Source organism: Aythya ferina (assembly GCF_964211825.1).
Source record: "Aythya ferina genome assembly, chromosome: 14".
Taxonomy (NCBI): domain Eukaryota; kingdom Metazoa; phylum Chordata; class Aves; order Anseriformes; family Anatidae; genus Aythya; species Aythya ferina.
In genome coordinates, this window is record NC_140312.1 from 13,949,219 (window position 1) to 14,525,934 (window position 576,716).

The 576,716-nt window shown below is 44.2% G+C and overlaps 6 protein-coding genes and 6 long non-coding RNA genes across 38 annotated transcripts; 5 read left to right on the forward strand and 7 right to left on the reverse strand.

Annotated features, from left to right (window-relative positions):
* Nucleotides 1-6,169: 6,169 nt before the first annotated feature.
* LOC311444376 (kazal-type serine protease inhibitor domain-containing protein 1-like) lies at nucleotides 6,170-20,459 on the reverse strand. Of its 5 annotated transcripts, XM_084535488.1 has the most exons (6): nucleotides 20,321-20,459; nucleotides 17,439-17,529; nucleotides 14,809-15,297; nucleotides 9,134-9,294; nucleotides 7,384-7,528; nucleotides 6,170-6,536 (listed from the first exon to the last, which is right to left on the reverse strand). In XM_084535488.1, exons 3-6 carry the CDS (start codon nucleotides 15,263-15,265, stop codon nucleotides 6,409-6,411), a joined length of 891 nt encoding a protein of 296 aa, XP_084391614.1. In that variant the 5' UTR covers nucleotides 15,266-15,297; nucleotides 17,439-17,529; nucleotides 20,321-20,459; the 3' UTR covers nucleotides 6,170-6,408. The 5 variants fall into 5 exon arrangements, with proteins under 5 accessions (XP_084391614.1, XP_084391615.1, XP_084391616.1 ...); XM_084535489.1 differs by lacking the exon at nucleotides 17,439-17,529 and having other exon boundaries at nucleotides 20,371-20,406; XM_084535490.1 differs by lacking the exon at nucleotides 17,439-17,529 and having other exon boundaries at nucleotides 20,321-20,338.
* A 656-nt stretch (nucleotides 20,460-21,115) lies between these two features.
* LOC311444377 lies at nucleotides 21,116-37,934 on the forward strand. The gene is made up of 4 exons (XR_014697868.1): nucleotides 21,116-21,212; nucleotides 34,759-34,894; nucleotides 35,474-35,659; nucleotides 37,616-37,934. It is a non-coding gene; the product is annotated as an uncharacterized lncRNA (long non-coding RNA).
* On the reverse strand, nucleotides 26,112-50,935 carry GABRP (gamma-aminobutyric acid type A receptor subunit pi). Of its 4 annotated transcripts, none has more exons than XM_084535480.1 (10): nucleotides 50,670-50,935; nucleotides 39,620-39,709; nucleotides 38,224-38,336; nucleotides 35,933-36,000; nucleotides 34,188-34,405; nucleotides 33,247-33,329; nucleotides 31,010-31,147; nucleotides 29,546-29,698; nucleotides 28,822-29,015; nucleotides 26,112-28,184 (listed from the first exon to the last, which is right to left on the reverse strand). In XM_084535480.1, the coding sequence occupies exons 2-10, from the start codon at nucleotides 39,673-39,675 to the stop codon at nucleotides 27,870-27,872; spliced, it is 1,338 nt and encodes a 445-aa protein (XP_084391606.1). In that variant the 5' UTR covers nucleotides 39,676-39,709; nucleotides 50,670-50,935; the 3' UTR covers nucleotides 26,112-27,869. The 4 variants fall into 4 exon arrangements, with proteins under 4 accessions (XP_084391606.1, XP_084391608.1, XP_084391607.1 ...); XM_084535482.1 differs by lacking the exon at nucleotides 50,670-50,935 and adding an exon at nucleotides 48,556-48,809; XM_084535483.1 differs by having other exon boundaries at nucleotides 28,050-28,184; nucleotides 28,822-28,903.
* An 11,734-nt stretch (nucleotides 50,936-62,669) lies between these two features.
* KCNIP1 (potassium voltage-gated channel interacting protein 1) lies at nucleotides 62,670-436,270 on the reverse strand (the record flags this gene model as incomplete). 15 transcript variants are annotated; one of them, XM_084535734.1, is made up of 10 exons in its annotated part: nucleotides 62,670-67,180; nucleotides 69,010-69,072; nucleotides 69,643-69,747; nucleotides 70,742-70,849; nucleotides 73,002-73,072; nucleotides 75,235-75,304; nucleotides 82,432-82,556; nucleotides 100,596-100,798; nucleotides 101,014-101,196; nucleotides 152,398-152,582. In XM_084535734.1, the coding sequence occupies 7 exons, from the start codon at nucleotides 82,531-82,533 to the stop codon at nucleotides 67,133-67,135; spliced, it is 567 nt and encodes a 188-aa protein (XP_084391860.1). In that variant the 3' UTR covers nucleotides 62,670-67,132. The 15 variants fall into 15 exon arrangements, with proteins under 15 accessions (XP_084391860.1, XP_084391867.1, XP_084391871.1 ...); XM_084535741.1 differs by lacking the exons at nucleotides 100,596-100,798; nucleotides 101,014-101,196; nucleotides 152,398-152,582 and adding exons at nucleotides 91,094-91,126; nucleotides 298,654-298,947; XM_084535745.1 differs by lacking the exons at nucleotides 100,596-100,798; nucleotides 101,014-101,196; nucleotides 152,398-152,582 and adding exons at nucleotides 185,374-185,439; nucleotides 188,008-188,292.
* Nucleotides 201,136-203,457, forward strand: LOC311444527. Its single transcript, XR_014697922.1, has 2 exons — nucleotides 201,136-201,278; nucleotides 203,209-203,457. It is a non-coding gene; the product is annotated as an uncharacterized lncRNA (long non-coding RNA).
* LOC311444528 lies at nucleotides 397,266-399,282 on the reverse strand. The gene is made up of 2 exons (XR_014697923.1): nucleotides 399,140-399,282; nucleotides 397,266-397,642 (listed from the first exon to the last, which is right to left on the reverse strand). It is a non-coding gene; the product is annotated as an uncharacterized lncRNA (long non-coding RNA).
* KCNMB1 (potassium calcium-activated channel subfamily M regulatory beta subunit 1) lies at nucleotides 399,377-405,878 on the forward strand. Of its 2 annotated transcripts, XM_084535748.1 has the most exons (5): nucleotides 399,417-399,579; nucleotides 400,124-400,157; nucleotides 404,416-404,587; nucleotides 405,039-405,234; nucleotides 405,566-405,878. In XM_084535748.1, the coding sequence occupies exons 3-5, from the start codon at nucleotides 404,451-404,453 to the stop codon at nucleotides 405,833-405,835; spliced, it is 603 nt and encodes a 200-aa protein (XP_084391874.1). In that variant the 5' UTR covers nucleotides 399,417-399,579; nucleotides 400,124-400,157; nucleotides 404,416-404,450; the 3' UTR covers nucleotides 405,836-405,878. The 2 variants fall into 2 exon arrangements, with proteins under 2 accessions (XP_084391873.1, XP_084391874.1); XM_084535747.1 differs by lacking the exon at nucleotides 400,124-400,157 and having other exon boundaries at nucleotides 399,377-399,579.
* A 30,669-nt stretch (nucleotides 436,271-466,939) lies between the features above and the next one.
* LOC311444776 lies at nucleotides 466,940-468,608 on the reverse strand. The gene is made up of 3 exons (XR_014698057.1): nucleotides 468,559-468,608; nucleotides 468,308-468,387; nucleotides 466,940-467,868 (listed from the first exon to the last, which is right to left on the reverse strand). It is a non-coding gene; the product is annotated as an uncharacterized lncRNA (long non-coding RNA).
* A 3,915-nt stretch (nucleotides 468,609-472,523) lies between these two features.
* LOC311444526 lies at nucleotides 472,524-475,639 on the reverse strand. The gene is made up of 3 exons (XR_014697921.1): nucleotides 475,595-475,639; nucleotides 473,792-473,854; nucleotides 472,524-472,662 (listed from the first exon to the last, which is right to left on the reverse strand). It is a non-coding gene; the product is annotated as an uncharacterized lncRNA (long non-coding RNA).
* A 1,819-nt stretch (nucleotides 475,640-477,458) lies between these two features.
* LCP2 (lymphocyte cytosolic protein 2) lies at nucleotides 477,459-510,672 on the forward strand. Its single transcript, XM_084535755.1, has 21 exons — nucleotides 477,459-477,901; nucleotides 481,105-481,167; nucleotides 484,068-484,114; nucleotides 493,825-493,890; nucleotides 494,807-494,838; nucleotides 495,734-495,768; nucleotides 496,895-497,093; nucleotides 497,763-497,863; nucleotides 499,153-499,222; nucleotides 499,424-499,507; nucleotides 500,277-500,302; nucleotides 500,389-500,408; nucleotides 500,513-500,617; nucleotides 501,496-501,526; nucleotides 502,112-502,124; nucleotides 503,143-503,263; nucleotides 505,283-505,332; nucleotides 506,088-506,191; nucleotides 507,126-507,203; nucleotides 508,187-508,342; nucleotides 509,047-510,672. Exons 1-21 carry the CDS (start codon nucleotides 477,824-477,826, stop codon nucleotides 509,167-509,169), a joined length of 1,602 nt encoding a protein of 533 aa, XP_084391881.1. The 5' UTR covers nucleotides 477,459-477,823; the 3' UTR covers nucleotides 509,170-510,672.
* An 816-nt stretch (nucleotides 510,673-511,488) lies between these two features.
* On the reverse strand, nucleotides 511,489-563,859 carry LOC311444522 (uncharacterized protein C5orf58). 5 transcript variants are annotated; one of them, XM_084535750.1, is made up of 6 exons: nucleotides 563,806-563,859; nucleotides 554,425-554,578; nucleotides 526,073-526,119; nucleotides 513,024-513,106; nucleotides 512,237-512,330; nucleotides 511,489-511,798 (listed from the first exon to the last, which is right to left on the reverse strand). In XM_084535750.1, exons 2-6 carry the CDS (start codon nucleotides 554,454-554,456, stop codon nucleotides 511,692-511,694), a joined length of 363 nt encoding a protein of 120 aa, XP_084391876.1. In that variant the 5' UTR covers nucleotides 554,457-554,578; nucleotides 563,806-563,859; the 3' UTR covers nucleotides 511,489-511,691. The 5 variants fall into 5 exon arrangements, with proteins under 5 accessions (XP_084391876.1, XP_084391875.1, XP_084391878.1 ...); XM_084535749.1 differs by lacking the exon at nucleotides 563,806-563,859 and having other exon boundaries at nucleotides 554,425-554,718; XM_084535752.1 differs by lacking the exons at nucleotides 554,425-554,578; nucleotides 563,806-563,859 and adding an exon at nucleotides 526,216-526,464.
* On the forward strand, nucleotides 527,847-550,765 carry LOC311444525. Its single transcript, XR_014697920.1, has 3 exons — nucleotides 527,847-527,895; nucleotides 530,696-530,932; nucleotides 550,727-550,765. It is a non-coding gene; the product is annotated as an uncharacterized lncRNA (long non-coding RNA).
* Nucleotides 563,860-576,716: the final 12,857 nt, after the last annotated feature.

Below are 576,716 nucleotides of genomic sequence, written 5' to 3' on the forward strand. Positions count from 1 at the left end.
GCGGCGAAAGGAAGGCTTTGCTCGGTGAATGCGGGAGCTGCGGGTGACAGCCCCCGGGAGGGACAGGAATATCTCCGCTCACAGGGGTGTGAGTCAGCGTAGCGCTGGGTTCATAAATTTATAAGTCCAGGAGGCTTGGACCATGAGCACCGGTCACTATTGTGTGCCTGTCAAGGTGTACAAACCCACGGCTGGGGCCGTTCTGAGACCAAGGCAGCAGCAGGCTGCCCCATCCCGCTTAGGAAAGTGCTGGAAGGCTGAGGTCAGGAGGCTGAGCCCGAAGAGGGTGCTGAGAGGGAAAAAAAAAAATCTGCTTAAATCCAGAAGGCAAAAGAGACCACACAGATGGTTACAGATGCAGCTGAATTGACAGATGGCTCGAGTACCCTTGAAGAGGGGTAATCCCCCTCTACAGGTGCCTGTGAAGATGTGAAGAAATGAAACGGAACTATGTGGAATATAGTTACAGAATCATAGAATCATAGAATATCCCGAGTTGGAAGGGACCCATAAGGATCATCAAGTCCAACTCCTGGCACCGCACAGGTCTACCCAAAAGTTTAGACCATGTGCCTAAGTGCACAGTCAAATCACTTTTTAAATTCAGACAGGCTTGGTGCAGTGACTACGTCCCTGGGAAGCCTGTTCCAGTGTGCGACCACCCTCTCGGTGAAGAACCTCTTCCTGATGTCCAGCCTAAACTTCCCCTGCCTCAGCTTAACACCATTCCTGCGGGTCCTATCACTGGTGTTTACAGAGAATAGGTCACCTGCCTCTCCACTCCCCCTCATGAGGAAGCTGTAGACCGCAATGAGGTCACCCCTCAGCCTCCTCTTCTCCAGGCTGAACAGGTCCAGTGCCCTCAGCTGCTCCTCACACATGTACATCTTCCTCTCTAGGCCCTTTACCATCTTCATCGCCCTCCTCTGGACACTCTCCAACAGTTTAATGTCATTTTTGTACTGTGGTGCCCAGACCTGCACACAGTACTTGAGGTGAGGCCACACCAGCACAAAACAGACCTCCCTCAACTGACTAGCAATATAGTTGCCTCAGTTTTCAGGTCGGGTTGAATCCCACTTGTGGTAACCAGTGGTTCAGGTAACAGGTGACATCTGCAACATCAAGAACTCAGATAAATACAGATACTTTGCTTCTTAAGTTAAAGCACTGTAAAGACAGCATTTTATCTGAAATGCTCCTTAAAGGAGTAATTCAAAGTTGTTGAGGAAAACACTGCACGTAAATGAGACAAGACCAATACTGACGTTACCCAACAGAAGGACATGAAGTGACTTCAACAATGTCTACAGGTATCATCATAGGAAAAATGTGTTTTGATGCAGACAGCTACTTATCTGGGGAGAAAAAGGTGTAATTGATTTGAACCACTATAAGCTAAAGCTGGACAAATTTGGAACCAAAATAAGCCATGCTGGCAATTGCCTGTAAGTAGGACTGACACCAAAGAATGGTGTACTCCTTGTCACTGGATTAAGAGTGATTGTTTTCCTAAAAGATGACATGGTAGGTGCACGTCTTGGAGTGAAAGTTGGTGAAGTGTATGGCCTGGGTTACAGAGGTTGTTACAGACTGCACTTATGTACAGCGTTGTGCCAGCTGCAGTCACAGAGCAACATGTTTGTGACACTAATGAAGAAACATGAGAAAAGCCAAAACAAGAGATGCATTTGTGTATTCCCTGTCCTGCTAGAGGTGAGCAGTGGTCCTGTGCAGTGTAGAGCGCCAAACAGAGTCCAGGGTAAAACTTAACAAAGTGTTCTGGCATCATAAGATGCTGCTGGTGTCAGTGGCAAAGGGAGGAAGGAGGCTCAGGTAACAGCAAATAAAGCGTCAGGGTAAGCAGCAAAAAAGGTTGAATGTGCAAACACTGGAACTGGTACCAACACAAGCTGGGGCAAGTTAGGAGCAGTGAAAACTAAAAACTTATCCACGGAAAATCCAAGGACTGTTGCTGTAGTTAACTGGCAGCTTTTATGAATAAGGCAAAAAATAATATCTGAAATTCTTATTGGGCGCATTGTTTTTTGACGATTTAACATAGTTTGGAAGAACTTCTGCTTTAATCTCCCCTGCTCTAAACTCCACAGTGACTTGTAGTCCGTGGCATTTTAATTGTGGTTGACAGAAGACGGGGCCTGAACAGTTTGTGTAGCATTATTAGTGTTTCCTTCCTGCTACATCACACTCATGACAAAAATTCTCGTGAAGCCTGGTAGCCCTATAGATGAGGGCCAAACTGGTAGAGTTCCTTTGAAAATGGCAGCTGCTTTAGACCAAAAAGAATTTGATGTATTCTTAGCTGGGTCAAGAAAGCTAGGACAATCTAATGGAGGCAGGAATAGAAGTTTCTTTGTACATGAACTATCACAGTCAAATGATGATATCACTCCTGAATCATATGCTTCTGCATAAAATACTATCATTAATTATTGGAGAATTAAGCAAAATCAAAATGGAAAATGGTTTTAAACAGTTTCTTGTTCTCACACTCCCAGAACTGATGCTGGAGGATGGCATTTCCAAAAGTCAAATGGCTGAGATTACTCAGTCCCCTAATAGTTGAGCCTCAGTCCTGTCCAGTGCTTTAGCCCAATGTTTCATCCTCTATCCTGTGAAGAAATAGAACTATTATTTATCCTTAGCCATAGTCTGTAGGAAAGGAAAGGTCAAAAAGCATGCTAGAGAATCAGAGACAAAGGGCTGCTCATACACACAGAAGTAAGAGGACAGAAAGCATTTCAAAGGAAAGCAGAGGGGCAGATCTAAACAGAGGAATGCTCAGGACTGAGGGATATGGAATGAAACAGTGACACGGGGTGAGAAAAGTCAGCCATAAATTACGGTGCAGTAGTTGTGGGAAACTTTCACATGCTATGCAATTTTTAAACTGTCCAGAGAGCCAGAAGCAGCTCTGGTCAAACAGGTACGAGGAAGTCCTTTAAATACCATGACCCTGTGATTAATTGCAGTTCTAGCAATGGCTGTGACTGCTGCTCCAGGTGGTGGGCCATTACCTAGCCTGTGCCACTAAGCTATGCAAAGACATGAAGAAATGCATTTAATAAGTTACACAGTTGAAGAGCTGTGCATAATCGAAGGACACCACAGGTAGCTAAGCATGAGTGAGAGCTTGTGGCTTCTGCAGCTGTGACTTCTGCAGCACCGAGCCAGTCTCCAGCTGGTGTAGAGCGAGAATGTTTTCTCTTAGACAGAAACACACACACATTCCTCGCTAGCCTTGGTCTTGGTTCTGTGTTGACAGATGAGCATATACTGTAGTTTAAACATCGATTTAATCATTTAAATCTCTCAGATGCAGGCAATTGCACTTCTGTATCCAATTTGTTAACTATAGCCTTATTATATTTAAGGGAAAAATAAAGTGGTCTAGCTAAAGAATTAACAGATTCCTAGGCTAATACCTAACAAACTGCTGAGATTTAACATAGCAAGTAAGAATGTCAGATTGTGGAAATACTTCATACTATGTCGGAGTCCTGGCACAAAGGGCAAATCTGCGTTAGGGAGTGTAATTTATTGAGGAATTTTTATACAATTCCTTTATCTTTACTTGGGAGGTGGAAATGACACGGTGAAGATGCTTGAGGAGGAGAGGTTGTGTCATGATATTCAATCTTGCTTCTGTGGAAGATAAAAACAAAATTCTTGCTCATTCAATGGAAGTTGAATTGGAATGTTTTAAATGTGCCTCACAAGATACAGTTCTGAGACCTCCCTGCAGCTTTCCCTCCCCTGTGGTTTCCAGCTCAAGTCTGCGTCTCATTTTCTGCTAGGTGGAATAACACCCGTTTCCTGAATTTGCTGTTACTTTGGATTATGTGCATAGGGCTGTTGCTACAGGCAATGCATTCACAATTAGATCCGTTCTTTTGCCACACTGCTTAGAGAGAGCTGAATCTTCTCCATCCTTTTTATGTTTAAGTGACTTGATTAAAGCATATAAACAAAACCAGACATTCCCCCTTCCTTACCCTCCCAAAACCAGAACTTGCAAATGTTCTGGGTATCACTGTTCCTTCTTTTTTTTTTGTATTACATTGGGATTGTCCCTAACATGCAGTTTTCTTACTGAAAAGAATAGCTTATAATTGACAAGAAATTATTAAATACATAAGAAAAAACATAGACAAATCCAATATGTTTAATTTAGAACCTTTTTTTTTTTCTGTAAATGTTAGGTGCTTTTTTTTGTTTGTTTGTTTTTTAAAATAGACAGTTCATCAGGCCAAACAGTTGTAGTCTAGTGTTTGATACAGTTTCGGTACACATTTTCTCATTCAACTATTGTTTTCTTTCTGCCTTTTTTTTTTTTTTTTTTTTTTCCACATTACATTAGCAATTGCAGAAGGCCCTGAAAAATTCTAATTTATTTCTATGGCTAATGATTTCAAGATTATTTTCTGTGCCATGTTCAAGTCTATGCCAATATACATTGCCACAATTTAGTGAGTGGTTCAGTAATCCAGTTCATTCTTTTGCAACACATGTTGCAATTGATCTTGAATGTACGACTGTAGATTAAATAGTTATAACAAAAAACACCCACTTAATACGATGATTACTTCCAGACAATTTTATGTTTAAAGTAATGGATAGCGAACAAACAAAAAACCTTATTATACATAACACTAAGAAGACCAGGAAGAGCCCAAAGCAGCAAAATCAGTGGTTAAATCTGTAGTCATTTCATATTCCTAATTATATCTTATTAATCTTTTCAGTTATGTAGTGGTGTGGTTTGTATTCATGAGTTCACAATATTCCAGGAACTCTAAAACAAAAGAAGCTAGTCCATGTGTGTTTGTTACCTGTACAAAGATCAATAACACCTCAGGGCAAACACAGTCTATAGTCTCTTATAGTCTCTTATTCAAATTGCAGGAAAATAATACGCCCTAATGGCAAAAAAGCACAAAACAACACAAAATTATTGGAGAAGTTTGTGAGGCACTGTATATACATTAAAAAAATACACAGTAACCACTGCATATTTTTGTGCGTTGGATAAAGATTACAAATACTGAGGCTTAAAATTAAGATGCCTGAACTTTTGCTTCCTTGTTAATGAGAGACTTCAGTAACTTACTGCGATTCATCTGTCCTCGGCCAATGGGAACCGCCAGGTGTAAAGGCCCTCCAGAAGTGGTATTCATAGTTGGGTGTCTTCCATCACCCATTAGTGCAGAGCCAGCCATCATGTATATAATTAACAAAAGCAATTACAGACAATTTTCAGGGTGATCACTTGCCATTCTGCATTCTTGTGTTTTTGAATTGCATTTGAGTCGCTCTTCTGGCTCATGCTGATCAAGAAGTGACTGGAACAATTTGAAAAATGCTTGTGTGTTCTGGTGGTTTGCAGAAAGAAAACAAAGCCTGTTCTCCTCCCTGGCATTTCCAGAACAGTGACAGTGCTGAAGCACTTCAGTTGGACAAAGTACAGATACCGGAGCAAGTCTCAGAACAGACAAGGATAAAGCAGAACAAGACAAAGGACAAATACCGGCTCTCTGTGTGTTTGAGAGGTATGCACTGAGCTATGGAACAGCCATCTTCCATAAACTGCAGTCATTCCCCCCTCTTCAGAACATAAATAGCAATCCCAAATCTTAAACTGTTGCCTAGGCCAGTGGGAGGGAGCTGATGCTAGTAGGAGTAGCTCAAGAACTGTTATAAAAAGAAGTCAAAGGGTGTGCTTGTCTGCTTGGATGCACAAGAAATCTTTTCTGGATATTGCAAGTAAAACAGCATTCACTTGCTTAAGATTGTGATTCAAGTTTCTATTAAAAGTAAACAAAATAGTCCCCCAGAAGATAAGTAATTCACCCATGGTGAGACTAAATAAGGAAAACTTCAAATGAGAAGAAAAATCTTGCTGAAACTTATGAGAAAATAAGAACTAAGAAGATTAAAAACTCTTTTTAACCTTCAGACCTAGGCTTGTTGCCATGCGAACAGCTTCTTGATATTTCTTAGTACATTAAAAAATAGAAATTGATACATAGTGAAAATTCTGTTTAACTAATGACATTTTTGGTAGACAAATTAGAATGATTTAAAGAAATTGTAGAATCATAGACGTTTAAAAATAATATAAATTTTGATCCTTTCAGGATGCTCAATAGACAAGTACACATTTGAGAATTTTATTTAACAGTTTAAATGTATGAACTTACAACTGTTCTTATTTCTAGTAAGTAACGTGATACACTTCAGCCAAAGCTGAACTCCAGGCAGGCGGGATACACGAGTGAGTGTGTGTGTTATCAGAGGAGCCATTGCCAGCACAGAGAATACTAGTAAATATAACAGTGTGAAAAGTATTGGACAATATATGTATAAAAATTATTATTCAGAGTCGTTTCAATTTTCATAGTCCCCAGATTCATATTCTTCTTCATCCTCATCATCCGAATAGTCATAGTAGTCCCCATAGTCAGCGCCATAGCTTGCACTTCGACTGACAGTAAATGCAAATGCAGAAGGTGAACCTGCACAGCAAGACATAATTGAATCCAGATTGAATTAGCTGTAAATAGGAATGAAGAGGAGAGTACAGTTTTAGATAAGTACAGCAAGCTCAATATTTCTGAGTCCTTGTTAAGAACTATGCCTTCAATCATTTGCAAATCCTACAGACCCAAAAATACGAGCAGAGCTGATAAAGCTTTGAAAACCACTGGCAGAGTCAGTGACAAATGAAAAAGCCTTAACTTGGGAGGCAAATACAGACAGCATCTGTGTCCTGCATTTACGAGCAATCCCAGTTCTCGCTGGCATCAGCCCGTGGGACTGAGCCCAATGCAAAAAATGTAAAGCTGTTTCTTGTATTTTTCCGAATGCTATTGGTAAGGAACAACGGCTGTTGCCATCCTAACTTTTGGAAAAATAAGCAGATAAACAGAACAGCCGTAGTTTGAAGACTGCCTCAGATCCAGCAGTTGTTCTGGGTGCAGAGTTCGTAACATCAAAGGGCTTCTCTAGGAGGAAGATAGAATAATATGTTTCAGATCTGTGGCTATAATTTTCAACAATTTTTCTCAAAGATGGTGTCATTTGAAGCAAAATATTATGATATTAACATGTCGGTATTTTTATCTTCCAGAATTCACAGGCACTTCTGAATTAAAAATACCTAGAACTGAATCTCTTTGAAAGGATGAAGGAAAAGAAAAGAAGACAGAAAAGTTAAAATATGGCAATCTCTAGGTCATTTCTGATATCCTTAATTTGCATTTGCATTCTGACAAACCCACACACTTTGCAGGCTGCTTGTCAGTCTTAAACATTTTATATTCTTCACATCCAAATAAAAAACAAAAACAAAACACAATATACCATCAATGACTTTCAATCTTGCAGAGGCATATGTTGCACCATACTTATTTTTGGTATGGCAGATGTAGATGCCTTCATCTGATTTTTTGAGGCCTTGAATCTGCAGCCAGCCTGTCACACCGTACTTCTGAGGTCCACCTCTTGCCTTTTAGAAGAGAAAGAAATAGTGAAGTAGCTAGGAGACATGATAATAATTTTCAAAATAATTGTGTCCAGATTTAAACATTGTTCCAAACTTTGCTTTTGTTTACCATGTACTGCTATCATGCTTTGATTCTCAGTTTGATTCTGCTGCCATATATTTTAATTTCCTGTTTTCTCTGTGACTCTTAGTTCATGCTTCCCCTGCTCAAACCTTTAAACTTCAGTGCCCTTCACAGGGCTCTAATTCCTGGTCCTTTTGATGCTTCTGTTTCCCAGCAGTCCTCACGCTTCTTGTCCTGGCACCACTTCTTGCTGCTGCTTCAAAGCACTGCCACTTGTCCTGGAGCTCATTAATTTCTTCAGGATGAGAGTGGCGTTTGAGCCTGAGCCAAGGGGCCTGACCAAGCTGGCACTCAGCGTCCAAGTTTGAACAGACAGAGCCTGAGTTTTCACAGTTTGTGACAATCAGTTTCAACTGGCTCGTGCCAAAGCCTCTTAATGGGGGAGCTTTGTTTTCCAAACAAATATTACAGATACAAAACAGGTAACAAATGTTGGTAGAGATGCTGTCGTGCTCACTCTAACCTAATGAGACAAGTTAACAAGGTTTAGTTTAGGCTCTGAATTGACCAGTGTTCGGATGGGGCTCCATACACCATTGTTTTTAAGTCCACTAATTCCACATACATTCATGCTCTGTTTGCATGGATCTGGATACGTTTCTAAATAATTTAGATACTTAGTACTATAATAAGGTATTTCTGTGCATTTTCTGTCTATATTTTTTTCAGGTTGTGTTCTATGTCCATTGGATCTTTTAGCTTTTCAGTTGTGTATCCAGAAAGCTAGATTTGCCATTCACTTCCCCAGGACACAGTCTGCTCGTGTTCTTTTGCCCACTCGAGGAGGCATGCTGATACAGCCCTCAGCCTTCCTGCAGTCTGCCAGTACATCTGGCTTTGTTAGCTCTTCTCCCCAGAATGTTATTTCCATTTAAAAAATTAGCATTTTGATTTAATTTTAGCTCAAACTTTCAGGCTATCTCTGCATTTGCTCAAACCCCTATCTAATGCCATTCTGCTAGTTCCCCTCAGATTAAAACACAGCATCCTCCATAAAATGAGCACATTTCTTTGTTTGCTTTTTGAACACATCAAGGACTGAACCCAAATGGCAGGTCTCCAGAAACAGCATCTTGCAGAGGAGAAGTTGAGGTATCTGCCAGAATTATGCTTCTGCACCAAGAATAGAAAAACGGCTGCCAACAGCCATCCTTCCCACAATGCACCTTCTTCTAGGTATTAGCTTAAACATTTCTATTTTTATATCAATTCATTTTTTCCAGAATGATTCATATGTAAGGAGAATCTTGCATCTTTTCTTTCCCTGGAGATGGATGGATGGTACCCCTCCTGTTATTCCTTCTGCTTGGACTGCCACAGCAACGATCCCTGCACTCACCAAAGTCAGAATTCTTTACATAATCATAGGGCCCCTGTAGGATTTCTATTTATTACAACCGTACTGTATGCTGTAGGAGAAATTCGCTACTTAGCACCCCTACTCCTCATTCCAAATCATAAGTTACAGTAAATGCAAGTTTTACCTGTACTGAGATATGGGCGTCATCTCCTGGCAGAAACATTTTATTCCCTTTTTTTTTCCATTCAAGGTGTGGCATAGGATAGGCTGACACCTCACAGCCAAAAATGACATCATTGCCTGTGAAATTCTGGACATCCTGGGGTGGCATAGAAATCACAGGAGCTGCAGAGACCCAACAGAGTACTGGTTTAGAAGACAGTGAACAGCATAAACACAAAAGCATATAACGTAAATTCTTGTTTCACATGATAAAACTAATTTTCATGTTTTCAATCTTGCACATTATGAGGAGCCACATGATTCCAAGCAGCTTTTCAAGCTCAGAAAACTGTGTCTCATTAAAGGTGAACAGGTATTTCAAAGACACAAATTTCAAAGTACCTGCCTGTCCTTTCTCTATGCACACGATCGTGAAACTTAAGCTGAACTTAAGTGCAGTTTGCGCCCCATGTGCTGTCATCATGGGCTAGACCCAAGGCCCATCATTTTAGCAGCCAGTGCTTTAGCAGCCAGACCTTCAGAGGAAAGTACAAGAAGTTCTGTAGCAGGCTGTCACAGAATAACTTGATCACGGGCAGTAGTACTTCATTTCTGTTATGTTTTGCCTAGCTTAAAAGCTGAAATGCTGAGATTGCTAGCTTATCAGAACTTGTCTTCTGGATACCTCATTGCCTTCAGCTTGCTACGGTTTTGTTTCTCGCCGTAACCTGTGGAGTGCATCGCAGCAAGTTACAGAATAACAGCATTAATAGGTTTCACATTTAGCCCCACTTGCTATGAATTTTGTCTGATGTTCTTGTGTTAGGAGACATAAGCAACAGTAGTAATCCAGTTACTTTATAAGTTTTTATGCTTATTATAACTATCAGATTTCCATGTACTTGTTTCCTGTTATTCTTTTATCTTCAACCTCCTTCTCCATTTATTTTTTGTCTCTGAATGATTCTCTTCCTTTTTCCCAAATAAAAAGCTGACATTAACCACGAGAGGGAGCCAGACCAGGGATTTGCAGACATTAAATAAAAAAACTATCATCTGATGCACTCGGACACTATTCAAATACATAGCTCTCTATAAGCATGTATGAGCATACTCAGTTTTAACAGAAGATGATTTTATTTAGCAGGAGGGAGGAAAAACACATATTTACTGTTAATGCAGCTTTCCTTCTTTTGGAAATCTCTTTGGACTTTTCTGTATCTACATGTCATCAATGAGAAGTGTTTTCTTTATAAAGTATGTTTTCTTTCTCTATTTCCCTGCTGGCTTTTAAAAATGAACATGTTTTCTGGGCCATTAGACTTTTATTTAATGAGTGCTTTTATTTTTGTACGTATCCCAGAGACTTAGAAATAGAAACTTCTAGTAAATAATTAATATATTTTGACTCAAAATATTTGAATCAATGTGTACAGTATATATGCTTCAGCATCTGAAATCATAACATACTGTCCCAGGTTTTCAAGCAATGTTTCATATACCTGTGTCAGTTTTTACGAATTGATAACTGTGCAGAAAATATAAAATATATTCTATCAAAATTACTTGAAAAGCAATTATACAGGAAAATATCGATTTCCCCATTTATTAATTCCTCATTAAACACTGCCGGTACTCTTCAAAAGTAAGGTTTTCAAATTTATTAGCCCTTAAATGCTTGTTCTTTCATGAGAATGGTACATTCAGAACCTCTCTATCATTGCAAAAATCTCATGTTCAAATCAGAATTGCCTGAGTATCTTGGATGAGAATTTTTTTTGCCTATGATCAGAGGATCTGACATCAGAACACACTTTGAAATACTAAAACTCAGTGCAACCACAATGCTTTTAATTATGTGTCCACTTTAGTTAAGTTTCAGGTGTAAGAAAGAAAGCCAAATGTTACATTGACTCACATTAGTTCTTTAAATTGTTTCTGTACAGAGGCAGCACACTAACTTGCTGGCAGGCAGATGTAGACTGGTTAGTACCTTTGTTCCGGCACAAGGGCCGGTGTCCTGGGACGATACTGACAAGACCGAGGTATTGCCAAGAGCAGAGCCCTGCCTGTGTGCCTGTCCTCGGGCACAGCTCAGCCACGTGAGGCTGGGGGCTCTGCCTTCATGACACCACATAAACACATCCTTAGCCTCCAGGACACGAGGATCTCAATTACAAATTACCTTACAGACATATGAGAAATTTGACTAGCACTGTTTACCGTGCACAGATACTACTTCCATGCTAGATACAGCCATTTCTTCATTAACTGTGTCGGATGGAAACATCTAAATATGGCCCAGGTCTCACCCAGCTGACTACCTCCAAACAAGTACTTAAGGCTTTGCTGGACCTGGGCTCACAAGGACTGGCTTCACCTGAGATCAAACCTGCAGCAAGTAGGAAAGACCACAGTTTTGATCAAACTAAACTGCCTTTTCTGAATGTGAACACACAATGAATACTTGCATTATCTACTCAAACTTGAAGTACCTCCAGAAAAAAAAATAAAAATCTTACAACACCATTTTGCTATATGTCAATGCAGAAAAATGAAGTCATGATTTAATATTTTAACAATGTACAAACTTCATTTATGAACGTTTCAGAATTTGTGTTCAGCCAGATTCCCCCATGCATATCTGTGTGTTCGTTTGTTTTTGTTTGTTTGGTTGGTTTTGTTTTTTAAAATTGTCTCTTTAAAAACAGGTCTATACTGGAATGATTAACCAGTCATTTTGATTCCTGGAGCAGATAATCTTTTCTTGATAATTATAGACAGCATTCTGATGCCTCAGTGTCTGGAGGTGAATGTGCTGTAGTTGTGCCTTGCCTTTTAAAATTCTGGTCACGAGCTGTCCTCCTGTGTTACAGAAAACATAAACCAGAAGCCAGGAAAAATCAAAATTCTGCTTCACCTTTCATAATTGACTTTAACCCAATACCATTACAGAATAAATAATTATATAGTACCAATTTTTTGTTTCTTAACTCATTCATTTTTGCTAATCTATGTCTGATTTAATGAAAATGACAAGAAATCTGGCAGATCAGTTTTTTTTTTTTTGTTGTTGTTGTTTTTTACTGTATCTAAACTTCGAATAATTACATTTAATTTCAAAGAGCAGCACCACTAGTTCTGTTACTTCATTAAATCATCAGCAGTAAAGCTTTGAATGGGGATAGACTAAGTGTGGAGAATCTATATCTACTCACTACTTAGTAACCTTGGTAAATTATTAGATAAACAGATCAAAACTAACATTTAGGAAGAGAAGGGCTTTTTTTCAGAGTTACTTTAGGGAGCTAGGCCTTTTTCTTCCCTTTTTTTCTGGCGATAGACGAAAGATAAAAGGCTGTGCTCTTCTGATGAAAGGAGTTTATTGTTATTTATTTATTCATTGGTTGCTGTATACAATTAATCCTTTTGGCATCAATAGGAAACAGCAGATGCTTTGAAGGAGAAATAGCAAAACAAAGCACTTGGAGTTGACTGAAGGTTATATTTATAGATTGGTACCAAAACCCCACAGTGTCTGGTGTTTGTTTCTCATGCAAATCGAAGTCAGTGGAAAGCGAGTGCCATGGTGAGGTTGCTGGTCTTGGAGCCAGACTCCCTGTTGCCTTTTGTCATCAGCTGCAGCCATGAAAAAAGAGAGTCTGAATCACAGCACACTCACATGCCCACTGCTGCTTCAGGGAGCTGCCGTGAAGGAGGGGCTTACTGGTAGACTCCTGTGGGGGACCAAGGCATCGTGCCTCCATGGCAGCACCTCTGTGTCTCCTGGGTCTAAAACAGAGCCTACAAAACGTGGTCAGCAGCTGCTCAGAGAAGTTGAGAAGAGGGATGCTTCTCCCTGACCCCAGTGAGCCCAGCACCCACCTCAGGCTCAAATGTGCTGCTGCAGCTGGGCTCACGCACCAGCTGCGTCTCTTCTCTGCACCAGCCAAGGTGGCAGGCCCCCATTTCTCTTCAGTGAAGTCTGCACAGCAGTGAGGGCTGTGAGCTTATCCCCAGGCCTCTGTGCAATTCAGCAAACTGAGGCATCCCAAGAAATTCCTCTGTGTGCATGGAGAGAGGGGCCAGCCTTTCTGGGGACCAAGGGAGGCAGTGGGAAAACACTGGGGGTGATGCCTGCATGCAGAGGAGCTGAGCTTGTCCCTCTTGCTTGAGGAGCAGTGTTACGTACCTCAGAGGTGGCTCCAAGGCCAAATTACTGCTTTTTAGCCAGGTCTGTTTAATTAATTAGAGCAAACCATTGCTTTAAGCCTGTGTGCCAGAACAGCAACCTTCTCTGCTGCAAAGGTAACGTCAGCTGCTACTTGAATGGCACTTCCAGCTGAAATCTCCCTGAAAGGGTTACCTTGCAAGAACTTGTGCTATTTTCATGCCAAATAAGAGAAACTACCCAAGGGCAAACAGGCTTTCAATCACACCACGCGCTGGTGTGCAGTGAGTTTTCTGAATGTCTCTTTACTGACAAGCCTCACTTCCCAGCTTAATGCCCTAATGGCAAATAGGGGGTTCTTCAATGGGTGTTTCTTTTGCAACTAGAAAAAGAGGAAAGAAGTCTGGTCTTAGCTGCTCATCACTCTTCCTTTTAAGTATTCAATGTCCAGTGTTCATTCAATACAAAAGCACAGCATATGGTCTGAATTGGAGGCAACAGACTGCTAGCAAGGAGTGAGTGAAATGGACCTGAGTTACTCACATACGTGGACCATTGCCAGAGACACAAGTTTGGATTCCCACAACTGTGACCCATTTGTGACTCAGAAACCTACTGATTTCATATGAGAAAATATTTCATGAACTTTCTTTTTAAAAGAAAAAACATTTCTCATTAAAACAAAAACACCACGAAACAAACCACTAAACTATTCACTTTCTCCTTTTCATTTTATATTTATTTGCCTTAGGTGAAAGGTGCCCATGAGTAATGACCTGTAATAACGTGAAGAATGAGAACAGCATATGAGCAGCAGACAGCATTCCCCTCTACAACCCGGCTAAGAATCCTTCCACTAGCAATCATCGCTGGGAAATATTCATGCTCTGTAAGTGTCTTTAGGGAAATTGTTTGTTTGTTTGTGTTCTGATATATGGATTTCCATTTCATGGGAACCTAGCTTTTATGATGATTCCTTAATTAGATTATTGTGGACATTTTTGTTAAAATAATAGACCTATTAATTAAGCCCTATCTTCTTTTTCCTCTACTTCATTAATTACTAGATATACATACAGATAGATATATACATGCGTGAGCGTACACACATGGACGTGAGTAAGGTCTGCTTTGCAATCACCACTTTAATATCAGATCAGTCTTCATGTAATAATAATTACTTGTCCAGTACTCAAAGACTTTTCAACTGTTCATTTACTCCCAACTACACACACAATTTTTGTAAAAAATATTCTCTGCTCTTTAAAAGCAGATTTAGTCTGTTTGCGTCTTACTGGTTGCCATGTGATATAAAATCCACTGGGTTAATAACTATACCGAGGCTTATAACTTACAAGTATTAGCTACTGACCCACATTTTCCACACAATAGTACTGCAACAAAATAATGATAATTAGAACAAAAACGTAGCATTTCCTCAATGAAGTTAAGGCTAGAGCATCTAGTAACATATCTAAAAATCAGCATGAGTTTTTTTAGTTTGAAAGTGACTCCGAACAGGTTACCTGATTCACAGGGTCCTTTATGTTTCATGCTGATATTTCTCTTAGTTGCATAAGCCTTGTTGAATTGACAAATGTTCTCATAGGTTTTCCCTTCGGGTCCGCAGATGCTCTCTTGAGACTTGCACACACACTGGGGTTCAGGAACTTCCCCAAACCTGGCTTCGTCAGCATCCAACCTGCACTCGAGGTTGTCCCCGCATTGCCCATAAAAATGATTACCCTGGTCCAAGTCACAGATCTGACCTTCTACGTTTCCACATTCAGGACAGCAGCCACAACGGTCCAGTACAGTCCCGGCTGGGCAGTCTTTAGGCTCAGAGCAAAGTGCCAGATCACATTTTCCGCAATCATCTCCTTCCCTTAAGAGCCTCCACCAGCCTCGATGGTACAAGGCAGGGAAACCATGAGAAACCTGCACCAGTACTACCAGCACTGCTGTAACCACCGGGGGCTTCATCTTGAGAATGTAACAAACAAGCAGAAAAGGTCCTTGGAGTAAAGCCAGGAAAAAAAAAAAAAAAAAGAGCTTGTGAGAGAAAAACGTCACAATCCTTTTTTGTTGTAGAATATAAATTCTACTGCAAACACAGGCTTTAAGAAGAAATTAGCATCAGATTCCTAATCTGGAACTGATAATAAAAATGCATACAAACCCACCAGCTTTTCTCTAATGCAGTTTGGAATGTGGGTATTGCTTGCACAGAAACCAAACTGCCCCTTCTGACAGCTCTCTGAAAAGCTGTTTGCTCAGTGTCTCCTTGAGCCAAATTTGCAAAGCATTGCTCTACTGAAACAACATTATATTGCAGCTATTGTACAAAGGGGAACAGAGCAAGTTAGAGCAAAATTAAGAAATTAACTGATAAGAGGGTTTTTTAATTATCATTTTGCTTGTCAGTTGACAGAGATCACACAAAAAGAGGATAAACGTTGGTAGAAAGTAACACCTAATTTACCAGCACTCTAGAGCTGAGCTAGTACTGGAAAGAGGTTTAAAACCAAATTTAATCTATTATTGATCTTACCTCGGGGTTTCTGAATTAACAATTTACTTACAGGCTCTTTACAAGCAAGGGACAATCCAGGACAGCTGAAACTGACTTTGAAGTCTTGGATTTAAGAGGAGGGGTGTCTAGATCCGTTAAAGAACTCATTGTTCTCTGCCCATTTAGCTTCTTTTGAGCATTTATGGGTGCCTGTGGTTTGCAACCCAAAATAATGTGGGCCACATGTTTGGCTCTCAAAACAAAGTGCGAATGATTTAGAACATACGCCAATGTAAACAAGCCACTGCAGCATCTTCAGACACACCAGAAGGAGGCTTTGCTGAAGTTAGATGCATCACTGATCTTTTCAGAGCACTTTTCTACCTCTGTTTCTTAAGATGTGCTTACACTGAATTACAAAGGATGCATTTTGTTGTACCACCCTTACATCCTTTCGTCACATCCATTAAAACAAATCTCACAGCAACGTGTGTTTACTTTCCATCCTGAATGTATCAGTGGCTTTTCCTAAGTTTAGCTTCATATCTTCTGCACCAACTGAGCTTGCCTGAAGTGAAATAGGCTGGTTCAAGATCACTTTCTCCTGCTGAACTTCATATAATGCAATTTCCCTCTGACCTCCATCAGTACAGCACTTCTTAAAGCCATCCTAGGGAGACCTACAGGGCCTTGCTCATTGCTGAGTGATGGCTGGACTAATTCATTTTCTGTACTGCACGCTGGCTTTGAACACAGAAGCAGACTCCAAAGGAGTACATTATGTGTGTAATTGATGCTTTTAACATTCAGAGTCAGGCAAAAAGTAACCAATGAATTTAATGGGAGATTGATTTCTTGTCCCACCTTCTTATGCTTTTTAATGTGTTTTATTTCACACTTCCTCATCAAATTCTAATCAGACATTTAGTTTTACATTATAGAATCTACTCATCACTATATTTTACTGTGTCTACAGCTGTAGGGGATGAGTATCTAAAGGATAAAGATTTGCTGAGGCCCATATGAAGTAAAAAATGTTTGTAGTGGTGAAAATATACATACAAAGTGGAGCCAAAGCTAGGAGGGGCTTCAGGCCAGCACTACCCTTGTCAAGGCTGAACTTAACCCTTCTTACAGGAAATGTGATTTGAGGGCTGTAAAACAAGGGTACTAGGAATTACTTCCTGCATCCTGACATTAAGGAAACCCATTGTAAATATCCTAGAAAACATTTTTTACATTTATCTGAGTAATGTAATCTGAGTTCTTGATGGATTTAGCCTATAAATTAAGAATGGGGCATAGGTGTGGTCTCATTTGAACAGCTGCCACTTGGTAGGTGATCTACAGCTGAAGGTTATTTTGGCCACTGATAACTGAGCTCACCTGGAACAACGGGGGGCTGAGGGGGGGTGTAAAGCAAAGTAGTGCAACAGAGAGAATGGACACCTGTCCCAAATGTCTTCTGTTAGCAATGGCAGCTGTGAGGAGCTGAAAAGAACATTTCTGTAATTCTCTATACAGGATGGATATGTGGCAGTACAGGAGAAGGTGGGAGCAAGGAAAGAGTGCAACAGGGTTTGAGAGGCATATCTGAAGGGACTGTCCCATCTGGTTCAGTAATAAGATGCATTATTTCAGTACCTGAAGCTTTCTTTGGTAGGTTAAGTGAAAAAAGCGTTGATTTTTTTCCCCCATGAATCCTGGTTTATCTTCACTCTAAATTACTCCCAGGCTCCAGAAAGAAACACAAGTATCAATAGATTAACATTGCTGGTGGAACAGCAAAACAAGAACAGAAGTACACTGTCTCCTTTTTTGACACCATCCCCCAAATACTGCCTGGAGAGCTGACCAGCAGTGCACATGAGGCCAGCACGACCCCTCTGGTAAAGGCAGGAGGCGCATGAGGGGAGCTCTCTACCACCAGCTGTGAAGTAAGAATGTTTTGGTGCACAACTTCAGTAACAGCAGGTTGAACAAAGTTACTGTTCCCTCCATCTCAACAGGCAGGGTAATGCTGAGCATGCAACAGACTTTTTCTGGCCCTTTTTCTGGTGTTTCTGTGTGGCGTAGTAAGCACAAGGAGTTCTACCTTCCCCATCTGGAAGAGGCAGTGGGCAGTGAAGAGGCCTAGCAAAACAGCCCAACTCTTTCCATACCCTCAGACTTCATCTTCTACCAGGACACGGGAAAGGTCTTGCAAAATAATTCCTGTAAGTGAATTGTTAAGGAAATTGTATTCCTATTCATTTCCTGCTTTCTTCTTGGGGCCGGTGTTACGCTAAGCTGCTGAGTTGTATTGCATTATTCTGATTTGCATGGTAATAGATAAGGTACGTGGCTGATGCAATTTGAAATCCTGTTGCTAGTGATTCCTGAGGTACTGCTTTTTCAGATGAAATATGTTTCGGGTCTTCATTCTGTATTTATTTGTGTCAGGAGAAGTTTTACTTAAGGAAGGGTTTCTGAATCTGGCTCCTGCCAGGCTCAGACCTGGTTTCTTCAGATACTCCTTGCAGAGCTCTTGTGTAATGACAAAACAAGAAGTTTTGAAGTTTCCCTTCTATCTTCTCAGTCCTGCAATGGTTTGTTTTGTTGAATGGGTAGAGTTAAGAAACGTTAGTGTTGAGTCTCTTAGGCTATATCAGGTACCGATTCTTGAGGTTCCTTTAGAGAGAGTAAATCTTAGCTGACTCAACATGTTTCTGTCCAAGAAACCTTAGATGCTATTACATGCACACACACACACAAAAGAAGCATTAAAGAAAACTAATGTTTGGTCTGTTCTGCTGGGTAATGGCAGAGAGCAGGTAGCCAAGCCCATTGTGTGCAAGTCCTATAAAGCATTACCTGACACTATACCAACCTCTGAGGATAATTTTTCTCCCACAGTATCAAGAATTGAGCTGTGTTGTTTTTGTAAAAATAAGGGGCAAATGGTGGAAACTAATGACCGATGAGGCAGAAGTGTTTAGATGCCATTTGTGGGTTTGCATCAGAAGTGCTGACCAGCAGTGGTATGGGCAATCCTGGAATCTCCAAGTATGTTCTTTTTTGGTGCCAATCGTATTTGCTGACACATTGCTTTCATGAATCTCATCATTAGTGCTGTAAGCACATGAAGTATAGGTTAATTCTACTGTAACATCATTATTAAATCCATTAATCAAGGGCAGGAGATCCGTAATTAACTTATTCTCCAGCATCAAGTAAATGATTCTACTGTGAGCTTTAAGAAAGCAATTGTTCACTGATATGCAAAATACAGTGGGGCTTTTAGACTATAAGGCTGTGTAATTGTATAATAAAATTATAAATTTTGCATATTTTAATAATGTAACGTATATATTTTAATTATTTTCTTTGCAAGGTTAAAATGGGAATCATTATTTTTGTTTATTTTAATTTATTTATTAGTTCTTACATCTCAGTTACCAAAAAAGAAAAAATGAACATGGCTCCTTCCTGAAAGCTGATTATTTTCATCGAAGGCTTTGGCTAGGCTTTTGTTGACTCATCCTAGACCTGTCTGTAGCAGTAGCTGCCTATAGATTCTTTGCTGATTCATGTTTCATCATCATCATTGTTGGTGACTGTAGGCATTCAAAGTTCAACTTGCAGTGACAAAAAGAAAGGCCTGCTAGCACTGCTCTAGTACAAAATGCTCGGGGTTGATTAATGTAGCCTTACTGACTGCTTTTACACAAATACGTCTGAAAAATCCTTTACACAAGTTAATTTGCCTTCCAGGTACTTCAAGGGTTAGGCTCTGCCTTACTCCTCTGCTATGCTTTAAGAAAACCAAACTTCTGAAAGCTTTGCAGGTTTGCTCAGAAACAGCCAAGCCTCCTGTCCTATAACAGGAAAGGGACAGGGAAACGTTTAGGGAATCAGCAGTAGGCAATCAAGCATTTTTCTAAAGCCATTCTTTTGAAAGGTGAGTTGTAGTGAGGAAACCTGCACATAAAGTATGATAAGAGCATTTCCCCATGTGTCTTGCCCACATTTCCACCCCTGCAAATCTTAGTTGTTTTGATCTTTCTCCAGATGCTTTAATCACAAATAAAAGATAGAAGCTATAGCCAGTGCCATTCTTCTTCCTCTTGAGGGAGGGAGTCAGGCACAAAGGTTTGCCTGCCTTAATTTTAGGGCTAAAAGCAAAGCCTCCACGTGTTTTGTACAGACCTCAGTGTTTTCAGGTGTCAAGTTCTATTGCAGCAGATGCTGCAGTTCAGTATGGAGTTCAACTTGTGCATCAAAGGCAGGTGCTGTCGGCATCAAGAGTGAGATAGTAGGGCTGTCAGGTACAGTGGAGCTTCAGAGACACCAGAAAACCTACCGACCCTCTCCACATAAAAGCAAACAAACAGAAAAGCACAAGAAAGGCATGTCCTACACATCCTGCCAGCTGCAGGCCTGGGGACAGATGTGGGGCAATGGGCAGGGGGCCCCTGAGGCAGTGAGCAGGGAGGGTGGGAGGCAGAGGTGAGGCCCTGGTAAGCCCAGCCTGTCCCGGGACTTACCCTGTCACCTGGGGAAGGCGGTGTCTGTGTGAGCCCTCTGCTCTTCTCACCTGGGCTGCAGCTCCTACCTTCAGCAGGGTGTTGGAAGACTAGCGTGGTGCTTATCACTGACCTGCAATGAACATGCTCCAGGCAGCTGGGGAAGGACTGGAAGGTAAAAAACAAACATGGTGTTGGCCCTAGGCAATATTTTGAGGTGCTCTGTCCTAACAAAGACTAGGAAAGTAGTATTAGCTGCCACTGAGGGCCAGCTGTGTTTGTGCATACCTGTCCATCTGTTTCCCACCAGACAGTGAGGGGATGCAGAGACAGCTTGAAGCCCAAAGATGACTCATGCTGGTGATTCAAAGTCGCCTGTGCCAGAAAGGTTCTTTAAAAGAGCAAGCCACAGTGTTTGCTGGGGCAGCCTAATAGAGAGGGAGCTCTCTGGAACTTGCAGAAATGCATACGGAGTCATTTTGCTTGGCAACCTTAATGTTGATGGATAGAACAGTTTGCCTTGTCCAGTTTATAGAAGAGCAGCTGATACAAAATTACTTTATAGCTGGATATTTATGAGAAGTTTCATTTCAAATAATATAGCTTTTGCCTCTGGCGATGCTGAGGTTTAGCCCTGTTATTACCGGGAACTAAATCTTTAGGATATTCTAACTATAACTGCAGGGCCTGTTTGATCTACCCAGCAAAGTTAATATTTTCCAAAGCAATGGAAACTTTATAATGGAAAGTCTCATTAGCAAAAACTACCTGTCCCTAAAAGCAGCCAGGAAATCAGGCACAGAGAGGGAACTTCAGGGATTTTCTTTCAGCTTCAGAAGGGATGTGCAGGTTGTGTGTGAGGAGGGGAGGCTTTGCTGGGGTGTTGATCTGGGGCAGCGTGGGCACCGGTGAGGTAGGTAGGCAGCAGCAGAAGGTAAGGAGGTGGGGGAGATGGCAGGAGGAGGCTTTGGTGTGAATAAGCGCAGAAAGCAAAGCCTGTGACGAGCTCAGAGGGACAGCACTTACCACTGGGAAGGCCTGGGAGCACAGGCACTGCCCCTTGCTGCTCAATTCCTGCTGTGCTCAGGACTTTGCGTTGTCTACTGACCCACAGGTCTGATGCACTGTATGGCTGGCTTGCTCTTCTCCCTTCTTCGGCAGATCAGTCCTCGTCTAGTTTCTCTCCTGGACCGCTGTGTAGTGAGTTCCTAGAAAGCGAGACCCCTTGGGGAGTCTTTACTTGGAGATCAGTAGTGCTGGGAGCCACGAACAAAGCACTAACGCTCAGGGCCAGGGCCAAACCAAAGGCCTCCCTTTCCCCAGAATCTGAACAGCAGCCAGATAAAACCCACGTGTGTTGTAAACCCAAGGAGGGAAGTGCAGATGGGAAGAATTTGGTCTCAACCTTTCTAGCAAGGCCCTTCCTTCCTGCTGCTTCTCACTCATCAGGAGTCCCTGGGGAAATATTGCACCCTGCTGCATCTGCCCCAGGGGCCTCAGGGACACTCACCTCAGAGGTTCTGCACCAGCACAGCCCCACAAAGGGCCCTTCGTTAATGCTTACAGCCTCAGGGCCAGGCTGGAGCAGGGCTCTGAGCTGGATTTGCCAGCTCTGAGTAGCCCATGGTTTCTCCTGGTCCCTTTACTATCTTACTTCTGAGGGTTGCAGTGAGTTGGGTAGTTTATCCATGGTAGCTCTTAGATCTGCATGCCTGTTCCTAACAAAAGGTATGAAAGCTGGACAGAGTGTTGAGTGAAAAACATGCATGAATTAAGAAGCATGGGTAGAAGCCAGAGTCCATTTAAATCAATAGCCAGACTCTCATTAACCTAAATGGGCTCAGGATTTTACCCAGCCCGTTTTGCTTAGCTGGCTTCCTGTTTGAGTTGGCAGGGCAAATGGTCTTTGTCCCTGTCCAGCAGGGCGTATGTCAGATTTACTTTTTCTTTTGGTCAAGGCTGATGAAACACTCTTAGAAGTCTCAGTTTGTTCTAGCCGCAGAGCAGCTAGAGATACTGAGCGCAAACATCTTGCAGGCACTGGAAGCCATGATGCTTTTGCATGAAATGCTGACCTACTTGTGCTGAAGGAGATGTCTGAGAGCACAAGCTCTGTCTTGAAGAGCTGGTCTGGTCTTAGGTTTGTGATTACATTTGATGATAACTGAACTGATGTGAATCTAAATCTGCATTGAAGAGGCTTTGCTATAGGTGAACACTGGAGCTTATAGAAAATGCCAGTGTAACAGCATCCACTGATGCTGCAGAAGTGGAGTGCTCGTTGGATCAGTCGAGTGAAAAGGATGATGTCTTGTAAGACATGACTGCATAATTGTGACTGACTCCTCTCCTACGCCACAGCACGAGGGGAAGGCAGACTGCTCCTTTGCAGGCTTTGGAGCTAGGCTTTGTGGACTGCAGGGAAAGCCAAATGAAAACGGCAGGATATCTCCTGGGAAATCTGAGCTGGCAGTGCAAAACCAAACTTATTGTCTCCCTCGGGGGAGGAAAGAAATAAATCCAGATTTTAGAAGACATTTCAGGTGGGTAAACTTGGTCCTAGAGCCACCTGCATGATCTGACCCTACCTTCAGAGCTTTAATTCCATGTTCTCTGAAGTTTGGGATTTGTTTTCTGGGTCTCTCAATGGAATAAAACATAACAGAACACTAAATTATTAAAAACCATCATGCTTTGTAATACAGTGGAACTAAAAAAACATGGAAACAAGTGCAGGCCACTTCCCTCCACATCCCTCCTCAGGTAAAGGTGTGAGTAAGCAGAGGGCCTGTGCGGCGTGACTGGCAATAGGAGCACACAATGTGCTGGGAAACAGAGCGAAGGGCTGCTTCATGCACCTCCCGCGGGGCACGGTCCCAGTGCTGCCTCCAGACAGTGCAGTGCTCAGCAGACACAGCTGCACGGGGACCAGCTGAAGTGCTGTCCCTGCAAGGGAAGGAATCAGCACCTCAGCACACCTTTGCTTGGGATCTGGGATCTCTGTGCAGTACGCTGGTATCACACAAAGGCCTTCCTTTTGGGGAAAATAGGGGAGGAAAAGTCCTTTCATACCTGGAATTAATTTTGCTTTCTTTTTTTTTCAGCTCACAAATCATAACTCTTCTGTTCATTTAGCTTATCAGCAGAGATGGTCACCCAAATGTTAGCTGCGTGAATACTCTGAAAGTAAGGATTTTTTGTTTGTAATTATATGTATCTGTATTAATCCAACCAAGAAAATTAGATGTAACACAGACAGACGTGCCCAAACAAAGCAACTTGCAGTTCAATATTGAATTCTTTTGTTGAAGTGTTGACCTGAGCAAGTAAGACGATTAAAAAGTTCCAAAGCACAGAAACTTTCAGAAAAACTATAGTTTAGGACACAGATCTCAAAAGAGAAAGGAGAAAGGAAAAAAATATAAAATTATTTATTATTGATTGAGCACTCACCTCAGATTAACAAGAAGCCCATTGTCTGATCCCAAGTGCAACAACAGATCATAATTTAAAAATGCTTTTAGTCATCAATGAACAGAAAAGTTATTTCAGTGAGAACTTGGAGAACACCTGCGGTAATTACCAACACTAAGCAGTCTTGACAGGCAGGGCTTTCTGGCTTGCTCTGTGCTGTAATACTAAATGCTATAAACAAATAGGAGTGATTTCTGCTACCAGTTCAATGCGTAGGTTTGAGATGGAATTAACATTTTAAAAATGCAAAGTATTCCTTGCAGCAGATGGTAGCGTTTGCATACACAAATAAATACCTTGTAGAAATCATGATGTAAACCACATGCGCTGAAACAATGGGATTCCTGAATTGAACCCTTCGTCTTCCTAAAACTGAAAAATAACACCCTCTGAGCTCAAACTGGTGGCTGCTGCAGCACAGGACCTGCTTGTGCTGGGGTGAAGTGGGTACAAGTGTTGGGGGGGGGTGGGAAAGCAAGGCTGGGCGACACAGAAGGAAGCAGAATGATGTTGGGATGTGCTAAAAGGCAGTGCGTATCTGTCCCTCGCTGTTACGCTCAGACATCCTTGTGTTAGCTCTAGAGAAGGACTGCATCGGCTGTGATAGCCTGGGTTTGCCCTTTCCTCTGTGGTGCAGCAGCTTTATATTTTAATCTAGTAAATGAATCACCAAAATGTTTTATGCTGCCATGGCTAGACTGCTTTTGGTCCGTGCTAGGTAGGGTAGCTCTACGTAGCATATTACAAGGCTTTATGTTCCTCTGGGTTGCACCAGATACAGGTATTTGCATCACTTGAAAGCTCCTCACATTACCTGGCTGCTGCTCACTGTCCATCTGTGGTAATACACAAACATTTCTCTGCAAAGGCTTAGAGTGCACACAAATGTTCTTACAGACACAAAGATTAGAAGTTGCAGCTGTAGGAAACACGTGCAAGGAAAGGTTACAGCAGAGCAGGCCATCACAGTGCAGCAGAATCACCTCTAAAAATCAGGCCAGTCTTTTCCTCCATACATGTGCATGTGGTTAAAAGCACAAACAAACTGGCACCGTGGTGGAATAGCAAACATTAAGGGTGACTCTTGGGACCTGTGGCTCTTCCAGAGCTGTGCAGCCAAGTTCCTTCAGTGCTGTAGGGCAGATGTGGTCAGGGGGAGGTGAAACATCTCTCAGCTGAGGAATGATCAGCCTGAAGCCCAGAGCTTTCAGAGCATGGGCTGCTGCTCAGAATCCTTCCTGTTCCCTACACGGCATACACAAGACTGATGCCTGAGGCAAACCAGAGGCTGAGTGCAGCACTTACCTGCAGCTTTGCTCTCACCTGCAGCGTACCTGTTACACGCCAGTCCTTGGGGGAGGATTTCCAGTTCAATGTCTGTCAAGGTACTGGGTCTGAAGCTGCTCTGTGCTTCACACCGTTCAGAACATGAAAATACCTTTTCTTGAATTTAGTGGTAGACAACACCTGAAAGGTGCAGTGCATCATCCTGACCCCTTTGAAGAACATACGTGGGCTTGTGATGCTCATCTGTCACTGCCCTCTGCCAGGCACGTGTGGGACCACAGCAACAGCAGTCATGGCACTGGGCTGCTCCAGGACACCAGTGAGGCTCAGCTGACTTGGTTCATTTGAGAACGTGTAATAGCAAAACTTAACTTTGGTCCCTCTGACGTGCCTGATGTACCTGCAGTAGGATGGAGGCTTGCTTAGTTTGTCTCTTGTTTTTGGTATCTGATCCTCACTGAGAACTGATTTGACCACTGAAGTAGTCTCAGGACCACCAAGTGAAGGTCTTGTGTTACAGCAGGACTATGTAAGGGAGACAGTCACGTAAAGTGTGTTACTTACAAAGTGGTGAAATCCATCACTAGCAGCAAAAATGATCTGTAAAAGCAAATAAATCAGGAGCCAACACTTTCAAGATATTAAAGGTTTCTGATGTTAGAGCAAAACATCTTCCTCTGGCCACTCGAACAGTTCTTTAATAATAATACCCTAAGCCACCTGAAGAAAAACTCCTTCCCAACCCCTTTTCTCTCCCTCCCTCCCTTCTTGCAGTTACCAACAGCAGCAGACTGAGGTGTCACTTTCCAAGACAACATTTGGTTGCACAGAGGTGTAAGTTAGATCAAGTCCTGAGCAACCTCAAAGCCACAGAAGAATGAATGAGTAAAGCAGCATCTAGTGAAAGCAAGCATTGAGAGTGGCAACTCCTACCTGCTCTGCTACAAAAAAAATCCTTTTGTTAACATTAATTTTTGGCAGCCGGTGTAGAACGCACAAGGGCATTTTAGTTGGGTTTTAAAGAAAGAAATTGACACAGAAAGAAGGCAATGATTTTTTTAATAGAGGATCTCTCTGGGGGGTTTGTGTTCATATCACCAATATTCACTTTATTACATTTTATGGAATGGAGTTTAAATGCCAGTATATACAAGCCAACATTTCATTATTGGAGTTTGTGTTTATTCACTTGCCATTGTCAGTCTGTTCCCCTTTGTCTTTTTGTGCTGCTCTTTGTAAAATCTATGATTTATGAATATGTGGCTTAGGTCCTTCACAATATAGTGTGGTGGAGTGGTTCAATAAAAAGTTATTAAAGTTAAAAAAAAAAATAATCTATAGTTTGATGTGCTTTGCCCACCTTCTATAGCAGGTCCCACTGCATGTGTGAGGCTGTAATACGAACTACATGCTGAGAGGCCTCACTCAGCCAAAACTCCTGCTGGCTAGCAGCCACTGCAGGCAATTACAGTTTTGCCTACAAAACTGGGATTGCACCCTCACATTTATGAAAGATACATAGACTAAAAAGAGGGGAAAAAATCTGCCATAAAACGTTCATTTTAAAATCCAGTAGCCGAAAGATACATAGCACCAAATGCCATTTGGTTCCCAAAGATTCAGTGTTTGCAGCGTGCAGCACATATTTAACTCATTTCTGTAACAGAGCTCTCAGTCCTGCTAGTTGACGAATGAGTAAAGCCCACTGGCAGTCTCCATAGCCCACTTAGAACATGAACTGCTGCAGAAACTTAGTGTTTTTTTCAGCCTTAAATAGAGAGTAAAAGATTGATTTGGATCATCGTACCCTGGCTCCCCACGCATGGTTTTTTTCCCCAGCAGCACTGCTGACTCACCGCAGCTGCAGAGCCGTACAAATAGGGGACAGGAATTGGCCGCTCTTGTTTATGGCTGGCAAGGAACAAGAGCTGCTCATAAGGCACTCTCCAGGGTGAAGAGGAATCTATTTGTGAGGAAGACGTGGAGATAGCAGAATCTGCTCAACTGCAGCACAACAGCAAACAGCACAACAGTAAGAGCAGGAGATGGATTACAAAACAGTTCTGCCGCCCCTAGTTCCTGTTCCCAAATCTCTGAAAAAAACACAGCTCTACCAACGAAGAGCCCCTCCACCTGCCTCAGGGATGGGTAACTTCAGCAAGTGAGGATTACCTCAGTGAGTCAGGCAGGCATTACAAACAGCGGGGCACAGAACCACACTGCTGCCAGCAGCACTGAAATCACTGCTCTGGCACCGCAGCATCCCCGGGACAAGGAAGCGCCACGCACGGGAGCCCTTCCTCCGTGCACAGCACGCTGCTGCCTTTGGGTTCACTTCCTTGAACAGAGGAGCTATTGAGCCTCCACGGTCCCTCTGTTGCTGTTATTTCTTGGAAACAAAGAACAACATCTATAATCCTACATCCTCTTAGAAACCAGAAGGTTCCAACCTACTCCAGGTTACCAGGAAAATTTTGCCGCCTCTTGTAGTCCGTGCTCTGCCACATGCAGTCCTGTGCGCCCATCCCTGGCCAGATGAGAGTCTGGAGGCTGGAGCGGAGAGCCAGCACAAGCACAAGGGCCCAGCAGAGCCACTCAGCTGAACAAGCAAGTGTCCAGCGTCAGTGTTGCTACTGCTGGAGCACGAAGGCTTTGCATCTAACGTACCCCATGCGCTGTTCTGCTCCGTACCTCAGGAATCACAACAGAGCATTTTGTCCACGGCAGATTCACTGAGGTCAGATACCTAGAGGCTCACTGGCAGGATCCCTCTCCCACCAGAGTGGGAGAACAACGCAATCTGTTTCTACTAAAAATATAAATAATAAGCCCAATAAAACACATTGACCAACATAAAAAACAATGGAAAAAGCAATTTGGAGTAGTGGTCCACATTGCTGGGGTTCTGAATTGTGAAATAACCAATAATTCTGTGCATTTTGTTTCTCAAGACACGTTTGATTTTCTCATGAGTTTTCATGGTCAAGTCACTGCAGTTAATATTGTCACTCGAAATCTCAATACTTGTAAAACTGATTTTCCGCTTGTAGCTGGCGATGGAGCTGTTGAAGATGTTAGCGATGTTGACTTCTTCCATTTCTTCAGTGAGTTCATTTGCAGGCCCCTAAGAAACAAGAGCATTCAGTTACAGGGTTTGGCCTCCCCTATAGAAGAAGAGTGCTTATCCATTAAGAGACCGTACGGATGAAGATACAAGCACAATGCTTCATGCATATTCACCAAAAAAACAGTGTGCAAACCGGCCTTCCCGCTGCTGCCTAATTTTGAAAGTGCCCAAGTCCCAGAGGTGCCTGTTTCCATACTGTATTTATAGAGATCTTGAGTTCTTTGAACAAGTCTCATTCTTGATGTCACTGAGCAACCCACTGTTCAGCAAGGCATCAGGCTGCCCTCATGTCTGCACGGTAACCAGGTGAGGAACTCACCAGGGATGTGGGATAGTTCTCCTCCTCCTGACAGGATTTGGACCCTTGATGACGACCAAGCTACAGTCATACTGGAATATTTAATTTCTGCCACTGAAGCAGATCACTTTGAACAATTCACTGTGGATCTAGGGCTATTTGTGATCACTGCTATGGCACTTGTAGCACAAAAACCCCATATGTTTAGTGACAATTAGGAGAAGCAGCTGTTAACGGTGCCCATAGCAGGAAGACTACTGGTCTTATTCAGTTAATGAAGGACTAATTAGTGTTGATCCGAGATAACTAGTTTTATGAAGGTAGGTCAGACATTACCTCCTGAGGTGTTTTCACTGTACATTTCTGTGAGGAGCTGTAGTGAGCCACTGCATATTCCACCAGGGCACCAAAGATGAAGCTGAAGCAGATGCCAAGGTAAACATCAATGGCCTTAATGAAGCAGTTGGTTTTTGAGAGTGAACTTCGTGAGCCGATCATCAGAGTAGTCATGGAAAGCACTGTTGTTACACCTTGGAAAGCAAAAAGGACAGACCTTCTCTTACAGACACTTAGGAAAAGACTTGGCCTGTCCTCTGTCCACATACCCAACAGAGGGTACATGGTGTCACCCGCTGCTGCTATACAAAAACAGCGCAGCACCATTTAGGAGATCCAAATCATCCGTCAGCTGAATTGCTGTTGTAGCACTGACTACTAGCTTTGCAGAGGCTCTCCATGCCTTTAACAACTGGCTCATACTTTTTATACTTTCAATTAAAATGCAAATAAACATCTCCCTCCACCAAAGCCTGTAACAAGGAATGTGTGCTCTGTCCTCCACTGCGAGGCTAACAGGAGCCTTGGCCCTACTCAGCTCAGCAGGGGGCAAGTACGCCAGGCACCGAATCTCTTCCATGCTTCCTGCTGCTAACCTAGCCCTGCCACCAGTAAAAGCAGAACGTGAGCAGCAGCAGAGAACTCGAGAAAACTGCCATCTGCCCTGCCATGGAGGCTCCCCTTCCCTGCCGAACTCTTCTCCCTCCCTCAGGCAGCAACTCACCAATGCAGGTCCGGGCAGGCACTGAATCCAGGGTGATCCAAAAAGAAACCCAGGACAACATGACAAGCAGAGTAGATGGCACATAGGTCTCCAAAATGAAATAAAGGATGTTTCTTCTCAGCTCAAACTGCAGGATCAGTCGTGGGTAACTGCCTGTTCACCAAAGGGAGAAACACAGCAAACGTGAGATTCTCAAGGACCCTCAAACAGAAATCGGGACCCCCCAGCACCAGACCTTCAGCTGATGGACATCAGCAGAGCCTCACTGAAATGGCAGATGCATTACTTACAAAAGCTTGACTTCTTGTCTCAGAAACCTTTCATATCTAACATATCCTAGACAAAGGATGTATACACAAACATCTGTATGTCTGTACATATACACACAGTTGGCTAGCAGGAGATGCAATGTGTGGCCTGCAGTGGGGCTGCAGAACTTAATCCACAGTGGGAATATTTTATTCTAGCATTGTAGCTCAGGGTGGGGATGAGCCGATACTTTCTTTGATTCTCTTTTTCAGCACAATGCATTTTTTCCCAAGACCCACTTTGAAGAGGCACTGCCAAATTCATTCTTATCTGATGGCTGAGAAATAAACACAAGATTTTCTTTTGATTTCAGCAGGCTTTGGCTCATGTCCCAAAGCATCCCAGCATCTTATCATCACAGGGATTTATATTCCGTGTATTCATTAGTAATTTGTGATCTTTGGTAACTGATCTTTGTATACTCTAAAAAAATTCAGTCCATTTTTAAAAATCAGTTTGTCATTATAGTGACATAAGCGTTCAGGGGCTGGATTGCAAGTATTTTCAGGAGATATTTCTGCTGCTTAAACAATAGATCCCTTTGAAGTGTAGAAACAAAAACCATGTTGTTCTTGGGCTGTGTACACTACAGTAAACAATAAAACATGATTATTCTTAAAACCTGATCATTCTAAGGGAGATTTGTCCCTTTCCATAGTGATAGAAGAGTATTTATGCTGAAAATTAAAAGGATGTTGAATTCTGATGAACAGAGGGATCTTAATCCATCAAAAACACGACAGAACTGTCATTTAGGAAAAAAAAAATAAAAGTATATTTAGAAAGCTAATTTTACTCCCAGTCACTGTAAACACGGCTCCTTGCAGTATTTATAGACTGCAGACCTGCGAGGAGGGAAGGGAGTATATTCAGGTGTGTGTAGAGAAAGAAATAGAGAATTTAAGGAAAAAAACATGACAGATTAAGTGAATACAGTATATTAAAAGATCCATCGTTCCATGGCTTCCATCCTACAGAATGCCCGATTGCAAGTTGGATTTTACTGTCTTTCTGCCTGTCTCTCTTTGTGAGATTTGCTCGAGAGTTCCTTGATTCAGGCTTCTTGAGTCAAAAGATAGAGGTCCATAGAAGGAAGGAGGTGCGAGGGGAGATCCTTAAGAGAGCTTTACCTGCTTTTCTCTTTCACTGCTTTACCTGTCTCCTGCTGTGACTTCGAGACCAGGGTGTAGTAACGTTCCACCGTGTACTGAGAGAGCCGCAGCCTTTCTATGCCATGGACAGAGTCGTTTCCTCTCAGCCATGTAAAGGTGACATCATTTTCATCATATCCCCCTACGGAGAACAGAGAGCCGTGTTACTGTGGTGAGCCAATAACTGCCAGGTGTTGCTGTGCCCTGCCTCCTGGCTAGGAGCAGAAATGGCACCTCTGCATCCTGGGCTGGACAAAAGCCCTCTTTCCATGTCACACCATCAGGGGAATTTTCATTGCTATATTTTCAGTCTGCTAGTTCAGATTTGGCTGGGAACATGGATCACTGCAAGTGATGCAAAGAACCCGTTTCAATCATTTGTATTGGGTATTCCAATTTTAAAATATTTTCACATTTTTTGAAGATAATTTAATATTCCTGCCATCCCCAGATCAGTTACACACTGCAGGATAGAGCTGCTGCAGTGCTCAACCCTTGAGCATATTCTTCAGTCACGCAAGGTGACACACAAACACATCCAATGTTTAGGCAACCCTGAATTCCTGCCCCAAATCAATGGGACAGATGAGACCAACAGCTCAAGCAGTGATCAGTGACCTCCACGTGTGCTAGCTGAGAAATTGCCACCAGGCATGTAAATGATGGCACTCCGTGACCTCAGGTTGGACTACAGGATACCTCAATGTGAGGGATAAAGCTTGTACTGTGTCACCAGCTAGCCATTCACTTCAAAATTTTCACTTAATTTAGTAAATAAGCCCATCAATCTCACTAATTTGATCCTTTTATTAAGTGCCATTCTTTGAGAAAACGAGCAGGGACACGTTTATGCTGATAATGACCTGTTCATCCTGGTAGAAGGAATCAGATGCAGTTGCGGCTCTATTTTTATCTAATTGTGTTTTCTTATTAGACACAAATTACCAGAGTTTGAGTATGATGAACTCGTAAATTAGGTGTCCAGGGTACGAATCCCTGCGTAGAATCCTAAGCATGTGACTTTTCGAAGTTTCTAAACAGTTTTATAAATCGTGGTTACTCTGGAAAATTTTATAATAAATGATAGATTGTTGTTAATTCATCTGGCATATATTTAAATAGCATTATTTCTGGGCACTTATCCTAATGAAACCTCCAGTGGGCAATGTGCATGTAATTTCATTGGAATTATACAGCAAGTGAGCATGATGTAGGACCCAATCACTTTTAAAGCAGGCCCAAACAAGCTATGCTTTAGCAGAAGAGGCCAATCATTATTATTTCAGGAGCTATCCTTCGTAATAAAGTTAACCATAGTGAACTAATATGATTTTAATGTGAAAATAATATGTGCTTCCTTAGGTGCCTCATGCTGCAACCCCAGAAGTTTAATCTGGTCTTTTCAGCTCTGAGATCGTAGATGTTGCTTTTTGTGACACAAAGCAGGAGAAGGGAGCTTGCTTGTTGGGGAGCTTCACAGCGACGTAACAGCAGCACTGTTCTTGCTGAGCTCCTGTGTAAAAGCCATGTAGTACCCTAGCTTTTCTTGGGGTCTGTGCATTTACCTGTTACCAGCTCTCAGCCAACTTTTCTGTAGACAAATGTTTAATTTAGGAGCAGAATTCCCTGACTGTTCCTTTTTTTTTTTTTTTTTTTTTTTTTTGAGGCTTCCAAGCCTGAGACTCCTCCTGTTGATGAGGGTCCCTCCATCTCCATTATTGTAACAGACAGTTCTCACAGACAGGGCTGGATTGGTTTGGGAGATGCAGCAGGTTTAAGGTAAAATGTGTGAAGTTGTTCTCTACTCCATCCCATGCACTTATCCCCACAAGTTGCTTTTGAAGTTGTGTGCAAAAAGGACCAAATTTGGAAACCTAGCAGTTACTACTTAACCCTTTCTGTACAGAACTGAACTATTTAATTTACTCTTTGATGAAGATACTATTTATTACCTTTTTTTTTTTTTTTCTAAATATAAATTTCATAGTGACAGAAAAAACTTGAAACTGTGGATTACAACACAAGCATTTGAAAAATGATCAAACAAATTTGTTTTCTTTTGACCATTATCATTTACTGCTTCAGGAGGCCACCATGATAAATCCAAATATTCAAGATATATTTAATATTTTAATATTGAAATATTCAAGATGCATACTTACATACATTAGTCTTTGAATAAACAAATTTAAAGTCTTTTTTTTTTTTTTTTTTTTTTTTCCCCTGGAGTGTTATACTTACAGCTCTCTAGCTGCAGTTTGCATGTTTGTGTGTCCATAGGATATTTTGACAGGTCCATGTTACAAGCAACAGTAGTAGTGATTCTGTAAGAAGAGAAAGAACTCTAAAGTTGCAATAAAAGCATGTAACAGAATATTTCTATTTCTCATAGCTTACTAGACCACGAGGATCCTGTTCCGTTTAGAAAATTTTGACCTATAAAATGAAAGGAATGCTACAGTCAGAGAGAACCCTCCTTAAGATATGCTCTCTACAGCCATACTGATGAAAATCTAACTGAAGGAGGATTTTTGCCTTGCTGTGGTGGGATCCTCAGTGCAGATTAACATGTTTAACAAGTAACCCCTTGTCACCTGAGGCACAGCACATAATGGTGCATAAACCTTAGCTTGCTTTGATGGGGAGGGTGAACGAGTCTGCTTATAGCAGCTTGCTTGCATTGAAGGTGACTGAGCCACGCTCCGTTACATCTAGCTAGGAAGATCTGAGGCTTGCTAACACATCACTGTGCGCATTTCTGCAGCGCACACACACGTGCGCTTTTTGCTAAAGGTAAGAAATGATGGCTGCGTGGCACTGGATAAGGAAGTAATTCCCCACCAACAGTTAAACTTTTACTGTTAAGCTGTCCTCTCTCCCTTCCTCTCCAGCCTCCATGTGACTCTACTTGCCTTGTCCCACATAACATCCGAACTTGGGAGCTTTCTGAGCAGACCCTGCTCTACGCAGCACGTGTCGTGCTGTGGAATCCTGCCTGATCCTCGGCAGGAGTTTCCAGGTGGCCAGGACTGTGGGTACCAGATCAGTAGAGTACTGTCACAGTTGTCTTGTTGGCCCCAAGCTCATCGTTACCTCTGACAGTTGCTATCTGCTCCTGTCTAGCATAATTTTGGAAATCTATTCTGAACCACTGCCACCAGTGAAGGCAAAGGTTGATTTACCTTAAGGCATACAGGATGGTACCATTAGAGAACAATCTTATGAGGCGGTTGCCCACAGTGACATCATGCAGGAAGGACCTTTTTGACTCCACGATGTATGTGTCTGGTACCCAGAGCAATTCCACTAGACGGGCATCCAGCGTGAAGCTCTTGTTGCCATGGAAGACTAACCGGGGATCTGTCCAGCGCTGCCGCAAATATATGGTAGCTGTGTAATCCTCGGGAAGAGAGAAAAAAAGGAGGCTGAGCATCCAGAACACCTGCATGGCATAAACTGCAGGTACATGCCATGTGTGACAAGATGCAGAACTCACTGCTGTTCAACCCGTCAAAGCTCAGCACCAAATGCATTGCAGTAAAACCAACAGATCTTCATCATTGTTTTATTTATTGTATTACATTTCCCATATACTAATGGGAAATAAGTACATATAAGAACTCTGACGTGTTCTGTATGAGAACTAGAGATTATATTCACAGCGCTTCAGTTTTATTTCATTGTGGTTTTAAAATTATTTTTATTTTGAAATGAGCAGTTATTGTAATTGATATTTCTGTGTCTGTTTTGCAGGTAAGAAAACAGATAGGAAGTGAAGATTTGAGGCCACTCAGAAAGTCACTGATATTAAAAACCAACCATTGTCTAGAGCTGGAAAATTATATGTGTGTTACATACATAATGAGAGAGACATCTGGAAGAAATAAAGGTAAAAAAAAATCCAAACTGTTATTTGATAAGTAAGGTCAAAAAAAAAAAAAAAAACACACGAAACTTGTAGCTTTTTTTTTTTTTTTTTTTTTTTTTTTTTAAACAGGACTTTGAATTGAAGTGATTAATTTGGCTTGAATTTAGCCTACCAAGATATATCTGCAGTGTCTGAAGCACTTGTATGTTGCCCCACCATAAAAGAACATGCAGTGCTCTGCTCTAAAGAGCCTCCTGGACAGACAGGACTCTGTTGTATTATTTTGCTTCCCTCTTTACAGATGCAGTAAATACAACCAATAACGCCTTTTAATTTCAGAAGGCCTGGTGTTTGTGTAACAGCATGAATCTGCTGTGTTTTACCACAGATACATTGCTTGTTTGTGGTGGACACTGCAGTTCTGTTTCATTTAATCTGTAATTTGTAGGATGGTTTAACAGAAAAGGAGCTTTAACCTGAATGTGGAATTCTCAGCAATGTTTGAAATCAAGCTGTAACCAGAAGTGGAAGGAACCAGACTCATCAGTGGTGGAAAGATGATCTCTGCACATTTGAAAATTGTTGTTACTTTTTTTCCAGGGGGGGTGACCAGTCCATTGAGCCTCAGCCTGTCTCAGCTCAAAACCTCATTTATCCTCCCTGAGGAGAGACGCTGGCTGTTTTCATACAGCACCAGCATGTCCAACCAAGGCCAGTCCTACCCCACACAGAGGGCTGCTACGTGGAGGAAAAGGAAGGGAGAGGAAATTTCCAAGAGGCACTCAGGTGGTTTTTTTGTTGCTGTTATTTTGATTTTTATAAACCAGTAGGACTTTTGGGGTCATCACTTTTTACTTAGAAGCCCACATTATTATGGCATCTATGTAGTCTACAACCATAACTGAGCCTTCTTTTCCTCACACCCCTGAAAGTGGTCAGACACAGGCAAGCAAAGCAGCTGGAATATGACAGTTTCTGTGCTGAACATATGGTAACATAACAAGTCTCTCAGGCAGATCCCATTCTCCTCTCTTACAAAACACAAATTATTTCCCTTACCATGTCACTCTCCGATATGCTAGAGATACTGGCAATGTCCAGGCTCATTGCGATTTGAACAGGTTCTCCTGGGGAGGGAAAGGAAAGCTTAAGCAGAGAACAGAACCGGTCAGGATGCCGCAGTGTGGGCACTGTTTCCAGCTTCCCACACACACAACATTATCTCTAAAACTGCAGAAGCCCAAAGGGCTAGACACAGTTTCCAAGCACTATGCTCACAAATGACTTTATCGTCCAAAATGAAGCTGTTGCTGTTAGGGAAATGGAGTTCTGTATTTGGTGATGGTACCAGACAGCAAATATCCATCGCCATTAGCCGTTTAAATGAGGAGCATTTCAGTGGCATTTGCCAACGGGAAGCCAAAGCCAGTTAATTCCTTGTTACCCAGTGCACAATGTTTGCACAGTGAGAGGAACAGCAAGCACTGCACAATTTTTTTCACACGTGCAGTTCTCTGAGGACTCTCCACAAGCAGGTGTCCACCAGCATCCCTGTTCCTCAGCGAGGAAAACCACGAGTCAGAAAAATTCAGTGATTCCTGAGACCACATACTGGGTTACAAACGAGAAATGCAACAGCCTTGGCCTTTTTATTATATTGCTGTTTTATTTACGAGCAAATTTTCAACCTTCAAATCCTAATCTTGGTACTTAGCCCCTATTTTCTATTATTAACTCTTAAAATCCACCACAAGAGGGCAGCTGCTCCCCAGGAAATGACTGGAGAGCACTCACCAGGTCCTGCAATGGGCTGGGTGAACAGGTGGCTCTGAAAGAGGGTCATTATTATACAAGAAGAAAGACACAGATTGTCCCTTAGGTTGGGCCCCATTTGTTTAATCCCAGCGGCTCCAGCATGACTTTGGGGCCCACAGATCTGAGCCTGTCCCCTGGAGCACAAGGTCCCTGCTGTGCTGCTGCACACAGAGCTGCTAGCAGTAGGGCCTGGTGCTTTCCACGACTGCCCTCTGCCCAGGTGGTAACACAGCAGAGCCGTCTTTGTGGGACTTGCTGAAACTCCTTTTCATCATCTCTAAGTCACCTGTAGGGAAGACTACAGGACACTTGCTTCTAAATCTCTTTTCAGGTTAGAAGGGTTTGTGGTTTTGTTGTTTTTTGAAGTGTTCCAAACTCCACAATGTATTTCATTTACTTAAGATACATATTTTTTCAGGTAGCTGTCATTTACATACTTCCATCTTGTTTTTAGATATTTAGACACTTGCTACTAAAATTAATGACCAGAGGGTGGAACTGTGAGGACTTGGGGATGCTGGAGGAGGTCAAACATGAGTTACAACCACTTTTGTTTAATGGTTATAGTAAGCATAGTCTGGCATAGATGGCTGTTAAGCAATTTAGAAGCATCTGCTCACTTATATGACGGGCTCTAATAGAGCTTTTCTATTCCTGCATGAGACGTTCTGGGTATAACAAGCTGCTAAATTCTGTCTTGTCCCAGAAATTTATCACCATGGTCAGAAAAAAGGAAGGGGCTCAAAGATGCCAGCAGCAGCAGGTCAGTCTGCAGGAGCTACAGTGGAAAAACATGCAGCTCCTGGAGGAAGCTGATGGGGAATTTTTCTACTGAGCTTTGTTTCAGTAACAGGTTCTGGCAGACAAGCAGAATTGATCAAAATTTTCATAGATTTTTTTTTTTAAGCTTTAATCAATATTTTTCAGGTGCTGACTGCCATTCTGAAAGCCGTTACTCCAAGTGGTTGCAGCATTTATCTGGGAGGTGGGAGACCTGACACCTAAGCCAGACAACAGCCTCAGATGAGTTCCTAAATAACTGATTGTCCTCCAGGTGCTCACTATCTGGAGTTTCACAAGGGTTTAAAGTAGGTTTAGTTTGCATCCCAGTGTGAAGTGAAAGCACTTGTCAAAAAGGCATTATTTCTTGAAAGGAGAATGACTTATTCCTTGCTGTCTACTAAATAAATGTACATGCACAAAAATAAAGCAGAAAATCACAAGGGGTAGGCCCTAAGCAAAAGCATGCACAATTAGTGCAGAATTTATTTACTGTCAGATCTTTCACAGGGGTGCTGAAGTTTTTATAAATTCCACGTTCTTCATAGATGGACACATTCTCATGCCCTGCACGTGCACACAACATATTCAAGACACCACTGGATGCACAGGGAGGATGGCAGCTTTGGTTACGAACTAATCTAAAAGGGACACAACCTTTTAAACTGGGGCATGCTAATGAAAGCTGAGAGCATGTTCACCCCTCCTCATTACAGACCATTCTTCAAACAATGAAATGCAGAGAGCCAACGTACCACCAAAGTAGGGCCTGAGATATTTGTTGTATCCCACGGTGAGGTTCTCAAATCCAGGGAGGGATGTCGTGTCGCTGCCGCCCAGGTTGGATGCATGACCCAGCGAGCACCTCCTGGGGACACAAATAACGTCCTGTTACATGGGGCCAAGCACACTGGGCACAGCAGGTGTGCAGCTGCTTTCCCAGCTTGTGCTCAAACAATCAAACTGCATAAAATGCTTACTAAAAATAAGTAACTAATTGAAATCATGAGCACTTAGTCACATTACTTAACTTGGCTGAATAATTAAAACCTTAAAGGGATAGGAATATAGCAAATTACCTCAACAAGTAACCACAGGGTTCAGACACCGTGGCATAAGGTCATTCTTTAAATGTCCCAGAGAAGTCAAGCAAGGTCAGTATATCACCGAGTTACTAATCACCCGTAATCTCTCCCTTCCCATTCCCCCTCATAAAATGTATATACAGAACATTTCATTTTTTTCCTCCTGCTTATGACAGCCTGAGACAAATCTTACCGCCCAACAGCTCCTCCCTCCTAATCACTGTTACCCTAAACAAGCTTTCAACCTCATTTGTTAGTGTCAGGCAGCATCTCTACAGCTACCATCAGGAGTAAAATCCCCAAGTATGTTGGAAGGGGAGAGGTAAGGCAGCGAGCACCTCATAGACACGAGGAAAGTTTTGTGAGCTTGACTTCCCCAACTCTGTGCACACAGAGGGTTCAACCCCAATTTACTATTACAAGGTCAAAATTAACGTTTTGTGGACAGACAATACAGCTAGTACCTGGCATTGTGAGGTTCACAGAGCTGTACCATCATATCAATAGGCTAGAGAAACAGGATTTGGGGACCATGAAAAGGTGAATTTTATGGTGCAGTGTCTCCGGGCACTGTGTTCATGTGCTCACTTGATGGAAACGTGAGTGACCCGTTGAGTTTGTTAGTGCTCTGTGAAGGGCTGAAGGAGGAGCCATCTCTCTTCCCAGTCTCAAACTGCTTTAAAGCTGAGTTAATAGTCCTTGGAGATTTGCTGCAGGTTTTAGACCAAAACCTAACAGCAGAACTGAGCAGCTACTGCTTAGCATAAATTGTGTGAGAGCCTTTAGGACTTGAACACAGTCCAGGGATGGCAATAACTCAGCTGGGAGGCATGGGGGGAGGCGTTTCCAGCAAAACCAGCAGACTTTCCTGCTCTTGAACAGGGAAAAAGGAGTTGCGCTGTCAACACACAGATTGTATTTTGGGGACCTGTGCAGGTTGCTGTTCGAGCACCCAGCTTTCTTTGGATGGGCTGGAAAACTGGATGCATAATTTCCTTTTTGGCCACATTATTTATATTAAACACAATTCAGATGACCTGTACAGCAAAATAAACACTCCAGTTACCTTTGGGTTGGGAGGAAAAGCCAAAGACTGAAGAAGCAAAAATATCTGCAGAACATCTCTGGAGATTATTTCAGTATTTGCGCTGCTCTTCTGTGAAATAGAAAATTAAAATTTTGTGGTTTAAGGAAAACTGTTTTAAGGGAAGGGGACAGGGAAAAGAAATGCTGCACAGAGACAGAACCCCACAATGACATTGAACTTTCTCAGCACATCGTGACACCTGCCCTTTCTTTCTAGCTTGTGTTGTCTTTCAGCACCATGCTATCTTAACACTTACCAGGTAAAAGACACTAGTGACAACTCAGCTCCTAAGGTCCTTCACAGGGTGACCAGATTTTAGCTACCGCTTTGTTTTAGAAGGGGATTTTCTTTCAGCATGGGTTGGTGATTAGCTAATGTTGAGAGTAACACCACAGAGAAAAGATTTATTAAATAGAGAAGTATTTAGGAAGTTCCTAAAGCTAATCGCACTCTGAAGCCATGTGAAATCCTTCCCATATGACAGATTCAGCATCTCATGGTTGCATGCTCCACTAATCACCTACCCAGAAATGTTGTAGCTTTGCACTCCATTAGCTCGTACCTGGGGTAAACCCACGCTATTAATAGTAATGTTGGCAAGTCACTCAGCATGCAGTACAGGATGAAATCATTCTATTTCAAATGGGTTTCGTTGACTTTTCTGGGAGTGGAACCGAATCCTGGCTTCTAGCCTGAGACTCCCACAAGCTTGTGCTGGCCTTGGAGCTGGCACCACGATGGGAACACTCCCCAGACTCTGCGCCGCTCAGCACCGCTGCTCTGCCTGAAGTGCTGCAGTCACACATCTTACTGGGGGCACCAACAGCTCTGCCACTCGCCTGTTGGTGTTCCCACAGCAAGCTGCTGCAGGAATGGGCTGGTGAGGATACTGGAGATACTGAGTTGCTTGACCTGCTACACTGTTACTTGAAATGTACCCTGTGTGTCAAATACCTGCAGATACTGGCAAAGCACCGTCATTCTCGGATGGGCAGGAGCTTTCCTCCTGATTGTACCATTACAAATTGGGAATGACAATGTGAGTCATTAGTCCCTGTGCCCCGACACTGGTGAAAGCACAATCACAGGTTCAGATTCCGTGTCTTCCTCATCATGCACGGCAGTGAGCACCTCAGCTTCAAGCTCGGCTGTTCCACAGTAACCCGAGTACGAGGCATTTTCTGCTTGGGTTAGGTCCTTCCTGTGGGGGTAGTTCACCACTGCCCAGAGGACACGCTGCCCTGTCAGCTCGTTGTGCAGCTCTGGTGCTGTGCCATGGGACAGCAGTGCTCCAGGGGAGCGGGACGTCTTTGCCCACACAGAGCCAGTGAAAATACCTGAGCATTCAGGCACCACAAATGTAGGGCCTTGCAATGAGAATCCCACTGCAGAAAGACAGGAAGCTTTTCAAAATGAAATATGCTGTAATATCTATCTAATGTCCAAATTCCTAACAAGCCTTTTTGCTTTCTGCCTGAACATGGTGTTCAGATGCTTCCAGATGTTACCAAGGGCTCCTTGCTGTAACAATCATATCGGGCTAGAGAAATCATCTGCCTGCTTACACAGCATAAGGCCACAATTTTGATGAGAAAGAAGAATCAGTCCCATTAAAAGAACTTAAGACAGAAAGGATAATGCTATAAAGTGGCATTTGGTCAAAATATGGAAATTTATGAATTTCAGCTGAGGGACCCTTCATTAACATCCATTTCGCAAAGGAGCTGTGGTTGCTCGCATTTTTGTGCATTGGTGTCTGAACAATTTTATTGCATCTGATCCTAGTTACTAAGACCTTATTTTGAAGAAAGCAAGCCAAACTCTATTTATTTTGATGGCTAGTGGATGGAGACCTCATAAGTAGTAAAAGGTTGTCTTAACAACCCTGTTGTGCCACCAGTTAGCCAAAACGAAACACACACTGCAACCCGCTATCTAGCAAAGACAGCGGAAACAAAGCAACTTGGATAAATTTATAGCTGCTGCTGCTGCCACAGACCTGAGCTAAACAATCTCCATTTCTCTGTGCCTCTGCTAATTCTCCACAGAACAAGGAAAATCTTTTCTCCTTCTTCAGAGCATGGCTGTGAAGGGAAGTATATCAAAGGCTGGGAGGCAGTGAAAGGGTGCTCTGTAAGTACCCGAGAGCTAGAAACTCAGCATCCTGAAGTACTCAATGGCAAGAAAAAGGTGACAGCAGTGCCCAGAACTGAATATAACCAAAGCATTTCTTAGCTATTTATTGAAATAGCTAGAGAGAGGTGTGCCAAAACTGTGAGACTGTGCTTTTTGTTGAAGCCCAAGAATGAAAGCAGATCTGCTCCATCCCCTAACTTTGAAGGGCTGAGAGGAGTGAAAGCACGAGAGGAGGAAAGCCACTGGCAGGTGCAGTAATTCTGTTCATAGGGAACAGAGCGAGAGGTAACAAAGGTACGCCGCCACCTGATGGGGCCCCAAGAGGTATCCAGGCTCCTCTGTGCTGCTGCCCATGTCACCCTTGGTGCCGGGCTCCTGCACACCCAGCAGCACAGCGCAGCCCCGCGTTGCCTCCCACCTCACAGCTGGGAGCACCGCCTGCGTCTCACTCAGAGCAGGAGACGAACATGTTCTCTGATACCCTCGTGGCAAATGGCATCCCAACGCCAGGCAAAAGGAGGAAGCTGTTGCAAGGATTTAGAAAGCCACCCAGAAAAGCAGCCCCATGTGATCAGCTGCTAAGTGTCAGGTGGCAATTCACAAGGTTTCCTTGAGCCACACTGCTACAAACTGCAGAAGCTGCCACCCAGGCACACGTGCAGAGAATAAAAGCTGTTGAGGGAAGACAGAAGAAATAAATGCAGAAATAAAAACATTGCATTTACTCTGCCCATTTAGGTGCTGCCTCTATTTATAACACAAAGGAAAACTTTTCCTGATGAACTTGGGCATAACCTGCCTGTTGCATTTCCTTCGCTCCGCAGGAAACACCGTGACAAGCAGCTCGTGCTGCTGGCAGCCTGAAGGCACCCCGTGTCCTTCCCCTGTGCTCCCCACACAGACCCTGCAGCACCCGGACACCCTCGCACCTGAAGCCTCAGCCTGCCAGAACCAAACACAAGCGAGCCCACATCTGAAATGTCAGGACAGCCATTTTCACTCCTGGGCTTTCATTCCCAGGCCAAGGTTTGAGGCATGTCCTGTCAGGACTCTTCTGTCTTGGGCACAGAAAGACGTGGATCGTTTGGCTTTGCCTTTGCTCTCCTGGAGAAAACCCCAGAGTGCAACCCAGGCAGCAGTTTCAGCACCTCTTTTGCCCATCTGTGGTCAACGCAGGCAGCAGATGGGAACTGTGCTGCACACACAGGCTGGACAGCCAGCGACTGCCTTTTTGTTCCCTGTATTCTCTCAAGGGATTAATGTTCCAGGGAAAGGCATCACTGTACCACCACCACCGGGAGTTTCCAGCTTCACAACTGCCACGTGGCTGCACCATCCCGTGCTGAGCTTTCTTTGGCCACTGGCACAAATGCAGTTGCTAAACACAATTACAGTCTGATGCACAAAGCAAACAGCATCACGTACCCTGGGATCAGACCTAACTGGCTTTGTAGAAACCAAGAATTCACATCAAGGTCAGCACGTTTGTCTAGGCATGGTTTTGAGTGACTGAAGCCAAATTTATTTATTTCCTTCTTTGCCCTGCCCAGCCTGAGTTACGAGCAGCTGTCGGATCCTGAGAGATGCCTGCCTGGGGGATGTGGGTGGGCAGTGGCTTCTGTAAGGAAAGGTTCATGGCATGACCTGCTCTCTCACAGCTGCTGCAGGAGTTGTGCATTCTCATGATTGAGAGCTGTTCAAATTTTAGCTTACTGACCAAACAAATCATGAAAAGCTTTCAGTTTCAGTTCATTCAAAGCGATTTACCTCTCAAGTTCCTCAGATTCAAAGTTTAACATGAAATAATTGTTTCTGCTTGTTGTTTTTAACTTGAAAATTTGTTCTTCCCAGAACAAAGTTTTAATTTTTTTAATTTTTCATGTTAAAAATCTATTTTGGGAGCCCAGGAGAAAACATGGAGCTGCTACAAAGAAGAAGGCAGGGTTAACAAGAAAACAATTGTGTGTTGTATTTTTCTGCAAGCCGCTCTTACTGGAAACTCTTAGTTATTTGACACTAAAATCAAATTACACAAAATCAATCCTATTGTTACAGAACTAAAAAGTTAGTGGGATGCTGTCACGTGCCAGCAGATACAGGAGCTCAGACCTCAGCTGGCCAGGACAAAAGGAGACAGAAGAGGTGGGTGCAAGAAAAAGTGGGGCTGGAGGACCTGCAAACAGCACCAGTACTGGCAAGTGGGTAATACCAAAATGAACTTTCTAACCTTTTAGCTTTAAAATCTTTTTGTTTTTAGTATTTTCCAAATAAAACAAGTCATTGAGAAAAGAGTTTAAGTGTTAAGCAAGAGAAAGTAGAACAAAGAATATTTTCTTAAGCCTTTCATGTTTCAGTATTCTGTCAAAGTCTGAGTTTTTCTTTTTCCTGATCTGAACTTTTTTTTTGTCCTGCTGATTTCTGTTTGAAGAACTCTAATTTCAGCCACTTTGCTGATAACTGGACCAAGTCCAGGAGGTCATTACTGGCCCGGTGTCTGCCTGGAAGAGCAGGAGGTGGGCTTTGAAGCAGATGTGGCAGCCCAGGCCCAGCAAGGCACGTGCTGGCTGGGGCAGGGAGTGACCCTAGCACGGAGAGCTGGCTGCTCAGGGCCGGATGCCGCCCGCTGTATTCTGCTTTTTGCTTTTCACTTGCCTTGAGTGGTTATCTGGAGTCACGGGCAGGTGATCAGGCAACTTTATGGTACCCACAGAAATCCTTCAAGAACTTCTGTGAACTTTTGCTCTTGGGGAAAAAAAAAAAAAAAGTAGATTCTTTCCATCCATGTCACTGTCATTACATCACATGAAAAATGACCTCAGCTCCAGAAAAAGCAGGCACTGCTGAGGTGACTGGCTGAGGCTGTAGCGCATACCTACACGTGTTCAAGGCAGTCCTTGCTGTGCTTCAGTGCAGGGCAGATGCTCAGCACCCACATATGGGTCTCAGCGGGCAATGTGCAGCAGCACCCACACTGACAGGCCAACAGCAACCACCCCCAGAGAGTCCCAGGCTGCATGACACATACCAACCAGGGTAATATAAAAACAGAGAGCCCTCTCCTATGTGCTGGTACTGCGAGTAGCACACACATTTATGTGCCTTGACCTTAACTGTAGTACTCCTTTCAGTTTACGGCAGTATGAGAGAGGGGAAACAGTCCTGTTATCTATATGACATCCCCTCACCCCCATACGCTACAGGCCTGATTCCTGCCTTACTCATTCCACTGAAGATCAGAAGTAACTGCAAGATGCAAGTAGAGTTTACATAAAATTAGATTCAGTCCTTTTGTAAGAGTGTTAAAACCACACCCAGGTAATGCATTTATGTTCTCAAGATGTAAACTCTCATCCTTCAAGCTGCTCTGAGAAGTGCCAGCTTATGCTCACATCTGCCCACCCAGCACGTACACAGGTCTGCCTGCAGCTTGCAGGGCTGAGTTCTTTAAATACGTGCAGAAAGTCTTAAATCATATCAAAATGAAGGTTACTGAGATTTACTTACGTGAAATTCTTCCTCCAAAATGTCGTTTGCCTTCTGTCTGGTCAATTCATTTACTCTAAACAAATACAATGGATGTAAAACTTCTAAGTCATTACCATTTATACAGTAATTTAGCATGCTTGAGGCACCTTTTTCTCCTACAATGGATAGCTTAACTCAAGCTATAATCTAAACTTGCCTGCAATTTTCAGTCTCCTGTGGCTGCAGGTCCATGAGCTCACAGCTGTCTGTGCTCAGTCACATTGGGCAATTATTTCAGAGCACAGATTTCATTCATTCGGCAAACCTGCCCCTCACTGCAGGCAGGGATCCAGGGCTGGGTGCAGAAAGTTCATCTTCCCTCCTCACAACAGGCACAGAGATCACAAGCCAAGCAACATTGCTTTCTATGATTTCGCTCTCTACTTGCCAACCCTGAAATAGTAACCCTATATATACGGTCCCTCCCACCTCAGCACTTCTGCTCGCTCAGTCTCCTCCATTGTGTATGTGCAGGTATTTGATGTGAGACGTAATTATTCTTGTTCCTATCAGCTGAGACAAGCACGCACAGCATTAACTCCCTCGTGGGACACAAAAAAATACACCCTTCCAAACTGTACATGTAAAGAAGTGGATAAAGGTCGGAGGATCTTCTTACACTAACAGTAAATAAAGCAAAACAGGAAACAAAAGGTAATTAGGGAAAGATTTACATGTGAGCAGAATTTGATAATAATGAGATGGTGCCATTTAGACAGAAAGGAACTAGAGGGTCAGAATGATAAATGAATGGAGAGGAGATGCATCAGACACTTCATCTCTAATTAATTTCCCATTATATCACACAAAGGGCATGGTCAGCACGGTCAGTTTACCAGAAGGCTACAGCAGAAACACAGCCAACACGTGGAGCTGCTTCTTCCTAGCTAACAGGGATTCAAAAACACTGAACGGGTAAATGTAAAACTAGAAATCTCCAGATGTGCTGGGTGGTTTTGGGATTGCTTTCCTCAGTCATCTTCCACAGCCAGGACAAAGGGGAACTGCTTTGTTACAGCACTTCCTTGGCCAGTCTCCATGGTGGAGCTGAGGCGTGCACTGCAGCAGGCCCATAGGGCAATTAAGCAACGACGTGATTTAGGTGAGCGAGTGCTACCTGCCCTGGCCCATCCCTCTGGGAGGAAAAGCAGGAGGGACTCGTTGACCTCTTGGAGGACAAAAGGAGCAAGAGAAGGACTCGCTTTCTTTTTAATTTGTCCTCGCTGAGCATCAGGCTCCTGCAAGCAGACGTGTCGCCGTGTGCCAAGCTGAGCAGCACCTTGCTGCAGGGAAAGGACCCAGCGTGGTCAAAGGAGGGGAGTGAGGACAAACAGAGCTGCCAGTGGCTCATTAATCGAGGGCTTGACAACACACTGATGAACAGGCATGTAGGAAAAAAAAATATTGGATGGGGCCCCAAGGAGCACAGTTCAGACTTGAGCATTCATCTTATGTACGTACCAGCCTGAATTTCTGTAGGGCAGTGAAATGCTCCTCTCCACAGTAAGTTTCGTGGAAAAAAACAGACATGTAATGTCTTGAAGGCCTCCACGGCCCATTTTTTTCCTAACACATTTATTTTGATGTTACAGGCAGCACAGTCAAAGCTGCCTTGTGACTGCATTTCCTTCCATGCTGAAGTTCAGTTTTCTTCAATAAATGTCCAATGTCCACAGTGCTGCCATGGACATAGAAGCAGACTGCCAGCATTTCTCTGAGCAGAATTTTGCTGTTTTAATAGATAAATACATTGCCTATTGCATGAAGAGGGATAACTCGTACATGAGTAAATAAAACCTTACACTGGAGCCCAGTGAACACACCCCCAGCAGCGTAGCAGGAGCCCTGCAACTGTCTGTGCAAGGAGTCTCTGCACTTCAGAGTTACCCTAACGCCTCAGCACGGTGGGATCACCTGGCTGCAAGGACTGCATTTAGTGCTTCCCAGGAACGAGGCCCCTCAGAAGCTACCCCAGCCAACACACCGCGGGGTGACAGCCTGGGACAGCACCTCGGTGCCCTTCCAGGTTTCAGGCTCTTGCCAGCACTTTGCCCATGCTGCTGCCATGACCTGGGGTGAGGGCACCGCCACCAAGCAGTGGGTGCTGCCAGCCCTTCCCTCAGGCACGCTGTCCCTAAAACGGTCTGGTCACGGTGCCTTCGTTAACCTCTTCTTAAAGGCTGTTCAATGCCATCTTTAATAGTGCAACATCCCATTCTATACAGCAATAAAACAAACAATGGTGTTTCCTCTTTTTAAATCATTCAAACAGCGTAAATGGTCCCCACTGCTAAGAACGGGGAAATACAGCCACCGAGAGACCCTATAGACTCGGATCGCGTTATTTTTCCTCCTTATTTCCTTCATCCCCATTTGCCCAGACCCCGAAGCCACCTTGCAGTCAGTGTGGCAAAGCAGCCCTGTGGCAGGCATCAGTCTACAGAGCAGCAGATTTATTTAAGATAATCTTTCATATGAGTGTTCATCAATAACTTCTAACCTACTCCCTTAAAGACACAGATCAATTGACACAGCATTATAATCCCTTAAAATATTAATGTCCTATCAGGGAGACAATTTCACTGGGCCTAGAGACTCTTCCATTATTAGAAATTATGCCCCAGCCTTAAATAAATTAACTCAATAAACGTCTTACCATGAATACAAATTCCTGCTTAAGGTTTGCAAATAAAATGATTTAGAGCTGTTCTCTAAGGAAAGATGAGGTGTTTAAACTTGCAAAAGAAGAAGGGCCACCATATTCATTGGTCTTTTGTTTTAAATTGACATTTCTTTTCCCCCCCCAACTGAAGGCGTCCCTTTCAGAAGGGAGGGAGGAGTCTCTGGAAAATTAATTTGCTACATTTTTCTTAGGCTGGGCTTTATGCTTTCAGTTCTGCGAATGTACAGACCCGTGCTCAACCCCAACGGCAGCACCTGCCTCTAAGGGCAATCCAGATCCCTAAGGCGAGGCTTGGCCCCAAGGCTGAGGTTTGGTGGTTTGGCCCCGCTGACGTCCTGCAGCCGTGAGGTCCTGTTGGTGCCAGAGGGACACCAGGATTGCGCAGCGGGAGCTGAGGCAGCAGCAGAGCAGTGCCCGGCAGCAGCTCACCCGGGGGCCAGAACTTGGCAAAGAAACACAGCGTGGCACTGCCTGCACTGCGCCAGGCCCAGAGCATCCTCAGGGCGCAGCAGCAGCCCCACAAAGCTTTAACACTGCTTTTCCCACCTCCTGCAAGAAACCCGCTCGTTACCTGTTAGATAACCCAAGGAACACCAAGTGTAACTTTGCCCTTCATGCCAAAGGTAGGCACCCGGCTGGACTGCTGGGCTACTGTTTTCTCACCCAGCCTCAGGTCACCTAAGCTTCAGCCAAGGCCAGAGCACACCAAAAACACGAGGCCCAATGCAGTGGCGGTTGGCTCAGTGTGAGTCTGTCAGCCTGTGGCCCCCAAATGGCCACGTACGTGTGCCTGAAAAACCCCACAGAGTTCAGAGGGTGCCTGTTAACAACCTTTACAATTAATGAAGCTCCAGCCTTAGCAGGTGGTGTTGATTTCAACAAAACACGAAGCATGTAGCAGCCCATTAATCATCCCACGCCTCCTGTCAAAGCGTTTGCCCTCTTCATATTGATGAATTGACTGCAGCAACACAAAAGCCACACTGTCACATTTCATTAGAGCCGTATTTCACACCAGACTCTGTTTCAAGAAGAGTTTTCCAGCTCTGCATCCTTCTACAAATTCTGGAGCTGGTGAGATGAATCCAGAGCAGCAGTAGAGTAACATCTTGGCTGCCTGTTACACATACTCACACCATTTGGATCTCTGGCCACAGAGTTTTCATAGAAGTTTCACCCCCAAAGACGTTGCCTTTTCTCTCCACGACTGTACTGCTATAAACACATCACTTCAGGAACTGATTTTCCCAAATGAGCACCACCTGCTTTGCTCTGTCTGCGCTGTCCTTAGGGACGGGACAGCCCCAGACAGGTTGTCTGCGATGTCAGGAGTACCCCATGCTTGGTTATCTGCCTGCTGTCAGCTGCTGGGTGTCACTGCCTGCCTGCGGGATGTCCAAAGCCCCGTCCTGTGGCAGAAAGAGCCGTATCTCGATCAGTGCTGCAGTGAAAGACAATCACAACACCTCCCAGAAGGATCTGCCTTAGCTCTGAACGCAGCATGCAGACATGCATGTTCCTGTGACAATGCAGGTCTGCAGAAAACAACCTGAGACTTTATCTTCCCTGCAATATTTATCTTTTCTCTGTTCTCAGGTACCCATTTAATGAGTCCGTGTGCTTTGACAACCAGAGCCCTGTTGTTTCTGGGTTAAGAGCTCACAGGACTGTTTCTTGGTCTTGGCTTAACAGGACCAGGGCATCTCTTGAAAATGGATGCAATGTTTTCAGCTCTTACATTTCAATTTGCACATGCTAAACTACATCAAAAGTTCAGTCCCACACTGCAATATGCACGTAAAAGACAAGTCCGGATGAAAAAGTGGCCACATTGGTTCTACTTGACTGAATCAGAAAGATTTGTGAAAGAGACCAAAGATTCAACTTATTTCTTTTGCCTGAGCTAAAGAGAAATTCTATCAAAAGCCATCTCCAGAGTCACTGTACATACTGGGAATTTTACAGGAGGATCAGAGAGATCAGCCTTGGCAGCAGCTTTCTCCTTAGCGCTTCCTCTTTGAGGCACTGAGTCTGCACTTGTGGCTGATGCCTCAGCGAGCTGCTGTGCTGCTGACAGGCAAGCAAGCCTTCCTGCTGGGGAGCGGTACGTGCTGCAGCTCCCAACGACAGCATCTCAGTTGGCTCCTTGGCACCCTGAATGGTTTGGCCAAACGTAACCCACAGCTCACACAAGTGTGTGGGCAGGGTGAGGGCATGCAGCCCACTCCCTCCTCACCCCTGCTCCTACACCACCAGGACAGGTGCCCACTGCTGTACCCGTGCTACCCCGGGGCCCTCAGACATCCAGCAGTGCCCGTGGGCAGCACATCCCAACCACTGCTCCCAGACCAGAACCACCCTGGTGGCCTCGGTTTCCCCACAAAGCTCCCATTTAGCAGTTTCATGCAACCATCAGCTGCAGCTGCCTCCAACGCGAGGAGGCAGGTACCGTGTGCTGGCCCCGCTGCCCAGCTCACGGGGTTGGGGCCAACCCATGCAGATACCATCAGCAAACAGCACGGGGTAAAATCGTAAGTAATAATAAGTTTCAAAGCAACGTGGCAAAAAGTACAGCTAGAGCAGTGACTTCCCTGCTCTGTGCAGCCCCGCGGCCCCTCGGGAGCACGGTGGGTGGGCAGCCACCCCTCCGAGCCCCCGCTGCCTCCTCCCTCCCAGCCCCAGCACCTGTGGGTTCTGGCTCCATCTCCAGCCGTCGGCTGGGCTCCACGCTGCCACGGCGCAGCCGGTGGTGATCCTCGCTGGAGCCGGCCCCGATGCTCTGGGAGATTATTCCTTAATAGGCTGATCTCTGTGCTAGCGAAGGGCTGAGGAAGGGAGGAATCCATTATCAGCTCCGATCTGGCATTACGACATGTTTGCTGCTTTGGTTCTGCCTCCCAAAAGCAGAATTAATTGCTGGGCTAGAACACGCAGATAAATCAATCGGTTCCTGCCACATTTATTTTCGGTAGCTATGCACCGGGCTCCCGGCAGCTTCAAAACAGAGACACCCACTCTTGCTGTGAAGAGAGGTGAAGGTCGGACTCCTGCCACCTGCCGAGAGCGGTGGCTGCCCAGAGTGCTGGGCAAGGTGGCAGCGTGGCCACGGCAGCACCGTGGAGCCAGGCAGCAGCACACCGGTGGTATTCCTGCCCCATCGCAGCGTGTAAGCATCAGGTCAGACCCACTGCATGACTTATCTTTGTAGCTTTTCTAAAGGAAGTGCTGGAAAGACAGGATAGAGAGAGGAGGCAGAAAACTGATATTGTGAAAAACAAATGTCATTTATACTGTAGGCTTATTTACAGCAAACTCTGGGACTTGACAACGGTGTCTACAGCAACAAAGAAAATAAAACACTGAATCATAACCAGTATACTCTTCTTGGGTGTAATGATAAGGCAACACAACCTCAAACCGGACTCCTGCCTGAAAAATTCCTTCCTGCTCTGTGCCTTAGCTACCCAAAATGTGAAAAATGGAAATAACTGTTCGTGCTATCTGCCAGCGACCTTTAAAGACAAGGACGCACGGAAACACGCTTTGCTGCTGAGCATCTCTTAGTTTGGACTTGCAGCCTCCAGGATTTGTTGTTCCCTCTGGCACACCCAGGCAGGACAGGCTCCCCATCCAGCTTTGGTGTGAGACCAGCTGCCTGCAGATGCTGTCCCCAGCAGCACGGTGTCTGACTCCAGAAACCAGCTTGTGTGTGATAGAAGCAACAGGCCACATCTTGCCTTGCAGCCAGTATTTACAGCCCTTGTAACGTGTGGGCACTTTATGAGCAGAGATTGAATGGAGATGCAAGGCGCAGGGGCTGCGGGACGGCCGCTTGTCAGTGACGTTGCCTCAGCCGATGCGTCCGCAAGAGCAGCCAGAGCCCGGGGCAGTCCTGAGCCAACCCCATGGCAGCCTGTGCCCAGCACTCTGCTAAATCTTACCTAGCACTGCTCATCATTTACATCATCTGCTGTAAAACACCGGCCAGGTTCCAGCTACTCCTGGAGAAGCAATCGGTGCCAACAACAAACTCCCCATCACCAACAACATCTTCTTCTTAACAAGACAAACGTGCCAAGTCTGCTGGTACTGGAACCAAACAAACGTTTCACATAGGAACAAAAAGGTTCTGGACTGGTACCAGGCATGATTTTTTTTTTTTTTTTTCCCCAACCCCAAGCCCCACGTAATTATTTCCATTATGATACTGCCTGTTGCAACCTGAAAACATGATTTTAATCTGTGTGCACATCAGCACCCAATGTTCATGCCTAGATTCTTGCACATCTTTCCAACTTCATTTTAAACATAAAGAATATGCTTTAAAAAAAACAGGTCGGTATAACCTCTTGTCAGATACAAGAATCAGTTTGGGAGCAGGTAACTAATTGGGCACAATTTCAGGCACACACTATTTTGTTATTGTCCCAAATTAATGCACAACCGTGGTTTAATCTTTGGCCAAAACTCTTACATGCCACAATGCCATTCCTTCCTCCTCACTCACTTATTAGATATGTATCCGGTCTGTAACAAGTGCCTCCAGCTAGCAAAGCTGGGCAGATATTTAAGCTGGCACTAGATTAAGATCTGTTGGAAAGAATTGCTTATTTTTCCTTTGATAGTCTGAAACACACTTGCAGCAGATGAGATCAAGATGTACTTAATTAGATATCTGTAGTAAGCACCGGTTTCTGGTTTGCACGTTGATGAAAAGTAAAGTTATCTCCACTGGTGGTACATGTTTTTTGGAACTGTTTTGAACACCATAAACATAAAAGCTGCAGTGAAGGCTTAACTTTATTTAATTTTTAAATGAAGAACTTCCCCCACAAAGCACCTTTTCTTCCAAGGTGGGAAAGATAGCTTCAAGAAGAAACGAGAATGCTGAAATAGTTTGATGAACACATTAAATGAACACACTGCACAGATGCTTTATGTTTCATCTCTCAAAAGACTGCACTTCCCAGGGGGATTCATCCCATGCAGTGCCTCTGCTGAAGCAGCCCTAAAGCCCTGGGGGTGGCATGGATGCAGCAGGGACCCCACTGTACTTCTACATGTCTCACACAGCACTGCGGCGACGTAGCCGATTGGAAATCTTTCTGTACTTGTATTTCATTTCAGCCCGAACACTCACAGAGAAGTGATACACACAGATCCAGTGTTGTGCTGCTAAAGTGGCTGGCTGTTGGTTATATGCAGACTTTTTGTACTATTTTCACCATTCAAAAATAATAATTCTTGCTCTATGTTAATTTTGAGCTGAGGAGTTACAGAGAGTGGAAGACACTAGATCCAGGTTATCCACGTGGGATATGAACGTAGCGATATGTGCTACCGGCAGACGAGTAAAAGCTGATAAATGTCTTACCTGAAGATTTTGCTCACCGTTAAACCCCAAGTCTCAATCCTACAGCTGCTTGACTCTGGCGCAGCGAGTACGGGAAGTCGTCAGGTGTACATTCGTCAGCTGTGTCGGGCCCACGTGTGCACATTTGGTATCTCCTCAGAACGGACATCTCTGAAAACCTCAGAGAGCACTTGAATGATTTCCAAGATCAACTTCCAAGCAACAAGCATTTTCTGCTTTGGGGAGAACAAAATGTGATTGAAAATTGACCCTGATGTTTGCATGGGTTCACCATTATATTTAGCTTATGAAATAGTTGTGGTAGGTTTGCCATGAGAAAGACAGCTGGTAACCTAGAAGAGGTAAGGCTTAGCAGTCTGAAAATGCCCCAGCAATGGGCAGTGCAGAACAGAAACATATTTGTGTTTAAAAATAGCCTCAATTGTTGTTAGAAGGTATTAAGCAATGCTTTTTGCCCTTAACAGCACAACATGGCAGTGAGGACAATGTAAAAGGCTAAGTGTTACCCTATGAATGAGGAAATATTGCTCTAGCTAACTTACTGGGGCTTGAGGTGAAACATGAATTTTGATGGGATGTAAAAGAGCCCCCCAAAATTGTGGGCTTTCTTTTGAGGACATGAGCTTGGACTCTTCAAAGCCAAGTCTGAACGGTAGCACAACGCAGACCTTCCATTTTATTCCAGTGTTCACTGAAGCTTTTACCTTTGGAGGAGATGATTTTGAGCACTGTGGAAACAAGGAAAAGGAGAAAAGGTGTATATGATGGAGGTTTCCCAGAGGCATATGAACATGTTTTAAAGAGATTAAAAACATAAATAAAATAGCAAGCTTTCCTTCAAGTTTTGCATCTCAAAAAATTAGAAGCCTTAACAGCATTTACGTAGCTCAGAATGTGCTACCTGTAGGGCTCCCTTCCCACTTCTGCATGTCATGGAGCTCTGGGCTGGAGCCAGATCTATGCTCCTCGTGCATCTGCAGTAAAGCAGGTTTCAGGCTGCTCCTCGTCAGGGTCTTTCGTGATTATTTTAAACGTGTCAGGGACACGTTATCTGCGTACCAGGGAATGCCCACACCAAACCAAAAGGAAATCGTAAAGAGGAGGAAAAAACCTGACATTTTCACTCATGATTATTTACAGTTTTGTTACTGTATTAAAGTAGCTCCAAGGCCTGGCACAAATAAAATAACAAGTTCTGTTACCAAAAATCTTTGAAACACGAGCTGACCTTACTTCTGTGTGATACTGATAACTATCTGACTAAGAGAAAATGCCCGGTGTCCTGAAAGGCCCTATAGCCTATTTACTGCTGCACCTCCAGTCAGGGCACATCATCACACACACCTGAAGAAGTTATGTGGGACTGGAAAAGTACTGACCAGTAAGTCATGTCCCCATGGGACCGTCGGCACCCAGGTGCCCTGCTGCAGCCTCAGCACATTTGAAGGGAATTGGTTTATGATAGGGCCACACATCTGCCCGCCAGGGAACGCGTGCATTGTATCAAAAAGGAACCTGCTAAGAGAAGGAAAAGGAAAAGAACCAACACTGTCACTCCTACAGTTATTTACAGTTCAGTTCTATTACCACATTAAAGTACTTTAAACGAGTTTATTGCTACCTCACATCAAATGCCAAGCTGTTGGCACAGCACTGAAACACGGTGCTATGGTGTGCGATGTACTTTAGTACTAGTACGTTAGTAGTGCTTTAATGGATGATCAAAGGGATCATTTGTAATGCTGGAACCTGTGCACAGGACTAACCATTTCCACATTTAAGACCTTACTACATTTTAGTTGAATAAGCATGCTTGAAAAATATATTTTTTATCCTTACAAAACCAGCGGGAAAGTTTTATAGCCAAAAATGTGATCTGAATGGAAGCATCTCCCTTACAGATGGCACAGAGATCTAAGCCTGTTTCTCTGAGTGTCAGGTTTTAATCAGCAGAGCACCGCTCTCTGGCAGCAGTCAGTATCTGGTGCCCCCTTCACAGGACACCTCCACCACACTGTAGCCTGCGATGTTGAGACCTCAGAGCTTGTCAGACACCTGGGAAATACCTGTACATGATTTGGTGAGGCCCTGCAAACCTGCCCACGCGCAGGGCAAGTCCTGGCAGCCCAGGCACACGCAGTGCTGTTCCTGTGCCACCCTGGGCTTCTGCAGCCAGCTTGGGTGCACTGTCATTGTGTCCTTCCAGGGAGCACGGGGAGAGCCCGGCTGGGGGTGTCTGCAGCCGCTGGGCAGACGAGACTTGAGCAAGACAAAACATCGTAATTAATTCCATCAATCATGCAAGGTGATACGAGGGGTGGCAGAGTGTTTTCTGATCCCTGCAGTCTGGGCCCAGAGGCATCCCTACCCCTGCTGTTACTTTCTCAGCTATATATATCAGTAAGGTTAAAATCACACCCATTAAAAAAAGTCTGTATGGAATAGTCAAAAAACAGAAGGAAGAGGAGCCAGGAATCTGTCCTTTCATGACAGCAGGCTTTAAGAGAAGGAAACGTTAATACTTCAGTGGTGTATCTCAGATTGCTCAGCAAATCTCAACAGCACATGAAGACCTGAAATCAGTGCCTTTGCTGCACCACTCCACCACAGGCTATCTGCAATTTATATCTGAGCTTAAATGATGTATTTTCCAATGAGGGATCTGTTCCAGAAACCTAAATACTGAAGTTCTTCCCTGGTATTTGAGCTTCAGTACAGGATTAGAACAAAGCAGGGACAGTGTGCTCACCCTCCTCACTCTGGCCACAAAGAGGAGCGCCTGCAGGAGCTCTTGGTAGAAGCTGCAGCCCCAGAGCACGTCGAGGGACAGCCAGATACTGATTCAGAAGTTCCTATCTGCACCAACTGCTGCAGAGCTCCTGCTCTTGACCAGGGAATCAGCTTCTCAGCCTGACCCCCAGCCTCCAAGGAAATGAAGACCTGACAACTGACACAGCATCACTGTGCCTGCATAGCTACTGCTGTCATCCTGTGCCTCTCCCACCTTTTTCCAGTGGAGTCCAGATTAAAAAAAAATAATAAAATAAAAATAAAAAATCACAAATGCACCAGTCCCACCCCAGTTCCAAATCACCAGGTTAAAGCTGTGAGATAACCAAGCCATGTATGTGTGTGCATGCCCAGCGCCTCTCCTCCTTGGTACCACTCAAAAAGAAACAGCTGCTGAGAGAAGCTACACCAGCACCCCCACCATCCCCAAAATGCACTCTGCAGTTTTTCTTTTATCCTGGGAACCCTGGTGAGCTGCAATCACTCAGAGCTGCTGGGTAGCATTAAGGGTAAGAAGGACAGACTGACAGCACCGTCCCCAGCCGCTCCTGCCGGTGGCTCAGGTGCCACCCTGGCTCAGCTTAGCTGGCTCTCTGCATGACTCGTCTGCTAAAGACACTTTCGAGAAATTAATAGCTACTTTGGGAACCCTGAGCACTCTTCCCTGTAATATCCCACAAAGCGTACTCTGGAGACAGAAACCCAATGACATGTCACATTTGCAAGGGAAAACTTAACTCTAATAAAGATTAATAGATGGGGACTCACCACCACATTTTTTCTAATTGCCTTTCATTAACATTCTCAGCAATCTCAGACTAAACAACACGGCCTTTTTTTTTTTTCCTTCCTGTTTTTTCAAACCAGGGGCTGCACAAGGCACAGCCAGTGCTTGCTCTGTAAAAGCAAAACCTACTGACGACTCTGATACTCCAAGCTCTTTGATTCCAAAATGTCCTGCAACAGCCTCTGCCTAGAGGAAAAATTTCTGTGCCAAACTGAAGCAGTGCAGTGAGCTGTTTGTGGCTGGAAGGGGATCCTTCCCCCCCTGCGAGCACCTGCCCACACTGGGGCCACCGGCACAGCCCCCTTGGAGCTGCTGTGGGGGGCTCAGCACCAGGCTCAGCCTTGTGTGCCGCAGTCGCAGCATCTTCTCCAAGGTCATCCTCCAAACTTACTGTTGGGAAGGAAGGAATCCCCAAAGAGACTGAGGCTTTGCAGAAAGCCTCCCCACTTCCCCTGCTGCAATGGACACATTATACCACGCACCTGGCAATGTCTCTAAGGAACACTCTGCTGGGACCAGCCGGCTCCAGCTACGCAGGCGTTACTGGCTTCATGTGGCAAAACGCAGGAAATTGTGGGACTTGCTCTGTAAAGTGATCTAAGATGCCATGGGGTTTGCCAATTTGAGGCACGGCAGCAGGATCTCATTAGCCAGGAGCTCAAGCCTTTGGCAGCTCTTCCAGAAACCAGGAAGCCTGTGGGTAGTTTAAAAGCTAAGGAGATGGAGGAGCTCTCTTTTCCAGCCAATTCTCTCCTAGCTTATTGAACACCAGATCTTTAGAAGAACTGCACAGTTGAGAAAATTAGTCCTGATTGTTTTAAGTTTCATAGGTGTTAAGTGCATCAAACAAGGGAATTACACCAGCTGTGGGGACTGACAGACCCGAACAGAGCCTGCTCTCCCATCTTACAGCTAAGGATGGGCACAGAATAGAAAAGGCAAAATACTTCCCCACCCACTGTGAACTAAGCACTGCCAAAGAAAAAAACTACCTAGAAGGGAAGGATCCTGTCAAAGACCAGAGCAGACAGACTTACGTCTGATTCTCATGGTCTTAAATCAACAACCTTCCAGCCAAATATTTCTTCTCACACCGTTTTGCCCTTGCTCTTTAGATCTTCCCCCACCCACTACTCTAACATCTCAAATTCGTTTCCCTTTCTGTCTGAGAGCCACCAAAGCCACCAGTGCAGTAGCACGCCTCCCTCTGCTCCTTCACCTGAGCATCGAGCACCAGCAATATTCCAAAATCTCCCTGAGTGCTGGGCAACTCAGCTGCAGATCCCAGATGGCTGTTCTGTGAATTCAACACGAGCAGCGTAAGCGAAGGAGCCTTTGAAGGCTGTTTTATTTTAGTGAATGACATTTTGGTGTTAAGATAAAACAAACAAACAGCGAGCATTGTACCAGGAAATTCAGACTGCGCCGATGTGTGGGAACATTTCCTGGACAATGCTGGTGACTGTCAAATCTCCTGCATCATCACAGACACGGTAGCACTGGATATTTGGGGCAGCTCTGGGCAGGGAGCGTGCTCAGAGGTGCCTCAAACCACGGGATGGGGACAGCCCATTCCCCACAGAAGTCTTGGGCCATTTGCTTGTTCCTGTGCTAAGAAGGCCATCCCTGGTACCTGAATGCCAGCCGGATCGGGGCTTAACTCCTGACTGCACAGGGGCTGTGGGGGAGCTGCCGGGCTGCCTCTCCTTGCAAACAAGGAAGAAACCCGCAGAGCCAGGGCCCAGGTGCCCATGTATCAGTGCACTAAAAATACCTCCAGAGCGAAACCATAGGAGACCAGCCAGACAACATCTATTTCTCCCCTTTGCCAAGTGTTAAAAAAAGACAAAGGAGAAAAATCCCAGCCCGGGAACAGGTCGGGCCAGCTTTGCCACATTGCTGCGCTCTCCCTGCTCTCTAACACATAGAAGGGGTTTTGTCTACCCCTGCCAGACCTCAGCAGCACCCTGAGGCACCTCCAGCCCCTGCCCTGGGCAATCTTTAGCCCGCTGCCATTCACTTTTAGGGCATCTCCTGCTCCAGGGCCTTGTCCCTAGGGGAAGGAGCAGCTATGCCAAAGATACGCTCATTTCCCAGCTCTGCCCAAATTACCTCCCCAGCTGTGTGGCTGTTCTCAGCTCCTGCACAAACACTGGCACGAGGCAGTGCTTCCCAGCCTTATCTGAGAACACGGCGTCATCAGAGGACTTCCCGGGGCAGGAGTTTCACACTCAAATATGGCAATTCTCTCTGTGGGGCCAGGGGGTACCCTCCCCAATGGGAAATTTCCTGCCAGAGGCCCCCACCACAGTCCCTGCACTAACGGGGCTAGACGGACTTCTACAAGACGAAAGGGAAGAATTAAACAGAACAGGCTGGGAATAATGGCATCCACTGAGAACCTGAAGAATCTCAGTTCATTTTCTGCCTCCTGGGGGTGCTCTGCCCACAGGCTTGGAGCCATTCAGAGGAAGGAATGGAATCCTGAATCTTGCTGTTAAAGCCCTGTCACTCTGCATAAAACAGTTTGAGCTCCAGTGGTTAAGTATAAAAGAGGAAGGACAAGAGTGACACCCCTGCATGGCTGCTGGGACACCTGCCTGGAAGCTGACGGTCTCCATCTGCTGCCTCCGTGCCAAGTCCGGGGCAGAGCTGAGCCCAGCAGCCCCCTGCAGCATCAAGGCACATTAAAACACAAACCACAAAGGGATTTCAAGCTGACCCCATGTGAAACACCATGGGACCTGAGGATCTCACATACAACAGGCAGTTTGGTCCCACTGTAGCCAAGGTACGAACCCAAGGAAAGGACTTCAATACATGACTTTTAGATACAAAAATACCCTAATGGGACTGTAATGCCTATAGTTAGCAAAGTACAAAGGAAATGTGCTGTAAAAGAGGGGGATTCATGCCACCTGGCACTGCTACTCAGATGCGTCCTGATCCCCACACTTCCACTCATCGAAGAGCTACCTGCAAACACAGTAGGACGAACACCCACTGGTGCTACTGCAGCATGAATGGGAATGACTCCTTCGGCTCATGCTGGATTTGGATACTGTCAGTGAGTTTCAGAGCTGCCTTGGGGAGGAGGAGGATGCTTGAACTAGAGCTAGACAGGTCTCCTAACATCCATGTCTACAAAGAACTGGCCACTCCCAGCCAAGCAGCAGGGGTAGGTCCACTGCGAGATCTCTGATCAGCTAAAACGTGCAGGATTGCTGCTTATGCGCTTCCCCTGCCTAATCCCATACAGAGCACACCTGGTGAGGCAAAAGGACACCACATGTTAAATAATTTCCTCGAGATTCTTAAAAATTGATATTCCCTACACTTAAAGATGAGACTAAAATGCAAATATAGCTAAGGACCACTTTATTAAAAAAAAAAAAAAAAACAAAAAAAACAAAAAAAAAAAAACACAAACAAACAAACACGCTAAGTAACAACCCCAGCGTATTACACAGACCTGTTGCTTTTTTAGCTAGTTCCCAAGACCAGTTGTCAAAGGAGTTTCTGTATGGAAGCGGTTCATGCAGCACTGTGACACCTGACATCTCCTGCCCCTCACACAGCTAACGCAGCCCATGCTGGAACCCACGTCACCGGGAGGCACCCAGTGACACCTAGCGATCCCCTGAGCTCGGCAGCCAGTGAACATCACTGCGCACACGGACAGCCTCCTCGGCATATCGCTGCCTTGCTGAGGTCAGGCCCTGTCTCCTGAAATCCAGCCATTATTTTCTGCTTAAGCACGAAGTTAGTTATTTAAGCAGAGCTCTGAATCATGGTGAAGGTAACTCACTGTTACAGAAACCAAAGCTGTTCCCACAGCTGACAGCGCACGGGCTGAGTACCACTGACCGGGCACCGAACGTGTTAGTGCTGAGAATGGCCAGAACGGTTACTGGGACATCGCTGGTCAGCTACGCTGGCACCAGGGCCTATGCTATGAGGAGCCATGAGCACTACTAAAAATTATAATGGTAATATTGCAAAAAAGCAGCAGATGATTTAGAGCAAACTACAGGTGTCTCAGTTCCATAATAGCCTTAATATTCTTTTTCAAATTAAAATTCAGAGCAGTAAACAAATATACAGACACAATATGCTTGGATTCATTAAATATGAATGTGGGTGAAGGATCTAGACCTTGTGGATGTACAGAGCTCTCTTAAACCTGCCTTCCACCCCACCAACAACTTTGAAAAAATTTTTGCAAGCTATTTCACGACTTGGTTATTTTAGGGGCTGACTATGTGGCTGACAGTTCTTCGATAGCAATTGGGCTTATATGAACAAAAGAGCCCCATAGGGAGGTGACCGTGCCTGGTCCCCTCCACCTAAATTACCCAGCCCACGCTCCTGATTGCGAGAAGCACGCTTAGGAGACAGAACCCAAAGGGAAGCTGCCAGCTGGATACCCACACACACTGTTCCTGCACTGCACAGACCAGGCTGACCACCACAGGGCCACGTAAGGATGTGCCACTGCAGCTGGCCTCAGTGTTGTCATCTGGAAAGGAGCAATCACGAGGCTTCAGCTGACACCTCATTTCGCTGCACTACAGCAGTGATTTATAAACACATCCATCCTTGGCAGACCTTTCGTGGTTGAAGGCTGCCATGTTAGCCTGATGATTTAAATCCATTCAGGATCTAATATCACTATTACTGCTACCTTACCAATTTGTTTCTTCTTTAACTGCAGTTTATTTCTCTTTGATTAGCGTCACAAAGACAAGAAGTAGCTTTGTCTTCAAATTTGTCTAGTCATTTCCACTTGTTTTTAGTACCGTTTACTTAAAGACCTTCTTACGCGCTCCCTTCAGGCAGGACGTTAACAAGCTGCCCTCTTCCCAGCGGGAGTGCTCAGCACCACTTAGGCTTGGAGCTCTCACACTTCGTGCCAGATATTTGGCTTTAGTGATGATGATGCTCTGGGATTATTTCCCTCAAGGCAACTTGTTCAATTAAATCTAGGTGCAGACCAACAGGTACCTGCTATCTCCGCGCTGTCAGTCACTTCACACTCCAGCACAGGGACAAGCCTCACTCCCTCCAGCACGCCGCATGGTTTCTCTATGCGTTCCTGTCTCAGATGCAGTTTCTGGCCTGAAACACAAGAGGACCTGGTGGCCACTGACTTCTGCTTGTGCAGAGAAGTAGCTCTTAATGCACCACCAAGGACAGGCCTCCTTCCTTTCCAGCTTTGCTGGGCCTGCACAGATGAGCAAAGGTTACAGAATTAATCTCACAATAAGCAAAAGTTCACATCAACTTCAAAAGCAACTATGTTCATAGGCTGAGATGCAGCACATGCCTCAGCCTCACCCAACCACACCCTGAGGGAAGTTCCCAGAGATGCTGTGGGGACCGCACTCATGGTCAGAGCATATCCACTTGAGCAAATCTGATGCTGAAAAATGAACGAAAAGCATACGCACGTGCCTTGGAGCCAAACCATGCTTGGTCTAGCAGCAGCTGGGTGCAGTTGGATGCTACGGAGAGGTGCTGAATTAGAGCTTCAACAGCACGAAGTCAGGTTTGGCATTTCCCACAGGAACGGCCGTCTCCTCCAGTGGGCTGATGCCTCTGAGGGTGCCTCCAAGGGCAGCAGTGGCTGTCCCCAGGCTGCTCCCTGCCTGCGCGGCCGAGAGCTGGCTGGGGTGAGCGGCTGGTGGGGCAATGCTGACGCCAACCTGTTCAGGCACTGGAGTGACACCAAGACCAGGTTTCACACAGACAGCTTTATTTTCACATTTCTGCATGTATGCAAGACAATGTTCGTTGTCTTGGGATGTGCTGGTGGATATGCTGTACCCTATATAATGGAGCTTTGCAAGTTTTTATATATGTATATATATACACATATATATAGTCTAGCAAAATTTCTTCTGCATTTCTCCGTGTGCCAGAATGGATGTTTTCAACAAACCAGAGATAAAGGGACACTGACAGGTTTTATCTTTTCTCATCTCTAAAACAGTGCTCGTGTTTTCTTCAGCTTAATTACCTGTCATCTGCATGTACTTGAGAAAAAATGTTGAAGAGAAAAGAGATGTCTATAAGATTTCAATTTTTACTACTCCAAAATACTATCAGTGATGCAGGTAGAACATCTTTGAACTCTTATTTACAAGGGCCAGACTATCAGACAGGTGTATGCAACTGCACCAAATATAAGAGTGTCCCCGAACCCGTGATGGAAATAAATCAGTAGCATGTAAATGTTACAGCAGAGTTCAGCAATTTAACAGGCTCTATGCAGCTAGGTATGTTTACAACAGAGTCTTGCTTTTAAAGATTCGGCTGTACATTTTTAACCTGACAGTGTCCCTTAAGAGAAAAATACATACTGGGCTTACAAAAGGACACCCTCCTACAGATATTTTCTTTTTATTATTAAAAGCAACATTTTTAAAACCATTCAACAAAATTTAATACAAACTGCCATCAGATAACAGCATTTGTAAGAGTGAAGCTATGCGCTGCTGCTCCATTAACATGGCTTTAGTTAGCACAAATTGTATTATCTGCACTTTTCCTTAAGTCTTTCACGGCACTTCCATGGAAAAGAAAAAAGGTCGTGAGGCTGCTGCTGCTGTCTTACCGGAGACCATGCGCGGACACGAAGATGTTTGTTCTCGCCGTGTCGCAGCCAGGCAATGCCAAAGTTCTGCCCACAGCGCCTGAACCTTGGGATATCCGCGCCCGCAGGTCAATAGCTCGACTCGCAGTTGTGCACAACATTGCAATGCATTCAAAGTAACAAGGAAACGAACACTGACAGTAACAGACGTGGTACATTGGGTATTTTCTTTTTCTTTTTGCATTATCATTAATCACAGTCCTATTTTCAACAGATTGTTGCCAAAAATGCATGTTAGAAAGGCTTTTCTAGAAAACGCTGGCAAGAAAATGCGGATTAATGCTTGTAACTAGTGAAACGGTCAGACTTACAACTCAGACATTATTTAAACATTCACAATTTTGAGAAAATTTGCACAGCTGATAGCACTGACAGATAGTCTAACTGTAACTTAGAAGCCAGCATAGCAACTACCTTCCACGTGCTGGCAGTAGGATTTATGATGGCATGAGATTAGCATAGCGTACTATGTTTTATTTAGAAAGCTGTAGTACTAAGTATTTGCCATAAATATTGCAAGCCCCATTTATGAGTGACGGGAGGCTTTGCAAGTTTACAAACTAACGTTTACCAAGAACATAAAAAGCAAACCCAAAGACATTTCCATGCAGAGTACGACTCTCTCACAGTCACTGGATCTCTGTCATCTGCTGGCTGGAGCACACGTGCCATGTACATAGATGCTGCTCACGGAAAACCCAGCGGCTTTCTGGGCACTGATGCACACAAGTCTCTGGCTTGAATGAGTGGGATCGTAGACAAACACAGGATAATAACTGGTTTCACAAAGGCAATGACTGTCACAGCCAGAATTTACAATTAGAGCTATGTGAAATGCTGCTGTGGTACTTGACAAATCCTTCCAGCTCAGCTACAGCAGACTCCAAGGGGAGCAGAGAGGTAGCAATCCAGGCCCCAACACCGGGTATGTGCAGGCAGGCCCTGGGCTCCTGCAGGACCACAACTGAAGCTGGTTATGCCTCAGGGGCACAATCAGGGCCGTGGCTTTCAGCATCTCCCTCTGTCTAGCACAGCCCCATCGTTACTGGGAACCGCAGACAGCCACAGCTGAGCAGAAGAGGAGATACCACGACCAATGGTCACTACCAGTACCCTGGATTCAGCAAATTCATCAGAGTGATTAAGGAAATTAATTTAACCCCAAGGGACCACAGTATCACACCACTAACCATGTTTCTGTTCTTTTGAGAAGGGCATGGTCAAATTCTGGCAATGTTTCAGGCTACACATGAGCACACCTGGGGCATCACTGCGAGAGGAGAAAGGCACTGCGCTAGCTCGATACAAATGCTTTTTTTTTTTTTTCTTTTGACCAATGAAGTTACCTGCTTAGACTGACAACAGACAGATGGAGGAAAAAAAGCAGGTTACTTATTAGATCAAATCGTGTCACTCTCTCAAGTGATTGCAAGAAGAATCGTGAAGGAACAGTGTAAGTGTTGTGCATTACTTCAGCTATAACCGATGTCTTTATCAAGTGCCTATTAAATAAAAACCAAACAGACAACACTGCATAACTAGAGGACAAGGCTACTCTCACAACACTGCATCGCTTATGTGAATCCCAGCACACTACTGGAGCTGCTACTGGAGCTTCTGCGCTCCACATCCTTGCTAGGAGTGGATGGTATTGGCATGAAGGCAATAAACACGACAGACGGAGGTGCCATATCCCTGTGTGCACGTAGCTTCTCCCAGACGAACACCACTTTCGATGACCGCTGGTAACTCAGTGGAATATAGTGAAGGACCACATAGAAGCATATGCAGAAGCACAGTAACGGGAAAATGTCCCATCTTGAGGAATAAGCATAGTATTACGCTAGTACCGATCAGATCCTACTTCTATAATCAGGAATATTTCAATAGATTAATTTTTTTATAAAACATAGGGCTACAGAAATTAGGCATTCTATATATTGTGTTATAAAAAGCTTCCACTTACATAATATTTAAAATATATCTTCAGTGCCAACAGTATAATTGTAATATAGTATCTGATATAATAAAAATATATGCTTACTGGACAGGAGCAATGTTGGACTATGGCAGGGGATTCTCTTTTGTGTGTGGTTCGAGCAGCTGGCAAAGATGTTCGCTCCTTCCCTTCATTTCTCAACCACCAGCTGCCTGGAAACTGCGACAGCACTCTGGTGTGTTACCTTTCTAAGAGTCCTTTGCAAATCAGGCTCTGACATGCTCCTCAGCTGAGGATCTACCGGGCACAATCCAACCTTGGTATAAATCCATTACTTGATTTTTTCTGTTTTACTATTGGAAAAACAAACAAGCCCCAACCCAATGCTCTACATAGCATTAGTACAAGTCCTGTTTCCTTACAAGTCATGCAATTGCCTTGTAAGATAAAGATTTTGATAAAGAAGGTATTAAATTAACCCCAGGGACACGTGGGCCGGGCAGATGATTCTGACACTAATGTCAACCAAGTAACCCCAACTAATCTTACAGGGCACTTTGCGGATGCCAAGGTCCTTAAGTGGAAAAACAGCTGCCTCACCTAGGCTTTCTTCTGCCCTAAGTAGAACTGGAAAGCTTAAATAAATCCATAAAGTGAAGAACACTTTTCTTTAACATCTAATGTAAAAATACAAGCATTCAAATGAGGCATCTAGGAAGCATGTGCCTAAATACAGCCAAAGGACCACCACATGGTGCTGCTGAGACGCACACTGGAGAATCACTTGGTGTCCCACTGTGTGCTGGGACTGCAGAGGGTGACTGGGACCAGAGAAGGTATTTGTCTTCCTGTACCAGCCCTTTTAAACCTGCCTGATCTTGCAAGAACTTACCATCACTGAACAGAAGTTGTTCTGTAGTTTGAAATTTACGTACAACACATTTTGCTCCTTTCTGGCTAACCCTGGCATGAAGTTCCTCTAGTTAATGTGTTCAGGAATAACCACCAAACTCAGCATGGTGGCACCAGTGCATGTGAGAAGAGAAGCAGGATCTCTGCAGAAATGGGGACACTGGCTACATGGGCTGTCTGTTAACGTCCTATGTACATTTACTGTTCATTTCTACAGATTGCCCTGGTAGATTTGATTTTTTTTTTTTTTGTCAAAGCAGATTAACGGCAAGGCATTCATAAGACATTTTGCCGTGTGGTAGTATGGACTGAGCTTTTCACTTGTAATAGATGACTGAGTAAGCTATCAACATGTGCTATCATATGTAATCAAGCTTGCTAGATTAAAGCAGGACTTGTGGCTAGCAAACAGAAGGGTGTATATTACTCATAGAACTTCGAGTAGCAGCTCTCTCTTGTCAGGTTTTATTAAAGTATTTGCATGCTTCCAAAATGAAATAGAGGTCCACCGACGTCTCTTGGGGAGGAGAGATGGGATCAGTTGCAATTGGTTGCCATTTGGTTGGAGATGTCATACAAAATCCTCACACACTGGCTGAATCGACCATGGCTGAACTGTAAAAAGCTTTCACCCAGAAAGGTCTTTGTTACACACACAGTCTCTGACTCCTCCAGCGCTCTCCAGACACGGCTACATCACATTCTCAAAGAGCTGTAGGGATCGCATGATATTGTCATCCTAAAAGCAATGAGAAGACATTTTCAGCACTGATGAGCACAACTCCTACCTGGGCATGGCACAGGAGGGGCTCTGCGGGTGCTACTGCAGCAAGGCTTGCTTCTGCAAGCTCATCCTCGATGAGTTTAAATTGAGTCAGTAGTTGAGTCAGTAGTTGAGTCAGCAGAACAGTCCTCTCTTACTTTGGCACCTTAGCTGGTTTGAGGCATGCAAGCACAGACTTTTCTCATAAGCTTGGCTTTCAGCACGGGCTGTGCCTTACTGAAGGGAGCCAGACACCAGCATCAAAGCTGGTGACTGTACAGAGCCCTCAGACATCGGTGCCACTGCACTGCACCAATCCGGAATATGAAGATGTGTACTTAGCTTAATATGCTTCAAAAGCCCAAATGAAATTGCAGCTTTTGAACTGCTAAGCAAGCTGCCCTGAAGGGCCGCTTCCTCCCAGAAACACTACCAGCTCAAAACCAGAGCACGGGAAATCCCAGCCTCTCTGAGGTTTGTAGATCCAAATGAGAGAGCTGGAGACACACTAGGGAAATACCAGATTGCTTTTCATGGAGCCCTGAAATTCTACTTTGAGGTAACAACCACAGTAATATTCAAAAACAATGACTTTTTTCCCCAGGAACTGTGATTCCAGAAGTTAGAACAACTGCTTGCCTGTACCACAAAACCAATTTCCCAAACTCTAACTGCTCAAGGCGAAGTGAAGCTGCTTCTACATCGAGACCACTGATCACACATTGAAGACAAATAATGAATATGAAGAACAAACCACAACACAAATGCTCAAATTAAAGATGAGGCCAAAAATAAACTAAACAACCCCCCCAACAAAATGAGACTTGCATTATGCTTCTGCTACCAAGGATCTGGCCCCTGACATCCCCTCTTGAGAGAGCCCTGCATGCTGCCAGAGCCAGACTTCATGCAGGACGGGTGGGAAGCCAGCCTGGCAACCTGGGGTGAGCATTCACACTGCTCAGGTACAGAGCTCACGTCTGACTGCAGAGCAAGAAAAATTCTCCTGGGAAAGTAAAATGCACAGGAGGGCCGGTATGCAATTACTTGCACCAATGTAAACTTGCTAAACCATTATTGTACTCATTAAATAGAAGATATATCTCTGATCAAACATTCACACAGTTAATTACAGTCTAAAACAACAGACACTTGGGCAATCGCATGTTAATGCGGATGCTTGTTTTTGTGCCAGTGCTAACAATACCAGCCAATATTTATCACAGCCAACATAATGTATGGAATTTGCAAGAGAAAGCTCATTCCCAAAACAGAAAAAAACCCTACTGCTATGATGATAGCATTTGCTTTTAATGTTTGACCTTGAAAATATCAACTAGTTTCTTAAGTCAATGCTATAATTACAAGGTTTTTAGAGACGCTGGACTCTCAACAGTTCCAGCAACACAGTACCTGATGACAACATGCAAGGGCAGCATGCTCAGACTATGCCAGCCTCTTATAAATAAATAAAAAAAGAAAAATACTGAGGAAGGTTGAGGGCACCATGAGCTTTCTCAAGAGTTATGTACTTGTCACAGAATCAGGTACTGCTTTTATTTCCCTGAGTGAATTGCACTGGCTACCAGCACTGGACCTTTCCTGCAGTCAGTCCAACCCTCTTCCCTGATCAGTTGCTTGCTTCACAAGGCACCACCGATCTTAAAAATGTTTCTTATTTTTCTCAGAGAGCAAAAGAAACCCAGGATCTTGAGCAACATCTCCTTCAAATGGAGTTTGTCCAAAGTGAAAACAAACACTGGCATGAGCTAGACCTTTCATCGCAGTTAGAATTTTGTCCTTACCTCCTGACACGATTCAATAAACTCATCTAAAGTTACAACACCATCTTTGTTTTTATCCATTTTCTGCAAAATAAGAACAAACATTTTTTGTTTTGACAGATAACACTGCAGTGTTACATACAATAACATTTGATGCAACTGGAATAAATCTAGGGCCCTTGACAAGCCTAGATTACAGACTCAGTGTCACTGGTTAAATTTGCTGACAGCTAAGGACTTGTTTACTCTGGTACTTGGAGAACTTTTGAGGACATCACCACCTATTCCCTCCTTAACATATGCAGCAACCTCTGCCCATATTACATCATTTATTTCTTCATAGCCTCGCTAACCAGCACCCATATCCCTGTCTCTCTTTACGTGCAGCTGAGAGAAGAAACAAAAGGACTATGATGTGCAGAGGCTCCAGACTTGCTGGATTCATTATATCCCACTGCAAAGGGCTGGGTTAAGACAACTGGACACCTTGGACTCTGGAATTCAGCAGACACTGAATTAGGCTGGAAAGCTGCTAGGGTTTGTTTTGGCACGCATAGTGGGGAACAGATATCAGCTTGGGACTAACCTTACTGTAAAGGAGATCAATGAAGAGCTCAAGAGTTAACAAATCATCATCAGAAATCAAGTAAGTACCTGGAAGAACACTTCTACGTGCTGCCTTGGAGCATCTTCCTTGAGCACTGGATACGTGTACTTTCCCATCATATCATAAATTGCCTTTACTATATCCATCATTTCCTGTAGTAGTGACATGACAGGAAAAGCACAACAGGAAAATTAGTAGAAATGAAAGCACATTTCTTTCTTTTACTGCCCTTTTCTTCAACCTCTCCTATTATGGAAAAGCACAGACCTCAAGCTCATAGCTGCTGTCACTCCCAAGAAGGCCTGTGCATGTGCATGCAGACAGATGCATCAACAGATATGAGTTAACCCCAAAACCAATATGAGTTAATCCCAAAACCAAGCACTGCAGCTTTGCCACAGCTGTGGCAGAGGCTCCTGCAGTGCCCAGTTCCCTGCTCTGGCTGGGCAGCACTGCAGGACATGTGCTGTGACATAGGAGCTCCTGGGGGTGGTCCTCAGCTGCGAGCGGCATGCTTGGTCCTGAGCACTGCAGCACCAACCCTGTCCCAAAGCCTCCCAGGAGGCCAGGGATCTTTGTGGCAGTCACTGGGACATTGGCTCTTCTCCATGCTTTACCCCAGCTGTGGCACGACTCAGTGACCAGCAGCAGGAACTGCAAATGCTCCAGGTACACAAAATGGTTTTGAGAAAATAGACCGAGATGTATTTGCAAAACATTCAGGTTTCCATGCTCAAAAACAAGGCTTCCCACTGTGGGAACAAGCAATACAAGACAAGAAAATAAAACCAGATAACACAGGATTTTGAAGCAGTGCTCTGGGAGAGCCCACATCATCCTCCCAGCACTGCCAGAAGCTCCTCATGCCCCAGGTACCTGCTGTCACCATCACCCTCCTCCCTTCAGAAAGGTTGCATTGCTCATAGATGCAAGCAAGATTTTGCTTACAAGGCAGTATAATACAGAAGAAGAAAAGAAACACACATCTAAAAAATCATGCAAAGCAAGATCACTGCGTTTTACTTAGGCACAGATACTCAAGTCCAGTCTCATATGCATTTAATTAGCTGCATGTAAAAGTAAACATGCAATGCAACAGAAATCAGCTCTTCAGAAATCAACCACACATGTGAGAAGCAGCCTTACCTCCTTGTTTATATAGCCATCCTTATTTATGTCGTACAGATTAAATGTCCACCTTAGCTTTTCATGAACTGTTCCTCGCAACAGAATGGACAGTGCCATCACAAAATCCTGGTTCAAGGCAGAGAGAGAAATTAGAATTTTTCTTAACATCCTTTTCTAACTCACCTTCTTCATAATGACAGTCAAAAGATGGATCTTTTTGGGATAGATGTATCCTCTGACTGAACTCAGTGCTCAATGGACACAGCACCACCCATAAGATGACCAGAGCAGTGTTAATAAACGTGTCTGAGGGGACTAGGAAAACCCCTAGAGTCCTCAATTACTCAGCTGCAGCCACTGTGAAGGCTGAGCTTATGACATGGATCAGGCAGCTGAGCAAGGCGCAGAGGGCAGGAAGACCTAAGAGGTGCTGCAGCCTTAAATCTCCCGAGCCCTGGGGCAAGGGATTTGGAAACAGTGAGGGCTTAAGAGAAGACCCAGCCCCAGTCAGGCAGACTGAGGTCCCAAGGTCCATCACAGCAGCGACTGCTTGGACTTGCCAGGAGCAGCACGGGATGCATGAAGCCAGGAGCTGGAACCGCTTCCTTGCTACCCATCCACATTTATCATCTCCAAACTCTAAATTCTGCACAGATGTAGGCGTGGCTGAGAACGTCTGATTTTTAAGAGCATCGCTAGATGCTCCAGTGCAATGCCCCTCCTAGCAATGCGCTGCTGCAGGAAGCAGCCGTGCAGACTGCTGCCTGCTGGTTAAACACAGCTGGATTCCAACTGCAGCAGCAGGAGCTGATGTTTTCTACCCCCTGCCCAAGCATGCTAGCAGTGTGGATGGGACAAAGGAGGAGGAAGATCCAGCAGCTTTTCTGTGCCCACCTTGAGAGGGATGGAAAGGTTCCAGGCTCCTCTGTAACGCAGGGAGCCTCGGGTTTTGTCCTCTGGCAAAATACAACAGATTTGACCAGATGCGATTCCCACCACTAATTGCTCAGCCTGGGATGCAGCATTTTAATTGTATTTTTCATTTACAGTGAAGTTATTGCTTCCAATAACTTTGATTTATTGTTTCTACTGCACAATGGCTCAGGCACCATAAGCAGCACCGCTACAGGGATTTATTAGTCGAGGAGGCAAGCTTCAAACTAAAACAACTGTACCACTCCTGGTACCTCATTTAACGTACCTAGTCCTCCCTATGTTACCTCTGTTGGCTCTGCATGGGGCAGTGCTCCACTTTGTTCCTTTTTACCAAGGCTCAGAGGAATTAAGATTTGCTGAACAATACAAAAGAAGGGGACAAAATGCTTATATTTGACAATCACTAAAGAGACAGGTTTGCCAGGAAGGAAAGCTCAGCACTTTTTTTTTTTTTAATACTTGCCTAAGAATTCTGCTGTGTCGTAGTCTATTTAGGTTTCTGGAAGTCTCTTACCGTTCTCCTGAGCAGCTGCCATATGCAAAACTCCCACTGCAGCCATCGCTACAGAGATGCACATATGCATGTGGCAACATTCCTGCTTTACATTTGATAAATGAAATAATTTCCTCAGTTGCACCTGGAAACTAATGAAGATCTTGGCTGTTTGGTGGCAAAAGCAGGACTGCTGATGATTTCCATTTTTATCATCTCAGTAAACTGCCTTCAAAACCACAAAGCTCATTCTTCACCAGTCTATGACTTAGCATCTCCCTCTGTTGCCACCTGCACCCCTACCACTAGGCGTCTGAGCTCTAAGGACAGCTATTTGTAGCCACAAGCCTTTTAGTTATGGGATGAATTAGGCTTTCCTTAGGAACCAGCTAGCTGAAAGCTTTGTTCAACATCTCAAATAAGCTTAAAAAATATGTAGTACCAGGAACATACCAACGTAACCCTGCAACGTATGGTAGCTGCAGAAAGCACAAGACTTACCGGCCTTTCTTTGACACCCACGTTATCTGTGCCACCCACTGGTCTCTCTCCATACAGGACCATTCTTGACCTATGTTTTGTCCAAAATACATCTCTGCACTTCCTCCCTGTAGGATTTCCTGTGGCACTGACTAACATGACCTGTATGCTTGTTCAGTAAATGGAAGCATGCAACACCCTCTGCACTAAAAGCCTTTATTAAACGGAATGAGATTTTTAAAAATCAGCTGGTTTCAGCCAGACCTCTGATGCATAGGAAATCCTACCAGCCTACAATGAAAAACAGATGGAGAAGCTAAAACACAAGGTGGAGAGGAGAGGCAAGAAAACAAAATGCACAACAGTTACCTCAAACTTCACTGAGCCATTTTGTGCAGTGTCAAACGCATTGAAGAGATAATGGGCATACATGCTAGCATCTGGAAAACACAAAGGGCACTGATCAGTACAACAGTTCATTCCTTATACTCTAATACTGTAAGCAACACTCGCAACCTCGTTTTCTTTCAGGATAAAAACAAACTGTATATTATTGCCAGATATTCTATGAGCTAGTAAGTATTAATACGGACTCGTGTATACCCTGCACCACCACACTTAAAACAGCTTTGGATGCAAAATCTTGTATTATGGTGGACGTGATCCGGATCACGGAGCTGTGCTTGAAAGAATCAGCAAAAACCAGCATGTAAGTGCATCTTGAGGCACATGTAGTACAAGCTTCAGCAGGAGAAGCAGGAACAGCACCAGAAGAGGGACTGAATCGTGTGTGCTTCCTTCCTCTGCCTTCTGCTTTGCCTGAAATACAGCAGAGGTCCCCAGGGACTGTCCAGCCCCAGCGGGATCTAGTTCCAGTAACACGAGTTTGGCCCACGGCTGTTAGAGACCAATCTCATCTGAGACTTCTTCGTCCTTTCCAATCTGAAGGTGATGGGTTCAGAAAATCTTTTCTATTGAGACGAAGAGCTCCTATGGCCACATGAAGGCCAGCTGCTACCCGGGGAAAGCAGTAATGGTATGCAGAAAAATAAAATCATGGTGTGACCTTAAGACCTTTACTGGCCTGTTCTCCGCAACTCACAGCACTCTGGGTTACTATAGACCACCTTTTGAAGAGGGAAGTAGCTGACATTAAATGCACATAATTATTTCCTTGCTATTTGAACAGCCTTAGAGCACAGCATCAGTCAAGCCCAAGTCTCCCCAGGCCGTGTATGGGTGCCTGTGGGAAGCCTGGTGCCCTGCACTATGCCTGCAGTCAGGTGGAATGACCCAGCACCTCCTTGCTCCCATCTCTACAAAATCATTAAATAATTCCACGTTATTCAAATCTGGGGAACTGTAAAAGTGTGCAGAAAACTTATATACTTAAGTTACTGTCATCCATAAAGATAGAATACCTCGGACTTGAGGGAAAAAAAAAAAAAAACAACTAGCTACTTCATTTTTAAGAGAAGGATTCAGAAATAAAATAGCTCTACCAGAAAAAGCACAGAATTATTAGTGGGACACTCCTACAAAATAAGTTTTATTAAGATAAACTGATTATATAAAATGCTAAACTAGAAGGCTTTTGTTTTGTTTTGTGCTTTTCAATAGCATATAACACACATTAAGAAATACCAGACCGCTGGTAACACCCAGTGACAGATTTGCAAAACCAAAAACCTGTCAAGAAGAGGAACAGGGTGTACCAGAAACATCACAGCCAGGATGACACTTTCTAGTAAGTCAGAGGTACTTCACTGTCTCTGGGATGCACAAGATAATCCATGCAAGCCATAAAAATGAAAGACAGTCTTTGAGAACTCTGATACCTCTGAATTTATAACACTGAGGTTTCACAAACCATAAGGGAGGGGTGGGGGGCTGCTCACCCATTGCTTATTTCATTCAGTTGGAGAACAATATCCCCACAGGCTGTAACCAGTTAGAAGAACATACAGATTCTTGACAGCTTTAAAAGGCAAGAACATATGTAATTTGTGCATTTTAATGCAATACTTCAATATTCCAGTGCACGAAGTGACCTTGCTTTAGTCACACTAACATCAGCAATGATCATTTCAAGTAGTGAGGTGTTCACACATCAACTAAGAACTGCACCAAAGATGTCAGGGAAGTTTTTATTAATTTGCAGGCCAAAATGAGGTCTGAAATCCTTCTATGCTAGCTAGTACACGCACAGCAGTCCAACAGCAGGGAAGCAGGAGCACACTGAGGGGAAGGCATATACCTTTCTCCTGCCCAGAAAGTCCGTACAGAAAACAGACTCAATCCCCAGTTTCCTTCTCAGAGTAGAGCGACTTAGTGGAGAATAAAGGGCTGACAACAACTAGCAATCTCTAAAGTGGGTTTGTCTATACTCTTGTGAAATAACTTTTCAAAGGGCCTAAAATTTTCTTCCACTGCTGTTTGTGTTTTTGTTTAAGATCCTGCAGACCTTAGGCTCAATTAACTTTTCTAGCACAGATTATCCGAAGTAGTTTTATTTCTAGCACAAAATAGTAGTTTTGCAGCCAGTTGGCCATAATGAATGTTAAGGCATGCTTCAATAAACCTCACAAAGTACTCTGCTTACCTCCATGAGGAAAAAACTGTGCATAGATCTGTTTGAATGTCTCTTCATTAACAACCCCACTAGGACATTCCTGTTGGAAAACCAAAACAAGAAAAAATAATAAAAAAAACCACCCCAGCTCTGTAAAGGTTCATTTGCAAAACTCTACAAGCCCAAAGAGAGCAATTACACAAATCGCATCCCCGTTCCCACAGTGCTCTGGATGCACAAGCTGTGCAGCTGAAGAAATTAAAATAATTCAGACTGCCATTTCATCTTAAGCATCTCATAGACTCGGTTCACCATTACCAACATTTTTAACAGTGTCTTCAGCAGTGTTTAGCTCCTGTTTTACAAGACAACCTGGAAAGGTAGCTCATGCCTTCTGTCACACGAAGCCCTCATCTAATAATTCTAAGTGATGTTACTGCCAGCTAACACTTCCCCATCCTTTGCCTCCACATAAATTAATTCATTAATCTTCAGCATAAGACTGTAGCCAGCTGCCCTGACACCAGCTCCATGGAGGCTAACAGCACATAACAGCAAGTTCTTGCAAAAAAGCTTACAAGTATAAGGCTTCAGAACATAACATTTTAACCTGTTTTTCCAGGCAACTCCAGTAAATTCAGGAACAAGTTTAGCTTGGTTACGTGCAAGTGAAGAAGACAACTGCAGCTTGGGGACCCAATTCCTGACCCCCCTGCTGTGCTGGTGCCAGCTCCACAGCTCGCCCAGGGCAAGGGACCCCACTCCTCCAAAACGCAGCTCTGAGCCTGCCCCGGCTGACCCCAGAGGAAGGTCTGGAACCTCAGCTGCCCCTTGGGAGCTGGCCCGATCAACCCCGTTTTTTTTTTTTTTTAAGGAGTCTGTCAACGAAAACCATGCCAAAACAGAGAGGGAAGTTTCCAGCCCTGTGGTTATGAACACAGCTGCTTTCTCCTTTGTTCGGCCACCTTGAGCCACTTCTCCAACTTTTACCCATCAACCAGTTTGAAAACTGAACCGGAGCAAAACGCCACCTCACCACGGCACCGAAACTTTGCAGAGCACAGGCTGATGGGCACAAAAAGAGACAGCTTTCTATTGCATTCAGAAACACCGCCTGGCACAGACATCCGGGCTCTGTCCCCATCTGCAGGTGTCTGATCCCGTTGGCAGCAAGTGCCACTGCTCAGCTGTGGCCAACATGTGCCCCAAAGAGCACGGACACGGCACCCTGGACTGCAGACCAGAGGCAGACAAGTGCTCGCTCCGGTAGCCTTACAAGTGGTTCTGTGTGGGATGAGCAAACTTAGGGAGTTTAAGAAAATCCCTTTGAATTGGTGGCACAGAAAGCTGGAAGAAGACTCAAGCCTCTGACTACTTATTCATGAATTCTTTTGATTATCTTTAAAGAACAGAAAGGACTTTGACAAGGAATTCTTCTGCCACAAAAAGCCTATAAAGGGAAAAATGTCTTTTTTTCAAGCCTCTGATCTGCCAGCATCACCTGCTGCTGCTGTGCATTCACTAACCAAGGAAAAGGACAGAATGAAGGAGAGAAATGGCTTTATCCTGCACAGTCCCAGAAGAGGAGCAGGGAGGGGTACCTTAGGCAACACCAGAGGCAACTCCTTACCCACACACAATCCATGCCTGTCTGAACTGGGGCAATTAGACTGGGTTCCTTCCCCCAGTTCAGAAGAGATCCTGATGTCTTTGACCTGCCATTTGGGTAGAAAGCCGTTACTGATTTGGGATTGATTTTAGCTAAATAAAGGTCAATTTGTTGCTTGAAAAGCCCTGAAGTTATCCTTCACTTGCTGCCCTTCCATCAGCTTGGTTCAAGCGTCGCACTGAACACCCAGACACTGCGGGCTTGCCCTCCTTGGGGCCGCCCTCCTCCAGCACCAGCGTGCAGGGCTTGCTCCAGAGCAAGGGGCTGAAAAGATCGACTGGGGCATCCACCACCAGGGGCTGCAGGACCTCAGCTTGTCTTTTGCACAGAAAACTAGCAAAACTTTCTAGTTTTGTTGTCATGAGACAGCATCCAGTCACGGGTAGAAGTTTCCCTCCTGACCACAGCAACGCTGAACCACCCCAAGGCTCACTCTGGGCCTCTGCCAAGCTTCAGGGGCCTGCACACGACACAGAGAGGCATTTCTTCCTCTCGTCTGGGTAATATGAATATAAAAATCGCCAAGAAATCGCCAAGAACTGCAGCCAACACCAGTGACCCATGAGCCCAAGCCTGAGGAGAGCAGGCAGGCTGCTGCGGGCCTTCTCCTCATGGCGGAGGGGCCTCTTGTAGCAGTTATCATCAGGCCCGATCACGATTTCTGAGTTTCCACCTGATCCTTACTGCTCCTGATGCTCCATCTGGAAGCCAAACAAACGCTCGCATCAAGCCTCCAGGAGTGCTGGGGAGAGGCAGTGCTGGCATTGATCACCCTGCTTAGCTCTGTGTAACTGGATTGCTTTCAGACACATATGCTAGTACCAATTCATTTGCACTTAATTGATCACAATTTTGTTTTGTAAGAGTCAAATAATGCTCAAGAGGCCTCATTAGTGCTACAGCACAACTTAATACAGCTGACTCAAAGGAAATCTCTCTTGTGAGAAGGAGCAGGTGAGCTCCGTGCCAGTTTAAATTCCACTGCAGACAGCAGAGGTTTACTCATTCAAGAAAAATTTCTTGGCAGTACAAAAAAGCACAATCCTTCAGTCTAGCATAAAGAAAGCCTTCCTTCGGCAGCAGTGGGTTAGATTTCAGATCTCTCATTTCCTTAACCTACGAATTCTAGCAAAATGCCTTGCACAAAATGTGAATGCTTTTTTTTCTTATATTGTTGTCAAGGGCAGAAAACCCCTGCATTTTCCAGAACCTAACGATTGAGCATTGGCACTGACAGCACAAGCCACGTATATGAATCTACCTTCTTAGACTTCTTTTAAAACCACAAAGGAGCTGAAACCACATTATGAGGAAAAAAAATCAAAGAAAAATGTACTTGTTGTACTTTCTTCTGCTGGAATCAGAAATTAACTTCATTGATTGTTTCCAAAGATGTGCAACGCAGCTGAGCAGGGATGATCAGCAGAGCTGAAGGGGGGCTAAGCATAACGTAACCTGCCCATCGGACTGCTCCTGCCTAACTCAGCCTGCGCGGGACAAGGAGTGCTCAGAGGGACGGCTTTTGCTGAACTGCAAGCATCAGTTACCTGCCCACAGCCTTTCCTGTGGTCAGCCTCCAGAATCCAGATTTGCATCTCTAAGCAAATAAACATCCCATATATTTATTCACCTTCCCATGCTCTCCCAGAGACATGGGTATACTTGGGAAATTACGAAAATGTCAGAGCCCCCACCTTGCTCACACTGCTTGGTCTCCGAAAGCCTGACTTGTTCCAGACGATTACATCTCACACTATGCTCATTCACTGCAGATTTGCTACAAGATTTGCACTAAAAGTCAGAACATCTCCAACAGTCCCTCAGTTGTTCTGGTTTGCTGTTTTCTGATTTAGTATTAGGAAAGTATCCCTGGCAGCCATTTCCTCTAACAGCACACACTCTCCTGAAACAAGCAGAAAACTCCAGAAAGATCCCAACCCTTTTACATTTATGCTCTTAATCCAAATAACATGTCATGAGAAACAGTCTAGAGGGGATGTATTGAATCACTGAGTCCAAACCTCTGCTGTTGGTGGTCATTTGATTAATCACCAATTTACCAATTTTAATCTTAAAAATAGTTTCTCACTCTCCTCCCTCCTATGCCATAGCTGATGCCAAACTTCACTTCTCTGGGGAGTGGAAACTTTCTTCTAGTTCCAGTTCATGCCAATTTTGCTTTTTAGCTCAAATAATTCTCTCTTCTGATGGATTTACAGACAGAAACAATCACATTTTGTTTTGTTAAGCTAAATCAAGGCAGGATCCACCCAGGGCTCTGCTTTTAGATGTTTCAGTTATCTTGCTCTTACAGACCGACAGCCAAAGCAGTCGGCCCCAAGGCCTCGTGTCAAGCTGGCTCCAGCCTGGCAGCAGCTAACCCCGAGGTGCAAAACAGACTGTTCTGTGTAACACACCTTGGGGTGGGGAGATCTGCCAAAATAAGTGAGTCCTTTTGGTCCTGGCATCAGGAGATACTGGAAGACAGCACCCTTGCATAACTGGAAAGGACAAGGAAGGCACAGACAGAGGGGGCATTTGGCCAGCCCGCCAGGTTAGCATGCTCTGCTTTGGTGGAGCAGCTAAGAATCTGAATTTGGTGAAAGCTTCCATCAGCCCAGCGCAGAAACATCAGACAGACCAGTGACACACTGGGAAGAGACCGAGGCCGTGGCTCATTCCAGCAGAACCCCTGGCTGCCACCAAAGAGGACATCCTGCCCTCCCCTCCTCACCACCTTCCTGCAGCAGCTCTCACTCAGCCTGGGCACCCTGGGGGGTCAGCTCCCGGGACAGGGTGTGCATCAGGATGTACGGAGAAACTCATTTTGTGCCTCAGGATTTGCTCTCAGAGCAGTGTGAATGGCCAGCATTTATTTTTAATGACACAGAGAAAGAACAGGTGAGAAAGAACAGCCTTAACAGCATTTCAGTTCTTTGCTGAGCAGCTTTACTGGCTGCAGAAACCAACTGCACATAGAAAAGCCTATCAGCAACTTTGAATGATTAGAATCATTTGACTCTTTCTAAAACTCTGAAGCATCTTTTCCACATCTTTTCTACATCTTTTCTACCCTAGAAATCACGTATTTTTAGGACTTTCTTCTGCTCAAGCAACTGACAACTGCTGTACCCTGATCGGTTGGTGCTGCCAGCAGTATTAGACCAGAACCTCCCTCAGGTGCTTTGCAGCACTCCAGGTGAGCAGAGATTTGCTTCCTGCATGCCGGCACCTCCCTGAGCCAACACACCTTGTGGCCACGCTGCCTGGCATGGTCCCAGCCTTGTGGGGCACAGGGAAATAGATTTTGGAGACAAAAGAATGCTAGGAAGGAAAAGGATTGAGAATTAGGGCCCTGGTCAGACAGTGCGCTAGTCTGGAGACTACACCAGGCTGCGTAGCTCCAGACTGCAGCTGGGCTAAGAGGGACCTTGCTCTCCCCGTGTCCATTCCAGGTGCCTGTAAAAGGCCCTGTGGTAACCCAGGTGTTGCCTTGTGATTAAACAGGACCTGTGAGATCCCTGAGAGCAAGCAGAAAGTACAAGCTAGGGAGAAAAAATGATTACACTCCCATAGGGATTTTGAATCTCCAGATGGCACTGTAACATCATCCCAAAAAGCAGATGGTTTGGTACAATAGGAAATATGGTAACAGCTGAGACAATTTGACTACTGTGCATAATTACTCACTGCATTGAAACCATGATTTATAGGCCACAAAAGCTAAAGCTGCCCTTTCAATTTAAATCTTAAATATTAAAGCTTCATGCATATTGTGTGCCTAGCAGCTGGAGGAAAACAAATTGCTTTTCCTAACAACTTGAGATAACACAGCATCTCACCAGCACTCCCAATTAATACCAAGACCTTTGGTGAGGTCTTTCAAACGAGTTTAGGTCACAAGTTAAACGCACTTGTTTATCATTGTTCTTGCCCTGCGAGGTAATGCCTCTGGTACTGCATGATACCAAAATTAGGAGGGGCAAGGGGTAAACATCAGACCTGCAGAGAGCTGCAAGGCTGAAGCTGTCTGTTTTGCATCCTGGCTGCTGGCAAAGCCAGCTCCTCCGCTCAGCACAGAGCAGTGCTCTCCTGGGGAGGACTCCCAGCCAGCACTGCAAGGCAGGTGCTGCAGAGATCCTAGCAAAACACTGGTTAAGAAAGCACTGAGTTCTGTCCCTGCTGAAGGTGGTCATATCGCGTTATACCATGCATTAACCTTTTGAACTCTGTGTTAAAAGCCATGTGTTTTATTACTGACTGGTCAAAGCACGAAGAGGTTTTAGAATGTCAGTCAGTAGTCAGACTGAACTTTGCACATAAAATGATGACTTCCTACATCCAGCCAAGCCTGCAGAAACACAACACACAAACCAAACAGAAAAACACGGAGAGCTGTGCTGTGTCTTGGCTGGAAATTCAAGTATGTATGGGAGATGGGATTCAACCAATTCCAAGAATGTGTCAAAAATACAAAAGGCTCCTTTCAATGTCCAGTAGGTTTCCTTGTGGGAAAACCCATTTAACATATCTCAGCTTTATTTTGGCAAGGAAACAAATTTAAAAAATAGAAAAAAAATAAAAATCAGCATTTCAATATTTCAGCTACTGTCATAGTGCAACCGTCCTATAAGGCAACTTACAAATGACGTTATATTTACTGGGCTAGTTCAGTACTGATCTATTAATCATCATAAATCATCACCTGGTACAAAACACCTGTGTGACTAAATCCAGACCCTCAGGCAATCATGTAATGAGCATTCAGTCTTCAGGGTCCACACAACACCTGCTCCACATAGCCTCAAAATTCCTGTTTCTATTTATGATGATGCATCCCTAACAGGCAGCAGCAGGTGACCTAAAAATTGAGGTTCACAGACCTGCAGAGACCATGTCAGGGAGAATTTGACTGCGGTTGAGGTTGACAAAGACCAGCACAGCATTGTTCTATGCGTGCAGTTGTGCCAGCTGGCATGCTCCCTGCTTTCACCTAAACCTGCTCTCTCCTATCCCCTCGGTGTTGATATCCATTTACTTTTGATGTCTGTTTGGCTCTTGCCACTCCAGCCTTGTTCACTACTTGCCTTTGTAGTCCTCACGTGCTCCAATAACATCCTACTAGAAGAGCAAGAACTCTCCAAGCTAGGGAAAGGGGAGGGGGGGACAAAATCCTGAGCAACAACAAATCACAAGCAAACAGTGTAACTCATCTTCAAGCATTAGGAACTAACAAGAATTAAATAAACAAACATGAAAACATTTTCAGATTATTGTGAAGTACAGACACAGCTGAGGAAACTGCAAGTGTGTTTACTGACAGGGAACAAACTTAATGAGTATTGTGTGCTGAATGTTCATCCAAACCCAGTTTTAGGCAGATTATGGTGACTTAATTATTAGATGGTGAGGGAGATCATGAGCTCGTTTTGCTGTGGCAGCAGAGATATAGTGCAAACCTCCTGATATCTAGTGGGGGAATGATAATGCAGCTGAGCAGTTCAGGCTGGTAGGGATACATACATATTAGACTTAGTTCACTGCATTATTGTTCTTACATTTTTAAATCCTCTGTAAAGCACTTGAAGTTCTCTTTTCGTGAAATTGGTTTGTGCTTCAAGCTGTTCCAGTCCTTCGGGTCTATGGCACACCGTAGTCATTTCTAATTCATCTTCAATTTTATCTGAAAGAGAAGACAGGAAAATATTTATGTTGATTGTTGCCTTTAGTCTGTTAACGTGATGGACAAGACAGACTGGATTTCAAGAGCAACAGAGAAAAAAAAGAAACCATCAATGGAACTGATCTGTATAACTGTATTCAACCTCTCGAAAGCAAAATAAAAGCCGTATGAGTAAAGCAATGGCTCATGTTTGTTATTGGGGCTGCCAATTGGCACCCCATTCACAGAGCCAAAACCGATGGTGGGAACAGAAGGATAGGCAGCAGATACATTGCTCCAAAAGGCAACACCAGATATCTCCTGTCTAAATATTGAAACAACGCTGAGAAATAGGCCTTTCAGAGTACTCGCTTTAAAGAAAGCTGTGCAAATATAAGTACGAGAGCAGACATGCTTAAGCATATTAGACAATGACCTTACACTAAGGGTAAACAGAGAGGGAAACTCTTCTGTACACTAACCCAAATGCTTAATAGTGGAGACACTAAAGGTCACGTTCACAGAAACACAGAATCATCTAGGTTGGAAGAGACCTCCAAGATCACCTAGTCCAACCTCTGCCCTAACACTAACCAGTCTGTTGGATATTATTGAAAATCTCCTAGGAGAAATTCAAATTACATCCACTGCTGCTGAATCTGGAATAACACCAGCTTGCATCTACAAGGGCGTTTTAGGGAAACTGATAAGCAGTGAAAAATACGTATGTGTATTTTCTTCAAGAGATCACTCTCCCCCAAGTAAGAAAAACCCTTGCGATATATCACATCCTGGGATATCTTAACCTCACCTCTTTTCTGAGTTGCCTTTTTGCCTGTCAAGTCATTTTCTGCAGCAGCACAGGTAATGCCCAAAAACATAGAGGTGCTTAGTGTATGTTATTATTAAGATTATCTAAACTTCAAAGACCAGATGCAGATTTCAGCTGACATAAAAATCTCATCTACATCCACACATCATTTGGCATAAAAACTAGTACTCCTCTTCAAACTGCTTTCATTAAAGTGGTCATCGACTGCTTCATTATCATGGACTACACATCACACATTATCATCAAAACAACTCAATATCTGCCTTGTGAAAACATGTTAGGTTGGTAGGTTCAAGTCTAATATAGTAGTTCTTGCTAAAAGACAAGGATTGCTCTAGGAGCGTGCAAGAAAATGGAGTCACTGAAAAAAGGCAAGGCATGAATTCTGAGCAGACTGGCTCAGGGAATCAACAGACCATAACAAAGCTATTCTTTTGTAAATTAATAAATTCTGTACTTACAAGTGAACATTATTAAGGGAGGACACACATAAGTGAGTCATCATGGTTAATTAACCTTGGTCCTTTATTTCTGGATTAAGAAATCAAATGCAATACTGGTGAGATCAGGTTGGGTTATGATCAGTCCTCCTGTCCCCAGGCTCTGGGGTTTCACAGCCAGCACATGTGGGGCTGGAGCAGTGCAGGCCCCTTGTCCAGCACGGGGCAGTCTTTGCCGTGCCCCTGCCTGCTCTTTCACACCAGGGAAGGTGCCACTGCAGCTGGTTCTTCTGACCTGCTTGGAGTTACGGCCTACGTCTCACCACAGAGGTCAGAGCACACAGACAGAGCAGCTTAATTACACATGAAATACATGAAATCCAAAGGGGCTTGGGATGAAATCTGGGGTTTGCAGCCATGGTTTATTTCAGCCCTTTCAGTAGTTAGAGGCTATCCCATCGATGAGAACCATGAAGTCAGCACCAGAGAGAAGCGATGGAGATCAGTGACTCTGCACAGCTCTCCAAAGGGAGAGCAGAAATCTGGTGGCTGACATAAGGTAAACCACAGCCCATTTGCGTATCTACATATAGTTAAGATACAGAATGGAACTTGCTCCCTTGTTGACTGGAAGAGGTGGGGAGGAAGTGAAATCCTTCTTGTGCTTGTCCAGTTCACAACAAATGTCATAGTGTGTGTCAAACAGTGCACACTGATTTGAAGCCTTGTGGATTTCAAGCACACAATCCTATCATAGTATTAAATGTGCTGCAGTCATCAGCACATTCAGCATGAGCAGCTTCAAGATGTTCATTCTAGTTTCAAATTTTCCTATGGAACTACACAAGTTCAAGTCAGGAGAGTGCATACAGCTCCATGAGGTACCTCATGGAAACTTGTGCAGATTGACTGTCATTAATTCTTATGTACATGACAGAAGAGATTATATATATATATATACATATATATATATATATATATATATACACATATGTATAGGCAGGAGATATGTCTCGTTGGAGGTCTTCGGGAAACTGGAGGGGAATAAAGGCTTTGTAATAGCATGGCACAGAATGAGAGTATCACAACCATTTATGATGCAGAAAAAGTGACTGCAAAGCAGCAAGGGGCATGAAGAGACCTGAAGGAGGCACCTTCTCCTTGCAAAGGGAACACAGAGTCTAGGAATTCTCACTGCTGTTAGAGAAAGGAGATGAAGAGGGATGTCTGATAGAGGAAGAAGCACAGATAATGTGAAATAAGGCGAAAAGCCCGTTTTCTTTGAACGAGAACGGATGCCACAAAATGAAAGAATGTGGAAAAAAGCTGTAGAGAAAAACACAGTGGGGAAAAAAATCCTTAGAATGAGGGAAGGGAATGAGCAGTAGAAAAAGGGAGAGAACAAAACCATTTAGCAAGGAGCCAGGTTAGGAGAGTCACCACTAATGCAGACACTGCATGGCAAACACCTTCTTATTTAACTGTTGGTTCACTGTGAACTACCCAAAGTCCTTCACAAGGTGCTCACAAGCCCAGACTCCTTCTCCTGTGTTTCCCTACTGCCCCCCGTGCAATGCAATAAGCACTTCACACGGGACCCTGACCCTTGTTGCTTTATTCTGCCAGAAGCCACACTGGCAGTGTATGTGTAAGCTGGGCTCTGAGCCTTCCTCTGCTCTGTAACCAGCTGAGGATGTCCAGCCTTCCACTGACATTTGCTATTGAGTTCCTCTTAATTCTTTACAATTTCAGTGTAAAATGCAAGAGTAAAATGCTGGCTATCTAGTTTTGATATCCTATAATATAGTTCAAAGAGAAAAACCTAAGCATGCTCACAGAAGCAGCGAGGCCAGTAAGGGGAGCTAGCCTGGGGGATTAACCTCATATTTTATTTGCACCCCCCAGGATGTGGTCAGTCACATTGTTTCTACAGAGGCAAGAAAGGTCCATCTGGGAAAAGTCACACTCCTAACAAAAAGGTTTTCGAGATGACTAATTTTTATGTGTATATTTGCCATTTATTTTCCACCACCTCCTTCTTAAGCAACCAGTTTTCCAAGGCACTTACTGCAATTTGTGTTCTATTCTAAAGCCAAATAACTAAAGAAAGGTCTCACTCACGGAAAACTGGCTCAATAGCTCTATGTAGTTTAAAAAAATAAAATCTGCGGGACTACAGCTCAAAGCTCATTCTTTTGACTTACCCAGATGTCCTGTATATGAGTAGACTGAAAATTAGAACTTGCAATTTTTTCCCCAAACATTTTAAAATAAAATATGATTTGATAAATATTTAATTTAATAAGGACGTATTGTCTTTGATAGTACTAGCCTCACCCAATGAATCATTACTCCAAAAGAGTGCAACTCATCTCCTTCAGCTTGCCCTGCAAGTTGTTCCTACAGTTGGCTCACGGGCTTTGGGCCCACAAAGCAGGTATTTCTAAGCCACGTTACTGTTGCAGGTCCCTTCCTTCTCCCATACTGAGAAATGCATTGCTTTTTTTTGTAACAGAATGTAAAACAGAAAGTATGAAAAATTCATCCCTTTTAAAAGGATGCTCTATTTTTTTCCGTGTTTTCTCTTCCAGAACCGGCATTAATCTCTGCCTCTGAAGAGGATCTGATGGTTGCCCGCAGGTTAACCCTTGCATTCTGCTCCTTTTTCCTTTCCCACAGGAAATATCATGCAACTTACCTTAAAGAAATAAAAATGAATAAATGAGAAGCTTTAGATTTGGCCAAGGGGGCACTCAAAACAATACCAGAACAGCAATTTTCCAATACTTACAGTTTGTAAAAGGGGGAAATTGTTCCTATAGTGGAACACGCCCCGATGCAACAGAGCAGTCCTGGGCATTTCTTGGCACCTCAGTGGGGAAAATAAATACTACAGAGAATTTTTAGGTCCTTTTGTTTATCACTTGCTAACAAAAAGCCATCGTCTGTGTTTTTTTCATGATCATACCGATCTGTTTTAAAAGATAAAACTCTTCTTTTAGGATTAACTTCACATTAAAAGGCCTCACAGACCAAACCTTCCCTCCCTCATGTCTGTCAGGTGCCTACATTTAAACTTTGTGCCTTCCTCAGCACCGTCTTCTTCCATCCCTGCTCCCTACCAGTGAACACACCTGGCTCTGGCACCAACCCGTGGGCCAGGAAGACCTGCCTGCAGAGCCCTAAGGGCAAATCCATCCCTTCCAACTCAGCTGTTCCCCCCCAGCAGGTTTCTGTCATTATTTGTTTCTGTCTCACGTTTTAAGTCAGTTTTTATAAACCTTTATCTTCTGCTCTCTGACACCCACCAAATTACCCACAGTAATCTCAATGGTGAAAAAGGAGACTGTCACTTCCCCATCTACCACTGCCTTTCATCACACAAATTGTATTTCCCCTTATTTACATTTTCATTACCGCACTGGCTCAGGCCCTCCCAGCTCTCCAGGATGGCGCTGGATGAAGTACAAGCCCCACACTTACAAACATCCCTCTTTTCTTCAGATGACTCTCGCTTTATAGTGACGAGCACAAGTAAAAGTGGCTGTACAACGACACGTGGAGATGTACAGTTCCACCAGGAAAGCATGGTGTTAAGATACTTTACCTAATGTCCTGTTCTTCCTGGCTTTCGTCCTGTTAAAAGCTTGACTAACCTCTGGAGAGATCTCAATGGGGGAAACAGGCATGGCACGGCTTTAAACAATTTACACCTTCTTCTCTTTCAGTTCGCAAGTGCACAGACCCAGATGGGTGTGGATAACACAAGGGATGTGCATGGTCCCTGCACAGCCTGAAGACAGCACACGCAGCTCGGCAGGGACACCACTTGCTTGGGTACTCACACTGGTGTGCTCGGGATTTTTTTAGGGCTGGAGAAAGGGGAAATGGCACTCTCAGGTATAGAGTTTGCCCTGGGCATATTTTTATGGCTGCTTTAATAGCAGGGTATGAATTCCTGGGGCTGGCAAAAGCACCCGCGGTGATCTTACTACAAAGTAGGTCCAGGTTAGAATAACTGATTAAGTTTACATTTTGGTGGCAAAAAATCATCTCTGTTTGCTTAAGGCCATCGGATAGGCACATTCTGTGTATCAAACAAACTAAATAGTGGCTTCACTTCACAAAGAAAAATACTCCTGACGCCCTTTCATGCACATGCATATTTTATGGATTGCTGCTAATGAAAGATATTGCATTTAATTTCTCTTCTGCTTGCTCAAGAGCAGAGAATGAATTTTCATTAGAGTAGATCAATATTTTAACTGAATACACTTTGGAAATTACTTGACAAGACTTGGATTATACATCCTTTGATATCTGTTCTAATTTTAACCTTTGTTATCTTCACAATTTGAAGATTTCCACACTTTGTCTGCAAACACGCCTGTCTTTCACTGCTGTAAGCTCTGCTGAACACAATTTGCATTTCTCCAAGTGATAAACCAGAGTAATTTAAGCCCATTCATGTAAAGGCTGTCTTGTACAGCTACGTGCTTCTTGACAAAACAGTCTCACCATTGAGGGAAACAGATTTTCAGCCACATCTGCCTACTGCTTTATATCACAGAAGCAGAGAGAGGGACTCAGTCCCATGTTAAAGACAGTGAATCTACTTAATTTGAAGAAGGATGACCTGCTGCACTATTTCACTTTCCCAGATCTTTCCATTCCAATGGACACGGGTACATTTATCTGCCACGGTACAGAAAAAGTTGTTTCATTGGCAGTTGAGCCTAAAACACCACCAGCACTGTCCGGCATAACCAAGACAACAAAAGGGAGGCACTGCCCAGAGCCGCCTGGCAAAAAGCACCAGCAGGGGCGGGTGGTGGGGCAGGGCACGATTTGAGTCCTTGTAAGGCCCTGTGCTGATAGGACACCATCTAGCAGTCATGAGCTCCTGATTTCCATACAAAAACATCTGATCAATGTCGAGATCCAACAGTCCTTTTTGCCTAAGGGGAACAAATTAAATTTATCACAGACAACGCTCAAGTTGTGTACAATAACAGCTTTTTTTCATAGCTGCTTTTTTTTTTTTTTTTTTCTTTTCATAGCTGCTTTTTTGGCTGTGGCTTTGACTGACCCTTGGGCCCAAATTTATGAACCTGCCCATCCATCCTCTGGCCAGCAGCTGCCTCTCCACAAGCAGCCCTTGCACCAGAGGCAGCCGCCTTGGTGAAGTGCCTAAAGACACCGCAGCACTCCCAGAGCCTGGTGCCCGAGCAGCAGTGATGCCTCCCTGCATCCCTAGGGCTGGCTAAGGACAACCCAGGGCCTAAAAGAGTTTAAAGGGAAGCTGGAAATGATTTAATAAAAATGCAAATGACCCCAGCTTCTGAAGGCTGTGAGGTGAAGCCATGCAACGCCAGGCTGCACAAGAATGGGGGAGGACTTCGAAAATATTCTGCTTATAATAAATTCATGTTTGGTTAAACAAAAAACTCCTAGAATGTAAGCCACAGCTAATGTGCCGAGTGTTAATTGTAAAACTGACAAGTGTTAGATGAAACCGGTAATTTTACAAATACAGCAGAACGGTATTAAATTATGTGCAAGAATTATTAGACTGCCTTTTATTTTTATTAAAAAAAGATTAGCTATGCGTGAGTAGCAAGGACCTGCAGAAAAAATTAACTGCAGTTTATCCACAATATCTTTAAAATCCATCTCCAGACAGAATTCCTGCCTAGACAGACCTCATGGGAACCAGATCCTGCCAGGGGGAAACAAACAGCAGGTACCTGCAGGGCTCCGCCACCTGGGACGGGTGCAGAATTCCTGGCACTTTGGTGTATTTCCACCCAGACAGAAGCTAAGGATTAGGCTGTATGCAACCCAGTCAGGCTAACAGGAATCCATGAGACCAGTGGGGCAGACAGAGAGGAAGCCACGGGCTTGTTCCTCCTGAGGATCCCAGAACAACAGCTCAGATAACGAACAAACATGTGCCTGGACATCTGCAAACCCTAAAAAAAGGGTTTAGTAAAATCTGCTCATGAATAGATCAATAAAAATGACACTCAGATACCTACTGAAGTATCAAATATTAAATGAATTTAATTAAACTTTAACAGTCTTTATTAATAAATTATTATTATTATTATTATTGTCTTGGCTGGAAAGATTAATTTCCAAGCCAAAGGGACTCTCCAGCCAATAAAACAGCAGAAGGGGATTGATGGAGCTCCCTTTTCCTGAAACTCCTTAGACTTTCAGCTCTATTTTCCCCACTAAAGCAGCAATGCCCAGCTTGTTGCACACAGAGGCAGGCCTGGCTGGGCTGTGCTGCCTACATCAACCTGGGCCACCACCAGCTGCAGGAAAAGCTACATTAAGAACCAACATTGAACAAAGTCCTGAGACTGAGGAAAAAAGGAAAAAAAAAAAAAAAAAAAAAAAAAAAAGCAGAATTTTAGCACTTCTTGGCTAATTCTTCCAATGATATATGCAAAATGTCAGGTATAAATAATTTCCTTTATGTCTACTCCTTTAATTTCTTCCACTGATACATCCAGAGAAGCTAGAACAGTGTTAAACTCAGAACAAGGAGGAGCTCCGAGGCCACAGGTACAAGCAAAACGTCTTTCTGGCACACAACTAACACCAGGCAGAGTGATTTGAACATAAGCTACACAACATGCTACACTACAGTGTTTCTGCAGACACTGCATTAATTACTTATCACTGGAAATAACCACTCATTCTTGTTTTCCTTGCTTATTCCCACCTAAAGATAGCAACATTTATAAGTGAAACATAAGGGAAACAACTTCTGGAAATGGGTGGAGATCTACTGAAAGCTTGCCGGGTGCTTTACTGTTCTTCCATGGGGATGCTGCAGAAAACCTTCCTTTGGGCAAGTGCTTTCCTCCAAGCAGCTGCTCAGAGATGAATTTGCAAATAAACCTCACTAGGAGGGTTAGAAAATCACTTCACTCTGTTGATTTTTGGAAAATTCCTATTCGTACCTTGTTAAAACTTCAAATGGAGAGTAATTGAACAGGTAAGAACGTGACTTAGCCCGTCAAGTGATGCAGTGGGCACACAGAAGGACTCAGTGGGTGGGCGAAAGCTGGGACTGCCTTCACCAGAGGGGACTTGGCTGCTCCCCCCACTAAGATCCAGATGGATTTTAAGCACCTTGAATTTTGTTTGCTGTCAGCGTGGAAAGGGAGAACAACCTGAGCCTGGAGGGAAGGGAGGATCTGTTTTCCTGGCTAAAGAAAACTTTTGCTACAAAAATTATATGACCGATATAGTCAAACTGGTATAAATGTTACCTCTCTGATACACGTAAAACCATCGAGCAGGGTCTAGGAAAAAGAAAAAAATTAAACAAAAAGAAAGTGACAACCACACACAACTTAGTCATTTCTTAACTTTAAGGTGACATCGGAGGGGTTCTGCAAAAGTGCTGCGGGGTCCCCTTTCCCAGTGACTGTAGGGTTTTCCATGTGTATTTTACAGGGTTTTTTGCTGAACTGCCTCTTTCCCTTACCCCAAGGGGCAGGAAAAGGAAGTCAGAGCTCGCTGTCCCCTGCATGACCATGAAATTCGGGCAGCATGTGAAGGGAAGCATGCAGGCAGTCATGCACCCATGCAAGCATCCATGCATGCAACAAGGCAGCAATGCAGCAGTCATCCTAGAAGCTCTGGTAAGGGGCCAGGAGGACTCGGCATGCAGTTTCTGAAGCCTGTTAACAAGCAATGCGAAGGGCTCCAGCCTTCTGCTTCCTCTACAGTTGTCAAAGAGCTGAAGTATGAAGTAATAAAAAATGGTTAGTAAGGGTGAAGAACTCTCAGGTCGTCTGGACGGCCGTGTAACTGGTGCTCTCTGCAGTCACTGCACGTGTAACGTGGTCACTTTCTACTATCCTCACATCCCCTAGGACGAAAGTTTCATTAACAAATTAAAAGTACCAAAATATATATATATTTTAAAGATATGCATATGCTTTCTCGTGGTATCATCTTCTTTTTGCCAAAGAATTTGGTGTGTGATATGACAAACCATAACCTTCACAACGCATAGAGCTCTGGTCATGGCACTGCTGCCTGTGGCTCCCTGACCCTACCTGCATCAGGGGCAGCTCCTGCCCTCGGTCAGTCTGGCACCCACCATTTCCCCCCTCGTCACGTAGCTGCACCAGCCACTGCTTTTCTCTGGGCAGACAGAGAGCCCAAGACCGCATTCTCCTGCTAAATCTTGCAGCACCCCACCTCTGCAAAGCCCCAGGCTGTCCCCGAGCAAGCTGTGACCAACTCAGGGCCTGTGCCTGGAATCTCAAGGCTGAGAAATTCCACTGTGATTTTCTAAAGGCATTTGAACAACATCCATGCTCAGTGTTTTCCCCCTACATCAAGATAACCGTGTTCTGAAAGGGGCACGCAGAGTGTGGCCTACACTGCCCACACGTTACAACAGCACGAGGCTGCTGGAGGGGCTCCGATTCTCACCAAGCTTTCACTGCTGGAAATCCAGCTTGTCCTCAATGGAGGCAAAACTGGATTACGTGTCTTTGGGAGTGGATGTTCGAGTAGTGCAAGAATGGAGGAATTTAGTATCTGGCAACAGATAAAACCAGCGGAAGTGCTGGGAAGCCACCAGAAGGGCTCCCACCAGCAGCACCTCCACAGCGAGCAGAGGCCTGGTCAGGCAGCACTGCCGAGCCTCACACCCAGCCTCGCCGGCTCTCGGCCCAGTGGAGGAACCATTCAAAAGGACAAGAATGACATGAGGAGAGCACAGCAGACACTCCAGTGAGCTGCTGCAGGGAAAAAAAAAAAAAAAAAAAAAAAAAAGCCGGCACAGGAGACACTCAGACGAGACAACCAGTAGCAGAAATGAATGCTGAATGACCAACTGCTGGCCCAGGAATAGCGCTGATGGATTAGCAACTACTGACACCTCCACACTTCCCCCTTCTGAACTGAAGCTTCAAGAATACTTCTGAGAGAAGCTGCTCTCAAAGCACCTACAATAATCCATGGACATAAAGCACAGACATAGATCACAACACATGCTAAAGAGATCAGTACACATTAGGAGCTTTACTAAAAGCATATAAAAGCAATTATCAAGGTTTAATACACTCCATTGTACCACCTGCACTGTTATCAGAAGACATTCCGACCTTCTTGAATCACCAAGATGGGTCTGCAATAAAGAAAGAACGAGCAGGTTGCTTAAGGAGCTCCTGGACCTGTGCTGAAGCAGGAGGGGTTGAGCCACTAGGCAGGAAACCACGCGCTGCTCGGGCAGTCCTGCTTTGCCGGGTAACCCAAGGACAGGAAAGAAAGATTTCCCACTTCAAGTCTAATGAGCATAGTTTTAAATTTGCATTTTAACACTAGCTGGAAACTAATTTCCATCGACGAGAACAAAGAAATGTAAATGTAGCCATTACAGAACGCATAATGATGGTGTCCTGATTCACTGTGGGTGAAATCAATGCATGAAAAGAGCTGGAGTACGTGGAAAGGCTCCATTGTAACGCTGGGTTTGAAAATAGGAAGATCGACCAGAGATGATTAACAAATAGCAAGAAGACAATAGATGCCTTCTCTCCCTCCCCTCAGCACAATCCGTTTTTCTGTAGTGGGAAATCTTGTGGATTATCAAAACCTTAGCCTGTAGATAATACCTTCTGGGTATAAACAACGTTGTCTTTCTGCAGAGATGGGAAACAAAGCGCTTGGAGGGGAGAAGAAAAAAGCTTTGTGTAACAATACATTTTTCTTCACTGGATGAAAAACTTCACAAAGTCAAGATTTAGTGAATTAATTGAAGATTAACTCCTTTCCTGATTATTAAAATAAGAACTAAGATTTTGATTCAGTCTGTATTTTTATTTTTATTTTTTTTTTTATTTACCAGTGAATTACTTTTTGGAAAACTGCCCTTTTCACTAAGCTCAGCAGAATGCTTAATCAGCATCCCAAGTTCATGTGCTTACATCTGCTTAGCTAACTGAGTAGTACAAATAAAACAAACTACCACATTGCTACCAACACTTAGAAAAGCTCTTCCTAAAACATGCAAGCGCAGTCACCTAGGCCTTGATTGTTTGCCATCTCTCCCAATAAGTGCCTCATGATATTTTTTTTCCTCCCTAAAATTACATCCATGTTACAGATTACTCTCTGGGCAATGGAAATAAGAGCAACTTCTGAGCAATTCTGGTACAAGGGAAAAAGAGGATATTTTCCTTTTTGTCTGACTCTCAGGAACCAGAACCATTCAGTGTAACTGGGTGCAATGGAAACTGAGATGGCCAGAGGCACCTCTGCCTACATCTCTTCTTTATCAAGAAGGTTTTCAAAATCAGAAGGCAGCTTTTCAGACTCTAAACAAGAGTAATTGGCTTTTTAATAGAATAAAGGAACTCAGCAGAATAGATATAAAATGAGATATGTGCAAATCCCTCACTGCCAAACATACCACGGGGATGGGGCCTTACCTCCAGGCTTGTTTTCAGCCAGCTCCATTGGTTTCTGTGGTCCAGCAGCCCCACCATAGCCTCCCCGCGTATGAAAGAAATGTTTCTCCCTGAGGGCAGAGTCAGTGGAAGAACTACGGTCCTGCAGTTGTTACCTTTGTTACCAAGCAGGTAAGTAGAAGCCTACAACAGGCGCACCTCTGCCCTCAGCAGGCTCTGGTCAGTGATTAGAGTTGTTTCTGTGCTGCAAAGTCAGGCTTTTATTAGGTATGGGGCACCTGCTTAGAGGAAGGAGGTCAGCTGTTGAAGGCCATCAGTAATACATATCTTTTTTTTTTTTTAATTGCTTGTGGATGGGGATGAAGATCACAAAATGTAAGGACATTCACGCAAAACCTATTTCCTGACAATGTGTTTTTTGTCTGGCTGCAATGAACCTTCCCTTGGGCTGGGCACACAGCGAGCAGCAGCAGCCCCAGCCTCCAGGGAGGGCACAGGCTCCCCGTAGCCACCACGTTGGCAGAAGAGCCATTTCTTACCAATGGGTAACTAGCCCAGGAGAAAAATCCTGCCACTGCTACTCACAGCATTAATCTGATAGCTTAAACACATTACTATGCACTTACTGGAGTCAGATTCAGATCAGTAATCATGGTTTGGAAAAAGAGCAGGGGAGCCTCCTGCAGGTTTTGACACGGGGCAGAGATGGGAAACAAAGGGGAAAGTGGCTGCAGCCCCCTCAGAAGGCAGCACCAGCAGCGAGTGCTGGTCTTAGCGGCGGCTTCGAGGGGCAGGAACCAGAGCGTGAGCCTGGCCCATGGCACGGCTTCGATCCCACAGCAGCAAGGGAAGAGGAAAGTAGCAAGAATGTGTTAGGTCAAAGCATGATGTTTTCAGAAGTATCAGAAGCTCTTTGGAGGGCACTTAGTAAATGAAATAGTCACAGGAGAGTTCTGAATTATAAATGAAGTAACTGAACTTAAAAATTTCTTTTTTTGAAATAGGTTATTCATCAAAAACCTCTGATGAGTCAAGACAATGCATTACAAATGGACTTATTCTCCCTGAAAAGAATTACTGCTGCCAATGTTTTTTTCCTCATTGAAAAGCAAATCAGACACTTCAAGTCCCTGATTTATGACTGCGCTGATTCCACGAGTGCTGGTTTGCTCCAGCTTTCACTTAGAAAAAGACTTTTGGAAGAACAATAATCAATGAATATATAATGTGGGAGAATCAAGCAATCAAATAGTAATTAGTTCAGTGCCTAATCCAAGGACACGTTATCCTTGGGTTATTGTAGAAAAATACAACTTTATAATTGCGCATTCAGGCCACTTTTAACTGCAGCCTAAGAACTGAGCTGCTTCCCCCTCAGAGGGGAGTTTTTTGACCACATACACTTGGTGCTGCCCGCACACAGCCTGTAAGAGGAGCCCCACGCAGATGTGAGGAAGCTGAACGTGAACAGACAGCACAACCAGGGCACCCCGGGGAGCGTGGGCAGCCAGCGCTGAGCTCCCAGACTGGGTACTGACGCTGCTCAGAATTCAGACTGTTGTTTTGGAAATGACATCTCCTACGTTATGTTCCAGACTGGGACAAGAAGAAAAACAAAACAAACAAACAAAAAAAAACACAACAAAAACGAAATAAAGGAAGGAAGAAAAACCAAAACCTCATTTTCCACGAGACGTTAGTTTTGATTACGCCTTAGAAACCTCATTTTGGAAAGCCTATCAAGTTTTATTTCTCATAAACGTTGACAGTTCGTGGCAATACAGGCAGAATCTCCCCCCACGCCATGCTTGCAGTCAGCTCGTCTCCTTCCCCTGGCCGTGCAGCAGCTGTGTGTCGGGGTGCCCGGCTCCCCGGCTTCTCACCTACTGGGGAAGTGCACACTGAACAAGGAGAGCTGCAATACCATGCCCACAGCCAGCCACCCGCACAGGAACTCCACAACAGGTTTCATGCTGAACATTTCTCTAGATGAATACATACTTCTCGAGTTCCTATCTCTTAAAGTGAATTTGTTTTTTAAATGAAGTTTCTGCATATTTTTTTTTTTTAAGTAAAATAAAGATTGATTTTCCTAAGGTGAAACTCAATGCATTGTTTTGCTCCCACTTACTGAACAAACCAAAAAGTGTTGTTGCATTTACTAACATACATTTTACCCTCTTTGGAAACAGCAGCAGCAAAGAGCAGGATTTGCTATGTAACTAAAGATACTGCTCAGAGTATGAGTTCAGTGAGAGCTGCTAACCACAGCCCTTTTTCCCATGACTGACTTCACCAGTGGCAGGTGCTTTGGAAGCAAAATACCGACCACTCAGGGGGACCACAGCCCCACGTGAAGGCTGGAGCTCTGTGCAGCAGGTCAATGCTTGAAGCCAAGACCCCAAACCCTTCTCCTCCTCTCTGGTTGCCAGGCAGGATTAAAGCCGCTGCTGAGCACCAGCAGGGGAACATGGGCAGAGCCTTCATTGCTGGGAAGTGACCAGGAGCTTCCCGACCCCTCGGAGAGCTGCACCTCCAGGGCATGCTGGCAGCCTCAGCTGCCAAAAAGGACGAGTGGAAGCACCGTGAGTGGTAACGTGCAGAGCTTCTTTAGAAATCTGACTTTACACAGGCATAGCCCCATCCGTTTACTGCTTAGTTCTTTAGGACCTTGGAAGGTGGTCCTAGAGAACTGCAGGGGGTTCCCTTTGGGCTTGACACCTTGGTGGCTAATGCTGCACTGTGGTGTAGTCTACGATACCGAGGGCAGCCTGGAGGAATGAAGAGAAACACAGTGAAGTTGCCTGCACCTTCACAGGACCCCTTCACAGTAGGAGAAGGCAGAATCGAGGAGTGAAACACTGATCCTAAAGAAGCACGCTACAGATCACATCCAAATGAGACAGCATCACCCAAACAAATTCTTTTTTCCATCTTGCAAAAACCTTTAACTTCAGCAGATTGCTTCACATTTTGAAGTGCAATTAAGCAGAAGATAAGTACCAATTAAGCTCTATTTGCACACAAGAAACTGCTCAGAAAATATTGCTTCTCTACATACCCAGGTTTTTCAAACAGGACATGATAAACTTACAGGAGCACACCGCTCCCATAAGAGACTTTTTGCACAAGCACAGTGTGGCAGCAGCTGTTTGTGTCAAAACCCCAAACAGACTGTATTTCCTGAGAAGGAATTTGTCCCTTTTTTACCCGGCTCGCAGTGACACTCCCAGGACTGGCCACCAAGCCCCCGCGACGTCCGTGCTGCTCTTGGCCCCTTGCAGTCCCCTGTGCTCCTACCTGCTAGGAGAGGCACTGCCTCCTGCGTGCCCAGGGGAGGCCGCTCCTCGCTTCTGTAGGTTTGAGCCTCCCCAGGGAAAGGCAGCGATGCAGGGCATGTCCTGTCCCACTTGTGCTCCAGGGAACGGCAGGCACGTGCCAGCCTGCTGTGCTGAGCTCCTTACCTGCCTGCCACACAGCCCCTGTACAGCAGGGGCTTGAAATTTGATGTGGGGGCCAGAACCCATCTCACTGGAGCAGTCTGAAGTGTTTGGAGAATTAGTAAAAGATCACAAAAACCATCTCTCCCAGGATTGCAGGGGGAGATTTTCTAAGCATTGCTAAAAGGGATTTCTTTTCATTAAGAGGTGACGCAGAGGCACTCAGGGAAGCAAACGGCTTCCAGCTAAGCCTTTCAAGTCAGCACTTCAGATCTCCCTCCCTTTGCTCAACCAGGCTGCAGCAGCTTGCCAAAACCCTGCAGTACCCACTGAGGGGTTCAACAGTGAGAAAACCCTTCCTGGAGTGCCCTTAGCCACACCAGCATCTCTCCTTGTGCCTTTCATGGGACAAAAAAAATAGAAATGTGTACGTGGTGTGAAGAAGGAAAGATGTTTTACAAAGGCTTCTATGCCCCATTGAGAAGTTGGATATCACAACAAGGCACAGCATAAACAGCTGGGGGGAGAGGGGAAGCCAAGAGACCAGAACACTGGTCTCAAGCAACAAACAAGCCCATACAATGGAAGTGAAAACCCAAGCCAGCCACAGCAATGCAGTGGCAGAACAAGCAGGGTAATGCTCTGCTGCAGTCAATAGCGACCCTCAGAGCTCCAGTCACTGCCGGTATCATGCTGCTATCCTCACCCTGCACCCAACCGGGCACAGAAGCCAGCAGGAGCCAACCCATAGCAGCTCCAGCCTGGCAGCAACTTAAGCAGGCGGAGGCAAGACCCCTGGAAAGTTTCAGGAGACTGGCAATAGCCTGATCATTTCCAAAATTCAGCCCAGCTAGCAGTGCTGGGAACCTTGAAAGTTTGTCCCACTCCTGTGGCAAAAGGTTAATGGCATACACAAAAGCCCAGTGCTTGCTCCTTTCTGTGTTTATCCTGCATCTCCTCGAAGGGCAACAGGGACTGCACCAAGGCTCAGGATGGTTAGGCGCAATTTTTTGGCATGCTCCCTGCCCAGGATGCAGCATGCAACCAACTCTAAACTCAATGAGTTGCCATGAAATCAAACCACATAATTATTTGACTTTGCTGTGCTAAAGTTACAAACTTTAAATTCCACTAATTTGTCTGCAGTGCTTTCTGCTTCCAAAACAGCCATTTCCAGACTGGAAGGGGAAGGCCATGAGGTTTATGGCTTCCCAGGCTGGCTCCTGCCTTTGATGAAAACCCCTAAAAACACTGGCAGATTCAGAGCTCTGGTCTGTGTTCAGAATACCACCAACAGAGCAATCTGAGGCTAACAAACATCAGGGCTTGTAAACACCACAGCTATTCTGGTTGACACCGCCTGAGGACTTGTGAGGCTAGAAAACAAATACGCAGTTGAGAACATGACCAACGCCAGAACGCAGCTTATTAAATTTTCATGCTGACTCTGATTACTTTCGTTTAGCAACACAGATGTGCAACCAGGACTGGGAGCTGTAGTGCCTGCGAGTACTGGGAAATAGCTAGCAATATGGGCAAGATTTGGAAACCAGTCACTTAGATCCAACAGTGCTCACACGTACATTTACCAGCCCTTACCGGTGACTTGATTTTAAAGAAGCCATGAAAACATTTTAATATATTAATTTCGTAATTTGGTTTCTTCCATTCTGTTTTAATGGAGTCACAGGTTAGTCCACAAATGAGTGAGGAGTAGGAAAGCATTGCTAAGGACCAATGAAAAAAATCAACAAGGAATTACAAAAACCTAACACACACCAGCGGGATTAAATTGGGATATTTTGTCTGAAATATAAACGCTGAGCAGCTCTAATCTATTCTATATGAGCAGAACTCTGTAAGAGCAAGATGCAAAAGAAACAGATTTTGATGGACATGACATCATGGATAAGCTCATCCCAACGTTAGCCTAGGAACATCCCAAATACAGAGCTGCTCGTGCACATCAGCCCTTTGGCTCTTTCCCTTTTGCTCTGGGCTCTGCCATCTGTGTGCCACAGGACAAAGGGAAGAGGTCACCAAGTTGGGAGTGCTGATGGCAGCTGATCAGGCTCTGACCTGGCTGTGCAGGTGCTCACTGCTTTTTGTTTGGGGTAAAAAGAAACATTTATTAGCTTGAAATAATTTAGTTGGAGGGAGCGAAGACTAAAGGAGGAAAATCTCCCTTTCTGAATGCTTCACATTTCCTCTTGTAATTTCAATTCCCCTTTTAATCATCGACAAGAAGTGTAATAAAGCTTAGGCGTATTCCCAGAACAACAGAAAATCAGAGAGCTAGAGCTGAGCTCACACAGAGGGCGGCTGCAGCTGGAGCCAGCGCGTGCTGCCAGCCCCGCTCCAGCCGCACACCCTCACACCCCGGGGCAGGGCACAGGGCACCACTGCCCCTCCTGGCCTCAGTCACAGGCTGGGCAGCCTCACCTGTCCCTGTGGTCACTGGTGCCTAACAGGCACCCAAAATGCCACCAGGGTGCTGAGCTGCAGCAGCTGGAGCACGCACGGGGCAGAGATGGGCGCTGTGTGTCCTGCCACCGCCCCCATCGCTCGCTCCCCATGGGATCCCAGACCCTCGCTGCGTCTCTGTTGGGAAGCGGGGCAGACAGAAAGTGGACAAATGGAAGTTTATGCTCTTACCGCAGCGTGATATCTCCTTTTATGAGGGAAAGGATTAACTGTTTAAGCAGTTAAATTAATTAGGACTTAATTAAGATACATTTGGACATGAATCCTCAATTTGAGCTTCCCATGTGTGGATTTAAGAACCATGGGAGAGGGATTAAGGTAATGTTAATTATGTTCCATTTATATTGACTATTTAAATAGCTATCCCCTTCCAATTATGAGCCTCTCCAACTCAGTTTCTTGAAGAAAAGCATCCTTACCCTGAAATTCTCAAGGATGTTCTTCAGCCAAAAGAAACGTCTCCCCGTACAGCCGTAAATTTATTCAAGCCAAGTGAAATGATTCCAGATTTCAAAACATGGCATGTTAGTTCAGAAGAGCTCTCCTGGGGTGCTTGCAAGTTTTTGAAAGCAAGGAGATGAGCAGGCAGCCGCAGGGGGGTTCGCACTTAGAGTGATGGTTCCTGTCAGCAACACAAGAAGCTGGACCACGACTTTCATTTTGAGGCTTACTAGTAACAGAGAGTCCACAATAATTGGGCAAATAAGTGAAAAAGAACAGCTAATCCCAGAAGAGCAAAGTAATTTCAAAGGCTTCCCTAGGGGCCAGTGCAAGGATGCAGCCTCTATACTCAGGTAGGCCCTTTAAAAAGTTCAATTTCTCAGCCTCAGGTCATACCCTTCTTCTTCCACAGCGCTGCCTCTTTCCCTCCTTCACTGCTGCTGTTGCTGAAGGCAAATCTGCTGCTGTGGCTGCTGGCAGTGCCTCGGGACCGCTCACCTGTTCTCAGGCACCACTCACGGACACCCACTTCAGGAACAAGGCCCTGAGCAGAAGGCACAACTGGCTGCTCTGCACCCACTGTACACAATTAAAAAAAATAAAATAAAACATCCATTTACAAGATTCCAAACAAATGAAATTTCAAGCACCTTTTGCGTACCGATGAGCTGTTATCATTACCAGCACAAGTCAAGGAACTTTAACCTTCTTTCTGTAACCTAGCCACACGTCTTTAAAATGAATGCAGTTTTCACATTATTTAATTTCTATAATTTAGAGATGCATGGAGAAAAAAAGAATTATTTTCCTTTCTGCTGCAATGAAAGACCATATTTATTTCACTAAAAAAGTCTACCACTATTATTTATTAGCAAGCAAGCAAAAAGCTCATGGGTATAATAAAAATTTGCTAGATAAAGCTGCATCTGCCCGAGGAGAAGGAGAATTAACTGTAATGAAACGGGTTTGAAGAGCCTCATATCATCACTTTAAAATACCAAGAAGAAAGCAGAGGCAAAAGGAGGAAGAAATTTTTCTATAATTCACAAAACATTATCTGTTCTTTCTGTTAATTTTGTTGTATGAAAACAAAAAGCAAATTGTCTTCTCATCTTTCCCTTTAGGTTGTACACAGAACCTTTTCTTCCCACATATGCTAATATTGCACCTTTAACCAGCAGCAAGTTTGATGAGGATTTCTTTGTGAGTGGCAGATTTTTCCTTCCTCCTTTAGAAGCGCCTGCTGGTCATCACGCAGGCGAGAGGTCAGCTCTTTGAGCACAACCAGCCTCCCAGCTACTTGCTCCTTGGAGATCCAAGGAGCCCAGCTCACCGAGCTCCACTCAGGAAAACAATTCCAGTAATGTCTGGTAATTTAATTATTTCTGCTTGCAATGTGTTGACAGAGCCAGAAAAAAAGAAAGAAGATAAAACACACATTGAGAAATTAATTTTCTGGAAGGCTGGGCTACCACTTTGGTACCCACCCCAACAACAGGGTGCTGCCCTCGCCCAGCAGACAGTGCTCAGCGGGGCCGTTTCACTTCACACGGCATTACAGGCTCTTACTGCATCTTCTGTCATCTCAGATGTCCGGCTGTATTTAGCTCATGTGGATGCTTTGGTCATCTGAACTTCAGCATGTGGTGAACAGCTTTGGTGCAAGTCCCACCTTACACACGCACTGGAAGTTCTCGGTTCAGCAGCTAGATAATTGTGCAGAATTGGAAAGAGATTTACAGCACTTGGATTCAGCTACATTCTAAAACAAAGTTTTGCCCTTCATCAAGGAAGAAGGATTCATCTGACCAGCTGAACTGATCTTGACTGGGAACCGGTCCGTGGTAGGCGCTCCACAAGCTCACACCTTCAATCACGCCGCCAGGCCCTGCCAACAGCTTCTGCCCCACAGCCGACCTCAAGGAGCAGTGGAGAAAGGCACGAGTGTGTTGTTCACCTTGTATAACGTTCAGGTCACAGCAGCCCTCTGACATTACAGAAGCCAAACCCCACTACTAATGCAGGATGCAACTCAGGGTCAGCAAACTGCTGGTCTCTTGTTTGGCTACCCAGCAGCTAGGCAGAGCTCTGTGATACTGAGTTCGTCTACAGCATCACCTGAGACTGCAAGAGAAGCTGCCAAACTTCACGCTGACATAACCCTGTGCAGCCGAGTAATAAATTAATAACCAACATTCGCTAGACAGGATCTCTGTTTTCACATTTTTGTTCCTGAAATAATCTTTCTGCTTCTTTCTCCTTTCCCTGTGGGACACTGCTTAGGTTCTCGGCAGATAAAAAATAAAATACAGGCCCTGGATATGAATTCCAGCAACATCCCCACTGATAAAGCTTGCAGTGCGATAATCGATGTACAGGTGGGCTTGAAAAAAAACTACTTGCGATGAATCTTAGTGCATGATACTACAGGGCACCTAGTTTTTGTGTGGCAAGCAGAACTTTATTTAGATTATTGTTGCAGTGACATTAATTAATCACTGCGACCAGCTTGGATCCTGTTGTTCACCAGGAAAGACTGCATTTCATTTCCTCCCTCTTTATTATAATTAGATATTTGCATTTAGTTAACCACACAGCCCAGATGTGACCACTGCAACAGACAAATTGCACAAACCTGTCCCATAGTACCAGTAGGAATTCATTCTCTTTTTTTGCCAAAGCCAGACACAAAACAAGTCTATAAGAAAGGGGTAAACATCACGTCTTGGTTAGATCTTTTTCCCCATGATCTAAAGGGATGAAACACAGAACAAGGACTTGAGATTTTGTTAGAAATATGTAGAAAAAAAAAGCAACCAAACCACGTAGCTGGAAATGTCATGAGAGCACCTCTCATCCAGCTTCCTCTGTATCCCATGGCCTCGAGTGAACTGAGACAAATGCTTCCTCCAAAATTTTTCATTAAACAAACGGCTTAATACAAACTTTCATTAAATAGCATTCAAAAAAATATATTTATGCTCCAGTCAACTACTTCCATGTTCTTTCAAATTTTACAGCTCCTAATAGCAGCACGGAGCTCCACTTAGCTTTGTGCTGTGCACCGCGATCTCACCAACGCCTGAAGCGAAGGCGGGCAGAACCTGCAGCAGCACTTACCCTGGTCACACTGCTGATTACGTGGTGCTCGCTTCTGCTCTCCCTCAGGAGGCCAAGCCAAGCTGCTCTCTTCTTTGATGGAAGGACTGTGCTCTCGTACAACAAGCAAAGAGAAACGCATTGAGGGTGACTCCACAAAGCACACCTTCCTTCAAGAGAAGAAATCCTCAAGATGAAAACCCTCCCAGGTGAGGAGTACCTGCAGACAGTGCTGTGTTTGGTTTGTTCTCCTCTCTCTTACCCATACACTCACTCTGCCCACGGTGCCCTGATTATTTTATGAAACTGATCCCGTTATTTTGTACCTCAATGCGTGGGTGGGTTTCATGGTTGAGAAAGCCATGGAATGAGAACCAGCTGGGTATCTTAGTCCAAACTTCACTACAGCATTGGACACAGCTCGGTTGTGATCAGCATTACCCCAGCTGATGCTCTCTGGCACCCCTCTCAACAGAAAATGGGAATTTATGGGGTACACACAGAGCTGAAGGGGACAGGTTCGCTTCCCACTAGTGTAATCCAGAAACAAGTACCAGGCAGAGGAGTTCAACCAACGCCAGTGAAACGCAAAGCAGCTTTTCATACCAAACAGCATCTCCTCATACTTAGCCAGCGACACGGCAATTCCTGTCGCTGCTGGCTGCTTGGCAGCAGGATGACACACAGGTCTTGTGGTGCAGGATCCCCTGTGCTCGGGGGCACTCTGGCCACAGATGCACCTGAATGGAGGGGTCACAGGGAACTCAAGAGGGACGAAGCCTCTGTGTGCTCCATGTCTCCAAGTGATGCTGCAGTCCGTAAATGCAGAGTGACATATGCCTAATCCATTTGCTATGCTATTAACTATCTTACAAAGTTCGTAATAGCTTTAATACTGCAGAGTGTTTTGATTTAATTGCGAAGAAGGTACAATTTCAGGGTTGATGACATGAATAGCTTTTGGCATCTTCCAGACAGCTAACTGGTATATATAAATTATTTAAATTGTTAAGGAGTTGTGGGGATATTAAGTTTTCAGCAAAACCAGGCTGAAATGCAGGAGGGGTCTGGAAGAAAAGATACACGTTTGGCTACACGCAGTCTGAGACTGTTATCACACCCTGCTAAAAAAAATGTAACAATCATAAACATTTTCAATCATTTGTATGATAACCTGCAACAAAACACTAGCTCTGTTTGTGCTGTATGCCCATCTGCATAGCTGCCACACTTCAGTCAGATGCCATTATGCTTCAGTTCCACGAAAAAAGCCTTGATCAGCATCTTGAAGCTCAGGGTAAGAGTAAAAACTTGACAGCAACAGAATTTAAGAACTTCTGTCTGAAAAGTATTCTTCATCGCTGGCCTTGAACAGATACTGTTTTTATTTTTCCTGTTACCACAGAAGTGTTGATATAATGGAAATGAATAGGCACGTAAGCAGTGTTCTGAGAAGAGAACTTAACTGATGCCAAATAAAACAATCAAACTAATGGCCATTATGTAAGCATTGTACTTCCAGAATAGGCTGAAAAGAAAGTTCGTTAGCTCCTTTCTGGCTTCAGACAAGTAACTCCCTGGACCCTTTTAGCAGGTGAAGTTACATTAGAAATTCATCTTCGCTACCCAAACCTTCTGATGGGACTGGCCTCATGGCAACTTACCCAGCAGTGCAGTAGCCAGACTGGATTAAAATCAAGATCTTTTCAAGCCTCAGCCTGAATTTCACCTATCAGGTGGTAGTTCAAGTGATATGCCCCACGAGGCAGTACAGTAAGCACCATAATAACCAGAGCAGATATATTCTGCTACTTGGTTTGGAGTTTCAGATTTGTTAAGAACCATTTTAGTGCTCCCCCACTGATACAGTCATGCGCTACTCCAGTGCCTGCTGCACAGGAAGAATTCAGACATTAAATATATTAAAACAGACGGAATACAATATTGTACCACCAGTACACGCACCAAGTTACCTCAGAAACACACCTTAATAAGATCAGCATCTTGTTACAGGGCCCTTCGGCACCCACGCAGTTACCCAGCTGGCAGTAAAGGAGCAATGACAGCGCCCTGCTAGGGTCTACACGTCTGAAAACCTGAAGGCATCACGAGTAGCTGAGCGAGCAGGAAGGATTGAAGAGATCTGAACTCCTTCCAGACAAAACCGGCTGACATTTCACCTCCTTCAGAAAGATTCTGAATCCATCTCCAAAGCCAATTTTACCCGAAGAAGAGGATATTTGGACAGATATAATGTCATGAGATGGCTTCCTTAAAAAGCTTGTCCATGTGCTGGTGCTCTCCATCCGCTCCAGTGACAGCCCCCAGCCTCTCTCATCACCTTCAGCAAAGGACAGCAGCATTCAGGAGCAGCTCAACACTCAGACATCCATTTCTAGCCCCCTGCAACGTGACAAGCTCTTACTGCAAGGAAATGAAACTTGTGAGCATCAAGATAGACTTAGCTTTCCATTTCATACTTCTTCAGCTCACATCTCTTGCTGATATATTTTAATTGAGTTTACTGGCAAGGATGTGCTTTACAGAAGATTTTATCTACACTCCTGAGGATTAGTAGATAAGGACAATTAGAGGTTAGACTGAACCCCTCACATCAGTTGACACTATGTAACTTTAATGCTGTGATATATTTGGAAGAAAAAACCTTCTCAAGAAAATTAAATCCAGATTATACTTCCAATCTACTGCCTGAACCTTCAGGAGCACTTGCTTACTTTGATTACACTGTTCTGGAAACACCGTCCCTGCAACACTGTAACCTGCATGGGGCTGGAGCACGTTCCTGCCTGAATCCCCCATACCCAGCAGCTCTTTATCCCATAACACATCAGAGAAAGGGCTCCAAGTGGAAGGGTAATAAATGATGAGGGAACAGAAGGCCAGGCTTATCAAATATACCCAGATTGACCAGTACTGATCCATCAGACACTAACATCAGCCAAGCAGCCTGATGCCCGGTTCAGCAGCACTGGAACTGCCAGCTTCCACAGCCAGTGCCTACACAAGTTACAACACCTTTGAGAACCTCTCGGAAATAAAGTTTGCACAAGGGCAAACACATCTTCAATGTACAACATTCAGTTTAGAAAATGCTGTACATTTATTTTTCGCAACCCACATTAGCTTTTCCTTAGACCAAGGATCTGCTTTGCAGGTTCTACATCCACTGAAGTCTCCGCATTGAATGCGCCTACACCACTGTCACGGTGGCCATTTGACATGATGTGGGGGTACATGAATGAGTGCATCACACAGCACCATGTCTCGCCTCCTACCTGCTGTGTTTCTGAAGCTCTGTGCAGACTGCTATTTTGCAAGGGCAGAATTGATGCAGCGTGTTGCAGTCCAGTCTTCCTTGCAGCTCTAGAGAACAGGTAAAGCATAAGATCCTACCCTTTAGAAATCTGAAAAAGCAGCTTGTCCTCTATGCATCTTACCTTCCAAAAAACAAACAAACAAAAAACAAACAAACAAAAAAACAACACACATAAAACCAAACAAAAATCCTTGCAAGAAAATGAGGATTTCCATCAAGTTTTATTCAATTCTATTTAACTTCCTTTAAAATGCACAGATATCAGTCTCTTCCCACATCCTTCCACCCAGCAGAAAAATGGATTAATTTAGGGAGGGAGTCTGAATGAAGAGCAGCCAACTGGAGGGGAAAAACTGTAAGTAGGTACAGAAGTCACGGGCTATTGCATTTCTGTACATTTGCGGAGTTAATAAAGGCACAGAAATCATGGAATGACGGCGTGAGAAATGCTACCAGTTTTGCTGTGGTATGTTGGTATATTCTTTTTGTATGCCTAAAAATGTATTAAAAAAATAACAATATAAAAGACCCAAGTTGTCCCCTTCGAAGTTATGCTTACCGAAAGAGCTAATTAAGACAGTTAGCCTGCTGATTCATCACGATCACAAAGGTCTGCACTTTCCAAACCATTAACAAACTCCTAAGTCAGCTCGATGCCTAAGTCCTGCAAACACTAATGCGTGAAGCAATAAGCACTTAATTTCACTTTCTATCCTCCCCCCCAGCACTTCATCCCACTGAAAACAGATCCCTTTCTCTCAGCCACCTGCTGCATAAAGCACAGAAGCGCCCTCCATGCAGTTCAGCCACGCGCAGTCCTCCAGCAAACATGCATGCAGCCTGCTGAGCTCAGGCTGCCTGTTGATGCCACAACTGTAGCATTTCCTGAAACATGGGATTTGTGCTTTCAGAAGGAGGTTGTTCTTGTACAGTCTTAATTCACTCCCGTATCTTTCACCACTACACCCTAATGCATTCTTTTTACCAGAGCAGAAATAAGGATTAAAGTGACAGTTGTTAGCCTCTGTGCTGCCCCAGGTATGTATGATGCAAATGCTACTTGGCTCTGGTGAGCCTGAAATGCTTTCTGAAGGGGAAGGCTGGCCATGCTGCACACAGAACGACTATTGCACCAATGGGCGAGAAATACAATCCTCATCTATTCGTTCAGAAGTGCTGAAGCAGAAGATCACAAACACTACTTCCTACAGGATGACTGACTGAATTACAGCCCTGTGAGGGTCCCACAAAACGTCATAGATCTCAGGCTGATCGCCTACATTGGTGGGTGATTACTTCAGCAGGAACTGTAAAACACAGGTGGTGTGTTTTTGTTGCATAAAAGATGAGGAAGTCCTGCTCCTAACTTCCCAGGATTGCTGATCTCTGACTTTTCCCTATCTTCAAAGAACTGGAAGACCAAAGGCAGGATCTTCTGTTTTGTCCTGGCAGGGACACATGGCTACAGTACCATGTAAATTTTTTTCCCCATCTTTCACTCTTCAGTTCTCAGGCTACACTGGAACAGCTAATGCTGTATGCTTACAAGCAGAGGTCACGGATTTGCCAAAAATGCAGAGAGAAACAAAACTGAACAGATATAGCACATCCTTGTGCAGGAGAGAAGCAGTGAATGCATTACATCTTCATCTGAATAACAGCTTTGGTCCTGTCTCACACAACATTCTCCTTTGGCAGCCGAGGGAAGAACAGTCTATGGAGCTGCTGCTGACACAGATGGAGCTGGCTGGGCAGCTGCTCAGAGGGCAGTCTCTGGGGTTCAGCATCAGGAGAACGGAAGGCACCAAATGGGAATCCACTGAGGTCCTTCCTGGGCCAACTTGTTTATTGCCAGCCTGGTTGGTCAGACAGAGCAGATAGCATCACGTTGGACAGGACTGCAGGAAAATTCAAACAGGTCAGCAATGTGAAAAAAGGCCTGAAAATATCTAGGTGGAGCTTGATAAAGGCAAACACAAAAGGCTACAGGGCAGAGAAGAGAACCAAATGCACAAAGGGAAGATGAGGAATAGCAGTCCAGGCTGAAGATCTGCAGGTAACTGTGGGTAAGCAGCTGAACATAAATGAATAGCTCCACGTTGCTGCACAGACGACGACCACCTCACTAGAAGTACAAACAGGAATACACTGGGCCAGGTGTGTGAAGCAATCCCTGCTGTGCTCACAGGCAGTTAGGTCACAGCTTCAAAAAAAATATAAAATGGTTTACTGACAAATGCTTTGAGAAAGAGCAGTGCTGCACTCACTAAGGCAGGTATGACCTTGCTGTGAGGCAGCGGGATGGACTCTTTACCTTTCTCATCTCCTTTATTTTAAGAAGCACTCCTCTACCTGTCCCATCACAACTTCTCCCCGCCCAGCAATCCTAAAACCCTCAGCTTTGGCTCTGACCAGGTAGGTACAATGCTTCAAAGAGAGTTTCAGCTTCTGTGCCCGTGCAAGTGATGGGGTACTTGTAGGACATTTATACCTTCTGATGCAAACCTTTAATTTGGAAAGGAAGTGCTTAAGTAAGTGAATGAATTGTTGTTTTTTTTTTTTTTCTCACTAACTAAAACAAGCAAGGAGACACCAAACATCTGCAGGGAAGTCTCTGAACCAGACTACACGCTAAAGAACATGGGAATCCACATAAGCAAGGCTTTAGGGCTAAGCTGGGAGGGTGGCACTGCCCCAGGGCGGAGAGTCCAGAAGAGCAGAACCTCAGGTCCAGTCCCAGCCTCTGTACAGCAGTGACACTTACAGCCTTCTCACAAAAAGCAGAATGACAGGGGCACAAGATTGTTTTCTTTAAGGCAGTGCTGTATTCCAAGGGGACACAGACAGCCAGTAGAGAGCTCCGCAACCCCAGCACACTGCAAGGGTGCCGGCAGACAAAACCCTGCAAGGGCAAGAAACCAGATGTAGCAGCTGCAGTAGCAACAGGAACTACACGAACCTAACCTAGATGCAGAGCTGGAGGAGCGCTGCACGCAGAGCGGAGGGGAGCTGTGAAGCCAGGAAGACAAAGCTTACAGAGATACACACACACAGAGGGTTTACTCACAGACCCAACAGCAAACAGGATGGGGAGCAGGCAAACATGAAGCATTACTGTAACATGAATATCAATGATTAAGAAATTTCTGTTTCAACAGAAAGGTTATCAGTAGGGCAACTACAACAAACATCAGCGCACAAACAGCGGAGTAGCACCATGTGCTCTTCCAAATGCAGCCATGAGTAATTACAGCTGCATCACTCCATGCATCCCGATGGTTGAAGCAGAATCGCTGCTGCTAGAATGAATCCTTCGGAGTGAAAAGACTCGAATTGCCTGTCTGAAGGAGTACCAGACACTAATTGCCTCGGTGTTAACACAGCAATGGCATGAACAACTCAAGTTCCTCAGGGAGCGCAATGACTGCAATTAATCCACCATGACAAACTTTCTCCTTAGCAGAGCTGACGCTGAGAGGAAAGCCCCTGAACATCAGAGGCAAGTGTCAGGAGTTGATCTGGAGAGGCTCCTTCAGCACTAGCAGGTGCTGAAGGGAAATCAGAAGACAATGTGGAGCAAACAACGTCTCCAACCGGGAGCCTACGGCTCAGGCTGTACACAGGGCTCCCAGCCTTCACGAGAGCTCCTGCCACAGACTAGATAATGAAGTCTCAGGGCCAGCTAATTATGTGAGAGACGAAACCTTGAAAGCTGGAAGTGTTGCAATAAATTCAGAGATTTCACTACAGGAAACATAATGATTAGTCAGGATAACTTTGTAAAAACTTAGTGATTATAAATGCACATATATTCTTCCCCAGATTTACTTGGTCATAATCCTACACAAGGAGAACACAAAACATCAGAAAACCAGGAATTGTGAAGTTAATTTTGGCTGCATACCCCTGGCTCTGTCTGCTCCTGGGTGTATGTCATTTCCCCATACAGACGTGAGTAATAACTTCACAAAGCAAGACCATGCCCGAAAGCACTAAAGCTCAGCTGCAGCACTTGGGGCATTTGGTGACTGATGACTCCTTCCCTTCATGCCGTGGGACTTGGTCCAGCCAGTTATCGACATAGGCAAGTTAGCTGACTGTCTGTAAACACAGTACGACTATGCAAAGACAGGCAATGCTATCATAATATATCCCTGACAATGGAAAACTGAGGTTCTGAGATGGACAATCCACTTCTTTCCCTCCCCTCCCCCCCCCCAAAAAAAAAAAAAAAAAAGAAAAACAAAAAAAGGTATTTTACTGCTGTACCTCAGAAATCAGGTCTCATTGTTTCCAACTGAACAGTGAATCACTACATAAACTCAGACCATCATATAAAAAAAAAGAAACAAGACCCAGTGGAGATACTGCAATTTATTATTTGCAGTAAGATCTGTAGCCCAAAATTCTGATCTACCAGACTAATTCACTTAGTCTACATTGTCATGAACATGGAAAAAAATGAGTCATGAAGACAAGGCCTGCTTATGTACACTACCAGAGCTCATGTGGGGCTTATGTAAAAATATTGAAATTCATACTGCTACAAGACATGGAAGTGGATGGAACCAAGAGGGATCTGCTGCACCCTCAACACTCTTCATACAGGTGGGAAACAACCCAGGGTGGCCTTGTCAACAGATGTCTCATGGCAGAGCTACAGAGTCCTGTAACGTGACTACTTACATGACTTCACGTATGCCACTAAAGGACTCAGCACCTGGCACATGGATGACCACATATGTAAGAGCCAGATGAAACTTTACCGAGTAATAGCAAAACCAAACATCACTATCCCAGATCAAACTACACGTGCTTTCTATCAGAGTCAGTAGAGAACTGTTCACAAAATTGCCACTTCACTAGGCAAAGGGCAGTCCTTAAAAATACAGAATTTCAATTAAGAGCAGGGATCCTGCAGGGCCAGCCCCACCTGAGCAGGCAGGAGAAGAGTCTCACTTCAGCGGTACATCACAAGGCATTAAGTTTTATTATACAACTACGTAGGGTATTCAGAAGTGTGACCAAGCAATCCTCAAGCCTAACCATTTTTTCCTTAAAATACAAACAACATTACATTTAGAAGTGTTACATGTTTCTGTTTTGCCTATAAAAACATATTGCAGGACCATGCCAGGAAGGCAGGTACATGAAGCAATGCAGGTCACTTCTCAGGAACTTCATTTTCATAGAGTTTTTGCTCTCTTGTATTCAAAGGTAAAAGTTTTGAATTTGTGTTGTAACTTCCATGACTGAAAAAAAAAAAAAAAGAAAAAAAAGAAAAAAAAAAAGTACTATAGTAGGACACAGTACAGAAAAACATGAGATACAGAATTTGTAAGAAGCATGACCCAGCCAGCACTGTCATCAGGTGTCCTATTTAGGGAAACTTGGCAATTAACATTGGTGGGCAGGGACAGGGCAGAAGCTGCATCCAGGAGGCCAACAGGAACAGGATCCCGCAGCAGGAGTAACTGGGGCTGGAGAACACTGTGCAGAAGCTCAGGTGTCTGCTACCCTGCACATCAGAAGAGATGCACCGTAACAACAAGTGGCATTTTTATAACCCCTCTTATTTCAGCCCTTTGGATAGTTTGCAAATAATTTCCCTCTGAAGTAAAAATAATTGCATGAAATGGAGGAATTGGCCTAATGGCAAAAGGAACCAGACTTCTACTTGAAGTGTGTGCTGCTTGAGCTCTGCCAGCACTGACACATATTTGGCATTTCAGAAGTGTCCCCCAGCACCAGGCCCTGCACACAAGCATGGGTCAGGACAGCTGGAAAGGAATCACCGAGTACGACATACAGAAATACACTGATTCGGCTGCAACATAACATCATATGGTGTGGAGGCTGTAACATGCTGAAGGTGATGGGTTTGGTCCCTTTTCCCCCATAGCTCATTACCTTCCTGGGGTGCCTTGGAGTCGAAAGGACTCCAGCTTTCAACCTGCTCAAATCACTTCCTTATTTCCCTCTCTTCAAAGCATATCTGAAGTTCCCACCTGAAGCTGTAGGAAAGAATACGCTCTCACAAGAGCTCTTACAAAAGAATATTGCTATTTCACATGCTCCGTTTCACTGCAGACTGGCTAGCACCTGTAGCAGCTGGGCAACGACTGTCTCTGTAGGGCTGGGCCCAAAGAGCTGGAGCAGGAACCCTGGTGTGCTCCACATGCCCAACTGATCTGCTCTTCAGAGGCTTTAACCTTACACACGCAGTTAAACCACGCAGTACCTCAAGAATCAGCTATGATTTGTCTTGGGCTATTCCCAGACATATGTATCTTCTATACAATATTCTGTATCTTTTACTCCACTTATTTGCAGGATTTTGCACCTTGCTGTGGGTGTCACTGAATCAATACTGAACTAGTCCAAAAGCACTGCACGTATTTGCTCTGGATCCTTTTAATTTGAAGAAATATGATTTCTGAAGCAATATGATTTATTAATGCTTCAAGTGCATCAAGGATGGATGTATGATCAGCAAAGAAGCTGGGTTAAAGCCAAACTCATAAAACAACTGTACAGCCAGAATTTACTCTTGCTTTACAGAGAGGGTTATTGGTCTCCAAGCATGATTCAATACAAAATGTTGCTAGATGTATTACATGCTAGGTGTCACGTAATACCTTTAATTGTTGGCGGATGTCTCGCTGCACTTTAGAACAATATCTTGGACTCGTGGCCCACCGTTTTGGATGTGACTGTGTGTATTCATCAGGAGCTGGGACCTGACCTCATGAGACTGCAGCAGCTCCTTATCCCAGCACAGGATAGCAGCAAGAATACAGCCAAGAAACAAAGCCCACAAAAGATAAAACAGTGTCAGATAAGCATAAAACAATTTATCTTTCGTGATCCTCTACCTACTTGGATCACAAAAAAAAACATCCCATGCTTTGTGCAACTTCTGTTTAGTCAAGCAAATTTGGTTTTAGAACTGTATCTAGATTCCAGCCTTCAATGTTTGGTTGTAAGCAAATAGGAAACACATTAATGAAGAATTCTGGAAAACATAAACATTTATAACAAGCCACGGTCTGATCTTATTGGGGCTCTTGTGTTTGGCTGAGTTTTATGGGATAATTTCAAATAGATTCACTCCACCTGCATTTCAGGTGGGACAAAAGAATTGAAGGGAAAAAAAAAAAAAAAAAAGAACGATCCTGTTCACTTGGATTAATATTTAAAAAAAACTGCTGCACACAGCTCTAGGTCGTTCTCTGGAATTAAAACTGCCACTAATGCCTCTGGTTGCAGCCAGTTTGTCAATCACCTGAACTATTAGCAAGAACCAAACCTTACATCTGGAATATAACTGTCAGAGAAAGAGCTGAACAAATGTGCATTCAGCTGCAACCACTTCTAAAATTCCATATTCCCTGAATTACTATCTACACTATTTTCTTCTCCTTAAGTCTTGCTTCTTATGTTATATGAATGAAGAATCAGCACTCAGCTTTCCCCCCCCCTCGCCATACAAAGGAACAATGCTTGCGGAGGTCTGTTCTGGCTACAGGAGATAGAATAATACTGGTTCTGAAAAGCAAGAGGAATATAGCCAATTCCAACAGCTCCCTTCAGTGCTATTGCACACAGGCATAAGAAAGCCCCTGGAATTTCTGGATCTCTATAAATAAAAGCAGTGATTGCTTCTAGTGAATATAAAGACATAAGAAATATTTATGGCATAATATAAACACCTACTGTACCTTCCCAATCACAGCACACCGAAGAAGAGAATTTAATACCACCTTTAGAGATTTTCAGATGATTGAAATTTGCATCGCACTGCATTAGCAAGCACTTACATTACATTAACCTTACTACTTACAGATGTAATTAATACTCAGTACAAGTACAGTCAGAAGGGGAAAAAAACAAAATCATATAATTTAACAAATGCCAAATAAATATATCTGGATCTCCAAGATATTTCTCAAACAAGAAGAACTACAGCAAAAAAAAAAAAAAAAGAAAAGTCAGAGCTGGCAAGTTTTATAGAGTCATGCTTCTATCTGTCAGATAATCCATCAGAATTCAGGTATTATGGGTATTAGAAATTATTATGGTACTCCCTCAAATGGAGTTGAAAGAAAATATTATATACCGTTCTACACTTGAATGGGTTGAGTGATTATTGACTGATGACTGCAAACATGCACATCCAGAGCTGTTCAGTGAATATATTTTAGGACCGTTTGCTCACTTTTGCTCATTTCATCTGTGAACAGACAACTTTCTCACCTGTCATGCATTTGACTTTGCTGGAGAAACTGTGCAGAATCTTCTGGGGAAAAAAATGCTTTGAAAAGAGCAGACATTGGAATTACAGTAATTAGATCTAGAAAGAAGGGATAAAAGTGTTCATGCTGTTAAACAGGTAGCAATGCAATTGCTTCAGCGTTTGACTTGACAGCTCATTTTTAAGCTGAGCTGTTCTGCTGCTATTATTTGAAAATAGCTGTCACTGTCAGATATTTTAATTTATTTGTAATTAACTCCAGTGTCACTCTAGGAGTAAACTAAACGCCCTGTGGAATACCAACACATGTGTAACAACAAATACATGACAATTTACATCTCCTCTTAGTCTAAATAAAATAACTCCAATTGAGGCCACTTTTCCTATTTTCCTTAATCCTGCAGGAGGATTGCTAGGATTACCTGACAGTACTGGTTTTACAGAGGCAAGATAGAAATTCCACATGCGTTCCTTGCTTTTTTATCCAGCAAAACATACTCAGTATATATATGTCCTCTACTTTTATTCGATCTGATGTCAGCCTTAGCTAACCCGTATTTTATAGATGGCCAAACAAACTAACATGGGAGTTTATGCTAGTATTTTATCATTGCTTGCGCTTTGTGGACAAACTGGGCACTATCAGTGATCTAAGCAAGAATATACTCAGTGACTTGGGGTGCGTGTGTGTGCCCATTTTTTCTTTTATTTTTTAAAATCTCATCTGGTTCATTAAGAAGTCCTTTCTTTTGAAATTGACAGAGATGCATACATCCCCTCATGATTAGATAATATGATCACCACAGTTTGCTTTGCTGTTGAAATACATATGCTTTCCTCACCTGGGAAAAGCCTTTAAGGAAAAGTTTCACATTGCTAAGGTGAAGAGACCAAATCTTTCAACTCAATACTTGAAAACAGAAACAATTCCCTCCAGGTTATTTTGTTTCTGGTTACTTTACTGAAGTGTCTGCAGCACCAAATACAGAAAAGTTTTCTTTGTTCTTCTGACATTCAGAATCTTTATTTCCATCTTGTCTTAAATTTACAAAGGTCACAACAGAATTTCTTGTTTGTTTACTCTGTCTTGATATCCATATGAAATCATGCACCTAATTATCAGCTGTACTTCTGTTACCCCAAGAGAGACTTTCCTTTTTCCAAGCTGGCATTAAATTTATTTTCAAGAGAGAAAAAAGGTTTAATAAATACAAAACATTTAATGAAGAGAATTAGATAAAGTAATAAGGCAAAAAAAAAAATATATCACAGCTTCAGATCCTCGCTGGCTATGGTAATATACTGAAAGCAAACAAAGGTCCTCAATAAAACATCAAGCCTTATTCCCTCCTTGCAGCCTGTTTGAATCTTAATAAAGACTTAATAATGATGAAGACAACATCGAGAAACCAGTGCTCCCCTTCCTGCTGCCTGCCTGCCGCTTACTTCCCTGAAACAGATTTAAAGACAAGTAAACAGGAGCCGGAAAACTTGCAAGTTCTCTTACCATCCGACAAGTCAATTAGCCCGAGGTAGTGCAAAAGTTTCAGAGAGGAGCACACCACCACCACAATGCCTAGAGTCTGCAGTCCCTCCGACTCGCCTTTAGTCCACATCCTCCGAGGCACCAGGCAGCACCTGCTGGCTGCCGGCACCCGGCTGGCAGACATGGAAAGCTGCAAACTCCTCCGGTGGAAGCTTTCCTCCCCGCTGCTCAGCTGAGTGTGCAGCCCCTTCCCTCTCCCTCCCCCGGCCTCGCACTCCCTCTCTTTCTCAGGCTCTCCCCCTAGTTCTGCTTCTCTTCTCCTCTCTCCCCCCTGCTTGCCTTTCTTTTTTAATTAAAAAAAAAAAAAAAAAAAAAAATCCAAGCAATTTCAGCATTTAGCAGTAATATCGGGTTTTAATTTCTTTCACTTTAGGGTAATTCTCTCAAGAGTTTACTCTGCCCCTGAACAACTTAATGCAGGGCTCCTAACCTCAGCAACATCTCGCATGGTTTTCATTGTATACTTTTTTTTTTTTTTAAACATATCTGTGATACCAGTCATCGTTTGCTTTGGGGATTTTCTCAGTAATCCTACCAATTTGGATGCTTTTTGTCGATGCCTCTTCTGTACTGCATAGGAGACTACAGCAGGTTGTAGGGGAGGAAAGGAAGGATCCTTCCCTTTCCTAATCCTCTTCCTCCTTTACATTACCCCAGGACACTGAGGCAGCAAGGCACGCAGTCGCAAGGCTGCAACATAAAACCAGATTTTTCAACCACGCTGGTAGTGCAGGATAGCACCGAGAGGCAAGGCCCTTCCCCGCCCCATGCTGCCAGCCCTGGGGGGAGCAGCAGCCCTAGGGCTTGGAGGACCTGGGCCCGCTGCCACTGTGCAGCCATGCCTGAGGGCAGGACCTCAACGGGATTTTGTCCATCATGCTAACCAAGGGATGCCCTCTGATCACACAGATGTTCTATGGAAGCCAGGGTAGAGGAGGTATGGAGTGCTCCCACATGCTTGAGTCATCAGAACACTTGAATTGAGTTGGAGCTTTATTTCCATGCGCAGGTGACCGATGAACAGCTCAAACAGCAGCAGAATGCATTTGCAAGGGTGATGAGGGTTCCCTGCCACCAGCAGCTACCTAACCAGAGCTCCCCTCCCTGCTGGCATGGGGCTGTTACCACCCCAGGCACTGGGACTCCCTGGTGACGGGGCACAGAAGCCCCAGGTTGTGCTTCCCTTCTGCGGAAGGGCTGCTGGTTGGCTGGCAGACACCAGACAAGGTTCCTCCATCCCTCCAGCTTTAAGCCCTATGCTGACCTATCACCATGGTGTTTAGTTAAACCAAACCAGTTTTCTGCTGCTATTTAGTCATTTAAATAAATACAACTGATTAGTGAGTTGGCTACAGGTGCATAATCCAGTGGCAAACCCTGCAGACCCAGATCTGTGCTTCCCTTTTAAGAAATAATTTAATTATGAGCACCTTTCAACAAAAGCTCAGCTCCCCACCTGGCCCATCAGGTACTGCACCACCTGTTCTCTGCCACAGCATTGAGCTCATGCAAGGAATTGTTTCTGTGCTTTAAGCCCAACAGTGGATCCTCAGTATCAAAACAGAGCACCACCAACTCTGGACAAGAAGCAGAAATATTAACTAAGAGCTTATGAGGTGTTTTCTTTGAATCATGCCTGGATCAAAGAAAAACCCAAACTGAGTCAATGCCAAATAAATAGCTGGATTCAAAGTTGGGAGTTCTTTGGAGTAAATATTCTACAGGCTAGAAAACATCCTGCAGAGCTGCAGCAGCCTTTGGAGTGATTTTTCCCAAGCAGTGGTATATCTGCTGTATAATACATACTGTTATTCTCACAGAGGGTAACTCCAGGGACTAAATGTTTCCAGCTAGAATCACACAAAACTAGCAGCACAAACTTGAGTGCCCAGTTTTCTACTATAGCCAACAAAAAACTTTGCAGAGCAACAACTAGAAGAAAAAGAGCTTTTTTTTTTTTTTAGGTATTTATGGATGAGGTTAAGCTTCCTAGTGAAGCAGTAATAGCTTTATTTTTGCAAAACGCTAAAAAAAAGAGGAATTAAGCAGGTCTGTTTAAAATACCAGATGTCTTGATAATAGAGATAGATGGTCTCGCTAATGCCTAGCCTAAGTATCTCTTGCACACAGCAAAAGGGGTTGAATGGCTCAATTAACTCTGGAAGGTTTGCGCTGGGTATGCACTGCCTGTGCCCTCTGGGAACACGAGTAAGAACTTCATCAAGATCAATCAAAATAACATATAATGAAAAGGATTTTGAGGTAATAAAAGAATTGCAATGGTGAATCATATCAATGACTTATGTGATCTATAAAATGCTCTTTAAATCTGCTGGGGAAAGATACATCATGTGAAGGTGCAACAATCACAGCAAAAAGGAGAATAACCTTCCCGTCACAGAAGCTTCTCCCAGCAGCCAAGCTGTTTGGACCACATTTGTACTTTCAAGGAGGATTCATCTCCTTTCTTCATTTTAAAACAAATACAGCATGACAGGTTCTCATTACCCTCACCTGTAAAAAGCCTCCAATGTTATTCTGTGATTAGCCTGTTATAAAACAAAATATTAAATTTGTCATTTTGATCGACTATTCCTTTGTTCTCGTGTTATGATAAAGAATAAACAGGAACATCTGATTGATTCTTCCTGTGCAGTTCATTATTTCAAATATCTCCAGAACACCTTTGTTTATGGATCTTCTTCCCATACCCGGCAGTCCTGAACACTCTTCCCACATGGCCACTGCCCATAAATCTATTTTCACTGCAGAGCTCTGAGGCTCTTCCCCTTCTGTTGTATTTTAGAAATGGCATAATGAGATCATTCACGGTACTGCAGGTAGCTGTAACATCAAAAATATTAAATTACTATTCCATGCATACTTATCCAATATAATTTGTGTGTGCATAAAGTTGGGGGGTTTATTGCTGTTTTCATTTTCAACCAGGCAAACCAAAGTTAGAACCACGTGTCTGAGTGATTTTAAGTCACCTAGACCTGAGCAAATGATATTGTTTAAATTTCAGTGTTTTATCAGCCTGCCTTGGTCAACAGCTATTCATCTCCCCCCCTTTTGCCCCATGTGATTTGGGTTTTCTCATATTTCTCTGGCTCTGACTATCCCTAAGGAATTTGTACCTTCTGCAAATTATGTGGAGAGACAACTACAGACTATGATTGAATAAAAATATGCCATGAGTCAAGTTAACGAGTCTAGCACCCAAGTAACTAATGGTTTAGGGTCCCAACCTAAACCATGAGCCATCTCCAGCCAGACTAACAGCTGTTCACTGACAACAGGCTCAGGTCCCAACCCATTTGCACTACCACAATCTCACCCCAATCCCTCTGCCCACAAATTACTTAGGCTTCATATCACATTTGTGTTTTCCAGCAGTTATTCAGCAGCCCAGAGTGTTTTTGGAAGTGCTGGCTAATTACCAGTTATTATTTTTGTCACTGGAGATGCATTCTGCGTAATGACAGGTCTGTAATGTCTCACTTTGGTTTGGTTTGGCTTTAGTGCTGCACAGGGAGCTGGGAGCAAGGAGCTCCGTGCCTCAGCCTGCCATCTTCTCGCTGTGTCAGCTCAAGGAAGCAACCTGCAGACAAACCCTTGCCTGCCATAGTACACATTTTCCTGCCCTAACAAAGGCAGCTATAATCCCATCAGAATGTTTCCCCTTGGTTCACCTCTTCTGAGGCATGTGAAGGAGCCACTCTTTGCGCTGTGCATGTTTCCCTGCTTGTTGGCCATGCAATGAAACCGGCAGGTCTGAGGACCCACAGCGTTCATGCAGAGGAGCAGGAGGACCCCACACTTCTTCCCGTAAGAGGGATCGACCTTGGCATTCCCAGCTTATTATCCCAAATGGCCTCAACAGCTTCAGAAAGCACAGGAATACATTTCAGAGAAAGGCCCCAGAGATCAAATACCTCATTGTTGACTTTTTCTAGGCCACAGCAGGAAGCACAGACAAGAATATCCGGCCTTGAAGGTTCTGCACACCGCTGAATGGAGCGCTCGGCTTCACCCTGTACCTACCCCACTACAGCAGGAGCCGGCGGGTGCTAATGATGCACACGTAGCCTCCCATCGAGCTGTGAATGGTGAGTTGACCAGCAATGAATATAGAAACTGTGTAACCTCAGAGGACTAACTTGAACTGCAGTTTACATATGCACCATCTGAAATTGGGTGTGGAACAATTAATGTAATGGTAACAGCCACCTTTGGTGACTCCATCATCAATTCCACTGGCAGGAACGTATAGAGGCTGTGCTTTTCTCCTTTTATTTACTACTCTATTTATTTCTCTAGATCTTTTTACATTAACCCACATGGCAACAAACCCGAAGCCCAGTGCCTCTCAAGATGGCAGCTCACCAGCAGCCTCGCGGGGGGCACCGGCTGCTCTCAGCAGCTGCCCCACAAGCTCTCCAGCTCCGGACCTGCCCTCTGCAGGGCTGTTGGCTCGGGGTGGATGAAGCACCACCGACTGAGCAGCGATGCCTGCTGCACTGTGAGGAAGCCAGGGAAAGGCTTCCGTGCTGCTGTCCAACTTTTCTGACTGGCAACAAAAGTTGAGGACACCTGCTGGGAGGGAAAGGAGGGTAGGGGAGAGGAAGTGAAAAGTTAAAAGGAGGCATAGCACAAGAGGGTATTTCAGGCCTGAAATAAGGAACACTAAGGTGATGTGACATGCAGATCTGATCTAGGAAGGAGGGGGCTTTACGCAATCTGAAACTGGGCACAAAAATGAAACACCTGATGTCAGCTCAACCAGGGGTTGATTTCCCACCCGGCTGACCCGTGCCAGGCCCCATCCCAGCTGGGTGCTTTCCCCAGAGCCCACGCTCGGAGGTGAGCACTCTCTGTACTCTCCCCGGCAGCAGGTCCACGTCACTGCTGGGAGCCAAGAGACCCAAAGGCTGAGCCTGCCACAAGCCGTATGTGCCCTGCAGCGGCAGCTTTGGCTGACTGGATTTCTGCACAAGCAAGAGGAGATGTGACCCCTCCTTTGTGACACTGGCAATTGCTCTGCAGGGTCTCCAAGCAGTCCCGAGGCATAAAGCTGGAAGCCTCCGCTGTCAAGTCTGGCTGCAGTGATTTTCTCATCACAGGTGGATTTTCCCCCATCTTATTTATTTCCCATCAGACTGCCACAACTTCTATCTCAGTTTTATTAAAAGTGATGATTAATAACACAGAACCTTTGTTCTCAGACTTTTTTCTAATGGGCTGCGTTTTTCCAGATTCACATTGACTTAAGTGCATGAGAATAACAAAGAACAGCTAGTCTAGTCTTTTTTTCCCCCAAGGGCTCAGAAGATCAGGATTTTTTGCCACAAGAAAACTGATACAGGAAGAACCCCACAAAATAAGAATTTCTTAGCATGAACTATACCAAGTTATGTGATACAGCTGCACCTGCTTACAGTTTCTGCAATAGTGAGTACCTTTCTTTTCCAATGCATGCCAGCTTGCTGATAACTGCTAAGACATTCCTTCCAACCAGGTCTTTTGCTTACTACATCCTAAGGAAGAAGGAAAAATCCCTGAGGGAAAAACACAGTGAAAGGATGCAGCACTACATATGCTTTGCTCTCTCACTCATCTCCCTGGAGGATCTCTTGGCATCAGTTACAACGAGAGAAGAGGCAGACAGTTACAGGGGTTTCTACTACAACTCTGCTCAGCTACAACATGCCTGGAGACACCCTTGATGCCCCAGGACCATCTCTGGAAGGACCAGCGGGTCCCCTCTAGGCCAGCTAGTGCCTGCAGCAGGAGCTGCCTCGCTGCCAGCTCCCCCCTGACCAGGCGGGGCAGGGCCTCACGCTCCGCAGGGATGGTGACCCCAGCACCACATCGCTCTCCTAGGCAGGAGGTACCTCCTAGCACCCGATCTAAGCCTCTGAAGCTGTCACGTACAGCCGCTAGCCCCTCTGCTGTGAAGCCAGGTATCTTTCAACAGTGCATGCATGTGGTCACCTGCAAGCCGCAAAGCCTTCCTCTTGTCCAGCTCCTACCCATGAAATATACAGGCTGCTCTTTGAAAGGCAGCATTTAAGGCTAATACATTTGAGAGTATTCTTTAGAGAAAGCTCCTGAACCTAGGCCAAGCCATTTTACTGCTGACATTGCTGCCAAAACCTCTTCATTATCCTAAGAAGGGCTGGACTGCCGGCCAACAGCACGGGCTCTCCTTCCCTACCTCACCACAGCATTTTCCACTAAGATGCAGGGAGCTCAGTTACCCGGCCTACCTTCCCCCCGCCAAGGTTCAGGCTGCAAAACACGCAGAAGGGCCGTTTTCAGAGAGGAAGCATTGAGGCAGTCTTCCAGGCAGCAAGCAAGGAAGGTTCTGGTTGGGACTGCAGCCCTAAAGGTTGGTATGTACAGATGTCTGACTGCAGAATAGCATTAGAAACATCAGGAGCTGGGAAAGCACTTTTGGAGTGTTTCACCCATGTCCTGGGTACTCAGACTTGAAATGTGGTGCAGCCCACAGTGCCAGGAGGGGTGGATTTGGCACCTTAAAGATCATCAGCATTTCGTACCTGTCTTTAGGGAAACAGAACCCCAATAATCATGAAAGGCCAGCAGAGAAATTCAAGTTCGGAATTCTGAGAGCTTTGTTGGAACGGCTGCAGGCCTGGAGAACTAAGAGGAAAGCGAGGAAGCCTGGCTGTACGAGCAGTTAGTGTCCCTTGGAAAATCCACCCAACTACCCCCAGTGCCACAAGGTACAGCTCTCCTGGGGACACCAGTGCCAAGCTAGCACTGACCAGCAACTCCAACTTAGGTATCTGTTCTCAACCCCTTATTTACCTTTCTCCCCTTATTTTCAAGTAGTGAACTGAACAAGCAGTCTATGTGGTACATTTCTCCAATGATGCTCCAGGGCAATATTAAACCATCTTCTTGTTTTCACATACGAATAAGGTGAAACACTGCCCAGTAAAGATCACTTCCCAGCTTCTGCCCTAGTTACAGCACACGCATTCCAAGCCTAAGCACTGAACACTCCCCACTTGTAGAATGCTGCTCCTTTATCTATTAAACCATGTTTTCTCATCGCTTCTCATAATGCTCTGCACTTATTTTAAAATAGCTTCAAGCAATGAACACTTGCATATGCCTTTCTAAATAACCCGAATTTTTCACTTAGCGATGTGCTGCAAGAGGAAATACCCTTAAACACTCATTGACTCTTCACTAGGATCTCATCCTCACTGCATCATCTACACATTACTTGCATTTAAGTTTTTTTTTTTATCATCTGTAATTTGTATTTCCATTTTCCCCCCAGCTTGAAAGAAGGCTTAGTTTAATTGGTTATTTGCATAATTATTCTGAAAAATAAAGCACTACAAAAATGGCTAATAGGAGATCAGAGTACTGTATTCATGAAGGAATTACAAAACAGAGGAAAACTAACTGTATTTTATGTACAGCATCGTCGCAAATCACATCATCCCTGAAGCATTTGAAAACCCAGGCAAAGCAGCAAAATTCTCAGCAATTAATGCCTCGCAACGCAACAGAAACCAAGAACAAAGCGGTCAATCTATAAAGCCAACGTCTGTCTGAAGTTGTGTTTTCTAAAGAAATAATATCAAGTTCGTAAAGTACAACAGACAACAAAAAGTAAAAAAGCAGTTGATGCCGTTTCTCTAAATGCATGGAAACTGAGAGAACTTTTGGAGGATGCCAAAAGAGAGGGGAAATGGCTTGGCTTCTGCGAGCACGGCTCCGGCTGTTCTGCTCCTCTAGTGGCCCCACTGGTTAAGTTCTGGGCACAGCACAGATGGAAAATGCTCCTGACCAACAAAGAGCTTGAAATAAAGGCAGTAATGCAAGTGCATGCCACAGAAACTACAGAAAGGATGCGATGCTAAAGCTAAATGGTAGCCTGGGATAAATGACCTCCTTCAAGCCTCTGCCTTTCTGTGTATTTAAAAGCAAACTGGACCCTGGCGATGGAGCCAGCTTCCTACTCACTGCCACCAGTCGCACAGCAGAAGAGCAAAGGAAAGCAACAAGCTACCAGCATCTGCTTGTATTTGCAGTTCCCCAGCACAGACAAGGGGAAAAAAGCCATGAGCAAACCCCAGCGAGCAGATTTAAACTCGGAAATTAAGCTGAAATTCAAGGGCAAAAGCAAACCAAAGGAAATTTATGACTGTCACATCGGGGAAAGGGCAGCACAGGCAGAAGAATGATTTGTACACAGCTCATCCCAGCCCTGTAAATATTCATATTTGGAGGTGCATTACAGATTGTACATGCTCCAGCAGTCACGACACCCCTCCAGCAACCCGCATTCCTCCCGAATAGCACCATGCACCCATCACATTTCTAGTCGAAGGTTACAGCAGACACATGGGGGAGGGCACGGATTCGTTTCCCCAAAGTCCTCCACACGCACATCTCCAGCACTAGTGTTTGTTCTCAGGGGGCGTAATACACTTGTGCTAGCTCTTACTGAAAGAAACATCCACCAGCACAGGACAGGCTTATTGCAGAGGGGCCGATACTCTGGAGCGAGAGTTGCTCATCCCTTGGGCTACCAGCAGCATCAGGTGGGACCGGTACAGGCTCCATCACATACAGCCGAGGAGCTCCCGGAGCACTGCCCCTCAGCACCAGAGGGTCTCTGCCCAAGAGGAGCAGCCAGAGCACTGCAGCAGCCCCAACACCAACGTGGGCGCTGTGAGTCAGACATCAAGTCAGCTTGCTCTTCTGCCCTCCTGTATACACGTACATACAGTTATTGCATGGCGATCTACGTACATCATCCGTACTATGCCAATTCTTCATGAAAAACAATCACACAGCATGCAAGGAACTAAGGTGAAAGGCCCAAGTTCATTCAGAATGGTGCTGGTCCAGTTCCAACACCCACCTAAGTTCTGTTCACTTCCAGCACAAGAAAATCATTGCGTTTTGGGACATATTACTGGGTATCCAAGAGCTTTTAAAGGAAAAGTTGGAAGATGTCCTTATCAAGTAACCACATATTTCCAGGGTGGTCCATAGTATTCTGTAGAGATTTTAATAAACCTCTGCCTCTACATAAATACACTCCCGTCAGTTTGCTGACTGGAGCATATTCTTCCCAAGGGAGAGGAATATGATAGCAGACACTGCTCAGCCCTCCCTCTCTCCCCTCAGTTTTGACTGCAGCTTATTAATTGCTAGGTATGCTCTTGTGAAAAAAAATTACGATATTTAATCACCATTATTAAACTAGATACAAGCTTGGACAAATCAGTGAATGCTTCACCGATGTTTCACAGCCGCTCAACCACACCCCCTTCCCCCAAATCTAGCAATGACGCCAAACTATGTCTGGAGGTACTGGAGATGCTAATTTCATCTAAAATGCAAAACACCCTTCGGTACATTGAAAAATCCTCGTGTAGAGCCTTCTCTATCCTGCAGCATTTTACATGCACACTAAGTAGCTACTTATAATTAATTTGTTAACCATTGCCAAGCCATGTACTACAAGAAGTTTGTTTTGCTACAAGATCTAACTTTCAGCTAGAGCTTACAAAATTTCAAGTATCGTTATGAATGCTAGAGATACAACCACACGTTTCTGCCATTTCCAGAGCAGAAAAAAGATGGCAAAACACTACAGCACTTAACTGTTGCCCCAACAAGCATGTACTGGGCAGTATCCCTCTTCCAGATGGCCTGGAAAACCGAAGGACAGTTCTCAGCTTGCAAAAAACACAAGCATGCAAGAAAGCCATTTGGCAAACAAAGGAAGGCAGAAGTTCTGCAGCTCCAGCAGACCACAGGCATTCTGCCACTGTAAGCTTAGGGGAGGTCGAGCTCTTTGGTGATGGGAATTCAGCCATTTAAGCAGCTGCAGAGGTTTAGTTTGCTTGAGATAATCCACGCTAAGAACGTACCTTTTTTTCCACCCTCCATTCCCACTTTTGTATGTTTTCAACTATTCAGTTACGAGAAGAGGTGGGCCTCAGGCTGGGGAGGGCCTACAGCGCAGCTGGAACTGAGGTGCAGCTTGCCCAGTTCCCATCTTCCTGCCTCGCTGTGCCATTTTAGCTGCATGCCCTTCTTACAGGGAGGATGGGTTTTAGATTAAAATACGAGCATTTGAATCGTAAGGCATTCATCATGGAGGAACCCATACATCACACATCCTTTTGGAAGGAAAAGCCCACAAATATATAATATTTGAATATATGAAGCTCTGTGAGCCTGAAAACAGTTTGCAAGGTTGCAAATTGCCCAGTTCCACAAGTGCACTAATCCCATTTCAGTTGCTGGCTTCAGTGCTATCAAGGCAGAAACACAAAAAAGCACTTGATTTCATATAAGTACATCAGAAAAATTTCATGGACGCTGCTAAATAATTGATCTGCACAGGAAGGAATTTTCTAGTGTCTAGTTTGCTGCACAGATTGCAAAGCTCCAACCTTTTGTGCTAACGTGCACAGAAATACGGCTCCCTGCGCACTCCTCCTGAATACCAAGCAGGCAGTCTGTAGCTGGTAGGAAATAAGCTCACACACACATCCAAGCACTAGCAAGCATTAATATTTAGGTTTATTCAGACCCAGGCATAAACTTGTTACCAGTGGGAAACATATACATCTTCCTGAACAACAGAAGAGCGTCTGGAGAGTCAGTTAGAAGAGAAAGAGCATCTTCTCAGCACATAGTCTCAAACCTACTGAAAATTTCACTGTTATAACTCTAGAAAGAGAAGGTGACGCTAGCGTATTTACTCACTACAGTCGGTTCAGTTTATGCAGTAATTGCGCTCGGAGGGGGCATTAGGCAGCGCAGCCCTGGAAGTGCCCCGCACCAGGCTGGAACCAAGCGGCAGCTGAGGGTGCCGATTAGCTCTTGTTTATGGGACCGCTAACTGCACAGACACTCAACTGCCTCTCATAGCACAACGTCATTTTAGGCTTTGCTTTTGGTCCCTTTGCTACGACTCCAAAGCACAGAGACAGTAGAATTAACTGCATCACAAAAACGGAGCTGACAAATCTTATGCAAGAGCTTTACTTGAAGGGAAAGCCGCCCCATGCACAGGTGAAGGACTGCAGCTTGCGTTGCAATGAACTGAACCTGAGTTTGAGCCTTCACAGGAGAAATTCCTTCAATACCTCTCCCTCAGCGGGGAGGAAGGCGAGGATGCAGACTCCCACATGCACAGCCACAGAGGAGTGGGCTAAACAAACTCTTGACATTTCACATCAAAACAATTCAGTTATCTGAGGCCCCACTGGGATTAGGTGGGGACTGGTCACAGGTCCCCCAGAACCAGCAATGAGACCTGGATGGGAGGCACACAAGGTCCTCACCTGCATGCCCATATTCTGTCCGGATGGCCTTACAACACCTGCAGTAATGGTTTGGTTCAGTTATAGGGCTGTATCTCTGCCCCCTTTATTTTTCTCTCAGTACATCTGCGCCCATACCACTTTGATAATGAATGGACATTTTCTCCTTGATGTTCTAAGCTCGCACATCTGAAATGCTGCTCCACATCACCACCCTGTTGGCACCCCTCAGTTACCCCACGAACAGTGATAAGAGCTCAGTGGCTGCCTGTGCCTGCTCCTAACAGCCCACAGAGTCACGATGAGACAGAAAAGAGGGGTGCCAGCCTGGGACTTTGGAAACCTTGTTCTGCTGGGGTGCAGTGAAACCATGGCCAGGGCATGGAGACCAAGCTGCCCCCGGGAGGAGCTGTGTGTGCACCCCGAGCTCTGGGCCTGGCTCCCCCTTTTGTGAGGCACGGCCCCAGAGGGCTCTTACAGCACAAGCACGCTGCCGGCTGTGACACATGAGGAGGTGACGCTGTGGGGGCACTTTGTCTTGAAGCAGGACAAGCAAGACAGTACCTGTGCAGATGAAGTGATGTTAAGTGCACAATACAACAAATTGCAGCCATTAAACAACCATTGTCATCAACCCAGCCTTAGTTCAAGAAAGTGAATGTGTCACAGAAACTCAGTAAGATGAACTCCAGCATCGCAGAGCTTGGCAAATCACTGCTGACTCCTGCCCAAGCAGCCAAGGGCACGTGTCTTCCAGAAAGTCCCTTGGGATTAGATGAGCTCCCTTACCCAAGTCTCCTTGGCATAACTTTGAAAAAGACTTCTTGCAGAACAGTTTTGCCCACGTACACCCACACATCCCCTTGTTTTACCAGCAGGTCAGAAATAAACGTTTTCTGTTCACTGCATTTCGGGGACTGCCCACACCGGCGTGCCCAGTAAGAAGCCAGCTGCCAGGCACATTGTGGTATGGGTCTGCTGTGACTTTAGGGGAGACGCAGACCAACATTTCCATTTTAATAAAGACATCAGTTACAAAAGGTGCCACTGAGGGAAAGTACTTACAGTAATGGGGAATTAACAAGTCCCTGTAATTAGCCAATTAGTTACCTTGGATCCAATTCATTAAGAAGCTGCACGTCCTCATTTCATTCATTTCTCCTCCCACTTTCTGCTTTCCAGCCAGGACTGGTGGCACAGAAGGCAGGAGAGGTGAGGCCCAGCAGCAGACACTGAGCTCGGCTGCTGCAGCCCCCAGGCACGCTCTGCCGCTGACCCACACCGCGCGGTCATCCCTGCTCCCCGGGAACTGGGGGAACCCTCTGCTGGCAGGTTCGCCTGGAGCCAGCTGCCGTTACACACGGTGTGGAGGACTCGGTAGCCTGAACATGGTGGTAGCCATGCAGGAACCAGCCCAGAACAAAGCAGCACCTGGTGGCACACATTTCTGCATGGGGAAACCCACTTGGGTATCAACACACCCAGGCTACAACGCCTAGGGGTGTCTTAAAGAGCATCCCCAGGGCCCTATCTGCCAACCCCACGCACATTCAGTACTTACAGAAATCAGCAAAGAGAAAGGAGCAGGGACAGGAAGCTGCAAGACACGCACCTTTGTCTGCGCCAGATTCAGGCTCAAATATTGGAGCTTTGGAGTTTTATTGGAGTTTTCAAAGACTGTAAGTACAGCAGCGATTCAGCCCTGCCTCAAAGTCACCGACAGAGAGAATTCCCTCTCACAGCAAATGTTCTGAGGGATCAGCTCAAGCTCTCTGCCTCCTTTCTCAGCATTAAAGGAAAAATGCAAAAATGCTGGGTTTGATTTCATTTCTGCTTGTAAATCAAGCCACAAAGTCTGTCTCAGCCTCTGTTGACTAGGAAAGCATCCACTGGCTGTACTCGGAGCAGGCACTGCAATTCGGTGTTATTTTAGGATTACTTCACGAGAAGCAAATTGACACAAAGGTCCCCATTTCCCAGCTATAATTAAATGGAAATAATTCCCAAGAACTTCCCCTCCGCAGTAAATCCATGGATATTTTTTCCTCTTACAGGTGACAGTTTGTAGGTGGTGTTGCCTAAATGGGCTTTAAATACACAGAGCATAAAAACTTAGCAAATGGCTAAGAGATGAGTGTCCACACAAGAAATACATTAATAGGGGCAAAAGAAAAAAGTGGGCTAATGCTTCAGTTAGAAATTAATTTTATGTTAATATCAACCAGGAGATAATTGCCACTGCTATTACAGAGCTTCCACCTTTAGCTTTGGCATACTTTACAGAAAAAATCCTAGTAGGGAGACAGAGACAGCAAGAGAACTTTGCCCAGGGCCCCGCGGGGAAGCAGCCAGGAGCAGCAGTGAGGACCCCTGAGTGCAGCACACTGCCCTCCTCCCACTGTCTCACCTGAACCCCATAACTGAAATTGGTCGGGTTTACACATGACCCTGCCCTCATTTTGTTCACTCTTAACTTCGATTCTGCTTGGAGTGACTTGTGCACTGAGGTCTACTCTTTTGTTCCTTCAGCCCTTCAAAACCACCAATCTGAAAGCTGCGCTATTCCTTGGCTGCCAGGGAACTCTAATCCTCTGCAAAGCTTCGAAACAGAGAAGAACAATATGCAGGGTGGGGGTGAGAGTAAGGGCAGGAGGAACCAGTGAAAATTGAATAATCAATCAAGACTGAAAAGCAAAGAGAAGCATCAGAAAAAAAGCCAGTTTACCCATGCCATGTGTGCCAGCCAAACTCGTGTCGATTATTCTTCTAACCCTCGAGATGCCTGCCTTTGTTAGGAGAAGTGTGTCAATTTACTGAGCCAGCCTTGAGGAAAAAATGCCTTTCAAAGTCAGATGAAGGAAAGTTAAAAATAGGGAGATCACCTACTACAGCTGCAGTAAAACCACAGCTTTCAAAAATCAGGAGAGATGCAAAGCATTTATCCACATCCCAATCATTCCAGAGGTAGGAGCACAACCAAGTGCCAGGCACTCCTGGTTTAAACCCACAGTTACCCAACAAAAGCTGTCATTGCCCCGTGTGTGTTACTGGGGGACAGACAGTGACAAAACAAAGGTCAGCACATGGCTGTCCCTGCAGGATCTCATTTCAAGGGGTACCTTTGCCATCCCACTGAACAAAGACTGCAGTTGCTCACAACTCTTGAGCGAGACAGGCAGGTCGGAGCTGGCTAAGGATTACAGGGCATTTCTTAAGGTCCTTGGCTTTTCCTCAGCTGCCTACGAAGTCATTCTGACTCTCTGAAGTCAGGGAAAAAAAACAAACAAACAAAAAAAACACAACAATGAAACAAGACAATTACGGGGAAAAATAAAAATGAGAGACACAAAACCACAGAACCACCAATGCTGGAGACTGCTGAAAGGGGAATAAACACTACAGGAGAAAGTAGTATTATACTTTTATCTCAGGGCTGAGTGTTGTGTTGAGCTCGTGCAAAACCCACAAATCCTTCTCTGAACAATAGAAGGCTTTAACTTCATTGGGAAGCTACTCGTTGGAGTGAAATAAAGAGAATTTGCAAATTCTGTTTTCTCTTTAGAAGACTTTTGGAGTGAGTTCTGGTACAATACAGGCAAGCACACGCTAAGTGGATTAACAATAATGATTCCTTCAGCTCTAAGGACAAGCTTGTGCCAAGAGCTGTACCAACGCATCTCCCAGAGAGTGGCGAGCAAGCTCAGCTCATTTTAGATGACTGAGGCAGCAGTCACTTCAGCAACAGAAAAAGGTTGTCCTAAAATACAAACATGACTAGGTATGTCTGCAGTGGTTGTTTGCTTCTCCTCCTTGGAAGCACATGCAGGGTAGAAGCACCCTGAGGCAGCACGAGGTGCATGCATGCAGGCAGAGGGAGGTTTCCCATTTCCAGCAAGCTGGGCGTTTTGTACCATGACGGTAGTGTTTAAGAGAGCTGTCATCCTTGTATCAAGTGTACCAACCAGTCCTGCCTGCAGAGTTTAAGACAATGGATTTGAACCAGAAGAAATTTGAAAAAACGAAGTGTTCTTGTTAGGCACATCTGCAAGGTTTCTGTCCTTTGTTTTTTATTAAATCAGAGTATTAGAGAGGGAGAGAACACACATCAGGAGGTGTTTAAATTTACTTATAAAGATAATCCAACTGCACATTCTCAGCAATGTTACAATAGGATCTAAAACCTGGTCACTTGGTTCATACCAATAGGGAACTGCCTGTCTCCAAACCTCTGTTACTCAGTCCTCGGGATCAAACAGTTACTTCCACCCATTCAATGCAGAAGGTCAGTATCGCATTCAAAACAGAAGTTGTCTTTGGGACAGAAGAACACAACTCTCATGCAGTTGTTCCTCAACTCACATGTATTTTTGGGTACCCCCAATACAGAAGTACATTTGAACAGGTCTAGTTACGAGTTTAAAAAAGGTCTAATGACGTTCAGTTTCCTAAAGCAAGTCAGAGCTGCCCTCTGCCAGAGGCCTGGATGCTCAGAGCCATCTATTCCATCGTCCTGCAGTTTTCAGCACCCCACTTACACTGCAGCTTTAGCAGCATGCCTCTAAATTAAACGCATGCCTCTAAGTTGGTGATTTTAAAACATACTAATACCTCAGCCATAGCAATTTGAAGCCCATTTCACAGTAAGCCAGGCCCTTGCCTACAACAGCTATGCGCTCTGTGGGTGTGCAGAGGTATTTTAAGCCCCTTTACAACAATATTTTGTGCTGCTACAAGTCTAAAGGCCTTGAAAAGCCATGCCTCAGAAGCACAGATATCATGCCACCAGGATTTGCTCAGTGACACACCAGAAGACTTCTCTGCACCGTGCTTCTCAGAGAAGTGGCCAGTATAATTCTCAGGTTATTTGTAAGCGCTGTCCGCAACGATGTCTGCATTTCTCTTTCCAGGTCTTATCACAAGCTCTCTCTGTCATTTTTTAACTAGCCCAAGAAAATAAATAAATAAAACTGGCTTTACATCAGCCCTTAAAAACAGGAAATTAATTCTGGACTATTGAGTTACAATCGAGAACATCATAAAATAAAGCAGGCTACAACCAGACAATGGTGCTAATGTCTGTGGAGTGACAAGCTCCAGGGAAGGAATTGGAGATCCATGATTTCTCACTGCACCACAGAAAGCAACACTCTAATTGACAGAAGTAGGCAGTCTGTAACTAAGCGGCATTTCAGCATCAGTATAAATGCACAATTAATTAACGTGTATTTGAAAAGCAATACTTTTCCTTTTGCACAAAGAATTTTTAAAGTCCTATGTAGAGAGAGAATAGCTGTAGCTGGGAAGCCCAGCGTAGCAGATTTAACAGCCTTCACTCAGACACGTTATAAAGCTATTAAATGTCTGCCATTCAGGTAATTATGGGAGGCTTGCCACATCTTTTGCTGTCTCCCAGCCAAGATGTGAAGAAAAGGAGAGGTGAAAAAATGGGAGGGGAAGTTAATGGATCCAGCCGAAGAGCTTTTCTCCGTAATTACATCTGATTGGAAAATTGTCTGCTTCAAAGAACAGAAACCTGAAGCTTTATTAGTAAGAGGAGATCTCAAGTTTCTAATTAACAGAAAACAGAAGTACCACGCATTTCACATCATATGTTCTTGTCACACAGCCCCCGTTCTAAAACGATTCTCCAAAGGACTAATTTGCCCATGACATGGCAGAGGGGGGACGGGGAATCTTCCAAACAAAATAAACCCAGTGCCTTTGGCAGTGCAGCGGAGCCTGTGCAGAAATCCAACTGCTGAACTGACCAGCTAACTACGCTAAAGCCACCCATCGCTGCCCTCGATCTCTGTGAACCAGGAGCTGCCCTGCACTGTGGCTGGCCAGGCAGAACCAAAGGATGTGTCTGGAGCAGTCCCAGGGGGACCACGCTGTCTGTTGACACCCAAACACAGCAGGGAGCAGACACGTGCCTCAGACAGCCCCATTTCCCTGCATCTGGCTGTGAACTTCTGTACCTGGTGCTGAGCTTGCTCTGGTGAGTCTCAGCCCCACCTGTACCCAAAATAACACTTCAGAAACAGCAACAGACCTTGCACCAATTCACAGGATGCCCTAACTTGACCTAGGCCCCAGTTTTTAACTTTCTATCCCATTTTTGCAGGCTCTTAAGTCTGTCAGCATTAGAAGTGGCAGAAAAGATGTTATGTACATTTTCATGCTAGATGTGAGTTCATGCAGAAAGCGATCTCACAAACAAGGAACTGAGGGAAAATACCAGTATAAACCCTTCCTAGCCAGTTGGGCTGCTCCCTCTATCCCAAGCGATGGGCTCAGCCCATCAGCAGTGCAGAAGTGTCCCATGCTGCTTTCCACCAGTAACCCCTCCTAATGGGCTGGGCACACATCTGAGAGTCCAAATGATCGTCCCCTTGCAGGTGAAGGTGAGATCCTCCCCCCCGCAGCATCTCCCTGCAGCCCAGTGTCACAGGGCACCCACACTCTGCTAGGGACACTGGCACTGGGCACACAGGCACGCCTGGCCAGCACAGCACAGTGCTGGCCACGCATGCCCCAGCGGGTTTCATAGCCCCTGGGGGGTTCTAGAGGATGAAGTACAAGATACATGCTGCTGACAACAGGAACTTCTGAAAACTGATGCTAGTCACTGCAGATGTGGGAGACACCACAAAGTGAGCGGGGGGCACAGAGAACAGAGCTGAGAGCACTTCTGGAGCAATACGCCATGCCTCTGTGGGGCAGAACAGCGCCACAAATGAGGAGTGGTGTCAGAGAGGTTGCACCAAGGTCCCCCAAAGCTGGAACCATAACTACGTACCGATTATGAGGGACAGACAATGCTGTCTGTAATACACAAAGAGGAGGTAAAGACCTGCTCCTATCCTCTTGGAGTAGGTAAAAACCACCACCAAAGAGTCAGGATGGGAAGACTGAACTGAAGGCAGGGCACAGAGGAGGGCTAATGGACTTGGCACAGGTGTGAACAAGACTTGGTTCCTGCAAACCCATGCACGAGAGCAGGGCATGACAAAGACTAACTGAACGTGACTGGATTTAAGTCAGAAAATTCTGTATGCATTTGAAACTCTGCACTAGATTAACAATTGCAGTTTTAATTACCGTGTTGGCTGGGGAAGGGAACCTTGATGAGCTGCACTCTTTAGAGCATTCCTAAGTAGCTGCTGTGTGCGTAGGCTCTTGAAACTTGATGCTGAGAAGGAAACTTCTGCTAGAGCTCCAAGTGATCACCGAAGGACACGACTCTTTGACCAGCCTCAAAAATTTGGCAACTCACAATTGGAGGACTAATTTGCCTGTCCTCTCAGAGATGGCCATCCACCTGCCCCTCAATCACAAAACTTTTTCTTTCCAGAGAGGAGCTGTAACATACAATTTCACCTTCAAGGTAGCAGTTCTGCTATTCAAATACAGAATTACTTCAACTTTGCTGATCTCATTCAAGAGCTGGGGGGACCATAAACCACACGTACACTTCAGCTTTAGTCTGACTTTATGAGGTTTATGGCACTGAGCACAAATCTACCATGCTGACACTGGTACATCCTGTTGAAGAGCTTTGCTGAAATGCCTAGCAAAACACAAGTCCAGATATTTCCACGTGATCTCTTTGCTGACATTATCAGCATAAGCATGTATTTTATCCAGCTGTGGAAGCAGGGAGAAAAGAACTCCCCTGGCCAGTGACAACTGGAGTAAGACCAACTTATTTCACAGATGGTAAATCCAGCAGTTAGCTGGTAATGACAGAACCAACATTTAATTTATCACCTACAAGGACAATTACAGCCTGTCTCTACTACATGCCCAATGGAAACCAGAGTTACACAGAGGGTAGATCTCATTCCCTGTTATATGCAGCACACAGTGTAATACAGCCTGTAAGCTCTCTTTATCCCTGCTGGAATGTTCCTTAAGTTATCTCGTTTCATTAGAATAAGCCAGGAAAGCCTAACTTATTCCATGATAAATACAGTATCCACTTTAAAAGACCCCAATTCTATTAAATATTCCATTTTGCAACTTCACCACCTCAATCTTCTTGTGGAAGACTGAGACTTGGTTTGTTTTGGTCTTGCTGACACTGCCAAAACAGCTGAGGCTGGCAGGCACTGCTCAGAGCAGGGCTAAGCACAGCAGGCTGCTCAGAGTAACTTACTGTCAGGTTTTGACCACTTCCAAGAATGGAGACTGCGAGATGACTGGAGACTGTATTTTAGAGGTTGAGTTAGCTAGAGAGAAGCAGATGACACACCAAGGACGTCTTGCTGTCTCAAACTGCACAGGCAGTCTTACCTGAATTCATAATCCTAAATTATCGTCAAGAAGCTTAAGCACCTAGAGAGCACTGAGCAGTCCACTTACAGCAGTATTGTAACCAGCAGCCACAGGGCATTCATCTGCAAGTCCCACAGGGACAGACCAAGCACAGGTAAGACTTTTTTTTGAAAGGTGGCCTAATAACTGCAAAGTATATTTATCGGCTTTTATAGTTCTATTCTGCAAAATGGTAAGACAGGGAAGACTTCAATGTTCTGGCAGGGATGCTCATGATAACGTGAAGAAGTCAGACAGCTTTGCTTCCCAAATCTGCCTCCCCAGAAGAAAGGAAAGTTCCACACCACAGCACCTGGATACAGACCCAAGGGGATGGTTGGGGTTTCTGAATCCATGCTCTGCATAGACTTTAAACTATGTTTTTACAGCACTATAACCACATTTCTGCATTTTCATGCACCAGTATAGATATTTCAGCTTGTCAGTGTTTCTACTTGATCAGCGTGACCCATGGTGTGCCAGTCACTATGACCTCAAAAACACTGGGGTCAACAACCAACCTGCTGCTAACTCAACAACTGCCCCATTACCTTGCATGATCCCATTTGCTATTTAGGCTCATAAATACTGTAAAAAGATCATAGATGCTTTCTGAAATGTTCTTGCACTCTATTTCATAAGACAGCTTGATTCAGTGGTATGGGAACAGTACATTAATCATTCAGCACAAGTTGGAGTCAACTGTGTATTTATCATTCTCCACATCTAATTTGAAGGCCAAAACCTATGTAAATCTCTCAAATATGCTCTCATAATTCACAATTTAAGAAGTGCAGAACCTGCTTTCTGTCTTTTACTGAATTTATCTAGATGCTTTGACTTTAAGGTCTTGTAATAACATCAAATGGAAAGACCTTGACTTATGACTTAATTAAATATCATTGTAGTAGTTCACTAATTGAATCAAATAAAACAGTGAAAAGGTTACAAAATTCCTATAACCTTATCACAAAAACAGTATTTTCAGAAAACTGGAGCACTTTCAGCTAACTCTTAAAAAAAATAAAAATCCATCAGCTTTTCATCATCTGGAACCAAAGCCTGGAGGAGAGTTTTGTATTAGAAAGGCACCACTTCATTGTTAAAGACAATACAAATAAGAAAGTCAAGAAAAAGCTGTAATTAAGAAGCCAACAAGTTTCACAGAGCAACAAGATTTTCTCAGCTGCCACTCAACATTTAGGTAGCTAGATCTATAAAAGGCATGAACTTAAAAGAAAAAGCTAACACTTTGTGGCTAAATCTAAACAGCCTGGACAGAGAAGTGAGTTCTCTTGGAGCAGATGTGGATTTGTGTCCTTCTGCCCCACTGACAGACTTCAGATGAGCATGAGACACTGCTAGCCCCCAATTCTGGCCAATGAGTCCAGAAGCCTCAAGCAAACATTTCAACTTTCTGTTGATGCAAGTTATTCATTCTATTCTCCGAAGTGAATTCTTTAAGTGAATAAACACCACTATCTTTACCAGAAAGGCACTGTTGTGGAACAAAACATGACTTAGAAGGTTTAAAAATAAATTCCTCCATCACATGAAGCTGGTTCCCTTCTCGTTAGGTTTGCCAAACGTGGCAGTGCATTCCCCTGGATACCAGTATGGGTGCAGCACGGCAGGAAACGGTGTGCTGTCATCCCTTGCGCTTCCCATATTTGCAAGGCAAACACATCCATACCACAAGGAAGGACTTTTCCAGACCTATATTATCAAAAACATTATATTTCTTCCAATTCCTATTTTATAGAAAGATTTTTTTTTGACAAAAATTCTTGTTTGTCTATCTTTATCATAGCAGGGTTAATAGACCTCATGAGCAAGAAAACTACAGCATGGATAAAATCCATATGTAGGAACAAGATTTGGAGCAGATACCAGAAAGATCTGACAGTCTGTGCAGCTCTTTATTATTCTCCTGGTGTCCTGGAGAATAATAAGTGCTAAACAATGCATAGCATTAGTTCTCTCCATAATTACAAACGAAATTAAAATGGTGTTTACTAGAGGGCTGATCCTTAATTAAGAAGAAAACATTTCATAACTAAGACTCAGCCATGAAATGCAATTACACAAGCCTTCAGAGACAGCAGAAGTTTTGGTCAGCTCTTAGAGCAGGGAGGCTCAGCTTGGAGTCCTCCAGCAGCTTCTATTATTCAACACGTGTTTCCTTGCATAGGGCAGCCTGTTCCACTCATGGAAGACTGCTGCAAAGTTGATATTAAGCTCACTTTTTCAGTCTGGATAGCTGTTTTATTTTTCTTAATACATTGCCTAAGTGTCTAATAAATACACCTTTTTAAAAAAGTGTTCTGCCTCAGCACGTTCCAGTTAATTATTCCATAACAGTCAGGGCTCAGAAAAGAAACACATGCATAGTAGTGTGTTTAAAACTCAACATGATAATAGTGCCCTGCAAGTTGTAGTGCTAATTGGATTTCTTAATTGGCTTGGATCGAAAGGATTTGGTTCTATTTTCACTGACAGAAAAAGAAATGAGACAAAATGAGGAAGAGATTGATCCAAATACCTAAATGTGTGACAGATACTCCTACACACCTCACAAGCAACCTTGGACAAGTCATTTATGTCCCCAAGGAGCTAAAACTTAGATTCCGACAACCACTTACCAACAAAAACAGTACTCACAGACCAATTCCAGTACTATTAGAACTTCTGCTAAAGTCTTCACCAACTAGATAAAAGCTTGTGGTTGTCACAAGAAAGCCGCAAAAGCCCAAATGAGCCAAGCCACAATGATACCCAAGCATGAGGATACAAATACAATAAAAGCAGGGTACTGCTTTCATATAAGTACTAGCTACTATGGTCACAGTAAAAATAATAACACTCTGAAGACAGAACTTGAGCAATATCTCCTTTCTGACTCCTCACCTTCTAAAGCTGATCTATACCTGATTTTTCAGGGACAAGCAACCACAGCTCCAGACCCAAACTGAGGGAACATAAACTTGCTGTTTCTCTCAGCACATCTCAGACCTGAACATAGAAGCTCCTTCTGCAGTTCTTCATCACCTACACAAAGGAAGGCAAACCTAGGAAGGACACAGCAGGACCTCAGTGCTACACACACGCCTTGGTCATCAATGCATCACTGTGATCAACTTCTGTAGGTGAGGAATTAACCTCCTGTTTTAAAGGTGAAAGATCGATACTCTAAAAAAAAAAAAATTAAAAAAAGGAATACAGGGTCTCCAATTTAATCCTTAATCTTCAGAAAGATTCTGAAACCCAGTGGGAGAGGCTCCTAGCTCCACCTGTTCACAGGGATGCTACACTGCACTTCCCCTAAAGCCAAAGCAAAGCTGCACTCAACCCACCCAATAATGAGGAATTCACCTCTATTTCATACCTTTTGGGAACATATCCTTCCCCCGCATTATGGGAAGGAAAAAAAACAGCCTAACACATCCTTGACCAGAAGGACTCGCATATGAAAATGCTATACCCCAGTATGAGAGTGCTGAGCTATCTGCTCCCACAGAGTAAAAATAAATCTGTTATCAAGCAGACTGATTGCACATTAAAAGATTTGCTGAATCAGAATACGCTGGAAACAAGTAGGTTCTGTTGAAGAGAAGCCATGCTTTGTTTCAAGCAGAATTGTATTATTGATTTTCTTGAGCTCTGTGGTTAATCTGAATACAGAATTGTTTGACGGCACTGAAATAAAAGTTTATATTATTGGGTAGCGTGGCACTTTTGGCGACAGCTGAATTGAGATTTCAGGATTAGAAATTGTTTCCATCCATTGCTGCAAACAGAATAAACTCCAACTTGCTTACTGAACAAGTCTGCACAGAACATATGCTGAACAAAAGGAACTTGCATCTTTGAGAGAATGCACATAAACTGGTAAGAGGGAAACAAAGAATGGGAATTAAAGGTCTTTCATCTATCCTCAGTCCAGGCACAACAGCATGTCTGTGCTGCATCCCCACCCGCAGCCACGACCTGCACCAGCCCTGCTCTGCGGGGCCCGTCGGGACATTTCTGTACCTGCTGTCTCTGAGCAACGTGCTGCATGCTTTGGGGAAGACTCTCCAGCTACCTTCATTTGGATACAGCCCTTACCTTAAAAAAAAAAAAAAAAAAAAGGAAATCTCTGTTCCCTAAACCCACAGAGCAGGACAGACTTGAAAGACAGCAGTCAGGTCACCGATTGTTTTTCCCCCTTCCCACTGCACAGAACACATACAGGATCAAGTCACTTGCCTTCCTCCCTTCATGCACTGAAACCTTCTAGCGTGTTTTCCTTCACAGCCCTTCTGATACTATATGGCTGTATCACTGTTCTTTTCCTCCCCTCCAGTTGCTGTACCAAGAGAAAGAGAGCAACTCCTGTGGGCCACTGCATGACCACCAGCTAACACTTAGCAGCTCGGAGCCAGGCTCCACACAAGCACGTTCACTACAGCCCCCAAGAATTGCCATCTTTTAGACAGCGATCAACTAACGTGGGTGAACACCAACTGTGCTTCCAGGCCTTGAGCAATCCCTGGTAACGCCCTACAGAACTGCCTGCGACTGCACTTCTCCGATCCATTCAGATCTTGGAAAGTGCTTCCTTTTCCATTCTAAACAGAGAAAAAAACAGCCATTTATTTTATGCTCAGGTCTCTGGAATCAAACAAAGCTCTTATCTTTTGCAGCTCTGAGCTTGGTGTGTGTATATACATATATATAAATATATATCAAGAGAGAAGCGTGCTTTGAGGGGTGCCCTGCACGTCACAAAGCTGAGGCAGCAATGAGTACTCGCACTGCAGCAAGCGACTGGTGCTGCTGCCTCCGCTGCAGCAGGGCCCAGGGCAAGTGTGATGAGGGAGAAGGACTGACCCTGCTTGCACCCCTCTGGGGGGAGCAGCCAGCCTGGCCCCCCTAGCTTGCTACTCCTCAGCCCTCTGCTCCTGCCTGCCCCTTGCACCAGGGCCACAGCAGTCAGCCTGCCTGCGCTGCCTCTGCTTCTCCTTTTTGCTCCCAAACAAGCAAAGCCACATACAAAACACCCATCTTTTTCTCCCTTCTTCCTTTCCTCCCCCCAACAGCCATATAAATCTCTTTTCAATAACATCTACCTGGTCAGCAGAATTTCAAGTGCAGCTCTACATTTCACTCCCTGATAGACCCCCTAATCCTTCCACCCGCCAGCCCTGAGGAATTACCACCTTAAAAGTCTTGCTCACGTCTAACACAAGTTCTGCTGCTGACAGCACAGCACTGTCAGTATTAGGCACACGCAGGCAGCAGGATGGGGGGACACAGCACACTTGTGTCCGTGAGCCAGGAGATGCCAGGAGAGCTGCGTGGTGCTGCCAGGCACTTGTGGCAGATGAACATGGGTGAAGTAAGGGAGTTATTGGCATCTCCTGGGGGCACGGGAAGATTTGAGAAATTAAAACATAGCAATAGGCATCATGGGATTAGGGGCTGCAAAAGATTTTTTCCTTCAGTAGGATGGAACAGTGCTTCCTCCTGATGGTGCCTCTGTTATTCTGGGTATGCTAGAGCCGGCACATTGACATGTTACTTGTCTGATAGAGGCTTCGTGCAAGAGGGAAAACAGATCATCAGTGCATGCATGGAGAGGGGAAGTGGTGCCCTCCGTGCCCTGGCACCTGCCCCTCCGGCACCTGCAAGAAGCGTCATGAGGAAAGCTCCAGCATCGATTCTTCTCTTTGGCATGCACTGATAGATGCAAAATATAAACCACAAAACTGTTATTTTTAAAAATGATACCTGCAAATGCATATGGACCACAGTTAATTCAGAAGAGTTTTACCACATGTTTTTACAAAAGTGGAATTTGTTAATGTTTGTAACGGTACTAGAGCTTGTGAAAGGTATTAGAGCTGACAACTTACTTTTCAAGCTTGCTGTCAATAGAATTTTATCACTCTTTAAAAGCTAAAATTGCCATCTAAGAACAGGAAACCAGTGCTTCAAGGCAACTCTTCTCAAGTAGGTCTGCTTAGACCATATCACAACTGGACGGTTTCCTGCTGGGAGTTACTTCACACACTCACTAGACCAAGTACTTCCCAGGAGCTCATGCAAATGCACACAGGTGGTAGTGAGCCACCTACCTACAGCACTTCGTTTATACATGCGTAGGAAAGCAATTCTGATGTTATATTCATCTCTAAACGTGCTCATGGTCAGATTTATCTTTAGGTAACCAAGAAAGAAAATCTGCTTGGAGAATCTGCTGTAATGTTTGCAGTGCTATTTACAGGACAGCTAACCATTTCAGAGTCAAAAGTTCTGCTTCTGTAGTGCTGGCAGGGCATCTGGCCTTAAATACTCGATGGATATTATACCTGCAGAAAGGAAAACCCAAGAATCAGCCCCACCCCCAGCTGTCATGGCCACCCCCAGTGGCCAACTGCCATGAAAACTACTTCAGAAAGCCTGGCTCAGTACAGCTGTCTGAAATTCAGAAGATAAGCCTTACTTCTCTACAACAGGAATAAATGGTGTGGTGCATTTGAAATGGAATTTTGGGGTGATTTTTTTAAAAAAATGCAAATTCTCATCAAAAGCTCCATTCTCAAACACATTTCATGGTTGAGTCACGCTGAGAAGCGCTTCTTATCTTTCGAAGCTGCAGCCTGTCGGGCTGAACGAAAGGCGTGCGGTTCGCTGCCAAGTGCTGCGGCGCGGTGCGGGGAGGAGAGCGAGCAGTGCATGGGGCTGGCCCTGGCCTGGTGGGCACCACGGCTGTGCTGCACAGCTGCACTAGGACCCCTCATGTGGTGTGGGCAAGGTGAATTAGCTGGAGACAAAAGCTGAGGTTCAAGGTAGAGGTGTTTAAGCTGCTAAAGCCAATAAAAATCCAAGTCATCCCATCTGCTATTTTAATTTAAATTAACCAGCCACGTGTGGCCATCTTTAATTAAGACTTCTCTTTCTGGAGCTGCATCTATCAGCTGCATTACCATTTCGGCTGCGGTTTAATTAAGCTAAATGACTCAGCGTAAGGCAGAGATCGTGGTAAGGCACATTATAAGTCCACCTGTTAGAAAATGTAATAAAGGCAAGGCCTGGATTTTCAAGAGAAGAGGAACAATTTCAAGATTTCACAGACAGAAACAGAGCGAGGAGTTCCTCTTATTCTACTCCTCAATCTTATATAATGTTGCAGGATTCTTTTTGTTCTCCTCATGTTCACCTATATGATGAACACCACAACATGGTCAGTTTTCTCCTGTGCACTGCGCAAGCTGAAGAGATGATTTAAAAGATGCAGGTAGCTTTCTGATGAGGAGGAGGAGGCTGGAACTGAGGCAGGTGCAGCGAAGCATCTGACACACCAAGAATCTTGGCCTGCATCATCTGCTTCAAAGCCTGCTCTTCCAGGGGTTTTACAGAGCAAGGATTAAACTCGTCTGCTACAAATTAGACGTAGACAAAAACTGTATTCAGTGGTTGGCTATTAATCAGATATTTCTTTAGCATTTATCTATTTCTTCCTTTCCCTGAAGAAGTAGTTATATATGCATATAGGGAATTTTACAAAAGCAGTGGGTTCTAGGTGATTAAGAAAACATTTTAAGAAAAACCTATTTTTATTACCTACCTTTTCAATTTTTCTAAACAAAGTGTTGTTTAGTTTTGCAATAGGTGACTGTGCTACTAAGTTTAGAACTTATATTGCTTTGCTCCCTTTCCTTTATATCCCTGCTATATCCTTCGTGAACAGAATCAACAAGCAGACCATCAATATCAGTGCTCAGAGCAGTCTGCTGGCTTACAGAGCAACTTCTGCAGCACTGCTTTTTATCCCTGATAAAAATTGAGCTTCTTGCAAAGGCTTTTGAGTTAAGGAGCATTTTCCAAATGGCTTTTCCCTGCAACACGTAGATTTTTTGTTTTATTTAAACAGTCAATTAAGAAATCATTAATTTCCTTTTGAGTGAAATATCATGTAGTCACATTCAATTTGCATGATCTTCTAAGCATAATTCAGTACAAACAACTCAGAGATCTATGTGGATATTCACAGCATAAACCCTGAATAATTGGTTAGTGATGCCAAAGCACTGGAAGACCAGAAATGGCAAATACCCTCATCTATCTGTACGTTTTGTTTGAACTTCCCAGGGGCTCCAATAACAGAAACACCTTGCTGAGCAAATGAAATTGCTAGTTTCTCTATTAAAACAAGTCATGTAAAGCGTACTAGAACAAAAATCATAGCAGAACAAGCAACAAAACAAAATGCAGCTTTCCATCATTTATCAGCAGTCCTGGCTATCAGGGGAGGTCCCAGTTGACTGGTGGCTAGCAAATGTGACGCCCATCTACAAGAAGGGCCGGAGGGCAGACCTGGGAAACTACAGGCCTGTCAGTTTGACCTCAGTGCCAGGGAAGCTCATGGAGCAGGTCATCTTGAGTGTCGTCACGCAGCACTGGCAAGGCAAGCAGGCGATCAGGCCCAGTTAGCATGGGTTTATGAAAGGCAGGTCCTGCTTGACGAACCTGATCTCCTTCTATGACAAAGTGACGCGCTGGGTGGATGAGGAAAAGGCTGTGGATGTGGTCTACCTTGACTTCAGCAAGGCTTTTGACACCGTCTCCCACAGCATTCTCCTCAAGAAACTGGCTGCTCATGACTTGGACTGGCATATGCTTCAACAAGTTAAAAACTGGCTGGGTAGCCGGGCCCAAAGAGTCGTGGTGAATGGAGTCAAATCCAACTGGAGGCTGGTCACTAGTGGCATTCCCCAGGGCTCGGTGCTGGGGCCAGTCCTCTTTAATATCTTCATCGATGATCTGGATGAGGGCATCGAGTGCACCCTCAGTAAGTTTGCAGATGACACCAAGTTAGGTGCGTGTGTCGATCTGCTCGAGGGTAGGAAAGCTCTGCAGGAGGATCTGGATAGGCTGCACAGATGGGCTGAGGTCAACTGCATGAAGTTCAACAAGGCCAAGTGCCGGGTCCTGCACCTGGGGCGCAATAACCCCAAGCAGAGCTACAGGCTGGGAGAGGAGTGGTTGGAGAGCTGCCAGGCAGAGAAGGACCTGGGAGTGATGGTGGATAGTCGGCTGAATATGAGCCAGCAGTGTGCTCAGGTGGCCAAGAAGGCCAACAGCATCCTGGCTTGCATAAGAAGCAGTGTGACCAGCAGGGCTAGGGAAGTGATCATCCCCCTGTACTCAGCTCTGGTGAGGCCGCACCTCGAGTACTGTGTTCAGTTTTGGGCCCCTTGCTACAAGAAGGACATCGAGGTGCTTGAGTGGGTGCAGAGAAGGGCGACGAAGCTGGTGAGGGGCCTGGAGAACAAGTCCTACGAGGAGCGGCTGAGGGAGCTGGGCTTGTTCAGCCTGGAGAAAAGGAGGCTCAGGGGTGACCTTATTGCTCTTTACAGATACCTTAAAGGAGGCTGTAGCGAGGTGGGGGTTGGTCTGTTCTCCCACGTGCCTGGTGACAGGACGAGGGGGAATGGGCTAAAGGTAGGCCAAGGGACGTTTAGGTTAGATATTAGGAAGAACTTCTTTACTGAGAGGGTTGTGAGGCATTGGGATGGTCTGCCCAGAGAGGTGGTGGAGTGACCATCCCTGGAAGTCTTTAAAAGACGTTTAGATGTAGAGCTCAGTGATACGGTTTAGTGGAGGACTGGTTGGCATTAGGTCAGAGGATGGACTAGGTGATCTTGGAGGTCTCTTCCAACCTAGATGATTCTGTGGTGTAGAACCTAAGCACTTTTGCTGAAAAAGTGCCACAGAGATGATTACTTTAAAAAAAGTCAGATGCTACAAGAATCTTAACTAATGAATAAATACACATTTTTGTTAGAAATGTTTTTTTTGGGGGGGTTCCTAGATAACAATAGCCAATACTAAAATACTGGTTTCTTTGAAGTGTTTTGAGAACTCCAGAAGTTAAGCTTGTAAACGAGCAATGAAGAGGAGAGATCTTACATTGTTCGGGTGATTATTTCCTCCTGGGGCGATGTACACCCAGCAACCCCCAGCCCTGTCCCAGTGCTGTCCCCACCTGAGCAGCACAAAGGACCTAGGCCAAGCCCAGGCTTGACCCATGCTGCCCCCAAGCCCAGAGGCTTCTGCTGGTTCAGGGCAGCATCAAGGAGAGCACACAGGTCCAGGGCCGGCCAGCTAAAGTATTTGTTTTGTCCACCACAACTAACAAACTTCAGTGCATTGAGTTTAAGCTCTCTTATTTAGCTAAATCTTTATTTTAATAACATACCTCCTCTTAAGCACACCTCTTGAAGGCTAAGATTACACACCTCTGTTTTCTTCCATACAATCTCTCTGTACTGCATTATTCACCTAAATACTATTATACAGTATTTCTGCCTGCATGCCTAGTTTGCACACATAGTAGACATGGAATCAAATTTGTATGTCAGGTTATGAAGCTTCTTCACCTTTCATGGGTATCAATTTCCCCTTCCCTTCAACTAAACACATCGAAGTCCTCCTAACCAAAAAGAAAAGAAAGTCTCTAAGAAAAAAAAAGTTAAATAGCAAAGTATTCGATACCTCTTTCCACCAAAAACTGTACTCCTTGCCTCCTCCCACTTCAGAGTGGATGCTAGCAGACATCTGTTCCTGTGGACTGTATTTTATCACAGAAGCATGTTTCTCTTATCAACCTTTACACTTCCCCGTTTTCAGTTTTGCATTCTGAAGCCTCTGTTAGTTGAAGCTTCCCCAAGAATTTATTTTTTTTAAATGATAGCTACTCAAAAGCAAAAATTCAGAATGAAGCCTCATGCAGTGCTCCCTCATGCACAGGCTGCTCTGCATGAGGGCTCAGCCTTGGAGCAAGCGCACGGGCTGAGCTCACGGCTGCCCTCACTACTGCAGCCTGCCATCAGCTGCTCACCACTGGCACATCACCACCTCAGCACAGCTTTGGTCACACTGGTGTCAGGCCCATGCAGCAGCTCCTCTTGAAGGGCTCTCCATAGCTGGCTGCTCTTTCCAGGGAGCTCTACCACAGCCACAGCCAGCTGCTCGCTCCTTCACAGGTGGCACACCAGCAGCAGGACAGCCACCCTTCCAAGGGGATTCCCTCAGCTCTTGCCCCAGAGAAAGTGAGTGCTCCCCTTCAGGCCCTCTCTTTGAGCAACAACTCCTCCCCTGGCCCCATAAGCCACATTTTTAGGTTGAAAACATGATCTGTTTTGTATAAAAGGCAAGCAATTAGGCAATTTTATATATGACAGATTAATAGGAACTAGCTTATTAGCACTGCATTCAGCAGAGGCGAAGCAGCTGAAGAGGACTGATTAGCGGCTTCCTGGATGTTCGGTCACTCCCCCTCCCACAATTAAAGCCACCGAGCGTCCAGGAGCTGACAGAATAATTAACTTCTTAGACCAAGAAGAACCACCATAAAGCTTCGGATGACATTGCATGTCACCCACCCAGTTGGTTCAAAATATGTTCTACAGCATTATCTTACTTGTACTGCAACCACAGAGCACTTAAATCACAATTCCTGTGAGGTTACGCACCCCTGATTTAGTCACAATTTCTCTAGTGACACCAAGCGATGGCCCCATTCCCTGACCACAGCAAAACACCGAAGGAGGAGTTGTTAGCAGCACTGAGGCACCAGGACAGGCATCGAGCTCTGAACCCACCCAAGAAGGTCTCAGATTTATTTGAGTCCAGGCTGGAGAAATCTATCATACCTGAGCATCTCAGAAATGCAGCAAAGGCCAGGAACACATTAGGATATGCACATACAGTAAGATTGGGTCAGGCTTTTTTCCATTTGCAAACTTCTTTTCCTGTAGCTTGCCTAACAGAAACTGAAATCCAGGTATCAGGGGAGCCTGAGGAAGAGATTTATACGAAAATGAGTGGCAATAGCTGGAGCTTTTCTCAGCCTGCAATTCTGACAGATTCACACAGCGCAGTGTGACAGCTTCCCTAACTAGATCTGGATGCAAACACTGAGGCTTAATTATTTTAAAACAATCTTTTAGACCAACTAAGCAGAGGGAGGATAAATACAGACAAGCATTTAGACACAATTTAACAATTTAGACACAGCATTTTAACCAGTTCTGTAAGTGAAATCCCCTCCACTTTTATTTTTAATTTCAGTAGTATTTCAACTATGGTGATTCAACACTAATGTAACAAAAGTTTATCTGAGAGCTTTTCCCTAAGTACACTTTTCCCTTTTCCTTAAGGAATTGCCTCCTTTTCCAGAAGGTAGTGCCCTGGGAGCTGTTGGTGCTGCAGAAGGAACTCTTCCTTCTGTCAGGGAAGAGGAGGAGCCTTACAGCAGCTCCTATAAAGTCACTTGGTAAAAATCCTCTTACTCATCTGGCTCAGCACCATCCTGTGATTCAAGCAGCCTCCACGTAGCTTCCCAGGGCCTGGGGATGTGTATAACCGACAGGAGCCTATTGTACACAACAGATGAGTTTTACTATGGCCTGTGCCCGGGAGCCCCGTGCCACACTGCACAGCCATGCCGACACCTGCCCACAGCCACAGCTCCCCTGGTGATCAGCCCACAGAGAACTGTGACATCGAGGTCCCTCCTCTGCACTCCACAGGAGAAGAAGGAGCTGGTGCTTGCAAATAGAGTATGTGTAGAAAGCAATTATCCCTTTGATTTTTTAAAAACAAACCCCAGCTACATGCATCTCAGTGCTTATTGTTAATCATTACTAATTCATTTTGGATGCGCTGCATTATAAGAGCAAAGCCATGCACTATTCATGAGCATTTGGAATGTAGGATGAGGTCCTCACACACTGCCTGAGAAGGATGAAAATGTTGGGGCTCCCTTTTTAATGGGGAGGCTTGGCTTTGTAACCCAGGAGCAGAGCAGCAAACCCTTCTGCCGGCACACTGCTTGTACATGCAGCCCCCAAAAAACAGTGCCCTGGGGAACAAGACCCCATTTGGAAGTGCTCACAAACCTGCAGCACGTTCCACCTTCCTCAAAGGTTACTTGGTGGAGGCTGAACAGGACAAAGCGGCTTTTAATACAAGCTGCCCTGCAGACAGCAGCCACCTCGTGACTGTACCTGAGGCTCCCCTTCTCTTTCCCCCCAGAGAAGGGGCAGGGCATTACCTCAACTAACATAAGGAACCAGTAACACTGCGCTGTCCTTCCACACCCTCAACAGGGCCTGACAGCCCTTCACACAGCAGCTACAGGGCTCCCTGCGCCTGCAAGCTCTCCTTCTGCCTGCAAGTGGAAGAAGTGACCAAGTCTTCTGCCTTCAGGAGAAAACACAGCTGACCAAAAACTAGTTTCTGACCCTCTGACCAAATATCTGCTTTCATCAAAATATCACATCCAGAATGACTATGTTTTTAATATCATCGGGAATATTCGATAGCTGTGTTTTTAGAAAATTACAGTTTGCTCTCAGGTCATTTTGATGCAGCCTGATCTTGGCTATGATATTGCTTCCCTGACAGCAATTAACTAAGGGCAGCAATATAATTTACCCATTTTTAAATTACTGTGCAGAAACATCGCACAGAGGACCACAAAGTGTGTGAGATTTAGCAGTGACCTGGGAGCTCGATCATTAAACACACAAGGGGGCATATTCTCTTTGCTCTGAGTACATTTCACATTAATGCTAATAGCACATTGAGAAGAAAATATACTCCATAAACTTTCATTACTCACTTTCTCCCTTGCTCTTTGACAAATGAGTTGCTGATGTAGACTCAGAGGTAGGTAATACATTCCCTGCTTTCTGTGCCAAGTGCTGGAGAAAAACAGAAAGGCTTTTCCTCACTAGTGCAGACACTCCTACAGCTCACGCTGTGTTTTTGATTACATCCTGCTTTTAAGCCGTTCAGTCCCACTCGGTATCTGAGTGGGAGACTCACATATACACTAACAAACACTGCCAGAAAGGACAGGCCTCTTTCTTCCCTCTGCTGCTGGCCCCATGCTCCCACCCCCTGCTTTGCACCAGCTATGGTGCTTGTCTGATGCCTTAGAGCCAATTCACTCCAATAACTGAGCAGGACAAAAGCTAAATTTCTTTTCTAGCCTAGCAGACAAGCTGGGTGTCCCTGAACTACTTCTCACTCTCAAGAAGAGAGACTTTTTTCTAGTCAGTTTGTGTAATGGTGACATTCCAAGTGTTTAATTACTTTCTGGCCATTCACACTGCCAAAACGCTTCTCAGTAAGACACAGCATTTCTTTCATGTCCTAAACCAACTGCGAAAAAGCTGCCACATGTCACTACACTGGTGGCCAAGCACTGCTGATGAGTAAGGTAGCTCTGAACAAGGAAAGATATTGCTTGAAGGAAAAAAAAAAAAAAATCACAGGTGTTGTTAACACCTGGTTTGGGTACCATCACACTTCACACAAAGGGGAGAGCAATCTGTCCCTCACGCCTGCCCACGGTGACTGCTGGCTGTGAGGTTGTGATGCCTTCGTGAGGAACACTGAGAAGCAGAAGGAAGGTACGGGATGAGACAGGTGCCAGAGCCGCAGATGGAGCAGCAGTTCCTGCTAGCAGGGCAAACAGGACCAGCTCCTGGAGGGCACCCAGGGAGCAGGGGCCCTGCCGTGCTCGGTTTCACAGGGCAGCCCCTGCCTGCTCCCCCTCACCTCTTCCCTGTGGAGGAACAGGAGCCGCAGACAGAGGCGCTTGTCTCCACGCTGTTTCTGCCAGTTCTGCCCCTGTTGTCCCCATGCCTGCTCTTTGCCCCTGCCTCCCTTTCTTTTCCTTGCTCAGCTGCCAACGGGGATGTTCCGGGGGAAAGAGAGGTGGGGAGAGCACGCCCGGCCCAAACCACCTGCATTTGCCTCAGAGAGCTGGGAGAACTGGCTGGCTGTAAACAGCCACGGGAACACACACGAGTACACCAAAATCACGGCCAGCAGAGGGCAAAACAAGCCTGAAGGTACCTCGTCAGTACGGCCCCGTGCCCCAGCTCCTCCATCACCCCCAGCACTCCCTCCTCTAGCTGCAGCTGGCGGCACACGTTGCTGTTATTGAACACAGCAGCCTCGCAACAGCAAAACGCGGCTTTACGCACAGCAAGGAGACAAATCGGATCCGACTTTCTGAACCCGATTGCCTGCTGTCTAAGCGGCTTTCAACACGCTGGAAAGGCCTGCAGGACAGGCAGGCACAGCGGGACGCCCCATCCTCTGCCAGGAGTTGCTGCTTCCAAAGCCTTCAGCAGCCCCCCCGGGAGCCAGGGTGTGCCCCCAGGCAGCAGCTCACACAGGGGCTTGGGTCCTTCCCACCGAGCTTCTACCGCCACTAAAACAAAACAAAGGAAACTTTCTGCGCTTTTTTTTTTTTTTTTTTTTTTTGAGTTAGCAAGGCATTTACAAAGTGGTTACTGAAAGCCCTTTTAATTCCCTTGAGAACTATCAAGGGTTTGAATTAAGAACTCAGTACTGAAAACATAGAGGCCTAAAACAGCTTCACAACCTTATACATTTTTTCTTCTGAAGTACCATCCCCATACCACCTGGCCTAGGTGCTACACTGAAGTTTAGCAGGAAACCTAGCCTAAGCAGGACATGGAGGTCAGCCTCAGAGCACTCCTGCTCCCTACAAGCCTGATCCACGTGCACAGCTAGGGCACACAACCCAGAGATCCTCCTAGACTAAAGCAGTCAGCAGATCTACTCACAGACAAGGACCAGTGTAAGGAGAAAGCAGTACACAGGAAGGTTCCAGAAACACCCACCTTTTGAGACATGCACATGAGAAATTCTAGCTTACAGACACCTGAAGAAATAAATTGACTACTAGACAAATGGCCTTAGCAGAAGATAATTAAGACCAACATACCTAAACCAGGACACATCTAAACATTCTTACAGGCCATCCAGGAGCACCGCAGCAGAGGGACATCACGCTTACCCCTTGGAGCTTTTTCTCCATATCCAGCCTCCCTTATGTCAGGGCTCAGCTCAGGTACTCACCCTGCAGCAGGAATTTCTCCTACCAAGAGGCCGTATTTCACACAGAAGTATTTTTTTCTAAGCAGAGATGTTGCGTAACAAATGAATCAAAATAATGAGGCTAATGCTACAGCAACAAACGTAACTAACATTTAACAGAAGACTACACACCACCAGAACGCCCTCACAGTAGGGCACAACACCCTCTATGAACCTAGACTCAGTACCTCAGGTTTAACGGAGCAGCTGCAGATAAACTACCAGCAGGTGGGCTGAGGTTTGGGGTTTGCTCCTTGGCAGCCAAGCCCCCACCTGAGCCAGGCTCTGCTCACAGCAGCTGGAGCTGATCAGAGCCTGAGCTTGGGGCACAGAGATGGGGCAGCCCCTCAGCAAGCACTGCCTCGCAGTGTGGGTGACCCTAACGCCCCATGTCTCGCCCAGGGACTGCCTTCCCGAGTACAGAATACCTTTTCCATCTGGATTCGGTTTGCACGCTGGCAGTGTGTTGCATGCATTTAGAACATGAGGAGAGAGAGAGACAGAGAGTGTGTCCAGGCACGCAGGTTGCTTCACTTTGTCAGAGGGTGAGCGCCCAGGCCTGGGCAGCAGCCAGGGGAGCTGTGCTGTGCCCCAGCCCAGCCCCCCTCACTGGGCACCTCCTTACCAGCAGATGTGCCAGAGCAGAGGGCAGAACAGGCTCCAGCCAGCAGCCTGCACAGAAAGGAAAACTTTTTTAGATGACTACTGCTGTTTGCTACCACGCACAAAGGTTCCTCTTAAAATTCACCTGCTTTGCGTGAGCTGGTGTCAAGTGCTGCCTTCGGACAAGCCACGAGTCCCGTGGCTTCACAAGCAGTTTCCATGGTGAGCTGGTCCTCAAAAACCATCGGTAAAACAGCAGGAGCTGGTGCTGTCTGGTGTTGAAGGTTTATTTTTCCAAAGCAGCAGTCAAACTTGTTGCTTTTAATGAAATAATTTGACTTTTAGAGGTAGCAATACCCGTAATGTTTCTGAAAGGTTAAGGACTTCAAAAAGCAGGCTGTTCCTTTCAGGTGTTGCTATTAATGGGAACTTTTTTTTTTTTTTTTTTTTTTTTAAATTTTGTTTGAGTTTCTTGAGCAGCTATTTTAAGGAGACATTCCATAGTCTATTTGGCACTCGATCGATTCAAATCAGTGTTAAACCTATCACTTTCACCAACAATGCATTTGCTCCAAATTGGAAAGTGAGCATCTCTTTTATTTAATCACTGAGACAGCTCTTGTAAGGTGATGTTCTGTCTTCTGATACAGTACATGTGCCAGGAATTAACTGGAAACTACTTTTAAATATTCAGTATTCTGTGTGATACTATCAGTGATCAAAGATGCTGAGAAATTCTACTTACTAATTAATAATCCAGGCTTTAAGCCACAGATAAGGAGCAACCAGAAATAGGAAACTGTTATTCATGAAACATACATCACCATTTTCCATTTCTTTTCCCACCCAGCTAATAACAAGCAGTAATAAACCATGGACCAAAACCAAACCAACACAAGCAAACAAACAAACAAAACCCCAAACTTATTGGGGGAAAAAAAACACACCCAAGTGGCTTATTTAGTCAATTGATAGTAATAGCATAAAAATATTATATAAACTTCAGTTTTCTGACTAACTGCTGTAATGTAGAAGGCATGAAACTAAGAAAAAAAAAAAAAAGGGGGGGGGAGGAGATTCATAATATTTTTAATGGTAAAACCTGCAAGGGAAATTGCAAATTGTATTCTAACGTTTATTGATGTTAATGAACACGAACAGCAATTTTTTGCAAGCTGTATGAAGTTTTATCATGGATCATTCACATACAAATATTTACTTTCTCACTGGACATTTTTCTTCGAATGAATGCTAAAACGTGTACTGAAGCAGAAGGTTATAAGTTAATTGCTATTGTCATTTCTACTCAGTTACAGCCTACACTAAAGCTGTCATGCATTAGAGGCAAGAGAGAGAGAAACACCACCACTAATGGTGAATTTCCTGGCTTCTATCACTGTGTCAAAACATTATCATTCTGTAATCACTGCCTTTCATGCAAAATAGCTCAAATGCAGCAAAATCCTGATGCAAAGTGTTTTTTTAAACATCAGCTTAGTGACAGCAAGGAGCAGGATGAAGCACTTCGGCACTACTGAAGTTTCCGGCAAGCTGCTATACCTGGAGGAACTTCCAACCTAAGCGTGGGTGTGCCTTTCATTGCGTGGGGTGAGAGGCTCCTCTGAGGCTTTCGAGAGGCAGCAAGGATGTCCTGGGAAAGGCAAAGAGGAGAACTGATGCTGTGCCACGGGAACCAGGCACTTCTCCATGATGGGTATTCACTTCCATGAAGTGAATTCATGGTATCTGAAACTCAATGAACATTAAAACTGTTTATTCTGTGGCAAACCCCAACTAAAGAGTCTGGAAAAGACCTGGACCAGAACACCTCTCAGGGTGAGACATATATTCTAGGAAGGGAGGACACCTGCTCAAACTACGTTCATAGAGAAGGAACTTCACCCTGATGACAGGTAAGAGCTCCAGCTTCTTGCGAAAGGAATTTCCTCCTCAGATTCTACAGATTTAGCTTGTGGTTTTCTTACACCACGCTAGACTCGTCTTACTGTTCTGTGAACTACCTTAAGTTCTAAAACAAGCTCAAATGAAACGTTACACATACTTAACTTCGGTAGTTTCTTTTTGGCTAGGACTAGTGAAAGGTGTCAAATTTCTGAATAATTTTGATGGTTCTGATTCATAGATATTTTACAGAAAAAAAATGGACACCAATTCCACAGCTGAATCTGTTGCTGCATTCCCAAACCAATGCGTTCTTTCCTATTTATGGCTGTTCAGCCCTGAAACAAAGTAATCTGAGAGAAAGAGTGCAGGGGGAGAAGACATCAATGTTTTAATGGATCACAACAGCAGATGATTACTCATCAATGTGTTATTGTCTTAATAGATCCACAGCTACCCAAAGCTACAGTCATTAAACAGCAGCTCAGTGCCCCAACCCAACTCTGCATGGATCACACAGTTTCACGCATGGACATTTTTGTAGGGTATTTACAAATCCCACAGATGGAAACTTTAGTAGCATTTGTTATTTCTAATTGCATGAGGCGAGTACACACAGGTACCATACCCCTGATCATGTGCAACCTCGCTCCACACAGCATGCTCTGCTCCCATTTGCAGACCTTTGTACGACTCCTTCAGATTTCCTTTCTGCAGAAACCACTACTGCTCACAGCACAATTTCAGTGAGACGCAGGCACTCTTCTAAGAAGCAGGGTTTATTATAGATCTATTTGTATGTCTCAGCAGCTCTCTCCCCTTAAGTAACTCAGACATGATCCTTTCCCTGGAAACGAAGTGTGGAAGTGCCAGAAACTATTCACAGCTTGATGATTGCATTTCCTTGGGTGTGTGAGCCAAATTACCAGGAGTGTTGTGAATACATAGAAACCTCATTTACAAATTAGGCTGTTGTAAAACAGATCCAAAAAGACACATCTGTGTATTCTCTGCATTATAAATACTTGCGTTGCCTAAAACTACTTGTTCCTTTGGGTACTGGGCAATATTCATTAATAATGAGGTTTTCGTAGATACTTCTATCTAACAAAAAAGCACAGCCATTTACAAATTATTATTTCTTCTGTTTCTGAAATGTCCAAGGAATATCTGTGTCAAGCCACGAAACCCTTACCAGACTCCTGGGTATGGAAACCAGAGCAGGAGGGGAGAGCACGGAGCACCGTACTGGTCCCAGCATGGGGATCAGAGCATGCCCAGTACCGACCATTTCCCGTTCACATTTCAGGGGAAGCCTCCTCACTTGCAGGCAATGATAACAGAGATAATTGTTACATTCCCCCACTGGTCTTAAAAGCAACACTGAGTTTTCAAGCTACTTGCTGTAATACCAAACAAAAGCAAAACTCACAAATCCAACTGAATGATTGAGGACTTGCATTAAAATTAGTTACTGAGCAAACTTCCCCAAAGTATTAATTTATGGTGCTTATAGCTGTGACTACCAAATCCTCTGAGTACTCTGCACACAGAGATTAGAGTCTGCAAAGCCAGTGTGAGTTAGTGTTTTGTTACTAACTCATTAAAATACATAGAATTGACATGGGTGAATTTCCTTGTCTGCTTTCAAAGTCCCAGCTTTCATGTTTATGCTACCCAGCTTTAATGCATGACTCAACAGACATCCAGGGAGGCAAGTTTTTAAACATTTTGTTCCTCGCTTAGGATCAGATTGTCACCAACACTCCATTTCTTATGGATGGCAGGATGAGTAGCCGGAATCAATTTCATTGTAAGATCCACTATTTTGTTTGAATTAATTCTCGGATTAATGAGTAATTTGTTTACTCGTTTAGAAGGGACAATGGGTACCAGAACTTTCAGGAGAAAGTTGTAATTACAGACAACAGCTGTTTTATTCACACTATTGAAGAAAATTTAAGCCTAGTGTATCTGGGTGAAAACCCTTTGAAGGCTTTTACTGAGAAAGCACTCAAACATATGTTTAATTGAGATAGCCCATTGGATTTTACAGGTCCGTGCTGTGACTACATATATACCCACATTAGCACTAATCTTCAGAGATGACAAGTGAAATGAATTATCTTCTCTGTACTTTTTTTTTTTTTAAAGGCAAAAGTCACAAATAGCATCATTCTGTGTTTGTTTATGCCGCTTGAAGAGTTTTGTTTAAAACTCGATGAGGACAGCAAGCCGGTCAGCCTGCTGCCAGTGCGAGGCCCCGCGGTCCTCTCCTCCCTCAGCTCAGGGACACAAACGTGGCTGGGGGTGTTCACCAGCAATGGTAAATCACCTGCTTAGAAATTATTACAACTCAATCAATATCTCATTACAATTTCAAGAAAAACTGCCTCTGGTTAAAAACTCACCCAGGTGCTGAAAACTGCCTTCTTGCTGCCGGAACTGTTCGATGGGGAATTTCAACGATTTGTTTGGAAGAAACAGAACTGACTTTTCTTTACAGCGTCATGAGTGTCACATCATTTTATGTTTCTGTATTTGAGTTTCTGATGGCCGCTAATATCCTGCGAAAGCCTTTGTATTACCTTAACCTGAGAAAAGCCGCTGCTATCTGAAAACTGCATTGCAACTGAGAACCAGCTTACCTTCTTCTAGAGCAACGCCTCCTTCGCCGCATTTCCACAGCTTGCTTCCAGGCTGGGCCACCTCGTGCTCCAGTGCCCCTCTGACCTGCCTGTTCCCAAACAGCTCTGGGGCGCCAGGTTTTGCTCTCCCACCCTTCCCGTTTCAGCCTGAACTTTTCCCTTGACTAAAACACATCCTTTTTGAACGCAGCAGGGCACAGAGAAACTAAGATGTCTGTCAGTGTCCTGCCTGACCACGCGCGCATGTGGCAGCACCACTGTAAGGGGAGATGACGCTGCCTCTGCCTCCCTTGGACAGTTCTGGAAAGTTCCAAAGGGGTGCAGAAGGTTCCAGATGGAACCTGAGGGTCCCAGCCAGCTCTGGAACATTCCAGAGGGTTCCAGAAAGTTCAAGCAGGTTCAGGAACATCCTGCATGGTTCCAGAGGGTTTGGAAACGTTCCAGAGTTTTCTGGGAGGGCCCAGCTGAACACAGCAGCTGGGCTGGGGGCTCCTGAGGGAAGGGATATAAGAAAGGGCAAAAGCCTGCCGGGGGGGGCGGGGGGGGTGTGGGCTGAGAAAGACAGCGTGAGGTACACCCATGTGAGGGTGGCTGCGTGGCTGTCTGCCTGCTGGCTGAGGCAAACCCACCACAATCACAGAAATGAGGCGTTTTAGGATGAAAAGTTAGTCTCTTGTTTCATTTTTCTCAGTGTTCAGCAGAGCTAAAACTATTGGTGTATTTAAGAACAACAGAGAAGAGGAGGGATAACAACCGCTTTTCATGTACATTCAGAAAAACAATATATTTCTAGTAACACATCATGGTTTGTATTAATACTCCATTTCACCAGAGGGATGAAAAGGAAGCCAATGTTCTCCTGGTGTTGGCACCCATTTGGATACCGTTTGTCATTATCTCCTGTCAAAAGACTCTCTTAAAACATAAAAAAATCAAAACTCCCTGTAGACAAGCATTTGCTTTTCCAGGTGAGTTCTTCCCAGTCAGGACAGGCTCAGGCACGGCTTCTGGTCTTGTTCAAAACTTTCTCATGAATCAGCAATTGGAAATGTACCACCTCAGCCCATCCAGCCAGCCAGACCTTCACCTTTGTAAAATTAAAAAAATTGTAATTTCAAAAATTTTAAACAATTAATTAGTTGGCTCATCTTTCTTACACAAATGTTGCCAAGATTGTAAATCAGGGAGAGCAGGAAATGCCCGTCCCGCTGCAGAACACTGAAAGGTCGAGGCAGCCTCCGCTGCCTCCTTCCATAGGCACCAGGAGAGACGTGACGGGTAGGCAGGATGGCAGAGCCTGCAGCAGAGCAGGGAGTGACACTTCAAACCATTTTTATGACAGGCGGTGTTTCAGTAAATAGAAACGTTCCTGTCTGGAAGCACACTGTGTGGTCTTCCAACCTGAGTCCTCTCTGCTCTGCTTCCTCTCACCAGCTGGCGACAGCAAGATGAATGTCTGCACGGCCAGTAGCTGTAGGTCTCTGCTGATGACAAGAACGAGTTTGCTGTTACATGCCTTTTTCTCACCAATTTCATGTTGGCTCATAGAAAAAAGAGATCCAGTTACGTGTGTGGGAAAACTGAACTGCTCAAACAGAACATAACATGTGCTGCAGAGGACACCACAGGCTATGTTCTCCCCAAACATCTGACCAAGAAATCTCATTAAAAAAAAAAAAAAAAAGTTACTGGAACTTATCTTCAATTTCAATGACAAACATTTAATTACCCTACAGTTAAATTGCTAATCAGTTGGAAACAACACGAAACAAAAATGTACCTTTATGAGGGCCCCCAGAAGGTCTAATATGGAATTGAAATCATCAGTGGAAATGGGAGGTTCTTGTCCCAGCCGACATGTGTAACCAGACGTTAAAAACTGGGAACTAAATTGAGTGTTGAGTGCCCATTTCATAGGATCTTAAAGTCAGTTTAAAACTCAGCAATATCTTATCTGAGTGTCTACAATGTTTATCTCTCATGTATGAAATCTGACCAGTTACTTTAGCAATATCTGCACAGGCTTATGTACCACATCAGTTGAATCTTTGCAAATGATGTGGGAGCTCAACAGCCATGTGAAATTCTTGGCAATAATTTGTTCAAAATGGTGTTTAAAGATAAAAAAATCTAGACTTTTGTGGAACCAATTAATTATGTTATGCACAACTTCTTCCTTAAGACACAATTAAAGTTGGTAATTGATTTTTGTATTTGCATGCAACTTACATTTGAGAGAATATTTTAATTTAAATAAGCTCTTCACCATTGAAATACATTAGTGCAATGTTAATGATTTAGCAGTGAGACCTTCAGCTGCAGGATTGTAGTTCTTTATCAGTAATATCTGTCAATCAATTATATTTTAGAAGGAGGCCATACTACGTGTTTGTGACCTGCATCCTTCAATTTATCTGACCCTCTCCCTTATCAGACTTTGCTTGTAATTGCTTGTAGCTGGGATTTTTAAGGGTATCTACCTGCATCAGGATGCCACAGAAAACAGGAAATGAAAGAAAAAAAAAAAAAAATCTCAAGTCAAAACCAGCTCCTATGCGTTTGATCATGGGTAGGAGTAAAACACATTGTTTTCTCTGTAGAAAGTCAGAGAAGATTAAGGAGGCAACATCTTGCTGTGCAATTACAAAACAAAACCAAAAACATAGGACCGCATGGGTAAGAGATCAATTGGGAAATTTGATTATTGTATTTTCTAACTTTCTGAGAACCTTTTTTTACAATTTCTGGGACTTCTGCACTGTGCCACACAGCACATGCTCACACAAATGTTATGGGCTGTTGTTAGCAACGTTCAGAAACCAAACCCCCTTCTGAGGGCATGATGCTCTCCTGTCTCCTGTCTTGCAGTTACAGAGCTGGATGGCGTGTGCTTCCCTGTGCCCACCCCAGCAGGTCCCTTGCTTCCCCTTCCTTTCCCTCTCACGGTGCCTTCTGGCTCCCCCACCAGACTTTTCTCTAGCAGGTCATCCCACCTGGGGGTTCCTTTTTCCAGACTTGTACCAATACTTCCTCCAGTATCGCTCCTGAATTTAACTGCTGGTAAGATCTTATCCATTTAAACCCTCACTCTACCTCCACTCCCCCATCACTCTCATGGCTCTGAGAGCCCCTCAAGCCAGGAAACCTCGTTTTCTCTTGTCCATCACGCAGGCTTCCCTTCCGCCCAGTCCTGGCCCTGCATCTACGCATTTTGCTGCATTTCCAGCTGCTCCCTGAACTGCTGGAGCCAACCCTCATCTCTGTCACAAGACTTCAGTCCAGTGCAGCTTCCAGAGCAAGAAGCATCTTGGGGTGCCCTCAGTGTGTCTGAAATACAGGTGTGAGGCACTTCGGGTCACAAACCCCCAAGATAATCCACATTCAACGGTGATGATGCCTTTGTCTAAATATATGGCCCTTCAGTTTTGACAGGTTTAAGTGGCATGAAGTTTTTCAAACTGGGTTTGCTACCTAGCTTCATTTCTAGCATACTAACCCAAAGTATATCAATTCTCAGCGAGTAAAATGACTGACAGAGTTTACAAAGAATGGTGGCTCTGAAGTACTGCACTGTCTCATGGTTCGAAGAAGCAATTACAATTGATATAGCTGGGAGAACAAATAATCCCAAAGTGGAAAGCACGCTTTTAGTTTTCAATGTAAACAAACAAACAAAAACACATAAAAATTATGTGATAACATACAGATCTAAATCATACAAGCTGTTTCTGCTTCTATGTAATTTTGTCGCATTGCTTAATAGGAAACATTCAAAGTGAAGAGCTGTCACAAACTTCCACTGAATCTGCATCTCATCCTCTGTCATTAATTAGCACAACTGCAAAGCTGCATCTATTACAAGCTTCTAAAAAATTAAAATATGCCATTTACCATATTCTTCTTTTGACCAGCAAGTTTGCTCTGCAAATACAGCAACTTGGTTCCTGTGGAGAACAGAGTAAGCAGAGAGGTTGCTACTTCTGTGCCATGACCTTCTCTATTTAGAAAGTTTTGCTTTGCAGCAGAAATTTGTCATCACAGCACTAATTCCAGCCACTGTCCCAAAGTATCCCATTTGCAGCTGAAACATCACAGTTGCCCGTCTGAATTAACCTTCCCAGATTAACTCAAGGTTACTTCATTGTCTCCTTCAGCATCAGTTAGCCACTTTCCTTCGTACTCCCTAGAATCTCACGGTACTTCCAGTTCCCACCAGGTTTTATTTCCCTTCACACATCCTCAAAAGCCCTTTTATTTATTTATCTATTTATTTATTTATTTATGTATTTATATTTCCAGACAATTCTCCCCTAACTGATCCTCTTGTCTTCTGGTTTCCTTGTTCCTGTAGGTCTTCACTGAGGTTTTCCTTTCATGCTGCAGACAGCTGCCCAAGCTCTTTACAACGGCAGGCTGCAGCTGGTGATGTATCCCACCCTTTTCAGTTTGGTGTCATCTGTTACAACAAAAAGTTTTGCCAGAAACATCTTTGCAGGTATTAACTTCTAACATTTTCTGGTATGGGATGGCTGGTTAGACAGATTAAAAAAATAAATAAATTGAACAGTGGCTAATTGACTAGCTCAGAGTAAAGGAAAGATTTGCTAAAGATATCCCAAAGTAGTTTTGGTTCATTTGTTTGCTTTCACTTCAAATAAAAGCATGCTGTTATAGAAAAATATCACAGAGTTCACAGTCAATGTCGGCAAATCCTATAATGAAGTCTGCTGTATTTGCATATGCAATTAATACTGCATGTGGTAGCACTTGGTTTGTTAGTTCTTTCTTTAAACAGCGTTCAGTAATCTGCACTTCAAGGAGTAACACACCATGCCAAGCTTTTAAAATGCTTTACGAACATATTTCATTGATCTTCAGCAACTTCTAGGGGTGCACATTATCATCCTTACTCTACAAATAGATAAAACATTGCACAGAAAATTAATGTACATTTTTTTCAAGGCATTTTGTGCTTAACCCTTAATAAGGCCTAGAAACATGGGTGTAACATCAAGATCCCTGAAAGAAACTGAAAAGGTCCAAACGCTGGCAATAGAAACAGCAAAGGCATGGGAAGATTTCTACATGAGGAGAGATCGGATGGTCTAGACCTAGTTAAAAGAGAATGAACATATGGGCGAGGAGATACAAGCAACCAGGACACAACTTGCCAATGCCTCTTCCCTCTTCATCATGATTTAATGAAAATCTGCAAGTGGAGATGCACTGAAATTCAGAGGCAGGCCATTTAAAAAGAAATAATGCTGCGTACAGCTCATACAGCCCCACAACCATAACATCGCTGTGGGGCAAGAAGGGGCTCCAAACACACCTGTGCTCCAAATAAACGCAGCACCCCTTTCTCCTCCATCACCATGCAAAAGCATGCAGAGGGAATACACATCATTACACAACGCTTGCAGAAATACATTGCTGGAAGCACGCCTGCTTTAGGTTGTTAACCAACAATAAGCTGTGCAGGGTTCGGAGAGCACCTCCCAGATGGCTAACTCACAGCTGCTGGGGAGAGGGGTTGTGTTTTTGGTTGGTTGGTTGGTTTTGTTTTGTTTTTTAACCCTAACACTTCCAAGGTTTCCTGCTCGTGCCTCTGTAGTATTCACTGCAAGTCACCAGGTAACGGAGGAGAAACAGGAGATGAGCATGACTGGCTGTATCGATGCTTTCGGAAGAACTGCAGGAACAGAGCAGGCTTGCAGCCAGGGCTGAGCAGCACGCTCTTTGCAGGCAACTTTTCCAAGTGCCCAGAAGAAGGTGCTCAGGACTGCTGCCATGAGAGCTGTAAGGAGGGCAGCGACTTGGTTGCTGAAAGTATTTTGCTTCTGAAATCAACAGGAAGATTATCTGAAAGATGCGCATCTGAAATCCATGCTGGAGAAGAAGGTGCTAGCTGAGAAAAAAAGAGAGCAGTGCTCCTCATTATAGTAGAAAGTTTACTAATTAGAACTGCTGGTTCCTGGGAATGAGGTTTTCTGTTTTTGTAAGCCTTTAACAACAACGAAAGCTGCACCTAGGAAGGGATTATATACACACATCCCAGAAAAAAAATAATATTGCCAGCAAGATTGTCAATTTCAGTATTATTTTTTCACATAGGATGTGGAAAACCGAGCTAAAAAAGGAGTCATCCGGACTGGATTCTACCCAGAAGTATGGAAAGTGATAAAATCAATGACATGGGACTAGATTTTTTAATAGGGAAGGAACAGGTTAGAGGATGCTTAGGTTTTGCAATTGGCTGCGCCTGATACAATTCATGCTCTGCTGATGAAATCTCAGGGCTCTTAGCAGATATTGGCAATGCTGAAGTACAGGGATAAGGTGCAGAAGGCTGAAACTGGATAAACACACTTCCTGTCTTTACAAAAGGCAGAGGATGGGGAGATGGGGAATTAGATACCTATCAGCTTAGCTTCAGTTCCTAGAAACAAATAAAACCAAACAATGGGTAAGCAGAGAGAAAATCACAAAGAAAATGAGTGGCTGCTCGATTGGATCTGTTCAGAGTAATTGGTGTCAAACCAATCTCATTTCCTTCAATAGGAAGATAATAGATTTTGTGCCACATCTTGATTTCTCTAAAGCTTTTCACAGGGTTTCATATCAGTTTCTTGTATGTGAGCTAAGAAAACAAAGGGGAGGGGGAGTGGGGGGAATGCAGACCTGCTTGAAAAACTACTCAGAGCAGTATCAAAGGTTCATTCACAAAACAGAAGAAATAAAAAACCTGAGCTTCATGGGGGCTGTCTTAGGTCTGTCATCAATCATTATGAATGGCAGCTGAATGAGTGTACTTACTAGATTTGCAAATAATACCAAGCTGGGAAAGGGGCAAATAGGTTGAGGATCAAATATGGCCTTCAAAATGGTCATAAAAGTGGAAGTTGAAGTCCTAAAATAAATACCAGGACTCCATTCAAAAAGAAAAAAAAAAAAGCAGAAATCTATCCCTATTCTGTAATAATCATATGCACAAATGTAGGGGAGAGAAATCTTACTGGTATTAAATCTCCATTAAAAATTGGGAGCTGTGTTAAGCATCAAAACAGTATGTTACAAAAACCAGGAAAATACTCTTCTAGAAGTACAGCCACAGAGACAGCTTGCAAGACAAACGAAATAGCCCCTCTACTCTTTTCCACGCTGTGAAGACCTCAGCTGGAGTACAACATCCATTCTGGGTCATGCACACCCAGAAAGATATGAGCCAATTAAAGAAAGTCCAAAGCAGAGAGAATGATCAATAGTCTAATAAACAAGACCTGAACAACCTGAGGTTGCTCAGGAAAGGACAGACTGAAAAGAGACGACAAGTACACAAAAGACCGTGCTGAGGAAGAGGTTAATCTGTTCTGCATGTCCTCAGTGGATAGAAGTAACGAGCTTCAGGTTTTGCAGGGAAGAATCAATTTGGTCTGAGGAAAAAGCTTTCCACTAGAGAAGGTAACAAAGCACCGAAATAAATTGCCTAGAGAGACTGTGGACAGTCTGTGTTGGGAGGGCTTCATGAAGGAGTCACAGAACAGCTGCCAGGGAGCTGCCCTGGGGCAGACGGGTGCATCAAATTGGGTCCAGAGGGGTCTCTGCTATCACAGTGCCTCTGCTGCCTTGTGCCCGCTCCGCAGCCCGCCAGCTCACTGTCATAGCAAAACGGAGAGCTCATCACAAGCAGATCCCCTGCATTTGGTATGGAAACTTCATCTAAAAGGGTAGCTTCAGCCTTCCTTCTGAAGCCCTTCAACACCTTGATACCCCATACATCTACAGTGCCCTAAGTGCTAAAGCTCTACAGGCTTTAGCATTAGTATTAGGGGGCGTTGGGAAATGGCACGGATAAAATTCCCAGCAAGAATGTGCAAAGTCACACAGAAAGGCAGCGAGAGAACACACAGCAGTGTCCTCTGGCTCAGACACCCTTGCTGTTGCCAGCTGCTTACCCTCCCCTCCACTATTTTCGTACAGATGTACAACATTCATTAACCTTCTCACCAGACCAGAAAGCTAAATTCCATGTCCACCTTCCCTAGCTGCTCAGAAACTTATTGGTTTCTTGTTCTCATGCATAAATTTAGAACCAGTTTAATTTTCTGGACAGTAAATTGTTAATTATCAGAGCCCAGGCAATCAAGCTAGACGCTACAGAATTGCTAGCTCTGGAGCAGCCAGTTGCCACTTTGAGACATGCCCATCCTGAATCCCCTCTGCTGGAATTAGCACTCACTTCCCAGCCCAGGAAACAGAAAAAAAGGTGTGCTGGGAATCTTTCACAAGCGGGCACCTGGGGGCTGTGACCAGAAAGGGCTGGGCTCTCACATGAGCATCGTCCTGTCCCAGGTCCCTGGAGGAGATGAGCTCCTAGCTCGGTCTGGAGTCAGCCGGCAGAGCCCCTGGGGCTGACCGTGCTCTCTGCTCCCCCTACCGCCCTCTCCCACTTGCATCGCCCGTGTCCTGGTTTATGGTGGAGGGTGGCTGTCACACCCCTTCACTTTTCTGAGAGATTTCTTTATAATTTGCATGCGTGTGTCTTTGCGTGATGGCGTGCTGGGGAGTTCAAAGCTGTTTTCTCACTTTGAAAGTAGTCCTTGCGTGTAAGCTGTCCCGAGTCTGATGTGCACCAGGCTTGTATTTTTGTTCTTGATTGAGTACTGCTGCACTGTATTCCTTTTAAAACTCCAGCTATTCTGGGAGAGGTGTATAATTTAATATGTTCAATAGATTTCTTGTCAGGCATTCATGTACGACTTCCTTCATCTCACACTCAGATGTTTGATTTTCCACAGTAATTGGATTTGCCGCATTTGTGTTTACTTTTACGACCTATGGTAAATGATACTTTTTTAGCCAGGGACTACTAAAGCTTTTGCCAGAGCCTCCAGTAACCTACCATGGAAGTTTTTGCTGAAACCTCAGTGTCAATTTTCAGGCAATGCAAAATCCTTTTTACATAGGGTGTTAACGTACACATAATATAGTCTGAACACTACATTAAATGAAAGCTCTTCCTTACAAGAGTGGCTGTGGGCACACAGCACAACGTTATTAGCTTACTGTATGGTCAGATGCACAGCTATCTAACGTATTGACAGTGGGCCAGGTCCTGGGTGTCCAAGCAGAGACAAGGAAAAACAATTTTGCTTACAGGAACCATCTACAGCCCGTTCACAGGCAGAACTGGCCTCCCTGCGAAGACAACGTGAGAAATCTGAAGATAGGGTGCTGGGGAGACCTCCAAAGCCTCCTGCAGGGACACAGCCAGTGTCCCCAGCTGAAATCTAGAGAAACAATTTCCTCAGCAAGCACTGAGACCTGCTGAGAGCAGGTGGGAGACCTCCTAGCAGGGTGGGGAGGGCTGCCAGCCCCTAACTAGGCAGGACAGAGGCCAGGAGTAACGCCAGGTTAAAAGACTTATGTCTTTAACTTCAGGAAAGCACACACAGGGCACACTTTTTAATTTGTCTTTGGTGCTTGCATCGGTGGCCCTCAAGTTTCTCATACAAGTCCTAGCACATTTGTTTTCTTTCTTCTCTCCCCAAGTACACGCATGCTGCATTTGGTGTTGTCAGTTGTGCTCAGGACTCACTGGAGCTGCTTTCAGCCCTTTCCTTTTGTATTTAAAACACCCAGCCGTGATTTCTAAGCAGCCGAGCTCAAAAAGATGCTTTTACAATTAAGAAGCAAAAGGTCACACAGCTGCAGGGAGCGATACCGCATCCTTCAGAAGGTGGAAAGGAGCACAAAGGCCCTGGTGCAGGCTGCCCAGCCACTGCTGTCGTGGGGGATGCCAAGCGGGCAGCCGGGCTGTGTGCGCACGGCGATGCCACCAGCCTGCTCCCAACAGAGCCCTCCACAGGCTTCTCCCACCAGCTTCGCAGAGGCCAGCTGGGGGCAGGAACTTGTTCCTCGCTGCATTCCCTACTTGTCATTACACTGTGTGGTCTGTGGGGACTCCCAGGGTACGGGCCTCAAGTTTTCTAAATATGAAGACTAAAACCGAGGGCAGTGAGTGTCCAGGAGGCGGTGAGGAGCAGCAGAGGGTGCGCAGCAGTTCCAGCAGCCAACAATCCTCCTGGCAACACCTGCAGGTACACAGCACCAGCTGCTAATTGCCAGTCCTCAGTCCTGCTAGGAAATAAGCCTAGGTCAACGGGAAGCAGGGAAAGGAGAGCAGACAAAGCAATCACTGCAGCTAGGCTTGCTTAAAAGGAGAAGAATTGTCACAGGGTATGGTAAAGTATGGGCAGTAGATTGAGGCCTCCCAGGCTGCAGTACTGTGCCGTGCTTTGCTTTTTTTGTTATCCTGGCAAGTTTTTGAGTTATATTAGACTGGCTGAGCAGCTCGCTTGCTGTCCTAGACCACCTCTGAAAGATAGCTCTGAGTCTCATACAGCACGTAGCACTGGGACAATCCGACAGAACTACAGAAGAAAGACTTCCTCTTTTTCCTTGCTACTGGAGCATTTTCCCACCCTACAGTCTATGCGTACTGTACAGTGAAATTTTCACAAGAATGAGCCAGGAAAAGAAAAACCACACAACTTTCTGAAGATGTCAGAATTAGGGCATCTCAGCATTGTTGGGATGTTTATTGAATTCATATTTTTCCTCCTCATCAAATGACACAGGAGAATAAATTCTTTAAGAATAGTAACAATACAGAGGTCAGGACAAAAGGCAAAAAAGGGGACAATTTTGACGACTGGTAAAATCCTTTGAATCCAGGAGAACTGATCTCCGAAGCAATTTTAAGCACAGAAGCATCCAGTTAGGACAGAAGTGGGTCAGGTGTTAAATGGAAAAGCACAGACTAAAGCAAAAAGGTTTTTTCCACTTCACAGTACAGCAATCTTGGATTGAATAGCAAGCCCAAAGCTAGAGGTTTGTGAGATACAGGAATGCGACTGACGTTCTGTCGATACGAACTCCACACTAGCTGGTTAGGGGAGTCAGCGAGCACCCCAGAGAGATGCCGTCTGTCACGGTGGGCTCCTGCGAACTGTGGGGCACAGAAGCTCCCCTGGCCTCTCAGAGAGACCTGAACTGATGAAGACAGGCATTCCTGTCGGCTCTCTGCATCTTGCATGCAGTTTCTGCCTGCCTTGTCCTGTGGCTGGCCTTTTCAGCAGTATGTATGTAGGTGAGAGGAGGTACAAGCTGACCTGGAGCCAGGCACCACTACCGGCATGTTCACAGCAGCTCCACCGATGTGACAGCTTGTGGTGACACTCAGATCTCACCCCTTCTCGTGCTGACACCATCGCTGCCGGGGACACACACATATACTAGCAGTTCCTGCCTGAGAAAAGAACGGTCTCGTGATGTCTGGAGATGGACCAGGAAGACAAAACCCAGGCTGTTTCAGCCGTGAGCTTCTTCTTTAAATTCTCCCAGCTCCTCTTAAGCTTTGAAGTGTTCCTACAGAGCCTGCTAGGACAATGTGTCCCAAGATGCCTGCTCGTGCTCGGTGGTATCACCAGATAAATACGAGTAAGTTAACGTAGACAGGAGGAGAGCAGGCATCACTGGTGAGCCTCAGAGCCTGCAGCACTCAGCCTGGCTGCCCTCACGGTGTGTTAGCTGCAGCCCAACAGCACCAAGCTGCTCCCTAACCCCTAGCTCAAGGACCTTGGGCTCTGGGGCAGAAGTTTCTACAGCTGGAATGTGATGTTTTTGCTATTTGCAAGGAGTTTTGTATTATTACTATTATTTTTAATGCCTCTGCTTGGTGCTTAGGCAAAGAAGCCACCCTGCATGCAGTAGAAGGGACAGTCACAAACAGGAACGTAGCAGCCACAGAGCACAACGACAGTGTGTATGGCTTCTCCAACACCAGAAAGTATATTATACAGAAGATATATGTTATACAAACTGCTTCATTATCTCACAAAATAAGAATATAGAGTGGTTTGATAATACCTATATTAAGTGGGATTTTTAACGGCTGTAGAAACTCTGTAAAGTATTATGTTAAGGGCCAATAAGTCAATCTTACATTGCCCGGTGTGTGTACACTGTCTGGAAGCTGTGCAGATACACTCACAACAACCACTGCCTTAATGCAGCATTTCCAGTTTCAGGAGAAAACCTGTGTGAAGAACAGTGTGAGAGTTGTGCATTGTTTGTGCAATGATTCTGGATGGCTGTTTGTTTCCCTGCTTTTGCATGGGATACTAGACGTGCCACCTTCTGCCCTGACTTCTCTGAGAGACCAGAGGAAACCTGAGCTGAGTTACCCCGAGCACCACCAGCTCTACCTCTCTGCCAGACTGAAGCCCTCAGCATGGGACAGAGCTGTGAAAAATGAAGGAAATTGGCTTGGAGTTCTGTTTAAAAAGGAGCCTGATGAATGGGAACAGAAAGGAGCCTGAGATCCTTTGGGCTGCATCTCACAGCCTGATGCTGGCAAGTGCTCGGGTAAGGGGGGCTGCCGAGCAGGGCAAGGCGAGGCGAGGCTGCTTCCCAAGGGGCAGTCACTGATTGACCCAAGCCTCCAGCTGACGTGTCCCAAAGCTAGACACTTTATTTCCAAGAGACTAAACTATCTAGCTTTCCATTTAAAAATGCCCTCAGTGGTGGAGGCTCTTCCAAGGAATTAAACAAAACCTTTCAAACTGAAGGAGCCAGAGGAAGAAGCCACAGAGCTGACACAAAGTGTTTGGATCATCGCCTCTTGGGAGGAAAGAAGGAAATGATGCTCACTGCTGGTTAAATGCAATGCATCCTTGTTGTTTGTGCTGCCAGGAGCCATCTGGCCTTCAGTTACAAAGTGCTTACCCTTTGGTCTCCCCTGGTACCTGCAGAAGGTTACTCTCCCTGCCACCTTTTCTCCCTCCAGCCCTGAGCTGCCCGATGAGAAGACGTCAGGAACATCTAGGCAGTGTGCGAGAACCAGGCCTTATCTCTCCCCAGAACCAATCCCACTCCTATCAGAAACGTCAGAGCCTCTCACCCTCCTTGCTGATGTCCCCTATCTAGGATGTTTGGTAAATTGAGACAGCAGCCGACGCAAACACAGACTGCCTGCCAGAATAAAAATCACCTTTTTGCTTGATGGAGAGGATGACCAGAAGCGACAGCACTGTGCCAATGGGGGAAATCGACTCCGCTCAGTCACTGTGATACAAGACAACACCAAAAAATGCATTTAGGAGACAGAATTGTTGTAATGTCTTTAGAACTTAGGTAGTAATAGGAGTCAGAGAAAGACTTAATTCTTGCCCATTCTGCTCTGTCTGTAGTGCAGGCTCCTCCCCGCCAAACAGAAGAGCTACATTCTTCTGCCCTAGCCTGCTTTGCTGCCTTCTTCGTATTGACAGCTTTTTACACACTGAGAGATCTTATTTTGATACTTTCTGCACCTGAAGGACATTAGCATGCCCGAAGAATTCACTGGATCTGAGAAAGGTGGGGCTCTATGTTTACCTGGGAAACTTACGCACTTTCTTTGGAAAAAATTTGCAATTACAGGAGATGAGCAGAAATATCCTGCTGATATTACAAATCAAGAGCGATGTAAGATTAGTGGGAAAAAGGTAGGATCCTCATTGTGCATGAAACCCATCAAGTCCCCCGTGACGATCTCTCAGCCAACTTCTAAGGAGTGAATTAGATGATCACTACGGTGAGTCTGTCAGTGGTGGCAGAGCGAAGAGAGAGGTTTATAATATGCACAGCAGTACATAATATTGTGCCCTGTTAGCAAATTCATAGGGCTTCATCTCTACTGATTTGGTACCTTTCCATTTAAAAGTTCCACGTATTTTATGGTCAATGTTAACCTTGTAGGAAACTGAATCTGGTCATTACTGTTAGCTCCATTTTACATATAAATAAATCAAATACGCAGAGAAAAAGACATTTTGTCTGTCCCAGCATCAACGTGGAGAAGTGAGAATAGAAACTCTGCCAGCTCTGCCATGGTTAGGATGTGGAACCCCTGGCAGACAGCAGCAAAGAGGCTCGTTTCTGTTCAGAAAGTCCTTGTCCCTTGCTTATTCTGTGCTCACAAAGAGGGGCACAGTCCTGTTAGCTCACCTCGGTGTGCACAGGTGGTTTGCAGGCCAGAGCCCCTCTCTGTGAATATAAACACTTCCTAAGGAAAGCCAAGAACAGGCAACAGGCAAAAATCCCAAAGCTGGCACAGAGAACTGGGTACTTGCTACAAACAGCTCACACTGACTGCACCACTCCAGCTTAACCCCCAAAACATTTTCACTCAGGACACCGAGTCACACCGCCCCTGCTGCCCTCCTTCAGATCGTCTGTGACAACTCTGTGGCGACCAGGAGCAGGAGGGCAGGCTGGGGGGCGTGCTGCGGGCACAGGAGGCTGGGCCCCAGGTGCGTACCAAGCACCACCAAGGACGAGAGGAGAGGCAGCAGACAACTGTGCTAGAACTGCCAGGGTAACTGAACAAAAATATCACAGCCCTGATAATGATTTTCTTTCAGCCAGGGAGCGTGTGACAGCTGGCCAGCTCTGCAGCGAGCATCTCACCGCTCGCAAAGGACACAGGGCTGCCGTGGCTGTTATTCTGGACGATGCTGCTTGGGCTCAGCCTGCCCACGGGCAGTCCTGTTCCAGCACAAGGACAGCCCTCTGAGCTCAGTCAGGGACGTTGCCATGATGGATTTTTGCTTTCTTTCTTTTTTTTTTTTTTTTTTTTTTTTTTTTTAAGAGGAAGAACGGTCACAGATGGGCCTGAAAGGGAGAACCTTGAGTGTGGGCAACAGAAAACACAAAATCAGAGCTTTCAGCCCATTCTGTGGCCATGCATTTGCAGCACTCCCCTACTGTTGCATAAACGAGCTGGTGCAGCCCGAGGCGTCCTGCCCACCATCACAGGCCGCAGCTGGCCACCCAGCAGCCCAGCACACTGCAGCTGGGGCATTTGGGCCCCTGCCACAAGAGCTCAGCAGCTGGCAGTGCAAAACCCCGACCCAAGAGCCAGGGGCTGCCCTACAAGCGAGCAACGTACAGGAAGCAAGCCTGGGCCTAGACTTACAAAGGGGCCTTCTTAAAGTGAGTAAAATGGAAAATGAAGAGGAGCTGAGAGCCCAGCAACAGCCAGCAGGGTCTGTGCACACCTGCAGTGGCTTGTATTTGTGCCCAGCAGCACCAGCTCCGTGCTGTGGCCTGCCACCAGGCAGGGGCAGACACGCTGCCCTCCCCAGAGCAGCCAGGAGCACATCACGCAGCACTTCGCCCTGCCAGGAGCAGCCTCCTCAGTGCCCAGATGGGTGGCTGGAGCCCTACCTTGCTGAAGCAGCTGCTTGAAGCCAGCACACAGAGGTCCCCGTAAGGGCTAAGGCTTGGTGCATTAAGTAGTTACAACAAATGATTACAGCAGCGTTGGTGGGGCTGACAGAGCATGTGAGTAATGCAAGGCACAGGAGGAAACTTGGGAGAACACCGGGTGATACCTGAGATCTCTTAATACAAGCACGTGCTCTTGGTGCAAATTACTCACATTTGGTCCAGGCTGGCCCATGGTGATCTTCTGTCTTTAACAAAAATGGTTTACCAGCCTAAACATTTATTTAGTAGCTGGGAGAGGATACCAATCATTCACACCATCAGAGCTCTGTCCTTTCCAGCAGCAGAAGAGACGGGCATTATGCTCAGTGAAAAAGTACTAGTTTGGGTTTTGACAGCCCAGAATGAAATTTGAGTTTGATGCTCCCTGCTAAGCCGTACCCAGAGAGCAGGGGACTTTGAACGGGAGCTGTGGCTCCTCATCACCAGGAGACAGCAAACCTCATGTAACAGGGAAGCTACTGCCTGGGCTGTCAGGGGAAACTTCACTCCTTCCCTCTGCCCCAGAACTAATCCTGGCATCCCAGAAACCACAGGCTGAAGCTGAAAGACAGTAATTTTCCCCAGGAACATCTAGCTGTTGAGCAGCTGCTACAGAAACTGTTCTCTGCTACATTTTAATACAAATGGAGCAGATGGGGAATGGCTTGGGAAGATCTGGTGGTGTTTTTTTTGCAAACTTTTTAATATTGTTTCTGAACCATTTTTTGATGCAGACAACAGCTCAGGAAAACTCTGAAGACCTCCCCTTTGCTCAGTTACACGACAGGTGTTTTGGGCTAATGCTTTTGCAAAGCAGTTTACAAGTCTGAGCACTCCACAAGACGCTCAGCAGCACAAAGTCTGCTCAGCACATTCTCCTCTCCAGATGCCTACGAGCATTAGATTAAGAGCAAAAGGACTGCTAGATCTGAGAACTCAACCCCCAAAGTTAGCATCTCCTTTCAGTAACCAACCTTCAGAAGAAGAAATCCATCACTGCCTGGAGGGTGTTTCACAAAGTTGAGCCCGTTTCTGCCCATGGTCATTCTGGTCCTTTTCCTCCATTAGAAAAATTACAGATTTTAGCACCCGTAGTTGTAAAAGTCACTTGGAAAACCTCTATACAGGTAGTACTGATGAACATAAACAACAGTCACAGTGTTTCAACACACGGGCAGCATGGTATTGGGGCACTTTTGCAGCATAAACGAGGCCCACAGCCACTACAAGAGCTACGAACTGCAGTGATGAGCGATGTGGGACAAAGACGCCTTCCGGCCTCTTCAGCTGCTTGCTGGCAGTCCGTGTGCTCTGCTCGAGGCGTAGTACGCACTGCTGCATGTACCCCACACATATTTGCTCTGCTGACAGTGGGACCACAGAATTTTGGTTTTGTGCTAGGATAAGCCAGCCTCGAGACATTTACACTGTAGTGGCAGTGCAGATTCCTCAGCAGTAGCACACAACGAGAGTCCTACGGGGTCAGGCAGGGCTACTAATATAAATAAAAGCCAACACCACTTAAAACTTTTTCCTAGTAGAACATTAAGTATAATTTCTTTGTATAACAACTAGCATGCAAGGAATAAAAATTATTGTATCAAATAGTCAGTAGTCTCTGCTGAAAAATAATGTGTCAACCTGATTTAAGCTACCTTAACATGAAAATAAGGCAAGCAGCAGCCTCCGCAAGGACAAGAACTTCGTTACAGTATGTATGTGCTGCACGTTCCTACACAGGGTCAGCACTGCAGAAGCAACGGGGATGAAGCTATAATTATGTATGTGTCCAAACTATGGAGGATGAATGTGCCAACTTCACCTGAAGTCCTAGTAAATAAGTAAAATTTATCTTACTCAGCACAATCCACAAAATTTATCTTTTCCAGCATAATCCACAAAGTAGCTCCAACCTTGTGCTCTGTATTTTAATCTAAACTCCATCAGAGAACAGCTAGGCATCGTTATGATTTGCCCTGAATTACTCCAATATCCCAAATTTCCCCCTCCCTAGGGGCTAAGGGTACCAGATGAGCAGTTCCTCCCCTGGGACAGGAACACAGCTCCCAGCTCTGCGAGGGGCCGTGACACCGGCAGGATGCAGCCGCCCAAACACAAGCAGCTGTCTCTCCTAAGGCTTCCTTCTCCAATGCTTGCTCTCTCTCTCTTTTTTCTTTAACCCAAGTTTATAAATAGCATCTGCCCTTCAAATGCATGCAGGCAGACAACAAAAGGATCCCAAAAAAAACAGGTGCTCAGAAGGACTGATTCAGTATGGACCTTGCTGGAGCTGCCAACGGGAAATTAACTGAACATGAGGCACCGTAAAACACTTCTCTGTACCAGGAGCACCCAGATACCTGAAGACTCATAAAAGCAAAAATAAATGCATTTTTCTGTAGCCATCCTGTCTTGCTTGCACAATTTCATCATTTCCATAGACCTTGCAAAGCTTGAGCTGGTAAATACAGCAATTGCGAATCTATTGCCCTAGCTTCAAAATGCCATTTCACGATGCTGTGCAACAATTATTGCTGGGCACCTCCTAATTAGTCCAAACATCTAAGAGGTTAAGGGAAAATAATCAAAGCAGCAGGAAGTAAGAGAAACACACACATACACGAGAAGTAAAAACTAAAGCAAACAACCAACGGACCAAAAGTTTTACAACTTTTTTTCCTCCAGTAAATACTTGCTGCTAGTCTCCAAGGTTCTTTGAACCTTGTTCTAAATGTTGTCAAGTAATTAATATGAGACGAGCAGGCTGTCATGAGCTTTGAAGCAGAAAGGAGTAATTGTTTGGCATCTGTGGGGAGCTGAAGGTTACTTTAATACCTGCGTATTACTCGCTCACCATGAAAAACGACCCTCGAGTTTCCATAAAAAGCAGCTGTTTGATGTATATCACATTCAGGAACATTTAGACTACATTGTAAATCTACTCTTCCTATTAAACAGTGAGTCTATCTGCACAGACATGTTTTGATTTATGGAGCTCGCTGTCTAAAATTCATCCCTTCTGCCTCTATGTACCATCTCCACGTTTCTACATGAATTACACTGTTTATAAAAACAGAGAGGTAACGAGAATTAAAGCATCTCCGGCAGTCAGCTCCCTCAAACTATCTTCAGCAAAGCATATTTACATTTCTATCAGTAGTGTTTTTGTAAAGCATTCCCAAGACTAGAGAGGAAGACCGGGCAGATTTGTTACTGATAAATATTCTGGTAAATCCTGATAGAAACATTCACCCAAATAAGCTCAGTAAGATTTCTGGATTTTCTGTTAATAACAGCCAAAAGCTAAGAATCAGCCATGACATTTCCAGCAATTAGAACAAATTGAGAAGCTACAAGGATAAACTTACTAAAATGCAAAGCCTCCTTTAATTCAGAGCTCCAGGACGCAAGCTGCTGTTTACTAAAGCATTCGGATCTGTACTGAAGTTCTTGAAACAATCTCAAACAGGCAAAGAATCATTTAAGATTATATGACATTTGTTTTCAGAGCTGCAGTGAAAGCTACAATGCTATTCTGACACAGAAAATACAGTGCATTTGTCTAAAGAAAGCATCTGAAAGTTATCTGAGCTCCTCTGATAGTCAAACACTGCACATGCACAGATTAAAGTATAATGCTCTGCAGCAAATGGCTTTCAGAATAAAATATTTTCTATTTCTTATCATCCTACCTTCATAATTGCCTTCTAGGAGACCCAGATGCTCAAGAGCCTTCACAAATCCAACAATGATCACCAGTACAACAATCATTTCAAGTCCCTCCAAGTTCATCTTGAAAAATTATTCACGTAAAAGCATCTTTTCTCAGGGAGCGTCCTGACTTCGGAGTTAGACTTTAATTAAAAAGCCCTCCTAGCCCAAGACATGCCACACGACCAGATAAATACAATGCCAATGAAGCCCAGCATATTCCCACCATAAAACATTTCTATTGACAGCAAGATGAACACAGGAATGTAAGGAAGTCAAATCTTACCATGTCTGCATCACTTGCCTGCCTGGATACAGATGTTTCAGTCTCTAAGGCAACAGAATATACAGTAACCACTTTGTTTTGCATTTCCTCTCAGTCACAGCCAAAATTCACCAAATCTGCCTGGTATCTGGTAAAGCCTGATGCTGCTTTTTCCACACTGAATTACAGGTTTAGGGAGATCCCATGCTGAAACAACACCCGGGGAAAAGTGCAAACACAACCTTTGCTCGATCCTACAGTGAACTTGAGCAAACTCACAGCAAAATCATTTCATTTAGGAAATGACCCACTGCTGCATTTCCCCGTTGGGGGACATCCATCTGGGTTCAGTTACAGCCTGTTAGCAACACACTCAATTCGCTTGTTTTCCCCCACTGCAGACATGTTTTACAGCAAATCCAGGCACTTGGTACAACAGCAAACAGGGTACGGGGGGACTTGTTAGGGGGAAACACATTTTGAAGCTTTGGGGACATGTGGGAGACAAAGGAGCCTTGCTGGAGGTCAGCTGCGGCTCCCTGGGCACGTTCAGGATGAGAGGAGGGCAGGGAGGAGAGCGGGGACACTGTGCCTGGGGCCAGCACCGCGAGCACTTGGTGTTCCCACTGAAATCGCTCCCAGGCCCCCGGCCCTGGCAATTAGGGACAGGATCTCCAAAGGCCCCGAGCAAGCTGACAGCAGATGTGAGCACGCCTGCACTCGGCTCTCCCAAAGCTGTCCTGCAATCCTGGCCCCGTGTCCCAGGGGCTCCATTACTTGGCCTGCCATGGGCACCTCTGGGGCACGGCCAGGAACCAGGCCCACGGAGCCTCCTGAAAGCCCTACGCGGTCTCTTGTTCACTTCAGCAATACTTGGCTGTGCTGTGGTGTCTTGCTACAGGCCCGACTGAAGCTCTGTTACCCGTGTGATTGTTCCAAGGTATGAATATTGCAGACGTGCTCCTCCATCATTAATACAATTAACATCCCCAGCATCCCCAGCTTTTGTCAGCATCCCATGAAAAAATGAACCTTGCCTTTTTCCCTTCTCCATCAAACTTCAGTTGAGGACCTCGCAGCTCCCTCCCCAGTTTCTCCCTGAGCCTGAACACCCCGCAGGGGAGGTTTGGCAGCTGCTGAGGTATCAAATCCAATTACACGGACATGGAACCAGCTCTGGGACAGCCCGGACGGGAGGTGTGATAACACACAACAACAACCGATGTTTTAGTGCAGCAGGGAAAAGGAGGAGACACCACCTGATGGAAATGGACTGGGACAGAGGGGAAAACGAAGGAAATGACTTTAGCCTAGTTTTGGCCAAGTTTAAAACCTCTGTTCCTAAGTAAGAGTGAGATGAACCAGGGGACGTGCTGCCAATAAAAATTCAAAATTAATTTTGGTTCTCAGGGATATCTCACAGCCCAGTGAGCTTGTACTGTTCTGTTTGCTGCTGCTGTTAGCTGAGCTCCCAACGTAACTGATTACCAACTAGGAATTTATATTTCTTGTCAAAAAACTACTTTGTAGAAAATAAAATGCTCCTCAGAGATGGATTTTTTTGACTTTGGCCGTGCTTCCAGAGCTGTCCAGCCTCCTGGTGTGGTGGCACCACCACTCTCCCTGCCTGGGCTTGGGGGGCAAAGCCCACGCCCCACATCAACCCAGGCAGGGCAGGAGCTCTGGCAGGGAGCTCTTGCACCCCAAAACATGGAGAAGGGACTTCCACAGGCTCTCCCTTCCTTTCGGGAAGCTTTCCTTACCGAATTATTGGTGCCTCTGCACCCCACTGCTCAGAGGCTCTTTGAAAGGTTTCCTCTTTTTTCATGCACAGCAGTTTTTAAACCTCGGAGCACTTCCCTGCTGCTGCCTGGCCAGCCCGAGCCACCAGTAAGTGCCTTTGGGGTCGAGGGAAGAGGAACCCACTCAAATACACTCCAATCAAAACTGATTTAGCTTGGACATGCCAACAGAGCAAAGCTGCAGGCTGTGTGCTTCATGCCAGCTACCTCCTCCCGGCAATATATCGTGTCTGTAACAAACCTCAATATAATTCGCCATCACTCTTGTTTGAGCTTCAGCAATTCAAACTACTGACAGCATTTCTCTGGCTGGGCTCCCTGGGAGATGCTCCTGGAGATGCTCCCACACCCTGTCTGATGTTGGTAAGCCTGAAGTGGTGCAGAACCGGGCATGCAGGGGGCTGGCATGTGGGGTGCGAGGTGCAGGGCTGGCAGAATGGGTGGACGGCTCATGGCACTGCCTGCCTGTGCCCCACTGAACACCGACAGATCTCCAAGCTAACTTTCACACACCTCGGACAGCAGCGACAGGGAAATCTATCAGGAGAGCACCAAGACAGCCAGCTAATCTGTCAGTTAAATGTTCCTGGGCAGCTAACCTCAAGGGCAAGTCTGTTTGACCCCACTGTCCTGGTTTGCAGACCAGACACCCTGTTCCTCTCATTTCCATCTGCGTTCCTCCCCTACACAAACCTTTATTTATTTATTTATTAATCCCTGGAAACTTGGCCAAGTCCAAAGAGGAGGAGAAGACCTGCCCAGCAGCACAGCAGCACTCTGGCCAGGGTAGGAACCAACAGAATTACATCTGCCGGCACCTGCCAACAGGGCAGAGCACTGCACGTCCTGCAGCCTTTTGCAAAGCCACTGCACCACACAGCCACACCGCTAGCTCGGGGCAGGGATTCCCAAACCGATCCCCGTGCTCCTGCTCCTCGTGTCTCCCGTAGCTTCTCTAGACAGTACCCAGTTCTCTAGACAGCAGTCCTGCTGCAGCAGACTCCTGCTGATCCATCATTTTATTAATAGCATGATTACGGTATAAATATTTCATTCCGTGGTGTGTAGGAGGCTTCATTATGCCTCAGTATCTTTGCATGCACATCTTCTTTAAATACAGCTCTGTTAAAACTTATGGCAAACGTGTCAGCTCCAGCTCTTTCAATATTTCCTTTAATGCTTTCAGTATTTTCTCAAATGCTAATAATGTTAAATTCCAGGCCAATTTATTCAGTGAAAAAAATCCACATCCGTTACTTTTATAATGGAGTCATACAAAAAGATGCAGTGAGGATCTAATGCAGATGGGAATTAAGTCTTTGAAAAAATGACTGTTGTTATTTTCCTACTTTATTTGCTATGTAAGGAGCAGCGTGGGAGCACTGGTTAGGTTTTCAGGGCAGTATTTTCACCTTTCAGTGTTTCACCAATACGCTTGGCCACACACTTTTTTTTTTCTCAGAGAACTAACCACGTCCTTCATACAAACATTATTAGCGCTGCTCAATGTTTTAATCCAGGACCAATCAGTATGAAAGCTGAATTACACCTTTAATACAGCAAGTGCCACTCTTCTGGCTGTACTCCATCCCATAAGAGGCAATGCAAAACACTTGCAAAGCGTTGTAAAGTTTTACCACCCCCAGGGTCTGCCAGCAGCTCACACGTTTATTCATTATTTTTACAGTTCTGATCTCGGCAGCTCTGTGGGTTTCTCAGTTTAAATAAATGATAAAATATTAAATTAGGACATCTCGGGTAGAGATCTAATATTCAGGTGAACACTGAGGAGAAATTTCAGCTCGAGTCACTTAAAATTATGCTTTGATTAGGGTTCAATGATACCAGTGGTCTCCAAAGTGATTACAAGACCCACATTTGCTTCCAAAGCAATGGTTAATTAACATCAGCACTGAGCTTCTGGTTACAGCAAGGTGCATTTTCTACAGAGGCTGTTTGAACCTGCCTCAGAAGTGAAATCCCATGGCTTTGGGCGCGTGTACCCATGGCAGGAGCGTGCAAAATCAGTAGCTCAGAAGGGCTGCAGCCACTGGGAGGCAGCACCCGGCACCCAACAAAGCATTTCCGAGAGCTCTGCTGTGTCCTGCACCCAGGCTGCAGGCAGGGCATGGGCTGCCCGGTGCAATGGAGAGACCCGGCTCGGGTCCCTGAGGCTGTGCTGGCAGCCTGCAATGACATTCCCCAGCCTCCCACCCACCTGAAGCCGTTCTGCTCTCCTGGATCTGGCACGAGGGCAGATCACAGCGGGCACAGCACGCAGCCCAACCTCTGCCATTAAAATGAATTCATGTGTGAGGGTGACCTTGAAGCCTCCTCGTGTAAAAACCTGTCACTGTTCCAGAGGAAGCATGAAATTGAGGCGAAGACACGCAGCTGCCACAGGCTGGTACGTGCTGGTTGCAGAAGTGCTTATGGGTTCTCCCTTCCTTCCCGAAGCTTTGGTCCAGCTGGGGACAGCACCCTGCTGGGGCTTTCTCAGCTCCCTCAGCTGAAGGACAATGAAAGCCGGGCCACAGCCAAACCAGCAAACATTGTGACCACCTTTTTGAACAAAAAAGCCCATTTTTAGCCCACAACAACATACAGATTGTCAAAAACAAACAAAAAAACAACAACAAAAAAAAACAGGATCTGGTTTTAATCTTTAACATAAAGTAACATGAAGTGCTCACCTCCCTGTGTTTGTTTCAGCAAACCAACATCGCGGTGGCACGGTGCCACGCTGCTCTCCCAAGGACTGGGTGCAGCCGGGCTGCAATGCCCAACCTGGGGCTGCTGCCACTCATTTGCAAAGCTGCCTGGTAGCGTTCGTACATCAATTGCCTTCACTTTCTGTTTCTAACTATAACAATTTCATATCTAGCTCTCTTTACATCATTCAGAAAGCTTTGCAACTTGAGAAACCCACTGAAAAGCCTCTTCTGCACATACTTTATTGAGCCATTTAGTACCTACAGCTGCTGGTGTCAGACATAGAACCGAGTTACCCATCACGTTACTGATGAGCTGCTGATAGCACTCTGCTATCACCCAGACAGCTAGTTAATATAATATTTAACCTGCCTATTCAAAATATATTTTCAACCCTAATAGTCGATCGATAGCTTGAAGACAGTTGCAACTTCAGCTTCCTGGTTAGACAAAACACTGCAAGACGTAAAGCATTTCACAACAATGAATGAAGCAATTGCACTCTCCTTCCAAAGGATAAAGGCAAACAGGTTTAAGGGCGGAAATAGTTCTTTATATATGACTGGTAGATTTTGTTATTTCAATTGTGGAAGTTCAAGCTTCAAACACCGGGAGTGAATCTTAATGGAAAAGAAACAACATAAAGCATCCAATATTGCCTACAAGCAGATCAGCTCCCCCAGAGCTGATAATTAGTTGTTCAAAGCACTTGGCGTTTGATTTAGGTTTGTCCGGTTTATGGCAGAAAGTCCAAAGACTGCTGGCAGCTGTGGGACTGTTTTCAGGGGAGGCCCTGCCCTGGCCCAGGGAAACTGAGTCTGTCCCGTGAGATGGGAACTTGGGGCATGCTGGTGCTGGGGATAAACCACCAAGCAGCTGAAGATTCCTCTGGTTTGGGAAGTCTCACCAAATATATCAGTCTTGGTGTACTTTTAAACTGGTACCAAAACCACGGCCACAGAAGTATCCTGGGCACCACCGCCTTGGTGTTGCTTCCAGATCTGCTCCAAGCTCCTGGTGATTCCATTTTACCAGTGAATCCAGAATACTGCTTCCTTTTTGAGGGAATCAAACCTTATACTTGACCACTGCTCACTCAAACAGCAACTTTAGCTGATGCCATGTCAGACCACACTCATTAAGACCTCAGGAAAGGTTATCCATTACTGGAGGAAAAGGACAGATTTGTTTAGAGCCACTGTTCTGAAAGACGTCTCACATTTGAAGGCAGCCTGTGTATTTGCAGCATTTCCCTTTTATCGTAGCCCTGAACAGAACATTTAAGAAACGAAGATGCAACCTGCTGCTTGACAAGCAGGCTTAGCAGAAAGCTTCCTAGCTTGTCCTGAGTGTTGGAAGCACTCAGTTCTCCACAGCATTTTCCATTAGGCTTGCTTAGCAAGTAAGACCTTTTCAAAGTGACTCAGTGGTGCATTTCAGCTTTCTCCCTTCTCTTTGCAGAAATTAGAGCTGTAAATTGAGCTGTGCAGGAGATATTAAAGTATGCCCTCTGCAGCTTAGCAGGTCACAGAAATTCACATCCCAAGCTCGCACACCACACAGTAATTGCACCGCCACAGCCCCAGGCATTTTCCAACTGCTCCAAGCAAGGCTCAAGCGGGGTGCCTCGTCCTGCACCTCTGCAGGAGTGACAAGGCTGCACCCACCAGGCTGCTAGAGATGACTTATGGAGATAGATTACAAAAATAAATATTTATAACTTGACTCAGGAAAAGGTGTTAACTGCCCATTTATATTTAAAGAGCATAAATAGCAAGGAGGCAGAGAAAGTGCTGTAAGGGTTTACGGTGCATAACTAAAAATGCAGTGAAGTAGTGCCGAAGGAAAGCAGGGGTTTGATCGATCCTGGTTTTCATACACAGACAGGGCTCCAACTCGGACCCACAGAATTACACCGCTGGAGTACTCTGTATCCAAGCTAATGAGGATTTCCTGAAATATTCAATGAAGTCTGCACCCACTGATGAGGGACACAAAAATGCATTTCACTGAGATCATTTACTTTTGGAAGGCTGACTCACCTCTCCTTGTCTTGTGGCACTCTGCATGGGGCATACTTTGAGATGTGGGAGCGTGCGATGGAGGCTCTCTGCTGCAGATGCCAGAACAAAATCCCAGGGAAACGAGAGACCTAATTCCATGCAGCGAGGCTCCGCACACGTCCCTCCAGTGTGGGGGAAACCTGAATGCGGCGTTTGATCTTTTTTGGTACAGAGCAGTGAATGACACGGGGCCCCTAGAACATTCTCTATGAACATCAGATGAAAAGTGTGCAAACACTGTCAGCAACCCTGCTTTACACGTATCTTACAGAGGAACTGGGCTATAGTTTGCTGTGCCAACTGCTGGTACGGGGCTGCAGGGAAAAAGAGTCTATCAGGCTCCCAGAAAGAATGCACTAACTAGGGTAGCTTATTTTTAGGTCTCTTTAGGTCCTAAGAGACTGTAAATAACTAAGATATTCTGTACTGAATAATAATTCCTTATGATGACAATGTTTCTGTTTTTTCTAATGACAGCTGTCCAATTTCTTCACACATGGAAGGCAAATCATGTCTTCAGAGTTCAGAAGTTGACAAGGAATTAACTTCTAAGTTAAAGGCGTGAGAGAGGCAAATCATTCAGGGTTTCCTCACTCCCACGCTCTCCCTGGGGGTTACTCTGAGCAGCCACATTTGCCGCTTGGAGGCAGCGCTCAGGAGTGAACAAGGAGACGTGAGGAAGCACTGAAACCCTCATTATTGCCACAAACTCCTGTCACAAACACAAGTGCCTGAGGGCTTAAACAAACCTTCCCCGTCACACCAGCACAGGCTGGGATCTCTTTGCTATCCCCGTTCATGAGATTTCTTCTTCCTCACAGCCCCTGCGCTGCCGGCTCGGCCACCCGGCACCGCTCGGGGTGCACACACTGCTGCCTGCTGGTGGGCCAAGGCCCAGCTCCACCGAGGTGTCCCAGATGCACCGAGGTGTCCCAGCACCTCCAAGGTGTCCCAGCTCCACTGAGGTGTCCCAGCTCCACCGAGGTGTCCCACCCTCAGGTTCCCCACATCCCACGGGGGAACATAGGACACCACCAGTTTTCCTGAATTCGTCCTTAGCACAGCAGTTGTCACTGAACAAACACACAGTATTGAGTTAATTCAAAACAGACACCAGAATCAGACAGGATGAAGGTGACAGGAAAGGAAAGAGAACTAAATCTGATTTTCTCATTTCTAAAACCAAACTCAACAGGCTTCAGAGAGCCGACGGACTCGCAACCCTCACGTAACCTGACAGCACTGGGCTAGACACAGGACAGGGAGCTGCTGGGACTCCCCAGCCTTGCTCTTATGCCACAGAGTGGGTGACCTTCAAGCTCCCCACTTCGTCATGGACTGATTACCTTGAATTCTAACACAAACCCCGCTTTCTCCTCCCAAAGCAGTGGTTGGCCTCACAGCTCTGGCAGCGCTAATAGCTGCCTGATAGGCCCAGTGCCATGTCCTGGCCTTGGCTAAATTACAGACAAGCTGTTAACTCGGAGTGAAAATCCTTTGCATTTGGTGAGGCAAAGTTTAGTGCTTCCGTACACGGTTCTTATAGTTAAGACACATACCAACAACCAAGCTTTCCTGCAGCGCCTAAGTGTGTCAGTGTGCAGGGCTCATTGACACTGCTCATCTCAGACCAAATCCAACAATGGAAGATCACTTCTAGTGATCTCCAACAGATACAGACATCCAGAGGATCTAGAAAAACTGTAAAGAATAAGGAAATCATGCTTTGTCACAATGTTGGATCACAGCGGCAATTCATTCACCTGTTAATGGCTCTAACGAAGGAGGAGAGACAAACATCACGGGGCTACAGGCAGGGCTGCACACTGCAGTACCAGAGGGAGATGCTGACAGAAGAAACTAGTTACGATGTGGTACCTGAACTCACAGAAGACAATATCTGCACCATGGAAAAGAACAGATGCATCGTCTTTCAGCGCCCCTCTGCACAAGAAAAGACAAATTTTAAAGAGATCGAAGCTGATGTTTTGCATGTATGAGACTGTTGGTAAGTGGCCAACGTGCCTGCTGCCCAAAGCTTCACAGACATGCTGCCTTTGGCCACGCTTTCCAGGTGCAAGGCACAACACTTTTCTCAGTGTGCAGCACTTGTCTGTTCACTGCCGCACATTTTCCCCATGGCAAAATACTGCATTTATTGTGAGCACACCGCTGGTGATCCAGACACTGATAACAGCTTGAGCAGCATGAGCGCACATGCAGCCATGCCTTGGGGTTCTCCATTTTTACTGGAAGTGACACTACGACCGAACCAGAAAGCAGATGGGTGGTAATGGGATCATTTCCAAACATCGCCGATATCCATTGGTTGTAAGGATACTGCCACGCAGGAGACGGAGGCACCAAAATCTTTTGTCTTACATACTCTATTTTCCACTTTTTTAGAGAGGGATAATTTCAGACTTAGAGATGCTGAAAGAGATCTGAAATACAGGAACCTACCGAAGCAAAGCTGAGCTAGCAGGATGAGGAGGTCTAACAAACCAGGGACTACCTGATTTAGTATTTCTGGAGGGAATCTAAACTTGCTGTCAGGAAGGAAGGCACTGTCACACATAGCTGGCAGGGTTTGCATTCCTGTTATGGCCTAACTTCAGGAGATAGCGTTGCACAGGGCCACGAGGTGCCATCCATTCTCCTCAGAAGACCAGCAATGGTGCTGTGAACTAAATAGATGTCAACCCGGTATAGTAAGTCTTTATTCCCTCACAAACCCTGGTGCAACGTTAGCCCCTTGTGAATGGGACTGAAGCTCTGTAAAACTTACCCAGTGCTTGAGAAGGACACAGGAATTTACAGCTGTACCTCACAACAAACATCAGAACAAAACAGATTTGTTTCTGAGTTTGGCAAGAACTGAGCTGTGTCTGTCTTCATGACGTGGCATTTAATGCACGTGTGTGCAATGAGAAAGAAGTTATTTTAAAAACCCGTGTATTCCCCAATACAGAAATGACTGCTGAGCGTTCAGCTTACACCTCAGGGAAGGAAACATTTGAAGAACAGATGGTAAAATGGGGTTCCAACTGAAAGTTCCAATTTTTACATAAATTACTAAACAGAAATCTTAAGAATAACTTGCTTTGTCTTTCAGACATTTGTTATTGCCAGAATCATGTTGTGGGCTTCATAAATCAGTGGCTACCTGGGAACCCTGAGGTACATACCTCTGTCCATCGGCGGTACAAACATACAGAGAGAAAGAGAAAAAATATCTCAGGGAGAATTCTTTTGTCAGGATTTTTCTATTTATTTTTTAATTGGTGACACAAGGAACACACTGTTATCACAGAATCACAGAACGGTTTGGGCTGGAAGGGACCTTACAGCCCATCTAATTCCATCTCTCTGCCGCGGCAGGGAAACCTCCCCCAGCCCCATCCAGCCTGGCCTTGGGCACTGCCAGGCATGGGGCACCCCCAGCTCCCTGGGCCAGGGCCTCACCACCCTCAGAGTAAAGAATTTCTTCCTGGTATCTAATCTAAACCTACCCTCTTTCAGTTTAAAGCCATTCCCATTTGTTCTATCTCTGCACGCCCTGACAAAGAGTCTCTCCCCAGCTCTCCTGAAGGCCCCTGGGGTACTGCAGGCCGCTGTATGGTCTCCCAGGAAAAGAAACATTGAGAAATGATGCAAAGCAGTGCAAGATAGGAACAAATCTCCAGAAAACAAAACCGAACAAAACATTACCACCAAAAAAGTGCCCTGTTTTTCTCCTACACAGTCTATTTCACACCAAACGTAAGCCATTTAACTCCAAAGCACCAAGCATCTCTACCTTGTGTGGAAAGGCATGCAGAGAGCAGTTTTGTTGCATGCGAGATAAGCTGCTTTAGCAGCTACAGAAATGCAGCTGAAAACCAGAAGTAGCCTGAAGTTTCCTCTCTTTTTCTTGTTTTCTTTTTCTTTGCTAAAGTTGGTTACTTTATATTTCAGCTGAAGGTGAAAGGGCAAAGCATTTCCACTGCCGCATTACTGCTGAGGCACTGCCTCAGCGGTTATCAGCGATTTTCCACCTAGAAAGGCCCCAGGGAGCTGACTGGCATTTCAAGGGCCAGAATGGCTGAGCCTGCTCAGAGATTCCAAGTACTCTGTTCTCCAGCATCTTCCATGATACCAGTGCTTTCAAGACCAAGCCTACCAAATACAGAAATCTACAGGAGGAAAAGCGTGAAATCCTGGCTCTGTGGCTACAGCTGAGCGAACATTTCTATCTCGTATTTCCTTTGATTCAAGATCAGAGAAGTCTATAGGCATGGATGCAAGCACGGTCTCCAAACCCGTGGGTACCTGAAGACCTGCAGTAAAAGGAAAAGTGCTCAACACTTGCAGTACACAGGGCTATGGTTAAACCACCACTGAGCAGCAGGATTCTCTTTATGAATAAATATAGCCTTTATATTTACTGTTTTGATATTAAATAGAAGAAATAAACTTACTCATTTTTAACACAAAAATTACAACTATCTCAAAAGTAGGAATCCACCTCACCTCTTCTCTCCACTAAGTTCAGACTTGTAGCTTTCCCATCGCTGATATCCCAGGAACCTGCTGGAACAAGTCTCATCTCAAGCCTTTCCTGCCTACGTTTATCCAGGAACAATAGGTTCTGACTTGTTCCCTTTCTTACTGAAACAATGACAATGAGGATTTTGCCATCAACATGAAGATGTAAAGGACAAACTAAAGGCTGTCACAGCAGATTTCGGAGTGCAATCGATCCTCAGAGCAAACCCCACCAGCTGAGCTGGGGGAATGCTTCCCATAACAATTTGCTTTCCCACAAAGGAATCCCACGTACACATACTCCCAATGCTCCTTGTTTCAAGGCCTATTAAGGTCTAAACATGCAGTGCAGCTTTCTACTGACACCACACAGAGGAGTTACTGCTGAAGACAGCTGCCAGCCCCAGTCTTCTGTTTTTCAGGATTCAGTTTGCTTAAGGCAGAAGATTTTCCTTTGCATGCTAAAGGTTAGCCCGAGGGCAGCAAAGGAATACAGCTCTTCTTGAGAGGCTTACAGAAGAGGTATGTTTTCTAAAATGAAATTCTAAACCCTATTAAATTCTACCACGGTGCTGATTTCTGAGATACACGGGGGTAAACAATAGCTACGTTTGGACAGCATTTTCAAAAGCAGTCATTTTTACCTTAGCTCCTAAACCCCTCAGCATCATTTTGGCAGTAAATGTAAGGACCATATTGCATGCTATGACCTGAATATTAATTTTGACTCCAGTGGCTCTAGAGAAGGCTAATTTTTTTTGTGCATTTCTTTAAATCTGAGCTTCTTTCCAAAATGCCACTTATAACTTAGATTACATCAAATGTTTATTTTTAAGGCATTATTTTTGATTTATCAGTATTCATAGTCACATCTATTAACTTCTGACATGCTTACATCTAAAAAGCCTTGGAAGAGGCATTTATATATTTCAAACAGAAATGCTGAAATACAAGCCTGCCTTTTATTGCAATGAGACATGATGGATGGCTCTTTCACATCTAACCCCTTGCCCATTAATAGTTCCAGAGTGCCTTAAAATATGAGGAAATACTACACGGCCTTGTTACACTGCAGCATATTTTTTCCCATTGATAATGCACAATGTGCCTGATTCATAGCGATCCTTATCACTCTGGGAGGCGATGAATAAATTGGTTAAAGTCTGTGGGGACTGCTCCTTGTGCACAACTCCCCAGACAGAGTGATAAGGGCATCTAAGGAGTGCCAAGGGGGAGTACAGTTGGGTACCAAAGGTAGGGTTCAGTATGTTGTGTAAGAAAAGGCACAGAAAGTTTCTGCCTGTAATGACAGAACCAGTGGTTTACAGGCTGATTAACTTTACAGGCTGATTAACTGCCGTGGAGGAAAAGAATCTGCTAACCCAGGTTTTGGAAACCTTTTCTTAAACCAAAAATGGAAAGTTGGAATCCAAAGGCTTGGAAAGAGTTGAACTCAAAGTGAAACCTTTCTTTGGTGAATCGTTTATTCTCAGAGAGTGAGCTAAGGAGTGACACTGGTAGCCAGAAGGTGTTCAAAACTGGATGTGAATGCATGTTGAGGAAGTTACATCTAATACATCTAAAGCGACAGGTGAGCACAACCAAAGCCATGCTAATCTTTCAGAAGAAAGAATTACAAATACAGTAGCTACTACAAAACTATGGGTCATTCAGAGACAGAAATATAGCATATGTGAATCTAGTGACATTTTGTCACAGCATAAGATCTTGGCTTCATTCCAGGAGTGAGGCACTCACTAGCAGGGGAAAATATTCCCTTGTTATCTCATCCTTAAAATGGTTGTAGTGATATATCTGAAAAGGACACATGGCCCCTTTTATCAGTTGAGGAAAAATAAAAAATAAAAAATCTTAACATCAGTCAGCAGAAGTGGAAAGGAAAGGAAAAAAGGCCGGCATAAAAAAGTTCACATAGAATATTTCTGTTTGATCTGAGCAGCGATTGAGATGAGATAACCAAACACATAAAATCCAGAGTGGTGCAGAACTAATCAATGAACTTGAGGACAGTGAGAAGCTTTTACAAGCGTCCAGCTGAAATATTAAAAAATCTGTATTTGGAAAGTGAACACATTTAAGATTCACAAATGGCGGCAAGAGAACTTGCATTGTGTACCGTTTTCTGTATATTGACCATCAGGAACTGCCCCGCTAACTGGCATTGCAGTGACACTGATATGAACAGATACTACAGCATGGGTGTGCCTAAATGCTGCAAAAAGGTTTTGGTGCTGGAATACAAAATAGGAATCAAAGATTAGGACAACATTGTTTGAGCATCTAAAGAAGCCATAGTTTGATTTACCCAGACAACACTTCAAAAGAAAGCCAACGCCTGAATTTGATGAGATACGAATTTAACTGTTCCTGGAGATAATGGGAGAAAAAAAAAAAAAAAAGAAAGGAAGAAAAATTCAAAGAAAATCATTTTCAACTCTGACACAATAAACATAACAACATCTCAACAAAGTCTGCTCATTCCGATGCAAGGAAGCTTGCAAGGTCAAGGTTTCTTACTGCTAGCAGGAGTTGTCACAGAGCGAGGTTTAGGTAGGAAGCAAAGCATGCTGGTTCAACAGCTGCATCTTACTGACTTAAAGCACTATCCTACTGCCAGTTGATAAATAAAAGACAACCAGTTCTGAACGATCCACAAAGTAAGCTTTTCAGCATGTGACCTGTTAACTTGGCTCTGTTCAAGAGGAGACTGAAATTTGTACCATATAAGCTGACATAACTAGAGAAGCCTGAACTAGAGATCACTGAAAAAAATATAAAAAGCTATATTACCCTTTCTGGTATCAGTAACTTAAATATTTCATATTATCTCCACCCACTCTCGGTTTAAGAATGAACTGGAGAAGCAGCCGCATGCATAATTCTCACAAACATGCATTTGTTATGTGGTATTCACATCTGACATAAGACAGATCTCTTTGTGTCTGCATATCTATATGGATCTGCAGTTATGTTCTCCATTCCAGTTTCATTTTCATTTACAGCATTAGAGCTCAGAAATAAAGACAATGCTCTGACCTTGTTAACAGGCTGCGACAGCTTGAAGGAGGCTTACTTTGTTCAGTTACATTCCCAAACTGCACAGTTCAAACAGACCAGTCCAGACTTACCTGCAAGAAAACAGAATACAAATGTTTAAGTTTGAAACTTAGCAAAAATCTGTCACTAAGAAGTGAAAATATATAATGAATCCCTGAAAAATGTCACAGTCATTACAGCTGAAATAACTTTTTGCAGTATGATGAATTATTTGACTGTACTTTTTTTTTCCCCAGCCTTTAGATCATTGATAGCTTTTCCTTGATAATTTCTTGATAATCCTGATAATTTAATTATAAAAGGTTGCACCGTCAAAGCGTAAAACATAATACGTTAACTTTCTTTTGCTTATAGAGTACTGTTTTGTCTCTTAATAGTCTCGCTCCCTTCCTCAGCTTCCCTTCCCTGCTGCTTCACAATGCAACACAGCACTCCAGTACTGCTTAAAACAATGTGACTGGGACAAGCAGATTGGGAAAGATTCTTGTTGTGCACTATTAATCAAGCTGTTACGTAGAAGGAAGGTAATGAGCCCCCAGCCACATGGCCAACTTCTGTTCCTACAGAGGAAGCAAGTGTTTGGACCTCACACCACGCAGTGGAGTCAGCTGAGCTTCTCCTGCAATACGAGCGTATCTGCCTCCGACAGTTTCCTTTACAGGGGACTTGGGGAGAAAATGCCTGAGGGCAGTATTTTCTCCTGTCACATTCATTAATGATGAGCTGCCCCACTGTGGGCAGTGGGAGGTGGCAGGGGCTGTCAGCAGGGGACAGCAGTCCTGTCACCGAAATGGGGACAGGTAGCTCCTCTGCCACAAGCTCAGAGAGAGGTGCTGACACAAAATGCCTTCAGGCTCGGCACTCCGCCCCTGAGATTTTATTACTGCTCCACACACCTTGTGCTCGCTAGGTGGGACAGCAGCAGTGACACTGCTTGCCAGGTGCATGATGCTGTGCGCCCCGAGGATGTTTTCACTCCTCACTGCTTTTTGTTTTCACTGCTTTAGCCGAGTGTGGAAAATGTGCCATCATCTGTTGTGAGGGAGGTGGTGAGAAGGAGGATCTGCTGCTACAGCTGCCTTCCTCAGGAGCAAAACCACGGCTCTCCGGGATGCCTGCGTGCAGCAGCCTGGAGAAGAGGCCCAGTGAGCCTCAGGGACAGAGAAGCGCATCCTCCACTGCACAGGGTGCGTCGGGCTGCTCCATCGCGTAGCAAACAGCAAACTCCTGCTGAGCTGTGAGAGGAGGAGCAAGGCAAACTCCGGCAATCTTAAAGTTGAGGGACATTTCTGTGCTGTGCTATAGCCAGTAATGCATTTCAAGAGAGTTGGTCTAAAGCCAAGGCAAAAGTTGGTGGCTTAAAGTGAAGCATCTCAGCTGCTGCTTTTCCATGCTAGAATCACAGTGCAAACGTGGGGACCTCCTCATTTGGCGTAACCCTGGGCTGCTGAAACAACTGCAGTAAAAATCTACTTCCTATTTTTATTAACTTTGCACAGAGTGCTTCCCAAAACCAGGCCTAGTGAAATGATTTCTTAAGATTTTAGGGCAGAGAATCCAACACTGTGAGCTGAATTTCTGAACAGTAGGGCCAATCAGACCCATGCTGATATTTGGCTATGTGCTATTCTTCTGTTGAGAAAAAATCAACTTAGTGTAAGAGAAGCCCATAACGCCTGACATGACTTTGTCCATCTTCATTAAACACTTTGTTTCACATTATTCTCTTGTGCACTTCTAGAGTATTTTTCCTTCATTAGACTCCTCAGGAATGACAAGATACATGGACTTGGCAGCTGACACTAAATAAGAGGTATTTGGTGATTTTGCTTATAATATAAAAAGTAGGTATTATCTGCCATCCTCTGAAAAGGAGACTGTAAACACTATAAGCTCAAGAAGAATTTAATGGCACAACAAGTTTCTTCCCAAGTTCCTGCCGTGCATCTTCTCACCGTTGTTTCACAGCCCGTGTGTGTGGCCCTATTCTGTCTGGCAGCTGCTACACAATTCCCATTTCTGATATTTCCATTTATATTTACACAGAAAGCAACATCTGCACAAGAGTTCAAGAAGTAAAGGATTTCTTGGGGAATGGGGCAAAAACATAAGTATATGCAAATCATTCCAGTGAAAGAAGCTCAAGGAGGACGCTGTGGTTGGAAGGATTCTGAGAAACAGGGAGAAGCAAATAGGAAATGATGGCTTTATACCTCTCCGCTAGGGGCTCAAGGAATAAAAATAAGATGGAATAATATCAGGCTAAGCCTTTCACCCCCACTTGGTGATAACTCATTGTTTCTCTCATTATAAGAGTTGAAATCTTCATCTAGACACTATATATATATATATAATATGTATATATAAATAATATGGACTGGGAAATACCTAACTTCATTCATCATTAAACAGAACCTGGTATAAGGAGGCTCTGCCAATGTTGTCTAGATAAACACCGAATAATAACCACAGCAGGTGATGTTTATTGAGACACGGTACTCTTTTGTCCAGATGGACATTTGATTATGAATATTATGGAAAAGGACATCTGCAACAGCTCATATTAAAAGTGAATTATATCTAGAGATAATTCAAACAGCACTGGAAATGCTTCCCTAATGTGCTGCAATAGCCTTGTGCAATTTAGGGCAGTTAGCTCTATTTAAAGGAATATAGAGGGACTTTGGGTTAAAACACAGCTTACTGATAGACTCTAAGAAAGATGTAATGCTGATAATAGAGATTTTGGAAAATTAAAACCATGAATTTCCACATTATCTGAAAAAAAAAAATAAAATAATATGCTATCAGAAGTGTCTGAAATAATCCGTCCCTTAGAAGCTGCCAAATCCAGGATATCCCAGTGCAAATCCCACACCCTACGGCCCTGTACCGCCATGTGCTTGGGGTCTCAGTGTCCGCAAGGACCCAATGGGAATGGCTAACCTCGAGCAGCCACCTAAGGCTGCTGACCCTAAGGCTGCTGACCCTAACCCTACCCCTAGCTAAGGCGCGCAGAGCCCTGCCTGCTGGCTGGCCTAGCAGGGACTTGCCACTGACACGACCCAGACCAAGAAGTCCCTGGAAGGAACATCCAAGCCAGGACTAAGAGGGATCTTACCCCCACCTGGTGGCTTTGTCATAACTGTCAAGAAACACCGGCAGAGCCGGCAGTCAGCCTGAGCCTGCAAACAGCGCTTTCTCCAAGCTGCATTTCAGCCTCACCAGAAGGGAATCGCGCTGTTTATCAAACCCTGGCAGCTGGCTGCAGGCCCCGTGGAAGCACCCTCAGGCTCCTGGGGTCCAACCCTACCGAGGGACCTTTCAGCCCGGTGAGCAGCCGAGCGCCGCCGCCCCCCTCGCTGCCTGGACACCCCCGGCCCCTCGGCAGGGCGCTGGTGGGAGGCTGCTGCCCTCTGCCGAGCACACAGCCTCAGCCTGCCGCCCAGCAGCACGGGGAAGGAGGAAAAAAAGGTGCTAACGAGACAAATTTGGGTTTCAGGAAAGGAATTTTCCTTTCCTGGTGAATAACTGACTGCACTTGGTGCTGTGCTGACTTCGCACATTAACGCCCGATTTGCAGTAACCTTACGTCGCTGTACAAATAGGTTTTCATACCTGCGTGCAATCCTGGAGAAATCTGGTCTTCCTACAGCAGTTTGCATTTGCATCCAACCCCCAACACATGCACAAGAACAAATAAGCCTCGGCGCATGATGGCGAGCTTGCACAAGACTGAGAGGGGCTGCAGCACGCCGCTGCTCCGTGCTGGCCGGAGCAGGAGCAGAGGCAGCCCCAGCAGGAGCAGGGGGTGGCATTCACTGCCAGCACCCCGCCAAGCCCCTCCGACAGGGCGCTCTGCCCCTGCACAGGCACAGCCAGATACAGGCAGGAGTCGGAGGAAGGAATGCAGAAGCAGGAGCCATGGAAGCAGCAGGTAGGGCCTCTTTTAGTGCTTTTTATTTATTTCCCCAACCCTCAGGCAAAGCAACCCCAGATAGTGGCAGGCAAAGGGCACACGGCAGAGAGCTCAGCCCCAGAGTTGCTCTGGGTGCCACCAAGCTGGAGCAGCCAGTGCTGGCTGGCCTGCGGCCCAGGGAGATGCTGGCTCCAGCCAAGAGCATCCTCCACAGCTTGTTTCACGCCACAACCTCGCCAGGCTCAATGTCAAAGCATTTATAACTTTCATTCAAATGAAGTCAATGCATGTTAAAACATGCAAATATGGTCATAAGCATCCCATCTTATTTGCATTATTGAATTTCTGCCCTTAAAAGTAACGACTGGCAACGGGGTGCTGGGAGGCGATAAGAACATGGCAGTGCCTGTCCCAGCCCTGGACCACCTCCCAGGCCACCTCCCTGCCCCTGCCCCTGGCAGGGATTTCAGCCAGACGCAGCCTCCTCCAGTGAGGATTGAAGAGCAATGGCCATGGAGAAGAAAGGACTGGGGTAAAAGATAAGAAGGGAATAGGGAAGGGTGCAATGAAATGTAGTAAGTGTTGGTTCGATGCAGATGTATTCTAGATCAGGCTGCAAAGAGGTGAAAGGATGTAGGAAGAAGATAGGAAGTGCAGACTGCACAGAGAGATGTGCCAAGGGGCCCTTTGTGCCAGCAGCTGGCAGTACCCGCAAGGTCCTTTACGGCTTTTGCTCCTCATCCTCTTTTCTCTAGCACAGCACTGGAGTGACATCCAAGTCAGGACCATTAAAAACATTCATTGGTCTCTTACTCGGGAATATCCTAAACATCATTTTTCTTTCCATATGGCAAAGCAGAAGATTATGTGAGGTAAGAACAAGACAAAGTGCTTAAGGACCACTCTGACCTGCAGACCAGTTGCTGCAGAAGAAGCAGACACTGAACCTGCAGTTGAAGATCGGTGTGTATTGCCTTCTGGCTGGGGCCAGCTGCAGCAGGTGACTTGACTTAGCTTCTCACATAGCACGAAGTGTACAGGCAGAGTCAGCAGTGACTCTGATAACTGTCAAAAACGATGGGCTCTGCATTGCTTAATACTATCTCTTTGTAAAATCACATGCAATAACACTCCAGCCTTCTTTCTGGCTTTGCATCCACCTTTAGCAGAGCAACGCACAAAGCAGCACTTCTCACGAGCACACCTCCCCGGCACAGGGGAGCCGTCTGCAAGTCACCATGGGGTGGTCATTCTGACAGCGGCTCTGGGATACACACACACCGCATTTCACACCTCTTAGGAGGAAAGCAAGAAAAGCCAAACCTCCTCATTATTGGAAAGTTTGCTGTATAGACTGCTAAGACATTATCTTCAAGGTACAAAGAAAGGTTTATTCCATAGCATAATCACTGTGCTCCTTAACAGCTTCTCTCCATTTATGACCAAAGGAACAATCTCATGGAGGAGATCATGACCCTGAAGCTAGAGCAGCTTTGTGTTATAGGGTTGCTTTATGAAAAAAGCCTGTAGCAATATAACATGCCTTTCAGAGTAAATTACCAAACATTTGGCAGTGGCATAGGCAGGCACCAGATCTCCAGACAGAGAAACAACGAATAGTCAGCCTGCAGTAGATACAGTAAATATTGGGCCAGTTCTTTCTATTCCCACTTCCATTTTCTTTGCATTTCCCAAGAAAACTTGTTATCCTGTGACTTATTCCTTTCACTCTTACATCTGCTAAGGATGTAAAGCTGTTACCTCAGATTTAGACAAACATGGTGATGTTTTAATACCCTGTATGTGTAAATGCAAACCATGTTCAGCCGCTGTCAGAAAGACTGAAGGCTGGGAATCAGCTGTTCTGGTGGGCGAGAGAGTAAGCAGACCCCAGCCCAACAGCCCACCCCAGGGGGCCAGGGGCTGACCCTTTCTTCACAGCTGAGACACATGGAGCTACAGGCAGTCAATCTCCTGCAGGTTCCCCCCAAATCCTCTCCCATGGCAGTTTCTGCACCATCAGATTAACAAGTCAGGGCCCCCAGGGCCCCTCTGCTGGGAGTAAGGCAGCAAGGATCACCCCCAGCAAACCCCAGCTCTTATGCAGCACAGCAAAGAAGCTTCCTCCTTGCCCGACTCCTTCAGAAGCATCACTCGAAACTTGTAGGAGATGAGTCCAATTTTGTCCATTCTGTCTCCCTTCTAACACAGCCAATGAACTGAACAGCCTCAGTTTTAAGAGCACTCTCAGGGGTTGCAGGAATAAAGAAAAGGTACAGATGGTGTCACAAAGACACAGTTTATCTTAACATTACTGATATCCCACTGCATCAAAGATGAACTGTCATAGTGCAAATGCTATGGGATGGATTATATTCCATGTGGTTAATCCCATTTAGTAAAGCGTTCAGGCATGTGGGTATTCCCAGCTCCACTCAGATCACTCAAGGATATACTGAGCTCTCTGGCCAACGAGACCTAAGCACGTGTCTAATTACCGATGTGAGAAAGGTCTGGAGATACTGCAGTGATGGATATGGCACAAAATCCTAAGTGAAAGCAAAATCTTCTGAAAAGTGAGTGGCTAAATTGAATGAGCTACACCCTGTGTAGTTGCTAGGTCAGAATGTTCTGCAGGCTGCTGACCCGTAACCCAACGCATTTCAAACAAAGCCATACAGCTCCTGGTTTTATGGCATGAAAGGCTCTCCTTAGTATTGCTTCCGTTCAACTAGCCCAACGCACAGGCCAAGTGTTTTCATTATCAGCCAATAATTGACAACCAGTACAGAGATGAGTAATTGAAGACTGCAGTCCCTGGAAATCTCTAGGGAAACTCCTCATTATTGTGCTGAGACAGTGTGCAGGGGTGAAGGAGGAGGAACCAGGCCGAAGGAGGTTCCCTGTAAGCCTCATGAAATCCATACAGCTGAACCATGCTTGCAACACCACTTTTGTATCAACACCTAGAGATTACAGTATGGAACTCTCTACAAAAGCACAAAGATGTGTTTGGGGAGCTCCAGAGATAAGCCCCTCAAGTTTCTGGCTGCACCAAAGAGTAGATGGAGAAAGGCCAAAGCCCAAACACCTGCTTTTCTGTTACTGTAGTCCTTCCCTCACAGCATATGGTTAACAGCGGCTTTTACAGAAGACCCAAACCACGTAACTTTCTGTTGGAGATGTAAGAACAAGAGCTGAAAGCACATTTCAGGCAACCATTCCCAAACATATTTTTGCCAACAGGCAGCTGAGGGGACACAGGACACCAGCCACAGAAACTAGAGATGTAAACTTGCTACCTGATGTTTTTTTTGGGGGGGTTGTTACTAAAAACATCTCTCAGATTAGGAACATTAACAAATTAACAAACAGAACTGTTTCCCTTACCCAGGTACCAAGTGCGGCACAACCCGCAGTGGTGTTTGTGCTGCTGAGAGACTGAGCAATCCTCCTCGGAGTACATTGCTCCCTGGGTTTGTGTAGGACTGGTAAAAAAAAAAAAAAAAAAGGCTTCATAAGCAGCTGGAGATTTCTTACCATGATTTTTTCATTTCCTGTGTTATCACAGGCAATTGGCATAGCAGCCGATAATCTTAACAGACTGAGAGAAACATTTTTATAAAGAGACTCACGGGAACTAACTTATCTCCAGTGAATTCATTTCCACTTCCAGTTTTCTATAATCTCAAAGGCCATCTTCATTTCATACTCCTGTGTGGCTCAGACGATATGAAAAGTGTTCTGTCACAATAGCATCAAAATGAGAAAAAGTATTAAACCTCTTCTGCGGTACAGAGCTGCTTAAAGTTCAGGAGTTTGTAGTAAATGTAAAGTTCCTGGGGTTTTCTTTTCAAGTTACAGTGCACCAGCTAAATCATTCCCCAATTTCTAATGTTTTGTTACAACCACATTTAGAATAGGATAGGACAGGACAGGACAGTTCAGTTCAGTTCAGTTGGAAGGGACCCTCAAAGATCATCTGGTCCAACTGCCTGACCTCTTCAGAGCCAACCAAAAATTAAAGCACAGTACTGGGGGCATTATGCAAATGCCTCGTGAACTCTGATGGGCATGGGGCATCAGCCACCTCTATAGAAAGCCTGTTCCAGTGTTTGACCACCCTCATGGCAAAGAAATGTTTCCTACTGTCCAGTCTGAACCCCTCCGGTGTGGCTTTGAGCCATTCCCACATGTCCTAATGTAGTGGGTTTTCATGGTAAGGGTTTGGTAGCAGGGTGCTGCAGGGGTGAGCAGAGCCCAGCAGCTGCCCCGTGCCACAGGGAACCTGCCGCTGGCCAGAGCCAAGCCAGTAAGTGATGCTGGTTGGCATCACTGGGAGTATAGTTAAGAAAGGGGGGAAAAAAATTGTGTGCAACAGCAGCTGGGAGAGTGAGGGGTGAGAAGCAGCCCTGCAGCCCCCAGGGGAGTGAAGCAGGGGGGCAGGAGGTGCTGCAGGCAGGCAGCAGCAGTTCCTCTGTGGCCTGTGGAGAGGCCCCTGGTGGAGCAGGCTGTCCCCCTGCAGCCCATGGGTCCCACATGGAGCAGATCTCCATGCTGCAGCCCCCCCAAGGGTGGAGGAGCCCCCGGTGGAGCAGGTGGATGTGGCCTGGAGGAGGCTGCGGCCCATGGAGAGCCCCCGCAGGAGCAGGCCCCAGGCTGGAGCTGCAGCCCGTGGAGAGGAGCCCACACAGGAGCAGGGGGCTGGGGGGAGCTGCTGCCCCTGGGGTACCTGTGCTGGAGCAGTTTGCTCCTGGGGGATGGATCCCATGGGACAGAGCCGTGTGGGAGCAGTATCAGAGTGCCCAACCTTCTCATGTGCCCTGCCCTGCACACTGCCCTGTCCCTGTTTGACAATGAAGAGCTGACAGAGGTGCATCCTCCACATGACGATGAAGAGCCCAGGGAAGCAGATCCTCCAGAGGAGGATGACAAGGAGATGGAGGTGGATCCTCCAGAGGATCATCAAGAGCACGAAAAGTGGATCATCCAGAGGAAGACCAAGAGCCCCTGGAAGTGGATCCTCTAGATGAGGACTTTGAGCCCAGGGAGGTGTATTGTCCAGATAACAACAAAGAACCCAGGGAGGCAGACTCCCCAGAAAATGGCTATGTGGAGACTATGGAGGTGGACACTCTCATGAATGGTACTGAACTTGTGGTCGGGGACAATCTGAATATGATGTCAAGGCAGAGGTGGCCCCTCCTATAAAGGATGGTGTGGTGGTGACCAAGGTGGTTCCTCTGGAAAATGATAACACTTGGGGGTGTAGAGGTGGCCCCTCCAGATGATGGAGTCAAAGGCACCTATCCTTGTGGCCTGTACTGATGTCAGCAGGAGCCAAGGTGGCCCCTCTGGATGACAGTGGTGAGGCTGCCAAGATGGCCCCTCCAGACAATGGCATCAAGGCTGTGGAAGTGGGTAATCTTGAACATGATGTTGCAGCCATGGTTGTGGACAATCAGGAAAGTGACAGTGAGGTCACTGAGGTTGTCCCTTTGGAAAATGACAAAATGGAGGTCACCAAGGTGGCCCCTCTGGAAAATGAAGGCATGGAGACCCCTGAGTTGGTGGCCAGCTGATGGCTCTGAGCTTGCTGAGAAAACAGCCGTCCCACAGCATGGGGTGTGCAGCTGTGAGTGCAGCCAGCCAGAGTAGGTCTCTTGGCCATAAGTAGGCTTTCAAGTCTCCAGTTGACTACAATTACTTCAGCCTTTTTTCCCTGTCCTTTTTCCTTTGTTCCCTCTACTTGACCCCATCTCACGTTCTGGTTTTATCACTGTGCCACGTTGCCTGTAGTCTACCCTGTTTCTGAGACATGGGAGCCTGAGAAGATTTGTATCTGACATGTCGTGGAAAACAACCACTGTACAATTTGGATGGGTCACGACAGAAGCAGCCTGTGGATTCTGCAGCTATAGGGAGGAACACGCAGCAGCACAGTAGGAAATCCTGTCCCTCATCTTCAGCCACGAAAAGTCAGTGAGGTCTTTTATACAGTTAATACATGGTTAGGGGGTAAAGTGTAAGAAATTAGGCTTCAGGTACGACAGGCACTATGCCTATTACATGTACTGATTGCTTACTGTGTATCTTTTTTTGCCCACAACCAAACTTCATAACTGCACACCTTACAAAAGACAGGATTCCAGCTCTTGAGATGAGATCCTTGCTCCTGAGAGGCACCAGCCCTCCAGAAGGATCAGTGCTCAAGCCCATGCCCTGCTGGCAGAGACGAGCATTCGCCGTTTCCACACAAGTAAGTCATTTTATTATACTCTTCAATCTTTATGGTATGTTGCATGATGAAGCACTTACTATAAGTGATAATCCATTTATAAATGGGGAAAGGGTAGCATTTCTGTGCACTTCTATGCATCCCAGCTTTGTTAGACAGCTTGTTTTTCAGTTAAGAGCCTACTGTGTTAAAAAGACCACAACTAACCCTTTGCTCCCTTAGGGAGGGAGACACGTCTGCACAGCACCAAGCACACAGGGCACCCAAACGTGCTGATGTTGGCAGCTGAGATGACAGAACAGTAGTGTACAAGGAATGGCTCTATGGTTGCCACTAGAGCTGATTCAGGCAGGTGGTTATCAGAGGCCATCACTCCACTGAAAGATCAATAACCTCATCAGAAAGGGAGGACACAGACTTGTACAGCAGAACCCAAGGACATAACTAAAATGAAGACAGAATTATTTTGCAATATTGAACTTACACATTCAGCATGATTTGATCGCTGGGCAGTATCACCAGGGTTATGCGTTACAGAAGGACAGAAGAAGCAGCCAGCCCTACAGATGACGTGATGGCAGTTGATATACAACAGCATCAGCCCATGGGTGCATAGGCACCAGCTCTCTGGGCGAGCACCAGGCTGATACAGACAACAAGAGGCAGCTGGCTAGCTAAATTAGCAAAACAGCTGGTCCTGAGCACTTTCATTTAACTTATGTACATAAATTAAGAGCCAAAGATTCTCTTCCTTTCTGCTCTGTTCTGAATTACATCTCACAGCAAGAATGAAACATGGTTTTACAAGTGACAAAGCGCACAATACAAGGGGAGTAATTTGGATATCCTACCAGCATATTACAGCAGTCCACCCACAAAGCTGACTCTGGAGGGAAGGGACTTGTTACTCCCACTGTCACAAAAACGTGAAATTCAAGTTCTTCTCTGCCCTGCAGGGATGGGGCCAGCATCGCTTTATGTTTTCCAAACCCACTCAAAATATCCAACACTGAAAAACTCACAGAAAAATAAAAGACATAAAAACACGTTTATGTTTAATAGCTTGGGGGCAATCTCATCTGTTTGTGATTGGTGCTGTATTCAGCCACTAATTCCAAGTTAAAAATAAAAATAATTATAAGATGTGCCGATGGTTTCAATTTTGAAATGATGTTGAAGGACAAACTGGCTCACATTTAACTTTTTATTTTAATTCTCTCCCCAAAGGTAGTGACTCCCCTACCCTGGCCTTTGTGAAATTTTGGTCAAACCAAAATCTTATTTATTGATGGTTTGCTTTGGCTAGTAGAATTTGAATCTGTGATTAGATATCTCCTACCACAATATCACCTCTACAAAGCCAGTATTTCAACAGCAATCTGCCTCTCAGTATTTGTCCAAAGACCAGTGCATGCACACTGATAGTCCATTAACTGCATTTCACAGAATCACAAAATTGATAAGTTTGGAAGGAATCGCTAGAGGTCATGGTGCAAGCCCCTTGCTCAGGCAGGAATACCTTGCCCAGAACTGTGTCCATACAGCTTTTGAATCCTTGCCCTGCTTTAGGAAAAAGCCACATGCTAGGTGTTTCATAGAGCTCTCATCTCGTGTACAAGAGCCCTGATTTTTCTGGCATCTGCACTCTATTACACTGTGAGTTCATTTTTTCATAAAGCAGATATTGCATCTATTGCTGCTGCTTTTTGTTTGGATGGGTTTTTTTGATCCTTAGTACAGCTCACTGAATACACAGGTCACAAGTTATTGTCAACAGGAAAGCCTGCTGCTTTCACATTAATTTGAAAATCATCCTCCAAGCAAGAGGACTGAAACAAAATCTCAACGTAGTGAAAAGAGATGTCTTTCACTGGTGCCCAGCTTGCACTTTCCCAATGTAACTGAAGTGAATCACAGGCAACTTTAACCTTTTTTTTTTTTTTTTCTCCAGAGACCCCTGGGAACAGTCTAGTGTCTAATGGACCTGGATGCCTACCTGCTGCATGACCAAAGAGGGCTGGTCACCAAGTGTATCAAGGCCCTCTCCTTGTCCATCTCAGAAAAATAAACTCAATAGACAGAAACAATAGGACAGACCTACCAGGTCCTATGGCTTCTAACAGAGATGCTGGGACACTGCTGCTCTTCAGGTTACTATCAGAGTGTTCTTAACTCCAATAAAGCTATCCGGTGCAAACAAGGGCAACAGTCCCATCTTAACCAGGGTGGTAGGAAGAAGAGAGCTTGGCTCCCTTCCTTATCCAGTGCGATAGCTGGCAGGAGATACCCTGCCTCTCTTGCTCCTTGTCCCACAGCACGTTCAACCATGCCATGAGGTGTTCTTACAGAAGCACAAACTCCCAGAGCCTGATAGCTATTATTTGGGTGCTGATTTCTGTAAAGTGTAGTTATAAATTATTTCAGGCTCTCCTTGGATTTCACCTCCAAGCGAAACAATTTTCTTCTCCAGAGAAGGAGATGATTACACAGCTCTTGGTCAGTGATCAGCAGCTTTCACTCATGAGTCCTGCCATTTGCAAGGGCTGTGTCAGATGCTCTCTACTGCAGTGACAACACCGGGGAGCATCCCAATGACTCCCTTCTTCTCAGCAGTGCTGGAATACTCCTGCTCTATCAGAGGCTGGAAACAGCCCATGCTGCAAGGAAGATCACTGCATGTGATTAAAGAAGGGGTGACCGTGGACTGGCAAAACAAATGCCTCTGTGGCACATGCAGGGGCAAGAAATAACCCCCTATTACCTGAGCTACATTTCCCCCCAAGGACTGGCTGTATACAAAGGCACTTCATCTCTGCAGAGCTGTTTAAAGAACACCCTGCTCAGATAATTCCTTTCCTTTCCACGAAAAAGGTTCCTAGTAGACCAAAAGCATATTTTTCTTTATGTACAGAATGCATTAGCTCGGTCTGCCGAACTGAATCATAGGCTACTAAGTGCTCTTGGCATTCCCATCCGTGGGTATAGCGCCAAGCGTCAATGACCATCGTCTGTACCCACAAAGATGGGGAGCTGGAGTGGCAGCATTACTCACCACGGAAAAAACAGCACTGTCAGACACGTCATCTCTGCCCCATTTTGAAGAACAGCTCTGAACTCCTGGTCGTTACTTCTCAGTGGGAGGTATTTCTCCTTTTCTGCCTCCAAAGCAAGCTGTCTTAAGCTATGCAGAGCTTTTTTTCGTGCAACTCCAACCAAATTTTAAATGCAAATAACTGAAATAGGATTTATATAAAATAGAAGCACGGGGATTTGCATGTTGAATACCTTTGAAACAAGAAGAGCTAAATATAGGGAGCTGGATACAGCATTCAAACTTAAAATCCTATTTCAGTTGCTAAGCATAGAGTGATATTCCTCCATAGGGTTAAGATAGTCTAAGCAACGCTGTTGATTTGATATCACGCATTAAGAAGAACTGTCACTTCATATTAAGGATGAGGTAGTCAAAAACACTGAATTATTTTAACTGCAGTCCCTCTAAATTATTCTGCAAGGTCAGTGGGAGCAGAGATACACCTACACTGATCCAAGATCAATATTTGCATGGCAAGAAAAGAATCTGTGCGAACAGAGGGAAAAAAAACACACACACAAAACCAACACGACCCATTTTTGTAGGGTTAGAAATATATTTGGCTAAAGCAAATTAAGGAGAATCATTCCCAGAGGCAGTCTAAGATTAAGCTAAACGCTAGCAATGCCCACTTTGGGCAGACTACTGCACCGAAGCACATACAGAAACGCCTTCAAATCCAAGGCTTCCAGCCACAACCTTCTGCCACACAGCACCCTGGCTGCAGGAAGGTCCTTGAATGTCTAAATGCCAGGAGGCTTCCCTAGCCAGGCACCTTCCTCAGAGACTCTCACACTGAGAGCTCCCAAAGCAGCCCGTGTGGGCAGGTGGGCACCCATCCTGCTGCCTTCTGGCACCTGGCAGCAATGTGCCACTGCGCTGGGCTCAGCTACCTTACAAATAACAAATAAGCATCTAGACCATACAGAATATGCACAATAAAGAAAAAGAAAAAGCATCCTTGAAGAACATCCAGCCTTCCTGGCCTCCTTTACCCTTTACAGCTGCCTCCCAAAGGATCCCATCAGGCAGTCCCTAACTAGACCCAAACCAGCCCTATCCAAAGCAGCAGTTCTGCTGAGCACCCCCCTTGCTTCCCAAGGATCGAGAACTTTATCACCTTGAGGCAGCTGTGCCCAAGGCAGCCTCCAAGCACCGTGTCACCCACAGGGCTTTCCCTGTTAACAAACAGCAGGGCAGTGGGGTGCTTTCCCTAGCCAGTTACTGTGCATTTCTCTGCAGAAAGCCTTTTCATACACTGGATTTATACTTTGCATCAACATGTAAATTGAAACCATAGCTGGCTTTTAATATATGCAACTCCTCACGAGCTCTTGATTGAGATCAGACAATGGCAATCAAGCATGCCAAGAGGGAATGGATTCGAGCTGACCTGCACGGGTACTTCCATACCATTTACACGTGAATGCAAAACACAGCCTCATCAGCAAACATTTTCCCAATTCAAGAGGTTCCAAAGGTCTGCTTTAGGAGGCATTCTCTGACCTGTTAATCTGGCAGAGCTGATGCTTGTTTGTGACTATATTTCAAGCAGGCATTGATCTGTTGGGATGGATAAAACCTCCCTATTACAGTTGATGCCAAAGGGAAATACCTATCCGACCACACGGGATGAATTACATACGGCAGCTCCCAAAGTGCTCCGTGTAGCTAAGGGCAAGCCTGTGATCACCCCCTGGGAGCTGCCTCACGGAGAGCCAGGCTTGAATGGGGAGTGCAGAAAATTAATTCTGCAATGCCGTGGATGGTGCTACAAGCTACATGCATTTTTGAGCTAAATTAATTTCTGCTGTAGCTGACCTGCAGCTGAGGAATGCTGCTTACTGGGCTGGGAATAGCTTGTTTGTTGGATCTATAAAATATTGTTACTTAAACAGCCCAATGAGCCCCTCTGACACTAGCTCTTTTTCCCCTGAAGGGTTCTCTCGCTAACTGGAGTTATTGATCCCTTTGGCTTTAGACAGGAAATCATCACTGCATTAGCAAGCACCAAAAAGGTCTTCAGTCCCTGGAGCCTGTTCCCTGACATGCCATTGATCTGACTTTTTAAAGCTGGGAGTGCCGGTAAACTCTTTTCTGATAAAAAGCGTGGTAATGTGCAATGTATTTTCATTTGCCTTCTTGAAGTTTCCAAGTGCACATCTGTGTATGACTTTTCAAACATACCTCACACAACTGGTGCTGAATTTGGCTGCAAAGCTGTGCCACTGTATTTAATAGGGAGGAAAACACATTCTGTGCAAAATTGTCACCTCCATCTCCAGCCTCCTGGGCCCACAGTCTTAAACCGGCTGCAACACTCAGGGTCATAGCAGTTCCTGGGCTGATGTTAGATTCCCATTACTCTCTGCTTATTTTCTGAGAGAGCTGACTTCAGCAGGCAGCTCTTCCAAATGGTCATAAGTAATCAGTAAAATCTGGAACTTCCCCCACTGCACTACATCAAATTGCAGTATTTGCCACATAAATACAGAATAATGACTCCTGAAGTTGTGTTGTGGTGTTTCTACATTCACATGTTATTCTGAGGCTGGATTTACTCACGTCCTACCAAATGCTGCAATGCTTCATTGGTATAAAAGGTCAGAGCTGTTGATGTCAGTGTAGCAGGGCACAAAGTACAGGCATGTCTATGGGAGCACACACATTACCTGTTCAGCAAATCCATTCTGCTCAGATTTGATTTCTATGCTGCATGCGAAATGAGAAGAGAAAAAAAGAGTTGTGCCCAGCTGCCTGCAGCATTAAGCCAGCTCTTAGCGTCCTCTGACGAGTGTCTCAAATTTAAACCAAGGGGATATTTGGCGGTTTGATCTTCTTGTGGGAAATAACATTTCAATTTTTTAAACATGCCTTTGCTAAATGGTGGTTATCTGTCCAAAGTGAATTTCCGAGGCAGCTCAGGCAAGGGGGAGAATCGAATTGCCTTTATTACTGGCAATCAGAGCTACACTGAGACCGGATTGCCAGGCCACTAATCAGGTGAAAGCAGTGGTTCTCATTCCAGCGAGATTACCAGGACAGCACCTGGGGGCAGAACATGGTAATATTCTCAGCAAGGAGGAGGGGGATGAATATTACAGGTGTCCAGCTCTCCACGTCCCTCACACCACTGGCAAATTGTTGTTTTAACAGTGTGACTTCCCAGGACACCCCTGTGCTTCCGAATGCCCCAACGGCTGGTATTGGTGACACAAGGCACGCTCTGGGCACTGCCTGCTGGATTTCAGGCAGTGACCATCAGCGGCCGCAGTCCCTGTGCAACCCTGCAAGATGCAGGGACTGTAGGACAAGAGAGGGCAACACTTGGCACTTGGAAGCAGAGGGCTTTCCAGCAGTGCCCCTGCCCACCCTTAAGGCTGCATCTACCTTTCAGTTATTTTACTGAAGAGTTTTGCTCCAACTTGCTAGTACACAGCTCTGTGAATTCGTGGCATCTGCATTGAAAACATCCCACTTGAGAAATGTGTGATTGGGGCACTAATGAAGTGATCTCGTCAGCTGCGAGCTCATTTACAGAGAACATGAATCAATTAAAAATGGCTTAGCTTCCACAAGAACATGCATGACCTCCATATTAATTTTAAATTTATAGAGCAATTTAAGAAATGTTATTTCCAATGACTGCCTTGGTAGGACCCAGCAGCTCTACGAGTAAACCACAGCAAGGGCTGAGAAGGTTCGCAGTCGATGCAGGTGCAGTGTATCTGGCTGAAGCTCACCTCTGGGGTATTGGCGTGGCCAGTACTGGCTGCAGTCAGTATGCCACAAAGACTAGCAATAACTATGATTTTTAAAGATCTGCTCTAGCAAAAATCTATCCATTTACTGTAATTCTCTGAATCAGCAATCTGATTCAGTCTCTGCATTTTCCAGTCTCTGCATTGGATGTAAGGAAGTGAGGGGAACTTTCTGAGCTTATTGGTGAAACTGAATTCCTGGAGAAAGAGTCCTGAGACATTACAGTGCCACTGTTATCATGTTCAAAAGCTGATACCCAAATATTCTTCCCTATTTATTTTTAAACAGAAGCTTTTCCTGTCTGTGGTACGATGAAACAAGTTGACTGTTAGCTGCATCTGCCCAGTATTTAAAATTGTGACCCCTCCGCTGTGACACTGCACAGGCATCTCCAGGTAACACAGAGCAGAAATGAAGTAAAAGCAATTTCTTCTTTTTTAAACAAGAAAGAATTATTATGGGATATTTTGTAAGCAGCAATACAGTTTAATGAAAAAAAATATCTTGCTTTAACCTAAGTGATGTTATTTGGCACAAACCTTTTTCCCCCAGTCAGCTGTTTTGACTGCGCCTGCTGTAGCCTGCTTGTATCACTTCTCTAGGTTCATTTTAGCATCTCAGTAAAGAAATGTAAATTCAAGTGATCAACTAAAAAAATGAAGTGTTGTCATGATACGCCACCCCCACTGACAGACACCACAGTGATGCCAAAAATAAGCCAAACCTCAGGTTACTTCCAAGACTAAAAACCAGCCGGTGTAACTTCAGCTGTGCGTAACACGAGATAGCACTTTTCATACCAAGCTTTTTCAATGCACGCATTATTTTAAGTCTACTTCTTAGTGAACAGTTCATTTCCTTAAGCGTTTAATTTATAGCCCTAATCATCGGGTTTAGCAAGGAAAGTCGAGACCCCATTAAACTCCCATCTCATGTTCCTCAGGTTTACACAGTAAACCTCAACAGCCACAATTTGTTTTCGTCTCTTAATCAGATGATAAAAAACGATGAGTAAATGCTGCTTGTGCTGCACTGTGGAACTGTAAACCGTGGGTGTGCTCAGCCCTGGCCTGCAGGAACACGGATGTGCGCATTTCTACCTCTCAGGCTGCTTCACAGCATCGCTGTCTGGTTGAGGTGGGAAGGGGCCTCGGGCTCCGTCCAGCCCCAGCCCCACTCCAGCAGGGCCACCTTGAGCAGGGTGTCCGGCACCTCGTGCTGGAAGCTCCTGGGGTCTGAGGGGACCGCCGGTGCTCTGGGTTGTGCCCCCTGTCCCTGGGCACGCTGAGCAGAGCCTGGCTCCATCCTCTTTTCCCTTCCCTTACCACAGTGAGAAGCTTACAAAAGTGATGGCATCAAGCAACCTTCCTTGGGAGAAGGTTTTGGAGCAGCTACCAAGGGCTTTGTGCTACACGTCGGCCCTTTCTCAGGCTTGTGTAGCATTAAAATCAGCAGCAGAGAGGCCTTGTCATGCAGGCTGGGCCTCGTGTGGTGTTCCAGAGCAGAGGAGGGCAGCTCACGAAGGGGTTTGGTTCTGAAGGCTTTTTGAGCTGTGTGCCTGAATCCAGTGAGGAAGAGGGAGGGATGTTCATTTTCCTTCACGTCTTTTCTTTTTGACCAAATCAAAGATGAAAACCTCTGCATGGAGTGAGGAGGAGCAGGGAAATGAAGCCAACCTTCCTTTCTCAGCACTGCTGGCCTCAGTTTTATGGGGCAGACATCTCTTCCCTAGATGGGGTAATGTCGCTTTCCTACAAAACTTTCCAGAGTTGCTTTTATCTTCGTATAGGGTGCAAAGCACTGAAACAGTCATTGCACAACAGAAATGGGCTTTGTCTTCAGCTGGCTTAGACCTCTCCTGCTCCAAGCCCTTACTAGACAGAACAAAGCCCATAGAGGACTTGTGGAGCTTTGGGCAACCCTTCAGAGCGACCTCATCAGTTCAACTTCTAGAAAGTTTGCCATAAATCAGCACTGGGAGCTGGACGATACCTGGGGATCCCTGTGGATAAAGTCACCCAGCAGCATCAGAGTGTAAAACCTGCTTTTAAACAAGATATTTTTTAACCTTGCCATTTGGTTAAACACTGCACAACTTGCAGGAAGGACCTCTGTGGAAATGAACATTTATTCCAAGCCCAGAAGTATGGTCACTATGAAAAATATCACCTCTACGTGCGATTAAAGGACCTTTCTGCTCCTGTGTTATCTGGCACAATGAGCTACAACCACAAGGATGACTCACAGTTTATAATATTATATACAACATTCCCTGAATTATTTAAATGTCAAAATGAATCTGCACGGAGCCTGTGAAATTCTTCGCATCACCCTCAGCCAAGTGGTTCTTGCACGAGGTTTGAAGAGGAGCCCGTACAGCTGGAAAGCAACCCCATAACCCAGCAGCTGTGTTCTCAAACTCTGCTTTTAAAAATTAAAGAACCTGACAGTGAGTTGCTTCCTCTCTGCAGGCTCTTTAGACCTTCCTATGCAATTAAACGCAGAGCTCTATCCTGCTAGGAAAAATACAGATTGGTCTCAAAAATCCTATTGAGAGGCGACTGCCCCTGATTAAACTCTGCGGGGCTTTTAAAGGCTAGGACCTAACCTCGGCTCCTCGCAGCTCGCCAGCTTCAGCGGGTTTGCAGCAACATTAATCAGCACGAAATAATGAGGATGTGAGAGGCACCGTGTGATTTCTTTATTTCAGCTTAATTATAATTTAAAATTTTAATGTCAGGAATTCGACAAGTGTTTGAGCAAGAAGAATCATTGCCTCGACAGCAATTAAGGTCAGGCAGAGAAATGTGCCCAATCCCAAAGAAAAGCAATGAATTAGTCCTGTAACCGCACTGCAATCCAAATTGTCCTGCGGGGTGCTGCTGACAGCAAAGGGGCTGGTTCAGAAAAAGTCTGTCCCCTGGCTCCAGCCAGACTTAAACCCCACCACGGTGCTGATTTCAGCAAATGCTGTGCCTTTGGGAAAGGAGCAGTGACCCCCAAAGGGAACGCCTAAAGGGACACAGCCAGTTGTGATGCACGGAGGTGCTCCAGCAGCAGGTCCTGGCATCACTGCTGGCAAATGGTTTGCTTCAGAAGATCACCGCAAGTTTTTTTCTTTTTAAGGGGAGATCATGCCCTAAGAACAAGCTTTAGAGACACTACAGAGGCTATAAACAGAAGTGATGACCCCCAGCAACAACCTGTGAAGTACCAAAAGAAAGAAACCAGCCACGTGGTGGCAAGTCTCCTTGCACAGCAGAAGGGGTTTCAGTTCCTCTGGCAGCACGTCTGTCTTCCAGTTCACAGCACCTTTCTGAAATGAGTGTTGATAGGCAAGGTGGTGATAACAGAGGCTGGAGAGCAGCGTTACTCCCTGGTAGCACTATCCGGGCAGCTGCCACAGCGGACAGGCATTACTGCGGGTACTGCACCAGCCCAACACATGGGATTTTTGGGTCCGAGCCTTCTCACAGCCACTTCTTTCAAGAATGAACAGGAAAAGTCTCTTAACTCAATTAGCTGTGACTATCTAAGTAGTTGCCCAGCATTTATACCGCTAACACAAGAACAGCCTTTGCTTTGATGAAGACGAGGTTTGATGGTATGATGCCAAGCAGAGAGATGGTGTGGTGCTGGTGTGATGCCAGGCAAGAAGATGGTAGGATGCTGGTGTGATGCCAGGCAAGGAGAACCAAAAACAGCAGAAGCAACAGGACAGCTGTCTGGCAGAAGCTGGGAGCAGTCCTTCAACTCATCTCCCAAAGGGCAGCAGAACCACAAATTCTCCGTCTCAGCAAGAACCTGAACTTTTAGCACTGCTGCCAACACTACCACGAGGCAAACCATTACCAAGTTTCCAACCATTTGCCATATATCTTGTACTCCCATAATCCATGCTTACAGTTAGTCAAGCAGCTAATCTGTGCGGTTTGCACTGAATTCTACCAAGAAATGGCAGATCCATGGTGGAGAACCCTGACCCCTCTTTTAACACTGCCAGAACACAGGGTGCTGTTCCGTAAAGTGAACCAAAGCCCTGGGCTGCAAGGCTCAGGCACTGAGCAGAGAGATGGAGCCCCTGGTGCTCCAGCAGAGCCGGCTGTGCCCAGGCTGTGTCAGTCCTGCTGCCAGCACCGCTGCCCGAGGAGCCACAGAGGGCATTTGGGCCTCCCCTTTGGGCAGACTGTCAGCCTAAGGGCTGTGCACCTGCTTCGGGCTGTAAGTGACTGTGCACATTGTGGATGTCAGGATGAAAAGGCAGAATGAGACCGGAGTGAATGCTGTAATGAGCCATTTCGGTGTCTCATTGATCAAAGAATAGTTGAGGTTGGAAGGGGCCTCTGGAGCCAAAGTACTTAATGGCAGATTAATTTGCACAAGGTATTTGTTCTCCATACAGCACAACGCCCCCAGGGCTTACCCTCAGCGTCCCAAGAACTCCCACCACGCTTTGCAGGACTGCTGCGAGTATGGCCCTGCCTTGGGAACAGCATGGCCCGAGAGCTGCTACGTGTAAATTGTGGACAAACATCTGGGAAGTTCATGCCTGCAGATGTGGCTGCACCATGCTGGGCCCAGGAGGATCTGTTTTTAAAGGTGTTTCTCTCTGCCTTTCTCCCGAAACACATCATTTTGATCACAAAGCGTTTTGCCATTCTGATTCTTTGTGCTTTAAACAGTTCCTCTGCCAGGTGAGAGTCTTCTGCCGTCCCTTGAGACACCTGCAATGGAAATAGCCAGCTCTGCACAGCTGGAGATGTGAAGTCCCACCGGCAGAACAGCAATGCTGTGTAGGGCTCTGTGGTTAAAACCCCAGTAGCCTCGATGACGAGGTGTTGTGCATCGGGACAGCAGCAGGTCCAACACCAGCCTAATGAGCCCAACACGCTGAGCTGAGCTCTCACAATTTGAGAATGCCTTCTGAAAGAGGACAGCATGATGGAAAAGCCATCTGCTGTTTTGTGTGTTCTCCCCATTGTTTTATGCTCAACAACTACACGCAACCTCCTACTGCTCAGCTTGGGCAGAATTGCAAGAAGTTCAGCAAATCATCCTGAAGATTTCATTGAACTGATTTAAAATGCATCACACACATGAAATAACTCAGATGTTCTGACAATGTCACTGGAGAACATTTTTTAGACATAAAGCAATGAATTTGTTCTATTTTGCATGCCAAACTGACCCACTTTGTTGTCTTAATGGGACCAAACCATCTTGCTTCTGCCCAGGGGGTGCAGAGGCCCTGCTGCTCTGGAAGGGTAAAATTTTGCCCCACGTCCTTGCAAACAGGAGTCCCAAGGCACGTGGAAAATCCCACAGACCCAGCAGTGCTGTGACAGCCGTGCTTGGAGGTTTGGAAAGGTTTAGGAAGCACGGGGAAGGATTACTTACTATTATTAGTCTATGATCATAACCTAGTGTAAAAGAGCTGTCATTTTGCAACAACAGCGGTGTAAATCACCATCAGCATTAATTCCAGCAGGCAAACACTTCTCAATGAGTCCATTGGCAACCCCATCTACTCCCCCCAAACCCTCTGGGTTTCAACCTTGCCCACCCTACACTTCACTGAGCACCACCTTAGTGCCACAGTGGCTCTGAACACGACAGCAGTACCAACTATTGGATATACATGTATGCCTGTGGTGAAGGCGTTGCTGGTAATCTTACTTGAAATTCTTTCAACAGAAGTGCTTTCCACAAACCTACTAAAAACATACAGTGCTGCAATGTATTCTCAAATCATTTAGGTTTAATTACCATCATATTGATCACAGCCAGCACAGTAAATATCTTGAGGATTTTAATGTGTATTGTCCCTGTGAAGCCCGCTCCGTGTGCCCAGCAGCACACAACAAGCCATGTTTCAATGATCTAACCCCCAAAGAGATGTTTAGTTGGTGGTGAGCCACATTTGCCCTGCTAACCAAAAACCCGGCTGTGATTCTGGGAGCGGCTCGCAGCTGAATATTTTTCACCCAGCAGCACCAGAGCACCACCTGGGGCCCTGGTGTGAGCCAAGGCATAGACAGAGGGCACCTCGTGGGGCTGGGGGGCATCAGGAGGATGGAGCCATGTGCTGGGGACCTCTCTGGGGAGAGGCGAAGCAGCCACAGTACAGAGAGGGCATTCTCGGTGTCCCATGAAAAATTTAGACAGCATCTCCAAGAGCTAGGAGGTTTGGCTACTCCCCATCTGTCACAACCCACAGTATATCAAAGCAATCCTTGTATCTTATGCCCTTTGATCCTGTTACAGCTCTCCTGTTATTTTACAGTCATTACCCATGAGATAAAAGATCTTTCTTTTAAATATGGAATTACTAGCTCCATTATAGCAGAAACTTATGGAAGACGAGGCTTGTAGGGCTGACTGAATTTGAGCTATTAAAATGATTACAGATTTATTGATGATGGATGATAACGTGCTTGCGCTGCAGAAACAGAAATTCCAGTGAGTCTTACTTGTTAAGGACATAAGTTAAAGATATTTGCATTTAATTATCCCTGCCCCCCCCCCCCTTTTTTTTTATTTTGGTGGTTAAACCCCAGAAGGGAAATGCCTGCAAAGGAATTAGCAGCTTTCTATGTGACAAATCCATTTACGTTCTCTGTGTATTGAATTTGAGGTTTCCTCTCATTCTCCATAGTGCAACTGCAGTGAAAAATATTCAGAGAAATTACAGGCACGTATGGGTATCTAAATGGGTGGGACACGTCACTTGCCATTAGTGAGCAAACAGCATGTGAACGGAGCCAAATGACCTGCTGCCTTCCACAGCCAGTGTAACGCTGAGACCCCAGACATTCATAAATGTATATTGGGTCCCAATCACTATTTTCATAAAGTTGGCTGTAGTTTTTTGCACATGCACAAGACAACAGCTTCAGAAAGAGATACAAGAACTTGTTTAACTGAAAACTGTCTTCCCTGGAGATTAGCCCTTCATGGGACAGAAAATCTGTGCTGCAGAGATCCTGGGCACTATATGGACACTGAAACATTTAAGGAGATGGCTGTAAAGTCAGCCCAAAGTGGACACGGACCAGAAGAGCCACTATTTACTTATTTTCTATGCTACAGGCTGAGTTACGGACAAGGAGGCATTCGTAGAGGTGCTGGCCCAAACACCATGTTTCACATGAAAAAAGAGCAGCACTCACTAAGCTGGCGTGAATATTGCTGGCGTGGGGAAGGGAGGTGTAGCAGATCGGCAGGTGCAGTACTGGGGCACACCAATGCTGCTCTACGAAGCTGTTCTGGTAACGCGGCCTGGAGCTTTCCTGTACTTAGAACACATGAATGGTGATGAAACACAGCTGCTTCCCAGGGAAGTTTAAATAATAGATTTAAATAAGTTGAAAGGGACTGGAAATCCTGTCATTTCATTTAAAATGACACTACAACTGAGGCTGGTCTAACTTAGGTGGGGGGCAGCCCTGCCCCTCAAGGACTTGTCTTCCCGTGGCACGGGAGCTGTGGGGCTGGATGGCTCTGCTCCTACCCTCATGTTCCCAATAGCAGCCAGCAGCCTCAGCTCCTCCAGTCCCAACTTTAATTCCTGCATGAGAACAGGGTTTTTACCCTGTCCCCATCCCGAGCCCACAGCGATGGAGCTGCCTTCCCTCAGTGTCTGCCTGCTTTTTGCCAGAGGAGGTCAGCAGTACCCAGCGATGCCGTTTCCAGCCGCCATCCCTCGCAGCAGCTCCATCGCACCTGCACGGCCCCGAGCTTCTTCCCCAGCTCCCCTCACCCATCTCAACCCGCTGGTACCCTAACAGGACTTGGCAGTGCCATGTCCTCAGGACACACAGAGCTTTGCAGTTCAGTTTTGTACAGCACGCCACGCTGAAGGGCAATAATTGCCATACACCTAAGCACTCCTAAAAATGTTAAATTTTATTCTGAGTCTCTTTTGGTGATTCCGATCCTGCTGTAGTGCTGGTTTGCTGTCCTGCGTGGGCACAGAGCTGGCAGCAGGAGGGCACACAGGGGTGCGCTGGAGCTGTGGCAATTATCGCCAGGTGTTCATACCGCCAACAGCTGAGGGCTGTATGGAGCAACCTGCACCAGGCCTTACAAAGCTGACTGCTTTACACCATCAGGCAGGGACTGAAAAGCCTTTCCCATTTACCACCTACTGCTCCTCTCATCAGCAAATCTTCTAGTGCTTCTTGTCACTTGACCTGAAACGCACTCACTCAATATGCTTATTTCCACAATTTTAAAATAGCAGCTCTCTTTTAAAAAGATTTCCCTAAAACAAACCTGTTAAGGCCACCAAACCTAAATCTAAGCACCACTGTGGCACCCTGGCACGTCACACAAGGAGGAACTGGCCTGCCTGGGGCTCGTCCTAGAGGCTTCCTTCTCTGTCCTCAGCCCTTCCCACCAGAAGTGCCGGGCTTGGTATTTGGTGAGGCAGCTCCCTCCACAGCTGCCAGTCACCAGGCACAAGTATGGCACAGCTCCAGGGGGGCCCTAAATAGTTTAAATTCTTTAGCTCTGCCTCTTTCTGTGCATGCAGGCATACACACACTGCTGGAGCATCCTGAAATAGCCAAAGAGGTAACAGGGATTTCCCCTCGTTCCAGCGTGACTCTACAGGCCAGCTGCACAAATAATTCATGCTTGGATTGCTACCAGGGAAGAAAACACAGATTTCAGCTTGGTCTCACCTTGGGATAGCATCAAAATGTCTCACCCGAGCTGGGGAAAGAGTCACCTGCAGACACCGGGATGGGGCTGGAAGTCTCAGGCAGCTGCTGAGCAGGGGACAGGCCACCAGGGCGCCTTCAGCCCCGCGGCCGGAGGAGGGGGAGCCTCCAGCCCCACCGACCTGAGCCCAGAGCGGAGGAACCTGCAGATTCCCTCCCAAAGACCAGTTCCGTTAGCTGCTGGGTGCTGCTCTGAAACCCACGCTGATGATTTCCATGAAAAAGCATTAACGTGGCTTTTAAATGATAGAGGTGATGCTACAACACACACATTATAGATCCCCATGCTACTGCTGAAATCACAGGCTGCCTCATCCTCTGGAACAGGATTGCCCCAGGAGCTGCCTGCTGCCTTAGCTCTCAGCTTGCTTACGCTGCTCCTTGCTGAGCTTTGGGATGTGTATGTGCACACACACACAAGTACATCTGCACACAGCCAAACAGCTGCGTTTATACCCACACACATCTCAAATAGCCCACACTACCCAACAAAGACAGTGAAAACTTTGTTTTCCTGCACGTGCTTTCTCTCCATGTCCAAGCACCTCGTGGGGTGCCTCGGGCTCATCCCAAGCACAATCCCTCCCGGCCCTGCCCATCATCACCAAACGCACCAGGAACCGCTGGTACAGAAACCAGAGAGGGACGGAGTGAATCACTGCGCTTCCCTGCACTGCTCATTGCAGTAATTGTCCTTCACTGACCTGTGCATCGTGCCCCGTGCTGCCGAGTCTCTTATCTTACTCTGAAACACAAATTTCCAGTAATTAGGCCAAAGCTCCTCACTGTTCCCTGAAGCTGCACTCTCGCTTATGCTCCTGCCAATAATAAAAACTATTTTTACAGTACATTTTTTTCCACTGCACATAGATTTAACCTTGTTAGAGGCGACCAGCTGCTTTTGAAGGACACTTATCTGCCGTTCAGACCAGATGACTCGGGACGTAGCAACAGCAATGGCACGGAGCACAGGCTGCTGGACTGCTGCCCCCCAGGGGAGGCATCAGCTTGGAGACTTCCTTGGCACCATCAGCCAAAGAACTCCATACCAAAATGCAGAGAGAGCTATTGAAAAGTCAGTGGGAAACTAGCCCAGGTGGCTTCGGGCTGTGGATTGCCACTGCAAGAGTGAAGTAGGAAGGGGTCTGGCAGCGGTAACAGCAGCAGGGCTGGTGCTGGAGAAACGCGCTCTGCCTCCCCGAACTTACCAACTAAAGAGCGCAAAAACTTAATAACCAGAGAACACAACCACACAGCAGGAGATCTTGGAGTGAGATGTAAATCCCTGTCCTTGTAAACTGCAAAGGTAATGACATGATGTATGCAGGTCAGTACTTGTGAGCCTCAGAACCAACGGTTTTGCAGAAGGGATTTGCCTAATGACTGAGCAAAATTTGTCCGACAAAGGGAGTTAAAAGCCATCCTTCAGTACGCTGCTGTAAGTGCAGAATTCCTTTTTTTTTTTTTTATTTTATTCTTTTGCAAAGCCTTTGGCACCTGTGATGCTGCAGCTTCCAGCACAGGCCGGCCCCAGCCCCCCGGGACAAGGCACGGAGCCGGAGGGCCGTGAGCCCGGCGGCTGCTCCACAAGCAGGGAGGCAGCAACGCCCCGATCACACACCTCATTTATCAGACAGCAGCACGTGGAAACCTTCAGGGGGCTGCAAGCAAGGTTTGCAGCATGTGGTGGGGAAGTGGCTGCAGGCTTCCCCCCCAAACCTGCGGCTGGAGCCCCACGGGCTCGTGGCTCAGCTCGGTTCCTCGCATATCTCCTTTTAACATCGGCCTTTTTTTTCCCTCAGGCCTCCCTGGATACAGGGAGTGTAAGAGCATGAGCGTCTCTTATGCTGATCTTTGATCACGACAAATAATTATGTTTAATTGGCTCCTCTCAGAACGGAGGCAGAACAAATCTGCCTGTTTTGAGGCAGGCTAGGATTATTTTATTTTTAAATGGCATAACTGAAGGGGACTTTGAGGCCAATGGAGTTACGTTTCCTAGCACAACAGGAAAGACCTGCTGTCAGCCCCACGGAAAGACGCTTCCCCAGTACCAAGAGCTAAGCAGATGCTGGCTTGGAGCACCTCATTTTCCTTCAAACCCAGAGAAATCCCCACAGCAAAATGCAGTTTCCCACCTCTGCATTTGTGCATGTGCCTAAACACCAAGTGTTCGTGCTCCCCACACCCAACTGAGTCTTCTCATGCTCTGAGTCCTCTCCCAAAGTCTGGACGCAGACCCAACCCTCTCGGGAGCCTCAGGGAGGGAACTTCTTAGGAAAACAAAATGTGCATGAGGGAGCTTTCAGCCCATTTTCTGCATCTTTTGGGACAGGCACAGCAAGCTGTGTAGCATGCATAGAACCCACTTCAGGCACTAAAGCTCAGTGACATGCAGCTCTCATCGCATCTCATCGCATTGTGCTTTCCCTCCTCCTCCCACCTGGAAGGGGCAGGAGCACCCATCGCTGGGCAGGAGCGAGCAGCGGAGCTTATGGCAGCTAACGCAGGGTGCTGGGGATCAGTCAGCAGCACACAGCAGGGCCACACTGCCTTAACTGCACGCTCCCCGGGGCACACAGCTAGTTTGGGTAAACGCTTTGAAAAGCTCATCTGTGAAGTCAAGGAGCTGTGGTTCGAGACGGCTCCGTCATGAGGCAGCATCGGGATTCTTCAAACAGAAGTCCAACAGAAGGTTTTCTGTCACCACGTGAGGTTACATCCCCTCCCACGTCTAACTCTCGAGTACATCAGTGCTGTTTGCAGTCATGGCTACGGCAAGAGGCACGCCACACCAGGCACAAAAGACCGGGAAGGATCCAGGATATTCTGGCTCCAAGGGACACGTTCTCTAAATAAAAACCCTTTGGCAGAAGACCATTACGTTCAGAAACTGTCTGAAATGTCAATTTGATATCTTAAACCATAAGACATGTTATATCTGTCTAGAAGAAATCAATGTTGTGCTGCTGGAATCTGGCCAGCCCTGCCCCTGAAGCACGGCCCTGTTCCAGGCATCCGGAGCACCAAGCCCCTGTTCTGTCCCCGCCGGTGCCTGGAGGCCACAACCAGGAGATGAATTCTCCCCCTTCTGCCACCGGTACCTCTGCCAAGAAGGATGCCAAGCACGAGGGGAACACTTATTTTCCAAGAGCCATTGGATATGCACTGCCAAGTAAACGTCCATAAATCCCTAATGAATAATAGGAGGGAAGGACCTTCCAGCAGCACAGGCAGGGAGCACACGGTGTCACACACTCCTGCAGGTGACTGTAGGTGATGATTTTTCTCAGGATGAGGTAAACACCACGCGTGACTGTATGCAGAGCATCGGCTTGTGCCTAGAAGTAGGGCTGGTGGGAAGTCTTTGGCTGCAATCAACGCCAGGCCATCAAGCCTCCACCTGGCTGCTGAGCAGTCCTGATATCTGGGTCAGGGTTCTGTAACCCTCACTGAAACTCATGCTCATGCCAAGAGTGCCCGAGTGCCCAGAGGCTTTCAGGTTGGTGAAAATGTGGGTTTGGTTTGTCTCAACTAAAACCAATCGACACTGCCCCCTCTCCCTCCCCCCCAAATCTAGAGAATTTGCTTGAAAGTGCAAAACTTGCTTATCCATCTACAAGGCGTGCAGCTATCAACAACCAGCATGACACCTGCTGTGAAAACAAATTGAAAAGACTAAAAAAAAAAAAAAAAAAAAAAAAAGAATCACAAAAGCCTGGACATCTAAATTACTTACAGAAATCGGTTTCTGTTTCACCAGGCTGTGACACCCAGAGGACAAGAGGCGCAAGGACCACGAGAGCCAGGCTGCTCGGAGTGGCTGCAGCAGCCGGCGCGCTGACGGATGGCTCCGTGTCCCCCCCGAGTGCACAGTGATTACAGGAAGGCAGCATGTGCCCGCGGTAATTGTGGCAGCCAGCAGGGCCAGCGTGATTCACTGCTGCTCATGGAGCCTCTGTCGCTGGCAGAAGCGGAAAGCCTTGAGCCATATACAAAAGGAAGCTTTTGATGGATGTGGGTGCTTTTGAAGATGTTCCCAAACAAAGCCCCTGTGAGGGTCAATGTCATTTATTCCCCTCCCCCTTGACGTGAGCGAACCTTTCTCATGAGGAGATGGACGTTAATACTGAGCATGGCTCAGCATCCAGACCGGGCTTCAACTGCTTCAGAGAGGGCCGAGAGAGAGAACTACATCAACAATATTTACTGTAGGCAGCAACACGGGGGTCTCCTGCAGTCTAGCAGTTACGCGATACATCTGTGGTCCTGCTGTAGAAAGATAAGAATGGTGGTCCTTAAAAAACCACTGCATTTCTAGGTAAGAAGCTCAGAATTAAATCAAACCTGGATGGAAAATGTGAGAGCAGTAAGACAACAATCAGAGTAAGTCGTTCTTGATCTATGTTTTAAATATCTTCTGACGGATGATTTTATTTCTCTTTTTGTGCCTTTGCATCACAGCCACATGACTAAAAGCAGAGCAGAAGGCTCCACGGGCAGCTGCTGCCATGAGTCAGGGCTGGAAGCAGCTCTGCTGCTGAGCGTGGTGCCCGAAGCCCAGTGCCCGCAGCTGGAGGCAGCGCTGGGGACTCAGCCCTGTCCCCTCCCTGCCTGTGCCGCTGGTTCGGATGTCTCAGAAGTGCAGCTCACCACCAAATTTTGGCAGAAGAGTTCGTTTCCAGGGCTTTCTACCACTGCTAGACAGTGACCTGCAGGTCTCCCCAAGACCTCACTGATGAAAACAGCCACGCTGGCAGTACCTTAAAAGAAGAGCTGTGCTGTGAAGCACTCGCTGAAGTTTCACTTGCAATTAAGATTTGTGCAGAAGGAATTGAGGCCCTTGTGATTTCTATTCATGGTGTGTCTTAGAAGAAGTCAAATTAAAATCCTTATCATTAAGGAGCTGATAGCTCCCATAATCACAAGCATCACTCTGTATTAGCTGGAGGGAGCAGTGTGATTCACTGGCTAACAGAAGCAGATCTGTTCATAAAATGAGAAAACTTCTAACCAAAGAACATCTCTCGAGCCATGACTTACTTTAGAGAAAGTACTAATTTCAAACAAATCACTTATATAATTTGTGCTGTCACTGCAAGAACTTGCTTTTAAGTTTAGAGACTTTTTGCTGTGTACTTCTCTGAATTACCTTCCTGGTTGACCTACGGTGCCTCAATTCAGGATTCAAAAGAACAGCTCCTCCTGAGGGATGAGTCACAGCTCTCCGCTGTCCTTCAGGGTAAGCCACATTTACCTTCATTTTCCACAGAGTAAACGTCTTAAGAGCTGATGGGTTCGACAATAGATATATTGGTCCATTTGACCAGAGCGATGTTAAAACAAATATTAAAATATTTTTATTCCAGGCAGCTGCCCCTGTCTGGCGACTGTTCTGCGTGACAGAGTGATCTGTCACTTGAAGGGGGAAAACCCACGTGCTTACAGAGCTATTACAGGTTTAAATGGGATTTTTAAGGTCTTTTTAGGTCAAAAAAGTAAAATGGAAAAGTAGAAATAATTGTAGCATGCACTACGGAGTCGTTTTGTCTCACAGAGTTCATTTCATGAAGACTGCAGTGATAAAATGGGACAGTTTTTCTCTAGGAAGAGGCTGCAGCACGCAGGCAGCCAGACTACCAATTTAATGGGGGCGGTGGCAGGTCACAGCCCTGTCGGAGGGCAGCGAACCACTGTCAGGCCTGCTGCAGCTTCAGAAAGAGCTCAATTTAGTTACAGACCCAGTCCAATTTGGAGAATTTAGCTCAAGATTAAAATTAATAAATGGTCGGGCTGGAAGAGGCGACACTGCTAACCTTAGGACTGCTTAGACCAAGGTTTAATACTAACCTCACATCCCTCATTTGAAAGATTTATTCCTACACCGTGGATTTTTAATGCAGCTGCAAGCTGAAACATCCAGTATCTGCCAGTAGAATTTCAATTCCTGCTCTCACTTCCCATCGGGTCCATATTAAAGGAAAGATATTTTCAATGCTCTGGAGTCTTCCTACATTTTTCTCCTTACCAATGCGCAGCAGTACATGGGGAGGGACGCAGCCCAGATGTGAGCAAGAAGGGAAAATCCCCTGCAAGGGGGCAGGAGTGGGATGGGGCTCTGGGTACGGGGAGGTGGTGCCCAGACAGCACCCAGTGCTGGAAATGCTGGGGATAGACGAGCAGCTGGGAAGGATGAAGTTACACCTACTGCTTGCTGCCCTTCTGGGGGCAGGCAAACACCTAGGGAGGGAGAGGGTCCTAGATTTGTGAAGGATCCACAAGTAACAGCAGTCTGCACAAAGCATTAAAAAAAATACACAAAAAGGGAAAAACAACTCTCATTTCAGAGTATTTTTGCATTCCTCCCTTCCCAGAGCAGGGAGGCGGATCGCCAGTCCCTGCTATCAGTTAGGGAAAGCCAGCACATCTGCCTCCAAGCACAGGGCAAGTGAGAGCGCTGCAGAACAAGCAAGCCAAAAGGAGAGCCCTGGGCTGCTGCACATAAATAGCAAAGGCCAGGGAACAAATTTTTCTGAACAATTTGCCCCTACAGACAACCACTACCAAGAGCCAGGCGATAGCTGGGTGTTCCCACTGCGGCCAGCCGTGCATCGCTGGCACCCTGCTTCCTGCGTGTGCACGGCAATTATTCTTTCTCCCCTTTTTCCCCTTTCCAGGAGGGAAGCAAGAGACTCCTGCCCTGGCCCTGAGCAGGAGCCTGGGCCTCTCACCCCTCGGGCTGGAGCCGTGCTGTCAGCAATCCTGCTTCCTCAGTAGTTTTGCCTGGAGCAGGAGCGGCTTCATTAAGGCCGGTTCCCATGCAGCAGGCGTGGATTCGGTGACCCAGATGCTCAGCACCACCCCTAACGGCAGCCTTCTGGCTCCTAATGCAGCCAGAGCTACTGGAGGGCAAACGCCTGGGGAGCTCCCGAGGAACTGTTTGTGGGGGATGTTCACAGAAACTGTAAATCCTGAAGAAACTGAGTGATTGAAGAAATTGATTTAGTGATTGGTTGAAGTGATTGAGGAAATCAGTTTAGTGCTAAGGTCTGAACTGGTGCCCATCGCTGGGCACTGCTGCCAGCGCCTGCCTCCAGCAGCTACCCCAGCAATTCCCCCATATGACAGCCTCCTGGAGCACACGTGCGCATGAAAAGCGAGTCAGGAATCACAGTACACCAAGATAAAGCTGCATTTTGCTATTTTAGGAATAGGAAAACATATGCTATTTTACTCTATTATTTGCTCAAGATCCATCATTTCCATCTAATATGCAGTTTGCTTCCCACAGCTTAAGGAAGCTTCACTGGCATGAAATAACCTTGATTAACATATGTGATATTAGTAGTAAAAGGCAGAAGAGGATACTAAAATGATTACTTTTTTATATATGACATTCTGCTGTTGTATTTTGGGCAGAAGTCTGTGTTTAAGCCTATATTTCAAAAACAAGGACCAAAAGCAACAAACCACCTAAAGCGTCACAGTCTCAGGGATTGCATGTCAAGGCTCGTAGCTTTATCTTGTACATTCTGCTTCCAAAGGCTACATCTGAGCTAAAAATTCCCTCCTGGTGTCACTTCCTATCAGCTTGCTTTGCAGAAATGCCCCTGCTCAAGCACATACAAAACATTTGCAAACTCCCTGAAGAGGGGTGGCCCGAGGAAAGACGCTGGAGGCTCCTCCAACACCCGACCTTGCCGCAGGGGAGAGGCAGCACAACAGAACAAGCTGCTACCCTGCGAGTGCCCTGCAAGGACTGTTTCGTCACCTCTCCATCTCTCCACTTGGCTGTCACAAACTCAGGGGGTTAAATTTAGCCCCCCCCATAGCTCGCTGTGGGCTGCCTGATTTCTCACAAGGTGGTGGTCAGGACATTTTTTCCCCATCTGCTTTGGTGGAGTTGTTGTTCCCTGCACTGTTAATGTGGAGTGGGGACCAGCTGCCTGCACTCACACAGTGCTAGTCCAGAAATACTTTGCCAAGTTTTAAAGCAGAATTCAGTGTGAGAAACAGCACACAGGAGGCCCTGGGCACTCTGTGCTCTCCCAAAGGCACAGGGGCTGCAGGCTAAACTGTGTTTGGCTCTCCAGGGCTGTGGAGCAGGAGAAATCCCAGCAAACAGCAGTATCTCTGCAAATTGCAGTGCTAGGCACCAGCTGCCTACTCACGTTATCTCCTTCATCTGGGCAAGGAGTTGCAGCTGGCCAGGCAGCCAGCAGGAGCTGGGCCTGATGCAAGTGTGGAGCTGGCTACCAAAGTAGCAGGGCTTTCCATATGCCAGGATGATCCATCTGAATTCTGCTGGCAATTGTAAAACCAAACATCAATCCTGAAATTGCTGTACTGCTAATGAGTGACCAAATACAGGCATACTGCATCTGAGATGCAAAAATGCAGGGCTTTATACAATTACCTGTGCTACAAATTGCCTCAGGTGAACAGAGACCATGCCAAAGCAGGAGGGCTGATACTCAGTCCAGCTTTGTGGACATCACGGTTACTGATGTTCATCCCAGAGAGCATCACCACAGGAGCACACCTTGCAGCTCCAAACAAGACTTGTTAGGGCAAGGAGACTCTAGTGTGTCTTTTTATGGGGCTTTCACTCTTGGCTTATCCAGGCACATCCTTATCTATGCTAATTCCAGCCTAATTGCAATGCAATATTTAAGACAGCCTCATTAATATCTTACTTTAGGTAGGATATTTAGAGCCTCAGTATCCCCAGCCAAACTTACAAGAAATCTGGTATCAGGCATGGACACACCTGCAGACAGAGGGCCCGTTCACTTCACACAGCAGCAGGTCAGTAATCACCAGAAGCCTGCATACAGGGGCTTGAATTTGCTGTCCTCAGTACTCAGTGGAATGATGTGCCAAGTTGCCTAACGTTAAAGCTATACACGCACCTCCTTCCCTTTGAAAAACCCTGCTTTTATTTCAGCACCAACAGAAGATTTCACTGGTAGCAAATACAACTGAAAGTCTGAAGACCAAGGTCTGAGAAATGTTGGATTTTGAGTAAGAACAGGAGAATAATACTGCAAGTACTTGACTGCTGAGAGCTACTAGAGACATGGCATCACAGGGAGCTGGCGAAATCCCACTGCTTGTAAGGCTTTGTAAGGGAGAGAAATGCCCAGGGAGGCATTATCATGGGGAGAGAAAGGCCAAACTGAAGTGTGAAAGCTTTTGACTGTGTTTCCAAGGTAGAAGCTCAAGATATCAGACTTCGAGAAATCGTTCTTAATTACTGTGACAATGATGAAATAATGTAATAATTGGTTGCTAAATCAATACAGAAGTGTTCTTACTCACAGGACTCTTAGTCACTGGTTAAGCAGCCTGAAGTGTATTTGGAAGAACACGCATGAATTTCAGCCTTGCACTGAAATCACATATAAATGAAAATCCCTCCCCAACCTTCCCACTGAAACTGCTTTGTATTCACTTCACTTCCGTAGTTAAAGATTTCAGAGACCCATGCACTGAGCACAGACATCACCAGGTAATTAGATGACCCATCACTGCAGCAAATAGTCCAAAGAAAACATGCACAGACTAAGAATTTCTTTCTTACAAACACTTAGCAACAAACAACCAGTTTCACCAAAATCGGAACTGATTCAGAAAATAGCACAGAAACCAAAAAGAAGAGGCTAAATTTTAAATGAATAATTGAAGCAGCTCCATTTCTCTGTAATCATTTGGCATGTAACTGTCCTGTTTCATCACAAATACTTTGCTTTCTCATTTAATTCAAATCCAGACCTGCCAGGTGTGCATGGGAGGATAGAAGCTTCAGCATTTTCCCATTTTTTTTTTTTCTTTAGTGAGAGACTGAAATGAAGAATATTCAAAAAGGCACAAAGGAAACAAAACCGCAGGGACTGGGCCCATCTGTACAGTCCCAGCCCTCCAACGACCACATCAGTGGCTTCAGACAACACGAGCAGCCCCTCTGATGCCTTTAAACCAGACAGACAAGATACAACGTATACCAGAAATACAGGTAAATTATAAAAATACAGATTTTAAACCTTTCCTTTTAGTATAGTCCAATAAGCAGCAGTACAAATTAGGGTTTATCAGGGTTAAGTGAGGATTAAAGAATCCCAAGCAGCATGAAACATTAAAATTAAACTTCTATATTACCAGATCATTACAGAAGAGGCTTTCTCTACACAGAAAGGGCTTTCCCTATACAGAAAAATAATTTTATTGAAAGAAGATGTGCTTTAAGTGGCTTTTCCTGAAGGTGAAAAATAATGACCTGTTAGCAGGAGTTAAGGTGACAAGATTTGTAAGAAAAGGCGGTGTAATTTCTTAGATTAACTGAAATAATTAGTCTAAAACAGCAAAGGGATTTGATGTGTTTAGTATTCAGATTTTGTCTTATTTGCTGGTTACACTGGCCAGACTTAAAAGAACACAGAGATGACTCCACTCTTATCAAACCTTGCCCTCTCAGATCATCTCAGATAATGACAGCAGAGAGTCTTTCACAATTCAGTGTTAAGATTGCCCAGGATGTTAAAATCTGTATTTTTAACGACATAATAACAATGGGTAATTAATTCTGTAGATTTCTGCACAGAAGTAAGGTTTTTCTTTAGATTTCAGTCAGCCAGGTGTACATACAGCAAGAGGAAGGGTTTCTGTGGCCAGACTCACTTTCCCTCCCCTTCTACAAGCACCAGGCTGGCGGAGGCAGGCAGCTCCGAGCAAAGCAGGGGCAGCCGTTTGGGTTTGCTCAGAGCAGGGACTCCACCTTTGCTGTGCTGTTACACAGCTGATCACCAGCGAGCCTGATTTTCTCCCTTACCCTCCTCAAATCGAATTTAAAGTGCTTTCAGTCAGCCCTGCTGACTTGTCAACAAAAGTCTCTCTGAGAAAGGCGCATCCTGCCATGCCCAGTGCTGTGCAGACCACCCCATGACCTAAAAAATCAATAATTCTGCTGATGACACCAGCCCCAGAGCCAGCTGGGTCTGCCTGCTGCTGCCAGCGTCATCCCCTGCAGCTGGAAGGAGAGAGGAAAATGCTACCTGTGCTCATGAACCTTTAACCTATAGTCCCAGGGCCATGAAGCCTCTTTTGATCAACCTTGAGCTTCTCACAACTTCACCACTGCCCATGTGCAAAACCAACAGTGGGTAATGACCTGGGGGTTACATTATCCATTAACATTATCCATTATGTGCTACAAGTTTCCTTGTTTTTACCTGGGTTCTGGGGAGGCAGCGGGCTTCCCTGCGAGGTGGGCCTGGTCGGTGTATGGGGGCTGCTGCTGCCCTCAGGAGGGAGGCACAGGTGGCAACAGCCCTTCTTTATCTGTGACAGAGGCAGTTGTGATGGTTGTGACATGGGGGTAGGCTGACCAGCCCTTGGCAACACCTCTGACATAGAGGGCCTTCTGTCCGCATCATCGGGTGTCGGTGCCTGGGGGCATGGATGACGCAGCCTGCAGCCAGGTGGGGACCCTGATGAAGCTCCCAGCAGATGCCAGCTGCCATTTGAGGTGGTGGAGTGATGGCCATCAGCTGTGTGTCACTGACTGACCAACCCACCCACCACAGGGCTGCCCTCGCTGTGGGCACTGCCTGAGCCTCGGCAGCTGCTCCCAGGAGAGCTGCGGCCTCATCTCTGCGCTCCCCTGGGGCTTCCCCGGCTCAGGAGGAAAAAGGGCTTTTGCTTCAGCCATAGGAAAAGGGGCTGAGGTCTTGAGAAAGTCTGCGTGCCTCAGACAGCGTGCTGGCTCGATAACAAAGTTCAGCAGCGGGGTGCATGGCAGTACCCGAGCCCGACGGTGCCCTCAATGCAGGGCAGAGAAGGATCCTCCTGCGCTTCCAGGCTGAGCACTGCCTGGATACAAGGGTCCCCTGCCACAGCCAGCCACCATAATCCTTCTGAGCCATCAAATTTGCTGTTTAGGGGTAGTGCAATGCATGAACCTGTGGGTGACACAACCCTTTTTCATATATCCTTTAAGTCTGCCCTAAAAACACAGACAGCCCCTGTGACCGCTCTTTGTGCTGTTGATATTAAGAGACAGAGGGGGAGATGGAGGAAAGAAGCAAAGGGATGGCTGAACATTGCCAAGAAGGACATGCTGTGTGTCCCAACGTGTCCTGGCCACAGCGATGCTGAAAGCACTGCCAGGGTTGTGAAGGAGCACCAGAGCCCTGTGGATGCTGACAGGAAATATTTACACTTCAAGCCTTTTCCCAAGTTCAGTACAGAGATACTTGGGGGTTGCACCGCCTACACTCACAATGCATTACAGTGTGACTGAAAGTGGTATTCAGCTTGTCAGAAACAAAACACTTTTGTGAATGAAAAGGAAATTTCTATGGAGTGTCTCCATCTTCTATAACTCTTTATAGGTACAAGCAAAACATGAGATCCCCCATTTCGAGATGAGGAGGTAGGGATTCCTCTTTGCTTTGCTTTCTACACAGAACCAAGATATCCTAGAAGGAAAAAAAAATGTTCAGAAACATTTTCCAACTGCTCCTTGTGCTAGCAAACCTCATGCTATCAAATAGCCAACTGTTTCCAATTCTCTACAGCAGAGCATGAGGTGTACAACCTGAAACAACGCTAAACATAGTCAAAATTGCATGAGGCTCTCAATTTATGGGTATTTAGTAAAATGAAGAGGGAAAGCAGCCTGCGGTACAGCCCCATAAACCTCTTTATGCTCTTTAGCAAATGCAATTCCCAAACCTTTTAGCCAAACTGAAAGCTTTCAGAACACTATTTAAAAAAATATTCCTTGGGTATGAATTATAATGACCTAGACTTTCTGCTATGAACATGTTTGTCTCCATCTCTTTGGTTCAATACCTGCTTTTGGCAGTGCTAGACGAGGAGGTGTGGCAGGGGGCTCTGTAGCCACCAGGCTCGAGTTCCCATTTCTTCATTTCCTGTTTTTTCTTAGGACAAAAATCTACAAATGAGATTCGCGTTCTCATGGTCTGCCCGTTCACACATCCATCAGTCCCGATGCTCCTTCTGTCCCTCCTGAGATTTAATTTGGCTGATGTCAATCAAATTTTGCCAGGAGCTAGAGGCTTTCTATTAAGTTCCTCCAAGTTTTTAGAAAATTGCTGGCAGCGTGGAGCAGCCATGCTGCACCCCAGCAATGGTGAAGCACTTGGTACTCAGGTCCTGCCTGCTCTGCAAAACCTCAGCGAAGGAGAAGCAGCAACCTCAGGATGGGACAGGATTTGCCATCGGGTGGGCTGCGGAGAAGTGGGAGGGTGGCGAGGGGAGACAGGACGCAAATGTGCGGGAATGTGGTCTTTCTAGTTCTTCTGCTCATGGAACAAATTGTTTTAATTATTTTTCAGAGATGTTTTCATTTCCTTTCTAAAGCCAGTTGTTATTGTTATTTATAACGAGAGCAGCCTCATTCGTTGTTGTGGGGATGGTGCCATATTGGAGCATCTTCTAAACTACTTCTAATTAATTCCCAATTATCACTCACATCTTTCTCTCATATTTACTGGGTAAAAAATAGCTTTTTAGGCATGCTGAAGCAGTCCTTTTGAAAGGTACATGCAATTACTGCTTTGGATTTCCTTTCCCCTGAGCACAATCAACACCACCAAGCTATGCCTGTGCCTGACCCTGCTGCAGGGCAGCTCAACCGTGCTGCGTGCCCCAGGCACAGCAGATGCTGAGCTCCTGCAACTGCTCTCGTGCTCCTCGGGAGCACCAAGCTCCATCACAGCTGTAACTCCTGGCTGAGCAGGACTTAAAACGACGGGCTAGCTTCAGAGCAATCCCATACACAGACTTTCTTTCAGGCTAATAAAACTTCCCCCCATGACTGCAGCTGCAGGACACAAACACAATGCCCAGCAACTGCTCTTCTACAACCTGCTCCTCTGCTCTTTTGCAAAGAGAATTAGGAACGAATGCCATTGCACTCAATCCTGCACTACCACCAACACTAGTGTGACTCAAGGCCAGAATCTTCAATAAAAAAAAAAGTCATACAAGAACACAACATAAGGGAAAACCCTATACATAGTCTCTTGGAGCAGCTCAGTTTTGTACAAGTCATCAAAGGGCTACACAATACATTACTGTTTGAAGAGGTACGATGCTTAAATCTCTGCACAATGACAAAGTTCAATATTTTCTCATTGAAGGAAAAAATGATTTTTTTGTGGTGTGACGGTAGGAATAACGAAGAGTAACCCTAGCTGCAGAAACAGCTGAATATAAACCCCTCTACCACATCCCCCACATTGTTAACACTACAGCAGGTATCTGTCCTTCTCCAGCCTGAGATTTCATAACATACGTTTCCGTTTAAGTACTTCTTTTTTTTAATAAACATGGTCTGCTGAGTTAAACTTAATGCTGCATAAAGAAGATGTAGCTCAAAGTGAAATTAGGAGAGTGTCCTAAAGGACATGTTCAGAGCCTATAAATGTTAATACTGTGTTTTCCACAGAAGTCTCTTTGATAAACTTCTCTATGAATATTCCAGGCATGATTTCTATTATGGCCACATTTCCCCACTCAATTGCTGGATTTCATTTCAGTATGAATAAGTAACTATCCAGGGATTTTTGGCAGCTTAGTGTTCTAACCCGTAGGTCTTGTAATTAGCTCCAAATGTTGTTTTCATGAAGCCATATTCTCCTTGATGTCCCCAGCTATTTTCTATACTTGGCCCATTATATTAACGCCAAGGAACACTGATATATAAATGGCATTACAACTGCAACAAGTTGCTGCCTGGCTGTTTTCCTGGTACATCTCTGAAAACGGAAGTTATTTTTAAATGTCCTACACCTAAGGGTGCCCCAAATCCGTATGTGGTTAAACCCAGCTGTAGCTCAGTGTTCAGTAATGCTGGGGTTGCTCCACCGATCTTTCAGGCAGGACAGCTCGAGGTGGTGGAGCTCGTGGCATAAACAACCATCAAATCCTGCACTAACGGGCTTTTCCTGAGAAACTGTTGGAGGGCACAGTATTACATTTGTAGTTTGACACTTCAGTCTACACAACTGAACATCTCCATGTCCTGTTTATATGTGTATAAATTCATGTGCATGTACATTCGTACACATACATACTTATTCTCTGGACCACATTAATCTGAAAACTATTTTGTCCAGAAAAGAGACCCAACGCCTAACAAAGTCTTGCTTCAGCGTTGTCTCGTTGCTCTCCTTACTGTTTGGCAGTTGCCCGGAGTCATGGAAAGTTGCTAGACCGCTTTAATTTGTAAAGCTATTGATGAGCATTTAATGTTAATGAAATGTTACTGCTGAGTAATTCTGGCAGATGAAACTCAGTTAGTTCTCTCTGCATCTCATTTATTTAGTGCTAAATGTTGCTTTTTTTTTTTTTTTTTTTTTTCTCTGAAAAGTCAGGTCTGGATAAAAACTTCACATCTCAAATAAAATTATTTAGGAGGTTTTCCATGTAAATCTGCATTTAGCAGATTTCCATGTAAACGCTTGCCTTTGGGTTTCACATAAAGCTCTGCCCAGGGGCGTTTGTTCCTGCCAGGATGGAAATGAAAGGTGTAAGCTGCTCCTGGTGCCTATGTATGCATAACGCCCACACTGAAGGAGAAAGCTCTCATCTCTACCAAACTGTTTAAGTAAATGAAATGGCAGCAGACAGAGAGATCTCATACAATCCCACAAGTAGAGACGGGTCTGGCTATGCCAATGGTTCAGGAGCCTGATTCTGTCATCCTCTGGGTACTGAACTCAGGGCATCTGTGGTGTCCTGCACCAAGCCCAACATCCTAACTTGCCACTCATTTACATTACACACAACGTATTAACCGTGGTAGCCATCCGAAAGCACAGAAAAGCCCACCGTCAACAGGGAAGTTAAGTGTCCTGTGCACTGGTGCATGAGCCCAGACGCGCAGGAGCTGCAGGAGCTGCAGGAGCTGCCCTACTCTCACGCTCCATTTGGGCGGGTGGCTCTTGACACACAGCGCTATAGGTGAGGACCGACAGCTGATGGAGCATCTTTCAGCTGCCTTTCTCAAAGAAATATGATTGAAGTTGGCCAATATTAATATCTCCTGCCCCAAAAACAAACAAATCAATTTTTGCTAGCGCACGGCACAAAAACCCTGTGTGTTTACCAATGCTTCCTCTGTTTTCTACTGTCAAATATTATCCTGAGCTAGAGATTTTTCAATTACATTGTTTCTAAATGACTGTGTAAATCTGGCAAAAGAGATAGGGAAAAATCTGCCCTATTGCAGATTCCTGATCAGGTACACTGAAAATGTTCTCTGATTTGTCCTGTCTGTACCTGAGCACTCTGACCCCTGTTCAGAGCAGGCTGTGCTGGCAGCTGAGCTCCTGCATTCCCTCACTGCTGCTCCTACATTTCCACAATGCCACTAGATCATGGCCCCATGGTGAACTTTGGGCACGTGCCCCTTATGACATGACCTGGCTGAGGCAGAAGGCAGTACCCAGGGGAGAAGGAGCCAGCCCAAGGGAGGCTTGGCTGCAATTTAACCATTGGGTGTTTGAGAGCAGCTCCCTCAGCTGTGATACATTCATACACGAGGTGCCAAGCTTTAGCTCAGCTCACCCCCGTTTTACAGGGTGGGACAAAGCACTGAGCCTCGGATGGGGGGAAGGCGACGTGGCCGGCTCAGAGGGATCAGCTCCTCCACCCGCAGCCACCAGCAGCTCCCGCTGCAGCCCCAGCACCCCAGAGGTACTGCACTTTGTTTCCTGGACCACGCCAGGATGCAGGAGAATATTTCTGTTTTACTCTTTCTCATGTTGAATGGATATGCACAAAGCTGAGAAGACAAACAAAAATAAAATCTGTTCCTCTTCCAATACTCCTTTCATATTCTTCTGAATGCAAAGATCCGAGTTACCACCTTGTCTGTGAAATGAAAACAAGGCTTTCTGCAGGTTTTTGTTTTCATTCTTTTTGCTTTTTCTTTCTGTTGTGATTTTTTTTTTTTTTTTTCTGAATGGGAGTTAACAAGTTGGAGTGCTGCAAAGAAATAAGTTAACAGCCATTCACTCTGCATAGGAAAAATAAACAGAGACCTTTAGGTGGGAAAAAAAAAAAAAAAAAAAAAAAAAAGGAAAGAAAATAAGGAGGCAGCAGGCATTGCCTTTGCATTCTTCTCGTGTTCAATCCCCGATGGACTTCAATAGACATTTGGTACCAGTGTGCCAATGGTTTGCTGTTATGGTTGGCTGATAGATTATTACATTCATCTGATGCCTGGCAACTATCAATTAACATTCTGAAGCTGGATTTGATTGATAGGCCTTAATTTCTCTGCTGCTTTCTTCTAGACAACACACCTTCAGAGATCTCAACCCCCTCCCAGATCGAATGAACAATATTCTTACTTCAGCTTTTGTGAAAGCACGCACAGGGATGGATACTTTGGCAACCCATTTGTATTCATTCAGATTGTCACAACTGAGTTCTGCTTATGAGACAGCCTGAGGTATGTGATTGATGGTCCCATCCTTTAAAACATGATGAACTTTGTGAAATAAATCAATTGTAGCTACTACAGCAGAGAAAACAAGGAAGGGTATTCTTAAAATGGGTTGTGTACTGTCATTTTATTATCTAATGTTTTGCTACTGGAAAAGCAATTTTGAAAAGTCCCTGTGATGAACGCTGCCTGGTAATAGCTCCTCTATTTGCCAAACAAACTTCCAATAACATCCCCAGAATTGACTACAGAGTCAGTAAGTAAAAGAAGAGTAGATGCAAGAGGACGTATATCATGCAAGTACAAATTGGGGCCTAAATCACACAGACACTCCACCACATTATGGAGCACATATTTGTAATGAACTTATTTGTGAAACGGAGATGGGGCCGGGAGCAGCCTGCCGGCACTGCTGCCTGACGCTGCCCAAGACAGCTTCTCTGCTCACTGGTTTGGGCTAAAGCTTTTTATAATTGGATTTTTTTTTTTTTTAATTATTATTATTATTATTTGGAAATCCAGCCCCAGCAAGTCAGCTGGCTTTGTAGGTGAAGATACAGAAAATCACCTCCTTTTTCTTTTATCAAAACATTTGGGTGATCTGGTTTCTTGGCCACTCAGCTGGGCCTTGGCACCCTGATGTATTGCTCCCCGCTAGAGCTGCATTTCCAAGATGTGTGACCAAGACAGCAAGTTCATTGTGTATGGGAAACTTCCATCCTGGCATCACCGTCTTCTGGGTGCTCAACTTGGCACCGCTCATGTGCTGCTGGGGAGGACCTGTCTGCAGGTGAGGGAAGATCAACGTGAAACCAGTGTCCCTAATGGAAGAACCACCGTGGAAGAGGGAACATAAATCATGCTTTTTATGCAGCTATAACAGCTCAAGTGCATCTCACGACGCTGAAGGAAGAGCACTTTTCCAATAAATCCAAGGGTAAGCAAGGGCTGGAGGTTGCTGAGTCAGCTGTTTGGAGCACAAACACCGACTGCTCCTTACCGCTGGTAAACCCTGTCCGATCGGTCAAGAGCGAGCGTCACACACTGCAGCCCTGCTCGCTGCAAGTGTCACAGGCATCTCTCTGCAGATCCTGGTAGCCCCAGAAAGGACTGCCTGGGGAAAGCACTGTGTGTGCTGACCTGCACTACTCACGTTTGTTGTGTCTGCAGCCCCCTGCTGCACCGTGGTTAAGCAGGGGGTGCCCTGTTGGTGGCAGAAGGAGCATTTGGTGCCTGGGCGATAGGTAGACACGCATCGCTTCACCCCAGCAAGACCAACAGACAGCTATACAGTGCCAGGGAAAAGAGGGAAATGCCATCTCACGTTTTGCTTTATGCACTTCTACAAAAGATGCTGCTGGATTTCCTCCGAGGAGCTCCCACGAGTCAAGGCATGGTGGTGGGAGGACAACGGGCTGGTTATAACCACGCCAGGCATCACGCAGCCCTCTAACTGCATGCTCTGCTCCGCTAGCTGTGGCCCTCAGCAGACACCAGGCTGTGGCCAGAGATGGGTCTGAGATGCTGCATGCACCCAGACCCGAGCGATACCAACAGGCACCTCCAGCAAAGCCCCATACACGATACTGACAGGCGAGTGACTCACTGAAATTTGCTTTCAAATCTAAATAAATGCAAAAGAACTATCACGGCATTTTGTATACACAAAGCCAGGACATACTGCCTAATTTCTTAATATTTGCCAAATTCCACTAACACGCTACTGCTTACAATGCAGACAATCCCCAAAGGAGCAAGTTCCTGCAGGGGGTGCATGTCCGTCCGCACCCCCCAGGCAGCTCAGCACCCTGCGGGGGCAGAAGCATTGGATGGACGCGGTGTTTAGACAACTTCTGAGGGCCATAGGAGGCACAGCACCCAATGCTGTTAACCTGAGCAAGGGCCCCCAGCCACACCATAACAAGACGAGGTGCAGAGCACAAGGACAGGGAATGCTTCACAGCAAGATGAATCGAGCCTGGTTCCCATCCTGGTTTCCTTTGGGACTGCCCAGCAGCAGTTTGGGGCTGTGCAGTTCTGTTCTGCCTAATGCTACCTGTAACATTTGTGTTTTATTATCCTTACACTTTATATCTCTAGATGCTGAGCTTTACAGGAGTAAAGATTTAGCAAAATGGACCCCGGCCGCTGGCAGAGCCCCTTCCCACAGGGCTCATCTGCCCCCAGGACAAAACCAGCCGCACAGCTACTGGCAGTAGCCCTGGGAGGTTATACAGAAACGCTGCCTGCCAGGAAATCCAAAGCTCTGCCACACCGCTCCCCACAGCTTCAAGCACTCCACCTGCCAGGGGCTGTTCCCTGCCTCCCCTGCGTGGTACAGGAGGCCGAGATGCTCCCTGAGCAGCACATAAATCCTCCGTCCTTGTTTAAGCATTCATAGGGCGCTATCCTTTCTAACCCACATTTCAAGCCAATGCCTGTGAGGCCATCCAAAATATCAGGAACCCTGGTTTTAAGTTATCACTGAGGCTTGCAAAACCGTCCACAGGAAAATCCCAGGATCAGCATCAAATCTGCAACCAGCCTTTTATCCTGCTAATTAGTCTGCAAGCTCTGACATCTGCAATTTTATATTTTATTTATAGTTAAGGTTCCCAGGACTGTAGCAGAAACCAAAAGGCTTTGCCATGGAATTGATTACTGCTGTTTTGAAGACTGGTCAGGTAGCGGAGTCTAGATTAAACAACAGCTCTTGTGTATTTTCCCATCTCCCTCCTGTTCTCTAGCTAATGTTTAAACACTCTTAGTTAAAAAATGAAGGAAAAAGAAAAAGGTATTTCCCTGAATTTCGTTATCAAAGAATTTACTTTTCTGCTATGAAATGATCATGTCAGCTTCTCCTTTGTACCACAAGAGAATAAAGATAGTGGAAAAAAAGAATTTCAAAGGTTTTCTAAAACACAAAATATGATGTTGAAAACACACATGGAGTTTCAAACTCACAAAGCTCTCTACCCAGAGGTTTTCACACCTAAGATATCATTAAGTGGGAAGTTCTACAGGTGCACCAAGGGGTGTGTAAAATTGAAACGCAATTAGTTGTAGCTATTTTCCTTTACCTTGTGCATGCCGAAAGAAGTTATGATCTTAAAGAATTTGTATTAGCTGGCTCGAACGTTCCCTCTATTCTTCAGCTACAGCTCTCACACTGGAGGCTTTCCTGACCACCCGGCACAAAAGCAGCAGCAGTGATTTTGCGTCGCTCTCACACTTGCAGGAACCCGTTTGCCAGCGCAGTCTCCACATCGCAGCGGTGTGCCTGTATCACCATTCATCATGACACATGGGGGAAAGAGCATGTGTTACGCCTTGGGGTCATTTTGATTGCAAATGCATTTCCTTCTAATTTGTTTCAGTCTATTTTCTGTTATACACCACATCTCAGAATACCATTGGGTTTAATTATTGCCTGAAAAAACACCAGGGCTGGAGGGGGCAAGGGTGGGCAGTGGAGCCAGTGCTGGAAAACACTGGAAAACATTTGGTTTGAACTCCCTAGACCAAAGGGTTGTTCTTTGTAAGGAGGAACAGCAGAAATCACGAGCTCTTCAGCAGCTGTGGGGAATGGTAAAGTGAAGGAGGCAAGGGAGGGAAGAAGGGCATGCTGAAGACGATGGCCCAGCAAAAACTGGGGTCAACATCAAAAACACAGCCCAGCCGAAAGGGTTACTGCAGGGGACCAACTCCTGTGTAGCGCTGTGCCAGCCACCCGAAAGGGAAACTTGCCCAGTCCTCCCAGCTGCGCTCCTGCAGCAACAAATGCAGAGGTTGGCTTCTGATTTCCTCTAGGGAGAGTTTGAAAACTTTGAGGGGAACAAAAACACATCCCATACCTGGATGGAAAATCATTCCTTGCCAAGCCTCTGGGCAGAAGCTCTCCCTGTGTCTATGGGAGCAGGCCTGGCTGCTTGGGCAGTGTAGTTGTGCAAGCTCTCCTTGCCAGATGGAAGTGTTGAGGGGAGAAAGGAGAGAAAACAGAGTGCAGAGACCAGTGGCGAGGGCACGGTCCTGGAGGAGGGCAGTGCAGGAAGGGGGCTGAGTCCACATCCTAACAGCTACAGCTGATTTATCACAGCAGCTTGAAAACTAAACATTGTTTACAAGGCAGATGAAAAAATCCAGTATTTTCAGTACAGGAATCGACAAACAATTCCCCTGCTCTGCCTGTCCTCTGTCCCCCAGTCATGCTTTCTCCTGTTCTGCACGCAGTGCCTTTGCTGGGGCCTTGCACGCCTGCCCAGTGCTCGGGTCCTTAACTCCCTGCAGTGACCCTGCTGGCACCAACTGAGACGTCAGGCCCTGGCCTGTGCTGGTGCTCTGCAGAAGGTACCTGATGCATTCAGCAAAGCCTCCAGTCCCCGGGAGGTGCTGCAGTCCTAAGGAAAATGTGTCCTGTACTCGGGGACTCGGTGCTCCCACCCCTCACTGGCTGCACAGCAGAGGAATTTCAAAGCAGAAAGCAGCCCACTTTGTATGGAGAGAGGATGCTGGAATATCATCGCACAATGATGCTGGACAAAAAAAAAAAAAAAAAGAGCCATTAGCATTAAATTATCTGCTCCCAGATAATTTCCCAGATGAATCACCACAAAAGGCTCTGAAATGGTCTCTTGCTCTTTTTCTTTGCATAACATTTGCCTGTACTCAAGACTTGAGGAGCTGTAATTCGTCAGGCTTTTATCTGCATCGGGGCATTGTTGTCAGCAGAGTCTCTGATTACGGGAGAAGTGGCCACGCAGCGTTTCGCAGGCTGGAGCAGCAACCTGTAAGCAGCAGAGGGCAGGTCCTGGGCCCGCTGTGAGAGGAGGGGGCTCTCAGAAGCCAAGAGTAGCCAGGTGCTAGTGATGCCCCCACCACTTCACCTGGGCAGCACTCGAGGCCTGCTTTCAAGATCTGTGCCGTGCATTAGCTTTGGGTTCTCACATCTAATGGGCTGTCAGGCAGGGAGCAGTGACACAGTTACATCGGGGAAAAGACAATTTATCAGACTATTTTTTCCCCCAGTGTCTAAGTTGTGCAGCATGGTTTCCATGCAGGCATTGCAGACGGATCAGACCCCTAAAACCACAGAGGAACGGCTTCAAGCTCAGATAGCAGAACCTGGGCCCGACTCCGAGCTGGTTCCTTGCAGGAAGCATTAAAAGCAGATTTTCCACATGGCTCCTGGGGGCTCCAGCCCCTCGCAGGACGGGCACTGCATCACGTTGGGAAGCCTGGAGCAGAAATCCGCGTTTGTGACCACTGTTCACTGCCTTGTCCACCTGCGGGCCTCCAAATGCTGCATGGTGACTTCTGCACGGCGCTGAGTTTCACCGCTTTATCCCAGTGCATTGGCAGTGCCACCTGGCAGCTGCTCGCGCATCCCTGTTTCTGTGCTGTTATAAATGGATCAGGGACCTGTCAGGCTGCCAAGTGAACCATCATTATTCAAGATATCATTTAGCACATACTCCACATGGCAGTCAATTGCTTGCGTTATAATCACCTCGTAAAACTGTGACTCCATAGATATAATATCCCTGCGAGACAGTCTTTACCTGTTACATTAAACTTACAGATATTTAAAATGTCAGCTAATCTTTCATCTGAATTGCGCTGCTGTCTAATACAGTCAATCAGGCAGCTCTGGAAGCAGGTTTTCTGTTTTCAAGGAAGAGGCAGGAGGAAGACGCTTCTCTGCATTTGCTCACAAATATCTCATTTGTCTTCGGATGAGAGAAACTAATCTTGTTGTGTGTAGCCGTGAGTCCTTTGGATATTACACCGCCACCCCTGAAAGATCTTCTTTCGAAGACAAAAGAGCCTGCCAAGGTGCAAAGTCTTCTCTTTTATGTTATCTTCACTTTCAGTATTGTTTGACAACCTTCATTTTAAAGTAAAATTATTCTAAAAAAGGACAATAAATGTCTGTGCTTTTTTTTTTTTTGCTTTTTTTTTTTTTTTTTTTTTTTTTGCTTTTTTTTTTTTTTCCCAAGAGTTTTTCACTGGAAGTGTTTAGGCTATCAGAGCCAGCATGGTTAGGGAGCAGAAGAGCCTGGTTTTTCATCTACACCAGCTTCCAGCGAAGACAAAGCCACTTCCCCTTGCTCCTCTTTTCTCCAAGGAAAGACGACAGGGATGAGAAACGCTCATCACCAGAGCCTGGCTTCATCTCCAGCCAGGACTGCCGATCCCTCCAGCCTCCTCTGGTATAAAGGCACCCACGTTTCTGCAGAAGCCCCAGCGTTGCCCAGGTCTCTCTGCTCCCGGGCAGCTCAGCAGGCAGTGTCACACCCACACCGTCACCCTGCCAGCTGCTGGAGGAGCAGGGCTGGCCTGCGGGGCCACGGGTTGGTAGAGAAAATCTCCTCCTGTGCCACACGCATCTGCTGAGCTGTGTTTCTCATCTGGCTGCACAGCCTGCTGCCTTGGGTAAGGCCACAGGCTGTGCTGCCAGCACACACCGGCACGGGCACCACAACTCTTTGAGCTGCCGGGCACAGGGTCCCTCACTCTGTTACTCACTGTGGTTCACTTACTGTCACCAACATCAGTTTAGCTGCTATCACCAAACCTACCCAGGAGCTGCAGACTTTGCTAGCCTGCTCTCACAGCTTTTAGCACACCTACACGCTCACTTCCCAGTGACCAGGACCAAAGTGACAGCAGGAAATCTAAGCCTGATGAGGGCCGGTGCTACAACTCAGAGCAAGTCCCTAGCACCTGCAGTCGCAGGCTCCCAGTGCCCCTTTGCTGTGTTCAAGCAGAGGAGATAGGCAAGGAGCACGACACTGCAGTACTGATAGCGAGGAGCTCTGCCCTGAGCCTCTGGCAGCTGGGTAAGGTGCAGCACAGCACAGACCCCAGCACCCTGCTCCCAGAGCTGCAGCACCGGCCCCTGGGTTCTTGGAGCACAGCATGGTGCTGGTCTGGGGCTGGTGCCATGGCCAAGGAGGCTCCCGCAGGCAGCAGAGCTGCCGCTCGCAGCACCCAGCTCCCTGCATGCTGGGCTGGCCGCTCATTGCTCTTCCAAAGCAACGGCACCAGGAGCGATCTCAGCCGCTGCTGTGTAACTCAGTTTACTGCTAATTGCCTTATTGCTGCCGTGCTGTTGTTTACATGTTGTTGTTATTAAATTGGTTTGTGGGGAGCTGTTTTAATATGCTATCCTATACCTGAGTTTGTACTGCTCAGTGTGAGCATCGAGGCCAACCCCAGGGACACGTTGTACGGTCTCGTCCAGCTTCTTTTCCCAGTTCTCAGAAACGCTTCATCAAGTTAAACATCTCAGTGAGGCATCTCCAGCTCAGCTCACAAAGATTTCTGGGCTTCTTAAATCACAAAAAACATTTTCCATCAGCTGCAATGTGGTTGTGGCAGTATGGAGTCATAGCCTTGGACAAGAAAAAGAATTCCCACGATGAGTCTCAGTCTGAAACACGGAGCACGCAATTTCAGAGCACTTGGGGAAAGAAATAGAATTACATCCATTTTGCACAACATCAGTGGGAAATGGCCATCGTGGACCATCCAACTCCTATAGCTCTGCTACAGGTTCACCAACTTCAGTGTCTCCACTGAGTGCACCATGCCAGAGAAGCAGAAGCAAACAGATATGTTCTTGTTCATCCAAATATTTGAGTATTAACACTATTAAAATCCCTCATAGATGCTTTGCTTAACTGGTGATGTTTTCCCCAAGGGACACATGAGCTGGAGCCATCTCTCCAGTCACTTTCTGGCAGCAGGGATCTCTTTGCTCCACGGCATCGTTAAGCAAGAGTGGTCAGTGATGAATTGCTTTTAATACATGTGTCGGCTATGGAGAAATCATTGTGAGCTACAGGTGGTCACCTGCCACTATTCTTGTAGGCAAGCTCTTTCTCCAGAATATTTTCATCTCACTGCAATCCTCAGCATAGACTGCAGTGCACTTGTCCTGGCTTTTCACATCGGATATTTCTCATTATTGTTATGCTTACTTATGGCATCCCCACAGGAAGACTTCTACAGGCTTTGATAGCCACATACCAAGTTATTCTAAAGCCCTGTAAAGTAGATGGGGTCTTTACGATAACACCAATTTTGGGTGCAGAATGGACATAACTGAACTGCTGGGGCTCCCTGGGCACAGAGCTGGACACCAGACTCGAGGCTACCTGTGCCCAGCTCTGAGAGCTGCCTTCAGCTGCTGTGCCTCTCCCTGGGGACAGCTGGGCCCCACCTCTGGTGGGAAGATCGAGGTGCCAAAGATCTGTCCTTGCCCAGAGAGATGAAGCCCATCAGTGGGGCTCCGAGGCCCTTTTGGGCTTTGTGCTGAATTGCAGCCCATACACTGCCCCTGCTGCTTTACCCCTTCCATGCCCTCTCTTATCCCTGACAGGGAGCTCAGGCTTGCACAGTGCCCAATGATAAACCAGCAAAACATTAAGCACAAGGGTAGATCAGGCCCGTGAGCCACTTCCAAATGCCTGTGAATGGCAAACACATGCATAAATACCTGAGTTTACTCAGGAAGCCTCTGTAAAAATGGAGAGAGTCTGACCCTGAAGGGTTACTCCTAGCAGATGGTTCCACCAGCCCAAAACACTTGCAGCTCCTCCTGGTTTCATAATTAACCACTAAAACATTTAAACTCACTTTAGATTTCCAATATTTAGTGTAAGTCTCTAAACATACAAGAGATGATAGGACCCCCAGTCACTCTGCCGATGAAGCAGAGGGTGCCATGCCCAAATCTCTAAGGGCGTGATGGAGATCTGAGGACATCCTCCACCTGCAGGACCCCTGCACAAGCCCCTCACCAGCTAAGTGCCATTCCCCATGCCAGTATGGCCTGGATCCTTCAATTCAAGTGCTGGAGCCCACCTCGTCTTGGTAAAGGCAGGAGCTGACACTCCAGCTCCACTTGGCATGATGGAAGTCCCCTGAGGACCTCGGTCCCTGTATCCTACGCTGCTGGCACCGCTTCAGAGACCACAAAAGCAGGTCAAGATGCTCCTTCCCTAAAATGAAATTCGACATAAATAGCTGGCTGGGTCTTTGTCAGCAGCTCCTCGCTTCCTCTTGCCCGGGGGCAAAGCCATAAATAAGGTTTGTGCTCTCAGGAAACGTGACAGTTATTATTCAATAAGTGAATTATGGGCTTATTCTTGGAAAGGAATAGCAGCAGGCAGGGAAGGGAAGGGAAGATGGTGTTTCACTTCACAGGAGCTGAAATACCTCAAAGAAATACTGAATCCATGATAGGAAACACCGTGCCGTGCCAACACACGAGGTTCTCTCATCAGATCTGTCTGTTGAGGGAAAGCATCCCAGTGGCAGAAGGCCTGGGCTGAGGGGCGGCCGCACAGGCCGTGTCAGACGGGCCCACACGCCAACACGGGCACTGTCTGTGGCGCCTGGTGTCACCTCACCAGCACAACCTGATTCATCTGTGCATGTGAGGAGGTCCATGCAGCGTGAAAAATCCCTTCTGAGCTTGTAGCTCCCAGCAAAGCCTCATCCTCCCCAGGTGCTGATCCCGGTGGCGATCCCAGCAGCAGCCTGGGGCCATTGGAGCCCCCGCACAGTGTGGGGCCAGGGGGCACAAAAACCCTCATCCTACATGGCCCGGCTCCCAAGCGTGACAGGATTTGTGTTAGCAGCTAACAACTCAACGGCAGGAGCTAAAAGCACATGATATTTACAGTACCCCTTGGCAGAGATGATACGCTACGGCTTTGGTGGTCCTTCATCCGCAGCCAGAATGGGGCTGAGCTCCCAAGGAAGGTGCTAGCCCACATGCTCCCATCTATGTCCAAACCCAAGTTCATGGCTTCCAAAGCATCTCTGTGATAAGTCAAGCTGTTTGGAGATAAATGGGCCGTGCTAAAACTCTTATTATGCGTAGAAAGAAATCAGCCAGCATAAGTGAAATGGATAGCAAATTTCCTTATGCACAGAAAATGATTATTGCTTTAGATCAGGGAATAGGAACAGATCCCAAACTGAAGATATTATTAGTTGTGAAGTGATCATTACAGAGGGACGGTCTAATAAGGCACTGCAGACAATAATGACGAGGCACAAGCTCTTGAACTAAACAGACTAATTTACACAAAACAGCTTGACAGAGAAATTTGGAAATTAGAGGTGTAGGTAAGCTATGAGGAGCACTGTCCTATTGCTGCATGCTAATTAGCATCTTGGGATTGCACTGAATCAAACGATATCAAACAACACATATTTTTCCCCTATCAAATACGTCCCTTTTCAAAACCAGAGGCTTTCCAATAATTAGCTTGGATGTTTCTCTTTTTACTCAGTTTTCCCCCTCCTGATTCATTTTGCAGTTTTCATTTAGGTCTTCCCTTTTTGTACTTTAGTTTTTTATCTTTTGTAATTGGTTTTTGAAACAGCTGAGCCTGATGCGTGATTTGCAGTCCTCTCCATGCAAGCACAAAGACTCATGTAGAAATGTGCACTGACACATCGAAAAAAGGGGGAAAGAAAGGAGGAGAAATCAGAACAAGAACTTCCCAAAAGGTAGGCAGGCAAAATGCATCATTCTTAACCTCCTGTTCCATCGGCGTTTTTCTCTGGGTCTATAGGGACACACGGCATGGAAGGCTGGAGACCTGTGACCCGCCTGAGCACTGTGCCGTACCCAACATGTACCGGCCTTCAGGAGCACACAGCCTCCTGCATCCTTTGTGCCCCTCTGCAAAGAAGCTCAGGCAGGTCAGGGACGGGATGTGGCTGCCTGAAGACAGGGCCGGGTAGCCGTGTCCTGATACAGGTGTGTGCCTGGGGCAGGGCTCTTTCCTCCCCTTCCCTCCCAGGGGTCATTTTCCTGCCTCTACCAAGTACATTTTCAGCCTCGAGTAAATCTCCCTATTTTCAGTGAAATGCAGGTGGCATCCTTTTACCTTAAAAACCTCTCCAATTGCTCTGTGCTTTTCAGATGGCGAAGTAACTACAAAAAATAGCAATGCCTGAGTCACTTGGCAGCATTTTGAAGTGCTGGGAGCCTTTCAGAGCATTATATTCAGAGCACATTTTCCCTGAGCTGTGTCTTTTCCATCCCTGCCAACACTCCACTGCCTCCTCAAATGGTGACTTTGGTGTGGAGCTGGGCACAGGACTAACTGGTGCTCCCGTCTTCTCACCCTGCCTGCGGGCATCCCTCTCGTTCCCCTAGCTGCAGAAACCTGTCCCCGCAGAGCCGGGAGGGAGCCACGGCTGTTCCCATTCACAGCACCTTGCGCTGCCTCTGGATCTATATTTCAATTCCCGTGAATAATGCTGAAGAGCTTTTAGTGGAAACAGAGAGACTTATTGATGTTAACAGTAAAATTATTTTATCTACGCAAGCCAGAGACAGCATATAGTCTATCAGGTGCATTTAGGCTGCCACAGAGATTAAAACATTTTCATTAGAAATGGCATCTAGAGCATTACAAAGTTGGAAACAACATCCTAAATTGATCTGTCATGATAAGAAAAATGCTTTCTTCTTCCTGTTTGCCTCCTTAAACTCTATTAACGCAGTGGGAACAGAGCTTCTGGGGCAGGCATGGAGTCAATAGCCATGCTCTGCATATGCCCCGTGCTCCAGAGGGCACCTCTGGACCCAACAAGCTTTTCCTTCCCCCAAAGAGGCGAGTATGCTGTGCTGTAGTCACAGCCCAAGATAAATTCCAATAATAAAAAAGTCACAACATCGGAAGAGAACCGCCGCCTTGCTCACAAGGGAGATAAACTGGACATGAGCAGCAGGGGTGTAAATCAACGCGATGGTTTGGCAGATAGATTACAGGCAGCATATCCCGAGCTGCAATGAAGAAGCAAATGTACAGCAACCAGGATAAAATAAGCAAAACAACTTGGGAATTGATTTTTTTTTTTTTTTTTTTTTTTTTTTTTTTACAGGCTGAAATGATTTAACTTCATCCTCCTGAGGGACTGTGGATGCTTTCAGCCTCCCCCCCTCTGCCAGCCATCCCTTCCCAAGCCTGCTTTCCCTTGTAACGATGCTGCTAATCTGCTGCAACAGATTTAGTGCTGCGGTGAGTACATCCTCCAAAGGTACTGCTTCCAGCAAAAGAAAATATTAGTAACTTGACTCACTGGTAGAGTTTAAATATCCAGCGAGTTTGGCTTTGAGCCTGATTCTGCTGATTTTCCACCCATCCTACAGTGCAACTCCCTGGCCACGCTGGCTCCGTGCTCAGGGACAGCGCTCAAAGTCCCAGGGCCCTGCTGCTCCTGTCCTCCTGTGGCTGCCCGGGCCCTGGCCCTGCTGTGTACCCTCTGACAGCAGTGACAGGCCCTGGCCAGCAAGAAACCTGCAGACGAGGATGGTGCCATTCTTCAAGCAGCGAAACACGGGGCGTCCTGAGCTATGGCTTGGTGCACAGCAGTACGGGCAATACCAACGCGCTACGAAATGCTTTGGGCCATCTTGGCAAAAGAGTTAGGTCAAAATGATGGTAAAATATATAATAGTAAAAATGAAATTCTCAGAAATTACTTTTCTGAGAGCTGCATTTTCTCTTGAGAAAATAGCTCAAATGGGCAGTGCTCAGCCAGCTCTCCCAGATATGCCATTTTTTGGTAGGATCTTGGTGCTGCTGTTTGCATAGCTGAAAGGGGACCTTCCTTATAGTGAAGTGCAAAACATTTCTTCTGTTTCTTAAATTCCTTTGTTAGATTTTAACTCACTTCCAACAACCCTCTTCCAGACACTGACCGCAGGGAGCTACCCATGCAGAAGGCCGACTATTCCACAGCCAAACAGAGGAGCAGCAATGACGAGCACAACGCAGGCAAGCACAGAGCGTGCAACCTCCCATGGCAAATAGCAGCTCACTCATCAAACCACATAGCGGTTTGCAGGTATGCAGGTTCATTTGTGATCAACATTATTTCAGGCCTGGGAAGGAGCTGAATCCTTCTCAGGGAGCCGATGAGCCCTCAACAGATCCTGACTCAGGCTTGGGCACAGCAGCAGCAGGGCTGTGCGACACTCCTGTGGCTGTGATGGCGAAATGCTTCTCCAGAGCCCTCAGCTAAAAGCTTTAAGGTAAGTGTAGGCTGTAAAAGGAGCAATTATCTTAACTATATTTATAAGGGAGATAAATTTATTGTAATGAGAACTCCTAGAGTAAAAATCAAAGAGCATGCAGGCTTGGCAGAATATGCCCAAACCTAAAGGGACATATTCAATAAGAATTGATGTGTTTTGATGATTTGGGGCTTTCAAAGAGTTCAAGATATCCATGCCATCTAACACAATGAAAACACAACCTCAACCCACATTAGGAGCAATCCTTTGGCAGACAGCTAACTGCTGCCCAGCACCAAACTGGCCAAGGAGCTACCACAAAGAGCCACCCCATGTCCTGGACCTGCAGCCCGAGGGCACAAAGCGCAGCTGAGTACTCTGCTGGAACAGGGCTTCACCACCCACACCCAGCAGCGGTACCGGTGTGGCAACCACAGTCATGCATTTCCTTTATTAATTTAATTCATAGGCAACAGTAGTAACAATAAAAAGGTTTCTGCTCCCTCCTCAATAAGTTTACACAATGAGAGTGAAGAAAATGAAAATCCCATACTGCAGCACCACACAAGTCTTTCCGCCCACCCTATGCAGCCCAGCAGGAACTCGGGAGCCTTCCTAAAGACTAGAATAGGATTTTATGGTTCAACTTCTGGGGTCATACTTCGCAGCATCTGTAACAGCTGCAGGCACAGCAGCTGTTCCCCTGGGCTTGTAGCTAACGCTGGGGGGCACAGCCCCAGCCTGACACCGCATGCAGCCCAGCAAGGCCCTAACACAGGCATCTGCAACCATCCCCACTCCCTCTGGGCTCTTCCCATGGAAAGCTCATGCGTCTCCACAGGGCCAGTTATGAGGCCTCCAAAGTAAGCCCACTGAGCTTGTCTCAGAAATGCCCATTTTCTTCTGTGTTTTCGGAAGGAGCTTAGGGAGGTGAGCTTAACCGGGACATCTAACATTTAGAAACACTTTGCTGGTGTCTGTGAGTCATCCAGGCTCTTTCTCCCCCAAGGAGAAGGAAAGCATGTGATTCATCCCGCACTGAAATAGGTGCCCAAAGGAGGTGGGATGGAGACATGCTCGGAGCTGCCTCTTTTCCAGGCAGAACCGAGCCTGGCTGACAGGCCCAGTCACAGCACTGAACTTTTACACTGCTAATTTATGCGAGATTAATTATGCACAATGAATTAATACAGCTAACTCTAGCCTTTGCAAATTATTATTGAACAGAACAAGGAACCAGGAATATAATCAACTCACAAAGAACATTCCAATTAAAAACTCACCTACATTTCAGAGCGGAACTGGAAGAAGTTGAGCAGAGGACTTCGCTTGGCACCTGCGGGCAACGGGTGCCAGCCTAAGGGAGACAGGCACAGGTCTTGGGTTTGACAGCACTGACTTTGAAGCACCTGGTGTGTTGACTGGTTTTGAATCAGGTGGAAGAGATCAAACCTCAAGCTTCAGTAGAGAAATAGGAAAAAGTGCTATTCCCTGGGGAGGGGTGGGCTCAGAACCGCAGGTAATTCAGACATGGCCCAGAGCTGCAAATGCTGCATGTCTCTTTGAACTTCTGCAGTCCTGCAGGGAGTGGCAGCAAAATGCTTTCCTGCTCCCTGTTTTATTCTTATAAACTGGAATGCAGATAGATTAACTCCTGGGGCTGCATTACCAGCTCTGTTCCTGAGCTGCATCCCTGTGAGCTCACAGCTTGACGGGGGCCCAGGCCCTCCACAGGACCTGGTGTCCCCAGGGTGCAAACGCGGGGCTGAATCAGGCCTGGCCAGCTCCACACCCACTGGCTCTGTCCACAGGCCTGCTCCGCATCTTGTAAACATCTCTAGCTGAATTTTAAGAGGTCTCAAGTTCATCCCAATACAAAATTAATTCAAAGGCTAGAACCTCATTACTCTCCTTCCGTGCAGGCATCCCTGCCCTTCTGAATGCGGTGCCCTGCCCCTGCCCCTCACAGCACTGGGATCGCCAGATTAAAAGAACACGCCGTTGTTGCTAGTGGTAATAAGAGTAACAAGACGATGATTAAAAAGTATACAGTGCCCAGTAATCCTTTGAATTGCCTTTAGGACAGTGATTTGCATTTCTGTTTAGCATAGATGGCACCAGAGTGAATAGTTATATTTTAATAGTGCTTATGCAAAACAGAGCGAGGGAGAAGAATAGTGTGCAGCTCGCCCACCTGCTCTGCCACCGAGAGCAGGGTGAATACTGATCACATCCAACAGCAACTGCCAGAGTGTTAAAAATGACTGCTCAGGTGAATAAATAAGAAATAATTGAAACAGAGAGACTCAAACTTTTCCTTTCCAGATTTGGGCTCAAACATTCAGATCTCTCCCGACCTTCCTGCTTCCCACTCCTTCCCACTTGCCTCCATGCCAATGCCTTACATCTCAGGGCAGTTTTATTCAGTAAATCTTAGCTTAGTATTGAATTAATTCTGTCATATATACAGGGACAGATTTGTGAATGGAAGGAGAGATCCCCTTTACCTTCTGTGATCAATCTGAGAAGCTCTAGAAAATAAAGCATTTTTGCAGGTGAATGAATATAGATCCTAATTATTTCCTAATTACCTTGATTTCTTTGCAGTGTGTCTGAGAGACTATATAAGCAGAGAGTTTGGTGCAGTCTGCTTGTGCTGCAAACACGAATGGGGCATTTGACACTCGGTCACTGGCACATCAACGCCACTAACTTGCCCTCATGTGCCAACGGCATGCCCAGATTTCCTTGCAGAAACTTTCTGAACAAGAGCAGACACTATCTGGCCCTGGGCTACACAAATACACAGATACTCTGTATAGATATTTCTGACTCGGGGTGAGGAGAGTTCCCAGTTACTGCTCATGTGCATCTCTGGATGGACAGACTGAAAGTAAGGAACTTTCTTTCAAGGTGCCTCTGTTCTTTGTGGGTCCCTTTGGGGGATGACTGCCTGTACCCTCACCATGCATCCAGAACAGCCCGGCAGCACTGGTGCCAGCACGGTGCAGTGGCTCAATGTGTTCGACTGATCAGGCTGACCCAGTTTTGTTTTCAGTCAGAGTCATTTAAGGAAGAAGGACGGGTTAATTTCCTTGGTTTCCCTTTTCTTGCTCGAATTTTGGTTCAGGCTTCTCAATACAGCACAACTGCTCTTAATGAAAGGGAGCCAATGATCCTCCCGAGATAAAACAGCTGTTAGAAACATGAGTTCATACTTATATTCAATTTTTTCTTCCCAAATCTGATTCCAAGCCTCAAACAATTAAATGAAAAATGCTTTTATTACTTTATTTATTACCTCAAAAAGGAACAGTTGTGATCAAGTGCAGACGATGCTTTTTAGATGTTACAAAGCAATTTAATTCATTTATAAAGGATTTCAAACTGTCAGCACCACATTTAACATGATAATCTCAGGCTTGAAAAAGATGGATGACATCACTTGTCCCCCACCAAACGTGCATACATTATGGATTATTCCGAAGCCCCGTGAATAGGGTAATTTGAAATCATTAAAAATTAAAGAGAACGCTGCTGAAAGGCAGGAAGGGCACATTTTGCTCTTGGCTCTCTTGCTGTTTCCCTGCAGTGGGACCAGGGCTGGTTTATTGCACAATGAGAAGAGGACTAAGGAAACTGCTGCGGGGCAGGACACAGCACCCAGAGTGAAACTGGGGGCTGGGGACGCCTCAGATCCTGCTGGAAGCCCCCTTCTAGTGCAGGCTAACGTTCAAGGACTTGGGGCAGGTCTGGAGGCTGCCCCTACTGTGGTCGTTCACTGTTTCCAAGGAGGGTGTGCCAAGAAGGTTTTAATGCAATAGCAACTTAAACATTTGCCATTTTTACAAGCGTTCCTGGGCGTATTTCAGAAGAACATCGTGGTTCTTGCTCAGAGCTTCCCATGCCTGTCCCCACAGCCCCCCTGCGCACAGTGGCTGCTGTACCACTCATTACCAACTCCCTAAGTTATGCGGGTCCTGGGAATAATTAGTTTTAAATCCTCTCTTTGTAGAGCAAAACTGTGGCAAAGACCTGAAATCGCAGTCACATTATCCAAGTATTTGCGAGGCCATCCCAGTAATAAAGCACATGTCCCCCTGGAGATGGCACCAGCTCGGAAAGGCTTTTAACTGACATTTAAATGTCAGCGCTACGCTGAGTGTTACGGGCATTGCATTGCTCAGCCCCGGAGAAGCATGAACACATCAAAAGCTCCTTAATAATCAGCCCCATTAAATGTTGATGGGCTTTGGCACCTGGAAAGGCAACTACAGATGACATGTTTAACCAGGGCTGATGGATATCCACCTGATTCAGCTGCACGGATGCAAACCCACACACATCTCCAGGAGACCACAGGGAGTCTATCAAAATAATTATTTCAAGGATAATGAGTTCATTCTTTCAGAAAAAAAAAAAAAAATCCTTTTGCCAGGGTTTCTTTTTGTTCTACTCACTGTGAGCCTGCCCTTATCTTACTGGTATCCTCTGTGACAACACTGAGCCTTAAGGACCAAACACTAGTGAGAATCTGCTTTATTTGTCTCGAGGGAGAGCAGTGACTCATTGTCCACAGCCATGTGTTGGCCCAGGAGACTGTCAGTGGCACTGCTCCATTTGCAATCTGCATTTATTCGAAATGATCCCTCAGCCTAGTACAAGTAATTTCAAGGGGAATGAACAAAAACCTCTCTGCACTACTGCACCACCGTCCAAGAAGTTCTTAAAAAGGTAGAACATGAAGAGGTCAGGCTTGGCACACCCAACAAGACGTCTTTCAAAGCTACAAAAGTAGGCTAAAAAAAGAGTTAGGTGTTGAAAAGAGATGTAAAAACACCACAGCCACCGAGGGAGTACCGAGAGATTTGAGATCGATGTTTGGCATTCCCAAACCTCTCCCTGGAGAGCCAGCCGTGGCTGTCAGACAAGGGCCCACAACAGCGATCACACGCACGGTATGTGCTAATATTTGTTAGCATTTGTTAATATTGCACAGTCATTTCTGGGAGTAAATGTAGCATGTCCAATTGCTAATTTTCATTTTCATTAGTCAGAGATGCGCTAGGATAACTGCTGGCCAAAATTATGCATTTCTCGAGCTCCCCTCGAGGCGCAGCCCTGCCCTGGGCTTTCCAAACACCAGCCTGTGTGCGGCTGGCGGTGCTGGGGAGGGCAGCGCTGCAGCCTCACCCCAGACAGGGGCTGGCAGGAGCAGGGAAGGACGCAGAGGGATGAGCATAACCAGCAGTTTGTGCTGCTCTGATACCCTCCGGTGCCTTCTGCCTGACCCTACCTCCTCCTGTATGCCTCCTCGCCTTGAGAAATGAAGAGACGGGACTAGGAGAGAGGTGAGCTCCCCCAACATGCTGAGGTCTGCAGCCAGCCTGGACACACGCTCCCGTAGGGCCGTGTATGCGGCACCAACCAGCTTTCCTTATTTCCCTCTGACATTCGCAGTCAAAACCGGGCCTGAAGCCTTGCAGCAAAACACGGTAACAAATGCCAAAGATAGGATATTATCTGAGAAGATGAGCTGGCTTTCCTGCCCATCACTAGGAGTACAAAAAATAATGAAAATATTGAATACAATTAAGACATTAATCTTTTCAATCTTCAGCACTATGCAAATGCAATTCCTGTCAAATTACCAGGAGGTACAAATGCGTGCATTACTGGCTGTGGGCCGACGTGCAGATTGCATCATGATTAAAGAAGTGAGCTAGACTTGTTAGAGGAAGGGCTGAACCCGGAATTATAAAAAGATGTAACAAATGACTTGGTACCGAGCAGCTGACAGTTGTCCAAGCAACGTGCAATGCTCATTGCAGCCATGGTAGAGGTGCTGGATTTAAAAATTGCCTCCAGTATTGTCACTGATAAATGATCGTATCATGCCGAGTGCTGAACCATGCCTCGCTGGGGACATGAACTCCATGCACGCTCTGTTCCTTTCAGGAGCTCAGTGACTGCTTTCTACATTTCGTATAGGATTAAGAAATTACGGAAGAGCCTTTATGGCAGGGATCATTTGGCAATAAGCACAACTCCTGGGGTTCCTTTTGCACCTTGTTAAAATATCCTTGCGTCACAACACAGCCGAATAGCAGCACAGACAGCGGATCCTGTATCTCTAGCCAGAAATGTAGCAAATGTAACATGGAGTTTCTGTCAGTAGTTTCTGGCAGTTGTCACACTGATAGAGTTAATGAAAGTCGTGGCTGGGGCAGGCAGAATCCCACAACTGCCATCAGCCATCAGCTCGGTTTTGACAAGTGAGGCAGGATTATTATTTTGTACCCGTGCCCAAGTGGATAATTAAGCTGTAATCTTAATGGTTACAGTTGATATTGCTGAGCCGAAATGCCCAGAAGACTTACGTAAGCCATGCAAACACACCACTAGCTTTCCCCATCCTGGCTTTCTGATGAAAACACCACAAAAGGAAAGCTATCCACGGTCATCTTGTCTCTGCTGCCAGCTCACCTGCAGTCCCCGCAGGAACACTCGCAGCACTCCTGCAGGCTCACCTCATGCCCAGGCTCTGCCTTTAACCCGAGGAGTGGCACCAATAGCTCCGGCCTCCTTCCAGCCCCGGGCTGTCAGCCCCAAGGCCACGAGCAGGGTGATCCTCGTGGCGCTCCAGCCACACTGGGCTGCAGGAGCCACCCAGCCCTGGGCCCTCTTGGTGCTGGGGCTGCTCCCACAGGGAGGTGGCAGGGGATGGGTGCCATATCCCACCCTCACCCCCCGAAATAGGCAGGGGGACGGCAGCTAACATGAGTGTCTGCTGGGGAGAGCATTTGCTGCTTCACGTGTTCAACATTTGAAGGGAAACTGTGCCCTGCGGAACAACACAGCACACAGCCCTAACTGCTCCAGCAGCAGGCCCCATGTGCCAACCAAGCTGGGGGGAGTCATTTTGGGGCAGGTTAGGGTCAATACGGTATGTAAGTCTTTGATACCATGACTGCTAGTTGTTGCTCTTAGCTGGCTTTCTATTAAAATTACCACAGCACGTTTCAGATCTGTGCTCAGTGTAGCACAGAAAGAGCGAACACGGCGGGAGCCACAGATTTCCCTGCCTGCAGGACGCCTTCCTGGGCTTTGCACAATAATTCCTGTTCCTCTCTCTAAAATCTTGGTAGAGAAAAGTATTTAAAAGGAGGTTGGCCAGCTCCGTTCCCAGTTATACTGCCCGTAGGAAACACCCCTGGTCCGTGCATCTACAGCACGAGCACCGGGCTGCCTGGGGTGGGGGCGCACAGCACCCCTCCTCTCCCCCTGCCTTGGTGGGACACACGGGCTGCAAAGCACATATTTGCCACACCTGGTAACCAACTTCATTAAAAATACAGCTGTGCTCCTGTTAGCAATACCTTCCTTTTCCTTTGGTCTGGCTAATTTTCTTCACACTAGTTCTCTTCCCTCTTCTAGTGTTCCTATTTCTTTTTGCAGGAAGAGGTTTGCTCCTAAATGGCACTTTGAGACTCCCATTTCCCCAAACTGCCTTCTAGTGTGGCCACGTCGATGCCTTATTTATGGACAGCCGTTTTATATTGTATTCCACACCAATAAAATGCCACTACAGAGATAGTTTATTGCTGGCTACTTTATTTATTATGAGTCTGCTGTTACGGACAGCCCTAGCACTGAATTGCTATTGGAAATCTCTCATGTTTTTGCCTTCTCACAGCATTTGAAATTCCTGTTTGAAACCCAAGAGAAAAGCCCAGCCCTCCCATTTTCCCTGTGTCTATCTGTTCAGGACTACTTCAGGACTAATTAACTCAGGACTAATAAAGCTTGCTAAGCAAGCTATTTTTCTTTTCACTTTGCAATTCTTTAGAGTCTGTTTACTTTAACATTAGCATATATATTTAAAAAATTAAGCTACAAATCAGTTCCAGTACTGAATGCATTCATCTTTCTTAGTTTCTAAAGGCTGTTCACCTTTGATTACAGCAGTGCGTACATCTGAGGGCTTTGATAATAACTGTACGTATCCAGCAGTAAGGCTGTGGTGTAGAGGCATAACGTAGAGCTGGTAACACATTTTGACTCTCATAAAGCCACAATTTCAGCTAGATAAACGTGACAATCAATTACACCAACTGCAGAATGTTTATTATGATTTCAGTAGTTTAACAGAATGCTTTAATTAACAGTGAAATAGAAACTCCAGCACGGTAGGCACTCAAGCGTCAGATGTAGGAAGCCTGCATGTTCTGCTGAAGCCATCGATGCTGAAGTGCTGCTAACTGTACGTAAAGCTATTCAAAGTTTGATCATGAGTATCTTGAACTTTCTGTTATCCTCAGTTACACTAATGACTTTTTCCTTCCAACTTTAAGGAGTATGATGACTAAAATGAATTGTACAGAGCCTGTCTGATGCATACAGAAAGGCACCTGGTGCCAACAATGAGAAGTAATCATTATCCTTGTAATTAGAGGAGGAAACGTTTAAGTTATCTCGATAAGTCCAGCAGTGGTGCTGTAGCTACAGTACCTTGGCCCTGGTTCGATTTCACTTATTTTCATCCCCAGAAATGGGAAGAAAAAATACTGATTGCACAGTATGCTATCTCTGTTAATCCAGTTACCTGTTGATCTGGATTCTGCACAACCAGTAATTTCCTGGTAGCACGAGACCAGAGAACAGCATGCAGCAGGGAACAGAAAGGCCCATCACTGTGCAGGCCCCCAGTCCCTGCCTCAGACACCTCCAAGTGCAATGGGGATGGTGAGGCTGCAAGCGGTGGACATGACTTGGCACGCTGCCTAAGCCCCATTAGATGCATGGATGACATTCAAGAAAAAGGAGAAGAATTGATTTTTACTCCATTTTCCTACTGGCATGCTGCAGGCGCCCTCCATCAGCAGCTCTCAGGTGTCACTGCCCAGCTGCAGCTTTCCTCCAGCATGCTGGAGATGGGAACATGCTGTGAGGAGGCTCAGAGAGCCCCAGGCCTCGGGCTGCGCATCCCACCTGGGAGATGTCCATCCTCCCAGCCCTCAGACCTTGCAGCTGGCCAGTGAGAGAAGGGAAGATGGGCCTGACTTCTCCCAGGAAGAAGCCTTCTGGGGCTCTCTGCACGCCTCCTTGGCACCCTCTGTACCAGCTCGGCACTTCCCAGCTCAGCCTGACCAGCCTGGACGTCTGCAGGGCCACGCAGACACGCAGCCGGCCTGGGCTTTACTGCAGAGGACCATTACTCAGAGGAGGAGGGGAAATTGCTGCTGCTTAAGCTCCAGACTAACAATTCTAAGAAGCACCGGAGGTAAATAACACTCATCTCTGCTTAGGCTTTGGTTTTCAGCAAATCCCACGGAAATTTTTAAAGCACCCTGAGCTGCTCTGCGGCGTTAATAAATTCAGGAGATAACAAAGCTGGCGTGAGCAGCTCATCTCAAAGCCCCCCTTTCCCTTTCAGCCTGCTGAGCACCAGTCACGCTCCCGGGGAGCCACAGCCGGTCCCATGCCCAAGCCTCCCCTGGCCCTGGTGCCGTGCCGAGGCAGTAGCTCCCGACACAGGAGGGGCTGGCAGCAAAACCAAGGGCTGCCCACACCGACAGCAGAGCTGAAACAGGTGGGTCTGGGGACCGAGGGCACCCTGGGCAGTAAAAGCTGCCTGTGTGGGACATTGGGAAGCAGGGCTGCCTGTGAGCTGGAGGTCCCCTGGGTTCCACAGGTGCTACGTACCCACGGGACTCGGCCGCCACAGAAGGTGGCAGCATCCTCGGGTAGTCTCAGAGTCCCTAATGGTCTCTCAAAATGAGTGAAATTAATGGCCAAGGCTGATAAGGAGCTAATGATTAATCCGAGGCATCAGCCACCCAGATCTGAGGCTACCCCAGGAGACGCAGCGGCCTGCCTGTTGAGATGGCTGCGCACGACCTGACTTACTGCACAGCTGTGCTCCCGCATCTGCACGTGGCACCACCCAAAGCTCACAAGAACATTACTATTATCTGACACTAACACCTGCAAAGCTTTCAAAAATAATGGAAATCAGCCTCTGAGCTGACAGGGCTAGGAGGTTACAGAGGTCCCCGGTGTCCCACCAGGGAGAGGCTCCAGTGGCAGAAGCTGTCGCAGGTCTGCAGGATGGCACTGACCCTAAGGAAGCTCTGACAGCCCCCTGCCCTCGGGAATGTCTCCCCTGGACTCAAAAGCCCCAGGAGGAAAAAGCACTGCGAACTTTGCTGGACAAGCATTGGAAACAGGGTGCAAAAATGGAAGCCTTCCTTCAGAGTTATCGCAGAGCTTCTGAGAAGCCGGGCTGCCTGGCAGGTCACCGCAGCAGGTGGCACCCACGCCGTGTGCCGGAGCCCTGGTATACTGCCAACCCTGAGTTAATGACGAGGCGAGTTTCGTGCCACAAACCTGGGAACCAGGGCCTTAATTCACACACACAAACCCCAAACACAACAGAGCACCTTGCTCCGCATTGGGAAAGCTGGGTTTGCATGGCTCATCATGTTAAAGCCCCGTCTGCCCGCAGTCCCTTAGGATTTCTGCCCCTTCCAGCAGTGTACTCAGAGCCGCTGCCTCTGCCCCTTCAGCACTGGGCTCCACAGGGACTGTCACCAAGGGAACTGCGTCCCTGAGCCACAAGCCAGGGAAGGACGCTCCCTCCTGCTGCCTGGGGCAGGCACGAGTCAAGGAGCCCATGGATGGGCCTGAAGGAGCAGAAACAAGAGCAGGGAACATCACAGCATCTCCCTCCCAGCTCCCAGAGGCAAGCACTGCCCGCCCTGCTGCAGGGCCCTACACCGCCTGGCTCTCCCCGCTAACCCCAGGGCAGGGACCTTGGTGAGGGAGAGGCAGAGCCATTGGCATAATGCTGCTACCAGCTCTGCCACAATGTATGAAAATCAGTGGTATTTTTCATTTGCTTTACAAAAATTCACTCCTATTTTTTTTTAAACTGCAGGCTCGTGGGGTCTCAGATTTGTAACACAAAAACTGACCATATCTGGCTATTATCAGAGAGAAAGCTCCAACTCTCTCCCACAACAGGTTACAGACAATTAAGCAGTTTTTTTTTTTTTTTTCCATAAGCATGGATAAATTCAGGGATACCCCACTGAGCTGCCACCAACAGCTCCAAGACCTGTAACCAAGCCTTCCCCACAGAGCTGTCAGATTTAACCAATATTTGCTGCAGATCATCACTTCACCCCATTACCCTGTTAATTGCGGGAAGGAATTCAGCAAGAAGAGATGAGTTTAGGAGGAGGAGGCTGGAGCTGGGTGTTGTATCCCCAACACAAAGAGAGGGAACTATTCTTGACACTGCGTGTCTCTGCTCTTTCAGCATTTGCGTAATTATAGCCGAGCCTTCTGAACATTCAATGCATCTCACAGAAAATGAGACATCCACATATTGTGGCTTAATGAAAAGAACTGAAGGAAATGTACCAAATTATTGGTTAACAGGCAGCTGCTTCATAAATGCTTGCTCCCATCTGTTTTCTCCTTCTCCTTATATCAGCTCATTCAACCCAACGCCCGTAAAACGCTGAGCCCGATGTTTCAGGGCGCCTCTGAGCGTTGCTGGCAGTACTGCCAGGTGGCTCCCCGCGTGGTGGCACGGGGACAGCCAGCGCCCAGCCAACACCCAACACCACCAAAATGAAGCACGATACAGAGGTGATACAGAGGGCAAGGCTAACAGCTGCCAGCACGGGGTCCAGTTCTCCCTCCCTTCTCCCATCTCCCTCCTTTCCACGAGCTGAGCGATTCAAGCCACGTTAAGTCAATGCCCCATTGAGAATTGCCTTGCAGAAGCTGCTCCTATGAGAGTCATCAGAGCAAATACTTTGCCTAGAAGACCGATGGCATGCAGAAAATTCCCAGCTGCGCTGCCAGAGCGGGCTCCTTCTGCTCTTCTGCGAGACCTCAGGTGCTGGCCATCAGCACGGACTGCTGCGGGACTTATGGGGCCAATGCTCTGACCCACTACAGCCCCTTCATTTGCAGCTTTTCCAGCAAGACAAACAGCAGCAAATGGTTGTGGCAGCATAGGCATGCACCAACCCATCCCAAAGATCTGCCATGGAACCCCTGGTGCAGGAACAGCTTGCTGGCCAGAGCCTGCTAATCACATTGTTTTTCCCCTCTCACAACAAACTTTGGCCACAGACAGCTTTGCTCAGCCTTGGGGTTGTCAAACAGAGCAGTGGCTGCTTTGGGTTAAACAACTCTGACCTCAACAAGCCCCTTGAGAAGCACAACTCAAGCCAGGCAGCGCACCGCCAGAGTAGGGCAAGACTGTGCCCTCCTGGGGAGCTCAGCCCGGGGCTGGGGTAGCACCAACACTCGTTCCTGCCCCGCTCAGCGAGCCAGCAAACCGGCAGGAGCAAACAGGTGTGTGTACTTGTTTGATTAGCTTTTCCCCGAGCAAAAGGAGTGATTATATTTTCCTTCATTCCAACTAGAGCTGCTGTCATAAAATATTCAGCTCAAGCCATCCAGTTCCACATTATAATTACCTGCCAAAAATTGCTAACAGATCTGCTTCTGCCATCAACATGAAGTTGGCTAATCCTCCGGGAACCTCTTTTTAATTAAACACCTAATACAGTATGATAAACACTGAAAATATGCACTGCTCCTCTATTAAGAATGTGGCTTGATTTCTGAAGTGCACCTAATCAATTCAAGTGTAATATTTACTGTGGCAGCAAATCTTTAGGGTTTAATATTTCAGGTAAAGGTTGCTTTGGTTATTCTATTAAGGAAGGAATGGGTAAGCACAAATAAAATGCAAAATCTCAATCCGGCTTGACTGTTTACTCAAGCCTCAGGTCTCCCTGATGAGCTGCTCGCAGTGACCCAGCACGAGTCCGGGGTGCCCAGCTCTGCACCTTGCCGTCCCCTCCTGGCCTGCATCGCTGCTTTTCTGCGCTCACAGTCACCTAACCTCCAAATACAGGGTCCTGCTTTGCACAACATGGCGGGGGCTGTAAATATCTCATGTGAACCACATGAATATTTACAAACCTCTGACCGCAGCATGCCCACCTCTCCTTTCCTTTGGTGCATCTTGGTCTCACAAAGCACCAATGCTGTTACCACGAGCTCAGTGCCAGCAGTGCCTGTGTGAACCCTCCGTAATGACCTAATTTGGATTATTTGTTTACTTGGAAGGCTTGGAACGTATGTCTCTACCTACATGGGAAAAAACTTCACAAATATTCCAACTTTGTGGGTCTTGCTAACGAAGCTGCTGCCTTCTGTTTGCATGACGTAGTGGGCACAGGCCAAGGGTGCTGGGTGCCTTGCCCTCTGTGCCCAGTGGTGCAGGGACGTCGCAAAGCAGCGATGTGTAACCTCCTGCTGGCAGCACCAGCCTGAGGACATTCTCTTCATGCCCTCCTGGAAATAGCACTGAGGCCAGAGGTCCCAGAAAGCAGCCAGAGGTAAAGGATTGCAAGGAACGAGCAGCACAACCCCTGGCGACAGGAGGCAGCCACCACAATTCAGACGGACCATCTGGAGGAGTTTATACTAAAATCTTGTTTGCTAGTGATGAACACAGCATGACAAACAAAGCCATCAGTTCCTTAAAAGCCAGAAAGCTGGCGCGGTTATTGCTGCGGTGAGGTGTTGAACAAGCAGCAGAGCTGGGGAAACCACCCGTGACCTGAAGGCAGTGCACTCCATGTACCAAAGCTGCTTCTGAACGAAGGGGAAGCACGATGGGGGCTGACCTGGGCTCCCTGAAAGGTGGCACTGCTCACTGAGTGAGGGTGACCCCGTTCGTCCCACAGGTCTGAGATGGATGGAGTGAGATTACCTGCTGTCCTCTGACTGGGAAACCCAGCTCCCAGCCAGGAGGTGGGATTAGGTGTTTTCCACGCACAAACTCATTTCACAAGCCATATTTTCCTGGTGTTTCCTAATCAAGCTTTTCATGCACCTGGAGACTGTGAAACAAATGAGGCTGAGAAATCCCTCTCCTCTCAGCTACTCCAGAGCAACCCACAGAGCAGGCACTTTATGGAGTGTGGCAGAGGCAGGTGCTCATTTTGCTGGAAGAGCAAACCTCTGGGGCTTAAGCCGTAGCTGACACGTCCCGTCTGGAACAGGATGTTTAGTTACAGCACTGCATATGCTCCCATAATGAGCAGGAGCTTTCTTTCCCCCTCATTTGGAAGAATGAACTGCAGAAGCAAATCAAGCCATCAGGGAGATGAGGACACCTCCCCTCCATCAGCAGCTAAAGCCCCTGGTTTCTGACTCACTTCTCAGGTGCACTCGTGCGTCTGGCACTGAAATCAATAAGACCTGATCGCGTGGATCCCAGTGCAGTTAGGGATAAGCTGCAATGATTCTGAAAAAGCACCAAAACACTGTGAGGCCAGGGAGTCCCTGAAATGATGTCCATGCGCTTTTCTGTAGCCCCATCAGGGAGAATCCAGCTGGTGTCCTCAGCATGGGCAAACCGTGCAACAGAAGAGCAGCTGGTAAGGAGAACAAAAATGGATAAAAAGATTTTTTCTCAAGGAAAATATATTAGCACAGCATTTACATGCTTTTTTTTTTTTTTTTTTTTTTTTTTTTAATTCAGATTTCAACTCTTGCACAATTTCTCCCAAGTGGGACTAAGACAGGCTGGCCTGCAGTCAAACAGGAGCTACTGCACGTGTCTGGCATGATGGGCTCCTCTCCTCAAACAGCCCATGCACAGGTGCCAGGTGCTAAACGCCAGAAAGCGTCGCAGAAGGACCCGTGCTGATAGAGGACACACGATTTAAATTTGCATCGTGCTTAACAATATTTGGGCACATACACCCCGGTATCAATTGAGTTGGCTGCGTTAAACTGAGCCTGGCTACACTACCCCTCTGGTTCAGCAGGTGTAAGGAGAGCCATGGTGTAAGGAAAGCCATGGTGTAAGAAAAGCCATGGCATCTGCAGCTGGTACAAGCCAGGGCTTCAGAGGGGCAGAATGTCTGCTCAGGGCTGAGTCCTGTTGGCTGTTCAAAGGCGTCCAGCATTTAGTAACAGGGACAGAAGGATCCATCAGCCCTTAATAAGTCCAGAGAAGTCTTTACAGTTCTTACTGTATTTAAGGAAATGGGCAAACAGGGAAAATGTAGGCACAAATTAATCCTTCAACAATTAATAGGAAAACAAAAAAAAACAAGAAAAAAACACAAAACCCACAGAATAAATTAGGTCACACAATAAACAGAATCCCCCCTGTTCTCCAAGCACCAAAACCTCGATTAGGTTCCTTTCAAGTTTCAGCCAAAGACACCAAAACCTGTTTTCCTGACCCATTTGGCTGCACTACTTTACCAGTCTAACAAGGACTATGCAAACCCACTGATGTGATCCCACTGCTGCATGTGCCGTGCCAGACAGGCAGTGTCCCACGTGCCACGGCAGTCACTGTGTGCCTCCTGCCGACTGCGCCTCCGATGCTATGCAAGCTCGTGCTGAATCAGAGCTGTTTGCAGCTACCAGGTGTTGACTGAGGGCAAGGATAAAATCTATCCCAAATCAACAATAATTCAAAGGACATGATGTGTTTTTTGTTTGTTTGTTTGTTTTTTTTTCCCCTAACATCTGTACTTCTCAAAGCCCAAATGTGAGAATATTTTCTACAGGAAAGCATAAAGAAATGCAACACCTGGTGTTACCTGAGCCCTTCTCTGCAACTGCGTGTGCCAAGTAAGGAGGCAGCCGTGTCTGTGGGTGGCCCACCCCACATAAATCACATACAAATGATGCACAAAGTAGCGTTCTCTGCTCTTTTGGTCCAGGATCACGTGCTGCCTTTTCCTGGCAAAATAATGCTGACTTTTCTACATTAAGACAATCATCAATTATTTAAATCCTTCGTGTAAAGTGAAGCATCAGAAAAAAAAAAAAAAAAAAAAAAAAAAGCAAAAAAGCAGATAGGGAGACAGTGTTTTTAACTTTTTCCTGCCTGCAGTCAATGTCTCAACAAAACCAAACCCAGGAGCAGCCCCGAAGGACTCAGAGGTGCGGCGCTCGCCTCTTCCTGCGGCAGGGCCTCCCTCAGCACGCTGTGATGCAGCGTGAGGCTGCTGTCACTTAATTAGCCTAGGTCAGGTTGCGAGAACAAGCTTCAAAATGAAATTTTCATCAAATTAACAGGCACGCTACAACTGGGATGACAGGATACACCTGTCAGCAGTGGCAGTCAAGACAAGACAGCTGAGCTTCCCCAGCAAACAGCACTGGTACCGCTCTTGTGTCCTGTAGGAATGACTGAATCCTGCTCATCCTTACACCCACAGCACAACATAGCATGGGTCCAGACGCAAATCAGTCACACAAGCACCTGAAGTTCTGCCATGGCTTTTAACCACCAGGAAAACAAACGCCCCATTGCTCGGGTCCTGCCTCAGTGCCACAGCCTGGCAGTGGACCCGTCTGCTTAAAACCTCTCCAGATCCTTCCTGTGAGGCTCCCCCTCTGCAGCACCGTAATTCACACACGGTGCAATGAACAGCTAATGGCCTGTACGGGCAGCGAGCAGGGTTTCCATAAATTCACCCACACCGATTGCTGCTAAGCATGACGCTTGGCTCGAGATTCCCCGCAGCTCCCGATGCCTCTGGGGGGTCCCTGCCCTGCCCAGGGCGGCTTGGCCCGATCCTGTGCAGCGCAGCCGAAGGGGACTCCTGAAGCTGCTTACGTGGCTGTGCCTCCTCATTAAGCCTTTTGAAGTGCTCTTGAGATGTTTTTTGTCAACTCTGCTTTTTACGAAGAAATCCTATTGCTACCCTGGCTGCCGTGGCTGCTGCTGAATGCCTTCTGCCTGGCCTCCGTAGGCCCTCACCCCATTTCGGCCTCTGCCCCATTCCCGGCGGTGCTAACTCCGACCCCACTGCTCTCGAGCATGATTATCGATTCTTCCCAGCTGACGGGAATGCCAATGGCCCAACCGCAGCCCATGCCGAGTTTTTCTGTTGCTTGGAGCAAGTTAAAGCTGTTGGGCACTGTTCAGACCCCAAGTACCTCTCTTCAATCAGGTGAAATATTAAAGCCGACCCTAATTCAGCAGCAGGCAGTAAGCTTGGGGGCCCCTGCCTTATCTAATTTGCTATCAGCTGCAGCAATCTTTGCTATTAATATTGCAGTGAAGACCCTGTCAGAAGCTTAAATTCATCACTTCAGTGTGGCCATTCAGGGAACGTGTACCAGCAGGACAGATTAAAACCCCTTCTTCCCTCTTCAGCCTCTGCTGTGAATTTTGAAACCCCAAACACTGTGCACAGCCAGCATAACAACAACCACCCCGACGGCGTGCAAGGTGTACTGCTCTCAGGGATTGCTGGTAAATGCTCAGCAGAGCTCAAGGAATAGGTGGGGGGCTCTGAGCACTTCCAGGATCAGCTACCCAATGTGGGACGGGAGTTTCGGTGGTCTCTGGTCATGGTACAGACCCAAAGGAGAGAGGGAGCCCAACCATCACTCCCTTCGGATGTATAATTTGCCTTTTTTTGGGTTGCATTAGCACAAGAGTTAGCAGATGAACAGATGGAGGGGTTGTCGCACTCACACCACAAACTGCTGCTTCCCTAGGGCCTTGTTCTCCCCCGCAGCCACTTGGTGGCCCAGGTGTCACCCAGCTGGGGCACAACGAGGAGCAGCCTGGCCATGGTGCAGTGGCATGACCAACTGCTTTCAAGGAGCTTTTCAGGGAGCCACAGGTGTGCCTGGGACATGTCCCAGCTTAGCCTGCTGGGACCCAGATGGATGACAGCAACGGGAGAGCCCCAGGTGTCACCGCGTGCTGCAGGAGCCGTGTGGGGCTCCCGCTGCCCCGCGCTGCATCCCTGCTGTCACTGGTGTCAATCCTGTTGATCCAGACAGTTATGCCTTTCCCCACATATTTCTAAGCATTAAACTGTTCTGTATGTTCTGACATCTCCTCCCAGTTAGACCTTCCTTCCTACGATGCATACTCTTCATTTTATCTAATTTAATCTTTCTATTCCTTATTGAATTCCCTGACCTAATAAGATAGCAGTACCTTATAAAGCTGGGGACAGCAAATGGCAGCTAAATAATGTTGCTATTATATCAAGGAGAATTGAAACGTGAAGAAAATGCTTAAAGACTCTGCGAGGAATCCTCCATCAGCTGCAGTCAGAGCACCCCGTGCCAAGCCGGGCACTGCTGCTGACGGACCCGCGCAATGCTCCTTGGTCCTAGCAGGGCTGGGGTGAGGGATAGGAAATCCAGTCTGGCATTATTCGGCTGGGTTCAGTACAACCCAAGAGAAACACCACGGCTTATCTCACAGAAAAAGCACATCCCTGTGCACCAGCCCTATCTTTATCCCAGTGAGACAAGGGAATGGCCAGGAGAATCCCAGCTACAATGAACTGCCATCAAAAGGCACTCACAAACAGTGCGTGCTGTCCCCTCAGTGCCTCTTGCTGCAATCAGCTGTGGCTCCAGCGGAGCACCCCTGAGCCAGCAGTGCCGCAGGTCTGGGCCTACCCACGGGCACCATCCTGCAGCCGTTTCCTTCCTTGCACAGTCTTGAGGTGGTTCTCCAACACCTCACTTGGTGCTGCCTGGAGAAAGGACTGGAAGGAGAGCAAGCCTCAACACCTCCCCAGGGGGATCCCACGATGCGCAACGATGAAGTAGCAAACACCAAAATAAGCCAGAGCCAGACCACATGGTCTGTACTCCATGAAATGAAGCCCAGTTTGTGCTAAATGCTTCAAGGTTCTGCACTATTTTGTCATAGCTTAGTCCTTGGTTAGCTTTTTATTTGCATTCTGGCTGAAAGCAAAACACCAATAATGAGAAGTGAGCACAGAGACACTCAGCTCTTTGCTGATGGAGTCTAATGTGTTCTGACTATTCCTTTCATTATGTACATTAAAGAACATAATTTTTTCACTCACTTTTTCACTGTTTGGCTTTTTAGCTTAATGAATGTATTAATCTGTTTACCACCAGCAGCAACTAAGTGTTTGTGGGATGATTTTTTTCCTTCTTTCTTCAGTACGCCATTCTGCTGCCCCTCACTGCACACCTTTCAGCACATCGCCCAGTGCCATTATGTTTCGAAGCATTTTAATCCCTTATCATCATGAGTCTGGATGTATCCAAGGGCACGAGATGGTGAGGGGACACCAGTGGCAGTGAGGTGACACTTTCACCAGAGAAACACGGAAAACAGAAGCCCGTGGAGCTTGTCTGAGCAAAACCAGAAGTAGGTTGGTCACATTTGCTTTAATCAGTTTGGTAACAATTTGGGAATAGTTTCTTACAGCTGATAAGAGAACACTTTTATTTTAACCTCTCAACCATGCCAAATATCCATGCTTCCTTCTCTAATAATACTCTCCGGCTAACTTGAGTTACGTTTCCCTGAAGACGAACGCCCCAAGGAATAACAAAACACACGGGAGGTTGGACTACACACCAAGTTTCACAGAATCACAGAATTTCTAGGTTGGAAGAGACCTCAAGATCATCGAGTCCAACCTCTGACCTAACGCTAGCAGTCCCCACTAAACCATATCCTTAAGCTCTACATCTAAACGTCTTTTGAAGACTTCCAGGCTGTCTGGTTTTGCACTTTTTTATGTCAGATGTGAAAGCAGTTTCTGTTTGTTTTGTTTGCTCTTTGCTTTGTTTTTTAAACTTGATTGTATTCAGCAGTACACAGAGCCTGCACTACCCTTGAGAAAAATCCCCAGCCTTCCCACAGATGCATTGTCCAGCAGACTTTCAATGCCTTTCCTATTGTTATGGGAGAAAACAAAATACCACGGAGCTGAGGCTCACGAAGACGCTCCATAATGTAATGCGGGCTCAGAACATAATCCATCAATTTGCTGGTTCGGGGTTGTTTTACTTCACAGATCATTGGCACCCAAAAAGGCCATCATAAATCCTGCGGGGTGAATTTCCAGAATAAGAGATTGGCAGATTAACTGAGACAGCGTGGACCAAAATGCAGCCTGTACCAGGGTTTCCAAAAGAAAATAATGAAAAAAAGGACGTATGAGTCTTCAGGAGGGAGGAGAGGAAAAGGTACAAGCGCGTTGTGCGGATCCTAGTGGGCAGTCCCCAGCACAGCCCCTTTGCTTGCTACCTAATGGCCATACTGCCACATATACGGGTAGCAATGCGCTCCTCCCTGTGACGTGCAAGGCACTGCTCCTGCTGTTGTGGCTCGGGGCTGTCACCAGTACCACGATCCAGAGCCTCACTGGGGTGGGTGGGCACGTGGAGAAGAGCCACAGGTGGGCTGGGGGCTTGACCAAGCCACCCCTGCCCCGGGAAGGGCAGCGTCGCACCCGCTCCTTATGGCTCTGCACTCTCCTCTGCGGAAAATATCAAACAGCAACTCACGTGAGGATGGACAATCATTCTTCAGATAGCACATGAAAGAAATACCAGGCCGCTCTGCAGCAGATTATGTGGGACAGCGTGTAATACATCCCCAGCAAGTTATGACATTGATTCATTCCTGGGATTGAATTTGTTCACAGTAATGAATGTATTACTTTCTCCCTGAAGGCCCCAGTCTTTTCGCTCACCTTTATTGATCAATGGTTTATAACTTCGAGACTATTTGCAAAAAGTGATTAATGCAACTTACTTCCCAGTCTTAAAAACAGCGTAAGCAATTAGGCTTTATGCAGCAATTCCCTGCCAAACCAGAACGAAACTGCCGGAACCAGTGGCATTATCTGACACATCAGCTGTGTTCCAGCGCAGGAAACAGAAGAGATGGCATCAGCACTGAACCAAAGCACATTCATCTCCCTGCAATCACGCAGTAAAATACAGGGGATGGGTTAAGAAGAATGAAAGGCTACTGCAAAACCTCTTTATAATCTTTAGCAGAACTGCATGAAAATAACCGGGAAAGTGCAATTCTTAATCAAAAGCAATAGCGTGATTCCTGGCTAACATGTGACAACCAAAAAATTAATAAAAGCACGCAGCTGTCGGGGAAGAAGGACAAGGGAAGGTGAGCTGAACAAGCCTTCAGAGAGAGGGGTACCACTTATCCACAAAGCAAACGTTAGAGTGAAGGGCAGGGAAGCAGCTCCAAGAAGATGAATGTCATTCTTGAACCTTTCTGTGATTTATTAAAATAAAGCAGTTAACTGGGCTGAAGCCAGCAACAAGGATCTGTATAGCTCGTTCCTTCACCTAAAATCTACACCCGAAAGAAATGCTTGGAGTGTGCAGGATTTTTTCCTCTTTTGAGAACTGATGCTATTAGGGTATCCCTAGTCCAGATTTTGTTCTAATGTGAAAGGAACTGGCTGAAAATGCCAGATAATTGGGAAGAAAATCACCACACATCAGGAGTATGTGATGGAGGGAAGGTATCTGAATGAACACAGAGGTTTGAGGGCTGAGAAGCTGACCCAACAAACAGAGAGGAGGTGACTCCTTGGCACCGCTGGCAGCAGCTGGGGGAGCTGCAGGGAGGGCAGCCAGAAAACCTGACCTGAGGCAAACGTGGCCATGCCTGGAGCTCTTTGAAAAGCCTGAAAATGGACAAGAAATTGCACCAAATCACACTAAAATGGCTCTCTGCAAAGCTGCGGACATTTAATTCACGCAGGAAGCATGCATGGTGACATTACCACAAATTCTGCTGCAGGTCAGAAAACAACAGCTCGTATCCAGGTAACATTTGCAAATGTGATTAGGTTCAAATAACATGTGCTGCAGTTGCAAAAATTATCACTCCTCACACAGGGTTGCTTTTCCATCTTTTTGATCAATTTTTCTCCAAACACTCCAGGTAGAAAAATTTGTTTTGCTGCCCAGGATTCCAAAATGACTATAGGAAAACACAACATGTTTGTAGAGCACCAGCCACCACTTGGACAGTCATTTCTATGCCTAACTGCAGGTGAGGAGGATGGAAGTGGTCTCTGACCAACAGCAAGAGGAAGAGGAAGGAAGGAGAGCAGACAAACGGAAGCAGTGGAACAGAGAGCACAAGGGTGCAAGAGGGCACACGCTCCACTTTTAGGAAATTTCTCTCTAATTTGAGTCCTGGGCTCAATATCAACTTTCAAACTCCACATCATGGCAGCACAAGGGATGACGGAAAGCATCCAGTACATGGCCAGCATGAAAGCTGCCCCTAGCCAGATCCAGGTCAGCCAGGGTTGGTGCCGAGGGAGCTGCACCACGGGGTCTGCAACGCCACCGAGACCCCCCTGGGGAGGGGCAGCACAGTCAGTGAAGTGCCCCAAACCCCCTGGGAAGCTTGGGAAGCCTGGCAGCAAAGGACTAATATTTTGAAGCTTTCTGCCACCTTATCTGCTCCTCTACAAACGTGCGGCACTGTCAGAGCAGAACAGCAGTGCCGCGGGCTTCAGGCAGCAGCAGAGGGGGTGAGCACCACAACTCCCTGGTGCCAGGAGCCTTCCCTCCTGCCCACAGCATCACCCAGCTGCCCATCACCTCCGGGGGTGCACAACTGCGGGAGCGTTCCTCTTGCATCTCTTCCTTCCATTATGTCAGCAATCATCACTCAGGGAATAAAACCACTCACATCTCCCTCGCAATTGAAAAATCAATTCAGTGCCAGCAGGAAAAAAATGTCATGGCACACTCCCGCAGATGGAATGGATGCCTACTGTGCCCAGCACTGATCTCAGAGAGGATGGTGCAGGACATCGCTCAGATGAGCGCACCCTCTTCTTGAGTTTTTTCAATGAAAGCAAAAGCACGCACACAGCGCAGCCAGCCTGCTCCCTGCAGCAGCCTTGTTTCGGGCTGTACATACAACAGAAAACTCCAAGTCTCAACATATTTCCCTGACAGACACATCCAAATGGGAAAAATCAGTTATCGGCACGGTTCTCTATAGTTTACAGGTTTACAGCAGTATGAATCCACACCCAAGTCTCTCCAAAATGAAGCAACAGCAGGAAAATCCCCATCTGAACGGCAACACTTGGCACCTCTGTATTCAGTTTAAAAGCTGCCTACCTGAAATTTCGCCTCATGCATTTGTATGTGTGTCTTACTGTAAGAGATGCTTAGATGCCTTCAAGAAATCTAAGCTTATTTACCAAAAGTAAGTTGCAAGGTTAGAAAAACTTTTTTCCAAACCAAAGGCAAGCGTCAGCTGTTTCCCAAGGTTCAGCCTTTGCCCCGGCTAGGCTATACCTACACCCATTTTGCCAGTTCCTGAGCTTCTAAATTATGAGGAAGAGTGATGATCCTCAGCCTGAGAGAAGCAACAGCATCATCTTCTGCATGCACAAGTCCCACAGATGAGATGTGGAGTTCAGAAAAGCAGTGACAGCACAGGGGGAGCCCAGCCTGCATGTGCTTGCAGGGCAGCAGGGCCCCAGGCCAGCAGGGTACGGCCCTGAAGGCAAATGGCAGAGTCGGGCTGAAAGCTAAAGTGGGGAGCAGGAGGCCCTGCTGCAGCCGCTGCTCGTGCACAGGCAGCACTTGTTTCTGCCCCTTGTCTTGTGATGCTTGTAAAGGAGACTCAGAGCATGAACGCAGCACCGCAGCGGGCTACCAGCACCGTGGTGCGATCTGCAGCACGAGTCAACAGGAGTGCGCAGTGGAAATCAAGGTAAATCATTCAGAAAAATAAAATCTAGTAAAAATAAAACCTAGTAAAAAGCTAGTAAAAATAAAATGTAGCTTCTAGTGAAGTAGAAGCTGGCATTTGAAAACGACGTTTACTTAGGCAGAGATACACACGGATGTGTGTTACGTTCCCGCTTCTTACTCTGCATGCTGTGGCTTTTCACTTGCTCCTCCTGAGGCACATGCAGGAACTTCAGGGACAGCCAGCTGCAGCGATGGTGGGAATATTTTGGTCAGCTTTTAAAGACATTTAACACTGCAGTTTGTTCAGCTGACAGCATTACTGGGTTTGTGGGTCACGGACTTGCAAGGGATTTGCTTGCAGGAATGCCCTGAGCACAGTGGTAAAACCGACCTCACCCAGGGATTGTCCTCAGAGCCAAATTCCAGAAAAAAGGAGTTGCAGGATCCTTGGGACAAATGCATCTTTTTCACTAAAACCAGATGTTTCTTTAAGCTCAGATCAAGTACAACATGCTTTCTTTAGATTTGAGAACTGAGATCAGTCTGAGCACTTACACGCCAGCTACAAGACAAATCCCTTCCCTGAGCCTAACAGCTCAGGTACCTGAAGTGGTTCTGGTCAGAAGTGGGTGTTTGTGAAGTGCCTTTGTGCTGCATGTCACACTTGGAAACCTCTTCCCACATTGGTAAATGGTTGATAAATAAATGCGTGCAAAAGAACCAGTGGTCTAGATAGCTGCAGAATAACATGGCACCGACTGGTAAGCATGGTACTGAGCAGAAACCATATTGAACTACTGGCCGTGTTCACTACTAGTGAAAGAAAAAACATGTTTTACTAAAATTGCACACTCAAGTGATTTTTTTTTATTATTATGTTTATTTTTTAAAGATACACAGGTCAAATTGTAATGATTTTTTTTTCCAAAGCCTTTCAGAGCTTACATACCTTCATAGCGGTCTGCAGCTCATTTTGCTTTGCACATGAAGGCGGTGGCTTGAGCTACAACCTGAGCACACTACACAGCCTAATAATGCCAAATTTTGAATGAGTCAGCAAGCAATCACCGGTTGAACAAATAATTGAGACTAAACTGCCTGCAGGAAGAGCTAATTTTCCTGCGCAGACCTACGAGAGCCGCCTGCCAGCCCAGCACGCAGCCCGGGAGCTGCCACGGTTCCTAACCAGGAGCCCACCTCACCTTTCTGATGACAAAGGGAAATTCTCTCTGTTTGAATCATTATGTCCTCAGGAGCTCTAAAATAGATCGCTTCTGTACCGGCCGCAAAAGAAGGGCTCTGCAGCCTAATGGTCGCTGCTGCTTTAAAATGGGAAAATAAAAGCAGTGGTCACGTCTCAGTCCGAGGTGTAGCAGCTCCCCTAGCTACAGGGAGACTCATCTCCATGCCTCCTAACCACGCGCAGAACAGCCACAAACATCCTCCATCACTTGAATGTTTTCTTTTGGATTCATTTTCCCTGTTCTGCCCATCAAAAATTTAGGCATCACATCTAAAGAACAGTGAGTGAAGAGCCACAAGCAACCTGTCCTGGTTCTCTTTGATGGACTGTCCTCTGGAGAGTCCCCTTGGACTGCAGCTGGGCCCAAAGTAAAAGCTGATCTCAACACCTACCTTTCAGGTGGCTGGGAGCAGGGATGTGAATCACAGGGTGGGAACTCATACAAATACTACAGGATAAAAAAAAAAAAAAAAAAAAAAAAAGGAAAGAACCAAATGGCTGCCACTTAGAGGTAATAATCATTTGGGGGCTGCTGCAGCTGCACACTTTATGCTCAAGTGACAGACACTTGTCTGAAATTAGTACCTACCATTCAAATGCAAGTCTGGATGGATAATACCTACCAGATGCTACAGACAGGATGAGTTTGAACTAGAAGGGCAATTCGTATCCAAAGCCATGTTCAAATATAGTCAGGAGATCAGAAAGCCCTGAAGTCTACAGTACAAGACACTTGATATGAAAGACAGAAACTGGGTGGGTGCAGCCAACTGCAGTGGGATTTGGTATTTTTTAAGGGAGACAGCTTCCCAGGTTTGCTGGCATCTAAACAACAAAAGTCTCACCATGTACAAAAGAGGGATGAGCTCTGTGCCCGAGGGAGTGGGGCCGGGCAGAGCTCGGGGACTTCCCCCCTGTGCTGCTGGCACCGGGCACCCACAGCGTGCCTGGAACGGATCACTTGTGCTCCGCTCTGATGTGTAACCCCCAGCTGAGAAAATGAGGCTTAAAAGGGATGGAAACAAAGATACTACAAACAAAAGCAATGGAGATTTTTTTGCTTTGAAGGAATGCAGATGCAGAACCCATTTAAATGAGAGGGAGCCTTGATTTGATCCGAATCTGATTCAGGTAAGGTCCCTTCAACTCATTTTCTAAATTCTGTTCTTGCTTCTGAGTTCTGCAGCGACGTGAGTGGTAACTCAGGCACAGGAGGAAGAACTAAAGAATTCACAACGAGTCAGCCCTGCAGACCACAGCCTGTTTATCAATCACACACCATGTGAAATTACAGGAATTTAAAAGCAGCAGCAGCATCTCTGGGAGCCTTGTGCAACAGCTCACCCCAAACCCGAGCCATTAAAATGACAAGTCAAACGGGATTAAACACAACTCGTGTCTGTTCTGCTGTGATTACAAACTCACTCCATCATTCCCTGGGCAGCTCAGTGATTGACAGCATACAAAAAAGGGACATTCAGGAGTGACCCGATTCTCCTTGGTGACACAGTTGTTATGATGCTGTTTCATTACTGCCCAGCCTTCCCCCGACACGGCCCCTAACGAGAGGAAGATGTTTCAGAACAGAGGCAGGGTTTCACCTGTAGCTCACTTGCAAAACACGGCACCCAGTTAGGGACAGGAGCAAGGCAGTGCTGGGTGGTGTCACCTTTACCAGCAACGGCAAACAAGTCCCGGAGCAGACCCAGCACATCTCATCCAGACAGGGAGAAGGAAGCGGGCAGTGCAAATCCCTGCCCAGACACTGGGAATGGCAAGTCGAGACAGGGACAAGCAGCAGCCAGGCACACCGGGTCACTGCTCCAGCACTGCCAACCCTGGCAGTCAGAGCTGGCAGGGGAGGCAGGACGTCCCTGCTGCCTGTCACAGTCATGAGCCTCTCCGCAAAGGTCAAGCACCTGCAGCTCTCCACGTAGGTTTTTGTTCAGAAGCTCTCCATGAAATGACCCTTTCTTTTAAATTGCCATTGACTGCTGGGTGCTTCAGCACGCAGTTACTCTAAAACAAACATTTTAAATGCTTTAGATAAGCAGCACAGGATGCCTCAGAAATATATCTTTCTTGACTCGGTTTTGTAGCTAATAGATTTTAGGGATTAAAAATGTTCTTCTTGAAAACACCCTAAAATATTTCCTTAAGAGCTTCCTTCAGACAACTGGGACTACCACAGACATGGCCACATTCAGCCAGAATTCATGTCAAGTCCTCAGCTGCCTGCCTTTCTGGGTGCTCCCGAGCACAAGGCTGTCCCCTGCAAGGCACAGCCACAGGGGTATTTAGAGCTTTGCTCTCTGGCTGAGCAGCCAGCGGTACTGGGGGATTGGGTGGCCCCCTCTGAATGTCTCAGATATAAAATAAAGTTGGGTAAAGATGCATTTCCAAAAATTTCCAAAAATGCTGTGTGACACAGACAGGGCAAAATTGTTCATGATAGCACTGCGTGCTCTGAAATTCAGTGTAGTTACTAGGAAAGTGCTCTGAGATCGGTGAAGGGAAGGGTTGTCTTGCTGTACACAAAGACACGGGAAGGCGCTGTGTACATACCCTAAAGCTGCGGGGTGCAAGGCTGTTTATCATAACTTCAAACTAAACCCAAAGATATCAAAAACTCCTGCAGGTTTTTGTTCATATACAAAGTACAAACCTCAAAGTCATAAGCGATACTACTTTACAGCTTGTTTTTTTCTTTTCTTTAAAGTGAAGTCTTTGGGAAAAGTTTTCCGGTGTCAACAGCCTTATTTATAGTTGTGAGAGCATATCGTGACTTTGGATGGATGTGTTCTGAAATGACAAAGCTGCAGGGAGGCACGAGGGTAACACAGCTGGAAGGAAAGACCTGGTTTGCTGTTTTTATTAGAGTAAAAGAGTGACTGAACAGCTTCAGGGAACTGTTGGGAAATAGTTCCCCAAATATTAAGCTTTGATGCTGCCGCAGGAAAAGCCATGAATTATATCAGAGCTGAGATTATACCAGAGCCTCCGGGATTTGACTGTGAGCCTGCCCATCCATCAGTCGTTACACTTCTGGTGCAACAGCACTGACCTGCCAGAAAGGTTTCCTTCAGCATCCGTTATGTTTCCCTAAGCAGGAGTCACAGACCGTACCCGTAATGGAGTCGCAGGCAATGGAAAGATGCCTGCAGCAGTCACTGCTGAACATCTTATTTGGGTAAAGGCTTCACCACGATTTCAGATACACGATCCTTTTTTTATCTCCAAATAGTCCTTGTGCCTCTCCTGTGCTCACTATTAGGAATTGTCCTTTCTGAACCACCCTATTCTGTTTTACAGAGAAGAAAACAAAGGAGTGGACCAATTTTTAAATGTATTTAGGTACCTGAAAATGCAGACAGGCACCTGATCGGATTTTAAGAGGAGCCAGAGCAGGTCAGGTGTTTAAAGGAGATAAAAGGCACTGAAAGTGGTCAAACACTTCAGGCATCGCGGGCCTCCACCCGGGAGCAGAGGCAGCCAGGAGCAGACAAAAGGACAACTCCTTGGGGACCTGCAAACTACGATCGCAGTTTCCACAAGCAGCCAAACTGCTCTAAAGCACGTCTCAGCTTTTATTTTTCTTGAGAAAAATACAGAGAGGGGAAAGCAAGCTGGCAGGAGAACACTTGTAGCATTGCCATGGCAATGACCGTACACTGTAGGATGCGGGGACCGAGCCTGGCCAGCGGCAGCAAGCCGGCAGCTCTGCCACAGGACCTTACCTGCCTGCTTCAAGCCCTGCCCAAACACAACCTGGCACAGCTGTGATCTGACAACGTCCAGCTTTGCAGGGCTGGAGCCACCACCATTCCCGGCTGTCCTTCTGGCATCACCTGCTCCAGGTTCAGCAACTGAGTGCGTCCAACTGCCCTGCTGCCATCTGCAAGGTGCCAGCCCCAGGGCGCCTCTCGTCCTGGAGGCAAGGTTCTGCACAAGTAGTGAGCAGTGCAGGCAGCAAGGAGAGGAGGAGGTGTGCCATGTACCAGAGGGGATGGGGATAGGGGCTCAACCACAAGTCCTTGTACAAAACGCTCAGGCCATCAGGAGGTAATTGTCTCCTAAGAGAAAGCCGCGGTAGGAGCTCTCATTTGTGCTCCCGTATTTTTCACCCAACCATGAGCCAAGCCAGATCACTGTGTTACAGCAGGGAGAAATCCTGCAGTGAAGCAAGCGAGAGCACCGAGTGCTTTTCTGCCTGGTTTCAGTGCGGTGCCCCCTGCAGCTGCCTCTCCACCTCCTTCTCCTCCTGCCCAGCACCACCCCAGCCAACACAGCCGCCTGCAAACAACCTTGGCAAACTCTTCCTGAATCCTGCTCCCTTTAGCACCCCAGACTATGTCTGCTGAGGCAAAACACTACGACTAACAGAAGCAAAAACGAAGGCAAACATCATACTGCAGACCAACAGGGCCAATCAGAGCGGATCCAGCCGGTGACATCCCGGGGCCGAGGGCACTCAGAGCAGGGCGCTGCCATCCACACTGCGCCGGTGCATGCCAGCTGGGGAAGCACGTGGGGCAGGGAGCAAGCGGCTGCAGGAAAGGAGCAAGGTGAACAGAGCCACAGAGCCACCAGCAAAGACATACAGAGTGCTGCCTGCCCATGACAGACTTACTGCAATGGTCTGCACAACTGAGTGAAGCCTTTTTAGATCTCGCATTAGCTTGTAGTAAGCTCTGTTGGGGTATTTCCCATTAACTATTTCCATTTTTATCATAAATACCTACAGAACAGAAACACCTAGAATTGAAATTTCACCACTTCTTACCATTATAAGACCCAAACTTTCATTCTTGCTAGGCAACAAACCCCAAATTCAGTGCTTAGCCTAAAAATCAACCAAGGTTTTGACTGCGCTACCTTCTGCCCATGCCCGATGACAGGTCACACCCTGACTCCGCTCTCACTTCAGTAATCCTGCAATCACAGCCAACACAGCAAAAACAGGAACAAGGTTTTGTACGTAGTCCTTTCAGTGTTTAAACCTTTCAGTCGTCTGTAGACTATTTGAAAATAAAGGAAAAGGAGCAGTTAAAATGGCAGCTGTTCACACGACTCCAGCAAGTACAGAGATTTGTCAGAAATAACCCATATCCCAGGATCACTGGAACCGATATCTCTGAAGTATTGGGTGCTTTGATGATAACCATGCTTTTGTAGCAGCAGGTATAAAATGGTTGATCTGTTGTTCAAAAACACTGAGTTCAAACCCTGGGCACTGTAGCCACATTTAAAATGATGAGTATCTTCCATTCACAGTGTTATATCACAGCGTTTTATTTTCTCACCCAAGTGTAAAGTTGAAATGTAAAAGAACTCGAGATATTAAATATTTTTTACTGCTCAGACCGAAAGCTCAAATCATATAAAGAAAGGAAGTGCAAGAAACAACTCTTTTGTAAATGCCTGGTTGTTTCTATTGCCAAAATACCAAAGCCCAGCAGCTGAAAACACACCCCAAATGGTATGGAGAGGGTGCCAAGGGCCATCACCAAGTCCATCGCTGGAGTATCCAGTGCTGTACGTGAGGGGCTGGGCGCACGCTGTCTCATAACGCTGCATGGGAACCCCTGCCACCTTCTGATGAATGCGTTACACGTACGAGACAGAAAACGCAGTTTCATTGGATCAAGACTCAGACGTAGCCTGGGAGGTCTCCCAGACAGCCCCACGCATTAACGAAGATGGAGACTTTCCACATGCTTTCCTTCAGCGGTGCTACAATCAGCGTCTCCAAACGTTATTTGGGCGTGTGGCAGCACACGGGCTTGGCACTGCGCAGTAACAGTGACTGACAGCCTGAGTTTCTGAGGCAGCCAGCCCTTGGCTTCGGTTACATTTTTCCTTATGAGGTGCCCCCTCCGCAGTGCCAACACAAAACCCCATAGTTAATTAGTAACTCCGCAAGGCAGCAGCCTTCTGAAAAATTGCCAACATGCTGTCACCGTATTCTGCGTTCTTCCCAAAACACCAGTCATGGCAGACTTTTAATTCCAAGATTTCTTGCTGGCACATGCTAGAAGATACATTTTTAGAAGGATGCTCCGGACCACCTTGGGCATCAGCAGCTCCTGTCTGCAGATGGGCAACAGCCCGGGGAGGGGAGAAGCAGCCCCCAGGCGAAGGGAAATGCACGAGGGCCTCCCCCCAAGTGTCTTCTGGATATATGGCTGAGTGGGAAGGAAGGAATAGGTGAAAATAATTTTCTGGTTTAATTAATACAGGATGGGATAAGGTTTCTTCCCTCTAAGATGAAGTGTACAAGTAATAATTAGTAAAAGTAGTACTTGATAACTTTGGAAAATTCTGCCCAAAGCAGCCAATGTACAAACACAGCATCAGGATTTCATACCAAGATCTGACTAGCTCTCTGAAATCGAAAACAGCCCAAGGGCAAGAGCTCCGCGCTGTGCTGAGCTGCGGCCAGGAGCAGGCCAGGCTCAGCCGGGCCCTGCCTGTGCCATGGAGAGCACAGCACCAGCTACGAGCAGAAGGCATTACAGCCACACATCCTGGAGCACAGAGACAGCAGCGTGGGGACAGTGCCACACACCCAGGAGCTGTGGTGAAGCAAGGCTCCAACTTCGGCAGCAGCAGCCTGGCCCCAAGCAGCTGCCCTGTGCCTGCAGGCAGGGCTGGCTCCGAGCTGCTTTAGGCACTGGTGCTGCTGCTGGCTGCATTACTCTGAGCTCCACAGTCAGTCCTGGATGGAAATCATTCTCCTCCTGGCCTGCAAGCTCAGTCAATGTTAAAGATCAAATATCTGCCCAGCCCGTGTTGGAGCGCTGGTGGCACTATGTATAACCTCGCGAACAAACTATCAGCAGCAAGCGGTCTCTGCTGATGCTAATCGAGCTATTTGTTAGCCCCGGGTATTTAAATATAATTACAATTCCTCCTAAAGCTGCAGCTAGGGCGAACCTCGTTGTATCGCCTCTATGTTGAGAGCAATATTATTTAAGATGAAGCATGGAAAAACTTGAATACGGTAAAAAAAAGAATTTAAAAAGCAGAGTGCAAGGCTCCCATTCAAGACCCAATCTTTAGGCCTGTTCTGTGAACAAACTTGCCATTTGGCGTTGGTTTTAAAGCACAGCTCTGAGCCCACATGTCCCTGGCATGTCACACACGGTGGGTTGGCGAGGCAGCACCCGGCAGTGCAGCAGGATGGGAATTTATTTTGGGAGACACGCTCGGTCCTGGCCCTGCGGCACGTGGAGGAGCACTGCTGGGGGTGAGCCCAGGGCTTGGTTTCCATGCTGTCACAGCCTCTAAAACGTTCTAGAGAGTGAAACACAGGATCCCAACCTTAAAAACAGCACTAAAAATAGGGATTTTTTAAATTTTTTTTTTGGAATTCAAAATCTTTCCAAAATCTGTTTAAGGACCCTGGTGCTGCATTGAAGGCCAGCTGTCCTAGGGGGCAGGGAGGGCGCAATCCATACCCACTGACACAAGGCCCCACTTGGGCTTCAGTGGCTTAGATCCAGTCCCCTGAATAACTATGTAGTAGCACCATTCAATAATGAATCAAAAACCAACACGCAGGAGTGGGAAACAGACTGCCTGGAATACAATTAAAATAAATTTGATTGAACAAATAAAGTAAATGAAGCCAGATGACTTTCAGCCGGATCGTGGGGGACCGAATCCTGCTTGCTGTTGCAGAGACTCCTTTGCTCTTTTGCTGGGTCTGTGGATCAGTTCACCTCCCGTTAGCACAGCCTCTTGTTTCATTTCAAAGCTTTCCGCAGCCCACCCAGCCCGTTACATGGGCCCCCGCCCAGGACAGAGGTGCGATTACCACCGCTGCATTGCTCTGAATTCCATCTATATGAGCCCGTCAAGCCAAAGCGTGCTTCACAGAGCAAAGAAAATTCAAAAACGTTTCCATTTGTTCTTCACTCACAGAAAGCTGAGAGGAATCTGGCCCCGTGTACCAGCCACCAGTGTTACCAGGGCAGCCGTGTCCTGCTGGCGACGTGCTGCGGCATGCGGTTGGGGCCCAAAATGTCAGGTTTGGCAGCTCCAGATCCACCACCCTGCCCCACATCCTGGCTGTTTCTTCATGAGACACACCACCAGAGGGAGGGGTGCCCTATTCCTTCTGCTGGTGTGGCCTGTCCAAGGCAGAAGGGCCCCCTCTAGCAGTTCTCCTCTCCGCCCTCTTTGCAGAGGCCGAGGTGGTGACCTTAGTTGCACATTGATGCCCATGGCGATGACAGTGCAGTGCCAGACACCTGACTGTGTCCTTTCAACTGACTTCTGGTAGTTCAGGACAATAAGGACAAGAAGATCACTATTCCAACCTCATTTCATCATGAGCCTCAAAGATGTCAGAAGCAAGGTGTCTGTGCAACACTATTTAAATCCACGTATGCCTCCGGGTGTAATCATACATTATTCCTAAGCGGGACCCTGGTTTTATCCCTACTGCAGGGTGGGAAAGCTCTGGGGATAACTTGCTGGCTCTGCCAGTACAGGGCTGGGGGTGGGAGGGAGGGAGAGGAACGGGTGGTCTCAAAATGCAGGCCCTGTTATTCTCCTGGCACAGGTTACCCTCTGCTACAGGGCTGCTGAAGCACTAATTGCAGACACTCACTAATTGCACCTTCATCATTTTGTGCTCAGCATGAGAGGCTGGGACTTGATTTGTAAAACGCTGAGTGCTCGGCAGCTTCAGCAGAAGTCGATGCAAACTGTGCTTTGATCCTCTAAAGCACCTACAAAGCTGGGAATAACTTGAAAAATGAGGCCGGCGATATTCTCCCTGCATGGCCAAGTGTGCTGATGGTCAGTGGGATCGCAGCCTTGGCCACAGAGCTGTCAGGGTAGGGGCACCCAGGGCTGTAATGCACACGGTGCCGCCGGGATGGGCAGCGCAGGAAGGCACACACAGCAGTTACCTGCTCACACTTACTGAAAATGTTTTCCTGCGGTGACTTTGCACTGACCATCCCCACTGGAGGCCGTGCTAGAGGTGCCCCGAGCTGCAGACACACACATTAAACACAGCAGGGATTTTCATCTCCAAGCAACGTACCTCCCAGCACAGCACAACATCCTGCACAGGTAACAGACTTGCCACAGGGGGTTGCTGATCAGGTTAAGCCTGAGAGCAGAACAAGAAACCCCATTGTCGGACGTGCTGATTCTTCGTGACCCTTTAGAACAAAACTCTCAGAATAAAGTCCTGACATCGCATTAACCTTGATGGTGGCACAGCCCTGAACCCGCTGAGAGAGACCGGGCACTGCAGACAGCGACAGAGAAGCTGAGAGCCAGAACTGTGTCGCCTCGATCGGCCAGGTGCGGGGTGCAGGGTGTGCGTCCAACACACAGAGCCCAAGGGGCTGGGAAGAGATTGTGCCACAGGGGAACCAAAGAGGGTTGCCCAGGTTTTTAGCACAGACGAAGCTTTTACACTACTGCTGTAACTACCTGGTCAGTAACACCAGGCTAGCAGTGGCCGCTGCCAACACAGGCAACAGGCTGAGGAACAGGAGTGCCTCCCTGGGGGAACCGTGCTCCCTGGGGGAACCTGCCCACCTGGGAGAGAGCTGCATGAGTGACCTGCTCCCTTCTGATGTCTCACCAACCATTTCACCTTTTTTAAAAAAAACAGATTTTGCAGATTATTAGAGTGCACGCTCCCCACTACCAACACATCTGGGTCTGTTTCTGTATAGCCACCATGTGAGGACCTGGGAGCTATCCCCTAGGCACGTCTCCCAGACACACAGGAGGCAGCTCCTCCAAACTCGGGCAGCAGGAACATTCTTCCTGGCCTCCCAGAACACGCTTTATATTTTTCCACTTCTTTGCTTTGCTCCTGTATTTCAAATCCAGCCACAGCAGCTATCACACACTCGTCCGAAGTCCCGGTGAACACCGAGAGTGCCCTGTTGTCATGGCACCCCCAGGGGCGCGCAGTGCTAGGGGCAGGGAGGCTTCTGCAGCACAAATCAGTGCCTCTCTCAGGAAGCTCACGTCCAGCAGCTCAGCATGCCTTGCAGCATCTCTGCCCCACTGTGCAAGCCGTGATTCTTTTAACTAAAAGCTGGGTTTGCATGCAGCGGATGCCACATCCATGAGCACCCGCTGTGTTTCGGCAGCATGAGCCCCTGGTGCCCACCAGCCTGTGCCACGAGCCCAGGCAAGCAGGGGGCTACTCACTGTCTTCTGTATCCTCTGCCTCACCCCCCAGAGCTGAGCAGTTCTTGTCCCAAGCACACCACAGCCTGCTAGGCTCTCCCAGGCTGCGGATCAAAGCTCCACAAGGCAGGAGAGCAGCACACTGACTGCACTTGAAAAAAATGGATTTCACGCCTTCTCCGAATCTGGGTAAAAAGCATGTACCAATAATGCAAAAAAAAATCGTTTTGACACATCTTGCTTCCCTCTAACAGCCGGAGTAAGAGGCAGCCCGGCAGGCTCACCCCCTCACGCCTCTCACCTGCCCAGCTTCGGGTATCCCTGGGAGCACGCTGCTGCTGCTGCTGAGATCCAGGACTAAAGGCAGGCAGCTGCTCAGGGGCACAGCCAGCATCTCCCTGCTCACCTAGGACCACAGCAGCTGGGCTATGTGGGTCTGGAGCCCCCTGCCCTCCCAAAATCTCCTGCCACCACCCTTGCCCTGCTCTGCTCAGGCTCTCCGTGCCCTTTCTCAGAAGCGGTGCCCCACAGCTGAGCTGTGGGAGCTTGGCAGGTGAGGACTTTTTAGCTCTGGGGATGACTCCTCTCAGGCTGAACAAAGCCTCAAAGCTCTGCTTTGCACCTGTGGGTCGGGAAATGAGCTGAGTGCATCTCCTTTTCCACCAGCTCGTGCTGTCACTGGCAAAATTCCTGAGGAGTCTCCTCCGGGCTGCTGTGCCCAGTGTTTAGGATGAGCGGTGTTTGGGAGGGAGGCAAAGCCTCATATAAATACTAGATCAGAGCAAAACAAAGGTAGGGAATGTTCTGGGAAGAGCACAAGACCAAGGGAAACACAGATCTGCCCTCCCAGGTGCCAGCTATTTGTGACTCAGGGACTTCTTGACCTAGAAGTTGTTGTCTTGGATTGAAGAAAGCCCGTGCAGACACCTCAGTTTCATCCTACCATGGAAAATGCTCTCCTGAAGCAGCAGCTGGCATTGGAGCAGCTGGCATTGGAGAGCAGTAAGGCATGCAGTGCCCCTGCAGCTCTCAGTAGCTGTCACTCAGTGTCCCCATGTCACACGAACTGGACACAAGCAGCGCAGAACAGCTCAGAGCCTAAATGTCATCTCCAAACATCGTAAGGGAACTCAGTAAGACAAGGCGCAAGGAGAAGTCTCTCACACGCAGAATGCCATGTTAGGCATCTAAGAAACTGTAAAATTAAGGAATTAATCATTGGGATGGGGAATGACAGTGCCACGAGTATATTTTCTTATGGAGAATTAATTTGCCCAATCCTATCCAAAGGGGGAACACCGTGCTGCTCCCCAGGGCTCCGTGCTGGGGCAGGGAAGGAAGCGAGGACAAAGGCAGGCAGCGAGGGGGAGCTTGGTGTGCAAGGTGAGTGCAGTTAGCAGGCAGCTGTAAGCACATGCCAGGTTTCATGCCATGAACCCCCAGGCTAATCAATAGCAGCACGCAGAGGGAACCACAAGGGCAACCAAGGGGGAAAAACAAATTGAAAAAAAAAGAAAGAAAAGCAATATCTTTTGATGGTCACTGCTTTGGGCAGAGCACAAATAGCAAAGCCAGGAGGGCGATGGTAGCTGGAGAGAGGGTTTGGGGGGCTCAGTCTTTCTTTCAAAGCTGTCATCCATGGTCTTTCCTCTAACCCCCCACCCAAAGAAGTGCCTGCTGTCCTGAGCAGCTGCAGAGGCGCAGCAATAGGAAGGTGTCAGCAGCTACCTCCTGCAGCACGAGAGGTGGGAGGAGGTAAAAACATCCAGAGGAAGAAGCGATTGGGAACGCAGCCGGGGAGAAATGAAGGGGAATCACATGGCAGGAAAAAAGTAGAAAACGAAAAAGAAAGGTTTAGAAAAGAGCAGGATGTTTAAATCAAGAAGCAATTAAAACAATCAGCGCCGAATTGCCTGGAGACCAGCCCAGAGGTTTGGCAGCTTAACAGCACTGGCAGAACCTGCGTCAGGAGTAACTTCTTCACCGGGGCCCTTTCTTTATTCAAAATGCAGCAGTTTTGAAGGTGGAAGAGCAGAAAGCACTTCAGTGCTTCGTTAAAGGCCTCCAGAGATGCCTCCTGCACATCCCAGCTCACCAGTCCTGTACCACAGCTACGAGGCCCTGAGCCTTTGCTGCAGCGTGGGACCAGCCCACCCATGCCCGCGCATGGCAAACCAGCACTGCCCGTGCCCAGCTGCTGCTGCCACTTGCTGTCCCCACCTGTCCCCTCTAAAACAATAATAGACCTCGAGGTCTCTGTGACCTACCCCTCGCTTTACCCGGGGTAATACAATAGCCCAGGCTACATCAGCCACTGCCTCTCCAGAGAGCTCCTTGCTTCTGGTGCATGAGGCAAGGCGCTGAGAATAACCCAAAGCGAATGGCGAGAATAAGCAAGGTACCTGCCGGAGGGGTCACTTCTGTCCCCAGCCCAAATCAGAAGCCCAGAGCAGCCTCAGAGCAGTGCGAGGGCCTGATCCTGCCCACCCAGGCTCTGCACACCTCGCTGCACGCACGGGAGGTTTCCAAGCCCAGCCACCCCGGGTCCCTTAACTGAGAATGGAAAAAAAATCACATAAATGGTGTTGATAGTAGAAATTTGTACTTTTTTTTTTTTTTTTTTTTTTTTTTTTTAGAGAGGGCCTCGCTTCTCCCTTAGAGCCATTTGCATGTACCCATACCCAAACACTGAGCTGCCTTTGTACAGTGTTTGTCTGTTAGGTTGCATTTTAGCTTATAAATGTATCTAAACCCCAGTAAGGCAAACCTGGCTGTCCTAGCAAGAGACTAACACCATATGCAAATACCAAAGGCCTGGGATCCCGACATCAGCTCGCACCCTTGTGTTCAGAGATGCAGTTCCCCCTCTCACAAGGGGTTTTCCCCACCCCTTCTTGCTCAGGTCCCCGTCTCTTGCCTGCGCCCCAGCCACCACCAAGCTACCCCGAGGGCAGGCAGGGCTGCAGCTCCCTGACCCTCCTGCCAGCTGCTGCCTCCTATCCCAGCTTGTTCCTCAAGCCCCGAAAGCCAGGACAGCCCATCCTGGCAGGTGAGACATGGGGCCGGACTCGGCACTTCTTTTTGAGAGCTCAGTGAGCGAAACCTTCAATGCCCAGAGGCTTAATGCAATGAGTCCAGGCAAAATCCAATCTGCTTTTCCATGGGATGAAATGCAGAAGCGCAGCTCTCAGAGACAGGACGTGTACTCATGAAGGCAGCTAGCTACAGATATTTCTCCACAGCAATCACTCATAGTCCTACCGTGCTTGATTAAAAAAAATAAAAAAGCAAGCTACAAACTAGGACAAAGATCCCAAAGCTGTCACCTATTCATAAGGGCTGCATCACAAACAGGCAAGATCTTTGAAATCAATAGAATTTTGTTTTTAAAAAAACAACAACAAATTACTTTTGCCTTTATAAATGTATAGCCTTACTTCAGCAATCTTTCTCCATAAGAAAACGTGTGCAGCTCTTGAGAAGCCCACAGATGGCTCCCTGAGATGTGTGTGGTGACCTTGCCACCAGCAGTACCCGAGCGGCAGTGCCCTGAGGCCCTTGGAGCTGCGGTGCTGGTCACTGCCTCCAGCAGGGCTGGGCTTCTGCTTCTGGTCAAGTCACCGGGGTGCCCTGCTTCGGCCAGAACAAGGGAAAATTTGGGCCAGTGCATGCTGCCAGTCAGGAAGCTCTCCCCACATCATGCTGGGCATGGAGCTGTTGGCTAGGTTGATTTTTGAGAGCTGAGTTAGAGGCTGCTTAGAGACAGCCCTGGTCATCCATGCAGCTTGCCCAGACTCGTGGCTAGGCCTATGCAGGGTGATGCAGGAAACCAACCACACACCGACCCTCAGAAGACAAACCAGCTGCCGGGTGCTTTGGGAAACTGGGCAGCGGGTGGCTGCGGGCTCCACAGGGCCCTGGGGTGCAGGGGAGGTGCACCTCAACCGAGCACCTCCTGCCTGGAGGTAGCGGCTGCAAGGCAGCCCTTGGCTCGTAGCAATGCACTGTTTGCTCGGCACTTGCCAAAACACCAGCTCCCTCCCACTTCCCTACAATAAAATAATCCAAACTGTTGCCGCTGACAAGGGAGCTAATATTTGCAATTAATTACCAAAAATCTGCTAAGTTTTGTGGATCGCTCGGTGAAAGCTGACAAGCACAGATCAGGCTACAGCAGAAAACACGAGCCACTACGGACAGAAATCCTCCGAGAGCCGCAGCCACGGGTATTTAAATCAGCCTGTAAATCATACAGACACTGCTCATGCAGATGCTCTTTTAAAATAGCTGATGTGATGATTTCTGCCTGACGAGGGAGGGAACGGCTCCGTCAGATGAAGCCCGGCACGGGGCTGCTGCTGGGCCATTTGCCAGCCCGCGCACGGGAGCTCCCGCAGGCAGCAGCACTTGGCCTTTGGGCTTCGGAAATGAAAAACGTCCTTTGGAAGAGGACTTTGGGAAGAAAAAAATATTGTTTAATTACAGGAAAAGACTTAGAGGAATCAATAGGTTCTAATGGAGAGTAAAGTTGGATGCTCCTTTTTGCAGTCCTTTCTGCCAGGGAAGGACTGCACCAAAGTCCGCTTGCTGCTTTACACCAAACAACCTTAGCTGTAATAAAAAAGATACTACCAAAAATTTCTTCTTTCTTTTAAAAGTTTTCACCTCTCTTGATACATTTTTCTGATCTGGATTAATAGTTCAAAAGGGACAAAACCCTGCCCTACTTCTGTCTGCCACCCTTGCCCAGGAGGAGGACGCCCTGTCTGGCTTTGAAGGAGCCCCGGGCCTCGTGGAGGCTGCTCTCAACCCAAATATATTTCTCCCCCACCAGCACAGACGGCACCATTGGCTGCTTCACATTCTCTTCCTTGCTTTCCAGCCAGTGCTCCTGCAACACCCCTGGAGAACCGGGGCTGGCAAATCCCCCCAGCCCTCAACGACATGAAGGAAGCTGCAGACTGCCTCGTTTCCACTCATTCAAGTAGGTTATTGCCACCAAGGGGAGCAAGAGCCAGAAAATTGGTGAATTAACCTGCATGGTAATTGTCGCTCTGCCTGCCTGCGGTACCAAGGTGCAGAACTCCAGACTAAATGGAAATGGAAGACTCGCTGGAGAGAGCTGCAGCTGCGGCAGAGACATGCCCAAACTTCCCGGACTGACCCCGGCTCCACCAGTCCTGAAGCTCCTGGGCCATCTCCTCGTGCCTTGGAGCTTCCCCCAGCACGAGAGAGGCACTGTGAAAGGCAGGCTCACATCCTTCAGCTACTTGAAGTCTAGAAGCTGAGGCTTGGGGAAAACAAGATGCATGCCAGCTTGAGATGCTCGAATTGCAAATCCTACATAAGCTCCAGCTGGAAGCACGGAGATTTTGGGGGCTGGATTTCATTTCTGTTCAATGGAGGTGTTCAGGGTGACTCACCCAGCCTGTTTGCGGTGTTCCCTGACACCGCCGTGTGTCGGCAGGTTTAGCACCCGGGACTGCTCACAGCGATATCCCCTGTGTCAGCATGCCAGCGCCATCCTCTCGTGTCAACAGCCAGCTGTGCTGTTCTCAACAGCAGCAGCAAGCAGTAACGCAAGCGATTTCCCTCACATTTCTGAGCATCTCCATTCTGTAACACCTTCTCTCCTGTTTCCACCCAATACACATCTCTGTAACTAAGATGGAAGCAGCAGGGCAGTGAGAGCCCATCACTGATCTTGAAACTGAACTTATTTACAAGGACTGGAAACCTCTACTGTCGTTGCAATAAATCCTCTTTAATTCTGCAAGTACCTCATGTTTTAGGTTCTTTGCTTCAAAGCTACCAAGGCCTGCAGAGACTCCAAGCATGTGCATCTGCTGCATGCTCCAGGAGTCTGTCCCAGAAATGCATATGCATGAAACTAAAAACCAAATAGCAGGGGAAAAACATTTTGCTCCCTTCTCTGGAATGCCTGCAATGAAAACAGAGGAGGGGAAGAGACAATTTTGGCAGCTTCCCCGCATTTATGTGAACCATAAAATGCAAATCGACTTGAGGCTCTCTCACTAGTACAATAAATATTCGGTTAACAAATGCAGTATTCTCTGGGCACCAGACCTGGAAACCACCATAATATTCCCTTTGCTAGAATTCTTTGAGCCGCTTCCTGCTGCCTTTCGCCGCACAGATACCAGCACCTCTGCTTCCCTGCCCCTGAGCTATTCCCTTTCTGCTATGGTTCCTTCACACCGCCTTCTGCAGCAGCAAACGGGTTAAAACCCGACGCATATTTACTGAGCATTGGAGAATCAGGGGACAAGGAGAAATGAGAACAGAAAAGCTTGTGTTGGTTCTCCCTGTCATTTAGCTTGAGGCAATTTCACCTCGACTTAGGTGCGCTGCCCCAGATGGGCCTAAGGAGACGTATCAAAGTGCACAGAGCTGGTACAGCACTGCAATTACTGGAGCAGTTACAGCTCAGTCCCGTTGACTCCACAGAGTATTTCATGGTAACAAACTGATCTTGGGAAGGTGGTGCTGACCTCCATGCACACGTGGCCCAGCCCTGCAGCTTCCCAACCTTCCCTCCCCATCCCCACAGCTGGCCCCTTCCCCAGCTACTCACCACGCCACAGAAATATCTCATTCATCCTTCAGGATGTCTCCCTTATTCCTCCTGAATTGGTAGAGGCCCCTTCCTTATTCCTCCTGAATTGGCACAGGCCCCTTCCACATCTGTCTTGTAGGGATGGAGACAGCTCATCTGTTTTGCTGCCATGTTATTTAACCTACCAGTATTGCAAGAGTGGCCCTGCCCTGACCTCCTTCAGCCACAATGGATGAAACTGCTTCATTCTCTGCTGTCCATGCAGGCAGTAAAAGACTCCCTAAACCCAAGGAGCTCAGGGGAAATCAACTCTCCTGAGCTGCTGGGAAGAGCCAGACCTCCCACCCCAGATGGGAGCAAACCTTTCCCTGCCTGCCCCGAGCCCCGCATCACAAAGCTGCTGCAGGTGAACGCCTCACCAACGTTGCCTGGCGCCAGCCACACCCCTGGCACCAGCCACAGCCCCCCCAAGCCAAACGCCCTGGTTCCAGCAAGCCCACGGGATCCAGGTCAGCCGGGGGGCTCCGCAGATGCCCCCGTGCTACTGGACAGCTGCCGGGAAATGGCACCCCCACAGGGATTGTAATGGAGGGCTTGGACCTCCCGGCCCCTCAACCCCATCAGGTTTGGGACCTGTAGCATTCAACAAGACACAGTAAAGCTAAATCCCAGCAAGCAGGTGACGACGAGTTAGGGCAGCAGAACTGTACGGGTGGGAGTTATTGCATGCAGAAGGACAGCATGCTTCTGAGGACGGCCACCGGCACGCTGCAGCTCGGCAGTGGCACCTTCCCCAGCCAGCCCAGGCTGCAGCGCTTCTCTGGCCCAGCCTGGCCTTCCCCAGGGGTCTGATTTATAAGGAAAGGGAGTTCTTTAAACAGACTGCCTTACATCCCGGCTAATAGGGGAGAAATGCAGCCATTAAGGAAATGGGCACAACCTGTGCGTGCTCAGTGGAGAGGCGTCTCTTCACAGCAGCATGGGAAGGTGATGGAAGGCCCTCTGGTTGCTTTGTTTTTTCCTTCAGAGATTCAGGAGAGCTTGAAATGTTCTTGCTGGTGGAATATATTACCGGATATGCAAAAACATCTTATAACTGCTTATATTTTTAGTTACCTTTAGACATATAATCCAAGCATCTTAACTGAAAATGTGGGGCCTGACCATAAGCCACACTGAGCGCTGTATGGTGCCGCTCTCCAAGCAGGAACAGGTCCCTCGGCAGCGACAGGTGCCCACATCAGAGCAGACGCACACAGAGCTGCACCTGCGCCTCTCAGCTCCGGCACCGCTGGAGGCCGAGCAGCAAGGGAGGTGAAAGCAGCAGCCTGGCAGTGAAGGACGCAGCTGGGGCAGGAGATGATCTTGGAAGGTCTGACAGCAGGGCCCCGAGGGCAGCGAGTTGCCAACTTCACACGCCAGCAGCACCCAGCGATCCCCTGGCTGGTGCAAACAAGGCCGAGGAAGCCATGCGAAGTGCTAGAGCTGATGGCATCGCCCAGGAACCCTCATCAGGACCGTTTGCTCCCAGGCGGGCTGTGGTGAGCCCTGTGCAGCGCAGCGCTCCCTGCTGGGGCTGTTACAGTGATGGGGCAGCTGCTCGCTGCAGCTTCCTACCTCCCACACCGTTGGGTTGCAAATGGCTCAGCACCTGGCTGGAGCAGCTCCCAGGGAGGCTTTGAAGCTGTGGAAAGGAAAGGATGGAGGAGCAGCCTTCCATCCCGGCTCCAAACCTGCTGTGCACAGACCCCCCTGCTGGCCCCATGGAGAGGAATGGGGCACGTGGGATCAGGGCTGAATCCCTGTGCCTGTCTGTCTGGCGAGATTCACACCCCTGGGGGGATTTTCCTCATGCCCCAGTGCAGCTGTGTGTCTGGGTGCCTGCAGCCTGCTTAGTTCTGTATACACAGTGCTGCGAACCAGGCCCTCTGTCAGCTCATGTGTACAATATCAGAAAGAAAGGGACTCAGGTCCTTGCGAGGGGACACCTCCAGTCCCTGGCACCCGTACCACAGCCTGGGGGCACAGCCGGCTCTCCCAGAGAAGCACATAAAGGAGCGTGCCGAGGCACTCGGGCCTTACTGGGATTAGCAGGCAGAATCCTTCCTGCACTGACAAAAGTTTCCTGCTTCACGTTGTTACTTTCCACATACCGCTCCCTGTTCCGAGGACACCAGGTGAGGGCCCTGAACTGAGAAGACAGCGTGTGGGGCTGCTGCTCCCTGCTGCATCCTGAGCTTCACCTGCATGGGAAGAAGTGGTTTCCCAGAGGAAAAATTGCCCTTCCCCATGGATGTCTGGTGGCTCCCGAAGTTTTGCAGCTAGGAAGCTAACAGCACGAGTCCCACAGTGAGCAAGCCACAGCCGGGGCCATGCCAGGGCTCAGCTGACGGCCCCAGAGCCCTGGCACGGGGCCATCGCTGGCACAGCCAGTACCGGGGAGTCTGGCACCATACTGGAGACAGGTGAGGTGCAAAGCATTCCAAGTTCAGCTTCCAAAACGGCACCACATCTAACCAACTAAATTTTGTGAACATGGCTTATTTCATCCACGTCTTCCTGCTCCTAAAACTGACAGGCAGACGAATAGGTTTTGGAGCACCAGGAGCCCGGTGCTCAGCACTGGCCTCATTCCCTTAATGCCATTCCCCCGCTCGGAGGTGACACTCGCTGCTCCCACCAAGAAGCGTGTGGCCGCATCTCCAAGGCATCCCTGGGATCCCTGGAAGCCTGTGGGGCAGCACCCCATTGCACTCTCCCTGAGCTGTTCTCAGCCACCACAGAAGAGGTGCTGTGCCTTTGTTCTGCCTCCCACAGCCCACAGCCCTGCCTGGCTACAGCAGTTTGGGGCAGCTGCCCATCTACTGCCCAAAGAACAAGCTCGGGGGGAGGAGAGCTTTCCTGGAGCAAGAGAAAAGCAAACACCGGTGTGTGCAAAGAGCGGCGGGTGTTGAACATGTCATGAAAGCAAAGTTTGCATTGAGGAAATCCAAAAAGCTGCAGCAGAGCTATGCAGGATATCCCCCCTTGTTGGGGATGGGTCTGTCGTCCCCCCACATCTGCCCCAAGGCCCCATCGCACCACGGGCTGGCTGCACCAGCTCCCAGCTCCCCACTGCTCCGCCTTGGACAGGGTGAGGCTGGATGCGGACACAAGTTGAGGGTGGCAAACATGCAGGTACCCGAGCTTTCTGCATCACTGTCCCTTCACGTTCTCTGCATAATGCTTTCTAATAGGAATCATGGCACACAAATACCCAGGGCACACAAAACCCAGGGCTCTCCCGGTGCGATGAAGGCAGCGCGTGAGTGGTTGTGCTGCTCGCAGCCCCTCTAAGAGCAGCAGGCAGCTGCAAGGCAGCAAAGTGTTCTGAGAGTCGTGGGGCGGGCCCACAATTCATGTAAATCCCGATTACTGAAATATTTCAGTTTGAAAAATATTTCACTTCATTGCTGAAAACTATCGTGAATCTTCAGGGTTTGTACCAAAGCTTAAACATCAAAATAAACATTGTGACTGGGGAACAATGCTAGGCTTGTAGGTGGGGAAATGCAACATTTTTCTTTTTTCTCCTCATTTGACCAACATCAGCATGACTTTATAACTTACTTGGTTGACCTAGATCTGCGTTTTATACGTTTTTCCTCAAAGAATTTGCAGAACCCTGTCTGACTCCAGTTTAAAAATGTGTCGATGTTAGCCGCTGTGAGGCTGAGACGTGGCCAAAACCTGTGCTCAATACTAAGTACCAAGCTTTCACATCTACACAGTTAAATATTTTCACTCAAAATCAAAGTGCTTCTCGCTGCTCGTTCCAGCTGTCGCAGAGACACCCAGTAACTCACACTGGAAGAACTGGTGAGGATAAAGGTTGGATAAAGATCACCAAGGCTGCACATCTTAGCTTGGAAAATACTGCCTATTTTACTCTTTTGGATTCCTAAGAAGCACCCCCATCCACTGCTCTTCACACCCCCAAGCTGGGCACACTGGGCACTGCAGGCCAGCACTGGATGCCTGTGGGAAGCAATCAGGGACACGCGGAGTTGAATTTAATGTAATCAGGGCTATCCGCCCTTAAGACCAACTGTTTGGGATCACTGTCCCTGGCTGCCAGCAGCTGGGTTTATAGGGAAGCAAACAGGAAATTGGGATATTTCCAAATCGCTTCCGACTGCTTACATCACACAGTTTTGTTATTGAGTGCTGCTTTAAACACCTGTTACAAAGATAATTCGGTGGAAAAAGCTGCTGCTACCAAACCCTCAGCTTGCAGCACAATGACTGCACACCTGACTGCCCATCGGGCTGCAGCAGGTGATGACCAGAAAGGACCGGTGAGACAAAATGCTGTGTCAGCACAGTTTATTGGCCCTGGGGCACAGCCAAGAGAAGCGAAACCAGGCAGTTCGTCCATTCCCTCCAGCACCTGCAGCACAGGGCTGCCGAGCACAGAACGGAGCTGCCCCTGCTCGCTCAAGGAGGTAAATGGGAGGGAAACAGAGACCTTAACAGAGACCTTTCCCCATTAGTAAAATACCCAGGAGCCACGGCTGTACAGTCCAGGCCTTTGGGTCACACACCTTCAACCCCAGCAGCAGCAGGCTGTCGAGTTTCTTGGAGAAGCAGAAGCAAGAGAAAGGCAACTTTCAAAGCTTTTCTTTCTGCCCAACCTGAACAGGCTTCCAAGGGATAAAGGCATGTCTGTCGCTGCTCCCGGACAAATTTCAAACGCCCATTGAGGATAAAGCTGCTGCAAAGAGCTTACCAAAACTTACTTTGTAATGGTACATATCAGGCAAAGCAAACATCAGGGCAGCTCCCCTAGCCATATCCATCACTCCACTTGGCAGCTGCAGGTGTGGGGCTGCACAAGACCGAGTCCCCGCACCACCACTGACCCTGCTGCTCTCCCTCTGGCAAGGAACCAGGTTGGTCTAGTGCGGGGACTTGAAACAGTATCCCCATGGGCAAAAATCCCAGGGCTGAAGTCAGAAATTCTCGACTGACTTGCTGAGCAATGTTTAATGGTTTCCTGGTAAGAAAGGCACAGCAAAATACGGCTGGTGAGACACTGAATCTGATGCCTTTGGACAGTGAAAATCAACCTCCTCTTCAAAATTAGTTCAAAATTGGTCACCAGAAAAATGGCACATCTGTTCAACTGCCATCTTAAGGAAGTGAATTCATGCTGTTAGCTCAGCTACAGCTATCCTCTCGGTTATCCTCTTGGTAGCTTGGTGATGGATCAAAATACGGTTACTCGCATTCAGCAACACTGGTGCTTTCTGCTGGTGTAGCCAGGGTAAGAGCTGGGGCCTGAAGCCTATGGCCAACAAGATTCAGGTACTGGGAAATATCTGAGTTATATTTCACTTTCTTTGGGGATGGGAGGGAGAAAAGAAAGAGCAAACACAACTAATCCTTTACTCTTCAACTGGTCTCTTCTATTGGAATTGAATTTGCTCACAAGTGGAAGTGCAAACATCCCCGCCGCACACGGGGAGTACGGCAGGCAGTCAAAACAAGAAATTCACCCTGCTCGAACAATCTGCTAATCTGAACGTTTCCATGACAAATATGGAAAGGGCTGATTCTAGGCACCAATTTGGTTATGACTGGCTGCAGACTGTACAAACACACGAGAAACCTCTATTTCAGCAGCTAGCAGAAAACAGAGAATGCATTTGTGCCGTGCATTATCTGCTGTGCTGGCCCTCTGCTTTTTAGCGTTGCTTGTTGGTTTGGTGTCGGCTTTTTTCCCCTAACTCATTTACTGTTTTATTACTTATGTTTGCTGGAGGATATACAAGCAACTTGAAATTCTCAAGTCCATCTTAATCTTGTATCCAGTGCTAACTGCCAATGTACTAGGAGCACTCTGGGCAGTCCTCCGGGCATCGCCGGGGTTTGGTGCACACTGAGCTCAGTGGCTCTTACCACCCGCAGCATCCCCAAACCTTCCACCTTGGGGTTTGGAAGGTGGCAGCAATGCCAGCGTGGGGAGGACAAGGTGGTGGCTTACGGCCAACTCGTCCCCCAGGACCCCAGGGCCCACAAAGGCCGCGATGCTCCATCAATCCAATGACATGAGCGAAGCAAGAAGACTTGGGAGAAAGAGGTGTTACCTTTTATTAGGCCAACTCAAAAAGCTGGAAAAGTCAGACAAGAAGAAACCCAACAGTGAATGAAATTAAAATACCATCAATTTTGGAGATCAGAGGAAATAATTTCTAAGGAAACATACAAATCCATGGAACTGCCATGAGGCACTACCGAAGCAAACGGCACAAATCTCATAGACGATCGAGAGACACTCCAGCAACCAGGGAAAGCTTCTGCATCTCTGACACAAGTCCTGGAAGCAGAAATCTTTATCCCACAGGAAAGGCCACGTGGCTCATAACCTGCCTAGACAAAACACCGCATTATATTGGAATAATTTTTCATGTTCAAGCCAAAGGCATGAGATCCTCTACAAACAACGCTGCCCACTCCAGGAGAAGAGGTCTTATGCTTGAAGGACCACTGCTCTTGACTTGAAGGCAGTTTCCACCACCTTTACTGATTCAGACTCCCCACTTCCATTAAAGCAAGGAACAAATCTTGTACTTTTGAACTGTGCTGTGAACACCCTTGCTGCTCCCAGCTGCAATGACCAAATGAGCCACCAGTCCCACAGCCACAGTCCCGAACAAAGTGCAAGGGGCAGCAGCTCAAGTGAAGCATTCTCCTGTACCAAAATTTGATGGACTCAGCAGACAGCACCTCAGCCCCCTTTGCCAGCACCCACCACCTGCCCATGGACATCAGCCCTTCTTGGAAAACTCTGGGCTTTGGGCATCACCTGCTTCTTTCACCTGTTCTTAAACCAGGACACATGGATGTGTTTTGCTTTTCGTGTATTACCCCAAAACAGCCTAAGACACACGTGTGAGCTGCTTAGCTAGACAAGGCTACACAAATAGTCTTCAAGCTACTTAGAAGAGCACGTATTTACCAAGATTACAGAGTATTTGCAGAGGTGTGGATCTACCCCTGTTACAACGATTTCTTCAGGCTCTCATTTTTGCAGCAGTATTTAGTTCCTAGATAAATCCTGAAATATTCAAATAAACACATGGGTAAACATACTGAAACCAAACACTAGATAGCAGGGAATCGAAGAGTGGAATAGCCAACAAACAATTCCCCTACCAAAAGACAGACACAGCAATATCCAAGGGAGCAGCTACATGTGGGCACCGCTGGCACCATGACACGGCAGAGAAGGCAGGGCACAGTGCGAGGGCACAAGCAGGCCTGCCATGCTGCTCATGCTTGGGATAGCACATCCCAAGTGTCACGGCCAGCCCGGGGCTCCCCAGTGCAAGGACATGGGGACACAGGAGCATGGGCCAGCCGGGGCCACCAGCATGGTCAGGGGTTGAAAGAAGTCATCTACAGCCGTCCAGAAGTCCCTTCCAACCTGATGCATTCTCTGAGTCTATGTGGTCTGCAGAAAACAAGAGTCTCTGGAAAAGCCAGAGCATTAACTCATCCTAATCATATTTTAACCACTTCCACCAATCTGAACAGGGGAAGGGACTGGCTTTCTTGAAGGGAACCTTCACAAGAGGAGGGGCAGGTGGGCAACACTGTGGATCCATCAGACTATACCTAAAGTGAAACCAGCGGGGTAGTGCTGACGGACTTCTGCTGAGCTTATAGGCAAAGAACTGCAGTCAGACCCAGCACGTTACTGTTTGGTTGTTGAGAGCTGGAGTGCTCACATCCAGCATAAAATATGAAAATAAAATAGCCCAGGGGCACATGCGGCACACATTCCTCGGCCTCTTCTGCCTGAAGATCTGGTCCTCCTCTGGGCACTAGGTGTAGAGGAACATCTGCTGCTGGCTGAAGTCAGCTGAAACCAGCAGTGCTGCTCTGTAAAGCTCCTGTCGGCCAGGTAAGTGGTGACTGAAAGGTGTGAAATTCTCTACTGGCTTTGAAAGTATCCTGGAAAATCAAAGGAATTTCTTCCAACTTTCTCACTCCAACCAAATGTCCTACTAATCAGCAACAACACACAGATACCACATCAGAGCCAAGAGGAGATAACTCCTGGAACATGGGATTTGATAAATATAGGTGAACAACCACTGCCAGCAGGCATCAGCAAGATTGAATCCCCCTGTAAATGGTAAAACGTGTGCCCAGATGCTGGGTTTTTACTGCTCACAAACTCCAACAATAAGCAATTTCCTCCATCCACTAGAGAGAAGAGCCAATCTCACGACAACAAAGTAGTAGAGAACATATACATTCAGCCAAAAATGAGCTACGCTTAGCGTAAACCAGACGCAGCCTGCAGATTTCTGAGAAGGGCAGGGGTGCTCCGTGGTGCCATGCGGCTGATATGCCCATGGCACTGAGCTCAGCCATCTCGCTGTGCCTCAGCGTGACCCCAGTTGCAACACGTGCGATGAGGTGCGCAGACAGCCATAGGGCTCGGCTTGTAGCAAAGTCAGTACCAAACATCCCAGGCAGCTGTACACTCGTGGTTGCATTATAAATAGCACAAAAAGATGAACTGTAAAGCAGGCACACACGCACTGCTGTAAATTGTACCCTACCAGGTCAACTGCCCACCTCGCCCCAGGAGCATGGAATTTTACACCTGCTCACAAACTGAGGTGATCAAACCCCTTGCACAGCCCTTCTCCACTTCTCCTTACAGCAATTACTTGATGTTTGAGATTTCCTCAGTCTTTTTTTCTTTTAAATTGATAGAAAATCCATACCAACTTGCAATTCAAAAGCGTACGTACAGCTGAGCAACGGACCCAGTGGAAAAAGAGACCTACCCTAAAAATACTGGCAGACTGGTAAATGCAGACGCTCTGGCAGCAACATTTCCAAATAGCAGAAAGACTTGCCAAAGTTCCAGGGTCTGCCTTTTTGTCGCTTTCTAAACAATACTCATTCTGTATTGTACAGACGAGCCCCCAACAGTGCTTTCAACTTTCTGCTCAGCAGCACCCTGGAATTTCTGAATTAACCCTGAAAGAAATGGAGCAGAGCTCAAGCAAACACTACACAAACCAGACCTCTTGAAAAATCAGCATTTTGCAGGCAGCATTTATGGATTTGAGGATTAAAATCCCTGCGATCGCTGCTTGCTTTCTCATGCTTTTCACGAGCTTCTCCTCCTCCCCTTCCTTCTGAATATATCCTAATATTTTTTCCTCTTGACAATCTTCATAAAACACACATCATTAGCACTGCACACTTGCTGTTGGATTACTGAATATACAACGTCGCCTCTAACAATACTTTCGCAGAAAGAAACCACAGGGTAGCGGAAAGGATTTGCCGTGTAGCTACATGTTATTCCCTCCTCAGTGGATTTACAAAGCATGGGATTTGGGAATAAACAGGTCTCTTTTGCAAGTGCTCTGCATATGGAGCCACTGAGTTTCTCCTCCTCGTACATGCCTGGGTGAAGGATTACAAGATTTCAGATGGTTTTCACCCCCAAAGCCCCTCCACAGCAATATCCTGATACCCACTCATTTCCTCCACCACCCCACATCCCACTCGCCTCTCCTCTGCAAATTACACCTCACATAAACACTGCTGGGCTACTTGCAAGTGGCACATGTTCATTTTCTCCTCCCTTCCCAATACACATTTTTTCTCCTAGCAAATATACAGAAGAGGCAAGAAAAGCAAAACAGGAGATCTTACCTTTTGATGGTCTTCTTTGTTTCGTTTGTAGAGAGGAGAACGTACCCATTACAGCACCCATCGCAAGAGCTACTCGTGAGTTTTTGGGGAGGATTTATTTTGGCTGGGGTTTTTCCGATTCTTCTCACTCCCCCCCTCCCACTGCCAGCGAACAAAATCTACGTGAAATGCCCACCAGAACAAAACAAAACAGAGGAAGTCAAGAGAAGAAAGAAAAGAAGAAAGGAGGAGGGAAAAGGCAAAGCACTGCAGCTCGGCGTTCAGCAAGCGTTAAGCTTTGAGGGCTTTTTTTTTTTTTTTTTTTTTTTTTTTTTTTTTTTTTTTTTTTTAAGTCAACACACATGCACTGACTCACAGCCGGCTGCACTGTTATTATTCAAAACAGCTCCCCATCAAAATTTAAATGCTAGGTAGATTCCCTCAGACCAGAGCTGGCAGCAGATGCATCAAAATATTTACTGGAGCACAGCCACATAAACACACAGGCTAATTCTTCCTCCCGTTCCCTTATGGCTCCAACCAGCAGCCTGGAGGTCTACGGGGAGAGCCTCAATGCATCTCTTCCAGCGAATGCTACAGCCGAGTCCTGGAGACATGGTGAGGGGCGCGGGGGGAGCCAGGGCTTTGGGCTCAGCACCAATTCTGAATGAATGGGACCCTTCCGCGTGGGAAGCGCCAGCGAGCCAGCCGTCAAAGCCCCAGCTGCCTGGGCTGCGTGCTCTGCTAATTAAGAGTCTGACAGAAAGGTAGGAGCCGGCGATCTCTAACGATGGGCTCCAGCGCTAGAGTCGAGGATTAAAAAAAATAAAGAGCTACGTGGGAAAATGGACAGAGCCTTCCTCCCTGATCCCTTCGCTTCGCACACTTTCTCACCTGCCAGAGGCACGCACAATGTGGTCAATAACTTATCTCCCTGCGAAGTACGGACACATCCCTTTCAGGGATTTTAAAGCAGTGAACTGATGAAACAAAATCCTGCAAACACCTGGTGGCTCTGAGGAGGTTGGACAGTTCCCTGGGTTTTATGCAGTCAGTATTTGAACATACCTGTTATGCACTTATGTTTTCTCAGAAGGTGGGGACAGGAGGGGCTCGGGTAGGGAAGGAGTTAAAGGCAGCGAGGCAGCTGTCAGAACCAGAATTAATTTGCTCGTTGCTCACTGCTCATGGTGAGTTCGATTAAGGCAGCATCTGTGCAAACACTGTGTTTGTCTGAAAAACCTCGTTCCCACACCAGAGACCAAAGCACCTCTCTCAACAGGTTTCCTCTAACTTTAGAGGACAATTTTATCAAATGCATCCTCCAGAGCCCCAAAACCAGAAGCTGCAAAGCTCCACTCTCCCTGGAGCGAAGACTTGTACTGCCTCCTGCTCTCACATGGCCAGCAACGCTCTCCTGGCACACACAGGTGCATTTGCCTCCCCTGTGCATAGCAGCAAACAGCTTTCAAGTAGTTTCCACTTGCAAAAGACTGTGGCACTGCACACGATGCATTTTGTTTCCGTGTTTTACAACTCAAAATACAGCAGTAGGACTTCTTCTGAGGATCCATCTCACTTGGATGCCCAAGTCCCAAACTGAAACCCAGCAGCTTTGTAGCAAAGTGCCTTGGCCACCATGGGGTAGGGCCATGTCCCCCCCAGGGCTCCCCCAGGCTGGGCTCCTTCCCTGGCCCCCTGGGGCCTCGGGCTGGTGGGCATGTCGGATGGCCGACATGAGGGAACCCCAGGGGTGTGGCTGCCACTCAAGTTACAAGGAGATAATGCAGCAAAATCACACGGGAAGTGGCTTCAGGAGTTAGATCCCACTGGATCCCAGCCATGCAGAGGGAGCTTGGACTGGGAGCAACAGATCTGGCTGCCCATATGGTGAGACACCGAGGAAAAAGTAATTTTTGAAGATAAAATTGCAGCCCTGATGCTGTGCTGTTGTTTACTTGAAGCAGCATGGTATATGGAGGCGGAGGGCAAGTATGGATACTCACTTTTCTTTGAGACTTGAAAGAAAAAAAAAGATTTGTCTTGGCTAGAAACCAATATTGACAGATCCCTATGAAATCATGGGAATAAACTACACGCATTTCTGGTTGTATGACTAAAATATGCAAGAACGGGGACAAGAGGAGAGACCGTATCTGTGTCTGGGCAAGCGAGAGGAGTCCCAGACCACGAGTTCACAAGCTGCTGTTTTCTCTCTCTCAGCCAAAAATCCGGATCCCTGGGAAACAGAAGCATCATAACACTAATGAATCAGTGTATGTGACACAGCAAGCAGGAATTTTCTTCTCCAAAGGTGACCATCCAGACTTACCAACCTAGTAGCTAACACGCGCTCGAGATGCGGTAAATGCTGACAGACACCCCCACCCGGGAGCTGGATGTCTGCCGTGGTGTTTCCCCTACAGGTCACAGGACAACCGAGCTCCACCTTGGGTGGTGAGATGCCCAGTTCTGGCTGTGCGGGCAGCATCATAAAGGCTGCTATTGTAGGATCAAAAGCAGCTTGGGGGAAGGAGATAACATGCTGCACTGAGCCTGGCTGCACCCTGGGTGTTTGTTTCCAGTGCTTGAACTCAGGAGCCAGGCTCCAGAGCTCTGCCACCCACTCCCCAGCACAGGCTGACACCTAAGGCTGCAGGAGGTTTGGCTCCCTCCTGGCCCAATCTGCCTGCAATGCTGCAGCACCTGCCTGCACAGCTGGCTGCACACTGTCTTCATGCCTTACCCCTGCCTAAACACACCCACAGCTCCCCAGGAGGGTTTCCCAGAGGGCCGGGGCCCAACCCCAGCAGACAGGCGCTGGGCCAGCTGAGAACGTGGCCACAGACAGCATGCCAAACCCAAACCAAGGCTGCAGGGCTGACATGTCCCATGGGACACTGCTAATTATCATCATTGGCTGCCAGCAATTAAACCCCATCCCATCCCCATACCACTGCTGCACAGCACCCAGTACCGTTCAGCAGCCCCCATACAGGTCCCACAGGGAGCAGCACGGCACCGCTGCAGCTGGGCCCCGCAGGAACGGGGGCAGGATGGAGCTGGGCCACGCTGGCGGCAGATCAGTCCTGGCTCTGCATCTCTGGTGTTTCTGCAGTACGTGCAGGAATGAAGATGGAGAGGTTGGGGTTCTTCCACCAGGCTGAAATTGGGACCAGGATGAACCACCTTCTCTAACCCCCTGTCACCAGTGAAATGCGTTCTGATGTGTTTTTTTTTGTTGTTGTAGTTTTGTTTTGTTTTGTTCTTTTGGTCTCCCAAAGTACAGCACTGTGCAACCCAAAACCAGCAAAGTGCCTCCTTAGGGCAAGCCCTTGGCCTTCATTCTGCAGCTCTTTGCTTAGAGTGGTCCCAGGTAAGTTCTGCTTTAAAAAGCCTACAAAAGATGGACATTACCAATTCCTTTTCCCTTTTGGGTATTTTAGGTATGAGAACTAAGCAGCGATGACCGGAGTTGCTTTCTATATAAAACTTCAGGAATTTCACCTCTCATATCCCAGTAACTAGAACTTGTCCCAGGAACACGTTTAACATCTAACCAATGAAGAGTGCTTCAGCTAAAGCAGAGGGCATTTTCTGCCCGCCTGGGCAGCTCTGTTTGGCTTTAGCCTATCCACAGCCACAGCCCTTTGGGCAAGCAGCAGAGAACACGCGAGGAGCAGCCAGGGAGCTGGGCTGCCACATGAGCTCTGGTGCAGAAACACCAGCCCTCCTGCTTTCAGTGGTGCCCACTGAGCTGGGCTTGGTCGGATGTTCAGTTTGGAACCCCCCGACACCAGCCCAGTTACGCCTCTGGCCCAAAACCTTCCCCAGGCGCGGGTCCCCAGCAGCACAGGCGCTCCTGTGGGTTTCTCCCCAAGGCTGGGCAGCTGGGGGGGAGCAGGAGATGGGAATCGTGCATCGATCGGCCGGGCAGCCATCTGGCAGCCCCCTTGCAGATGCTGCCCGGGGGCTTTTGCCCTCTCCTCCAGCTCTCTCTGATTTTTAAAACATGAGACGTGGAGAACCGGCTATCTGGGAAGAAAAAAAAAAAAATCAAAAGCAAGAGGAAAAATGTTCCTTTCCTAAGAGGATGAAATGAGAGTTTCTGTTGCTTAGCAAATTTTTAACCAGTTGCTGCCCTCGGCTGCCTGTGCCAGCACATCCTCTGCCAAGCGCTGCCTGACCTCAGGCCCAGGGCTCCCCAGACCAGAACCCAGGGCAATTCAGACATGGCCCGGAGGTGCAAATGCCGAGCATCTCTGAACTTCACTGGACCCTGGAGAGGAGGAAGAAACCACCACCATCAGGACCACGCGCACAGAGCTGGGATGCTGACAGCCCCCATAACACAGCCCCCCAAGGGATGCCTTAGGGCTTGGAGGGGCAGGAGAGGGGGGCGTGTACCACATCTAATACAGCAGTGGTCTTTCTTATCTTTATTTCTCTGCAATTCTTAAAAATACTTCCTTGATTAGACTGCTAAGGCTTCTGTTCCACTAACCAGAACATACAAAGTGTGTGTTAACGAGAAATACGTGTCACTAGCTGCCTGAAGTCGTCCCAGCTTGAAGCAGGAAGACAGAGAGCTAAGAGGCGTCCTTGCACCAAACCCAGCCATCCCAAAGACCACGAGGGGAACCTGGGAGCAGTGTGAGATGAGCTGCTCTGCCCCTGGGAAACCAGCTCAATCACAGACAGACCAAGGTGGGGTCGTTTTTTGCTGGTCGATACTTGTGAAATGTACCTGGAGACCTTTGGGGATCCTCACTTGCCTTTTTGTCAACATAAGGATGCACTGGGTCTTCCTACTCAGATTTTCAGTAGGAATTCACCACACGTTACTGGCTTTTTTTTTTTTTTCTTTTTTCTCCCCCAAACTTACTTTTTATTTCTTAAAAAAATGTTGCTCCCAGACCAGCACCAATGCAAGACGAGCCTAAATTCCCCCTCTTCTCCTCCACTCATGAGCCATTATAATAAACGGGAATGTTTTCAAAGAACTCGTTTTGCTCTCTGTAAGGACAAGGCAGCAGAACAGCTATTAAAAGATTCATTACTGCACCTCCACAGGCCCAAAGCAAATTCTCCTGCTAGTTAGTTTTGCCAGATCTCAAAAGGTAAAGGTCCTCCCTTTCATTTTGATGGAAATGTATTTTTTACGACATGAAAGCCAGTGAATAATAACGCCGAGAAATCAGATGGAACAGGTGAGGCTCGAAGCTTGGGGATCATCTAGATTTCCATGTAAATACGGCACCGACAACAGTAACTGAAGTGTTAGAAAGCCACCTGCTTGCCAAACTAGAGCACATAAAGCTATGCAAAACCAAAATAATAATAATAATAAAACCTACTGTCACCTAATGCCACCGAACTGAGAACACAAAGCCGGGAACTGAGGCTGGAGCAATCGGGGCTGCTCCTCTTGGTTAGCGCCCTGAGAAGGAGAGCAGAGAGCAGGGCTGGCTTTTTGCCCCTGCTGCTCAGAGCAAGCAGCCGAGCCCTTCCCGAAATACAGAGGGCAGACGTCCCTGCTCTGCCTCGGTCTGCTCCTGGAGAGCAGCAGGCAGGCTGGGGGCTGCAGAAGCACAACCAGGCCCGTGTGGGTGCTCCGGGAGCAGGAGAGCAGAAAGATGGAGGAGCTGTTCTGCCTGGGTGAGGCAGCACAGGAGGGCTGGAAATAAAACTCCATTATTGTCTGCTGGTGTGTCTCGGGCTTAGTAATAAAACGGAGCAGGACTCTGCGGAGCACACCTACTGCTTGCCCTAAGGACATCACCCTGGCAAACAGAGAGCTGGGGAAGGGAATGCTTCATGTTCCCTCTGACAACTTCAATGAAACACAAGGCAGGTACCGTTTGGTACCTCTGGCTAGATTATTTCTTCTGTAAACGGGGAGAGAACATCCCCAGCACACCACGAACCAACGTGAAGGAGCGAAAAACTGGGGGGCAGAGCAGGGAACAAGGGGAGCGTGGGGCAGGGCCCCGCCAGCAGGCAGTGGTGCTGAGCCCTGCGGGATGGCCACCAGACTGTGGCTGCTGGGTGGTTTTCACAGAGGCACCCACTGGGACGGGAGGAAGGCACAGGGTCAGGCCCGGCACAAGGCTGTGGAGCTGGAGGAGGCTGGGGGAGGCGCTTTGGGGCTGAACCACAGCCTTCTGCTCGCATGCTGCCCTCATCGCAACGCCTGAGGATGAAGCAGCTCACACCTCAGTGATGGCAACCAGCCATTACCCCACGAAATCCAAAACATTGTGCCGAGTGAAGCCTTGCCTTCCGGTGTAATGAAATCTGCAGAGGAGAAACCGCAGTGCCGTCTGCGGGAAGAAGGCCTGGGGGGCACGGCGAGAGGCTGAGCCCCAGGGCACCGCACCGAGGAGAGCAGGGTGCTGATGTGAGCCTGCCATGTCACGGCACCTCTCACGAGGACAGCGAGGGCTTCTGAAGGGAATTTTGGAGGCTGGCAGTGACAGAAAATCCCCCCAATTTTTCCCTCTGCGGGAGGGAGGCGGGGGTGCACTGCTGGAGCTGCAGCCTGCCGCGTCCCTCCGAGGCTGATGGAGATGGGCCGATGTGAGGGGCCCAAAATAACACAGCCACCAGGCAGCATCGTGTCACTGTTCCCACGTGGCACTGGCAGCAGTGACAGTGACCAAACACTGCTGCTGCTGCTAGAAACTGCAACACCGAGCGGCCAGCACCCGGTGCCAGGCGCACGCGCAGAACCAGAGCTCACACAGCCTTTTTCCTGTAACGTGTGAGCGCTTTGATCACATTGGCAGCCTCTGTGAATGTCGTTCACAGACACGTTGTGACCAAAGGGGAACCATGTCCCAGCCCTGTACGTGGTGACAAGGACACCTCTCCAGCAGCTGGGACAGACACCACCGGCGCTGGGCACGTGCGTGCTCCATCGGCCCCCAGCTCTGCAAACACACCAAATAAGCAGGCTGAGTGACAGACGGGAACGCGAGGTTGTTTTGTTCCCAGGAGCATTAAAGAGAATATGTCAAAACTGCATAAAGAATGTGAACAATAAATGTCAATCTGGGTTAACAGCCAGTTTCGTTTCTTTCTCAGGATAATGGTCCAAGAGGCCTTGTTGAAAGAGAAAGAGCAAATTTTAATTATTCTGTATTTCCACGGATGACTGATAAATTGACTCCAAACAATTCTACAGTCAACGAGTTTGCTTTAGGGAGGAGAAGAGGGAAGAGCAAACATTCAGATGATCTCGGATCTCTTCTTTCCATTTGCTTTAGAGCACTTCAAGGAAACGTGCCAAACTACCCCCATGTAATTCAGGTCACTGAGCAGATGCACATACCGCCGTGGACCTAACGGGGATAGCTAACCATCTATTGCTGTTTCACATTTCACTTCTCACCACGTAGTCTTGTAAAAGAGAGCAAGGGCAGCCATCAGACACCCCCAGGTAAGTTCTGCTTGTGTCGGGTTAAATCACGTCAGTGGAGAACCAGCTCAACACAGCGGCCGTCACTTTGTGCACCTGCTCTGCGCCGAACGGGCAGGGATGCACAGTGGGCACCGGGGCTCCCTGGTGACCTTGGGCTCACTTTTCTCATCATTAACAACAACACGCTTTAACCAAAAGGACACAAAATACTTGCCGTGTCGTTTCACGATTTTAGAAGCACGGCTTCCTTAATGAAGGTTCAGGATTTCATGTTCTGTGTTGCAATCTTCCCTGCTAGAAAAAAAAAAAACCAATAGGACTATTCCCATAAAGTGTTTGCTGTTTGAAGCCGGATAAAACAATCCATTAAAATGGAGATTAGCTTGGTAAATTTTGTTGAGCTAAGGTGAGCAGCAACACCTCCCAAACTCACAGCATCCTGTGCACCAAACAGCCAGGTTTACGCCTTGGTTCCTTTTCCATCCTCTAAGTGCACATCTTCTGGTGCTCCCTCCACCTTTAAAAGCTGCTTGCAGGAAAACGAGTTTCTCTTTGATATAAAGATGCCCCTCAGTACAGGAGCATCGGTCTAGCAGATCGCCTGGGAATATTTTGATTCACTGCTAACACGTATTGAACTGCATGAGTTTTGTGTGAGATGGAGCAGGCTCTGATGTGCACTGGGCATAAACGGGTTTTGAAGCCGGGATCTGGCATCTGCCTAATAGGCAGCTAACGGCTGATTGTGTCCTACACCCTGCTACAGCTCCAGCAAACCCCCAAAGAAAGCAAGGTTGGTAACAAATTTCAGATGCGAGCAGGGCAGTGGTTTACCAGCATCTATGCAAGCAATCATGGGGAATCACATCGTCCCTATGGAAACCTCAAGGTCTGTGACATGCACAGTGATTACTGCCAGCAGTTAATACACTGAAGTCATTTACCAAATTAAAATGAAGCCTAGATTGCACCAGAAGGATCAGACTCCAGCTTACATATACAAGTAAATGTAAAATTTACAAGTAAATGTAAATAAGGCAGGACTGGGGGTGACTGAGAATGCAGTGCAATAACGGGGGGCCTTCAGACTGAAACCTCCTTACCATGGGACCCAGGGGCAAAACAGGGTTTGAACAGTGGTGTTCTGATGGAAAAAATGGTTATTTCATACAGTTCCCAAATAATTAAAATCACCAATATTTTTCACTTACAATAAACGTGTCCAGGATTGATGAAATCCTGAAATCATGATGGAAGCCAAACCCTGTGGTCTCCAGCAGCAGCGTTTGCAGCGCTCCCTGAGGACCGGGGACTCTGGCTGACCTCCAACATGCTCAGGCCACCCACTGCCACTGCTCTCCTGCAGGAGCAGGGACAACACCTGCCCAGGTAAGGCTTCAGGCTCACTCCTATGGAACAGCAACTTCATGCTTCCTACTTCGTGTTCCCGCAGCCAGCAGCGCGGTGGGTGCACAGTAAGGGAGCAGCCGACCTTCCTCTGCCAAAGGGAAAGTGCAGCCTGGTTGGGAAACAGCCTTTGGAAATGCAGCTAGTTTTCACTTGCACGCTGGTGCATCATCACGTGGAACTACAATCCAAAATTACATTGTGAAAAATATACAGTTAAGGTACTGCAATTATCACAAGTTTGGAGGTCTCGGCACATGGCAGTTCTCCCCTGCTTTGGGGGAGTAACGGCAGTGTCCCCGTAACGGGTTTCTCCACACGGTACTGATGCATGTTGCCATCTATAACTCCATCTGAACTTCATTTAAGCAAGAGAACTAAGGTTGCAGCAGATGAAGAATGCTTCCAATAAAGGGACGCATGCCGGTCCCGTAGTGCTGGCTGCTGGGCTGAGTTATTGTTATTACGTCCATAACAACTTGCGTCTTGAAAGCTGAAGTGCTTCCCAGATCCCACCATCAGTGATAGCTGCATTCAAATTCTGTCCAATACAGCAATCAAGATACTCTCCGGTCTCATTAACTAATTACAACTATTCCAGTTCAAGAGGTACCAGCAGCAGGGTGGACACAGCACCGAGCCCCGCTGTTGGCAGCATGCTGGTGCATGTGATAACCCCAACGAAAGCCAACGGACCCAAATTCAGCTTCAGGCCAGAGGGGATTTTATTTTTTTATTTTGCCAGTGGGTTTCGCATATGAAGGACACCAGAAGGTTATTTTTGCTGTTTTTCTCCCTCTGACAGCGTCCAGAGCACACTTCTGCAGCTCAGAGCAGCCCGTGAGGTTCACCCAGATAGGAGGAGTGCAATTCGCACGCAAGGTCAGATATTTGTTAGGGGGGGCTCCTTACAGAAAGGATCGCAGCCCACACACCCCCAGGAGCAGGTACTCATCTTTAAGCAAACCAAGCATCCAGAGGAGCAGCAAACGCATTATCAGCCTTTTGTCGTCTTACCTGATCTGTGTTCTTGCAAATAAGCTCCTGTCTGGGTTCTGTGCTGGACAAGGGATAAGTGAGGAACTTTCCTCCAGATCCCTTGCTCAGCAAAATGCCTGCTGCCCATCTGTGCGGGGTGGGAGCGTGGATTGCAAACCTGGCCAACTACGGCCTTGGCAACTTGCTGCTGAAGCTGATGAACGATTTCTCATCAGATGCAGGTCACTAAATTCTGGGCAGCCCTTGGTTTTCTTTCCAGGTCCCCTCAGCATGGCTTCTGCAGAAGACTTATTCTTTGTTTCTGATTAGATTCTTGGCAATGGAGTGACAGCAAAAAAAAAAATTAATATCCAACTGATAGGAAACAAATCTTCAGCAATCCTCTTTTTCAGCTGTGAAGATTGTCATCAAGATTTCAATCATCTAGGGTAAAAAGCACCTGGCATAAAGCAGCCCCCAGACATGGACAATCTGAGCATGGTCCCAGCTCTGTGGGGTTCCCAGGGGAGCCAAGACCCCAACCACTGCCTCCTAACCCTTGCTTACTTCATCTACAGGGGAGCCCCCAGAGCACAGCACCCTGACAGTGACCGTGCGTCACTTTGGGCAGGGAAGGAGGCAGAGAGGTGGACAGCATTGGCTTCAGGTGCCACATGCAAAGCCGGACGAGCACGGCACGGTGTTGTGGATGAGGGTACCATTCTCCCATCGACTTCCAGCCTACAGAACCGTTTAAAAAACTGCACTAGACACTGTCTTCTCTTTGATGAGTCCAGATGTCAAAGTCTAACACTTGCCTGCCTTCCACATGTAAAGATCAAAAAAAAATCTAAATTCACCTAACAGCACTTAGAAAAAAAAAAAAAAAAGAAAAAGGAATCTAGTTCTGCTGCTTCTGATGTTAGAGGAGTCCCTGGCTTCACTGCTGCAAGATCCAGCAGCCCAGACCACTCAAATAAAGTCATTCTTTGTTCCTGCTCAGGATATCAGAGCGCTCCAGGAACATAAATCTGAGGCTTACCTGGCCACTTACAATAAAACACCTACCAGGATGCGCTGACCTTTCCTATCCTTCCAATATGGGGCTGACAATCTAAACAAAGAAATACCATGTAATAACCAGGAATTATTTCTAATGACATGGGAAGGGAAGGAAGAAAGAAAAAAAAAAAGATCTCTGGTGCACCAGGACTGGCCCTTTTCTATGGAATAAATTTTGGGGAAACTCACAATGCCGTTTTCATGAACCACTGAAATTTGAACAAATGCTACACGAAAGTCAAGCATAATATATACATATATTTGCCACACATTTTTAACATACACTCAAAACGTGCATTTGTGGGCAACAAAACAAGCTCTTAGTTCTCCTTGCTGTACATGAAGATAAAGACTTGGATCCCAAACTGAAATTTAGGTTACACTTTGCCAAATACCTGATAGGCACAAATACAGGGGTAGCCATTGTTCTAGAAACAGGACGTAGAAAAATGCGTGTATAGGCACAGCTGCAGGCAGACCCCAGCTACCAGAGCACTTGCACAAGTGCTGCTATCCCCAGATCCCGAACACACAGGTCCATTTCCATGGCTGCACATCCACAGTGCAGCAGGCACAGTCAGTGCCTGGCCCCAAACACCTGAAGGAGCTGCCTGTGCCGTGAAGGTGAGTTAGAAGTTTAACCTTTCTCCCCATCGGGAACAGGACAATGTATAAATACTAACCACAGCTCCCCTGCACCAAGCTGCTGCCCCTTCCTTTCTTATGAGACCATCAGCAGCACCCTGCGTCCCTTTTCCTCCTGTGCCACCTCCTGCTCAGCTCTGCCCAGGGCCACAGGCATTGTGCTCCTGCCCACGGCGCTGATTTCAAATCCTCCTGCACGGTATTTGGGCACTTGGGTGCTCCTATCAAACCAGACCTCCCCCAGATTCCTCCCCGAGCCCCAGGCTGGTGCTGGCATCCTCAGCTGGAGATAAGAGCCGAGCCCAAAGGGACTTTTCTGCTCATCTCCACTTTGCACGGCAGCTCCACAGCGTGGAGCTTATAAAGCTACAACGTGATGCATTTTATAGCGCAAGGAAAAAATAAAAATGAGTAATGAAAAGCATTCCTCATAACTTCATTTCTTTTCATGCTGGCGAGCACGCAAACCTTCCCGTCTGCAGCCCTGCGCTAGTTAGCAGAGCGCTGCGCCATCCATCTGAAACGCTGGGACTCGTGTTCTGCTTGTTACAGGGCCATTCAGAAGCAATTTCTCCAGTGTTTCTTGATTACAAATATTTGTGAAAATTATTTTTCATACCTTCCTGTCACAGGCAAAATAGCTGCGCCTAACATTTAAATTATGGCATTCAGCAACCTTGCTTATGCTAATTGACACTAAATATATTAACAAGGTGTGGATTAGCATAACATAAGTATTTGCAGGTGAAAATGGCTGGTCCAGACAAAATCAAGAGGTGTCACCAGCAGCACAAGCGTTTGAAATTATGCCACCAGTAAACCAAAGCCAACAGCAATAGCTTCCAGACAGGGATGTCACGTGTAAGATGTGCTGAGCCACGCTGTGCAGTCACCTGAAAAGGGGCTTGCTGCCTTTGTGATGGGCAGAAAATCTCTCCTCTGGATCAGGTTAGTGAAATTCAGGGGCAGTGAAGGCAGACTTTAACTACAGATGAGAAAACTTTTACACAAAGAGTTGGCATGCTCTTTGTTGTGGAGGCTAAGACAGAGTGCTCACACCAGCTGAAACAAAGACCAGCAGAGAAGTATTAAAAATACTTTTTTTTTTTTTTTTTTTTTTTTTTTTAATTTAATGAAATGATTTGATCCTTTGGCCCACTCAAGGTTGATGAAGCCTCACTTGATGTGAATTTGGAGGTACTAGGGATGCAGCTGTCTCTTCTGGATGCTGTTATCCTGGCTCTGGCAGGAATCACAGGCTCATCACTTTCTGGCTCATCCTGGGTTGAGCTTCATGTCCTCAAGCATTTTCTCCCCTCCTCCTGGAAGATTTCTGTCTTGCTGGCTTCTGTCCTCCACCTTGCCAGGTGAGCACCAAGGCTGAGAATTCATCAAATCCTTAGAAGTGGCTGCTGCTTGTGTCAATGAAGTGCTTCTTGAAGCCCTGCTGAATTTTTTAGCGACCTCTTGTTCCTTTTGTACCTGCAAAACTGCAAGTTATTTAACTTCATCTGCAATCTTTTCTTACCCCAGCTTTCCTTTGCAGTGTTTTCCTACATTGTGCTGGATGGCATTTATCCTTGCCATGGTAATTGCAATTCCATCAGCCTGGTATCTTCAAAGAGAGTTCTTGGCCAGTGCTTCTGGAGCCAAGAGAATAAGGATTTACTGACAAGTACCTCTAAAACAGACAAACTAAAGAACTGCTGGGGTAAAAATAAATAGAAGCATTTTTCAACTATTAGTATAGATACTAAAGAGATGGCAACTTCATTTTAGACCTAAGGGATGTTAAGAAAATGCCTCTTAGAACACTCTATTCATTTTGAACTGACGTCTTTATTGAAGCAGTGAGATGTGGGTATCTGGAGCCAACTGGTTTGAGAGAGCAAGTATCTGAGAATGGTTTCCCCAGCAGCTGATGGACTCTGCTCCCCTGGGAACCTTGGCTGTGCACAGCCCTGGGCTCCTGCACGCCTCACCTGGGCATCCCGAGCACTGAGGTGTCCCGGGGCTGTGTTTCAAATTCCTGTGATCAAACACCATTGCCTCTACTTCAAATCCCATTCCAAAGGACACCGAAAATCCCCTTTAATTTCCATGCCTGAAACAGAGCTTTATTAGCCTGCCAGGGATTACAACCAGGAGCTGAAGTTAACACAACTCACCAGCTGCTAATGTATTTACACAGCGTGACTCAAACATTAGTTTGTGGTGTAGCAACTCGCACACAAGCTAAATTAATTCCGTACTAATTAATACAAGTGGGGATGGCTCAGGTTAACCCTGCAGTGAAAACATAGCCCACAGGACAATTTACTCGGACGTGCTTCAGGAAAGGAGAAGAGCAAAACCGTTCTTCTTGGGTAGAGGAGTGGGACTTCTTGCAGGGAGATGCTCTGACCCTGAAAATACCACTGAGAAGGTCAGGGGACCTGCAGAGAAGGGGAAACCCTCACCTTTGGGTTGATGGCAGCTGCTCTCATTCGCACCAAGCCCACTGCCTGCCCATTGAGCCAGAACAGCTGGACACAGCCCTACTGAGCCAGGTAGGAAACCACAGCACAACAGCAGGAGCGCAACCCCTGCTGGTCTGACCTCGTGAATAAGGGACTTCAACGGGCCCTGCTTTGCCCTCCCCTCTACAAAAGGCTCCTCATGCAGGAAAAAAACGTTTTTCCTGGCTGCCTAAGAGAAGGCTGAAGTCGTGCGAGCTGCCTCCTCCAGCCAGGCCGGACCCCTGCAGCCGAGGCTGTCACCCCTGGCAGGTCGCGTCCCAGCAGGGACAGCCTCGGCCAGCAGCGATGCCATAACAAGGCACGGCTCCCCTCCTGCCTGCCCCCACAATCAGATCTTTACTGTCATTTTGTATTTAATGCTGGTGACGCCAAAGGATTCGAAGAGCTATTTTTGTTGTAATATTTTCTAATTGTTTCCCTCAGGAGGTGGAAAGGCTTTAACTAGATCTCGTATCACGGCTCCATCTCTACTTGGAGGAAGATAAAAAGCAACTTCAGATGTACCGCAATTATTCCCTGCAATTAACACTTCCCTTTTATTATTTTGCCACTAATGCCATTTTCCTCCAATCTAGTTAAGTGCTGCAGCCCACATTTATTCCACCACTGATGAGCTATCCAGCAAACCAGTAAGGAAGACCAACAAAACTTTTATTTCCTGTAGTATTAGAGCTTATTAGCGGTCTAATTGCAAAATATCCAAACTTGTTGATTATGAGCTGACAGCTCTTGTAGATGTGGGGATGCTGGAACGAATGAATGTATCTAAGGGGGTAGGAGCACTCCTGCAGGCAGGTTGGGAGCTCTGCTCCCCTGGTCTGCAAGCTGCCACCTGTGTTTTCTGCGGCTTGGCTCTGAGTGCAGCAGTGGGGTTACTTCTGCCGGCACATACCCAGACACGGCATGTACCCAAGCTGACATCAACAAGCAGCTGACAGACAGGACCTCTCATTGCTCACTGCACACACACAAAGCCTGCCACGTCTGCAAAACCTAAACCATCTTGGGTCACCCACCACAAAGTAAAACACTTCATCCCACCACTTTTATGGGGCCATTTATTCACAGGCCCTGCACTCTGGCATCCCGGGGGCGTGGAAGGGAGACAGCAGGAGGCTGCTGCCCACGGGCAGCACAGACAAACCCCGGTGCTGCCAGCACAGGGGTGATGGGCAGGCAGGAGGCCAGGACCTCCCCAGCCACCTGGTCCTCTGCCTGCAGGGTCAGACACCTCGTGCACGGCAGCCTCCTCGTCCTGTACTTCGAGCTGACACGCCACCCAGGGGGCTTCGTACTCCAAACCAACTGAAAACTCTTTAAAACAAATATTAAGACCTTGACATAAAAAAGAACAATATTTATTTAAGACTTTGCAGAAGCAGAGGATTAAATAAGCTGCTGTTGGGCAGTGCAGCTCTGGCATTTTATCCAGCTCAGCAGCAAGGCGGGCTGTGCGCACACCCAGCTGAGGCTGAACTTATCCCTTCAGCAAACACGCAGACCTGCAGCAAGTTTCCTCTCCCCGAACAACTGTGTTGCTGACTGACAGTTTTCAGGGCCTGAGAAATAGAAGGGGGAAGCAAACTGCAAAGCCAACGAGGTCTGACTGACGCCACCCCCCTCTACAACCTATCTGGTCTCAAAGGGCAGAGGACGCCTTGCCTCAGCAGAGGAACCCCGAAATCCACAATTCTGGTAGCCAGGAAAGGTGGGAGATCCAAATCTGGCCATGTATTTGTCTTACAGCCCCTGGGCAGTGCGACTGGCTTGAGCAGAGGATGAGAACCCCGAAGGGCAGCACTGTTACACTGCTGCTATACCCCTGCTCCAGGGCTCTTCCGAGCCAGGTATGTTTGCAAATAAACACAGTTTTGGAACTACACTACAAAAGACTCCAACCCAGCTCCTTTGGTGTGCTGCTGCTAACATCCTATTAACACACGTCCTTGCACAGTTGGCTTCTTTTATTTCGGGACTTGAGGCCACGCTGCTGTGCGGTGCAGCAGTGCTGCGCACAGTTTGTACTCTCCTCCAGGAACAGTGCCAAGGGTCAGGACAGAACAGAATCGGGAAGATTTCTCTCAAATATCATTCAATAGAGGATCAAAACACACAAGAACCAGAGCACAATACCACCAGCTTCAGCATCGCAGGCACCTGGGTTTAATACAATAACCCAGTGTGAAAGCTCTGTGGGAAAACCAACGCTATTCACCCCCCGTACCGTGCGTGCAAATTAATCTCTGCTTAACCATCCCCGTCCTCGTGCCAGAGATCTTCAGGCGAGCCACCCAGCGCTTTGCACCATGCTTCAGGCAGCAGCAGCGGGGCAGCAGCACCTCCAGCCTCACGCTTGGACGGCTCAGGGGCTCAGGTGCTGCCCGGGGCTCAGAGCACTGCTTTGGTGGAGCTGCTCCTCTGCGGGGGGAAATGTCAGCTCGAGACTGCACAGCAGAATGTCAATTTGGTTTTAGTTCCGTGGAAGATGACTGTGGCTTTTTAGGAGTTCATTTGATATCAAAACAGCCTAGAAAGAGCAAATGTAATTAAAATCTTCCAGGGACGCTGTGGTTGATTAGAAGTTTAATCACCAGCAGCCACCGAAGGGAAAGGCAAATACCCACTCTGTGCTGTCAGGAAAGCAGCTCGGCAGTGCCCAGCACCTGCAGCCAGCGCCAGACGTGGTCACATCCAGATGCGGGCAGGTTACCTCATGTTGCTGCGAACACATGGAGATTTCACCCTCTGCCCAAGTACATCGCGGGGCACGAGGACTGGGACATGCCTAACTTCGACTATTTACTTATTTCCACTGAATCCATCTCCAAACTTCAGTAACCAGAACACAAACTGCATGGGTAGCACATGAAGGAAGCAGAGAAAGGTCAACTTCATATTGGATTTAATCATCCGATTGCCATGAAAATACAGGTTTTCATTTTTCCTGATTTTTGCATGAACTTCCAGAGCATAAGCACTGCCTTGCAGTACTTGAGAGTCACACAGGATAACCCAGGTTCTTAGCTGGCTTTGTACAATGAGTGACTAACAAAGTCTGAATGATAAAAACAACAAAACTGAAACATTTACACCTGTGTGTGGAACACAAAGTTTCACAACTGACATTTTCAGGATTGCTGTATTCTTTTAAAAGAGATTTTCTTTTAACTTGCTGCCTATACACATTTTAAAAATCCAGATTAATTGCTTTTTTTTTTTTTTTTTTTTCTTTTATCAGAAGCCTCTATCTCACAAGTAGCAGGTGTTTGGTTAAAGTATTTCAGAACAGCATGATCACAGTCCCACGTTCACGGTAAGGTTTATCAGCTGTTTTCCACTTAAGCTTGTGTGCATCAGATCAGAAAAGATTCACGAGCACTTCACTGAACACAAACTAAAAATCAGTAGGAAAAGTAACCTTAAAATAGACCAGAAACAAATCTGAATTTTGATGGACACCAGCAGCAAACAACAACACCCACTGGGTCCTAGTGGGGCCATGTTAGGTATCGGCAGTGCTGTTGATCTCCGTTAATAAGGCGGGGCGGTGCCTCAATACGCACGGCTATCCTGGGATTACCAGCAGTGTGCACTAACACTTGCTCTGGTATTGACTCCGGGAGAGCGAAAGGAAGTTTGTTATCGTGGCAATGGGGAAAGGAAGAACTGGAAACAAGAAAAGCCACTTAACAGCTTAAGGACAACGAACAGGGCTGTTCTGAGCACAGCACCTGTAAGCAACATCCCCTACGACTCGTGGGCAGTACCTACAGCAAGCCTGCAGTCCTCGGCTGTGTCACGGCAGTACTGCATGTATGCGTCCAGAGAACATCAGCTTAGTCTGAATTTGCCACTCAGCTGTGGAGGTGAGGGAGACCTTTGCCATAAACCCCAAAGCCAGAGCCCCACACCCTCCTGCCGAGCCACATAGCGGTGCGGGTTCGGAGAGGGGAAACGTTGCAAACCCAAGCGAGTGCCTGCCCTCGCCGTGCTGCTGGCCCCGGCACTGAGATAGGCATCTTGCAGGCACAGGGCCCCACATAACAATGGCTCTTCCACGGCCCCAAATGCAGAGAAAGAGGGCTTGCTGTGCAGTGAGACACCCACCGGCAGCACTTCTGCCCCCAGGCTTTCTCCTCCCTGTCAGCATCAGGTGTGGCAGGCTTCCTGCAGAAGCGCTCCCTTACTCTTTGCTTTTTCTAAAGCGAATCACCTCCGAGTACATGCTCTGCTCATTTGAGTAAGGATCATCGATACCTTTTAAATGTCTCTCTTCATTGGTGTTGTAATGGCTTCCCATTTAGGAGCATGTGCACGTGACAATAATGCCCTAACACAACTTCCCCATCAGCCTGAACTCACGATGTCTGCAATCGATTCTGGTGACTCCCCGCCAGAAATCTTCCCCAGCCCCAGGCAATGCCTTCAGGATCCTTCCGCCAGCCACCAGTCCTCCTGGGGGTAGTCCTAGTCAAACCAACTGGGGCTTGTTCTTTATAATGGAAAACTCAATGAGAAAATATCAAATGAGTTATTAAAATCTAAATCTATCACGAGCTGCGTTCTCTTAATCCACTGAAGCAATTACAGCAATAATTAAGTGAAAGCAAATTGGTCAGAACCATTTATAGATACACACTCAGAATAGAGCACGGGGGAGCTGTTAAAGCAGATACCTGAAGAGAAGTATTTTAAAAGATGCAGTGCAATCCAGCTGCACCACCCCAGTGGCAATCAGGCAGTCAGCCGTGCCAGACTAACATCGTTGCAAACGAAGAAGTAAGAGGGAGGTGAGCGAGCGTGTGTCCAGGCAGCCCCAGGGCTCTGCCCACAGCTGGCCCCAGGGATTGCTGTGCTGCTGTGGCTGATTTCCAAGCAGTGCAGCACGGGGAGGCTGAAGGAGCTCGTGCTGGCTCCTTGTGACTGGGTATCCACATTTCTTCAACCCCACTAAACCTTTACAGGACTTTCCCAAGATGCGGGGAATCCCAGACCATGAGGTGCAAACACTGAACGAGCCCTTGAGCAAGGCCTGGAGGCACTGTGAAGGAAATCCCCTTGTGCCACATAGGTTGGCTCAGGGAACTGACTTCAACTCCCTCACCTCCTGCACGGCCCCACTGTGCAACAAGCCCTAAGAATTGTCCTGTTACACCTCCTGGCTTCTTCTTCAGCACTTAAAAGCCCCTCCTGCTCTACCCTGGCCTGCTGCCACCCCCAACAGCAGCAGGTACCGATCACCAGGCAGCATCAGAAGGTGAGCAGCACGCAGGCTGCCGAGACACACCACCCAGCTCTGGTTCCCCCTCGCCTTCCCCAGGAGCTGCTGGGAACGCAGCAGCAGGCTCCTGCAGCGCTGGGAGCACAGCCGCAGCAGCGGCAGAGCGCAGGGGAGACTTCAGCCCATGTCACTTTAGGACCTGACTTGGGCGCAATCCAGGCTTCTGTTATTTACTACTGACATATGCTTAGCTGAAATCTTTTTTTTATCATTTCTGCCTGATTCATAATGAGTCTAACAAGAATATTAAATATGAGCCATTAAATTTATTTTGACTTGACTAGCTTGTCTCAATAATTAAGAATTCTATTTAGATTAGTACAAGGAAATCTCCTGACATATATTGCCTTGCAGCACTGAAAAGATAAGGGGAAATGACTGCGTGAGAAGGCTTCTCTTTGAAGTGCAGCGTTTGGGTAGAGACAGCTTGAGCAATGCCTGCCAGGCAAGCTTCACGTTCCGCTGCTCAGATATGCGTTAAGACCAGGAGGCTGCAGTACCAAATACACTCGGAGGCCCTGGTGCTGCCCCTCGGCTGCGCCTCTGCTCCCACGTAGGCAGGCGTGTCCCCCACAGGCCAGCCGAGATGCTCTCCTGGATGGAAGGAAGCAAATTTCAGGTAGGAAACCCTCAGCAAGGAGCTCTCCACTTCTAACAACCAGCTCGGATACTGGCAGGACACGCAGCTGCCCGTGAGAAGCTCGGTGTGTTCACAGAAACACAGAAGTGAAGGGGAGAGAATTTTTGTCCCAAAAGAATCATTTCAAAACCCTGTTGGAAATTTTAAGTTCATTTAAATCAAGAATGAAAAATGCCTGCTGGGCCAAGTGGCGATTTTTCTGAATCCAGCTTCAGGAGAAGAGCTCCATGAGGTTCTTCACGATGTTTAAACAGGATACACAACACAAACGGTTCACAGGTCTTGCTCTAAACCCACTTAATGTTACATTTTTATTCCAAAGAAATTAACCATTTCTTACTGTACTGTGAGCATTAACTGCTGTTGCAAGGCCCCAAACATTTCATACCTAATTTACTCCCAAATCATGCCAGACCTTTCAGCCAATGTCACAGGACACACATTATCTTCCTACAAATCAACTCTCCCCATAGGGGAGATGCGACTGCTCCGGGTGTGGATATGCACAACCAAACTGCAAGGAAGCCGTGTAGCAACTTGTCCTTTCCTTCTTTTCCAGCAACTTTCTCCTCATCCCCAAACAGACTCACAATCTCATCTCATCTCATTCAAATGAATTACTACCCATCTTAACAAAACCAAACAAAAGAACCCAGTAAACGTGGTCCTCTTACACACACCCCCTATTTGACACCCATATCTTTGCGGTACAACTTGCAGGATCTCACTGAAGTCCATTTTGCTTGTCCTCTCTTTCTTGTACAGCCTTTCTAATTTCTGATTCACCTCAATTAACTCTCTCTCTGGTGTTCCCCATCTAAATTTCTCCCCCAGATCTCTTTCTCCACACCTGCGGTGATCTTCCCTTCCCCTCTCTTGCCATTGCCTTCATTGCAGACATCTCAGCACAGACTTCTCCCAGGGCGAGATTTTCATCTCCTTCTTTCTTTGCACAAAAACCATCCTGCCCCTCAAAACTCATTCATTCTGGAGCAGGAAAACATTTCGTACCTTGGCATATTCTCCTCCTCACTTTGATCGGTATCTGCTACTTTATTTTTCCCGTGCATCTCACCTGCACACTCCATCTCTGCTCTTAGGGCAGGTAGCTGCAGGTAGCTGCTGGTGAGCCGGGGCTGTGGGAGAGGCCTGCAGGAACCCGCCAGGAGTCCCTGCACCCACAGAAGACCCCAGTGTGGCAGTGGGAGCTGCCAGCCCTGGCTTCCCGGGTCCTTCTGCAGCCAGAGGAGGACTGGGTGCTTCACCAGGGGGTGAGCGACCCCACAGCCCCTGCCCAGTCTCTGAAGCGAGGACCTCCTTGGCTCTGTGGCTTCCTTCCCTGTCCCAGTGCCAGCCCCACGCCCAGTTAACCATGCAGGAATCCCTTGCTGGACTAAATCATGGGATCGACGTCAGTAATAAACATTATCCTCAGCAGTACTCATGTGAAATCTTATCGATAAAATTAACCTGCGCACCAAAAGCACCGACTGAAGACTTTAAGGAATCCATCCCAGCACAGCACCACGTATGGCCCCTGAGCAGCTGGGGGCTGAGGTCCCCACCTCAGCCCCTACAGCCCCAGTGTGCCCTACAGGTCCCAGCTGCCTGCAGGGGCCCTGCAACCGGGTCACTGGAGATCAGCTCCTACAGCCTTCCAACGCGCCTTCCCCCTTGGCTCCCCTGCTCTGCTCCCTCAGCCTGGGGTTTCTTAAACGTCAATTAAAATGCTGATTTTTAGTGGCACAGATGGAGCGTCTTCTGTGTCTGTGTGTTTTAGCAGTTTTTAATGTGAAGCAGAAAGAGGCTGGCGCTCTCAAGTTGTTTACAAGACATCGCTGTTTTTACACTGCTCCAGGGATAACAGTATTGAACCCACACCTCATATAAAACCCAACAGCCGCTGAAGAAGTGCACCACAAAAGCTTCAGAAAGCATCGGGAAGTGGGAGCGTGCTGCACACAGGTGCCTTTCAGCAGCACACACCTCACCGCTGAAATCCTGCGTGAAGCAGAGGCTTGGAAAATTATCAATATTTCTTTCCCCAAACCATTACGCGGTTGAAAATCAAAATATTAACATGGGAAAACTCTTCTCCCTAAGCCAGGCTCGAGGCACGTGAATCAACCTCAAAGAGCTGTTTCATGTTCCAGGCAGGCAGCGGGGGGAGCCAAGCACAGCCCCTTCTCTCTGGTCTCTCTCTCCTCTAATTAAACTCCTCAGATGTGCTCGGAGATGGCGCTGGGCTCCCACGCTGAAGCAGGCTCTCTGTGGCTCTGGGGTATTTACATTATTATTCCAAAGCAGCATTCTCAAATGGTAGTTTTCGGATGACTTTTCCCATTTCTTACAGAGACTTTCAGCCTCCCCAGAAATAAAAAAAATTTCCATGGAAACACACCCCCCTGAGATGCATGTGACTTGCTTGGGAGCTGGTGCGCACCGCGCTTGGCTGCCGTCGCCCTTCTCTGCAGAGCAGAACCAGTCAGCGCTGCTTCTTCCCTCCCTTCATTTATGCTCCTAATTAATTTGGACTAATTATACAATGGGGCCAGCTCATTCTCTTTCCTTCCATAGCCATCACACTTAAAACAACAGCTAATGGAAAACAAAAACAAAAACAAAAAACAAACCACAACCTAAGACTTATTTCTTATAAATGTTTTCTGTCGTTTGTTTTTTAAGGTCTGCAGTTGAGGTTTTACACTGCCTGCCTCGCAGAGCTGATTTCCTCCCTTCTTTCTGCTCTACGGCTAGGAGACGACAGGATGGGTGCTCTGGGGATGCAACCGCCCCCTGCCTGCGCTGTGCTCTGCCCGCTGCAGGACGGACTCACGCACTGGCCATGAAACCTCACTCCTGGTAGCTACTGCTCAGATGCAGGAGGTCTTGAAAGGCCAGGGAAAAGCAAATGAGAGGAGAGGCAGGAATTAAAAGATAAGAAAAGAGAAACAGGGAACAGCTTGAACCCAGAAGACACCATTGTTGCAAGACCACAGCTGCTCTCCCGCTGGCTCAGGGAGCCCTGCTGGCAGGATGGACCCACGCCTGCTGCAGTCAGCCCACTCCCTTCTCTGCAGTTTGGGTTTTGTTTCCAATACCAACGTGTTTAACTGGGAAGGCAAAAATAGCCCAAAGGCCTTCCTCCATCTGCCTACTAGTGCAGCGGTGCCCAGCGAGCATCCATCGCCTCAGGCTTCCCAGGGAGCCTGATGCAGATGCTGCCTGCACTATGTTGTGATTTGCCACGTGCTTCCAGAAGCACTGTGATGGCATCGCCTACAGAAGGGACTTCCAACAGCAGGAGCAGCTCAGAGAAATATTCAGCCAGTTATGAGTAACAAGTAGTAGCTCGGCGCAGCAAAGCTAACCCCTGGAGAAAGGCTTCACCCCTGGAAGGCAGGCTTCGCCTCTCCCCAGCCCTAAATTATTTCTGCTGCATTTAAAGAGGATGTTGAGTACCCAAAAGCTTTTAAGTTTTTCTGATGACTGTTTCCTCACTTGTTGAAAAGCTGTAGGAGACGGGCTGGAGTAATGGAGGGGTCATAAGCTTAATTTAAGGGGAAAAAAAATATTTTATTCTTCCTTTATATCATAAGTAAAATTTGTATAGTTTGGTGAAGTGTTACAATCACAGAAGTGCAAATTTACCAATATAGGGATTCTTAAAAAAAAAATACAGCAATTGTTTTCAAGCCATTAGTCATTACTACACAGAGGAATTAGGCACGTCAGGTGCCTGATGTGAAAATATTTCTGCATCTTTTTTTAGATCTACCTATCACATTTGAAAGTTGAAAACTATCCAGATGCTCTGAGGAAAAAAAAAAAAACTCTTTTTTTTTAATATATTTTCTTAAAGGCAGGGGCACATCTCCAGTAGTCTCCATGGTTGCAATGCCTGCTGCTCCCAGACGGAGCAATGCTGTCGCTGTGCTGCAGGAGGGGACTCAGCAGAGGCCACCTCAGGACCCCTCTGCGGGTTCTGCCCTTTGCCTCCCCCAGCACTGCCAGGAGGCTCGGCCGGCTGCATGGGGGACAGCTGAGCCCGACTTTGCTCACTTCTTCCCCAGGCCCTACCACAGCAGCATTTATCCTCGCTCACACATGATGGGTTGCTGTGTGCACCCGTGCTGGTAGGGAGCTGCTGCTGGTCCCGGTCTCCCTGCTGGAGGCTATGGCACAGCCTCTGCGGGGGTCCGGGCTCCTCACTTCTCCCCCAGCACTCAGAAGTGCTGTCGGTCTGCCTCTCGCCCCCAGCAGGCTGCAGAGGCACCCAAAAGTGCAGGCACCACATCGCACCACCACTGCGCGCTGCTATGGCCTCGACTCTGTGCTGGAGGACACGGGGAGGCTGCCGTCCTCCTGAGTGCTTGGGGTGCCAGTTAGGGTCAGGTAAGGTAAGACAGGTAATTCAACTTATCTCCCTGGGGCTATGGGGAATAGAGCTAAGGTCGGTAACAAACAACAAGCACACTCCCTTTGGTGCACAGGAGAGCTCCCACCCTCCTGCTGCCGAGCCCCTGCAGCTTTGCCATCCTGGCTGAATCTGCAGGGGCCGAGCTGGAGCCTCGGCCGGACACGGGGAACAGCCCAGCTCCTGATCCCAGGTAACGGGGCAGGAGGCTCAGCCCCACACAGCCCAGGCAGGGCCACAGGGCAGAGCTGAGCGCTGGCTTTGCACTTGACAAAGAATTTTGGATTTCACGAGTGAGAAATAAAAGGCCAAAAGTAAGTTGTCTGAGTTAATTGCACCTAAACTTGGAAATGACACACTCAATGCTAGCCGTTAAATAACATTTTCTATTACCATCTACGCATAGGATGGATTTTGCAATGAAACTAAGTTACTGCACAAATGCACGTTACTGTCAGCTGAGCTCTTTCTATTCCCAAATATACATGCAGTGTTATTGATCACTGAGCACAGCTCGCTGATGGAGAATAACCCCTGCCATTCCTGGGACGTGCCAGCACCTTTCGCACAGCTTCCGGGCACTGCAGCACGAGGCAGCCTCCTGGGCGCATGGGGAGCCCTCGAGGAGGCCCAGAAACCAGCTGGGGAGAGGCAGGGGTTGAGAGATGAGCACAAAGAAATATTGAATGAGCTCGAGCTGCCATTCACTGGATGGTACCCTGTGGAAAAAGTAGGGTGTGATCATGTAACTGAGGCTGTCATAAGGCAGACACACAAGGGAGCGAAATAAAATTGCACCAACGTTGTTAACTCTGTCCTTGCTTTGCTTCACAGCACTTGACAGCTTAAAAAAAACCTGATGTGAGTGATCAGTCCCAGCCCTGCATATCATTTCCTCTTATCCTAAAAGAGGCAAACACCCCACTGTGTTTGACACGAGGAGGATTTGCACATGGAGCTGTCAGCCCCGCGGCACAGCTCCAGCACTCGGGCTGAGGGGTGGGGGACAGACGTGGCTGTGCGAGGCAGGCAGCTGTAATCTGAGGACCTGCCACCCTGAAGATGGTTTAAGAGCAGGTTAAATGTGTTTGAGCAGCTCCAGTTCACACACGGAACAGCTCCGTGTCCAGGCCTGGGGCACTCCAGCAGGAGCGGGGTGGTTGGGGTGGCTGTGTGGGGCTCCTGCCCCCGGTCCCCTGGGGGGCTGTGCCTCTGTTCTGGGTGCTGAGGCCCCAGGGATCAGCCTCACCCCACTGGGCTCGGCCCCTGTGAGCACCTGCCTCTATCTAAGCAGCACAGGCTCACACCCACCTCCGTGTTTGCTGTCAGCGGGGATTATTTTCATCACAACGCACTGGCAGGGAACGTGGATTTATTCCTTTCCTCAACCAGCAGAAACGCTCGGCCATAAATCCCATCCCAGTGGTTCTTTGCCACAGCACAGCACCCAGACACAGGCAGCTCTGGCCGTGAGCTGCTCCCAGCTTGGGGCAGGCAGCTGGGTGATACTCTCATTGACCACAACACTTCTGGTCTTCGCTGCAGGTTTCTGACAACAAAAACAGTCTTCCCAGATACAATGATGCTTGTATCAGGCCCCAGTTTTGAGCCTGACTGCCTTTAAGTTTTATGAAAAGGTGAGAGCTGCCTTCCCTGCTTGCATGCCTCCAGAGCTCAGAAGCTGAGATCTTTGTTATTTTTGTCTTGGAGCACAGCCAAGGGATGGAAACCCCCTCTGGTCCAGTGCCCGACAGTGACTAAGGAAGCAGCGGCTCAAGAAGCAGCGTGCAGGCGGTGTCTGCATGAGGCTGGCCCCGCTCAGCACAGCAAGGCAGCCCGGCCTGTCACTGGCTCCATGTGCCTGCACTCCTCTGTTGGTTGCAGGTCACTCAGTGTGGTCAGCAGCCTGATTTTTCCCCTCTGCCTTGGCCTCCCCGCCCCAACCCAAGCAGTGCTGGAAACCAGCAGCCAGGTACTATTAAACCCAGGCCAGTGAGGGGAGGCCTGGAGCTGCATCCCACCATAGGGCTGGGCTGTGCCGGGGCAGGAGATGGGGCTGGCTCCCACACACAGCTCAGTGTCCTCTCCACAGAGCCAGGTACGTCTGGAAGCAAAGAGCACACAACAGATTCATGCTGTTAGGAAACAGCAAGAGTTCCCAGGCAACAACTCCTTTGTATGGCCCCAAACAAGTCATTGGGATCAAAACATCTTCCTGTACGCAGTGGAAGCTATTAAAATCCTATTGCCTTCCCACACCAGCAGCTTTTAGAAATTCAGAGCGGTGCCATTACTGGCAGCAGGATCCATATTTCAAACACAAACATTCTAGTCCTGCCTTACTGGTAGGAAGCAAAGCGAGTTTTATCACACAGCAGCCCCAAAGATTTCCCAAGCACAGCAAGTAGCAGTCCTTGCCTGCTGGCTCAGCAGCCGTGGCTAAGAAGCAATGTGAAACACTGACAGAGTCCCCCCCTGCCTGGCTTTTAGAGACCAGCTCTGGGCATAGATGCCTGGAGTCTGGGCCTTCCAAAGTTTAGGATGATCCTCGAGACACCCCTGGAGGCTGAGTTTGTGCCAACAGGTGATGACCTGGGGGGGGTCAGGGAGAGACCTGAGCAGGCGATGCCTTGCTGCCCATCTGGGGCTGTCACCCAGGCAGAACTGGGGTAACTGCCCCAGAGGATGCAGATAGAACAACAAATACATTCTGAATTCAGAAGCAAAGAGAAAGCAAACTTTAAATCAAAAGTATTAAATGACTCAGGAGCGGTGCTGTGCCTGTGTAGATCAAGTGCCTCATTAGTATAATGAGCAGCTGGAAGGCATAAAGTAGCTGTGCTGTGCACCAAGCAGATCCATAACCTTACCCAAGTGCCACCTGCAGGTTCCAACCTGTAGCCACCACCTTTGACCAGTGAAGCTGCCACGAAGCGCTGCTCATGGCTCCGGAGCTCCAGGGAGCACTCCTCACTGCCCGCTGCCGTGCTCAGCCTGCGTGACCTGCTCAGCCCCTTCTGACAGGGCGGTTTGGGAATTTCGCTGTTCCTCCGTGCCCCAGCCATGACCGTTGGCACCAATTATGGTGACATCCATCCTCCCCCCTCACATCGTGGTTTGTTTCAGGAAGGAGAGGGCAGGGGTGACACCCCAGGCCAGGCTGACCACGGACTGCCCTTCACCAGCCCTTCCTGCAGGAGTCTCGGGGACCAGCAAAGGAAAAATGGGTTGGGCTGGAGAACAAAGAAGGAATTTACTTCTGCCCTTCTAAATTCACCTGTGATTGCTGCCACGTGAATTAATGAGCAGGAAAATTCCCTTGGGGGATTTTGTCTGACAATTTAATCTGTCACTCTAGGAAAGATCTATCCCAAGTCTCCCTTTCTGTACTTGTATCCTCATCGTGAGTATTCCACGCCATCGCCAGCTCATCAACATGGCATCGCATGGCATAACCTGGCTCAGTTATCACTGCATGCACTTTACCGGCTTGTTTCTTTCCTTAATTTCTAATGATAATTTCTCATTAGCTGTGCCCAGCTCTTTCATTCAAGAGGAAACTTTTAGGAGCACTTTTCTTGGACGAAGACTTCCTTACGGGTAAACCTGTCACACTGCCTGCTTACCGGCTATAAAAAACCTCAGCGAAAAGTAATGTCAGAGCACGAAACCCCCTGTGTGACCTGAGCGCTTGTCATCTTATCACTGAGAAAATCTACAAAAACCGAGAAGCAAGACCGAGAAGAAACCAGTGAGTGGATAAAGGACAGGCCAGGCTGGCTGGACACCGAGCAGGCCTGCGCACAGACAGCACACAGCAACACAAACTTGTTCCATCAGAGCAGCAAACCCACCCGTGACTGCTGGCAAATGAACCATTTCAAGCACTGCAGGCTCCTGCAACAGATTTTCTCTGGTTTTGAGTCACATCACACACCAAACTGTACGACAGATACGTCTCCAGGTCTCCCAGTGTGCACGTGAGGACGAGCTGAAAGGCAAAGTTTGGGCTGTGGCTGCACAAAGCTCTTCCTGGGACACACGCGGGTGTCTCCTCATGACCCCAGAGCGGCCCGGTTGCATCCAAAGGCACAAAAGAGTCTCGCCTTACCTACAAACCCACGGGCTCTCTCCCTCACAGAAGCACAAGATGCAGATGAGGAATCCCAGGGCTTCTCCTCCACTGGCAGCACCGATCGGTTCGTTAGCAGCACCGGCTCACAGGAGGCCACGTCTCCTCCTGCGGTGTGCAGACTCCGAGGTTTTAATCAAAACGCAGCCCTCCCCCAAGCTAGCTGGCTGCCACAGAACGGGAAAAAAGGCTTCAGGAGACATAAAAGCAGCTCATCACAATCTTGCTTTTAGAGGCAAAAGCTGCGGAAGCCCATTGTGAAGGCAGGAGCCACTTCTCTGCAGTAACGGCCATCAGAGGCGAGCGCGCAGTTAATTATTCAGCAACAAAGGCTTGCGATAAAAACTCATCTCCAGCTGGATGTTGACCACTTAACGCCGTTCCTAGCATACAATTCATCAAATGTGCAGCTCCTCTGACCTCAATTACTACGTCCCTCTCACAAGTTACTTCTGAGAAACCAGTCCGAAGTCTGGCCGGAGCTGGGAATGGAGGGCTGGGCGATAAGAGCTCAGGGTTATGTAACCCACCGGAGAACCAAAGGCACCTCACGAAGTCAGGACAAACACTGCAGAACACACCCCAATGTTCGTGCGAAGGCTGGAGCATCCCCGCAACTTGGCCCACCACAAGCAGCCCTGCTACTCGTTTGGGGAACTGCACGTGCAAATCGTTTCAAAAAAACAGCAATGGGGTACGACTGCTGACGCACAGTGAGCACGTTAACATGCACAGAGTCCTCAGAAAAACACGATCCACTATGTCTGTCTGTAACTTTTGTTTAATTATGAGATATTTAATGGATGAATACTAAAATAAAGAGAAAAATAGAATAACAACCTGCTGCTGAAGTACAGCCATCTCTTAGAACAGCATTTTTTCTTTGTTTACTTACGGAACGAAAATAAAACTGTGTGAACAAGTGCAAGCATGCAGGTATGAGGTTACAGATTGCCTTCGCACACCACACAGGGACTGAAGATGGGTTTGGCCACCTGACAAAACCCCTCCACCAGCAGCACACCTGCAGCCAAATCTCATTTTCCACTGAGCAGCCTGCAGCATCTGTTCACACCACCCTGAGCCCTGCACAACTGGCCTAGCAGGCAAAACAGAGTTGGACAGGATTGATTCTGGTATAGGGGTAAAAGCCCTCCTGTAGGCCTGGAAATCACAACACGCATTTCAAGTTTCCCCCATAAGAAGCCACGTGGTGGTGTTCACACGGTGCCGGACCCTGGCACAAAGCGGGTCAGCGCCACTGCCCGGCCATCCTTGAACCTGCTCCCTTGCCAGGCTCTGCTCTGCAGAAAGGCCCATGCCCAGAAGGTCACGGTAGCCCAGGAGTTTGAGCAGAGATAATGTGAGGCCCTAACTACACGAGACGTGAGCCAGTGATGTGAGCCTGCAGGTGCTGAGCCAGGACATGTTTCCTTGCCCTGAGACACGATGGGACGCCCTGTGTATGACGCTGCTCCAGAAGATGTTCCTGCTACGAGTCCCCGCAGTGGGGACCCAACCTGCACGTTGGTTACAGCTGCACGCCTTGCATGGGGCGCAGCACACTTACTGACCGGGCACAGCCAATGGCCTGATGCTGTTTCTGCTCCTCCAGAAGTTATCCAGTTTCCCAAACCTGCTTGCGGTTGTGCCAATGAAAGTGAAGATCCACTGACTTCTATGGAAGAAACTTGCATTTACCAGCTTATTCAGCCAACCTTCAGAAACGATTCCCAAAGTATGCAAGCTGTCAAGTTTCAAGCGATCCTGTGAGACCAGAGCTTTTCTTTTTAAAAAATCTGAGCCATAAGAAATGTGCACTGGAACTAGTCAGCTCAGTACAGCAGCTTCATCTAAGCTCTGTTTTGAAATTTAGGTTGATTCTCAAATCAACTCCTGATGGCTTAAGAAGCCACAGAGAAAAAAATTAGTATTTTGAGGGCAGTTCCCATTTCCACTGAGACCTGATGGTTTGGCACAGGACCCAGGCTCTCCCTGTACTCATTAAAGGAAACCCGTATTATTTTCCAGTTTTTGGCTATGTTTTGGTACTCACCACCCCTGACACCTATTCTTGTCCTCCCCACTGCATCCCCAGGGCCGTGAGCATGAGCTTCTTCACACAGAGCACTGCAGCAGGGACCAGCTGATAGGAACTGGGACCACACGGGGCAATAAAAATTGTTTTTCCTCTTGGATATGTCCCTGACAGATAATGCCCCAGCAGACTGGGAATTGCTGCATTGCCCAGGTGAGAAGCAGAGATGGGGGAAGAAGCTAGGAGAGAGATTAAAACACCAGAGATGGGGCAAGACTCAACAAACCAAGATGTACGATGTAAAACTGAATACAGCATTTGAGAAATCATAGCTTGCTTTTCATATTGGCTTTGAAACAAGACGGATTTGGCCTCTAAAAATTCTTGCTGTTATACTGATACCATTTTCTACCCCAAAAGACAGATTACTCAGGCCTGGTCTACATGAGACAATGTGATTACACAAGGAATGCAACCCCTCCTTTCTAAGGGAAGCTGGCAGGTGAGCAGCAGACACGGCCATTCCAGTGCAAGCACGACCTGGGGCAGCCGAGTGCAGCACTATGTGAGCTCTGTGGGCACAGAAACACAGCTCCAGCCACCGTTTGCTCCTGCCACACAGGCACTTGGCTGTCCTGCAGCATTAAGAACAAAGCAGTGCACTTCTGATCCGCCAGGCCAAGATGCGCTGGCGCAGGACAGGCAGGGGCAATGGCTGAGGCTGGGGAAGGCCCAGATTAACCCTTCCAAGCTTTACTGCCACTCTCAGCAGCATCAGGAGCCTGTCCAACACCCCTGAACAGCTGGTCACACACATCCACTGCACTGCAAACACCTCAGCTGGCTCCCACCAGCCGCTTTCGGAACTGAGGAACCTGCTCCAGCGCCCACTCCCTGCCTGCAGCTAGCCCAGCGCCATCGTGCACGCCTGTGGACACGTGGCGGCCACCAAAACCCAGCAGCCCTGCAAACCTGGCAGCTACAAACCAGCCGGCAGCAGCTGCTGATAAACCAGCCGCTGGGCTAACCCACGTCTCCTCCATGCGTTTGCTGACCTGAGTGGATGCTTCAACAAGCCCCTAGCACGCTGGGGGAAGACAGCAGGTCCAACGCCATTAAAGCAAACTGGAGAGATGTTATTCTGCTGCGTAGATCTCTGGAGCAGAAAGCCCAGCTCAGCTGCCATGGCCCCAACAGCTCCCAGCACCACTCATCACACAGCACCAGGTATGCCCGCTGAGCAGCCTCCTGCCCCGCTGGCTTCATGCACGGAGGCCTTGATCACTGGGCACAGTGCAACTCGAGCTTTTGGGCAGCAGGCATGGCTAAAATCTGCCTTTCCTTCTCTCACGCCTTGCCCTCGAGCTCCTTTCCCCTGCCATTTGCTCACAGAAGTTTAATGGCAGCCCCTGCCTCCCGCCAGCCTTCCCCACACTGCTCCTCTCTCTCCCCTGCTGGTGCCCAGCTCGATGAGGAGCAGCACGGGCACATTTGGCTATCGCAGCTTCCTGCTAGTGCTGTGCTCAGCAAAACCAAAGGAGATTGCTGACAGCTGTCACCTGCCAGTACAGGCACACCAGCGCAGCCGTGCCAGCCCCGCCAGCAGCCCCGTGTCCCATCTGTCCCCGCCACGGGGCTGCCTCCCAGCTCCAGGCGGGCGTCAGCTCTCACTGCTCAGCCACCGTAACCAGGCTACCCTGGCATCCCCGTGTTGCTCACACATTTGCACATCTCCTTCCTTTTATGTATGTTTTAGGGCAGCACAGTGGGGCAGATCTCCCCGCAATGACTCAGAAACGGCAAAACGACGAGTGGCAGTGCACACGATGCCCCGGGATGCTGCAGATGGGGACAGCTGTGGCTTCCCTCTGGGCGAGCTCACGGTGCATTAGCTCAGAGCTGAACCCACCAGAGGTGCATGAGAAAATGGCACACAAGCCAGGAACACCTGCCTCAGCAAGGGGACAAGGGTACCACCCCATGTATAGGTGCCCTGAAGTCCGTCCTCAGCCTGCAGGAACCATGATGCAGAAGATAACCAACACCACGCGGTTGGGGCAAAACACAAATGCAGGAAAACTGCATTTTATCAGTTCCCCTTAGCTTGCTGGGATGTTCTGGGTGAAAAATAATTCTGAAACTGTAAGATGGCCTCGATATATTCTAGCAAAATATCTGCACTTCTCTCCCTGCAGCTACTGTTTCCATCCTTCCTCGTATTTTAACCAAAGCACAACCTTGACTAAAAATATTTTCACAGGAAGGAAAGCTTTAGACCACCAGGGCTGCAAAGCAAGCTGCCCAAGAACAGCATTCCTTGCTATTTCCAACCCCCAGGCTTCCACAAGTGCCCTGCCCCAGGAGCTGCTGTGCCTGGGGCACGCAGAGTGCACAGCGGCATCGCAGGGCTCCTCGCACAACAGCCAGGCATTAAGGAGCCAACCTCATGGGAATACATCACCAGGGATTTAAGCTCGGCTGAAGGCTCTGCCTACAAAGCACTGCCCCCGTGATTTGTGCTGTCGCTGTCAGGCACACCTTACGCAGTGAGCTGAAGGGCTGCATCACAGGTTCTGGAGTTCACGTTTGGGAGAAAACAAAACACCAAAGTCCTTTCGGTCTGTGACTTTTAACCAGTCACTTCTCTCGGCTGCTGTGGATTGGCGCACCGCCTCTGGCTTCAGAGCCAAACTTTTCCAGCTGAGAACATGACCATACGATCTGAGGGTGATGACCTCCAACTATCTGCTAATTTTCTGTCTTTCTACCTATAAGCATACTGCAAACAGCACTGTTTTCCACTTGGCCAGGCACTGGTGGGCCAGAATGCCCTACGAGCTCCCCTTCTGCTTCCCACTGTCAGCCCAAGAGGTTACAAGCCTGGCCAGGCTTCCTCCATGCCTCAACCACAGCCCTGCAATGAGCAGAGCCATCACCAGTGCCTTTTCCCTGTTTCTTGATCCATCGCCGCTGACAACTGTCCCACAGTCTATTTCTCCACCCAAGGAGTGATCGCAGCTTGCACTGCTTCCTAAAACTGATTTCCATGGCATCGCTGTCCCCATCTGCCCCATGTGCTGCCTGAGCACCATGTGTGCCCTGCAGGTGGAGGTGTTTTTGGGGAGTGGTGGGTTTCCCATCTCGGTCTCAGCAGCAATGCCATACAAAAAACTGCTCTTCAGTTTGGAAGATAACAAATTTAGTGACATAGCGCTATCACCGTAGAAAGGTTAGAGGCCAAGAAGGGCAGGACTGAACTGGGACTCAAGAAATAACACTTCAAAAATCAAGCCAGCTGAGCAGGATTTTTATTTCTACGCCCTTGTATCTGTGACTTACTGAGAATTAAAATAGCTCACCACCAAACTCTGCATTAATCTCCTAACCTTGCTCTTCTCCAAAGGATTATCAGATCCATTACTGTGACTATTGAAACCAGGCCCGCAGATGCCGAATTTCAAAGGGACTTGATACTTGCATAAGGGCGAGCACAGCGAGTTATGCAAGAAGCAGTAACGAGGTCAGGGAAGTATTGTGCTTCAGCGTGCATTAGAGGGGTCAGGAAGGAACGGCACTGAGTACAGCTTTGCAAACCTGGCCACGCTTCGTTCTCTCTCTGAGACAGAAGATGCTGGCTTCTGGAGGAGAACGGATGAGAGTTTGCTGCTCCCACACATTACTCTTGTGGGTCCAGGAACCACTACATCCCACTGGGTGTGAGGCACAACATGCAGGCAGGACAGCAGATCCCTAGTTGGAGAGCTCCCTCGTTAAGGAAAAGCTGCATTACAGAAGTGTTCCACTCTTCTTTATCTCCTTTCTTTTAGATATTTTTTTTTCTCTCCAGGCAGCTGCTTTAGGTCATCTCACCAGGGGCTGCCAAGTGGCACCTCAGGCTTCCTTTTAGCTTCCTTAACGCACATTTTTTGGAGCTTTCCTGCTCCTTGCAACATGGTGGCCGTGGCCACACTGACACTTGTCACTGTCACAGCTCGGCCCTGGCAAGGCAGCCGGTAGCAGCCAGGCGAGCCTTGGCCACCAGAGCTGCCGTGGGGCTGCAGCTATGTCTGGGGCAGCGTCACTTGTGTGGGTGTGTATTTGAACACCGTGTACATGTATACACCCAGACACTCACCCTTCCATGTGATTTCCTAACCAGATATGGCCTTCCAGAGTCCTTGCCTGAGAATGCTTTGGTCAGAACATGACGCTTTTGTGCCATTTTTACAGCTTCCCACCGACCTGATACCTTGTCAGAGATGTCTTTCTTGGAGCAAGCAGCTACGTAAGGAATAATTTTACCCCAGAAAATAAATGGCAGAGATGACAGTGAGCCAAACCACCTGCTTAGCTGCAGCCTGCCCAGCAGCGGGGCCGTAAGTCAGCTGTGGGGCTGGGAAGTGGTGCCCAGCTGCCAGCGATGTGGGGAGGCAGCACAGCAGCCATGCAGAGCCCTGCCCTGCTGTGCCAGGACAGGTGACAAAATGATAAAGTCCTGCCATGAAAACCATTAAAACAACCTTTGTGCTTCAAAAGCAAAAGCACCTAACAACTGGGCACCTTTTGTAGCCTTCAATTATTTGTGTCTCGTTTTTATTATTATTGTTCTGTCTTTTTCTTTCTTCCACTGTGGCAAAAAGCAAGCGAGGGAAAAGCAGGTAGAAAAGAGGAAAACAGCACCACCAACAACAAAAAAGGTCAAAACTCAGTTTTCTCAGAGAACACAGAGTTTCTTTGTGAAAGACCATTAGCTTTGAAAAATGCAGTTGAGGGGAGGGATGAGGGGGAGCAGCAGCCGCATTTCTGAGCTGCGCTACCAACAAGCAGCAGCTCTGCAGGCAGCACAGCCCCCGCAGCTCATGGCACTGCTGCTCCCCGGGGACAGGACCCCTGCTGCCCAGCTTAGCTAAGCAGGCCCTTCCCAGCACCACGCTCACATGAAGGTGCAGAGCCCTGTGTACAGCTGCTGTGTGCAGCCGTGAGGCTTAACCTTGCTTCTGAATGCCAGACGGAGTCCTCGCTCCCCTGGGCCTCGTCCAGGTCCTGCCCTGCTTCCCAACATTGGGCGGGGAAGGCGCCCAGCACTGCGCCACTCAGGTGTGCGAGACATCGCCCCCAGCCCAGCTGACATCACTTACATTTGGGCAGCAGAACCTCATCACTGCCAAGCTATCAGCTCTGGTTTGCTGCTGGTGCAGCACGAAGGCAGCCCTTGGCCCAGGGTAACGGCACGGCACCCACCGCAGTGGGCTCTGAGCGCTGTTGGTGGCCAGCGAGCCCCTGTCACGTCTTCCTCCTCTGTGAACCACCCAGGAGAAATGAGCAGGCCTCAGAAATGGGTTTCCAGCCTTGTCACCACAAGAGGCAACCTTGCCTTCAAATCCCTCAAAAGGAAATGAAGTGAGGCCAACCCTGCATAAGCACCTAGCAATGCCCTTCAGCAAAATGCATGCAGGAGAGAGACTACAACAAGGAGAAAGCACTAAAACCTCATTGTGTGTATCTGTATAATATTATATAGACAGATTAATGGCTGTATAATATTATATAGGCAAATAAAAACCCTTAAGGTCCAACCTCTCCAAGATCAGCCCCTGGAGCACGTAGCGGTGCCATTACCACTCAGCACCGTGGCTCTGTGCGGGGCTCGTGCCGAGGAGCTCACTGCCTGCCTGCAGGGAAGGGGCTGGGCGCTCACACCTGGGCTGGGCACTGCCTGTGAGCCCAGCTCAGGCAAGGCAATTCCTGACGTGAATACAGCAAGCGGCGATATTTTACAGTCACATATTTTAGTGACAGAAACACGAGGTTTTAGCACTCACTGGGCAATGGGAACATTTGGTTCCATCACTGATCAAAGGGTAAATCGCGCACACAAAGCAAGACCGGGCTTCAGCTGGCAGCAGCCAGACACAAGGCACTCCCAGCAAGACGCCTCCGGGTCCCATCACCACATGAGGATCCCCCACGCTACCGCACGGTCCCTCCCGTGGCAGCAGGTTTGCAGCCCCAGCGCAGCCTCAGCAGTGGCAGTGGTGCCATCGTACATGTACGTGGGAAGCATGGCACTGGGAGAGCTTCCCCTGGTGGTGCAGTGAGCCACCGAGCTATCCGGTCAGCTTCTAACCTGATGACAAAATCCAACACAACACCATAACAAGCATATCAGCCATTTTACTAAATAAGTCATATTAAGGTACGTAAGTTGTAAATGCCCAGGTGATACTTTTTTTTTTTTTTTTTTTCTAAGATGTTTCTAAGAGATTCAAGGAACTCGCACAGTTTTACACTACTTTCATTTTAAAATACCACTAAAAGACTATTTGACTTTTTTCTTGCCAATTTGGAACTTCAAAGAGAATGCAACAAGAGCTAAATGAAGATTTTGATACCAATAAGAGTTTTTCCTTCATGGGTGGATAATTTAAAGTGCTGGAGTTTTGGAACATTTGTGATATAAAACATAGTCAGTAATAATCACGTCCCTCAAGACATCCACTAATTTGTTTTATTGCCTTTTTATTTTTGTCCCCTTTCATTTTCTGAAATATAATCATAGTTCAGTGACTCCATCTGCAAGGAATTCAGCAACAAAGCTTTAACTGTAATGATGTACAACAAATGAATCACAATTCCTTAATCACCCTGTTCCCTTTATTGTTGCCTCATTCGAATTCATGGGTTCCCCAAAAAAATTTAATTATATTTGCAATTTCTTCACAAAATTACACAGATAAATAACTGAAAGCATAATGTTTCCTACACTTTCTGAAAAATAAAGTAAAAACAAACAAACAAACATAACAAAACAAAAAAACTAAGTTATTGCAAAAAGCTAGAATAGATGTTCAAACATCAAAGCTTTCTGCATCCTCAGAGGAAGAAGAGAGGACAAACGCTGGAGCCCCGCATGCTTTGCCTGCCACGTGACGACACCCGCTGCTCAAAGCAGCCTTCCCCCCAGAATAAGGCTAAAGGTGCTGTGATGAAAGGCTCACGCGGTGAGACTGGAGCTACACCACTTGTTTTGGTCCCACTGCACACTTGGCCATAGCTCCCCAAACACTCCATGCAGGTGGAGCCAGTGGCATGGCCTTGGAGCTGCCCCCAGTTTCTGCGCCTGTGCAGGGAGCAGCGTTTGTGCAGCCTTCCCCCTCCGGCTGCGTGTCGGGGCGATGCGACCAGCAGCGCAATTCTCCCGTGCTGCCCCTTGGAAACCGCCTTTCTGCAGGAGGACACGTCCCTGCCTGGCAGCTCGGATCTCGCTCGCGAGTCGTTTTGGTTCAGAGCGTGTCCCATGCCTCCTTTCCTGCCGTGCTCTCCTGAGATCCCAAGATAAAAGGCTAGCATCCATCACCCCCTCCAGACGGCTTCCTGCAAGCCTCACGAGATGCTTTTTAAACATTTTCAGTAGATCTGGCAGCCCAGGGACTCTCAAGAGCAGGCAGCGATCCAGACCCTGACCTCATTTGGAAGAGGGTTGGAGCCGAGCAGGCTCAGCATGACCCCAAGCCCACTGCAGGTCTGGGGAGCAAAAGGCTGGCTCTGGAGTGCTGCAAACACCCAGCTCAAATCCTCCTCACTCCAGCTCACCCAAACCCTCCAGAAAGATAAAATGAGACAACCTGGTTTGTACCCATTATCCCTTCGAGATGACGATCTTCAATTTCAACCAGTCCATCTTTGGATTTTAAGCTTCCAGTCCATTTCCCCCAAACATATTTGCACATAAAAACTGGGCAAGTACATCTCCTTCCACGGGATTACAGCACACAAACACTGTGTGTGCATATAAATTACATTTTCGCATCCTCAGAAACTGACACACAAAGAAAAATGATTTATCTCCAGGCAACTCCAGATAAATCAAGAATAAATATTTAATCATACGACCAAATAAAGCCACAGGGTTCTTACCAAGTTTATCACATTAAAAAGCATCTTGAATTAGGACCACTGTACTTGAACTGGGTGCTAAAATTCATTTCCTACACATTGAGACCACTTGGAAGATGTGGCTAAGGAGCTGAAGCCATATCCCCACCCTACCAATACTCTTGGAAATCCACTGACATCAAAGGAGCTCGTCTAGATTTTCACCTAGAGGGGTGACTGAGGTCCTTATCTCATTTTTTTTATCCATTTATTTCTGAGCAGAACACTGTAAAATCCCACCAGTCCCAAATTTCACAGAATCACAGAATTTCTAGATTGGAAGAGACCTCAAGATCATTGAGTCCAACCTCTGACCTAACACTAACAGTCCCCACTAAACCATATCCCTAAGCTCTACATCTAAACGTCTTTTAAAGACTTCCAGGGATGGTGACTCCACCACTTCCCTGGGCAGCCCATTCCAATGTCTAACAACCCTTTCAGTAAAGAAGTTCTTCCTAAGATCCAACCTAAACCTCCCCTGGCACAACTTTAGCCCATTCCCCCTCGTCCTGTCACCAGGCACGTGGGAGAACAGGCCAACCCCCACCTCGCTACAGCCTCTTTTAAGGTACCTGTGGAGTGTGATAAGGTTGCCCCTGAGCCTCCTCTTCTCCAGGCTGAACAAGCCCAGCTCCCTCAGCCGCTCCTCGCAGGACTTGTTCTCCAGGCCCCTCACCAGCTTCGTCGCCCTTCTCTGCACCCGCTCAAAATTTCTGGGTATTCTCTACTTGCCAGGAGTGGGAAAGACTTTATACACATTTTTATATACATATATATATACGTATATATATATGTATATAAAAATGTATATATATACGTATATATGTATATAAATGTATATATATAAATGTATATATAATATAAATGTATATATATATACATTTATATTACGTATATAAATGTATATATATAATATACATTTTTATATACATATATATATACGTATATATATATGTATATAAAAGGTATATATATACACATATATATGTATATAAAAATGTGTATATATATACATATATATATATACACATATATATATATATATCATAGAATCATAGAATATCCTGAGTTGGAAGGGACCCTTAAGGATCATCAAGTCCAACTCTTGACACCGCACAGGTCTACCCAAAAGTTCAGACCATGTGACTAAGTGCACAGTCCAATCTCTTCTTAAATTCAGACAGGCTCGGTGCAGTGACCACTTCCCTGGGGAGCCTGTTCCAGTGTGCAACCACCCTCTCTGTGAAGAACCCCCTCCTGATGTCAAGCCTAAATTTCCCCTGCCTCAGCTTAACCCCGTTCCTGCGGGTCCTGTCACTGGTGTTAATGGAGAAAAGGTCTCCTGCCTCTCGACACCCCCTTACGAGGAAGTTGTAGACTGTGATGAGGTCTCCCCTCAGCCTCCTCTTCTCCAGGCTGAACAGGCCCAGTGACCTCAGCCATTCTTCGTACGTCTTCCCCTCCAGGCCTTTCACCATCTTCGTAGTCCTCCTCTGGACACTTTCCAACAGTTTCATGTCCTTTTTATACTGTGGTGCCCAGAACTGCACACAGTACTCGAGGTGAGGCCGCACCAGCGCAGAGTAGAGCGGGACAATCACCTCCCTTGACCTACTAGTGATGCCGTGCTTGATGTACCTATGTATATATATATATATATATATATACACACGCTTAAGCTCTATGCAAACCCAAAGCTTTCTTACACGGAAGGCAAGGAAATGCTGCACTTGCAAAGCAACGAGCCCAGATTCAATTCTGCAGAAGCAATTAGTTTTTAACTCGAGAACAGCAGAATTTAATTCTCCACCTAAGAGACAGCAATGTTCTTTTAAATATATGCACAGGCATTCAGATATTGTATGTGCAATTGAGTAACAGTAATTAATGAATAACAATTTGCTGTTAGCTCTAATTTTTCCCATGGCTTTCAGACACCTGGGGTCAGACTGCACTCCCCAGACCAGAGGAAAATTAGCAGAAACCAGTGTTGGAACTACAAATGCTCTCCAGTTCCTCATTCTACGAGACCACTGATACACCCATCTTCTACTCCCCACAGAACCGAAACCCAAAATTATAAACGAAATCTTGGGAGCCTTTTGCATGAATTTGCAGATTTCCAACTAAGCCCTTGTAACATTCCAGCTCCTGGGAGAAGGGGACGTGATGGAGGAGGGGATGTGATGGAGGAGTTTCCCGGCAGCTGTGAAGTTGGCAGAGCTGAAAGTGGCACAGAATGAACCTGGAGGCCCAGACGTGCGGCACGAGAAGCCAGAAACTACCAGGAGAAGCAGGTGAGCGCTCGCTGCAGGGCAGAGCAGGGGCCAGCCCCAGGCCTCGCAGCACCGCTCATGGTCCCAGAGCTGCGGGGGGCTGCCGTTATCTCAGTGACAACTATTGACCCATTCGGGGCAACAGGAATGGAAGTGCCACTGCACCTTGGAGCAAGTGCCATAGATACATCAGGAACTTTGCTCCTATTCCCAGCTCTCCAAAACCCAGTGTTTCTCAAAGGGCTGGAGCCTCACTGTCTTTGGGCTCAATGGCAGCAGCTCCGGTCCCCACCTCCAGGTCCTGCTGCAAGCAAGTTCCCGGGAAGGACAAGACCCAAGGAACCTGCCTCGCCCAGCAATCCACCGTAGGGTCAAGCGGGTGGCGGTGGAGGGACACCCACGACCAGAGAGAAGGGCCGTGGGCATTCCCGTGAGCTGCACACCCTGTGCCGGGAGCTCCGAGAGGCAGAGTTTTGCCCAGGGTGAACCTGACTGGAAGCAGATCTCGCGCCGATCCCTTCTCCTTCCGTGCTCCCCAGGGATGCTGACACAGATCCTGCCTCCAGGCTGGTGCTCGATCAGATGTGACTGGAAGTCAAGTCTGCTATCAAAATCTAAATGAGACTCGTGCAGACAGAAGGTGGCTAGGTCACTTCTTATCTCTATCTCCTTGTTTCTCTCCAAACTTTTTCCTGCTGCCTTTCCTTCACCTACAGCAGGATCAGCAGAGCACCAGCGCCTTCATCAACAGCCTGGATTCAGCTCCCCAGCAGTGGATATGCATTCAGAACAGCGCAGGTGTCAGCAACAATTTCAGGACCCTACACTCCTAGACAGCCAGCAAACCTCCAGCTGTAGAAAAATGCATTTTGAGAGTCTAATCATGTAAAACTGGTTTCAAATGCAATACCAAATCTGATAGGAAGACACCAAAGTGAGGATTCAAACACAGAAGCAGTTCTTTTTGCATACATGAGCTTCCAGTCAGGCAGACAGGTTGATCCTAAAGTGTGCTTACCATAAGGAAAGAAAAAAAAAAGAAAAAAAAAAAAGAAAAAAAATGAAAGCAGTAGGTCTTCCATAGCTGGTAACAAGACAAAAGTATAAAAATATAACAAATCCCTGGCTTCTTGGTCTGAAACTTCAATGGAAATATTTAATACAGAGGGCAGCTTTCAAACCTGAGCTGATTATAAGCAGACAGAAGAGCTGTTCTCTTATACATGGCATTACATTTCACTGGGGACTGTGCCTCCACATTAACAACCTGAATTCATGGGGATTCCTGCAGCTGCAGCTCCTCCAGTGCAACCCCGTGTGCTTTGCTGTGCACAAGTACAGACAGGGGACTCCAGCTCCAGCATGGCTGCTCCAAGGACCCCAGCCCAGGCATTTCACTGTGATTTCCCTAATTCCACCCAGGCCTCACAGAGTTATTATTTATAATTACCCGTTTGTCACTTAAGCCCCAAATACTGCTAATAGCAGATTATACTTCAAATTGCTCTAACAGGTCTAACTCCCACGCAACCAACACTGCAAGGTAGAATGGAAACCCTGGGGAAATTTGCTTCCAGTGTAGAAAAGTTTAGGCTGTGAAAGTGCACAAAGAGAAAGAGCAACCAAACAGCTGTAGGTGGCAGAACGCCTTCTCCAAATGGAAGTCTACTCAGGGAGCAGCCTGCTGGAATGAGGCAGAGGATCAGCCTGTATCCCTTCAATTTCTGCTTTTGTGTGGCTCTTTTTCTTAGCTTTGTGAACAGAAGTACAAGCAGCCCACGGTGCTGTGCCTCCCCCAGCACTTTCACTGGCCCATGCCCATTATTTCATTCTGGCAATTCTCAAAAATATATTATTTGATTTGCCCTCCGAAGACTTATCCTCCACATCTTCATAAGCTGCATAAGCTGCTTCTCCCAGTCCTTTAACAACCCTCTATTTTTTGAAAAATCCCCATGGGTCTCCAGGTTTGGTGTGCTGCACCCAGGAGGCCAAAATAAATCACCACACAGTAAATAGCGCTGCGAGTCGGAGCCACGTGCACTCTGCGGGCAGCCTCCTTCATCTTGCTCACACAAATGCGCCTGTAAAGTGCTGCTGGAACATGCTCTGCTCCTCAAAGCACGCCTCCAGCTGCTGCACGGAGAGCCCTCAACCACAAAAATCCCACTTTCCAGCAACTCTTCTGCTTGCACAGGGGATGTTTGGTTCCTCACCATCCATGCCTCCACTGCCCCCATTTCTCTGACCCTAGCGCTCTGCCCATCCATGCTGCAGCCTCCAGCGTCCCTCCGTGGTGCAATCATCCCCCACCAGGACACCTCTGCCACCCCTGCCGGGTGGGGAGGCTTGAGCCCTGCCCGAGGAGCCCCAGCGGACACGGTCAGGGCCGACTGCCGGGCAGCCTGTACATGAGCAGCTCCAAACCTTCAGCCCAGGAAGGACCGAACAGCCACTACGTGACCAGGTGTGGTGATGCACAGGGGATTCAAGCGGCACACACATCACTGACCGAACGCTGCCCAGCCCAGACAAAGCCCTGGTGGGCTGCACCAGACTCACAACTTGAGTTAAGAGCACAAAGAGATCTGCCTGGCTCTGCCTTCGGACGGCACCTGCCCACGAGCCCACGGGTAGCAGCACGGGATCGGCTGCAGGGACCTGAGGCTCAACATCTGGAAGGGGCACAGGGCAGGTCTCAGAGGTACTGCTGTGAACCCAGGGTCTAACTTCCACTTGTTAAGCAGAAATACTTCAATTTCAATACTTCTATGTTTTGTTTTTTCCTTGAAAGGAAGGTAAGGGTAGGTTATGTAGCAATTGAATGCTTGCTTGATCTTCCATCATTTCCTAAAAGACACTTCAACAGAAAAATCCACCTCTAGACTCTGTCCCAAGCCAAAACAAAATATTTACTTTCTCTTCAGTTCATGATTTTTTTTTTTTTTTTTTTAATATTAGAATATTAGTTTTCCTCTACATTTTGCCAGCTACAAAAGCAAATTTAAAAGTACCTTGGTACAACACTTTGGTCAGGACTAGTATAGATGCACAAAGCATTTCAATATAATTTATTACAAAGATTCAAAGCAATTATCAGTCGTTCAAGACATGAACATTATGACAGTCACAAAAAGACAGCTATAAGATACACAGATGTTGTCTTGATTCAGAAAATATCAGTTTTTTTCCTACATACACATGCAATTGGATTTCAATTTGAAACTTCAAATCACCTTTTAAAAAAGATATATAACAAAACCTGAAGGAAAAATCAAGCGTTGTATTTTGGAATCTTCTGGAGCTGAGGTTGTTCATATACCACCATAACAAATACTTCTACACATGAGTAGTGTCGTGGGCTAGCAATAGCCCATCATGGGCTACAAAGAGAGAAAAAAGATGACCCAGAAGACTCCCCAGAAGTGTCTTCAGTGCTGACTGGACTCCTTTCTGTTGCTATCCCTGTTCTCTGTGACCACACCATCTCAAACACACAAACAGCCCTGCCACGATGTGAGCTCACCCCACATTTCGCAGCAGTGGAAACCACCACAGAGAGCAGCAGCCCCCGCGGCTGGTGGCTCCACCGGCCACCTCCCAGGAAGAGGTCCCGTTTCTGTCAGGGGGACAGAACAGGCACATGGGTCTGCCATGAGGCACCGACAGAACTTCCCAACACAATGAATATCTACCTCTGAGAGGTTAGTCACTGAAAAAGAAAAAAGGCTCATCACTTCTTATTTTATAGGAGCAAAGGGGCGTTCAAACAGCCTGGGTTACTCCATTCGCCTTTACGAGTCTGGGGTAACAGGCGGGAGAAGGATTTTCAATCCTGCCATTAGAGAACTCAAAACACGATAAAATCAGACGTGTACGTTACCACGCCAGACACCTGCTTTCCCACAGAATATTTTCTAGGCAGCCTCTCAGACAACCATCCAGCTGCTCCTGAGCCAGAGGACGGGGAAGGCTGCATCTCTCCAGCAGCACTGGGCAAACCTTCCCATCTGCTCTGCGGTTTCCCGCAGCCCTGTGCTTTGTCACAGGGAGTTACAAACCCGCAACCAGGTAGTTTTCACCCACGTTACCAACCCTCAAAAAAAAATCTCAGCTTGCTCAAGCTCAGCAGAGCCTAGTTACAGTTAATGAATTCCCGTGTTTACGTCTTCTTCCCCACCAGATGGCTGGGTGAGCTCTCCAAGCGCTCCCAAGCAGAACGGGTTTTGGCAAGTCCCTTACGAGGCCCGGACACCGCTGGCAGCTTGGCACAGGCTTGGTGCAGCTCAGGGCAATGACTAAATAGGGCTGCCAGGCTCAGCTGTCGTTCTGTTCCAGGAAACGTGCTTCTGCCTCCATCCACCAGCTTAGGGAGCATAACAAAAAGGCACCAACGGGCTCTGGCTCACTGCTTACCTGTAACTCCGTGCCTGCAGCTTTCCCCCAGCAGGAGCCATTTCCATGGAAATCCAGCAGGCTGCCATTGCCAGTGAATATTCTGGGTTTACATCAAGCTACAGCTGGAAGGGAAAAATCACCTGGGTGTGTGTCTGCTGGATATTCCGCAGGAAAATTAGGCATACATTTCACGGATTAAACGGCACATACCAAGATTTATATTAAGCCTTTAGAATGCTCTTGGCAGAGGTGAATAACAGCTAAACTTGGAGAGCACATAAAGGTAAAATAGGGCAGAAGATTGAACTGTCAAAAACTCAGAGCTCCATAATTTTTCTGCAGAAAACTCTGCAGGAAAATCCATGTCAGGGGGAAAAACAGCGATTTATGCAAATACCTCTTGAAAATGGTCAAGAATTAAAGCGAGGAATTTGGTTCAAAGCCATCCATTTTGGAGGTTTCTTGCAGTCTTATATTTTCCCTTTCATCTTTAAGCTGGGAACATCTACTTATTTCTATCCTATCCCACACGTTTTGATGTGCTGCTTGGCAGAGGCCACAGGGGAGCTGGTAAGTGATCATCCTGGATTTTTTGCATATCAGGAGCAGGGAAAGGAGCAGTCACAGTTACTTCATGCAACTTTCCATGAAGCTAGAGGGACCCTCTGTTAAATTTAGCTATAGGTGGGTCTGGTGTTCACTGAACACAAGCAGAGGGCTGCCCCTGCGGCTTCCAAACACCTGTGAAAGAGACCTCCAAGCACAGAGACCTCCGTGCTGAGAGCCGTCTCTTCAGACAGGACTGCCCTGGTTTCAGCCCCAACAATGGGGCACCCCGCAGCACAGCCCCCAGCTGTTCCCCATGCAGAGCATGGGGCTGGAGCTGGAGGCCCCCCCGGGTGCCAGCCCTGCTGCTCAGGGCTGTGGCTGAGCTTTCTGCTAACACTCGCCTTGTCAGAGCTCAGTTTGGGGACATCATACACAGCACATTCAAGAAGCAGGAAACAAAGCAGGAACCACAAATGGGGTATTTGAAGTCTTTGCCAGTGCTTCACATTGGCTGTTTCGAGGCTATAGCTATAATCGCCGTATCAGAAAGGCACCGGTCACAAACCCGCCATGCTCCCAGCTAGCCATCCGCTACAAGGAGAGGGACACCTCAGCTCTTGCACGTTGCTGAAACACTCAGACTAGCAGGTCCAGGAAATGGGAAAAGTCTTATCTGTGTTGTCACCATGGACAGAAAAAACTGCCAGATTATTCAGCTGAAAAATACAGACTCGGACTACATTAAAGTAGATCAGTGCCTTTTTCTTTCTTCTAAAGCGTTTAAGTCAGAAAAGGAAAACAATAAACTTAAGCAAATATTTTAAAAAGCCAGGGCGTTTTCTATACCACCTCTACTGTAATAAAGTGAAACCTCACCTGTGTCCATTCAGAAACACTTTCAGATTCTAAAATATTCTTCTGCATTATTAAGACATAGTAAACCCAGAAAGATGTGGTTTTATTTCACACTGAGGTATTTCAGACTAGTGGCTACGTGTTCCAGCTTTATTTTCTGAAGTTCAAAAAGTAATTCACTGTTTGAAGCCTACCCACTGGGCACACAGTAAATTGTGGCAAAGAAAAATGTATTTAACACAAGCCCCCTTCCAGGTTGGTAACAATGGTGTGAGGAGGACTTGATTATTCCAGTATCAGAATGATATTGGCCGTGTTGTTCCAACAAATGGCATGGAGAAACTCGTAGGCTTTGCCACAGATCTCTGTTTCAAAACCAGACACTCAAATAGCCCTGCTTGTAATTAGAACAGCAAACCTAAAGCATCCGTGTCCTTCTGCAGACGCAAAACGAAGAACAGCATCCTCTGGTGTCATCTAAAGAACGGCTGCTAAGAGCACAATTGCAGGAGAGGGACAGTTTCATAACGTGGCAGCGAGGACTGTCTTCAGCTATCAGAAACCTCAAGTGCACGGACACCCTCAGAGCAACGCAGACAGCCTTGTGCCTGCCTGGGGAGCATTTTCCCATTTTCCCACTGCGGCACAGCTGGAGGCTGCCTGGTGGCTGCAGGTGGCCCAGGAGCAGTCCCCTCACCCCTGGGTCTCACCTCCTCGGCGTTGCCACCTTGGTGCTGTGCTCGCTGCCCCCGTGGGGCTGCTGCGGCTGGTTTCTCACCTCGCTCCCAGCAAGCACACCCCAAACTTGCAGGTAAAATCAAGCCAGCTTACACAGGCAGCACCCCCGAACACAGAGGCAGGTAAAGCCTAGCTGGCCGCAGAGCTGCCCAAGTCCTCTCCAGCTGGGCTGGGTTAACTGCGATCGACTCGGGCTGCAGCCAGTGGGCAGCCAGGGGAAGTTCTTCATTTCTCAAGTCACATCTGCCACCTGCACAGCTTGCTGAATGAAAACAAACCTCAAAGTGAGCTCTAATGTTAAAGGAATCCAAACAGCAGTAAAACAAGCACAGAGAATACAGTTCCCGCTGTGCTGCTGCAGTTACGGGGCCGCTCAGAAGGCAATTATTCCATCGGGACGGCTGGGACAGCGCTCTGCCAGCGGGGAGAGGAGCTCGGAGCTGCTTCGGGCTGGGCACGGGCAGTGAGCCCCAGCCTGGGCACCACGGGGTTGTCCCAGACCAGCAGCCTGGGCAGAGCAGGGCAAGGAGCGGGATCCAATGGGGTGCTGGGGGCTGGAGGAGCAGAGCAGGAACTCCAGGAGCGAGGAAGGCAGCCTGTGCCTCCAAACACCATGAATCCAGTCCCCCCCAATGCACACATACATACATAAAGAGCCAGGAAAAGCATTTCATCTCGGCAGAAAACAGACGTGGTTTTCTTTTCTAAGGCGCATTCTGAAGTAAATAATGCTTCCCAGGCACACAGCGAACATCCGTCAGCACTTCCAGCCTCCAGGAACTACCTCCCTGCTAGGCTGTAGTCCTTCATTACATTTTTTATTCTCCAGCTTTCCAGCTTCACCTGAAAAATAATTTATGAGCTTTGTGGCAGGTGAAAACTCCTTTCTTTTAGAAGTTAACACCCTTCCGCTGAGGAAACAGCGCTCAAATGGGTCCTTGGGTTCATTTTCTTTTGGAGCATCCACCTCATACACGGCTCTCTTGGTATATAAATAGCTCAATTCCACGTGACTGAGGTGCTTGTGATTGCTGGATCCAGCTAAAAGGCCACAAGGCCCCTTGAGCATGGACATCTCCAGGCACTGAGGCATCGCCTCCCTCCTCGGTTACCTCCTCACCTGGAACACACTCCGGGCACGTGAAGACAAGGCCCTGTGCAAGCCATCACCTCCTGGAACAAGGACACACGTGAGGCAGCCAACGAACCTGCTCCGTGCTGATTTGGTTGGGACTGGGCACCGGAGAGAGCCCCGGTGAGAAACCCCACACAGCAACGGAAAGCCCACAAAGAGCCCGAGTGACCACCACGGACACGTCTGGGAGAGGAGCTCAGAGGACAAGCTCTTGCAGGGTACCGCGGCACTCCTCCGGGTGCTATCAGTCCTCGGCGCCTTCCAAACCCCTCAAGCAATTCACAGGCTTAAAACTGACATCAACACTTCCATCCTTCTGGCCAAAGACACTTCCTGACACCTGCACTGAATGGCTGAGGGAGTTTCCCAAAGCTGTGGCTGGGGAAGATGCCACCAGGCAGAAAGAAAAGAGGCAAGAGGTGGAACAACCGAAGCTCCTGGCCTAGGTGACACTCACTGGGGAAACGTGAAGACCCTGGAACATCTACACACAGCCTTGGTGTCCACACCAAGGAGCTGGACTCCAGCACAGGGGAGACACGTAGAAGACAGATTTCTTTCTTAATGCTGCCCTGAAGACAGTGATCTCCTAAATATCTTTGAAGTAAACCAGGACGAGAAGGCAAGCTATTAACCTGCAGTTTGCAAGTCTGAAGAATATCGCCGATCTGAAATGCACCTGTTAGGAGACAGACTAATATTAAAGATGCCTGCAGAAGCAGAGAGAGCCTGCTGAAGCATTTTGGACTGCTCTGAAATTAATGAGCCAGACAGAACCGGGGTACTTTGGCAGCTTTTCTTGTAAGACAGCGACCGTGCTCACAGAAGAGGCTGCTGACAAATACAGACCTATAGGCGAGGCTGTGTCTGCCTTCAGAAAAATCCCATTGTGTGAAAGTATTACAATGAAAGCAAGGCACAACTAGACTAAAGACTTGGATTTAAAGAGAAAAGTGAAAAACAGCAGGTCATAAGAGTAAGATTTCAGAAATGATTTCACAGATCAAATAACAAGAGAAATGTAAAAGAAACTGTGCAACAGACAGGAAAAGCACAGCTCTGAATAATCCAGCATTTTCAAGATGTTGTACCAAAACTACAAAAATAACCACCAAGTAAAATAGAGCCCAGGAGCAGCAGAAGGAGAGGAGAAAGCCACGCAGGACACTGAGAGCTCTGGCTGGGCAGCCCAGGCTGCAGGCAGGGGGACTGCCCAAGCGATGCCTGGGTGCTCTCAGCAGAGGATGATACAACACACCTCTCTGACAACAGTTTTGGAATTACCTGTCGGTGCTCCTGTAAACGGTCAACTTGAAACTATTGTGGACGTCTGAATGAAACAGCCCACCACCTGGTGAAACTGAACATTTAAGGAAAGCACAGTTCCCGCTGAAAGACTGATTCAATACAAGCTGCAGAGGAAAAAGAAAGATGTGCAGTTTGGTATAATTACTGGCAATATTAAGATTAAAAGCATGCCCAGCTTTGGGCTTGACTCAGTGAACAGACACTGTGAGACAGAAAACGATTACTCAGTCCTCAAAACAATGTGGAATACATGACAAAGGCACGGGAAGAAATAAAAAAGAACCCTGCTGAAAGTCATGAAGGCAGGCAGGTCAGGGCAGTGTCTGCAGGTGCTGTGAAACTCATGGGGTCAGTGCCATTCGTGTGCCACTGCGCTCCTGACAGCTAAGAGGGTTGGTTGATGCCATTTGTTTGAAAAGGATCAAGGCCTCAGAACTCCTCAAGGAGTTTTGAACATATCAGGTTATAATTTCCTTGGCCTAAATAGGGATATTTCAGATTGACCAGGAAGAGATGGCAATTCTTACTCCGCACAGCTCTCCAGGGCTGTAGGAAGAGCAAGCCTATTCACAGTCCCATTTACCACTTGAAGATGATGTTTATACATGCAAGTTTTGGATGGAACCCTTGCAAACATGGCCATGGTACTATGGGAAGAAATGCCACTTCTTGTAGCTGCCTGTAGATGGCCTGCAAAAGGACTTCACCACGCAACAAGGCAAAAATGCACCTTTCAGGGGTTGGAATTGCTGCTGGCTTTTACCCTGCTTTCTATCACAGGTATGAATGACCCCGAAACTTTGAAACAAAACACTGAAATAATGATTTTTATATGACAAAAAGAGACTCACGAAGCTGATATAAAAGTCAGCAAAATATCGTTGTAAAATGCTTTGAGCTTCACACAAACCATTAATGAGTTTCAGTGAGCACAAATATTAATGCAGGTTGTGAGCTCCGTCAGTGTCGTGGGCAAACAGAAGCACACCAAGAGCCTGGCACACAGAAAGCAGTACCCTGGATTTTAGGAAATGTCAGACTGGAGGGGGCTGCTGAAATGATGCAGATGGTGGGGCAGCTGTGCCTCTCGCCGTGTCAGACAGGACTGACCACCTCCCTTACCACCTTTTGCCACGTGTTTTTGCCGCGTTTGTGAAAGAAGCCCCTGGGTCGTATGGCACATGGCATCCCGCTTCTTCATGGCAGAACTGCAGAGGGTGACTGCTGGAACCAAGTGGAAGAACTTATATATTCATCAAGTGCAGAGTGACAAGTGAACTGGAAAAATAACATGTCCTGCCTGACAGCTGAGCACAGACTGGTGCCATCAGGGACTGCCAGCAGTCACCAGGAGAAGCAGGCAGGGCCATCCCTGGGGATGGTTCACAAGGAGCACATCTTTCCAGGGCCTCCTCTGGGCAGTCAGGTCATTCAGCCTCTCGGGTGAGCTTTCTGACCTCTCCTGGCAATATTTAACTTTAGTGCTCAAAGCGTGGAAGGTAAGTTTGGTTTCTTACTTCGCAATGGAACAACTCTTCTGCACCATGCCCAAGCTGCACAGAAGGCAGTAAAGCACAGAGCAAATGCAGAAAGTCCTCCACAAATCACCCGAGGAGCGAAGCAGAGGCACACTGTGCATGCAGGTAGGCACATCGCTACTCTCTGGTGCAAGCAGGGCAATCCTCTCCCTGCTGTTCTGGCAGGAGGGGACCACGAAGATCTTCCATCAGCGATTTTGCACAGAACTCATTCTTCAGACCAGTTTTTGTGCTCTAGAAATGCCAGGAGAGATTGTGGCTGCCATGCTGCACCGGGTGCCTGGGGGCTGCAGGGCACAGCAGCTCCCGCTGCCCCCCGCTGTGACCAGGAGCTCGGTACCTGCGGGCTGGGGGCTGGCACAGGGCCACCTCACCTGCCCCAGGGCAACGTGAAACCCACAGGGCTGGCTGTCGGATTTGCTTTAGGTAAACACACACAGATCTGTGGATGACCACACGGCAGGTACAGATGAGTATTATTTGCACAACTAGAGCTTTCCAACTCTTAGCGGCTGTTTAGAAAACAGAAAAAGAAACCCCCCAAACCAGGTCACGTATACTGCTGCCAACAGAGCAGGCATTTTTATGGTGCTTGTCAATGGAACAGAAACAACCCATAAAGTTAAAAACCAGCAGAACCACCCCCTGCTGAGGGCTCTGTGCAGCAGCATTCGCAGCTCATGGGCCCCAGAGAGCTGCGGAGGCCCCAGCCGCCTGCTGTGTGACCTGAGGACACGGCCAACAGGCGAGGTGACGGCCTATTTGCACCTTCATCCGTCCTGAAGGTGGGGGCTTCCTCGCAGCTTAACGGAGACAGACACAGCTCCGTCAGTGGCAAGCGGTAGGGACCAGGAGAAGGTCTGAAGTGCAGAATTTTGCTCCTCTGCTCAGATGACTCAAAGTGGTTTGGTTTCGGAAGCCAAGCTGCCTGGCTCTCACTTGCTGCCACCCTTCTTTCCCCAGCAGTGATGCTCAGGGAGGGCGGAGGCCCAGTACAACTGGCCGGGTCTGCCCGGGTCAGCCCAGCCTCCCACCCCACTCCAGGCCCACCGCCCAGCCTTGCAGAGGGGTGAAGGCACACAGGTTTCAGTGTAAAGCTGACAAAATACTTCTCTTTTGCATAAGCCTGTGACTGGTGAGCCTGCATAAGAGAATCCCGAAATGCAGACATACCTCAGAGGGGTGTCACTCCAAGCCATAGCACTACAGCTTCAGTCCCAAAGGTAACAGGGAAATATTTAAAATCCTGACCAAACCAGAGTTTGGATGGCAGACAAAGAACCAGAGTTTGGATGGCAGACAAAGGAAAGCACAGCCATATGGGTTTCCCCTTTTTTAACCCTCCAATAAAAGCATCCTCCCAAAGAAAAAGGCCCATTTTACGTACAGGAACTTGTCACAGCAGACAAGCACTGTGCACCCTGCATGGAAAGGGCCCATGGAGATCATGGCTCTGACACCTGCAAGGAGAGACGCCCTCGCTGAATTCCCTGCAGGCCTACAGAACTGTGATTGTCCCTGCCTGGCCTCCCCACCCCGTCACACCACCTGCAAGCTGCTGACAGAGCCCTGTGGGAATGTCTCAGTGACCTGACACGGCTCCTGGTCACCTCCTCCAGCCACGCACCTGCGGCACAGCCCCTGCTGCCTTCCCCTCCGTGCAGCACCAGCAGCACTAAGGCAGCAGCAGGCACTGCAGGATATAGCTCCTGCTAAGGAGGATTTTTTTTTCTCTGAATGCAGTCCCATTGGAAACTTTTTTATACAGAAAATAAGTAACATTTGTTTTCACACACGTAAATACATACAATAATTCACGTGTTCGTTTGTAACCTGGCAGAGCTGTTATATGCTAATTGACTGCGGTAAATTCAGTGACAGCTGATGGTGTATGTCCTTTACCACTCAGAAGATCATCGGCTTTTGTATAACACCACTCAGATTTGCTGTAGCTTGAACACAGTTGGTTGGAAACACCAGAGTCACAGAATTCAGCCCAGAATTTATTTTCAGCACTGTAATTCACTCGTCACGTCAAATCCCAGAGTTTTAATCTTCTGTGGCAAATACTGTTGAATACTTCATCTTTCTTGCTCACAAGAATTCATTTGGAACTCCGTGATGATTTCAGACTGATATTTTGGGAAAGGATCCTTTTCCCTTCTCCGTTACAAGAACAACTCTTTCTTAAGAAGAGAGGCTTTGACTCCTGGGCTCCATGTGCAACTTCCAGCCCTGATTTTCATATTCAGGGCACCTTCGCGTTTCTAAGTGTAGAAGTATCTACAAGGAAGTTCAGCAGAAGATAGCGGGAAATTGGATATTAGGAGAGATTTCTTTACTGGATGGGTTGTGCGGCATTGGAAGAGACCACACAAGGAAGTGGTTGGGTCACCATCCATGCAGGTCTTCAAGAAACATGGTGCTGTAGAGCCCAGCAGCATGGTTTGGTGGTGGGCTTCAGTACTAGGCTAAGGTTGGCCTGGATGATACAGCAGGTCTTTTCCAACCTGAATGGTTCTATGAAAGCAGGCAGTACATACTGACAGCACTGAAGCTAAACTAATAAATGCAGAGATCTCTCAAGATTTCTCAAGAGAATTAAAAAGATATGCAAAGTGACAAAGGTTCTGCGTTCACCACAGAAAGAAGAGCACACAAAGTGACGCACAGTCTGACTGCTCCAGCTCAGGGGGTCAGAGCCCTTTAGGGAAGGAAAGCAGTCGGGCCCTAAACCTGTTCTTTGTTCAGCACTGAGCGTTCCCTCGTCCAGCATTCAAGACCAGGCTGTTTCTGTGTGGAAAGGCTTACCTGCAGGGAGGTGACAGAATCAGTTTTCTGGTAAGCAGGCTTTTCAGATTTTTTTTTTCCCTTCCTTTCTCCCCTAAACAAAGAGCTGTAGGAATGTGCTTACAGCTTCAGAACAGCTGGTACCAGTCCCTGTAGGAATGTCGAAGGGAGCACAGAGTGTGGGTGGAAGTCAAAGGTGCATGAAAAACGTGATTCCTGGCAGCACTGAACACCACGTTTCTACAGCCTACCTGGGAGATCAGCCATGTACCCCAGGGCCAGCACGTGGCCTGCAGCTCGCCATGCAGCCAGCAGCAACGGCCAGCAGAAGACAAACCAAAGGAGCCTGACAGGAGCAAACAGGAGTTGAAAAAAAAATAAAAATAAGAATTTTTTTAAAAGTAGGGGGGATTGGGAAAGAGAACCACTGGGTTCTAAGGCAAGAGACAGGAAAGAAATGTGTGCCAGAAACAGCAATGATATGTTACAGGGAAGCATCCTTATAGCCACGTGGAAACAGCAATGCAGCACAGCAGACGCGCCCCACTCACCAGGAGCAAGTCGCTGCACAGCCCTGCGATACAGCAGCACACCGACCCCAGCAGCTCCTGAACTCCCTGCGGGGGCTGACGTGATGCCACAGAACCCAAGCATCTCTCTAGCAAAGAGGAAACATTTTGAAGTTTAAAAATTCAGCTGTGTCAGTGGGGTTTGTTCCTCCTCTCCAGCAAATCTCAATATGTAAGAGCAAATATCTTATCTCTAGGTGAAGCATCAAGTTGGACACTGCTTTTACACTACTGAGGGCGAAAAAAAAAAAAAAAAAAAAAAGGCTTACTATTTTGCTATTTCTTATTTGTCAATACCCCTCCAAGCATGGCAGGCACGCAGGGTGCCCCAGGGATGCAGCACACGGTGCTGCTCAAAGATTTGAGCCTCCAGCTGGCTGGGAGCAACTTCTGTGTCTCCAAAGCCCAAGAAGCTGGCAGAGCAGTCTGTGTCAGTCTTGTACCACTTCTGACCACCTGCAGCACCCCAGTGCAGCGCTGCAGGACAGGGGACATGCAGGATGAGGGCTCCTGCCCACTGCTCTGTGCCAGGGGGAGATCCCCGATGTGCCTGCCAGTGGCAAGAGCTATGGGAACAGTAATTATGTGGTTGTCATTAATTAGGTTTTGCTTTGTGGATCTTGCATATCTGATCTCATACATCTGGGAAGTGGCATCATCAGAGGATAGATATTTCTGCAAAAGGCGTGACAGTTTTACCTGAATGAAGACAAAATGCAAGTAAGGAGGCTGTTACAGGTGGTGCAAGAAAGCTGTCAGGCAATCAGCAGCCCGGTAAGCCTTGCAGGCTAAACATTTGCACTGCAGTACAGAGTTAGAGTGCTAATGGATTACATTTGTTTCATGGAAAAAACATTGTCAGTAAAGTGGCAAAGATGCTTACATACACCCGCTATAAATATTTACAGCTCCCGGCAGTTGGGAACACCAAGACTGGAGGCACGCTGATCCTTCAGAACTGATCCGGGTTTCCAGCAGCAGAGGCAGAGCTAACACTACCCTCTGCTGTAGGAAACCACGAAGTGCCTGCCTGGACTGCTGCTGCCAGCACTGCCACTGGCCTGGGGGGAAGCCTCTGGTCCCTGTCTCCTCCTCACCCAGGCCAAGGGCTCAGCTGCTTGCCCGGAGAGGTACCCCCGGCTGTCCTGGTGCTGCCCCAGGCTGGGCTGGCAGCAGGGAGCCGGGGGGTTCCAGGTGCCTGGTACACATTGTGCCCCAGGCGGCCCCGCAGCCACCAGCTCGGGCTCAAAGTGGTGGGAGCAAGGCTTGGAGTCCCTAAGGAACGAGGCTCGGGTTCCCTAAGGAGTATCAGGAATTCAGTAGAAATAAGCACCCTGAATGACACATTTTCAAGCATCTCTGTAATGCAATATATACTCGAGCTTTTGTTCTTCTTTATATCCATCTATAATTCACGTTCTACATAAATAATTTCTAAGTTACATTCAGCCTTGTTAACCTTTCCCCACACACCACATCATTTCCTTCCCAAATTGTGAGTGATGGGACCCCAGTATTTTGCTGCTAGGAGGCAGAACAGCAGCAGGGTCCTCCTGTTGCCATCACCAGCCCAGGCAGCCCCGAGCTCACAGCTCAGGCTCAGCCCCAGGAGCAGGCCCAGGGCTGCCGAAGCATCTCCACTCCCAGGGCCCCTCAGCTGGTGCAGAGGGGCTCTCCTGGCCCCTCGGCCACCCTCCTTTCCATGAGGACAGCGTATCTTTACAGCATGCAGACAGCAGAGAGCACTCTTAGCTGCCTTACAGACCCGACTGAGCAAGCAGCACCTGCTCCCTCCCTCAACCTCCGCAGGGCGAGCACAGCTCAGCCCCTGGCAGGATTTGCTGAAAAGGGGCGAAATGGAGAAGGTTTGGAGCTGGCTTTCAGCCCACTAACTCTGAGCAATCAGCTACCGTGCCCCAGGTACTGCTGCTGCCAGTTTTGAGAAAGAAAAGAGCCAGAAGCACTGCGGATAGCTGTATAGATGGAGGGATGATGCTTTCGGTTTTAGACACATCAGAGGTGTCATGAGGGCAGTGGCAGGGGTCAGCACCCATAGCTGAGCTCCCCAGCACAGCTGGGCTGCAGGGAGGGGCTCAAAGCCAAGACAAATTTATAGATGGCTCAAACTGCATCAGTACAACTCCAGCCCCTGTTTTGCAAAGCACAGATGAGAGCAGTAACAACTCAAGCCGTTCAAGGCACAGCGCTGTGGACACGGGGCTTCCCTGCAGCTGTCGGGGTGCCGGCACAGCACCCGCAGGGAGCGCCCTGCCCCCGCAGCAGGTACGTGCCTGTGGGGAATGAGAACGTGGGAGGTGAGGTTACAGGTGTGAGAGAGAGCTCTGGAGCAAGAGCTGAGGTGGCTGAAGGGTACCTGAGGTCACACGTACAGTGTAAAGCCACGTTATTTAGTAGTTTGGTTCTCCAGCAGCTCCCACACTGCAGCATGTGATGTCTCACACGTTCACATAGGTCTGTGCAAAACCAGATGGCACCAAATCTTTTCGTGGGTAAAAGAGGTGGCAGTCACAGTTCATAAACATCTTCAGCAAAGTCACACACACACATCTACCGACCCTGCTTACCCAAAGCCTTCTCCATGTAGAAGCAGCCATCCTCCATCAGACGCGAGCTTCTGTCCACATCCATCCAGCAGCTTGCAAAGAGCAGCAGCAGGTCCCTGCAGCCCAGAGCACGGGTCTGAGCCTGCCATGCTTAGGAAGGAAGAGCAAGCCCCAGAGTACAGATGCTACCCAGAGAAACACTGGCAGCTATACAGAGGCATCAGGTGAGACTGCTGGGTGTGGAGGCTGGGTGCAGGGAAGATATTTCACTGGGTAATATGCAGCTGGGCTGGGGGATGCTTCCTACAGCTGTTACAAGACTTAAATTCTTATTCTTTAAAAAAAAAAAAAAAAAAAAAGTGACAAAAAAAATCACAGACAAAAAAGTCCATGAAGTCTCATTAATTCACACCCCTAGAGCTCAGTGAGCTGCAGGACTGCTGCCCTCTAGAGCCTGAGAGTTTATTTAGGGAAATAAACCTGGTGCCTGCACCACCTAAAATGGGTCTCCGAGCTCTGGGGGGTTTTGGTCTAACCCCGTATGGCAGCACCTGCAGATGAGAAAAATGTTTTTGGGGCTGCACAGTTTAAAGGAAATGAAGAAAACGGTGTAGCTGCAAGGATTCTGTGAAAAGAGGCAGGGATTTTCCAAAGTTGCAGCCTCAGGTTTTATCTACACAGGAACAGTCAGGAAACAACATCCACGCTGCTTTCAGAAGTGGCTTAGTTACCACGCGTTGTACCCAGTCGTTCCTAATGCCAACAGTCCTGAGCCAAAACTAAAGCGCCCGTCCTTGCATTAATTTTATTTTAGTTTGAAAGTGAAGTAAAAGAAGAAAGGTTAAGGGAACCTCAATTCTGAGAGAGAGTATCTGCTCTAAAATTTGAAGCACAGGAACAGCCCGACTAAACCCACACATTGGTGACACAGCATGTCCCAGAGTGACCTCGGATAGGAAATGAATGGGAATGGCTCAGGGGATGGGACGGAGGAGGCCCCTTGGGGAACCTTCTCAGCACTGCAGTCCCTGGGTGACCATTTCCATATTTCATTTACACTGCAGAAACAGCAGCATTTCCTTTCACCACAAAGCTTCCACAAAAATAAACCTGTTAAAGACTGAGAGGCTCAAATACAATGGCCACAAAGATCTCAAATAGCTCAGGCAAACCTTTCAGAATCACAGAATCACAGAATTTCTAGGTTGGAAGAGACCTCAAGATCATCGAGTCCAACCTCTGATCTAACGCTAACAGTCCCCACTAAACCATATCCCTAAGCTCTACATCTAAACGTCTTTTAAAGACTTCCAGGGATGGTGACTCCACCACCTCCCTGGGCAGCCTGTTCCAGTGTCTAACAACCCTTTCAGTAAAGAAGTTCTTCCTAACATCCAACCTAAAACTCCCCTGGCGCAACTTAAGCCCATTCCCCCTCGTCCTGTCACCAGGCACGTGGGAGAACAGACCAACCCCCACCTCGCTACAGCCTCCCTTGAGGTACCTGTAGAGAGCGATAAGGTCACCCCTGAGCCTCCTCTTCTCCAGGCTGAACAAGCCCAGCTCCCTCAGCCGCTCCTCGTAGGACTTGTTCTCCAGGCCCCTCACCAGCTTCGTCGCCCTTCTCTGCACCCGCTCAAGCACCTCGATGTCCTTCGTGTAGTGAGGGGCCCAAAACTGAACACAGTACTCGAGGTGCGGCCTCACCAGAGCTGAGTACAGGGGGACGATCACCTCCCTAGCCCTGCTGGTCACACTGTTCCTGATACAAGCCAGGATGCTGTTGGCCTTCTTGGCCACCTGAGCACACTGCTGGCTCATATTCAGCCGACTATCCACCATCACTCCCAGGTCCTTCTCTGCCAGGCAGTTCTCCAACCACTCCTCTCCCAGCCTGTAGCTCTGCTTGGGGTTATTGCGCAGGTGCAGGTGCAGGACCCAGCACTTGGCCTTGTTGAACTTCATGCAGTTGACCTCAGCCCATTGGTGCAGCCTATCCAGATCCTCCTGCAGAGCTTTCCTACCCTCGAGCAGATCGACACACGCACCTAACTTGGTGTCATCTGCGAACTTACTGAGGGTGCACTCGATGCCCTCGTCCAGATCATCGATGAAGATATTAAAGAGGACCGGCCCCAGCACCGAGCCCTGGGGAATGCCACTAGTGACTGGCCTCCAACTGGACTTGGCTCCATTCACCACGACTCTTTGGGCCCGGCTATCCAGCCAGTTTCTAACCCAATGAAGCGTGCGCCAGTCCAAGCCAAGAGCAGCCAGTTTCTTGAGGAGAATGCTTTAGTGGGGGTTTTGGAACTCTGCAGCCCCCGGGTGAATGACAGCCTAACCAAATGGCTCTGAAAACCACTGTTCACTCAGGAAAGAAATGTGCAGATGAGCAACTCTTGCAGCAGGAGGGTGGGGATGTCCCTGTGCCGCAGCTCTGACACACGTGTGCACCTACCGCTCACCTGGCTGCTCTCGTCTTCATCAGGAGGCCAACAAGTCCCCCGGGCACATCGTGCACCCACGATACGTGGCACTGCACAGACACTGCTGCAGCCCTTCTGCTCGTGACAAAGCCATAAGGCACTAACACCCTGAAGTGGTTGCTGTGTCTGCCTATGGGACTTTTGTTATTCAGGGAATGGGGGAAGAAAAGCAATTAATGGGGAAAGATAATAAACCAAACCCACGCAGATAAATAACTGCTTGTGTTCGCTTCATACATTGCTGCAAGCAAATGAGATGAGAGGCGAGGCCAGCGGTATTTTCTGAGGAATATGTTCAATTGCAAAGCTCAGAATCTTAAAAACCAAACTTTGAATTTATTGAAACAATTCCTCTAATGATTACTGTAACGCTTGATGTAATTACACATGGCAGCGCAGCACGCTGCTCTCCTGGCCACCTCCCCAACAATGGCCAAGCAGAGGCATCGAACACTGCACCTGGCTGCAGGGTTGGGGCGATTTTGGCAGATTAACACCAGGCCTTGCTCAAGATGCACTTCCTGGCCCTGGTCTCAATTCCTTTGCTCTGATCCTCAGACTCCACACCTATCCCTGCTGCCTTTTTGTATTTATTGCTCACAACCCGCAGGCTCCAGCTTCTGCGCCAGGCGTGCCTGTGCCCAGACACAGGCTCCCTGCTCTCCTTGGCACCCTCTCACTGTAGGCACCAAGTTGATCACCCATTTGAGCCCAGCTGGGGCCTTACTGCCCAACTGCCCCCTCCTGCAGCTCTGCGGGAGCGGAGGGCGTAGTGCTGGGATCCCTTCACCCTGTGTTCTCAGGTCTGGGACCCAGGGTGAAGTCCACACAGAAGCAGCCCCAGGAGTCTGGTCCTGGAGGCACGCATGCAGCATGGCAGCCCTATGAAGTCCCGGGGCAGGAATGGCCAAGGACTGGGAGCTCCAGAGCAAGGCCCTGCAGGCTTAAAGGTGATGTGAGTCTTGTGGGACTGGGGATTTCTCTTCTGATGAAGGAATAACAACAGCCTTACTAACAATCAAGAAAGAATTCCCTACAAGTCTTTTTTTTCCTTCTTCAAGTAAACCAGAGTGAGAACACCAGCACAGAGGAAACCCCTAATCCTACACACTGCTTTGCGCTCATACAAAAGAAAGCAAGCTCCATGCTCTGCTTACAGATGGAGCAAAAAGACACAAGGGACCAAAAAGGTCTCAGGGAGCCAGCAGCAAGGGTGCCACCAGTGCCACAGCATCACCTGCTCCTGGTGTCGGACACGCACAGCCCGGGGCAGCAACCACGCTGCCTCCTGCTCCTGTCCCGTCCCCATCACTCACATCGTCTGCAGCATCCAAACCTGGGCCACTGGGGGCTGTAAAACATCTGCAGTCACACCTGGCCATTGCTCTGCTTAACGCAGTTAGGTCCTTAGCCCACTAAGACAACACTAAACAAAGGTGCTGCAACTTGGCCTAATGCCTTACATATTAAAAAAAAAAAAAAAAAAAAAAAAAAAAAAAAAAAAAAAAGAGAGAGAGAGAGAGAGAAGAGGAAGAGGGAGAGGAAGAGGGAGAGAAAAGAAATATTTGTTTACTATTAGCTAGGTTTGCTTCATTAAAGTGAACTACTGCAAGCAGCAAAACAGAAGCAAAAAGAGTCCCCAGACAAACAAACAAAAGGCTCGACATTCACATGGGGCACCCGTAATAATTCACAATTACTCATTAAGTACTCGCAAGCATCCTGACCATTTCTGGGAATGAACTTCGCACAATTCGTTACACTGTAGGATTTCTTACTCCACAGAGCCTAGGGCTCTTTTCTGAGCACAAGTGTGGGAAATAAATTATTTTTATGAAACGCTCCATCATGAAAATGCAAGCAGAAATTACACTTTGATTGCTATAAATGCCATCGATTATTTATTTCCTGTGCAGCGGTTACAGACAACTGCTGTATTTTGGAAGCATCATGCAGCCAACGTGAAACATTTATTTAAGTGGCTGCACACTAAAGAGAGGGTGATTTAACCAGACTTCACTGTGCCCCCCTCTGGAACTAAGACCAGCAGCTCAGCGCTCAGCACTTTCCGTGGAAGCTCAGGCTCGTTCCAGCCACTGGAAGCACAAACTGCACCCTGACAAGTGAGCACGCATGCAGCACAACACAGCACGGCACAGCCAAGTGGATGCAAGTCTCAGAAAAAGATTATTTGTGAGGAAGAACCAGTGCTGTGCCCAGAGGTAACCCAGGCCTTCCGAAAACCAAGCCACAGATGGAGTGAGAGAACAGGCAAAAACGCCATCTCACAGCCACACTCGTGTCCAGATTTCCTCTCATCCTGAAGAGTCTCTTACTTTTTCCTATCTGCATTTTATTATTTGGTGAGCTCCATTTACAACTGGCAACTATACAGATTACTTGGGGCTAAATTAACTGGGCTGCATTATTTTCAAGACAGCAAATGTGTATTTTTTGCTGATTTGCTTGCATGATCAGTGCATCCTTTTGGCAAGCCTCTGCACAGCCAGGTAACATGCAAGCATTGCCCATGTTCTGCATACAAGTTCATGATCCTTTGTGCTTCGACATTCTGTGCTCAAGTAACTTGGCCTTCCACAGCAGCATTGAGATCCAGACCTCCAACAGGGTGGGCTGGCCCTGGTGCAGTGAAGCCAGCCCAGCTTTACAGCCCTTGACACCCTGACCCTGGGGAGCTGAAGTTCAGTCCCTGCTCACACAGGACAGGGTCAATCAGTGCAAAAAGGGAAGGGCTTGAGCTGCGTACCTGAGCTTTTTCATCCCTCTTCGTATCTCACGTTAACAGGAGCTGGTCTGTATGGTGGCAGAGTACTTGAGGAGAATTTTGTCTTAGCTTAAATGTGAATTTTTAACAACCACCTTCCTCGTTCATTAACTTTTTCTGGTAACACATCATCATACATCTGGCAAGCATCAGGAAGAAAAGGGACCACAGTCACTTACTTGCAAACCATGGCTCCTGTGACTTGAGGGCATCCTCTTAAGAGACTTAGAGAGGAAAAGGCACTTGGGTTCAAGCTTCGACAGCTGCTGCAGGAGCCAGGATGCTAAAGCAAAGCCAGAAGTCTCAGTGAAGTCTCAGAAGATTTTTCACTTGGAAATTACAAGGTAAAAGTAGAGAACCAAAAAGACCTTGCATAGTGGGATAGAGAAAGATCAGGTGCAAGCTCTCCTCTTCATTTATTTCCAATAAGAAGTGAGAAATGTAGTCAAGGAAGCCCAAGGCTTTCAGCAAAACACTTAAAGCGTTTTTGAAAGACAGATTGTGAAGTGGAGCAGCAATCCAGTGAAGATAAAGATATGAATTTATCCAAACTCTGCCCATCTTCCTTTACCTACTTCATCCTCACTCCTTCAATCACATGCCCACTCAGCCCCACACTGCCCAAGCCACACTGTCCATCCAGGAACCCCAACCTGCCCTCCGGCACGGCAGCCACTTTTCTGGCCCTCCCCAACACGCGGGCAGGCACAGCGTGGCACGGCACACAGCGTAGTGCCCAGGTCTGCGGGCAGACACCTGCGTGGGCACCAGAGCAGCACTGCTGAACCACCAGGGGCTGGCTGCGGCCCCATGGCTGGGGATAACGGGATGGGATGGGATGGGATAGGATGAGGGCTCTGACCCCTTGTGCAGGGCACAACCACCACCCCGCAGGTGATGACGTGTTGCAGCCACGCTACGGGAGAGCACAGTCAGTTTTACTTGAACAAATTCGATAGCGATGCCAAGACTTGAGCTTCTTCCTTAAGATTACCCAGTAGCGTGCCATGTGGCTATAAAACAAAGTGACTGCCATCAGTTTTTACTACACTGTATATAGTGCATACATAATGAAAACAATCTACTGCCCCGGCCCACAGGAGGGTACAATTTGTTTCTGAGATGCAGTCAGCTTGCTAATAATGGCTGGCAGCAACGGCTGTTGCTGTCATAATGATAGCGCTTCCTTATTTTTATGGCTCTGTTTCCTCCAACAATCTAGGTGCCTCACCACGAACTAACGCTGCCATCCAATAAAACATTAAAGAAGGCATTAAATACTGTGCTGTGCCAAAAGCTATTGCGACTACGAACACAAGTGTCTAAATGACCCTGCTTAAGAGTCTGGCGCATCATAAAGAAAATGTTCTTTTTGCTTACATCAGGATGGCCACCACACATTGTCTGCTGAAAGCTTGGGTCGATGAGGTCAGGAGCAGGTCACCGACACGTGGGGACAAGGACTAGGTTTTCATCTTTGTGCCAGTGTAAGTGGCATGGGGCTGCTGTAGCGCCAGGCACAGCTACAGATCACGCACACCTCCCTGCGGTCCCTGCATGCTCTGAAGAAACGTGTGGAGCAGAAGCCTTCCTACCGCTGTGCTGTGCACCCAGGGAAGATGAAGCAGCTCTGTAATATGGCCGCTGTGAGCTGTCGCTAGGATCTCTGCACTCCTGAAATGCACAACTGAAAGAAGAGACAGAGGGGGATAGCAATTTATGCTCTGCAATCCTCCACAACATGAATATCCATCATAAAAACAGCTCTGTCTGAGAACACCAACAAAGGAGGGAGACATTCTTGTAAAAAAAAAAAAAAATAAAAAGGGGATGCATTGGTGATGTCAGGCTGAATTTGCACTTCCTGTCCTCTGAGCAGGGGCACTCCTGCTCCGGGCACCATGTAGACAATTCGAGGCAGAACCGAGCCCAGCAATATGTGGCACAGGGACATTGCTGACTGTCACCCTTGACACACTGTACCATACGGACCTGTCTCTCACTGCAGAACCAACTTTCACATCCCACGGGATGCCAAAGGTTTTAAGGAGAGTTTTAGCCCAGAGACCGCCATGGCAAGCACTGGACAACAGGAGGACATGAGGAGCACAAAGTGATCTGTACACATCAGGCCAGATGCTTCCTCTGGCCCAAGCCAGCCCAACCACTGGGAGCAGCTCTCCTGCGATTCTCAAGCCAGGCGTAGCTCACACGCTAACGGCAGGGCCCGTGCCATAGCTGTTTCACACGTTTAATGGCACGGCTGTGCTGGATAATCCCTGCTGCCATCTGCCCAACAGCCGAGGCCAGCAAAGTCAGCTCACTCCAGAGCTGAGAGTCCAGCATTGCCCTGAAAAGGAGTGCTGGCTGTGCTGCGAGCATCTGCTGCCGCCCTCCCAGGAACATGAAAAGGGAATTTCCCGACAATCACCAAAGAGATTTGGTGTTTGACTGTACCCTAAGGCTTACTGACCAGCAGCTTCACTGACTGTCGGGGCACAAAGCACAAAACTCTTCAGGCCTCTGAAAATCCGCACTTTTCCACCCAGGTTTAGCTCGAAGTGCAGCTTCTCGTAAAGCCAGCTGCTGACGAAGCTCATTCTCAAAGGGCTGTTTTAGCGTGTGCAGGACAGCAAGCAGAGGGATGCAAAGCATCTTCTCACCCCAGCCTCCAGTCACTGCAGTTCTGCACCTCTCCCAGCTGGGCTCCTACACAGACATCAAATCCAAGTAACAGCACAGACAAGCCAGACAAAGCACAAAAGGGATATTCAGGTTGAATTTCTTGGTTCTAGTCCTGTCTGTTGATAAAGCACCATGCAGATGAATTAAAATAAATAAGAAACGTGGCAGCAGACAAAATACGGCCATGGCTGAGTTACTCCAAGCCTGTGCAGCTGCAGCCTCAGCCTCTGCCGGGAGCTGGGGGAGTATCCCCAGCCAGCACCAAGTGCTGCAGCCTCAGCACTGTTCCTGCTTCTCCCCAGACAAATATTGAAATTAAACATTCAAACTCCCTAGCGTGGCTGAAGGAATACATTATTTTAGCAGATTAATAATCTCCAATTTCTTTCTGCACTGCTACATTACTACAAGCTTTAGAAATACCCAAAAGGGGGAGAATTTCCCTACGGCTGTATTAAATATAAAATCCTCTCATTGTAACACAGCACCCTTTGTATTACAGGCTGCAGCTTGCTGCTGTGTTCACATTAAGATATCTTTTAAGTACGTTGTTTCTTTAGAGGATGTGTTGAAAGGCACCACTCCAAAGCTAATCCCTGGTAAGGGGTGGAAGAATCACCACTACTTACTCAGACATATCTATTAGAAGTCCGGAGGTGTAGTTATTTTAAGAACACAAAGATTATTTCCACACTGTTGCTAATAATGCTCTGACATTTGGATGTCCCAGTCTCCAGAGCTCCAGACCTCTCTTGAGGGGCCATCAGTGACTTCAGAGCTGAAACCGGGAGCTCCTGCACTGCGGGATATCAGCCACACAGTATCTTGTAAGTATTTTCCATAAAAAAATTGGGTGAATACTTCAGATTAGCTCAAAACACATTTATCTCAAATTCTTGAAAATGATACAACGTACACTGATACTCTTCTCAGAGATATTCAACTTGACTGTTCATACTTCTTATTTACTACTGGAGTATAAATGTTTGTCAAGCTATTTGATGGTTGAAATGATCAGGCTGCTTATTTAGGAGCTGGATTTATCCTGAGAAAAGGGAGGGAACTTGGCCGGTATCTGTGTTAGGACAGGGTGTGATTTGTAAGGAACCGGGTCAATGAAGCTGGAAAAAAGCCCTTTGGAACTGACCCCACTGACCTAATCTCTAATAGAGCCTGTCGGTTGCTGTTAAACTTTCTTATTGGGTGGGTGAGATGAGCTGGCTAAAAACACAGAGGGTCAGAGGAAATCATGGTTGGTGTTCAGGGAAAATTCAGTGGCCAAGGGGATGGGCAGAAGCACTCCTGCTGGCCTCCAAAGCAGGCTCGGGCAATGCTGCTACAGGAGCTATTCAGCTTCTTTACGGCCCATGGGGACCTGCAGCCCCCCAGCCAGCAGCACTGGAGCAGGGCTAAGCAAGATAAGACCCTGCCGTGGATGTTGCTCCCCGCAGGCAAGGCTCGCAGAGCTGAGCAGGGAGCAGAGGTTCCTGCAGAGCCGTCCTGCTTCCTCCTGCTTCACAGCCTTCCCTGTGAGAGCACCAGGGGAAGGCAGAAACGCAGCTGCTCAGGCCTCTGACCTGAATTTGTAGTGAACTGTACTTAACAGCTGCTCGCAAGGAGAAGTGAGCCTTTGCAGTGCTATTTGGCCAGGTTTCTTACAGCTCGTTTCCCTGTCTCATCCCACCTCTCTTGCCCCAGCTTGAAAGTTTCAGCTCATTCTGATAGTGCAGAACAGACCCCCAGAACAAAAACCACCTTCCAAAGTCAAGAGAACAGACGAGACAGACAGAGGTGAGATCCCACGTTCTTAATCCCTCCACGAAGGGCAAGCTGTGATCGATACCACTGATCAGAAAATCCACACAACTGAGCAAAGGAACGAAGGCTTCAGTCACCAACGTCTCTCACCCATTAGACCCCATCTGACCCCAACGTGCGAGGCAACACCAGCTGGAAGCAGCAGGTCCCTGCCACCAGGCAGCACCGGTGGAAGCACCGGGCTTTGTGACAGAGGAGCTGGGGCTGTCGGCTCCATGCTGTGGCAGGGAGGAGGCCGGGAGGCCCGAGCCCCCAGGCAGAGGCACCCAGAGCCCACGGCGAGCAGGGCTGAAATGCTCGGGGGGAAGGCTGGGGATGGCACCGGGAGCCATGCTCCATGCTATGCCCAAGGAAAAGGCGCAGTGTGGCGTGGGCACCTGTGCCAGTGCTGGGCCACCGCACCGCCACATGGTGTTGCTGGCAGCATTTCAAAGCCATACTAGGCCAAGGGCCACAATCCAGGCACCAGCTGGTATATATGTATATATATATATTTTTTTTTTTTCTTTTTTTTTTTTTCCCTGCTGTTTACAGCACTGTTGTTCACATTTTCCTGATGGGGTATTGAAAGCAAGGCATAAAAAGAGTCCAAATTCAAGCAAACTTCTACAGACTACAAAATTATAGCATGGAGCAGATCGGATAATGGCTCTGCATTGCTTCCCACAGCAGAAGAAAGCTGTCTCCAAAGATTTACCGGAGAGAATATGCTAACAGGGACCCATGTGGTGGTTTTGTTCACCATCTGAAAAATAGATACCACTTATTTTTCCATATTATGAAGTAACGTAATTCCTTTAGGCATGCACAGATTCCAAATTTGCCCATTTTCTGATTCAGGCTTTTTCCTTACAGCCACAGATGACAAGAAATTTGCTTCCCAGCAAAGAGACGACCAGAGAAACAACACTTCTCCTCTCATTTCATGTTACTACAGCAGTAATAACCTGGCCAGCTAGGTCACGCCCAAGAAATCTTTTCCCTGTAACTATTACCTTCACCACAGAAATGGAACTGAAATTTGTGATTGGCTTTGGCAAACTGAAGTCAAATTGAACACCAAGTTTCAGCCAAAGCACTGCCTTGGCCACCGGGAACAACCCCAAGAGACACAGCCGAGCCCCTGGCAGTGCATCACCCCTGTCTGTGTGGCAGTAATGGCCTGGGGGGATCCCTGGGTCCCGGTCCCTGTTCCTACAGAGGCTGACTTGTTCCCACCCGAGTGCATTTAGTAACTGAAGATGCACAAGGAACACAGCCTCCCCCCTTCCTGTCCAACAAACTTTGTCTCCTGGCTTTTCTAGAAGGTAGAAGAGGAGGGTTTGGGTGTGCTCCAACACACGTCCCCCCGCACTTGGATCTCTGCACCCTCACTGAACACTGTTCAGTCCTGCAGTAGCTGGTATCTACCCTTTCCAAATGCTTCTTTTTATTTCTGTCATTTATTCTACATGTGTCCACAGTAAAACCCATCATTCGGAAAGAATGGGAAATTTCCTTAAAATGTAGGAAATTCTCCAGCATAATATCTGGCAACTAAAATACCAAAAAATTATATGTTTATTCCAGTCTAAAATGGTTCCCCATTTGCCAACACTGGGTACACAGCTGCAAAACTGAAAGGCCCTTCCCAGCCCTGATCATGGCATCTCCAAAATCATGGTGGAGTTGGGACCAAAACCAGAACTGCATCCCAGAATCAACTCAGTGAGCAACAAGGGCAGTCATTGCTTTGTTTACTCTGAGATAGTTCAGTAATTTGGGGAACCTGCAAGCTTCAATGCAATATCCTCTGCTCTCATTTGGGGTCAGGCATTTGTCAGAAATGGTTAATATGATACAAGAAGGTTGGAAATCGGGTCGAATCACACTTCAGCAATGCTCAGGAGACACTTCTCAGTTGCAAAAGATCCCACATTAAGAAGAAAAGCTTGATATTGGCTTCTCCCCCTGCCACCTCAAACTGCCATTCTCTCTGTACCATTTCCCTGAGAGCCACTAATCTTACAAAATGGGCTCTCTATTGAGCTGGAGACTGCAAACTTGAAAATCAAATAGCCCCTTGTTTTGGGAATTCAAAGGAACTGAAAGGCACAGGACCTGGCCCTGCTCCTCTCTTGCTCCCAGTAGAGATAGAGCATGTAAGCGAAGCACATGCAGTGATACCACGAGGCTGCAAGGGATGCCCTGCCCCATGGTCCTGGTGCTTCCCAAGGACCTGTGTGCAGATGCAGGCATCACTCGGGAAAAATGGGGCAACAGGGAGCACCTCAGCAGTGGCAAGCAGAAAGGACACAGCACGCAGAACTTCTCCTTGCTGTGATTTCTCTTACTCCGACACGATTAGTCAGATCAAAGAGAAGCACCAGGACAAATTCAAGCTCCCTCCCATAGAGTTCATAGTCACTGCTTACCAGGAACAGATAAACAAGTGTCTTAGTGTATATATACATATAAAACCCACTATCACTGAACTTTAGAGAAAGTTATATCAATGAAAAGGCATAAAGCTGTGTGAGACATGAAAGAGCAGAGCAAAGCTAATTGATTCCTCTCTGTCTCTGCTCTCAGCACCTAAAAGTTGTGATGACTGCAGTACAGACAGTATTTCAGCATGCTGCTGCGATTGACACAACTATTAATATTTATCACCTTAGGCCAAAGCAACCCCGGCACAGAACTTCCTCAGGAAATACATTGTGAGGATCACTTTTAAGATGTAGGACCATTTTCAGCTCCTCCTTTCCCTGATTTCCAGAGCAGCAGGGTCCAACCCACCAGACTTAACAAGTTGTGCTGGTCTAAAAAGAGAATGACCGTGACAATGGCCATTTGGAAGAGCATAAAGGGCACAGAAAGTGCTGGAGTGTGCAGAACTGCTTCTAGGTAACATCTGGCTCCCTTGGCCGAGTTCTCCACGAGGTCTGCAGCTGGACAATGCTGAAGTGTCTGGCTCTGGGCAAAGCCTCATATGAAACTGTTTGGAAAAGGCGACTATTAATTAGGCATAATGGAGACAGAACTTGCTTGCAGCAGGCTTACATTATTGAAAGCAGCAGAAACAATTGAGCTGAGCAACAAAACATGCTGCAATTAGAAGCTGAATGCCCACTGGCCCTAGAGTAACACACAGCTGACTGCTAGTGATGAGATCTGCAGCTCCCATACTAAATTGTGACCACAATGCAGAGAGGTGTGCCATGGGTCCCATCAGACATGAACCTCTTAACTGGAGCTCAAGAGGAGAAAAAAAAAATCATTTTTATTTCTCAGTAGCCCTTTGTTAGGAGCCAAAACATGTCTGGAAGTGGCAGTAGGAGGTGCAGGAGGCAATCAGGAGACCTCTTCAACATCCTCTGACACCGAGAAGTCAAAAAATGCTAAAAGACACAGCAATTTCTCAGTGCTGAACTCAGCGTTGTGTATGGAAGGTTATTGGGTTAGATGGACTGCTGTTATAAAAACATTTAGGAGCTCCTCAGCTGCGGAGGACTATTAAAAAACAAAACAAAACAAAAACCAGGGAACTGGCAGAGGGGAATGCGTTAGGCTGCTGGTGAGGATTAGTAAACCTACAGGGCCTCACGGAACAGCAGGTCTTTGCAACAACAACAACCTGACATTAGTTTTTCCAGGTATCTAATGTTCAGGCCTGTTTGTAGGCAGTGCTTTCCTTTCCTTGCCACTGCAGAAAGTAGAATAAAAAGGGAAACTGTCTGCAGGAAGCTGGGATGTAGGTGATCCCCAGCAGTGAGTGGACAACTGAACTTTCTGTTTTCCTGGGGCTCGCACCCAGAGCACAGAGCACGTGTTCTTCTGAGCTCACGTTTAAACCTTGAGGGATGGAAGAAGAAAGCTGTTAAGTCTTGCACTCCCTGTTCCACTCAATACACACCTGCTTGTTGGTAGACAGCTCACACATTTTGATGCATGTGGGTGCATTCACACATTTATGTATTAAAAAAAATACAGAAAAGAGGTGAAAATAAGCCTAGAGGCAAGACTCTGTCCAACAGCCTGGGAAGGGTAACAGAAGGTGGAAGAAGAGAGACCGAGCTCAGGAGGGAGGAGGACAAGCACAGGGAAGAGGCTTGGGAAGACTCCAGAGGAAGGCAGAGCAGAGATGTGGGAACTCTGAGGGGTCGGGGAACAGGATGGGGTGCACTTGGTGAACCAGGGATCTTATGTAGCCAGTCTCCTGTGCCCAGCACCCTGTACTAGTTTGGCAGTAATTTCGGGATTCACTTTCAAGGAATCAGCCAGTTAATGCTCCGTATATATACCCATTTGCTATCCTCACTAACCTCCTCTAAACAATTCCTGCTTGAAGCTACCCGATACAAGAATCATTACAGATTGCTTCAAAATTTAATATTACCTTTATTGTCCTTGTAGTTACTTTCCTTCCCCCACTTAGGTCGCTCAGAATACAAAAGCAGAAAAGCATCTGTTCAAACCACTATGTTTTTCGTCCTGAGATGTCTGTTTTAAAGCTCACTCACAGTTAAGGCCTTTGAAAACCCAAGTCATCTCTGAGCTCTTACCCCTGTGATGCCCCGGGAACACGCAGGCGTACTGGTCTGACTTGGCTCCTTCGGCCTCTGTGCTCCCTTCTGTGCCAGCTGGGCCTGCTGGCATCTGGAAAAGCAGCAGCAGAGACACTAACAGGAAAAGAAAGAACCTGACAGGTGTTATCAGGGTATAATCTGATGCAATGGAGTTGTACAGAAAACCTAAAGAAAAAGGTACGAGATCTGATTCCAGCCATCCCCACACACCCTCTCAGCAATGCTCATTCCGCTTTCCAGTGTTATTTCCTCTACTTCCAATAGAAGTTACAGAACTGATACAAAAGAGGCTTTTTCAGCATCTCTCAACCCTAGATCACGACTGCACAGAGTTAAACACAATAGCAATTTACATCCTTCTCCAAGCATTTTACCCAGCAAGACGTGCTCTGACACTCATTTGCTGAACCCTGGTTATTTGTGGCACCATGTGCTCAGGGAATACTTTCAGACTACAGTCAATTTAACTTCAACACGCAATCAATATTAAGATTTTTAATAGCTCCTACTGTACCAAAATGACCTTATGTAATCCAAAAATGGAACCCAAATGGAACAAAAAAGTAATCAGGATTTAACAAAGATAAAAAGCTGTCTGCAGCCGTACAGGCACCCTTCAGTGAATCCAAGCAGCGTCACGCATCAGAAAACAAGCAGCACTGCAGCACGTTCTCAAGTATTCAGGCTCCTCAGTAGCAGCGAAGCAATCTCCTGTAGCCCTTTCTATTCAGCAGCACACGAAGCACGGAGTTAATGGCAGCCAAAACAACTGGGGCTTGGCCGCTCTCTTGAGGGGTGGTCATGAAGGGACCCTCGACCGGCCCACGCCTTGCCTTCTCCCAACGCAGGGGTCACAGGCAGCAGGCAAAAAATCCCCTAGCTCACTGCCCTGACTGGCAGATGGACCTGCAATGCAACAAGTCACTGGACCGGTGATGAGCTCAAGGGATCCTTTGCTCCAGCACTGAGGACCGTGGCAGGACGTCCTACAGCCCTGTCACTGGACCCGAGGGGATGCTTGTCCCTTGTCCTTGCCTGGGTGCAGAGCTCACATCAGCTTGGGGAACCAGGGGAAGAGTGAACTTGGAAGGAGGTTAGAAACAGAAGGTACCAAGGTGCTTTGGGTTGACAGCTCCCAAGTGTCAAAAGCTCGCCAGGTACTCTTAAGACCCCCTGCTTTTTGTTAATGAAGATCTCCAAACTTCAGTCCAATCTAAATCCATCGAGCCCAGTTTGTCCACATTTAGTTCCACAGACCCTTCAATGTTTTTCAAGTGTTTGCCATTGAAAAATACAGCTGTTAAAAAATCTGAAAAACAGAACAATAACCCTGGAGAGACCAAAAGCCCAATATATATTTTTTTCCACTCAAATCCTTCCATTAAGTAACTAATTGAAAAAAATGCTACGAACACAGGAGATGACTGCCAGTTTTCACCATGAACCAAGATGTTAGAAGAGCAAATCTTGTTCTCACCCTAAATCGTTAATGAAAATAGTCCAGTGTTCCACAATATATACATATGCATTTAAATAAGGGTGCTTTGCATTGTTTTTTTCTGTGTTCTACACATTTTTGACTTACAATAGGCATAGAAGGACATAATTAGGGTATCTAATCTGAGAACCCTACTCGCAAGAATGGCTTGGTTTTCATATATCATTTCTAGCATAACGTCAGTAAAATGAAAAGTCCCACAGGTTTAAGGGTTTTGAAAACTCAAGACTTTCTCTAAGGAAAAGTATTAGTGCATGAAATTAAACTACATATAGAATTGTTCCACTTGAAATATTTAAGCATGACTCATTTTATTTGTAATAACACAGTTTCTTCAAATTTGCAGTGAAATAAATACTGCCCAGAGAACAAAAGGTTTGAAAACTGCTCGACTAAGATTACTGACATCCTCTGAAGGCCCAAAGTGAAATCCAGTTTTCAAATACTTTCCAAAATGATTTGTTCACAGGTAGCTCTGGTTTCTCCAATGGCCACTCCAACTGAACTAACTTAGTATTAACCACGTAGAAATTTTGCACCTCCTGTTCAATTGTCAAAGATGCTTGCATTGAATTCACTGTGTCTATTTGAACCAGCCCAGCTTTCTTCATTTTTTCCCACATTTCCTTGTCTTCCTCACACCTGACCACAGCTCCAACTTCCAGGGTTAGAGAAGACCACGCTGAATCCCAATACTGAAAACCCAGCCACTGCACTCTTGCAGGAGGGAGAGCAGCTTCTTACTCCCTGCCCTGGTGTACCTTACTCCCTGGTTGGCACACAACAGATGTAGCACCACGTCCGTGTTCACAGGGAAGTTTCACGCAGCAGCCCCAAACGTGTACTGGAAAGCTACAGCATTTTACTGTGCGATACCAATTGCATAGCCATGAATCCTGAAAGGTTATCCACATTTGCATAACTTGTAAAATACTTCAGATGGCGTGCACTGTTAAAAATAATTGTTTTACTAGGTGAGGTTTTAAAACTATGGTATTACAGATCTACACACAGCAGAATTTCTCTCTACCAGTAAAAGGATCTTGAATGACATGGTAGCTAAATATTCGGGAAAGAAAATGCTTTAATAAAACATGTGATATCTCACTCTGGAGTTGTAACATTGACAGAGCATCATCTACAGTTATCAATATTAATGAAAATTAGCACCGAGTAGTCAAGGGCATCCTCTCAAAGGTTAAAAGAGTTTGCTGTTTTTTTCCCCCATGAACGCATTACAGCCCACACTCTCTCCTGGGACCAAACTAGAAACTTATGACAAAAGTACTTGTTTCAAATACCCAAGCCAATATCACCCAGGAAAAGAAAAGTGACAATTTTACTGAGTTCCACAGCCTTCAATAACAAGTTCTTTAGAAACCTCAGCAGCTAACATAGGCTAAAACATAAATCTTCATTTGAGAGAGGCAGACTGCTGCTGCGAGCACAGAATAATATTTGGCAAACTTAAGCTCCCTCTCTCGTAGCAAGGCACAGGGTGGATCTGGACGAGGCATCCAGCATCTCGATGGCATCAGCCTGTCCTGCCTCAGCCAAATCGAATCATTCACCAGCAAATGGACATAGCACAGCAACACGTAGTTCAGGGGAGCTGCTGCACTCTGTGTGAGGGTGAGAAAGGATCCTACAGCTAGCCTATGGTGATCCAAGAACACTGAACCATTTTTTCCCCTGATAAACTTTTCATACAGTGGAATTCATTACAGGAAAAAAAAAAATAAAAAGTATAGAGACCGAAGCTCACAACTCCTGCATTTGCTTGCTAATGTTCAGATGAATACGGATGTGTGTGGTGCACTGGTGTCCTCCCTTGGCAAGGGCCAGGAGAAGCAGGCACATTGCTAACTCCAAGCTGGATGCCCGGCAGGTTCCTAAGCATGTTCCAGGAGTCTGCATGCAGCTGGGCTCTCCAACAGCAAACACTTCTGCAAGCAGCACTGCAAATTCAACACATGCACCCCTGGTGGAACAGCCTGAGCCCCGCTGTGTTCGCTGGAGCTGCAGCCTTCCCTTCTGCAGCAGCCTCTGTCCAGCTCTGGAAATAAAGGTGCTTCAGGTGTCACTCATGGCACGTAATGTGGGTCTGGGGGCGAGGAAAACAAAGGAAAAGACTGCTTCTACCAGCAGGAAGGTGCACAAAGCGACTCAGAAAGGCATCACTCAGAGCATGCCCACTGCCCAGGAGCCCCCGGGAGGCTGAGCCTGGCTCTGCTCAGGGCAGCTGCAGGGCCCAGCACTACTGCAGCTGCCCCGCAGGCACCCGGCTGGGCTGGGGATCCCTCTGAAGCCAAGAGATGCCAAGATGGGATCAGCTGAACGGGGCATGCTGCTTGGATTGCAGCCCTTCTAGGATAACAGAAAATCGCATGACTCTGGGTGAGCAGCATCAAAACTACAGCCTGAGCCATCCTGCTGGCATGCTGCAGCTGTGGGTTTCAGAGCTGGACATTTCCTCCCTTATAATTGTTATTCAGACGATAAAAGCTACTCGTTTATTAATAAAAGGATTCCTGTTATTGCTGCCTGACACACAGGTCAATTCTCTCACATCTACCTACACAGACTTGGCACAAAAAAGCTTTACCTGAAAGACAAAATAAATTCCCATTTCCCAACTGGTGTGCAAGGCACCAGGACGATTCCCTGACCTCACGGGGAGCACTGCCTCTTGGTGGGGAAAAAAACTCAGGGTGGAGAAGGACCTAGTGCACAGAGCCCTGGGGCAGGGCTCACATTCAGCTTCCTCTCCACTTTCCCTTCCTGGTCTCCTTGTGTCAACCAGCGAGAGGAGCAGGGTTGCTAGCCATCTCCTTCCTAAAGGGCTTAGGAAAACACCAAAGAAAGCAGCTGAGCAGCTTGATGAGTGGTGATTGTGAATCATTTTCCACCACTCAGAGCTATAGGTGCATTTAGGCAGACCACCGTAACTGAAGGGAAGGGAGCGTTTTCACCCCCCTTTCTTACAGATCCCATTCCCAAGAACCCCAAATTCCAGTGGGATTTCAGCCTGAGCAGAGCCAGTCACAGGTTCAGCAGCAGGTCTGGAGGGGACAGACCCCAGCATCACCTTCCAGGAGGGCAGGGAGAAGGCAGGGCCGCACTGCTTCTCATCCCTCACCCACAGGATGTACAACCTGGTACAACCACATCTTCCACGTAGAGAGTGTTTAAAGAAATAAAACCACCACAAGCAGCATTTTGACCGATGACCCTGTTACCCGTCAGTGGGTGTTAAGCAGAGCACACTGTCCCCCTGCTTTCCTGACTGAAGCAAGAGTCACAGAATCACCTAGGTTGGAAGAGACCTCCAAGATCACCTAACCTCTGACCTAACAGTAACCAGTCCTCCACTAAACTGTATCACTAAGCTCTACATCTAAAGGTCTTTTAAAAACCTCCAGGGATGGTGACTCCACCACTTCCCTGGACAGCCTGTTCCAATGTCTAACAACCCTTTCAGTAAAGAAGTTCTTCCTAATATCAACCTAAACCTCCCCTGACACAGCTTTAGCCCATTCCCCCTCGTCCTGTCACCAGGCACGTGGGAGAACAGACCAACCCCCACCTCACAACAGCCTCCTTTGAGGTACCTGTAGAGAGCAATAAGGTCTCCCCTGAGCCTCCTTTTCTCCAGACTAAACACCCCCAGCTCCCTCAGCCGCTCCTCGTAGGACTTGTTCTCCAGGCCCCTCACCAGCTTCGTCGCCCTTCTCTGCACCCGCTCAAGCACCTCGATGTCCTTCTTGTAGCAAGGGGCCCAAAACTGAACACAGTACTCGAGGTGCGGCCTCACCAGAGCTGAGTACAGGGGGACGATCACTTCCCTAGCCCTGCTGGCCACACTGCTTCTTATGCAAGCCAGGATGCTGTTGGCCTTCTTGGCCACAGAACCCTGTGGAGAAGATTTTTGCTGGGCTACCCAACAGAGCTGGGACCAAGCACCCAGACATGAGCTCACCTCACTGCTGGCCTCAGTAAACGACCTGGCACGAGTCACTTGCTCCCACACACGCAGCTGAGCAGCAGCAGCAGTGGTGGCAGCAGTGAACACAATGCATGCAGGCTTACCAGAGCAGCCTGCACTCCGCATTGGCCCTGCAACAACGGCACAGAGACAGAGGACAACTGGAGACCGGCTCAGCGAAGGCTGTGCCACTTCAAGGAATCTAGCCCCGGGTCCCTGAAGCCCACATGACAGCATCTCCTCCACTAATCGTCCTGGCTGGTACTCCTAGCATGCTGCGCTTGTGCCTTCTGCTGCAAACAAATGCCATTATATAGAACAAGCCGAAGCAATGTAATAAAAATAGCTAGAAAGCTCAGAAAAAAAGAAATGAAGTTAAATACATGTACATTAAGTGAATGCCCTTTTGATGTTTTACTCGAAGGCATTGATCCGTTTGCTATTAATACAGATACACTGCCGCATGCAAAGGCATGTGGTTTGGTGACATTTCCAAAGGAAAATATTTGAAGTGCAAAAGAAAGATTTTCTTCGCTTGCCTTAGATATGAGCAGACAGAAGTGTAAATAAGCAATGATAAAAACTGCAAACAATGTCTCAGGGTACTAACACTATCATTTGAGATTTACTGTTTTAAGTTACTACTCAGTGTTTTAATGCACACTAAAGCCAGGCTTTTGAAAAGCACAAGAGTATACACAAGTTTGTTTTTTTTTTAATGCTTTCACTGTCTGGTAAAAAGCAGTCACAGTGTAATGGGTAAATACATCTCCATAAAGCAGTACCGCTGAAGTCATTTACAGCATCCTCCAGATTTGCATGCTTTCCTACACAGAACTCTTAATGCATACAAAATTACACCTTCAATTATAGCTGCTGTTCAACAGCTCCTTGTTTTAACATTAAGTAAGAAGTCAATTTATAGCATCGAATGTGAAATTTCAACAGAAGCTTCGAGTCTGGGCAACAGAGTCTCCGGACAGGTAAGAATGCTGCAATCTGAGACAGAGACAAAAAATGTTCGGATTTTACAGCTTGTTTCCTGGTTATTTGCACTTTCTTGCATTCAAGCAGCAACATTTCCTTGTGGCTTCGGTTTCTCCTTCTGCTGACACCTAGCTTCACTCCGCAGCTGCCACGCACAGTGCTATTCCATAATACCAAGATTTCATCTGAACTACTTGAAATAATTCACTTAGTTCAATGTAGTACACTCACACTTTGGCTTCCATTCACCTCTCTAATTTTTATTCAAAGCTTTTTTTTTTTTTTTTTTTTTTTTTTTCCATCTCAATTACTGCATGCATATTTCAGCAGAGACAGTGTTTTAAAGCCTCTGAACAGGGAAATGTAAACTAATTTAGCCTGCATTATACCACTGATGTACTACTAAAACCTGAACACTTCCTTTTCACAGAACTGAGATACTGCTTTAAAAGACGCTCAAAACATAATGGTACACACCAGTAAGATTAAAATTAAATTATAATTGAGTAAATATTTAAAAGGATATTTATGAGGCTTGCTGCTCAATTATGTACATCAGAGCTTCAGAGCAACACGCTTTAATGGAGGTTTGTGCCCACAAACTGACAACGGGCCCACAGCTGAGGAACGAGCACATTCCCACAAGAAAATAATTAAAAAACCTCATGTTGCTGATTTTTCCCCTCAGTGTGAGGCTGATCAGCAAAAAACAAGCTCAGTGCTTGAATAAATTTTTACCTTCAGCACTTGTTTTAGAAGCAGAGTTAATCTATTTATTTTACATTTGGCTTGTTTCCTTGCACCAATATAAAATGCAATTTGTAAATATAAAAAATTCATACACAAAAACTAATTGTTATAAAAATTGTATTAAGCCTGAAAGCATTAATCCTGGACTTCAGTCGCTCAGCACGAGGGCAATAGCTGGTGCCACCCTTTTAATTCTTTGAAATGTGCCAAGGAGCCAGAGCACACCTGGGCAGTGCAGCCGAGTTGCTGGGGCACACACCGTGCAGGCACCACAGAACCACCAGATCTCCGGGTGGGAAGGGACCCACAAGGGTCACTGAGTCCAGCACCTGGGTCCTCAAAGTACCGCCCCAAAAAATCAGACCGTGTGTCTGAGATCACTGTCCAAACATCTCTTGAACTCTAATAGAATAAAGACTCAAAGGCAAATGCCTTTAAAATTATTACTTAGGACACAAAAATTATTCTAGAATTTTTGGTCTTTGTTTTGCTGGCATTTTTTATTTCTATGACAAAATAAATGAAGGCAGGTGAAAGCCAGGATAATATTCCTTTTCCTTTCTACAGAGGTCAACCCTGTTACCAGGAAGCCTGGCTTCAGAGCAGGCCTGGATTCCTGTTTGATGGGGCCTGAGCAAGACGGAGGGTTTGGTTAGCCAGTCCGGTGAGGGTATGCACAGTCTGCAAGGTGAGACAAGGAGAGGGGCTCTGACTCCTCACTGGAACTCTCACACAACAGAGGATGAAGTTATTGGGACAATTTTGACAGATTAATTCCACGTCTTCTATGTAAGAACAGCCCAATACATTTACATTGTCCTTTCTGTCTCCAGCACCATGTTGATGGCTCAGATAATTTATTCTGCCAGTTCCCTGTTTATTTTTCCAACACTTAACCAGCCGGACTGCTGGACCTCATCACCTCATGACATCCTTCATTGCTGAAAACCTGGGTAGGAGAGCAACCAACCAAACACAAAACACACACACACACACACACAGAGTTTTGCCTCTTTTGAAGCATGAGTGGAGGTTCCACCTGGTTCCATCATGTGCCAGGACACCAAGCTGAAAGATGTATTTGTGTCTTACACACTCGGCTGTGTGGTCACATCGCTCTGTCAAGCCTGCTGCAAGTCACCTTCGTTCCTACAACAACCTTCGTTCCTACCTGTACAACAACCCCAGGAGAAAACAACAGCCCTGTTTTCATTATTTTATAACTTTTGGAGGTGGATATATACTAAATTTGTTTTATTTCATAACTTTAATTTCTAACAGCACATGCTTTAATACTGCTTAGGACAGTAAATTTTCCCAACATACACAGAATCTCAAATTGATCCTATTGGAAGTACCTGAATAAGCAAATAACTCTACATCATACTTAGCATACTTGGATGTCCATGTGCTTACTAGAATATTAATATTAGAAAAAAAAAGGTAATAAATGAAACTTTATTATCATCATCTTTGTGAAGGATTGTCCTTGCTTGAAGGAGTCCTGGGAACTCTTGAGTAAGCTCATAATCCTCTCAATATTATCTGTGTGCACGTGGAAAAGACACTCATCCTTTACCAATTCTGACAGCCAGATTTTTTTCCTTTAATAAAGACTCATCGTTATTCCCTTCACTTCTTTTAACTGGTGACTGGGTTTCTCAACCCAAATCCCCAACAAAACTATGACACTTTTTTAGGACGTTCTAATCTAATGCTGCCCAGACATTAGAGCTTGTTGGGTAAAATGGAAGACCACAGATGGGTGGCCTGCAATCATTAAATACTACTGTTCCTCTAACACAGAGAGCCATACCTTGACATAAAGAATAGCATTGCTTGTATGAAGCAGTATCAGCCAAGTTCAACCCCAAAACAGAAGACAATGGGATGGACACCCCATCACGCTGAGAGCTCGGCCACTGCGCGCAGGCACCAGTCGCCCTCGCCACCCTCTGCAGCTGGGACCCCTCCCGTGTCCTGCTCAACGCCCTCAGCCCCGCTCACTGCTTAGCATTACGGGTCCTTTCTACCAGCTCATCTGCTGACTTTTCTCTCTGCTTGCTTTAAAAGGACAGAAGAAAGCTAGGCATGTTTTCCCGTACTGACAAATACACCTCGCTGCAGAGATCTATTTTTGCTCCTTTTGATCCTCAGTAGGTAAATTGTTCTTAGAAATAAAGGGCCAAAGTAATCAAATGAGACTAATTTTGGAAGTGCTGGCTGAAAAATCATTTTTTTTACTGAAAAATCTTTCTCAAGTAACACAGGTAATTAAAATAACAGCAATTAAATATGTGTGAACCAAATCAGAGAACTCAAGCTTAAAAAATGCAAATCCAAAACATTCAACAACTCTGTTATACAGGCAAGTATTATCTACTCAATTCAGAGGCTAACCTAGCTTCAGGTATTAAAAGCTGTATATTTTGCAGTTCCAGATCAGTGAGCAACATCCTGGCTACAAGAAACTGCGCAGGATTTTCCTCTTTAAGATGTTTTTGGTTTGAAACGCCTTGCCAGAGAGGCTGTAACAAGATCCCCAAGATTTGAGAAAGCAAACAATTTTTGCATCTCCTTTGTGTGCCCCAGCCTTCTGTCGGTGTCCGACAGCAGTGGTGGGTATGCCTGTGGGAGGTGTGCCCAGGTTGAAGAACTGCTCAGCCAGGTAGCGGAGCTCCGGGAGGAGGTGAACAGGCTCAGGAGCATCAGGGAATCAGAGATGGAAATTGACTGGTGGAGGTGCACTCTACCCTCTCTGAGGCAGGCTCATGAGCCTGCCACAGCACAGGCATCTCCTGTTATGCAGAAGACGGAGGTTCCCTCCTCCTGCCAGGCAATGGGAGGAGACCTAGATCAAGGGGGGGAATGGAGGCAGGTGCCTATTCGGGGTGGTAGGCGAGCCCTCTCTCTGCCCACCTCACCTTCTCATCTACCCTTAAATAATCGATATGAAGGACTAGAACAAGACAATCTGAATGACAAAGTAGATAAAAACTCGTCCCAGTTGGAGGGGGTGCCTAAGACAAGGCGACCTACACATCGCATTGCCATATCATCCTTCAAAAAAGAAAGAAGGGCTACTGTTATGGGGGGCTCCCTTCTGAAAGGGACAGAGGGACCGATATGCCAACCGGACCCAACCCGCAGAGAAGTCTGTTGCCTCCCTGGGGCTCGGGTGAGAGACTTTGCCAAGAAAGTCAAGCGCCTGGTATGGCCCACTGACTACTACCTGCTACTGGTCTTTCAGGCTGGTAGCGATGAAGTAGCAACGAGAAGTCCGAAGGCGATCAAAAGAGACTTTAGGGATTTGGGGCGACTACTTAGAGGATCAGGGGCGCAGGTTGTGTTTGCCTCTGTCCTTCCGATAGGGGGGGATCGAAGCTGAAAGGCGTGCTGTTCACATAAACTCGTGGCTTCAAGACTGGTGTGACCGGCAGAACTTTGGGTTCTTTGATCACGGGAAGGTCTATGCTACACCGGGCCTCATGGCACCGGATGGGATGCACCTCTCTCAGAGAGGGGTAAGGATCTTTGGTCAGGAGTTGGCAGGGCTGATAGATAGGGCTTTAAACTAGAGTCGAAGGGGGAAGGGGCTAAAACCAGGCGCGCCGGTGAAGACCTAAGGGATGGTACGCTAGAATCAGAGGGGCTGTGTGCCAGTGAGGTCCTTCGGTCAGCTCCACAAGGTGCTGAGTGTAAGGAGACGCACCTGAAGTGCTTCTACACGAACGCACGCAGTATGAGGAATAAAATGGATGAGCTAGAAGTCCTGGCCCAGTCCCGCAACTACGACATCATCGGCATAAGCGAAACCTGGTGGGATGAGTCCTGTGACTGGGGTGTTGCGATAGATGGTTACAGGCTCTTCAGGAGGGACAGGCAGGGTAGGCAAGGTGGTGGGGTGGCAATGTATGTGAAGCAGGGGCTGGACTGTGTGGAACTTCAGGTCGGCAATGGCAAAGTTGAGAGCCTCTGGGTAAGGATCAAGGGACGAACGAATAAAGGGGATGTCGTTGTGGGAGTCTATTACAGACCGCCTGGCCAGGACGATTGCGCCGATAAATTATTCTTTACAGAACTAAGAGAGGCCTCGAGATTAACTCCCCTTGTCCTTATGGGGGACTTCAACTTGCCAGACGTTAACTGGGAGTGCCACACGGCTGACACGAGCAAGTCCAGGAGGTTCATGAAGCACCTAGATGATAACTTCTTGGTGCAGGTGCTAACGGAGCCAACTAGGAAAGGAGCCCTCCGAGACCTGTTGCTAGAAAACAGAGAGGGTCTGGTGGGAGATGTGGTGATTGGTGGCCGCCTTGGTCATAGCGACCATGAAGTGGTTGAGTTCAAAATTTACGGTGACAGAAGGAAAAGTACCACCAAAACCTCATCCCTAGATATGGGGAAAGCGGACTTCAGGCTGCTCAGGGAACTAGTCAGCAAGGTCCCCCGGGAAACTGCTCTTGAAGGCCTCGATGTCCACCAGTGCTGGTCATTCTTTAAGCGATGCCTCCTAGAAGCACAAGATCAGGCAATTCCTAAATATCGCAAGTCAGGCAGGCGGGGCAGGAGGCCGGCGTGGCTGACCAGGAACATTCTAATGGAGATTAGGCGGAAACAGAGAGTGTTTCGCTACTGGAAGGAGGGCCAGGTGTCATGGAAAGAATACAGGGATGCTGTTCGTGTTTGTAGGGAGAAAGTTTGTGTGGCCAAAGCACACCTAGAGTTGAAGCTGGCTGTGTCTGTGAGAGAAAATAAAAAGGGTTTTTTTAGATATGTGAATGGAAAAAGGAGAACTAAAGAATACATAGGGCCGCTCCTTGATAGGGAAGGTCTCCTCACAGACAATGACGTAGGCAAAGCAGAGACGCTTAACGCCTTCTTTGCCTCTGTCTTCAATGCCGATGATGGGCTTCGGGACCCAGGGTGCCCTGAGCTGGAGGACCGGGACGGTGGGGATGACAAACTACCAACCGACCCTGAACGTGTGCGGGATTTGCTACTCCACCTGGATCCCTACAAGTCCATGGGTCCGGATGGGATTCATCCCCGGGTGCTAAAAGAGCTGGCGGACGTCATCGCGGAACCTCTCTCAATTATTTTTCAACGATCCTGGGAATTTGGAGAGGTCCCAGTAGACTGGAAGCTGGCAAATGTTGTGCCGATTTTCAAGAAGGGTCAGAAAGAAGACCCTAGCAATTACAGGCCTGTCAGTCTCACGTCAGTGCCTGGTAAAATCATGGAGAAGATGGTTCTCGAACTTATTGAGGCGCACCTGGGGGACAAAGCAGTCATTGGTCCCAGCCAGCATGGGTTTGTGAAGGGTAGGTCCTGCCTAACTAACCTGATTTCCTTTTATGATAAGATCACCCGTATGGTGGACCAAGGGAAACCAGCTGATGTGATTTTTTTGGACTTCAGCAAGGCTTTTGACACGGTTTCCCATAGGATCCTACTGGACAAAATGTCCACCATACAGCTAAATAAAAACATCATACGATGGGTGAGCAATTGGCTAACGGGCAGGGCCCAAAGGGTTATGGTAAATGGGGCTGCATCAGGCTGGCGGGCGGTCACCAGTGGGGTCCCTCAAGGCTCCATTTTAGGGCCGGTACTTTTCAATATTTTTATAAACGATCTGGATGTAGGAATAGAAGGTATTTTGAGCAAGTTTGCTGATGACACCAAACTTGGAGGAGTTGTGGACTCGAATGAGGGTGGAAAGGCCTTGCAGAGGGATCTGGATAGGTTGGAGAGCTGGGCGATCACCAACCGCATGAAGTTCAATAAGAGCAAGTGCCGGGTCCTGCACCTGGGACGGGGAAACCCTGGCTGCATGTACAGACTGGGCGATGAGACGCTGGAGAGCAGCCTAGAAGAGAGGGATCTGGGGGTCGTGGTAGACAGCAAGTTGAATATGAGCCAGCAGTGTGCCCTGGCAGCCAGGAGGGCCAACCGTGTCCTGGGGTGCATCAAGCACGGCATCGCTAGTAGCTCAAGGGAGGTGATTGTCCCGCTCTACTCTGCGCTGGTGCGGCCTCACCTCGAGTACTGTGTGCAGTTCTGGGCACCACAGTATGAAAAGGACATGAAACTGTTGGAGAGTGTCCAGAGGAGGGCTACGAAGATGGTGAAAGGCCTGGAGGGGAAGACGTACGAAGAACGGCTGAGGTCACTGGGCCTGTTCAGCCTGGAGAAGAGGAGGCTGAGGGGAGACCTCATCACAGTCTACAACTTCCTCGTAAGGGGGTGTCGAGAGGCAGGAGACCTTTTCTCCATTAACACCAGTGACAGGACCCGCAGGAACGGGGTTAAGCTGAGGCAGGGGAAATTTAGGCTTGACATCAGGAGGGGGTTCTTCACAGAGAGGGTGGTTGCACACTGGAACAGGCTCCCCAGGGAAGTGGTCACTGCACCGAGCCTGTCTGAATTTAAGAAGAGATTGGACTGTGCACTCAGTCACATGGTCTGAACTTTTGGGTAGACCTGTGCGGTGTCAAGAGTTGGACTTGATGATCCTTAAGGGTCCCTTCCAACTCAGGATATTCTGTGATTCTATGATTCTATGAAATGACCAGGTGCTTTCACAGAATAACTCAGATCCTTACTTATATCTACACCGAATACAAATTGTCACATAAAAGTCCGAATTGTGGGGATTAAAGAAGTAAGAATTTCACACAAATGTTACATTGCTTAGGGAAGTGCAGTCTCCAAACAATATGCCAAAGAATGTCTCCCATGTGGGAACATGAGTAGTGTAATATGAAGAAAACCAAGAACAAAACAGAATAAACTAATGTGGGATCTGCAGAGTGCAGCAGGTGCTTACACATCTAAGACTGATTTTGTGTCATTGGTATCCATTAGAAAGAGGCACGGTGCTCTGTGCGGAGGATGTGTTACCAGAAAACAATCCCCAGCAGCGCGAAGAAGTGTTTGCTGACTTCAGAAGAGGAAGAAAAAAATGCAAGAGAAGGGGAGGCAAGGGGAAAGGAAGAAAACAATGCCAACGGAAACAATGCTAAGCTCTCTCCCTTCATTCTGATGGAAAAGGTAGCTGCAATACCAGGCAGTAATTCTGATTAATATTAAAAGTGCAACTTTCACGAACAAGCTCCTTGAGCTTAATTGACAGGCAAATTCATCTTAGGAATAAAAAGGTCTATACATCACTTCCTGAAAACTGCTGAAATTTGAAGTCAGCTTCCTCAAATTACCATCAGTTAGTGACCATAAATAATTAAATAGTGAAACAAATTGTGAGCCAAGTCTCCGCAGACTCCATTTTGCACTGAAGGACCAAAGATCTTTAAAACCAATTTAATGTAAAGAACTTCAGAGTCCCCTTTTTCCTTCAGTTCTGAAGAGAGCAATGGCAGAGAATAAGAACTGTATGCATGCTCATCTGCTGCATTTCAGCAACAAGGAGTTTCACAAGTACAGGTTTCAGAAGTACAGCTGCTCTGCGCTGAGGCTGATAACTTAAGCACAACAAATGGGTTAAAAACATAATCGTGAAAAAGTGTTCCCAGTTTTGTGGAGCTGTTTCATGGATCCTGCTCCATCCTAAAGGCTCTTTCTAACCACTGCCACCATCTCAGAAGAACCCAGAAGAGAAACTTTTGCTGACCGCAGCCCGTGTAGGCAGCCCTTTCTGTGCTGGAGGCCAGGAGGAACAGCAGCTACCGCCCCAACGAGTGCTATCGGCCCCACCGCCTAAACCGCACCAGGTCACGGAGGCAAGCCAAGGCTCTGAGCAGCCTCCAGCAGGATCGCACCACCTCCAGCTCATTAGACATTCCTCAAGCATTTGAGAGCCTGGGACAAATGCAATTTTTGTTATATAAGGGTTTCTGGGGAATTTTCCCTGCCAGCACAACTTCATAGCTTAGCATCCTCAGCACAAAAAGTCACAGCTACCGATTAATCCTGTTCACTGCAAATCATATTTATACAACATTTACACCATCTTCCCTTCCTCCCAATCAACGTATTTACAAAAGGAAAGTAAGGAGATATCTGTACTATGCTAGAACTCGTACAGCTACAGCCAAACCAATCCATCCTCTTGTACACTCTCTTCTGTAACATCCTTTATGCAATAAGTTTTCAAAGCTTAACGAATACTTTTATTTAAAAAAATAAATAAATACAAGCACCATGGACTCTGATCTTCTGCAGTGCAAGCTGTCAACAAGTACCTGGAATCCTTCACCGCTGGTAAATCCTCCCTTTCAGCTGAGGACCAGCGCTGCTAATCCCTGACATCAAGGCAATGCGTTCACCCCAGTGATGGGAGCCAACCAGTTTTAAAGACCCCATAACCAACTCAAGTGACCGTGACAGTAATTTATAATCCTAGTGGCACAGATTCATTTAGCAGCCCAGGTGGCAAGGGGCAAAGAACAATTTCTGGTTTTTTGTTTGGTTGATTGTTTTCCCCATATTTAAACCTATTTTTAAGGGACAGCAAATATCAGTGTAATACAGATAAGATACCTGAAGTGTTGGCTGTGTTCACAGAAACATACTGTGCTTCCCAAATCCAAAAGGCTCTGTGCTGCTTTAAATACAAAATACCAAATATAAGCAGATATCCTAATTTTCCTATAGTGGTTGTCAGAGTCTGTGTTCTTCATCCTACCTTACTTTTTAAGATACTTATGATGTGCCCTTCTTAATCATTGATAAAATACCATCAACAAAAGAAGTTATTTTGGCCCAGTAAATTTCAACCTGCAAGTCCAGAATACGCCTACAAAACAGGAGGAATTCAAAACTGGGGTCACCGTTTCTCAGGGAAGAATTTGAAACAGCAAGCGTGGAAAAAAAAAGATTTTCATAAAGTAGTATTTTGTAACTTGCACTTTGGAAACAAACACACAGAGTGCTCACAAAACTCAGATTTCTGTCCTAAATAGGTTCTAAACAGGCAGCTTTACTACTTCCTCAAACATAAAACAGATCTTTTAAGCAGACAGTGTAAATCTCAATATTGGTTAGGATCTGCTGCTAGCAGACATCTGTACAAGAAACCAGTCCCATTCACTGTAAACAAAGATTTTATCTCCAGTTAATCACAGGTTATCCCGAAACTGGGTTCCCTCATCCAGCTAAGGGTACCTGGCATTAGCTGTGCTTCTCCTGCTGTTATGGAGGCCCCATGGGTAACAGACAGACTTCCCAGCAGCTTACTTAGCAGGCAGTGTGCTTTGCAATTGAAGCAATTAATGAGAGAAGCCAAATTCAAAAGGTTCAACAAATCAAGGCAGTTCCTGATTTCACACTGCTGCCCCCATTCCAGACTCCAAATAAACACCAGAGGCCCACCATGGCCCAGGAGGTTTAGCTCTGTGGCACCGCGGAGGCAGAGGAGGATCAGGTACGTGCGCTAAGCCCTGGACCAGATGGAGTGATGGATGACAAAGAAGTTTTTAAGTATTTCAGCTCCTTATCTACCTCTTTGCAGTATACTGGGGAATAAAAATCAAACAAGCATCCATTTCCAAAAGCTGTTCACAGGCTTAGAGATAAGCAAAGCTCAGTGAGGGGTGTGATCTGAACACGTACTTATGGAAACATCGGCTTTCAACAGTGTCTTATGACAAATTTTGGTTCCTGTTACTATTCTTCCTAGCCAGATATCATCCCCACAGAGTCCCGATTACTGCGCTCCACAGCTGTCACAGGCATGAAAAAGGAAGCACAAATACCGTTGTTCATTTCTTCTGATCTTCCTTATCATCCTCTATTTCCCCCTCTAAGTAAACTCTTTTCTCACAATTTCTCTTCTTTCCTGTTGTTCGTTTTCCATTGGTCTTCTTTCTGTTCCTTGGTAGAACAGACAGTGGTTGTAATGACATAGCAGAAAAATACTTGCATAAAAACATGCTTCGGCCATTCCAGCCCCCCTATAGCAACAAGCTTGAGCAGTTACATTCATCATGGCAAGTATTCATCCACCCTCACAGATAAGTGCTTCAAAACAATCTGACTATCATTAGAGACACCACAGTCCACAAAGAAAGGAAAAAACAAAGCCCCCAAAGCTGGCTGCCAGCAGAAGACAGCAACCATGTGCCCTGGTTTGAAGCCTGTTGTCATCAGAGAGGGGAGGCGGTGGCAGCAGCACTATTCCAGTGTGGAAGCCATCCTTCACCTCGGGTTTAGATTCTGCAGACTAATGCTCTTTGGGTTTAAGACATTTAGTATTAGAGCAAGGCATCGCAGCACATTTACTTGGAAGCCTTCACACAAGACCACCGGCAGGCTCAGAGGACTTAGCACACACCAGCGACATCTCAGGCCTGCCCCAGAGCCATCACATCTTTTACAACTTGAGCACGTGTATTTTTTTGTTGAGCTCCTATGCTAAATGAAAGACCATCTTCCACATGCTGATATCATTTGTCTACAAAGGGTGTTGCTTCTCAAAATTCTCTAGGCCATATTACTCTGTGCCCAAAGCACCAATTCTCGCTGTCTCTCACAAGCCTGTTTCTAGTGTTTTCAGCATCCCCCTACAATGCTGCATGAAGCAGTGGGTGCTGGAGATCCCACGCTGTTTTCAGTCAAGCTAATTTCAAGAAACATCACAAGCTTTGGCCTGTTTTCACTTGGGCTGCTGCCGCCAGGAAAAGCATCACTCTTTCCTCCACCTCTCCTTCCCTTTTTAAGGACTGACCACTCTTCAGAACTGCAGCAAAAGGACAGCAGTTTGAAGGCATTACCGGGTCACATGGGCAAGGCCTGGAGGTAATAAAGCAGGTCAGGAAAGGCCAGCCAGCTGGCAGTAAACAGCAGCCTGGGCTCCTGAGGTGGAAAGTGGGGGAAGGCTCTGCCGGAGGGACTCGGAAGACTGACTGGAGTCTTAGAAGCAAGTCCAAAAGGCTCAGTGTGAATCTCCAGAAGGCTGCAATGTAAAAAACATGAGAGAAGACTACAGGAAGCCAGGATTTTTAGTGCAAAGCACACCACCTGCTTTGCCCCACAGATATGTCTGGCAGAGACCTCTCTTTGAGCTTGTAAGCCTAGTATCAGTGAATTTAAAGCTGAAGCAGTTAACTGTATCTGTCTGCTTGCCAATGCTTTGAAGAAGCCTTACTTTGTACACGCAAAGAGAAAAATAGGAGGAATTAGAAAACGCTCCTCTTGCAGAGCACCTGCTGTGGGTACCCGCTATTTTCTCAGCACCCGCGCTCTAAGCAGAACATAAGGGGACTGCAAGGGGCTCTGATGCATCCCATGGTGACAACGCAGGCCAACAAGGCAGTACGTCAGGACAGCAGGATGCTGCACCATCACGAGGCCTTGGCATGCACCAGGTTCTGGTGCCATCTCGTCTCCCGAACACCAACCCAAGGAGCACAGCCAGAGTCCGGCTTTCTAACAGTTTGCATACATTTGCTTTTTGGCCCATGAAAGAAAGCCGCAGGGCATCATATGAGAAACTCATGCCATTTTCTTATTTTAGGCATCAAAGAGGTCTCGCCAGGTGAACAACATGCAGACAGGTGCTGCAGGTTCTGAACTACGAGCACACGACATGGCTACAGATTGTATCTGTCTTTTTATCCAAGTTTCAATTATATTCATTTATGGATCATTTTGCCATCTTGCACTTGGCTCTAAAATCCTACAAGAAGTTTGCAAACCCTGCAAAAATCCTGCTGAAAGTCTCTCGCCTGCTCCCAAGGATAGACACCTGCCAGTATGCGCAGACTTCGAAGAGGTTTTGGCTAGCATGTAGTTATTTCCAAAATATTTTACTGAAGAAACTGTGGAGATGTTCCCATATGCAGCTGTTACCCTGGCATAATTACCTTTGCAGAAATCTGATCTTGTAAATTCAACTTCGAGATGTAAACCACTTGATGTAAAGGGCACCTTACACACGCAGCTGTTTAGCATGTGGCAAAAAGGACAGGCAGCCCCAGGAAGCTCCCACTGCTTCCTGCACCTACCGTGTCAGCACTAGCAATCCATACGTAAGCTTTTTGGAGAGCATCAGCACCACAGGCAGGGTGGGGGAAATAACTTGAATACATTATTGGTTCTCATTTCCATAACGAGCCTGATTAGCCTCCAACAATTTATGCAGTAATACCCGATGATGATTTTCAGTACAAGAACTTCATTATCACCCACAGAAAAACAGACAGCAGCCTTCTTTTATCTTGTCAGGGGGAACTTGGGCACTGGGGCCAAATTATAGCCATGTATATAGAGTACCTCATGGTACACCAGATGCACTTGGTCTGTCCCCTCCCATTCACTACTCTGTGAGCTTCTCTGTTGGTCCGAAAGTTACCCGTACTCAGCTGGAGAAAAGACACTGCAGACACTGATCTCCTGGAGCACTGGCTTGGTTCCCCCAGTTCCTCTTAGCCACTTTTCAGCAAACCAGGCACTGCAAGAAATATTGCAGCTACAGATTCTCCTTTTTGTCAGAATCCCGCTTTAGCTGATCACACCAAGTTTCAGATAACCCCACTGAAGGTGTGCACAGGCTGTCAGCACAACTCCTGCTGCCACTGAAGTCGAGTTGGAAAGTTCAAGTTGGTTGAGTCCAGGGAGACAGCATTCTGCTTCACACGTAGTGTTCATCCTCCCTTATAGATGAATGCTTAAAAACTATCTAACTATCACTGGGGACACCACCATCCACCAAAATAAAAATCAGGAGCACTGTTTTTTATTTTATTTTTATTATAATCAGGAGCCGGTTCCAAGCCTACCACAGCAGCGTTCCCATTTCACTTGCATCCCTCATGAACCCTGCAGTGTCTCTTAACTGGTCACACACAAAGTTCAGGCAGCAGTTTTCACCCTTCAGCCTGAAAAGCTGCTCTTTCAGTTGAAAATTGAATGAGAAAAGCAACAGACTGAAAGAACCTGAGGGAGATAAAATAATTTCGCTTAGAACAAAGAAATCCAAGGGGAATGCAGAACTGCTGAGCAAGTACAAAGGAGATAACAGAGATTAAATCTCACCACTGTTTGTGCCCTAAAGTAGCGAGCCATAGCATTTCATCAAGAAGCTTTCGAATCCTGTAAAATGTTTCAGAAATTCTCAGTAAAGCGCATAGCACTGTTAATGAAGCTCACTAATGAAGGGCTAGGGTTTATAAGCTCAGTTTCCACCCTAAATGAGACCAGTGGAAATTTAACATAAAGTCTTGTGTTTTCCTAAGTCACTGCTAGGCTCCACTGATAATTAGCCATGTACAAACACTTGATAATTTCATGTGCAGGCTGAACTAATATGTTTGATTTGGATTTATTTCCCAAGCTCAAATAAAAAAGATATTTTTCTTAATTCAAAGCAAAGTTTTGGACAGAGGCATTGTGGGTTCACCTCCCAAATCCACACGCATCCTCCTCTTCCCTTCACTTTTACAACATGACAGACAAGCACCTCTGAATTTCTCACTCATGCCGAAGCTTTTCTACTTCACACACAAATAAACCCATGAGAGAAAAAATCTCTCTCTCAGGAAAGAGGCAAGTATCTGTATTGTGAGCCCAGATCATTGCTTTGGGGCTGGGGATGGCCAGTTTCTAGTCCCGTCTCAAAGGCATCTCTACTTTATATAACTAAAAAGCTCCCCTAGGACACTGGAAGGGGTAAGATATTCCAGCAGATTTGATAGCACAAAGCTAAGGGAAGTGTTATAAAGTTTTGGTTCCAATGTCTTCTAGCAAATCAGAGCTCTTCCCCAATTACAGTGCCATAGGATCCAAAAGAGGCTGAGAAGACCAAGAGTAAATTTTTAGCGTTCAGCTCCTTTGCTCTGCAGGCAAAAGGAAATTCAGACTATCGGGATCCAATTCTTCAAGTATTTATTTTTAATGCAACAAACATCTCACTCTGGACAGGTCTCTGCTCAGCTGCAAAGGTTCCCTCCTGCAAGCTGCTGTTGTGAGCAAATGGATCTGTAAAAGGAGGCTACAAACTGTGAGCGTCAGCACTTGCTGCACTTCAGATCAGGGGGAAAAAAATCAACCTGGATTTACTGGAATAGAAGGAGTGTCCTTATTGTAGTCACGTTTGCATTCATGGTTAAGAATGATAGATCAGAGAGAAGAAATCCCACCAGGCCCTGGGTCAGACATCTTTCTCAGAGAGGCTTGTTGAACATGGCCAGCCCCCCAGCTGCCCCCTGGAGAGCAGAACAGCCCTTCCTGAAGGAAAGAATGTGCCAAAATATTTTGGCTGTGACCGTTCAGTAATTCTCTCATTTTAAAATCAAGCAGAAAGCCAAATCATACCTCCTAAATGGAGCACTCATTCCTTCCCCTCCTAGCAAAGCCTCCCGGTGTTGCAGAACCTTCTCCTGTACGAGTGCCAGTTCCTGCGGATAGCAGGATGCACAAACATCAATGTCTGTGGATGATCACAGGTTTCGGTCTTGGTTCATCACCCTTTCCTTCTTGCAGCAGTGCAAGGTCAGCAGCAATAACACAGAAACCAAGAAACTAGAAACCAGAAGTAATAGCCACATGGTCCAGGGGAGTTCAAGTAAGGAAAGCTGACCATTACAGAGTAAGGTCTGGCGGTTTCTTCTCTCTGCAAAGCTAATCTCTGCTACTTCCTCTAGCAGCAACATTGGTATCCTCGTCTTTGAAGTGTGACAAACTCAGACCAAGGTGATTATTAAAATTAAACCCAACGTCAATCGATTTTCTCTACATTTACATATAATCGTTGACAGGAGAAGCAATTTTCCCACTGAAGCACCTTTTTATTGGTGAAAAAGAAGCCAATGTATTCTAACTGAACCTGGGCAACCTAAATCAAGCCTATGCTGGTATATACTCAAACCTCCCTTCTAGGGAGGAGCTGGGTAAGACCTCCAGGTGTCAGCTGCTTGTGTACAAATACAGCTTATTTATATCTTTCCAGTAGAATACACATCCTAAGGGCCAACAATTTTTTTTTTTTTTTTTTTTTTTTTTAGGTTTTCTTCCTCTTTTCTGTTTGGGAAACTTAGATATGCACACACAACTCTGCTGGGCTCTCTGTAGCAGAGTGTGAAAGTGTTAGGTATTTCCATCAGCTCACTTTTCCCTTGTCCGAGATGCAAACACGTCCCTGTGGCACCAGAGCTACTTGTGTTGCCAGTTTCATGCCACCAGGACACCACAGTACCAAGATGCTGCTCCAACAGAAAGAGCCCTGCAGCACAAGTGTGGGCCGAAACGGCCCTGAAGTGACCAAGCAGCACAGCAGCTTTCCTCTTTGCCTGCCCCGAATACATGCTCCTCTTGCCCAGTGTCAGGGCCTTAAGACTTGATAACTTCAGTTTTTAGTTACCAATTTAAAAAAAAAAAAAAAAAAAGGAATGACATTGTACTAGATTCATATAGACCAAGATTGCAGAATAAAAAGACTTCCAACCCAGTAGTGTGACCAGCAGAAAAAGGTGGGGAAGGTGGGAAATAACCTCACTTTCTGCCTCTGTTCTGTCCAGACAGGACGTTAGGGCTTCTGATGCTTGAAAAAAAGACCATTTCCCATCAATTCTCCCCCCCAAATTCCTGCCACTTATCCCTCCAGCTCTCCCTTCCTGTACTCCACACCCAGCAGCTGAGGCTTTTATTTCCACGTGGCCCAGCAAGCTTCAGCCAGTGCAGCTGCCAAGCCCCACACGGCTCCGTGCCCCCCAGCTGCCACCCCACGCAGGCACCCTGCAGCTGGCAGCCAGCAGCCTGCCCACCTCCTCCCATGCACAGGCAAACCCGACGGCCTCTGCCTCTCGGCGAGGCTGTAATCACTGCAGATGTAGTTCCACAAGCCCGCAATGTGTCTGCAGTTAGCTTCTAGGGGCAACGGTACTTGGAAATAGATTAAAATTCCCCAGGTATAGGAAAAACTAAAAGTAATTGTGTTACTTTCATGAAAAGTGTACAGCAAAGCACATAAAACGCCTAGATATTGGGACTGTGCTCCAACAGAAAATTTAACCGCTTTAGGGAACACAAGATCAATGCTATTATTTATAGATGACAATCTTCCTTACAGTAACCCTCTGCAACAAAAGAATAATATTAAGGAAAGGAAGCTTTCCTTCTATCAATCTGAACTTTGGGAAAGAAAGAAAATGCTGGGAACTTTTCCCTATAGAACAGGTGTGATGTAGAAACAAAGGGCATTTCATATTACTTTTTTTTTTTTTTTTAAATCCTGCCTTTAAGCAATTTAATTCTGGGAAAAAAAAAAAAAAAAAAAGAAGCAAGACTGCCCTTTGCAATGCTGTATTTTACATCTTCTTTCTGGAGGGAGAGTAACTGACAGCAGCAAGGGCGCGATACCCTTCCAGAACTAGGTTTGGGGAGCATGGGCAGCCAAAGGGGAGAGCCTCCCCTCCCAACCTCCCATTCCCAATGCAGGCAAGCGGCATCCTTATGTGGGCACAGCAGGGAGGCAGGACCCACCTTGCCCCAGGCAGCCCAAGACAGCAGCAGCACACTGGGAGCCGAGCTTCCAGCAAGGGAACAGCTTTGGGGTTTGGATACACAACATGAGGCTCTTCAAACCGGGGGATTTCAACAGGCACCTCATGTGAGCCCTACCCACTGACTCAAAGTATTATTTGATAGGCAGCAACATAGTACACCACTTAAATGTGGTGTATGCTTGTACAAAAGTTATTGATATCCAGGCTCCCCAAAACACAGGAGTTATCCCCCAAAACAGAAAAAATAATTCTTCACAACCTGCCGTGACAAGATTGCCTGATGTCCAGAACTTAAGCAGCAAATGAAATCGTTCAAATGACACTAAATTTGATTAACTTAGGGCAGTTGTTTCTAAATTGCATGGGCAATTTCCAGAACCTGTTGGACTGCACATAGTCCTGGTGTTCTCGGGGTTGCGTTGGGCAGGAGACCAGACCTCTGCTTCAGTACAAACAGTGAAAAGAAAGGAGTGAGAACAGCCCCCTTCTGATCTCTTCTGCTATACAGTACCGTGCAGTTCTGTTCATCTGTTCAGAAACATTACTGCCATCCGCTAACTTAACACCATGAACTGTTATGTCTAACTACCTTCTATTAAAGGGTCTTTACATTTTTCATCTTTTCCACTTGTGTTTTTGTCACTTGGAGCACTACAAAATACATGGGAAACAAGCAGTTTTCCTTTCACTACATACTGAGATATATGCAGCTAATATGGTGAGTACCTTCCATTATTCCATTAAGGAATTATGTTTCATTAATCTATTCGGCCTTAAGACAGTAAGAACAGATATATCTTTGCCATTTAATAGATAAGGAGTTCAAAGCCCTTATTCAGGCATAGTACCGACATTTAACAGAAGAAATAAGCACAAGTTACCCATTTTGCTGCAGCAAGCAGCTTCAGAGCTGGCAGCAGAGCCCATCAGCACCAACTGCCCGCCAGCCCTCCACCCCCCTCGGAGGAGCATCGTGTACCCTACGCACTGTGCTTAATGCTACCGGAGAGTTGCTGCAAGAAGTTCCCAAGTTCAGGAAAGGCCTCGCACTTGTGCCAGTGTTAACTCGAGCACGAGGAGCTGATCATGAGCCTGTGCTCCCAGCTGCTTCTCCTTCCCTGGAGGCAGATTCTGGTCTGCCTTCACGGAAAGCTCCCACCAGCATCCAGGATGCTAACCACAGGCGTTACATGCCTGTGACACACCTTCCAACAATAGCAGCACCAGGTCCAGACCATGCTGAGAACACACTATTCAGATTTGCATGTGACTGTCACTGCGGCCAGGCACAGTACAGTGGGACCGTGACAGTGACAGGAGCCAGGTCCTTGGGCCCATCCTGACTTTCCTTCATCAATAACTTCCACCCCCTCCCCCCGTTTTTTTTTTGTTTTGTTTTGTTTTGGGGGCGGGGGAGGAGTGGAAGGAGGAAGGGCTTGCAGAATTGGATTGTTTTTGTTTATTTCTTGCTATTGAAGCTCCTCTGTCAGGAGTAATGCTATTAAGAACTGATTACACATGCAAGATCCAAACTGAGATAAAAGCATATGCACCTATTCCCTGAATAAAATCCATGCATTTATTCTCAGAAATCAGTCAGCATCCACTCAGGAACCAGTTAAGCATCTTCTCTGGCTCCAGTTTTGAGACAGCAGTAGAGTTTCAGAACTTGAGAGCGAAACGAGGTCCCCCAGCTTTACGGCAGGCACAGCACCGCACAGGGCACCCACCAGGGCCCTGCTGCCTTCCACTCGCTGGTTCGCCCCCAGCACACAGCCACGACACTGAAGTGGGACCTCGAACAAATGATACAAAGTCCCTGCTTAAATATTTGCAGACAAGTCTGAGTACTGCTCTGAAAGTGGTGAGTTACCAGCAAATCCGCCCGGCAGTCTGTTAATTCGGTTATTTAACAGGAGCAGCCAAGTTTGGGAACTTGGCCTGCATCTGACAGAGACGTGCCAATGCCTGGGACATCTCGCCCCTTCTCGCTCACGTCGTTCTCAGGATTTGTCTGTTCCTTGCTCAAGAGCCACGGCTTCTCTTTATGATGCCCATTAAAAATGACAACGTAGTACCCTATGAATACGTTTCAATTAGGAAGGGGGAAGCTAATAACTTTGCAGTGCTTTCTGAAGATCCAAACAACTGTTCTCATTTCACAGCTCACTGATTCTTTAGAAGCAACAGAAAGTCCTGGAAATAAAATGGCAAAACTGATTAAACTGCCTCTGCCTTACAGCCATTCAATTTTTCTTCTTCTCCAACATGAAAACAACCCATATGGATGATCGGCGCAAAATGAGCAGATCTGACCAACTAAGAGAAACTTGTTTTCTATTTAACTCCTGAGCTGCTCTTTGTGTTAGAGCTACGAGGGAGCTTACAGGTTGCAAGCTCACGTCCCTTTTACCTGCCTGTAGGCACTATTTATAAGTTGTGACTAGGACTTGCAGGAGATCTACCTGTGAGCCTGCCCACTGCGTAGGACAGCCCCCTGTGTGACAGGTCACCTGCAGGCACAAAGCAACTTCTGAAACGCCACAGCAACAAACTGCTCTGTTCAGCAGCACGTGCAGTCGATCTAGGCTCTCTCGAATTTCCTCACAGCTTCAGGCTCACAGGAGAGTCAGTCCAGCCCCTTGGGAGAATTAACAGCCCTCTGCCCTGAAACACAGCCAGGATGGCTGGGACCTAACAAACACAAAAAGGAGATGGAACAAATCACTTGGCAATAAAGAGAGTGCACAAAGGACAAAGATGTGCATACCCACTGCAGAGTAGTACAACAAATAAAAGCCAGAAGCTGTTTTTCCTGCCACTGCTGTAAGGTCTGCAGATCCTTTATATTTTTATATTAAATTTTTTATTTTTCTATTTTTTATTACAGAAGTTCAGTCTTTGTATGCTAACGTTTGCACGATTTCTCTTTCAGAGCTGTAAACTCATGCTTTCTCTCACATTTTTTCTTCCACTAGCACTTGCAAAGAAAATAATTCCTCAGGAATATCTATCTTAATCCTCTTGGTCTGACAGCTTCTCGCAGTTCTGGAGCTCTACTTTAAACGCAGATGCTTCACTAACTCACAGTCACCACAGCTTTTTCAAGTCGATGCACTGCTTATTTTAAAAAAGAAACACAGGAAATCAGCCCTCAAGTCTTGTTTATTTTTGCTTTAGCCCAAGGGTTTCATACATTAAAATAAAGTTAGTGGGATGCAAGAGATTGACAGAAAACTTGTTCACGTTCAAAACTGAGCACTGGCAGTTCCAGAAAGTCAACCCTTGATAGTGTTTTTCTTCCTTTTTCTTCCCAAGTTATAGTCAGCGACTGAACACTGAACACAAGGATTGCTCCTCAACTCCTCAGGTAACAAACAAATAAATAAATAAATAAATATTCGATGTGCTTCTAATACGACAAGGTTTATTTTAGACTAGCAGAGAATTACAGTTCACATTATACCAAACGTTCAGCTTGCAGTGATGCAGCTGTCACACACACACGTCGCCCAGCACGGGACAGCAGCCTGCCAGATGTCTGATGGCCAGCAGTGGGTACCAGCACAGCGCCTCCCGTTAGCCCACATACACTGGGTTTGAGGGTCAGTTTGCAGGGACCCCTGAGAGCAAACGCAGCACAAGAGGCGAGGTGCAGCACCACACTTGGAGTACAGCTTCCTCCCTTCAGCTGGAGCACCAGGGGCCTTCACACCAAGCCGGGGCACTAACACCGCCTCCTTCGGTCACCGAGGAACTTCACAAGTGAACCTGTGCTTTGCCTGTGGAACGGTCTGTGTTAATTTTGTGGTGAAACTCCTTAGTGCAGCCACTAAATACAGGCCCGCTACTGTACCGCGCTGATCTGTCAGCTGAATCAAGGACAGCAGGAGGAGACAGCCAGACCTGGACTCAGGGGTTGCCCTGCTTTCTGCCTTGACTCCTGAATCAGGCAGCCCAAAAATCACTCCTACAATTTCTCATTAAAAGCATGGCTTCTGCTTGAGCCAGAGCAAGCATCTTGGAAATGTCCAGGCTGGTTTCCTAAGTATCAGACAAGGACAGAGAAGTCCACCAAACCAGATGACGTTTTAGCTGAAAATAACTTTTGTTCACAGGGCTTTTCTCCAAGCTTCAAATGCCATTCTTCAGATTTTGCTACATCATTTCTCAAATATTAAAAAATGACTGCAATCATAAATCTTCCCAATCTAAATGATGCGAGCAGGCTTCATCTTACTTAGCTGTAAATGTCTAACTCAGTTATCTCAATCCATGTTACCTCTGTGTGCTCTCTTCCGCATCAGTAATAAAAAAAGGTAATTTGGGGGGAGATTCATCTGTAAACTTCAGACAGCCTGAACTCTGTGAACATGCCAGCTTTCAATTTTTTATCAAAAGCAAGCATGAAAGACCAGCTTACGCTGAAACAGCTTTAATGACCAACTGCTCAGGTTTGGCGTGCACAGGAATCATCTCCCGCTGCTGCCCAAGTTCCTTCTGTCTTCCCAGGTGAAAGTTGAGGAATACTGGGGAAAGGTCAGAAAGGTTCACTGCTGCTCATTATTTACTCTGGATACAGGAGATATCAGGATATCCATTTGCTGCTTCCTGATGAACTAAAAAAGCCCCAAATGAGTGTGCATTTTAACTTCCTTGCTGGATTTCGCAGCAATGCTCCATTGGAAGCCACCCTGCAGGGGCCCTTCCCTGGGCACAGGTGACACAGCGACACGTGCAGCCTGGCACTGCTTCACGGCATCCATCCACCAGCCGGCCCCAGCACTTCTCACCTTCCTGTGTGTTAATCACCAATACCTCCAGCAGGCGACCTGCACCTTTGGGAACACAACCGAAGCCTGGGGTGAACTCCCGTGGCCCTACAGGAAGGAACGAGCCAAGCCCTGAAGCTCGCAGGGGATTTGTGCTCATTGCATCCCTGCTGCAGGTCTCATACAGCTTGAGAACAAGGAGCCAGGTAGCCTCCATGAGAAGAATGTGATACCTGCTTCCACACCCACCCATGCACATAAGCACACGGACATTCGCACAAGGCCGCGATCGGCTTTTCCCCTCCCATGCCCCACACTTCCCAGCTCCTGCTGCCCCAGCTCCCCGCTGCCCTCATCCTGCAGGGCCCCCCAGCCCTTGCCCTGCCCTCCTGTCACCTTCCCTGGGACCCCAGGAGGGGCAGATTGCTATAGAGCACAGCTTGGGAACTTCTGGAAAACATTTCCTAACACTTCCAGGCAGTTTTAAGTCAGTTCTTCCAATCTTACCCGAAGGACCCAATGGATTTCTAATCTAAAAGGCTGCACAAAAAGAGTAGGAGAGCAGTTGAAGACAAAGCCACAGGGATGTGGGACGTGTGGTAAAGGGTCCTGGTGCATGAGAAAGCTCAGTCCCTTCAGCTGTGGTTGGTCTCAGCATTGTAGTTTCCTGGTTTCAGCAATTAATCTGAAAAAGGACAGCACTTTCATACCTTACCATGTATGGTTACAGCCAGCCTCACAATAGGGAACTCTGTGCCGAGTTCAGCCACAGCAATGCAAACCCAGAGAAGTACAGGAAAAAAAAAAAAAAAACTTGCAAACACCCCCAAAAATCCCTTTCAGCCTGAAGCTGCACGGCTTTGCCTCGCCCAGAAGAGGCCTTATACCTGGTCTGTCATGTAACAGAAGGGTTTCTCATCACAGAAAGCAGCATTTCATCAGAAACAGTAAGTATACTTTTAACACAACTTTTTCCTTCTCAGCATGCAATAGCTTTGGTTTTCGAAAAGCAGTGGGAAACTGCAGAGGAAACCCACACAACTTTTCTGTAGCACACAGGCTAAATTGTTCTCTCTTCTGTAACCACATGCGATTTGATAGCTTTCCATAATTACTAGCAAAGGTAACGGTGGCATTTTCGCAAGCCCTGGTCTCAGGAGGCCACAGCCGCAGGGGATCTCCACTCCCAGGAGCTTTGTGGCTTCGGGTGCTCAGCACAGCCCCTAAGGGAGTGCTGCAGAGTGCTCCTCTCACCTCTAGAGCAAGTGCAAGAGGAACCACCTGAACTGGGTGCTGCCTTCTCTGAAACCCCCTCAAACTTTATAATTTTGTACAGTCCTGTGCTACACAGAAACCCAGAGAGGTGCCCAGAAAGATTTCAGAAGTACTAAACTGAGCTTTTAGTTTACTTTTGTTTTTTAAAAAGAAGCACCGGATTTAAAATCTAACATTAATATAATCTTAAACTGCATTTTTTTTTTTTTTAAACAGAAAGCTAACTTAATTCACACTGGTGTCACATCAGGTAAACAGCTCTTAAATAGAGCAAATGGACACTGCATATTTCATAAAATGGATGTAATTGTATCATGTTATGCAGATGTAATACTGATTCTTCAGGTTTCCAAGACAGCTGCACGAGTATGCTGTAGAATCAGCTTTTCTGTGCACACTTTTCTGAGGCTCAGCATCACCTTACTGTGCATGCAATATTGGTGGTCCCAGAGGTGCAGAACACACCTTAAGCGATGGGTCTCTTACTTTGCAGTGAGTAAAATCGGTACTCTCAGGCCCCAGCATCACTGGGAAAAAAACAAATAAACAAAAAACCCTGTTATCAGCAAGAAGTAGTTCTAAATGCTAAAAAAAGGAGATGGGCAGGGAAGGAAGAACCAAGTGCCAGTGTGATGCAGTTCTGACTTCATTTCTGGAATGTAAGAAGTGTTTTTTAGGGTGTAAATGGTGGGGCAGGAGAAGAAAAAAGGTTAAGGACAGGACTGAAACAAAGGAAGAAGAATCCAAACTGCTAAAAACATCCACAGAAACAAATAAGCACACGCAACTGATGAGACTAATTCTATTAAGAGACACTAGTGAAAACACTAACTGCACAGCTTTGCCACAGCAAAATAACCAGTAACGAACTTATATTTTTAGCCCTAAAAGCTGCAGTTGCCTTGTACTGATGCACTTGGCCAATACACTGGCAAAGCACACACTGTTCTTAAACAGCCAGCAACACCAGCAGCTCATCGCATCTGCACAAGGTGCTCAGAGAATGAACCAGACAACCAGGGAGTTGGCACAATATGAGAAGGCAAATGGCAACTTGGTGTTCAGAGGCAGTGGAGGCCAAAGGGTTTGAGCCTGCTTGAAACCTCCTCTTGTTTTAGAGGCAGACGGCTTGCAGCGCTGTTCTGAGCGTGAAGGGGCATCGCTCGCTGCTCAACTGACAGCAGAGAAGTGCTGGCTGGCAACTCACCAGATGGTGCAGGATAAAGCAGCTCAAACAAGTGACCATCTCCCTGTTAATATTTATTCCCACCTTACATTTGAGAGAAGGGTTCAGCACTTCCTTCTGCTTGAGGGAGAGGCAGCAGAGAGGCAGGCATTCAGAGCTGCAATCCCCTGGCTACCTCTGCACCCAGGGGCAGCCCAGAGCTCCCACCCAGAGGCCACAGCACTGGCAGCTCCTCTGGAGCTGGAAGGAGGCAGGGGCTTCCCCCCCGTGCCTCCCACACAGCTGCTAATCTGAGCAGGGGCCTCAGCTCCAGACCTGAGCAGATGGCATCCTTCAGATCAGCACCAGCATCTGTCAATGCCGTGATTATACGCTGGAATTGCACAGCTAATGTACTGTATAATTTAACGAGACTGAGGGAGAAAGATTAGGGAGAAGGCACGTTCTGAAAAGATTTGGAGCTTCCATCTTCCCAGTAATTATGGAGGCACCCTGCAATCTTCAGTGCAAAAGATACATTTATATTTGCTCTTGAAAGACAGACTGAAACCCCCGTTACGTGCTCCAACATCTTCTAATTCAAATACACTCACAGACGTCATGGGCCTAGCGAGGCTTCTGCAGCACTTCAGTTCTCAAACACTTGATGATTTTGTTTGAGGAAACATTTAGTGAGCTCTCTCAACACTCCTCCTAACATACAGTGATGGGGCTCAGAGGTGGAAGAGAATAATTTATGGTCAAAAAAAAATAATTCACCTTCTGAACACTGAGGCAACTCCACATACACACCACGCACGTGCATGCAGGAGGCGAGTGTCCTGAGAACCAACACAAGCCGGGCTTTCAGCACAGCATAAGATATCTGTACCCCAAAGGGAGTAAAAAACACACACGGGGTTTACTTCAGTAACTTTCCCATGTTTTATTCCATGAGTTTCCAATGAAATAGCTCTGCACACAGACAGGGTAGTGCTACAGATTCTGCTGGTTTCCCCACTGCACTTCACAGCCCCAAGAGCTCCGCAGGCAGCACAGCACGCACCTCGCTCCTCAGCTCGCCTGGTCCAACAGCACCACAGCGGTGTCAGCACCTCTGATTTACACTGCCTCGAGACCCAGCCTGTTGGGCTCAGTGTTTATAGAAGCACTCAGATATTTTTAGAGCAATCTTTGTTAACATTCTCTGCATAATTCATGTGCCCTTATTCTCGTGGGGCAGAGCAGGCATCTCAGGAGCTGGGTAAGAGCACGTGGTGCCAGGACAGGGAACAGCACCGCGCCCTGTGCTGGGCAAACGCCTTCCCCTCTCCTGAACCACACACACTTTCCCATCCAGGGGCTCTCTCATCTCGTAGAATCTCGTAGAGGTGGTCGGGCAGTTTGAAATGACCAGGAAGGATGAGCTTAGTGGGACATCAGCTATATATGTGCCTGACATTCAAGCACACCAATGGGGCAATTACACCTCTTATTAATTCTTTGGCTACTAGCCCCATAGTTCTTGTTTGCACGTAACCTGGGGGCTGACGATCCCATACTCCTCACCACCAGCAGGACAGCTAAGCAAACATCGTGGCTCAGCTAAAACTTGGATATTGGCAGTGCCAGAGCACGGCAAGTTCTCCTCAAGTCATCCTGGCAGTACTAATTCTTCACTTGTTCCTTTTCCAACAGGACTGATTAACAATTAATCATCCTCACTTCTTGGCAGGATTTCTGGCCAACACAGCAGGTTGTCAGGTGCCCATCACCAGCTCCCCGCTGTGGCAGGAGGAACCAGAGCTCGGGTATTGTCTGGTGTCATAGCCTGTGACGTTCCTCCCCTCTGTCCTGCCCCTGCCCAAGTTGCACAGGAGGCAAAGGCACGCACTGTGGCTTAACACCAAGGAGATTCTGTGCTGTACAACGGCCCAATATTTTGAACACTCTGAAAATTCACAGTGGACCTTGAGATTTCACTTATGGCAGAATTAAATATGGACTGGGCCCAAATTCACTATTCCAACAGCAACACTTTTTGTTCCCAGTGACACCTCAGGACAACCTTGTCACTTCGATATTATGTACTTGCAACTCAATGTATAAAAAACCACCTGAGCTGAAATCCTGAAAATGCACCAGTTACTGCATGAAGCTGTGCACCATGGTCCTGCACATGAGAACAGGACTGAAACCTGTTGTGGAATATGTGTAACAATTTCCCTTTCTCCTCCTAATATTTCACTTCTTCACACCTCCCTCTCCCCCCCCCCCCCCCAAAAAAAAACCACACACTCATCTTGTCAGTCTCTTTCATTTTCCCTACCTATGCTTTGCAAAGTGTTTTTATTAAAAAAAAATAATAAATAAATAAAAGCCACAAGCCTTTAGTTACAGCTGTCAGCTAGACATAGGTCCTGGAGATAGGTAGGACATAACAATCCTAGAGTTCAACCTATTTGTAAGTCCTATACATCAGTTGCAGTGATTTAATAGAATATGGATTCACAGCAAGTATTTTCAGGACCTCTCCAGCAATGTAAAAATGACCGTGTTGATGCTTTGATGTTTTACCAAGGGAGCAGCCCAGGAGCTCCCCAGTGCGCCACCACCACTGCAGGGTTTCCACACATCCACTAGTGGCAACAGCAGCCATGCCCCCACACCTGTGGTGGACAGCAGCACTTGTAATGCTGTGTTCCCTGATCGTGGGCACCTGGGCAGTGGCATCATACCACTTGTGTCATGAAAAAAAAAAAAAAAAAAAAAAAAAAAGAGCTTTTCTCCACTATCTGGTTGGATAGCAAGTTTTAAGCAGCCCCAAATGGACAGGGCCAAACAATAGACACCAGAAAGAAGTTTTTAACTATTTCAACTCTCATGGAATGAGCAAACCATGTTTCAGACTCATACTGAAGACAGAGTATAAAAAGGATTCAACTGTGGGAGGATTCTCCCTTCATGCAGCCTCCACCAATACACAACACAGCGCCTCTTACTTCAGAGGAGCAGCAGCATAAATCATCCCAAACCAAGGCTGAGGACAATTGAGCCGTTAAAACTTTTCCCTGAAAGTAACGGGGTTTTTGGGGTTTTCCAACCCAACCTTCTAGCCTTCCCTCCCTGCTCCCTCATCCCCTGCTTTATTAAACAGTATATGATAAATATCAGAAAATAAATAAATAAATCTACTTGTAACAACAAAAAAAGAAGCATTTTTTAAGTTCTGGGTTGTGTAAAAATGGGATATGTCAGGGATATTTCAGAAAGTTATTATTCAACTGCGTTATCTGTAGCCAGTCCTAATAATGATTTGCCCGTTTCTTTTCTTAAAAACCAGGATTGGAGACACCTCAGGTTTCAGAACAGTAAGTCATGTTGGGAAAAAAGTTGGTGACCGCACAGAAGCGAGGGGAGACAAGAGCCCTGTGCCTGGGGCTGGGGATGGTTGCGTGCTCCATGATGATGTACTTCTTCATTGGGATCACCATTGTGCCATTCTACACTAAAAGGTAGTAAGTCACTTGATCGTGAATACAAGGCCGATTCTTTTTTGCTGTCTGCAAATATAATTATTAAAACAGTGCCAAAAATTATGTTAGCACACTCTACAATGAATAAACATTATAGTCTTGGTGAGCTCCCAAGAATGGAAGGTGGAAGAGAAGAGCAGAGTGAGCCAATAAACGAGGCATGAACCTTTCCTACTTTCAGACCCTCACTTTCTAACAGAATGCCCAACAAACAACTGTAAGGACTCCTGCATGGCTGCCCTGTGGCAGCCCTTCTCCAGGGCAGCCATCAGTTTGGGGTGGGCAGAGCTCACCACATGGGTGTTGAGCAGCCCCAAACGCTGCCAGTGCCAACTCATGGCTGGCCCTTACAGACACACCTCCAGCACACGACCCACAATGGGTGCTGCCAAAGCATTTCAAAGCAATACCTTTTGTTTTGTCTTTGTAGTGTTTGGACAACAGAAACCGTGTGCAAGGTGCTCAGAGCCACCATTGAGGACAAAGACCCCTGCCTAAACAGCAAGGGCTCAGAGGACGAGGGTGCCACTCACTATCCTTGTCTCCAGGTGTGGGTTAATCTGACAGCTTCGGGACAGGAGGTCATGCTCTATCAGACTGAAGACACGCTGGAAAGAAATCCCAAGGTACTGGAGCACATTCCTTTATCACCCCCAGCTGCTATCCAGCACCTCCCACAGCTGCAGTTTAACTGAGCACATACGCAGTATTGGTTGCCACTAACATCACTCAAACCCGCAAGTCTGCAGGGCTGGGATATCTACACACTGGCAGAGAGCGGGGAAGCAGGGCAAAGGGGTTATGGACACAGGCAGGCCAAGACCACCTTTGGGGATGCTAGCCAAGCCGCAGAAGATTTTGTCAGCACTAGCATGCTTGTTTTACCCCATGTGACTTTACTGCAAACCCTGTGTCAGAGCATCCATTACAACAAAGTGTTCTGATTTCTTATTCCAGTGCTCCTATGTGCCAGGCAACTCTGAGAACCCCAAAGAGGTTCAAGCACGAATAGAAACCATTGCAAGCAATTTCAAGAAATACCAGACTTTCCCGTGCTACTATGACCCCGGAGGAACACAGACCAATGTCATTTTGAGCAGAATTTACCCCCCCAGAGGTCTCCTCTTCACTTTCCTTTGGCCTACGCTCATGTTCACTGGTGGATGTCTGATTATCATCCTGGTAAAAATCAGCCAGTATGTTTCTGTTCTTTCTGCTTGGCAGTAGAAAATAAATATCTAGGTCAGACTGTTGCTAGATATTAAACTGCCTTTGTTCTGTCCGTCTCTACTTGCAGTTTGTGACTGTTCAATACTGCAGGTGTCAATAGAAGGGCAGACAGCCTCCAAAAACCAAATGATGCTCACCGTGGATGCCTGCCTAGCACAATGATATTTAATGTTAAAGACGTGTTTGTTTCTAGCACCCAGACTCTTACTAATGCTCCGATGCATGCATAGACTTGTTTCCTCTTCTCGGAAAATAGCTTTCAACCAATTTCTGAATTGCTGCCAGACACAGGAGGAACACAAGCTGCATCCTGCCTGCCGTATTTGCCTGGCACGTGGGTCACCACTAACACAAGCTGTGGGATCAGACAGTTCATGAACTAGGCAGTAGCTATCACTCACACAAACATTTCAGTCACAGATACAAATTTAAATTCGTGAATCTGTGGTTGGAAAAAAAAAAAGTTACTCTCATTAATGTGCTCCAATTTCTCTATTGCTTATTGTTGAGAAATACCACACAGGAGGGCTGATGTTAACCCATTATGTGCATTTTACAACATTATTATTGGAACTGGGTTCTGTGTTATCAGAACTCGCTTTTCATTGTGATCAGCGATTCAAAATTAGAGCAGGATGGTACAAAAGAGCAATTAACATCAGCAATGCTCATTCAACACTTGGAATCTGAATGGTTATCTACCAGAAATCTCCACAGGGAAAAATGACCCGCTCTTCAAGATTGAGACTTAAAGAGTGGGAGACATTGTAAAAACGTCACATAGAGGAGGAAAATTATCTCCACAACAAGGAGGAAAGCACTTACATCCCCATACAACACCATGGTGAAATGCATCTGAAGCACTGTGTGCGTACAATTCTGATCCTTCTCATTCAGGAAAATGGCAGTGCAACTTACACATGCATTCACCAGTAAGGTGGGAAGGGGAAGAGATCCTGCCCTGTCAGTCCACCTGAAGCTGAGGCAAGAGTATGGCAAATGCTTGAAAAAAATCTAGCAAGCAAACAGGAAAGACAGGTATTAAAGGTAATGTGCTGGTCTGGTACAAATGGAGGTGAACAAACTCACTGTAAAGAGATGTAGAGATTTATATAACAGGTTCTTCCACAACTTTACTCCAAAACTCCTTTTCAGCAGCTAAAAAGTCTCCTCCATCTGCCAACTAGAAGGTGCTCATGTCTCCACTACAGTCGCTCAGCACAGCCCCTGCCCCAGCTTGTTGCCCTCCCCGCTGGGTGGTGCAGAATGAAGGCTGGATGCTGCTGTTCCTGGCAGTGGTCCCTGTGCCCCGTATCCCCAGGGTCCTGGTGACTCTGTGATGCTCAGGAGATGACGACTTGTCTCCAAGCAGACGCTGCTCCTGATCTCACTGAGCTCAGTGGGAAGAGCAACAGCATGGAGCTCCTGCTGCAGCTCCCACCTGGGAGCTCCATCCTCCTCCTGTCCCTGCCCGTGGCCTCCCCTGACAGCACCAGGGGAAAATCCAGAGTGCAAGCCATGTTTCCAGATCTACCCCTTCCAAAAATAAACTATTACATGAAAACATTTTTTTCCTTCCTACGTGTACACACTGCAAGAACATGATGAAAAATATCGCACAAAGAACCACCCTCACTTCTTCCTTCAGTCAGGTACCAGCTCCTGTTTGGGCAGGAGATGCTCTGAGAACAGCTGTGCAGGGGAAAAACACACACCAATTTGGAAACTCCGAATCCATATGAAAAGGAGGGATTTCGATGCAGGAAAGCAAAAACTCTAATGCAGAAAAAAAAGCAAGATACATAGGCATACAAGCACTGCAAAAGCCTCCTCTTATTTTTAAGTAACACATCACCCATGTACAGCTCTGCTTCACGAGAAGCAGTCACGGAGCCTTTGCCTTGACGTGTTCTCAGAGCAGAAAAGTATTTTAGCAGTGTGCCAGGTTACTGAATTACTCTGGATTTTTTTTTTTGTAAACATCTTCCTATTCGTTGTTCATCTGCTGAGTTGTAACTCACTAGAGTGAATTTTGAGAGAACTCTATAAGCCTCCTACAGCAGCATGCAAGGAAGCTCTAAACCCTTTAGGTTTTGCTTTAATGTGACTGGATTACACTGCCGAGTCTGCAATAGATCTGATGGGAAAAAATAAAAAGCTATTCTGAGAGGCAGCAAAATACTTCCTATGAATTACCTCAGTCCAAGCTGGGAGCAGGGCCCGGTCCCAAGGGATGGCTGTGCACCACAAAACCTCCACAGACCTGCTTACTGCCCTTCGCCCACTGTGTGAATGCTGCTTCCGATGGAGGCTCACAGCACCTGAGCCACCACGGTAATTGGGAATATCTCAGAGGTTCTTCAGAAACTCAGGAGCACAAGGGGGACGTGAAAGGAGCCACTGAGTGAACAGCAGTTTTCTTTTTACCCCCCTCAAGTAATTCTGAACTGTAAAAATGCTGTGAAAGCACTTGTGGGTTTTGTGGGGGTGTTTTTAGTTCTCCTGGAGCAAGGTTTCTTTTACAGCACCTCTGTAAGGCTTAAGTGTCAGCTTTGATAAATACAGTTTATACTGGGGAGTTGCTAAATTAGATGTTTTTTCTCCTTGTTGACCCCAATTCTCCAAACCTTTAGAGTATTAATAAAGGAAAAGGAAAAAAGCTAGTGAAAAACAGATAGAGAGGTGACTACTCAACTTCCAAGTAGAATAGCCAAGGAAACACAGATTAAACGAAGTGGCAATTTATTATTGTGCTCTACTTGAACAAGTAGCAATGAAAAAAAAAAAACTTGTCAAAGTTGAAGGACTGACAAGCTGTTCTTTCAAAGCTTCCTAAAAATATCCATACACCTCTTAAACAAATACAAGTAGTCTCATTACACCCAACACTTCAGTCCCTAGAGGTGTCTTATGACACATGCAGAGAAATTAAGCTGTCACACAGGAAAAACATTCACATGCTGCCATACCCAAACCAGCACAGATATGTTCCTTTTCCCTTTGATCACATGCCTCTATCTATAATCAACCCAAAGATCTCATTTTATTCATACTCCCCTCACACAAAAGCAGAAACACTTCCCCTGTGAAGCATCAGGTGCCTGAAGATATACATTACAAGAAGCTTTAAAGCAGCTGTATTATAAACATATATATCTTACTGTTACTTTATTTATATAAAATGGGATTAATACTGTTATATTTGATGTTGGTGTATCTACATGCCTGTGCCAGTAGATCTCAAAAAAGGAAGGACCAGAAGGACTGAGCACACTGACTAACACAGACTACTGGTCACCTAACACTAATTTTGCTTGTTGAAATGGGTTTTGAGAGAAGCTCGGAACACTACCCAGAACATCCATCAATAAAATAAAAATAATTACTCAAACCTATGAAATGAGAAAATAATCAAAATCCTTTTGACTGATTATCTCCAAAGGAACCCAAATAATACACTTCTACACAGCAAGGTGGTTCAAAGCCACAACAGAACTTATGAAGGCTGTTTAGATCCCTCAGTGCTCGTGCAGGTGACTGAGTGGCTGTCAGAGCATGAACTAAGGCCCTGGAGCCGAGCTGTAATGCGCCTGCCTGCTTCCAGAGGGTCTCCCCTTGCTTCCAAGATGCTTCTGGAGTGAGGTCCCCTCTAGGCTGGCTGTTGTTGTACCTCAGGATGCGTGGGACTATCTGCAGAGAGCTCCTCAGCTCAAACCTTGCCTGTCTTCTTTCCCACATGGAGTTTGTGGCGGTACAGTTTTAGACCTCCATCAACGAGAAATATGAACACGACCGAAGAGCTTAACAGAGCACCAGGGCATCTGTAATTTCTCAGAGGGCACAGGAGGAGGAAAGCATCAGCCTGATGAACCATGGTTTAAGTTAGAACACTTTCTGTCTATGCAGCCTGACTGCCCTATACAAGTTTTACACTCATCCTGCCGGTTTCTGGAGATGACCGTATGCCATTGATTCAAAGATAGAAGCCGAAAGTCCTTTAAGTGGTATATTCTTTATTGCAGCGCTGGATGCACGGGAGATCTCTCCACCTATCGTGCATGCCCAAAGCGGAAAGCAGTCTTGACTTTATACAATCAATCTATCGATATTCTACAAGCACCTATACATATTCATTACCTATCCCCACCTTCCCTCGCTTCTCATGCTAATTAGCCTTTTGGCACCTTGCGCCTGTGTAGAGCCTCCCAAGAATTGTGGGCAGGGGTCTTTGGGAGGAAGACCCCGAGTCTTCCTCACAGTGTACTTTTCACCTTTGGTCAAGAATCTGCTGAGTTGGCATGTTTCTTAATTGCAAGAGCTGGTTGTTGCTAATTCTTCTGTTTGTTATATCTTTATCATGAATTCCAATGTCCAGTTTTGAGATTTATAGTCCCATTTGTTTCTCTGTCCATATGCCGCTTCCTTATCATGAGTTCCAGTGTCTTGTTTCAAAATATACAGTCCTTGTCTGGCGATTGTCCTTGCCTCCCCAATGCCTCCTTAATCACCATACCTCTGGTACACAAGGTGCAACAGCAAAGTCCTGTTCAAAAATGCAATAGACCTGGGGGCTCCAGACTGTCTACAGCCAAGTCAAAACAGAATGCATGTATTTAATTCATTAATTATAGGCTAAATCAGTCACTAGTAATGCTAGACAACCAATAGTAGCCCAAATCTCGTTCTCTGGCAAGGACCACCATTATCCCTCATAGCCAAAGTAGACAAATGATCTCTCTGTAGCAAAGACAGCAGTTATTTCCATGAGGAATATTATAATCCACAAAAAGCAGGTCTTTCAGTTTTTCTAGGCAGATTTTCAGATGCAGGACAAATAAATGAGTATAAATGCAAATCAGTTGGACACTCACATAGCTTCCAAGTTCCAAAGGTGTTCTTTAAGTGTTTCTACTAAGTAAAAACCAAACCACGAGGTGACTGCTGCAGAAAGCACAGCAGCACGCCAGTGGCTGCTCCGCTCTGCCAGCAGGTTACAACAGTGTAGGTTTCCCAGCTCCACTTATAGGTAGGACACTACACTGAAGCAGGGTAGGGGGAGATGTCCTACACTGCCACCAGAAGATTTAGCCTGCCTTTCTGCAGACATTAATTTGAGAAGTCTCCGTTGTTCCTTTTATAGCTGCTTTTTCTTTCCCTCTATAGCCACCGAAATAGTTCTTCATGCCTCACTAGTGGACAGGAAATAATTCATTGCTTTCCTGATGGCTTTCAGCAGAGCAACGAGGTGGCACTAACGTACAGAACATTTGAAGGTGTTTAAATAAGTTACAGTCAAACAAGTTACCTGAACTGGAATACCTTTTGATTCCCTCTTCAGAAATGCCAGGTTAACATGGAGCCTCACCACTCTGAAAGCACATTCAAGTACTTCCCCACACCTCAGGCAAACAGTTGGTGGCTCTTTATGACCTGGTAAAAGCACTGCCTAACCTTGGATGCTTGCCCAAAGAACCCCAGGCAAGCAGATGATTTAGACTGGAAGAATCAAGTTATCCTGACAGAAATGGGTTTGTCAGCCTATGGTGCTGTGCCCTTGCCTGCATCCCAGAAGTGTTCCCAGCTCCCCAGTGTTCTTGCTGTGTGCTGCAGGGCTGGCCAAGTACCAAGTACCACTGCTCGCCCTACTGCAACCGCTCCTGGCAGCGTCTGTCCTGGAAAGCCCCAGCAGGGCTGCACTCCAGTCTTCTCCCAAGCAGAAGCTTGGGAGAAGACTGGATAAGCTGCCAGCATCCCTCAGGTAAATGCTCAGCACAGGCTTAAGAAGTGATTTATCCAAGGTGTGTTCCCCTGAAGTTGCCATCCGGTGAGGTACTTCTGCATTTCCTGAGGTGATAGTTCTTTAAGCATGTCCTACTGTTTGCGTGTTAAGTGCAGGACCTGTTGGCTTGGTCTTGGCATAGCCACATGTGTGAGCGGAGAGGCTCTGCCTCTGCAGATGAGGAAAGAAGTGAATTGACTTGGCTGTGACCACATCCATAAGCTGCTCAAGGCTGGGGCTCTGCAGGCAGCTTCCTGAGGCACCAGCTCAGGACAAGCCATCTCATTTCCACCACAGTGATGAGAAATAAGTGTCAATGGTGCTGTTAGTGCTGATTTCAGCAGAAACATCAGATGTTTAATTGACTCAGCCACAGCAGCAGCTTCAGGCCAGGGCTGCTGAATGACACCTCATTTTTACCTTAGTCCAAGCAGGCACTGCATACAGATGATCAAACTCCAGCCTGTCACATCACCTCTCTGAAGTCACATAGTAAATTGCGTTCAAAAAGCCACAAAAACTTTTTAGTAGCTAAAAGAGGTTGCTTGGCCAGGGCACAGAGAAGCCTGCAAACACAAGGGAGATGACAGAAACACACAGATCACATTGAACTCATGTGGCAGACCAATACTGAGAACAGGATTTAAAGCTGTAGTCTAAGAACTGTTGGGACAATACCACACCAGTAGTCTCACCAGTGAGGGTTAAGGTAGGAGGTGAAGGTAATGCAGCACTTCCACCCCTGCACTCCAACCTCAGAAATCTACATGGACGTAAAGAAGTACTGCATAAAGCTGTCACAATAGAAAAGCCTTTTTTTTTTTTTTTTTTTTTAAAAAAAAAAAGTAAGAAAACAATCCCAAAAAATCCTGCTACTACTTCGCAGCTATTTGTAGGTGACTGTTTTAGGAATAGACAAGCTTGGAAAGTTTAAAGCAAGTTGGTTCTTAAAGCAAGTTGCTGGTGTTCTTCCCCCTTCTTTCCCCCCCAAGGGGAAAAAAGGGTGCCTTCCAGGCAAGGTGAACCCTAAACACACACATCTCTTGTCATATCCTAGACATTCCCAGCCCCATTGGTAAAAGTAATCTGCAGGCCACTGGGAGGGAGCTGCAGCAGGCTGCAAGCGAGGCACTGCTGACAGCAGCTGTGAGCTCCATGCCTTACGCACCAGGGGATTCAAATCCCAGCTTGTGCCAGCCGCGTGTGGGGCTGTCAGCATCGAGCACCTCATAACTGAGGCTCCTGTGGTACCCAGATGTTCAAAAAAAAAATAAATAAATAAATTGAGGAGCTCCTTCTAGGAAGTCTGGGACCCAGCTGGTTCTTAAATGGAAAAGCACAATTTTTATTCTTTTTTTTAAAGTTATGAATAAAATCTACAGTAGCTGTTTTGGAACAAGATTAACAACATGCTTCTTCCATTACTTTATGTTCTGAAGATCAGCACTGCTTAGGTTCACATTGGTACAGAATTTATCTATATGGAAATGCAGCAAATCATCCAACCAGGTGACATTTAAAGACTCTCAGACAGCATTCAGAGCATGCATCTTATACAGCCTTCAAATATCAGGACTATGGAAAGGTAGCATAAAAAATTTAAACGTAAAGACAAGCCGATGACACTTCATGATCCCAAATTAATATGCATAAGTATATTGCTGTACATAGAGGTTAGGAAAAATATTTCTCAGAGGACAAAAATGAATTAAAAGAAAGAAGAAAAAACAGCTCAAGCGTAGTTCTGTTGCCCATCTTCTCAACCCAACTCAATTCCACGTCAAAATCAGCCACTGGCTCCTGACTTTATTGCAAGTAGCACAGTTTAAAAAAAAAAACAACAAAAAAAACCCTACCAGAACAAAACAAACACTGAAATACACCACACACATCACCAAATGCTCTACATGACCACTGCCAAGCTAGGAAGAACATTAAGAAAGGGATAAAAAGCATAAGACCAAATTAATCACCTCTCAACTAATCAGATAAAAACACTTCGGGAAGCTAAGGGTAAGAGCTCGGACATCACCAGCCAAAGGAGAGACAAAGTGTAACCCCTCTCCTGTAACACTGATAATTTTTATGCACTACTGCATGAAGTATTAGCACTTATTCTATGAACATGTACAGAGCTGTGATATTCCAAATGCCAATTTCTGTCAATTTACCTTGCCAACTGTAGGAACGCAGTGTCTCCAGCTGCACGTACCTGCCCAGAGCAGTAAATCACCAGATCCAGCTTCTATTAGTACTGGGTGACACAGGGAAAATGGAATTTTTAAATGGATTTTTAACAGCAATGTCAATAATGGGGTATATCCTAACTTGGGTTATGAAGTGTCAGGTACAGTCATTTCAAAACAAAGCCTCACTAATAAAGAAAGAAGCACTGCACTGACTGCTTCCAATATCCCCACCAGGGAAGTTTTGCTAATGAAAGCACAAATGGGTTTTAACTTCCAAAGTTCATTTCTCTGCCCCACATCATATATACAGTTGATTTTGCTCAGTTTCCCCCATTCTCTACCCATTGTCAGCAGTATTTTCTAACAGCTATAAGGTCACACAGATTTTAAATTAAGTTACCTGACTTAGCTAACGTTTTTAGCCCTTGTTCCCATCTTGCTTCTCTTTCCTTGTGGCAATTAATGGTGGGAAGCAACCAGTCACAATTAGCTGGGTTGTGGAGGCTAAAGGAAGAATCAGCCATCACTTCAGCTCTGAGCCACTCAGTGTTTATCTTCCTCTCCCGCCATCTCTCTCATTTGCAGCATATTTTTAGAATCTTTTATTGCATCTCTTAAGTCCCTTGCTAGTTGTAATAACTCATTTTGCTCCTTGGTCTTTCTGATTTCATCCCTACATGCTTCCACTGCTCTATCTGTATTTGTCTTATCTTCTTGTACAATCAGGATCATCGCCTGCCCTTTCCAGCAGCAAGCAGCTTTCACATATCATCTTCCCGGGAGGCTCTGCAGCCCAGCTTCCCAGACCTGCTGCAATCTCTTCTTGATGCCCACTGTTCCCAACCTGCTGTTTTCCCCTTTCTTCATATACGACTGTGATCCCTGTCATTTAACTGCCTTCACCTGAAACTGCCACTTTTCCTCAGCCCACTCTGAGATTATGCAGCTCTGAATAAAGAAAAAACAAAATTCAGTTCACTAATAAACTCTTCACCTTCATTTTACCTGTGCATAGTATTATCCAGCATACCGTAATATTTAATCCACTGCATAACTAATAGAATTATAACAAGCCATTTATTGCCCTTAATCTGTTTATGGCCAGTACAAGCATTGACATTTGATGAAGATAAAACAGGAAAACACACCCCAACAAACCATATATTTCAGGGAGATCAAAAGGAGCTACAGACACTGCAATCTGGCAAAAGAAAGTCTTTTCTTAATGAGAAAACCCCTATTAACTGCCTATTCAGCTGATAACAGGGGACTTCTCTGCAGACCAATCCCCAGCCCTCAAGATCCAGCTAGTGTTCAACTACGACAGCAACTTTTGACTCCCTTGCCTGTACACACATTAATAAATACAATATTTGGGGTTTGAATATGGTAAAAGAGTGTTTGGACATTGCCATTGAATATTACCAGTAGCAATCCTCCAGCATACCAGCATGTTCACACAGATTACACACACACCTACCACCCAAATGTCTCTGCACTTCTCACCGTGCAGCTACAAGCAAAAAGGAAAAAATAAAAATACACACACACAAAAAAAACAGCTTTTCTGGCAGAAGTTACAAGCAGGCCTTAAAACAAATTTGATTTAAGTAATATTAATTTGCTCTCCAGGACCATTAAAAGTATGAACATGTCTGAAGAGATAAGCAGAAGGTACGCTGAGTTTTCATTTCAGATTGGAGAGTATAGCCTGCATATCAATACTTCTTTTCCATCAGGAAATGGTGGGATTTCTTTGCTGTTTGTGTGCAGGTGTGGCAGAAACAAATGGGCGTCTCACCTTGTCTAAGCAGATATGCAGCACTGGGCATATCTTTTTTGCTGCACTTATTTTCTTCTTTCTGCTCCAATTTATCTTCCCCTTCCGTGGGGTTTGCTTTTGTAGTGATTTCTTTTTCTGTTCTCCACTTGCTGGAGACTTATTTTCCTCACTTCAATGACTTCCCTCCTGCGCAACCGCTTTCATAAGGAAGCTCAGCCTATAAATTCCAAAGGAAGATATCTACAATGTCATTCAACTATATGCTTAGAGAATAGTTCAACAAAGGCTCTATGCAAAGAAAAACCACTGTGACAGAAGTTTGTTTCACATGACCGTTCTTTGTGGAACTTGGTAGAAACGTATTCCTTACCAAGTCTACTGCAGCTTTGCCTCTCTGATCTTTCATTCTTCATCAAAAATACTTTGCTTTGAGATGGCAGTCTCAGTCTGTCTTGAAAACCATGAGTCCAAATCAAGTTAGAGTCCCTTTTGTGCTGAATTCAGAGGATGAGAAATACACGTCTGTTTTTATAGCTATCACCACACCACCATTTTAAGAAGAGAAGCACCTTGCTCCAATTCACTTTTGAATACATCACTGCTGAATCCCAGCAAAATGACCCTCTAACACCATACTCGACAGGAAGGAGTCAACTGTGTGTCAGCATACCAACACAGCCTCGGGGCATACTTTTAGGATTGGTTTTCTACTGCAGCTCTGGCCATTTCCCTTGCTCTCTCCCCACCCAAAAAGAACACAAGTACTGTACCTGCTGCAACTATAATGCGACTAATCAACCCATCAAATTAAAACTCACTTCTCATTTAAGCCAACTTGGATACCTGTCATTAATCATGGCTACTTGCATGTTAAATCTCAACTTCAGTCTCTAATCTTCTCTGCATTGTCAATGTAGTGTCATTTGAAACATGGTATTGCTGCGTGGGTTTAGTTCTTCAGTGTAATACATCTTCTGACAAGTATTTATAGACAAGGATCATGGAAACAAAGAATGAAAATCCTATGCAATACCATCAGGGCAAAGACAGATTACACAACATGCAAAAACAGACACAAAGCATCCCAAACTTGGCTTTTCTAAGCAAATACTAGATATACTTTATGTCTGGGTAGAAAAGTGATGATAAACCTCTTCCTTCATAATATAAGCCATAACATAACATTTTCACCATCTATTTTTCAATCCCATTGGACTTGCAGATTGGTCCTCTACTCAAGAAATTGAAGCTTCTCCAAGAACAACCAACTGCTTGACCGTTTTGCAACTTGCATTTCTTAAACACTGCCAGATAACTCACCTGAGCATATAATCCCCAAGAGCAGTGAGAGGTCTTGGCCTGAGAGTCAGTTCTTACCTAACCCAAAGCAAGGAGTCAGTAAACACATTGGCACTCAGTCAGGCTGCCAAGTCACCTCCAGTCATGGAAAAAAAAATTAAAATGCTCAAGGATCTCAGCAGGCTCAGTTACCTATCCCAAGCACCTGAAGGCCTGATGGCTGGAGTGCTCTGCGGGCTGCAGCAATGTGACCCAGCACCTTGGCCTGAGGGGACAGACCCACGCTGCCCCTCTGCCAGCAACAATCCCCTCTGATGCAGCCTCTGGCCCTTGCCAGCATTGGCAGTGTTTCCTTATCAAGCAATAAGGAAGTAAATTGGCAGGTTTGGGCATGGATTTTACACACCTCCTGCCACTACCAACCAGGTATGTTCCAAATAGCTGGGTCTTCCTGCTTGCGCACAGGCCATCACCTCTGCCCCGAAGGTGGCTTCCTTAGGGAAGAAAGGACCTGCTGATCTCTCCTTTCCAATCGCCAAGATCTCAATTAGTTTAAATTAGCAGAAGACATCATTTATTATTAATCAAATAGATGACTAGGAGAAGGTAATCAATCTAGCCCTTTGGAGGAGCCAAGGCTTGATTCAGATGTGAGTCAGCTGCCTTCCCACGGCTGTGCTCCAGCAGCAGGCTCCCACACAGGTGCTATACAGAGCCCCGTACTGAACAGGCAGCCATTAGCCCTCATTTCTCAAATCAGCTTCTGCTGGCTGCTATCTTGTGCCATTTACTACTTAATTCATTCTGAAAAGCAGCGTGTAACAAGCTGTGCTGACATGTATTTATTGGGTGCTTGTCACAGCACAAGTGCTGTTAAATTGCTTGCTACACACCAAACTTTTCACCATGAAGTATTTCCATCCTGCACTGAGTTCAAAGCCTTCAGCTCTCATCTCTATGTCTGTAAAATGTATATTACATGTACAGTGCAACATAGTCTTGTTCTGATACAAGGTAAATTTGGTAGAAAATGTATTGCTGCAGACTCAAGTTTAGGACACGTTCTCACACTATTTTAAGCATTTTCAAAACAGAGACATATGGAAATAGGACTTGTTAGAATTATAACTACCTGCATACAACACCAAAATAAAGAACAAAGTGTATTCTGAGGTGGACTGAAATAATTTCTTTGGCCTGCATAACTTGCAGCATTTGCATAACAGGGAAACTACACCACACATACAAGCACATCACATCCTCTGCTTTGCACTTGCTGGACCAGCAGTGAGAATCCATCAACACACACGGCTCCATCCTGCCCAAAAGGCAGGTCTGGAACAGGAGTTCTTCCACTGGATCATCTGGGGATAGCCAGAGATGCACCAAATACCAGCTAATGGTTAAAAAGAGTTTCAAAAGAGTTTCCTGAAAAACAGGCAGGTACCCCATACCTTAAGCTGTAGGGAAAAGCCCTGGTCAGTAATTGGGGTGTCAGGAAGAAGCATGCTTCTCCTCTCTTCCAGCTCCTGTTAGCGTGCTGCAGGAAGGCCCCAGGCACAGGAACACAATCAGTCCCACACCATGCAGCTGCCCAGAGGAGAGAAAAGCAGGGCCTGGTAACAATGCAGTGTTGAGAGCAGCTTGGGCAGCGATGTTGCCTTCCCATACCCCCAGCAGGCATGATTACAGAAGCATCACGTTTTGATTAAAACCAGAGGATACTAGGGTGCTTACAAAAGACTTGCATTTACGACATTTCATTTTGGATGAGTGAAGATGGTCTAAAAGATTATTTCCAAGTTTAATGAATTTGACAAGAAGTCATTAACTTCTTGTTCCTTGATTTCATTAGCTGTTCAAATCTTCCTGCTGCAACAGAGCAGAGGAACATCATGCAGAGACCAGAAAGTCCCCCATTGGAAAGATTAGCATAATGTATTTTTTAAAAATAATACACTGAGCAAGTGACTTTTCACACTTAGTCTGAGTGTTTAGAGTTCTTTTATTGCTTGCTTCAACCTGCTCAGAAACGTCTCTGATCACTGATGAGACTAGCAGGATGCTAGGGGGCTCCACGACCAGCACCCTGCTCTCTGGCAGTCCCAAAAAAACATGCAGTGCTGCAGACATGAACTCCCAGTGCAGCAGTTCGAAATGGCATTAGGAGCATTGCCAAGGCATTATAAACCATGTTGCTCTGATCTGAAAATGGCACAGGGCTGCAGCTGATTGCTATGTATATGCAATGACAGACCACAGGTGAGGATCCCAGCTACAACACCATCAGCCAGCACTAGCCCAGCGTACAACTGGGTGAATCCAGCAAGTGTGCTACAAGATTTCTCCATGTATAATTAATTCTGCACCTGTAATGGAATTGCTGCAACAGTTAAGCTGCTTCAGATGTGCAGCCAACACCAAATCAAGATTGCAAACAACCCCATTATTTTTCTCTCTCATTTTTTTTTTTTAGACACCTTAGACCCTACTCTTCCTGAAAGAAAACATCAGAAAGAATGGCTGAAGTTTTCTTAAACTTATTTAAAATTTGGTAGTTGGGTGAAAGGCACAGAAGCAAGAATTCCCATGCAAACCACTTGTAGTCATACAGGACTTGTCCATGGGCTAAAGGGAGCCACATGGAAGAACAAAATAAACCTGTAGTTACTTCATTGTGAAAGCAAAACTCTGGACATGACCGTGACTCTGGAACCAGGTAAGAGAGCACACCAAGTTTTCCTTCAATGCTGAATCAGTCTCCCTCCTCCTCTCAAACCACAACTCATGTGGAGAAGCATCCCGTTAGGGGATCCAGATAAGTTTGCAGCAGTGTGATGCCCTGAGCCAACAGGTCTCTTCTTACCTGCCTAGGCTTCCACCCAAGAGCCACCCTGCACACTCATGGTCTGCATGGCTCCAACAAGGGGAGTCCCATGTAGGAGGAGAATGGGGGTCACAACTTGCACATATCTTCCTTCACCAATGTAAGAAAGTTGGTTCTTAATGTTTAGCAACCAAATTAAAACCAACTGATGTTCATTACAATAAGCATTCTGTCCTCCCTGCCAAGTGGCATGAGACAGGTTTGCCTATAAAGGCTTCTTACTGAATTAATTCTATGCGGGGGCTCGGGAGCACTAGCACAAAATCATTGAAACAAATGTCTGCAGCAAACAGTTTTCTTCACTTTCTCACATTATATTACTGGAAATTCAACAAGAAGCAAGGGCAAAAGCGAATGAACTAATCAACTTAGGAAGAAAACATACAGGCAGGTAGATGTAAAATTTAAGTTACAGAGAAAAGTTTTATCCATTTTATGACCAAGGATAGAGAACAACAAACAAGCTGAAGTTCTTGTTCACATTTTACCTGGAGGGGAGATAGCAACCAAGACAATTTAGTACACAGAGGACTTGGAACTGAGTGTAAATTGAAGCCATTCTTTAGTTATGACAGGGTCATCTCCATTAAAATGTAGACACCGACACCTAAATTATTTCATTTCCCTTGCCTGCTCCTACAACATCTCCAAACTGAAATACCAGTTTTATGATGTTGGCAACAGGAACTTCTCATGCAATTGTAACATTAATATTGCAAACAAAAAACTTAAATATTGTGCAAGCTGAAAAACTGAGAATACAATGCAGTTTCTTATGTGTGGTAACACACTGCAGCAAACAAGGCAGAAAAAAATAATCCTTTGCCATCAATTCCCTGAAACCAGAAACAACAAAACTATTAAAAAAAATAGCAAACCCTCTGTTTTGAGATTTCACACCATGTGTTCAAGGGGCTGTTGCTGCCCTCATTATAAAAAAACATGCCAACTTGAATTCCTGCACAGGAAACAGAATGGCTTCCATACAGAAAAGAAAGTTGATTTAAGCTCAAAAACCAGTTTTGCTCAGAGGACTTTAGAAGAGTAAAGTAAAAGTAGCTTACCCTGATAGCTGCACTAGGGCTCCTGGAGTCTGCTGGAAACAACTCTGTTGATTATTGGCCTATGGAAACTGCGTTTACTGCACGAACATGGACCAACAAACTTTCTTCCAGTGGATAAAATACTATCTAAAAGCTGCCGCATATTATTTGGCTTGGGTGGATTTTTTTATTTTTTTTTTTAATGAAATACATAAGGGAGTGCTGTGATCTCCGTAATGCATTGTTTAATATTAGTGTAGCATTGCAGCAGAGCAAAGACACATATTAGTAAGGTTGAACCACAACAACTGCTTGCATGGAATATTTCTTTAGCTGGCTTTATTGTGCCTTATCAAGCCAACCATCCTTCCTCCTCCTGTGTCCCTTACACACCTTCATGCTTTACTTGCCGATCTTCCGGGGTCATCGCAGCGTGCACCATCAGTTGGAGCCCATAGGACTTGGCCAGTACATCTCCAGCAGTAGGATGCACTGATACCAGTTTTGTTGGATCTACCAGTTTTATAACATGCCAAAATAGGTTCACAGTGTAAATGCCATTTTCAAAAACTTGTTTAACTACCTTGGTAAGTCCACAGGGCTTATTCTAAGAGGTTTAAGGCTGCTGACAAGAGCCAGTATTTACAAAGAAGGAGGCATTTGTTACTGGACTCCACATATTATTGCAGTAGTGGAATTCAGTGTAATTGTCTGAGTTTACAGCCGCGTATGAATGACAAACTTTTTCCACGGTATTTTAAATCTAGGTTCACTTACGAGAGGATGTTTTAGAGCCACATACATTTTTCTAGTTCTTAAGGATTTCAACCAATATCTCCCTTAGTTCTTTGTGCTTGTGGTATTGACTTCAGAGCCTACAATCCAATGCTTGACAGTCACTGCCTTACGCCCTCTTACACCAAAAAACCATCGCAAGTGAACTCAGAGTTTGTGTAAAACAAGAAGCAACAAGGCATTCCTATAGCAACAAGTTCAATTCCACCTAGAGTTTAATTCCTAAAGAGGAATGGCTCAGCTTGCAAGTAGTATTTGTGCACATACACTACTAGTTTAATTGGCTTTCAATTCATCTGACTCTAGCTATTGAGTGCTTTATAGAGGCAGCAGAACTATATCCATATATTTGTTGTCAAGAGGTTACTATCAGCGTCTGCCATAGAAAGCAGAACGACGTAAAACATATTTAACTTTCTCAGAAGAACTTTTTCATTAAGCAGGAAGTATTTCAGTCAGTTGAACATCCTACCTTGACGGGAGATAAAAGTGTGGACTACATCACAGCATGACTGTAGCTGTGCAAAAGGACTTCAGTGGACACAGGCAAGATAATGACTGCACAAGTATAAAGAGGCAACAGCAAGAAAACCCTTGAAGAACTGAATTTGCACAGCCCCAGTAAAAATCTGTCAGTTACAGATGTTAAAGTTACATCCAATTCATAGAGAAAAGTTTAGAAACAAAACTGAAGATATTTACAGAAGTGAACAAAACTGTTAATAGAAAGACAACCTCAACAATGTCACATTTTGAAATTCACTTGCAGTCAGTCTCACTCCCCCAGTGGTCATACTTCCAGGGGCAGCAGTTGGTTTGATCCCTGAAGGGCACCAGGTGGCTCCAGCAGCTCGGTACGCAGACACAGCGCTTACTCAAGTTGCTTGCACAGCAAATGGCTTGTGTTGGGGAAGTTACAGAGTGCAATAAAGACACAAGGTAGCAGACTGTCTAAGAACAAAAGATGTTCTACCTTAGAGGGGGTGTCAGAAGTGAACCCTTCATGAAGTAATCATGTTTAGATGGGATACGACATTTTGCAAACAGATGTTTCGCTGTTTTTTCTTGACTGTCTTGACCTGAAGTGCACACTGGAACCTCTGTAACGGCTGAGGTGTTTGAAGTGGAAAAACACCCAGAGTTGGGTTATTTATGGCCTAGTTTATTCCATTTGCTTTCAGAACTATTATCTTTCATCTTAGTTTTGGTGCATAGAGGACCATTTGACACAAGTTGAATGGAAGTTGTCATTTTTGTGTTCTGCAAGGAGGGAAACAAATGCATTTTTTTCTGTGAGCCGTGTCTCAGGCTTTAGATTTATTCTCATTTTGCCAGATAGTCTGTAAAGACTAGAAGGAGGCTTAATCAACAAATGAAGTAGAAAAAAGGTGAAAGTGGGTTAAGAGATGAAAAAGGTACAGTTACACACTTTTGGAGTACTGGAAGGAAGCATCTCAGTTTACAGGAAAACAGGATTTACTGCATGCAGCAGAACTAACTGCAAGTGGCAGGCAAACAGAGCCCTCTGCTAGCTCACTGCTTCATGCAGCTTCAGTTACCCTGGCTAGAAGGCAAAGAACAGAGGTTGGACTCAACTCTTCATCTGTCAGATACGGCCCTACAAAATAGCATCAGTCAAATTCAAGAGCAAGGCCAAAGGAATTTAATACCTAAACAAGCTCTGCTCAACAGAAACATTTTGTGTGCGCTCTCCTGGAGATCCCCTCCATCCAGGAGCTGGGTACCTCCCGCTTTCATCTGATGAGTGGAAATAAGAGCTGCACTTCTAGAGCTCGTGTTATACTACTGCTAGGAGAGCCTCATGCCAAACTCTATACCACACTTACTTCTTAAAAGGTAAAGGATGTTTATGGCACTTTGTCAAGCTGCTCTTTATTAAAGCCAGCATTTACACACCTTCTAGTTGCACTGCAGTACTTGCAATGTTACTTGAAGTGTACCAGAAGTCTTTTTTTCCCTTCCCCTTCAAACCAGAAAACAAAGGCTTTATTGAAAACCAAAAACCTACATATAAATTAACAAATGTCTTACCTAGCACAAACACTTCCCTGCATCCTCTTCTGCAGCTCCTCACCATGCTTCTGGGACTATTTTTAGCTCTTTTGGAACATCTCAACCAATCCAAATGGTCAGAAATTAATCACATCAAACTTCCTTGAGTTGTGTAATTTCAAAGTGTTATTGACTAGTTTAATTCATTGCAAGAAACACTACTTCAGACTGCAATATTCAGCAACTATAAAGAACATACTAGTTTTTTTGATACACAATGCTAGGTTTTTTTTATTTATTTTCTTCACTGATAGAACTCATTGGGTTCTACAGTTGGCATTAAGTGCACATATGATTGCTACATTACCATGCAAATGTGTTTTTTGTTGTTGTTTAGTTGCTTTCTTTTTTAATGCTTTATATCTTTGCCCACGTAGAGGGACAGAAATTTGAGCCAAACAGAAGTCAGAAAGAATCAAAGTTGTACTCACAATAACCTAGAAACTCCCCTGAAATACCTTATTCCTTTTAATCCTCAAATATTTCAGGAACAACCCGCAATTTATATGCATCAAATTAAAGAGAAACCAGGTTTTCAAATGTTGTCCAACACTTGTCCCTTAGAATATACCCACAGTAGACAGAAATTACTGAAATACCTCCAAGGAACAAAGACAAAGCAGTTACACTGTACTTTTCAAATGCAAACCAAGTGGTCTTGTACTTGGCAAATATATATACATTCAGCAAGAACATTATGGTTTTTCTGGGATAGTATTTACAAACCCTCACCACCCAGAAATGTTGATGACAGTGTTTGTTCTCCAGCAGAACACCACATACCAGAATGAATGGACAGATCTGGAAGTGCTGCACAGAGCAATGCCACTTCACACGTGCTGGAGACCAGACCACAGTGGTTTAAGTTTAGAGCTCCGTGCACAATAGATGAATGCTGCAATAGTCATGGTGCTCCCAAACAGAAGGGAAATGGACCTCTAAGAAGCATCTCCGTGTCTACGGATCGCTAATATTAAGCATTTCTTGCTGGAACAGACTCAACAGAAAGCAGTATTGTTGAATGCAGCTGTCACAACAAGCAAGACCAAAGACCACATAGCCCAAGAATAAGTTCACAATTACCATCAAACCACTGCTTTCTGTGGCACTCACGTTTTCAAGCACAGTCTGTATTCAGGCTAGTCTCTTCAACACAGAAAGATGCATCCATCAGATTATTCTCAGAAAAGAGATTTTTTATAACATAGATAACCTTTGACTAGCTAAAGGCCTTTAGTTTTGTTCAAGGAAATAATGCAGACGTGCTAGAGACAACAGGCTCTGCCGTGAGGTCTGGTTTCTGCTACAGCTATCGATCAGGCATTTTGCACCCCTTGTTACAGCTATTTGTGTAAAACTTTGCACTTACATGGAAGATCTTTCTTGGAAGGCAGATCAACAGAGCAAGCAAGAGATACTGGGCATCAAATCCATTACAGGGCTAACTCCTCTGATGATAAGCTGTTTTACAGGACAAGTTGTTTGCTAAGTCTCAGTCATTTAAAAATAAATACTGCTCAGAACTGTATGCAAATCTCATTAAAGTTCTCTGTAGATTTTAAGACAATAACTTGGTCAAAAAGCTCTTTTATAAATTGGCTATCATTTGCATACTGTGAGGGTTATGGCTTACTGTATGTGCTATAGATCACACTGCTGCCTCTGGTACAGAGCCTTTAAGTGCAAAGCAAGTATCTTTGCTCGTTGGGAAAAGATAGCCTTGTCATAAAACTCGCTTTCTCCTGTTCTCAATTCTTTGTAAAGGGATTTACCCCAACATGTAAAGTTCAACAGGAGTTAAAGTCAGTGTCAAAACACACAGCTCCTGAAATGAACATACTCTGTCTTTACAGTTCTATGCATGGTGAGGCATTTCCAGGGCATCAGTTGCCAACAAACAGAAATCACAAGAAGAGCTTTTGCTTAAGACTTTCGCTCCATAGAAGCTGATCCAGAGCATCATCCTTGCAAGTAAAGATCACTACAAAATCACATGGTATTTCTTCAGCTACCTGAGCTTATCAAGCCTGCAGATGTTGTGCTATGGAGAAAATGAACCAAGCCAAACCGTATCAAACAACATCCAGTTCGTGCCACCTCTGCTGAAACTGTTTTTATACCTACAGTTTAGATACCTACATGTATCTTTGTCATGCCCCAAGTGTGCAGCAAAGCCAGGTAAGTCCTGAAATGGACTAAAATAATTAAGCTGCTAAAAAGCACTTAAAAAAAAAAAAAAGAGGCTAAGCTGTGCTCTGTAGGACTGGTAGCACACTGAGTTTCTCTGAAACTAACAAGGAACCACAAACAAGAGCAAGATGCACAGAAGCAGACTCCAGCTCTCCACATCCATTCCCTCGCTATGCGGGGTGACGCTTTTCAGAGCTACAGGAGCACATCCCCACCACCCTTCTGCTGGATTTGTTGCACTCCATCTCAAGCAGCTCTCAGTTTAAGTAACATTTCCTTGTTTGTGCTAGGAGCTTCATGTCAGACAGTAATATTTAAATAAGCATTTAAGCCATAATTCCCCTCTCCACAAAAAAATTCCTAAAAAACAAACAAAAAACCAGTGATGCTAAGAAGTAAGATATGCTACGTGCTCCCTTTTTTTCCTGCCTTGATGAAGTATATTTTATGCTGCAGGTTAAGTAAGTTTCCCCTGCAGTGACATCTCATCCTAAAGACATAATGACAAACACACACTTGGTTCACCACAAGCTGTCTTGTGAAGGCAAGTGTCTTGTGGCCTTGATGTTCTGCATCTTCATGAAATACTGCAAATATGTTATGCTTGTAGTGATGATTTTGCAGGGGTAATGTTTGTCAAGCAAATGCTTCTCATATTTTCCTGTATTTATGAGGAGACAGAAAACTCACACTGAGCGGAATTGTTTTCAAGATGAACGCAGGACACAGCATGAGGTATGAACCCATAAATTCAAACGCCAGCCCTTGATGCAAATTGCACTTTTCAGTTTCTGAAGCAGTGATTAGCATCCCCATGGCTGCACGAGTGAGGCCTTTTGAGAAGTGAAAGGACTCGAGTTATCACCGCTCACCATGTTGCCGATGGCAATCACGGCAGCATCCTGAGTTACCGCGTCTGCGGCATGGATTGCATTCGTCCGATGCTTTTATTCGCTGAGTCTCAAATTGCTTCTCAGGAAGCACGAGATAATATCCCTTTCAGAGCATCAACATAAACACACAATTCATCAGTCAGAAAGCTTGTAAACATTTTCAGAGCCAAGCCAAAAGCTTCCTGACGGTTACGAGTTTCCCCAGAACACACAACCCAACCAACTGCTGCTCCCTCAATAAGGTGCAACAGGTAGGAGACAGCAATCCATACATCACAGCAAGCAGAAGGAATTCAAGAAGTCTGTTTCACTTTTTGTCTTTTATTACCTTAAAGCTTACTTAGCTTCCCTCAATATTATGTTTGGAAATGAGTTTTTTGTTTGTGTCAGCCTCCTCTTAGAGTGAATCCAGATGGTTTTATTCAATTTTTCAATCAACAGCTGCCTTTTTACTACTTAAGGATGGTGTGACAAGAGCCATATTTATCATATTAGGCTAAGCATTTTGATATAGATGTCATCAATGCTTATTCCTCTGAAGTAAGAGGTTTGTCTTTACCAAAATGTACGTGATAAAATTGCTCATCCTCTTTTTAAACTGGGAGTTTATTTCCAGAACTCATTACCATGCAGTACTACAGCACTTTTTCATGGACAGCTGCCAGTGGTTTTGCCTTTTACATTCACAAAAACTTACGCTGCACCTCTCTAAGCACTGCTATTTATCATTTGATTAGTTCTTGAAAGACAGATGATCCATTATATTTATCATTTACTTTGTTTACTATCACTAAAGGAGACACTGAACATTCCAAACTGCTAAATAACTCTTTACAAATGTGGGATGATGTGTTAAAGTGAGCGTATTTAAACACAACCTACCCAGGTTTCAAGACTTGAATCTACTTATTTTATCCTATAGGTACCAAAGCCACAGGGTAACACTGGGAATTAAGAGCAGGAATTTGTTACTTAACTGGTCACAAAGCTTACAAAGTTCCCCTCTGCTTCCCAGGACACCTGAGTGATGCTCCACCAGCACTACCTACAGACCATGAGAAATGCTGCCTATTTGCAACCTAGAGGGAAGAGCGAAACACACGTACATTAAAAACATTTTGTTTAATTGGGATAACCACCATCCTCCTCCTCCGTCACTACCCTTCCAACTCAACATACAAAACCCACTTAGAACAGAGAATGGTATTCCCAGTCACGTGGCTCCTTCTGTCTATTATTGATTTCATTTATAGCCAACACACATTTCCAATTTCAAATGGACAGATTAAGTGACGCTAGGGTGAATATTTGCCTTAGTCACAGAACATTATGGAACACGTCCAGAAACATACAATTTTTGGTAACAAAAAATAAATAAATAAATGAAACAGATAAGGCATTATACAAAGACTAAAAGGCATTTATACCAAAACTAGGAGGGCATAGGCAAAACTAAACAAAACCATAAATGTCACCGCCAGTGATATCAAAAGCAGATCATACAAAACCACAGCTAAACCAAACACATTTATAAAACTTTATCTGGTTGATGAAGACCAGAACCTTAGTACAAAGTCTGAAAATGTCACAAAGATTTCAGCCATTACTTACAGTGCATCAGGTGAGCTTGTGCGAGTAAAGCTGGATCCACAAAGACATAGGCAATGCACTTCTGGGTCCTTACTGTGTAGTCCAGTTTTGACTCCTGCTAGTCACCCCACACCAAGTGATTGAGTTGATTTTTTACAACATGTGACTCTCAGAAGCCCATAAAGAAGAGGGGCAGTGCACAGCCTGAGTTAGCAGTTTCAGCCTAAGATGGTTGCTGATCAACCAAGTCAAACACCATGTATGTCTTCCACAAAGGATGCGTTTGTTCTTTATTTCTTCCATGGCTCAGTTTAAACAGTCTTACTGAGATAATGCAAACATCTCAACTTCTACCTATAAAAAGTTTACAAGTGGCAAATTAAAACACCCTAATTTCAGATAACCTAAAGAAAGCATTGTGCCATTACTGCACATCTGAAAGAAACTTCCCTAACAGGTGAAGGCGTCACTCAAAGCTCTCAAAGGCAGGCACATTACACAGTTGCTCTTTACTAGCCTTTTAAATGCTAGTGACATTTTTCAGGTTGCAAAAGATGCAAAACTGTATTAACTTTTGCTAGATGCAGTTATTTCAGTTCCATAACAGGACTGCATTTTTAAATTCTTAAAACTCACCTTCACAAGACGAGCACCTCATCAAGCCTGGGGAAGCAATTTCTCCCTTTCATTCTGCAGCGTAAGGCTGTTTCACCAGGTCTCACTTTTATAAAGGACAGCATTAATCACTCTTATTTTAAACCCCAGACTACTTAACTTTCAGTTATCAGCATTAATACACTCCACCCACGTGCCCTGCAAACCAAACATTGTGAAGCAGGCATTACTAAGAATTAAATTGGAAGTTAGAACCAGCTGAGAAGTGCAAGTCAAATTATATTGGGTTTGTAGTAAAGCTGTACAAGCGTGGAAGAAGTTGTCAATGAATATTCATCCCAATTACATCATGAGCTTAAGTGCTACCACAGTTAAAACCTTTCAGTGTCTGCTTCCAATTACATTTCCATTCATTAGCTTTACTAATCATGCTAAAACAGTGAAAACAAAGTTACATGGACAGGAACCCCACAAATACCACCATAAAGTCAAGACAGGCCAGAATTTCATTTGCATCCCTAACCATGGGACTCTTGCTCAGTTCCCATCAGGTTTACCTGGTACCCAGCATAGACAAGAAGCACCTCAAATTTCTGTTGCCAGCAGTAAAGCAGGCAGCATATAAAACCATTACACAGAACAGGGATAATTCATGAGAATGCATACAGGAGATTGCCCCAAAGCAGGACTGACTTGCAGTTCAAGGCTGGCTGTGAGCACCAAACAAACTGACAAGTTTTTACCTTATTTTCACCTTTTAGCATTGTGCTGTTAGAGATAACTTACTGGAGATAAAAGAAAACTATGTCTTGAAATTGCACTTCATGTGCTAATTTAACCTAATATGAGGATGATTTAATCTGTCACTATCCACTTATGTTGAGCTACCTTCAGAAGTTACCCATTTATGCTTATATCCTTTCATTAAGTGGGCAATAACAGGGTCAGATAGGTCAAAATATACTGTGGAATATTCATTTTACTCCACTTTAAGTGACAGAACAGACACGGTAAATTAGCATATCAATAAGCTACAGCACGGTCTAAATTTCCTAGCCCATTTGCCAGCAGCATATCTCCCATGTAGTCCACTAGCTATAAAAAGAAAGAAAACACCAAAACCAACCAAACAGAAGCCCCACAAGTCTAGACACTACATTCTTGTACATTTCTCAACACTGTAGAATTTAAGCATTGCTTTGTTGCCCTTTTTTCATTAGAGAATCTATATATCAATTCATTAGTTATGCAAAAAAATAACCTCGTTATTAGGATGTCATTAGTGCAGAATACAGAAGAGTTGCTGGTATTCCCACTGACAGGTTACCTACCTACTAACAAGATTTAACAACCTTCATGGCTCTAAGACACCACAGACACGTGCGTATTGCAAAATACCATTACAAAACCTTATCACACAGTTTCCCAGCAGACAAGAACACATTTTCTTGTTATATTCAGATAAATGGTATTACATGCTCACTCTTTGGGGCTATACCTTCGCAGACAATTAAGTTCTTAATAAATTTCTTATACACATTCAGCCCTGTCTTTGCAGAGATACTAGTTTCTACAAGGACAAGTCTGCAAAAGTTTTAAAAGGAAGGCTATGGTATTTCTGCTCCTCCTCTTTCTTGGTTCTCAAGTCTCATTTGGAGCAAGACAAAGACAAACCACACATACATATCTATACATACATGTATATTCAGACTACTTAAGGTTAGTAGCATTCGTAGAAAAGATGGATTTGCTTGTAGTGCTTTTTCATAGACATGTGTAACATGCCAAGCAGAAGTGTCTTTGGCTTATTAACTCATACAGTTGCAAGGGTTGGTACCTATGGAACAAAGTTAACTAGGTTTTCTAAAACCAAAACACAAGCAACACACGCATGCCTCAGGCAAGAGGCAATTACACTGGAGATCTTCATCAGGTGGAGCTGGGATCAGGTACTGAACCTTGAAGCTTCACTAGCTGCAGATTCTTCTCTGCAATACACATGGGAAAGACAATTATTCCGCTTGTCGTACTGGCAGCCCCTCTCTCAATGAGAGTTTACAGCAATGTTTTATGTACAGAAACTTGCATTTACTCCAGGTGGTCATAAAAACACGCGGACAAGATCAGACACTCAGTGTAAAAGTACGTTAACATTTGCCTGGCCTCTATAACCACCTTTCTTACTAAGGAAGAACTACAAAGCCCAGAAAGTTTTATAAAGAAGGAATGTGCATTAAAGCCTTTACAAGAGCCCTCTGAATAACAGCTTCTATAAGTTTGAGGGCAGTATCCAGAATTCAGGGGTGCAGGGGGGCTACACAGCAACAGAAGAATGAAATGTCTTCAAATGGCACAGGGGTGCAGGATCCCTGGCATCACTTGAACAACTGCAGTGAACCTTCCTATGTCTTCAGGGCATCTAGCAACATTTATCCTTACATTTTCAGAGGCTGGAGAAACCAAGCCAAATCTAATGCAATGCCCAAAGGAACAAGATTAGCTTCCACTGAGAGAAGACAGAGCCCATGTATGACTAAAGGGGACCATGCACTTTCTTTCCCATCTCATATAACATCTCAGAAGAAGAGCTGTAATTTGGATTCACAAAGCAGCAACGAAACAGACCAAGTGCAATAAAACTTTTCTTTCACACTAGGGAAGGCTGTGGGGAGAGCAAAATGTTTGAAGACTTTATCGTTGCACTGGAACAGATAATTAGGCAATTAAAACTATGAAAAGTGGACAAATTACCAGTTCCAGATGAATTGCTTTGCAGAACAGAAATGGGAAAAGCAAGAAATCACAAATGAGAGCCTTTGGCAAGCATTTAACTAAAAGAGGGGCAGCTCGGGAATGAAGGTGAAAGGGTAGTTAATTTGCAAAAGCTTATCTGCTCCAGCAAAGGAACATTTTGAAGGAGTTGATCCCTAAAATAATCTTGCTTTTCATGCATTGATAATCAGAACACATTAACAGAGACCAAGCAGTCTCATTCCAGCTTCAGTTTTGGTCACTGAGCAGGGCTGTGTTTCCAGAGGCATCAGCAGTACCTTCATATATATACAGAAGAGACTTGCTCGATCATTCTGCTCACTAAGCCCTTCCAAGCAAGAATGAACTTGGGATGCAGGCAAAATTTGCTAATCCAGCTCTGCAAAGGTACCAGCTATGAACTCCTTGGCTTAAAGCCCTGTAGACCTGCTGCAACTGTAGATTTAAGTCAGGACATACCCAACAGGCTGGTGACACACCGTGAGACCAGGTGTGCCTTCCCCCTCACTGCCCACACCAGGAGGCAGCTGCTGTCTCATCACACTCTGTTGGTGAAGGAAGGACCTAATAGCTGCAGCTCAGAGATCCTCCTTTTATTACTGAAAATAATCAAGGGGAAAAAACTGCTGCTGTTGAGACAAGAAGAAACCACTGAGTGGTAAGGATTGCACCTCATTGAATTGCAGAGTATCTCCCACTCTAATAAACCTCAAAAAGGTGGAAGTATGGAGAAGAGAATGAATCACGTGCTTCACAAAGGATTTGGCCTATCAAATGTGTTTAAAAACAGGGAAAAAAAAAAAAAAAAAAGGCATTAAACAGTATGAAGGCAATGAAACAATGGGGTAAAGAACACAGAAGATGTGACTTGAATATTCACTAGCACGGAGATTGCCTAAGTTAAAGAACACAAGACAATGCACAGCTGTTTCTGTTTTTTTTGATTACCTGCAGAAGTTTCACTAGAAGAAACGCAAAACAATAAGCGTGGCATAAATGTATAAAGTAACATCTACTTTTTTTTTTTTTTTTTTTTTTACAGTTAGAACCCCTAATTTAGATTTCCAGTTATTTTCTTTCTAGTTAAGAGTTTCACAGATATTGTTATCAAGATGTTGATTTTTCACTACAGCATCTCTCTAACACCTATGAATCAAACTCATTCCCATGGTTTATTCCTTCCTGAATCTGATTCTTCCAGTACAACACAAAAGCAGATGAGTAGGGGGAAAAAAGAGTTTATCAGAGTTTTAAGTACTTTGAATCCCAGAACACGACTCTTATCTAGTCCAAGCAGCTTGAAATGAGACATTGTCACAGGAAAGATGTGGGTAGAACAGTGTTATACTATTGCATGGGCTGCCAAGGAGGGAGACAATGATAGCACAATTCTGGCATCTTTCAGAAGAAATGAAAAAAAGCCTTGGACATTTTCCACTGTGATTTCTAGCTCACTGCAGAGTGCTGTTCTACTGTCCGACTCCAATATTGATGTAGCCCTTTGCAAAAGGGAGACAAGCAGTAAAGACACAAGGACTGCTTGATAATGCCCCATTAGATGAATTGCCCTACCTTTAAGGAGCACCGCCCAAACCCAGATTTTCCCCCTTTTTTTGAAGGGGAGCTCAAGCAAAGAGAACAGTTTGTTGTCCATCACTAGCAAATATAGCAGCATACATAAAAATACACCATACATAAAAAAAAAATACAAATAAAGCACAGCAAATATACCTTACTGACATGCTAATTTCAATGGAGAAAATGAGGTCTTGCAGTTAGTATCCTACCATTACTTCTCTAGTTATACTAATAGTTATTTCTTTTGCTATATTTACTTGAATTTCTCCTTTGCTTATAACATTAGAGAGATATGTTGGTGTTAATCCTGAATTATAACCAACACCTGACAGCTCCTCCCTTTCTCTGAGGGACTTCAAAAAAATATTTAATCTTTCTTCTGATGTTTGACAGTCTATGAATGACAGGAAAAAAGGGGGAAAGAGAAAAAATAAATACAAGAAGATAAAATCACGATTGATTTAAAATTGTAAGAACAACTAACCTGTCCAGTATTCTTGATGTGAAATACAGGGCTTTCAGATTTATATGAGGAAGTTGCCTCAAACTGTATTTTTTCCAGATAGACAAAGAATGGATTGAATAGTTTCCCCAGTTCCTACAAAAAGGTGCCAGGGTGGGCTGGAACCTGATGGTCTTTAAGGTCCTTTCCAACCCAAACCATTCTATGATTCCACTATTACATTTCAGTTCTTGGTACTTGCGCTTTTTCTGTTTTAGAAGTCACCTCTGCCTGGTTATAGTTTACCCTAAGAAACAACTCAAACACTACAATTCATGCAGGAGCAAGTGTGCTCCAGACAGGCACACAACACCACAAAAGACTAATATTACATGGAAAGTACACACTTCTTTTTTGCTCTTTGGCTATGAAAAGATTAAGAAAATAGAAGATTTGACATTTGCAAAAATGCATGAGCGACTCCTCAGCCTTACACAAGTCTCTCCTCTGATAACTTAGTCAGAATTTTATTGGAAGTTCTAAAAATTACCCCCAGAAACACACTGTAAGAATTTGTACAAGGTTGCCCCTGACCTAAATACCGTCCACATTTCAATGGTGAAGCAGCAGTAGAGCATAATATCACTATTATCCGAAATATCCTAACAAACCACCAACAGGCATTTATCCAGTACAGGGCGCTGAGAAGCATCACTATGAAAAGAGACCAACAAAAATAGCAGTGTGATAACTTACCTCAGTACACTACCACTGAGATTATATGAATACAGAGAAGCATAGAGGACTTCTGTCCTTTATTGTTTGATTTGAGGTAAGAGAGAAGCATAATTAGGATTCGTATTGTTCCACCTGCACATGGTAAAGGTGTATGAGGTGTACGTAAAAAGCAGACTGTAGATAAACCAAAGACACTCAGGAGCACGTAATAAGCAGTGACCTAGATTTTGAACCAACACACAGACGTTTCAAACAACTAATAGAAACAGTAAAGTTTAAAAAAAAAAAAAAAAAAAAGACACCCAGGAGAAGTACTGATCCGCCGGCAGTTATGAACTCTTCACAAATCTGAAGCTGCACACCAGCTCCCCCAGAAGCATCTCCCAGCACACCGAAATAGCCTGGAACAGACACAGACTATAACAAGTCGGCAACCAGAGGTTACAAACTACACAACTTCCAAACAATTACATAAGGCTCACAGCTCGGCTCCAAGCCTGACCACACGCAGGAACTTCTCCAGAGCAGCCAATTCCCTAAATTGCACCAGAGCACCTCTGAAGCAGTGACGATAAACTACCGCAAGCTTCCTTAGAGGCTACAAAACTCCCGCAGAGCTGAGAGCACAGCGGAACAACGTGAATCAGAATCTTTTCTCTTACCTTTGCTGAGAGTGCCTGTGATGAGCTTAAAAATGGTCTGGGCGAATTTGACGATCCCATGCTTGCACCTCTTCGAGCAGCCGCTCATGGCTGAAGCGTGGAGGAAGATCTTCCCTCTCACAAGGTCCAGAAATAACAGAACAAAACAAAGCAAAGAGTCCTTGACAAAGTTCAGGCGGCAGCTGGGGCAAGGCACAGCGCTCCGCTCTCACACACCGAGCCTCAGCTCGGAGCTGGGGCTCGCTCCGAGGGAGGATTGCAGAGGCGAGCCCCGCATCCCCCTGGCGTTAAGACACGACGGCACGGTTGCTGCGATGCCCTGCTGGAAGTTGCTCAGCGCAGGGAGCAGCTCAGCCGGGCAGGGGAGGAGGAGGAGGAGGATGAAGAGGAGGAGCAGCAGCAGCAGCTTGCTTCCAGGCTTTGCAGGCTGCCTCGGCGGGCAGTGCCAATGCAGCAGCTAACGCTGGAGTCACGGGGGGTGGCTGCTGCAAACATCGGCGGCTGCTTCAAGTCTCTTCTCTCGGTCTCCTTCCCCAGGCGATTTCACAGCTAGGTAGCCAGTTTCGCTCTCCTCAGGCCCGCGGAAGCCAGCAGACAGCACTTTCTTCATTCCGCCGATGCCGTGCTCGCACCTTGCTCGCAGAAGGCTGCAGGCTTTGCAAAACCTGATGCAAATAGGACAGCAGGGCTGCACCCAGCAGAAGTCTCTTTCCATCGTACCAGTGTGAATGCTGCTCAGGTAGCTGCTCGCCCAGCAGCGGGGCTGGGCCACTTGGCCCCCAGGACCCTCACTTCGTGCACACCACCTCGGGTACCAGGTACGGGTGTCTGATGCTCGCAGGGCTCCTGCTGCCCGTGCAGGGAGCTCAGCCCCGAGCAGCAGCCGCAGTCCAGCTGCTTTCTGCCTGTTTGGAGTAAATAATTCCGGAGCGGGGACCTGACGGGTACAGCAGCCAGAGCGCAGCTGAGGGGGCTCAGATCAGCTGTCCCCCTCAGTCAGGCGTCTCTAGGCTGTAATTCGTGCTGAATTCCTCTCAGATGCCTAAAAGCAACCCCAAAACACAACGGATGCATGTCCCGGGGCGGGTTACGAGGCAGGTCGCCTCAAGGTTGTGCTCACTCCCCCCTCCCGACGACTTTAACAAAGCCACCTGGCGCCAGCCGGCACCTGTGGGCAGCAGCACCTGCACGTCGCGTCTTTCCCGAGAAAAAAAAAAAAAAAAAGAAAAAGAAAAAAAAAAAGTGCGAACGAACAGCTTTCCTCCTCAGGGAGCACACAGCTCCCAGCTCCAGGGATCGAACGGGATCTCGTTCGCCGGTCGGTGTCGCTGCCAGCCCCGGGGCAGAGCTCTGCCACCCCGGCCACCCGCTGTGAGGAGCCGGCCCCTGCCCGCCCAACGCCCGGCCTGGCCGTGCCCGCCCCCCCCCCACCCCAGGCTTCGTGCCGCCCGATTTACCTCAGGAAAGCGGCCCGGGGAGGCGAGAAATGCGATTACAGAGCGAGTGACTTCGGTAACCGGCATCTCTGAGCCGACCCCTCAGGCACAGGCTGCTTTGGCACCCGCTGACTTCCACGCAGTTGGCTCTAGTATTGACAAAAACACAGCTTCGTTTATTTATTTGTTTAAGATTTAGCAGACCCAAGCCAAAATCTTCCACATGAACATCAAAGGAGGTTTCTGTGGAGAGTTGCCACAAGCTCACAAAGACATTTGACCCTTGCCCAGCTGGTGACATTGCCCACAGCTATGGATTCTGAGGGTTTTCCCCATGCACAAAGTTTCAGGTATTTTTTTATGTACTTTTCAAAAAAGGTCTCTCCTTTTTCCTTTATTATGCTCCGCAAGGTAAAAGTCAAAGGCAGCTGAGCACCCAGAGCTACGATTTGGAGACAGCGTGGAGAGCAGGTGCTTTCCCCAGGTGTTCCATGAGCAGAGCAGAGGAGCCCCCTCCCTGCTTCCTGCATAGCCCCAGCACCTCTGTCAGCTCGTCTGGTTCCTGCCACCATCACCTCCACACCATCCAAAGTCTTTATTATATAGAATATGGCTTCCTAGTTTCATAGTTACATACATGTGGGTCTCCAGCCCCAGGTCTCATAGGGGAAGCTGGGGCAGAGATAAAATACCTTCCTGAACACTGTTAGAAACATATTGTTAAATAGAGTAGCGCATAAGTTTCTAGTGTAAAATAATAATCCTGCCCTCTACGCTGCAGATTTCCAAACAGTAATGTAAGCGGCACAGAGGAACACAAGGATAGAGGATGGGACAGAAGAATTAAAGTAAAAGGCAGCAGTAGCATGGGCTGAGTGAGAAAAGCTGAATGCCACTTCTCTGGACCTTGCTTGTCTCAATAACCTCAGCTGACCGCACAAAATGTGTGGTAGACTTGAGGAAAATAGAGAGCTAGATGGCTTCATGAAGCCATCTCCAAGCCTGCCCTTAATTCCCAGAAATCTAATTCAGAATTGGAAATGTGATTGTTCAAAAGAGAAAAAAAAAAAAAAAAAAGACATTAAAAGTCAACTGGGAAATCAAGCAATCAGCAGGTTGTTAATTATTATATCTCTATTAAAGTTTTGCTACATGTTTAATTGCATTTATATATATGCAAAATAACTTGGGAGGGGAAAGTACAGCATAATGGACACATAGAAGCTATAGAAACAGAGTTCTTACATAGTGGGAGATGGGGGAAAGGAAAAGGTGTCATAACCCAGACAGCACTTTCAGCCTATCTGGCATCATAATTTACCACAAAGAAATGGATTTCATCTTAGAGATCTGTTTGCCACCTTTGGCCATACTACACAGGAAAATGGGTCAAAAGAAAACAAAACGTACATTAATAGGAGTGGGCCAACCTTAACCACAAGGTTGCATAAAAGCTGCTGCAGGTTCAGTAGAGTGGTAGAGTTTAGCAGCCCTATAGAGCTTAGGGAAAGCGGAGAGTTAACCACGCTTCCAGCAGAAGTTTCAGTTGTTGAAAGGCCCTCTAAAAGTAGTTCCCAAAGCTGACAATCCTAAAAAATTCTCAAAGATATGCTGGACACATTACTCTCTGCCATAGACAGAATGAGTGAATGGGAATTCAAGGGCACCGAACTGCTCTGTCCAAACTGTAGTGTTTATTTCTGAAAGAAGTTAGTATTTTTAATACAGTGACTCCTGAAGTCCTAACAGACTTTCATGCTAGGTGCAGCACAAACATAAAGCAACAGGGATAGTCCTTTTTTAAAAATATTAGAGACAAAGCAGAAGAAAACAGATGCAGCCAGATGGATGAGGAAGGACAGGAAAATAAGACAAAGAGCTCATTATGTCCATGGTTAGCAGTGACACTTGCTACCTGCATTGTCCTGTGCCCAAAACAGAGAACAGTCTTGAAGACAGGAGGATAATGATGGGTTTTGATGTCTCAACTGCAAGGGCCAGTATAAGAGAAAGCACAGTTTACTTAAAAGTCAGTGTGTTAGAAAATGAAGTCTGGCTATAGTTGTTGTTTTGGAGCAGGAATCAAGGCATAATGAGTGCAAGGGAATGATCATGAAGGGCCTCAAATTCCTCACTGGTGTTTTGTGTGGGAGATCACAAAGACAGCTGATTCTGGTTCAAGGCAAATATAACAGCCTTTAGTGACTGGCTGAGAACTTGCATTTGAAACAAGGTGTTACATCCCTGATCAAGCTTTTTTTATAAGGGCTATTTCAGACTACAAATGGAATAGACAGATACCGCACATTTCTATATTTGACTAGGAGTCTAAGGAGATTAAAGCTGGAAAAGCACAAAAAAGTAAGGTTACACAAAAGGAACATTGTATTGTAGGGGAAAGTATTTTTCCTTGAAGGCTTTCATGTAATCAGCCCCCAAATAACAGAGCATATATCCTCTAGATTATTTTATGTGGATTTTCAGCATGCCTAACAAGGAACGATGGTAGGTACAGAGTGTTCAGGAATTTAACTGTAACTCACGCACTAGCTTAATTTTCTGTATGTAACTTCTAAGAGCACTGTATAAGTTAGTTGTCATCCCAAAGGGATGCAAAAGCAAGTGCATTGTAGGAAGTTGTACTTTCCTAATTTGCTATTCAGGATCACAGCGTGGGTGGGTGAGAGGTGAAAGTATTCTGTGGATATATAAGACTCCCATGAACTCCATTCAACCAGGGGTTCAACCAATACAGTTTCTGCTATCAGAGGCAGTTAAACCTATTTACTTTAGGAGGTAGTTTGATCCATTAACTTGAAACCACACAGCACACACTTGAAAATAATTTCCAGGGTGGGTACAAACAAACGGTGAACTTGGATGCACTGATTTCTTACAGCCTTTCCCACAGAGGAAGTATCCCCATTTTTCTGTCAGTGCATGAGATTTGAAAAGAGCTGTTCCATGGCTACCTATTGCCAAGGGTGTCAGTGCAACGCATTCATAATACCCAGTTTATGCCACAGACACTCATCATGTCATGAAGGCCAAAAACACAAAAGGGATGATCTATGATCCATCATAGATCCTGAGTACTGTCAGAGAATAAGGAGTTTTGCACTGAAGATAGAAAGCTCCCACCCTGAAAGGGAAAATCCAAGTCATTCATTTTCTCTGCCTCCTTCCCATATTTTTTCTCCTCAAGTTTCTCCAAATGGATATGACACACTATTACATTAATCAGGTATAAAAGAGTAGAATCATGAGGCTGGTAGGTCCTGATGTGCAAATAAATGCTGGAGACTTGGCTGGAGCATGCCACAAACTCCTGACCACCTGTGCAGCCTTCACAGAAAAGAGGCTTGAGAACAGACTGTATGCACTGGGTCTCACCCAGGCATAGAAGTAGACAAGTGGCTGGGTGTGCTCTTAGTTCCAGAAACATCAGCACAAGAAGTACTGTATCACCTTCATTACACTCCCAAAGGCACAGCTGTCTCAGGATAGACCATGAATAATATTTTATTGATCTGCTTGGAAGCAAATCTAACAATTACAGGCAATTGTTTCTGCTAGCTACATCCTCGATTACCTCAAATCTAGAGGTAATTAGCAAAACAAGAATTTGAGTTTTATTGGCTCCTCAAACAGGGTGTTACAGCTTCAAGGAGTAGCTTGGAAAATTGATCTACTTGAAACGAGGAATTGACACTGTACTATCATTGTGTGTGGCCTGTGTGGGTAGAGCTCTCAGCATGCCTTCTTCGGTGTCATTGTGTGGGGAATGTTTTAACAATTCGTGTCCATAAAGAACAATTTTGTTTGAATCCTGTCTGCCTCTGGGCCCTGCACTGGCAATTCAATTCTTGAACCACAGCTGCAGTGTGTCCCAGTCTCCCCCTCATTCTAGTCAATTTATCACTCCTTAAATTTATGAACCTGTTTGCTTTTGTTATTCCGGACTTCTATTTCTAACACTGCTATAGATGTGTCTGTGAATGGCTGGGGAAGAATGTTTTAATTACAGAATCACAGAATCACAGAATCACAGAATTTTCTAGGTTGGAAGAGACCTCAAGGTCATCGAGTCCAACCTCCAACCTAACGCTAACAGCCCTCCACTAAACCATATCCCTAAGCTCTACATCTAAGCATCTTTTGAAGACTTCCAGGGATGGTGACTCCACCACTTCCCTGGGCAGCCTGTTCCAATGCCTCACAACCCTTTCTGTAAAGAAGTTCTTCCTAACATCTAACCTAAAACTCCCCTGGCTCAACTTAAGCCCATTCCCCCTCGTCCTGTCACCAGGCACATGGGAGAACAGGCCAACCCCCACCTCTCTACAGCCTCCTTTAAGGTATCTGTAAAGAGCAATAAGGTCACCCCTGAGCCTCCTCTTCTCCAGGCTGAACAAGCCCAGCTCCCTCAGCCGCTCCTCGTAGGACTTGTTCTCCAGGCCCCTCACCAGCTTCGTCGCCCTTCTCTGCACCCGCTCAAGCACCTCGATGTCCTTCTTGTAGCGAGGGGCCCAAAACTGAACACAGTACTCGAGGTGCGGCCTCACCAGAGCTGAGTACAGGGGGACGATCACCTCCCTAGCCCTGCTGGTCACGCTGTTCCTAATACAAGCCAGGATGCCGTTGGCCTTCTTGGCCACCTGAGCACACTGCTGGCTCATATTCAGCCGACTGTCCACCATCACTCCCAGGTCCTTCTCTGCCTGGCAGCTTTCCAACCATTCCTCTCCCAGCCTGTAGGTCTGCTTGGGGTTATTGCGCCCCAGGTGCAGGACCCGGCACTTGGCCTTGTTAAACTTCATGCAGTTGACCTCAGCCCATCGGTCCAGCCTATCCAGATCCTCCTGCAGAGCTCGTGAAGCTGTTTGTGTTTGATGTCTGGGAGTTTCAGAACAACTGATAACAACTAGTGACTATTATGGGATACTATGCAGATCTTTGGTATCTGGTTAGGGGGGCCGAGAGATAAAGAGGAAGGAGAAAGAAGCTTGAAGGACGGCTGGGAGACAAGACTTGAAGAGAATGTTCTATAAACTTGGTATGGTGCCAAGTAAGTACAAAGGGGGAGAGGAAGACTACGAGCCTTCAGCATGAAAGACCCCTAGAGACCCCCAGAAGAGACCCCCGGAGGAGACTGCGCATGCTCCAGTAGGAGGGACTGGACCCTGGAAGCTAATTATAATAATCTATTTTTTTAGAAGTAGTAATGAATATGTATTCGTCTAGGAGCATAAAAATCAGCTGCTTGATGTAACTGGTGTGCGTCCTGGTGGAGCGGAGACTCCCAGTGCACCCAGCACTGTTTGCTTACCTCTATTCCTTTATATTCTTTTAATAAATCCTATTTTTTTATTTAATCCTAATTTGAATCCTGAGCCATTTATAACAATTGTTTGCAACAATACCACCATTAATAGTGAAGTTTCACGTACAGAAATCCAAATACATTGGACTGCCAAGGAAGTTTGTACTACTACTATTATTACTACTACTACTACCTGTTTTTAGAATGTGGTAAGCTGACATACAACCAAATTAACTCACTTCCCTATTATTACCAAGAACAAAGCAGCAGCAAGATTAGAATCAACATCTCATTTGTACCAGTCTAGCACCACAGCAGCCACAGCCCAGCCCTGATATTATCTTCTCCACTGGTCTCTAGCATTGCTGCCAAGCAGATAATGGCCACACTGCATTTTCATTCACTCTATAATTCCAGTCAGTATTATCAATCAGGGCCTCAGGAACATTGCATGGAGATTTCCTCATCATTACAGAACTTTTTTTTTTTTTTTTTAATGGCACAATAGTTATCTCTGGACTCGGGGAGCATTCTTCACTGGAGTGTATGCATAGCTACACATCAGTATTTTCCACACACTGTTCGCTCAATTGGATCATCTGTTTATTTAATATCCCATCTGTCAGACCTGACTAATTTATACAAAAGTCTAGACAAAGAAACGGTGCTTATGAAAGAGCATGTACATTAAAATGGGCTTTTAAATGTTCATATAAGAAATTAAGAGAATGAAGATTTGGGTACAAAACCTTTTTTCTGAAGCACAGGCATACACATACAAAGTGCACATAAATTGAACTAACAATTCTGATTTTTCCAGGAGCAGCCTGGTATCTTGTTGGCCTCGGAAGGCACTTCAAGAAGGTAGTCTCCTCTGCCTGTGGAAACCCACACTGATTTCATTCAAGTTTCATGCAGACAGAGCTTTTTCCCTACAGAAGAGGCTGAGGCCAATGCCTAGATCTCTCTTTTCAAGCCAAGTTCAGTACTTGCCATGCACGCTTCCTGCAAAGAAATTGGCCAAAGTTCAAGTGTCCAACACTATTGATATTCCAGTCCTGGACTTTCCTTGAGGTAAGCTTGTGAATCATACTAAAATGTTGATGGTAACATAACTTAGACTGGGATGAGACTAGGTACTTTTTCAGACATGTGAATAGATTTAAATACATACATGCTGAATGCAACTAAAAAGGTTACTACAGTATGCTTCTGAAAATTACAGAGCTTCTATCAAAAAAAAAAAAAAAAAAAAAAAAGCCAAACACTACTCACAGCATCACAGCTTTTGGCTATGGGAGCTCAGAAAATACTCTAATAATTACTGTAGTAATGTCTTAGCTTTCATTATGTCTGGCCTTAACACATGCATGGTTGTCAGTAGGAAATGAAAGGCAGTAGGGCAAGCAGAACCATACAGACTAAATAAATATTCCACACAGAACTGAATTCTGCCTCGGTAGACAGAAACTCAGCTGTTTAACATATGAAATGTTAAGCATGTTTCTATTGGTGAGGTGATGCCAGTATTTTTTGAGGTCCTGCTGAACTTTCACCTTAGCCCCATATTTTCAGGATAGTTGTTCTATGGAGAGGGTTTAGACACATTCTTCCTTTGTTCTGTTATTCAAACAAATCACATTTTGCTTAAATATAGTTAAGGACAGAGATGCTACTTGGCAAATACAAAGCTCTTCAGAAAGCAAACAATATACTGACACCAGCACACCTTTGGTCCATAGATAAGTCAGTCTTGGCAGAGATGACTACAGAGAACCAAGGTAGACAAAACAACAGCAAATAAACCCACAAAGCTATGCTTCCCTTCACTTCAGTGGCAATAGTTTGTCAAAGGGGTCTCCAGACTTGTGGACTGGGAGTATTTGTGCTGAATAAATGTTTGCTGTTAAGCCTCCTGGCTCCAATGATATGGAAGTATGCACACATTTTTAATTTATATCAACAGAACATGCATGACAGCTTAGCTGTCCCTGAGTGAAGGAGGAGGAAGGCTAATACATTAGCTGCGCTTCAATGGCTCAGTAGAATAGGTCAGAAAAATGAAAAAACTGAACATCAACTGTAAGAGCAACTGCAGCTATAAGGAGAGCATAGAGCCTTTCAGAGGCACTGTCATGGCATTTCCAAAATGAAAATTCCTCAACATTGCAATTCTAGGGAAAATGAGAACTGCTGTATCTACACCCCACCCTCGTCATTCCTCACACACTAGATATTCACTCAGCCTTTAGCTCACTGACACATTCATTGATCCAGACTCGGTATATACCTTGACTAGACAAAGCATTTTCTTCCCTTACATTGCAGTAAATATCACAGACAATTGATTGAAAAGATTCTTTCCATTTCTTTTATCTTGTTATGAAATAGACCTAATAGCATGTAGGTACGTCATACTTATTTTTGCCATGTCAGGGATCTACTTGCCTCAAAATAAGTTTTAATGACTTGGCGAGTGGCTATTTTATGACAAGCTGTCTTTAGCTTGGTGCAGACGTTATGATGAAGCAAAGCACCTCCAATCATCTGCTCTCTAAAGTCAATCTTGTCCTACTTTTGCATCCTCTCCATGCTTGAGGTGTAGGTAAATTAATTTATGGAGCATAGATTGAACTTCTCAAATAGGAGCAAGAGCGATTATGTACTTATTCATTTTTGAAAAGCTGTAATAACTTGTTCCAGTTCAGGAAAAAAAAAAAAAAAAAAAAAAAGGTGAAGGCATTAAGACATAATTAAGATAGGTAGGCACGGGACATACTTGCTGACTAATGTCCTTTTGCTTTCACTTTTTTTTTTTTTTTTTTTTTTAATCCTTTAGGCACAAAATAGAAGCTGAAACTTTTGAGCAAATAGTTAACTCATTTCCCGATCAAAGCACAGTTACCTACAATTTTGAAGTTATCATTCTTCAGTTAAATGCAGGGAATAGCTATGTAGCATTAATGTTCCAATTAGTTGGCTAAAAAAAAAAAAAAAAAAAAAAAAGCACAAATGAAAAAGACTGTTTACATCAACACAGAACAATTAACCCCAAATATTTGTTCCAACTCTTAAGCTTTCATTATTGTTTTCCTTTAAGAAACAACTTATTTTGGCAATTTAGCAAATAGTTTCAGAGTAAGAAATTGAAACATTTGATTTGAGCTAAAGAAGGATATCTGAACTCCTACAGAAATATTTTTTTCTATTTGAAAACTGCAGTATCCATGTTTTTGTGAATAGGTTTATACCCCTCTCAGTTTATTTTTAGCAGGTAAGCGTGTGCACATGCACAAACATGTTTGTTAGCTGCCCGATTCTGAGAGAGACTAAGGACAAATCTCTAATAAACGGAAAGCTATAAATGGCTTTCCAAAAACTTCATATTAATAGCCTGCCATTTGAAGAAGTGTCATAGATGTCCTGTGAAAAAGACTTATGAGATTTATGTTAGTGTAATAAAATACAATATAAGATATAATAATTTGATTATAACATTGAATTTTTACATACCTGTAAGGTTTATTTTTTATTTTATTTTTAAGTTCCATTAGACTTGAAAATTCCACTAAAAATTACCTATATTCATGTTCAAAATCAATCAGTAGAACAGCGTAGACAAAATATTCCGGAATCAGCAGGTTAACCATATGTGTACAACCACAGTACAATCAAAACGAAGTCTGTGTACTACTCTCAGGTGAAATCTCATCAGAAACATTCACAAGTGCTTACAGATAGTCAGCATTTGGAAGTTGAGAGACATTCTAAAATACAATCAAATTTAAAGTGTAGATTGATAATAAATATTAATTAATCTGCTTTACCCATGGTACTTTTGAACTATATGTTCTTAACTACATTTTCTAGGAAAATACAGCATCAAGGCAAGAAACCCCAGCTCAGCTAATGAAAAGGTAATCTGTTGTCTTGAGTGAACTTAAGGTTTTCTTTTTGGTATGTAAATAGTAAAATAGCAAGTGTGCTCTTTTCTGCTTACTGAAATTCATTTTTCCACCTACATGATACAAAAGACCATCTAACCATCAGTAGCCTTCATTTATAAAGCCCACATAACAGGCACCCTGTGCTCATCTGACTTAGTTCATCAGCATTGCCACCTTTTTATTAAAAAAAAAAAAAAAAAAAAAAAAGTTGTTTTTTAAACCCATGAACTCTGATCATTGAATTGCAGACTAGTTTGGAAACAATAAGTGCCAGAAGAGATGGTGTGTTTTGCTAGTTGACAGATGAAGAGCACTGGTGCCAACAGGCTGCCTGACATGCTGTTTCTTGCAGCAGCAAGTGACAAGAACCTGTATCAGTCTGCTGCTCTATCTGCTAGATCTAGAAACTGGAAAACTGGTCAGGCAGTAGAAACAACTGGCTGAGATCCGGCATCCCTTCCACACAGCCCTGTAATGTGCTATGTCAGTTGGAGAATAATTTTCCTCCACTTATCTTTGTGCTACTTTGTTTTACATGTGCACTTTCAGGTACTCTAGCACATGTAGGTAATTGGTAAGAGGTTGAAATTCATCTATACAGGAAAGTAACTACTTACTTCCATGAACTCCTGCATAATCTGCAAAATAGTTCTCCCCCAGCGGGAGCTAAAGCAAAAAAGGGAGAAGGATGCTTGGCTAGGTTTCTCTGAGGATGCTCAGCAAAAGTGGTCTGAGTTAAGAGCTGTGCTCCTCCTCATAATTTGAATTTTGCACACTTGACCAAAGACAACTAAATTAGATTATAGTGGGTCAGGAATCAGAACAAGACAGCTTTTTTGCTTAAGGACATTGTGAATCAGAGCAGCATGCTGAGGAAAAGCTGTTAAGAATTCTGAACATTGCTGTTCCTTGTGTGGATTTTTTTTTCTGCTGTTTTATTCGGTCTCAAAGCTAATCAAGGGAAGTTGTCTGAAATGAGGTATAAACTATGTTGCACAGGCTTATCAGCACTGTTTTGAACTACACCAGCAAAAGAGAGTTTAGCCAAAATAGCGAAAATACTTGGGGACCCGAAATAATACCTGTATCTCCCAGGATGTCCCAGATTTCTTCATTATTTTATTTATACAAAAGCTTGTGGGAATTTGGAAAAACAGGGAACGTTTTCTGCAGAGTTTTACATTTCCGAGCCTTTACCAGGCCCCCAAAGTATACATGGAAAGTGAGCAATGTTTTCCTGAAGATTATTTCCATCTAATAACACATGACAGATACACTTTAATCATCCTCCATTTCTCACATATTACACTCGAAGTATTTATTTGCTGACATCTCAAGCAGGACTGTCCATCAGGTTAGATTTACTATGGGGCAAGACAAAGGTATAAGAAGTTAAGAAAAATGACTAGAAGGAGAGGGGGGGTACCTAAACTTAAAAGTGGTGGACCAGCAAACCAGAAATTTGTACCTGAGGCTGCTTTAACAATTGGGTCTCTTACCTCTCAGTCTAGTATCCTCTGCAGAAGACCACCTCATCTCATGAGTACTTGAGTCTTTTCCAACCCCACATTTGTTATTTGCAAGGCTTTCTGAGGCTAGTAAATTTAACATAATCTCTATTGATTCTCCTAGTTAATCATCATCTAAGAGAACGTGTTGGTCCAAGGTTATTTCTCAACACACCCAAAGCAGCAATTACCAGAGCAATAAAACACATCCTCCTGTGCCTAAGTGTTTTATTGATAAGCACAGCAACTTACCTAGACAATTAAAAGTGACATGACCAATGTTTTTCTTTGGCCTTCTTCCATTAAGACAAACTCAATCTTTCAGATTTGTTTATAGGTATTATGTGCTGCTCCCATTGTGTCTCATGCCATCAAATCCAGTGTCCTGCAGTACCACTTCTCACGATGCATGTACCATCCAAGTGACCCATGCTAGAGAAAGGCTAGAAAGCCATTTATCAGCCATTTCTTTTGCTGATAGCAAAAAGGCTGTCCAATCTTAACCCTTAACCACGATTTTACATCACTTTTGGCTAGGGAACTCTGAAATTTAAAGTCCACCCACAGCCCCCTCAGACTAAAACACACTGATTTGTAAGGACTGCAGTAGTTTCAGCAGTTAAAAGAAGAAATGAAAATTGATCTTCCAGACCTTACCAACTGCAAACCTGTTTTCCTCACCAGGTCAAGCTCTTTGTGACTGAATAACAAAGAGCATCTCACCCCTTAGTAAACTGCTCATGCTGCAGAAGTGGGCTCCAACACAGAATGTGTTGTTGGAACTGCTTCTATCATCATTGGTGCTGGCTGCTCTGAAAGTCAATTATGATATGCTATACAGGAACAGTCATGGGGAATATGTTTGTTTTTATCCTATTTTTGTCACTTCTATTTTTAAAAATCAATTAAAGTTGTTAAGATTCATCAAAGAGGCAATAAAATGACACACTCTCTAGCAGCAGGAGGAGACTGATAGAAAACCTACTGCTATTACAGCTGTGCAATCAGCTTCAACATAGGCTAAAAGAACTGCCAGAGAACAGACCTGCTCGGCAGAACTTCTCTTATGCAATATGAAAAGAGCTCAGAAAGTTTTAGACACTGATGAAAAGGACAGGTTGAAAACAGGAAGGAAGTGGTTTTCTTTTTTTTGGTTCTAAAATGGGTGAACGAGCCTCTGCAGGTCTACTTATTTTAGTATCATCAGTCATCTGTAGTATTATCTTGTTATATTGTGTGTATTATTATTATTATTATTTTTAATTGTTCTCATTTGATTTTCTGTATCCTTTACAAATCCTTTCATGCCTTTGCACGCTTTCTGAGTCTGCATTTACATCCTGGAGCTGGTCAGACTGCTGCTTCACAAAAGCATCTGTTTTCCCAGTTTGGCATTCTAATAGTGTCAATAAGGAGCATCTTCCACCTTCTTATGTCCTCTGTGCATGCAGCAGGCCCTTAGGCCCTGTTTGTTTCAGTATTGTCACTGCTACAGAATAGCACGGATGCATTCCCAGACAAGACCAGTAGAAGTAACTACAGCATAGTTTGCTATATAATGCATAACATTGTATGCAAATATACAACAGATCACTCCTTGCTCTTACACCTAACAGGATTAAGGAAAGTTTGATGGTTTATGGAGCCATTACATGCAAAAAAAAAAAAAAGTAATAGTGCTTTTCAAAATTCAGCAATGGGTGAAGCTCATGAATCACTGGGTGACTTTCAAACTCCAAAGCAAAAAGAAACCATCAAAAATCTCACCACTCAAAGATTTGCTTTGGTCTTTCTCACTAGCTAGTCAAAAATCCCATTGTATTATTTATACAGGTGACTGTGCAATGACAAATCAAAGGGTTTGCCTTAGTATTAATGACTTCTAGTATCTATACTGAGCCTGAGGCATCATACCGTCAGGAGCATACTTGAACAATGCATATGCTTACTATAAATTATATAGCAACCTGACTCTGATCTGTGTTGAGTCAGACAGATGTCTGCTATCCTTTCATTAAAAGGTATGGAAAATACATTAAGATGTCAATATTTCACTATAAAACCAAATTAGTTTGGATCCACAGACATTTGCATTTGTGGTCATCTTAATCCAATAACAAAGCTTTCAGGTCAGATGAATTTCTGACTGAATTTCCATGCAAGATCACAAGTTTACGAAGGCAGAGAAAGTGAGACTAGTGTGGGGAAGCTTAGTGTTTGTTAGCTCTAGCAAACCAGTTGACTATTGAGCAGAAAAACAGATGGCTGTATATTTGAAGAGCATTTTTGGTAGAAATCAAGCCATAAAAATACCATTCTGCAAGGGCAAGAGAGAAGAGTCAGAGAGTATAAACAGAGGAAGTCCTGCTCTTTTGTGATCCTGATATATTTTGAAATAAGGAAGCTAGCCAAAATATGTCATTTTAATCTGATGCAGGACAAACTTCTGTCCCAGGAATGGATGATTTTGAGCAAGCCTGATACAGGATATGGTACAAATACTTGTAAGAAAGGATTACGAATCAACTGTATGCTCTGGAACAGATTTTGAAGTATTCCTAACACTCTCTCTTGTACATTCATAGAGTAGACGAGACCTTGAATTATATTTCTTCAGCCTATGTGCCTACCTCATTAATCCTGTACTTACAGCAGCTAATTGCTTCACTTTCCCTATCCTATGGATCTCTCCATGATGTTTAAACCAAGACTGTAGTTTTCAAACTTCTTTACATACCTGCTTGAGCTCAGTAAAACATACTGGCCTGAAGTTGTTTTTTTTTTTTTTTTTTTTTTCTTCTTTGCCTTTTACTTTTTTTTTTTTAAATTAAAAAAACAAAACAAAACAAAACACACAACCAACTTCATGAAACAGAGCCTCCCGCTGTCAAGTCACTCCAACATTTCTTTTTTCATCCTTAAGTATATCTTTTGCCCAAAACCTGTTAGAACTCTACAAATCAGGCAAAGTATTTAATTTCAGAAAGGATTCTTATTTGTACATCAACAATACCCAGAAATACCATCCACTTCTCTGTACTGATACAAGTCAAAACCCAGCAATTCTTACCAGTTTCTGCTTCTGAAGCCTGTGTGAGACTCCCAGTGTGTACCAACCCAAGGACTGCAATTAACTGCAGCTGCCAGGACTTCCAATTGGAAAATTCAGGTCAAATGATTAAAAAAGTAAAATTGTTTCCAATAGAATCAGAAGAAAATTTCCAATTAGCTTTAAATGCTCTAGTACTTAACTTCAGTTTTGCTACTTCAATTATTACAATACAATTACAGTGGCCGAGTGCGCTTAAGTGGAAGCACTGTATCCCAAGAAAACTTTACGAGTAAAGGAATTATTCATACCAGTGTAAATATATCAAATTATTCTAACTATCATCATTTGTTAAATATAAATGTCACCACAAATTAAATTGTCTGTAGTAATGAAACTCCTGTACTTTTATCCTGCTTCAGATCTCTTCAGAAGGAAAAATACCTCCTACATGATTAGTGTGCTAATCATGTAGGACGTTTTCATTTCTACTTAAAGAGCTCTTATTCTGATATACTATCTTCTGTATAGTAAGTACATCAGCTTGTGAAGTCCTCTGCAGTCCTCTTGGATCGACATTATGCCTTAGACATACTAACTGCATTGGACATGCTTTGAAATACTTTGCTTTTTCCTAGCTGAAAATTGCAGGGAATGAGTGGCCTCCATGGCTGAACATGCAGTGCACTGTTAACTACAGCCTTAGATTTCAATGTGTCTGTAGCTGAACGTTTTTTGCACGGCACCTCACGAGTACTCCGTCCCAATGAAACACTGATGTGTTTGCTGACCCACATCACTGAAACCCCATACTGAAGAGCAAGCACTAGCACAAGGACCTAAGAAAGTAACATCATAAACTTAGTGTATTACAGCTTGCAACTAACCAAACAGTCTAAAATAAAGATTTTGATGTGGGTATGTTGTTCGGACAGTAGTGGTTTAGGACATCTTGCAAATACAGCCTATATTACTTATCAGCCAAAACTGCTACTGTCCAAGAAATGCATCTCATTGCCAACTGACAACACATAATATCGAGGCTGTAGGAACCACCTAATCTAGAACAAAATTTTAGAAGTACAGTCTAGAACAAAGGAATTATAAGTACAGTAAACACAGTGCAAGTCTCCTTAGAGTATAGTAGAAAACATTGCAGCATTCTGGTGTAAGCATGAAATAGTAGGAGTATCAACGTCAATGTATAGATATGGTTGTCTCTAAGGAAGGCTGTATTATTTCTTCCAAAATACCTATTGATTTCTAAACTTCAGATTACAAGGTTCTAACATGAATCTTGCACTGAAGCCAATAAAAGTATGTTTTCCTGCAAGTGATCTTATCAGAATTAAGTTTTAGAAGCTTCTGTTATTGCTAGGCTCCCCACTTGTGGCAGCAGGCAGTTTTCTGTAAGAGGACTCTTCTGCGTCAGGTTTTCCTCGGGATGAATCAGGACAGCTCAAAGCCCACAGACCTCCCTCTGCTTTCTGTACCACGATAAGGGACTGCCTGAACAATTCCAGGGCCTCCATCCTCCACACAGAAAAATCAGTGGCAGATACTGGCATCAAATCCAAAGGTCTGAGAAGAGAAGAAACACAGATAAATTGCCAAAAAAACTGCAATGAAAGCAAGAGAGAACTTGTCCCTAGGTTCGTGTCTGGTACACCACACCAAGAAGCACACAGTTTGCCAGCTTTGGGACTACAGAACTATATTTTGGTCACCATTCCAGGTCTTAGGTCCTTTATAAAAGTGCAAGAATGGTCAAGTATTTTGGTCTGATTCACGTGTTCATTCGCAGAGTACAGCTCCATAATTGGAAGTTTCCCAAGAGTCTACCACGTTGTTCTTTCTAATTTCAAAAGATCACTAGAAAATAGTGCTTGCAAAGCACAATATCACATTGGGATGTTATGCAAGAATTCTTGTCATTAGAGCAGTAGTCAGTACATCTGTGCTTCTCAGCCTTGCTCGCATCTTTCCAGTATGGCACTCAGCCGTGCATGGGGGCCTGTGAACTACACAAAACTGTCCCTGCCACAAGGAGCAAGGAATCTAAATAAGCAAGGCTACAACAGGATAAGAGAAAATTGTAAGAAAAGCAATTCCTATTTCCTGTCTTTAAAAAATATACATTTCTTCAGTTACCTCTTCTGTTAATACAGACTGGAATCTGTAAATCCAGGACAATCTCTTGTTTGTATTAGAAATAAGACAACATAGTCTCAATTTCAGGGGCAACTAAATGCTGCCCTTCTACAGAGTATGAAGTATTTAGAAACAAATGAAAAACATGAGGTGACTTTTACCCCTGTTATGTGCTTCCATACCCTCAGAAATGAATGTTTGCTTACACTTACTGACAGCAAGTTCCTTATCTAAGGCTTCTGGTAAATCTGCTTTAAGCTTATTGCTTTACCCATTGAACCTGATTATTTTTTCACTCAAGGCATTAAGATGTAGTTCCAGTTAAAAGTAAACCACCTTTAGGTCAGGCTCACCAAATATTTAGTTTAAATTTCAAAACCTGGCAATATTTTTCAAACACTCAAAACCCGATTTTGCAGTTCTTAGCACCTACCCTAGCGGGCAGATTTCACAAGTTCAGCTGTCATACATTAAGCATTACCTGTAAAGGCTTATCAATACAGCAGACATATCTAAATTATCACCCTAATCCTATACATTTAAATAAATGGGAGCTGCAGCATTTGAGTACATCACCCTATCTAATGCTGTATTTTTTAAATATTGAACTTCAGTTGTCTAAGAGAAGAGCTGTTCTTGGTTTTTCTTCTATAAATTGAAGCCTTTCATTAAAATGGATCACCTCTTCTACCATGATAGCTCTTAGACTATGTTATTAGAGCTGTATCTCATCATCATATATTGCAGTTTCTGCACTGAATTTTTATCCTCAACACTTCAAAGGATATACTCAGCTCTAAACACACTTTAGGCTGAAGTAGGCACAGCAATGACAATCTGCAAATGAATTCAGCTTTTCAAACCAAGTCAGCGGTTCCCTTCTGAGCTGTGGTTTAGAACAGCCTGTGTTTAGTCTGTGTTTATATGCATCTTAATACAAGCGGTGTTTGCAGATAATCCTGTGACAATCCTGTAAGAACCTAGAGCAGAACCCTAATACCGATGTCTTTATTAGAGGTCATGTAGGCAATTCACTTGTGTCAAATGCAATCCTTCTTTGTGGTGGTTTTACCTTGCTGGGCCACTAAACACTACAACCACTCTCTCGCTCATCCTCCTCCATCAAAGAGGGGAAGAAAAGAGTATTCTGGAAATAATAAAGGCTCACAGGTTGAGATAAGGATACTTTAATTAAAGAGAAAAAGGAAAGGCCATAAGGAAGCACAGAAAATAATTCTCTACTTCCCATCAACAAGCAATGTTTGGCCACCTCCTAAGAAGCAGGGCCTCAATATGCATAGCAGTTTGGGAGGACAGATTCTTCCCAAAGAGATTCCTCTTCCTCCCCATCTTTTATTGTGGAGTGTGACACCACACAGCATGGGATATCCCTTTGGTTGATTTAGGTCAGCTGCCCTGATGATGTACCCTCCCCACCTATTGTCCATGCCCAGTCTGCTGGCTCTGAAGAGGATTAGAGGGGGGCTTGGTGCTGTGCCAGTACTGATACCACTGCTGTTCCACCTGCAAGTGCAGAGCACAGCGCTGTACGGGCTGCTGCAGGGAAAGTTCACTCCATTCCAGACAGACCATGTACATTATTGCACTCAATGTAGAAAATGTATCCTCTGTGTATGTTACAATGCATAGTCTGCTACAGCAAGGAACTGCAATGGAGAAAAGTGGATACATTTAGGATTTCTAATGCTGCTGGGTGATTTTCTTTCAAAGAGCTCATGTGCATCAGGAAAACATTGCATCTAAGAATTCTAGTAGATAGGGTTCTGATGCTTTCCTGCTGACATCCAATGGAAGACTATTCTCTGAGGAAGCCTTTTGAATTCAACCACAGCACTGAAAATATTCCTTGTGTTTTCAGATGATGCAGGAAAGGAGATAAGTACTGCCTTGAACTCATTGTCAGTCTCCTGTTCCAATGAAGAACTTTCTGCCCTTTTAAGAAGCACTGCCAAGCATCCCCTTGTTTTGATACTAGAGCACATTCAACTTCAATTCACTACAGATAAGGTGATTTTCCATGTAAAGATAAGCATACCCATATCAAGTGTTGTAAACTTCAGATTTTCTCATTTTGTTTTCAGCTGTATATGCTTATGCAGGAGGTATAGAAGGGATTTGTCAAGTCTGTCCAAATGCATCTGGTTTTGTTTAACCTATGTATGAATTTATAATCTATCATTGTTTTCCAAGTGTCATGAATAAAATCAGAGTAACAGAAAAGCTACAAAGGCTTTTTAATAGTTCTACAGAGATTTATAAAAAGACAATTATTTCCTTTGTTCCATCTCCCATTTGGCTCTTAGACAACACAGCTCAATCACAACAGATCTGAGGGGGAAAATGTTTGAGGATGAACAGCGTATTTATATTCAAGAATCCAGTGCATATTCTGGAAATACCATGATATCGTCGTAAGAAGATTTCAAGCAATGCTAAAGTACTGGTATGATAAGTCCCAGAGGGTTGTCTAGAAAGAATTGATCTGCAGAGACAAAAACAGTTTTGGAATGTTATCACTTTGTTATGTGTCTCACCTTGATTTGTAGGTGTCATGAATAAATATAAAACTAAATCTAGCAGCTGTGATACCAGCTGGTCTTTACATACTCTGCTGCACATTCCCAAGTCATAACAATAATATGCACCAGTATTCAGGCAATCCCACATTCAGCTCACATGATCTGATTTTCTATTTATTCAGTTAAAAAGATAACACTGCATGAAAGAAGTTTCCCAGAACTAAGTGCAATATAAATCAAAAAGAATCAAATATATGAATGTTAGAATTTATATTAAAATAGTAAACAAAAAACTAAATGCCTTTGAAGGTTTCAGTAGTATGTACAGAGACAATAGAATTAGTGGCCAGGACAACTGAGACCAAACTATTTTACACTGTAAAATGTAGTAGTCCTATATGAAGGTTCTTCCAGCAATTCTTGAAAGTCGCATAATTTAAAAAAAAAAATTGAAGCTAGACAGAAAAGTAAGCAGGGCATTGCTTTTCTTCCAAAATTTAACTGAGTTCTCAGCACATTTTGTAATGTTAATAAAAAAAAAAAAAAAAAAAAAAAAAAAAAAAAAAAAAAGAGACCAGTGAGAGATAACTTACATTCTTTATGCAATTTCATTTGTAAACTATAACTGGCATTAATAAAAACAGGCAATGCGGTTAGAATTATCAATGTAAACGCTGTCTTATATTTTGGCTGTTACCTGCAGGAAAGAATTACACATCTCCACAAAATGGCATAGCAGAAACAGAAGGAAACTTAAGCATGGGTAAACGTGCCTGCCTTAGGCAAAAGGTACACAAGATGCTGGTTGTATTTAGAAGTTTGAATAAAGCTTGTCAGAAGTTGCAAGAGAGCCTCAAGAAGATAATGTATTACACGTGGTGTCACTCATCCTTAGAAGAGCGAAAGGGAAGGATCTCAAAGCAAAGTGCCAACTGCAGAGGGAGTATGGGAACGAGCACAGGGACATCATCTACTGCTGTCTGAGTCCTACAGTGTACCAGGAATTAAGTGTATCAAAAATAATTGAGATTGCATCAGGGAACTGGCTCTAAAGCCAACTCTTCTGAAGTAGAGCAGTTTTTGCCAATTGGCAAAAAAAATAAATATCAGCATTGCAATTGGGAGCTGCAGGGAAGCTCACTCCCTAACCTGATAGAAAAGCAAGACTAATAATAATCTAATTAATCCTAATAATCACCAGATGTTTTGTAGGCATTAACAAATCCATTTTAACTACCAGATAAACTGAGCCAGAGAGTATCAGTTTGCTTGGAATTACAGTACATACTAAGCTTGAGAGGACTCTTGCCTAAACTTTCATGTCTGGTAAGGAAAACTACAACAGAAAATATGGGAATGCTTCAAGAGAATGGAAGGAAACTATTACAATTCTAGAGAAAGTCTTGGATGGTCCCTGTCAGCACAATCCTCTGCAATCACTGCAGGGCCAATCCTACTGTACTGTAAGAATCCCATGACTAACGGCTACGCAAAGCCCTTTGTCAGCAGTAATGAGAATACAAGAGATAGACTTGAACTCTTTCTCTGCTGTCTTTTGCTGACCCAGTCATGCTCTGGAATAATTCATCACATTTAATTCAGATCAAGGTGATCTAGACTACAGCTAAGAAGCGCAGGAAGCCAGGAAAACAGTAAGCAATGTGTCAATACAGTGGTGTAATAGCATCTGTGCTCATTCTTCACCCTCAAGTTACCTACACACCAGACCTGGAAAACTGAACTGCTGCTTTGCACCAGCCAGGACTCTTTCTTCCTGACTATTAATTAGGCAACTTGCACTATAAATAGGGTGCACGGATTCACCCCACTATACAAAACCAGTTCTGGATTTATCCATTAGTCAGAAAGAATTACCAATGAACCTATTGCCCCCAAACTCCCTTGAGAAGTTATATATTCACATGTATCATTGTAAGAGATATAACAGGGGGAGTTATACATTTCAATTGCTTTTGTCCTGTTTCTTTCATAAACAGGGCATGTGCATCTGTCAAGTACTACCGTCCCTTAACTCACAGGCTCCCTAAAATCTATAGGGATTGTAGTTTGAAATATTTATTTTGAAGATCATCACCTTTTCATCAATTTTTGCCTTAAAAAGACTTTCCCTTGGCCTTCCTACTTCTTTCATAACTTTTATCCCTAGCTGTTTGAAATAGTGCCTTCCTTATAGGAGTACAACGTTTGATTTCTCTCCACTCCATGTTAGGATTCTATTCCTTAGTCATAACAATAACTACTATTTAAACAAATGGGTTCAGCACTGTAGTCTAAAATAAATGTTTGCCTACTCCCTCTTCTGTTTCCTTTACTCAGCAGTTGCTGTAGAATAAACAAGCAAAGATTATCACTACACACCACAACGCGTCATGCATTTGCATTCATAATGTCAAGGGAAAATGAACTTAGCTGTAAGCGGTACATAGCTGTCTTTTTACTATGGTATTACTGGCCAGAGACAGCCATAAGTCAGTCAGATAGGCTGACTTAACATATTTGTTTCAGAACCCCTTTGAAATTAATTGCAGTTTTACAGCTGACTTAAAAACCGAACCATACCTCTAAGTTAGAAGCAATTAAAATATTCACCTGTGATAATTGGGATCATTTCATGCAATAGAAAACATTATATTGTATAACAGACATTTAGATAATGCTAGATAATTCCTGGAAAAAGAGCCATTATATTTCAACCCTACTTTTAATACAAGTAATGGCTTATTCCAATAAAAGTGCAATTTGGACAAACTTGCCGACCATTTTCAAGTGCCAAAATGTACTTAACTACTTAATTTTGTTAGCAATATTTGAGTGAATAAAAAGCTTGTACAATTTTACCTTATATTCTATGTGAAATATAAATATTAAGTATTATTAAAGAAAAATATACAGGCTCAGTCCAGTTCTGAATTAAAGGTTCTCAGTATTTTCTGGTGGCATGTAAGAACCAGGACAAAGGCAGAATTGTTCATTAATCAAAGACATACACTAGATGACAGATATTGTAATCAGCATTTTCAGCTTCAAAATAGCTGAAAATGAATTGAACAGTGATAAGAAATGCCTGGTACATATAAATTCAGAATCTCGCTAACATTAATTGTGATACTCACTATCTAATTAGTGGACTAATGGTGAACAAAAGAACAACCGTGGTATGATTGTTCTAATCCCCATTCAAAACACTGAGAGCCCTTGTACTGGATTCATTACAAGATAAATCATCCCCTGTTTATATTGCTTCCAGATCCTGGTAACAAGAAGGTATGTCCAAAAGTTATCTAGTGGGAGGATGAAGAGCTAAGATGATATAGCATCATAATAGAGCTTACCTGCAAGAGGATTCAGTATTCTAATCCAGGAAAATGCACTGAAACTTGTTGCAATAATGAAAAGCCTTGAATCTTAGATAGATTTGTTAACTTTTTTTTTTTGCTACCTGTAATTGCTCTACAAAAATATTACAATGGTAACAAATATTATTGAATAACGGAATCAAATATATATTTGAGTAGTAGTGTGCAAAGCCACTATGGAAGGCCAGTTTTTACATCTGACATCTTGAACCATGAAAACCAATTTCAAACACCTCCTTCACATATCCATTTTTTAATGTTTATAGATTAGTAGCTGCAGTAATCAAATAGATACTGAAGCAGCAAGCTTTGGGTTTTGTTTGAGTTGATATCACTACAATACATAGTACAACCCTAGAGAGGTTATTTCCTTTTTTACAAAAAGGTTAATATGCATATAAATGAAAGTCAACTGTGAGTTGCTCAGCATGTCTCCCATAGGCTATACAGGTAACACACATTGTAATTACCTCCACTACTGATATCAGACATATTAGTGATCTGAAGGATCAGCATATAAATCAAAAAAATAGAAAAAAAGTCCTGTAAAATCATGCAGTCCCACTGAGTCCTAGAACAAACAAATGAAAAAACAGGATTAGATAAATGCTTTGCCTATCTTAATTTGGAAAGACAAATTGCAAAGATTCACCTTCAGGAGAGACATTTAAAGATTGGCAGAAAAATACACACCATTGAAGTCAAGATTGGCTGGCATATATTCACTTTTTTAGACTACATACTTGATAGAGTAGGTGATTTTTGATGATACTGTTACTGCTGGTAAATGTTTTAAATTCTTTTTCTATGATAGCTGGCATTTGTAACAAAACATACTTTGCACACTGCAAGTAATGTTTGGCATTGTCTCCAATTAAAAATCAAAAGCCTGAGCATTGTTAGTCGTCTCCCTATAGTCTATAGAGATTTACATGTATTTTTATCTCAATTTGATTTTTACTGAGTCTTTAATGACACAATAAACAACGATATTCAAGGCCTGAGCAGGAATAACAGAAGTAAACTGAGCAAGGATCCAAGGTCTAGTAATCATTTCTTTCTTAGAAAGAGCTTAAGTGTTAACAGTACAAAACATCTAATTTTTATAACTAGAGATTCTCTTAGTCTTAAACTAAGAAAATATTTAGCTCATCACAATCGGTTTGCAAGTAGCTAAGGATGAAGTGAATATAAACTTCTGCAAGTGACAAACTGCAGGGTTCACATTTCAGAAACCTCTAGCTATTATTCATAATTTGCTTCCACTGTTCTGAATGTCTCCATTGAAATGATTGTTATAAAATGTTCCATAGCTTTCAACAGCTTCAGTTCATACCTCCCAATAAAAGAAACACTGTAATAACTGAGGAAAACACTAAACATAGCATTTTTGGTGTTTTAAGCCAGAGGTTTTACACAGAAACAAGAGCCTTTCCTGTTCTAGACACTAAGCACTCTGCACTTGCAAGCTCAATGTGGATTATACATACCATGACAGATTTTTGGCCTCAAGTCCCAAGTCCTGTAAGTGACTCTGCATTACTGGTACGATTTTAGTCCATCACAGTGTTAGCTACAAAAGTGTACTTATAAATGTAAAAACTCATTTGAAGTGTGCACTCAGGTTCTGTTACGCAAGACCTTGCATCTCTACTGCAAAGAGTAGAAATTAATTTGTTATAAATAATTTAAACACTCCAAATAGTCCAAATAGTAGAGCTTTAAAGGATAAAACTTACCACAGTAAGGTTCATTAGAAAATTGCAACATTTTGACCATACAGTTTTTACCTCTTCAGGATACAACCCTATACACTGAGAGTTTAACCTTGATTTAGTGTTGACGGGAGGATGGAAAATAGACTTCCTACATTTAATTTATGAAAACTCCAAAGTTAGGAACATAGGTTCTACTGATGCATATTTGAAATCATCATGTTCTTCTCTATGTGCAAAAACTGAACTTCTAATACAATACAACCAGCCATATTTCAGGGAATTCATAAATTAACTCATCCATAAATATAGTCATGGCCTATAGTTGCAGCAAACACATGTATGTTAATGTTTGCAAAATACCGGATAGGAACAGCGTGTTCTGTACATGCCTTCCTGGTGAAGATTGACTGAGGTCCTAGGCATCTCCCTTGAGTACTGTGTGCAGTTTTGGGCCCCTTGCTACAAGAAGGACATCGAGGTGCTCGAGCGAGTCCAGAGAAGGGCGATGAAGCTGGTGAGGGGTCTGGAGAACAAGTCCTACGAGGAGCGGCTGAGGGAGCTGGGCTTGTTCAGCCTGGAGAAGAGGAGGCTTAGGGGCGACCTTATTGCTCTTTACAGATACCTTAAAGGAGGCTGTAGTGAGGTGGGGGTTGGTCTGTTCTCCCACGTGCCTGGTGACAGGACAAGGGGGAATGGGCTTAAGTTGCGCCAGGGGAGGTTTAGGTTGGATGTTAGGAAGAACTTCTTTACCGAAAGGGTTGTTAGACATTGGAACAGGGAAGTGGTGGAGTCACCATCCCTGGAGGTCTTTAAAAGACGTTTAGATATAGAGCTTAGTGATATGGTTTAGTGGAGGATTGCTTCGTGTTAGGTCAGAGGTTGGACTAGGTGATCTTGGAGGTCTCCCAACCTAGGTGATTCTGTGATTCCTTGAGCGACCAAGTGTTTCAGAGTGAGGAAACTCAGCAGGAGCTGAAGAACTCAAGACCTGGCAGGGTCAGTCCTGGAAACTCCATCCTTCCATGATGAGGACACAGAAACCATTTCACAGATCAGAGGCTCAACACATCTGTCTGATTTCATCCAAGATCCATAACAGCCCCTAAAAACTGTTTAATCTGCTGTTCTTATCACTAGAGTACCCAGCTTCCTGCTACAGTAAGTCTTCACACTTTTTTTGTAATAAGCCTGTGGCAGGCTTGAACAACAGACACTAATATGAGAAAACAATGATATCACTGCAAACATGAGATCACCATTGAAGTATTTGTTTCTTTAAAAACAACCCAATGTTTGCATTAAGAAAATGAGCAGGAAATCAAGCGTATAATTGCATACAGTTTGTGTCTGTATTGTATATACATCCACGTTTTTAGAACTGTACTTAATTCTAATAGTTATTGAAAAATCTTTACTAGTGCAGGAGTGAGGAAAGTAGAGCTAGGCACAAGTCTTGTATGAAAACAAATGTGGTGTTTGCAACAGCAAGCATATGAATAGATAAAAAGCAAATGCTGGACCAAGTACAAAGCATAGACTGAAGCAACTCATTGCCTCTAGCGATCATATCAAATTCTTCTAAAAATACTGAAGAAAATAGGGAAGAATCAGAGTGGGCAAAGACTATTCTTCACTGCAATACATAATGAACTAAGAGAGGTTTCATCTAGGGCCCAGACAACAGCTAGCACATACTATGGATCTTCAGCAATTTTCAGCCTCTAGTAATCACAGCGTCAGTGCTCACCAGCTCCTTACAGAACTTACTAACAGCAGTATTAAAATTCTGTGATGCAAACCATCCATATGGCAGTCCATACTAAGCCTTTCAAATCTGTCTCAAAAATGAGTGTGGCAGCACAGCTGAAGCAGCACAGACAGGGAAAAGGCTCCCAAAGGTAACTGTATCCATTAGCTCACCTCCCAGCACAATCCATGACCTGTTCCCAGAGCTACGCACCTCAGCACTACTAGTGAAGTTATAACCAGTCAATGCAACCTCTGCAATCACTGAGGCTCAAAAACATTCAGAAGTCCCAACTTCTAGACATCTTTAAGAATTTCATGCCTGCAATCACTGATCACCCCAGAACATAATTCCTAAAAACTAAAGAATCTGGCACCTCACTGAGATTTTAGGGCCAAATCCCTCTACACATTTCATGCAGAACAAGAATGCCACTTGTCTCACAAGGGACACATTAAGATGACTAAATACAGGTAATTCATAAAGAAGCGTGATCTCCAAAAAATGGAGAAGACAAAACATTAGCATTACCTTTTTCTTCTGAATATTTTAAAGCATAGGTTCCAGTAGCAACAAAGTAGTGCCTAGAACACAAATAAGCCCTCTTTGCAAGGGTAACTGCTTTTCAAAATAGAGAGTGCACTAGCTTATTTGACTACACTTCCAAGGAGACTTAACCTTTACACAGAACAACTGGATGATTAACAGCATTATTATGCTTGTTGCAAAAGTGACCATGTGTTATGCTAATAAGAAAAATGTTCAGCAGCATGAAAATAACCTCCCTCCTGAGATTATTCCATTAAAGTTTAATGCTTGCTCTATGCCTTCTTTTGAATACAGATCATTTGTTTGCAACACGAGCTGTCTCCGAATCATCTGTTTTTCCCCTTTAATGTCAAGGCCTCACTAACACCACACTCCATCCTCATTATCAGGCTTACTGCATTAGGCTGCTCTTCATAAGCTTTCAACAGTGGGAAACCTAATTCAATTTCTTAGCATCTTTTCAGGATAGTTCTTTTGTGAGAGGTGAAGTTAAATTTAGATTAACTATGTGTCATTTGCAGCTCTTTTTAGACACAGCTCAGATGATTTTGAACCTATAAAACAGGTCCAAAATACACCTGAAGTGGGCCTATCCTACTGCATTTAGCCTAACAAAGACTACTGGCTTAGAACCACCTAAGCTGACACTGAATTCACATCCACTCAAAGCAAGCTCTCCTTTGCAGATCTTAACAAAGTGCAAAACACAAGAATCGGAGTTAGAGGAAGATAAAGGTTCTCTCTTAAGCAAAAGAAAATCATGGCTATGCAAAGCTGGCTTTGAGTCATTCATATTCTCCAACTCCACTAGTTGCTCTGGGCACAACAGTACCTTCACACAAAGCAAAAGAGCCACTGTTGTTACTTGTGCCCTCATAAATCAGGCACTAGAGGGGGCTAAAAGGATGCACAGCAACCATACAAGGAATTCTTCCTACTAAAGGATAAGCAAAAGATCTTTCTGATTTAATATGCTTTGGACAATATCACAGTGCAGGAAATAATAGGCTTAACTAAGTAACACCTCTGCACTGCAGAACAACTTCTGGGCTCATGTAAAGATAAAAAGATTGTTCAGATTTATGCCAAGGGATGACTAATATTGGACAACATTCAACAAAAACAGAGAAAGTAACCTCACTTCTCTTACTGTTGTACATAACAGTTTATTTTAATAATGAGTATAAGAGAAGGCCCAGAAAGCTGTGAAGCAGTGCTGAACCACATACCAGAATCAAGCAAATATCAGATGTCATTGTTCCGTGTTCTTATCCCTTCTTTAGTCCTGCATACATATGATCTTTAGGTATGGTAGGTATGGTGTTTTTTTTTTTTTTTTTAATTTATTTTTTAATTTCGACTCCACAAGCACTGGGATGTGCCTAATCTCTCACAGAAGAGTTCAGCATATGTGAGAATGACAATTTCAAAACAAAATCAAAACAAAGTCAAAATTCCCATAAGGAATAACATGTTACCAGGTGAAATTTCTTGCTAGTTGCAGATAAAAACAGTTTATGCTGTGCATCACTGCAGCACAGTAGAAGTAGTGACACTATACTAAAGCAATTTAGCTCTGTGGTAGAGCAATATACATTAATTTGGGCACAAAGCCATGATAAGGCATCTATTTCTGCCTAGCATGGATGTATTTGACTACAGAGCTTATTTGTTCCCTGAGAGAATGATGCTTTGCAGTCAATGCACAGGACTGGTACTCAGACTACATGGATTAAAGGTTCTGCCCTGCTATATACTGTGTGACCTTGGTGATACTCTGTGCTATACAGAGGCTCTTATGCCATGCTCATCCCTCTAGCATCCAAGTTCCTTCCAGCTCATCCACACCTGCACATTTCCATCAGCAAAGTGGAAAGGTCACAGGAGCAGATCTTGCACTCATACAGAAAGGTAAGATGAGGTGGTGGTTACACCCTGCTGGGCAGCTAAACTCCACCACAACTGCTCTCACTCCTCCTACTCAAAGGAAGAGGGGGAAAAATATGATGGAAAAGGGCTCAAGGGCTGAGATAAGGACAGGGAGATCCCTCACTAATTACTATCATTGGCAAAACAGACTCAACATGGGGAGATTAATATAATTTATTGCCCATTACAAACAGACTAGAGCAGTGAGAAACTGAACAGAAGCTAAACACCTTCTTCCCATTCACTCTTTTCTACCTCCTCCCCTCAAGCAGCACAGGGTAGAGAAGGCTGCAGTCAGTCCATAACACTGCATCCCTGCTGCTCCTTCACAGTCACTGCTTTCCCCTGCTTCAGCGTGGGGTCCCTCCCATGCTGATCCTATGCAGGCTTCCCACACGCTGCAGCAGTTCAGGAACTGCTCCCATATGGGTCCATCCTTAAGGAGCACATTGGTCCCCCACAGGTGACAGCTCCCACCAGATCACTTACTCCACCAGGGGCTCCTCCACAGGCTGCACCATGGAGATCTGCTCCTCTGTGGTACCCCACAGGCAGCAGGGGAACTTCTGCTCCAGTGCCTGGAGAACCTCCTGCCTTCCTTCTGCACTGACCTTGGGGGCTGCAGGACTGGTTCCACCCCTCCAGCTGCTGTTGCACAGCGGTTCTCTCAAATATGCTCCCAGATGCACAGCCAGCATCACTCGCTGGCTCAGCTCCAGGCAGTGGCAGGTCCCTTTTGGAGCCAGCTGGAACTGGCTCTTCTCTAACATGGGGCAGTTTCTGGACTCGTCTCACAAAAGCCACCCCTGCAGGCACTACCAAAACTTAGCCATGTATACCTCATACAGATGATAGCCAGTCATTCTTTGAAAGTTAATATTTGGTGAAGTTTTGTCCCCTCATTTGTGAGATGTAAAGCCTCCTTTCTCTTCTCACTCTACATACTCATAATTATTACAAGGACTATCAAATGTAAGCCTGGCTAAGCAGGCTGAAACACCTAAATATTAGGTAGTAGCCTTTGTAGATCTTTGGATCCTGAGAAGATTCTATTGCTCTTGAACAATCTTTCCACAAGTTCCATGAGTGTAAGAACCATACCTTTAGGAAGTAGTTGGTACAATAATGCCCACATCTCAGTAGCAGCAAAACAGCACTGTCAGAAAAAGTTGTAAGGAAGATTCAAATGGTCATTGTGGTCTAGGTGGAAATATGCAGTTTTCTTTGCTGCTGCAGTTCAGACATCTGGCCTCCTCACGCACAGTTTGGAGGGGCAAAGTATAATGAAGAACATCAGTTAGACTGGCATTTACATTCCCCATGCAAAATTCCCCATCACCTGATCTCTGACCAGTAGCTTATTCAGTAAATTAGCTTTCTTCATTATAAACACCAGAGAATGTGACTTACTGCTTCTCAGAAAACAATCTTTAGAAATAATTAAGTTATGAAATGCTATACTACATATGCTTTATTTCCAACAGTTTGGTTTGGAAAATGGTGATATGACTAGTTGGGAGAGGGAGAACAATGATTCTGTCAAAAAAACTGTGTTCAGACCTGATCTAAACTCATGAATAATTCTGTTATAATAAACACTGGGAAATAGAAATACCACAGCTCATGACATGAATATAACTAACTCTGCCTCAGAAAGCACTGTGCTTAAAGCATGATTTGAATTCTTTCCCAGCCCTACCCACGGTTTTAGCTTGCCTACTATTTTTTCATAAATAAAAATATTTACCTTAAAACACATTGTAACCATGGTAAAATTGCTCCCATAGCTGAAATTACAGGATTAACAGCTACCAGTTGGGCTTTCTTTCCGGAAAAATCACAGGTTGTGTCTCATTGTAAGCAATACCTTCTCCCAGAGCCTGAACCCATTTGAAATATAACAAAATTGCCTTGCATCTCATCCAACAAGTACTGCAGTAAAATGAATGCCTATAATCAACTTTTTTTCCCTTCCCCTCCAGCCTTCCCTTTCTAGATTCCCACCTGGGACTGATTTGCACCACCTGAGAAAACAGTTAATGCTCATTTTTCTTTCTGCTCATGATTCTGCAGACATTTGTCTCAGAATTGCTTTGATTTTCTTATCCTTGCAACCTGTGACTCTGGCTACACTTCTGAGTTTTTTATGTTTTTATATTACCTTTAAGAAGCTTGCATGTAAAGTTTCACAGTGCTTTCTAAATCCAGTATTCCCAATGTTATCAAGGTTCCAACAAATTGCATTTTTCTGGACTTCACCCAACCTGCTGCTTTGCACTTGACTTTAGGCTGGACCATCTCATCCCACAGTAGATCTGAGGGGCAGACAAGAGAAGCCTTTCATGCCCCCATTTTTATTTAAGCCCAAATCTTAAATAACTAGAGAGCACTGATTTTTATTAATATATAATACATACTTTTCTCCAAACCAAATACAATTTTATGTGCAGCTTCATCAAAAAAGATGTAGTATTGATACAGCTCCAATTGGTGTTGAGCACCCAACAGGAACCTAAGGTCCCTTTGTAGAAATTGCTTTTCTGGTTAACCAATCTAGCCACTAACACAAGCAGCCAAAGCTCATTCTGGAGCTACACTGTCCATGAGATTCTCAACATCATCCAAAAGCAGGCAGCAACTGGCTGCTGCTTATTTGAGCAGTACAGTCACATAGCCTAACAAGTTGTTTACATGGGATACATGCCAGGGAAGTTATCCCCTCTTTCCTCCTATTTATAGATACATATCTCCACATAAATAGTAACAATTTTATTTTAGAAATGACATCTGAGCCAGATAAATTCAAGATTCCTATCCAGATCACCTCCAGGAGGTTTAGCAAAATGTTACTCTCCTTACAGAACTTGATGGTGATCAATAGCAATTTTACCTCACTTGGATTAGGATAAAAACTATCAGTTCACCAGATAACCTCTGGAGGGCTGCACCCATACCTCAGAATACATTAAAGCATAAAAGCAAGTCTGATGCCATGGAAGCACACAACGATGGGAAAAAAATAATCTCTATTAGCTACATAGAAAGTCAGAGAGGGCCCCAAACGCAGTCCAAGTTACATTTAACAGGACAGATGCACTTCAGAAGCTTTACTTATGTTTAAGGAAAGATTTTAGATTTATCCTTGGAGTACCACTGCCAGCATGTACCTGCACACAGCTAACTACATAAGATGCACAGTTCAACTTTGTTGTTGCTCTCCCATATAGTTTTTATGCATTTTGCACTGCAAAGAACCAAATTTATATGGCTTTGTATCTATCTTCCCTCCATCTTCTTACCATATCTTATTTCCAAAGGAATTCATCACACCATTAAATTTTCTTCTGGAAAGAGTCCAGCAGAGGGCCACAAAGATGATACATGGCCTGGAGCATCTCCCCTATGAGGAAAGACTGAGAGACCTAGGTCTGTTCAGCCACGAGAAAAGAAGACTGAGAGGGGATCTTATCAATGTTTACAAATAGCTTAAGTGTAGGAGACAGCAGGACTTGTCCAACCTCTTCAGTGGTTTGTGGGGACATGACAAGGGACAATGGCCACAAGATAAGGCCCAGGAAGTTCCACACCAACATGCAAAAGAACTTCTTCACGGTGAGGGTGACGGAGCACTAGGACAGGCTGCCCAGGGAGGTTGTGGAGCCTCCTTCTCTGGAGACATTCAAGGTCTGTCTGGATGCCTACCTGGGTAGCCTGCCCTAGAGAACCTGCTTTGGCAGGGGGGCTGGACCCAATGATCTCTTGAGGTCCCTTCTAACCCCTACAATTCTGTGAAATAGAGCAAATTCTGAGGAAGAACAAGCACATGGTAGTCCCACATACAGTTAATAACAGCATCAGGGAACTTACCCTCAAGTTCATCCCCCAGAAGCCACCATTATTGGGAAAAGTCATTACTATTCAAGACTATCCTAAAGTAAAATGGTGACCTAAATAAGAGCACAGAGCACACTTTGTCTTTAAATGAAAATAAGTAAAGCAATCTCTGCATTCATCAACCCCACTTAAGCACCGTATTAAGCCTCTGACTTGGTACAATACAGAACAGAAAGCACAAATTGAATCTCAAAAACAAAATTTTCCTAAAAAGCAAAAATTACCTTATATAAAAAGACCTCTTTGAAGAGATCTTTAGAGAGACCCTTAGAAGCTTCAGTAACAAAAAACTTGAAAGGTTCCTGAGATGAATCATAGAATCATAGAATCATAGAATCATAGAATATCCTGAGTTGGAAGGGACCCTTAAGGATCATCAAGTCCAACTCTTGACACCGCACAGGTCTACCCAAAAGTTCAGACCATGTGCCTAAGTGCACAGTCCAATCTCTTCTTAAATTCAGACAGGCTCGGTGCAGTGACCACTTCCCTGGGGAGCCTGTTCCAGTGTGCAACCACCCTCTCTGTGAAGAACCCCCTCCTGACATCCAGCCTAAATTTCCCCTGCCTCAGCTTAACCCCGTTCCCACGGGTCCTGTCACTGGTGTTAATGGAGAAAAGGTCTCCTGCCTCTTGACAACCCCTTACGAGGAAGTTGTAGACTGTGATGAGGTCTCCCCTCAGCCTCCTCTTCTCCAGGCTGAACAGGCCCAGTGACCTCAGCCGTTCCTCGTACGTCTTCCCCTCAAGGCCTTTCACCATCTTCGTAGCCCTCCTCTGGACACTTTCCAACAGTTTCATGTCCTTAAATGAGCATAAATACAATCCCCAGCCATTGGCAGGGCATGAGTGGAGGCCCCAGGTGAAGCTGGTCAGGGCCAATAGTGCCTGTTACTGCCTGTCAGTGCCCTCAGCGCTCTGACACATGGGGACGTATGATGCAGACAACCATTTTTAAGTGATACCAGGACAGAACTTCTCTAAGTGAGAATCAGTTGAAAAGTAGGGCCAAGCCTTTTGTATAAAGTATACAAGAGAGATTTCTGCTAGCAGAGCAGGTGCTTGCAGTCTCCTGATATACTGATATACTCTGCTTCCTCATCCAGACACGCTACCTCACAAGCAAGGTCAATTTGTGAGCGATATAATGGTCTGGAAGATCTACGTGCTCATGTATACTGTATCATAACAGCATCTCCCTGTACAGAAGACTGCAAGCACATGGGGTTTGTTTGCCTTCTCTTTAACTTTTGTGCTAGTGGACAGTCTGAATACAGTAGCACAGAGTGAAAGCAGAAGACAATCAAACCTATATGATATAACCAGTAAGAAGGGCTTAGGATGAAGAGCTGCTACCACTGAAGGCAAAACAGCTTCTTGTGTCTGAACTCCTGCAAGCCAAGAGCACGTAGGCCAGAAATAAATATGAGACTTTTGGAATCACAAGAACTTAATCACAGTCCATTTTGGTGAGCAGAATACCCAGCAGGATGGCAATATGGACACTAAGAAAGCAAATCTGTTCACATAATCTAAGATCAGTGACAAATTGCCTTTCTATAGCAAACAACGATAATAACAAATATATGTATAATAACGAGCAGTTCTAATATTTCATAGGCTTAGTATCATAGAGCCAGTTCCAGCAGTCATGCAGAATGTTCTCTACTGAGTAGAATATTCTCTACTGAACCTGAATAACTTAAGAGTAAAAGTGATATGGAATGAGAAACACATGGGAGCTTGTTGAATAGTTAAAAATAGACAGTTGTATGAAACTTTCAGCACTTACTGTTAAAGTAGCAGACAGTTCAAACACTTTGGTGTCTGCCTTCAGCTCTCTTTCACTTTCACAGATCATATTATTTATAAGTCATTTATGATAAAACTACCTGAAAATAAAGTCTAAATTCTGCAACCTGTTAAACAGTGTTAAACAAAGGCTAACAGTGAAATAGTAAAACACACCTAAATAAGTGCTCAACTTTCTATGGAAAACAGGAATTTAATTCTGTAATTTTAAGCCCTACACAATAAATAGAGCTTGCCCCATCAGCCAGATGAAGATAGTGAAATGAGATTAACTATACAATTAAAATGAAGAAGTTTTCAATTTTTTTTTTTTTATTATTATTATTTTTTTCTGGATGATATGCTTTACTTATGTTGTAATTTAATGTACAGTTTGAACTGGCATTACTGCCTAAAGTTTCAGTCCAGACAACCCAAAGATCCACACCAAGCATTTTTCCTGCTATGCTACCCCTCCTACTCTGTGCAGGCATGAGTTGCATAGCCGTACAGCAAAGCCATATCAGAGAAGAGCTACAGTCTGAAACTAACCATTTAATGACTATTTTTGTTAGATTAGCTGACACAACCGAATCCTTGATCCTACTTCCACATGAGGTTGCAACAATGTTTATGCCAGCAAAAACAGAAGCAGCACAAATACGGAACCCAGAGGCCTGGGAGTGGACCATGTCTTGCAGCTGTAGCACCAGCTAATGCTGTCCTGAAGGGTGTGTGAAAGTTCAGCAGTCATGGGTCTTCCTTCTGAGGTTTAGAGCTTTACTTCAATGTAGCCTCAAAGTTTCAGTGAAAGAAACCCAAATCCCATCCCTATGCTGGTCTGGGCAATGGACAGTCCTGACCCCAGTGACAGTATGTATTTGCCTTGCACCAAAAAGCAGCAAGGTGAGATCTGAAAGAAACATTGCTGTTTCTTTATCCTGTATTTGGGATGAGAGACCTAACTGATCAGGATTGCCCCAAATAATTACTTTTGATCTGTGCTGATTCTCCATCATAATGAGCCAGAGGATTATAAAGGACAGCTTCTAAGTCAATTCGTAGTAACATATGCATTAGTACAGATTAGAATACATGCAAAATGATTCATCAGGAAAAAAAAAATCTCTTATTTTGAACATATCTTATTTTGAATATAAGGTGACACTCAAAAGCTGAAAAGCAAGGGGTGTTCAAGAATTCAGCTGTTTGGAAAGTCTGAGCCACTCATAGAAATGAATATTAATACTGAAAACGAAAGTAACACTAAACCCAAAATTATACACAAGACTATATTGGTTAGCAGCAGCTCTTTGTTTCTCCTAGGCATCTGTGCCTCCAGACCATGCTGGTCTAGATGCATCTAAACTTCTGGTTCAAAAGCCTTCAGGAAATCTGTAGAGGAAGAAATGTTCTGGCATCCATGGAATGGTGTCTTCTCAGCCTTGCAAGGAAAAAATGTGTGCAGCAAAGACCAGAATGATACACATCTCTTGTGAGTCCCAGCTTATTGCTCTGTCTGCTCAGGACACTGCAGGGGTGAAGGAATGTCTGAATAGCCCCATTGCATTGCAGATGTAACCAAGAAGCTGAAATATCATTTTCATCAAAATGGTCTCACAAGTACAGGTATGAAATCAACTTTCAGGAAACTTTTAGGTTTCACAAAAATGTTCCCATAACAGTCTGAAATAAACACATACCAGCATATCAGCATGTGAATATTTTTTTTTTCAGCATTGCAAAATCACTACTTCAGTGAGCTGCTTCAATATTTATAGGATTTTACATATTCCAGGATTGCAATACAGTTTTGAGTCTGTGTATGGACAGGATGTTCTGCAATTGCAACATTCACTTCAGATTTTGACTTTGACTGCAGTTCTTTGCTTCTTAATTGGGTTGTCAAGCCTTTCTTGTGATGGGTACAATGGCTGGGATTCAATACTAAATTGAGCTGAGCTGAGCTGAAAACAGTGGAAACTCTGCATGTTCTGTAAAGTTAGTTTTGTTTAGGGCAAGAAAATAACTTCTTGTCTGGAGCCAATAATCTCTATTGGTGTCAGTAGTTTATCTTATATAAATACCAAATAGGCCGAGTTAATCATCATATATTTAGCTGTTAGAATAATTGGATAAATTTAAATATATTTTAAAAAGTATTTGAGAAAATAAAATTATTTTTTTATACTGTACAGTCATCATTGACAGAAAAGGTTTTTTCTGTTTTTGAAAACAAGCATGTAATAAAAAGAAAGAAAGAAAGAAAGAAGACGAAGAAGAAAGAAAAAAAAAAAAAAAAGAAAAAAGAAAAAAAGAAAAAGGAAGAAGGAAAGGAAAGGAAGAAGGATGGAAGAGTCTCCTACACAAGCGCTGAATGTGAATATCTCGGGCTTCGGCGCCACCTAAGGATAACCCCTGGATACAGATTTCCAGTCCCAGACAAATGTGAGTACCGCAGACAAACCCTTGTCGAGGTTTGTACAGGTCTTTTCCATTGCATTTGCACTGCTGGAATTTCTTCTCAAAGCCATAAACTCAAAAAAAAAAAAAAAAAAAAAAAAAAAAAAAGCAATTGTGTAAGTGCAGTAGTAGGCAAAACTAAACTATCATCCTATAAGGCGTGCTTTAGGAACTCATTTTTCCACCATTCTGAGTAGCTTCTGAGGTGGACACTTTTCATTTGCCATTCCACTGGTGGCCACTGCAACATCTTCTGTACACTGCTGCTCATGTCACAGCACCTTCCACTTTGCTTCAGCTCTGCAGGGGCATGCGGGCAAGTAACTCCAATGTCAATGTCAAACCTGCATCTTCAATTAGAAAACCTGTTTGTTTGCTGGTACAGGTCTGTACCCAAAAGACACATTGCTAAACTCATTTCCATTTATTCTACTGACCCACTCAATTTTCTTCTGAGTCCCAGTACAGCTGGTGTTGTTGGGCAGTTTATGAATTGTATTGTACAGTCCAAATACAGCGCAGGAGAGCTCTTCAATCTAGAACACCTACTTTTCAAGCTTAAAGATGGTTTTCTTGTTAGCAGAACCTTTCACGTCCAAAGGTCATGAGGACAGCTGATTGCTATTGCCCAAAGTCCCTATGTTTGCCCCCTTTTCCTCCCCTTTTATCCAACTTTCCTTTCCCAGACTAAGTAAAAAATTATTTTTTTTTCCATCTTTTTTTTTTTTTTTGACCCTTATGACCCTAACATAGTGGAACACAATATTCACCTGGAAAAAAAAAAAAAAAAAAAAAAAAAAAAAAAAAAAAAAAGAAACAAAACACAGATTATTGCTGCCATATCTCAAATTACTTTTTTTTTTTTTTTTTTTTTTTTTCTTCCAGTACCTTAGTACCTTAGTATGCATTTGTATGTATCTTTCTGTTTTCTGAATAGAGTTTAGCTGCACTCTAGTGGTTGTATTTTAGGATTTCAGGCATTTCTAAATTGCCTGAATGCAAATTTCCACCTACTCAAATTAACACAATTCACTGGCAATCTCAGACATAGTTTTATTCAAACCTTACACTTTCGATGCAAGCAGGTGGGTTAGTATGCCCCTAGACTGCCATCCCCACTGAGGTGTCATATTTATAACGCAAACATCACATTTGTACAGTGTCAGCAGTTCACTGTGCTTGAGAACTGCAGTCATTACTTACTCGTGTTTTGTGTTGGTCTGAGACTTAACCACTAGGTGGGGAGGAAGGCTCATCGTTCCATTCCTACAAAAGAAATGGGTTTTGTTAATTTGGAAAGACTTGGGTTGGGTCTCCTATTAATGCACAGATAGAGGGAACTCAAGGTTAAAACTTGACTCTAATATTTAAGGAAATAACGGATGAGGAGATTTGAGGAGTAAAAAGTGAAACTCGGTGATCATTAAGACAGCAGGGAATATATAGCAATACATGTACAGTGGTGAATTTTAAAGGGTATAAAACCAAAGCATTTTTACATGTTACAGCTTGGGTGTATGATTTTGCAATGTTAAAGAGGAAATTTAGGCTGGCAATGGTAAATATTCTTAGGATAAAAGAATGTAGTTTACAGAAAAGCTTTTTTTTTTTTTTTCTTTTTTTTTTTTTTTCTTTTTAAGAAAGTATACTTTTAAAATCAAGATTGGGCAGGACAAAAGCAAAATGTTATAAAATCCACTTTGCTTTGGGAACATGAGGACCAAATCCATATGAAATTTTGCTTGATGAAAAATTTTATTTTGCTTGATGCTAGGAAGATTGACAAGTAAACTGAGTTTTTCTAGAAAAATAAACCATTCTGAAACCTGTTCAAAGTAAGCCCTTGATTCCACTTAAAGCAAGCTGCTGTGGGACAGAACACCACCAGAGATGAGAGAAATGGAAAATATTTAAGCTCTTTGAAGGCAGCAGAATGTGGGCAGTGTAAATTTCCCTCCTGCGCTGCCTGCAATGGTTAGATTCTCACATTTTCAAATGTAAGTTACCAGACTATTGCTACATCTCAAAGAAGTGTTCCATTGACAGCTCTTATTTGAAGAGGCACATTTTTTTTATGTGAAGGTTGTGTCACCGCAGGCGTTAACTATAAAAGACCTTATTCTTTAAAAAGAGTGAAAAAAGGTCAAAATGGAATAGGTATGCACCTGATAACAGCTGTAACAACAGTGTTTCTCAGCATTTGAAAATCTAAGAGCTTAAAATCCATTTCATGTAAGATTGCCATCTGAAACATACAACAAAGTATACAAATTATGGAACAGATGTATCTTTTGCTACCACTTAATTGTGTTTTCATTTCTGTCTTCGATTGCAATATAAGATTTAATGACTAAGATTCAAAAGTGATCATTTCCAGCAGACAGTGAAGATTGTGACCTCTGAAATGTAGTTAGTTATCAATCAAATTTCTGCATGTAGCCTGTAAAACATGAGATACTTTCCTAGGAGCTCTCTGTGGCCTTGCCTCTTGGTTATATGCTCAACAACCCTTATGCTATCTTTGCAGTCATTCTGTCTTCCTCTATAAAACTCAGATGTGGCTGCTTCCCTGACATCCTCCCTTGCACTCCTGCCCAGATCTGACTAGAGATTCTAGCATGTGCACTTCTACAAATGTGGACATTCAACTTTTTCTTTAAGTTTCCCCTCTTAGTGGCCACCAGTTTTGGAATTCCCTCCCTCTGTGCAGAGGACAATGGAGGCAACAGGGGCACTCTTAGAAAGTCCCAATTCTAAAGGTAACAGCTGTGACTCTGAAGAGAGAAAGAGAAATAATAAACAAGTGGAGAAATAGTAGAAAAGTAAATACAGGAAGAAATGAAAGGGTGAAGAAATGAAATATTTTTTTTCCAGGATCAAGATTTCACTTTGTGAAATGTGGGATTTGCTACGTTGCATTTCTGGGCCAAAGAGAAAGGCAATTAAGAGCATCCTTTAAAACAGCAACTCTCAGGCTCTTGGTTGGGATAGGGGGCCATGACTTACCCATGCTTATCTGGGAGTTGGGCAACGTTTTCCATTGAAATGTTCAAATACATACAAGCTGGAAATACAATTTAAAATTGTTACAGTAATCTAGCAATATATCTGAAAATTCAAATGCAAAAAATTCAAAGTTATGTTTCCTCAGCAAGCCTGACATGGCCACCACATCCTATGTTTTTATCACGTTACAAAAAGAAGTTCTAGACAAAGAGAAAGCTCAGTTACGTGTACAGTTGGGTTTTGCAAAATGCATGAAATATGCATGCATAATGTACGTACAATGACACACAAGCGATCCGAGCAAATAACAATGATGAGATAAATGTGGCTCTCTAAACTAGGAGTTTGACCTTAAAGACAACTGATTTTCTCTTCTCTCAGCATCGGAATAAATGATGCTGTGTTTCTTCAACAACATGAAATAAATTTTGACTGGGCTAGTTAGTTTTATAATAGTACAAATAAGGTATAACATAATTGATATTAGCTATTATGCTGGGTTTGGGATGGAAACTGGATTCCAGAACCACATGGAAGATAACAAAAAGCTGTAATAGAACAAATGGTTAGAAATTGTAACACTGTCTTCTTCCTGTCTCTGCAGTAAAAGAAACTTGTTTCTCTGTTAAAAGACATGGTGTGTGATACGGAGTCTGAGATGTATACTATTTAATCTTATCTTTACAACTGTTGAAGATACACCATCAAAACTACTTTTAGTTTGCAGATCTTTTGTCACATGTTAATTTAATCCTATTTCTTCCCCAGATCTAGATTTAAAATGAAGCGATGACGATATTTCTGTGACAATGTATGCATATGCCTCAGATGATTTATAATGGTCAGTTACTAAAGTAAGAATCAACAGAACAGAGTGGTTTACTTGTGGAGAATTTTAAATAACTTGCTTCCATAATTTCCCAAAATAATTGTCCTGAAAAAGGTAAGCTACTTTAAAGACAGACTATGAATTTCATACGAAAAAAAGCACTTAGTATAATACTGTAGAGACTTGAAGCTGTATGTAATGAACTTGCAAATTTTGGGTGCAATATTAGAAGGACTAGAAATAGCAGGAGTCATAATTTCATTAGAAAGAGAAATTTCCCTTTCCAGTGCTTCTGAACTTCAGAACTATAAACATATTCTTTCCAATACAGAAAGTTCACTAAATGCCATCTTTTGTCCAGTCTACTGGAGCAGCTGTGAATAGTGATCCCAAGCATTCACATCAGCACAACATTGGTAGGAAGCTCCACATCAAGAAAACGGGGAATGGACAGGCTGCTTTTTTTTTTAAACAAACAAACAAACAAAAAGTACCACCTCAAACAAACAGGTACATTGGGAATTGCTAAGTGAAGTCTCACCAACTTACTGAATAGATAATACATGAATTGGCTACACATTCAGTGTATATAATGTCCCTCTGGTGATTACGGTTTTGTGGATTCTTTTTCAGACACAAAGTAGTCATCAGAGGTAGCTGAAAAACAGAGCTGGAGGGAGAAATGACGACAATGTAATAATTTTTCATCTAATTTTGTCCAATCTTTAGTTTCAATTAGAAATAATCATCCCAAATTTGAGGGACTGAAAAATGCTGACTCTAATTCCACTTCCAATTCATGGTCAACTCCAACAATAACCTTTTATGGTTGTACAAATCAGACAAAGCCAACAGAACACTTCAGGTACTGAGATACATTGAAGAAGTGAACATTTCCTTGTTTTGGGGGTCTTGCCAGGGCTAGGCTTGCACAGAAGCAGTGATGATCTGTGCAGCTATTTTGCCAACATTTCTATACTGTATAGAGTGTGTAAATATGCAAATATTTATGTATGCAATTACAAGCAAATAGGGTCTGTAGGAGCTTACTTATATGTAGGAGGCAAAGCATTTTCAACGTGTTGCTGCGCTTCCTTATTTACTTATTTATATTCAGACAAAGGAAGTGGTAAGGCTGTCTAGCTGACAACTTTTCTGAGAAGAGACCATTTTGTACTAGAGGAAGCAGTATCTCTCTTGGATGTGCTAGCAACATTGTTCTGAAATTAAAAAAAAAAAAAAATAAGGAGAAAAATTAAAAACAGAACTTGGAAAGAGTTGGATATTAGGCAAGGACTTACTCGGCTTGCTGGAGGTGGTCACCCACACGGAATATATGGCTGCTTCATCGATAGCACTGGCATGAGCATTCTCTAACTGCCCGGAGGAGCACATTTACCATGGATCCACGAAACATTCCCTACCGTTCAGAGGTGGCCACGTGGAACCCAGATGAATTAGCAGAATATTTTAAGACGGTAAGTTTAACTGTGTTTCATCTGTGTATAATGGGGGAACAAACTACTGTGACAATGTTTGTTCAAAATTGACATGGCTTATGTTGGGCAAAGCTTGATGCAAAAATAAAAGCAAAACCACTGACAGTTAAAAAGCTGAGTGGGTGAAACTTGCAGATGAATCTTGAAAGTACATTTTAAATTGGGTATAAGAGAAAATGGTGGCTTTTCAGTGATAACATACACTTTACTACAACAATTGCTGATATAACATCTACTAAGAGCAGTGAAAAACAGTATTGTATAAAAACTACAAGCTTCCTAGGTTGTCTTCACTGATTTTTCAGAAACGAGATTTTTTTCAAATTCACCATTGTTTTCAAATGATCTTCGGAATGTCTTTGCTGATGAAGGCGTTCAAGAGAACCCATCCAGGAATATAACAGTAGTAGATAAATATGCTCCTAATTTTTTTAGGCTCTGTTGAAAAACCTTTTGCCTTCCCTGCTCTAAAACTTCCTGGACAAAGCTCTTGGCTCAAGATTATTAGACATCCCTTTCGTCCTGTCACTATTACTTTTTCCAAAGTTATTTTGTGTGACTAGCTAGGAACTACTGTTTATTTTGAAATCTCTTTCACTGGTGACCATCTATAAACTTCATTTTACAATGTGGAGAATTTTCCTCACTGATGAAATAGTTTGCAAGGCGTTACAGCAATTCCCTGCTGATGTATAACCTCTGCACAGCGATGCTGACACGTTTATAATTGCCCAAGAATGTGTAACTGAGTCATTTTTAATGAAATTTCATTTCTATGTTTTCTCTGCAAATTCCTCATTTTTCAGTTCACCTGAGATAATGTAACATTCAGATCGAGCAAATGGAAAAATTTCAAGCAGTAGGAAACATAGCTTGAAAATGTTCAACCTTGGGAACATTTTCAAGCCATAGGAGCATACCTGGTTCATTTTCAAGTGTTCTGTCAGACCAGTCTTGTAAAAAGCTGGAGCAGTTTGGGGCTTGATTTTGAAATCATTCTTTGTTTCAGAACTTTTCATGTTTGTTTTTTTTTTTTTTTTTTTTTTTTTTTTGAGGAGTTGAGGCAAGTTTGAAACTAGATTGCAAAACTAGCTAATAAAGACAAGCAGATCAAAAGCAAAGTCCATGTCTACAAAATCTCCAGAGAAGTGAAACTGCCAACTACCTGCAAACCTCTACTGCTAGGGTGCAGGGCTTGGTGGCACAGTGAAGTGAAACAGAATTGGAGACGAGCAAATGCGATCATTATCAATAGTCGGCTTCAGACAAGTAAGAAAAAGATTATGACACTGGTGCATGGTGGTTTGGGACACCATTTCCAAGAGACTCAACAAGGGAAATGGCTTCCTGAAAGAGCTGATAATTTCTGAGTACCTCCCCTCTACTGATCCGGTTGTGTGTTGTGTCCCTCCTCCCCCCCCCACCCAGGACAGAGATAACGTTGGCATTCTGCTTTTGGAGAGGTGAGTCAGGGCAAATAGAGCTGCTTAAATTTGTCGAGCAAGTCTGTGTCAGACAGTGGTGTCAGCTAGCTCTGGGCTACTGCTATAAGTGACCAGATCCTTCTCCCGAAATTAACCCAAACAACTTCCCTTACACATATAATTGAAGGATCTAATGTTAGGAATGCTTTATTTTCATCCAAATATACTTGGTTTGCAGCCTTGTGTTAAAGTCCAAGTTCAAGTCCAAGAGGAATAAGCAATTTTTTTCTAATTAATCTGAGATAATTGAGGGATGGTTTTCAAAGGTGACAATCACATTCAAATTTCTCTCACCTGAAGTGATTGGTCATGACATAGGGCAATGCTAAAATTTTAGCCAATTCATTGTCAGCTTACATGTTTGTATTAGCAAAAGCTAGCCAGCACAAGTCAGTGATTTACGTATCAATACTACAATGTATTCCTGGTATGAAGGCCTCAGTTTCTGTCAAATAAGAATTTTTCATCCTTAATGGTAATAACATCTAATTTATGATTCTAGATGTGTTAACTTAGAGCAGATGTTAATGTAAATCGTGCATTCAAATTAGGAAGGGAACAGTAAAGAAACAAAACTTCAAATAATTTCTAAATACTTTTTTTTTTTTTTGGAGCAAAAGCAAAGACGTTCAAATTTGGAATATCCTGGGGATTATATTTAACAGCTAAATGATGTCTTTCATCAGTTATTTTAAGAAAAAGAGATTAGGCTTCAAGCACACTGAATTGTACTACCAAGTGTAGCAGTTGCTCTCTACTGCATGCAAACTTTTTGTTAAAAACAAACAAACAAACAAACAAACAAACAAACAAACAAAAACAACTTAAGGCCTTCACTGGAAATATTTAAGAATCATGTCTTATTAATAATGTCCATCCCCCTGTCCCTCACCTCGTGTCCCTCAGTTTACTGGAGGGGGTTATTTATCTTATATATAATCCTTATTTATCCTTAGTTATCAGGAGCTTTCTTGGGTATGTGATCAGCTTCTGAAATGCATGTCCTTGCCCCAGATGCTACTATAAAACATAATATCATAGAAAAGCTTTCCAAATATTATGGGTAATTTGCACAATTAACAAGCAATGTTTTAATCCACAAGAAGCAGCTTTTCAATAATGGGGACTGGGACTGGGATCAGGGCTTCATGATTCCAAGATATTAAGGCTTTGGTGTTTTTCACAACAGTTTTTCATTTCCGTTTGTTTTTTTTTTTTTTTTTTTTTCCCACAACTGTTCATCCTAGCCAGTACCACTGTTATGCATTTTCCAAATATTTCTTTGGACCAGGAAACTGCAAGGTGGCTTTTCAATGTGAGGAACTGACTGTTCCTAAAGGAATGAAAATACTCAAGTCCACTGAATGATCTTTGTCCAAAACAAAACAAAACAAAACAAAAAAAACACAGTAGTTACAGAAGAAAATGAGCCATTTGTACAGTACAGTACAGTTTTGAAAAAAAATAATTAAATCTAAGCAGGATCATGAGCTGCAGATTTTTTTTAATGGCTTTATACTGATAAAGAGTAAAAAGTATACTGTTAGCTACTGGGATTTCTAGGGCAGACAAGACATAATAGGCTGTAGCATACAAAAGGGTAACTTGAAGCATCTGTTCAAAGCTATTTGTATGTCTAAGTACCTTAATCCATTCTTATAATTAAGGGTGCAATAATCATCTTCTTTTTATTGACAGTTAAAGTATAAGGACTGTGAGAAAGTTGTGAGAAAGCACAGCATAAGTGGACAAAGGTTTTTGGTAAGTAGAGTTGTAAAATTCCTTGAATAAAATGATTGTTGGGACTCCTCCTTACTTTGTACTGACAATTAGCTTTCTTAGGTGTAAATATGAGAAGTAGACACCTTTGGTAAAATCAGCCAGACATTTTGTATTAAATATGGAACATTGGGAACCCAAACATGTTGTTTAATACGCAAGTACTTTAGCATATTTTAAACAGACAAGAAAGTTATAAAGCCACAATCTTGTCTTGAATTCATCTCTTCCTTTATAGGAAATGCTTGTTTTCAAATACTAACTACAGAAAACTCACATGTATTAACTGTCTTTTCCTACTAAAGATGTGGACTCTACAGTCAAGATTTTTTTTCTTTTTTTTCTTTTTTTTCCTGCAGCAATATGGATAATCAATGAACTATAAGAGCGTCAAAACTAATAAGCAAAGTCCCACTGGGTCTATATCAGCATTGGTGCAGGCCGTACCAATGACTTGGCCCAACATTAGAAAAGCTGACAACTCCCACTTACATAGCTGTTGTTTTTCTGGTCTTAAATACACATCCATGAAGACGTGTAACAGCTTTTTATCATTCCTTCATTTCTATTTTATTTCCAAATATTGTTTATTCTATTTTTCCCAAAGGTAGGCATTTTGATCACCTGTAGTCATAGTGAAGAAATCAATGTAGATTTATTTTAAAACCTTCTTATTTTTTATTTTCTTGTACTAACGTATCGACCTTTCTGACACTGCATTGAAATACAACATAAAAAATGTCAAACACCTCTTGTAGGAACAGGATATTACACCTCCCTCCTACTGGGTGGAGTCAGAATTATTCAGATGTATGGCAAAGGATTTATTCTACCAACCCCTAAGAGATTCTCCTTAGCTCAAGCACTGGAAAGGGAGTTCTTGCTCAAGAAACATTCTGAAATACTGGAAGTTTGAGTCAAAAATAACAAGAATTGTGCAGTTCCTAAAGTAGTTTTTGTAATGATGTATTATTTCCAAGGTGCTTCTGTAAGTAAATAGCTCAGACTGCAGCATTTCTTCAGAAGCTCCTCGTAGATTCAAGGGGTGTTTTTCTATTAAGTATCTACTGGTTACCACAAGAAAATTCCAGTTGAGATGTAGTAGGAATAAAACCACAGGGATTCCACATAACTCACTTTAATAAAATTCTCTAAGATTTAGAAGGGCAACGTGGCCCTTTATGAGATTTTTACCCCACAACATTTGTCAGGTTTATTGCCAGAAAAGAGTTCCAGAGAGAAACTTAAAAAGTCTTCAGAAAAATGAAGATGCTTCAGTAAATCCTGCAGGACATTTCCATAAAGGGAGTACATTTTTCCTGTGTTTTACTCCTGTGAATACACCCAGAGGCAAAATAGTTCTGGAAAGCACAGCTAGGATTTGTTGTGTCCTGTGAAGTGCAGATAGCATTGTAAACCAATGTGTAATTAGAAACTACTTATTGCCGGCAGTAAGAAAGAGAGAAAGAAGCAGTCTATCATCCATGTTCCAAAGAGGGTTTGCAAAGCTTTTCATTAATTAAGCAAAACACTTCCTCAAAAATTTTCATAGCGCACTTGGAGTGGCACAACATGATGAAAGAAGAGAGGGGCCAACTCTCTCTGCAGGAGCATCAGTAAAGCTGGCAGCACTTGGCACATCTCAGTTCAGGTCAGGAGTAACCTGCAATCTAATTGCTTCATTATGGCAGAAGGATGAATGCCCTCCACCACCCCACAGTTTTTAGAAAGACTTGATAAAAAGTAAATGTATGTGAGCTTTGTTAGGCTGTTAAGGCTGCTCTTAATTCCAAGCAGTCCTCCAGCTACGTCTCCACTACGATGTGATTTTATCTCCGCTATAGCATGTGACTTTATATACACTGTGATGTTACAGATAGCTTCATAGCTCAAAGTTCTCATTTACTCTAGCAAATCATGCTCAATTTTAAAATGTAGAGTTTTACCCTCAAATTTTGCAATCATGCATAATTTTGTCTGATTTTACCATGCAGACATGAAGAAATTCAATGTCTAGCTTATGAAGTCACTTAAATTTCTCTGTATTATTTCAACATATTTTAGCTATACTAAAAAGATGTGAAGCAAAAGAGCCTAAAATCAGAATCTATGTTAGGAGTCTGCCTTTGCTATCAGAAACTGTTCTTCCTAAAGGTCAGTTTACTTGCATGTTGCTTTCAAACTACAAGTGTTTGAAGCCTTTGAAATGTGCTATGCTGAGGAATGTTTTAGTTCCAGTTCTTTTCAGAAGCAAAGAAAGGATGGATTTTAACCTGGCCTGTGAGTCAATGTTACCACAGAACACCCATAAAGGACTGGATCAGAACCCAAATCAGAAAAGCAAATTACTTGATTTTTAACTTTGGACAGTCCCCTTAATTTGAGATTGATCCCTAATAGAACAGCTCATCTGATAAGCACTGTTTTAAGATATTACTTCTCATTAGGAATATCTTTTTTTTCTTCTTCTTCTTTTCCAGCTACCTTTAGAACATTCTAGATACAGAAACACTTCTTACTAGATATGTGATGAATTAGTTTATTGAAGTCATTTGTGTGCAAACAAATACATGTGGTGTTTATTAAACTCCTATCTAGTTTGATACAAGTGATAGCAACATAAAATAAAAAACAATATCCAGCAAAGCTAAGAAAAAATATAGAGGGGATTTTTGATTAAAATGAATTCACTTTTCTTATTTAAACTTTACTTAATAGTGAGCTGTTGGGTTGGCAGACTGTTATCTTGCATTACTTTCCTATGTACTTTATTTATATATCAGTTGAAAATTCATGCCACATTTTTGAATATGCTAGCTTCTCTAAGTCACAGGGTGTTCTGCGGACAAGTTTGTGATATATATCATATGTTTCCTTTGCAGAACATGTCTGAAAATGATATTCAGAAATTTCCCAAACTCAGAGTGCCGTAAGTAAAACTACCATTTAACATTAAAAACCATCTTAACTGATGTGCAGTGAAAACACATAGCAAACATCAGGAAAGTGATTTGAAGTGATTAGTTAGAGCCTTGTAAATGTACTGTATGAGGAGAAAAAGAAGAATGTTCCAACATAAAAATAAAGGAGTGTTGTCATGATAGCTCAAGTGCAATGAAACAATATAAAAATTGTCTGTGGGATGTTCAAAAGAACTCATCCATTATTTTTTTTTTTTTTTTTGATAGCAGTTACACAGAATCTTTTTTTTTTTTTTTTTTTTTGAGTATTACCTTGAAAGTATGATTTAACTGTTCACTACTTAACTGTTGACTCTTAATCAAAGAAAAATAAAAAAGTCAGATATGTACACAAGATCTGAGGAGTTAAAGTATTTTTCATCACACCCTTTTTCCTTTTAGGTAGACATTAAAAATAAATCAGACTGGAACATTTAATTTAGTGTTATATAGTTTTCCTTTGCTCATGTGAGTTAGGCCTTGAAAAAGTTTTGAACTCATCTCAATAGCTTTCATAATTTCATAGAAGTTACTAAAGAACAATATTCCCGTTAAGTCAATACTGAGTAACAGAGATACTAACGTTTAGTATTTCATGATGGATGAAGGACATTATTTTGCTGTGAGTTCTCAAGCACGTATTTAATCTGGAAATTAGAAGGTTCCTAACAATGAGCTCGTCCTAACATGGAGCTCTTCATGGTGTTCTAAACAAAGAGAAAAGAAACCAAAGTCGTTCCAAAATGGCTATTTGTGCTTTGCTTATTTCCCAGACTCCCTCCCCTCTTTGCATATTTTAATCTTGTTAGGGGAGGCACAGCCTACTTCACTTTTTTCTGATGCATGACAGCTTGTGTAAAATGTTTTGGTGAAGCTAAAAATACTGAAATAATTTGAAAACCAATGTGGTCTGTCACATTCATGTGCTCACAGTTAAGCTGGTTGCCAGATCTGACAGCAAAAAGTTACCTCTGTTCAGATCAGATATGCAAGGACTTGAACTTGAAAGCCTCCAACATGATGTGTTTCTTAAGATGGTATCTATGTTTTCACAGAATTAATTTCCTGATAATAGGGACTGGTGGGGCATGATGTGTTAGTAAGTGAGCCCTGATGTTACAAAAAAGATGCCCAGATGTTTTGGCATTTCTGAACTAACTGTCAACTCAGCAATAATTAACTATGGCTGGTGAGACTGAGGGAACAGAGTTAAACCAGATTGTCTGTGGGAAAACCCCCATCACTATACTGTAAAATACGTTGCATGTAATTCCCTGATAATTTCCCCCTCTTTCACAGTCCTTTGACAAAATATCCTTGTGTTCTCCTTGTTCTAGCTTCTAATTTCGACAACTTTTGGTGATCTCCTTTCAAATTCATAAGTCTAAAGTGGTCAATGCATGTCTTACAAGGATGTGAGATATTTTAATGTCATGGATGAATAGTTAAATTTTAATAATATGGAGTTGCTCATAGCTCCTTTTCTAATCACTGATATATCAAAAGTGCTCCGCAAATTCTATTTTCACAGTCCTCATACTATGTAACACTCTAGCAGAAAGCCAACAGCCTTTCTAGTCAGATCTTTTGGGTTTCTCAACAAGAAGAGAACCTGAAACCAAGAGCTTTAGAAGAGCAGTGAAGCTCAGTTCACAACCTGAAAAAATGAATAAATAAGTAAAGTAATAAATCTGAACACACTTGTTCTCAGCTTTTTCCACACTTACCAACAGGGAAACAATTCACTAGAACATTGTGAATATACATGGAGAAAGGATAATTTGATATGTGATTCTCCATGTAGGCCACTGTTTAAAACAAGAATTTAGAGCTTCAACAGGGAAAAGAAATCGTTGTAATTTAAAAGAAAGAAACAAACAAATAAACAAATAAAATTGGTGTGTAGAAGATTTGGTTATTTCTTTTAATTCATTTCAGTACTTCAGAACATTAATTTAATTACTTCAGAACCTCCTTATTATTCTCACCAAAATGGAAAGTGCTTCCTATTGACTTCTAGACAACATTCATTCCTTACATTTAAACCATAATGGAAAAATCATCTAGTAGGAAAAGTTTTTATACAACCTGAAATGCAAATGAGCATATTTTAATTCCAGAACCTGATCTACTTAATGGCAGTGCTGAAATCCAAGCAAATTCTGCAGAAATGTCTCAATATAAATAGCAAGAGTTGAACTTACAGCTTGGGCCAGAGGTATAAATAAACAGCACGTATAAAAGAGAGATCGATCTCCGGTAACTTTACCAGTGTTATGCTGACCTACATGTACTGAGAATACAACAGCACTTGCAACTGTACAAGGTTTGCAAACCACAGCATATATTGATGCAGACCTCCTGAGCTGAGTATGTGGTTTTACAAAATAGATACATGTGATCAACTCTACTGATCAAGTTCTGAATGTAACTGTGCCATTACCTGGGGATGATTCTGTGACGTTTAGAGGAATCTTTCAGTGTCTAGGTAGATAACAATTGTCATTACAAACAAAGTATGATGGGCCATTTTCAGAAACTAATAAACTCCTCCACTATTTTTTCTTATTATTTAAAGAATTGTTATTTTAAACATTAAACTTCAGCAGTCACGTTACAGGCTTCTGTCTTATTTTTAAATACCAAAAAGAATGTAAATATTATTTTGAAAATTAAAATACTTCATAAAATCTTTAGAACTCTCCATTAAAAGGCCTGAACTCTTTGTTTAAAACTCTGCTAAATATATATATGCATTTAAATATACATGTACAGGCACATGTGTATGTGATGCATCCAGACAATTATGGTGGTTTAGCCAGGTTTTATTCTGGCTATTGTTTTGCAGGGAGAAAATTTTAATGGACAGTAAGTCTGCATGGGATTCTCTGCTCCTGTATAGGTCACACATGGATTTTTTGAGCGATCTTAACCAACTCCACAGTCCTTTTACCATAGTAATGATTCCCATTCTCATCTGTGGTCACCACCAAGCTTTTTGTATGTCTGCCAGAGATACTGAAGACTCCTGCACAAAGTGATCTTGACTGGCCTGGATAAGGAAACTATGCCAAGTGTCTATTTAAGTGTATTGGGGCATTAAATCTTGTGGAGGATGGAAAATTAAAACTGAAGACTGATTTTGTCAGAGACAAAACTTAGAGTTGTCCTCACATTTGAATAATGCATCCAGTTATGCCAAACAGAGCTTTATGCAACTGGAAACCTAAATGTGCTTCGTTCCTTGCAGTATCTGGGCCCTAAAAACAAAACAAAGCAAAACAAAACAGAACACACAAATCTGAAACTATTATTCCATTTGTGGCTTTTCTGATAAATATTGAGTTTTCACTCCCATTCAGAATATATAAAATGATGATGCTATCACTGTTTGAACACTGTTGAAGTTCAGAAAATTAACTTTGCTTAATGGTATATTTTGATTTCATGTGCAAATCTATCTTTCATTCTCACTTACACAGTAGACCCAAAGGTCTAGCTCAGGCACAAGGTCCCTAGGTCCACAGCCAGAGTTCAGCTTCACTCATCATTTTATGTTTACCCTTTCCCTTAGGAGAGGGAGGTGGATAAAGCCACACGGTTCTTCCCAACTCAACGTTGTCATTGAATTGCTCTGAGTGGATATAGGGAAGAGGGAGTAAAGGGAGGTTCTTGGACTGGCTTAAGGCTCCAGTTCAAAAGGCAGCACTTGGACACATGCTGATCTTCAGGTGTCTGCTTCAAGTAGCTTGATGAGGTGGAGCCATAATGAAGATCTCATATGATCAGTTTGATACTGTAATTGCATAAACATTTGACAAATCTCATGCAAAGAAATAGAATAAACAGTGACACTGTATATTGATAATATTTGTAACAGTGGTGTACAGACAAAAGGGTGATAAACGTGTTGTTTTTGTTGTTCTGTTTTAAATAATTAACCATTCTATTAACTTGATGTTCAGTTTTTATGTTTGATGTTTGTTTTTATAAACAAATCAGAAACCACATATTCAGATACGAAGTAGCCAGTTACAGCATCCAAGTGACCTTGATTGTACCTGAAATGATTTAACCCAAAGTCATGTTAGGATTATAAATTTTTAGGTACCTGATAAATGCTTTGAACTGATTTTAAGAAAAGCTTATGGTTTTCTACATGTCCCTTCCAGAGCAGGTGATACAAGAGAAATTAAAGGCTGTCTGGTAACTTTTCTATAGCTAATTGCTTATTTATAACAGTAATTCAGTTTTAAGATTCAGTTGACTTTTTTTTTTTTTTTTTTTTTTAATCATACTCAGTATTTAATCTCGATTTTGTAAATCTTTGTACAAAACTATACCATCATCCTTAAGGCTATCATAAGACATATTCTGTATGCAAATTATTTTAATTAAAAAAAAAAAAAAGTTAATAAGAAAGTAGTGCTTGAACTCTAGCTCGGTAGAAAATGTCACCCCAGACTATTTCTATTTGAATATATATATTTCTATTTTAAGATGCAGAATATCAGCTTTAAATTGCTTGGTAACCAAAAACAAACAAACAAAACAAAAACACAAAAACCTTTTAAGAAAGCCTAGAGGGGAAGACGCATGAGGAGCGGCTGAGGTCGCTTGGTTTGTTCAGCCTGGAAAAGAGGAGGCTGAGGGGAGACCTCACTGTGGTCTACAGTTTCCTCATGAGGGGGAGCGGAGTGGTAGGCACCAATCTATTCTCTTTAGTGACCAGTGATAGGACCCGAGGGAACGGTGTCAAGCTGCGATAGGGGAGGTTCAGTTTGGATATCACGAAGAGGTTCTTCACCGAGAGGGTGGTCACACACTGGAACAGGCTCCCCAGTGAAGTAGTCACTGCACCAAGCCTGTCAGAGTTTAAGAAGCGTTTGGACTGTGCACTTAGGCACATGGTCTGAAATTTTGGGTAGACCTGTGCTGTGCCAGGAGTTGGACACGATGATCCTTGTGGGTCCCTTCCAACTCAGGATATTCTGTGATTCTATTCTATGATTCTATGAATACAGGCCATATCATAACTGTTTAGGAGTAGTTGCTATTCTATCAAAAGACCTATGTATATCTATTCAGGGGATCTACGCAGATATGCAATAGCACTGATGAACTATCCTTAAAGACCTGATAGTGCATGATTACACATGGTAGAACCCAGTTTGCAGGTTCCAGACCACAGAGGATTTTCCCTATTTCAGTTCTCCACAGAACAGATTTAGTGGAAATCTATGCCCCAGGGTATGTCCATCCATTATCCCCAAAGCTGCCACACTGCTGCAAACATTTAAGCAGCAGCAAAATCTGGGCCAAGTAACTTACTGGTAAGAACACCTAACATACTTTTCTCTCCCTTTTCCCACTCAGAATCTGAAATAAATAATCATGACACGATCATTAGCTTTAGGAATTGGGTTATCATGAACGTAGCTGTCATCCTAAATAAGAAATAGCACAGCAATTAACCTAACAATTACTTAGGTTATTAGCATCTCAGCTCATTTGCAACCCATTTTCTTCAAATATACAGTATGATTAACAGTTGGCATTTTTGTAAACTGTAGTGTTGTTTCTTCTCGAGCTCATTCATACTACTCTTGTACTTTCTACATTTTACAAAAGACCCATTTAACTTAATTTTAATAGCGCTATGAACACCTGAAGCTTCACAAACAACACATTGCATCCTGAAAGAGTAAGTGGTACACTAGTGAAACAGGAAAGGGATATATTTCACATGGAGCAGACATTGACTAGCTGTCTTAAGCAATAAATGAAACTCAGACACTAAGTGAAACTCAGACCTAATTATGAGGGTGTAATCAACATTTTGATAATAAATCTAATGAAACAAAGGGCCAATATACAACCTAAGGGACACATGGAGCTTTCTTATTGCTTACTATCACTATTGGCAGTCACAGAAGGTCATTAAGTTTATACTTTTGGATAACAAATATGACTCTTGACCGATATTTGAGCCTGATATTTTAGAGACAGAACATGCCTTACTTGATGTGATCACAATTAATAAGCAAGGAAAAGCAAAGATCTCACTCAAAGTAATGTTGGTGGTTGTTCAATACCTGAACCATGATCTATATACCGAAGTTAATCTTTGCCACTCTTATTGTTTACTACCTTGAGACAAAACACTTACAAATTTTCAGTAAGTCAAGGTATTCATGCAGGCTATTGGTCCATTTGGCTATTCACAGTGGCAGGCTGATGACAAACCTGGGATTGGAGATTTTTCAGCCTTGGTCAGAAAGCTTATGACATATCCTGTAGTACTTGTGGAAATGTCCAGTAACAAAAAAGAGCACCACTGCACTAAAGCATGTAATTGCATCTGCCAGTGCAAACATGGTAAGTGTGTGGAGTTCTGAATGAGACATATTCAGAGCCTACAAGTATGGCGCAGTCTGAAGGTTACACTGCTTTCAGGAGAGTAAAAGTTGCAATCCTAAACATTAAGAAATCTACACAATACTCTTTTAAAAAGGTACACCTGGTACACCTAGAGTAGAGGTGAATGTTTGTGCACATGCTCTCTCGGGCAGGATGCTAAAGGCAGTTGAACGGTTTGCAAGTTAACTGGCACTCAGTCTGTTTGGAAGCCAACATAATAGTGCTGTATCTACCCAACACACTTCACTCAAAGGCCAAAACAAAGACTTAATCACAAGCTACACTCTTGAGAGTGTTTGGTACATGCAACTTCCTGGTCTCAGAGGACTTTGCCCTCCTTCTGTCTCATCTGTACAAAGTCACCGTCTTAATATAGGTAGGATGGTTTCTGCTCAGGGCAACAACATCTACACTATACAAACAAAAGCCTTTTTCGGAGTACTGTTATTTATTTATTTATTTAAATTTTATTTAATTTTTTTTAAACTTCCTGCCAGTTTTAAGCTAAGTGCCTGTTGGAGGAGGTAAAAAGAGAAAGAGAAGTCTGAGTAACATTTTCTGCAAGTACTGTTGCCTTATCCTGTCTTATCATCCACTCCCACAACTCAGAAAGCAGTGTGGTTTTGGTACTTCCTTCCTCACATGGCTACAGACTCAGCTGCTCAGTGCACGTATCTTCTGTAATAAAGCTGCTTTTAAAAAGTTACCATTCTAAACTTTTCTTTCTTTTCTTCTAGTAACCTCTCTGAGACATTGGTTTGAACTATTTTAAATAAACTTGAATTGAATACTACACGCTGTACTTTAAGTAGCAAATTATTTTAACAAGCAACTTTCCCTTTCAGTTCTTCCTCAGAACTGGTTGGTGTAAATCCTCATAGCAGCCAGCCTGGGTTCAGTCCAGAAAGCTTTCAAACATTCAAGTCTCATTCATACCTGTGGAAGTCTGAGCTAAAAGAACTACGAGTTCTAAAACCTGTAGTCTTTACTTCTTTAGCAGAAACTAAGCACTATATTATGAAAGATCCTTCCTCAACCTATCCTACAATAGCAAATTAGCCACACACAAGTTCTGTAATCCACTTCTCTACAAAAGTAGACGTCCACATAGCGCACAGTTCACACCAAAACATTTCCTGATGTTTCACCCGGAATCTATTATTCACATAGCAACTTCCTTATCATCTGCAGCAGCAGGAGATTACTTGTGCAGAAGAGTGAGGACTGCATCTGCATAGGGAAAAAAAAAAAAAAAAAAAAAAAGAGAGAGAGAGGAGCCTTGGCATAGGACTCAGCAATTTTAGTCCTCTATACAATTTGTTTGGGTATGAGATTAATAACCAATTTTTTTGGGTATCATATTTAGAAAGCTGTAATACTGTAATCATTCTTAGATTGTTAACATTTGTACATGTATTTATTTCAAAAGGAGCAAGTACGACAAATTTTGTTTAAAATCAGAAAACTGCAAAGTACTGTCTTAGAAAACCAAAAAATGTTCTTCCTCTGCCTTCCTATTTTCATACTTATCCCCAAGTCCCTATCCCTAACATTGAATTGCTGATTTTTATTGTTTTCAGACAGTATAGTCATAATTATTGGAATTTGCTTGTTACCTGATACTTGTTGGCAGCTAGATCTGCCTTCACAGCACTTTCCACAACCTGAATTTCAGTAAGGTGCATATCAGGAAAGCAACAAAGGCAAGAACACAGATATTCGAAATAAAAGAAAGAATTTTTGCATGGTTGAGGTTTAAAAGAATAGTATGTTTTTGCTGGCTTTTTAAAAAATCATTAGAGTGCTTGAAAGCTTGTTTTACTTAAGTGTCACTACAGAAAAGCAGTTAGACATGAGAGATGCACAAACGAGCTCATTTGGAAAAATGTAGGGGTCAAAGTTGGTAAGTAGCAGAAAAAAAGATATGAAACAAGAAGAAAAACAAAATAGACTGTTAACTGCCTGGCAGTTGCAAACAAACAACAATTTTATTATACTAATATAAAGTTTGATCGTCAAGATCTAAGATCTACAGAAAAAAAAAATCTGTACTAGCAAACAATAAAGTTATGGTTTTACAGAATGTAGAATCTAACATAAACGGATACGTTTGTTTCCTGATTTTTTCACAATCTGATAGACTTGAATAATATCAGCTAGAAGTAAAATGGGGTATTTTCAACCAGATGTGTGTAACCCTTTTGCTTTGGCTGTGACAGGACTTTCTGAGTGGGACTTTCCTAAAAAAAATAATAATGAGATTACTATGACTCATTGTAAGCTTTCTTTGAAATAAAAACTTTCTTTGAAACAAAGTAATCAGCAAGGTAAACTTCATTACTAACAGAGCAGGGTTGTATTGCTCTCAGTGGCCTTGATTCTGTTTCTCATTAATGACAGAATCCTGTAACCCCAGAGTTGTTCTCAGGGACTCAGTGAGTACAAAAACCTTCGCTCCCAAGTGAAGGGATTGATGCCAGCAATAAGAGTGCATGTTCCTGACCAAAACGTCTTTGCAGACTGTATTTCACTGGTTGTTATTCACCTCACTGCTGTACACAAACTGTGCATGAGTTTCACACAAACACATCAACTTGGAAAAATCTCCCTAGACATAAAGCTGTACCCTTTATACGCTTCATAAATATTTCTGCCCTGCCCTGCAAACGTGTTATAACATGAAACTGAATCAGCCTTTTCACCTCCTTTCTTGGAGGGATTCCTTCTTAGGTACATCCTGGCTGTGCAGGGAGGGAGACGAAAAGAATAGTCACAGAACTGCATTTTATTTCTGCTTATGCAACCATAGGCTTAGAAGAAACTGTTTCCTCAAACATTATCTACTTTTTCCATGCAAAATAATACAAATGCAATCACTACTATTTAAAGCAGTGTTCTAGTGTGTGATGTCTGCCACACCCAATGTTTCTATGGCTTGCTGAGTTTAATGTTGATTTTTAAATGTGACCCAACAACATGTGATTTTTTTTTTCTCTATAAAAAAAGTTCAGCTTTTAGGTGGATCTGCTATAGCAAAACTTTGCAATAAGGAGAGAAATTAAGTATTCTTACCACATACTAAATAATACGCAGGAATTAAAAGATTTCATTTTGTAAAAAATAAGGGGAAATGGGAGAAAAGCAGCCAAGAAAGTGACTGACAAGTTTCAAGGATTTTAAAACAAACAAACAAACAAAAACAAACAAACAAACAAAAACAAACAAACAAAAACACTGTTTTTGTGTCTCTTTTAAACAGAATTGTAAGTAAATTAAGTCAAGAAATAAACAGAAATGAAGGAAGGATGTCTTTCTTTCCAAAATGGTAAGTGAAAAGTCATAGGACTTTCTTTTTCAAAGTTTTCAGCCATATCTTTTCTGTACTGTTTTCTGTTCGATCAATCATACCTGTGTGTTGGAGGAACCACCTGGAAAGTAGCAAAATAAAACTCAGTTTTGTTAATGTTATTTGTTAAAATTAACAAAGCCTGAGCTCACAAACAGTGTAGATACTTCTGCAATGTCTGAAACCAAGTAACATATAAATTTAATATAATTTTACATCTGAGTAAATTAATCTTTAGGAATCTATAAAGCTTGGGCACATATCATTACATTAATGAGTCATCATTAACACATGTCAAAGAATCATATATCATTGTACTGTAAAATGCTTTATGATTTACTGAATATGATATTCTGGCAATAGGAAAAGAGCAAAAAAAATGCAATGATGTTGATTCTTTGGGTGGAGGAGTCATGAGAAAAGAAGAATTTAATACCACGAAAATCGAAGTCTGGTCTGGTCTACGTGACATGGCTTTCAGTCATCTGATGGCATGACTTTGTACCTTTGCATTAGCTAGAGTTTAAAACTTGAATTGAAAACCATAAAAATACTTATCAGTGCTACAAGGATTTATGAACTTGACTTTCAGCAGCTCCAGTGGAATTATTTAAGTTTACATTTCAAGGACTGATGCCTCTAGTAAATTTATTTACTAAGTCCACTTCTTTCCAAACACTCCACCTCACTGACTTAAAACTTTTTCAAGACAGTTTAGCCAACACTAGGATCCTGTGTGTGAAACAGGTATTTTGTGCAGAGTTAAACTCACATATCTAAATTTAATTTTACTGTTAAACCTAACCATTAGCTTTATTAGGATATATTTCTGTATACTTAAAACATTTAAGAATTGCAATTGGAAAGAACTTATTTGTTTGCATCTTCGTTATAGGGGCCAAACACAAAAGTGTCCTGAAAATCCAGGTAAGTGTGATAACAGGTAGTCTGTCTACAAATATTGTATAAAAATATTGAAATATTAAGATAATCCTTGCAGAGCAGAATAAGTGAAACAAAACAGTACAAAACAAAAAAAAAGGAAAAGAGAGCATGAAGAAGCAGAAAATTGTTGGTGCACTCTGCCAACAAGGATAGCAATTGTAGAACAACTAAGAAGATATTTTTTAAGAGAAAAGGTGGTGATGAAAGAAGAGAGCAGAAAAATTTAGATGAACACTCCCAAATTGCCTTTCTGTAACCCAATGCATAACATCAGTGCTTATATATACATTTGTTCCAACACTTCTGTCCCCTGCACCCACTCCTAGAAGCATCCTACAGAAAAGGGGCAAGCTTTCAGATGTCTGCCATGCTCTGAATTTTCATTTAAATTATTTTCTTATAAACCAAAAGCACTTAATACTTCTGCAAGATACCATGCTCTCTAGTCCTACTGAAATTAAAACCAAAACCAAAACAAACAAACAAACAAAACCACCACACAACTTTTGATATGAAAGCTATAATGGTATTAAAGAGATAAGAAGTTTATGCTCATTCTGAAAGCATTCTACTTCAAAGAATGTTTACAGCAAGAAGAGTTCTACAAACTTGAAATGAAAGCACATATATCATCTCATACAAGGAAAACTGTACTCTTAGTTTTGAGTAAGAATGTTATCTGTAGTATCTTTCATGACATATGAGCTACACATGTATGCCTGCCTGCCCTTAAAATGTCTACCTTGTTCCTGTGACATAATATGTTATAATATGTTCAGAATGTATGTGGGATCTGTTGTGTCCTTTTTGTCAAGTTATGTCTTGATATTTTAAAATGGTACATGCTAAAAATCTGTGGTTATACTTACTTATGCAGGATACGGTCAAGAAGATGGTGGCTGGTCTTCATTTGTGAGTATCACACTAACAAAACCTACTGGTTCAACAGATTTCTATCTAACAGATTTCTATGTTCTATCATTCCTCGCATTACGTACTTCAGGCACCACGGATGGAGAGGATAATGGCAGGCTGGTATTATGCTAAGGAAGAAGGGAAGCAGGAACATGAATGATTGGAGGAGCTGCAAATTTCTTGACTGAGAAAAGGGCCTTTGACCAGTAATATAGGGCAGAGCTTCAGAACAGCAGACTTGTACCAGTCATTCAAGTAGAAGCTCACAGACTATGACCAGCTCCCCATAGAACCTTAGCTGTAGTTTATATTCCTCTTTCAAGCTCTTTACAGAGGTGGCTAGTAAGGGAAAGGTTGTTGTATTATTCAGTGGCAAAATCTTGCCATTTTGTTCTCTACAAAGTTTCCTTTTTGAAAAATCCAATTTTTTGCAGCCATCTGACTGCAAGAATATTTTTTGCCATTCAACATAGAAAATGCTTTGCTAAGTGTCTTTAGATGAAGCATATACAAACCAGCAAGCAAAATTAATAAGCTGACTGATCTACAGTCCATGTCTATGAAGACTGCTCATAAACCAGTGCCAACGTTTTTTTCTGGTAAACAGGAGATTTACTGATATTTTAGGAACATGAGAGATAAAACTAGCCACCTGTAATGCATTTGGGCTAAGCTGATGCGAGCTAGTCTGGAAATTTCAGCCTAGATATCAGCGAAAATTTAAATAAACGTTTTCTTGTAAGTCAGGGTAGATTGCACAGATGTGTGCAGTGACCACTACTATGTTTTCACTGTGATCTTGCTAGGTCTGGTCAGAGGAGAGGAGCAAGATCTGTATCATAGACCTCACTTTTTTCTGGTGTTTTTCAAGTTGAGTTCCAGGTTGTCGAATACATACTATTAAGTAAGAATGAGTATCAACAGACAAGAACTGCTGCTCCAGTGTTCCTCTAGGAAGCACTGAATTGTTTGCTGCTGCCTTAACTTGTATGCTATCTAAAACAAAGACATTCAAAATGGCTTTAAAAACTTGATATCTTCCTGGGTGAAAAGTATCTTCCTGCAATTTCCTTGTGGCTTTTCACAGAAGTAATAATATACATCTTTTATATGCATTTGTCAGGAAGAAGATGATGACTATGAAAGCCCTGATGATGATCAGGAAAAGGAAGATGAGGCTGACTATGAATCACCAACAGAAGAGCCCGAGGACGCAGAACATGACAGTGATGGCTATGAGCCACCTCCATCCAATAATGATGAAGCACACCACAATGTCATATTTCCTGCCAAATCCCTAGCGAACAACACAGATTATATAGGTAATTACTAAAAAATAAGTGCTAATAATAAATCATAAGTGATGTTTCCACATATTATCAACCGCATTTTAAGTGGCTGGTAATGGAATACAGAAGGTTTTACATTAAAGTGGTACAGACTTACTGCAGGTTGGTGTCTTTCTGACTTTGGCCTATGGTTTGGAAGCTGCCTGAAGTTAAAAATAAATGCATACCAATTTAGCTTTAGTAGCAGTCCCTTGAATACAGCAAGCTATGATAATAGCAGCAAAAAAAATAGAGAGAAAATTGGGAAGAGAAAGAGATCAGCTTTCTTTGCTTGTCATTTTTTTTTTGTACCTGATTATTCAGTAGCCTGCAGCTGTGGAGTAAAATACAGGAGTACAAATCACTGTCATTTAGATGGGCTGGGGTTTCACATAGACACTGTATGCATGCAGGAAATACAAATAAACAGTGTGAGCCAACAGCCCAGCAGATGCAATCACCACCACCAAAGGGCCAGATGAGCCTCTAACTCCCAAATGAACACTGATCATAAAGCAACTATTTTGCACTAAATTAATGGTTTTATGACATATTAACTTAAAGTATGCAACTTATTGCAAGGGTTCTTTTTCGTAAAGATCCAATAAGAATAAAATAACAGAACTGTTTGCATAGTTGTTCAGTTTGGGATTTTTTCTTTAGACAGACCTTCAACAGCCAGATCATCACATCAGCCTCCAGTACCACCCCAGCGACCTGGCCCGTCCACAGTACCAGCCTCATTTGGGGGAAGAGGTGCTTCTGTATGTTTCTCTCTTGGTATTTCATAGAAAATGAAATATTTCATATATTTTCTTTGCCGGTACCTAAGTAGAAATTTAAGTGTAATGCTATTGTTATTCAGAGAGTGTACAGAGAGGAAGAAGAAAGTCTTTTAGCTGTTAAAAAAGTTGAACTCTTACAGGGTCTTTTTTTTCAGGAAACAATAAAATTTGGTGGGTTAAATATTAAATTGATCCACATTACTTTGCTGTTTCTTACACTGGAAATTTGTATCAACTTGTGAATGCCTCTCCCATTTACATTGGAGATTCTTAATAGATCCTATTTTGTTTTTTAATGATATTTGTTAAAAAAAAAAAAAAAAAAAAAAAAGGATAACTCTTTCCAAATCTTTCTAATTGAATTAAGACTACATATAAGGGACTGTATATTGAGAACTCTGATGACATACATATATTTTTCCATTTTTTCTTCCTTTTAAACCCTTGAAATTGGAAGCTATTGTGCTGTTCAAAACTTGCATTGCAGGGACAATGTATGCCAGCACAGATGTACATAACACCTACCGATGTACACATGTAAAGGTAATTTTAGGATGCGGTAGAGAGATCTTTGGTCTGACCCAGTGTTACAGTTCACGTATATGGCACACACAGGACTCATCTAAATGTCATGAATTCTCAAGACTGGTGTCCTAAATTGCTGCATTATTCATCAGAATAAGAAAGAAGATAGGCAGGTGTTTGTCTGAAGAAATCTAAGTTTAGATATCAAAACATCCTCACCATTTTTGCTGCTTCTGGCAACATAATTCTATTTGACCCAGATCTCACAATAAGAAAGCATAGTCCTTTCTGCCCTGCTTCACTCAGCAACAATCATTATCACAGGGTTCATACATACTTCTCAACTTCGAGTTTACATCCAGTAATTTCAACACCAGATTTCAAAATTAAAAACCTGCTGCACCAAGGGGGAAAGCTACAACAGCATCATTGAATCTCTCATTTCCTTCCTTTGACATATCCATGTCCTCCCCAAAGTCAGCATCCCACTAAAATATTCTCTGTGAGACTAAACAGAAGTAACTCTGCATCTGGAAAACATACACACACGCAAAACACCACCATGCATGTAGGTAACTCTTCAGGACTATTAATGACTCCTATCCTTCCTATATTGTGCAGAGACCTATTCTTTGTGCTGCATCATATACAAAGATTGGCAGATGTGGTGTTGTGGGTTTAATACACTAAAATTAAAATAGAAAGAAGATGGTGACTTTAACCACATGTAAAATATTTTTCAGCTGCCACCTTTTCCTCCTCTTCCAAGCAACAATGACTTGACTAGAGACAGAAATATCAAACCTTCAAAACGTAAGTACAGCTGTTTTTCTCTTTGTAAAGCTTTTACCACTTCACTTTTGCCTGTATCTCCTATCACCCCAGCTCCACCTTCTACTATTTAGACAGAAGGCTCACTTGTTATTCTCAGAAGTAAAACAAATTCATGGCTATGCAAAATAAAATTATATTGACCTGTACCAGCACATTGTCTTACACAGTTTTTGTGTTTAGCCCCAGCTCCTTCTATAGACAGAAGCACGAAACCCCCGCTGGATCGCCTTGCTCCACCATTTGAAAGAGAAGCCCCAGTATCAGGTCAGTATTTGCTTATGGTAACACTGGTGGCTGTTTTTTTTTATTATTCAAAATTATGAGTTTGAATATTATTCATGCAAAAGAACAAGGCTCAAGCAAACACCTCAATCCAGTCACGTATAAGGTAATTTGTTCAGAAAAAAATAACGTGGCCAGTACTTACAAAGAGAGAGAAATCATATCTAGAAAGTAGGTCAGGACTAACTGAACAGAAAGACATTATGAAATCATCATGGAAAAAAAAATAAATACAAAATTACAAAATTTAAGTGAGCGAACAAAGGAATATTTAGCAGGTTAAAAGAGGAAACAACTTTTGCATACTAAGCTAATGAAACTCTGCATACGCTACTGTATGTAATTTATTATCCAGGCTTAAAAGAATGCTGAGAACTGAAAAAAAAACAAAAAAACACAGAAAACAAAATGGCATTTCAGACCTGAAAACTGTATTTTACAACGAAGCTAAGGAGACTATGTGATTACTCTGATTTTTATTTACTAACTAAACTCTTTTATTTAGCACATACTGGCATAGATTTTTTTAGTAATTCAAAGCTGAATCATAGAAAATATTTTTGTAAAATGTGCCACTTTGAAAAAATTGTAATTTTGCCACCTCTTATACAGCCACAATCTACTTCTGGCTTATATCTCAGGAGACCTAGTGATTCAATCTGCAAAATTTTCTTTCAGTAATATTCAAAACTGCATGTTTTATAGAAAGTTTAATTATCTACAGTTACATTTTTTCTACATGTATTTTCAGGGAGGAAGCCAAGCTATCCTGATAAGGTAAGGCCTTTCTGTTTTGGTGCTTATGAATGTTTTTCACCTGTTTTGATACCCTTAGCTCTTAACTATTCCTTCTTGTTTTACAGCCTCTGACTCCACAGCTAAGGTAAGTTTTGCCTCTTGAAATGGGATTCTTGATGCCAATATTAGTCAGTTATTTCACATTAAGCCATTTTTTGTCTTTATTTCGTCATTTTGCTCCTCCCTTAGATCCCTGGGAGAACAGCTAGCAATGATGCCAAAACCTCCTGTCCCACCAAGCGACAGATATGAAAGAGGCAATCCAACTCCTCTAAGGAAGCAAACTCCTGTCAAGTAAGAGTTCATTTAACTGAAATTTAGTAAAAGCATATAGTAAATTTAACAAAAATACGGATAAGCTACATGGGATGGGAAAATTATTGTGAACAGTGCCAACAGTAGCTGAAGACATCAAAGTTTTGTTTCAACAATATTTATGGAATGTGCTGCATGCTACAGAAAAGTGTGATTGTGGTAGAAACTGTCTATCAATTCCTATCTGAAAGGGACATTACATTTGGCACAGCTCACTTCTTAGTAGCACAAAGAAACCTATGATCCATGTTTTTTCCACCAGACCAAGTTCTCGCTCTAAGAAACATTCATTTATGAATCCCATATCTATTTTGTGTAGGACATAAGAAAAAGAAAGGCCTACTTTCCTATTACTGATTTTACTAGTCTGGAAAACTCACAGCAAATATTATCTATAGCATAAACAGCGTTTTCTAGACAACTTACAGGCTGAACAGTGTGACTGAATTTAAAACAAAATAAGAAAGTAATTGAGATCTGGTAGTCAGCCAAGATAATTCGTCAGAGAAAAAGACTGGAATGCTCTTGATATGCTCCAGCAATGTTGTTGAGTACTATAAAATGTGTTTCAGACTTGAAACACATTTCATCAGTGTAGCTTTAATCTTATTCATTCAGAATATCGCTTGTTCATATAATCAAGATTGGCTAAGGACTAGTATACCATCTTAGATTATGTCTGAAAATCAGAATTTTAGGTACTGTTACAAGGAGAAAAAATTGCTTCTGCAGTCATATAGGACTGTAGAATTTAGTACAAATTCATATCTTAGTTGAATATATAGCCCTATACACACCAAATGAATGGTTAATATTCTATCTGTGATTAATGCTTTGTCGTCTCTGTTTCATTTCAGGCAGGGTTGGCCACAACAAAAGAGACCTGAAGTAAGTATAGTATCAAAACAAATTTGTAAATTATATGTACTACAATAAAATGAAGTACCTGTATAAGCTAATAATTCTGGAAAAAGTAAACTTGTTTCTTCATGCTTTGTAGTGAATGAGGATGGATCTTTCATTGCACACAGTTTCTATTTAATAATTTCCTCTAGTTCAAGCTCAGCTTATTCCCTAAGTACTTTATCTTAGATGATAGGAAGAATAAGGCCAGCATTTTTTTAATGACACGGGAGAAGTGATTTTTTTTACCTCAGGTTTGAGTTTTTGATTTGGGATTTTTTAATACATTATTATTTTTTATTTAGCATATGCTGACCTAAGAATTTGGGATTTTTACTTAATTGTAAACAATGGTTGTACCTTAACACAAAAACTGTAAACGTTATTTGGTGTTGCATGAAGACAGAAACCCCAGCATTTTAGATGAAAGTGACAGTCTACATATTAGATTCTTAGGATCCTTAGTATGCTCAAAATTCACAAACTTCCAGGTCTTTGTATTGTAAAAGATAAATATTACGAAGAACTCTGCTATAAGTTGCTAACATTTGTTTTCTCTTGGTTCCCCAGGAAGAAGAAGATGGTAAGTATTTCTACTGTGAAGTCTTTCTTTGTTTTAGCACTACAAAAATAGTTTCCAGAGCTCTTTCTTTAGAGCCATGTAAAAAACTTGGGTGGTATCTTGACAGGCTGTAGAATGCTTACAACGTACCTTGTGCAGATTTATATAGCAAAGCCACAAAACACAGGAAATCAATAGCTAATAGCTTTCCCCGGTCAGTCAGTTACAAGACAGCAGAATTTCTTACTTTGAAACATCGTATATTTGAGACTTGTAATCTGCACACAGCATCAAACAGCTAGGCATGTTTTCAGTTTTCAACAAAATGTTCAGTAAAACCCTGCTAGTACTAGTCTTCTGTGTAACGGTACTTACTCTAAGGAACAGAACCAGAACTTGTTTCATTTAATAGTACTATTCATGAATTTCTTAACAAGCCTGGTTCCTAAAATAAAATTTGTAAAGTGAATTCATAGCAGAAGCAGAACATTCGGCCAAGTCTTTACAGCCTACCATTTCCTCTAAGACTCCATTAAGAATAGGGCGAAGAGCACAGTTAACCTGTTCTCTTTTTACCAGTAGTGAAGATCTGAAGTGTAAAAAAATGTTTCAGTTTGATGATGTTATGATTATATGGGAGAAATGTTCATTAATATGGGAGAAATGTTCATTCATAAAGGAATGAAGTTTAAAGAGATGACCTCAAATCTGCTATTCAGAAGCAGCACAACAGAGAGGACACACTGTCACGCTTCACCTTCAGTTTTATTGCAGTTAAGCTGTTTGACTTGTAGCTTTAAAAAATAGAACTTAAAAAACCTAAATGCTTATGTCTACTCCAAATTATTTTCATTTAATTTTAAGCTCTCAGTTGACCATATGACGTTGCAACCCGTAACTAACATATCAAAGACTTTTTAGAAAACATTTTCCTCCATTATGTTTATCTAATTAGACAGCAGTAATGTGCCAGGATTTCTTTAACTCATTTAAGAATGTCTCAGATAGGTCTTAAGTTTTCTTCTCCTCTTCTCCACAGCTGCACCCCAAAGAGCAGTGCCACAGCTATCTTTGCCCCCATACAGCTCCAATACATTCCCATCAAAATCTATCAAGCCTCCACCTAAGCCAGGATCCAACAGCATGCCTGGTGCAGAAAGGTGTGTATCACTCATTGTATCATTCCTTTGGAATTTTAATTTATATATATATATATATATATATACATACATATATATGGCTACAGGGTGCTCTGGGGAACGCAAGGTAACTACTGTAAGAAGTCATTTTTGAAGCTGCCCCCTTGCCTCAACTACACGCTAATTTGTGGTGTTCCTACTACCAAGAAGAATCCTGAATAGAATTGAAGTTCTGTGTTCAGCAGAACAGTTTATACCAGACAACCAAGACATAACGCACACTCCCATTTTTAAGTCAAGGAATATTTCAGGGCCTACATAGTTTCCATTTGTAAGACATCACTCCTGCTACCTGCAGGACCCTTTCATTAAATGTTAGTTTAATTGTTAATTCTTATTTAAAACTGTGGTCTTTGCTGCAAATACAACTTTTCCTACCTACAACATCCGTGTGTTAGACTATGTCTTCATTTCCAGAATGGAAGTTCCCTTAATTAAATTTTGATTTCTGATGAAGTATGCAACAGCCTTTGATGACTAAGAGTGGGCTCCTTGAGTCTAAGTGTGAAGTACATAGTTTAATCTCTGTTTTTTTTTTGTAATGGTTCTTTGATGAATCCCTCCCATTTACCAACATCATCTGGAACTGCTGACACCCAAGTAGAAATAATATTGCAGTAGCAATAGCAAGGTCATATGAACTGTTTCCACAATGAACACTTCTGCTTATATTCAAACAGTGTTGTGTAGTTTTCTATAGCAGAAGCTCACATTCGGCTGATTCTTTCCCATGAATCACAAGTTGTGATAGGGTGCCCCTGTTCTGCAGCATTAATGAATATATTAATCCCAGAGCTTTTTGTGCAGTTCACTAAAACAGAATAGAAATATGGTTCGTAAAGGAAAAAACTACAGGTGATTTATAACCAGTTGGGTGAAGCAATTAAAAATAAAAATAAAGACCTCTGGATCATAAAAAAGGCCATAAAAAGGAATTGTAGGTTTTCTAACCAATAGCAGAAAAATGAAGCAGAAGAAGGAAAGTAAACCAAACACAGGCACATGGAAGTGTTATGATGCTCTGGGTATGAGCTCAGTGCCACTGTCAGATAATATCTTACACATTCACAGAGAGGCTGCAGTGGCCATCTGGAGCCCCTGGTCAAGCATGGCCACCTAGAGCTGGTTGTCCCCAACCATGCCCATCCAGCTTTTGAATATCTCCAAGGAGAGAGACCTCGCAAGCTCTTTGGACAACTTATTCCAGTGCCCAGCCACCCTCAGATTAAAGATGTGTTTCCTGATGCTCAGATGGAACCTCCTGTGTTTCAGTTTGTGCCCACTGCCTCTTGTCCTGTCTCTGGGCACTACTGAAAAGAGCCCAGCTCCATCCTCTTTGCATCCTCCCTTCAGGTTTTTATATGCGTGGAGAAGATCCCCCCGAGCCTTCTCTTTTCTAGACAAACCAATCCCAGTTCCAACAGCCCTTCCTCACACGTGAGATGCTCCAGTTCCTTACCATGTTAGTGTGAAGGGTCCTTCACTGGACTCTCCAGTAGCTCCATACCCACAGCTGCAACATTAATGATGAGAAACTGCTCTTTCCTCAATAATGTTAAAAAACCTACAAAGTTACTCTGTAACTGGGACTCCAAAGAAACAAACATCTATCAAGCTGTTGCCTCTGCTTCCTGCTTTAGGGGAATAATGTAGCCAGTTCCTGTGAAAAGTCAACAAGATGAAGTAGTTTTCTTCATTAATCCTGACACAGAAATCTTGATAGCCTGCTAGTGACTCTGGCTACTTCATTCCCGGATACTGAGCTCCAAGTAATTTTAATGGTGGATATACTTACAAAAAAAAGAATGAAAGAAAAATGCAAAGAAGGAAGAGAAAGTTGTCCTCATCCTTCATAGGACTCAAGAGGATATCACATTCTGTAAAACAGGCTCACAGTTCAGATCAGTATTTTACAACACAGCAATCTTGTATATCCGTGTCATATTGTACTTACTATTTTTGTTGTTGTTTCTACACCAGTGCTAGAAGCCTGTCTGCAAGTGGCTCTCTACCACCTCGCTTCCCTCTAGGTTTGTATCCTGCATTCCTTGATTTTATGTACAATGACTGAAGGTTGCAAGGCAGTTTGAGTGCATTAATCTGAATCTAGGATGATCTTCTCCCATGAAGTTTGAGCTTACAGTCTAGTTAAATCATTGCCAAAACTTCATATAAGTACCTTTTTAAATATAACTAACACTGTTGAAAGCCAAATAACACTGCCTAGAAATCATCATAGTATACTAACAGTCTCGAAAAAGGGAGAAAATGCTTTCCATGTAAAATATACTGCATCTTGTAAAAGTAAGCCAAAAATAAAGGAAGCTTAGAAAGCAATTTTTTTTAGAAAAATGATTTTTGCATATGGTAACACCTGCCAATGTCTTACAGTGACATTTTTTAGTTTCTTGCTAAGAAGGCAAGGAATCTGAAGAGGCAATATTAAATTTGTCCCTAAAGAAATCGGAGATGCTCTCAACTAAGTAACTAGTACAGAAGCTAAAAAGATGCAACCTATATCTCAAGTTCATCTGAGTTTAAGGTACTATGAACTACGAGAGTTCAGTTAGTGTCCCTGTGCACCAAGGAACAATTTATATAAGGAACTTAGATTTCATACATCAGCCTAAATCTGATTTCAAATCAATTCAAAATGCCTCAGTATCAGAGTGATACAAATTCTTCATGCCTCACAAAATCAAGATTCTATACCATATACCATTTCCCAGATGAAATTATTTCCTCATTTCAATATTTTTTCTATTCTTATCTGACAACTTCAAAGGCAACAACAGCAGATCTCCGTCAAGAGGGACAGCTGATATAAGACCTCCATTGCCCATTCCTAGCAGACAGACTGCTCAGCACACAAACACGGAGGAAGATGAGGTACAGAAACATCAGAAGTATTAACCATAACTGCTAAATACAGCAAATAATCTGATTTCAAAAGCAAACCGTTTTCAAAGTAGTTTTTCTAGTTAGTAGCCATTGTCAGGATGTTAGTAGGTGTTTGCAGTTTCCTCTTCTGTGTCAATATTTAGTGCCTTTTTTTTCTGTCTCTGCCAAGTAAAACAATAGTAAAATGCAGTAGAACAAACTAAGAGAAATACTTGTTTGCTGGATAACTTGGTTTTAAACAATTGTCTTCAAATAGCATTACATATTAATTTTTCTTTCCACAAAACCTTGGTAAGTAGACAATTCATATACTTTAACCACTTTATGTGCATTTTTGTTTCACATTTCTTTAAACATGGCAAGTACAGCGCAAACCACTCCTGATGTGGCCACGTATGGTTGCCCAGTACTGTTAAGTTCACAGGAAGTCTGTGCTATTGTCTCAGATGATTGTTAAAAAAAAAAAAAAAGGGGGGGGGGGGGGAAGGTGACAGGAGTGGGGGGAGAGAGAGAAAGACAGGATGTCAGCGCAGTAGCGTCCCAGGCAGAGGGGTTGTAACTAGATGATCTTTAATGTCCCTTCCAACTCACTACCATTCTATGATGCCATGATTTAAAATCTATTTTTTACTGAAAATATCTGGAAATACCAGTTTTCCTACCTTACTTGCAGATATTTAACAGGTAGGTCTGTAATACTTCCATAATTTTCGAAGTGATTAAATCACTTTAAAATCTTTCAGTGTCACTTACCATATACTACTATATGCTAGTATGATCCCTAAAGCTCATACCTTCTGCACATAAGTTCCAATATCCCTCACGTTCAATTTTCTCTCTACTTATTAGAATGTTGTTAACATCATAAATTAGTCCATTGACAGTTGACTTTCTGCTTTCTTCTCTCCCACAAAAAATATAGGATTCATTAAATGATGAATGGTATGTTGCTTATATTAGCCGGCCAGAAGCAGAAGCAGCTCTTCGAAAAATAAACAAGGTACTCTTTAAACTGTTGCGGGTTCTCAGCACCTCCTTAATAGCCTAGCTAGATGTCCCTGCAGTCATATAAGAAGAGTGAAAGTAAACTGCACCATAAGGTTAAGCTCCATTTAGACATAGACTTTTATACTGGGGGGTTCATCCTGCATATCTTTACCCACATAAAAGTTAGGCAGCTAGATTAAACCAGGCTGTTGTTGTTTTTCATAGCCCAAGGGAGCAGTTTCATCTTGCCTATCTTAGGAGGAATGACGTTCTCTGGAAAGAGTTCTTTGTCACTATTACAGAGTTTGTCACAAATTCCAATTTTAAGCTTGAATTAGATGAGTTGAGTCCTACCCTTTTCTAGGCCATATTTACCAGCAAAATGAAGTACAGATTCAAGCACGTGAAACCCAGGCTTAAGCAGAGATAAAACAAATGATATCTCATCTACAATTATGAGAAATCTGTTTAATCTGTGATGCCTCACAGCACATGCAATGGTTTGAAGTTGCCATGTACAGCATTTCAATGACTTGTGCTAAGGTCTAGCTTATAAGACCACATCCAGTGCCTTTCAGACAGGTTATTTTAAGGGAAGATTTTTAAAATCTGAAACCAAGAAAAGCAGAAGGAGAAAAAGAAAAAGAAAATATCCTTGGCTCTACCAAAATGACACAGCCACAATCACTATTTTAGGCTGCCTTTAAACAGATCACAGAGGAATCTTGATTTAAATTTACCAGGAGCTAAATTGTCTTCTGGCTGAAGCGGAGTTAGGCCTTTCATATTTTACGTCCTCCATTAGTGGCATCTCTCCCTCATACGACACTAGCCCTCTCTAAATATCTGCACTTTGTATCAGACAGTGAATATTTTAAATAGCAGATTTCACAAAGAAAAAATCCTTAAAAGCATGAGTGATCTATTTAAGGCTGTTGTGCAGATCAAAACCAGAAGCAGCATTTATTTGTCATCTTCCATTTTTTCATCTTTCAGGATGGAACCTTCTTGGTAAGAGACAGCTCAAGAAAAACTGCTACTCATCCATATGTACTGATGGTGTTGTACAGAGATAAAGTATACAACATCCAGATTCGTTACCAGGAGCAAAATCAGATATATTTGTTAGGAACTGGCTTAAAAGGAAAAGAGGTACTGTGCGTTTTTTCACACTACTTCCCTTCATCTTGAAGTGCCTCCTGTCTCATTCTCTAAGTGTCAGGCTAGTTAATCTAGCAGCTATTTTAATCCATTGAAATTCTGCTTATTGTTTTACAGATATACCTACAATTGTTACTTCTGAAAGGAAAATCAGATTCTCCTGTTTGTACTCATGGAGTGAATTCATAGCCTTAGCATACAGCTATTAGAAATCAATACAATTTGTTAGGGAGTGTTTTCTTACCACTAAGACACCAGATAATGGAAATACACGACTGAGAGCAAATCCATATCTGCCAACTTGACTGCCTTGCTTCAGATGGTTAGCTTACTCACATCCTGTACTACTGCACGGGATTTGCTGGTGTCAGACACACTGGTCAGCACATATACTGATTGAGTCCAAACTCTCTGAATTTATGAGTCAACTTCATCATGTCAAATAGAAACACCACCACCGTGTATTAAACATGCTGAATCTGCATAAATTCATTATACAACACATCTTCAGTAGATCATACACATACATCAACATAACTACATATTAGGTCAGGAAGAAAGACAGCTGACCTGATGATATTTACTGGACCTTATAAGATACCTCTTATAAAGAAAAAAGGTTTCTAAACTGAGTTAACTAATCGCTAAGAATTCTGACACTTTATCCATTACCTTCTTATTTTTCCATCCCACAGGATTTTTCATCGGTAGCAGACATCATTGATTACTTCCAAAGAACACCTCTTCTTCTGATTGACGGAAAAGACAGGGGTTCAAGGAACCAGTGCATGTTAACATATGCTGCAGGACATATTTAAACGAGACCCTAATGAAGATCACATGAAGGATCAAAGTCTACTAAAGTCTGTAAACCTAAGGATACTTCCTTTTTCAGTGAACTAAAACCATGAAGAAATCATTAAAAATACTTTTAATTTTAATGAAAAGGGACAATGTTGTTATTTTTAAGTCATGCTTTAAATGTAGTACTCTATAAATGTGATTTTCCTACAATATATTTATTTCTGTCCAGCAACCATAGAGTACACAAGAATTCATTCAGTGAGGAAAACTATCTTCCAACAAATGTGTATCTTCCTGAAACGATTTCCAAACCACATTAGAGGACTCATGAAAGATACACCAATACAAGTCTCTGCTTTCAGAGGAGAAAAAAAAAAAGTAACCTATTTTTCAGATTAGAATTGCAGCAGCAATTCTATTATTTAAAGTGGTACATACCACAGAAGCAATAACCAAAACAAAGTCGAGAAGTAAACCAAAAGCAATAGTTTTTTGCTGTTGTTGTTTTTTTGTTTTGTTTTGTTTTGTTTTTCTTCCCCTGCAATCCACCTCCAAATAAATCAATAAATCATCCAACTATGGGCATTTCTGTGAAAACACTTGGACTCCAACCTGCCAACCTGGACCTTAAAGACAACTATCTTTCAGCAAGACACAAAAATTTTGTGTGTTGCTCGATTTTTCTCCTCAATTTTTCCCCTTGAATCCCCCTGCCTGTCAAGATCTGTGTTTGTGTTATTCAGCTATGAAACTGTATTTGTTCACAGTTTTCTAGAAAAATAAAATATCTACAGATAACATCTTCCACCTGCCATACAACTGATGATTCATGAATGGCACCTTAACCCATGAAGTGGAGTTATCTCCTACGATCATCTAAACTCAGCAACAAGATTTTCTCTACTAGCACAGACATCTCTTTAACCGTATCTCTTTGACTCTAAAATAAGCCACCATTCTTTTATAGGAGACACATCAACAAGATTATCATCATGTGATTATTAATTGCAAGACCACACCCAAGGCCCTTAGCATACAGATATAATTTGGATGAAGTTGGTTTCTCCTATACAAATGCTTTCTGTTTTTACTGTGTTCTTTCAAGAAAAAACAATATTCTCAGTTCTAAAATACAAGCTGCAGCTGAGAACGACTGAAGAATCATGATTTTTTTCCCTCTCCTTTGTTAAGTGGGATTTATCCTTTTTTATTTTTAGGAACTTCTGTTTTATTAAAAAAAATTACCTTGGACATTGTCACTTTTTCTCCTCTAAAGCCATTTCTGCGTTGAATCATAATTCAAGGGAGGATATCGTCCATATCATTTATATAGCTTCTATGATAAGAAAATCAGATTTCATAAAGAGTTTTACAACTTCAAATATGTATGTTGTAAATGTTATTTTTATTTACATTATATTTGTCTAGGAGCTGGAATTCGAAATTAGAGAATTTCATTTCCATGCAACTATGAGTAAATAAATATATAAATAAATAAAATCACTTCAGCTGACAAAGCCTATCTTTATTACTGTATTTTTTTAAAAAACCTGCCACAAGTCTTGTGAAAGAAAAGTCAGTTTTAATATGTCTTTCCAAAAATGCTAAAATTAAGATAAATCCCACAATGTTACCATTGAGTGTGTAAACTGGAGGTTGTAATTTTATTACACTGTCTTGAAAATTCTGACAACCCTGAAATGCCTCCTATGAAATTGTTTCATTTGTTTTTAAATCACCATTTTTTCCCACTTATGGAAAGAGCAATAAAATGTAAACCGACATAACAAATTATAGCTCTACATATTCTTTTTCTACAAAGTAAATCTGGATTTGATTATTCAGATAAACACATGTTTTGTATGACTAAAAACATATTTCAACATTCAAACATTTTCACAAGTGATGATAATTTTTACAAGTAAAGTATGATTGAATAGGAATTCTGCTTAAATATGAATTCTACTTATATGAATACACTGGCTACACAAATTTTTGGCTGAGAAAACTTCATAGTGGAGTATTTGAACTGCTAACTTTTGCTTTCTTTTGAATCTATATGCATTAGAAAGTCACTATAGAAATACTTCTGGTTTTCCAGAAGTAATTTGCTCTGTGGCCTCCTTCCACAGCAACATTTTTAGAATAAGGAAGGCATATCAAATGATGACTTGCAGTTCCTCTTTTATTGAATATTTCTTGTCCCATTTTCCGGAACACAACTGAGACAAGAGCAATAACTTGACGTGAAGTAATTTTAAATCTTTTTGTTACTCTTCCACTATGTCTTCATTTTAAAGGAGACAAGCACGTGTGAAGAACTTCATGCCCCATTTCTTGACCTTTCTAGTTTATTTTGCTACTCTTTCCAAACCTAGTATATTTGAGAAATTTAGGTTAAAATCTCTGCCAAAATCAAAAACGTTTTCCAATTAAAAATAAAAATAATCCAAGTGCAGAAAACCATATTGTCACTTTTCAATTGAAACTCAATTGCTATTAATAGAAGACAATGTATGAAAATGGATGGTATTACTTAATCTGTCAAACTCCGAGTTTTTTCTTCAGCTTCTTTTAAATCTTTGGCCTTCAGGGGATGGTTGAAATTCAAAATAAGGTCACAAAGCAGCAGCTGGCTTTCCACTGAAAGACAAAGGGCAATGTAATTTCACAGCACTTATTGAATAGTAAATGCAAAGTGAAAGACAATTGAGCCAGATGCATGTTTTTGAAGTACAATTGTGAACTCTTTCAAAAAATGCAAAGGATTGCCTTGTTTTGTTTACCTCAAAGCAGTTAAATAAAGTTTGATATTAGCGTATTTGTAATATTTTCATTATCAAACTATTATTGTCCCTAAAAGGAAAGCATTTGACTAAGTTTTTTTTCCATGCTTAGCTAACATAGTTCCATTTCTATGTAACCACTGTTATAAAGAGTAGTTCAAAACAAAACATTTTTTTCATTAGATTAAAAAAAACAATTGTATGATACAGAAAACATGAGCCATTCTCAAACATGCTATCTAAAACAATGCCTTCAACAGCTTTCTGTATAGCTAGATGATGAACTCAGAATTACCATTTAGTTTCTTTAGCTCATCGGACATTTTGTCAACATTTTTAATTGCAGCTTCAAGGTTAAACTGCTGATCAGCTGCATCATTTCTGAATACCTGTATGAAATAGAAACAAAACTCTAAGCGTATACATTACTACAAATGTGGTAATAGAGTTAATCATAATCTTTATGATTTTTTTTTATTTTTCTAAATAATAATTTCCCCCATCAGTATTTTTTTATATATATATATATATATATTTATGTACTTCTGTTTTCAAGCCTACTGTTCCTATGAAACATATACTGAAAGTTCATATACTCAGGTAATATTTAGTCAACCACGAGATGGAGCTATTGTGAAGTTAACATGCATGAAAGAAATTAGGGCTTAATTAAGCACTGAATGTTAATACTTGAACATAAAAACTTACATCTATAGGAGCAATTGTTTTATTATCAATATCTCAGAGCTTATTTTGGAGACTACAGTCCCTTCCTTTAAAACATAATTTAAAAAATCAGAAGTCTAGAGAAAATTAAGACTATAAACTATTAGAAATGAAATATATTTTCAATTTCGAAATGTATACTATATTCTGCATATAGTTACACTTTTTTTTTTTTTAAGGAAAAATATAAAATAAATTGCATACATCTTTTATTTGGGATAGTTATCATCTCTAATTATTATTCAGAAATTCTAAAAAAAAAAAATATCTGGAAGAACTCTGAGCAATTCAAAATTAATATTCACTTCGTAGAACAACTCAACACATTGAGAAGTATGACAAAAAATGGAACATACATTTGACATAGATTCTTTAGATTCGTCTCTCTTCCCTTCAGATAGTGGCTTTGAATGAAGGTCGTCAGTCTGGGCCAAGGATCCTACAAAGACAAAACTAAAATTATTATGGAGTTATATCCATATTATATGTTGCTGTGTGCATGTATCTATTATGCATCAAATATACACATTTGACAAAAAATGACTAGACTGTTTTAAAGTAATATCATTTGAAAACAGAGTTTAATGAGTTAAGTGGTTTTATTTGTTACTGAGGAAATAATCTTTTTTGTTTAAATCATAGATTTTTAATATTTATATTATTTTAGAGGCATTTCATATTTTGAGTTACATGAGCGTATTTATAATAGTGACCAAAAAAAAATCCACACACATACAAAAAAAAATCTAAAGCAGTGTCTTTGACTGAGACTTTATCAAAAATCTAATAAGGCATTGCAAACAATTTCTATGATGAAATTAAGGAAGGGAAATCTAAAGTACACGCATGCAAAACTTAAGTATCTGTTTGTCAGTAAAAGAGATGAGATTAAATACCAGATCCCTGGACTTTTTCTTCCCCCATTCCCTCTGCTCGTGTCTCTCTAGACATTAGGAAACACTCAGGAAAGTGTCATTGTATGACATCACTGGAAAGCTGTTTCAACACTGGGGGGCAAAAAAAAAAAAAAAAAAAAAGAGAGAGAGAGAGAAGAAAAATAATAATGCTTATTTCACCCTAGTACTGCATGTGTTCAGAAGGAGTGCTATCAAAGGAAAAGAACCCTACCCTTACCTAAAATGGCAGCCAGAAAAAAGCATGCCCCTTTTAGTCTTCCCCTCCCCCCCCCCCCCCCCCCCCAAACATCCCTTAGTGATAGCTAAACCTTTTCCTGAGCTGGCAAGTCTGAAGTGGCACCCATGGGTGCCTCACCTCTCATGTTCACATGGGCCACCATGAAATATGTGGTGAGGGGGCCCCACAAGGATTTCGCTGTCAGCAGAGGCTGCCCTGAAGGAGCAGAAGTACAGAAGGGGCCTGGTTTCCTCACAGAAAGGCAAAACCAAAGAAGCACAGTGCTGGCATCTCCCCCACTGAGAGGCTGTGGAAATGGCCATGGTGCCAGCACCTCCCTGTGCCAGGGGCACCTCAGGTTTTCATACTGACAGCCAGAAAGTTGCAAGACCTGCCCCTGGTTGAAACCTCCCAACTCCCAGAGTGCTGGTGCCCAAGGCCCAGCCTCCAGGTGGAGCCTCTGCTCTTAAAGGGCTGTGTGGCAGCACAGCCAGGCCTGCTGAACACCTCTTCCTTCAGCATGCGTCCTGTGGCTACTAGTCACAAAACCCCCGCCTGCCAGACACCACAGGGTGATTTTTCTCTTCCTCCCCTGCTGCCACAAAGACAAGCAGGGCAGTTCCGGAGGAAATCATAGCCTGTCTGTGCCCCAGCACTGAAGGCAGGCCACAACATGGCCCTCTCCTCCAAGGGCAAGGAGCCAGCCATTACCATGGCCTAGCTGGGCCATGCCTTCCTCCCCACGCATGGCAGGGCGGCAAGCTGGGTCCTCTGAGCAGCCATGGGAGGCTGTGATCCCAGGGGCACTGCCAGCAGCTCCCTGCTGGGTGCAGGCAGCAGTGCCCATGCAGGCAGGACAGAGCTCAGCTGCCCTATGCGCAGGCAGCCATTGGTAATTCGCTGCCGTCTGCTTTGCTCAGTAAGGAAAGCCCCAGCATGTGAAATGTTGGTAGGTTGCAGCCCCAGGATTTGTGATTTTGGGACTATGAGTTAAAAGCTAACCACAAATGGTGCAAGAGATGAAGAAGAAATGGGGAAGAGAGGCTGAGGTGGCATGGGGTAAATGGTGAATGGCGATTTCCTGTCAGCTTTTGCGGCCTTGCCTGTGGAGTGCTGAATCTTACTGCATGGTGCTGCAACTTGTTTATAAGCAATCCGTTTCGTTTTGTCATCAACTGTAATTCAGATAGACTAAAAATATTGTGAGTGCAGATCAAATAATGAACCTCAAGGAGAACAAGAAAGGCACTTTGCTATACCAATTCATCAATTTAGACTACAACAAATGGTCACTGCCCTTAGAGGTACATATCTGACTTTAGTTGAAATCAACAAAAACTGCTAAATAATGACCAGGAGTAGGGAACTGTTCATTTCTTCCTCAGTCTGTGCCCTGTAGTCCCTAAAGCCAGGGACACCAAGCAAGGCAATGGCCGTCAGCACTTTCATTTAATTTATTGCAACCACTTCTGCTGCTCAGTGCCCAGGCTGTATTTCAGACTTCCTGTCTGGCACCACTGGAGGAGGGTGGCTGGTACCTCAGGGGAGGGTAGAATTGCTTCGATGTGCTGTAGAGGACATATGGACAGAGATGGCAGCTGCCTCACGTTTACTCTCTTCCATTCTCTGTCTCTTTCAGTGGTGTGCCTTCACAAAAATGTTCTTTAAAATAAAGCATTCAAAATTTATTCTTTTGTGACTGCAGGTAAAGCTAAAATGAAATTCAGAACAGCATATTCTGCTAAGGAGCAATTAAACTATGATTCAAAGAGAAAACATGATATGCTGCTTAGATTGTGGGGCTTTCTGAAGATGAGAAATGCAGAGCAGGAAACACTTTACACCTGCACTAATTCCTGTACTACAGTCTTTCAGCTTACAAGGTCTTGCAAAGACCCCAGCGTAAACAAGTTAGCTGTACACCTCTAAGGAAAAGGTCCTCTGTGGTTTGCAGAAGCTGGTGGTTTTGCTGGCAGAATACTGGAGTGTGTTTGTGTACAGAGACGACGAACAACATGGTGTTTTTAGCTATCTACTAACCATAAAAGAATATATAAAAGTGTATATAGAAATATACGTACAAAAATGTACTATAGTAGCTGAGCAAGTTCCTGAAAGCATGTGTGATAGTATAAGCAGAAGTTTTCTTCTTCAATAAAGGAGAATGCTCAAACTGCTGCAAGGAATGGGTTAGCAGATGAAGCTATAATAAACGTAAAAGCTACCTGCTTCACTGTAGAAACTGCTAGGAAAAACAGGTGTAGTATCCTAGTGCAGTAGCAGGGAAAGGGAGTGAGACAGCTGACCTCAGAAGAAGCGAACCATTGAGTAACGGGGAATTTTTTGAGATATGTTGTAGGCAGTTCCACATTGACTTCTGTTCAAAGAGTTTATTTTAATTTACTTTCTGAATCTGGTAAGAGTTCTCTTTTTCACATCATATAAATAAATAGTCACATTATACTTAAATTATTCTGTACTAACTGTAGAAAGAAAAATAAATACTGTAACCACCAGAAAACTTGGGTTCAAAACAAGAACAATATAGCGAGTTGACAGAACTAATTGGACAAATGATGTAGAGTGATTTCTAAAGTCAAGGCTTTTTTAAAAGTAATCTTAAATAATTTGAGATGTTAACAAACAAGATGACCAACACTGCAGGAAGTTGAAGCATTTTCTTTTAAGAAGAAAAAGAGAGAGTAAGAAATAGTGAATTTGTGCAATTACATTTACTTAGAACTTTACTGAAATGCTTTCTGGATTTCTTTTTAAGGTAATATTTCAAAGTGAAATTTTTAAATTAATAATTTGAATTATCAATTTCTGTTACACCTCTGTATAAGGAGTGTTTGCTCAAGTATTGCTAACAATTGAATATCAGCATGCCAGTTTATGAGCCACAGTTTCAATTTTGCCTATAGATTTATGGGCAGAGATACAGGCAGTTGAAACTGACTGAAACTCTTTTTAATTATGGGTTGATTGGGCTGTGGATGCTACTTTAACACATGAAACAGCTGTTTCCCTGGAGTCTTTCTGAGAACATGTTCAGTTATAGAAGCTGAAACCACTCAGCCAATCTCAGGTAAAGAGAGAATCACTGCCAAACCACTTTTCTAAGGAAGAAAAAAGATCAGGAAGACTAGAAATCTCTTTCAGGGAATGAATTTAGGATTATGATATGAATCAGCAAGCACTGCAGGCAAATAAAATATTGCAGATTACTTTACAGAATCACTGCCTTCCTCACCTCTGGAGTAAAATTACCTTGAATATCATTTCAGGAAGAAATGAAATAATTAAATACACAACCACTGAACAGGAGGATTTCAGAATAAAGGGTATGCAAAATTATTTTCCTGTATAATCATAGATTAAGGAGAAATAAAGAAACAAACCAAGATCTCATGTTTTGTCTCATGGTTACAAAAAGTTCTAGTGTGGAGTAGAAGAAATCTATTCACTTCAACAACAATATTTTAGTGAGTGGCTTAGCAAACATTAACAGCATCTGTCTCTTAAGGAAATATATTTTCAAACACTGCAATGCATAGGAGGTAAGATGCAAGGAGATAAACTTTTACTAAGAATACAACCATATTCTGTTACATTGAAAGCCTTAGTTCTCATACAAATTTCCTAGTGGATCTAATCAGGAAGCTGAAATTTAAATGTATGTCATTAAACTTTCACACAAAAAGCTCTAACAAAAGAGGAACTGCGTTTTTTTACCACTGCATGAATATAAGAAATGTTGATCAAGATTTCATGGGAAGTCAAATAGAAACCAAACCAACACACACAGACCGAAAAAATCACGCCACCTGAACACATGACAGTTGTTTCTGATGAAATAATATGTTATTTCATAACTTTTAGAGCACGTGTGATTTTCACTGATTAAAACTGGTAAATGCTGAAGGCAAAAAATGCCTGACTAGATCATGGTACAAGACAGTGAAGCAAAAGCCAGGCTGTGTCCTGAAAAGTTTACAATTCAATTAGATGAAGCAGAGTGGCAGATAGAAGAATGCAAAGTGAACTGACTTGCCTTAATACATGCTCATGAAGTGGGAGGAACTAAGGCCTGAGTTAAAATATACATTTGTGACAAAATATACTGAATTGTGAAACTTCTTTGCTTGTGGAGTTTTGGGCCAGAAAACTTCAACCAATTATATAACACATAATACAATTTTCTGAGAATGTTTTAAGATTCAGTTAAGAAAATATTAAAAATATTAAAAAAAAAAAAAAAAAAAAAAAACAGAACAAAAAACATTACAGCATTTCTTACAGCACTATAATTAAGTTTCTCTAAGAAATTGATTATATTAAATGCCATCATTTAAAACAACCAAAAAAAAAAAAAAAAAAAAAAAAAAAAAAAAAAACTCTCTGTTCAGTCCATACAAAATCCTGCATGAATTGGAAATGCATGTCTGCATACTTAAGTCTGCTGACTGCTGTATGCATATCGTTACCAGACTTAGAGGCATATGTCATTCCCTTGCATTTAAGATCTTAATTTTCATTTAAGGATACCCTGAATGGCAACAGATTATTGGAGGCAGTACATGAGGATGCCTACCTGAGCATCTACTTTATTACCTTCTTGACAGTAGGCAAGGCATTAATAAAATGCACTTTGGCAGCCTGGTAAAAGATGGACATGACTATAGAGAGCCCTGTATCCTTCTATTGCTTGACCAGTACATTGTTGTTGTTGTTATTATTATTATTATTATTATTTTGGCAAGTACTATTTTATCTATTTATTTTTTTAAAGCTTGTAGCATATCAGGTTTTAATATCTCAGAAATCCTTATCTTCAGTTTGCTTGCACAGACAGTTTATAACATAAAATCTACAAGGTGCTGCCTGTTGCTTCTTTTCGTGAAACCAAAAACAAACACACAAAAAAATAAACAGCATAAGGGTATGCTTTTTAGATATGCTGGAAGGTCCTGACTTGGTGTTTCGGACAGCTCATTATCTGGTAGTAATTTTTAAACAGTAACTTATAAGTAGTTCATAAATTTAGTATTAAATTAATGATATGGAATGCTAAAGATGTGAATATTCAATGACTGAAGACAAGTCCATGTATGATGCTAACGCAGACAGAATCGTCTGCTGAAACATCTTAGTTGGTTTGAATAACTAATGTAAAAACAAAGGTGTATTTCCTGCCACTCTTTATATATAACAATTGTCCTATTCAGATTTTTATTAAAGTCAGAGAATTATTTGGTGAATGTTTCAACATATAAATGGTAAATATAAATTAAGGTCTGGAGGAATACTTTGGGGATTAATCATGCATGTTAATCATAAATGTTATGTTTAATTGAACTTTGGGAGATTCAAAAATACTATTGCTTTTCATGGACAATATAGTCCCCATATATAAAGAGACTAGACTTTGAAGCTATGGGTTGTATCAACTCAAGAAGTGTGTGGATCAGGCACAAGGAGATGGGCTTATCAAAATTCTCTGCCAAGTTTACAATGATTTCTATAAACACCAAATAGTTTTGCATATACAAATTAAAGCTGTAAGCCTCACTGTTGGTCATACTTAGGGTTCTGATTGTGAAATTAGAACAAAAGTAACAATTGTTGGCAGTTTCTCTGAATTCTTGTTCAGAGAATGACAATACTTTTTTAAGTTACAACCCTGCCTTGTCCCTTTTCTGTGACAAGCTGTAGCAGTAGACTTCTGAAAACAGAGTCTGAGCCAATAGAATCTGAAAGCAAAACTGTGGGGCTTTATAAAATAAAACTCAAGATATATTTGGGAGTTGGTTGGATGATAAACATTCTGAAGACGCATTAAGAATTCATCATGTTTTTTTTTTTCAATTTGGAAGTGATTTCTGATGTTGTCATGTATTTCTGTCATCTATAGTGAGATTTGAAATTGAAATGATGCAGGACTTTCCAGCAACTGTGAGTCTTTACTTATTATATGTAGCTATCAAGAAGTAGATCTGCTTCTAGTTCTCAAAAACACTCAACATGCATTTCTGTATATCCTTTCACATAACAAAATGCCATTCAATAAGATTTTCCCATCTACATGGTGAAATAAGTTTATATAGCAAGGAACTGTGAAAAAAACAATGATCCTGTGTTTTCTGTTGGAAAATGCTGAGCCCTTTTGACTGAGATGACTTCTCAAAGGCATAGTGCATTGCTTAATAGCTCAGTTGTTACAGATATCTTACCACAGTGCTATTTTACCTTCCCAGGTTTTTTTTTTTTTTTTTTTTTTTTTTTTTTTTTGTAACAATAACAGCATTATGCCTGAAATAGTGCAGAGAAAAGCAAGCAACTGTGACAGTATCATCAAAAGAGATTTATTATTTGGTACATTGCAGATGATCCCTTTTTCACTTAAATGCATTTAATACTATAAATTGTAAAGGTTAGTGACATAAGGTAGATATTGCAGTTTCTGTTAGTTGTTTCTATTGTAATTCTCTTTTTTTTTTTCCTTTGCCAACCTGCATACATTTACTACCTGAAATCCTCTATAAGCATTAGAAGTATGAAAACAAGTATTAAGATGAACAAAAGCATAATAATCTGCTATGGGAGATTCTGGATTAATTTGAAATTACAGATTTGATTGCTTTAGTTCCTTTATCAGTTTTTTTGTTTGTTTGTTTGTTTGTTTTTTAAATTAACTTATGAAATGGCCAGTAGAAAGTACAGCAAAAGATCCTGAAACAACTCTTGCCTCACCTAGTTGACCATGACATCTCCCTTTAACTAAGGCTTTTCATAAAATGTCTTTCTGAAATAATAATGAAAACAAAACAAAACACGGGGGACTTAATTTTTTCACTGATGTCTGTGTTGTATAAACATAAATATGTCACAAAATCCACATAATGCACTCTTAGTAATACAACATCTGAACATTGGAATGGTAGAACTGCAGAGCAACAGAAGAGAAGCCACTAGAGGCCCTTCTTCCCACAGCTAAAATGCATTAAACAGTAAATTGAAAACAGCAATATGCTTGTCTGAATATTTCGGTGAAAATGTGAAATGACAAGTATGTAATAGATGTCAGATAATTAATAGCACTGTCTTAATAGTGTTATTGTATTGGCTTCCTACTCAGCGATTGTGATCCTAGGGGGAAGAATATACCAGGAGGAAGGAAGACACTCAAGGAAGCTACTCACTCTCCTTGAACCAACCAAGTAATTATCTTCCATGGTGCCATCTGGATCAGCTAATTCAGTCTTCTTCTAACAATCTGAAAGGAATTCTTTTTTCTATTGACTACAGTAGCAGTTGAGAGGGTCCGACATTCCCCTGCTGAAATTAGCTTCTACTGGAGAATAACTCTTCAAGGTCTAATCTCACATGCAAGTGTGATTTGCTGTGGTTTACCTGCCGTTACACAGTAAAATAAATAAATAAATCATTGAGATTGCTTTCTATATTGAACCCAGGAAATAGTACCAAGTTTAGAAACAGAAGTGGTATTGAGGGGTGCAGATTCTAAAAAATTGTAAATTGACTTTGGCTTTTGTCTTTATCTTGTGGAAAATCTCATATTTAAATATGCTGGCTGTGTCTGTCTGCATAGAAATCTACCCTTGGAGACAGACAACAATGTTGTTAAGCTTCATGAAGATTTAAATTCATTTGTAGGAGCCTTGGTGAGGTATATGTGCATTGTGTGTCTCCTTGGATGAGCTGCCTGGTGCATGCTATACATGCAGACATGAGTGAGGCTGTATTATCTTCTGAAACAAATAACTAAACTGAAATACTAGCATTTTGTTCAGGTCTTGAACTGGAGCAGATTAACAGTATTTCAAATATGAACAAGACTGGTCTGAAATAAGTGTGACTGTAACTTAATAACTTGTTAACCATGGTCATTTTGTGACAACTACGTAGCATCAAGGGCTAAGACCTCATCTCACCACACTGTCTTGGATTTCTCACAGCATGCTAACAGCCACATTGTGTTAAATGATTTAGAACAGGTACAAATGTGAATGATAACTTGAAAACAGATACGCAAAACAGAGCATAAATAATAGAACTTATTAACAGAAATAAAAGTCAATATTTATGTTAAAAAAAAAAATCAGTGAGACAGAGGAATTGGATATGTGACAAGTGACGAAAAAAGTGTACAAATGCAGTACGTATAACTATCAACATTTTTCTGACCCAGTAAGGATCTGAAACTATAAGGTGAATCACATACTGCGGGGGTTGCACCTGCGTATCGGGTCATTTAGTAGAGGAAGGGACATGGAAAAGAAATACAACAATGGCCTCTGCCTCCCTCTTGCATTTGGCAGCTAGGATCATTAAGCAATAGAGAGATTGTGATTAATATTAGTGAGCTGCAGTTGCCACAGCAAGGGAGTGTGAGGTGGGGACCAACCAAGTGAACTTCACACAAAATGTGAAAGACTTTGCAAATCCAAATGGGAGTAAGGATGAACAACTTGACTTCTCTGCTGTACATATCATGAACAATGAAAGACGTCATATAGTTGTTTGGGTTCACAAGGAATTCAACGTGAAAATAAGATGAAATAAGACACAAAATAAACCTTTAAATATATGTCTAATCAAACATCAAGTCTGCAAAGGGTGAGTGGACTTGTTAACATCTCAGAATTAGCTGGCTCATAGGCCAACTAAGTGATGATAATACCATCCTCCAAGTATGCTAGACTCCACTGATGAGCACTAATTAACGGATAGTGTTTAACAAATAATTCTACATGTCAAAGTTAAGGTTTCTCTTGAGATTCCTGTGCAAACTGAACTGTAAAGACAACAATTACAGTACCTCTCTGCAATATTATTGATCGTGTTACCAAAAGTAGGTAATGAGGTCTTTCTCTCCATTTCTTCATGACACTTAGCTTATTACTAAGAAATAATTAGGTAAAAAAATAATGCTAGAGTTATGCTTTACTTCAGGGCTTTTTCTTTCAGATCATTATTACATAAATACTGTTGCTTTCATTTTTTTTTTCTCTAATAAAGTAATTTCAAATGTACCAACAAAGTACATAAGAAGACAAAACAAAACAAAAAACAGCAACAACAATGAAAAAACATACATACAAGGTTTTGGAAGACCATTCCAGGAACCAGTCTGACAGTTGATAATTCTTCTTGTAAACTATAAATGGGTGCAATCTCTTACATTACTGGATTCTTTCAGAACCACAGACAAAGTATTTTATGATGAATCAGACATTTAATCACAGCACAGTATCTATAATTATACCTAATACCCTTTTCTGTGTGTTCTGATATGTTAGTGCTGACATTTAACTACAGAAACATCTCACAAACATTCTTTATTATGCTGATTTCTCAAGAATGTTGGAAGCTAGATAAATCATAAAAAGGATTAGTGTAATTTAGTACTGGATTGATGCATGCTAGACTCACACTTCAACAGCATTGCAGTCTAAAGAAGTGGTAGGTGCTTCCACTTCCTAGAAGTAACGCAGGAGCTGACTTTAGCTATAAATAAAAGAAGTCAGTCCTAACATTTGAAAATTGTATGAAAAAGAAATAGCACCATATATAAAGTGAGCGAAGTAGAATATGGAATGAGGCTGTCAAGAGCTACTGACAGGTGACTTGTCCTATAAATCCAGGCACACTGAGAGAGCTCTCACCTTAGTCTTTCCCTGCACCTGATAATGTGCACTGGATGATACACTTTTCCAGTAACACATCTGCCAAGATATAAGATTCATCAACAGTTAGAAATTTGATCGTTATTGTCTAAGCCTTAATGGTATAAGCAGCAAGTGGAAGCACTGTGGACTGAACTGTTTAAATGTTAACTTCCCTGCATCCGAAAGTGTATGCTCTAATATTCCAATGTGGGTAGCAATGCAAGCAATGAAATTTTGGGACAGAAACAGTAAGTATGGCAGTCTAGCTGTGCCATACTGCCACTGTGACCCTCACAGAGGAATGAAAGAGGGTTAATTTGGTTTTGGATTTAAACTATTTTCAGGGATTATACTCCTATGTAAGAAAGGGAATTCATTTATTCTAGTAGCCTGTATTTCTCAAAGCATGCTCACAATAGTGATTATTCCCTCCATGTCTTCAAGAAAGAAGACATCAGTGAATCCAAGCTACCAAAGCCAAAATGAAAGCTCTTTTAAAGCACGGCTACCATCCGAAACGGAAATAAATAAATAGCACCCCTTCCTACCCAACAGTTTGTTCCTTGCCTTAAATTCAGAATTGTCAGACCACTTTATTCATTAATGTAGATTTTTTCCTACTTTTTCCTCTGCAAAACCAGCATGTAAACTGGATTCTGTCCCAGCTTGTGCATCATTAATAGGATTAATTACTTAAAGAAAACATTTGTACTGTAGTATCTCTGTTATTCATGTTTTATGAACTGAGAGGAACTCAGTCTAGCCCTTGTCTCAAACTGTCATGCACATGATGGTCTTCTTGTTTGAGAACTGGTGAAGCAAGCAGTCCAGATCCCCAGTGCACAGCTGAGGATACCCATACTGCTATTTGAGTATTAGTTTTACAGATGTGCACTTTGAGAGATCTAACATACACATTTGTGAATAACAAAACCTCACAGGAAATGTTATTTCTTTTCATTCCCAATCTTATCCACCTCTTTCTTTAGCCAGTACTAAAGGTAATTCAGGACAAAAGGAAGACACTTTTTATTCTTAGGGGTAATGTATTAAATATTCCCTCCAGGAATGAACTCATTAAAAAGGGAAACTGAAATAAAATTTCTGCATGTGAGCTTTCAAAACCAATATAATCAGGAAAAAAAGCACAAAACTCCCTGCAAAGGGCACTGTTTTTCTAAGCATCCCTCACCATTTACATTATACTAATTGAAAATGTTTTTGTACAACTCATTCATTTAATATGAAACGTAATCACTCATACATCACAAAAAGGTCGACTGTTTTGTCACTTATATGAAGGCAATTATTTTCATTAAAGTGTCTTCTATTCCTCAGTCACCACCTTACCAAGTTTAGGACTTATAGTTTGACTAAATTAAGATACACTTTAAAAAAAAAAAAAAAAAAAAAGAGATGGAATTTACTTTTTATGTAAATGCTTGGATGCTTCAGAGAGAAATAGAAGCATATGCAAAGGAAGATCTGTAGAAAAGATTAACTGTCAAGAAATTTGCTGGGAACATTTGGAGGTGTTTAGAGACAAGATTCAATTTAAAGTAGAAGTGCAAGGAAATAAATGCAAGGAAATAAACTCTTTGTAAACTGAACAAAAATTAGGAGGTATTCATCTGCTTTGGGCAGTCAAAAAACAAGAGTAAGCACACTTCTGAAGCAGTATGCTGAAAAAAAAAAAAAAAAAAAGATTGATTTGAGGATTTTGGTGTTTTCCAGCACTGAGACTGGAAGAAGAAGGAAAACTCTGGTCATTAAAGTGACATATTACCCAAGCAAGCAGTTAAAGCAGTTACAAAGATGAGAAGCAAGACATATTTCAATCCAATCCATTCTCAAATACCATTACACGATTTGGTATGATTTGTCTAAAAAGTATATGACTACCAACACTCTTCAAACCTGTAAACATTATTTTCGAATTAGAATATATGATTCAAGGAGGACAACATAATTGAATTAAACAATATTACAGGTAGAAGAAAGTTGTTATCAGAAGCAAGCAATGAAAATGCTGTTGAGGAACTGAAGTCTTATGTCACATTTTGCTTACTTTATATTGTCTCTAGTGTTGTGGCTAGTACAGTCAGATCCAGCCCATTCTCCTTTACAGCAGTATTTGTTTCCAGATAAACATCCTCCAGAGGACTTGAGAAGTTTCTGGAAAATATGTTTGTCTTATTTTTATACTACGATTTCTTCTTTTCTTTATGATGTTTCATGGCTATTTTTCATATATTTTATTTTTCATATATTTTTATGAAGAAATTTGTAATATATCACTATATAAAGGCCTACTTCTCTATGGTTTTTTGTTTGTTTGTTTGTTTTTTAACGAATGAATTTGAGAAGTTGGGGTTTACTCTGAAGAAGAGTAAATGAACATGTTAAACTAATCAGAGCGCTTCTTCAGTAGGCAAAGCAGACTTCAGAGGTACTTGCCCAGGCAGGAGTAGGGAAATGAACCCTGACCTTAGTTTGTGTTTCAAAATATTTTAGTATTTCTAAGCGTTTTTACTTTAGAAACAAGAAAGGTGCAATAAGTAAAGCCATTGTCCTCTTACCTCTGCTAGTCTGAGCAGTCAACCAGGATCCTGCAGACCGTTTTGTTCTGGAAGACAAGAATGATGGAATCATTTAATCCTTTGCAAAGACATAATGCAGAAGCAATGTTAGATAGTTTCTTTGCTAACCAGTTATAATCTACCTCATAGTGTGCTCTAGAGCACTCTCTTCTCTAATCTGCTTTTGTTTTTACGTAGGGCCATACCACTACAGTTATCCCGCTGACTTTAAGACCTTTCCTGCTTCCTACGACCACTTTGTCCTACTGTTGGACAAACAAGATTGGCTAGGAAAGAAGGCCAAGTCTTAGATAGGTATGAAGCATAATGGTTCATTTACTTCTGTCTAATGTTGTATTGTGTGCACAGGTGAAGTGACAACTCAGCAGTCTGGAGGGGCTACAAGAGGAAGTGGCTTTTAAAGCTTCTCGAATGGCCAGAATTTGGTCTGGTCTGGGCCTGAAAGACCTAGATCTGGGTGAGGAAACAAGACTGTGGCTATTTACACAAGAGAGAATTACATTTGTAAGAGGTTCTTTCTCTCTCTCTCTCTTTTTTTTTTTTTTTTTTTTTCCTTTCTTTCCTTTCCCTTCCTTCCTTCTCTTCTTTCCTGTACATTTTTAGCATAATGGGAGAAGCAGTCTGGATTTCTCACATCCTCACAATTTAGGATGTTCAGACCAGAAGTTTCATCCACTTTAACAAGAAGCCTCCACAACATATGCAGTCAGAGAGTACTGTCCTGGTTTCAAAGTTATGGCAACCCATACAAACCTATTTCTGAGGTGTGTTCTAACGTAGGGTACGTTGCAGAAGTACTGCCACAAACCAGCATGACGGCATGCTATTAATGCAGTTAAGGCACACTAAAGTGAGTGGTTGTTAAACTGAGGATTTTTATTCAGCTATGTCTACTTGAATGAACAAATGAAATAATATTATTTTTTGTTTGTTTATATAGCTCTATTTTCTAGATAGACTCAGAAGAAAATATGTCATATATATATAGAGATAGATATATATATATATATATATTATTTAACGCTTAGCGACATCCAAATTCCAGAGTAAGTTCAAAAGACAACCTCAAAACTTGCAGGAGAAAATCTGTTGTTTCTCAATGCTTTCCTTACCTAATATGCTTAGAGACATGCCATGATGTTAATGTGTGACACACCAACTGAGCAATTGCTTTTCATCAGGACTTCTCATTGTACCTCAGTTTCTGTATGCATGTCTGTACCTTTTCAGGAAGAGTGTAATTTCTTTTTCATTGCAAACAGTTTGCCTGGAACAAATACGTGACTTTTACTTTGTGGGCAAAGAATTCTGAGAAGGTCAGTAACAGACAGAATCTCTCTATAAAATGTGACAATCAATAACAGTTTAACCTCTAATCTATATTAACAGACAACCTTTATTTACTGTTTGACTTGTGTAAAGACAAAGGCAGGTAATCCAAAAGGAGTAGTCACAATAGAGACGAATGACCTTCTTTTACAAGAATGTAGATACCACTGAGTGAAAACCATTTCAGCTTCAGCATCATGCAAAGGGCTATTTTGCAAAGAAACACTGTGTGTTAGTTGTTGAAACTTTTTTGTGCATTCCCCGAAACAAATGACACTATTCTGAATATATTTTTTTTCTGGGCAGTAAATAACGTCTTACATGTTGACAATGCTAATATTATATTTTAAAATATATTTGCATTTGCATTTTTTGTCATTTTTTATTGCATTGTATAAATCCCAGAGCAGGGATCCACTAAGCTCACTTTGAGAAAGCCCTCTTTCTTGGGATAGCATCATGCAATGACACAGGTGATCATATAGCATTTCATTATGGTATACTGGCTGAATCTATGGGAAAGTATTTTCAAAAAGGTTTGTGGATATGTGTTGGGAGTAAAAGTCAGGAAGGTTAATTTTAAGTGACTTTTTAAGTGACTTTTAAAATTTGGATTATTCCATACAAATAGTTTTCAAGGGTGAATATTCCTAATGCAAAGTAATCTTAGGATATTCAGCCTAATTAGTGCTTTAAATCTACTAGATAAGCGGATCAATGGGAAGATCAATGGGAAAATAATTCTGTTGCTACTTGTAATTGTGGGATTTAGCAACTCCACTGTGGCATTGGAGGGACAGAATAAGAAATGATTAGGAAGCATTTATTTTTAGGAAGATTATTGCACGTCTTGTGCTCTAGCTAATCAATGTTTCCTAATGCATGAAGAGATGCATGTAATTAATTTTTTTTTTTTACTGATGTTTAGATTTTAGTGATGCATAAGATAGATAGCTGGAAATTTGTTTTAATCTTAAGCCATGTATCTTTAATTGATAAGTTAATCATTACTTGAAGAAATACTGAACCATGTCTGCTGCAGTTATTTGAATTGTTGATAAAAGTACATTCCTTTAAGAATACCTTATGAGCTCATTCGCTTCATTCTTAGTCTCCTTCTTCTCTAAATGAATCAATTTCTAGATAATTTTAAAATATTTTTCTTGCTCTTCATACTTCATAAAGTCTATTTATAACACCAAAAGGCAAAAATCTTTTATACATGTAAGCAATTGTAAAGGCAGTCCCATCAGGTTTATTACAGCTGTATTTATGTGGGGGGCATTCCAAATGGTGATGGTACCAAAACATAAGTTCTAGGACACTTTGTCTTATCTTGGTGGAGACGGTATGAAAAGAAAACCACCACATTTCTGAGAATGGAAGATTTTCACTTTCTTTTCAACTAGGCAAGGAGGATGACACCACCTTTGTAAATGTACAATGCTATGTGTTTTTCAGAGTTAGCCTGCTTAGCAAGAAGTGATCATACATCTTCTTGGCACTGTGTGAAACTTTCTGAAAACAAGGCCTTGCATACACATTGGTCATCCAAAATGGAATCACCCCAAATTGCTGGTCTTTTACCTCCAGTCTTGGCTTTCCAATTTAACTTTGTCTCTCACTTTTTTATTACGTGCAGTATTGTGCATATCCATCCTAAACAACTCTTATTACTTGGAACAATGAGGTTGAGTGTAACTCAAAACCTGAATTAAATACAAATCTAGCATGAGAATATCATTAAGTATCATAGCATTTAGAATGCAAATACTGTGTCCTTAAAGTTAAAACTGACCATAAAGTTTAGTTAAGTAATGGTGATGCATACTTAGAAGGACAGAAAAATTCAAGATAGCATTTGTAGCCGAAGCAAGAGATTAATAGGGCATGTACACCATGAACACAACACGGAGTTCAAACACTCGTACCTTTGTAATCATTTTAACTCACTTTTGGCTAAATGGCATTTTGGAGGAAACTTATGAGAAGTGTGTCCTTTTCGCAGGTCCAGTAGAGCTTTTATTTTTTAAAATACATCAACACAAATACTCAAATGTTGTTTGTGACTCTAAAAATAGTGAAGCATAGATATGCCTAGATATCTGCTCATCAATTACTTTTAATTGTAGGGGGAAAAAATGGTTGTGCTGTTTTCATATTATGTTAATAGGAAGAGGGCTTATGGCAGAAAACACGGCTTTGTACCCAGACATGAGGATTGTACATACATCTCATAAATACGGAAAATGTATGCCAGGGAAATAAGTGTTCTATTTCAGTTATGCCAAACAACTGTCTCATTTATGAAGATGTTGGTAACATAATGCTGCATATAACCTTTATCAGGAAGCACAATATGAAGTAGTTACTTCTCTTAAATGAACAATTTCTAGCAACTAGGAAGTAAGAGAACATGAGGTAACATGTCTCTTCTGTATTAATCCACATGCTTCATTGAAGGTAAATTAAGGTAATTGGAAGCAGACAAGTTGGCTCTGAATGCATTCCTACAGCACAGATTTTGTCACAGTCTCATAACAATTGCAGACAAAAATTTAATTGTTCAGCATATTCAGAATACTCAGTAACAGGTCACGACTGAATTCTGCTCTCCTCCAACCTGAAGAAAACCACATATTTGCATTTAAGTGCAAATTCAATGACATTTTGTTTTGCTAAGAAAACTTCCAAGTTATGAAACAAAACTGAGTCAAAGGCATACTGAAAGTGCCGCTTGTGTTAATGCAAAAGTGTCTGAGGTACAGAGCACAGAAAGCAAAGCTAATTTTATCTTGCATTCTCAGCAAAGTAAAGTAGTCCTTACTTCCTTAGTGGGTTTTCAAGTAAGTTTCAGATAGTAAGAGCATTTAAGTTGTGTGCTATTTTCTCTGTCAAAAGCATAGGGGTCACTTTTCTTCATACCAAATATTCATCCTTTTTTGTTCTACCACTAGAAGAACTTTTGTAGCATGCTTACTGGTTTGTTTGTTTTTTTTTTGCCTGGCTATGTTAGTTCCCACAGACTCATCATTGGTCTAGACAGGGTCATGACAATACAATCTGACTTTACAGTCCATTGAAAATTAGCCTGAAGAGCTAAGGAATAATTTTAATACTTATGAACTTTTATGAGAATATCATTACCAATTCAAATTACTTCTTTCTGAAAATGCAGGCAAGTGCTCTTGCCTAGTTTTATGTATTTAATTTTTCACATTCTTTTTACCCCTGCCTTCCTAATTAAGTGGACTCTTTCACTGCTTTCTCTAGTTTTTGCAAGCTTCCAAAACTTCGTGAAGCAATCTCTGAGAAGATGATGAACACGACACAGAAAAACCCGAACAAGCTTCTACCTTATTTCTTGGAGTACTAAATCTACTATGTTTTTAGCTTCCAAAATTCAAGAAGATGCATCCTGTGCCATAACAAGAGAACCTATCTAAATATCAAAGCCCAGTTTTGCTGAATTCAAAATATACACATTATGTTGTCTGAAAACACTGAAAGGTATGAATTTTGCACTTGTCAATATAATATTTCCTTAATAATAGATTAATTTTAAATGTCTTTATCATTAGCATACTGGTATTTTCCATTATTTGCATTTGCTAGCAACCTTTTTTTGTCCTTCCAGCAGAGAATGCTAGTACTTATTTACACAAAATAAAGACAGCCTCACTTCATAAGTTCAATATTTTGGGCAAGCAGTAGTTTACCAGTCCACTATCCAGTCTTAGCAGGAAATAGTCCTAGTGCTGATCACAAGGAGATGACTTGTGGTATCAGCTCATTTTGAGAAGTTTAGCAAACATGTTATCTCTAGCAACAGGTCTGATGCAATGTTTATAAGTTCAATCTGTCCTGTTTTGCCATTGTTAGTGATATGCTTGATACCAAAACAACCTAAAAGTCTTTTTTTCACTGTGACCTTCAGAAGGTCACCTACAAATTATATTTCATCATAATCTAATATTTGAAAAATGTGTTTAAAATGTAAAAACATTATCCTAGATTTAAGACTTTAAATATTACTTACAGTGAAGTTTGAATGACTTTACACTGCAGAAAGCTCTTAACTGATAATCTGATATTAATTTAAACAGGCTCTGTATTGTCCAAATAATGAATATGCCAAGTTGCATGGTGGATTATCTATGTGACTGCAAAGGCTTATTTAAAATTAAGATTAGATAGACATCTTTACTTGTTTACTTAAGGAAAATCTTACTCCAGCAAACCTGAGCCGAGGCTTACTCAAACAGAGAGGGAACATTATATGGACAGGCAATTAGAAGAAAAGAGGAAAAAAAAAATACAAAATTTCCAAGACAGTTTTTCTGAGTTGTGCAGATATTTTTTTTGGTTCTTACTATTTTTGCTTGTGGTTAAGGCATGGTGTTAAAGTCCTTGGGTACTTCCTTCCTTACTTTACTATCAATATGTCCATAAACAATTAAGGGAGAACATAAGACAATTTCTATTCCCTATATATGTCATCTTTCATCATTTTTGTCTCAGCTATCTAAAAAGTAGATGGTCCAGGTCAATGTATAAACCAACAGAACTAAACGCCATATCTGGTATCTGAAGGAGTTGTGCCACTTCAGAAGAAAAAATATACAGCAGCAGAATGAAACCAAGATAAACAAAATGACCCACCGCCAAAAAAAAGAATTTGAGATGACAAATTGTATACCTTAATATTCTTATTAATTACAGTTATCCAAGGATTGCTGTAGCACTGTAAAATATGTTATCTTAAAGCCATAAAAACATTTGCATAATAAATTTTACTGAAGTAATACTGGCTGCAAAAAAGCCCGTAATGTCTATGGACACCTGCTATTACTAAGACCTCCAAAACCTGTGACAAGCCCAAGTAATCTTTGTTAAATCTGCTTACTATGTTTCCATTTCAGCTGCACACAGCTTTGTAAATGTACACTTTTACAGGAACTGGTGCTGAAAGTGAATTTTGTTCTCAAAGAATCTCTGTAAAAGATTTCATCAAAAAATGTATTTGGCTCTGTTGAGATCAAATTTCTTCTCTCTAATTCTGAGACAGAAAAAAATTACTACTAGTTAATAATACAGTAATGCTTTATAATTGATTTGTTTCATATGCTGATCCATGTATCTAGTTTGGACATAAAGTGTGCAAAGATAGAAAGATATTATTTATAAAATATAACAAGAGAGAATATGCAAGTCTTGGATGAAATTTCACTTTGGCCATCATCTTTAATAATAAAACTGTGCCTCTCATCATATTCAGTACCAACTCAGGAGAAAGCGTGTCCTTACTGAATGATCATGTGTCCTCTCTGAACCACCTGCAAGTGTCCTTACTGAATCACCAAAGTCATTTCCCGTTTCTTTGCAATCTTCTAGACCTACCTTGTTTAGCCTGAAATCAGACAGTGTCAGAGTTCAAGGTCATGTGGCTTCAGGCAAAATAAACTTGAGCTAGTTGTTAAGCTGCATGTTATGTATAATTTCATTTTATTTTTTTTTTAAGAGTAGTATATTAAACAGGCTAGATTATAGATGCAGAGTTTACAGCTGCTGCTTTTATTTACTGATGCATATTTGTACCACATACAAAAGCTTGAGTGTTCCTGATAATAGTTAAGGCTATAACATGGTAGTCCGGGGAAATAAGACACTGACAGAGGTCAGCAGAAGATAATGGATGAAATGTAACACAAAAAAACACAGTTCCTACTTAAATACATGCAGGTGCTTAGGTTTCAGAACTCAGATGTTTTACGAGGATAACAGCAGAAATTAAAAACAAGCATCTACGAGCATTATCCCCATTTAATGTTAATTTCACAGCAATGAATGGAAAACTAGGAAATGTATGGTAGGATTTTCCATTTACTTCTAGAAGCTAAAAAAAAAGAATGAAAAGTACTTGAATCTCAACATCAGCTCTACGATGTTTTTTGCATGTGAGATGTGTTAGCACATTTACACTTGGAATATCTTGTGATCTGCAGAAAGGCCAAAAAACTCTGCTCTAGAGGTTATAAGAAAAATGTAATCAGGGGTATACTTGGTTTATAAAGTTATGCATTGATCTGTCTGTGTATACATTATCTCAAATAAACAAATTTATGAAGCACCAATCTGCGAAAGAGACAACCTATAAGATATTTTTGAAAAAAATGTCTACCCATTTCTTATCAGTTCTTATCATGTCCCTAGTTCTGAGAGTTCTTTCAGAAATTTTGCTCATAATGTAGCTATGTATGTTTGCAATAGCATTAAAATTTATCCCAGAACCGTGCATGTGTCACAGTCTATTCCTTTGAAAATAACTCATATATCTGTATTATGAAAAGCAGAATATTGCAGCTGGAAAGATCTCTGGCTCCTGAGTATTTACCTTAGATGTTAGGTATGTTTGTACAGTCTGGGCTGTGACAGCTATATTCTTGTAGATACCATATTTGCATACAAGGAGTGATGCTGTCCACATTTGTTTCTAATATAATTTAGAATAAAAAATAATGAAAATAAATAAGTAAAACATCATGTCCTCCTGCAGGACAGAAAGGAGTAAGCCCTAAAATCAGGTATAAAGACAAAGGGATCCAATTTTGTATCTTTGGTTTAAATGCTCCCTGTCAGGCACAGACCCTTACCACAACATTCCTACTACTTCTGCTCATAGTGTCTCACCTGCCCTATCCCTTTCCCCACCCACCTTTTTTTTTTTTTTTAAGTGGCAGTTTCTACTGAAATTGTTTCAGATGATAGATATTATCCTATGAAAAGTACAATATTCTTTTTTGATAATTAGCAGCACAAATGTCATTGTGTTTGGATAAACTATGGTAGTACACAGTCTCTTTTGAGCTTTTTCTCTTCTGACAGACACTGAGGTCTCCAGGCCTGAAAGAGACTCTAATAATGGGTCAAGGAGTCCAGCTTCTGTGATATTATGCAACACCATTTTTTGTTTCAGGGAAGGACCTTTCATGAAAAATAGGTAACTATGTAGCTGTGATTCCAGACATCCTCAGTCAATGTTGGGACAACAATAGAGAAGCACCACTAGGGAAAATTCTAATGAGCTGGAAGATATTTCCATGTTTAACCTGGCAAGCAAAGGTTGAAACAAACAGAAGTACATTTATATATCCAGCAGGCAGGAGGAAGAGACATATAAACCTAAGGAGAATGTTTGCTTAAAAGTAATAGGGCATAATAAGGTCATGCATTTAAACTGGAAATTAGAACAAGGTATGTGAAATTCAAACAAAGGGCTAAGGACATAAGGTGGGTGAAGACCTTACCAGCTTTAAGACGGAGCCTGAGCATGACATGGCTAGCTGCTGTAGAGTGGGGCTAGACAGGGCCCATTAAAGTGATCTGACCCTGCTTGAATCTCAGAGGTAGGCAAGCTGTCCACCTGGAACTTCAGGACTGCAGGATGGCCTGTTAGGGCCTGGGACACCTCCTCTGCACCCCCATTTAACAGTTTGGGGCTTCTTTTCAGAACCCCCTCTGCTCAATTTGGCATCCTCATACAGGTACACAGCCTCACAGGTGCACTTTGGCCAGATGACTCAGCACCATTCACCACCATGCATTTGAATTTTCCATCTGTAGCTAGACGAAAGCTGTGTGACATGCACAGTGTTTTACAACTCCTCATTGCCTTGGTCTTAAACAAAGCATGCCAACACACACTTTATGAGCAATATTGTTACCTATCTAAGGTACCACTTGGTGCTCTATGTACCTCAGTACTGCTCTGTGCTCACAACTATGAATGCCCATCAGAAGACATGGAGGGTTTGTTTCTTGGTTTCTGTGTGACATTTTGCTTTTCGCCTTTTACTTATGTAGCAGTGGGAATTTAGTTGCAGGTTTTGATGTATCCTGTTGAGTATATTTTTAATAATATGTAGCAAGACGTGTTGAACATAATTTATGTAGCCCTAGTCTTATGTTAAATGCTGCAGAATCAGACAGAAAGTCAAATCCTACTCCCAAAACTTCTGCAATTTACAGTGGGACAGATGTAGCCCAAATGTAAAGGAAAAGGGTAGACCGTCCTGCTGAAATTATGCAACAGAAGTGGGACTAATAAAAGGTTCAGGGTGCATTTTTATGCCCACTGTGTCCCGTATTCTCCTCTGTTAAAGTGATGTCAGTGGTATAAAGAAAAAGGGACTAACAGCTCTAAAGCCCCTTAACTTCCTTTCCTTTTTATCTATTATTTCCCTCTCCAGCAAACAGACCTTTAAAAAGGGAACACAAGAAAACAACATCACAAAAGAGAATGTGAGGCAGCTGAACATAAGTCTTTTCCCTATTCAGTATTTTTTGGCTGTACTTGTGCATTGATATCCTAGGGCATGAGGACATGACAGTATTTTCGGTTTGTAAGTCTCTATGAAATAACATACAACACAAATGAAAAGGAATACTATATCAGGCAGGACAGAAGCTGAAGAGGCATAATGCCTTGAGGAAGAAAGTATATCTATTCTTCCTTACAGAAAGGAAAGGGATTATACTCAGTTAAGCTCTCTCCACATGAAGAAAATTTCATTTGTCAGAAATGACAGTGTCAGTAAATAGTTTCTTTTTGAAAATGAATCATCATCAGTCCTACTTCTCAAATTATTTCTAATTACATTATTCCATACATGAAATAAAACTTTTTTTTTCTTTTTTTTTTTTCCCCCTTTCATGGTTGCTAGCCATGGTATTCATCTATTTCCTGATCTGGAAGTACGTACTTAATCATTGGAAAAAGTGAATGTAAATGTTTGACTTTCAACCAGGCAAACTGTGAAAAAGGAACTTCTTTTTCATGGTCAACTGCAAACACTTCCAGCTCACTTTTTATTCAGATTCTTCTAATTTGTAGTGATGTTTATTCATTAAATGTGCCAATCATTACAGAGAGAATACAAGAATACTTGAAAATATGTATGAGGAAGTCTGGAAATTTTGCATATAAAAATACTGGCTTTGAAGTATCTGTATCTATCCTTGAACAAATAAGTACATTGACCGTTACCTATTTTCAGGGATTTTAGAAGAGACCATAGAAGGACATTGGTTTTCCCATGTAAGACAGCAAAAGGAGCTTTATATGATATGAAGAATAAGTAGTTCTCCAATGTTTAGTAGCACTAGTGTCTGGAATGGTCATGGTTCTAAGGTGCACTGGCATTAGGCCATATGGGTATTTGCTCAGTGAAGTACAACTACTAATTTCTAGGCAACACAGGTAGAATGGTGATGGAGTACAGGAATCTATGATTCCTTTTTGAGGAGCTGGAATGGAAATTTTATAATGCAAATTCATTTTGGCATGCTCTTACAACTGCCAGTAATTCCCACCCTCATTGCCAACAAATTGTCTGCCAGGCACGTCAGCCAGTCTGAAACAAGTTTCACCACACGTTGCACTGACCAAGTCTCAGTCATATTAACTCAACTAAAGCTTGAAACGAACCTTTAGGGAGAGGCAGAAAATATTCTAAAACTTGATGGACAGAAGGAAACCTTTGCCTTCAGTTAAGGCAGTAGGAGTTCTATGAAATGTTCTGCCACTAGAAATTGCTGCCTACTTGCTTCTGCTTCTTCTAGCTGCTATCATTCATTTTCACTGGGAACCCCTTGGAATGGCATAGGCACTGTGGAGCAGAAGGAGAGAAGACAGATGGCTAAAACATCTCCTCATATCCTGCCAAATCCAAGCCTTTCAGTTGTGTAGGAACACGTGGGACCTTTTGTTCCAATCTGTTTGTCTCTGCTGAACACACTGTACTATAAATCGATTCTGAGAGCAATAAATGAAAAACAAGCAATTAGGCAACCTACTTCACTGCATGGCATTCCCGCCATTGTCCATCTAGTCTCACATTATGCAATTAAAGAGAGACTATTACATATTACACAGAACATCTGTAGCAGCTTTCCTTTTTTTGAAGTGTTAAAAAAGCCAACTATCAAAAGTGATTTCTGTCATAGTCTTCCTCCTCTGTGCTTATACCTTGCAAATGCATTATAATGTTTCTTGTAACCATTTGCAGTCCTTATTCAGCCAATCTAGGCACATTTAGTTCTCTTTAGCAAAAATTTCTAATGAGACAACACAGTTGGAAGAAACTGTGGAAAAAAAAATAAATCAGGGTGCAAAACCTCTGCAGTAGTGGACGTTAGTCACTGTATGACAGTAACAAGACCAAATTCTTGCAGGAGTGCTGGACAATGCCAGAGTACTAGAAACATGATTCCTCCCATTTGTTGTTAATTCACTGTGTTCAAATCTAAATAGAAAAAAGTTTCTAACTGAACAACCCTATCAGGCTTTACTCCCAACCACTAGCACTTATGCTCATGATCCTCTAAATATTCAAAGTTAGGGTGGAGAAATTAAGACAGACTTCTGCAAGGACTTTCATGCCCAGCTCATTTTGGACATCCAAAACACAGAAATGGCTTTGAAGTGGACATGTCTAATCTACTTATTTCCATAAGAAACAGATTTTCATTAAAATGTCTTTTTCTCCCCAGTAACAGAGTAAAACAAACAAACAAAAAATTCAAAACATATATTATACAACCTCAAGAGGGCAGCATGGTATTTCAAGAATCATCTTAACACAAAGGTAGTGATGCCTTAATAGCAGGCTGTAATGACAGCATTGAATTAAGATTATTGTAAACTGTAATTATAAATAAATAAATAGGCACGAAAAGAGAGAAGCCCATGTATGATGTCCATGCATGATTCTCAGTAGCAGATGACACAGGGTTACAGTTTGCAGATGTTTGTCCTCTATGCTGTACCAGATACAACAGCATAGCCTTCCCTGCCTCTCCTTGCTTAACCAATACCCTCTATAAGCAACCTGTTAAAAACTGTGATAGCACTGGTTTTAGTGCAAAGGATAGCCTGGTTCTGTGGTAATGAGATTCTTGTCCACAATTGGTAATAATTCTGCTCAGACTTTCAAATGGTACGTAAGAGTTTAGGATTATAGCAACACTGAGTGCAAGGTGATCTCATGATTATTTGAATACAGTTGCCTTTTATGGTACTGCATTATATCATCCTTTCCTAAAAGTATTATATTCCAACTTGAAATTAGATAGTCTTCTAAGAGAAGTAGTAAAAGGGAAGAAATATTTCAGAATTTCTAAGCTCTAATGAACCTTACGTGAAATTGCACTGCAGATTTATTCTTAGCCAATTTATGTTTTGGTTCCTGTGCCAACACTATCTGCTAGCTGCAGCATTGCCTCTGTTTTGCTTAATTAAACATGTTTTTGTCTTTTTTGCTATGAGAAAAGCCTAAAATTCCTTGATCATCTTAGTAGCACTTTTCTCTGCCTGTTCACATTTTAATGCCCATCCTTGAACACTGATGTTACATAATAATTACAGTCCAAATGAAAAATCCCCAGATCACTGGCCTTAAAACTTCCACATGCCTACTGGAAATCCATCATGGCACCATGTGCCTTTTATTCACCGATGGGTTATATATGGCATCATTAATGTGTATTCTGGAGACTTGGAGAAAGAATAAACTGAGCAGTTAGGTGCAAGTACAATCTCCAATTCTGTCATTGCAGTGCGACAATGGCCAAATCAAAAAGGACTCTGTCTTAGGTACCCCATTTTAGAATAGAATTATGGGTTATAATATTCACCCATGCAACTATATAATCCATACTTCAGCTACAAAATGATATAGAACAGAAACCACATGCCATAATAGCATATTCTCCAGCTCACTGAAGTAGTCTCTCTGCTGTAAGTCTCACAGTGACACGTCCAAGGTTAACTAAGAGGTTTGGTTAAGAAAAATTACTTGAACAGACATTACTGGCAATATATTACCTGCTGCCAGGCAGATACTGCATTTTGACTTATCACAACTGTGAATACAAATGTATTATTAGAAAGAAAAATAAAAATAAATTATATATATATATATAAACAAACAAACAAAAAAAAAAAAAAAAACAATAAAAAAGGTACGACTAACCTTGATCATCACTTATTTCATGCAACAAAGACTACCATCATCTCTGATCTTGACTTGGATTCTACATATTAAAAACACTGGGCTGTCCTAGAAACCACTGCATCATTTCCTTCATTTTCATTTTATGAAGTAACATTAGTTTGCCACATCAAGTTCTACCTCCCTGTTTGGCCTCATTGGTGATATTGGTGATATTTCCATTCCAACTAATACTGTGTATATTAAATACCCATATTAATTATAAAACCAAACTGGGGTAAAAAAAATAAATCATGAAGTTCCTATGAAATTCATTTTTCATAGAATGTGATTTTCAGAACATGCTTCTATTAGGAAGCATAAACTTCTTTCAACAATTAATGAATTTTAATGGTGATATTCTTATTGTGTTTTAACCATTTCCTTATATATTACTGGTATCACAGAATGGTTTAGGTTGGAAGGGAGCTCTGGAGGTCATCTAGTCCAGCTCCCCTGCTCAAGCAGGGCAACCTAGAGCAGGTTGCCAAGACCTGTATCCAGACAACTTCTGAATAGCTCCAGGGACAGAGATTCCATATACGTGTATACTGCTGTATAAATGTGCTTCATGTATTATGATAATTTATTTTTTCTATTACATTTTCTAAAATAAAACCTCTCTCAGTCCTGTCCTGGTTTTGGTTAAACCACAACAACTCCAAAAGAATTCCTTCTGGAACTGTTCTTGAAATCAATATAATACATTTCATCATAAATCCTGTTTACTGAAGAGAACCTTTTCGAACAGCACGTTTATGACCTCTGCTTCTCAACCTCTTTCTCACAATCATAGTATATTGCAAAATAAAAACTCTTTTCTAACACCAATGTTGTTCTCAAAACAAAGAACACTTTCTTGCACCATCTAACATATGATACTTTAACCTGTCAAGTTGCTATACCTGCAAAAATCAGAACTTCAAACAACTAAAAAGCTGAATTTCTACTCAGGTAAAAAAACAAAAACACTATGTTTTAAAAAACAACCAAGCCCTTCATAATAATAATATAGCCGTCAATTTGGCCAAAATGCATAATTAGCTCTCTCACAATTAGGTATTACCAGCATCTGCAGGAGAAATGTAGAAAGAAACCACATGAGACATGCTGGATGGCTCTGTTCTGCAGGAATTAAATGCATTGTAAAGGCAGTATCTGCTCCTACATCCTTTTTGTTAATACAAGATTCACACTTCAGATGTGTTTTTAAATGTGGCCCAGGTGGGTTAACTGTGGATTCCTCATCCTGTTTCTGCTTCTTTTAATCTTGCCCTGGCACTCATTTAACACCACAGTGAGCCAGTTTGTGGAGTTAATCTGGCAAAAAATAATTTTGCCAGTTGGTTAAATAACCAGCTAGCTAGTTGGTGGACTTTCTAAAGCTTCAGCTGTCTGGCTATACGTGGACTTAGACAAGCACTTTGCCAATGTGAGGGAAGCATCTGGAGTGCTCAGCAGGAGGGCAGACACCTTCTTGCAGTGCATTAAAACTCCCCTCCCTCTGCGGGTGGTGCAAACAGCCATTGCAGGCTGCAGGCCTGAGGAATTCAGAAACATGTGGCTCCTATTGAACCCAACAGGTGTAGTGAATGAATACCCTTCACTTTAAACATGGCAGTCATAGACTACAGATTTTAATTTTTTAATTTTTTAATTTTTTTTTTTTTGATCTATAAGAATTCTAGCAAGACTATGTACTCAAGTAATCCAGCAAAAATTTAATAATGTTCCCCAGAATCAAAGGTGGGGAAAAGTATTGAACAGGTTTAAAATTCTTTTCACAAATTGCCTTCAGTGAGCAAGTAGAATGATAAATAGTATACACAAAAAACATTCTGCATTTATCTAACTCCTAATAATTTAGGATGTTTACCCCTGTGCCACTGCTGCATCATGTAAACCGATCAGTCAATGATTCAATGGATGAACAAATGCTGAAAAGAACAGAAGACTTGTGGGATAGAAGAAAGTAGTGCCCTGTTATCCTCCTCAAGACTTGAGCAATTTGTCTTGCAAATAGAGTTAATTTTCATCTAATCCATTACGTACGCTTCAAATATGCCAGTTTTCAAGTGGTGAATGGGCAACTGGTGAATGGGCCACTTACTAGTGTTTTTGTTTATTTATTTGTTTGTTTGTTTATATATATATTGCTTGTTTGTTTGTCTTGCTTTTTTTGTTTGTTTGTTTTGTTTTGTTTTGTTTTGTTTTTCTAGAGCCAATTTAATTGGGAAAATGTATTTCCCTTCAAACGAAAGGCAAGTCTATGGATCTGGGTTCTGCCATTTGTCTTTCATTCTACCAGCTTGGAGAACAAGACAGCAAGCAAATAATAGATGATATTCTGTGATTATTTTGTTAAGGAACAATACAAAGGATTCTGTAGCCAGTTCTAGAACAGTCTCTGCTTAATCAGACTTCTTATTTGCTCTTTTCTTTTACTCTCATCATCTTCTGTGCACATAAGCCAAATGCATATTTGTATATTGCACTGGCTGAAAAACAGTTTGAAATGGTACAATCTCAAAGAGATCATCTGAAAACCTTCACTATTCCTATCTTCACAGACATTTTTAAACCACATTTAAAAGTGATGTGGTTGTCACTATTTTTAAATATCCTTGTTTACATAACATAATGATCTTTAAAATCATCTAAATGAAAAAAAGAAAAAGATTGTTTGAGTTTCTGAAAGGAGAGAGATACTAGTCTGACTAAACTGGGTAAATTCTATATAACTTTGATTTTCCACACTGCTGCATGTGTATATATTTCAGAATAATGTGCATTACTCATTCAGAGCCATTTTGTGGCTGGGTTGGGGATGAGCTTTGCTCCAGGGGCAGGAGAGCTGCCACATTTGTTGGCCATATGCTCAGATCTAGCATTCAGTTTTCCTGCTGCCTGTGAACATGAAATAATACTTTGTGAAACAACACGTTGTCAAGGTTATCTGGGATTGCACAGCATCCTAAACACAGTAAGTTTCATTCAGTCCTTGACCTTGGCACAGTGAAGCTGGATACCAATTCCATCAATAGTGAAACACAGGGAGTTCCACAAATGACAGAATATGAAAAAGGGTTCAATAAACTGGTGGCAGATACAATATCTCCTTCATCCTATATAATATAGCAGCTAGCCACAGTTAACCCAAAAGAAAATGGAATAGCAAGGGACTCTTCTGATGTACTTTGCTGAACAGATAGATGGATTGCAAACTCATTTTTTCTATCAGAACCTATCACTACCTCTTCCCTTTCTAAGTAGGAATTTGTCCTGCTTTCCTAAGGTTTATCGGGGGAATCTGTTATATGACTTCAGCATTTACACTAACAGTCCTGATTAGATGCTCCTGATTTTACAAGGTTTCTACATTTAATAGATTGTTTGATGTGAAATTAAGCAAAGACAAAAACCAAACAAACAAACAAACAAAACCCTTCTAGACTGAATCACCTTGCAGGCAAAAAGAGAAAACATACCAATGACTGAAAATAGGAACTATACTTCAATGACTGACCTACACTGCTCTGTAATCCAAGGGGGCTCTGCAATGGCATAATTTCTATGAATTTAAAAGTAGGAAGTCTAGATGCTTGGATCACTGATTCTTTCTGATAATGTTTAATGTACTGCTTTTTCTAATGGGTGGCCTGTACATAAGCAACCTATAGCCTTGTAGTCATTTAGCACCCTGTCTTCTCAGAGTTCTGATTCAAAGATCCATTCTCTTTCAAAGACGACTGCAATTGTATCTAAGGATTAGCCCTGGCAAATTTTTTTCTTGTTGAGAAAGGAAAAGAGAAAAAGCAACGGACTGTGACTCTTGCGAATAAATCACTAGATCACACATTCAGTGCTAGAACAGCTCCTCTGGTATGACTACATGAAGCTGGGGAAGCTTCAACTGTAAAGAATGTTTCCACTAGCTTTTTTTTTTTCTTTTTTTTTTTTTTCTCTTTTCTTCTTTTGTCTGATTTGTGTATTTTGTTGTGGTGGTTTCACCCTGATAGACAGTTAAACTCCGCAACAATCACACTCTCACTCCCCTCTCCCAGCTGTTGTTGCATTTTTCCTTTCTTAAATGTGCTCTCCCAGAGGCCCAGTCAGTGTCACTCACCAGCTTGGCTCTGGCCAGTGGCAGGTCCCTTTGGAGCAGCTGGAGCTGGCTCTGCTCTGACATGGGGCTGTTGCTTGGCTCTGCTCACAGAGGCTACCCCTGCAGTCCCCCTGCTCCCAAAAGCTTGCCACATAAACCCAATACATTCATCTGCTCAGGTACCTGACAATAGTCAATAACAAAAAGAAAGGACACAGACAGGATGCCTTTTGCACACATGCAATTATAAAAAAAAATAGGTAGTAAAAAAGCATAGGGGTGAGACACCCAGTACTGGATACTGTTTATATTTATCCTGTTGGGAAGTCTGCATACCGTGAGCTTAGTCCTGCTATTCACTCCCCCATCTCCTCTTCAGTCAGATTTAGGGTATATATCCACCTTCTGTTTGATGAGGCAGGGTTAGTGAGGTTCTCAAGAGGCAGGTTTTGGCTCCCTGAATTGCTTCCCTAAGACCCAGCCTTAGAGAATGCTAAAGAAGATGGAGATCTGCTTTGACATTTGCCAGATGGCAAAGCTTATAACTGCATCCTCTGAAAAGAAATAGCAGAAAGACACAGCTCTAGTTACATTCTTCTCCATCCCCAATACATATGCTGCACCATGATTAGTTTTCTGGGGACTGGATACACATTGAGCCATCTCAGCTGGAGAGCCCTAAGTGTTGTATGGTCAACTCGTACTGTTTCTAACCCACACTGGGAGCAGCGCAAAGCAAAATCAGCACCTCGTATTCATGCTTCATTCCAAGTGCCTGGAACGTACATCCCTCCCCCTAATCCCCTAACCCTGAGCTTTACATAACCAGAGTGTTCACTTTGTTAGCATTTAGTGGGTTTTCCGCTAAATCATTTATTACCTTCAGAAAAAGAAAAGGAGCATCACTGGGTCTTAAATTCACTGGAAAAGCATTATATAATTGACCCAATGAGAAAAAAATTTTTGCACTTACGTAGATATTACATTTCTTCCTTAATATATCCAAATATGCTCTGATCTGAGGGTTCAGCTTAGCCATTCCCTGGTGTCCACTAACTTCTGTTAAAATCCTTGTGGTAGAATTGGGTAAAATTAAGTCATGAACAGAAGATATATATGATGAACAACATATTTGTCTGGAAAAGATACCAAACAGCATTTGCACCCTGTCCTCCAAGGTCTGAAAATAATATCTCAGCCCCAAGCACTCAGGTTGTGAGAACACGTTGGAAAGGGAGATGGAGAAAGGTAGGCTGCAAAACAAAGATCACAGGGCAAAATAATAGAGTAAGAAAAATGATGTAGGAGTCCAGTTTCTTAACATGTGTTAAGATTTCTATCATCATTCTGATGTTAATAATTGACATGAAATCCAGTGAGAGTTAGATAACAGCAGAAATGCTCATGCCAGGAACCCATTTCATTTTCCAGTGGTGTGAGGCACTGGGTAATGGGGAAATGCATAACTGCATTTCAGAGATGATCTCGCTTCACTGCATTACATCTTGAGGAATTCTATACTGTCTAGAAAGAGATTTCTGTTTGTGGCAGGTAATAGGAGGCATTCTTTTTAAAGCAGAGAGTGGAAAAAGAACAGGATGTAAATTTTGTTTGTGGAAGTGAGGAATTAATAGCAAAGCATTGAGTCAGGTATAAGCTGGGTGGTTATTGTGCAAGCCTCATCACACAGTGCTGCCATCTCACCCCAATTTATGACCTGGAACATAGCAAATTTTACTGCTTTTAGCTGGGACTGCAAGTTGTACCAATGCGTACAACAATTTTATAAATCCAAGGGAAAGAGGTAAAAGCTCCAAATTTCTTTTGCTCTTTAAGCTAGCTCAGGTGTAAGCTGGACAAAATCTGATGACATACAGCACCACCTGAGCCTGCAAATCACATTGCCAACATTTGAGTACACGGTTTAAATCCAGTCATTCCATATTGCCTGAACTCAGAATGCACATGCAAGCCAAGTTCTCTACCACAAGCAAGTACAAGTAAGTGAGTAGGAACAGCTTTAGCATGGTTACAGTTTGTGCTTTCATGCGGATAGGCCACATTTTAATTTTTCACCATCACACCCGATAGGGATAGCATTTGTAATGACTCACAGAGAAACAGAAAATCTCAGCCAGCACAGGCAGTTGAGATCAGTGGCCTCTATGTCCAGCTTCCCAACCCCAAGAATTCACGAGAGAGGGGGCATTCAGGCTTTCACTTCTCTTTACACTGCCAGAGTCCATGCTTTCTGGTTCATACCACCAAAAGCCAGCTTAAACCAGAGGTGAATCTACTACATGATATAACAAACGGCTGTTGCTCTTATTTGCCCTGTATGTTCTTATCTCACAGTTCACAATTAATCACCACCCTGGAAATCAAACACTAAAGTATTTGTACATTCTCTTTTAAAATACATTTCAATTTCCTTTTAGTTGAACTGCCCTGTCCTTCGCCACACCTGCTCAATGCATCATTCTGCACAGCACACTCTGTACATACCTGAGGAGTCTGATGACTCATGCTAGACAGGGAACATAATCACCATAGAAAGAATACAAGTTCAAAAGCTGTGATGCAATTGAAGTATAGAGGGGTGTCTGTTCATTAGCAAGTAATCACATTTGCATATTGATGATACATTACGTCACGTAAGGACTAGGTCCTGTGCTCGGTAACGTGAAATCCTCTTCAGTATGTGATCAAACGAGTAATATGAGTAATAAATTTGTACTAAGCACTAAAGTCCTGGGCTGGAAAACTGTAAAACCAATCCCAAGTATTTGGTAAGTATTTTTTTTGATGCATGTCAGCTTAGCCTTTGTGAAATCTAGCTTATTCTGTTCTATCTGGAGACATACTGCTCTTTGCAGAGAGAATAATTGGGAGAGGCTGATTTTATGGGAACAGCAATACAGATGAATTGGTCTCCTATCTAACATTTATAGGGAAGGTTTCCTTGGTTTCAGCATAGATCACAGGTACAGTTGAAGGTACAGCTAGTTTCTCTGAATTGTCATTAAGCTCAGAGTACTCACTAGTTTTTAGAACCAATACATTAATTCCCAAGCCATTGCTGTTCCTCATCACATAAGCTGCAACGGATTGCTCTATTACCTACTCCTATCACTGTCAGTTTGTGACAGTTATGCATCTTTTGTTTGTAGTACTGAAATATTATTGCAACTCTGTGGTGTATTTTCTCTATGAATTAATAAGTCATATGTTTACGAATATGCAAGCACTTTTCTCTGGAGATTGTTAGCCTTCCATGTGTCTGAAGTATATTATTGCAGGAAATATTCCCTGTGTATTTTTTTTAAAAGAACACAACTTCATTAAAAAGGAGCCTAAAACTCTCTGGAAATGCTGGAAGCAATAATCCAATTGCTACAGATCTTGAGACTGATTCAGTTTAGATCTTGTCATAGATGCAAAGCCAGGCCCAGTCTGATATCCCCTTGAGTGACATCAAACTTCCAAGAAGGAAGACAGTTTGAGCGATATCAGAGCTGAGACAGATCAGCTTCTTACAGTTTCACAAAATGACCTCAGTCAGCAGCTATTGATCAAAACTTCCATGGGAATGGTGTCCTCACAAGGGTTCTGTGATGTCTCTTTGGAGGCACTGCGACCTTCCCCTATGTTGAGACACGGTTCCTTCTCCTGCTGGAGGTGGAACTGACCAATATGGTTAAAAAGTCATAAAGATAAAAGGTAGAAGAGAAAGACACCATGATCAAATAAACCCCATTTCCATAGGAAACAAGGCTAAAAATAAAGTGACACATTGTTTTTGGTTGTGAGGAAGCTAAAAAAGCAGACATTTTCAGCCTGATGTTTGTGTATTACCTGTAGTAATGTGGTGTGGAATACCGCATTTCCCCTGAACCAATATAGGGACTGAGCTCTGAGTCTGCTGAACTTGTATTATGAAGGAAGGAAAATGAACTAACTAATAACTTTATTCAAAGTTTTACTGGCAACTTGTCTGTCTGATGATTTAACTGTTATTTACACTGAAACCGACATGCAAGAAGATTATAGCCTGCGACTCCCAGGGGAGCAAGCTGTGGAATTTTTGCATTCTGCACAATGTTATGGGTTGGCAACCACTCCTGTGTGCTAACACAGATCGCTTCAATCCCTTGTGTTTATCCTATAAACAAGAAAGTGCTCCACACTGTTGTCCTAAAGAAAATAGCTGAAATCTAAAGCAGCTCAGTCCTGTTTAAGCTGTCCCCAGACACACTGCCTACCACGCGGGTTTGTTTTTCATTTATTTGTTAATGAAAACTGGCAGCAGATGCTACACTTTTATTGAGTACATTAATCATTGAAAGAAAACAATATTTCTGCTGCTCTGCAACTCCTGTACTACAAGTAATCAGGCCTGCTCTTTCCTGTTAACCCTGTACATAATGTAGAATCCCCTTGAGCATGGGGATTTTTTTGCTACAGTACATTTCTGCTGTGAGATTGGATGCTTAAGTGTGGATTGAAGTAAGATCTGAAACCATCCATTTGGCTTCTGATTCGAAATTCAACTTGTGGCAATAAGTACAAGAAATATGTGACAGGTGCTTGGATGCTTTTAAGAAATAAGAATGCAGTCTTGATCTGGTTGCTGGCTTTCAGAGAACAGTAGTAAGAACAGCAACACTATGAATTACTGTCACTCATAGCTCTATCACAGCACCAATGTAAACAGTATGCACTGAATGCCTGTAAGGCATTAGGGAATTCCAGGTGCATATGCTGTATATACTCTTCATAAATTTGTGGCCACTAGCACAAATATTTGCTCATCTTATTATAAGGTAACAATGGGTGTGTGTAAGTGCACAAGCTACCAGTGATATAATCAGCCCTTAAGCAGGCCTTTTCTTTTCCCCACTACTCATCTATGGGTTATATTATTAGTGGCTATCAGGGGGTAGCTTTCTCTCTTGAGAATAAGCAACCCTGCACATGCTGCTCTGATAAATATCTTACAGCTCAAGACTGAACCTACAGTTCCAAACATCTGGATTCGTTACCTTACCTTTTCTCTACCTTGTGCCATGCAGCGGTTACAGGACCCTGCCTGTGAGGACCTGTCCAGAAGGTAGGATGGCAAGAGTGGCACTATTTAGATGGGCTAACAGGTCTTAAACTGTTAACAAATATGGTTTGTTCTGTTTAGCAAAGCTGCACAACTGTAGATGACAATCATTACCTCCATATTCTCTCAACCTCCCATATAAAGCTTCAACCTGATTTTGAGGAAGGAAAGTAAATCAGAGAAGTGCAGTTCATACAGCTGTGGAGGTAACAATCCAAGACCAAATGAGCCTTAAAGTACAAGCTACTTCAAAAATATTTTACTGATAAAAATAAATACATAAAAACTATTCATATATAGTTTCTTTATCTCCTGGATTGGAGAAAAAAATAACCCCTGAGGTTGATCAGTGGAGGCACCAATGAAATATGTGATCATCCTTGTGCCACTCTTATTGTATACTCGGTTATACAGAAGCATCTACCCTTCTGTTGACCAAATCATTTGTGGTTCAGAATTACGGAAAATTATTCTAAGAGATGAGTATAACAAAAGAGATGACAAGTTGTCCCTGGGGTGGTCTGCGTGTACTCGTCTACAGAGAACAAATTGCCATGGAAAACACTGTAATACAGGATACTTTACAGAATACTTTATATGATTCACTCTAATGAATTAAGCATTACTTTTTCCTCTAAGCCTAGCTTCTGAATTCTTTTGTTAAATCAGCCCAAGGAGAGATGTACATGTCTCCATTTGTCTCTGTAATCAATTCAGTACAAGTTATAAATACACCAGGTACATGTAAATTCATTTTACTCTGCTCTATTTGGGAACAGGTCACTTTGCTATATGTAGTTTTGTTTGCATATCCTCCTATCCATGTCCACAGGTGAATACAGTAGCAGAGAATAGTATGGACTGGAAAACCATGGTGGGATGTCACCGAAACAGAACAGTGCTAACAGGCACCCTGCAGTTCCTGCAGCACTTAGAGTGACGACATATTTCAGTTTCTCATTTTAGACATCCTGGCAACAGATATCCTGATATATGGTAAATTCTTCAGGACTTGGTAATTGAGCCTGGTAACTAAGTTGGTATCTCTCCAGTGACTACTGCATTCTCCAGCCTGAAACAGGAGATTTCTAGGGAGAACTGGACTAGTCCAGCTTGGACAGGTGTTAACATGAATTTGTGTGCAGTCTCTACATTCATTATCCTTCCCGTTACATCTTTCAGCTTTTCTCCATCCTGCAGGTTCACCCAAAGGGTGTAAGTTTATTGTCAACAGTATTTACTAAATTAAAGACAGTGACAGCTGCAGCTGTTAGAATACTAGTAAATATTTTTTTATTTTTTTTTCTTCTTTCTATATGAATGAGTTAAGATCTGTATGGTTGCAAACAAAATATACCAGATGAATACAAATGACAGAACACGAATTCTCTTTGTTTTTCAGTTCTTACAGTCTCTAGCACAGGACAATAGTTGAGTGATTAGAAAGCAATCCCTTAACAATTTTAAAACTAATTTTGTGGCATTTCCCACTGAAACCGAACTATTCCAGGTGGATTTTTACCAAATAAATTCCTTCATATGAAGTCACAAAAATTCTACTATTCTGTTCCCAGTTTGTAACCTAAAAAAAAAAAGCTTTAATATGCCTGTGGAAAAGGGTCAGTGAATTAGATCTTAGACTAACAAAAACATTGCAAAGCCCTAATGCAATTATATCACTATGCCTGCTGTAGCTTCAATTTGCTTGTCTAAAGGAGGTAAATCTATTTTCTCTGGTACTAGTGAATATTAGTGTACCTCTAAGTAGTAAAACTTAAAAATATTGGATTATTCTGCCCACATAAAGAATTTTGATGCACAATTTGACATGCTTTATGAGTTTGATAGTTGGAAAATCAATCACCAAATGCCTTAAGCAAGAAGTTAAAAATCATGGCATTTATCTTTCTCTGTAGTAATGTTGTATTTTTCAATATTCAGAGTTCTGACCTCAGTATTTTGCTGATTCTCACAATGTTTCTATACTATTGCCATAGCTCCTTGGGTAATTTGAGTTTTAAATTTTTATTTCTGTTTTTCAGATATCTGCAAAGACCATGAAATTCAGAATGGAGCTGAAAAGTATGTGATAAATAGGTAAACACTAAGTCCAGCTCACCTCCAAGCACTGCATCTTTAAATAATATTTTCTGAAGTAATAACTTGTTTTTCTCACCTAAATAGATATGAATTGTTGACACTGAAGAAAAAGAAATGTCAAATAAGAAGATAATGCTTTTTACAGCTGCTTTGTTTTTTAGTGCAAACTATTAACTTTTGGTTTTCCATCTACATTTTCTGGATACATCCCTGGAAAAACACACACTCATATATTGGTGACTATAAAAAAGGGGATACAAGGTTCTTCTAAAACTTTACAATCTTTCAGAAAAAAAACTTTTATCCAGAGAGGATGTGAATTATTTTATAACACAGCACTTCAACACAGTGGCGTGTATTTCCAATTGTATCTACCTATTACCACATATATTTAATATTACTACCTGTCTATATGGGAGCAATAGCGTTGCAGTACTTTTTAGTGTAAATGTTTCAATTCCAGTGATTTTGCAAGACATTAAACACCTGGTAGAGCAAAAAAACAACAGCAAACTATAGGGAAAGACGACAGAATGGAAACGATCATGATCAGACCAAAGGCCTGAATTTGCTGCCATTTACACTCACAGAAGTAGTCTCACTGTTTCTGGATATTTCCCTAAATATGGATGGTGGCAAGCACATCAGAGACTGTCTGTATGCGGATGGATTAAGAACAATGAGTCAGCCTCTCTGCTTTAATAAAAGGGAAAAAAAAAAAAAGAAACAAACTTGTAAAAACACCCCAGTGATTTTTAGTAAATCAGGCAAGGTTATACAAATAAAATGCAATAGCCATGTGATCTCAGTAAAGCCAATTATATCTAAATAACCACAGTGCAGAGGTGTGAACTGTTCTTTGCTAGTTACTCATTAACTAATCTTCATTAATCATATAAAATGTTGTGTGTTTTTTTTTTTCACGATTCTGGATTCTATAACCATAATCTCCCAATCGCTGTTTTGCTCAGGTGGCCTCATTCCACCTGCTATCCTTTCCTTCCTTGCTAAGGTATTTTGCAATAGCAGCCGATGAGTAGGAGTTACAAAAAGGGGCTCCAGGTTTACAGCACAGATGAAATCTCTTCCAGGCAAATATGGATTATTATTATTTTTTTTTTAATCTTATATTTTATAATCAGTGAAAACAAATGAAAAAGCAATTAAGTATCTTTCATTTGTTTCATGGGCTGACAAACAAAACTGAGCAAATGCAAAAACCAAACACTACATAAAGCTTTTCCCCCACTTTTAAGATCTAGATAAAAGTCCTGTAGAACATACTCAGGAATACAGGGAAAACATGTTAAAAGAATGCAGGAATCAAAACTCAGTTAATCCCGTGACTGAAATACGCTTGTACGTGTAGCAGCTAACACTCCATCTCTGTGGTATGTTTTATGCCTCTTGGATGGATAATGCTATTCAAACCTCATTATACCTATGTTTCTTTGCAGAAACATATAAAAGCAAAAATCAAATGCAAAGAATAATTATAAGAGCATCTGCCAGATCTTCTTTCCTCAGTTTTATGTTCCTCCACCCACATAAATTAAGAGGATTCAGCCCCAGGAAAATAGAGATCTCAAGAGCACTGCTGAAGACAATCAGCATCAGGAACTTCATGTATCTGAACTACTTCCTTGCAGCTCCTTGGAAAAGTCATTCAAGTCACCATGACACCTGAAGAAACACTCTCTCAACATGTTTCATCTTGAGACGAAACCATCTCAAAAATTATGTAGTCTAAACTTTGTCCTGCTACACAGATGAAAGATCTATGTAGGATAACTTATTAAGATTTTCACCAGTTTCTTTCAGAGGAGAACTTGAATCATTGACACAAACAACTTGCATCAGTCACTAATTACCTATCATTAACACTTTTAATCCAGTCATATTCAAGTATAGTTCAGGTGGTGGTTTACATTATAGTTTGAGGCACATAGTTATGACAACTATAACGGACAGGTAAAAGGTCTTCCTCAAATCCAACATCTTAGTATAAAAAAATTAAGGTGATTTTTCCCCCCAAACATCCACCCTCTTTTTTGTCCAAAGCAGGAATGCCAGCCTCAAATGCTGCTTTTTCCTCCATGGCCACAGCTTTTTGTCTGCTGCTCTTATTCTTGCAGACAGATAGGCAGACATAAAATGATGCCAATCTCATAGGGAGGAGGTCTGGCAATCTGCTTTCCAAAGCCCAAAACAAACAGTCCTCTGAGGACTAGCCAGCAGGGCACTGTGAAGCAGAAAGCTAGGTTGTCCCTTCCATGTGTCCCAGTATATCAAGGTTCAAGCTTCATTGACTCCAGTATAGAGACCTTAATCAAGATTTTTCATGCCTCAGAGAACAGTACAGCTGCTAAACTTTCTTTAATAAGCGTTTTATACCTGGGGAAGCTGAATTGGAATTAGCTGAAAAGAGATGAGTTATTTCTGCCTTTGTTAAGCAGCAATTTATTATAACACAAGTACTAACATTGTTTTGCTCTAACATGAAAGAGATACTGCTGTACATGATTTAGCTAAGTCATTGATTCTGTTCCAGTTGCTGCCTGCATTTTTTCTTGCAGTATGAGTTTGCTTAAAATTCAAGCCAAACGCACTGTGTTATGTCTGAGGAGAGACTTCCCTGTTTTTTTATTTCCCATCAAGTAAAGCAGATACAGTCATCTTCCCAGGACGTACTGACAATACTGTCTTTATAAAGCTCACCTTGAGGTTTCATAACAATTTCATTTTAAATGAAATTAATCTCCTCTTACCTTAATGAGCCAGTGTTGGCAATGTCAATGGAATATTCTTTTAAAGAAGACACAGGGACACAGGTATAAGGTAGGTCATCAAAAGTGGCCACACTGTAGAATTTCAGTGAAATAATACTGCAGATACTTTGCCTGAATATGTTTTGCATTGCAGACCAGTTTTTACCTCCTTAACTTACCACTGGAATCTAGAATATAGAGGGAAACTACTGTTTCTTCTGGGGATTAGGTTTGTGGGGAGGTTCTAACTATAAAAGGAGCCCTTTCTTGATGAGAGATGGTAATATCATAGATAATCAGGGATTTGTTAAAGATTATGAAGAAACAGGATGACAGCCAAGCCAGACAGAAACATTGTTCAGTTTGAAGTACAGTAAACTCCTGAGAACCTGAAAGATAGAGATGCATTTACAATACTTATTAGAAACTTGACTGTCTGACAACAGCAAGACACAAGCCAATAATTTTATAAATTTCTTATCCTTCCTGATTTCAGTCAATTCTTAGCTAGAATTCTGGGGAATTCAAGTATAAACACAAGCCTTATAGCTTCTTAGATACAGTACTGTGTCTTTGAGTGATCTGAAGCACAGCTGCTTCAAACTGGAAACTGTAGAGCACTGTGGCAGCCTTTGAAGAATTTAATGGGATCCTAGTTCCTGTCCTGCCTATCTCTGCATGCATTGCATGGCAAATAATCTGTTACTCCTCCCACTAGCAAGGACAATGAGTAGTCCCCACTGATCCACTGATGTAAAACAGAAAATGTATTCATCTGAACAAGATACCCACTCCATTATCATGTGATAAAGTTAAGCAGAGGAGGCATACCAATGTGTTAAATCACAGATAGCTATATACAAACATATTACCTGATGGCTGATGGAGGAGGACTTCCAAGCATGTTAACTTGATGTGGCTTGATGCTCTCAGCTTTTGTCCTTGGAGATTAGGACTCTGTAGAAGGTGTGCTCCATGAGAGCAGCAGAGCATTATGCCTTCTTTACATTCCCCTTCCTCCTTTTCCTATACAAAGACAGAACAGGGATCAAGCTAATTGGATGATTTCAAGCTGACACCCAGAGAAAGGGAAAAAACAAAAACAACAACAACAACAACAACACAAATAAATAAACAAACAGAAAAAGAAAAAAACAATGTACAATAAAAAAGTGTTTTGTAGCTTGGGACTGTGGAACTATGAAGATGAGTTAGAATATGTTGATTAGATATGATTACCTGAATTTACAGCTTGCATGCAAGAACAACATGATAAGCCATTCAGAAGAAACTCAAAATTGAGACCTAGAATACAATCTTCATTCCTCTATGGTGAAATTCTTGCATACTGTAGCCTCTCTATTTTCTTAGTAACTTGCTCAAAGCTTCTATTCATACCACAAAATCTCATGTTATGAAATCTGCATATGATGAATGCATATAAATCTTTCTCTTGCAAACTTCTCATAAACACAATTCCCACAGTTAGTAGAATCTGTTATTGGTCAATACTGGGTTGAAAAGCTAATTCACTTACAGTCTTTGTACTACATTTAATAATTATTTAGAGTCTAGAAATGAGAATAAAAATGTTTTATTCTTTATTCAACATGCAATCACCTTCATTTATGTTCCTGGAAAATGAGTAAGAGACTGAGAAAGACTATTTATGTTGCCAGGCTTTCATAATGTACCAACTTAATATGCTGACCTGTGCAGAAATGTATTACAGAACAGTATTTTTGATTTCAGTGCTGCATTTACTGTAAATTTACATTCTTCCAGGAAAATTCTGACAGATATATATATAACATCACAGACCTGACTTCAACAGGGTCACTTAGATATTATTGGTTCCACTAATGTTTTTTTTGAAAGAAGACCTAGCAGTTGAATTTGATGCCAGGGCTGAAGAGGCAGAAAGAGAAAGGACCTATGCAAAACACTGGAAAAGCAGGAAAAAGATTTTCTTCCCTTAAACTGCAGAAGTTATCACCCTGCCATAGCTATTAAGCAGTCCCTGCTTCTGAGCTCACAACAGAAACAGTGCCCAAGATGTTCCTTCCATACCAGGGTTCCTATTTCCATTAATCACATATGTACTAAGTGGCAATAGCCCTTCGTCTCTTCTGCAAAGCTTAATCAAGTGTTGCCAGAATTATTCAATTCTGCCCAACCAACAGCATCTTAATTATCCTGTATTTTATGACATGCCACAAATATTCAATTAAAACTAGCCCAAGTAGTTTGTTATTCTTGCTGCTGGTAACATAGATTTCACTGCTAGTCACAGCCTAAAAGGCATAGCTGATAGGGCCCTAACAAAGTTACCAGGAAAAAAAATGTCATTTTCAGACATTACAAATTAATGTAGGCTTTATTAGCAAAATATTCATTTATTGGCTGTTTTATCCTGTTTCCTTATGAACAAACTCTTCTCTCAAAAAGTTTGTCAAATTGTCAAAAATGCCGACATACACACAGTTTAAGAAGTAGATTTACATCTTACATCCAAGGTACTATTAACATGTGAAATCACCATGTTTCTAACAGGGCAGTAACTTAAAAGTATGAGGTTTGGTAGACTGGAGTTACTGCATAAATGAGAAAGCATCTCATGTCACCATCCTATCCACTCCTATCTTACGGATAATTGTGTTTAGATTTAGAGAAAATCTGTTTGCCAACTTTCAAATAACCACTGAATAATTTAATCAGCAGTCAGTAATAAGATACAGATTCCAGAACAAGACACTGACAGTGAAAAAGGAAGTCAAGCACACTATTGAAAATTCATTGCCATTTTCCTGACTTGACTGCTGCACTGTCTTTTGTACCCTTTCCTTTATAAAGTCTTAGACCTCAAAGCTCAAAACGTTACTTATTTGCTTTTTTTTTTTTTTTTTTTCCCCTGTAATGGCTATATTGTTGAATCAGAAACTTTTTTGCTAAGATCTCATTTATCTTCACATGCTGAAAATTGGAAACATAGCCAAAAAAAAAAGGAAGAAATTTAATGAGCAATGAACTCCTCTTACTTTACTACAGAATTTGTGAAATGCTGTCCTTCCACTTGTTCACAAATCCTCATGAATACACATGCACAATGACACACATAAGTTCAGTCTGTGTTTGCATGTTTGCAAATCAGTTCAATACTACATGATCTTTATCAGTGTTATTACAAAATGTCTTTACAGACTAGTCTGTGACACTTCAGAAGCTGCTGAAATGGATTTCTGGTTGCCAAGAGGCTTATCTTTTATCTTTTACCTCTGAATAACAGAACAGACTGTCTATTGTTGGCATTTTTCACAGTTTGATTTTTTTTAAGTACCAAATTTTACAGCAAAGATATAAATTCAATTCGTCTGCCTTTTTCACCCCTCTAAAATCACTCTCTCCCTGGTGTTCATCTTGAAGCTTAAAATTGAAATAATGTACATCTCAGGGGGAAACACAAACTGTGTCATAAAATATATATACAAAAGATCTGAGCATACTCATGTAATACTCATTTCAGACAAAGAAAATGAAATGAAAACCTTTAACTCTTCCTTGCCTACCTGCACTAATAAACGCTGTACATGCATCAGTATCAGTATACCATGTGCCTGTGCATCAGGTACACCACTCAGATGAACAAATATTTCTCTAAGTAGAGAACTGATTTCAGAAAAAAAAAAAAAAAAATCCAGCTCTTACACTCTGTAAGTTAGGGGGGGTTGTTACTAAGTGAAGGGGGGACAGAAGTAGGGCCTAGCAGGATTCTCCAGGTAGAGTTTGCTACTGCACCTTGACTGGGCCCACACTGAGTGAGCAACCAGGTGTTGGTGTGAGCACCACCACTGTGGGCTTCTGCGTCCCACATGCTATAGGGCTTCAGAAAAGTTTCATTACATGTAGTGATCTCTAATGAGCAAGCATAGACATTTAACATTTCCAATGCCATACAACTTCAACCCTCTCTTACAAATTGCTTTCAACTTCACTCAGTATTTTCCTGTATTTTCATCATCCTACAGCAAATGATTCATGCTCCACTTGAAAAAGAAATACTGAGAGTTAAGTGGAAGATAACCTCATTTCCTGGGATGGTATCTATGATTTCCTGTTCTGAATAACAAGTTTTCTTCATTTCCAAGAAATTGACAGATATAAAGGGCAATGTTCAACTGAGCCAAATCAAAATAACAAATACTGGACCATTTACTCAGTCCATTGATCTTCAGAGGTGTGGGGTAGTTTGAAGGTTGTTCTGCCTGTCATGCTGCAAAATTCTTCTGTCTAAAATAGATGTTGTTCATTACAAGGAGGAAGAAGAAATGGAAGAGAACAGCAAGAAAAGTGAATATTATCAAGGCTGACAAAAAAGCTAAAAGGATTTTCTCCCACTACCTTGTTCAAGATCTAAGCATTTTAGTGATAATCCTATCACTATCTATTTTTTTTTATTATTTATCTATTGAAATCAAGTCTAGAGACTTTGTTCCTCAAGTGAAATACTTAAGTGAATAGCATTTCATCCTTCTAAAGACACTTTGAACAGAAAAGAAAGTAGTTGCCACAAGTTCTTAATTCTGAAAACCCCCTTAGGGAGGTTGAAAAAAACACATCCAAGTTCTTGGCATTTATTACCATATTCCTGTCAACAAAGGAACTAACTATTTAGTTATATTGCACACATTTTTCATGTAATAAACCTCTTTGCAACTGCTTTTGAGTCAAGAGTTTATTTCCAGAGCAGTGATACGATTTTGTAGGTAACTGTTTTAAAATAACTTTTCTCAGTAACACTTCAAAATGCATCTCAGTCAATAGATCGCTACATTAATCTGAGCTTCTTAGTTCTCCTTATACAAATATTGATCAATATTTAATGATTTCATTTGCTCTACGTAAAAGTGCCCATATTCTTGAGTTTCATATCAAGTTTCACTGTTGCTGTCATTCAGATTCCTCACAGCCTTCTGTTAGCACCTATAGCAGAGTATCAATTTTTTCCTTTAGCCATGCAGTAGAGCAGTGTTGTTTATTTTTAACTTTGTTTTGAAAAACATCTAAAAGCTGTGATACTCCCTCACTGAAGCAATGTAGAGCTGAAACCCCAACAAGAAACTAGTCAGTTTTCTAACTACGACCCAAGAAACACGACAAAGAGGAGTAAGGCTGTGACAGTCAGAAAAGAGTTCCATACATTTTAAGGTGTTTTTGTTTGTTTGTTTCTGGAACAAATATTTTTCCTTGTGCTCAATTGCTGACAAGAAAACAAAATGCTAAGAGGAAAATATGTTGTCTCCTAAGATGTTACCAGACAGATTTAGTAGAAAAAACACGTGTACTACCATATGCAAAAATACCCTGCTAGTGCCCAAGCATATTGACACCAGACATTAAACAGGTCTGTACAGCAAAATAGCCTTGGCATTCATGTGTGACTGTGGAGTGACTCCTGTCCACCCTGACTCTTGTGGTTCTTTGTCTCCTTTTGAGACCACTGCTAACCTTTATGCCAAATGAGTAAGTATGAAGTAAGTATGTTGAGTAACTATGTAGCTTATTCAGTAATCTTATTCTGAGAGAATGGAGGTGTATTTGTCTTATTTGACTAAAAAGTCTAACAGCTATCGTGATCTCTAATAAATGATAAATTTCTGGAGACAGGAAACATGCAGAACACAAGATGCAACTCGAAATCTTGTCTTGCTTCCACTGACATGAAAGAGTTCCCACTGGCTCTAACAAGAGTAGAGTAGGTTCCTAAAAGCCCTCTTTTAAAGCATGAATTTTCAGCCTACATTTCACAAGTTGAGAAAAAAATCATTCCACCTGCTTCCTTTCAACTCCTAGAGAAAAGGGTGGCCAAGTACAGACACATGCTGATGATGGGTGCCAGCTGGGATTTGTCATACCAGCTGATGGTTTAATCATACAGTAAAGAAAAAACAATAATATAGCTCTTCCTGTCCCTAAAATATGACAAGTCTCCTATCAAGTTAAGAAGGATAGGAAGGGGTAGATTGGTTCACAACAAGCTGCAAAGAAGTTTAGAAAAAAATTATTCAAAGTCCCTAATTAACTTGCCATGATCTTGGTTGCCAGGAAACGGGGATAAAACTATTCATTTAAGCAGCACCAGACGGTTTTTACTCCCCAAACTTTAGTGCATGCTTACAGAATCATGAGTGTAAGTGATCACGGAACGTATGGATCTTAACTATAATTAAGCTACGGCAGCAAATACAAGGAAGTTTACATTCCTTATGTGCTTTTTCATTAAAGGTTTGTACATTTCCTAGTACAAAGGACTACAGTAAGAGTTTTTTCCTTTCTGTTCTCCACTATCATTTGTTAGTAACATCAGCCTCATAATTATCCCTTATTGTTTTTGACCTTGTTCATTATCTCTTCTCTGCTCTTTTTAGAAACGTTATTTTAAAATGACTAATCTCATTGAAAGCCTTGATCTTGCCCTGTGTTCTCCTATCCTGAATCTATCCTGCAGTGTAACAGTTTAATCTCTAATGAGGATTTCACTTGTGTTAGTTTGCTTTACTGTCTGCCACTTTGACTAGCTGTAAGCACAGTGAACTCTCTGAACCTCACATGGAGCAGCCACGAACCTGTCAGGATTAATGGGCTTACAGGTTGCTGATTTTACTCCCTGTTCTCTCAACGGCAGGAGGAGAGTCCTGCAGCCTGACCTCCACAGTCGTGCTGCCTGCCAGGGAGTGGGAGGGTCGGAGGAGGTATGGCTAAGGGAGCCAGGCACGCTCCTGTGTTTTCAGTAAACACTGCCTGGAAAATGGGCCTGCATTATAGCACAGATTAGAGACCAAGATAGATAGCAGCTGTGTTGGAAAAGCCCTCTGAGGGGAACTGCAGGGTTTGCGTGGGGAAGAACATGCCAGAGAATCAGGCTGCAGTTGACACAGAGTGATGTAAAGCAATACTGGTCATGGTGTGGTAGCTGAGGGGTGTAGTAAGGGTAGAGAATTAAATTAGTGACCTCCTCTGCCACCATCACAGCTGTGGAACTGCCCAGTCACTGCACAAACCCTCCTTATCAATTTGTTGCACAGTTGATAATGCATCTAAGCCTCATTCACTACAGTTTCAGCTCCCTCCCTAAAAATTATTTTTGAGGGCATATACGTTATCATAACTGCAGTTCATTAACACAGGCACTACTAGGGGTGTATTTCAAAGCAGTCTCCATCCATTGGCATTCCATGGTAGTGTGGCTACATGGCTATGGGTGTTAGAACGAGCTAGTTAAAGACAGCTGGAGAAGCCTGCACAAATGGCCGCATGTAATACTTCCTACCTACATGTGGAAACAGCTTGACCTGAGCCAATTTGACTCCAAGGAGCAATGTGAAATACAGTTCCAGGAGGGTCAGTGAAAAGCCAGGGCAGGTCTAAGGCTGCCCTGAAGAGATGACCCAGCCTAAATGGAGACATGGGGGAAAGTGACACTGCAGGTGCAGGACATGTCCTGTACAGCACGTCCTCTTGCTGGAGGATGGTCTCAGATTGCCTGGATCAATTTTTGCCTTAAACCTAGATTTTCCTTCTGACTTCAGTCATTTAGGTCACATACTTTCTTAGTTCATCATTTGCAAAATGGAGATTATATTTTCTTACCTCACAGGAGGGTTGAGAAGATAAAATCAATTAATGTTTCTGAGAAATGCAACTATAGTAGTGCAGAGGGCCTTCTAAATAGCTAGACAGATTAAAATATGTATGAATCTGGGGTATATTCCAGCAAATACCAATTCATACTTTTTACTGTGGTTATTATAGAACTTCATAAAAGTTATAGCCTCTCAAACCTGAAATAACTAGTGCTGCAATTTATATATTTCCTCTTTTCTTTCATTACCTGATGTTTCTGGTTCATGTACCAGCAAATATCAAGATATCTAAAATGAAGTACCTGCTTAATTCAGCCACAGACTCAGTGTTTTTGTTGTCCTTCTTGTGAAGGTTATTGTAAGTGTTTCAGAGAATAATGGGATATAGTTTTTCCTTTTTTTTTTTTTTTTCTGGATAAAATTGCCCAGCACTCATATTTTTCCTGCACTGTAAAATTTCTGAGTGAATTGGTTGTTGTATCTTGCAAGACTTGAAATACAAATTGTTTTTAAACTCATTTTCTTTGTATTTCATATGACACTTCAGACACAAGGCACTCTTTTCTTGAGTCTGTATATGTTGTCCCATCATAGTCGTTTCCTCCAGGCATAAGGCTTTTGAAAGCAATTGAGTCACTCTGAGTTTAAATTCCTGTACAGCAATAACCCCAAACATGGTCTGATCTCAGTACAGGAGTGGCAAAGACAGGTCAACTTTCTTTTGCTTCATTTTGGCATTCCCATAACAAGAATTTTCTTTCATATCCTTAGATAGAATATACTGGTTAGTCAAGGCATCCAAAATGAAATTCAGGTAAGAAATCGTTTAGATGGACACTGATAATTGTTTTTCACTTTGCAATAGCCACAACATTTGCTATAGCTCCTGACTTTCATACTTTTAAGAGTTGAGGCACTACCTACCAAGGTTTAAGTGATAGTATTATACTAAGAATTGCCATCTTTTAATATTGTCTGCAGAAAGTATCTTACGTAAGGTTGGTGCTTGGAAGACAGCTGCTAGGTTAAAAAATGAAACGAGAGAGAGACAGAGAGGAAGAGAGAAGGAGAGAGAGATAGACAAAGAAAGGAAGAAAGGGTTTATGTTTTGCCCATAAGTAATGAGTGAGATTTTCTGTGAGTGATTTCCAACCATAGCATAGTTCTCATTCTATAGAACTAGACATTGCATAAAGAACTGCCTTTTTTTTTTTTTTTTTTTTTTTCTCTCTAGGAGATTATGGCTATACGTCTCTGGGGCATCATTATCTATCTTTAAGTCTATTTTATAATTCCAGATTAAGGCTGTATTTGCACTAAGGAAATAAAGATTTCTGGGTATAATCTATTATGTTGAAGAGTCAGGTATCTCATCAGTTCACAGATCATGGTTAACATTCATTAAACATTCATTCTGTTTTGCGCAGGAAAGAAATGTGAATGTGAAGATTCTTTTGCTTTGAAAACAAAGCTTTGGAAAGCATACAAATGTTAAGCAAATACCATTACTCCATACCATGAAGCAAAACAATTTCCAATGTATTTAGGCACAACTGGACATACAGAGTCACAAAGGATGATGATATTCTTTCTGAATCCATTAAGACTTGACACTTCACTGCAAAGAAAGGTCTGTCTATAGTGTGATTTGCAAGGAAATAGCCTTGAGCTTGCCCTAGTCCTTCCAAGGAGATTCAGCACAATAAGACTCAGACTCTCACCACTTCATAAGATAGCTAAAGCAACTGTTCAGAAGGTTGGATCAGTGTGGAAGATGCAGCCTCCAGTGAACTAATGGCTCAGGTCCTCAGCTACTCTAAACAAATGGGCTTCAGTGCTTTATCTGCAAATATGATCCTTCTTACCCTGGTTAAGACACTGTAAGTCTGTGAGAGAGATAGCTATAACAACCCATTTCCCACAGCATTTGATTTCTTCATATTGCTTTTTTTCCCAGAAAGCTTTTTAGCATTTCTTACATCAAATGGTAGATTGAATCTCTGAGATGTCTCATTTTCCTTAATGTCTGTAGTTAACTGAAATATTAAACATACAAAGTGCAAGTCTGCTATTACTTAGAGCCTAAATTAACATAATTATCATAGTTAAGACAACTGCTTTTTTCAGTCTATTCTCATTTCTTGCTGAAAGCAGATTCATTATCTTCAGGGTAGCTTGTACCTATCACTGAATGAATTATTGAAATTGCTACAATTAAAGTTCATCAAGACAAACACATCATCACTTACCTTAATATTACTATTTGCCCACTGATTGCCTAGGTGACCAGTTTTGTGGCATATTATTAGGACCAAGTGTTAATTAAAACAACTTATGTTCTTAAATGCAGTCATCAAGAGAAAAGGTGAAATAGAAAAGGTTGTACTGGGAACATTAAAAGAAAATTACAAAAATGTTTAACACAGATTGAAAATGCCAGTGACCAAAGTCGCGAAGTCAAAGAACAAATCTCACTAGGTTTCCAACTTGGAATTTACTTACACTATAAAAAAGTAACAAAAAGAACACACAGAGGTGTTTTAAAACTAGCCATGTGGATACCAACAAGAGACTTGCAGCACAGGCTTCCTTCCTGACTGTATTCAAGCCTACCTTGACATCCTCCATTGCCTTGCATCTTGACTAAGTCCCTTTCTAGGCACTTTTTCACCCATCAAGCTAAACAAAACTAATTCAAAGCATGAATTTCTGATGGCTTGCCCTCCACAGCATAGTAACTATGAAGACACATTGCATGTAATTAGAGGAGCTGCAGCACAATGCCTCACACCTACAGCCACTGCTTACTCTCAAGTAATCAGCTACCTGGAATGCCCTTGCAGCTGTCCATACACAACCTGACAGCTTTTATCCTTCAGAAGAAATTAAATCCAGTTAAATCCTTCCTTTTGCTTGTTAAATCATATCACAGCGTTCAATCATAAAAGTAGTGATATTTTATTTAAATATCATGCCTTAGTTATTGTAGCAGCAATATAAATTTTATTGAATGTTTTATTGTTACATAGCATTCCTTGCAATAAAGGCATCTTAGTCACTTCTAACTCTCCTGGAAAGAATTTCTTTCTTTTAAAATCAGTCTGGCAATAAGCATACCTCACTATGCCTTTTTCCTTAATATAAGAAAGTTCTTTTTATGTTCCACTAAGTATTTTCTTATTTGTAAAAAGCCTGAAGAACTTCTGAGAGGCTAAGGCAATGCATTGTAGTGTAAAGACAACAACAAAAAAAAACAACACAAAAGTATTTAATTGCAGATGTTAAATGCCTTTATGATCCAAAGCTGTACAGCAGAAACACTAATGGCTCTCTGGCATCACACCTCAGCTCTCCCTTCAATGAAGTCCATAAGAAGTGACTGAGAAGCCCATAAGAAAGCGATTAATTTCCTAAGACCCTCCTACACTTGTCTTTCCCAGTGAGAAAGCAGTACGTAGGAACGTACCAACAGAATGAGGATGGATTCACTGCATTCCTTACTTTCTATAAACTGCATATTCTTTCCCCTACAGCATTACTACGAAGAACTCATGGGCATACAAATATTTGTGCAGAACAGAGTATTTCCACAGCAAATGGTGCTATCTACAGAAATTGTATTTTTTTCTGCTACAAATGATCAATCTGTCTGGCAGCCACTTTATTGGTCCTTAGAATTATGGCTGAGGGACAGGCCATTTCTGGAACCTGAAGAATTTGGTAAGTAATATAAAGGTCAGCAACTGTCCTGATGTTCTCTGAGGCAATTGCACTGTCTTGACTGCTGGATTAGCCAAAACCCTTGCATCTTTTCTAGAACATGAGAAACATATATCTTCAACAAAAATCACTACAGATGCAATGCTGGACTTGACAGACTTTATCATAAATTACATTAATTCTATATTGCATTTATATAGAGTCCCATACCCAAGCAGTAAATTGTTTGATTAATCTTTTTCTACTGTAAATGACCAAAACACCAGCTTTCCTAATTACACTACTTACATCAACAGGATCTACTCAGCAACAGCTGTTCAAACATTTGTTAAATCACTTCACAGCAAACAACAATATGGTGCTGCATGCCTGTTCCTCATCTCAATTTAACCATTGCAATATTTAACATACACTAAAAACATATGCTGCCTGCACAAGTATTTTCCAAAAAGATATTTTTTTTAACAACATCCTGCAAGTCTCAGATGATACTGGAAAGTCCCATTGGCAAGTAGAATCTAAAAACCTGAGATAAATGAATAGATTCATTCATCCTGAAACCTAATTCATAAGAGTGTGCACGCAGGAGTCTAAACAGCCTGACTTTATACTTTGGTGCCCAAAGTTTGGCCTGATTCTGGTTCTATTCATTTATTTCATATGTATTCACCATCTATGAAAAATACTAGGATCCTCTTGAGATAGACACTTAGCAAGCAGGTGATGAAAAGAGTGCCCAGCTCTAACAGAGACATGAAGTGACTTGCAGAAAAACATCAGCTAAAAAGTCAAGAAGCAGAGAGCAAATTTTCTGACTTTCCTGCTAATGCCCAAGCCTGTGAACCCTTCTATCTTCCCAAATGTGTTCTGATCTCCTAGAACATTTTAGTGCTGTACCCCTGAAGTTTAGACAAGCAAATTTGAATTGGTGTCTTAATTACTGAGCTCTGAATAAGGAAAGCTTTCTTTCCCTGCATTTCTTCATTTCTTATAGGAAACTTAGTAAGAACTTTATTAATTAAAGCAACTTTCTGATGTCCATTTCTGTTTTCCTGTTCAAAACATCAAAGCCATAACACACCTTCCGGAATTTGACAAAAGAGCGATGTAATCAGCAGCAAACCGTTCTCAAAGCTGAGACCACAACACACGGGTCCTTCCAGACACATTGTTTTTTGGACATGTTGCTCCTTGAGTCATTAGCCCTCAGCAAAATGTCAGGCATCACAGTTGTTTTACACAGAGGTGAAAACTAAAGAATGCAGTAGCCTGTTTTTCTCGCAAAGCTTTCTTCTGCCTCAGTGAGAAAGATTTAATGCAGCCTTGCTACCAACATAAGGAAAAAGTGCAGAGGCCTTCATCTAGCAGGTGTGTTTCAACTACCCACTCAGTGCCTTTGGAGAGTCCATCCCTCCTCATTTCCCTCTTTAGATAAATTTTGTCTTCTCCTTATTCCCTTACTATCATCAAATTACAGAAGTTTCCAAATCTTCTCACCTTCCTGTTCTCCTCTCTGAGAAAAGCACACTGCACTGTATTCACAAATTTTAACACTGCAATAAATATCCTATACAAGACTGTATTTACTACCTACATTGATTGTATTTGTCATCATCAGAGGCACTCTTTGCAGGTGCTATGGCATACAAACTACATAAGCAGCACTGTCACTTAAGCAATAATAGAACAATAAGTAGCACCTCTAAAACAAGAAACATAATTCCCATAATTCACACAAGACCCCTCCTCTCCAAAAATCCAAAATTTGCATGGAGTTGGCAGTCAGTAGGGAAGGAGTCTAAGGTCTTCAGACAACAGATTCTGTTGAATTAATGCACCAGTCCAAAAGCAAAAATTACATGTGAGAGGGGTATTTTCAGCACCTTAATCATGATTTTGAATTACAGTGAAGAAAAAGAGATTCAAGTGCTACCCAAAGAATGGACAATAGCAAACAATGTTAGTATGAAAGTTACTTTCTCAGTGTTTAATGGCCCTTTAATCTTGCTGATCAGTAACTCTTGCTCTCAAAATCTGCAAGATAATTAGATGACAACATAAACCAAGCAACCAGAACAGACTTTACTCATGGAAGATGAGGTAGCTCAGGAACCCAGACCAGCGTGGGTTCTATTTAGCTGCTGTAGCTTTAAATAGAATCAGTAAACTAACAAAACGACTAAAATCAAAAGGACCTCAAGTCTATGTTTTATATCACGATTTACTCACTGCATGCTTTCTCCCTGGCTGCCACACCACACCCATAGAGTTTTTTTAATGCCTTTCTCGTAAAAAAGAAGACTTCTGTAAAACCTCTGAGGTTGAATCACATTTAAAGACAGAGGCACAGGTATAAAGGAAAGCATTAACCCTACTAAGCCAAGGGTCATTCTCGCAGATTTTTACTGATGTGATATTGGAAAATTACTAGCAGAACTCACAAACTGAAACAGTTCCTCAATGGGCCTCATGAATGTAGCATTTTCAGGAGAAAAGCAGTATACCAGAGCTATCCATCCTAAAATACTAGAGAGCCTTGGCTCTCCTAGACAGCCATGTGACAAAAGAGCTCCTTTCATTGTTTGTACTTAGTCTAAATATAAAATCCTGTGCTGGTTTTTCCCCTAACAATGTTTTATTCTTGAGCTGGAGTATTCAGCATTCAGCACATCGTTCAGCATTTCCTGGATATTATCTCAACTTGTATGAAAAAAAAAAAAAAAAAAAAAAAAAAAAAAGTTAATGCTTTTGCAGAAGTTTTCTGGTGAAAGCACGACATACCTAAAGCACAGGTGCCTGAAAATAAGTAGCAGAACCATTGGATAGGAAATCAGAGAACATACACAAGACCCTGGAAACAGGGGGTTAACAGCTCCTGAAATGCAGTCATTTCCTGAGAGATGGACAGGACAAGGAAGTACAGTTACTGGGTTAGAGTCTTTCAGGAAGTAGATCTGCTAAGCTAGGTGCTCTGTCCAAAACAAAACAAAATAAAATCCCTTAGAGAAACAAAGGAAGCTAGTGAAACATCTGAGTGTCAGCAGAGGGAACCTTTCCCAGCAGTCTTGTGGGAGTACCTTGCTCAAAGTCTAAATGTGTCAGATATTTCTGTGCTCTAAAACAGGAGATATTCATGTAATAGTAAGGAAATATTTTATATTGTGTTGAAAGAGGGCTGCAACAGTCAAATAACAGCTTCTTGGCTTTGCTGAGCTAATGCTCTGCAGTAACTGTTCAACACTTGTAAGTCTAGTCTAACAGTCATAAGGACTAAAAGAAGAAAGCATTTTTTGTTTGTTTGTTTTTGTTTTTGCTGTGTAGTGGTTAGAGCAAGAAATTATAATAAGAGAGCCCCTTCTCCTAAGGAGAGTATTCTGAAAATATCTGCTAGTGAGAATGGACTCTGGGATCAAAGAAAAGACAGATCTTTTAACTGGCATGTTTTCACACTAACAGTAAATGTATGAATTTACCCTGTTCAGAACTCTGAGTATCTTAAATCTAAAAGCATGTTTCAAATTCAGTCCACAAGAATTTAGACTATTTCAATAGGGTATAAATATCTTTTTAGTTTTCACTTAAAACACAACAATCAGATTTTAAATGCATTGTTTTCACAAAGTGCTATGGATTTTAAATAGTTGATGCATCTAAAATCCCAATTAGCTACAAGTTAGTTACCCCTAGGTCCTCATACAAAGAATCCATCCATAGCACAGAGCTGGCTTGATTTGGGTGTATAGAAGAACAAGATTTATTTGACTACAAGGATAAAGGAATTGTCTTTTTATTATTTATATATTTCATTATTTTGTACCTCCAGTTTTAAGATTCTATATGGATGATAATTAACCCATTGTTAAGTTTAAATAATTTTGTTAATTCACTGCTTTTGTAACTGCAAATATTTAAGGAAGTAGAGAAAGGGAGATGGGCAGTAGGAGAAGAGAGTGCTTATCAGGCTTACCTGTCTAGGTGGGGAGATATAAAGAAGCCTTTAGACATACAAGTTCAATTTATCTCTGTATTTTTCTCTTTTTTATTTTTGTGTTTATGCTACGTTCCCCAATAGAAAGTACCACAGAGTTTTTCAAATATTAAAATTCATTTTAAAAGTCTGTTTCTTGGACCAGAGTCCAAAAGGAGTATATTATAGGGACTTCTGACACAGTTGTGACAAACAGCACTGAAGGGGAAAAATGTAACTGTAAAATGGGTATTTTTAAGCATTGGGGCTGTCATGTCTCCCTGTAATTCACTGTGTCTAACTACTTTTGAAATGTCCTGAAATTATAAACTACAGAATATGATATTTATCTAACAAAAACTAACCAAACAAAAAAAAACCAACCATACACAAAACTGTAGACATGACCCCTTTTAAGACTGCAGTGCCATCTGTAACCACTTAGTTTATTATAGAGCTATTTATTCAGTTTACTATGTGTATTTTGAGTGTATACATAACATAAGAACTAGATCTGATGGGTGATACAAGTTTGTTTCTATTTCTGAGGACTACGGGAATGTGTTACTGGAAGTTCTCTTTGAACTGTCAGAAAAGTTTTCCTGATGGAATTATGGAAGCTCTAAACAGAAAAACATACATTTCAGCAAAGACCAAGTCTGTATCACCTTTTATATTTCAAGATCTCTATCTGTTCAGAAACTTGATTTCTCAACTTCTCGTTTGCATGACTTTGACAACCTTCATTCAAACCACATGCAAATACTAAATGTGTTACAGTTAGGGGTAACATGAGATGCTTTGTTATTCATTTAATCAAATTAATCTGTTAATTCCAGAAGACAGAAATTTTGAACCTAATATTGATATTTGCATTCGTGGGAATTGGGAGTAACTTAAGCATGTGGTTGCTTCAGCTTTATGGAGGGCTACCAGAGTGTTTAGTATTTTGCATATTGAATGTAGACTCCTTTAGGATCTCTAAGAAGACTGCTGACTTTCTATTTTTCTCTTGGCTGCTTATGGCCACTCTTAGAGTCAGTATACTGAGCTATCTGGGCCACCAGTCTAAGTCACTGTAACTATTATACATTGTACACGTATTTCATGTATAAAGACCCTGCAAGGTATTTACACAATGTAGTAGCAGGTAGCATTCTTCCTTCTCTACAATAAGATTGAGGTCATACAAGTATTGCTAGGTAGCTACATTAGTTGAAAATAGGAGGTTTTCACTGTTGCACAGCACTATTTATGTTGGCTTAGAAGTATCTTCTAGCTATTTATTTGATAAACTCACAATAGCATGAAGTAGTTCTAGCCAAGATATTTCTGTAAAAAGTACTCTCAGGTCAGCTGGGTACTGTGTGCAGGAGCTGCACCACTGTAACAAAGCTCAAAGCTCAGAGCAATGCTGGTTGCAGCATATCCACAACCTGAGAAGATGAGCTACACCCCTGAATGTGCCACTGCATTTCCATAAACATTCATTGTGTTCTTTCAATTAGCAATGTATTTTAAAGTTGAAAGCCATGAACATGTAGCTTACAACATTCAATTTAGGAAACAGGGAATGTATATTCATCTCCTGTGGCTCCTTTTTTTCCCCCTATGTTCTTCTTTAATAAGGCCTCAGCATTTCATGGCCACTGAAGAATTCAAAGAATGCCATTAACCAAGATACCACCCTGCTAATTAAAACTAAATACTTGTTCTGAAAGAATTCCATAGCAAATTTCAAGTCTTACACACAGAAACTCCTTTTAAAGCCACAATATTAAAGCTTTCTCTTTTCCAGCCTTTCTTTTGCTTTTGCATTCTATGTTGAATAATTACCCCACCAAAATCTTAAGGGTGGCTTCTCATTTATTATTATTCTTTCATAATTTATAAGTTCCAGTTTTCATGATTTCAGTTCTCAAGGATTTGTTCTTTTTTTTCTTGTCTGCTTTTAGTCTGTGGCTTTACCTGTCTTCACTACAGGGGACAGAAAAAGAAAAGGAAAGAAAGAAATAAAGGGTGTAGGGGAGGGAATAAATCGCTCAACTTTACTTTTGCTTGGAGCAAGGAAAGACAAAAGTGTCTGAAAAAATTAGAAAAAGCAGTGAAAAAAATAAAATCAAACGTAGCCCCCAAACACTTCACCTTCTTGAAGTTTACATATTTTCTATTTCTGTAGTTTTCTATTTCTCTATTTCTATAATTTGCCATTTTTCTGGACAAACAGAGGGAAACTGCCACTCAGATTTGTTTCCCATAAGCTGTGGAAGTCTATCAAGACTCTGAATTCTGCTTAAAGCCCCAGGAGTGGCAGGAAGTTTTAAAAGTCTTTTGGCTATTTAAAATGCTGCTGCATTTTCCCTCAGAAAAAAATCATGGTTATCGCATCTATACTGTGAATATTTCTGGAATCCTGTCTCTTGGCTTCAGAAATGTAAGCCTTGCCTCATTGTTAACTCTGGCAGGAAAAATTTCTGTGTCATAAAGCCCCATTTCCCTGAACACAGAGAAATCAAATAGCTCAGAAGTCCACTGTGCTCATAAGCTGCTGCTTTTCTCATAGTCTACTGTCTCTTCCATCACATACAAATGTAGCTGTAAAGCAGTAAGCTTCAAAGCAACCCCCTAAGATCATGTGCTTTTCTTGTACTGAGTTTTGCTTTGAACATGCTTTTGAACAGCACTGCCTTATTATCTACATAATAGTTCTTCAAAATATTATTTCATAACTCTTACCTTTACACCTAAAGGAAGGAAGCTTGCCCGGCAGATCATCTGGAACTGGGTTTGTAATTGGAAAAGCTTGCCTCACAGCAGCTGTGACCATGCATAGCCTGCTGTCTGTGCGCGGTGTTATGGCAGCTACGCTACACGCCTGGTCCCTGAAAACAAAGAAACTGAGTTTAAAGGCAGGAGTGATTTGACATACGTAGAACATTTCCATCTCACTTCCAATATGCATGCGCAGTCCATTTACCCCCACCCAAATCAAATGAAATGTCAAAGTCCATTGATCTCTAAAACACAAATGTCTCCTGTAGTATTGTTTGGATACATGTATCACTGCCTTTTGGAGCAATACACAAATCTTAGGCCTAACTCAATATAAGGGAGAACTGTAAGGAAAATAGAAATTGATGCTTAAGGATACCCCAAGCACGTTTAGCTTTAAGACTTCAGAGAAGGAAAAAACTTGGGAATTAACTAAACCTGCAGCTCAGCAACTGCACCTCATTTAAAAACCAATCTGAAATGAAACAGAGCAGGCTTCCAAGTTTTGGACATCATGTCCTAATTTGCAATGAAAAGATTTACAAAGGTTTGATTTATTTTTTATTTTTTATTTTTTAATCAGGGGATCATCCTTGCAGAGCCTCAGAAACTGCCCCTGGCAACAAATAACTAAGCTGAAATACCACAGTTGTGTTAGATATTATATCTCTGCTTGGTTTAAGACACAGAGGAACACATGAGTACTTGCTGCTTATTGTCACAGTAGAAGATGGTTTGCTGTACTGTCCTTATACAGGCACTGACATGATCTTTCCTATCTAAAAAAACCCTTTACGTTGTGATAGGATAGCATTTCAAGAAAAGTCAGTTGTTTCTCATATCAAACTGAGAAATGGCTAAGTGTAATGTACTAAACTTTTTCCAGTAGGTATAGTAAGATCTAATCACGTAGCTGAGATAATGACTCTTATTGGGATGCTAGCAATTAATGTTGAAACAGACAAACAGATTTTTTACCATATTATAAAATACAAGACTCTATCATTTTCTGATCTTTCCCTTGCCATTACTGACTGTGCAGTTTTGGGACAAGCTACAGCTTCCACAGTGCTGTAGGTGTCGTTGTGGTAAAATATGAGTAATTGCTCCTTTTTTTCAGGGCAGCAAACATTCCTTACTAATATCTACAATATTTCAGAAACCTTAGGTGCAGTCAGATTTCCAGCACCAAGTTTTCAAAAGGTCTGGCTTGTGCAGAGCAAGAGCGGTGAGATTCCTGTGTAATAATTGTTCAGTTATTTCTGGTTCCTCAGTGTTGAGAGCTGTCTCTGCAGCCTGAAAATCTAGCGTCACAAGATTTTCAATCTAAATTCAAACCTGGAGCTCTAAAAAGCTATAGATAGGCAGCTTTAAGAAGAGCCCAGCAGCAATAGCCACACCTGCAAAGCACAACTCAGGTCCACTTAAACACCCTTAAAGCCCATGTTTTGCTTGCACTTGCACTGTGAAAGTGAACAAGCAACAATTCAATTGTTCCATTAATTCCAGAAGCACAATGTAAAGTTGAAACAGGACGAGTCCATAGCCTAAAGCACGATGCAGGTGCAATACTGATTGGGCTTGGCTGAGGCTGAATTTCACCTCTCCAGCCTGGTTCCCTAAACCTGGGAGGACAGGAACTGCCAGGGCCCAGTTTTGGGATGGGGACGACAGCACCTGAAGGAAGCCTCCCTCCACCTGGGAGGAAACACCTGCAGCGAAGGCACAGCCACAGAAGCAGGAAGATACAGCTCAGGGACATTCAGAACAATCTGCCCAGTGTTGTGCCACTCGTCACTCAGCCAGGGGCACAAATCCCATTTTCTTTTCCTTTCCCCAACTCGCGCTGTTCTCCCTCCAGCCAGATCCGCCACGTTACACAACCACACCGTGACACCCTGCACACAAGCTGTGCTCTCCAAGCATGGGCACCATGAGGGGCTCACGCCAGGCCCTGGTGAGGGGGCAGGGCTGGTTCTGTACCTCACCATGCGGAGCTGGCTTCGCTTCTGGACCAAAATGAGTGTTTGTGGGGCACAAAGGGGTTCTGGGGCAGGAGGGGGCATGGATGTGGTGCCTCCTGAAGTGCCGCTTGCATGGGGGCCTCCTGAGGGGACTGGGCACAGGGAACTGGCATAAGTGGACTGGCATGAGGGGAATGGTGTGAGGGGGTGTTGAGAGGCATTAATGCCCCCCCCAGGAGGCTATGGAGCTGTACCCAGAGCGGGCCCTGGCCTGGCCTCAGTTACCTCAGTGAGCCTCCTGCTCTGAGGGCAGGGTACTGTGCCAGGGTCACTACTGACAGACCTTGGTCTAACTTTTCCTGGAAACTACAGTGACAAAGATATTATAACCATCCTAGAAATCCATAATCCATTCTAGGTCTTCTTTCAAGCTAGATTTATTTTATTTTATTTTATTTTATTTTATTTTATTTTATTTTATTTTATTTTATTTTATTTTATTTTATTTTATTTTATTTTATTTTATTTTATTTTATTTTATTTATTGTGTGTGTGTGTGTGTGTGTGTGTGTATTCTTTCCCCTTCTACATCTCACTTTGTGGGTCTTTTTTTTTTTTTCTCTTCCCAGAGTTCTCCCACCTTGCAGCTTATGGCCATATATAAGGTCTTCCTGCAGGCTTCTCTTCCCTATTTTAAATATATATATTTTTTCCTTTCTTTCTTCCGTTGAATAAATAAACTTTCATTTTCTTCTTCTAGGTCACATTTTGAGGATTCAGCACTTCCTGTCACTGCTCTCTGCAGAGTAGGGGCTAAAGATTGTCATAGTGTTGAAGGTGAGGTCTTAACTCTCTGCTTTCATCCCCCTTACGATGGTACAGGGTACCCTGTCAAAAACAAACAAAACTGCAGTTAGCTTATTTAGCTCAAAAATGAGCTTTTTCATGGCAAATTCAGGCTGACTGTTATTGTTCTTGGTTGATCGCATGGTCAAGGGATTTTTCCTGGAATTTAGCTTAGCTAATATGAAAGATTTCTCCTTCCCTTCCCTCTTCAAAAAATATATATTCAAAAAAAAAAAAAAAAAAAAAAGGAAAAATTGTGTACTTTTGAGCCTTTGCAGTGCTTCAGCCATTTTCTGTTGTAGCCTAGAATTAACTGCATCAGGTTTTATTAATTTAATGATTCATCTTAGTTAAACCTTGCTTGCTTTTTATTCAGTTTAGCTTGAGTTTTTCCTTTTCTGTAACCCAGATTTTATTAATGTCTTATGATTTTATTATTATTGGTTCACAATTATGGTATTTTTTACCTAAATAGTGACTGATCCAAAATCCCCTGAGGACTATAGGAAGTCTTATGTTTGAAATCAGCAGCTCTTGGGTCAAGCCGACGACATCAAGTATTTGGGCCTGTCTTTCTAGTCTTGTATGACTATACTGTTGTTGTGAACCTGTTCTTACCTGTATGGCCCTGGGCCTTTGCAGTGTTGTGCATGTCTGTTTATCTGCAGACTCGCTGATAACTTGCCATTTGCTGAATCTTTGATCTTGTCAGCTGATTCACCATCCTAAGGAAGCCACTTAACACCAAACTGAAAAACATACAGCCTGTATGTGTCCTTGACTTATATAGTAGGTAAACAGAGCTTCACAGTAGAATTTATACTGAAAAATAAAAAGTGTTTTGCCCTAAATTAATCCTTCCAGACCTATGATTTCAGAAGTTGATTAAGAGGTCAATATATTAAATAATTTCATGATGTGGCTTGACAACGCAGGTAAGCTTAGATAATAGTGAATTGCTGCCAGAAGTGATGCTGACCCTTATCTCCCACCCCACCACAGGATGCATACTCCTGGTGTGTTCTTGTTTAAATGGCATTCCAGAACCATAGATTTGACTCTGTGCCTTATTGTAAATGGCGGTGGTGTAAATGGGAGTTCTGAAAATTAGCTGTGACAAAACAAATTAGCAGAGAGCAATCAATACTTTGGAAACTTGGATATATATTAGGCTAGTTTGGATTTGCCTTGAAGAAGTCAGCACTGCAGATACACGGTAAATCTAATACAAAAGCATGCATGCTGAACAGGATCAGAAAAAAATCAATCCTACAAACAAAAGCCTAATTTAAAAGAAAAAAAATATATATTTTTTTCACATCAAATTTAACATTATGCTAAGCAACTGACATCATGACTTCATTTTAAGTAAAGCCATTGCTTTAAACAGTAAGTTCAGCAAACCTGTTTGTAAACCCAATTTGTGACCTGTTTCTTCTCTTCAGTACTGGTTTTGGGTAGAGGTCCCTTGTGGTATTATTGGAAAAAAAATAATTCTGGGCATAAAAAAAAAAAAAAAGGAGACATCTTACATACTTGACAACTCATAGAGCTTTCCTTACACCAGCAAAGAGAGGCTTTAGGTATCTCATATAATTTTTTTTTTTTTTTTTTTTTTTTTTTTTTTTTTTTGATAAAGGCATAGGTTACTTTGGCCTGTCAGGTAACTTCTTTCAAAGGGCTAATTTTCACAACAAATATGGACTTTTAATCATAAAATCATAGAATGGCATGGGTTGGAAGGGACCTCAAAGATCATCTGGTTCTAACCCCCTGCCATAGGCAGGGATGCCACCCACTAGATCAGGTTGCTCAGGGACTCATCTAACCTGGTCTTGAACACCTCCAGGGATGGGACATCCACAGCCTCTCTGGAGAACCTATTCCAGTCCCTCACCACCTTCTGAGTGAAGAAATTCCTTCTAATCTCTAATATAAATCTTCCCTTTTTTAGTTTACCCCCCATGTAAAAAAAAAAAAAAAAAAAAAACAAAAAAAAAAAACAAACTTATAATAAGCCCACATAAAAACTCCTTATAATAAATTTTCTGGGGCTTATTAGGTGCCTCCAGTGTGCAGAGTAAAGTCATAAGCCATTTTCATTTCTGCAGAGAACTAGTCTACTCTGCAAAAAGAATGCAACTTCATAGTTCTCTATTGTTGTGCTCCCTAGTGAAAGAAAGCCATTTTCTTACAGCTTGCTGTGTAGCAAAATTGACACCTGACCAACACGAATCTTAAAATTCATGGCAGAA

What these genes read in the sequence shown, in the direction of transcription:
- LOC311444376 (XM_084535487.1), bottom strand. Translation starts at nt 16,338, where the DNA reads ATGAAGCTAAACTTAGGAAAAGCCACTGATACATTCAGGATGGAAA. An exon ending in TAAAGGACCCTGTGAATCAG is followed by an intron (nt 9,295 to 14,808) that starts GTAACCTGTTCG and finishes GGGTCTCTGCAG; the next exon opens with CTCCTGTGATTTCTATGCCA. An exon ending in AAGATTGAAAGTCATTGATG is followed by an intron (nt 6,537 to 7,383) that starts GTATATTGTGTT and finishes CTTGCTGTGCAG; the next exon opens with GTTCACCTTCTGCATTTGCA.
- GABRP (XM_084535480.1), bottom strand. Translation starts at nt 39,675, where the DNA reads ATGTTCTGCAGATATTTTTGCTTCTTCAGTCTTTGGCTTTTCCTCCCA. An exon ending in CTTTTCCTCCCAACCCAAAG is followed by an intron (nt 38,337 to 39,619) that starts GTAACTGGAGTG and finishes TTGTGTCCCCAG; the next exon opens with GAGGTGCTCGCTGGGTCATG. An exon ending in GAAGTCACAGCAGGAGACAG is followed by an intron (nt 29,699 to 31,009) that starts GTAAAGCAGTGA and finishes TTTGGTGAACAG; the next exon opens with GCAGTTACCCACGACTGATC.
- KCNMB1 (XM_084535747.1), top strand. Translation starts at nt 404,451, where the DNA reads ATGTTGGGAAAAAAGTTGGTGACCGCACAGAAGCGAGGGGAGACAAGA. An exon ending in GTGCCATTCTACACTAAAAG is followed by an intron (nt 404,588 to 405,038) that starts GTAGTAAGTCAC and finishes TTGTCTTTGTAG; the next exon opens with TGTTTGGACAACAGAAACCG. An exon ending in CGCTGGAAAGAAATCCCAAG is followed by an intron (nt 405,235 to 405,565) that starts GTACTGGAGCAC and finishes TTCTTATTCCAG; the next exon opens with TGCTCCTATGTGCCAGGCAA.
- LCP2 (XM_084535755.1), top strand. Translation starts at nt 477,824, where the DNA reads ATGGATCCACGAAACATTCCCTACCGTTCAGAGGTGGCCACGTGGAAC. An exon ending in ATGGTGGCTGGTCTTCATTT is followed by an intron (nt 495,769 to 496,894) that starts GTGAGTATCACA and finishes TGCATTTGTCAG; the next exon opens with GAAGAAGATGATGACTATGA. An exon ending in TTGGGGGAAGAGGTGCTTCT is followed by an intron (nt 497,864 to 499,152) that starts GTATGTTTCTCT and finishes AATATTTTTCAG; the next exon opens with CTGCCACCTTTTCCTCCTCT.
- LOC311444522 (XM_084535750.1), bottom strand. Translation starts at nt 554,456, where the DNA reads ATGCTTGGAAGTCCTCCTCCATCAGCCATCAG. An exon ending in GACTGCTCAGACTAGCAGAG is followed by an intron (nt 513,107 to 526,072) that starts GTAAGAGGACAA and finishes TTGTCTTTGTAG; the next exon opens with GATCCTTGGCCCAGACTGAC. An exon ending in TGAGCTAAAGAAACTAAATG is followed by an intron (nt 511,799 to 512,236) that starts GTAATTCTGAGT and finishes TTTGTCTTTCAG; the next exon opens with TGGAAAGCCAGCTGCTGCTT.